The sequence below is a fragment of the Somniosus microcephalus genome, chromosome 5 (genome assembly GCF_052327205.1).
Source record: "Somniosus microcephalus isolate GS21.2 chromosome 5, FLI_Smic_1.0, whole genome shotgun sequence".
Taxonomy (NCBI): Eukaryota; Metazoa; Chordata; class Chondrichthyes; order Squaliformes; family Somniosidae; genus Somniosus; species Somniosus microcephalus.
The window spans coordinates 42,135,414-42,712,129 of NC_140991.1; the positions used below are offsets into that span (position 1 = coordinate 42,135,414).

Below are 576,716 nucleotides of genomic sequence, written 5' to 3' on the forward strand. Positions count from 1 at the left end.
TGTAGAGTTTGGGTTTCAATGGTGTAGAGTTTGAGTTTCAATGGTGTAGTATTTGGGTTCCAATGGTGTAGAGTTTGTGTTTCAATGGTGTAGAGTTTGGGTTTCAATGGTGTAGAGTTTGGGTTTCAATGGTGTAGAGTTTGGGTTTCAATGGTGTAGAGTTTGGGTTTCAATGGTGTAGAGTTTGGGTTTCAATGGTGTAGAGTTTGGGTTTCAATGGTGTAGAGTTTGGGTTTCAATGGTGTAGAGTTTGAGTTTCAATGGTGTAGTATTTGGGTTCCAATGGTGTAGAGTTTGTGTTTCAATGGTGTAGAGTTTGGGTTTCAATGGTGTAGAGTTTGGGATTCAATGGTGTAGAGTTTGGGTTTCAATGGTGTAGAGTTTGTGTTTCAATGGTGTAGAGTTTGGGATTCAATGGTGTAGAGTTTGAGTTTCAATGGTGTAGAGTTTGTGTTTCAATGGTGTAGAGTTTGGGTTTCAATGGTGTAGAGTTTGGGATTCAATGGTGTAGAGTTTGAGTTTCAATGGTGTAGAGTTTGGGTTTCAATGGTGTAGAGTTTGAGTTTCAATGGTGTAGAGTTTGGGTTTCAATGGTGTAGAGTTTGTGTTCAATGGCGTAGTATTTGGGTTTCAATGGTTTAGAGTTTGGGTTTGTGTGATGTAGGGTTTGGGTTTCAATGGTGTAGAATTTGGGTTTCAATGGTGTAGAGTTTGGGATCAATGGTGTAGAATTTGGGTTTCAGTGGTGTAGAGTTTGTGTTTCAAGGTGTAGAGTTTGTGTTTCAAGGTGTAGAGTTTGGGTTTCAATGGTGTAGAGTTTGGGATTCAATGGTGTAGAGTTTGAGTTTCAATGGTGTAGGGTTTGGGATTCAATGGTGTAGAGTTTGGGTTTCAATGGTGTAGAGTTTGTGTTTCAATGGTGTACAGTTTGGGATTCAATGGTGTAGAGTTTGGGTTTCAATGGTGTAGAGTTTGGGTTCAATGGTGTAGAGTTTGGGTTTCAATGGTGTAGAGTTTGGGATTCAATGGTGTACAGTTTGGGATTCAATGGTGTAGAGTTTGGGTTTCAATGGTGTAGAGTTTGGGTTTCAATGGTGTAGAGTTTGGGTTTCAATGGTGTACAGTTTGGGATTCAATGGTGTAGAGTTTGAGTTTCAATGGTGTAGAGTTTTGGTTCAATGGTGTAGAGTTTGGGATTCAATGGTGTAGAGTTTGGGTTTCAATGGTGTAGAGTTTTGGTTCAATGGTGTAGAATTTGGGTTTCAATGGTGTAAAGTTTGGGTTTCAATGGTGTAGAGTTTGGGTTTCAATGGTGTAGAGTTTGGGTTCAATGGTGTAGAGTTTGTGTTCCAATGGTGTAGAGTTTTGGTTCAATGGTGTAGAATTTGGGTTTCAATGGTGTAAAGTTTGGGTTTCAATGGTGTAGAGTTTGGGTTTCAATGGTGTAGAGTTTGGGTTTCAATGGTGTAGAGTTTGTGTTTCAATGGTGTAGAGTTTTGGTTCAATGGTGTAGAATTTGGGTTTCAATGGTGTAAAGTTTGGGTTTCAATGGTGTAGAGTTTGGGTTTCAATGGTGTAGAGTTTGGGTTCAATGGTGTAGAGTTTGGGTTTCAGTGGTGTAGAGTTTGGGTTTCAGTGGTGTAGAGGCTGGGTTTCAATGGTGTAGAGTTTGGGTTTCAATGGTGTAGAGATTGGGTTTCAATGGTGCAGAGTTTGGGTTTCAATGGTGTACAGTTTAGGCTCAATGGTGTAGAATTTGGGTTTCAATGGTGTAGAGTTTGGATTTCAATGGTGTAGAGTTTGGGTTTCAATGGTGTAGAGTTTGGGTTTCAATGGTGTAGAGTTTGGGTTTCAATGCTGTAGAGTTTGGGTTTCAATGGTGTAGAGTTTGGGTTTCAATGCTGTAGAGTTTGTGTTTCAATGGTGTAGAGTTTGGATTTCAATGGTGTAGAGTTTGGGTTTCAATGGTGTAGAGTTTGGGTTTCAATGCTGTAGAGTTTGGGTTTCAATGGTGTAGAGTTTGGGTTTCAATGCTGTAGAGTTTGTGTTTCAATGGTGTAGAGTTTGGGTTTCAATGGTGTAGAGTTTGGGTTCAATGGTGTAGAGTTTGGGTTTCAATGCTGTAGAGTTTGGATTTCAATGGTGTAGAGTTTGGGTTTCAATGGTGTAGAGTTTGAGTTTCAATGGTGTAGAGTTTGGAGTTCAATGCTGTAGACTTTGGGTTTCAATGGTGTAGAGTTTGGGTTTCAATGCTGTAGAGTTTGGGTTTCAATGGTGTAGAGTTTGGGTTTCAATGGTGTAGAGTTTGGGTTCAATGGTGTAGAGTTTGGGTTTCAATGATGTAGAGTTTGGGTTTCAATGGTGTAGAGTTTGGGTTCAATGGTGTAGAGTTTGGGTTTCAATGCTGTAGAGTTTGGGTTTCAATGGTGTAGAGTTTGTGTTCAATGGTGTAGAGTTTGGGTTTCAATGGTGTAGAATTTGGGTTTCAATGGTGTAGAGTTTGGGTTCAATGGTGTAGAGTTTGGGTTTCAATGGTGTAGAATTTGGGTTCAATGGTGTAGAGTTTGGGTTTCAATGGTGTAGAGTTTGGGTTTCAATGGTGTAGAATTTGGGTTTCAATGGTGTAGAGTTTGGATTTCAATGGTGTAGAGTTTGGGTTTCAATGGTGTAGAGTTTGGGTTCAATGGTGTAGAGTTTGGGTTTCAATGGTGTAGAGTTTGGGTTTCAATGCTGTAGAGTTTGGGTTTCAATGGTGTAGAGTTTGGGTTTCAATGGTGTAGAGTTTTGGTTCAATGGTGTAGAGTTTGGGTTTCAATGGTGTAGAGTTTGGGTTTCAATGGTGTAGAGTTTGGGTTCAATGGTGTAGAGTTTGGGTTTCAATGCTGTAGAGTTTGGGTTTCAATGGTGTAGAGTTTGTGTTCAATGGTGTAGAGTTTGGGTTTCAATGGTGTAGAATTTGGGTTTCAATGGTGTAGAATTTGGGTTTCAATGGTGTAGAGTTTGGGTTTCAATGCTGTAGAGTTTGGGTTTCAATGGTGTAGAGTTTGGGTTTCAATGGTGTAGAGTTTGGGTTCAATGGTGTAGAGTTTGGGTTTCAATGGTGTAGAGTTTGGGTTTCAATGGTGTAGAGTTTGGGTTCAATGGTGTAGAGTTTGGGTTTCAATGCTGTAGAGTTTGGGTTTCAATGGTGTAGAGTTTGTGTTCAATGGTGTAGAGTTTGGGTTTCAATGGTGTAGAATTTGGGTTTCAATGGTGTAGAATTTGGGTTTCAATGGTGTAGAGTTTGGGTTTCAATGGTGTAGAGTTTGGGTTTCAGTGGTGTAGAGTTTGTGTTTCAATGGTGTAGAGTTTGGGATTCAATGGTGTAGAGTTTGTGTTTCAATGGTGTAGAGTTTGGGATTCAATGGTGTAGAGTTTGGGATTCAATGGTGCAGAGTTTGGGTTTCAATGGTGCAGCGTTTGTGTTTCAATGGTATAGAGTTTGGATTTCAATGGTGTAGAGTTTGGGTTTCAATGGTGTAGAGTTTGGGTTTCAATGGTGTAGAGTTTGGGTTTCAATGGTGCAGAGTTTGGGTTTCAATGCTGTAGAGTTTGGGTTTCAATGGTGTAGAGTTTGTGTTCAATGGCGTAGTATTTGGGTTTCAATGGTTTAGAGTTTGGGTTTGTGTGATGTAGGGTTTGGGTTTCAATGGTGTAGAGTTTGGGTTTCAATGGTGTAGAATTTGGGTTTCAATGGTGTAGAGTTTGGGTTTCAATGGTGTAGAGTTTGTGTTCCAATGGTGTAGAGTTTGTGTTCCAATGGTGTAGAGTTTGTGTTTCAAGGTGTAGAGTTTGTGTTTCAATGGTGTAGAGTTTGGGATTCAATGGTGTAGAGTTTGAGTTTCAATGGTGTAGGGTTTGGGATTCAATGGTGTAGAGTTTGGGTTTCAATGGTGTACAGTTTGGGATTCAATTGTGTAGAGTTTGGGTTTCAATGGTGTAGAGTTTGGGTTCAATGGTGTAGAGTTTGGGATTCAATGGTGTCGAGTTTGGGTTTCAATGGTGTACAGTTTGGGATTCAATGGTGTAGAGTTTGGGTTTCAATGGTGTACAGTTTGGGATTCAATGGTGTAGAGTTTGGGTTTCAATGGTGTAGAGTTTGGGTTTCAATGGTGTACAGTTTGGGATTCAATGGTGTAGAGTTTGGGTTTCAATGGTGTAGAGTTTGGGTTTCAATGGTGTAGAGTTTGGGATTCAATGGTGTAGAGTTTGTGTTTCAATGGTGTAGAGTTTGGGATTCAATGGTGTAGAGTTTGGGTTCAATGGTGTAGAGTTTGGGATTCAATGGTGTAGAGTTTGAGTTTCAATGGTGTAGAGTTTTGGTTCAATGGTGTAGAATTTGGGTTTCAATGGTGTAAAGTTTGGGTTTCAATGGTGTAGAGTTTGGGTTTCAATGGTGTAGAGTTTGGGTTTCAGTGGTGTAGAGGCTGGGTTTCAATGGTGTAGAGTTTGTGTTCCAATGGTGTGGAGTTTGTGTTCCAATGGTGTGGAGTTAGGGTTTCAATCATGTAGAGTTTGCGTTTCAATGGTGTAGAGTTTGGGTTACAAAGGTGTATCACAAAAAGGAAATACTGCTCATGCTGGAAATCTGAAATAAATGCAGAAAATGCTGGAGATTCTCAGCAGGTCAGGCAGCATCTGTGAAGAGAGGAACAGAGTTAACGTTTCAGGTCAATGACCTTTCGTCGGAACTGGAAAAAAGCAGGAAATGGAACAGATTTTTAAGCAAGTGTAGAGGTGGGAAATGGGGGAGCGGATGAAAGAACAAAAGGGAAGGTCTGTGATAGGATAGAAGGCAGAAGAGGTTAAGAGACATTAGGAGATATTCAAGGCAAAAGGAGATGGTAATGGGACAGGTTAAGAAACAAAGGATGGCTCTAGATGAAGTGTAAATTGTGCTGGCAGAATGAAAGACAGCTGCCATGTGGGAGAGAAGAACAGAAGGCACAAACAAAAAGTGTGGATAAAATATATATATATATGATAGGGGCCAAGGTTATGATCTGAAATTGTTGAACTCTATGTTGAGTCCAGAAGGCTGTAAAGTGCCTAAACGAAAGATGAGGTGCTGTTCCTCGAGCTTATGCTGAGCTTCCATGGAACAATGCAAGAGGCCGAGGACAGTGAGGTCTGAGTGGGAGTGTTGCGGTGAATTAAAGTGACAGGCGACCGGAAGCTCGGGATCCCCCTTACGGACAGAATGGAGGTGTTCTGCAAAGCGGTCACCCAATCTGCGTTTGGTCTTCCCAATGTAGAGGAGACCACATCATGAGCAGCGAATACAGTATACTAAATTGCAAGAAGTACAAGTAAATCGCTGATTCACCTGGAAGGGGTGTTTGGGGCCCTGGACAGTGGAAAGGGGGGAGATATAAGGGCAGGTGATACATCTCCTGCGCTTGCATGGGAAGGTGCCGGGTGAAGGGGAAGGGGTGTTGGGGTGATAGAGGAGTGGACTAGGGTGTCGCGGAAGGAGCGGTCCCTACGGAATGCTGAAAGGGGAGGTGAGGGGAAGATGCGTTTGGTGGTGGGATCAGGCTGGAGGGGGCGGAAATGGCGGACGATGATCCGTTGAATGTGGAGGCTGCTGGGTGAAAGGTGAGGACAAGGGGAACACTGTCGTGGTTCTGGGAGGGAGGGGCAGGGGTGAGGGCAGAAGTGAGGGAGATAGAACAGACACGGTCAAGGGCTGTGTCAAGCACTGTAGAGGGGGTTCCTCAGTTGAGGAAAAAGGAAGACATGTCTGAAGCACTGGTATGGAAAGTGGCATCGTCAGAGCAGATGCGGCGGAGATGGAGAAACTGGGAGAATGGAATAGAATCCTTACAGGAGGTGGGGTGGGAGGAAGTGTAGTCCAGGTAGTTGTGGGAGTCAGTGGGCTTGTAGTGAATGTTTGTCAATAACCTATCCCCAGAAATGGAGACAGAGAAGTCGAGGTAGGGAAGGAAAGATTCGGAGATGGACCATGTGAAGGTGAGCGAAGGGTGGAAATTGGAAACAATGGTGTATTGTTTGGTTTCAATAGTGTAGAGGGTGGGTTTCAATGGTGTAGAGACTGGGTTTCAATGGTGTAGGGGTTGGGTTACAATGGTGTAGAGGTTGAGTTTAAGTGGTGTAGAGTTTGGGGTTCAATGGCATAGAGGCTGGGTTTCAATGGTGTAGAATTTCAGTTTCAATGGTGTAAAGGTTGGGTTTCAATGGTGGAGAGTTTGGGTTTCAATGGTGTAAAGGCTGAATTTCAATGGTATGGAGTTTGGGTTTCAATGGTGTAGAGTTTGTGTTTCAATGGTGCAGAGTTTGGGTTTCAATGCTGCAGAGTTTGGGTTTCAATGGTGCAGAGTTTGGGGTTCGATGGTGTAGGGGTTGGGTTTGAATAGTGTAGAGTTTGTGTTTCAATGGTGGAGAGTTTGGTTTTCAATGGTGCAGAGTTTGTGTTTCAATGGTGTAGAGTTTGTGTTTCAATGGTGCAGAGTCTGGGTTTCAATGGTGCAGAGTTTGGGGTTCGATGGTGTAGAGTTTGTGTTTCAATGGTGCAGAGTTTGGGTTTCAATGGTGTAGAGTTTGGGTTTCAATGGTGTAGAGTTTGGATTTCAATGGTGTAGAGTTTGGATTTCAATGGTATAGAATTGGTGTTCCAATGCTGTAGAGTTTGTGTTTCAATGGTGTAGAGTTTGTGTTTCAATGGTGCAGAGTTTGTGTTTCAATGGTGTAGAGGCTGGGTTTCAATGGTGTAGAGTTTGTGTTTCAATGGTGCAGAGTTTGGGTTTCATGGTGTAGAGTTTGGGTTTCAATGGTGTAGAGTTTGGATTTCAATGGTGTAGAGTTTGGGTTTCAATGGCATAGAATTTGTGTTCCAATGGTGTAGAGTTTGTGTTTCAATGGTGTAGAGTTTGGGGTTCAATGGTGTAGAGCTTGTGTTTCAATGGCGTAGAGTTTGGGTTTCAATGGTATAGAATTTGTGTTCCAATGGTGTAGAGTTTGTGTTTCAATGGTGTAGAGTTTGGGTTTCAATGGTGTAGAGTTTGGGTTTCAATGGTGTAGAGTTTGTGTTCCAATGGTGTAGAGTTTGTGTTTCAATGGTGTAGAGTTTGGGTTTCAATGTGGTAGAGTTTGTGTTCCAATGGTGTAGAGTTTGTGTTTCAATGGTGTAGAGTTTGGGGTTCAATGGTGTATAGTTTGTGTTTCAATGGTGTAGAGTTTGTGTTCCAATGGTGTAGAGTTTGTGTTCCAATGGTGTAGAGTTTGTGTTTCAATGGTGTAGAGTTTGGGTTTCAATGGTGTAGAGTTTGGGTTTCAATGGTGTAGAGTTTGTGTTCCAATGGTGTAGAGTTTGTGTTTCAATGGTGTAGAGTTTGGGTTTCAATGTGGTAGAGTTTGTGTTCCAATGGTGTAGAGTTTGTGTTTCAATGGTGTAGAGTTTGGGGTTCAATGGTGTATAGTTTGTGTTTCAATGGTGTAGAGTTTGTGTTCCAATGGTGTAGAGTTTGTGTTCCAATGGTGTAGAGTTTGTGTTTCAATGGTGTAGAGTTTGTGTTTCAATTGTGTAGAGTTTGGGTTTCAATGGTGTAGAGTTTGGGTTTCAATGGTGTAGAGTTTGTGTTTCAATGGTGTAGAGTTTGGGGTTCAATGGTGTAGAGTTTGTGTTTCAATGGTGTAGAGTTTGTGTTTCAATGGTGTGGAGTTTGTGTTTCAATGGTGTAGAGTTTGGGTTTCAATGTTGTAGAGTTTGTGTTCCAATGGTGTAGAGTTTGTGTTCCACTGTTGTAGAGTTTGTGTTTCAATGGTGTAGAGTTTGTGTTCCAATGTTGTAGAGTTTGTGTTTCAATGGTGTAGAGTTTGTGTTCCAATGGTGTAGTGTTTGTGTTTCAATGGTGTAGAGTTTGTGTTTCAATGGTGTAGAGTTTGTGTTCCAATGTTGCAGAGTTTGTGTTTCAATGGTGTAGAGTTTGGGTTTCAATGGTGTAGAGTTTGTGTTTCAATGGTGTAGAGTTTGTGTTTCAATGGTGTAGAGTTTGTATTCCATTGTTGTAGAGTTTGTGTTTCAATGGTGTAGAGTTTGTGTTTCAATGTTGTAGAGTTTGTGTTCCAATGGTGTAGAGTTTGTGTTTCAATGGTGTAGTGTTTGTGTTTCAATGGTGTAGAGTTTGTGTTTCAATGGTGTAGTGTTTGTGTTCCAATGTTGTAGTGTTTGTGTTTCAATGGTGTAGAGTTTGTGTTTCAATGGTGTAGAGTTTGTCTTCCAATGGTGAAGTGTTTGTGTTTCAATGGTGTAGAGTTTGTGTTTCAGTGGTGTAGAGTTTGTGTTCCAATAGTGTAGAGTTTGTGTTTCAATGGTGTAGAGTTTGGGGTTCAATGGTGTAGAGTTTGGGTTTCAATGGTGTAGAGTTTGTGTTTCAATGGTGTAGAGTTTGGGTTCCAATGGTGTAGAGTTTGGGTTTCAATGGTATAGAGTTTGGGTTTCAATGGTGGAGAGTTTGGGTTTCAATGGTGCAGAGTTTGGGTTTCAATGGTGTAGAGTTTGTGTTTCAATGGTGCAGAGTTTGGGTTTCAATGGTGCAGAGTTTGGGGTTCGATGGTGTAGAGTTTGTGTTTCAATGGTGCAGAGTTTGGGTTTCAATGGTGTAGAGTTTGGGTTTCAATGGTGTAGAGTTTGGATTTCAATGGTGTAGAGTTTGGATTTCAATGGTATAGAATTTGTGTTCCAATACTGTAGAGTTTGTGTTTCAATGGTGTAGAGTTTGTGTTTCAATGGTGCAGAGTTTGTGTTTCAATGGTGTAGAGGCTGGGTTTCAATGGTGTAGAGTTTGTGTTTCAATGGTGCAGAGTTTGGGTTTCATGGTGTAGAGTTTGGGTTTCAATGGTGTAGAGTTTGGATTTCAATGGTGTAGAGTTTGGGTTTCAATGGCATAGAATTTGTGTTCCAATGGTGTAGAGTTTGTGTTTCAATGGTGTAGAGTTTGGGGTTCAATGGTGTAGAGCTTGTGTTTCAATGGTGTAGAGTTTGGGTTTCAATGGTATAGAATTTGTGTTCAAATGGTGTAGAGTTTGTGTTTCAATGGTGTAGAGTTTGGGTTTCAATGGCATAGAATTTGTGTTCCAATGGTGTAGAGTTTGTGTTTCAATGGTGTAGAGTTTGGGCTTCAATGGTGTAGAGTTTGGGTTTCAATGGTGTAGAGTTTGTGTTCCAATGGTGTAGAGTTTGTGTTTCAATGGTGTAGAGTTTGGGTTTCAATGTTGTAGAGTTTGTGTTCCAATGGTGTAGAGTTTGTGTTTCAATGGTGTAGAGTTTGGGGTTCAATGGTGTAGAGTTTGTGTTTCAATGGTGTCGAGTTTGTGTTCCAATGGTGTAGAGTTTGTGTTCCAATGGTGTAGAGTTTGTGTTTCAATGGTGTAGAGTTTGTGTTTCAATGGTGTAGAGTTTGGGTTTCAATGGTGTAGAGTTTGTGTTTCAATGGTGTAGAGTTTGTGTTTCAATGGTGTAAAGTTTGGGTTCCAATGGTGTAGAGTTTGTGTTTCAATGGTGTAGAGTTTGTGTTTCAATGGTATAGAGTTTGGGGTTCAATGGTGTAGAGTTTGTGTTTCAATGGTGTAGAGTTTGTGTTTCAATGGTGTAGAGTTTGTGTTTCAATGGTGTAGAGTTTGGGTTTCAATGTTGTAGAGTTTGTGTTCCAATGGTATAGAGTTTGTGTTCCAATATTGTAGAGTTTGTGTTTCAATGGTGTAGAGTTTGTGTTCCAATGTTGTAGAGTTTGTGTTTCAATGGTGTAGAGTTTGTGTTCCAATGGTGTAGTGTTTGTGTTTCAATGGTGTCGAGTTTGTGTTTCAATGGTGTAGAGTTTGTGTTCCAATGTTGTAGAGTTTGTGTTTCAATGGTGTAGAGTTTGGGTTTCAATGGTGTAGAGTTTGTGTTTCAATGGTGTAGAGTTTGTGTTTCAATGGTGTAGAGTTTGTATTCCATTGTTGTAGAGTTTGTGTTTCAATGGTGTAGAGTTTGTGTTTCAATGTTGTAGAGTTTGTGTTCCAATGGTGTAGAGTTTGTGTTTCAATGGTGTAGTGTTTGTGTTTCAATGGTGTAGAGTTTGTGTTTCAATGGTTTAGTGTTTCTGTTCCAATGTTGTAGTGTTTGTGTTTCAATGGTGTAGAGTTTGTTCTTCAATGGTGTAGAGTTTGTGTTCCAATGGTGTAGTGTTTGTGTTTCAATGGTGTAGAGTTTGTGTTTCAGTGGTGTAGAGTTTGTGTTCCAATGGTGTAGAGTTTGTGTTTCAATGGTGTAGAGTTTGTGTTTCAATGGAGTAGAGTTTGGGGTTCAATAGTGTAGAGTTTGTGTTTCAATGGTGTAGAGTTTGTGTTTCAATGGTGTAGAGTTTGGGTTCCAATGGTGTAGAGTTTGTGTTTCAATGGTGTAGAGTTTGGGTTTCAATGGTGGAGAGTTTGGGTTTCAATGGTGCAGAGTTTGGGTTTCAATGGTGTAGAGTTTGTGTTTCAATGGTGCAGAGTTTGGGTTTCAATGGTGCAGAGTTTGGGGTTAGATGGTGTAGAGTTTGTGTTTCAATGGTGCAGAGTTTGGGTTTCAATGGTGTAGAGTTTGGGTTTCAATGGTGTAGAGTTTGGATTTCAATGGTGTAGAGTTTGGATTTCAATGGTATAGAATTGGTGTTCCAATGCTGTAGAGTTTGTGTTTCAATGGTGTAGAGTTTGTGTTTCAATGGTGCAGAGTTTGTGTTTCAATGGTGTAGAGGCTGGGTTTCAATGGTGTAGAGTTTGTATTTCAATGGTGCAGAGTTTGGGTTTCATGGTGTAGAGTTTGGGTTTCAATGGTGTAGAGTTTGGATTTCAATGGTGTTGAGTTTGGGTTTCAATGGCATTGAATTTGTGTTCCAATGGTGTAGAGTTTGTGTTTCAATGGTGTAGAGTTTGTGTTTCAATGGTGTAGAGTTTGTGGTTCAATGGTGTAGAGCTTGTGTTTCAATGGTGTAGAGTTTGGGTTTCAATGGTATAGAATTTGTGTTCCAATGGTGTAGAGTTTGTGTTTCAATGGTGTAGAGTTTGGGTTTCAATGGTGTAGAGTTTGGGTTTCAATGGTGTAGAGTTTGTGTTCCAATGGTGTAGAGTTTGTGTTTCAATGGTGTAGAGTTTGTGTTTCAATGGTGTAAAGTTTGGGTTCCAATGGTGTAGAGTTTGTGTTTCAATTGTGTAGAGTTTGTGTTTTAATGGTGTAGAGTTTGGGTTTCAATGGTGTAGAGTTTGGGTTTCAATGGTGTAGAGTTTGGGTTTCAATGGTGTAGAGTTTGGGTTTCAATGGTGTAGAGTTTGTGTTTCAATGGTGTAACGTTTGGGTTCCAATGGTGTAGAGTTTGTGTTTCAATTGTGTAGAGTTTGTGTTTCAATGGTATAGAGTTTGGGGTTCAATGGTGTAGAGTTTGTGTTTCAATGGAGTAGAGTTTGTGTTTCAATGGTGTAGAGTTTGTGTTTCAATGGTGTAGAGTTTGGGTTTCAATGTTGTAGAGTTTGTGTTCCAATGGTGTAGAGTTTGTGTTCCAATGTTGTAGAGTTTGTGTTTCAATGGTGTAGAGTTTGTGTTCCAATGTTGTAGAGTTTGTGTTTCAATGGTGTAGAGTTTGTGTTCCAATGGTGTAGTGTTTGTGTTTCAATGGTGTAGAATTTGTGTTTCAATGGTGTAGAGTTTGTGTTCCAATGTTGTAGAGTTTGTGTTTCAATGGTGTAGAGTTTGGGTTTCAATGGTGTAGAGTTTGTGTTTCAATGGTGTAGAGCTTGTGTTTCAATGGTGTAGAGTTTGCATTCCAATGTTGTAGAGTTTGTGTTTCAATGGTGTAGAGTTTGTGTTTGAATGTTGTAGAGTTTGTGTTCCAATGGTGTAGAGTTTGTGTTTCAATGGTGTAGTGTTTGTGTTTCAATGGTGTAGAGTTTGTTTCAATGGTGTAGTGTTTGTGTTCCAATGTTGTAGTGTTTGTGTTTCAATGGTGTAGAGTTTGTGTTTCAATGGTGTAGAGTTTGTGTTCCAATGGTGTAGTGTTTGTGTTTCAATGGTGTAGAGTTTGTGTTTCAGTGGTGTAGAGTTTGTGTTCCAATAGCGTAGAGTTTGTGTTTCAATGGTGTAGAGTTTGTGTTTCAATGGTGTAGAGTTTGGGGTTCAATGGTGTAGCGTTTGTGTTTCAATGGTGTAGAGTTTGTGTTTCAATGGTGTAGAGTTTGCGTTTCAATGTTGTAGAGTTTGTGTTCCAATGGTGTAGAGTTTGTGTTCCAATGTTGTAGAGTTTGTGTTTCAATGGTGTAGAGTTTGTGTTCCAATGTTGTAGAGTTTGTGTTTCAATGGTGTAGATTTTGTGTTCCAATGGTGTAGTGTTTGTGTTTCAATGGTGTAGAGTTTGTGTTTCAATGGTGTAGAGTTTGTGTTCCAATGTTGTAGAGTTTGTGTTTCAATGGTGTAGAGTTTGGGTTTCAATGGTGTAGAGTTTGTGTTTCAATGGTGTAGAGTTTGTGTTTCAATGGTGTAGAGTTTGTGTTCCAATGGTGTAGTGTTTGTGTTTCAATGGTGTAGAGTTTGTGTTTCAGTCGTGTAGAGTTTGTGTTCCAATAGTATAGTGTTTGTGTTCCAATGTTGTAGAGTTTGTGTTCCAATGGTGTAGAGTTTGGATTTCAATGGTGTAGAGTTTGTTTTCCAATGGTGTAGAGTTTGGGTTTCAATGGTGTAGAGTTTGAGTTTCAATGGTGTAGAGGTTGTGTTCCAATGGTGTAGAGTTTGGGTTCAATGGTGTAGAGTTTGAGTTTCAATGGTGTAGAGTTTGAGTTTCAATGGTGTAGAGTTTGTGTTCCAATGGTGTAGAGTTTGTGTTCCAATGGTGTAGAGTTTGTTTTCCAATGGTGTAGAGTTTGGGTTTCAATGGTGTAGAGTTTGGGTTTCAATGGTGTAGAGTTTGTGTTCCAATGGTGTAGAGTTTGGGTTCAATGGTGTAGAGTTTGTGTTCCAATGGTGTAGAGTTTGGGTTTCAATGGTGTATAGTTTGTGTTCCAATGGTGTAGAGTTTGGGTTTCAATGGTGTAGAGTTTGTGTTCCAATGGTGTAGAGTTTGGGTTTCAATGGTGTAGAGTTTGTGTTCCAATGGTGTAGAGTTTGGGTTTCAATGGTGTAGATTTTGTGTTCCAATGGTGTAGAGTTTGGGTTCAATGGTGTAGAGTTTGTGTTCCAATGGTGTAGAGTTTGGGTTTCAATGGTGTAGAGTTTGTGTTCTAATGGTGTAGAGTTTGGGTTTCAATGGTGTAGAGTTTGTGTTCCAATGGTGTAGAGTTTGGGTTCAATGGTGTAGAGTTTGTGTTCCAATGGTGTAGAGTTTGTGTTCCAATGGTGTAGAGTTTGGTTTTCATTGGTATAGAGGCTGGTGTAGGAACTAGGGTTCCTAGCTGAAGAATTGAGCTCGACTCAGAAAATCAAAAACAATAAAATTTAATGAACAAACGAAGCTGTACAGTAAACTATAGGATACAATGGAAAAAGGTCTGGTCTGCTTGAAAGCCTCTCTGGAAACTGCTAGAAGGTTCCGAGCTCAACTGCTAGAAGGTTCCGAGCTCTACTGCTAGAAGGTTCCGAGCTCTGACGTCATGATGTCATCACGTTTTTCCCGCCGTTGCGAGATCACGTGACGGACGGCATGACGTCATCACGCGGAGTACAGGAAAGAAGCCCTAGTACAGTTAACAGATACATTAAAGGTGCAGCCCCCAGCTGTACTACATTGCTGTAAAGGAATTATATACAATTGTCCGTAATCCTCTGGTGGTTCCGCCACATGCGCCCCCCCAGAATTGCTTTTAACAGAGAAGGTAAGGCGAGAAGGGGGTCTGACGAGTCTGTCCAACCGACTGCGATACCCCGGCAGCTGGAACGGAGCGCTAGAAGACAAACTGGCCGTTGGCTGTGGTTGGGATGATGCCGCAGGTGGAGGAGAAGAAGAGGCTGGCTGTAGTCGACCCGATGAGGCGGGCACTGACGACTCGGTGGATGACTGTGTCTGTACTGGACCGGCAGTCGATGGTGGACGACCACGACGAGGCAGCTGAGCGGTGACAACTGGTTCGCTCAGATCCAGATGCGCCGGTTTCAACCGATCGATGGAGATGTGGTCAGGCTTACCGCCGACGTCGACTGTGAAGGACTTGTCACCTGACGAGATGACGCGGAACGGACCTGTGTAAGGCGGTTTGAGCGGGTTTTTGCGAGCATCCTGCCGAATGAACACGTATTCTGTGCTCTTATGATCCACCGGGACATGGGAGCGCTGCAGGTCATGATGTGACGTAGGCACTGGGATGAAATTCCTAGCCGCTTCCTGGTGGCTGACAAGCTGCTGAGCTGGGGGCCAGGGTTCCATGTGAGGAGGAAGAAAATCGCCAGGCACTCTGAGTGGTTGACTGTAAACCAGCTCTGCTGAAGAAGAATGCAGGTCGTCCTTAGGCGCCGTGCGAAGACCTAGCAGCACCCAAGGGAGCATGTCCACCCAACTAGGCCCACGGAGACTAGCACGCAGTGTGGCTTTAAGGGACCTGTGGAATCTTTCACTCAGACCGTTCGCCTGTGGATGGTAGGCGGTGGTACGATGAAGCTTGGTGCCCAAACCTTGAGCTACGCCGTTCCAAAGCTCAGAGGTAAATTGAGGCCCCCGGTTGGAGGAGATGTCAGCTGGTACCCCGAACCGAGCTGCCCACGACGAGATGAAGGCTCTGGAGACGTCTGCCGCTGTGGTGGCAACCAAAGGAATTGCCTCTGGCCACCTGGTGGTGCGGTCTACCATGATGAGGGGGTGAGTGTACCCGCGAGAGGAAGGGAGAGGACCAACCAGGTCCACGTGCACATGGTCGAATCAACGCTCCGGAACCGGAAAAGTGGCGACTGGGGCCTTAACATGGCGTTGTATCTTGGACTTCTGGCAACTCACGCAGGTATTGGTCCAGTCATGGACGTCGAGATGCATGCCCTTCCAGACGAATTTCTTTGCCATGAGTCGTTGTGACGCTCTCATGCCAGGGTGTGACAACCCGTGGATAGTGTCGAAAATTCTCCTGCGCCATTCGACTGGAACGATTGGACGTGGGACGCCCATCGAGATGTCACACAGGAGTGTGGTCCCTGCGGCCTGGAAACTGACATCAGCCACTTGTAAGCTGGAAGGTGCGGCGTCCGGTATGCCTGCACTTCAGGGTCTGCCTTCTGTTCTTTTGCCAAACCAACATAGTCGACTCGCAGGTGTACTGCGTGGAGCTGGGCGTGGGAGAGACAATCCGCCACCAGGTTGTCTTTGCCCGAGACATGTTGTATGTCCGTTGTAAATTCAGATATGTACGTAAGATGACGTTGTTGCCGTGCCGACCATGGTTCCACTGTCTTGGCCATCGCAAAAGTAAGTGGCTTGTGGTCTACAAAAGCCGTGAATGGGCGTCCTTCCAGTAGGAAGTGAAAATGGCGGATGGCCAGAAACAATGCCAACAACTCCCTATCAAAAGTACTATACTTGCGTTCGTTCTTCCGCAATTGCCGGCTGAAGCAAGCCAGTGGTTGCCATGTGCCATTGACCCACTGCTCCTGTACTGCCCCGATGGCATAATCAGATGCGTCGGTGGTAAGGGCAATGGTTGCGCCCGGAAGGGGGTGTGCCAACATGGTCGCAGTAGCCAAAGCGTTCTTAGTGTCAAGGAAAGCCTGGTCCATCTGGGGTGTCCAATCGATTGGGTCTTTGCCCGATTTACCTCTGAGGGCCTCGTGCAAAGGTTGCATCCACAATGCCGCCTTGTGGATGAACCGATGATAAAAATTGACCATCCCCAGAAATTCCTGGAGGGCCCTGACGGTCTGAGGAAGAGGGAACGAGGTGACTGCTTCCACCTTCATGGCCAGTGGGACGGCGCCTTCGGAGGTGATTCTGTGTCCCAGGAAATCAATGCTGTGCAACCCAAACTGGCACTTGGCCGGGTTGATGATAAGGCCATGTTGGCTGAGACGAGAAAAAAGGGTACGCAAGTGCGGAATGTGTTCTTTCGTGCTGTTACTGGCAATAAGGATGTCGTCTAGGTAGACGAATATGAATGGCTGATCGCGCAACACGGAATCCATGAGATGTTGGAAGGCTTGTGCTGCATTCTTCAGCCCAAACAGCATACAAAGAGCCCGAAAGGTGTGATGATGGCAGTTTTGGGGACATCCTGAGGATGCACAGGCACTTGATGATAGCCTCGGATGAGGTCTACTTTAGAAAAGATGGAATTCCCTGCCAGATGGGCTGAAAAGTCCTGAATGTGAGGAATTGGGTACCGATCCGGTGTGGTAGCCTCATTCAGGCATCTGTAGTGGCCGCATGGTCGCCATCCGCCGCCCGGCTTAGGAACAATGTGTAATGGCGAGGACCAAGGACTATTCGAACGTCGAATAATACCAAGGCATTCCATTGTATGGAACTCCGCCTTGCCAGCCACAAGTTTACCGGGTTCCAGCCTTCGAGCTCTCGCATAAACGGGGGATCCTGTCATGGTAATGTGGTGCGCCACACCATGCCTCACGACTGAAGAAGAAAATGTGGGCCTGGTGAGCTCAGGGAACTCACTGAGAAGACGAGACAACTCATTTGGAGATGGGACTGCACAGGCAACTGATCAAGACATCGCAGTGCTTCGGTGGCAGGGGACCGAGTGAAAAGTGGAGGCACTGATTAGCCGGCAGTGTCGGACGTCGACGAGAAACCCGTTTGCGCAGAAGAAATCTGCCCCCAGGATGGCCTGTGAGACTTTCGCCGTGATGAACTCCCAAACAAAACGTTGGCCGCCAAAACTCAACTGGACCCTACGCTTTCTGAACGTGCGAATGGCCGCACCATTGGCTGCCTCGAGGGGGGGACCTTGACCGCCGGATTGAAGATCTAGCTTCGACGCTGGTAGGATACTGCACTGGGAGCCAGTATCACAGAGAAAACGTCGCCCTGACAGGGAGTTTGTAATGTATAGGAGTTTCCCTGCGGACCCGACGGCCATCGCAACTCTGGCGCGTCCCTTAGGCCTTATTGATCTTCTCAGAAACCGCTGATTTGAGGTAGGTTTTTTTTTTGGTGAGAAACTGCAGGGCGGGCGGCAATTTCTGGTCTTCGTGCCGAAACGAGCGTGGTATGCACACCAGCCTGCAGGAGGAGGAGTCGGATTCGCTCTTGTGGGGGATGGGCGCCTCGTGGCTGCACAAGATTGTTGTGAGACGGTGAATATTTTATCCACTTCCGCAGCGCATTCAGCACAATCCGTGATCGCGGAATTGGCCAAGGCCGTCTGTATTGGCTCTGGTAGTTCACAGAGAAACAGCTCGCGGAACAGAAAACATTGCGATTCCGAGCCCAAAAGCGTGAGCATTTGGCTCACGAGCGCTGAGGGTTTTGAGTCCCCGAGGCCGGGCATGGAGATAAGTCTGCGAGCACGCTCTGACTTGGACAGACCGAAAATCTGCAGTAAGCGTGCTTTTAAAGCTTCGTACTTGCCATCGTTCGGTGGACTCTCGAGGAGGCTGACGACCCGCGAGGCCGTGGCGCTGTCGAGGGCGGAGACCACGTAATAATAACGGGTCGAATCCGCTGCTACTCCCCGGATTGCAAATTGGGCTTCCGGCTGGAAAAACCACGCGGCCGGTTGTTGCTCCCAAAATTGCAGCAGTTTGAGGGTGACGGCGTTCGTGCCCATGATGTAACTTCAACGAAAATTGTTCGAAGAAATCGGGGTCACCAATGTAGGAACTAGGGTTCCTAGCCGAAGAATTGAGATCGACTCAGAAAATCAAAAACAATAAAATTTAATGAACAATCGAAGCTATACAGGAAACTGTAGGATACAATGCAAATAGGTCTGGTCTGCTTGAAAGCCTCTCTGGAAACTGCTAGAAGGTTCCAAGCTCAACTGCTAGCAGGTTCCGAGCTCAACTGCTAGAAGGTTCCGAGCTCTACTGCTAGAAGGTTCCGAGCTCTGATGTCATGACATCATCACGTTCTTCCCACCGTTGAGAGATCACGTGACGGATGGCATGACGTCATCACGCGGAGTACAGGAAAGAAGCCCTAGTACAGTTAACAGATACATTAAAGGTGCAGCCCCCAGCTGTACTACATTGCTGTAAAAGGAATTATATACAATTGTCCGTAATCCTCTGGTGGTTCCGCCACACTGGGTTTGAATGGTATAGAGTTTGGATTTCAATGGTGTAGAGTTTGACATCAATGGTGTAGAGGATGGGCTTCAATTATGTAGTTTGTGTTTCAATGGTGTAGAGTTTGGGGTTCGATGGTGTAGATGTTGGTTTTCAATGGTGCAGAGTTTGGGGTTCAATGCTGCAGAATTTGGGGTTCATTGGTGCAGAGGCTGGGTTTCAATGATGTAGAGGCTGGGATACAATCGTTTAGTGGTTGGGTTTAAATTGTGTAGAATTTGGGTTTCAATGGTGTAAAGGTCGGGTTTCAATGGTGTAGAGGCTGGGTTTCAATGGTGTAAGGTTTGGGTTTCAATGGTGCAGAGGTTTGGTTTGAATGGTGTTGAGGTTGGGTTTCAGTGGTGTAGAGGCTGGGTTTCAATGGTGTAGGGTTTGGTTTTCAATGGTGTAGAGGTTGGGTTTCGATTGTGTAGAGGTTTGGTTTGAATGGTGTTGAGGTTGGGTTTCAATGGTGCAGAGGTTTGGTTTGAATGGTGTTGAGGTTGGGTTTGAATGGTGCAGAGTTTGGGTTTCAATGGTGCAGAGGTTTGGTTTGAATGGTGTTGAAGTTGGGTTTCAGTGGTGTAGAGGCTGGGTTTCAATGGTGTAGGGTTTGGTTTTCAATGGTGTAGAGGCGGGGTTTTAATGGTGAGAGGTTGAGTTTAAATGTTGTAGAGGTTTGGGTTTCAATTGTGCAGAGGTGAAGGGATTATTACTAGTGCTAGCCCCTTTAGGCTGCTCCGGATCAAGCGTATTCCCCAGACATTCACTTTCAACTAAAGGTAGAGGCAGCCAAATCCTAAAGACGCTTAATTGGGTCTAAAGGTCCATACTATCTCTCCCTAAAGGAAAGGAACAACCTGAAATGTTACCATGCTCCAGAAAGCACTTTTAATAAGTTTAGCTAGACTGTAACGTTCCGGATATTATGAGGGTCCGGAAAACTCCCCCAGAATACTGCAACTCCTCACCAAAGAGTGTACAGAGATTGATTTCACGAGTTTGATACAGAAGTACTATGTGAGACAATTCTAAAAATATATAGATTTATTAAAGAACCAACATGTAATTACAGTAGGTGATTCAATCGCAACATTAACTGTTCCAAATACAAAAAGCTTACAATTCTATTATCAGAGATCCTTATTCTTAAATCTTAACTTCGCTAGTTTTACAGTACTTAGTTTATTCCAGGATATCCACCAAAATCAAATACAGTACCTTGATCCCCGAGATACAAAGAGTTGAAGGCTTACAGAGCTTGCCTCTGAAGCCGAGAATTGCTTTGCCCTTCAAGCGAACCTATCATCCCATTTGAAAGTTCAATTTTTATACCCTTTCTCAGTGGTATTTCCTTTGAAGTTTCCTGCTGGTGTAAGCTAATTATCTCTAGTCATTTTGACCCCTGCTATCTTTACAGTTAGATCAGCTTGTAGCATTAAGAATTATGTCTCTACCCTTAGGTGTTCGAAGCTTATCATAAAAACCGGTGTGGAGCAGGTGCATCTATTTGATATCATTTTTACCAAAGTCTTCTATTTGTGTCTTTTTACGACGTGTAAATTAAAAACACCTCAACCGGGTGCACCATTGTCTTCTTAGTTACCTCAATTGGTTGCAACACAGGCTTGTGTCTCCCGTGTTTCATTTGATGTTATTTTTACGAAGGCATATGTTTCTTTAATTTTCTGTTTCTTTCCGAAGTGTTCGTTTAAGACACCTTAACAGGGTATACTATTGTGATCTTTCCCAGGCTTCAGACTATCAGAAACCTCCAACTTCCTGTTTCAATAAGGTTATTGATTCAGTGTCAACAATTTATCTTATCTCAATAGTCTGTATGCTGTTTACAGCTTCTCCATTGTTAGGTTTTTAGGTTCTCAAGCCCAGTTTGTCATGTTTTAATAAAGTCAGAATTATTTTATAGAATGGTGTATTTTTCTGAATAGGTATATTGCTTATTCCTTCACAGAGGTTGGGTTTCAATGGTGTAGAGTGTGGGTTTCAATGGTGTAGAGGTTTGCTTTCAATGATGTAGAGATTGGGTTTCAGTGGTGTAGAGTTTGGATTTCAATGGTGTAGGGATTGGGTTTGAATGATGTAGAGGTTGGGTTTCAATGGTTTATAGTTTGGGTTTCAATGGTGTAGAGGCTGGGTTTCAATGGTGTAGAGGCTGGGTTTCAATGGTGTAGAGGCTGGGTTTCAATGGTTTAGAGTTTGGGGTTCGATGGTGTGCAGGTTGGATTTGAATGGTGTAGATTTGGGTTTTAATGGTGTAGACTTTGGGTTTGAATGCTGCAGAGGCTGGGTTTCAATATTGTAGAGTTGGGGTTTCAATAGTGTAGAGACTGGGTTTCAATGGTGTAGAGTTTGGGGTTTAATGGTGTAGAGGCTGGGTTTCAATGGTGTAGCGTTTGGTTTCAATAGTGTAGAGGAAGGGCTTCAATGCTGTAGATGGTGGGTTTCAATTGTGTAGGGGTTGGGTTTCAATGTTGTAGAGTTTGGGTTTGAATGGTGTAGAGGCTGGGTTTCAATATTGTAGAGTTTGGGTTTCAATGCTGTAGAGTTTGGGGTTCAGTGCTGTAGAGGCTGGGTTTCAATGGTGTAGCGTTTGGTTTCAATGGTGTAGAGGCTGGGCTTAAATGGTGTAGAGGCTGGGTTTCAATGGTGTAGAGGCTGGATTTCAGTGGTGTAGAGGCTGGGTTTTGGTGGTGTAGAGGCTGGGTTTCAGTGGTGTAGGGGCTGGGTTTCAATGGTGTAGAAATTGCCTTTCATCGGTTTAAAGGTCGGGTTGCAATCCCCCTTTGTTCGCAGTTGTCTTTGAAGACCTTGGAGACAAAGACTCCGCCTTTAACGGAGTGCAAGATTTTGGGTGCAACAGTTACAGTAATTATGTCAGTAATAGCATTGGCAAGTGCATTTTCTGAAACAGTTTTTGTGGGGACCAGCCAGCAGAAGGAAGTGCATCCATCTACACAAACAAGAACATGTCCGTATCCCAAAGGCTGGGGAAGTGGTCCAATGAAGTCAATAAAGAATTTTCCCATTGGTTCATCAGCTTTCACAGGAGCCAATGGTAGTGGCTTAATTAGTGAAGTCTTATTGGTTAAATTGCATGGCTCACAATTTGCCACGTATGTTTTACAGGTCTTAAGCATGCCTGGCCACCGACATAAGTGAGTCAATGTGCAGAATGTTGTTCTGGCACCGCAATATGGTTGATCTATGCCCTCGTGAGCTTCTTTTACAAGCTGTTCTTGTTTGTGTCTCAGGGGTACCTTTCGGTTTCCCTTGGGCAACTTAACTAGCACAATACCCGTAGGGGTTTCTGAGTAAAAGTACTTTGATGGATATCCTGGTGGATTCTCTATTGTTGGGTCTAATAGCTGAATCAGTTCCTCATCCTGATTAGCTTCCCGTTCTTCCCTAGTGATAACACTAATATTGGCAGGCCCCTCTCGAGGGGGTGTCATGCAGACCGAATATTTCGCTTGTTCGTCTGCAAGGCTGTTTCCTTTTGAGTGTACTGTCCCAGTGGTATGCCCATTTATATGAATCACCTGACAATTCTGTTTCTCCATTCTCGAATGGAGAATGTCTTCCCACAATGACTTATGTTGTATGGGTTTACCCTTATGATTGGAACAGTTTGTTTGTTCCCAGAAAACTAGATCTTGGTTATATCCTCTTTTACAATAGTCACTATCCGTACAGATTAATGTGGGTTTAATAGGGTCTGCCTTTTCTAAAGCATAACTTAGTGCTGCAGCTTCAGTATATTGCGCTGTCTTATGGCTAAGGGGTAGGGACAGTAATTCTTCTGGATAAAAAGAATAGGAATCTCAAAGTCCCTCCTACTATCCCCATCCCAGCTGAGGATTGTTGGGATGTCCCTTTTTTAATCGTCTTTGACGATCCATCAAAAATTATTACTTGGTCTTGTGGAGGTATAGGGATAAGGTTATTTCCCCTAATAAAGCAATCGTTTGAATTTCCTAATAAAAAGACTTGGCCAATTCCGACAGGGTTTGCCATTTCATCAGGACCTAACCTCGGTTAGGATTTAATATGAATTTATAAGAAATTTCTAGAGCTCAATGGTATATTGAGGGAGTTCTGATTTACGTTCTACAAGGCCTGATCAGTGACTTGTCATCTCTAGAGACTTAAACAGGGTCTTAGTACCACTGTCAGTAAAACACTCCTTCTGTATGTAACAATCTACAAGATGGATATAGATATAAGTATGGGGTTCTGTATCAACTCATTAACACATACGTTGGGGGCCAACTGGAGGGATAACTACTAGTCCTAGCCCCTTTAGGGCTACCCCGGATCAGGCGTAATTCTCAGACGTTCACTTTCAATTAAAATTTGAGGTAGCCGAATCCTAAAGATGTTTAATTGGGTCTAAAGGTCTGGGCTATCTCTCCCTAAAGGAAAGGAACAACCCGAGAATGTTACCATCCTCCAGATAGCACTTTTAATAAGTTTAGCTAGACTGTAACGTCCTGGATATTACGAGGGTCCGGAAAACTCCCTCAGAATTCTGCAACTCCTCACCAAAGAGTGTACAGAGATTGAGTTCATGAGTTTTTGATACAGAAGTCTTATGTGAGACAATTCTAAAAATATATAGATTTATTAAAGAACTGACATGCAATTTACAGTTGGTGAATCAGTCAATCGCAACATTAACAATTTTAAAAAGAGAAAAAATGCATCTTATTATTAACAGAGAATCTTACTTTTAAATCTTAACTTCACTACAGTATTACAGTTCTTAGAGTGTTCTACAGGATATCCACAAATATCAAATACCTTTGATCCCCGAGATACAAAGAGTTGGAGACTGCAGAGCTGCCTCTGAAGCCGAGAATCGCTTTGCCCGATTTAAAGCGAGACTGTTGTACCATTTGAGAGTTCAATATTTAAACCTTTTTCCAGTGGTATTTCCTTCAAGGTTTTCTGCTGATGCAAGCTAATTATCTCCATTCATTTTTCTGCCGACTTCTGCAACTCTTATCGCCACCTCAGCCAGACTCGTGTCTCATTTCTAGGGCCTAGAAATTCAGTGGGCTGCGCCACCTGTTAGCGCCCAAAGAGGCACTTAGTGGGTTTAACGCCACTGGCCACGCCTCCCGCTAAATTTAGCGGGACGCTAATGGCGGCGCTAGCCGTTAGCGCTGCGCCACTACCGATGATGTCATCGGTGTGCGCAGTGCCCCGCTTCCACCCCGATCATGAAATTTGGAAGCGCCCCCTGCTTTAACGCCGGTCGCAATTTGCGACCGGTTCAGGGGGGCCTACCTGCAGCGGTAGAGGCGCAGAGGTGCAGGGTGGCCATTTTTTTTGCTGGCCGCCTGCCAGCACCCCTTCGTGCCACTGTCCCCGGCCTCCTGAGCCCCGCCCCCACCGCATTTTGCCAGCTGTGTCCCAAGAGCCCGGCACTTCTCCTCGGTGCCGGGCTCTTTTGCTGGCACTCGCGATCGCCGATTGTGCTGCAGCAGGCCCCTTCCCTTTAAGAAGGGGAGGAAGGCCTGCAGTACTGCAGCACGTGGCGCTGCGGCACGTTGCGCTGCGATTTTCAGTTGCAGCGCCCCAAGAGGGATGCGGGGCGCCTCGAGTAGCGTTGCGCTTCCGTCTGGGGCGCTGAAACTGAATTTCCGGCAGGCGTTCGCGACTCCTTCTGGGGCGGTACTTCCAGCGCCCTGGCGAGACTGGCACCCCGTGAATTTCTAGACCTAGGTGTTTTAAGTTTACCATATAAAAATGGTGTGACGGCAGGTGTTCCTTACTTTGTCATCTTTACAAGGGCAGATGTTCCTTATCTTATGTGCTTCTTTACGAAGTGTAAATTAGAACACCTTATCCAGGATGAACCATTGTTTCGTTCCCAAAAGGTCAGCTTGTCGGAGCCCTCCACCTTCTGTTTCAATAAGGTTATTTATTCAGGGTCAACAACTGTCTTATCTCAATAGCCAGAATGCTTTCATAGCTATTTCATATTTAGGTTTCTAAATTTCCAAACCCAGTTTGTCATGTTTTAGTAAGGCCAGATTTCTTTCATAAGGTAGTGTATTTTTCTGAATAGGTTATATGGCTTATTCGTTCACATTCTGCAGTGACTATCTCACCTCCTGACTCCCCAAAGCCTTTCCACCATCGACAAGGCACAAGTAAGGAGTGTGATGGAATACTCTCCACTTGCCTGGATGAGTGCAGTTCCAACAACACTCAAGAAGCTTGACACCATCCAGGACAAAGCAGCCCATTTGATTGGCACACCATCCACCACCTTAAACATTCACTCCCTCCACCATCGGCAGCCCATGGCTGTAGTGTGTACCATCTACAAGATGCACTGCAGCAAATCACCAAGGCTTCTTCGGCAGCACCTCCCAAAAATGTGACCTCTTCCACCTAGAAGGGCAAGGGCATCAGGTGCATGGGAACACCACCACCTCCAAGTTCCCCTCCAAGTCACACACCATCCTGACTTAGAAGTATATTGCCGATCCTTCATCGTCGCTGGGTGAAAATCCTGGAACTCCCTACCTAACAGCATTGTGGGAGTATGTTCATCACACGGACTGCAGTGGTTCAAGAAAGCGGCTCACCACCATCTTCTCAAGAGCAACTAGGGAAGGGCAAAAAATGCTGGCCTTGCCAGCGACGCCCAGATCGCATAAGCGAATAAAAAAAAGGCTGGGTTTCAATGGTATAGAGGTTGGGTTTCAATGGTTCGGAGTTTGGGTTTCAATGGTTTGGAGTTTGGGTTTCAATGGTGTAGAGTTTGGGTTTCAATGGTGTAGAGGCAGGGTTTCAATTGTGTAGAGGTTGGGTTTCAATTGTGTAGAGGCTGGGTTTCAATGGTATAGAGTTTGGGTTTCAATGGTGTAGAGTTTGGGGTTCTATGTTGTAGAGTTTGGGGTTCTATGTTGTAGAGTTTGGGGTTCTATGTTGTAGAGTTCAGGTTTCAATGGTGTAGAGTTCGGGTTTCAATGGTGTAGAGTTCGGGTTTCAATGGTGTAGAGTTCGGGTTTCAATGGTGTAGAGTTCGGGTTTCAATGGTGTAGAGTTCGGGTTTCAATGGTGTAGAGTTCGGGTTTCAATGGTGTAGAGACTGGATTTCAATGGTGTAGAGCTTGGGTTTCAATGGTGTAGAGCTTGGGTTTCAATGGTGTAGAGTTCGGGTTTCAATGGTGTAGAGTTCGGGTTTCAATGGTGTAGAGTTCGGGTTTCAATGGTGTAGAGTTTGGGTTTCAATGGTGTAGAGCTTGGGTTTCAATGGTGTAGAGACTGGATTTCAATGGTATGGAGTTTGGGTTTGAATGGTGTAGGGTCCGGGTTTCAATGGTGTAGAGTTTGGGGTTTCAATGGTGTGGACTTTGGGGTTCTATGGTGTAGAGGCTGGGTTTCAATGGTGTAGAGTTTGGGTTTCAATGGTATAGAGTTTGGGTTTCAATGTTGTCGAGTTTGGGGTTCTATGGTATAGAGGCTGGGTTTTTATTTTGGAAAAATGAATGCGGTCTCTGAATTTTAAGTAATTTAAAACATTTGCTCTGCACCATTTACCGTGGTACCAAATTAACATGAAGCCTGTGTTCTGCAAGATTACATCTCATACAGAGTCTGGTTTTGCTTCAGTTATACAACATATTTTGCATTGCTGGGAGGCTTAAATCACTTCTTATTGATGCTGAATGAGTAGTTAGAACTGACCTGTTGGGTGTATGCTGAGAGTGTAAAAGCACATAAATTCTAGTGTTATTACTTGATATCCTGAGTGAAACATTTACCAGATGGTGAAGCTTTGAGCTATTATTTGTGATCAGATTTGGTTTTTCTCCATTTGTCTGTTAATGTGCAACATTCATTGCAGGATCCTCACCAGGACATTGGTAAAGTTCAATAGCCGACCCTGCTATCTGGGAGAGAGTGGGAAATTTTGCTTGATTATTCTTCATAATGCGACTATACTATAAAATGTAAACGTATTGCATTACCATTGAGTTAATTTGATACATTTTTGCTGTAAATGAAACATTCAACAATTTGATTAGATTTCTTTGTAATTACTAACTTTTAAGATAGTATGGCTATTGTAATATGAAAAGGGAGAATACATGGCACCTCTTTTGAAGAGTAATATAACTGCTCCTATTTTCTGAGTGGTATAGTGGAACCCAGAGCTCGAGGGAGTTCAGTTCTGCCAGCTAGCCAAGGATAATAGAACACAAATTAACTGCTTCCTTTTGACATATTATCATCAGAGGGCAGGATTTGCCCAGGAAATACCTACCAGTTTCCGACAGTCGTACCGAAGGCAGGATAGCCATTATGCCACTTTGTGCCAATTCTGGTCACTTCAGATATTCCGTCGGAAGTGATGTTAGACAACAGGTACACCCACCCAAATACAGATGGGCATATCCAAATATGGTGGCAATGATGGAGTGGCATCATATGTCACATTATCCATCATTCTGCCTTAGCAATTGCTGGACGCTAGTCATGGCAGCAATATAGTGGAAATCAGCATTGCTAGGACTGGAAGAAGGGGATACAAATTTCAGAAGGCCATGGTAAATTCATCAATGAAGCCTTCCACAGCAGCAGATTTGCCACATTCCTGGGAAGCCCCAATAGATCTATCTGCAGTTTGCCAGAATGCCCTCTTTAAGCTGCTGCAGCTGCCCAATGGGGGGTTGAGTTCTGGTGCAGCAAGAACACCAAAAAGGAACCAAAAAAACAATTCAAATTAGGCCGAGCCTATGAGATGTGCCGGGGTAAGCAGCGGGACAACTGGGCGGGCGCCAACTCAACATCCGCAATACCAGCACTGAGGAAAACCTTCAACAACAATTTCACTTTGCTGAAATGTTGCTGTGGTTTTTAAGATCGAAAGAATTGTTTATGCTTTTCTCTTTGTAACTTTTTACTTTGTTTGCACTAACTTGACTTTTGTGGGAAATATCTGTGTACTCTGCTTAATGTAAGTAGCGATTGGCATTTTATCGCAATGCTCTGCACAAAGGAACGTCCACCTGCATTGCCATGAAACATTTCTGCGACCAGGGTTTACAGTCTAGTACAAAAGCAAAATACTGCGGAGGCTGGAAATCTGAAACAAAAACAGAAAGGTTCTGATAAAAGGTCATTGACCTGACACGTAAGCTCTGTTTCCCACTCCACAGATGCTGCCACACCTGCTATGTACTCCAGGGATTGATTATATTCTCGCTCGATACTGTAATCGCCAGCATGATTTTGGACAGGGACACTGTCTAAGAAAAGGACTTGATCTGAAACAAGAGATGACTGTTTATGACGTTGGCTTAATGACATTTCCTTGTCTGTTATTTTAACACAGACGCATTAGCTTGTTTTGGGTTAGTGCGTTAGGCATCTTATGCTAATATTGCAAACAGTAACCTCTAGTCTTGAGTCTGTAAAACTGCTCTCTCATCCACAGATGAAATAAACATTGTTCCACAGTCTCGCTGGAGAATGAAATGTGCCTCCCGACTGCACTCCTCCAAACAGGGCATCAGACCAGTGTGGTTTGGAGAGTTTGCCGGAAAGTGTAACTCATGGCCTATAATATTCCTGGAAATGTTGGAAGACCGTTTTTAAAAATAAAAAAATTACATGCTGGGAAGATCAAGCCACAGTACAAGCAACTGGAGGCTTTCCAATATATACTCTGGAGCAGTTCCACTTCTAAATCTTGAGAGCTCAAATTCTAACCTGGAAGGTGAAAGCTGCACTTAAAGTGATAGGAAGTTCTTTTTCACCCAAAGAGAGATCTATGCATGGATGAGCTTCCAGGTATAGATGTGGAGGCAGTAATTGAAGCACCACATGTAAACAGGGGCACTGCGGGCTCTTCCTTGGTTCTTTCTGGGTGGATGAGCTACTAATCCCATAACCTCTCCCATCACCAAGACTGCCTACTTCCACCTCTTTAACATCGGCGGTCTCCACCCTGCCTCAGCTCATCTGCTGCTGAAACCCTCATTCATGCCTATGTTACCTCTAGACTCGACTATTCCAGGCCGGCCTCCCACCTTGCACCCTCCGTAAACTTGAGCTCATCCAAAACTCTGCTGCCCGTATCCTAACTTGCACCAAGTCCCGTTCACCCATCAGCCCTGTGCTCACTGACCTACATTAGCGCCTTGTCCAGCAACACCTCAATTTTAAAATTCCCATCTTGTCTTCAAATCCCTCCATGCTCCATGGTCTCGCCCCTCCCTATCTCTGTAATCGCCTCCAGCCCTGTGAGATCTCTGTGCACCTCTATTTCTGACCTCTTGCGCATCCCCGATTTTTTGCTCCACCATTGGAGGCTGTACCTTCAGCTGCCTAGGCGCTAAGCTCTGGAATTCCCTGCCTAAACCTCTCCACCTCTCTCATCATTTAAGACGCTCCTTAAAACCTCTTTGAACAAGCTCTTGGTCACCTGTCCTAAGTATGTGGTTTGGAGTCAAATTTTGTTTGAGTATGTGCCTGTGAAGCACCTTGGGACATTTTATTACATTAAAGGTGCTGTATAAATGCCAGTTCTTGGTCTTCTTTCTGGGTGGATGAGCTACAATGGGCTGAATGCTTTCTTCATCTATATCTATCTTCTAAACCATCGTGGGTCAGGTGGGGGCCTGGAGAGTTCAGTCGGGTGCGACATCGGGGGAGGGGGTGCCAGGAGACAAAAGAACATAAGAAATAGGAGCAGGGGTAGGCCATTTGGCCTTTCGAGCCTGCTCCGCCATTCAATAAGATCATGGCTGATCTCCTACCTTAACTCCACTTTCCTGCACTATCCCCATATCCCTTGATTCTCTTAATATCCAAAAATCTATTGATCTCTGTCTTGAATATACTCAACGACTGAGCCTCCACAGCCCTCTGTGGTAGAGAATTCCAAAGATCCACCACCCTCTGAGTGAAGAAATTTCTCCTCATCTCAGTCCTGAATGGCCGACCCCTTATTCCAAGACTGTGACCCCTGGTTCTAGACTCCCCAGCCAGGGGAAACATCCTCCCTGCATCTACCCTGTCAAGTCCTGTAAGAATTTTGTATGTTTTAATGAGATCACCTCTCGTTCTTCTAAACTCTGGAGAATATAAGCCTAGTCTACTCAATCTCTCCTCATAGGACAATCCCCCCATCCCAGGAACCTGTCTGGTCAACCTTTGTTGCACTCCTTCTATGGCAAGTATATCCTTCCTTATGTAAGGAGACCAAAACTGTACACAATACTCCAGCTGTTGGTTATTCTGCCATCGCCATTCACACATCATCTAGAGTCATCTTTTGTTTCTTAACTTGTCCCATTACCTCTCTTTATGCCTTGCACCATCATCCCTTTTGTCAGTCAATCTCTCCTGCCTTCCATCCTCTCACAGACCTTCCCTTTGTTCTTTCCTCCCCTCCTCCCTGCCCCTGCTTAAAAATCTCGCTTCTCTAACCTTTTCCAGTTCTGATGAAGAGTCGTCGACCCGAAATTTGACCCTGTTTCTCTCTCCTCGATGCTGCCTGACCTGCTGAGTGATTCCAGCATTTTCTGTTATTTCACAATACTCCAGGTGTGGTTTCACCAGGACGCTATATAATTGCAGTAAGACGTCTTTACTCTTATACTCAAATCCTCTGTCGGGTTGGGGGTGGGGGTGAGGCCGGGAGAGATCTGTCGGGGGCCAGAGAGGTGAATCGGGGCCCAGAGTTGGATTGTGGGTTGGAGAGATCGGTCGGGGGCTGGAAAGATGGATCAGGGGTAGGAGAGTTCAGTTGGGGGCCGGAGAGGTGGATCAGGGTTGGAGAGATTGCAGGGAGGTTAACAGGTTTGCTTAGGAAGCCGGTGGGAAGAACTCCTGCTCCTCCTGGCATTCAAGCAGTACTGGAAAAACACTTACCTATTGGATCCGGCCGTCCTTATAGAGTCATAGAATTATACAGCACAGAAAGAGGCCCTTCGGCCCATCATGTCCGTGCCGGCCATCAAGCCCTATCTATTCTAATCCCATTTTCCAGCACTTGGTCCGTAGCCTTGTATGCTATGGCATTTCAAGTGCTCATCTAAATGCTCCTTGAAGGTTGTGAGGGTTCCTGCCTCTATCACCCTTTCAGACAGTGAGTTCCAGATTCCAACCACCCTCTGGGTGAAAAAGTTTTTCCTCAAATCCCCTCTAAACCTCCTGCCCCTTACCCTGAAACTATGCCCCCTGGTTATTGACCCCTCTACTGAGGGGAAAAGTTCTTTTCTATCTACCCTATCTATGCCCCTCATAATATTGTACACCTCAATCAGGTCCCCCCCTCAGCCTTCTCTGCTCTAAGGAAAACAACCCCAGCCTGTCCAGTCTCTCCTCACAGCTGAAGCGCTCCAGCCCAGGTAACATCCTGGTGAATCTCCTCTGCACCCTCTCCAATGCAATCACATCCTTCCTATAGTGTGGCGACCAGAACTGCACACAGGATTGCAGCTGTGGCCTAACTAGCGTTTTGTACAGCTCCATCATAACTTCCCTGCTGTTATATTCTATGCCTTGCCTAATGAAGGCAAGTATCCCATATGCCTTTTTAACCACCTTATCTACCTGTCCTACTGCCTTCGGGGATCTATGTACATGCACACCAAGGTCCCTTCAGGTGTCGGGTTTTCCGAGCCCTGGGAAACTCGGCCTGCAGCCGTTAAATCTGAAACACAGCTAAAATTGGAGGTACGCAGCCCACATAACCTCCGGAGAGCAGGTTAGTCGCTCGCCCCACAACACGCCTCCGTTAGAGACGGGCTGGGGTCAGGCTTCCCATTTTGAAAATTTGAACCTCCTCCCCCGCCTCTCTCCCACCTGTCCTGGGGGTTTAAAATTACCCCATTTGGATCGACTTATGTGAAGCTGTACCTTTCGATAAATCTGCTCTTTTTGCACTTTAACATTTAAATTTAGAAAAGCGATAGCAGAATCTAAATTCTTAACTTTAAGTAACATAGCAGGAAAATTCGGCATCTGACTTGGTACAGAATTAGTCGACACAAAGATTCTGTTGCTGTTTGTACGTTACAGGTATTCATCGAAACGTCAGAGCCGATTCGAGGCTTCCAGATGCTCATATTCTCAGTGACTCTTTCACCGAAATAAGAATCATACTGACCATTTTACTGAAATACAGTCTACTCCTGGAATTTTGCAATAATTTTTTTTAACGAACCATTCAATTATTTGACATAAGCAATATAAATGAAAAAGCAAAGTGGGAGTTTAGCGCTAAACAAATGGAATTATCAGCTATTTTGAATTAAGTGACTTTACAGAAGGTGAGTAGATCAACGTCACTGTTAATTTTATACTTCACATATTGGCGGCTGAGAAATTTGTGTTATTAGGTGCCAACTCAAGAATAGTTGGCATTTGTCAACATATTTATTTTGTTAGAACAGTAGTTAATAATACATATAATGGGATGGAAATGCATAGATTATACTTTTACCAACTGGATCATTCTAAGTTGACCAAAAAAAAGTGCTTCATATTCTTCAGTAGAGGGACGGATTCTATATACAACTGTTATATCTTATACGACTTCTGTTGATATTATTTGAATGGAGCGGTACACCTAGAAATTACTGTTTGCTGTCTTAGTGGGGCTTCGACCCATTCAAAGTAACCGGGTTCATCCTTTGTCAAGGCCTTCGAGAGGGTGCAGAGGAGATTTACTAAAATGGTACCAGGGATGAGGGACTTTAGTTACGTGGAGAGACTAGAGAAGCTGGGGTTGTTGCCCTTAGAGCAGAAAAGGTTAAGGAGAGATTTAATAGAGACATTCAAAATAATGAAGGGCTTTGATAGAGTAAATAAGGAGAAACTGTTTCCCACAGCAGAAGGGTCGGTAACCAGAGGACACAGGTAATTTGGCAAAAGAACAGGAGATGAGATGAGGAGAATTTTTTTACGCAGTGAGTTGTTATGATCCGGACTGAAAGGGTGATGGAAACAGATTCAATAGTAACTTTCAAAAGGGAACTGGATAAATACTTGAAGTGGCAAAAATTGCAGGGCTGTGGGGGAAAGAGCAGGGGAGTGGGACTAATTGGAAAGCTCTTTCAAAGAGCCGGCACAGGCACGATGGATTAAATGGCCTCCTTCTGAGCTGCGCCATTCTATGATTCTATGAAAATAGCGGAGAGAGGAATGTCATCTGGACCTGTCAAACGTTTCAACATTGGTTACAGTAATTTCTAGGCTGTAATTTCTTGCCGAGCACTAAACGCCCACTGATCACCAGTACTAGTTTCTCACTACCACATATTTATTCACAACACAGCCCCATAATAATTCCTCCATATATACTTTGGGGATGAAATCGCCCTCAGAAACAACAAGTTACCAAACCATTAGAACACAACTTTATCTGATTTGAAATCCTGGAATGTTTGAAAAATAAAGCAGGACCTCACATATTTAAATCTTGCGACGAGACAGCCCAAGCTGTGACATGGCAGAATGCCAATGAATACTGTTGATGGAGTTCAATGAAAGTCATATTCAAACTTATGAGTGCCCATAAATCCTCTGGGATCTCAGTCATCAGGAACTCACAGCAGCCGAGGAACTGGTGATGTGCCTTGTTCATGTTGCAAAGGGTTAAGTATGAAATAGGGACCATTTTCGAAGTGAAAAATGTCCTTAAACGTCACAGGGCTCGATAAATGAACGTTCAAGCAGTCACTTATTATGTTCACAATACTGTATATATAATTGATTTTCAAAAAATTCTTAAAAAGGCATTCCAGCCAAAGATGTCTTGACTATCTGTCCATATTGTTGAAAATTTTTAAATGTACACATCTCAAAATGCAAGTTTTGAAAGTAGAGTTTGGAAAGAAAACACCTGTGCCAGATGTTCCCATCAGTTTCTCCTATGTCTTCATCACAGAACACAGGCGGGTGGCTTGATTCCCGCCCCACCCCTGAACACATGGTATGTACAAGGCTGCAGGATTCAGCGCAGCCCACGGAACCGCATTTATACCAGAGAGGTTTCCGTCTGCAGGAAGGACTGAGCTCGGGTATTTCTGCGAGCAGAACCGTTCCCTGAAATCGATGTTCTGTGCATATTGTAATCGGAGTTTAGGTGACAGCCTGAAACCAGGCTCCGCCATTTCTTTTTCAGTTCAGCTTGAACCTATATTTTAAGGATGAAGAATGTCAATGGATAGAAAATGTTCAACCTATTTTCGTGTATCTTAGTCCTAAAAATAAGCACAGCCTCACATATATATATATATTTTAATAAATTTGTATTCTATCACTCTTTAATCATCAGTCTCACTCCTAACCTTTCCCTGATGGTGTGCTGTTTAAACAATAATTATTCGCGCACCGACATTTAGCAATGCGTCATCAGTTCAGTGAATGCTAATCCCAGGATAAACTCAGCTGCCTGACTAGCAAGTTGCAGGACTTCGACCAAGTGACTCTGCCAAGAGCAGCTGCATTCACAAAGGTGTAGATTGGACCGATTGAATGTGTTAAAATGTCCTATTTATTAACTATTCCCAAAGCTGGAAAATTTCAATCTCACTGATGAGTCAACCTGTAGCTACAGGCAGTTCTGGGTCAGGAGCAGCATTCGTTCATTCATCTGCTTGAGTGATTGACGTCATCTCGTCATTCATGAGATGTTACGCTCTGAAAAAGCCTTTGGCTGGACAGGGATGAGTAAAATCTGTAAAATGATATTGCCACGGCCCCTTAATTGACATCTAGAAATATCAGATGATTTACATTCTTCAAAAACAGCCTTGCTCCAAAGTCTGCAGTGAGCTGACAGACTAGCGCCATGGCAGATACTATTGGGTAATTTAAAAAAATCAGCAATTGCAAATATAACAAGGGCCTGATTCAAATTGTCTATTTTGACTAAACTCAGGTTGCCAATTATAAAGGAGATACCAGGAAAAGGTGCAGAGGTTAGAAATCTGAAATACAAACAGAGAATGCAGATCAGGCAGCTTTTCCACCTCCACAATATTGTCTGCCTTCACCCCTACCTCATCCCGACCACTGCTGAAACCTCCATCCATCCTTCCTGATTCAACTTCTCTGACACTCTCCTTACCGGCCTCCCAAGCTCCATTTACAAAATTCCAACTCATCCAGAACTCCGCTGCCCTCACCTTATCCTGCCCGAATTCTAGATCACGCTATCACCCTTGACCTCACTGACCTCCAGTAGTTTCCCAGCCCCCCAGTGCAGTGATTTGAAAAACTTTGCCCTTTTCTATAAATTTCTTGCCACACCCAGTCTTTGCAATCTTCTCCTGCCCCATGTTCCAGCACACACCCTCTGTTCTTTTGTCCATTCCCTCCTCCCTGTGCTCCCACACTCTAAAACTCCCTTCCTAACATCCTCCGCCTTGCTATATCTAGCAGTTAGGCAGTGTAGTGGTTATGATACTGGGCTAGTAAAACAGAGGTTGTAATCTCCAACCCTGGTTGGGGGCGGGCAAGGGGTGGGGGGTGCGGATGGGGGGAGGGGGGTGATTATGAAAGCTACTAGAGTGTTGTAAAAGCCCAAGTGAGTTGTTAATGTCGTTCAGGGATGGGACCCTTCCATAAATATCTATACTTGAACAGGAAAAATTTGCAGGGCTGCAGGGAAGTGGTACTAATTGAATAGTTTTTTCAAAGAGCCGGCACGGGCATGATTCGCCGAATGGGCTCCTTGTGTGCTGTATGACTCTATGATATCTCTCGTCGCTACCAAAAGACTTCAAAACCTACCTCTTCAACTATTTCTTCAGTGTCCTCCGCAACTCCCTTCTCAAACTCCTGCTCATTGTCTGGCCATGTATTTACAAAGTGCCTTGGTGCGTTTTGCTATGATAAACCTATACTACATAAGTTGCAAGCTGTTGTTATTTTGGTGGGGCCTTGGCCGCTGCCTGCTCAGCCACTGATCTTCCTTGAGGTCAAGTGACTCACTCATTCTGTTGGGGTGCACCTTTGCAGGGGTACAGCCAGGTCTCAGATGCTGACATGACTGGCTGAGTATTTTCTAGTTTTTGTCATCCGTTGGAAAATTATACTTCTTTAAAGGTCAAGGCCTAGAAATTCAGTGCCCTTAGCACCGATTTTGCGGCGCTAGAGGGCCGAGCGCTGCAATTGGCGCCGGTTCCTAAATTGCCTGGCGCCCTTCCGCGGCGGTAGACCGGTAGCGCTGCGCCGGCACCGATGACGTCATCGGTGTGCGCAGCGTCCCGGTTGCCGTGGTAACCCGGCCCCAAGCCGAAATTCAGTTGCGGCCGCCTCGCCAGTGGCAGCCGCAACTAAGACTCCGGCAAACGAGTGTTGCCGGAGTCTGCGCCGGCGCTTTAAGGAGGCGCGGCGGCCGGCCGCTTTCCCGCCGGCTGCCTGCCCGCAGCTCCCTCCCCGGACTTCTCTCCCCCCCCCCCCCCCCGGAACAGATGCAAGCCCGGCACTTGTCCGAGGTGCCGGGCTCATTTTTGATGAGATTTGCGCGGGCCGCGGCCGGGTGCAGGCAGCTCCTCCTTAACGGAAGGAGGAGGCCTGCACTTCCCGAGCTTGCCGCACCGCAGCGGGCGCCGCAGCGCCGGAATAGCGCCGCAATGCGGCGCGTTGCGCCAGTTTTCAGGCGCTAAAACCCTTCAGTAGCGCTGGCAGCCGTTTGGGCGCGGCGCTACTGAATTTTTGGCGCGCGCAAAGGGCTTTAGCGCCGGCGCTAACTTCCGGCGCTAAAGCCCTGGCACGGCGCTAACTTCCGGCGCTAAAGCCCTGGCGCAGCGCAAACTCAATTTCTAGGCCCAAGACTTGTAATCAAGTCACCAGGGAAGGTCATTGAAGCGGAACAGATAAATCATAGAATCATAGAAAGTTACACCACGGAAGGAGGCCATTTCGACCCATAGTGTCCATGCCGGCCAACAAAGGGCTATCCAGCCTAATCCCACTTCCCAGCTCTTGGTCCGTAGCCCTGCAGGTTAGAGCATCCCAAGTGCACATCCAAGTACTTTTTAAATGTGGTTCGGGTTCCTGCCTCTACCAGCCTTTCAGGCAGTGAGTTCCAGACCCGCACAACCCTCTGGGTGAAGAAATTTCCCCTCAAATCCCCTCTAAACCTTCCACCAATTACTTTAAATCTGTGCTCCCTGGTTTTTGACCCCTCTGCTAAGGGAAATAGGTCCTTTCAATCCACTTTATCTAGGCCCTCATAATTTTATACACCTCAATAAGGTCTCCCCTCAGCCTCCTCTGTTCCAAGGAAAACAAACCCATCCAATAAATTCAAGAAACAATGGGATAGAGTTCTGGAGAGAGAAGAGACTGAGGGATATGATTGAGGTGGAATCGAGGCGCAGTTCACCTACAATAGAAGGAAGGACTTATTGCACCTAATGACCGGTTACTGTTCCGAACCACAAATGAGCAGCTTAACTTGACCGAGGAGCATAGGATAAATCCTAAGCAAATACTGTACTAGCTCGCATGGAGGTTAGACCTTATTAAAACAAAAAAAATTCAGTTGAAGTTAGGGCGTCGCCCAAAGCAAGCCATTTAAATTAATAACTTTTCTGAGGGGGTTGGTCAAGTTTGGGAAGTGTGCCTTATACGCTGGAGCAACGTACTACGGGGGTGATTCTGCGACCCAGCACGCCCAGCGCAGATTGGCGCTTGTGGGGAAATCACACAGCCCACGATTCCCAGCTATTGAAATCAATAGGCAGAGGATCACACACTGTGTGCCCAGGAGCTTCCAACGTGCGCTTCCCATGAGTGAGGATCCAAGCTGGGAGTGCTGGGTGGCAGAATCACCCAGTGTGCCAACATGAGTTACGGATTCGAAACTGGACTGAAATAATGACATTCGTGCTGCTGTACCTAGGTGTTCTTTGCACTTTTTAATTTGCACAATGGGTAGTTCTAACAGGACTAGACAGACTAGATGCAGGAAGGATGTTCCCGATGGCCGGGGAGTCCAGAACCAGGGGTCACAGTCTAAGGATAAGGGGTAAGCCATTTAGGACAGAAATGAGGAGGAATTTCTTCACCCAGAGAGTGGTGAACCTGTGGAATTCTCTACCACAGAGGGCGGTGGAGGCCAATTCATTAAATATATTCAAGAAGGAGTTGGATATATTTCTTAAGGCTAAAGGGATCAAGGGATATGGGGAGAAGGCAGGGACAGGGTAGTGAATTTGGATGATCAACCATGATCTCATTGAATGGCGGAGCAGGCTCGAGGGGCCGAATGGCCTACTCCTGCTCCTATCTTCTATGTTTCTAACTGATTTACTGAAAAGAGCAATACTTGATTAATACTTGTCATTTATAATATCACATGCACACCTCTAACGTACATATTAAAAAAAATTACGGCTTGAGATTGTTAGCTTTTCAATGTATATAACAGGCTCAAGCAGATGCCGCAGCTTCTTTAGTCCCACAAAATACGCTACTATTGATTTACTGTCCTAGGCTCTGCTGGGAACAGTTATCCCAAATTAATTACAAACAAAATCATGAATTAGCTTCGAAACTTCGAAAGTCAGCAAAGTAACTCACCTCACTATTTAAAAAGCAGTACAAAACTGCAACGATAAACCCCTGCAAGAGAAACAGTTCAGAGAAAGTTTAAAACATATATATAAATTCACCATAAATTCTGTTGACGTAAGAGGTGGGATAGCAAATGATTTTACCTGAAAAGATCCAAAACATAATTCAAACGAGATCTTATATTTTTCTGAAACGTTATCCGGGAAAAAGGCAAACACAATGTAATGTACCCCAAGCAACGGGATTAGGAGCAACGTGGATTTGGCAAGTCTCCTGGTTAATTGGGAAGAACAGAAACAATCACTGATGTGACCTATATAAAACCTGCTCAGTGGAGGAAATATCTCATTACAGAACAAACAGGAACAGCCAATTCACTGTGCAAACACTTTAGAACCATGGCCAACCAGCAGGTTTACGAACAAACATTACAGCAGGAATATTAACTCCTGGCCGGCAGAACGAGCGGCAGGTGCAGAGGGAGGGCCGGTCCATTTTAACTGCCGGGCCTCGTTTAAGTGGAGCAAACGAGCTGCCCGTCTCAAACAGGCATCCGGAGGCAGCTCTCTGGGTGCAAGCCAGCTCAATATCGGGCAGCCTGGTGGCCGCCCGGCCAGCCACAAGATAGTCCGTTGGGGGGTGTGGTAAACCACTGTATTGTATATTGCCACCTCTGGGTGGCGCTGTGTATGGAGGCATGCCTCAGCTGACTCCACCCACCACTGTGTGGGTTTCGTTCAGACTTGTTCAGTCACTCACGAAGAAGCATGGTCTCTTCTTAGCTAATAAAAGCCTTATTCATCTCTTCTTTCGACTCATCATCTCTTCTTCGACTCATCACCTTTTATGAAGTAATTGATAAGCGTATCAATTTTATTAGCTAAAAGTTAAATGGCGACACCTGAGGAGCAACAACAGCAACGGATACAGCAGACATTGCTGAGAGCCCTCAGACCACCACGCCTGGACCTCGACCCTCAAGATGTGGGTGCATCAGCCAAGTTTGAACACTGGCTGAGCTGCTTTGAATCCTTCCTCGCAATCTCACAGGTTACAGAGGAGGATCACAAACTGAAAATTTTGACCGCCCAGGTGAGCCATCAAGTATATATGCTAATCCGGGACTCTAATACGTACGTGGCGGCCCTCGAGCTACTAAAAGGGCAATATACGCGCCCAGTGAACACAATTTACGCCCGACACCTCTTGGGATCCCGCAGGCAGCAACCGGGAGAATCGGTAGGGGCATTTGCACGGGCGCTACTGGCACTCTGCAGAGACTGCGATTGTAAAGCGGTAACGGCTGTGGAGCACGCGCAGGGACTCGCCTGTGATGCCTTCGTCAGGGGCCTCCAGTCAGACCACACCCGGCAGAGACTGCTAGAAAGCAAGGAACCCGACCTGAAGACGGCCATTGCCCTTGCGCTCTCGTTAGAGGAGGCCCACCGAAACCTCGAGGCATACCCCCGTAACAGCGCCGAGACATGGCAATCGAAACCGTGGGACACGGGACCGCCGCCCCCGGCACCAACCGCTGCAGCGACCCAACCGAGACAGCAGCCTCCGGTAAGAACTGCTTCGATGCCCAGTAACCAGGCCCAAAAATGCTATTTCTGTGGCCAGTTAAAACATCCCAGAGCGCACTGCCCAGCTAAGACAGCTACCTGCTCGGGCTGCGGGAAGAAAGGCCATTACGCTAACGCCTGCAAGGGGAAGCCAGCCAGCAGCGCAGCGTGCGGGCCGTGGGAGCAGCCATCTTATCCACCATTTTGTGTACCCCCGGCCGCATGGCATCCGCCGCCATCGTATCCAACGCACTCAACCGCCATTTCGTCACCGGAACCGACCACCGTCTCGGCGGATGACTATAGTGACTCACTAAGCCACATACTGGCCTCCGTGACGCTGGATCAAGGCCACCCTCACCATCTATCCAGCTCCATGATGGATATCGCGGTAAACGGCCGCGCCACCAGTTGCCTGATCGACAGCGGGAGCACAGAGAGTTTCGTCCACCCCGACACGGTACGTAGCCACTCCCTCACGATTCTGCCAACGCACCATCGCATTTCTATGGCGTCCAAGTCCCAGTCAATGGACATCAGCGGCTACTGTGTGGTGACCCTGTCAGTAGGGGGCACTGAATATCAAAAATTTAAACTGCTAGTCCTGCCCCGTCTTTGCGCTGCCGTCCTGCTAGGGTTGGATTTTCAGTGCCACCTTAAGAGTGTCACACTAGCATACGGTGGACCCCTCCCCCCACTCACAGTCTGCAACCAACAACTTTTAAATCGCCCGCTGCAAACCACCTGCAGCCTTTCCACATTAAAAGTCCCCCCCCCTCCCCTGTTCGCTAACCTCACCCGCGACTGTAAACCCATCGCTACCAAAAGCAGGCGGTACAGTGCCGGGGACAGAGCTTTTATCAGCTCTGAGGTGGAGCGGCTCTTGAAGGAGGGCATTATCGAAGGTAGCACTAGCCCCTGGCGAGCCCAGGTTGTAGTCGTTAAAACCACTGCAAAACGCCGCATGGTAATCGACTACAGCCAAACCATAAACCGGTACACCCAGCTGGACGCGTACCCCCTCCCTCGCATATCTGATATGGTCAATCAGATTGCGCAATACAAAGTATTCTCCACCATCGACCTTAAGTCAGCGTACCACCAGCTGCCCATCCGCCATGAGGACCGCCAGTATACTGCCTTCGAGGCAAACGGCCGCCTCTACCACTTCCTTAGGGTCCCCTTCGGCGTCACCAACGGGGTTTCGGTCTTCCAAAGGGAGATGGACCGAATGGTTGACCAGAACGCGCTGCGGGCAACCTTCCCCTATTTGGATAACGTCACCATCTGCGGCCACGACCAGCAGGACCACGACGTTAATCTAGCAAATTTCCTCCGTACGGCTGAACCTAACGTACAATAAGGAAAAATGTATGTTTCACACCAAGCGCCTGGCCATCCTCGGCTGCGTGGTGGAGAACGGAGTCATCGGGCCCGACCCCGACAGAATGCGCCCCCTAATGGAGCTACCCCTTCCCCACTGCCAAAAAGCACTGAAGAGATGCCTGGGGTTTTTCTCCTACTACGCCCAGTGGGTGCCCCTCTATGCAGACAAAGCCAGGCCCCTCATCAAAGCCACCTCCTTCCCCCTGACACCAGAGGCGTGTGCAGCCTTCACTCTTATCAAGAACGATATCGCGAAGGCCGCAATGCACGCGGTGGATGAGTCCATCCCCTTCCAAGTGGAGAGCGATGCCTCCGACTTCGCCCTAGCCGCGACCCTTAACCAGGCGGGCAGACCCGTGGCCTTTTTCTCAAGGACCCTCCAGGGCCCCGAGACGAGACACTCCTCCGTCGAAAAGGAGGCCCAGGCTATTGTAGAAGCGGTGCGTCACTGGAGGCATTACCTGGCCGGGAAACGATTTACCCTGCTCACTGACCAGCGTTCAGTAGCTTTTATGTTTAATAATAAGCAGAGGGGTAAAATCAAGAACGACAAGATCTTGAGGTGGAGAATCGAACTCTCCACCTACAATTATGATATCTTGTATCGGCCAGGGAAACTCAATGAGCCCCCAGATGCCCTATCACGTGGTACATGCGCCAACGCGCAGAGTGATAGGCTGCAGTCCCTCCACAATGACCTCTGCCACCCGGGGGTCACTAGGTTTTTCCATTTTATCAAATCCCGTAACCTGCCCTACTCCATCGAGGAGGTCAGGACCATGACCAAGAGCTGCCAAATCTGCGCCGAGTGCAAACCGCACTTCTATAGGCCGGACAGAGCAAGCCTGATCAAGGCCACCCGCCCCTTCGAACGCCTGAGCGTCGATTTTAAAGGGCCCCTCCCCTCCGCTGACCGCAATGTGTACTTCCTCAACATAGTTGATGAGTACTCCCGTTTCCCCTTTGCCATCCCTTGCCCAGACATGACCAGTACCACGGTCATCAAGTGTCTGAATGACATCTTCGCTCTGTTCGGGTTCCCCAGCTATATACATAGCGACAGGGGCTCATCGTTCATGAGCGACAAACTTCGGCAGTACCTGCTAACAAGAGGTATCGCCACGAGCAGGACCACCAGTTACAACCCCCGGGGGAACGGCCAGGTGGAAAGGGAGAACGCGACGGTTTGGAAGGCAGTCCTCTTAGCACTAAAATCTAAGGGCCTTCCGACCTCCCGCTGGCAGGAGGTCCTCCCTGCAGCGCTTCACTCCATTCGGTCACTGCTTTGTACTGCCACTAATGCGACCCCTCATGAGAAAATGTTCGTTTTCCCCCGGAAGTCTACATCGGGAACCTCGCTACCGGCATGGTTGACTTCTCCTGGGCCCGTCCTACTGCGGAGGCACGTGAGGACGCATAAAACGGACCCCCTGGTCGAGCGGGTGCACCTCCTACACGCCAACCCCCAGTATGCCTGGGTGACATACCCAGACGGGCGGGAGGACACGGTCTCCATACGAGATCTCGCACCCTCGGGTACCCCTGAATTACCACCGTTATGCCCCTTACCACCGTTATCCCCCTTACCACTGTTATCCCCCACCACCCCTCCCAACCCAACCCCTGCAGACGGCATGCCAAAGCCCCAGGAATCTTCGCCAACCACCCAGACACCAGACCCGACGTCGGATGCTGCAACACCACCGCCGCCACCACGACGATCAGGACGTCAGACAAGGCCTCTTGATAGACTTAACTTGTAGTACCCTTCACCCCGCCGGACTTCACATTAAACAAGGGGTGAATGTGGTAAACCACTGTATTGTATATTGCCACCTCTGGGTGGCGCTGTGTATGGAGGCATGCCTCAGCTGACTCCACCCACCACTGTGTGGGTTTCGTTCAGACTTGTTCAGTCACTCACGAAGAAGCATGGTCTCTTCTTAGCTAATAAAAGCCTTATTCATCTCTTCTTTCGACTCATCATCTCTTCTTCGACTCATCACCTTTTATGAAGTAATTGATAAGCGTATCAGGGGGGTGGGGAGGGTTTCGGGAATGCAGAAGGGCGAGGACCGCATGTGGCAGTGGCCAAACTATTTTGTGGGGTCTGGAGGAGAACCCTTGCTTCTCACAATTATTTTTTTTTACTTAACCGCTCCTGGTCTGACAGCTTCTACGCTCCGCCCAATAGGCCATGATAATGGTATTAGCGTCCTATCTACGTAATATGAACCCGATTAATATAAATTCAGGAGTCAGGCAGGCGCCGGCTTTGAGATGGCCGTAGGACGGAAGAAAGCGTAAGTGGACTGCTTTGATTTTAACTCCCGTATCACCCAGTTTCTGCCGGATGAAGGGATTTGTAATCCCCCCCCTTTACGTGTTGGTCTTCTGTTGGCCAAGAACCCTGGGGGGGAAAATTCGGTTGTTTTGCACCTCCCGTTCGAGGGGGCGCTAACGGGGCGCAAAGTAACTAGCGCCCGAGCGTGACGCCACTGACATCTCTCGCGAAATTCAGCGGGAGGTTAGTGGTGGTGGTAGGTGGTAGAGCCCTGCGGTGCTGCACCTCCGGCGATGACATCATTGGCGTGCATGGCACCACGCTCACGCCCCAGCCACAACCCCCCCACCCCCCACCCGACCTATCACCAGACGCTATGTCCGACAGGGTCAGGGTGGCGTTTTTGCTGTCGGGGCGGCAATAATAAAAGGGCAGGTGCCAGGTGGCCATTTTTTTGGGTTGCCTGCCAGCACCTGCACCCTCCAGCCTCCTGCTGTGGGGTGCCAGTCGCGATCGGTCAGCCTGGCACTCCTCTTGAGTGCCGGGCTCTTTTGCTGGCACCCCGCTCCCTGGTGATCCAGCAGGGCCCTGGTGCGCGCTGCACTAGGCCCCTCCCCTTTAATCAGGGGAGCGAGGCCTGCAGCACCGCAGCGCTACGTGACGCACGTGGCGCTGCTGCATGTAGCGCCTTGATATTCAATGGGAGCGCCCCAAGAGGGAAGGGGACGCTTCCAATAGTGCCCCGCCTCTTGCTTGGGGTGCTACCATTGAATTTCAGGCATGGGTACACTGGGGGAGAAATTCAGTATAGTCCCACTTGGAGCGCTAACTTTGCCGGGGTGTTAAAGTAGCGTCCCAGAAAAATTAGCGCCCCCGCGCCGGAAATTGGTCGGTTGCGCCCCAAAAGGAAGCGCGACGCTACTGGAGGCGTCCCGCCTCCCTCTTGGGGCGCTGCGAGTGAATATCGTGGCGCCACATGCTTAAAGGGGAGGGGCCTTGTACAGCACAATCTGGGGCCCAGCTGGGCCCCCGGGGATCGGGAGTGCAGGCAAAAGAGCCCGGCACCCAAGATAAGTGGCGGGCTCTTGGAGCGCAGCTGGCACTCTGCGGTGGGGGGGGGGGGTTCCGGAGGCCGGGGACGGGAGCGCAGGCAGGTGCTGGCAGGCAGCCACCAACAAAAATGGCCGCCCCGCACCTCGCCTTTAATTTGCGCCTCCCCGGCCACAGGTACGCCACCCTGACCCTGTCGGACATAGCGTCCGGCGGTAAATCAGGGGGCGCTCCCGAAGATCGTGGCCGGGGCGTGCGCGGGGTGCTGCGCACACCGATAACGTCATCGTCAGCAGCGCAGCGCTAACGGTTAGCGCCACCACTAACTTCCCGCTGAATTTTGCGGGAGGTGTGGGCAGTGCCGTGCCCGGGCGCTAGTTGGTTTGCGCCCCACTTAGCGCCCTCCTAAGGCGCTAACGGGTGGCGCAACCAACTGAATTTTCCCCCACTAACTTTTTCGGTTGCTAAACCTGGCGAAATTATCGCCCCAAAGGCGGCGGGAGCCAATCCCCCCCAGATGTCTACAAGGTGTAGTAACAGGGAAAGAACATGCCTTCTGAACATTATGCCAACCGTTTAGTGCCCAGACCAGAAAGAAAGGAGAATGGTTTCCGATTCAACTGCAGCATTCCCGGGGAGAGAACACGGTGATTCAGGCATGACCATAGATCCTCCCAGCATTTGTTTCTGGGGTACCATCCTACACTTACAGTCAGGCCAGTTAATCCATGTGTGAGGATCGGGAATATTTTCATTGCGAACCTTTACCAATATATTTTTTTCACGGTTAATCCATATAAGTCCTGAATTGAATGAAGTGAGCCTACCATTGCTTCTTTAATGGTAAGCCAATTAAGACTTTTCACCTGCTGGTTTGATCAGGTTGGGCGCCATTACCATGATGAACGTGTTAACTGGCATCCTGTTAAACTGGTGGCTTTTTGTTTAAAAGTTAGTAACAAATCAACATTGTCTTTTCAGAGGTTAACTATCAGGTCTAAAGACTGCGCAGATGATTTGCACACCTGTAGCCCCACTGAAGTTCCAATTTTGTGCATTGCTCTTCTGTTTAAAGTCCCAATGCAACGCTCAGCTGTGTCAAGTTCCAGTGAGTGGAGCTCAGGCCGTGGAAAGCACAGCGAGCGGATGGTGTTACATTCCCGCACTCTGCCCTGAATCCCCAGGGAGCGGATGGTGTTACATTCCCGCACTCTGCCCTGAATCCCCAGTGAGCGGATGGTGTTACATTCCCGCCCTCTGCCCTGAATCCCCAGTGAGCGGATGGTGTTACATTCCCGCCCTCTGCCCTGAATCCCCAGGGTGCGGATGGTTGTTACATTCCCGCACTCTGCCCTGAATCCCCAGTGAGCGGATGGTGTTACATTCCCGCCCTCTGCCCTGAATCCCCAGGGTGCGGATGGTGTTACATTCCCGCACTCTGCCCTGAATCCCCAGCGAGCGGATGGTGTTACATTCCCGCACTCTGCCCTGAATCCCCAGCGAGCGGATGGTGTTACATTCCCGCACTCTGCCCTGAATCCCCAGCGAGCGGATGGTGTTACATTCCCGCACTCTGCCCTGAATCCCCAGTGAGCGGATGGTGTTACATTCCCGCACTCTGCTCTGAATCTCCAGCAAGTGGATGGTGTTACATTCCCGCACTCTGCCCTGAATCCCCACGGAGCGGATGGTGTTACATTCCCGCACTCTGCCCTGAATCCCCAGCGAGCGGATGGTGTTACATTCCCGCACTCTGCCTGAATCCCCAGCGAGCGGATGGTGTTACATTCCCGCACTCTGCCCTGAATCCCCAGCGAGCGGCTGGTGTTACATTCCCGCCCTCTGCCCTGATTCTCCAGGGAGCGGATGGTGTTACATTCCCGCACTCTGCCCTGAATCCCCAGCGAGCGGCTGGTGTTACATTCCCGCACTCTGCCCTGAATCTCCAGCGAGTGGATGGTGTTACATTCCCGCACTCTGCCCTGAATCCCCAGGGCGCGGATGGTGTTACATTCCCGCACTCTGCCCTGAATCCCCAGCACGCTGCTCAGCGGCACCCGATTGTCACTGAGTGGCAAGGGCAGGTCTCCCTGCATTCCAGAAAGAAAACCCAACACTCAACCTGTTACAGATTCAGATAAGGAAATGTGTCTCAGTAAAACAAAACGGGGAGGGCAATGGGGCGGCGGGGTTGCTGGCGATGAAAAGGAGAAAGCTGCTACCGTGAAAGTGAGGAACAGGCTCAAAATCAACAGTGTAGATAAAAGCATGAAGTTACTTCAACAATAATAACAACAGAAAGTGCTGGAAACACTCAGCAGGTCAGGCAGCATCGAGGAGAGAGAAACAGAGTCAATGGGCTGGATTTTCATTCAGAAGTCGGGAAGGAGGCAGGACTACAACTTTCGGGTTGTAGTCCCGCCTCCATCGAGATGCAGCCAATCCACGCGATTTTCACTTGATTGACCTTGTTGAGCCCGCCTAGCAGGCTCAGCAGGCCAATTAAGGGCCACCCGGCAACAGGTGACGTCACAGACTGAAATTTCATCTGTCAAGACGTGTTGTCAGATGAAATATCAGTGCTTCACAGCTGTTTGAAGCTGTCAAACACTGAGGCCTAGAAATTTGCTATCGCCGCGCCAGGTCTTTAGCGCCCGAAATTTAGCGCCCGCCCGGATTCCCGTAGCGCCCGCCTGAAATTCAGTTGCGGCGCCCCAAGACGGAGGCGGGCGCTATTGCAGGGTTTGGCCGCCTCGCTTGGGGCGATGAAAGTCAATTTCAGGCGTCCAGCTGCCGCTGCGGCACCCGATGCGGTGCGGCAGGCTGGGGTACTGCAGGCCTCCTCCTTCTCTTAAGGAGGAGCTGCCTGCAGCCGTGAGATCGCCGCTGGATTCCCCCGGCAAATGAGCCCGGCACCACGGAGAAGTGCCGGGCTCGCGGGAGTCAGACACCAATGCCGCGGGGGGGTGGTGCAGGAGTCCGGGGAGGGAGGTGCGGCCAGGCGGCCGCCGGGAAAGCGGCCAGCCGCCCCTCCACCTTTATGCGCCGGCCTCTCGGAGCTGCAAGGCCCCGTTTTTCAAACGCTGTTTGCGGCCGCTACGGGCGAGGCGGCCGCAACTGAATTTGGCCGTCGGCACGGAATCGCGTTGGAACCGGGGCGCTGCGCACACCGATGACGTCATCGGTGCCGGCGCAGCGCTACCGGCTAACGCCGATTTTAAGGACCAACTGAATTTCGGGCACTAAAAAACTTCCGGCGCAAACCACTCTTTAGCCAATAAGTGGGCGCAAACGCGACTGAATTTCTAGGCCTGACAGTCTTACTTCTAACCTGAGTCCTTCTACGCAAACTCAGTTTGAAATCTCGCCGGCACTGAAAGCTGAAGGCTGTCACTTTTGACAGCTCGCGGCCACTCTGCTTTCTGTGCCGGCTGAGTGATGGACTCCCGAAACCCAGAGGAAGGAAGGCTGTAAAGGTAAGTACAGGTAATTTTAACTTCTTTACACACTTTAGACACACCAAACACACTTACTTTTGCACGCATGCACCCATCACTCACCTGAACACCGACATCTCGACCCCTCCAAGTCCTTCAACCCGATGGCCCGACTCCTCCTACTTGGTGTGGTTTGGAGCCGTCGGGAATCCCACATGACAACCTTCAAAATAGGGATTAGGCTAAAAACTGCCTGTTAACTACCTGTTAACAGGCAGTTAATTGGCACTAATCCCTTTCCGCCTCGGGTCAGCGGGTCCCAGTGCGGGGCGGGTACCCGCCTCCTTTGAAACTTACATGGAGGCGGGTTTTGGGCGAGATGGTGTCGGGACCCCCGAATTCAGGATTTTAGCCCCCCGCATGCCTAAAAGCCCGCCTCATGGCACACTGAAAATTGACCCCAACGTTTCAGGTCGACGACCGTTCGTCAGAACTGGAAAAGGTTAGGGAGGAGAGATTTTTAAGCAAGTGTAGGGGCAGGGAATAGGCAGGAAATAACAAAAGGGAAGGTCTGTGATAGGCTGGAAGGCAGGAGAGATTGAATGACAAAAGGGATGATAGTGTAAGGCAAAAGGAGAGGTAATGGGACAAGTTAAGAAACAAAAGATGACTCTAGATGATGTGTGAATGATGATGGCAGCAACATTAACAGCTACCATGTGAGGAAACAAGAGGGGAAAAAAGCCCGAGGAACTGCACCTCATCTTTCTTATTAGGCACTTTACAGCCTCTGGACTTAATCACAGAATCACAGAAACCCCACAGTGCAGATAGAGGCCATTTCGGCCCATCGAGCCTGCACTGACACATATCCCACCCAATCCCCGTAACCCCTACACCAACACATATCCCAGTAACCCCACGTATTTAATCCCCCTAACACTAAGGGTCAATTTATCATAGCCAATCATCCTAACCCGCACATCTTTGGACTGTGGGAGGAAACCGGAGCACCCGGAGGAAACCCACGCAAACACGGGGAGAATGTGCAAACTCCACACAGACAGTCACCCGAGGCCGGATTTGAACCCGGGCCCCTGGCGCTGTGAGGCAACAGTGCTAACCACTATGCCACATCGAGTTCAACAATTTCAGACTATAAATTGACCCCTGTAGTTCTTTCTTTTTGTCTCATTTCCTCACATGGTAGCTGTTAATATTGCTGCCATCATCATCCACACATCATCTAGAGCCATCTTTTGTTTCTTAACTTGTCCCATTACCTCTCCTTTTGCCTTGCACCATCATCCCTTTTGTCAGTCAATCTCTCCTGCCTTCCAGCCTATCACAGACCCTCCCTTTTGTTCTTTCCTCCCCTATTCCCTGCCCCTGCTTAAAAATCTCTCCTCTCTAACTTTTTCCAGTTCTGACGAAGGGTCATCGACCCAAAACGTTGACTCTGTTTCTCTCTCCTCGATGCTGCCTGACCTGCTGAGTTTTTCCAGCGTTTTCTGTTGTTATTTCAGATTTCCAGCATCTGCAGTATTTTGCTACTGTGTAAGTTGCTTCAACGATCCTGTTGAGCTCTAGTCAGACAAATGAGGCACCTCAAGATATAACGGCTTTATTGCCAAAATGTGACAACACTTTCACATATTTTGTGCAATATTATGACATTAACAGCTGATATTGATTAAAAAAGGTTGATACAATGAATCGATGCCCCTTCCGTCTGTGGATTTTTAATATTTAAGATTATTGAGTTTTCTCAAAGTTAGTGGATTAATCACGCCCGATTGTACAAATCTAGTGTGTGTGGCCCAATATTTTCTACTGTGCACATAGTATGAGATAACAAATAAATTGCTTACTTGTATTGTGAGTGATCGTTGCCTCCAATGTCTGGTGACCTGAGCTTCTGTATCAGTATTCGTACAATACTAATAAACAGGAGAAAGTTTAGCTGTAAATTAAATGAAAACGTGCGCATGAGCTGCATTCACTCATGAGAATACAAAGATGCCGTATCTGTTATTCCTGAAAGTACAATTAAAGCATGTCATTTAATAGTTTACTAATATTCCAACTGCACAACAAGCACCTCTGGTACTTTGATGCTTTTAGGCACGGCACATGCTGAGCCCGTGTGTACTTCAAAATTGTAAGTGGGGCCCTACAATGACATAAGACCCCGATTTGCATATCTAAAGAGCCTCCTGCCCGAAGTGAACAGAAGTATAGTCCGCCCGGTTACAGGTCCGCCGGAAATTGCATCAGGCGGGCCTCGAGTGGCCAAGGGGTGACTGATGTTCCTTCCTCACCATCCCCTGATTTTCTTCTACTGGTTGCCATGCTTTTCCATTGCGAAACGGGTGGGCGGCAGTTGAAAATCACCGCCTTCTTCTTCTTAGGCAGTCCCTCGGAACCGAGCGTGACTTGCTTCCACATTAAAAATGAGTTCTCAGGTGACTGATGAGTCCAACACCTCCAGTGTTACAATGTTATAGTGAGATTAATTTATATGGACTCTGTTCATGAAAGAGCCATTAAATAATGATGGTTACATCAGATGTTGTTTGTATGTCACAAAGTGTTTTACTACAACACGGCTGAGTTAGCAGATCGTCAGGTCCGTATGCGCACACTCCTGGTACAGCTGATCAACATTTCTGTAATTCAACATCAACAACTTGCATTTGTATAGCACCTTTAACATAGTCAAAGTATCAACGCACTTCACAGGAACGATCATCAAACAAAATTTGACACTGAGCCACATAAGGAGATATTAGGACAGGCGACCAAAAGTTTGGTCAAAGAGGTCGGCTTTACGGAGCGTATTAAAGGAGGAGAGAGAACTAGCGAGGAAGAGAGGTTTAGGGAGAGAATTCCTGAGCTTAGGGCCTAGGCAGCTGAAGGCGCGGCCGCCAACAGTGGAGCGAAGAAAATCGGGAATGTGCAGGAGGCCAGAATTGGAGGAGCACAAAGATCTCGGAGGGTCGTAGGGCTGGAGGAGAATACAGAGATAGGGAGGGGCGAGGCCATGGAGGGATTTGAACACATGGATGAGAATTTTAAAGTTGAGGCGTTGCTTAACCGGGAGCCAATGTAGGTCAGCGAGCACAGGGGTGATGGGTGAACGGGACTTGGTGCGAGTTAGGACACGGGCAGCCGAGTTTTGGATGAGCTCAAGTTTATGAAGGGTGCAAGGTAGGATGGTGGCGAGGAGAGCATTGGAATAGTCTTCCCAGTTCCTGAAACCACTCTGTTTATAGTCGGGCTGTAGCCTCTCAACACATTGCACACATAAATAGAAAGGAAGAGAGAGAGAGGCCATATTTTAATGGAATAACGAATACTCCTTTTCTAATAGGAACAGGAATAGACCATTCAGCCCCTCGAACCTCTTGTGCCATTCAATTTGATTAAGACTGATCCGTACATTAACTCCATTTACCCGTCTTTGCTCCATATCCCTCGATACCGTTACCCAACATAAATATATCTATCTCAGTCTTGAACATTTCAATTGTCCCAACATCCACAGCCTTTTGGGAAAGTGAGTTCCAGATTTCCACTACAACTTACGTGAAAAAGAGCTTCCTGATTTCACTCCTAAATGGCCTCGCTCTAATTTTAAGATTATGCCCTCTTGTTCTGCATTCCCCTACCAGAGGAGATAGTTTCTCTCTATCTACCCTATCGTATCGCTTTTTCATTTTAAAGACCTCGATTAGATCATCGCTCAATTTTCTCAAGGGAATACAAACCAAGTTTAAGCAACCTGTCCTCATAATTTAACCCTTTAAGCCCTTTATCATCCTGGTAAATCTGCGTGCTACCGCCTCCAAGGCCAATATATCTTTCCTGATAGATCGCATATGCAAATTAGATATAATTATCACAATTAAAGGAAAAATTGTTTTGAATTGCTGCATAACCCTTAATGTAAAAAGGAACCCCTCAAGAAGCTTCAACTCATTGACAATTCTGCCCTGAGGCCCACACTCTTAATACCCCCAACAGCTCCCTTTACCCTGCGTCAAACTCTTGTCCTTGTTTTAAGATCCCTCCACGGCTTTGCCACCCTACCTTAGTGATCTCCTCCTCCCTTACATCCCTGTACTTAGCCTTCACTCCTCTAATACTGGACTTCTCCTTCCTCGCTCTCACCATTCTACCATCGGCAGCTGCTTGTTCAGTCACAAAAACTCTTGCCCTCTGAAACTGTCTAGCTAGTTCCCTCCCCTTGGCCACCACCGCCCCCTGCTTTCAAAAGTTGTTTCAACACCATCGTCTCCAGTCGTGTCTTTAGCTCCCATTATAGCCTCTCTGTTCCTCTCCCCTCTCCTCTCGTGCGGTGTCCACCGTATCAGTTTCCTCCATATGGTGCTTTGAGGCATCTTCCGGCACATAAGGGCAGATTTATAAAGGCAAATGTGTTGAGACTGATGCCATTTCCTTTTGTTGTTGCATTAAGGAAGGTCGGTAACCAGAGGACACAGATTGGAGAGAATTGGCAAAAAGAACCAGAGGAGAGATGGGAAACTTTTTAACGCTGTGAGTTATTATGATCTGGAATGCAGTGCCTGATGGAAGCAGATTCAACAGTAACTTTGAAAAGGGAATTCGATATATGTTTGAAAAGGAAAAAAAATTACAGAGCTATGGGGAAAGAGCGGGACTAATTGGATAGCTCTACCGAAGAGCCGGCACAGGCACGGTGGGCCGAATGGCCTCTTTCTGTGTTGCAAGATTCCATGATTCTAAGACTGCTGGTAAGTCAGAAAGAGAAATACATGACTTGGAGAATTGCTCTCTTGAATGGCATCATTTAGATCCAAATCAGCGACATGTGTGGGATGTGTGTGAATAGCATTCTGTATTTATATAATCATTTCAGGAGAACTTCATGTCACTGAAACAAGAAATTGTAAGCTAAATGGCCATTCCCAAGCTTCTTCAAAGCAAATAAACAACCCACTGGAACTAGGTCAAAAGAGGCATTCACGCGAGCGTGGAAAAAATGTGCAAAAATATAAATCCCACTTCATGCATTGCTTGTAATCTAAGAAAAATGTCACCCTATAGAGGCGTTGAACAGTGTCCAAGGATTGTAATTATGGGTTAGCTGTCATGCCTTATCTGGGGTGGGAGAGGCGGGAATTAACACTTCTGTGAAGCACTGTGAAGAATTGACAGTAAGAATTACACTGAGGCACGCTGTACTGGTGATCTTTGTTTAATTCAAATAACAAAATCTTAATTCTCTCAGGTGACCCAGTAACAAGCTAGATATGTGTCGGCTGTGGCTCAGTGGTAGCACCACTCCAAACAGAGACTTGAGCACATAATCTAGGCTGATACTCCAGTGCACTATTGAGGGAGTGCTGCACTGTCGGAGGTCCCGTGGCACTATTTGAGAAAGATCCTGTGGCACTACTTGAAGAGGAGCTGGGGAGTTCTCCTGGTGTCCTGGTCAATATTTGTCCCTCAACCAACATCACTAAAACAGATGAACTGATCATCGATTTCATTGCTGTTTGTGGGACCTTGCTGCGCGCAAATTGTCTGCTGCGTTTCCTACATTACAATAACGACTACACTTCGAAAAAGTACTTCATTGGCTGCAAAGTGCTTTGGGATGCCCTGAGCTTGCGAAAGGTGCTATATAAATGCAAGTTCTTTCTTTCTAAACTGAGGCCCTGTCTCTGTTTTGGTGGCTCAGGTAGACATTAAAGAACGCATGGCTCTATTTGAAGAAGAGCAGGGAGTTCTCAAAGTGTCGGGGCCGACATTCCTCCTTCAGCCAGCACGGCCCAAAAAAACTGTCCAATTGGGATAAATTGAAACTTGCTCTTCGTTTGCCTACGCAACAACAGTTACTTCACTTCAAAGTAATTCGTGGGATGTGAAGCATTTTTGGGATGCTTTTTAAGAGACATCATAAGGCACTACATAAACGGAAGCCTTTCTTTCTTCCTCTACAAAGTAGCTCAAGCACTTTGACTGCATGATGCACAAATCCATACTACTCTGCGGTGGGAATTCTTTCCGAAGGAAAGAGGAGCTCAATCGAGGATGCTTCTGGCATCTCTGCTCACAGCCAACATGAACCTACAGCTGGTGGAACAAGCTTTGGCTCATTCACTGTGTTTGCAGCTAAAACAAAAAAAATTGGAAATAGAGACCATAACAAATTGGCTAAATTACCCAGGAATAAAAATAAGAGGAAAAGAAAATCGTCTGCGTATGCAAACACAATCCGTGTGTATTTGTACGCGTGTGTCTGTGCACACTTTGATCCTCTTCGAAATACACAGTTTCGTTTTCATCTCTGATTTTGCAATTTCTTTTGTTCATTAAGATCAGAAAACCACTGTGTGGGAGGGCGAGCCCGTGACCAGAAAGTGTCCAGGTTTTTAGGCACACAGATTCTGAGCCCAGGCAGCTATTCTCTCCTCAGGGCTCCCAATTTCCTGGGTGGGTCTGGGCTAACCCACGGTTTGGGAGTTCACAAGATGACCCTTTCATTCTTCCAGTTTAATTACAAAAAGCAACATTTTTATTAAATTAGATATAATCCGAACGAAAACCATCGTGTATAAGTCTGCGTTTAATAAAACATTCTTTCAGGTTATTTCTGCTATGGGTAATAAATTTATTTTGCAGGCGCACTGCTCGATACCTCTGAACTCACTGGCTGGAATGGTGTAGAAGCCCCTAATGTGATTATTGTTTCATTGCTTTTGATTAATTTTCTTGATTTCCCCAATGTTTTTTCCACCAGTCTCATCCTGTCCTCTCTTACTCTCCTGAATTCATTGTTGAAGTAACATTTCACTGTACCTCTGGTTTAAATGTAAAAAGACTAATTTCAAAAAATGTTTCAGGAGCTATCGCAGACAAATGGGAAGGTTCCTTTTTCGAGCACCTGCACCTCTCAGAATCATAAAATCATACAGCACACAGGAGGCCATTCGCCCCACCTTGTCTGTGCCTGCTCTCCAAAACAGCTATCTAATTACATTGGCCTGAATTTTGCGGTCAGCGGCGAAGTGACGGCGCTTGAATCTGACCTCGAAGAAAGCTGCCCGCAAAGATCTAGCAAACTCTGTGGCGTGGATTTCTCCTTTCCCGACGTTAATTTCATTCTGGCGTCACCTATAGGGGATCGCCATTGTCCAGCAACAGTAATGTTATCAAGCAGGCTAGGCAGCCAATCACATTGAAGAATTTTCACAGACAGCAAACCGGGAAGTAAAAAGCATTGATTATCATTCACTTTTTAATCATTTTACAGAGAGTGAAACAAAGATTGGAACATGCACATGGGATTAAGGTAGAAGCTGAAATATCATAAACAAACTTTAAAACATGTATTATTTAAAAACTCCAGGAATTTTTATCATAATAGAGAAATTTGATATTCCACATATATAAAATTAGGTTTTGGGGGCCAGAGAGGTTGTTCAGCAGTAATTATGACTTAGTATGCCATTAAAAACCCAGTTATACCTCATTAAACTAGGCTTAACTTTTTCAGGAGTTTTCACAATAAGATTACATTGTAAAAAGTGGAAGTTCACGTCAATTCAAGAGATTTGTAAGATTTATATCTGCGAAGACTTCAACAGTGCACCCTGTGGAGGAGCGGGAGATCACTGAGAGCAACTTTTGGATTTCTGAGTTTAACTGCGCATGTGCGAATGCCAGAAGTTGCTGTCAGTTTCACAGAGTACTGATTGCGAACGCTGACAGTTTCGCTGTCATTACAACCATAAATTCCAGGCCATTACATTCTACTCCCTTGCTCTTTCCCCATAGCCCTGCAAATATTTCCATTTTTAGTAGAGATCCAATTCCTTTTTGAAAATTACTATCGAATCTGCTTCCACCACCCTTTCAGGAGTGCATTCCGGATCATAACAACTCGCCACGTAAAACAATTTCTCTTCATCTCCCCCTTGGCTTTTTTGCCAATTCATTTAAGTCTGTGTCCTCTGGTTACTGACCCTCCTGCCAGTGGAAACAGTTTCTCCCTATCTACTCTGTCAAAACCCCTCTTGTCCTGAATGAACCTCAAAATCCACCAAAAGAAAGTTAAAGGAAAAAACCCGTCACCCAGCCAGAGTTTCACCATTGTCATAGACTGTATCTCAGCAGCTATACTGGTTGGGAACCTTGGGTCGAGGTTGATGAGCTGGAGACAGCTCAGATCAAACTAAGCCAGAAATTTAAACTTAGATTAGTTTACTCATCGCTCCTCCTATAAAGAAACAATTATTGGGTAAATGAAATAAAGTTAATATGAGAAGTCAAAAAAATTATCATTTACATAATGCTTGAAAAATAAGCATTATCTAATTTAACTTCTATGATTTTAATCTTTCTACGTGCAAGGTTAGAGCAGGGAAAACATACCAGTTACCTCCATCTATTTCTCTTAATTTAACAGCTCCAGTGCAGGCTGAGTTAGTTCCACAGTCTATTCTTGTTGCTGAGTAAGTACCTGGTGTAATACTGGTAAGAAAGGAACTTTTATAAGGCGCATGCACACATACTTTAAGAGCCAATTATTGGCCTGGAATTTGTGGTCCTGACCAACTTCAAGATTTAGCATGTGCACAGCCTAATGTGGAAATCCTGAAGTTGCAGTCTGTTATTCACTGCTCTTCCACAGGCTGCACTGTGGACCCCGCTCCCCGCCACCGCCCCCCCCCGCCCCCGGCCCCCCGCCCACAGAGCCGGCAATCAGTGATATCTCTCAAATCAGGGAAACTGACAAAAACTATGGCCTTCTGCAGTAATTACGCTGTTAAATACCCCATTAAAAGTTAGGCCCGAAGGAATTAGGTGTAACTGGGGTTTTAACAACGTATTGACTGCTCAAGGTTATGGCCCTGAAAAATTAATTATAATTTTGCACAGTGTCAAATTTATCCATTTTAATAACGTAGAAACATAGAAGATAGGAGCAGGAGTAGGCCATTCAGCTCCTCAAGCTTGCTCCGCCATTCAATGAGATCATGGCTGATCATCCAAATTCAGTCCCCTGTCCCTGCCTTCTCCCCATATCCCTTGATCCCTTTAGCCTTAAGAAATATATCCAACTCCTTCTTGAATATATTTAATGAATTGGCCTCCACTGCCTTCTGTGGTAGAGAATTTCACAGGTTCACCACTCTCTGGGTGAAGAAATCCCTCCTCATCTCTGTCCTAAATGGCCTACCCCTTATCCTTAGACTGTGACCCCTGGTTCTGGACTCCCCCGCCATCGGGAACATCCTTCCTGCATCCAGTCTGTCCAGTCCTGTTAGAATTTTATAAGTTTCAATGAGATCCCCTCTCATTCTTCTAAACTCGAGCGAGTATAAGCCCAATCGACCCAATCTCTCCTCATACGTCATTCCTGCCATCCCAGGTATCAGCCTGGTGAATCTTCGCTGCACTCCCTCCATGGCAAGAACATCCTTCCTCAGATAAGGCGACCAAAACTGCACACAATACTCAAGGTGTGATCTCACCAAGGCCCTGTACAACTGCAGCAAGACATCCTTGTTCTTGTACTCGAACCCTCTCGTACGAAGGCCAACATACCATTTGCCTTCTTAACCGCCTGCTGCACCTGCATGCTTACCTTCAGCGACTGGTGCACAAGGACGCCCAGGTCTTGCTGCACTTACCCTTCTCCCAATCTATTGCCATTCAGATAATAATCTGCCTTTCTGTTTTTGCCACCAAAGTGGATAACCTCGCATTTATCCACATTATACTGCATCTGCCATGCTTCTGCCCAATCACCCAACCTGTCCAAATCATACTGGAGTTTCTCGGCATGCTCCTCACAGCACACACGCCCACCCAGCTTTGAGTCATCTGCAAACTTGGAGATATTACATCCAATTCCCTTGTCTAGATCATTAATATATATTGTGAATAGCTGGGGTCCTAGGACCGATCCCTGCGGTACCCCACTAGTCACTGCCTGCCACTCGGAAAAACAGCCGCTTATTCCAACTCTTTGCTTCCTGTCTGCCATCCAGTTCTCTATCCAAGTCAGTACCTTGCCCCCAATCCCATGTGCCTTAACTTTACACGCTAATCTCTTATGCGGGACCTTATCGAAAGCCTTCTGAAAGTCCAAATACACCACATCCACTGGTTCTCCCTTATCTATTCTACCAGTTACATCCTCAAAAAATTCCAGTAGATTAGTCAAGCACGATTTACCTTTTGTGAATCCATGTTGACTTTGTCCGATCCTGTCACTGTTTTCCAAGTGCTCTGCTATTACATCTTTTATAATGGACTCTAGCATTTTCCCCACTACCGATATCAGGCTTACCGGTCTATAATTCCCCATTTTCTCTCTACCACCTTTTTTGAATAGTGGGGTAACATTAGCTACCCTCCAATCCATGGGAACTGTTCCAGAGTCTATAGAATTTTGGAAGATGACCAGCAATGCATCTACTATTTCTAGGGCCACTTCCTTAAGTACCCTAGGATGTAGATTATCAGGCCCTGGGGATTTATCGGCCTTCAATCCCATCAATTTCCCTAATACCATTTCCCTACAAATACTGATTTCATTCAGTTCCTCCCTCTTATTAGACCCTAAGTTCCCCGACATCTCTGGGAGGTTATTTGTGTCCTCCTTTGTGAAGACAGAACCAAAGTATGTATTTAATTGGTCTGCCATTTCTTTGTTCCCCATTATAAATTCCTCTGATTCTGACTGCAAGGGACCTACGCTTGACTTCACCAATCTTTTTCTCTTCACATATGTATAAAAGATTTTACAGTCAGTTTTTATGTTCCCTGGAAGCTTACTCTCATACTCTATTTTCCCCCCTCTTAATTAATCCCTTTGTCCTCCTTTGCTGAATCCTAAACTGCTCCCAATCCTCAGGTTTACTGCTTTTTCTGGCCAATTTATATGTCTTCTCCTTGGATCTTATGCTATCCCTAAATTCCCTTGTTAGCCACGGTTGAGTCACCTTTTTTGTTTTATTTTTATGCCATAAAGTGATGAACAAATTCTGTAGTTCATCCATGCGATCTTTGAATGTTTGCCATTGCCTATCCAACGTCAACCCTTTGAGTAACATTCCCCAATCAATCCTACCCAACTCGTGCCTCATACCATCGTAGTTTCCTTTATTTAAACTCAGGACCCTGGTCTCTGAGTCAACTACTTCACTCTCCATCTTAATGAAGAATTCTATCATATTATGATCGCTCTGACCCAAGGGGCCTCGCACAACAAGATTACTAATTAATTCTTTCTCATTACATAATACCCAGTCTAAGATAGCCTGATCTCTAATTGGTTCCTCGACATATTGGTCCAGGAAAACATCCCGTATACACTCCAGGAATTCCTCCTCCTCAGTATTGTTACTAATTTGGTTAGCCCAATCTACATGTAGATTAAAGTCACCCATGATAACTGCTGTGCCCTTATTGCACGCGTCTCTAATTTCCCGTTTAATGCCATCCCCAACCTCCGCATTACTGTTTGGAGGTCTGTATACCACGCCCACTAACGTTTTCTTCCCCTTGGTATTTCTCAGTTCTACCCATACAGATTCCACATCATCAGAGCTAATATCCTTCCTTTCAATTGTTTAACCAGCAATGCTACCCCACCTCCTTTTCCTTTTTGCCTACCTTTCCTGAATATTGAATACCCCTGGATGTTGAGTTCCCAGCCTTGGTCACCCTGGAGCCATGTTTCCGTAATCCCAATGATATCATATCCGTTTCCCTCTATTTGCGCAGCTAATTCATCCACCTTATTACGAATGCTCCTCGCATTAAGGCACAAGGCCTTCAGGCTTGTTTTTTTAACACTCTTACACCTTTTAGAATTATTATTTACTGTGGCCATGTTTGATTTAAACCCTTGGGCCTAGAAATTCCAGGGCACCGGAGGTACCGCCCCGGAAAGAGTCGCAACTGCCCGTTGGAAATTCAGTTTCAACGCCCCAAACGGAAGCACGGTGCTACTCGAGGCGCCCCGCATCCCTCTTGGGGCGCTGCAACTGAAAATCGCAGCGCAACGTGCTGCAGCACCACACGCTGTGGCACGGCGCGCTGTGGTACTGCAGGCCTTCCTGCCCTTCTTAAAGGGGAGGGGCCTGCTGCAGCGCGATCGGCGATCACGAGTGCCGGCAAAAGAGCCCGGCACCGAGGAGAAGTGCCGGGCTCTTGGGACACAGCTGGCACAACGCGGGGGGGGGGCTCAGGAGGCTGGGGACGGCAGCGCGAAGAGGTGCTGGCAGGCGGCCAGCAAAAAAAATGGCTGCCCCGCACCTCAGTGCTTCTACCGCCGCAGGTAGGCCCCCCTGACCCGGTCGCAAATTGCGACCGGCATTAAAGCAGGGGGCGCTACCAAATTTGGCGATCGGGGCGGTAGCGGGGCACTGCGCACAACGATGACATAATCAGTGGCGGCGCAGCGCTAATGGCTAGTGCCGCCATTAGCGCCCCGCTAAATTTAGCGGGAGGCGTGGCCAGTGGCGCAAAACCCACTAAGTGCAAAAAGAAAAAGGGTGGCTAAAGTGAATGTTGGTCCCTTAGAGGACGAGACCGGGAAATTAGTGGTGGGGAACATGGAGATGGCAAAAACGCTGAACAAATATTTTGTATCAGTCTTTACAGTAGAGGACACTAAAAATATCCCAACACTGGACAAACATGGGGTTTTGGGGGGGAGGAGCTAAACACGATTAAAATCACTAAGGAGGTGGTACTCGGTAAGATAATGGGACTAAAGGCGGATAAATCCCCTGGACCTGATGGCTTACATCCTAGGGTCTTGAGAGAAGTAGCGGTAGGGATTGTGGATGCATTGGTTGTAATTTTCCAAAACTCCCTGGATTCAGGAAAGGTCCCAGCAGATTGGAAAACTGCTAATGTAACGCCCTTATTTAAAAAGGGAGGCAGACAAAAGGCTGGAAACTATAGACCAGTTAGCCTAACATCTGTGGTTGGTAAAATGTTGGAGTCCATTATTAAGGAAGCAGTAACAGGACATTTGGATAAGCATAATTTAATCGGACAGAGTCAGTATGGTTTTACGAAGGGGAAATCATGTTTGACAAATTTGCTCGAATTCTTTGAGGACGTAACAAACAGGGTGGATAAAGGGGAACCAGTGGATGTGGTGTATTTGGAATTCCAAAAGGCATTTGACAAGGTGCCACACAAAAGATTACTGATCAAGATAAAAAATCACGGGATTGGGGGCAATATACTGGCATGGATGGAAGATTGGCTATCTAACAGAAAACAGAGAGTTGGGATAAATGGTTCATTCTCGGGTTGGCAATCAGTGACTAGTAGTGTTCCGCAGAGGTCAGTGCTGGGACCCCAACTCTTTACAATCTATATTAACATTTTGGAGGAAGGGACCGAGTGCAACATCTCCAAGTTTGCCGACGATACAAAGATGGGAGGGAAAGCAGTGAGTGAGGAGGACATAAAAAACCTGCAAAAGGACATAGACAGGCTAAGTGAGTGGGCAGAGATTTGGCAGATGGAATATAATGTTGGAAAGTGTGAGGTTATGCACTTTGACAGAAAAAATCAAAGAGCAAGTTATTATCTAAATGGAGAGAAACTGCAAAGTGCTACAGTACAAAGGGATCTGGGGGTCCTGGTGCATGAAACACAGAAGGTTAGTATGCAGGTACAGCAGGTGATCAGGAAGGCCAATGGAATCTTGGCTTTTATTGCAAGGGGGATGGAGTATAAAAGCAGGGAAGTCTTGCTTCAGTTATACAGGGTACTGGTGAGGCCACACCTTGTAGTGTCCGTGTGTAGATAAAGACACTGAAGACAGGAGTTGGTTCATAGGTATTTACTAAGCAAGTCTTGGGGGGGGGGTTTCTAAAGGATATACACAATACACAGGCTTATATAGCCCAAGTGGCAATTACCGGCATTACGCACACCTGGGGCTCTTAAAGGCACATACACCATAATTGCTCTTAAAGGCACATACACCACAATTCCTCCCCTTCTAGCCAACTAGTACATCATATTTTAAGTAATTATTAATTACATGTTATATGCAAAATAATATACATTGCTGTATTAAGTTAGTCTCTCAGGAGGCTTCCTGACTCGGTCCGGATAACGCCTCGGGGGTGTAGTAGTTTCTGGTGGTGTAGTAGGTTCTTCTGGCAAGGCTGATTCGGCTTGAAGGCCAGTGTCGGGTTCATCGGGCTCCAGTATCACCGGATCGGAGGTAGATATGGGTATCTCTACTTCATCGTTAGATGTATAGAGTGGTGGTGTAGGTTGTCCCTTTTCGGATGACTTGATGATTTGGTCAGCATGGCGCCTTATTATGCTGTCTCCGATGTCCACGGTATACATCAGTGGTCCTAATCGTGTGCAGATAGTTCCAGGCTGCCATTTCTCGGTACGGTAGTCCCGGGCCAAAACCGGTTGGCCTATCTGGAAGGCCCTAGTTGGCCTTTCATTCATGCCCTGAAACTGCCGGTTCTCCACGTCCCTTCGGATGTTGGGCTTGACCAAATCCAGCCGGCATCTTAGGTTTCTATTGTAGAACATCATGGCGGGAGTTTGGTTAGTAACCATATGCGTTGCATTCCTATATGCAAATAAGAAGTTATCCACCTTGTGCTGAAGTTTTATGTCTTCATTACCCATGGCCTTGATGGCCTTCTTGAAGGTCTGGACAAACCTTTCAGCCAATCCATTGGTGGCGGGATGGTATGGGGCGGACGTGTAGTGCTTTACCCCATTGTTCTTTAAGAACTTTCTGAATTCTTCGGACACAAATTGCGGTCCATTATCAGAACATATCTGCTCCGGCAGCCCATTCCTGGCAAATATGGTCCTTAATACTGTGATGCTTTTTTCCGTGGTGGTGGAGGACATCTTTATTACCTCCGGCCACTTGGAGTGTGCATCAACTGCGATTAAGAACATTGAGTCCATAAATGGACCAGCAAAGTCGATGTGCACCCTTTGCCAGGGAGATGAGGGCCACTCCCATGGATGTAGAGGGGCCTGTGGCGGAGCATTTTGGACCTTCTGGCATCCTAGGCAGCTCTTGGTCATGTCTTCGATGTCTCCATCGATACCTGGCCACCATACAAACGCCCTAGCTAGGTTCTTCATTTTCACTCCACCCAGATGCCCCTCGTGAAGCTCCTTTAGCACTTTATCCTGGAGTTTGGGTGGAATCACCACTCTGGATCCACACATCAAGGTTCCTCGGCACACTGACAGCTGTTCTCTTCTTTGCGAGAATGCTGGCAACAGTGGTTCGCCATGTGCTGGCCATCCCTTCACTGTTAAATCGTAGACCCGTGAGAGAGTAGGGTCATTTCTTGTCTCCCTTTCAATGGCAGAATTTGTCACCGGTAGACATTCCACTATGGTAGAGTGGAATATCTCTACTGGGTCTACTGTAGGTGCCTCTTCTATCGTTGGCAACGGTAGGTGTGATAAACCGTCAGCATTCCCATGCTGTTTTGACCCTTTGTATTCAATGTTGTATTGGTGTGCCCCTAGAAAAAGGGACCACCTCTGTAGTCTTTGTGCCGTCATAATGGGGACACCTTTTTTAGGGTTGAATATGGAGATGAGGGGTTGATGGTCAGTCAGCAAGGTAAATTTTTGTCCGTGTAGGTAATGGTTGAATTTCTTCACTCCCCATACCAGGCTGAGTGCTTCCCTGTCTATCTGGGCATAGTTACGCTCAGCTGAGTTCAATGAGCGTGACGCAAAAGCTATCGGCCGTTCCGAGCCATCAGGGAATCTATGGGACAATACCGCTCCTATGCCGTAAGGGGATGCATCGCATGCCAGTCTGATTGGTAGTGATGGGTTGTAATGAGCCAAAATTTTCTCGGATGTGATTAAGTCTTTACATTTATGGAAGGCACGTTTACAGTCTTCGTTCCATTTCCAAATCACTCCTGTCTGTAGAAGATCATTAAGAGGGTGTAGAATAGTTGATAAGTTCGGTAAAAATTTATGATAGTAATTTATTAATCCCAGGAATGACCTTAATTGTGAAACATTTTCAGGTGCTGGGGCTTTTATAACTGCTTCAATTTTTTCAGGTGACTTATGCAACCCTTCCTTATTAATTATGTGGCCACAATATGATATCTGATTTTGGAAAAATTCGCACTTGGGGCGATTTGCTCGTAGGCCCCGTTCTTTCAGCCTAGTGAGCACCTGCTCCAAATTGGCAAGGTGCTCGTTGTCGTTTTCTCCTGTTATAAGGATGTCGTCTAGGTAGCATTGAGTCCCCGGAATCCCTTGCAGGACTTGCTCCATAGCTCTTTGCCAGATAGCTGGAGCTGATGCTATTCCAAAAACCAGTCGATTGTACTGGTACAGGCCTTTGTGTGTGTTTATTGTGAGATACTTTTTAGAGGTCTCCTCAACCTCCATCTGTAGATATGCCTGTGCCAAGTCAATTTTTGTGAAACGTTTCCCTCCGGATAGTGAGGCGAAAATATCTTCTATCCTCGGAAGAGGATACTGTACCGTGTGAAGGACCGGGTTTACAGTCACCTTAAAGTCCCCACAGATGCGAATTTTTTTCTGTTCCTCAGAGTTATTTTTCAATGTTTTTTTCATGACTGGAACGATGGGTGTTGCCCATTCGCTCCAATCTATTTTGGATAATACGCCTGCCTTTTCCAAATTCTTCAGCTCTGCCTCGACTGCCGGACGTATTGCGTATGGCACCGGTCTTGCCTTAAAAAATTTTGGAATTGCTGTATCTTCCACTTTTATTGAGGCGGTGATGCCTTTCAAGGTTCCTAGCTTCTCTTGAAACACTTCTTTGGCGTTGGCCAAGATGTCTTTTAATCGTTCAGGTATGATGTCATCATTGTTTTTTTCCTTACTGGTCACCGTCAATGCCTGAATGGAGTGCCAGTCTAAACATATCTTCCTTATCCATTCACGTCCCAACAACGGTGGACCACCATCTTGTAGAATGTATAAATACAACTTTTGTATTTCTTTGCCGTTGTATACCAGAGGCACCCTTATTTTTCCTTTGGGGTAGACTTTCTGCCCCGTATATGTTTTTAAGATAATGGATGTGTCTTTTAGAGGTATATGCGAAAATAGCCTCTCGTAATCTCGTCGATTTATTACGGTTAGAGCTGATCCTGTATCTAGCTCCATTTTAACTGGGGACCCTGCTATCGTGAGGGTAACCCAAATGGTTTGGTAATCCTCTTTGGCAAGTACATTATGTAATTTGAGACAGCTTAGTCTCTTGTTTCCGGAGTCGCTATCGCTATTCTGGTCTTCGGAGCTATTGTCCGTCATCATTTGTACCTTCCTGTACTTTTCTTTATTGATTTTTTGTTTTCTGTCAGTGGATTTATTTTGTCCAGATTGGCATACCCGTGCAATGTGTCCAATCTTACCACATTGCCTGCATGCTTTGCCCTTGAACCAGCAGTCCCTCTGGTTATGGGTGGATCTGCCGCAGCGATAACATCTTCCGAACTCCTGTGTCATTTTATGGGTGCCGAAGTCCTGGGTCTCTTGTTGTATCTCTGCAGCTCCTTTTGCTGCTGCTTCGTATGATACAGCCATACTGAAAGCTTTGTCCAATGTTAAATCTTTTTCAGAAAGCAGTCTTTTTTGTGTTCCTTCACTTAAGAGACCGCAAACAAATTTGTCTCGAAGATAATCCGATAGTCCTGCTCCGAATTGGCAGTACTTTGATAGCTTTCTTAATTCGTTTAGGTAATCAGCGTTACTTTCATTCTTGTGTTGATTTCTCTTGAAGAACTTGAATCGTTCCGCTATCAGCAGCGGTGTTGGGTTTAAATGCTCCTGCAGGGTATCAACAATTTCTTTAAAAGTCTTGTCCTTTGGTTTGGCTGGAGTGATTAAATTTCGTAACAGCCCGTATGTCTTCGCGCCCATTAAGTTCAGAAGTACTGAAGCTTTTTTTTCATCTGTTATTCCATTTGCAGTGCAATAAACCTCTACTCTTTCCACGTATGTGGTCCAATTTTCTATTTCGCCATCAAAAGCCTCAATATTACCAGATTTAGGCATTTCAGAAAAGATATGGTGCTTCCTGCGCTTTTTTTTTTCTCTCTGTAGCAACGATATGGCGCTTCCCGCGCTTTCCCGCCGCTGCTACCGATAACAACGCTGTTTTACTGTGGTTTCCGTTTATTCACTGTTGGAGACTCGTTCCCGACGGAGGTCTAAACGCTGACCTGCTTGCCGCGCCGGCCGTCTCTCGAGTGCACCCTCCCAGTCCGTTATTGCTTGCCTCCGATTTCGCTGCCTGTCTCAGCTGTAGAGCCCGCCGCTGGAGCTCCAGCCTGACACCCAGGAAGGATTAGCGCAGTACCTGTCACCAGCTTGGCCAGCTGGTGAAACCACAGTTTCTCTTACTTCCTTGAGTGTTCTGGACGCTGGAGGAATCGATGTCCTTGAGGTGCTGCCGAATTGCAGGTAAGTCCGTTTCCACTTCGTCGCCACTGTAGTGTCCGTGTGTAGATAAAGACACTGAAGACAGGAGTTGGTTCATAGGTATTTACTAAGCAAGTCTGGGGGGGGGTTTCTAAAGGATATACACAATACACAGGCTTATATAGCCCAAGTGGCAATTACCGGCATTACGCACACCTGGGGCTCTTAAAGGCACATACACCATAATTGCTCTTAAAGGCACATACACCACACGCCTGGAATACTGCGTACAGTTTTGGTTTCCATATTTAAGAAAATATATACTTGCTCTCGAGGCAGTTCAGAGAAGGTTCACTCGGTTGATTCTGGAGATGAGGGGATTGACTTATGAGGAAAGATTGAGTAGGTTGGGCCTCTACTCATTGGAATTCAGAAGAATGAGAGGCGATCTTATCAAAACATATAAGATTGTGAGGGGGCTTGATCGGGTGGATGCGGCGAGGATGATTCCACTGATGGGTGAGACTAGAACTAGGGGGCATAATCTTAGAATAAGGGGCTGCCCTTTCAAAACTGAGATCAGGAGAAAATTCTTCACTCAGAGGGTAGTAAATCTATGGAATTTGCTACCTCAGAGAGCTGTGGAAGCTGCGACATTAAATAAATTTAAAACGGAGATAGACAGTTTCCTAGCTGATAAGGGAATTAGGGGTTAGGGGAGTGGGCAGGGAAGTGGACGTGAGTCTAAGTTCGGATCAGCCATGATCCTATTGAATGGCGGAGCAGGCCCGAGGGGCCGTATGGCCTACTCCTGCTCCTACTTCTTATGTTATGTTTTAAACACAGAAGGTTAGTATGCAGGCACAGCAGGTGATCAGGAAGGCCAATGGAATCTTGGCTTTTATTGCGAGGGAGATGGAGTATAAAAGCAGGGAAGTCTTGCTGCAGTTATACAGGGTATTGGTGAGGCCACGCCTGGAATACTGCGTACAGTTTTGGTTTCCATATTTAAGAAAAGATATACTTGCTCTCGAGGCAGTTCAGAGAAGGTTCACTCGGTTGATTCCGGAGCTGAGGGGGTTGACTTATGAGGAAAGGTTGAGTAGGTTGGGCCTCCACTCATTGGAATTCAGAAGAATGAGAGGCGATCTTATCGAAACATAAGATTGTGAGGGGGCTTGATCGGGTGGATGCGGTGAGGATGTTTCCACTGATGGGTGAGACTAGAACTAGGGGGCATAATCTTAAAATAAGGGGCTGCCCTTTCAAAACTGAGATGAGGAGAAACTTCTTCACTCAGAGGGTAGTAAATCTATGGAATTTGCTACCCCAGAGAGCTGTGGAAGCTGCGACATTAAATAAATTTAAAACGGAGATAGACAGTTTCCTTGCTGATAAGGGAATAAGGGGTTACGGGGAGAGGGCAGGGAAGTGGACGTGAGTCTAAGTTCGGATCAGCCATGATCCTATTGAATGGCGGAGCAGGCCCGAGGGGCCGTATGGCCTACTCTTGCTCCTACTTCTTATGTTCTTATGTTATTATGTGCCCTCTTTGGGTGTCAACAGGTGGCGCAGCCCACTGAATTTCTAGGCCTTGATTTCTCTGACTGCCACCTTTGTTTTTCTCCTTCCTGTCTTTTGCTTCTATCCTTGTTTCCCTTTCCACTGTCTCCCTGCTCAGGTCCCCAACCCCCTGCCATTTAAGTTTAAACCCTCCCCCAGAGCACGAGCAAACACTCCCCCTAGGACATCGGCCCCGGTCCTGCCCAGGTGCAAACCGTATAAAGTAAAATTTTTAAGAAACTTTAACAAATATATAAACTTTTTTTAAAAGTTTATTCATCTTTATTTCAGGTTTGCCATTTCCCCATGTGAGAGTCCCAATCTTTGTTTTGCTCTCTCTAACATTTTTTAAAAGTTAGAATATTTAGAGCTTACCCACTTCCTGGTTCGCTGTGTGTGAGATTTCTGCGTTTTGATTGGCTGCTTAAGAAAGCTTGTTGATGTCACAATTACGCGTCGGAAAACCCGAAATTCTCGACACAGAGATTGCGGGATCTTTGTGCGAAGCTTACTTCAGGGCCAGCAGCGAGCGCCTTTGCTTCGCCGCTGACAGCAAATTCCAGCCCATCATTTCTGGGGCGTGCGCTGCTTGTCAAAGTAAAAAGACTTTTAAAACTCCCCTGTATTTCACCAACATCAGCACGCCCTCAGCCCCCCTCCCTCCTCCGGCCTGTACGGTCCTGATATTTACTGGGGCAGTTTCTGTGAGTGGGGTAGGGGCGGCGGGGGGGATGAATTGTTCAGGACCCTGCACGCTGTGAAGTTTTAAGTCTTTTTTTTCGAGCAGGTTCTCTGCCCGGGAGCCAGCCTGGTTGACTGGCTCGGCTCCCGGTTGGGTAAGGAACGCTCCGGAGGAGGTCACAGCCGCAGGAGCAGGTAGGGAGCCTGCAGCAGCATTAGTGTTAGCGTGCTGGATGGGGGGTCACTGAACGGCTGCAGGGCATTCTGAAGGGGGAGGGTGAACAGGCAGAGGCCGTGGTTCACATTGGGACCAATGACATAGGTAGGAAGAGGGATGAGGTCCTGCAGCAAGAATTTAGGGAGCTAGGTAGCAGATTAAAGAGTAGGACCTCAAAGGTTGTAATCTCTGGATTACTCCAGGTGCCACGTGCTAGTGAGTATAGGAATAGGAGGATAGAGCAGATGAATGCGTGGCAAATGAGTTGGTGCAGGAGGGAGGGCTTTAGTTTCCTGGATCACTGGGCCTGCTTCTGGGGAAGGTGGGACTTGTACAAGTCGGACGGGTTGCACCTGAACCAGAGCGGGACAAATATCCTTGCGGGGAGGTTTGCTAGCACTGTTCGGGGGGGTTTAAACTAAAATGGCAGGGGGTTGGGAACCTGAGCAGGGAGACAGAGGAAAGGAAAACAGGGATAAAAGCAAAAGATAGGAAGGAGAAAAACAAAAGTGGCAGTCAGAGAAATCAACGGTTTAAATCAAACGTGGCCACAGTAAATAATAATTCTAATAGGTCTAAGAGCGTTAAAAAAACAAGCCTGAAGTGTCTTAATGCGAGGAGTATTTGTAATAAGGTGGATGAATTGGCTGCGCAAATAGAGGTAAACAAATATGATTTGGTTGGGATTACGGAAACATGGCTCAAGGATGGCCAAGACTGGGAACTCAACATCCAGGGGTATTCGATATTCAGGAAAGATAGGCAAAAAGGAAAGGGAGGTGGGGTAGCATTACTGGTTAAAGAAGGGATTAATACAATTGTAATGAAGGATATTAGCTCTGATGATGTGGAATCTGTATGGGTAGAATTGAGAAATATTAAGGGGAAAAAAACATTAGTGGGAGTGGTATATAGACCTCTAAACAGTAAGGCGGAGGTTGGGGATGGCATTAAAAGGGAAATTAAAGAAGCGTGCAATAAGGGCACAGCAGTCATCATGGGTGACTTTAATCTACATATAGATTGGGCCAACCAAATTAGTAACAATACTGTGGAGGAGGAATTCCTGGAGTGTTTACGGGATGGTTTCCTGGACCAATATGTCGAGGAACCAACCAGAGATCAGGCCATCTTAGACTGGGTATTATGTAACGAGAAAGGATTAATTAGCAATCTTGTTGTACTAGGCCCCTTGGGTGTAAGCGATCATAATATGATCGAATTCTTCATTAAGATGGAGAATGAAGTAGTTGACTCAGAGACAAGGGTCCTCAATTTAAATAAAGGAAACTACGATGGTCTGAGGAGCGAGTTGGGTAGGATTGATTGGGGAATGGCACTCAAAGGGTTGACGGTGGATAGGCAATGGCAAACATTCAAAGACCGAATGGATGAGCTGCAGAATTTGTTCATCCCAGTTTGGCATAAAAATAAAACAAAAAAGGTGACTCAACCGTGGCTAACAAGGGAAATTAGGGATAGCATAAAGATCTAAGGAGAGGACATATAAATTGGCTAGAAAAAGCAATAATCCTGAGGATTGGGAGCAGTTTAGGAGTCAACAAAGGAGGACAACGGAATTAATTAAGAAAGGGAAAATAGAATATGAGAGTAAGCTTTCAGAGAACATAAAAACTGACTGTAAAAGCTTTTATAGATATGTGAAGAGAAAAAGATTGGTGAAGTCAAGCGTAAGTCCCTTACAGTCAAAATCAGGGGAATTTATAATGGGAAACAAGGAAATGGCAGACCAACTAAATACATACTTTGGTTCTGTCTTCACAAAGGAGGACACAAATAACCTCCCAGAGATGTCGGGGAACATAGTGAGAGGGAGGAACTGAAAGAAATCAGTATTTCACAGAATCACAGAAACCCCACAGTGCAGATAGAGGCCATTTTGGCCCATCGAGCCTGCACCGACACATATCCCACCCGATCCCCGTAACCCCTACACCAACACGTAACCCCACGTATTTAATCCCCCTAACACTAAGGGTCAATTTATCATAGCCAATCAACCTAACCCGCACATCTTTGGACTGTGGGAGGAAACCGGAGCACCCGGAGGTAACCCACGCAAACACGGGGAGAATGTGCAAACTCCACACAGACAGTTTGTAGGGAAATGGTGTTAGGAAAATTGATGGGACTGAAGGCCGATAAATCCCCAGGGCCTGATGGTCTACATCCCAGGGTACTTAAGGAAGTGGCCCCAGAGATAGTAGATGCATTGCTGGTCATCTTCCAGAACTCGATAGACTCTGGAACAGTTCCCATGGATTGGAGGGTAGCTAATGTTACCCCACTATTCAAAAAAGGTGGTAGAGAAAAAGTGGGGAATTATAGACTGGTAAGCCTGACATCGGTAGTGGGGAAAATGCTAGAGTCTATTATAAAAGGTGTAATAGCAGAGCACTTGGAAAGCAGTGACAGGATCGGACAAAGTCAACATGGATTTACAAAAGGTAAATCATGCTTGACTAATCTACTGGAATTTTTTGAGGATGTAACTGGTAAAATAGATATGGGAGAACCAGTGGATGTGGTGTATTTGGACTTTCAGAAGGCTTTTGATAAGGTCCCACATAAGAGATTAGCGTGCAAAATTAAGGCACATGGGATTGGGGGCAAGGTATTGACTTGGATAGAGAACTGGTTGGCAGACAGAAAGCAAAGAGTTGGAATAAACGGGTCGTTTTCCGAGTGGCAGGCAGTGACTAGTGGGGTACCGCAAGGATCGGTCCTAGGACCCCAGCTGTTCACAATATATATTAATGATCTGGGCGAGGGAATTGGATGTAATATCTCCAAATTTGCAGACAACACAAAGCTGCGTGGGAGGGTAAGCTGTGAGGAGGATGTCGTGAAACTCTAGTACGATTTGGACAGGTTGGGTGATTGGGCAGAAACATGGCAAATGCACTATAATGTGGATAAATGTGTGGTTATCCACTTTGGTGGCAAAAACAGGAAGGCAGATTATTATTTGAATGGCAATAGATTGGGAGAAGGGGAAGTGCAAAGAGACCTGGGTGTTATTGTGCACAAGTCGCTGAAGGTAAGCATGCAGGTGCAGCAGGCGGTTAAAAAGGCAAATGGTATGTTGGCCTTCGTAGCAAGAGGGTTCGAGTACAAGAACAAGGATGTCTTGCTGCAGTTGTACAGGGCCTTGGTGAGACCGCACCTTGAGTATTGTGTGCAGTTTTGGTCACCTTACCTGAGGAAGGACGTTCTTGCCATGGAGGGAGTGCAGCGAAGATTCACCAGGCTGATACCTTGGATGGCAGGAATGACGTACGAGGAGAGATTGTGTCGATTGGGCTTATACTCACTGGAGTTTAGAAGATTGAGAGGGGATCTCATCGAAACCTATAAAATGCTGTCAGGTCTGGACAGACTAGATGCAGAGTGGTGAACCTGTGGAATTCTCTGCCACAGAGGGCGGTGGAGGCCAGTTCATTAAATATATTCAAGAAAGAGTTGGATATATTTCTTGAGGCTAAAGGGATCAAGGGATATGGGGAGAAGGTAGGGACAGGGTACTGAATTTGGATGATCAGCCATGATCTCATTGAATGGTGGAGTAGGCTCGAAGGGCCGAATGGCCTACTGCTGCTCCTATCTTCTATGTTTCTATATTGAGGGGGGCGGTCCACTATCCCTGGGGTCTGATCCTGGTGGGGTGGGGTAGTAGGATCCTGGGGGTGGGGTTCTTTGGACGGGTTCTGATAGCGGGAGGGGTGGTCTAATGGCAGGTAAGAAAGTAAGCTTGATCTGCTGGGAGGAAGCAGTCCTACTCCTCCTGGCCAACAAGCAGTTCTGGAAAGGCACTTAACCTTTTCCATAAAGCTGTCCTCGCCTCCCTTCAGCTGCTAGGTGAAACGTGGAAGACAGGATAAATCTGAGGCACGCAGCCTTATTATAATATTTAAATGGCCAATCCGCCTCCTGGGAGTGGGTTGGTTGCCCGCTCCCCGTCCTATTTCCATTAAAATGGGAAGTGGGTGGTTTGGAGGTGGCTTGGGGTTGGCTTTGAGATTTTTTAAGATTTTAACATTCCACCCGACCCCAACCCACCTGTTTTTTTTGTGGTTAAAATTACCCCCCTATGTCTGACTGTCTCTTTCTGTTATCACTGAGCCTGCTTTGAAGATAAAGGGGCACTAAAGCAGTGCAGGTGCGAGGTCCTTTCTTGGCCACTGTCCCTCCCTTTGGTGCCATACTTAGCCTCCACTGGGTGCTGCAGGGCACAGCATGGCCACCAGGGATAAAGGCGCAGCAGATTCTATCAGTAAAACTAAGCTGCCCAGACCAATCGCAGCCTTGCTTTGATTTGGCAAAGCGCTCAGGGAAAGCAAGCTGTTTCCCTTCTTTGGAGGTTTCTTCTACCAGTAACCATTTGGCTGTCAATCTATCCGATAACCATTTCTTTGCAGCTTCATAACGATTTGTTTTGGCAATAGTAACGTAAACCATTCCACTTAACACAGTAATGAATAGAGTTAGAATGCAAATGAACAACCTTGTGCAACGTAAGCAGGTTGTGGGCTTGGAAGTTACTCGAAAGAAGCCTAGAAGCTACACGGCTACAGCCTGGTAAGTGCATCACTTTCTATGAACGTTCTCACTTTACTGATGTTCAAGTTTATTCCAGGGCCTGCTGAAGAGAAACTCTGGGAGCCTCAGACCTCGGTCCCAGTTTAGAAACACGAAGAACGAGTGTGGCGTCACAATCAGTGTATCACTGGATTTATTTCACAATTGTGAAAAATTTCATTGCAAGTGAATTGGCGACGGTCTTCTCACAAGAAAAATGAACGTATTACTGCACCTAAGCTGCTGAAGTGGGCTCCTGTCTGTAAATAATTCATCAGTCTTGAGCTCCCAGCAGGGAAGCAGAACTTGATGGGAGGAAGAGTCAGAGATAGGGCTACAACACTATGGGGGTGATTTTCTGGCATCGGAGGAGGCGGGTTTGGAGGCAGGAAAGGCGGGAAAATCAGAATCGAACAGGTCGGGTTCGGAACCCGCCTCCAACCCGCCTCCACGGGATTTTTCCGGTGCCGGTTTTGTAGGTCGGGAAACACTCCCGCCTCCAGCTGGCCATTGCACTATTAAAGATCCTTAAATGCTTGTTAAGGGCCTCTCTGAGCCTATTTTGAGAGGCCCTCGTGATTTTTCCTGCTTTTCAGCGTGCTCCACGCACCTCCTAAACCACGTCAGGTTAACCTGGCGGGTTGATTCGTGGGTGACCTCCTCACTGCTGCAGGTCCATCAAGACATCGGTTACTGCAGCAAGAATTACTTGCAGGTGCCAGACCTTGGCTTTAAACGGTCTCTGAGCAATTTTAGAAGGTCTTCCGAAGTCGGAGGTGCTGCAGCTTGACTCCATCAACTGTGGGACCTCCTTGGAAGACCCTTTCCCCGCTTGCAGTGAGAGCTTCCCCAAAGGAGGCATCTACAAGCAGCATGGGAACCATTCGTTTTCTTTCTGCATGGACCTCAGATGAGGAGGAGGAGGATCTGGAGGAGGAGGAGCAGGAGCAGGTCAGGGCACCGGTGTATTGACCAGCGGCAGTGGCAGCACACGAGTACATGGCTGCCCGGGATGCAAGGGATGAACTTATCATGGCCAGATTTGCATTGGTTGCCCAAGTTGGCACATGTCCTTGGCTCCATCCTAGGACATCATTGACAATGGACTTGAGTCTCTGGCCTCCTTTCACTCAGGCCACCAACCTGACAACGCAAGTGTGGCGGTGCCCGCAATGTGGAGCTGCCTAAGGCGAAAGAACAGATGGCATAACGCCAACATTTTGGCTTCAAATCATTTTAATGCTTTCCAACAGGGATGGCATTTCATCAATACACAGAAACAGTCTCCCAATCTGCACACAGATCTGGAGGTTATATCCTTTGCCAGCTGTACCCACACAGCCTTGGTTTCTTTGGCAGGCCTCTTCCTCCGAGATGAGTGGAACAGCACCTCCCTGCTAGCTGTCACCCCCTCAAACAACATTTGCAGCGCCTCATCTGAGAGCCTCGGGTAGGCCCTTGCCTTGGAATTGGACATAGTGGTTTCTCAAAAGATGTTGGAGGTGGTGCAGGAGACACAGAAATGCTGTGGAGTGAGCCAAGGGAGCAAGAAGCCATAAAATCAGACTGGAAAAGTGCTGTCAACAGAGGCGAGTTTCAGTCCCAAAACACTAATTGAGCAAGGGCATCCCACACCTCTGAAATCAAGTGGCCAATCATGGGAAAATCGCAAATTTTTGAAACCCACCCAAACTGAAACCCGCCTCCATCTCGCCTCCAGTGGGAAAATCGCCCCCTATGGCTCCAATTTTGCAACCATGCTCCCTCTAAGCAGAACATCAATAACCAGGGGGCATAGATTTAAAATAATTGGTAGAAGGATTGGAGGGGAGTTGAGGGCGGTGGGGGTCTGGAACTCATTGCCTGAAAGGGTGGTAGAGGCAGAAACCCTCATCACATTTAAAATATGCACTTGAAGTGCCGTAACCTACAAGGTTACGAACCAAGAGCTGGAATGTGGGATTAGGCTGGATAGCTCTTTTTTGGCTGGCACAGACACGATGGGCCGAATGGCCTCCTTCTGTGCCGTAAATCTCTATGATTCTATGATCAGTAAACTGAGGATGTTCATAGACAGTGATACACTTCCTTCTAAGCAGTACTGCCTGCTGGGAGTACAGGATCAGTGATCCTACCTGAACAAGTGACTTGTTTACATATATATGAATTTTTTACAAAGTTTTCTCTGATGTTGAACATTAATGTGAAAATCACGTGAATCTGGATAGGCCAACTATTACTACACATTACTGACATACAAAGAAGCTGCCCGCATTGTGGTTACTCTGGTGTAAAACCCCACAGCTTTCCACAACTACACCAATTTACAATCAGGCATTCCATTTAGCATTCATCAGAGTGGAGAGGTGTTGTCCTTTGCGTTCATTTATAAAGACTAAGGGGCGATTTTCCCCGGATACTTTAGCGCTAAAGAGCCTCCGAGGTGGTCAAGGAGGGTTCTTGAGCTGAAACGCCGGTTCAGCCTGCGTTTAGCACACGCCAACATCTTGGTAAAGGAGTTTGAAGTGTGCGCTAGGAATGGCCGTCCGGAGGATCGTTAAAGGTCTGATTGACAAGTAAATTGCCAGCTAGAGCTCATTAAAGAGGCGGATTCCTTCCACCCCTGCGGTTACAGAACATTCCTCTGGAGCTCCTCCACCAGGACCTCCAGTGCCGCGCCCTCTCCCTCAGTCCCTGAGCCATCCTGAAACTTTCCGTTGTGCGTCAGCCAGAGCACTCCACACCTTCAATGGAAGTGGGTGCCTGGAGGCTCCATATACCGCTCCATGAAAATTGCTTCTAAACAGTGCTTGAGCGCTAAACCTGCAGGTGTCTGTTTTAGCGCCTCCAGGCACGTTTAAATCATGGTATTCAATTAGCCTCATAATTATGGGCTAAAACCTAACTCTTAAACAGGCATGTCTTATTTGCACAGCACCCATTTAGTGCCTGTTTTCACCCTTACACCAAAATAATCCCCAATGTTGGCCAGGACATCAGGTGATTTTCCCTGCTCTTCAAATAGTGCCATGAGATCTTTTACGTCCACCTGAGAGGGCAGAAGGGGCCTCGGTTTAACGTCTCATCCGAAAGTCACTACCTCTGACAGTGCAGCACTCCCTCAGCACTGTACTGGGAGTGTCAGGCTGCCTTTTGTGCTCCAATCTCATGGGATTGGATTTGAACCCATAACTTTCCTGACTCGGGCAGCACGGTGGCATAGTGGTTAGCACTGTTGCCTCACAGCGCCAGGGACCCGGGTTCGAATCCGGCCTCGGGCGACTGTCTGTGTGGAGTTTGCACATTCTCCCCGTGTTTGCGTGGGTTTCCTCCGGGTGCTCCGATTTCCTCCCACAGTCCAAAGATGTGCGGGTTAGGTTGATTGGCTATGATAAATTGACCCTTAGTGTTAAGGGGATTAAATACGTGGGGTTACGGGGATAGGGTGGGATATGTGTTGGTGTAGGGGTTACGGGGATCAGGTGGGATATGTGTCGGTGCAGGCTCGATGGGCCGAAATGGCCTCTATCTGCACTGTGGGGTTTCTGGGATTTCTGTGATTTCCGAGGTGAGAGTGATACCCGCTGAGCCACGGCTGATTTCAATCCTCTTGCTTTCTAAATTGAATACATGATTTTCACTTTTCCTATCCAGAAATACTCACAGAAGGACCTCAGAAAGAAAAAAAAGAGGCACAGATCATTGTCTTAAAGTCATATTTCATGCATTCTCATCTGTTCTATAAATCAGCAAGTTATTTAATTTTTGTGAATTAGACCAATATAAGAAACAAGCCTTAAGCGAGAATAGCAAGATTTGTTAGCCCATGCAGTTTTGGATATGTGGAACAGATTGTCTGCAAAAAACAATTAATGTTATGGTTAATCCCTTTCAAAACAAACTGGAGGAGTGCCATAGTAGATTATAAGGGTTAGCATAAACATTCTTCATCAAGTAACCTATGGAACCGGATGGCTCTTGTTCTGTCATAACCAATGTTCCCGTTAAGATGTGTGGCCATGTGGCTGCGCAAAATTTTGAATGGGCCGTACAATCCCTTAAAGGGACCGCGCACTCAAAAATAAATTTGGGGGGAACATGGGTTGTGACGATGGCATTGCCATCTGTGGAAAGCAGTCCAACAGAGCTGAATAATTCAGGGTGTCAGGTTAGACCGTTGAGTCTCACTGGGTCACCTTTGGAAGTGAGGAAGACATTTTGCAGAACATTCTCTCAGGAGATGATATAAATTGATAAATTCGAACCGCACAAGGAACGGGGTTGAGCGTTCAATTCCTCAGTGCGTGCCTTCTGATCTGGTGTACCTTATCAGCAATGCATGCCCAACACCAGCATGTTCCTGACCCGCTGTGTTGTGAATCCCAGGCGGTGGAAGCATGGTGCTAACAATTTTTGAGTAATTCTTATTTCATTACACATAATGCCACTATACTTTAGATAGTTGGAGACTGTATCACAGTAATATAAAGATTAGTAATCATATTGATTTGCAAGCCCATAGAACCATCAGAAGCACACACTTTGAGGTCGGAATCTGATAAAGATATTCCTGTTTGAAGAGGTGCAGACTTTTATTCATCACTTACTATGATAGATGCTAAGATTGGTCCTCTGATTGTCCACCATGGAATGTTGTGGTCATTAGTATCCCAGCAGCTAAATTCAAAGAAGGACATGTATTTTATACAGTGCTGAACTATTGTAAAACTCAAAACAGTTGGAATTTACAAGATAAGCATTTATGTTGTAACATTTAGGGGGGAAAATTCGGTTGATTTGCGCCTCCCGTTAGTGCCCTAAGAGGGCACTAACGGGGCGCAAAGCAACTAGCGCCTGGGCGCGGCACCGCTAACGCCTCCGCCAGGGTACAGCCCAGGGGGTGAAGCAGAACATTCACCTTACTAACCGTCGCTAACTTCCTGAGCATTTCCCAAAGTCTACGCTGGCATGCTGTTCCAAGCCACCAGAATATTTATATCAATTATCAGTATCTGAAGAGGGTATTTCAGATTTTTATTACATATTTATTTTGTTAAAATAGCAGAAAGATCATCACATCAATAGGGTAGAGAACATGGCACGGTCGATAGATGAGAAGGGAAGGGGCAGGGGAGCAAGTTGGCCTTATGTGGGATAAATATCCATACTCACAGTTCATTCCAATATAGGGACTAGCTGTAAAGGGAACTATGTTGTGTGCATCAGAAAATGCTGGAAAAACTCAGCAGGCCAGGCAACATCCGTGGAGAGAAATTAGAGTCGACGTTTCGGGTCAAACCCTTTTTCAAAACTGGAAAGGAAATGAAATAGATCGAAAGGCAGGGCTGGGAGAGAACAAAAGAAGTAAAGAGACATTAAGAGGTATTCAAAACGAGACAGGTGGTGATAGGACTAGTGGAGACAAAAGACGGCTCTAGATTTGGTGTGAAATGTTCTGGCAGAATGAGAGACAGCTGCCATGTGGGAGAGAGAAAAAAAAGGAAAGGGGGGGGGGGGGAAGGGAAAATCCAAAACAAAGGGGTGGATAAAAAATATAAGTAAAAATGTAATAGAGGCCGAGGTTATGATCTGAAATTGTTGGACTCGATATTGAGTCCGGAAGGCTGTAAAGTGCCTAATCAGAAGATGAGGCATTTCACACCTAATCTGAGCCGTCTTTTGTCTCCACTAGTCCTATCACCATCTCGTCTCGTTTTGAATACCTCTTAATGTCTCTTCACTTCTTTTGTTCTCTCCCAGCCCTGCCTTCGATCTATTTCATTTCCTTTCCAGTTTTGAAAAAGGGTTAGACCCGAAACGTCGACTCTAATTTCTCTCCATGGATGTTGCCTGGCCTGCTGAGTTTTTCCAGCATTTTCTGTTGTTATTTCGGATTTCCAGCATCTACAGTATTTTGCTATTGTATGTTGTGTGCATGTAGGATACAACTCTTGAATAAGTAGCAAACACCTCTGCTCCTAATGGACCATAAGGAAACAATGTAAAAATTAAATATACTTACCTTTCTGGGCCCCTTTTGGCTCTGTTTGCTTTTCCCGACCGACTTGGCCTGGCAGGGAAGCCACGAAGGCCTCCCTGCCTAGGCCAGGGCTTCAGATTGCAGTCGGGTGTCGCCGACGTTATCAGAACCCGATCTACGTATTTAAACAAAGACCCGACTGGCTTAGGCGGGTGCCCTTGCCGCCTGCAACTTAAAATTGCAGTCAGCTGGATCGAGGCGAAAGTCTCTTGCTCCATTTTAACTGCCAACACTACCTGCCCCCCCCCCCCCCCGCCACCTCCCATGCCCAGATTATGCCAGGAAACATTACAGATGAACAGCATTTAAATAGGAACAGAAGAAGGTAAAGGGGAAGGAAAAAAACTCCACAAACACAAACAAATACTGGAAAAGAAATAGAATGACCTGGAAAACACCTTCTACACTGTTCTAATGAAGCTCAGCACAAGCTTAAGGAATTGCACCTTATCTTCCTTCCAGACACTTTGCAGCCCTTGATCTTAATATGGGCTTTAACAACGTCCGGCTGTAACTATATCTCCCATTCTCTCCCTGGAAAGAGACGCTGGCAACGTGGGATGAGTGTGCCAGCATCTCTGGGAAAAGGGGAAAGGTGCGAGTTGGTGCATGGGGACATGCTCACCCCCCCATCAGAACAGTGTGCTGGCAGGCTGGTCTACACCTTCTTCGAGTAGGCACCTGGATCACTGGCGTCTGCTTCACTATGCCAGTTTTTCATGCTTCCCTTTCTACTTGCCTATTGGGGCCTCAGCTTTTCCTCATATACATTAATGACTAAGTTGAAGGAATTAAGAGTGGTACAGTATATCCAAGCCTGCAGATGACACTAAGTTAGAAGGCACAGTAAGGTTTGTGGATGGGAGCAGGAAGTTGCAAAGGGACATGGACAGACTAAGTAAGTGGGCAAAACTATGGCAGATGGAGTTCATCGTGGGGAAGTGTGAGGTCACCCACTTTGGATCTGAGAAAGACAAATCGGAATATCTTCTTGGTGGTGAGACACTAGGAGCTGCGGAGGAGCAGAAGATTTGGATGCCCATGTACACATATCACTAAAAGCTAGTGCATGAATGTAAAAAGGCTAATGGAAAGTTAGTCTTCATCTCAAGGGGGCTGGAATACAAACGTGAGGAAATGATGCTTCAGTTGTACAGAGACTTGGTCAGAACTCATCTGGAGTATTGTGTTCAGTTATGGGCACCGAACCTTAGGAAAGTTATATTGGTCTTGGAGGGAGTACAGCACAGATTCACCAGAATGATACCAGGGCTTAAAGGGTTACAAAATAATATAAGAACATAAGAAATAGGAGCAGGAGTAGGCCGTACGGCCTCCCTGGCCTGCTCCGCCATTCAATAAGATCATAGCTGATCTTCGACCTCAACTCCAATTTACCGCCCGATCCCCATAGCCCTTGATTCCCCTAGAGTCTAAAAATCTATCTATCTTAGCCTTGAATATACTCAATGACTCAGCATCCACAGCCCTTTGGGGTAGAGAATTACAAAGATTCACAACCCTCTGAGTGAAAAAAATCCTCCTCATCTCAGTCTTAAATGGCCGATTCCTTATCCTGAGACTATGCCTCCTAGTTCTAGACACTCCAGCCAGGGGAAACATCCTCTCTGCATCTACCCTGTCAATCCCCCTCAGAATCTTATATGATTCAATGAGATCACCTCTCATTCTTCTAAACTCCAGAGAGTATAGGCCCAACCTACTCAATATCTCCTCATAGGACAGCCCTCTCATCCCAGGGATCAATCTAGTGAACCTTCATTGCACCGCCTCTAAGACATGTATGTTCTTTCTCAGATAAGGAGACCAAAACTGTGCACAGTACTCCAAGTGTGGTCTCACCAAGGCCCTGTACAATTATAGTAAGACTTCCTTACGCTTGTACTCCAACCCCCTTGCAATAAAGGCCAACATGCCATTCGCCTTTCTAATTGCTTGCTGTAGTTGAATTCTAACTTTCTGTGTTTCCTGTTCGAGGACACCTAAATCTCTCTGAACACTAACATTTAAAAGTTTCTCACCATTTAAAAAATATTCTGTTTTTCTATTCTTCCTACCAAAGTGAATAACCTCACATTTCCTCACATTATACTCCATCTGCCACCTTATTGCCCACTCACTTAACCTGTCTATATCCCTTTGCAGGCTCTTTGTGTTCTCCTCACAGCTTACTCCCCACCATCTTTGTACCATCAGATAACTTGGATACATTGCACTCGGTTCCTTCATCTAAGTCATTAAATATAGATTGTAAATAGCTGAGGCCCAAGCACTGATCGTTGCAGCACCCCACTAGTTACAGCCTGCCAACCGGAAAATGATCTATTTATCCCTACTCTCTGTTTTCTGTCCGTTAACCAATCCTCTATCCATGCTAATATATTACCCCAACCCCATGAGCCTTTATCTTGCATAGCAACCTTTTATGTGGCACCTTATCGAATGCCTTCTGGAAATCCAAATATACTACATCTACTGCTTCCCCTTTATCTACCCTGCTAGTTACATTATGAGGAGACGTGGAGGGTGGTCCAACTGAGATATTTAAAATGATAAAGGGATTTGATAGGCTAGATACAGAGAAACTATTTCCTTCTGAAGGGGATTGACAGGGTAGATGCTGAGAGGTTGTTTCACCTGGCTGGAGTGTCTAGAACTAGGGGGCATAGTCTCAGGATAAAGGGTAGGCCATTTAAGACTGAGATGAGGAGGAATTTCTTCACTCAGAGGGTTGTGAGTCTTTGAGTATATTCAAGGTTGAGATAAATAGATTTTTGGACTCTAGAGGAATCGTCTGGGAAAGTGGAGTTGAGGTCGATGATCAGCCATGATCTTATTGAATGGCAGAGCATTCTCGAGGGGCCGTATGGCCTACTCCTGCTCCTAATTCTTATGTTCTTATGGTAGGGGAATCCAGAAGCAGAAATCAGGAAGCACTTTTTCACACAAAGTGTAGTGGAAATCTGGAATCTGCTTCTCCAAAAGGGTTGGATCCTGGATCAATTTTCAAGACTGAGATCAATAGATATTTGTTGGGTAAGAGTATGAAGCAAAGGCAGGTAAATGGAATTGAGGTACAGATCAGCCAAGGTCTCTCTGAATGGTGGAACAGGCTCAAGGGGCTGAATGGCCTACTAAAGATAAGGGGTAAGCCATTTAGGACAGAGATGAGGAGGAATTTCTTCACTCAGAGAGTGGTGAACCTGTGGAATTCTCTACCACAGAAGGCAATTGAGGCCAATTCATTAAATATATTCAAGAAGGAGTTAGATATATTTCTTAAGGCTAAAGGGATCAAGGGATATGGGGAGAAGGCAGGGACAGGGTACTGAGTTTGGATGATCAGCCATGATCTCATTGAATGGTGGAGCAGGCTCGAGGGGCCGAATGGCCTACTCCTGCTCCTATCTTCTATGTTTACTTCTGTTCCTGTATTGCTGCCCCCCACACCTTTAGCTATGTGCACACTTTAACTCTACTCACTCAGCAGAAACCTGGCGGATGGGCAGTTAAAATTGCCCTGGCTCTTACCTGTCCGAATGCTGCAGCAAGGACCCGTGCCCAAAGCCAACTGGGTCCTTCTTTACATATGCACGTTGCAGCCCAATGACATAATTGAGACACAACTGTAATTTTAACTCAGGCCTGAGCGGGGAGTCCACCTGGAGTTCAGATCGGGGCCTATATATGTGTGTATCATATACGTCTTTCATTTCTATAATTTCTCTCATTATGCCTCCTATGGTCTTATGCTAATCATTCCTGCTATTTAACCATTTGCTGTCTTCCACTTAAGTATTTTACAGGGCATTCTATTTCTTTTCCTGTATTTGATGTTTATGGGGTTTCTTCCCCTCCGCCTTGATCTGTTCCCTTTTTTACATACTGCTCGTCGGTAATATCTTCAGATTCCCACACCCGAAATGTTAACTTGTCTGCTGTCTCCACAGATGCTGCCCCACCTGAATGTTTCCAGCATTTTCTGTTTTGTTTTTTAAGCTAAAAGGAAAGTTGTTCTTCTGAGTTAATCAAAATGGGGCTGCTTTGAATGACTTCCTGCAGTGATAAAGTCAAAAGGAATGCACAAGTGTAAACAGCTTTAACCCATCCTGAGCCTTGCCAGTGCAGATTTGACCTCATTAGCTACTGGCCCCAACAACAACTTGTATTTATAGAGCACTTTTAACGTAGTAAAAAATCCCAAGGTGCTTCACAGGAGCGCAAGCAAATGAAATTTGACACCGGGCCACAAAAGAAGATAATGGGCCAGTAATTCCTGTCCCAACGCGTGAGTACGGACGGGGTACTCACGCGTGGGCCCGGAGGAATTGCCGGTTTTCAGCATGCACAGCGCATGCGGGGAAAACCAGCATTTCCTCTCCTCTGACCCAAGGGGTTAAGAGGTGGAACACGTATGACGTATCAGGCAGCGCGTGCGCGCTGAACTTCCCTTTTTTTATTAGAGTTGTCCGTGGGGAAAAGACTCCGGTTTTTACGCGTGGAAAAAGCAGCCGTAAGTACTTACTTTTAACAGGTAAGTGGTCTATTAAGTAAAATTAGAATTTTTTTTCCACAGGTTCATTTTTTTTGAAGACTTTACAGTAGGGTGAGTGTATTTTTAGCCCTGATTTTTTATATAATAATTTTTTTCAAAATTTAAAATTATTGTTTAAAATAGTTTTTTTTACAGTTATTTATAGTTTATTTAAGTAGTGCGATGTTTTTTAAAATTTTCTTTCAAGTTTAAGTAGTGTTTTGGGGCCAGGAGTTTTCATGAGTTTGACAGTTCTTACTATCAAACTCATGAATGAACTTTTGCAACCTCCCATTGGTTGCCCAGTGCTCACGTGATCCCAGCCGGCTCATCGCACTAAGTACGCCGCTGGGTCACGCACGCACAGCGCGGCAGGACCTGAAGCGGGCCAGTGACAGGAAATGCAATGCGGGCCAGGACTGAAATGTCAGCGCACCGGGTAAGTGCACATCGGGGGCTTGCATGCGCGGCAAGCCCCCGAACCTAATTTCTGGCCCATTAGGGCAGAAGAGGTAGGTTTTAAGGAGCGTCTTAAAGGAGGAAAGAGAGGTAGAGGGCCGGAGAGGTTTAGGCAGGGAATTCCAGAGCTTAGGACCTCGGCAGCTGAAGGCACGGCCGGCAACGGTGGAGTGATTAAAATCAGGGCTGCTCAAGTGGCCAGAATTGGAGGAGCGCAAGTATTTCGGAGTGTCGTAGGGCTGGAGGAGATTACAGAGATAGGGAAGGGCAAGGCCACGGAGGGATTTGAAAACAAGGATGAGAATTTCAAAATTGCGGCTGGTCAGTAGAGCATCGGAATAGTCAAGTTTAGAGGTAACAAAGGCATGGATGAGGGTTTCAGCAGTAGATGAGCTGAGGCAGAGGTGGAGACGAGTGATGTTACGGAGTTGGAAGTAGGCGGTCTTGGTGATGGAGGGAATATGTGGTTGAAGCTCATTGCAGGGTCAACTAGGACACCAAGGTTGAGAACGGTTTGGTTCAGCCTCAGACAGTGGTCAGGGAGAGTGATGGAGTCAGCGGCTAGGGAACGAAGTTTGTTGGGGGAACGGAAGTCAATGGGGTCGATTTTAACTCGGGTGCGGGCAATTGTCGGGTTCCCCGAATTTCGTGATTCCCACACGAATCTAAATGGATGTGTGAGATTGATGCAATTTTAACTCAATTGGCCAATTGATTTCCAACGTGTGGGAAGCCTTTGCAAATGGGTTTTTCATGACTGCAAGTCCCCTCCGATGACGTCATCATTGCTGCTGCATTTAAGGTCCACAGCAAGCCTTGCTTCCTCTGCAGACTTCCAAGCTTTCCCCTTATGATGGCACAGGAGCCTGCAGGAACAATGGCCAGCGGGAGGGCAAGAGCTGCACCTGAATTTGATGAGGCATCACTGCAGGCATTGTTGGATGGGGCTAGGGCCCACAGGAAGGTCCTGTTCCCTTCTTCAGGGAGGAAGAGGCCTCCCAGTCAGACCAAGGCTGTGTGGCTACAGGTGGCTGGGGAAGTCAACTCCTTGGGGCTCACCTGGATGCAGTGCAGGAAAAGATTCCATGACCTTCATCGCACTGGAAAAGTAAGTATGAAGTTTCCATCACCCTCAATCTGATCCCCATTGCCTTTCCTCACCAGCACTCAGCTTTAGCAATCTCTTCCTCCACATCCCACTTGACACTCACATCCATGCACCCTTAGCCATTCCCTCTCTCTCTATGCTCACATTCACCTAACTATTCGACCATGCAGCCCTCACACTCCCTCTCACTCTGATGCTTTGAACACAACTGGCAACACACAGGGAGGGCCCTTGGTCTTGCAACCTCACTCCATCTTTGTCTCCTTCTAAGTATCTATGCTATGCAATCTCTACACTCACTCCTTCATTCTCACTCAACCACCACTTGTCTCCGTCATTGCAGGAGAAGAGAGCTCACAACAGGAGAGAGCGAGCCAGGACAGGAGGAGGGCCACCCTCATTAGCCCAGCTCACCCCCTGGGAGGAAGCCGTCCTGGAGATTGTCGGGGCTGATACAGATGTGGAAGTTGGGGAAGGACAGACAAGTGCATCCCCGCCATCTGGTGACAGAATAGTTTTCCATCTCTCTCATTGACATTGCATGAGTCGCTGAGAATGATTCTGAAGCTACATCATATGGACTTATGATCATCTGCAAAATGCAATGTGCATGTAACCTTGGCATCACATCTCTAACTTTTTCCTTGACTCCCCCACAGGACCATCGAGAGCCCCTGTCCCCGCTGTGCAGGAGGAAGAGCCTGAGATTCCAGACTCCTCAGAGGAATCTGCAACCTCTGAGGGCGCAGCATCAGCAGAAATAAGCGCACCCAGCACCAGCGCAGACACTCGCACATCGGAGGGACCTTCGGGACATAGAGTAGTGTTGTCACCTGGTGTATCACAGCTCACAAGTGAGCATCAGCAGATTGTGGAGACAGGGACAGCAGTGGAGAGTCCTCGTCGGAGGGCGCAGGACTCTGCCAGCTCGGCTCAGCTGCATGTCGACCCTCTGCCTTTGGGTCCATCCATAAGAACAGAGGTGATGGAACTCCATGCACAGATGCAGGGGTCTCTGACAGGTTTTGTCTCCAGGGTCGCTGCGAATGTGGAGCAAATAGAGGAGTCCATAGCGAACATGAGCAGAGCCTTTGTGGAGTCAGTGGCGCATGAACGCATCAACACGGAAAGGATGGCTACCTACGCGGAAATGATTGCTGCCTCCATGGTAAGGCTGGCTATGGTAGAGGAGAGGAGGGCTACGGCCATGGAGGAGGTTAGTCACCAGGGTATGGAAAACCTGGTGAGTGTTCAGAATAGAATGACATTTCTTGAGGAGCGATGGGCATCTATTGAACAGAGAAACCAGACCTTCATGAAAGTCCTTCTGAGTAGGACTGCCAGTACAGATACAGGTCCCCATGGCCCCCCTGATGTGCAGCAAGGTGCTCTCAAGCCACTTGCAGGCACAGAGGAGGCAGTGACCCATGAGAGGGAGGTTGGTGGCAGGCCTCAAGGAAGCGGGGGTTCCTCTCCAAGCGCTCACACTTCCATGCCACTGCAGAGCCCTTGGTCAGAGCCCCGCCGGAGTCCACACCCAAGTGAGATAGACGTCTCAACCCCTGCACAGCCGCAGGAGCAGCAGACTGCTGACGAGCCCTCACAGGCTCGCCACCCCAGAGGACGCCTGTCAAAGGTGTCGAGACAGGAGCAGCAGGAAAGTGAGCAAGGAGCCTCCACATCTGCTGAAGCCACAGGGGAACCACTACGTTAGAAGACGCGTAAGAGGAAAATAAAGCACAAGTAGTCACTTGGGTGAAATGTTGTGTATATTGTAAAAATGCCATCAGTTGGTTCTTGTGCGTAAAAATTCTGATGGCAACTGTTGCAGTTCTGGCGTGTGTCATTTCGCGAATGGGGCTTTCACATTGAGGGCTTAGGATTACTTGCAATTGTCAGGATGCTGGTCAAATAGCTAGGAATCCGCAGGGTTTGGCCATTGTCGATTCTCAGGTAAGAAGCTGCGAGGCAAAAGAGTTTGATTTACAGTAGTAGGCTAAGCAAATCTGGCCAGGATGAGTGCGTTCCTTGCATCCCGGGCAGCAATGTTCTCGGGTAATGCTGCTGCTGGTTGATGGCCCTCTGCAGGGTGCTCGTTTTCGCCCTCCTCCTCCTCCTCATCATCATCATCATCTGAGGAGGATATGTGAGGAGCCACTTGGTCCTCAGGAATCTGCAAGCCACGACGCTGTGCCATGGAGTGCACAGCAAACCACGACGATTCTGGAGACCCTGGCTGCTGAGTACTGCAGGGCTCCACCTGATCTATCCAGGCATCTGAAGCGCATCTTCAGCAAGCCGATGGGTTGCTCGATTATGGATCTGGTGGAAATATGGCTGGAGTTGTAGCGCTCCTCAGCTTCGTTGGCTGGCCTCCTCAACGGCGTCATTAGCCAAGTCCTCAGGGGATAGCCCTTGTCTCCAAGTAGCCATCGGTGAAGTTGGTCTGGCGGCCTGAATAGTGGAGGCACACTAGACTGGTGCAGTATGAAGGAGTCATGGCAACTGCCAGGGTACTTGCCACAAACATGCAAAATCTCCTTCTTGTGGTCACACACCAGCTGAACGTTAAGGGAGTGGAAGCCCCTGCGGTTGACAAAAATACCTGGATTGCGATGGGGTGCCCTAAGGGCCACATGTCTGCCGTCAAAGATGCCCTGCACCCTTGGAAAGTCTGCCAGATGAGCTAATCCAAACGCTCGCGCCGTCACATTCGCGCGATCCCTGGTGAAATGGATGAGATTGTGCGCGAGGGCAAAGAGGGCATCGGTTACCTGCGTGATGCAAGTGTGTGCGGCCGCCTGGGAGATGCCGCTGATGTCTGCTGATGATCCCTGGAATGAGCCTGAGGCAAAAAAGTTGAGTGCGGTGGTCACTGGTAAGGAGTGTCCACCTGGTCCTCTGGGCAGCAGGTCTTGCTGTAGCATTGTGCAGATGTCAGTCACTACCTCTCGCGAAAGTCAGAGCCGCCTTTGGCACTGCTGCTCAGTCATGTTGAGGTAGCTGACCCTGTGCTTGTAGACCCTGTTTTGGGGGTATCTCCTGCGCTGACGGGCTTCCATGCTCTGGCCCCTTCTGGCCTGTGCTGTCTCAGATGGGTGAGCAGCAGCCTGTCGCTCCTGCTGCTGCTGCTGTTGCTGCTGTTGTTCCTGGTTCTGCTGCTGCCGCGCCTGGTGCTCAAGCTCCTCTAATGCCAAGAAGGGAAGGAGAAAAATGGCTCCCATGCTTCTGGCATATGCCTCCGCTGAGGAAGCGCTGAGTGAGGGTGGTGAGAGGGGTTTCCCAGGAGTTCACACTGGAGATGTGTGTGAGGCTCCAACCTTCCACAGGTGTGGTTAAGCCTGGTAAAAGTTGCCCCAGGCCTGAAACAACAAAGTCCTGCCACCTGCAAATGATGATTGATCAAGTCTCCTCTTTAATGGTTGACCTGCAGCTGATAGTCAGCAAGCCAATAGTGCTCACGCCAGGTTTCACAGGCGTGATCCCCACCAGGCGTGTTTTATGTGGGAAAAGGGTTAAAAATGCAAGGGCCTGTTAAAATGGCATTATAAAGGCCAATTATTGCTGATTAAGGGCCTTAAAGACCAGTCCAGGCTGCTGGAGGTGGGACTGATTTGGGACCTGGGTTAAAATGGCTCGGGGTTGGGAACCAGGTGGGGGGGGTCCCGCCTGCCAGTTTTAGCGATTTTAACCCCCCCCTGCACGCCTCAAAGCCCACCTCACGGCTCAGTTAAAATCGACCCCAATGGCTTCGGTCTTCCCAATATTTAGTCAGAGGAAATTTCTGTTCATCCAGGACTGGATGTCAGACAAGCAGCGTTACAAATCAGCGACAGTGGGGGTGCGGTTGAGAGAGGTGGTGGCGAGGTAGAGCTGGGAGTTCTCAGCATACATGTTGTAATGTATATACCTTTAAGTGGGGAACTATCTTTTACAGCTCATGTATACTGTAGTACCGGCAGTGACCACACCTGTATATAGCCCTGAGTAGTAATCTGTACAGATCAGTTGCAGTCTGAGCCACGTCGAGTAAACACCTATTGTACCATTCTCCGCAGTCCATTTCTTATTATACACGGACGTAACATTGGCGACAAGGCAGGTTCGAACCTACCTGCAACTCTGCATCACCTCCGGGGCTTCGTTCCTGGAGATCAGTGGATTGGAGGTCAAGGCCAGAGACTCGGGCGTCGACCACGGGCAACCGCCCAGTCATCCAGCAGAGACTCGAGAATTGCGGGGGAGGCTGTCGAGAGCCAGGCTTGGCTTTCCAGTCGAGGTGGTCCAGTGAAACGGGGTGGCAACAGGTAGTGCGCAGACCCTTCCCGGACAGCGGCGGGCTAGAGCCGACCGAGCGGCACAGCAAAGGGCCGAGCAGCGTCGATGGGAGAGAGAGAGAGGCAGAGCGCACAGGGCGCAGCCAGTGTTCAGGGGCCGAGCAGCGTCGGAGAGAGGGAGAGAGAGAAGGGCGCGAAACCTACAGGGCGCTGCCATTGCCACGAGAATCGCCGGGAGCGGCGTCGGCAGCAGCGGGGGAGGAAGGAAAGCGCGGGAGACGCCATTTTAAGCCATTGGGAGACGCCATTTTAAACCACACCCAAAATGCCGAAGAGTGGCAGTATCACCGCATTTGACAATGAAGTCGAAGATTGGACTACATATGTCGAACGAATAGAGGTGTACTGCGAGGCAAATGAGGTGTCAGATGACAAGAAAGCGTCGGTATTGTTAAATTTAATGGGTGCAAAGACGTATGGTTTATTACGAAATCTAGTGTCCCCAACGAAGCCAATGGAAAAGAGTTTTGAAGACATAGTAACGATACTAAAGGAACATTTAAACCCCACACCGCTGCTGATAGCAGAAAGATTCAAGTTTCACAAACGGAACCAGCATAAGGATGAAAGCAATGCTGATTATTTAACAGAACTGCGCAAACTATCGAAACACTGCCAGCTTGGAGCGGGACTGGCAGATACCTTAAGGGACAAGTTTGTGTGTGGGCTTCAAAGTGAAGGAACCCAGAAACGGCTTTTATCTGAAAAGGACCTTGCGTTGGAAAAGGCTTTCAGCATTGCGGTATCATATGAAGCAGCAGCACGGGGCGCTGCAGAGATACAACAGAGACTGCAAGAATATGGCACAAACGAAATGTCATATGGAACAGAGAAGTGCTATCGCTGCGGCAGAACAACACACGACCAGAATGATTGCTGGTTCAAAGACAAAGTGTGCAGACAGTGTGGAAAAGTAGGACACATAGCACGAGTCTGCAGGTCGGGAAAGAAAACCTGCAATAAGAAACCTACCAAAGAAAAGTACAAGAAGGTACATAAGATAACGGAGAATAGTTCAGACGAACAAAAGAGTGATAATGACTCCGAAAGCAGGGAACTGAGTTGTCTGAAACTACATAATGTGATCACAATGGAGGATCACCGAACCATTTGGGTCACTCTCAAGATAGCAGGAGTCCAGGTAAAGATGGAATTGGACACAGGATCAGCCCTAACAGTCATAAACCAACGGGACTACGAGCGGCTATTCTCACACATACCCTTGAGAGACACAAAAATTATTTTGAAGACGTACACGGGGCAAAAAGTCTACCCCAAAGGAAAAATAAGGGTGACCATTATATATAACGGTAAGGAAACACCAAAACTAGACCTGTATGTATTGCAAGATGGAGGACCACCATTACTGGGACGTGAATGGATCCGGAAAATACAACTGGACTGGCATTCCATACAGGCACTGACTGTGGCTGACAAAAAGGATGACGACGTCACACCTGGGCGACTGTCAAAGATCCTAACTGACGCGAAAGAAGCGTTCCAGCAAGGACTCGGAACACTAAAAGGCATGACAGCGACGATTAAAATTGAAGAAAACGCAAGCCCAAAATTTTTTAAGGCCAGACCCGTACATTATGCGATCCGCCCAGCCGTCGAAGCAGAGCTGGAGAGTCTGGAACGTTCAGGTGTACCGTCCAAGGTAGACTGGAGTGAGTGGGCTACACCCATCATCCCTGTGATGAAAAAGTCGTTGAGCAGCACGCCTGGGGAACCAAGGAAGGTTCGCATCTGTGGGGACTTTAAGGTAACAGAGAACCCGGTCCTTCACACCGTACAATATCCACTTCCGCGGATTGAAGATATTTTCGCCTCACTATCTGGAGGGAAACGCTTCACTAAGATTGATCTGGCCCAAGCGTATCTGCAAATGGAGGTAGAAGAAGCATCAAAAAAATACCTCACAATCAACACCCATAAAGGTCTCTACCAATACAACAGGCTGGTATTCGGGGTAGCATCAGCTCCGGCTATTTGGCAGAGGGCAATGGAACAGGTCCTGCAAGGGATCCCAGGGACCCAGTGTTATTTGGATGACATCCTGGTCACGGGCGAAAATGACAGTGATCACCTTGCCAACCTGGAGCAGGTGCTCACTAGATTGCAGGAATATGGGCTCCGAGCTAACCGCCCCAAATCCGAGTTTTTTAGAAAACAGATCTCGTACTGTGGTCACGTTATCGATAAAGAGGGGTTACATAAGTCCCCAGAGAAGATTGAGGCAGTAGTCAAGGCTCCAGCACCGGAAAATGTGTCACAACTGAGGTCGTTCCTCGGGCTGGTAAACTACTACCATAAGTTCTTGCCAAATTTGTCGACAATACTACACCCACTGAACACCTTACTGCAAACTGGGGTGCCATGGAAGTGGAGTGATGAATGTAGACGAGCTTTCCAGAAGAGCAAAACACTAATCACATCGAAAGAGGTATTGGCCCATTACAACCCAGCATTACCAATTCGGTTGGCATGTGATGCGTCACCCTACGGCATTGGAGCGGTGCTGTCGCACAAATTCTCGGACGGCTCAGAGAGGCCAATAGCCTTCGCATCACGATCACTAACCTCAGCCGAGCGTAACTACGCCCAGATTGACAGGGAGGCCCTCAGCCTAGTGTGGGGAGTGAAAAGGTTCAATCACTATCTGCACGGGCAGAAATTCACCTTGCTGACTAATCACCAGCCTCTTGTCTCCATTTTTAATCCGAAGAAGGGCGTTCCGGTGATGACTGCGCAACGACTACAAAGATGGTCACTTTGTCTAGGGGCGCACCACTATGAGATTGAATATAAGGGCACGAAACAGCATGGAAATGCTGATGGGCTATCACGCCTGCCACTGCCTACTGCGGAGGAAGCACCAGCAGTGGATCCTGTCGAAATATGGCAGCACGGTGGCATAGTGGTTAGCACTGTTGCCTCACAGCACCAGGGACCCGGGTTCAAATCCGGCCTCGGGTGACTGTCTGTGTGGAGTTTGCACATTCTCCCCGTGTTTGCGTGGGTTTCCTCCGGGTGCTCTGGTTTCCTCCCACAGTCCAAAGATGTGCGGGTTAGGTTGATTGGCCATGATAAAAATTGGCCCTTAGTGTTAGGGGGGATTAAATACGTGGGGTTACGGGGATAGGGCTTGGGTGGGATGGCTGTCGGTGTAGGGACCGGGTGCTAGGGTTTGGATGATCAGCCATGATCTTGTTGAATGGCGGAGCAGGCTCGAAGGGCCGAATGGCCTACTCCTGCTCCTATCTTCTATGTTTCTATGTTTCTATTCCATTCGACTATAGTTGAATACCTACCGGTAACTAACGCTTGTATCGAAAAGGAAACCCGAAATGACCCGACACTGTCTCGGGTATATGATTTGACGGTGAAGGGATTGCCAGCACATGGCGACTCACTGTTGCCAGCATTCTCGGCAAGGAGAGAACAGCTGTCAGTGTGCCGGGGGACCTTGATGTGTGGATCCAGAGTGGTAATTCCACCCAAGCTAAGGGATAGAGTGCTCAATGAGCTTCATGAGGGTCATCTGGGAGGGGTAAAAATGAAAAGCCTAGCCAGGGCTTATGTGTGGTGGCCGGGAATCGATAAACAAATCGAGGACCTGACCAAGAGCTGCTCAGGATGCCAGAGAGTCCAAAATGCACCACCACAGGCCCCTCTACACCCATGGGAGTGGCCCTCATCTCCATGGCAACGGGTGCATATTGATTTTGCTGGTCCATTCATGGACTCAATGTTTTTAATAGCTGTGGATGCGCACTCGAAATGGCCTGAGGTCATCAAAATGTCCTCCACCACCACGGAGAAAACTATTGCAGTCCTACGGACCATTTTTGCCAGGAATGGCTTGCCAGAACAGATTTGCTCCGACAACGGACCACAGTTTGTGTCCGAAGAGTTCCGGAGGTTCTTGAAAAAGAATGGGGTAAGGCATTACACATCCGCCCCGTATCATCCAGCCACAAATGGATTGGCTGAGAGGTTCGTACAAACCTTTAAGAAGGCAATAAAGGCTATGTACAATGACAACATTCCGCTGCAGCACAAGGTGGACAATTTCCTGTTCGCCTACCGGAATGCGACACATGCAGTCACCAACCAGGCCCCAGCCATGATGTTCTTTAACCGAAGGTTAAGATCTCGCCTGGATTTGCTCAGACCAAACGTACGAAGAGATGTTGCAAGTAAGCAATTCCAGCACATCCATGAGAAGCCAACAAGGAGCTTCAATGTAGGGCAACCAGTCTTGGCCCGCGACTACCGAACAGAAAAATGGCAGCCAGGAACGATATGCACACAGCAGGGCCCACTAATGTACACAGTGGACATTGGGGAGAGCATCGTGAGACGCCATGCTGACCAGATCCTAGAGTCACAGGAACAAGTCAACCCCATGCCTCGCCTATACGTACCTGGCGATGAACCCGATGTACAGGTCGCATCTACCCCAGAAACAGTAGCATCGGAAGCTGATGAACCAACCGACGACAGGGGGCCAGAATCGCCTCCGCACCAAGAGCAAGACACTCGGGAAAGGCGCTATCCAGAAAGGATCAGGAAGCCTCCCCAAAGACTGAATATATAAATAGACTATTTTCAGCTAATGTTGCATGTTAAAAGTGTTAATTGTAATTAGTTTGATATTTAATTGTTAAATGAGTGTTATGGTACTGTTAATCTAAAAGGGGAGGAATTGTAATGTATATACCTTTAAGTGGGGAACTATCTTTTACAGCTCATGTATACTGTAGTACCGGCAGTGACCACACCTAATAATTATTAATAATAATAATTCAACTTTATTGTCATTGCACAAGTACATGAACAATGAAATGTGATCTTGCAAGCTCCCATAACTGGGAGAAGCAAAGCCGCTGCGTCGGTGCGCGCCGCCATTCCATTTCCACCATTCCTCCTGTCCGACAATCTTCAGCCCAACGCCCGGGCTTGCTCACCAGCCGCTCCTCTTTCCGTGACCTTCTCACCCGCCGCCCCTCCTCCTTGTGGCTCCTTCCATGACCTTCTGCACCTGGTCTTCCCTGACAGTCACCCCTCCAGGTACTAACCAGGCCTGGTTCTAGCTTAGCTTCACAAGCCTTGCCAGTGACCCTGTCCCTAGTCCCAGGAACAGCCCAGAGTAGTAAGCTGTACAGATCAGTTGCTGTCTGAGCCACGTCGAGTAAACACCTATTGTACCATTCTCCGCAGTTCGTTTCTTATTATACACGGACGTAACACATGTGGAATTGTGAGGGGCAGTATGTAGATGAGAAATAGGAGGGGGTCAAGGATCGATCCTTGGGGGACTCTAGAGGTAATGGTGCGGGAGCAGGAAGAGAAGCCATTGCAAGTGATTCCTGGCTACAACTTGATAGATAAAAATGGAACCAGGCGAGCTCAGTCCCACCCAGCTGGACAATGGTAGAAAGGCATTGGAGGAGGATGGAGTGGTCAACCACGTCAAAGGCTGCAGGCAGGTCAAGAAGGACAAGGAGGGACAGTTTACCATTGTCACAGTCACATAGGATATCATTTTAGTATCTGCCTCATTTGCTTTAGGAATCAAATAACTTCTTTTCAGCAATGCAGCTAACAGAGCTACTGTACGTTTGTCATTAATATGTGCCATGCTCAGACAGATACCAAGGGCCATTTTCAACTGCTAGCTGCCTGTTTCTTGCCTGGAAAATGGGCAGCCATCAGTTGACAATTGTAGGTTGAGGGGGGGGGGTGGGGGGACACCTCGGCTGCCCCATGGACGCCCAAGGCCCACCTGATTTTCAAGCAGGCCTGTAAATGAGCAAACAGAAGGACCACTTGTACCAGATGGGAGGCTGGTTAAATATGCAAGTTGGGATCCTATGCCATTGTAGGACACCAAAATGTCCTCCACCACCACGGAGAAGTACAAATGGACAGAGAGAGCACCGTTCACGCTCTGCCCATTTATACCAAGTGGTGAGCAGCCTAACCAAAGGTCCTTAAAAGGGCCCCCAAACTCTCTTTTTTGTTCTGTGGGTCCAGTTGCTCCATAAAATGGCTGGGGCCCGCACTCGCTCCTCTCCGTGACTCCCCTACTCCTCTTCCTCCCGAGGCCGGAGCTGCTGGTCGGCTCAACTGGCGAGCTGCGGTGAAGCATGTGGTGCCTGCAGCTTGCCACCTACGTTCAAACGAGGCCCATACCTGGTTCGGGCCTCCTGACACTGGCTTCAGGCGGGCACCATGGTTGCTCGGCCGACTTCACTTCTGATTCTGGCAGAAGTCAACCCTGACCCTCTCTCTCTCTCCCCCCTCCCCATTATGATTTGCTGATGGCTCTCAAGCTAAGAGGAAAACCGCTAAACATTCTAGTGCCTGAGCCAAGCTATAAATTTATATTAAAAGATAAACTATAGCATTTCTTATGAATCAAAACTGTACAGATTCTTGGACCTGCTGCATTACCCAACTGAAAAGCCAACCTAATACTTTGTTTAACCCTTTTATCAGTCCAGAAACACCCTGGGGGTAATTTGCACTTTCAACGCATGGGCGATCCCCTCTGTCGGATCACGGCTCAGGCAGTGAATGTGAAAATTACCCCCACCCCGTCCCTAAAAGCATCAAGCTGAGGTTTCACCTCTGGGACCTCGGGTCGAATCAAGCTAAGAGAGAAGATGAAGGAATCCACTGTCCCAGATAGATGTTGGGTTGAAAAGCCCAGCTTGACATCCTCCAACTATTGCTCCTTGATTTATCCCCTCTTGTGCCAAATACCTTTAAGAGTGTTGCCTTTGGCCCTTTGTCTAGGTGTTGCTGATATAAAAGTTACTGCAAAGTTTTTATGGTGGCATTTAATTACAGTTTCTGTGAAACTGTCTATTCTTAGTGAAGCCTGAAAATGATCACTATTATTGTCCACCTGTCCACTTTCATATTTCCGTGCAATTGCTGCAATTGGAAATGATGCCAGCTGCCACCTACATGAATGACATTTGGCCAATTAATGGAAGCAGAAATGAATCCAGCTGCCAGAGAGTTTTCTAGCTAAGGTAACAGTCAGAATAGAAACGTCTTTAGATTGGCTCCCTACACCATGACTGTAACAGCTAATAAAATTTTAAAAAGGGAGCATTCCTAACTTAGCAGACAGGGATGGCCTATTATGGTACCAACTTAGCAGCAGGCCTCACCCGACTTTGCGTTTGACCAGCTTGAGTGAGATTGCCGGCTGATTTTTTTTATACATTTTTATTCTGACTAACGGTTGTGTCACTCGCAGTCAGTTGGATCTTACGCTGTTTTATAATGGCAGGAGCCATGACACCGTGTAACACACACAATGTATTATTCCACTGCCGAGGCACAGCTGTAAATAAGCACAAGCACAAGGCCTACGCAGAGTTCAATTACTGCGGTGAGAGCAGCTTGCAGATTGCCAAGTGCCTGTCAACTTCTGGCCTCAGGGCAACCTGCACGTTTCTCCCATCAAGTTCCAGGTTCCTGCCATTGACCTTTCTCTTTCGTAATTTTGGACAATTTGAAGTGTTGAGCCTAAAGTTTGATGGATAGTCTAAAAACTTTTATATACAATAGATAGACCGCATTAGTATAACTTAATTCACTTCATCATTCATTGGCTGGGTCATAGGGAATTTCATCATTTGACAAACAGAAAAAGGTTCGAGCTCAACGGAAGCTCGAGGAACAGCACCTTATCTTTCGATTAGGCACTTTACAGCCTTCCGGACTCAAAATAGAGTTCAATAATTTCAGATCATAACCACTACTCTCGTTTATCGGACAGCAGTTACTGGTAACGATTCTGCTTTTGTCATTTTCAGCTCCTCTAGACCCATCTTTTGTTTCTTTTATTGTTGCATTACTACCCCCTTTTGCCTCGCACCATCATCCCTTTTGTCATTTCATCTCTCCTGCCTTCCACCCTATTACAGACCTTCCCTTTTGTTCTTACCTCCCCTCCCTCCCCCCTTTCCCCACCTCTGTACTTCCTTAGAACCTGTTACGTCTCTAACTTTTTCCAGTTCTGACGAAGGGTCACAGACCTGAAACGATAACTCTGTTTCTCTCGCCACAGATGCTGCCTGAGTATTTCCAGCATTTTCTGTTTTTATTTCAAGTCTCCTTCTGTTCAGTTCCCAACATGGGCACATTGAGTGAGGGCCGAGCAGAGGCTTCGGTTTCACCCCCCTCCCCCCAGCCCCCACCCCCCAGAGGAATCCCTAGTGCCTCTAGGGACTAGAGGGTCATGATGAAGAACTGGAAGAATACCAAGCTAGTTTTACAGCCAACCTAGAACAAAACAAAGAGAGGAATGGAGCTCAGCTGTGCCTCACTGGTGGAACACTCGCCTCTGAGTCAGAAGGTTGTGGGCTCAAGCCTCACGCCAGAAAGGCCCCGATTTTAACTCCAGGTGGATTCCCCGCTCAGGCCTGAGTTAAAATTACAGTCGGGTCGCAATGATGTCGTTGGGCCGCAACATGCATATGTAAAGAAGGACCCTGCTGGTTCTGAGCGCTTGTCCTTGCTGCCTGCTCAGGAGAGCAGGTTAAAATTGCAGATGTTGCGATCATGGCGGCTTTCAGACAGGTAAGAGCCAGGGTGATTTTAACTGCTCACCCGCCAGGTCTCTGCTGAGCGAGTAGGGTTAGAATTGCCAAATCTAGGCTGACACTCCAGTGCAGTATGGGGGAGGTGCTGCACTTTCAGAGGTGTTGGCTTTCGGATGAGACGTTAAATCGAGGCCCCGTCCGCCCTCTGAGGTGGACATAAAAGATCCCATGGCACTATTTCGAAGAAGAGCAGTGGAGTTCTCCCCGCTGACCTGGCCAATATTTATCCCTCAACCAACATCACTAAAACAGATTATCTGGTCATTATCTCATTGCTGTTTGTAAATTGGCTGCCGCGTTTTCCACATTACGACAGTGACCACACTTTAAAAAGTACTTCATTGGTGATAAAACGCTTTGGGATGTCCTGTGGCTGTGAAAGGCACTATATAAATGCAACTCTTTCTTTCTCTAGAAGGCCAGCTACAAGGGGCAGTGACATTTGTCTGGGAGAGGTAGTGCACCAACACCCCTTCCTCTCTGCCCCCTCTCCCCCACCCCCCAGGTGTCAGGCCTAGAGGATGAAGAAATTACGATAAAAAAGACCCAAAAAATGGAGAAATAAACCAGATAATATCCCCAGAAGATAGAAAATCAAAAAAAGAGAGAGAAGCATTTTTGTCTATCCATGCAACATTTTGCTCAGACCAAATGAAGGTTTTATGTTAGTGAAATGCCTCAACTAGAAAACCGTCATTAATCAAAGATTTATTCCTCTAATACTGTTCATACTCACTCAATGTCTTCTAAATAGATTCTCGTAATAGTCCAGATAATTGTGAAGAGCGTTGGGATACCTGCGGAAAACATCCTGTCCATTAAAGCCAAAATAAGTTCAGTTGGATTTTATCTGAAATCTGTTAATAACGTTTTCTGATCATCAAAAAAAAGGCTTACCCCAGCCAATCAGCATGTAGAGAACAAAGTACTTATTTTCAGAGAAAAAAACCATGAGGAGCGTGTGCAGGTACAAACCTTCCACTAGCAGCCAGTAGAAGTTGGCAACGATGAAGTACTGGAAGAATACCAAGATAGCTTTGCAGCCAACCTGGAACGAAACAAAGAGAGGAATGGAGCTCAGCTGTGATCAAAAGAAGAGGCCGTGTAAACATGTTAGTTAAAAATAGCATGGAAAATGCAGGACAGTGCATACTTTCCAATGTTACTAAGGATCATGAACCTTGCCAACAGAGTGACTGCTGTCTGCAAAGAGGCTTTATAGCCAGAGGCAGTCCCAAAGGGAGAATTCCTACATGCACATCTCAACTCCTCTACATGAAGTTGTAAATTCTAACTATTGACTTGTTGACTAGCCAGTCTAGTTCCACCGTTCATCAACTGAACAATGTTGGCAGGAATGAAGAAGTTAAATCATCAGCCTTTTTATGACCAACAAGTCCATCATATTTAACACATCTCAACCCAACTTTTAACATGGGTCCTTGATATTTACACACTTCACCACAATAAACAATTTATCTGGATAGTAAATGGTTTGTCAATTTTCTTTATAATCTTGAACTCTTCAATTCATGTCACTTTGAAGTCTCTTTTTCAAAGAACATAAGATCAATCACTTTAAACTGTTCTCGTAACTTTAATTCCCGATATTTGGAATCAGTTTTGTCTCTTATATCTGTACCACAACAAAGACAATAATATCTTTGAATTGAACCACTACAGACTACCAGCACCAACAATAACTTTCATTTATTTGATGCTTTAACGTAGTAAAACATCACAAGGCACTTCACAGGAGTGTTATAGAATCATAGAATCAAATAAATTTATGACACAGAAGGAGGCCCTTCGGCCCATCGTGTCTGTGCCATCCAAAAAAGAGCTATCTACCCTAATCCCAGCCTAATCCCACTTTCCAGTTCATAGTCCGTAGCCCTGTAGGTTATGGCATTTCAAGTGCATATCCAAGTACTTTTTAAATGTGATGAGGGTCTCTGCCTCTACCACCCTTTCAGGCAGTGAGTTCCAGACCCTCACCACCCTCTGGGTGACAAAAGTTCTCCTCAACTCCCCTGTAATCCTTCTACCAATTACTTTAAATCTATACCCTCTGGTTATTGACCTCTCTGCTAAGGGAAATAGGTCCTTCCTATCCACTCTATATAGGTCCCTCATAATTTTATACACCTCAATCGAGTCTCCCCTCTACCTCCTCTGTTCCACAGAAAACAACCACAGCCTATCCAATCTTTGCTCATAGCTAAAATTCTCCTATCCTGACAACATCCTGGTAAATCTCCTCTATACCCTCTCTAGTGCAATCACATCTTTCCTGTAATGTGGTGACCAGAACTGTATGCTGTGGCCGAACTATATGTAATATATACTCTTATATTATCATTCAAGATTTGACACTGTGCCACATAAGGAAATATTAGGACAGTTGGCCAAAAGCTTGGTCTAAGAGGTAGGTTTTAAGGAGTGTCTTAAAGGAAGAGAGAGAGAGAGAGAGAGAGGTAGAGAGGTGGAGAGGCTTAGGGAAGGAATTCCAGAGCTTAGGGCCCAGGCAGTTGAAGGCACATAGGATATTAAAATTGGGGATGTGCAAGAAGTCAGAATTGGAGGAGCGCAGAGATCCCAGAGGGTTGTAGGGCTGGAGGAGGTTACAGAGATAAGGAGGGCCAAGCTCACGGAGGGATTTGAAAACAAGGATGAGAATTTTAAAATCATGGCATTGCCGGACCGGGAACCATTGTAAGTCAGTGAGCACAGGGGTGATGGGTGAACGGGACTGAGTGCGAGTTAGGACACGGACAGCCGAGTTTTGGATAAGTTCAATTTTATGGAGGGTAGAAGATGGGAGGCCAGCCAGGACAGCATTGGAATAGTCACCATTGACCAGAAACTTAACTGGACCAGCCACATAAATACTGTGGCAACAAGAGCAGGTCAGAGGCTCTGTATTCTGTGGTGAGTGTCTCACCTCCTGACTCCCCAAAGCCTTTCCACCATCTACAAGGCACAAGCAAGGAGTGTGATGGAATACTCTCCACTTGCCTGGATGAGTGCAGCTCCAACAACACTCAAGAAGCTCGACACCATCCAGACAAAGCAGCCCGTTTGATTGGCACCCCATTCACCACCTTAAACATTCACTCCCTCCACCACCGGCGTACCGTGGCTGCATTGTGTACCATCTACAAGATGCACTGCAGCAACTCGCCAAGGCTTCTTCGGCAGCACCTCCCAAACCCGTGACCTCTTCCACCTAGAAGGACAAAGGCAGCAGGCGCATGGCAACACCACCACCTCCAACTTCCCCTCCAAGTCACACACCATCTTGACTTAGAAGTATATTGCCGATCCTTCATCGTCACTGGGTCAAAATCCTGGAACTCCCTACCTAACAGCACTGTGGGAGTACCTTCACCACACGGACTGCAGCGGTTCAAGAAGGCAGCTCACCACCACCTTGTTTTATAAATATATTAAGAGTAAGAGGATAACTAAAGAAACGGTAGGGCCTATTAGAGATAATTAGGGTAATCTGTGTGCGGAGGCGGGAGACGTTGGTAGGTGTAGTGTATGTACTTTGAAGAAGGAACTATATTCTGCAGTCCCTGTATACTGCAGTGCCAGGAGTGACCACCCCAGTATATAAGCCTGTGTAGTAACTTTGTATAGTAGTTCCAGTTTTGTCTCCATTCAGTAAACACCTGTTATAACCAACTCCTGCAGTCCGTGTCTCAATTACACACGGACGTTACACTGGCGACGAACAGATCCGAAAAGAAAAACAAACAGAAGAAACGGGCGTCGACCGTGGGCAACCGCCCTCTGATTCATCGAATTCGAAGATTTGCAGGAGAGGCTGTCGAGAGCTGGGCTTGGTTATCCAGTCTATGGTGTTCCAGCTAATCGGGCTGGTGGCAGGTAGTACACTGATCCTTCCTGGGCTGTGGCGGGCTAGAGCTCGATCGGGTGGCTTTTCAACGGGGCCGAGCAGCGTTGTCAGGAAGAGGAGAGAGAGAGAGAGGGTGGAGCACACAGGGCGCGGCCGGTGCTACGAAGCCGGGCAGCGTACAGACCCGAGAAGAGGGAGGAAAGTGTCCCATAGGGTCTGCTCTGACGACGGGAACAGTAATTAAAATAAAAGAAATTAGAAGCGCAGAAAGCTGCGAGGAGCTGCAGTTTGCCACGGGGACCGCAGAGAGCGGCGTTGGCAGCAGCGCGGGGGGGAAATGCGCGAAGACCATAGGGCGTCGCCATCAAGGCATAAAAACGCCAGCAACAGCGCTAGCAGCAGCGGAAAAGACAGAAAGCGCGGGAGGCATCATCTTAATCCAGCAGGGAAGAAGGCAAAGCGTGGGAGGCACCATTTTGTTCAATCGGGGAAGAAGGCAAAGCGCGGGAGGCGCCATCTTAGATCTCCAAGATGCCGAAGACTGGCAATATCACTGCCTTCGATAATGTAATAGAAGACTGGACCACGTATGTGGAAAGAGTCGAAGTATATTGCAAGGCAAATGAAGTAGCCGATGAGAAAAAGGCATCGGTACTACTAAACTTAATGGGCGCAAGAACGTACGGCCTATTGCGGAACCTGATCACTCCAGTCAAACCGATGGCGAAGAGTTTTAACGAAATTGTTGATATCCTACAGGAACACCTAAATCCTACACCGCTGCCGATAGCAGAAAGATTTAAATTCCACAAGAGAAATCAGCATAAAGATGAGAGCAATGCTGATTACCTTACGGAACTATGCAAGCTATCAAAGCACTGCCAGTTCGGAGCAGGACTGGCAGATACCCTACGGGACAAATTTGTCTGTGGACTCCTGAGTGAAGGAACCCAGGAGAGGTTACTCTCAGAGAAAGAGCTGACGCTAGATAAGGCTTTCAGCGTGGCAGTATCGTACGAAGCAGCAGCAAGGGGAGCTGCGGAAATACAGCAAAAGCCACAGGAATACGGCACCCATGAAATGACACGGGGATTTGAAAAATTTTATCGCTGCGGCAGAACAACCCATGACCAGAAGTACTGCTGGTCCAAGGACAAAACATGCAGGCAATGCGGAAAGATAGGTCAACCAGTTTTGGCCCGGGACTACCGCACAGAGAAATGGCAGCCAGGAACGATTTGCACATGGCAAGGACCTCTAATGTATACCGTGGACGTTGGAGAGAGCCTTGTAAGACACCATGCTGACCAGATTCTAGAGTCACTGGAAAATGTCAAATCCACACCACGATCCGATACACCTGGTGATGAAACCGAAGTACCAATTGCATCTACCTCAGAATCGGTGATATTGGAAGCAGACGAACCAAACAACGACGTTGATCCCGAATCAACTTTGCCAGAAGAACCTGATACCCCAAAGAGGCGTTATCTGGACAGAATCAGGAAGCCTCCTCAAAGACTGAATTTATAATTGCTTAACTTCAGCTAATGTATATAGCAACCGTAATTGTAAATATGTTATTTAATTATTAATCGAATGTTATGTACTGTTTAGCTAAAAGGGGAGGAATTGTAGTGTATGTACTTTGAAGAAGGAACTATATTCTGCAGCCCCTGCATACTGCAGTACCAGTAGTGACTGTTGTGTATGTACCTTTAAGGGAATAACTGGTCTCAGGCTGCAGTACCGGCAGTGACCACCCCTGTATAAAAGGCCCTAGCAGGCTTCTGTAGTTTCAGTTTCCAGGTTGTCTCCATTCAGTAAAGCCTTGTTATAATCAACTCCTGCAGTCCGTGTCTCAACTATACACGGACATAATACTGGCGACGAGTAAGAAACAAACTTACCTGCAACTCGGCAGCACCTCAGACGACGTTATTGAAGGTCGAAGCCAGAAGAAAGAAAAAAAAATAATCCTAAGAAACTCGAGAAACGGGAGTCGACCGTGGGCAACCGCCCTCCAAATAACCGAATTGAAAAGTTGCAGGAGAGACTGTCAAGAGCCAGGCTTGGTTCTCCAGTCTGTGGTCTCCCAGCTAATCGGGCTGGTGGCAGGTAGTGCACTGATCCTTCCTGGGCTGCGGCGGGCTAGAGCTCGATCGGGTGGCTCTGCAAGGGGGCCGGGCAGCGAGTCGAGAAGCAAAGAGAGAGAGAGAGGGTGGAGCACACAGGGCGCGGCCGGTGCTTCGAAGCCGGGCAGCATTCGGACCTAAGAAGAGGGAGGGATGTGTCCCAGAGGGTCCGCTCCACGACGGGAACGGTTCTTCAATTAACGGAGCAAATATTGAAGCGCGATAGAAAAATAAAAATACCGCGGAGAGCGGCGTTTGCAGCAGCGATCGGGGAGGCGCGAAGACCATAGGGCGTCGCCATTACAGGATAGTAAAATAAATATAATCGCCAGCAACAGCGTTGGCAGCAGCGGCAGCGGCGGGAAAGCGCGGGAGGCGCCATCTTAACTCAGCGGGGAAGAAGGAAAAGCGCGGGAGGCGCCATTTTGATCCATCGGGGACGAAGGAAAAGCACGGGAGGCGCCATCTTAGATTTTCAAGATGCCAAAGACTGGCTATATCACTGCCTTCGATAATGCAATAGAAGACTGGACCACGTATGTGGAAAGAGTCGAGGTATATTGCGAGGCAAACGAAATAGCCGATGAGAAAAAGGCATCGGTATTGCTAAATTTAATGGGCGCAAGAACGTACGGCCTATTGCGGGACCTGATTACTCCAGCCAAACCGAAGGCGAAGGCCTAGAAATTCACTAGCCTTAGCGCCGCTTTTGAGGCGCTAGAGGGACTAGCGGCAGAGTTATGGCCAGTTGTAAAATTCCCTGGGGCCCTAAAGCGGCGTTGCACCGGTAGCGCTGCGCCGGCACCGATGACGTCATCGGTGTGCGCAGCATCCCGGTTGCCATGCCGACGGGCCCCAGCGCCGAAATTCAGTTGCGGCCGCCTCGCCCGTGGCAGCCGCAACTAAGACTCTGGCAACAGAGTCCAACATGTGTTTGCGCCGGCGCATTAAAGGCCCCGCGGCGGCCGGCCGCTTTCCCGCCGGCCGCCTGCCCGCAGCTCCCTCCCCGGACTTCTCCCCCCCCCCCCCCGGAACAGATGCAAGCCCGGCACTTGTCCGAGGTGCCGGGCTCATTATTAAACAGATTTGCGCGGGCCGCGGCCGGGTGCAGGCAGCTCCTCCTTAACGGAAGGAGGAGGCCTGCACTTCCCCAGCCTGCCGCACCGCATCGGGTGCCGCAGCGCCGGAATTGCGGCGCTAAACGGCAGTTAGCGCCCTTTTCCAGGCGCTAAGACCCTTCAGTAGCGCCGGCAGCCGTTTGGGCGCGGCGCTACTGAATTTTTGGCGCGCGCAGGGGGACTTAGCGCCGGCACTAACTTCCGGCGCTAAAGCCCTGGCTAAGCCAAAACCCAATTTCTAGGCCGAAGAGTTTTAACGAAATTGTTGCTATCCTACAGGAACACCTAAATCCTACACCGCTGCTGATAGCAGAAAGATTTAAATTCCACAGGAGAAATCAGCATAAAAATGAGAGCAATGCTGATTACCTTACGGAACTACGCAAGCTATCAAAGCACTGCCAGTTCGGAGCAGGACTGGCAGATACCTTACGGGACAAATTTGTCTGTGGACTCCTGAGTGAAGGAACCCAGAAGAGGTTACTCTCAGAGAAAGAGCTGACGCTAGATAAGGCTTTCAACGTGGCAGTATCGTACGAAGCAGCAGCAAGGGGAGCTGCGGAAATACAACAAAAGCCACAGGAATACGGCACCCACGAAATGACATGGGGATTTGCAAAATGTTATTGCTGCGGCAGAACAAACCATGACCAGAAGGACTGCTGGTCCAAGGACAAAATATGCAGGCAATGCGGAAAGATGGGACACATTGCACGAGTTTGCAGGTCTGGGAAGAAGACCAACGACAACAAAAAGGCTACTAAGGAACCGTACAGGAAAGTATAAAAGATGACGGACAGTAGTTCTGAAGACCAGATGAGCGATAGTGAATCCGGGAACAAGAGACTAAGCTGTCTCAAACTTCACAACGTAATCGCAAAAGAGGATCACCGAACCATTTGGGTCACCCTCACGATAGCAGGGTCCCAAGTCAAAATGGAATTGGATACAGGATCAGCGCTAACCGTCATGAATCGACGAGACTACGAGCGGCTATTCTCACACATACCCTTGAGAGAGACATCCATTGTCTTGAGGATGTATACGGGGCGAAAAGTATACCCCAGAGGAAAAATAAGGGTGCCTGTCGAATACAACAGCAAGAAAATACGGAAATTGTATCTCTACATTCTGCAAGATGGAGGACCACCGTTATTGGGACGTGAATGGATCAGAAAGATAAGTTTAGACTGGCACTCCATTCAGGCACTGACGGTGGCTGGTAAAAAGGATGACAACGTCACTCCTGGACGATTGTCAACAATCTTAGCTGACGCCAAAGAGGTATTTCAACAAGAACTAGGCACTCTTAAAGGCGTAACCGCCTCGATAAAAATAGAGGAGAATGCAATTCCCAAGTTTTTCAAAGCAAGACCGGTACCATATGCAATTCTCCCAGCCGTCGAGGCAGAGCTGGAGAATCTGGAGAATGCAGGTGTGTTATCTAAGGTAGACTGGAGCGAGTGGGCGACACCCATCGTTCCTGTCATGAAGAAAACGTTAAACAATAAGTCTGAGGAGCCAAGGAAGGTTCGCATCTGTGGGGATTTCAAGGTGACGGTGAACCCAGTCCTTCACACAGTACAATATCCTCTTCCAAGGATAGAAGATATCTTCGCCTCACTATCTGGAGGGAAGCGTTTTCCAAAAATTGACCTAGCACAAGCATATTTGCAGATGGAGGTTGAAGAATCCTCTAGGAAGTATCTCACGATAAACACTCACAAAGGTCTTTACCAGTATAATCGACTGGTATTCGGAGTAGCATCAGCTCCGGCGATATGGCAAAGAGCGATGGAACAAGTCCTGCAAGGGATTCCGGGGACTCAGTGTTACTTGGACGACATCCTAGTGACAGGTGAAGATGACAGTGAACACCTTGCCAACCTAGAGCAGGTGCTCACTAGACTATGTGAACATGGGCTACGAGCCAATCGCCCCAAGTGCAAGTTTTTTAAGAAACAGATATCGTATTGTGGCCACGTGATTGATGAAGAGGGGTTGCATAAGTCCCCTGACAAAATTGAAGTGGTAGTTAAGGCTCCAGCGCCTGAAAATGTGTCGCAACTGAGGTCATTCCTCGGATTGGTGAATTACTACCATAAGTTTTTGCCGAATTTGTCCACAATTCTGCATCCACTGAACGCCCTACTATGAACGGGAGTAGCATGGAAATGGAGCGATGAATGTAAGCGGGCCTTTCAGAAGAGTAAGGATCTAATCACTTCAAGAGAAGTATTGGCTCACTACAACCCATCACGACCGATAAGACTGGCGTGTGATGCGTCTCCCTACGGCATTGGGGCGGTACTGTCATATAAATTCCTTGATGGTTCAGAGAGGCCGATAGCTTTTGCGTCACGCTCGTTAACTTCAGCCGAGCGTAACTACGCCCAGATTGACAGAGAGGCCCTCAGCCTGGTGTGGGGGGTGAAGAAGTTCAATCACTACCTGCACGGTCAGAAATTTACTCTACTAACTGATCATCAACCTCTCGTCTCCATTTTCAACCCTCAGAAGGGCGTACCGATAATGACGGCACAACGGCTACAGAGGTGGTCCCTTTTCCTAGGGGCACACCAATATGACATCGAGTACAAAGGAACTAAACAGCATGGGAATGCTGATGGATTGTCGCGCCTACCGTTGCCGACGGTGGAAGAAGAACTGGCAGTGGATCCAGTGGAGTTATTCCAGTCGACTATAGTCGAATGTCTCCCTGTGACGAATGCAAACATAGAAAAGGAAACACGAAATGACCCGACACTCTCCTGGGTCTATGATTTAACGCTGAAGGGATGGCCAGCACATGGCGAACCACTGTTGCCAGCATTCTCGCCGAGAAGAGAACAGCTGTCAGTGTGCAGAGGAACTTTGATGTGTGGATCCAGAGTAGTAATTCCACCCAAATTGAAGGATAGAGTGCTCAATGAGCTTCATGAGGGTCATCTGGGAGGGGAGAAATGAAGAACTTAGCCAGAGCGTTTGTGTGGTGGCCGGGAATCGATAGAGAAATCGAAGAGATGACCAAGAGCTGTGCAGGATGCCAGAAGGTCCAAAACGCCCCACCACAAGCCCCTCTACATCCATGGGAGTGGCCCTCATCTCCATGGCAAAGGGTGCACATTGATTTTGCTGGTCCCTTTATGGACTCGATGTTTTTAATTGCGGTGGATGCACATTCAAAGTGGCCAGAGGTAATAAAAATGTCCTCAACCACCACAGAAAAAACTATCACCGTCTTACGAACCATATTCGCCAGGAATGGGCTGCCTGAACAGATTTGCTCTGACAATGGACCACAGTTTGTGTCTGAAGAATTCCGGAGTTTCTTAAAGAACAATGGTGTTAAGCATTACACATCCGCCCCATATCATCCAGCCACTAATGGATTGGCCGAGAGGTTTGTTCAAACATTCAAGAAGGTTATCAAGGCAATGTGTAATGAAGATATACCCCTACAACACAAGGTGGATAACTTCTTGTTTGCCTACCGGAATGCGACACATGCGGTTACCAACCAAACTCCAGTCTTGATGTTCTTCAATCGAAGACTACGATGCCGCTTGGATTTGGTTAAGCCAAACGTCAGAGGAGATGTGGAGAACAGGCAGTTTCAGAATATGAATGAAAGGCCGACCAGGAGTTTTAAGATAGGTCAACCAGTTTTGGCCCGGGACTACCGCACAGAGAAATGGCAGCCAGGAACGATCTGTGCACGGCAAGGACCTCTAATGTATACCGTGGACGTTGGAGAGAGCATTGTAAGACGCCATGCTGACCAGATTCTAGAGTCACTGGAAAACGTCAACTCCACACCACGATCTGATACACCTGGCGATGAAACCGAAGTACCAATTGCATCTACCGCAGAATCGGTGATATTGGAAGCAGACGAACCAAACAACGACATTGATCCCGACTCAACCTTGCCAGAAGAACCTGATATCCCAAAGAGGCGTTATCCAGACAGAATCAGGAAGCCTCCTCAAAGACTGAACTTATAATTGCTTAACTTCAACCAATGTATCTAGCAACCGTAATTGTAATTGTAATTAGTTATTATTTAGTTGTTAAATGAATGTTATGTACTGTTTATCTAAAAGGGGAGGAATTGTTGTGTATGTACCTTTAAGGGAATAACTGGTCTCAGACTGCTGTACTGGCAGTGACCACCCCTGTATAAAAGGCCCTAGCAGGCTTCTGTAGTTTCAGTTTCCAGGTTGTCTCCATTCAGTAAAGACTTGTTATAATCAACTCCTGCAGTCCGTGTCTCAATTATACACGGACATAATAGTGACCACCCCGGTATATAAGCCTGTGTAGTAACTTTGTATAGTAGTTCCAGTTTTGTCTCCATTCAGTAAACACCTGTTATAACCAACTCCTGCAGTCCGTGTCTCAATTACACACGGACGTTACAGTAGGGTTCTTAATGAATACTTTGCATCTGTTTTCACAAAGGAGAGGGGTGAAGCAGACATTGCTATCGGGTGGAGGAGTGTGAAATATTAGATGAAAAAACATAGTGAGAGGAAGTATTAAGAGGTTTAGCAGCTTTAAAAGTGGATAAATCCCCAAGCCCAGATGAAATGTATCCCAGGATGTTAAGCGAAGCAAAAGAGGCCCTGACCATTATTTTTCAATCCTCTCTGGCTTCAGGTGTGGTGCCGGAGGACTGGAGGGCTGCTAATGTGGTACCCTTGTTTAAAAAGGGAGAAAAGGATAGACCGAGTATTTACAGGCCAGTCAGCCTAACCTCGGTGGTGGGAAAATTATTGGAAAGAATTCTGAAGGACAGGATAAATCTTCATTTAGAAAGACAAAAACAAAAGTGGCAGTCAGAGAAATCAACGGTTTAAATCAAACATGGCCACAGTAAATAATAATTCTAATAGGTCTAAGAGCGTTAAAAAAACAAGCCTGAAGGCTTTGTGTCTTAATGCGAGGAGCATTCGTAATAAGGTGGATGAATTAGCTGCGCAAATAGAGGTAAACGAATATGATTTGATTGGGATTACTGAAATATGGCTCCAGGGTGGCGAAGGCTGGGAACTCAACATCCAGGGGTATTCAATATTCAGGAAAGATAGGCAAAAAGGAAAGGGAGGTGGGGTAGCATTACTGGTTAAAGAAGGGATTAACACAATTGTAAGGAAGGATGTTACCTCTGATGATGTGGAATCTGTATGGGTAGAACTGAGAAATACCAAGGGGCAGAAAACGTTAGTGGGAGTGGTATATAGACCTCCAAACAGTAATGCGGAGGTTGGGGATGGCATTAAAAGGGAAATTAGAGAAGCGTGCAAAAAGGGCACAGCAGTCATCATGGGTGACTTTAATCTACATATAGATTGGGCTAACCAAATTAGTAACAATACTGTGGAGGAGGAATTCCTGGAGTGTTTACAGGATGGTTTCCTGGACCAATATGTCGAGGAACCAGCCAGAGATCAAGCCATCTTAGATTGGTATTATGTAATGAGAAAGGATTAATTAGCAATCTTGTTGTGCGAGGCCCCTTGGGTCAGAGCGATCATAATATGATCAAATTCTTCATTAAGATGGAGAGTGAAGTAGTTGACTCAGAGACTAGGGTCCTGAATTTAAATAAAGGAAACTACGATGATATGAGGTGCGAGTTGGGTAGGATTGATTGGGGAATGTCACTCAAAGGGTTAACAGTGGATAGGCAATGGCAAACATTCAAAGACCGCATGGATGAACTACAGAATTTGTTCATCCCAGTTTGGCATAAAAATAAAACAAAAAAGGTGACTCAACCGTGGCTAACGAGGGAAATTAGGGATAGCATAAGATCCAAGGAGAGGACATATAAATTGGCCAGAAAAAGCAGTAATCCAGAGGATTGGGAGCAGTTTAGGATTCAACAAAGGAGGACGAAGGGATTAATTAAGAAAGGGAAAATAGAATGAGAGTAAGCTTTCAGGGAACATAAAAACTGACTGTAAAAGCTTTTATAGATATGTGAAGAGAAAAAGATTGGTGAAGTCAAGCATAAGTCCCTTGCAGTCAGAATCAGGGGAATTTATAATGAGGAACAAAGAAATGGCAGGCCAATTAAATACATATTTTGGTTCTGTCTTCACAAAGGAGGACACAAATAACCTCCCAGAAATGTCGGGGAACATAGGGTCTGATGAAAGGGAGGAACTGAAAGAAATCAGTATTTGAAGGGAAATGGTGTTAGGGAAATTGATGGGATTGAAGGCCGATAAATCCCCAGGACCTGATAATCTACATCCTAGGGTACTTAAGGAAGTGGCCCTAGAAATAGTAGATGCATTGCTGATCATCTTCCAACATTCGATGGAATCTGGAACAGTACCCATGGATTGGAGGGTAGCTAATGTTACCCCACTATTCAAAAAAGGTGGTAGAGAGAAAACGGGGAATTACAGACCGGTAAGCCTGACATCGGTAGTGGGGAAAATGCTAGAGTCCATTATAAATGATGTAATAGCAGATCACTTGGAAAACAGTGACAGGATCGGACAAAGTCAACATGGATTTACAAAAGGTAAATCGTGCTTGACTAATCTACTGGAAATTTTTTAGGATGTAACTAGTAAAATAGATAAGGGAGAACCAGTGGATGTGGTGTATTTGGACTTTCAGAAGGCTTTCGATAAGGTCCCACATAAGAGATTAGCGTGTAAAGTTAAGGCACATGGGATCGGGGGCAAGGTATTGACTTGGATAGAGACCTAGTTGGCAGATAGAAAGCAAAGAGTTGGAATAAACTGGTCTTTTTCCGAGTGGCAGGCAGTGACTAGTGGGGTACCGCAGGGATCGGTCCTTGGACCCCAGCTATTCACAATATATATTAATGATCTAGACAAGGGAACTAGATGTAATATCTTCAAATTTGCAGATGACACAAAGCTGGGTGGACGTGTGTGCTGTGAGGAGGATGCCAAGAAACTACAGGATGATTTGGACAAGTTGGGTGATTGGGCAGAAGCATGGCAGATGCAATATAACATGGATAAATGTGAGGTTATCCACTTTGGTGTCAAAAACAGGAAGGCAGATTATTATCTGAATGGCAATAGATTGGGAGAAGGGGAAGTGCAATGAGACCTGGGTGTCCTTGTGCACCAGTCGCTGAAGGTAAGCATGCAGGTGCAGCAGGCGGTTAAGAAGGCAAATGGTATGTTGGCCTTCATAGCGAGAGGGTTTGAGTACAGGAACAAGGATGTCTTGCTACAGTTGTAGAGGGCCTTGGTGAGACCACATCTTGAGTATTGTGTGCAGTTTTGGTCGCCTTATCTGAGGAAGGATATTCTTGCCATGGAAGGAGTTCAGCGAAGATTCACCAGGCTGATACCTGGAATGGCAGGAATGACGTATGAGGAGAGATTGGGTCGATTGGGCTTGTACTCGCTGGAGTTTAGAAGAATGAGAGGGGATCTCATTGAAACTTATAAAATTCTGGCAAGACTGGACAGGCTAGATGCAGGGAGGATGTTTGCGATGGACGGGGAATCCAGAACCAGGGGTCACAGTCTAAGGATAAGGGGTAGGTCTTTTAGGACAGAAATGAGGAGGAATTTCTTCACCGAGAGAGTGGTGAACCTGTGGAATTCTCTACCAGAGAAGGCAGTAGAGGCCAATTCATTAAATATATTCAAGAAGGAGTTAGATATATTTCTTAAGGCTAAATGGATCAAGGGGTATGGGGAGAAAGCAGGTACCGGGTACTGAACTTGGATGATCAGCCATGATCGCATTGAATGGCGGAGCAGGCTCGAGGGGCCGAATGGCCTACTCCTGCTCCTATCTTCTATGTTTCTATGTTTCTATGACATGGATTCATCAAGGATAGTCAGCACGGATTTGTTAAGGGAAGGTCGTGTCTGACACACTTGATTGAATTTTTTGAGGAGGTAACAAGGAGGGTAGATGAGGATAGTACGTTTGATGTAGTATATATGGACTTTAGCAAGGCTTTTGATAAGTTTCCACATGGCAGACTGGTCACAAAGTTAAAAGCCCATGGGATCCAGGGCAAAGTGTCAAGTTGGATTCAAAACTGGCTCAGAGACAGGAAGCAGAGGGTAATGGTTGATGGGTGTTTTTGTGACTGGAAGGCTGTTTCCTGTGGGGTTCCGCAGGGCTCAGTACTAGGTCCCTTGTTTTTTGTGGTATATATCAATGATCTAGACTTGAATATAGGGGGTATGATTAAGAAGTTTGCAGATGATACTAAAATCGGCTGTGTGGTTGATACTGAAGAAGGAAATTGTAGACTGCAGGAAGATATCAATAAATTGGTCAGGTGGGCAGAACAGTGGCAAATGGAATTCAATCTGGAGAAGTGTGAGGTAATGCATTTGGGGAGGGCTAACAAGGAAACAGAAACATAGAAGATAGGAGCAGGAGTAGGCCATTCGGCCCCTCGAGCCTGCTCCGCCATTCAATGCGATCATGGCTGATCATCCAAGTTCAGTACCCGGTACCTGCTTTCTCCCCATATCCCTTGATCCCTTTAGCGTTAAGAAATATATCCAACTCCTTCTTGAATATATTTAATGTATTGGCCTCTACTGCCTTCTGTGGTAGAGAATTCCACAGGTTCACCACTCTCTGGGTGAAGAAATTCCTCCTCATTTCTGTCCTAAATGGCTTACCCCTTATCCTTAGACTGTGACCCCTGGTTCTGGACTCCCCGACCATCGGGAACATCCTTCCTGCATTTAGTCTGTCCAGTCCTGTCAGAATTTTATAAGTTTCAATGAGATCCCCTCTCATTCTTCTAAACTCCAGGAAAGGGAATATACATTAAATGGTAGGACACTGAGTAGTGTAGAGGAACAAAAGGACCTTGGATTGCATGTCCACAGATCCCTGAAGGTAGCAGGCCAGGTAGATAAGGTGGTTAATAAGACATACGGAATGCTTGCCTTTATTAGTCGTGGAACAGAATACAAGCGCAGGGGGGTTATGCTTCAACTGTATAAAACACTAATTAGGCCTCAGCTAGAGTACTGCGTGCAGTTCTGATCACCACATTACAGGGAAGATGTGATTGCACTAGAGAGGGTACAGAGGAGATTTACAAGGATGTTGCCGGGAGTAGAGAATCTTAGCTATGAGGAAAGACTGGATAGGCTGGGTCTGTTTTCCTTGGAACAGAGGAGGCTGAGGGGAGACCTATTGAGGTGTATAAAATTATGAGGGTCATAGATAAAGTGGATAGAAAGGACCTATTTCTTTAGCAGAGGGGTCAAAAACCAGGGGGCACAGATTTAAAGTAATTGGTGGAAGGTTCAGAGGGGATTTATGGGGAATTTCTTCACCCAGTGGGTTGTGGGGGGTCTGGAACTCACTGCCTGAAAGGGTGGTAGAGGCAGGAACCCTAACCACATTTAAAAAGTACTTGGATGTGCACTTGGGATGCTCTAACCTGCAGGGCTACGGACCAAGAGCTGGGAAGGGGGGTTAGGCTGGACAGCTCTTTGTTGGCCGGCGCGGACATTATGGGCCGAAATGGCCTCCTTCCGTGCTGTAACTTTCTATGATTCTATGATTCTATAATTCTCAAGGGCAATTAGGAATGGGCAATAAATGCTGGCCTTGCCAGCAATGCCTACATCCCATAAACAAATTTTTTTAAATGTCATGTCTAAAGGTAACAAAGGCATGGATGAGGGTTTCAGCAGCAGATGCACTGAGGCAGGGGCAGAGATGGGTGATGTTACGGAGGTGGAAGTAGGTGGTCTTGGTGAAGGAGTGAATATGGGGACAGAAGCTCATCTCAGGTTCAAATAGGACACCAAGGTAGAGAACGGGCTGGTCCAGCCTCAGACAGTGACCAGGGAGAGGGATGGAGTCAGTGGCTACGGAACAGAGTTTGTGATGGGGACCGAAGACAATAGTTTAGGTCTTCCCAATATTTAGTCGGAGGAAATTTCTGCTCATCTAGGACTGTATGTCAGGCAAGCAGTGTAACAAATCAGCGACAGTGAAAGGGTTGAGAGAGGTGGTAGTGAAGTACAGCTGGGAGTTGTCAGCATTCATGTGGAAGTGTGAGGGGCAGTAAGTAGGTGCGAAATAGGAGGGGGTCAAAGATAGATCCTTGAGGGACACCAGAGGTAGCGGTGCAGGGAAGCCATTGCAGGTGATTCTCTGGCTACGACTGAATAGATAAGAATGAAACCAGGCGAGTGCAGTCCCACCCAGCTGGACGACGGTGGCGAGGTGTTGGACGGTGATGGAGTGGTCAACTGTGTCAAAGGATGCAGACAGGTCGAGAAGGAGAAGGCGGGATAGTTTACCATGATCACAGTCACAGGATGTCATTTGTAACTCTGATAAGAGCTGCTTCAGTGCTTTGGCAGGGGCGGAAACCTGATTGTAGGGGTTCAAACATGGAGTTGGCGGTAAGATGGGGTCGTAGTTTGCACGGAGAGAAGGGACAAGGCTGGATTTTTTGAGGAGGGGGTGCTGACAGCAGATTTCAAGGGGAGGGGGACAGTACCCGAGGAGAGAGAACCATTAATAATATCGGCTGACATGGGGACAGGAAGTGAAGTTGGGTGGTTAGCAGTTTGGTGGGAATAGGGTCGAGGGAGCAGGAGGTGGGTCTTATGGACAAGATGAGTTTGGAGCAGGAATGAGGGGAGATACTAGGGAACGATGTGAGTTCAGGGCTAGGGTGGGTGAGGTAGGGGGGGTACCTTGGGGGAAGTTTGGCTTGGTGGGCTAGGGGAAGTGGGGGGGGAAGCGGCAGAGGCAGCTGAACGGATGGTCTCAATCTTAGTGATTAAGAAGTCCATGAAGTCCTCGCACTTGCTGATGGAGGTGAAGGTGGATGGCCCCCTCGTCGTTGACTCTCCAGCCAGAGGAATAGACTTGCCCTTTTCATCCATCAAAGCCTTCATCATTTGAAAAACCTCTGTTAAATTTCCTCAGCCTTCTCTGCTTCACTGGAAAAGTCTCAGTATTTCGAGTCTCTCCTCATAGCTCTAATTTCTTATTGTCACCATCATCCCACGAATAGGCAGCTGATGGGCAGAAATGTCTGCTCAGCCCAGCCACATGTAAAGCTACTTTTTTAATGAAATATCTCTAATCATAAACCTTAATTTGGAATCATCAACCATAGAAGTAAAATATTCTTGATTTAATGGCAACAATGCAATTAAGGCACGTTATTTGACTCTTATCTGGATGCCGCTCCCTTGCTGCCCAATGATTCTTGCTTTGCTGCTTTTCGCTTGTTTCCCACGGCTGCTGACTCCACTCATCCTTCAGAACTCCTCCTTCTTCCCTCATTGGGCTGGTTTGCACCGTTTCCTCAAACTCCTGCTGCTGCTTCTGATCTTGGGTGCCTCCAACCAGCGCCCTCACCTGCACAGATTCTGTGGATTTATCTTTCATTGTCCGCTGACTCCCTGAGCTTCACTGCTCTAGGTCCTTGGGTTTCACTCCTTGCTGCTCTGCTGGTCCACTGGATCCACTGGTGTGCCCCTCTAACACCGAGGCCACCATGCACCTCTGCTGAACCCCTGGAGCAACCTCTTCTGGCTCATGGTCAACTCTCCACTCCTCCTCAGTGCCCAATTTCACACTGGACAACCTCCAACAATGCACCCACTGATAATCTGCCCCTCAAACAGGTTCCTGGATTCACTCCCTCTCCACAACTAGCTCCACTGATTCACCCAAGTTGACTCTACCCTGACTACAAGTCAATTTCATCCCATCACAGAAGCTTAGACTTTGGACTCTCTCAAATCATCTCCTCTGTTTATGATTGAAACATGTCTCTCCTAATTTCTGCCATGCCTATGCAACGCAAATTCCCTCTGTGTCCATTCATGTGCGCATTTTGGCTGCCATTCCAGACATAAGAACATAAGAACATAAGAAATAGGAGCAGGAGTAGGCCATTCGGCCCCTCAAACCTGCTCTGCCATTCAATGAGATCATGGCTGATCTTCTGCCTCAACTCCATTCACCGGCCCTATCGCCATATCCCTTGATGCCCTTACTAGTCAGAAATCTATCGACTTCTGTTTTGAATATACCCAATGACTGAGCCTCCACAGCCCTCTGGGGTAGAGAATTCCAAAGATTCACCACCCTCTGTGTGAAGAAATTTCTTCTCATCTCAGTCCTGAATGGCCTACCCTTTATCCTGAGGCCGTGCCCCTGATTCTAGACTCCCCAGCAAAGGGAAACATTCTCCCAGCATCCATCCTATCAAGCCCTGTAATAATTTTGTATGCTTCAATGAGATCCCCTCTCATTCTTCTGAATTCAAGAGAATACAGGCCTAGTTTACTCAATCTCTTCTCATACGACAGTCCCGCCATCCCAGGAATCAATCTCGTGAACCTTCGTTGCACTCCCTCTATGGCAAGTATATCCAAAATTGTACACAGTTGTACACAGTACTCCAGGTGTGGCCTCACCAAGGCCCTATATAATTGACCAAAATTGTACACAGTACTCCAGGTGTGGTCTCACCAAGGCCCTATATAATTGGAGTAAGACTTCTTTACTCCTGTACTCAAATCCTCTTGTAATGAAGGTCAGCATACCATTTGCCTTCCTAATGGCTTGCTGCACCTGCACATTCACTTTCAGTGACTCATGTACAAGGACACCCAGGTCCCTTTGAGCATCTGTATTCCCCAATCTTTCACCATTTAGGAAATACTCTGCCTTTCTGTTTTTTCTACCAAAGAGGATAACTTCACATTTATCCACGTTATATTTCATCTGCCATGTTCTCGCCCACTCACTGAGCCTGTCGAGATCCCCTTGAAGCCTCTTCACATCCTCTTCACAACTGACACTGCCACCAACTTTGTATCATCGGCAAATTTGGAAATATTACATTTAGCCCCCTCATCCAAATCATTGATATAGATTGTGAATAGCTGGGGCCCAAGCACCGATCCTTGCGGTACCCCACTAGTCACAGCCTGCCATCCTGAAAAAGACCCGTTTTTCCCAACTCTTTGTTTTCTGTCTGTTAACCAATTCTCAATCCATGCTAGTATATTACCCCCAATTCCATGTGCCCTAATTTTGTTCACCAACCTCTTGTGTGGGACCTTATCGAAGGCCTTCTGAAAATCCAGATACACCACATCTACCGGTTCCCCTTTGTCTACTCCATTAGTTACACCCTCAAAGAACTCCAATAGATTTGTCAAACAGGATTTCCCTTTCATAAATCCATGTTGACTCTGCCTAATCTTACTATTAGTTTCTAATTGCCCAGTTATTGCATCCTTTATAATAGATTCTAGCATTTTCCCAGCTACTGATGTGAGGCAAACAGGTCTGTAGTTCCCCGTTTTCTCTCTCCCTCTGACTGTAAAGGACCTACATTTACCTTCACCAGTCTTTTCCTTTTCACATACCTATAGAAGCTTTCACAATCCGTTTTTATATTTTTCGCTAGTTTGTGCTCATTCCATTTTCCCTTTCTTTATCAATTTTGTGGTCCCCCTTTGCTGATTTCTAAAAAGATTCCAATCCTCAGGCTGACTGCTTTTTCTGGTAACTTTATAAGCTTCCTCCTTTGACTTAATACTAGCTTTAATTTCTTTTGTTAGCCATGATTGGATCACTTTTCCTTTTGGGTTTTTATGCCCTAGAGGAATATATGTTTGTTGCAAATTATGCATTATTTCCTTGAATCTTAGCCTGAGCCCATTACTCATATCTTCCTATTTTTTCTTCTCTTGGTCCCTCTTTGGTCCTTCTCTCCAGTCTTCTCCCCTTTCTGTCACCCTGTCACGTCACCTCTTATTTCTCCCCTTTCAGGCATTTTGGTCTAGACATTCATTTGTCCTCGAAAACAGGCACAAGGACCGTGATTTTTAAATTTTGGAATGGCCCACCAGATTCTCACCAACTTCTACCGGTGCACCATCGAGAGTATCCTGTCCGGCTGCATCACTACCTGGTATGGCAACTGCACCGCCACAGACCAAAAGGCTCTACAGATGGTGGTGAAAGCTGCACAACATACTATAGGAATTAAACTACCTGCTGTCCAGGATATCTACCCCGAGAGGTGCCGGGGGAAGGCCCTGAGAATCATTAAAGACACAAGCCACCCCAGCCACAACCTCTTCGCCCTGCTCCCGTCCAGTAAGAGATACCGAAGCATACGGTCTCGTACCAGCAGGTTTCGAAACAGCTTCTACCCCCAGGCCATAAGACTCATGAATGTATAATTTATTATTATTTATTATTGTTGTTTTATTTATTATTACTGTATTTCTATTAGTATTTTTATCATTGTTATGCCATATTTATTCCAATGTTGGGAGGACTCGTAAAAATCAACATTTCATTGTGCAGTACACACGTCTGCTGCATATATGACAAATAAAATTGAATTGAATTGAATTGATGCGCTAGCAACCCGTGCTTGTTCAGAGGACTGCAGGCAGCATGCAAACTTTGCATGATTATGGCGTTCAGCCCAGTGCTGAACGAGCTGCTGAGTGGCTGAACGCCCAGCAGGGGGCCCAAGCTCATGCGAGGCTAGCACCAATTAAAACTAGACTGCACTGCTTAAAGGCAGTCTGCACCTCTTAAAGGGGAGGTACATTCTGCCTGCAGCAGATCATTGGACTGGCTGAGGAAGACCGTGGAAAAAATATATGAACGATGGCACAACAGGGGAGAGAGCGAGCACCAAGATTCCTCGATGCAGCACTGGAGGCCTTGTTGCAGGCGGTCAATTTGAGGAGAGAGTTGCTGTTTCCACAGGGGGCCAGGGGGCCCTCCAGGCAACAGACAAAAGTGCAATGGGAGCAGATAGCCACTGTGATGAATGCCAGTAATGCTGCTCCAAGGACCTGGCTGCAGTGCAGGAAGAAGTTTAGTGAACTCATACAAGCGGTCAAAGTCAGTGAATTCATCTTCAAATGCCATATCTCACCAACTGCATCATTAGCCTCACACACTGCGCAATGCACCACACTCCCGTCACTCACTTACCAACAATCTCTACCAATCACGACTCATACCTCACATTTATAGCTTCACCACACTCTCACACACTTACCTCTGCTGCAAGCCTCACACCCATATCTCACAGCTTGCACACACTGCCAACTATTCAACCATGAGAGGCACATCACCCAAACACATTGCACCACACTCACTGACACACTTCCTTTTCTCTTGCAGGGAAAGGTGGTGCATAACTGGAGCCAGCAGAACCTAACCGGTGGGGAACAGACTTGCCTGTATCACCTCACCCCCTTGGAGGACACGGTGCTGGAAATTCTTGGGTGGGGAATGGCTGAGCCCGTGGCCAGCGGCGGGGCTGAAAGAGTACAAGATGCCGGTATCCACATATGTTATCCTCCTTCTCACATCCCACTTCCCCCTCATCCCACAATCTCTCCTGATTTACAATCTGCACATGGTGTAAGCAAGAACCTCTTGCTTTCCCCCCACCCCTCATCACAACCCTACCCTTGGGCCTTTTTCATTTCAGAGACCCAAGAAGTCCAACCTGCCCAGCCAGTGTTTGAAGAAGAAGAGGGAGTGGAGCATGATGACGAAGAAGAAACACCCTCACTCGATCTGACACTTGCAGCCACCAGCTCAGATACTGGCACGGCGAGGAGTTTTGAGGGTAGCTTAGAGGTGGGATCTGCATGTGGTGATCCCACAATTGGGCTACAGCCAGGGCAGGGGGAAAGGGTAGCTCAGGTGCCAGCTCCCCAGAAGGCGAGGTCGCACACGAGTTCTGCTGCAGAGAGGACTCAGATGAGGACTTCAGTGGGGCGGCCTACAGAAGAACGCTGATGGGTATGCACAACAAAATGCTGTTGCGGTACATCTCAGCATTTAGATGCAGTGTCCGGAAAGCCTCGTGCATGCAGTCGATGGTGCCCTGCACCATGGGGAAAACTCCTATCCTGGCAATGCCACGTGCACGCTCCGCCTGCTTCTCTCTGGTCAGACAGAAGACAATGAAGTCTCCTCTCCTGGCATAAAGAGCATCTGTCACCTCTCTCATGCAGCAGTGGATGGCGAACTGAGAGATGTTACAGATGTTGCCTGCTCCAGCCTGGAAGGATCCCGACGTGAGCAAATTCAGGGCCACGGTCACCTTCACAGCCATTGGCAGTGCTGTCCTTGCCCTGGAGAGAGGCTGCAGGTCTGGTTGCAAGAGGTGGCAGAGTTCTGTGAGCACCTCCTTTGTAAAGCGCAGACGCCTCACACACTGCTCCCGGCTCAGGCTGAGGTAAGAGAATTGTTCTCGGAAGACCCTAGGTGGGTCAGGCCTTGTGCTGAGCGCGCTTCTCCCCCTCCTCTCTCCCTCTGCGAGCAGCTTGTCCTCTTCTTCGCGGCCTCTGCTCCATCTCCCTGTCATGCTGCAGGCCAAGGGAGATGACAACTAGAGCACCCATGACTGAGAGCAAGTGGTCTGACCAGAACCCCTGAATTCAGAACCAAGGCCTTCTCCACTTACAGCACCACTCCCTGTCACCTCACCAACTTTAAACAACTCTAGAAAGCTCCGAACACTTCCACAAACTTACATATAACCAGTAGAAATTAATCAGCAACTAACTTGAGAGCAGTTGATGATTCCTTTAAATAACACTGGTGGGGTCCTTGCTGCCGGTGAACACATGTTCAGCTGTGCGAGGTTAAGACAGGGCGTTCGCTCCAGTGTGGAGGATGAAAATGGCAGCACTGGCATCAAATCAGCATTTCCTGCTGACTGATGTCACGATCTGCGCGCTCAACATACTTCCGGCGCACACTTCTAACACCCGCCCTACTGCCTTCACCATGATGGCGTCCGCCGCGGCACGCACCAGAAGTGTACGTGCGTGGCGTGGACACCATTTTTGTCACAAAATGGCACCCGTAGCGCCGGAAAATCACCACGATTTCTTACACAGAGATTAGTTGAATCATGACATGCTTTGCCACAGGCAGTGATTGAGGCAGGAACCAGTGCATCTCCTAAGGGAACTGTGAATAACTGTCTGAAGGAGAGGGGCATACAGGGCTATGGAGAGAGAGTGGGGCAGCGGGATTTGGTTTGGATTACTCTAGCAAAGAGTCAGCACAGTCACAATTGGCCAAATGGCCTGCTTCCGAACGGTAAACGTCTTTGGTTTTAATCCCATTGCACTGCTAAAGTGCAGTTCAGTGACAGACATGTCAGGCTCACTGCTGCAGCTAACACTCCAGCTGATCGACAGAGAGATATGACTGACTCGGTTCGGAGTGCACTAGACAACTATTCACCTTGTTAAATTATTTATCGAAGAAGCAGTAACCTCTGGGATGATCAGGATCCTTTTTGTGGGAGGTTTACTGTTACTTTAAAACAATATTAATTAATCACAAAGACATTACACTAAAACTGTGTATACATTTCTTTATGACCTTTGCCTGTGAGTGGAGTGACTTGTCATTTTTCAGTTATCACTCTCTAAAGGTTACTGCTCATTTTGGTTTTGAATTGAACATTGCATAAACCCCACTGGCTGATCTCAAACACTTGGTGCATATTTAAATGCCCATGTAGTTTGTGACCATTAAAGGACAGGGGACCAGAAAGTAAGAACTCAACTTGGAATTCCAAGCCCAGCGTAATCAAATGACATTAACTTAGGCTGTGACTCTATAAAAGCAAATAAGAAGTAAGATAAGAAGATTTTGCGTAATGGGAAAGTGGGAACGCAGTAAAGCCAGCTTCCATGCGACATCAGCTTGCCAGATAAAACAAACCAAAAGAATCTTGTAAAAAAGTAAACTTACCTCTGCAAATTTATAAAAACACAGCCGATGCTTAGATATGTTAGTCAGTGTAGATGCACCACCTGTGTAACACAGAACGGTTTCAGCTATGCTAAGCAGCATGTGTCGCTTTTATGGAGCTCAGATTTCTGGCTCCTCTTGGTCACCAGCTTTGCTCACTGGGCTTGCTTTCCAACCTCGTTTACCTTTGACTCTCCCAGATTCTGTCTTGCTGCCACTCTCAATCCATTGTGGTCAGAATGGTAGTGGTATTGGAGGAGGGTCCCCTCGGACCTTCTGCCGCTCCGCCACTGTAACCTTGGCGGATGTGTGGCGGAAAACCCCATTTCTGCGCTGCGGTTACGGAGGTGCAGCGGGAGAATGTGGAAATTCACCCTCCACGCTCTTAGTGTCTGTACAATGACCCTTTAACGCTGTATACCATCTATAGGATGCACTGCAGCAACTCGCCAAGGCTTCTTCAGCAACACCTCCTAGACCTGTGACCTCCACCACCTAGAAGCATAAGGGCAGCAGGTGCATGGGAACACCATCATCTCCATGTTCCCCTCCAGGTCACACACCATCCTGACTTGGACATGTATCAGCGTTCCTTCATCGTCGCTGGGTCAAAATCCTTGAACTCCCTCCCTAACAGCACTGTGGGAGTACCTTCACCACACGGACTGCAGCGGTTCAAGAAGGCAGCCCACCACCACCTTCTTAATGCTAACTAGGGATGGTCAATAAATGCCGGCCTTGCTAGTGATGCCCATATCCTAAGAATGAATATTCAAAAGAATGACTTTGCCTACACAGTGGAACCAATATCAAGTGGAACTAAAGGCCAGACAATAAACTGAAGCTTGGAGATTGTGAGAGACACCAGGGCTTGAAAACTGAATCCAGAGGAAGAAGGCTGGCAGACAAAAGGACCAGGCAATAAGAATCTACAAAGCCAAGTTACACCTGTCAAACTAAGAAGGTTTTACTTACATTAAATAATCTGGATTAGCCCTATTCCCATTTTGACAAGTTTAATATATGGGTTTGAAGCTGGGGCAGTGAGGTTTAATCTGATACATGAAGACAGGAGCCAACTGGGATGCAAGCTTGAGAAGAAATTATCTGTAGGTAACTTGGATGTATTCAAACCTCGACACCATACGATTATTTATTATTTAAATAAATCATGAGATAGGATTTTTTTTAGTAAAACTAAAATTTGCATACATCCGAGTTGCCAACAAGTGATATTGTTCATACTTATATGGTTAGATGGTTTTATATAATGCTGTGTGACAGTCTTTAGTGAGTTATATAGATCATCCTCTCCACTGAATTGTAATTACATAGCTCATACTAATCATTTATAGGAACAGGAGTAGGCCATTCAGCCCCTCGAGCCTGTTCCACCATTCAATGAGATCATGGCTGATCTCTATCTTAACTCCATCCACCCGCCTTGGCTCCATGTCCCTTGGCTAGCAAAAATCCAGATGCCTCTAGATACAAAATCAACAATTCTGTTTGCCTTTGTTCTGGCCTTATCTTTCCGTCTTTCAGCTGAGTTGTTAAATCATATCTGTTCAGTTGATCTCATGGCATGATTTGAAGAAGAGCCAGCAGGTCCCCAACATTTCTCCTTCAACCTACACCAGCAAAAAAAACAGATGAACCATTCAGCCATCTCGTTGCTGTTCGTGGGACCTTGCTGCGTGTATGTTTGGTGGCTGCGTTTGCCTACACCAGGTGTTCCCAAACTGGGGGGGTTGGGGGACGTGCCTGGGTTATTGGGGGTTGCGTGGAGAATGGGCTAGCCAAGAACTAACATCACTGATGCAGCCTCACATAGCCAGAGGGGTGCATTATGGTTTATCTCAGCACAGCATGGATATCTGAGCCCCCACTGGTTCCTAGAAGCGCTTTTTGTTCAAGCTGATTTAAAAAAGTTAAATATCCACCTGGAAAGACTCAGAACAAAATTTTATGGTTATTAACTTACTAAACCATTCCAATATAGTGCTATAGGTTCACTATATGGTATAGACCATGTTTACACAAGTCATTGCATTTCAAAGTAATCCATTGTACCTGAAGTTCTTGGATGCATTTTGATGTGATTAGGTGCCATATCAATACAAGTTTTATTAAGAGGAACAGTCCTCTGATCATTCTTTTTGTTAGTAATCTGTGGGCATATTACTTGATGAGATACATTGTGCTTAAATGAATCTAACAATGAATTCTTGCAACTTACCAGTGCTGCTTCATTGCACTGACCAGAACTATGTTCTGAATACAGTGCATCATCCTTTAGTAAAACAGATATTGCCCGCAAGATGAAAGAGAAAAACAGATTCAGGTGGATGTAGTTCCGAGTACAATGAAGTTTTCTGTATTCAGGGGAAAAAAGAGCAGAAAGAAATTAGTTTGTCTGAATAATATCCCTTTCATCTAGGTTTTCCAATCAGTGTTAATTTTAAATTGGTTACCGCTCGTGTTAAAGTAATATCCATTAAAAAAATCAGCGAGGCTCGTGTCCCTTAAAGGACTATATAAAATCTGAACTGCAATATTTTGCATCATTGGATGAACAGCTCTTGCCCTTAATATGAATCGTCTTCATTTTGTGTCATTTTTAACCTAGACATTAAGCACCAAAATTGCTTTAGTAGCTTTTCAACCCTACTCAGTAATACAGAGTGTCAACTGTCATACATACTCATGAATCATCTTTAGTTGGGCGAGTGATGTGGCAGAAGATATGAACCAAAAATATTGATGGCCACCATAATAAACAAGCACTTAATGCATTCACATGATATTCCTCTGCATATTGTTTTAATAGAAGTCTTAGCCCGTTTATGTTAAATGGGTTAAAATAGGAACATTGGAAAGTACAGGACTGGAAAAGACTCTGCAGCCCACATCTGGTCGGTCCCAAAAACGAACACCACTTAATCAAGAAAGAAAGACCTTGCATTTATATAGCACCTTTCACGACCTCAGGATATCCCAGAGCAGCCTACAGCCAGTTAAGCACTTTTTATGTGTAGTCGTTCTTGCAATATAGGAAACGTGGCAGCCAATATGTGCACGCCAGGCTCCCACAAACAGCAATGTGATAATGATCAGGTGATTTTTTTTTAGTGATGTTTGGTTGATGGATAAATATTGGCTAGGACACCATGGAGATCTCCCCTGCTCTTCTTCGAAATAGTGCTATGGGATTTTTTTACGTCCATCTGAGAAGGCAGACAGGGCCTCGGTTTAAGATGTCTTTCGGATGAGACGTTAAACTGAGGCCCCGTCTGTCCTCTCAGGTGGACAGAAGAGCAGGGAGTTCTCCCGGGTGTCCTGGCTAACATTTATCCTGCAACTAACATCACTAAAACAGATTATCTGGTCATTACCTCACTGCTGTTTGAGGGACCTTCAAGCCTTCTCCGCCATTCAATAAGATCATGGCTGATCTTCGACCTCAACTCCACTTTCCCGCCTGATCCCCATATCCCTTGATTCCCCTAGAGTCCAAAAGTCTATCTAGCTCAGCCTTGAATATACTCAAAGACTCAGCATTCACAGCCCTTTGGGGTAAAGCAATGAACCAAGCAATAGAATCAATAGAGTATGGACTGGATTTTCCTCCTCCTGCCAAAGAAGTGGAGGGGTAGGACATCTACTCATCACCCTGATCCCTTTCTGGCCCCAATTCAATTCCCTGGGTTGAGGTTCATTACCTATGTAGGGCAAGCACCCAGTATATCTCCGCCAACAAGAGGGAGGAGGAGGAAGAAGCGGCAGTGACAACCGCTACAGCAGGAGAAGTTTACAGGGGGACAGAAGAGTCCCGATGAGGTAAAGATGGAATTTGTTGTAGGCCTCTGACGGAGCCAAAGCATTAAAAAGGTCGGGGTTAGGAGGTCTGAGGAGAGGGTACTGGACGGGAGCAGTGCATCCGAAGTTTGGTTGCCCCTGCAATGGCCCGAGAGCATTGGTGTTTCTCGTCCCAGGACATTAACTTGGCCAAGAGGCACCTCCGATGCAGTCCCATCCCTGGGTAGGCTGTATGCTTAAGGAAGGGGTGTAAATGTGTTCACATCAGGCCTGCAACTGCACTTCAGGCCTCAGAGAAAGGGGCCTTCTGGCTGCTGATTGAAACCAGGATTCATAAGTCCATGATTGGCTCAATCCTTCTGGCAGGATTGGCAAATAATAAAAAAGCATATCTGTCCGCCCAACATGTCCAAACTCGCAGTGCATCGCCTTCCCACACCAACCGGAAAGCAATAGACTCTTCACCACCCCATTGGATGATTCTTGACTGTCAAACAGGTCTTTTTCTATTGTCTGATATTTTTATAACTAATAGACAAAAGTGCTCAAAGAAAATTTTGAAAAAAAGTTTTTTTATTGCCCATATGATTTTTCTCCTGGGTTCCAGTGTCCTGGAGATTAGTCTATAATTTCGGAGGATGCCAGGATCAACCCTAGCTATGCCACACATCCATCCTGAGGCTCCAACACTCCAACTATGGCCTAAGGTCTTGTGCAGGTTTACCATGACCTCCTTTAGTATTCTGTGCCTCGAGATATAAAACCAAGGATCCCCGTCTGCCTTTTGTTACGGCCTTTTACTACTTGCACTGCCACTTTTAATGAACTGTGTATCTGCACAACAAGGTCCCTCTGTTCACTTTCCCGATCCTTACTTACAAAATCTATTAATTCACACTTTCTACATTGAACTACATGTGACACTTACTTATCTGTCAATCCATCTACGCCCTACTGCAGTCTTTCACAATCTTCATCACAATTCACTGTACTCCCCCAACTTGGCGTCATCAGCAAATTTTGAAATTGTTCCTTCAATTTCTTAATCCAGATTATTTATGGACAAAGTCTGTGGGAGCAGCCCCAACACAGATCCTTGTGTTACACCACTTACTATATCTTTCCAGTCTGACAAACTTCCTTTTGCCCTGTACCCTTTGCTTTTCACTCTCCAACCATCTCTTTATCCATGTGCCTTGATTAATCGTGCCATTATCTTTGCCATAAGTCTCTTACGTGCTACCTCAAACATCTGAGGTGTGGGGAAACGCTGGATAAGATAATAAATTGTATGGAAAAGACAGATCTGGAAAATTAATTGTGTATAATGATAAACAGTATGGAACATTACTGTGAGAGTGTTGCAAGAGAACACAGACTCAAAGGCAAATTTAGGACTGATATCAAGAAGTTATTTTTCACACAGAGTGATCAATATATGGAAGGGACATCTGGGTGCAGCATTGGAGGTGAACACATGGAATTATTTAAGAAACAATTGGATGTTGCAGTGGGGAGATTTTAGACTCTTTCTAGGAGAGACTGAATGGCCTTTCTCCTCCATATTTACCATACGATCTGTAAGGTCAATTCCACAATCTCTTACGAGGGAGCCACACCCACAGGTAGTGTTGGTCAAAGACTCGGGACCACAGTGGGGTAGCCCTATCTTTGAGCCACATTCTGTTTGAGCCCCGGTACCTCACTGGGATCACAGAATCACAGAGAGTCCCTTACATGTCAGTAATTCATTACTGCCTATCGCTGCTGCTTCTACACAATCTTTCTAACTCTTGCTGCTTCTCCAGAATCAACCACTCGACTGACATACTGTGCATTTTTTTAAATTTCGACCCATCAATAGCCAGTTGGGCTACTTAATAATGAACATTTTAAGGAAAGTATAGTGCAAGTCCCGCGGACAGTTAATAGTAGTTGTTTGTCTCCCGCAGTGCCTGACTTCATTTCCACCACAGTCAGCTCATAGTGGGGCACGCTCACCTGGAAATTCCCTTGTTAGGGAATGTTTGCTCTAATCTTCACATTAATTATTTTGTTAATTTTTCCCTACAAAGCGCAGCAGATGTTCACTCTCACAGCAACACATTCCACATGGCAAAAATACATCTGGCAGCAACTTTAATGTTCACCTTTTGAAATATGGGACACAGGAACCTTGGCTCTTGCTAATCAAAATCCAATAACAGCTGCTAATGCGTTACAGCATATTGGTTTCTAATGAAGTGAACAAACAAGACCTTTCTCTGAACTCAGGACATTGAAGTATTTGGCATGGACCGGAGAGATCAGAGTGGTTATACGGGCTAAATCTCCTACCCACTCACAATGAATGGGCGATCAATATGACCCGTATGTACACTGTTCTATACGTGCTCTCGGAATTGTCAATAAAGGGGTTTAGCTAAATTATTAGAAGTATGTGTGAGTCTTTTCACAAGTTATACCTGAAAACTTCTGTGACATAATGGGGGATTTTCAATAAAACAAAATGGCTTGGGGTGAACATAAGAAAGCAGATAAGGCCATTTGACTCATCAAGCTCATGCAAGACTACCTCAATCATAGACCACCCCCCCGCCCGCCCCGCACCAACGTCACCCACTGACCATGAAAGGGAATTACTGTGACTATAAATGATACAAAAAAAAGTTTCTCACCTGAAGAAACAAAGAATCGCTGATCCAGTCGTGAGGGCAACCAAGGAGGCACCGTGTCCCAGCGTATAAATAGCCTTCACTAGCACGAAAAAGGCAGCCTTGGTGAGATAAAAGATAGCAGTAGGTCAACCAAACCATCGTCAATTATACGGGACAGTCAGTAACAGTATTTGAACAAAATCCAACACCACAGGCTCTAGCCTTACCCTGAGATTATGCGGGGAATGACCAGCTCCAGTTGGTGCATCATCCATTGGGTCCAATAGCAATGTTATTACAAGGTTTATTTCATGTGTTAGTACTAATGCACTACTGGAACAACTTAAACCAATATACTTCCCATGCGCTACTCTTAATTCATCACCTCACATTGTCTCCACCACTACCCCTTCCAGTGACAGACTTGTAATTCTGCTACTTCACTCTTGTATTACTTAGCTGAAAAAAACAACTTTTATTGTGTTGTGTTCATTAATCTGAGCCAGTGCTAGGCAGGGTGGAACTATTTCCCAGTGTTAGCATCAAGTAATCCCTACTCAGGTATAGCACTGACCAGATCAAGAATAAGCCTCGTACGATAGCAAAATACTGCAGATGTTGGAAATCCGAAATAACAACAGAAAATGCTGGAAAAACTCAGCAGGTCAGGCAACATCCGTGGAGAATAAGCCTCTCTCTGTAAAAACTCTTGACTCACAATCTTCACTGGGTTCCACAATAGAAACTGTGGTTGCACCAGAATAGTTTGAAAAGGCTGCTATAATTCTGACACAAACATAAACAAATAATCTTTAGTATTAACAAAGCCTCTTATCATAGACAATCATCCCTTATGTCATTTAATCACACCTGCCTTCAACCCTATCACAGACCTTCCCTTTTGTTCTTTCCTCCCCTCCCCCCTCTCCCTGCCCCTGCACTTGCTTAAAAACCTGTTACATCTCTAACTTTTACCAGTTCTGACAAAAGGTCATCAACCTGAAACATTAACTCTGTTTCTCTCTCCACAGATGCTGCCTGACCTGCTGAGTACTCCCAGCATTTTCTGTTTTTATTTCAGATTTCCAGCATTGCAGTATTTTGCTTTTGTAAAATTTAATACATACTGGTAAAAGAATATATAGATATATAAAGTAAAGGCTGTTAGATCCGTGTATCTTAATGTTGTGTCCTTCAATAATCAGACAACAGACCGCAGGGAACGATTTAACAGGTGTTTACTGAATGAGGGTTACTCTAGAACCAGCTGTACAGGTCACTACTCAGGGTTTATATACAGGTGTGGTCACTGCCGGTACTACAGTATACAGGAGCTGTAGTTCTCCCCTTAAAGGTACATACATTACAATTCCTCCCCTTTTAGATTAACAGTACCATAACACTCATTTAACAATTAAATATCAAACTAATTACAATTAACACTTTTAACATGCAACATTAGCTGAAAATAGTCTATTTATAAATTCAGTCTTTGGGGAGGCTTCCTGATCCTTTCTGGATAGCGCCTTTCCCGAGTGTCTTGCACTTGGTGCGGAGGCGATTCTGGCCCCCTGTCATCGGTTGGTTCATCAGCTTCCGATGCTACTGTTTCTGGGGTAGATGCTACCTGTACGTCGGGTTCATCACCAGGTACGTATGGGCGAGGCATGGGGTTGACTTGTTCCTGTGACTCTAGGATCTGGTCAGCATGGCGTCTCACGATGCTCTCCCCAACGTCCACTGTGTACATTAGTGGGCCCTGCCGTGTGCATATCGTTCCTGGCTGCCATTTTTCTGTTCGGTAGTCGCGGGCCAAGACTGGTTGCCCTACATTGAAGCTCCTTGGTGGCTTCTCATGGATGTGCTGGAATTGCTTACTCTCAACATCTCTTCGTACGTTTAGTCTGAGCAAATCCAGGCGAGATCTTAACCTTCGGTTAAAGAACATCATGGCTGGGGCCTGGTTGGTGACTGCATGTGTCGCATTCCGGTAGGCGAACAGGAAATTGTCCACCTTGTGCTGTAGCGGAATGTTGTCATTGTACATGGCCTTTATTGCCTTCTTAAAGGTTTGTACGAACCTCTCAGCCAATCCATTTGTGGCTGGATGATACGGGGTGGATGTGTAATGCCTTACCCCATTCCTTTTCATAAATCTTCGAAACTCTTCGGACACAAATCTGCTCTGGCAAGCCGTTCCTGGCAAAAATGGTCCGTAGGACTGCAATAGTTTTCTCCGTGGTGGTGAAGGACATTTTGATCACCTCAGGCCATTTCGAGTGTGCATCCACGGCTATTAAAAACATTGAGTCCATGAATGGACCAGCAAAATCAATATGCACCCGTTGCCATGGAGATGAGGGTCACTCCCATGGGTGTAGAGGGGCATGTGGTGGTGCATTTTGGACCTTCTGGCATCCTGAGCAGCTCTTTGTCAGGTCCTTGATTTGCTGATCAATCCCCGGCCACCACACATAAGCCCTAGCAAGGCTTTTCATTTTCACTCCTCCCAGATGACCTTCATGAAGCTCATTGAGCACTCTCTCCCTTAACTTGGGTGGAATTTGTTAGATCCGTGTATCTTGATGTTGTGTCCTTCAATAATTAGACAACAAGACTGCAGGGAACGATTCAACAGGTGTTTACTGAATGAGGGTTACTCTAGAACTAACTGTATAGATCTCTACTCAGGGTTTATATACAGGTGTGGTCACTGCCGGTACTACAGTATACAGGAGCTGTAAAAAGTAGTTCTCTCCTTAAAGGTACATACATTACAGAATTACCACTCGGGATGCACACATCAAGGTCCCCTGGCATACTGACAGCTGTTCTCTTCTGGATGAGAATGCTGGCAACAGTGAGTTGCCATGTGCTGGCCATCCCTTCACCATCAAATCATATACCCGAGACAGTGTCGGGTCATTTCGGGTCTCCTTCTCTATACCAGCGTTAGTTCCTGGCAAGCATTCAATTGTAGTCGAATGAAATATTTCGACAGGATCCACTGCTGGTGCTTCCTCCGCAGTAGGCAGTGGCAGGCGTGATAGCCCATCAGCGTTTCCATGCTGTTTCGTGCCCTTATACTCGATTTCATATTGGTGCGCCCCTAGAAAAAGGGACCATCTTTGTAGCCGTTGCGCAGTCATCACCGGAACGCCCTTCTTTGGATTAAAGATGGAGACAAGTGGTTGGTGGTCAGTCAGCAAGGTGAACTTCTGCCCGTGCAGATAGTGATTGAACTTTTTCACTCCCCACACTAGGCTGAGGGCCTCCCTGTCAATCTGGGCGTAGTTACGCTTGGCTGAGGTTAGTGATTGTGACGCAAAGGCTATTGGCCTCTCTGAGCCGTCTGAGAATTTGTGCGACAGCACCGCTCCAATACCGTAGGGTGACGCATCACATGCCAACCGAATTGGTAATGCCGGGTTGTAATGGGCCAATACCTCTTTCGATGTGATTAGTGTTTTGCTCTTCTGGAAAGCTCGTCTACATTCGTCACTCCACTTCCATGGCACCCCAGTTTGCAGTAGGGTGTTCAGTGGGTGTAGTATTGTAGACAAATTTGGCAAGAACTTATGGTAGTAGTTTACCAGCCCGAGGAACGACCTCAGTTGTTACACATTTTCCGGTGCTGGAGCCTTGACTACTGCCTCAATCTTCTCTGGGGACTTATGTAACCCCTCTTTATTGATAACGTGGCCACAATACGAGATGTGTTTTCTAAAAAACTCGCATTTGGGGCGGTTAGCTCGGAGCCCATATTCCTGCAATCTAGGTTGGCAAGGTGATCACTGTCATTTTCGCCCGTGACCAGGATGTCATCCAAATAACACTGGGTCCCTGGGATCCCTTGCAGGACTTGTTCTATTGCCCTCTGCCAAATAGCCGGAGCTGATGCTACCCCGAATACCAGCCGGTTGTATTGGTAGAGGCCTTTATGGGTGTTGATTGTGAGGTATTTTTTTAATGCTTCTTCTACCTCCATTTGCAGATACGCCTGGGCCAGATCAATCTTAGTGAAGCATTTCCCTCCAGATAGCGAGGTGAAAATATCTTCAATCCGCGGAAGTGGATATTGTACGGTGTGAAGGACCGGGTTCACTGTTACCTGAAAGTCCCCACAGATGCGAACCTTCCTTGGTTCCCCAGGCATGCTGCTCAACGACTTTTTCATCACAGGGACGATGGGTGTAGCCCACTCGCTCCAGTCTACCTTGGACAGTACACCTGAACGTTCCAGACTCTCCAGCTCTGCTTCGACGGCTGGGCGGATCGCATAAGGTCTGGCCTTAAAAAATTTTGGGCTTGCGTTTTCTTCAATTTTAATCATCGCTGTGATGCCTTTTAGTGTTCCGAGTCCTTGCTGGAACACTTCTTTCGCGTCAGTTAGGATCTTTGACAGTCGCCCAGATGTGATGTCGTCATCCTTTTTGTCAGCCACAGTCAGTGCCTGTATGGAATGCCAATCTAGCTGTATCTTCCGGATCCATTCACGTCCTAGTAGTGGTGGTCCTCCATCTGGCAGTACATATAGGTCCATTTTTGGTGTTTCCTTGCCGTTATATATAATGTTCACCCTTATTTTTCCTTTGGGGTAGACTTTTTGCCCCGTGTACGTCTTCAAGACAATCTTTGTATCTCTCAAGGGTATATGTGAGAATAGCCGCTTGTAGTCCCTTCGGTTTATGACTGTTAGGGCTGATCCTGTGTCCAATTCCATTTTCACTTGGACTCCTGCTATCTTGAGCGTGACCCAGATAGTTTGGTGATCCTCCGTTTTGATCACATTATGTAGTTTCAGACAGCTCAGCTCCTTGCTTCCGGAGTCTGTATCACTCTTCTGTTCGTCTGAACTACTCTCCGTCACCTTATGTACCTTCTTGTACTTCTCCTGTGGAGATTTCTTGCTGCTGGTTTTCTTTCCCGACCTGCAGACTCATGGTATGTGTCCTACTTTTCCACACTGTCTGCACACTTTGTCCTTGAACCAGCAATCATTATGGTCATGTGTTGTTCTGCTGCAGCGATAGCACTTCACTGTTCCGCATGACATTTCATTTGTGCCATATTCTTGCGGTCTCCGTTGTATCTCTGCAGCGCCCCGTGCTGCTGCTTCGTGTGATACTGCAATGCTGAAAGCCTTGTCCAGCGTAAGATCCTTTTCTGATAGAAGCCGTTTCTGGGTTCCTTCACTTTGAAGCCCACACACAAACTTGTCCCTTAAAGTATCTGCTAGTCCCGTTCCAAACTGGCAGTGTTTTGATAGCTTGCGCTGTTCCGTTAAATACTCAGCATTACTTTAATCATTATGCTGGTTCCTTTTGTGAAACTTAAATCTTTCTGCTATCAGCAGCGGTGTGGGGTTTAAGTGGTCCTGTAGGATTGACACTATGTTTTCAAAATCCTTTTCTACTGGCTTCTCTGGGGTTACTAGGTTTCGTAGTAAGCCATACGTTTTGGCACCCATTGAATTCAACAATACCAGCGCTTTCTTGTCATCTGGCACTTCAGTCGCCTTGCAGTATACTTCTATGCGTTCGACATATGTCGTCCGATCTTCGACGTCATTGTCGAACGCTGTGATACAGGTAGACTACCCTTTATCCGAACTTCCGAAAACCGAAACCCTCTAAAAACCGAAGGTTTTTTCGTTCAGCGTAAGTCGTGCACACGACATGACCAGAGTGGCGCACGACTTACGCTGAGCAGAGGGTCAGCGTAAGTCGTGCGCACGACCCCCCGCGGACCCCCCCGCCGACCCCGACCCCCGCTGACACCCCTGCGGACCGCCCCGCGGACCCCCGCCGACCCCGACCCCCGCGGACCCCCGCCGACCCCGACCCCTGCCGACTTACGCTGATCAGAGGGTCAGCGTAAGTCGTGCGCACGACCCCCCCGTGGAACCACCTGACTCTCTTCCAAAGGCTCGAAAGCAACGAGAGCTCTGAGCCCGCGGCGGTGCCGGCCCCTGTTCCGACCGAGCACGACGACCTGTTGGTGGAAATGCGGAACTTCATTGCATTCCAGGCTAGCAGCGACGGACAAGCCACGATTGCGGACCCCCCCGCGGACCCCCGCGGACACCCGCCGACCCCGACCCCCGCCGACCCCCCCGCGGACCCCCGCCGACCCCGACCCCTGCCGACCCCCTTCGCGGACCCCCCGCGGACCCCCGCCGATGCCGACCCCCCCCGCGGACCCCCCCGTGGACCCCCGCCGACCCCGACCCCCGCCGACCCCCCCGCTGACCCCCCCGCGGACCCCCGCCGACCCACCTACCGAAATCCGAAATTTTCCGAAAACCGATACACGGCTGGTCCCGAGGTTTTCGGATAAAGGATAGTCTACCTGTACTGCCACTCTTCGGCATTTTTGGGTGTGGTTAGACTGGCTTAAAATGGCGCCTCCCGCGCTTTCCTTTCTTCCCCGCTGCGGCTTAAAATTGCGTCTCCCGCACTTTCCTTTCTTTCCCACTGCAGCTTAAAATGGCGTCTCCCGCGCTGCTGCCAATGCCGCTCGGCGGTCCTCGTGGCAAATGGCGACGCCCTGTAGGTTTCGTGCGCTGCTCCTGCGCTGCTGCCAACGCCGCTCTCTGCGGTCCTCGTGGCAATGGCAGTGCCTCGCGTTTTCCTGCACGCCTCTCTCCCCCGTTGACGCTGCTCGGCACTTGAACACCGGCTGCGCTCTGCGCGTTTTCCTGCGCGCCTCTCTCCCCCGTTGACGCTGCTCGGCGCTTGAACACCGGCTGCGCTCTGCTCTCTCTCGCCTCTCTCCCCCATTGACGCCGCTCGGTCCTGAACACCGGCTGCGCCCTGTGCGCTCTGCCCTCTCTCTCTCCCCCGTCGACGCTGCTCGGCCTTTTTCTGTGCCGCTCGGTCGGGCTCTAGCCCGTCACTGTCCGGGAAGGGTCTGCGCAGTACCTGTTGCCAGCCCGTTTCACTGGACCACCGTGACTGGAAAGCCAAGCCTGGCTCTCGACAGCCTCTCCTGCGATGCTCAAATCTCCGCTGGATGACTGGGCGGTTGCCCGTGGTCGACGCCCGTGCTTCTGGACTCAACCTTCTTCCACTGTTCTCCAGGAGCGAATCCCTGGGAGGTGATGCAGAGTTGCAGGTAGGTTTGAATCTGCTCGTCGCCAATGTTAGATCCGTGTATCTTAATGTTGTGTCCTTCAATAATCAGACAACAGACTGCAGGGAACGATTTAACAGGTGTTTACTGAATGAGGGTTGCTCTAGAACCAGCTGTACAGATCACTACTCAGGGTTTATATACAGGTGTGGTCACTGTCGGTACTACAGTATACAGGAGCTGGAAAAAGTAGTTCTCCCCTTAAAGGTACATACATTACAAAGGCCACTGATTTACAGTTTTCACAGAATAATGGTCAGAGCTGTGGAACTCAATCCCCAAAGAACTAGTAAAATCCAGAACACCATTTAATAAAAATGGAATTAGATTTATTAAGTCATTGTAAATCATTGGCCCTGGCGTTATGCCCTATATATAATAAACAGCCCTATTGTTGTATAGCGACGCGAGTATTGTGCCATGTAAGGTGCAATGTATTATTCTACAAGATGCGCTGCAGCAACTCGCCAAAGCTTCTTTGGCAGCACCTCTCAAACCAGTAACCTCTTCCACCTAGAAGGACAAGGGCAGCAGGCGCATGGGAACACCACCACCTCCAAGTTCCCTTCCAAGTCACACACCATCCTGACTTGGAAGTATATCGCCGGTCCTTCATCGTTGCTGGGTCAAAATCCTGGAAATTCCTCCCTAACCGCACTGTGGGAGTACCTTCACCACACGGACTGCAGCGGCTCACCAGCACCTTCTCGAGGGCAATTAGGGATGGGCAATAAATGCTGACCTTGCCAGCGACGCCCAGATCCCATAAATTAATTTTAAAAAAACACTCAGTGATTCAGATATGGTGTGTTCAACTTGGGGTTGGCTGCTACTATAATCCCCCTTCCTGGCTTTTAATAGTCGTACAGTGCGGAAGACCTAAGCTGAAGTTTGCCACAAACCTACAACACATCGAGGGTTCCAATGAGGTCAGAAATCACTGCGAGCCCTCAAGACGTGTCACACCTGCTGAACAGGCTCTAAACAATAACCCCGTGTTATTTTACTTAATGCAACAGCTGGATCTTTACAGAGGACCATTTAATTGTTGTTGGCCAAGTTTTTGTTTTGTTGCTCAGGGGATGTCCTTGTGGACTGCATGCTTCAACAACTTGATCAAGTGGTTCAAACTGAAGTGTTTGGGCATGTTGGTTGTATTCCATAGCATACTAATATGGTATTGCTTCCCCTTTCTTTCATAACTCTGCAAGTTACTTGTTACATATAGACTTATATAGTGTAGTGGGATTCCCAATCTGTAAAAACACTCATTCATTAAATCACACACCACTTTTACGTTTATGGGCAATTTCTAACCTTCGCACCCTAGATTATTTTGGCTCTTGTATCTTAGATCACTCTCATGGGTGCATTCCCCTTACCTTTGAGATGTCTACCCTTGCCTTGAATCTAGGTAGGCTTTTGATTACGTGTCTGGTAGAAAGACAAACAAATGCTGCGATCCTACATCATTTGATAAATTATTGTTCTTGAGAGATTTTACCAAATGTTATGTATTAATTGGCAGTTTCCTGTTGCAGGGCTTAAGTCCAGCAATTCACAAAGTTTCCATCCAACATCTAAGCCAGCGGATTATTTAAATGTTGTTTTTGTCTATCGCTGATGGCATTTTTAAAGGTTGTGGGGCTGATATCATATTGTGCAATATTAGTAATTAATAGATAAACACATGCGAGTGACATTCCTTTCTTCATTATTTAATGAAGGTGTTTAATCTTTAATTTTGAACTGGTTAATTTCTTTGATAAAGTAGTGGACAGAGAAATTGCATAGGAATGCATTAATGCCTTTATCGCTAACACTGCCCAATGCTATTTCAGCCCTTCTCATTCCCTCTCCTCTTTGCTGCATTAACATAATACAAATATTTACTGTACATTATGGGATATAGCTTAAAAGTTGATTGAACGGGGGTTTAATAAACTACAACAAGACTGATCATAGCAAAACAGTACACTCGTTAGACATAACAGCAGCTATCATTGGAGAAGCAGACGGCTACATTCCACGTGATATCAAGAAACGGCTGAGCGCACTGGATACAGCAAAGACTGTGGGCCCTGACAACATCCCAGCTGTCATGCTGAAGACTTGTGCTCCAGAACTAGCTGCGCTTCTAGCCAAGCTGTTCCAGTTTGGCTACAACACTAGCATCTATCTGACAATGTGGAAAGCTGCCCAGGTATGTCCTGTCCACAAAAAGCAGGACAAATCCAACCCGGTCAATTACCGCCCCATCAGTCTACACTCAATCATCAGCAAAGTGATGGAAGGTGTCATCGACAATGCTATCAAGTGGCACTTACTCACCAAAAACCTGCTCACTGATGCCCAGTTTGGGTTCCGCCAAGACCATTCGGCTCCCGACCTCATTACAGCCTTGGTCCAAATATGGAGTAGAATAAATGGGTCATTTTCGGGTTGGCACGTTGTAACTAGTGGGGTACCGCAAGGATCAGTGCTTGGGCCTCAGCTATTCACAATCTATATGAATGATTTGGATGAGGGGACCAAATGTAATATATCCAAGTTTGCTGATGATACAAAGCTAGGTGGGAATGTAAGTTGTGAGGAGGATGCAAAGAGGCTTCAAGGGGATAAAGACAGGCTAAGTGAATGGGCAAGAACATGGCAAATGGAATATAATGTGGAGAAATGTGAAGTTATCCACTTTGGTGGAAAAATAGAAAAGCAGAGTATTTTTTAAATGGTGAGAGATTGGAAAATGTTGGTGGTCAGAGGTGACCTGGGTGTCCTTGTACACGAACCACTGAAAGTTAATATGCAGGTACAGCAAGCAATTAGGAAAGCAAGTGGTATGTGGGCCTTTATTACAAGAGGATTTGAGTATAAGAGTAAAGACATTTTACTGCAATTATATAGGGCCCTGGTGAGACCACACCTGGAGTATTAGTGTACAGTTTAGGTTTCCTTACCTAAGGAAGGATATACTTGCCATAGAGGCAGTGCAACAAAGGTTCACCAGACTGATTCCTGGGATGGGGGGATTGTCCTATGAGGAGAGATTGAGTAGACTAGGCTTATATTCTTTAGAGTTTAGAAGAATGAGAGGCGATCTCATTGAAACATACAAAATTCTTGCACAGGTTAGATGCAGGGAGGATGTTTCCCATGGCTGGAGAGTCCAGAACCAGGGGTCACAGTCTCAGAATAAGGGGTCGGCCACTTAGGACTGAGATGAGAAGAAATTTATTCACTCAGAGGGTGGTGAATCTTTGGAATTCTCTACCCCAAAGGGCTGTGGAGGCTCAGTCATTGAGTATATTCAAGACAAAGATTGATAGATTTTTGGATATTAAGGGAATCAAGGGATATGGGGATAGTGCAGGAAAGTGGAGTTGAGGTAAAAGATCAGCCATGAACATATTGAATGGCGGGGCAGGCTCGAGGGGCCAAATGGCCTACCGCTGCTCCTATTGCTTATGTTCTTTTGTTCTTAACACTCCAGTGCAGAACTGAGGGAGTGCTGTCTTTCAGATGAGATGTAAAATGAGGCCCTCTCAGGTGGATGTAAAAGATCCCATGGCACTATTTTGAAGATCTTCCTGCAGTCCTGGCCAATATTTATCCCTCAACCAACAGATTATCTGGTCATTATTATGTTGCTGTTTGTGGGAGCTTGCTGTGCGCAAATTGGCTGCGGTGATTCTTACATTACAACAGCGACTACACTTCAAAAAATAAGCACTTCATTATCTGTAAAGCACTTTGGAATGTCCTAAGATCATGAAAGGTGCTATATAAATGGAAGACTTTATTTTCTTTTATCTACATCAGATGTGTAGATCAGATATTTTCATTTATCCTCAGTCAGACATTTTTTTGAAAAAAGATTTTTTATCAGTTCTGCAACTAAAATAGCATAATTGGTGGAAGAATTGGGACTTGTTCCTTCTCAGTTATATGCCTCACAATCTGTATTCTTGTTTATACATTTAGACAGCCATCTGAAGGCTACAAATGAGTTTGGATTGATTCTAAATGTTTTTAGCAGCCTGTACGCCCTCACCTCCCTTGTGCAGCTATCTTGTAATAAATCTACTGATGCCTTACAGCCTAAGAGATTTTTTTCATAGAATATTTTTCAGTGGAAAACCATTTTCATGTATGTTTTCAAATAATCAGGGTGATGGATGGCAGACTCCCAGATACAACAACAACTTGCATTTATAGAGCGCCTTTAACGCCCCAAGACGCGTAAGGAGTGTAAATTAGACAAAAATTGTCACTGAGCCAAGGAAGGAGATATTAGGAGAGTTGACTAGAAGCTTGGTCAGCTATGTTTTAAGGAGGATCTTAAAGGAGGAGGGAGAGGTTGAGAGACGGAAAGACTTAGGGAGGGAATTCCAGAGCTTAGCGCCAAGGCAGCTGGCAGCACAACGGTGGGGCGAAGGGAGTGGGGATGTACAAGATTCCATGGTTAGAAGAACGCAGAGTTCTTGGAGGGCTTTAAAGCTGGAGGAGGTTACAGAGATAGGGAGGGGCATGGCCATGGAGGAATTTGAACAACAAGATGAGAATTTTAAAATTGAAGCTTTGGTGGACTGGGAGCCAGCGAGCACAGTTTGAAATTGTATAGTGATTGCCATTACCTGGAGCCCTGTGTAACCTGCAGGTACACTGCAGGTACAGTGGTTCTGTAATGGTGCAGCCACTCCTGTCGCTACAGGCAGTGCCTTAGCTGGCTGACACAGTGTGGTACATTCAGCTATTTTATAGCTGCAGTACTTGCTCCCAGACTGAAAGAAAGAAAGTGCTGTAAGGGTTTGTAGAAAAATATCTCCCCAAACAAGGTCCAATGAGAAAGTAGAAAGCGAGAAATAACACAACTGACAAACAACAAATGACTGATTGACACCGGAACTACTTGTGTCATGAACCTGTCAGATAGCAGCCTGAAAGACAAATTGATGGGGCAAATGTGTTTCTAGACCTAGCCATGAGTTGAACAAAAGGGGTTTTAAAGAGACTTCAAAGGTAGGATGATGGCCCTTGAGAGGTAGCTGATTGATAAGAAACCCTAAGAACATAAGAACATAAGAAACAGGAGCAGGAGTAGGCCAATTGGCCCCTCGAGCCTGCTCCGCCATCCAATAAGATCAAGGCTGATCTGATCTTGGCCTCAACTCCACTTTCCCGCTCTCTCCCCATGACCCTTGTAGCTCAAATGTCTGTCAATCTCCGCCTTGAATATATTCACTGACTCCGCCTCCACAGCTCTCTGGGGTAGAGAATTCCAAAGATTCACGACCCTCTGAGAGAAGAAATTCCTCCTCATCTCCGTCTTAAATGGGCGATCCCTTATTCTGAAACTATGCCCCCTCATTCTAGATACCCCCACGAGGTGAAACATCCTCTCAGCATCCACCCTGTCAATCCCCCTCAGAATCTTATATGTTTCAATAAGATCACCTCTCATTCTTCTAAACTCCAATGAGTATAGGCCCAACCTGTTCAACCTTTCCTCATACGTCAACCCTTTCATCCCAGGAATCAACCTAGTAGTGAACCTTCTCTGAACTGCCTCCAATGCAAGTATATCCTTCCTTAAAATGGAGACCAAAACTGTATGTAGTGCTCCAGGTGTGGTCTCACCAGCACCCTGTACAGTTGTAGCAAGACTTCCATACTTTTATACTCCGTACCCCTTGCAATAAAGGCCAACATTCCATTAACCTTCCTAATTACTTGCTGTACCTGCATGCTAACTTTTTGTGTTTCATGTACTCGGACCCCCAGATCCCTTTGTACCGCAACATTTTGTAGTCTCACTCCATTTAAATAATAATTTGCTTTTTCATTCTTCCTTCCAAAGTGGATAAGAGGCATTAACTAGTTACGATGCTCTGGCTCCTATCAAAATGTTGAAATTTTCATCATCGTAATTCCTGGCAAATGCCTATCTAATTGATTAACAGCTTGGAAGGGACATTTTTATTGATTGGACATTGGGATTTAATCCTGGGATGGAGATTGTCTCAGCATTATTTAAGATATAAAAGCCATGCCTTTCCCTGCACCAAGTCAGTTGAGTCTGTTAGTGAAGTCAATCAGTACAAAAGACAGAAGGGCCAAAGGAATCAGATTAGGAGAGGGAAAGAAAGGAAAGATTATAATAAAAAGGTTCTGAAAGTTGTAAAGAGCCCTCAGAACATCTCAGGACAAGCTAAAAGAAGGTTAAAAGTTAAACTATAAGCTTGAGAGGTTTAGCCTGAGAGAAGTAACTTGCAAAGCATGCTGTAATTGCATTTTATAGCTCATTTGTCTCAGTTAAGGTGGAAGTATATTAACAGTATTGCAATTTAAGAAATGCGTATGTGCATTATTAGCTAAGCCAGGATGAGACAACCAAAGAAAGAAGATGGTGGCTACAGACAGTAACTCACCACACACATTCCTGCAGAGTATCCCAGAAGAAATCATTGTCACAAAGCTGATTGAGCTGAAGGACCAGGTATTTCTTTGTTTTTATTCATTCACGGGATGTGGGTGTCGCTGGTAAGGCCAGCATTTATTGCCCATCCCTAACTGGCCTTGAGAAGGTGGTGGTGAGCAGCCTTCTTGAAACGCTGCAGTCCGTGTGGTGAAGGTACTCCCACAGTGCTGTTAGGGAGGGAGTTCCAGGATTTTGACCCAGCAACGATGAAGGATCGATGATATACTTCCAAGTCAGGAGGTTTTGTGACTTGGAGTGGAACTGCACCCACACCACATGTATAGCCTGTGTATTTGATGCTACTATTTTATCAATGACATCGAATTCAAACAGGAAGCCTAAGCTTGATAAAGCAATACGGTAACTTTGGACATTAAACGTAACTGTCCAAAGAGAATCCAGCTACATCTGTTCAGTAGAGCAGAGACTGGGAACAGAGAAGAAGCCAGGCTTGCCCTCGGGGTATGGAGCGCAGGCCCGGCCCAGGTTTGCTCAGGAGAGCAACGGGCAGACTGACTCCCTGGAAAATTAACTCAAGAGGCAGGGATTTGGAAATGTTCAACATTTTGCTTTAAGATCCATAAGCTGGTCATAAGAAGAACATCCATGTCAGGAGGAAAGCAAACTGAGTGAAAAACATTGAGCTCGAGCAAGCGGGGGAACCACCTGTTCGGTGGCGAGAGAAATATCTACCAATTTGTTACAGGAACATTTCTGCTAAAGCAAGCAGGAGATTCTCGAACTTAACAATGCACGGTTGACTGCGACCTGGATGAAAAAATCTGAACAATGTCGAATTTGAACATCACCAGAAACAGCACAACAGGAGTTATGCTGGTCAGGATAACATACAAAAGATGCCTTGAAACTTCTCAATTTGTGTAACCAAAATTCAAGTTAGCATACAAGTGTTTCATTAGTGAAGCTGGTATACGAGTGCTATCTCTTTAAATAAAGGTAACATAAATTGCTTCAGATACATACAACCATGCACGATAATATATAGCACAACAGTAAAAACGATCACTTCGCAGACTTATATGTCTGACAAGCCCCAAATCCTGTGTTTAGTATGGTTTTGTGTGTATATGCTCAGTTGCTTGTTGCTGTAGTGCTACTAGAAGGAGCAAGCACACTCAGTTCCAGATTGAAAGAATGTGAGCCAGACTGCTCGATGAGATCATGCAGCTACCTTAACACATTAAGGCCTCAAGTCAACTCACTAGAGGCCTCACCAGGGTTGCAACCCTCCAGGCTTGTCCTGGAGTCTTCAGGAATTAAAGGACACTGCTGCGAACAACCCAAGAGAAAAATCAAAGGGGGCATTCAAAAAATGTTTTTATTTTCATTTTCTTCAAACACTTTTATTTATAGTTGGTTGTTAGGTATAAGAATATTGGAGTTGGGGGAAAAAGAGGCTGTTTGGCAAGTTGGTGTGGTTGGGGGCAGGAGGTCACATGATGAAACGGCCAGGAATACACCCAACCCATGTTGGTAACCCGAGGCCGCACTGTCATACAGTGTTACTGTGTAGCTTGCAATTGGCATCAGCAGAGATATGATGACTAAGGGATGCCAATCAAATGGACTTTTCAAAGCCGCCAGTTGGCTGAGCTCACTGTAGATGTACATTCCAAATGTCTGCTAATCTTTTTGTACTGAAGATGGCAAACCGTCCCTAAAATGTCAGCCAAACCCACAGTAAAGAGCTGGATGTGTTCCAGCCAATATATTAACGAAATCAAGATGCAAGGTGGATTGTATCTCAGCACCTGAGGCAGGGAAACTAATGGAGAGAACAGACTGTAAAGCAGGCAGTTCAATAAACCTGCAGTCAATGGAATCCCTGCTAAATCCAGCCCCACACCAACATGAACCCTCCAGGAGTACACCCAACCCAAGTTGGTAACCCGAGGCCACTCTGTCACACAGTGTACTGCCTGGCTCTATGAATATCCCCATCCTCAATGATGGAGGAGCCAAGCACGTGAGTGCAAAAGACAAGGCTGAAGCACTTGCAACCATCTTCAGCCAGAAGTGCCAAGTGGATGATCCATATCGGCCTCCTCCTGCGGTCCCCACCACCATAGAAGCCAGTCTTCAGCCAATTCGATTGATTCCACGTGATATCAAGAAACGGCTGAGCGTACTGGATACAACAAAGGCTGTGGGCCCTGAGAACATCCCGGCTATTGTGCTGAAGACTTGTGCTCCAGAACGAGACGCGCCTCTAGCCAAGCTGTTCCAGTACAGCTACAACACTGGCATCTATCCGACAATGTGGAAAACTGCCCAGGTATGTCCAGTCCACAAAAAGCAGGACAAATCCAACCCGGCCAATTACCGCCCCATCAGTCTACTCTCAATCATCAGCAAAGTGTTGGAAGGTGTCATCGACAGTGCTATCAAGCGGCACTTACTCACCAAAAACCTGCTCACTTATGCCTGGTTTGGTGTCCGCCAAGACCATTCGGCTCCCGACCTCATTACAGCCTTGGTCCAAACATGGACAAAGGAGCTGAATTCCAGAGGTGAGGTGAGAGTGACTGCCCTTGACATCAAGGCAGCATTTGACCGAGTGTGGCATCAAGGAGCCCTAGCAAAACTGAAGTCAATGGGAATCGGGGGAAAAAAGCTGCAATGGCTGGAGGCATACCTAGCACAAAGGAAGATGTTTGTGGTGATTGAAGGTCAATCATCACAGCCCCAGGACATCGATGTAGGAGTTCCTCAGGGCAGTGTCCTAGGCCCAACCATCTTCAGCTGCTTCATCAATGACCTTCCTGCAACATAAGGTCAGAAATGGGAATGTTCGGTGATAACTGCACAGTCTTCAGCGCCATTCACAACTCCTCAGATAATGAAGCAGTCCATGCAAGCATGCAACAAGATCTGGACGACGTTCAGGCTTGGGCTGATAAGTGGCAGGTAACATTCGCGCCAAAGAAGTGCCAGGCAATGACTATCTCCAACAAGCGAGAGTCTAACCACCTCCCCTTGACATTCAACGGCATTACCATCACCGAATCCCCCACCATCAACATTCTGGGGGGGCACCATTGACTAGAAACTTAACTGGACCAGCCACATAAAAACTGTGGCAACAAGAGCAGGTCAGAGGCTAGGTATTCTGTGGCGAGTGTCTCACCTCCTGACTCCCCAAAGACTTTCCACCATCTACAAGGCACAAGTAAGGAGTGTGATGGAATGCTCTCCACTTGCCTGGATGAGTGCAGCTCCAACAACACTCAAGAAGCTCGACACCATCCAGGACAAAGCAGCCCGCTTGATTGGCACCCCATCCACCACCTTAAACATTCTGCCCCTCCACCACCGACGTACCGTAGCTGCAGTATGTACCATCTAAAGGATGCACTGCAGAAACTCGCCAAGGCTTCTTCGGCAGCACCTCCCAAACCCGCGACCTCTTCCACCTAGAAAGACAAGGGCAGCAGGCGCATGGGAACACCACCACCTGAAAGTTCCCCTCCAAGTCACACACCATCCTGACTTAGAAGTATATTGCCGATCCTTCATCGTTGCTGGGTGAAAATCCTGGAACTCCCTCCCTAACAGCACTGTGAGAGGACCTTCGCCACACGGACTGCAGTGGTTCAAGAAGGCAGCTCACCACCACCTTCTCAAGGGCAATTAGTGATGGGCAATAAATGCTGGCCTTGCCAGCGACGCCCACTTCTCATAAATGAATAAAAAAAACATGGTTGGCCATGTGGTTGATAGTGAAGAAGAAAGCTGTAGACTGCAGGAAGATATCACCGGACTGGTCAGGTGAGCAGAAAAGTGGCAAATGGAATTCAATCCGGAGAAGTGTGAGGTTGTGGCGGAGCCACTAAGAGACTCAGGGCAATTAGTAATCATCCCTTTAACTACCGTGTAGTGCAGCTGTGGACTGCACCTTTAAACTGTATGTACTTTCTTGCATTTTCGCGTGATGACGTCATGACGCCGATCACGTGACCACCAGTTGGCGCGGAGAACGTCATGATGTCAGCTTCCAGTACTTTGCAGCAGTCTTTAAGGTGCTGGGAGGCTGCACAGACCAGTGTACATCTTCTCCTGTAGCGTTACCAGTTAAGTTGTTTGTTTAATAAACTTTGTTATTTTGTTTCACTGCGTCGAACTTCATTATTCGGATAGGAACCTCCGTTCCTATATTGGTGACCCCGAGCTCGTCGGACAACTTTCGTCGAGATATTTATAATGAATGCGAACGCTGTCGCCCTTAAATTGCCGCAGTTCTGGGAACAGCAACCAGCAGCATGGTTTTTCCAGGCAGAAGCCCAGTTCGCACTCCGGGAGATTACAGTGGATTCGACTCGTTATTATTACGTGGTCTCCGCTCTCGACAGCGCCACGGCCTTGCGGGTCGTTAGCCTCCTTGGCAATCCACCGGCAGAGGGCAAGTATGAAGCTCTAAAAACTCGTTTGCTACAGGTGTTTGGTTTAAATAAGTCGGAGCGTGCACACAGGCTTATTGCTATGCCCGGCCTTGGGGACTCAAAACCATCGGAATTGATGAGCCAGATACTCACGCTTTTGGGTTCGGAGCCTCAATGTTTTTTGTTTCGAGAACTCTTCCTCTGCCAGCTACCTGAACCAGGTCAGGCAGCCTTGGCCAGTTCTGCGATTACGGACTGTGCCGAGCTCGCTGCAGAGGCAGACAAGATTTTTACGGTCACACAGCAGAGTTGTGCAGCCACGAGGCGCCTTTCTCCTATGCGAGCGAAGTCCAGCCCTCCTTCAGCAGGCTGGTGTATGTACCACGCCCGTTTTGGCGCCAAGGCTCGACGCTGCCATCCTCCCTGCAGTTTCGCTGAAAAAAAAATCTCCAGCCGGCCCGCGAACTGCGATGAGTATGACAGGGTCTAAAAAACACACCCAGTTCACCATGGCAGTCGGTTCAGCGGGAAAACTCCTCTACATTACGGATTCCATGACAGGGCGACGATTCCTGTGTGACACTGGTTCTCAGTGCAGTGTTTTGCCAGTTTCAAGCTGGATCTGCAATCCGGCGGTCACGGTCCTTCCCTCGAGGCAGCCAATGGTGCGGCCATTCGCACGTTCGGTAAACGGACAGTTAATTTAACTCTCGGAGGTCAGCATTTTGTGTGGGAGTTTATAACGGCTAAAGTATCACAGGCCATCCTGGGGGCTGATTTTTTCTGTGCCAATGGCTTTCTGGTTGATGTTCGACATTGTCGACTCATTAATGCATCCACTTTCCACACGGTGCCTTGACACCGCAGCACCGCTGTCTCCTGGTCGGTCGCCTGTGCGGTTCCATTGCAGGAAGGGTTTATGCGCCTACTCGGCGAGTTCCCGGAGCTCACCAGGCCTACATTTTCGGCAGCAGTCGCGAGGCACGGTGTGGCGCATCACATCACCACTACGGGATCGCCTGTTTACGCTCGGGCACGAAGATTGGAACCCGGAAAGCTTGCAGCTGCAAAGGCGGAGTTTCAGACCATGGCGCGCCTTGGGATTGTCCGACGCTCCGATAGTCCTTGGTCCTCTCCACTACACATTGTACCTAAACCAGGTGGTGGATGGAGGCCTTGCGGGGATTACAGACGCCTTAACGAAGCCACTATGCCGGATAGGTATCCAATACTGCATATACAAGATTTTTGGGCCCATCTGGCTGGCAACTCAGTATTTTCCAAAGTAGATCTCGTCCGTGGATATCACCAAGTTCCTGTGCACCCTCAAGACGTCCCCAAAACGGCGTTCATCACACCGTTTGGCCTTTATGAGTTCCTCCGAATGCCGTTCGGATTGAAAAATGCGGCTCAGGCCTTTCAGCGACTCATGGACTCTGTGTTACGGGACCTTCCCTTCATTTTCATTTACTTGGATGACATTCTCATCGCTAGTAAGGATACGAAGGAGCATATGGCCCATTTGCGTACACTCTTTGCCCGTCTTAGCCAACATGGCCTCATCATAAACCTAGCCAAATGCCAGTTTGGGTTAACCAGCATTGACTTTCTGGGGCATAGGATTACCTCAGAAGGCGCCGTCCCACTGGCCACCAAGGTAGAGGCAGTTAAGACATTCCTGCGGCCTCACACACTCAAATCTCTTCAGGAGTTCCTGGGGATGGTAAATTTTTATCATCGTTTTGTCCCCGAGGCAGCCCAGTTGATGCAGCCGCTGTACGAAGCACTCAAAGGGAAGTCGGGCAAAGATAAGAACATAAGAAATAGGAGCAGGAGTAGGCCAATCGGCCCCTCGAGCCTGCTCCACCATTCAATAAGATCATGGCTGATCTGATCCTAACCTCAAATCTTCTATCACTCTGCATCCACCCGAACCCATGTGATCTCCCGGGAGAGGCGAAAAACCAGATAAAGACCCAATGGCCAATTTGGGAGAAAAAAATCTGGGAAATTCCTCTCCGACCCATCTAGGCGATCGAAATTCTTCCAGGAGATCACTCTGTCCCTATATTTTCTACAGTACTTACCTTCTGTAAAGGCGATCTCCACCCCAGCCAGGAACAGGAATAAAACCATCTCCTGAAATCTAACAGAATTAGATGGACACCGCAGATGGACCAGGCGTTCCTTGACACCAAGGCGGCGTTGGCAGACGCAACTATGCTTGCACACCCACTCCCGGGCACGACCATCGCCCTTACTACCGATGCCTCTGATTACGCCATTGGGGCGGTTCAAGAACAATGGGTCAACAGGACTTGGCAGCCGTTGGCTTTTTTTAGCCGCCAACTGCGCAAGAACGAGCGAAAATATAGCACTTTTGACAGGGAGTTGCTGGCCCTGTTTTTGGCCATCCGGCATTTCTGTTTTCTCCTAGAAGGGCGCCCGTTCACTGCATTCGTGGACCATAAGCCGCTCACTTTCGCAATGGCCAAAACGGCGGAGCCCTGGTCAGCTTGGCAACAGCGCCACCTTACATGTATATCCGAATTTACGACAGATTTACGACATGTGTCCGGCAAAGATAATCTCGTGGCTGATTGCCTTTCACGTGCCCCAGTCCAGGCAGTTCACCTGGGAATTGATTTCGTCGGGTTGGCGGAAGAACAACTGGCAGATCCCGAAGTTCAGGCGTATCGGACTACGCCTTCTAGTTTGCAGGTAGCCGATGTTATGTTCCAATCAGCAGGAACCACGCTCTTGTGTGACACATCCATGGGAGTGCTCCGGCCCATTGTGCCAGTCGAATGGCGTAAGAAGATTTTTCAGGCTATACACGGCTTATCACACCCGGGGATGCGAGCTTCACAACGGCTCATGTCCCGCAAATTTGTTTGGAAGGGAATGCATTTGGACGTTCGGGACTGGACAAACAATTGCGTGGACTGTCAAAAATCAAAGGTCCATCGTCATGTTAAGGCTCCAGTGGCCATCTTCCCAGTGCCAGAACGCCGTTTCGATCACGTACATGTGGACTTAGTGGGTCCCCTCCCCGCTTTGCGGGGTTTCATGCATCTCCTGACAATAGTGGACCACACTACCAGGTGGCCAGAGGCGATTCCCTTGGTTGCTACCACTGCAGCGGACGTATCCAGGGTGTTTATTTCGTCGTGGGTGGCCCGGTTTGGGGTGCCATCAGACATCTCCTCTGACCAAGGTCCACAATTCACGTCAGAGTTGTGGAATGCAGTTGCACAGGGCTTGGGTACCAAGCTGCACCGTACCACCGCTTACCATCCGCAAGCGAACGGTCTATGCGAGAGGTTTCATCGGTCTCTCAAGGCGTCCCTCCGTGCCAGCTTGCGTGGTCCCAACTGGGTGGACAGACTCCCCTGGGTGATGCTAGACCTCCGCACAGCCCCCAAGGATGACCTCCAGGCTTCATCGGCTGAGTTAGTCTACGGTCAAGCACTTCGAGTACCAGGGGACTTCCTCCCTCCACATACAGAACCGTGGTCGCCTGCTCAGCAGCTCCTTCAGCATCACGAGATGGCAAAGAATTTCCTGCCTATTCCAACCTCGCATCACAGCCTACAGAGGCCTCATGTTCCGGCAGAACTTATGAGTTCCGATTACGTTTTTATTCGGCAGGACGCTCATAGAGATACACTCAGACCACCTTATGCTGGACTGTTTCGTGTCATCTCATCGGGAGAAAAAATTTTCACGGTCGAAGTGGGAGGCAAGTCCGATACCATCTCTATCGACCGACTTAAACCAGCCCATCTAGATCGGAGTGAACCAGTTGTTGCCGCCCAGCCACCTCGCCGTGGACGACCACCGTTGACTGCCAGACCAGTTATGCAACAGCCCACCATTGAACTACCTGCTTCTGCCTCATCCTGGCCCACATCTTCTGCTACTGTTTCCTCCATCCCAGATGCGCTGCTTCAGACACAGCCAAGCACCGGCTCGTCTCCCAACGTTCCACTGCCTGAAGTTCGTAGTCGTTCGGGCAGGATCATCAAACCTCCTGTTCGTTTGACACTGTCTGTTAAAGAGAATTCTGGGGGGGCGCCTGTGGCGGAGCCACTAAGAGACTCAGGGCAATTAGTAATCATCCCTTTAACTACTGTGTAGTGCAGCTGTGGACTGCACCTTTAAACTGTATGTCCTTTCTTGCATTTTTGCGTGATGACGTCATGACGCCGATCACGTGACCACCAGTTGGCGCGGAGAACGTCATGACGTCATGACGTCAGCTTCCAGTACTTTGCAGCAGTCTTTGAGGTGCTGGGAGGCTGCACAGACCAGTGTACATCTTCTCCTGTAGTGTTACCAGTTAAGTCGTTTGTTTAATAAACTTTGTTATTTTGTTTCACTGCGTCGAACTTCATTATTCAGATAGGAACCTCCGTTCCTATAAGGTAATGCATTTGGGGAGGGCTAATAAGGCAAGGGAGTATATAATAAATGGTAGGATACTGGGAAGAGTAGAGGAACAGAGGGACCTTGGAGTGCATGTCCACAGGTCCCTGAAGGTAGCAGGACAGGTAGCTAGGTGGTTAAGATGGTATACGGGGTACTTGCCTTTATTAGCTGAGGCATAGAATATAAGAACAGAGAGGTTATGCTTGAACTGTATAAAATACTAGTTAGGCTACAGCTAGAGCACTGTGTACAGTTTTGGTCACCTCATTACAGGAAAGATGTGCTTGCACTGAGACGGTATAGAAGAGATTTACGAGGATGTTGCCAGGACTGGAGAATCTTAGCTATGAGGAAAGATTGGATAGGCTAGGGTTGTTTTCTTTGGAACAGAGGAGGCTAAGGGGAGACTTGATTGAGGTGTATAAAATTATGAGGGGCCTAGATAGAGTAGATAGGAAGGACCTATTTCCCTCAGCAGAGGGGTGGACAACCAGGGGGTATAGATTTAAAATAATTGGTAGGAGGTTTAGAGGGGAGTTGAGGGGAAATCTCTTCACCCAGAGGGTGGTGGGGTCTGAAACCCACTGCCTGAAAGGGTGGTAGAGGCAAAGACCCTCATCACATTTAAAAAGTACTTGGAAATACAGTTGAAGTGCCGTAACCCACAAGTCTATGGGCCAAGAGCTGGAAAGTGGGATTAGGCTGGATAGCTCTTTCTCGACCGGCACAGACATGATGGGCTGAATGGCCTCCTTCTGTGCCATAAACTTCTATGATTCTATGGTTGACTCTTAACTGCCCTCTGATTTGGCCTGGCTAACCACTCAGTTGTATCAAACTGCTGCAAGCAGTTCAAGAAGAAGACGACCCACCACCACCTTCTCAGGGCAACTAGGGATGGGCATTAAATGCCAGCTTTGCCAGTGAAACTCACATTCTGAGAATGAATTAAAAATGAATACATTGGAATCCAGGCAGGCCACTAATAAAGCTTTTCCACATCTTGCATGAATATCTGGATAATTGCTGTACACACTAATACTGTGCACTGAGGATTGTATGTTTCTTGGTTCTGCATCGTGTTGATGCAGCAGAGCTTTTGGGGGCAATTTTAGCCTATCCCTCTCGTGGGAAAATTGATGGGATGGGGTGCAACGCTGGTCTTAAAACCCGCCTGATTTTACTCTCCATTGAAATCAGTGGAGAGTAATCTTGGGCGGAGTGTAAGAACTTAAGAACATAAGAATTAGGAGCAGGAGTAGGCCATACGGCCCCTCGAGCCTGCTCCGCTGTTCAATAAGATCATGGCTGATCTTCGACCTCAATTCCACTTTCCTGCCTGATCCCCATAGCCCTTAATTCCCCTAGAGTCCAAAAACCTATCTACCTCGGCCTTGATTATACTCACCGACTCAGCATCCACAGCCCTTTGTGGTAGAGAATTCCAAAGATTCACAACCCTCTGATGTTTCACCTGATCCCTTTGGCTTCCTGCCCGGTGAGTTAAGTTAAAATTACCCCCTTTATTCTTGAACATGTGGGAGAAAGCGTTTGCCTGTCTTTTTCATCCTGTTGCCAGAACTGTCAACACTGGACAAATCCTAAGCATGAGATTTTCAGACCGGGGCTGTATATCCGAAATATTATCTTGCAACAAAAACACTAAACATAGATCTTGAATTTCCTCAAGCTTTCTACTGCTGCACCGATGTAACTTCGCAGCAGCAGGAAGATGCACAGAACAATGCATCAGCACATGGGCTGCAGAGGACAGGCAACTGGCATTAATATAATCTTTTTCTGTATTTTTTTTTGTATTTTTCTTCATCCTTTCATAACCAGCCAAGCCGTGGGGTGGGTGGGTGGTTCACAGCGCAGCCAGTTTTGGAGCTGTCATTGACGGATTGTCAGCAAATCCCGAAGTTGCGGTCAGTTTCAAAGACGGAATACCAGTTCGCAGTCATCCCGACTGCAAATTCCGGGCCATAAAGTATACGAAAGGCTAAAGGGACATGCAAATGTTGAAGGAACAAGCGTTCTTTTCTAGAGAGTCTGTGGACATCTCCCCAAGAAAAAAAATGAATTTTGACATTTTATTGATGCATTTTGGATTCAGAATGGGTCAGCTGATCCACCCCCCCCTCTCATGCAAACCCCCCAACCCTTCCACTCTCATCTCGGGTAGGAATCTAATTATGACATTTCAGCAAAAATAAACATTTAAAAATATTAAAGCAATGATAACAATTGAATTAAGCCATTAAATTTTGGTGCTTTCTAAAACAAAACAAACCTCAAAGTGAAAGAAAATCATTTATATTAAGTATCAGCAGTCCTAAATGTGGGGGTTGAATTTCCGTGGGGGTTTCCCCGATCGTCCACCATAACTTTGGCAGAAGATCCGCAGAAACCCAGTTTCTCTGGGAAATTACTCCCCTATATATCTGGCCTACTGCTTACCGTCAAATATTCCTGTAACAAATTGATGATCGTGAGTGTTTCATAGAATCATAGAATCTTACAGCACAGAAAGTGCCAGTGTCGGCTCTTTGAAAGAGCTATCCAATTAGTCTCACCCCCTGCTCTTTCCCCATAGCCCTGCAATTTTTTTTCTTTTCATCCAATTCCCTTTTGAAGATTAGTATTGAATTTGATTCCACCACCCTTTCAGGCAGTACATTCCAGATCACAACAACTTGATATGTTATAAAATTTCTCCTCATCGCCCCTCTCGTTCTTTTGCCAATTATCTTAAATCTGTGCCCTCTGGTTACCGGCCCAGTGGAAACAATTTCTCCTTATTTACTCTATCAAAGCCCCTCAAAATTTTGAACACCTCTATTAAATCTCCCCTTAAGAAAGTGCCTTTTCCTTATTCACCAGTTCCAGAGTGGCTCCCAGGTTGGCTTCAAGTCCCAGACCTTCCCTTCCGTCATCCTCTTAACCCAATTCAATTCAAATCGCTTTATTGGCATGATAAGGTACATCTTATGTTGCCAAAGCATCAAAATACATTTATGGTTGAACACATAAACGCGGTTCTATTCATACAGTTTATAAATATACATTCGCCTTGTTTGTATATATTCTTGTCTTAGTTTACTGGTTGTCCCTCTGTTCATGGCAAACTGTAACATAGTGTGCCGCCAGTGTTACACAGCTTCTCTCCTCCCCCAGTAGGAAAGGGAGTTTTTGGTTGTCATTCAGATTTCTGAATTCAGGGCATATTTGGGAGAACTTTTGGTAGAAATTCTCCCTGATGTCCTGATATTTTCCACAGGCTGCTCTGTTTGCAGTGGAGCCCGGCAGCACTGTTTCTGCCAGAGTTTGTGAGTTCACTGGAAGAGCACCTCATTAACATGGGGGCTGGTGGCTGTAGGCATCACTTCAGGTATTCACCTACCTTATGTGCCTGGAAACCCTCCCAACATTAGAGGGGAATTCTCCAGTTCCCTCCCCCCACCCCCACTCCTTCCACTGACCCTGATCACACTTCCCTCAACTCCCTTGGTAATGGAGCAGATCTGTCCCTAGATTTAATTTTTTTTCTCTCTTCAGGGGTCAAAGCCACCCCATTGGTGGGGCCCACAGTTGCCCTTCTGCCTCCAATGATACACTGGGTCCAAGTCCAGCCTACAGGGCAGGATCGCCCAGCTTAGGGAGTCCCCACACCTGGCTCCTGTCATTTGCTTTGATGGACGCGGGTTTCGCACTTAGCGAGGCCACCAAGTGGCACCCAGAAAAGTCAGAGACCGGGTATTCTGTACATATACGTGTCAGCCATGGCTCAGTGGGTAGCACTCTCATCTCTGAGCCAGAAGGTTGTGGGTTCAAGTCCCACAACAGTGACTTGAGCACAGAAATCTAGGCTGTACTCCAGTGGAGTGCTGCACTGTCGGAGGTGCCGTCTTTCGGATGAGACGTTAAACCGAGGCCCCATCTGCTCTCTCGGGTGGACGTAAAAGATCCCATGGCACTTTATCGAAGAAGAGCAGTGGAGTTCTCCCCGGTGTCCTGGCCAATATTTATCCCTCAATCAACATCACTGAAATAGACTATCTGGTCATTATCACATCGCTATTTGTGGGAGCTGGCTGTGCACAAATTGGCTGCCACGATTTCTACATTGCAACAGTGGCTACGCTTCAAAATGTACTTCATTGGCTGTAAAGCACTTTTGGACATCCTGAGGTCGTAAACAGCGCTATATAAATGCAAGTCTTTCTTTGTTTTCTTTTATAAAAATTGTTATCATTCTACAAAGATGGTGCAGCGGTTATTTAATATACAAATAATTATTTTTATAGTTGCATTATGGATGAATGTAACGGTTAAATAGGGGCACTTGTTAAACCACCAGGGATCATTTTCTGAGTATGCGCTGGTGGCATTTATAGCACACGAGCCTCCTCACACCCCTCTTCATCTCACCCTATCAGCGTATCCTTCCATTCCTTTTTCCCTCACGTACTTATCTAGCTCCCCCTTAAATACATTTATGCTATTTGCCTCAACAACTCCACGTGGTGGCAAGTTCCACATTCTAAGCATATTCTTTTCATTTACTGTTGCTTTCAGAAAGAATTTTGCTGGCTCCCAATTTAAACCAACAAATCTATCTTGCTGAATAATGAAATAATTTTTTGAAAAATGTATTCTCGGGACCTGGGTGTCGCGGGCAAGGCCGGTGTTTGTTACCCGTCCCCTGTCTTGAGAAGGTGGTGGTGGGCCGCGTCCTTCAAAGCAGATTGATGCAACTGAGTTGCTTGTTAGACCACTTCAGAGGACAGTTTAGAGTCAACCACGTTGGTGTGGGACTGGAGTCACAAATAGGCCAGAAAGAGTAAGGACGGCTGCTTAAAGGACATTAGTGACCCAGTTTTCATCTTTATGACAATCCAAGAGCTTCATTGTCACTTTTACTGATACCAGCATTTTTTTCCAGTTGAATTGAATTCAAATTCTCAAACTGCCATGGTGGTATTATTAGTCCAGGCCTCAACAATTGATAGATTTTTGATAAGCAAGATTATTAAAGGTTACGGAACCAAGGCAGGTAGATGGAGTTAAGATACAGATCAGCCATGATCTAATTGAATGGTGGAACAGGTTTGAGGGGCTGAGTAACCTACCCCTGTTCCTCTGGATTAGCAGTCCAGTAACATAACCACTGACATGAATCTTGTCATTCATGTGGAAATGACTTGTGAAATAATACTGGGCGGCCTTCTGGTGGCGCTGTCCAGGGAGAGTATAAATACACGGGCATGGGCCCAGCTTGCTCAGGACACTCTTTTACTGGAGCTAGTGAAGGACACAACTAGATCTCCATGTTGTAAAACAGTTGATTAAAGCTTTGTTTAACGCTTAGACCAAGTGCCTAGTGGTTTTCTTACTTCAACCACTACACCACCGTACTCCATAGTGCAACAACTTAGGCACTGGCCGCGATTTCGCCGACCAAGGTGGGTCCGGGGCGGCCGGGGTCGGTAGCGCGGTCCCAGCCTGCTGCCTGCTCCAGCCCATTCTCTCCAAGTGATTTTACTTTGATTGGGCTTGTTAAGCCCGCCCTGCGAGGTTCTCGGCCAATTAAAAGGAAGCAGGTCTGATGACGTCATTTGATAACACATCATTAGCCGGTTTCCTTAAAGGGGCCATGTCCAAATTCATTTTGACAGTTGTGCTGTCAGTGTTCTGCAGCATTGAGTTGCTGCACTGACAAGCACTCCACAAAGGTGCACGGCTGCACCCAGGCACTCCCATGACTCCCTCCATATGCTTTTGGAGGGAGTCACAGCACACAGGGAGGTCCTCTTCCCTTCCAATAGGTGGAAGACACTGCCCCATGGGTGGAAGAGACCTCCCCAGGAGACCAACGCAGCCTGGTTGCACATTGCACAGGAGGACACAAGCAGGGATGTCATCAGGAGGACCAGGCTGCAGTGGCGCAAACCTTTCAATGATCTCAGTAAATCACAAAACGTTACTGCAAAAGCCACACTCAACCTCATCCTACTATGCCTCTCATCACATCCCCATCACTCTGCCTTCCCTACCCTACTCCTGCACATCTTTACTCACACCAACTTACCTTGCACCTCCACCCATCCCTCTCTCTCTATCTACATTATCACTTCCCAATTTCACCAGCCATCCCTCACACTCACCCTCATCCTAGTCCAATCATACCAACTAACAACACACAAGTGTAGGCACTTGGGTGGTTTAGCCAATGTTCATTTGATGTTTCTGGTAATGTGTTGTCAAACATTGAATTCTTTACTTTCAACACTTTGCGTTCTTGAACAGATTTGTGTGCACCTTTGGAAGTGGCTTAGTGAGTTACAGTGAATGGTGAGACATAAGGGTACCCTCCCACAATGATGGTGAGTGTGAAAGGAATGGCTTGGACATTGTAGGGATGCTTTATGGCGCTGGTGTGGGGTGGTGCCAACCTGGCGCATCATGTGCCAGCCAAGGTATACAGCGTCAAGTGAAATAAAAGTGGCCATTGTGAGGGCATCCCTGGCAGCAATGTGGTTGGGTGCTGATGCCCTGTGTCCTGTGCAGCATCAGGTGATTGCGGAGAAGGCTGGTGTTGTTGGTGCTGCTAGTGTGCCTGGTGATATCGGTGTTAAGGCTGATTGTGGTGGGATTCGGAGGACTAAGGTGACATTTTTTTCAAGGGCACCGATGTTGCTGGAATAGATGGCAGCTGAAGTTGAGATGACAGAAGCGATCTGTCAATGGTGAGAGAGGTTTCTCCAAGGAAGCGACAGTGGATAGAGAGTTTACTCCAAACACTTTCAAACTGCATACAGCTCAAAAATGTCTTCCAAATCCTGAAGGCTCCAGCTTCTGACATTGGAAAGTGAACAGCTGTGAAGTGGTAGCTTTTATATTTGTCACCTATTCACAGCAATGGAGAATGATAGAGAACCTAACACACTTACCTGACGTGAACCTCGAGCAATGGGAACCTCATGGAAAAGTTGGGAAAATAGCTAGAAGGTGGTAAAATGCTGTTCAACTACCTTTAAAGACCCTCTTAACTATCTCAATTGGCTGACCCGCTGCTTAGTGCCGGGTATGCAAAGCGCAGGCAGACCCCACTCTTGGGAGACTGACACGGAGGCAAGGGTTGACCAAAAAATTGATAAAAAGTGAAAAAATTGAATGAGAGAAAACAAGCAAGAAATATAGAAGCAGATTATAAGAGCTTCTACAAGTATGTAAAAAAGAAGAGAGTAGCAAAGGTAAATGTTGGTCATTTAGAGGCTGAGACAGGAGAAATTATTATGGGGAATAAGGAAATGGGAGAAAAGTTAAACAAATATTTTGTATCTGTCTTCACAGTAGAAGACACAAAAAGCATACCAAAAATGGTGGGGAACCAAGGGTCTAATGAGGGTGAGGAACTTAATGTAATGAATATAAGTAGAGAAAAAGTACTAGAGAAACTAATGGGACTAAAAGCTCACAAATCTCCTGGACCTGACGGCCTACATCCTAGGGTTCTAAAAGAGGTGGCTGAAGAGATAGTGGATGTCTTGGTTTTGATCTTCCAAAATTCCCTAGATTCTAGAATGGTCCCAGTGGATTGGAAGGTCGCAAATGTAACACCGCTATTCAAGAAAGGAGGGAGAGAAAAAACAGGGACCTACAGGCCAGTTAGCCTGACATCAGTCGTCGGGAAAATGCTGGAATCCATTGTTAAGGAAGTGATATCAGGGCACTTAGAAAATCATAATATGATCCGGCAGAGTCAACATGGTTTTATGAAAGGGAAATCGTGTTTGACAAATTTATTACAGTTTTTTGAGGATGTAACTAGCAGGGTAGATAAAGGGGAATCAGTGGATGTAATATATTTGGATTTCCAAAAGGCATTCGATAAGGTACCACATAAAAGGTTATTACATAAGATTAGGGCTCATGGGGTTGGGGGTAATATGAGGATTGAGGATTGGTTAACAGACAGAAAACAGAGAGTAGGGATAAACTGATCTTTTTCAGGTTGGCAGGTTGTAACTAGTGGGGTGCCGCAAGGGTCAGTATTGGGGCCTTAGCTATTTACAATCTATATTAATGATCTAGATGAAGGGACTGAGTGTAATGTATCCAAGTTTGCTGATGATACAAAGCTGGGTGGGACAGTAAGCTGTGAGAACACAAACTGCAAAGGAATATAGATATACTAAGTGAGTGGGCAGTAAGGTGGCAGATGGAGTATAATGTATGGAAATGTGAGGTTATTCACTTTGGTAGGAAGAATAGAAAAACAGAATCTTTTTTAAATGGTGAGAAACTTTCAAAATAACAACAGAAAATGCTGGAAAAACTCAGCAGGCCAGGCAACATCCGTGGAAGGAAAATAGAGTCAACGTTTCGGGGCAAACCCTTTATCAAGACTGGAAAAGCACAGGAAATAAAATAGATTAAGAGGCCAGGCTGGGAGAGAACAAAAGAGAGGTGAAGAGGCATTAAGAGGTATTCAAAACAAGACGAGATGGTGATAGGACTAGTGGAGACAAAAGACGGCTCTAGATTAGGTGTGAAATGCACTGGCAGAATGGGAGACAGCTGCCATGTGGGAAAGAAAAAAAAAGGGGTAAAAAAAGGGGGGGAAGGGCCAAAACAAAGGTGTGGATAAAAAATAAGTGAAAATGTAATGGGGGCCGACGTTATCATCTGAAATTGTTGAACTCGATATTGCGTCCGGAAGGATGTAAAGTGCCTAATCGGAAGATGAGGTGCTGTTCCTCGAGCTTACGCTGAGCTTCCGTGGAACAATGCAAGAGCCTGAGTACAATGAGGTCTGAGTGGGAATGGGGCGGTGAATTAAAATGACAGGCGACCAGAAGCTCGGGGTCATCCTTACGGACTGAATGGAGGTGTTCCGCAAAGCGGTCACCCAATCTGCATTTGGTCTCTCCGATGTAGAGGAGACCACATCGTGAGCAGCGAATACAGTATACTAGATTACAAGAAGTACAAGTAAATCGCTGTTTCACCTGAGAGGGGTGTTTGGGGCCCTGGACAGTGGGAAGGGGGGAGGTATAAGGGCAGGTGTTGCATCTCCTGCGCTTGCACGGGAAGGTGCCGGGCGAAGGGGAAGTGGTGCTGGGGGTGATAGAGGAGTGGACTAGGGTGTCTCGAAGGGAGCGGTCCCTACGGAATGCTGAAAGGGGAGGGGAGGGGAAGATGTGTTTGGTGGTGGGATCACTATGGAGGTGGTGGAAATGGCGAAGGATGATCCGTTGAATGTGGAGGCTGGTGGGGTGAAAGGTGAGGACAAGGGGAACCCTATCGTGGTTCCGGGAGGGAGGGGCAGGGGTGAGGGCAGAAGTGCTAGAGATAGAACGGACACGGTCGAGGGCTGTGTCAACCACGGTAGAGGGGAATCCTCGGTTGAGGAAAAAGGAAGACATGTCGGAAGCACTGGTGTGGAAGCTAGCATCGTCGGAGCAGATGCGGCGGAGACGGAGAAACTGGAAGAATGGAATTGAGTCCTTACAGGAGGCGGGGTGGGAGGAAGTGTAGTCCAGGTAGCTGTGGGAGTCAGTGGGCTTGTAGTGAATGTTGGTCAATAACCTATCCCCAGAGATGGAGACGGAGAAGTCGAGGAAGGGAAGGGAAGAGTCGGAGATGGACCATGTGAAGGTGAGGGAAGGGTGGAAATTGGAGGCAAAGTGAATGAAATTGTCTAGTTCAGGGTGAGAGCAGGAAACGGCACCGATACAGTCATCAATGTACCAGAAAAAGAGGTGAGGGAGGGGACCCGAGTAGGACTGGAACAAAGAGTGTTCCACATATCCCACGAAAAGGCAGGCATAGCTAGGACCCATGCGGGTACCCATAGCAACACCTTTGATTTGGAGGAAATGAGTGGAGTCAAAGGAGAAGTTGTTCAATGTGAGAACAAGTTCAGCCAGGTGGAGGAGGGTAGTGGTGGATGGGGACTGGTCGGGCCTCTGTTCAAGGAAGAAGCGGAGCGCCCTCAGGCCATCCTGGTGGGGGATGGACGTGTAGAGGGATTGTACGTCCATGGTGAAAAGGAGGCGGTTGAGGCCAGGAAACTGGAAACTGTTAAAGTGGCAGAGGGCGTCTGAAGAGTCGCGGATGTAGGTGGGAAGAGACTGGACAAGGGGAGAAAAGATAGAGTCGAGATAGGAAGAGATAAGTTCCGTGGGGCAAGAACAGGCTGAAACGATGGACCAGGGCAGTCCTGTTTGTGGATCTTGGGAAGGAGATAGAAGCGGGCTGTGCGGGGTTGGGGAACTATGAGGTTGGTGGCCGCAGGGGGAAGATCTCCAGAGGAGATGAGGTCAGTGACAGTCTAGGAAACGGTGGTTTGATGTTCGGTAGTGGGGTCATGGTCCAGGTGGAGCTAGGAGGAGGTGTCGGAGAGTTGGCGTTCAGCTTCCGCTAGGTAGAGGTCGGTGCGCCAAACAACAACAGCACCACCCTTCTCAGCAGGTTTAATGACAATGTCAGGATTGGATCTAAGAGAATGGAGTGCTGCAAGTTCAGAGGGAGGTAGGTTGGAGCGAGTGAGGGGAGCAGAGAAATTGAGACGGCCGATGTTACAGCGGCAGTTAGCGATGAAAAGATCTAGAGAGGGTAAGAGGCCAGGGGAAGGGGTCCAGGTAGAACGGGAATTCTGAAAGCGGGAGAAAGGGTCAGCCATGCGGGGGGAAGACTCCTGGCCAGAGAAGTGGGCACGGAGACGAAGGTGGCGGAAAACTTTCAAATGTTGGTGTTCAGAGAAATTTGGGTGTCCTCGTGCAAGAAATGCAGAAGGCTAGCATACAGCAAGCAATAAGGAAGGCAAATGGCATGTTGGCCTTTATGCAAAGGGGTTGGAGTATAAGAGTAAGGAAGTTGTAATGTATGTACCTTTAAGGGGGGAACTACTTTCTACAGCTCATGTATACTGTAGTACTGGCAGTGACCACACCTGTATATAACACTGAGTAGTAATCTGTTGTTTCAGTTGCAGTTTGAACCATGTTGAGTAAACACCTGTTGTACCGTTCTCTGCAGTCCTTTTCTTATTATTACATGGACGTAACAGTGGCGACGAGCAATTTCGAACCTACCTGCAACTCTGCATCACCTCCCAGGGATTCGCTCCTGGAGAACAGTGGAAGAAGGTCGAGTCCAGAAGCACGGGCGTCGACCACGGGCAACCGCCCAGTCATCCAGCGGAGATTTGAGCATCGCAGGGGAGGCTGTCGAGAGCCAGGCTTGGCTTTCCAGTCACGGTGGTCCAACGAAACGGGCTGGCAACAGGTACTGCGCAGACCCTTCCCGGACAGCGACGGGCTAGAGCCCGACCGAGCGGCACAGAAAAAGGCCGAGCAGCGTCGACGGGGGAGAGAGAGAGGGCAGAGCGCACAGGGTGCAGCCGGTGTTCAGGGCCGAGCGGCGTCAACGGGGGAGAGAGGCGAGAGAGAGCAGAGCGCAGCCGGTATTCAAGGGCCGAGCAGCGTCAACGGGGGAGAGAGATGAGAGAGAGCAGAGCGCAGCCGGTGTTCAAGGGCCGAGCAGAGTCAACGGGGGAGAGAGGCAAGAGAGAGCAGAGCGCAGCCGGTGTTCAAGGGCTGAGCAGCGTCAACGGGGGAGAGAGGCGCGCAGGAAAATGCGAGGCGCTGCCATTGCCATGAGGACCGCAGAGAGCGGCGCTGGCAGCAGCGCAGGAGCAGTGCGCAAAACCCACAGGGCGTCACCATTTACCACGAGGACCGCCGAGAGCGGCGTTGGCAGCAGCGTGGGTGACGCCATTTTAAGCCGCAGCGGGGAAGAAAGGAAAGCGCGGGAGACGCCATTTTAAGCCAGTCTAACCACACCCAAAAATGCCGAAGAGTGGCAGTATCACAGCGTTCGACAATGAAGTCGAAGATTGGACGACATATGTCGAGCGCATAGAAGTATACTGCAAGGCGAATGAAGTGCCAGATGACAAGAAAGCGCTGGTATTGTTGAATTCAATGGGTGCAAAAATGTATGGCTTACTACGAAACCTAGTAACCCCAGAAAAGCCAGTAGAAAAGGATTTTGAAAACATAGTGTCAATCCTACAGGACCAGTTAAACCCCACACTGCTGCTGATAGCAGAAAGATTTAAGTTTCACAAAAGGAACCAGCATAAAGATGAAAGTAACGCTGAGTATTTAACGGAACTGCGCAAGCTATCGAAACACTGCCAGTTTGGAACGGGACTAGCAGATACTTTAAGGGACAAGTTTGTGTGTGGGCGTCAAAGTGAAGGGACCCAGAAACGGCTTCTATCAGAAAAGGATCTTACGCTGGACAAGGCTTTCAGCATTGCAGTATCACACGAAGCAGCAGCACGGGGCGCTGCAGAGATACAACGGAGACCGCATGAATATGGCACAAATGAAATGTCATACGGAACAGTGAAGTACTATCGCTGCGGCAGAACAACACACGACCAGAATGATTGCTGGTTCAAGGACAAAGTGTGCAGACAGTGTGGAAAAGTAGGACACATAGCACGAGTCTGCAGGTCGGGAAAGCAAACCAGCAATAAGAAACCGACCAAAGGGAAGTACAAGAAGGTACATAAGATAACGGAGAATAGTTCAGACGAACAAAAGAGTGATAACGACTCCGAAAGCAGGGAACTGAGTTGTCTGAAACTACATAATGTGATCACAACGGAGGATCACCGAACCATTTGGGTCACTCTCAAGACAGCAGGAGTCCAGGTAAAGATGGAATTGGACACAGGACCAGCTCTAACAGTCATAAACCGACGGGACTACGAGCGGCTATTCTCACACATACCCTTGAGAGACACAAAAATTATTTTGAAGACGTACACGGGGCAAAAAGTCTACCCCAAAGGAAAAATAAGGGTGACCGTTATATATAACGGTAAGGAAACACCAAAACTAGACTTGCATGTATTGCAAGATGGAGGACCACCATTACTGGGACGTGAATGGATCCGGAAAATACAACTGGATTGGCATTCTATACAGGCACTGACTGTGGCTGACAAAAAGGATGACGACGTCACACCTGGGCGACTGTCAAAGATACTAACTGACGCGAAAGAAGTGTTCCAGCAAGGACTCGGAACACTAAAAGGCATGACAGCGATGATTAAAATTGAAGAAAACGCAAGCCCAAAATTTTTTAAGGTCAGACCGGTACCTTATGCGATCCGCCCAGCGGTCGAAGCAGAGCTGGAGAGTCTGGAATGTTCAGGTGTACTGTTCAAGGTAGACTGGAGCGAGTGGGCTACACCCATCGTCCCTGTGATGAAAAAGTCGTTGAGCAGCACGCCTGGGGAACCAAGGAAGGTTCGCATCTGTGGGGACTTTAAGGTAACAGTGAACCCGGTCCTTCACACCGTACAATATCCACTTCCGCGGATTGAAGATATTTTCGCCTCGCAATCTGGAGGGAAACGCTTCACTAAGATTGATCTGGCCCAGGCGTATCTGCAAATGGAGGTAGAAGAAGCATCAAAAAAATACCTCACAATCAACACCCATAAAGGTCTCTACCAATACAACCGGCTGGTATTCGGGGTAGCATCAGCTCCGGCTATTTGGCAGAGGGCAATGGAACAAGTCCTGCAAGGGATCCCAGGGACCCAGTGTTATTTGGATGACATCCTGGTCATGGGCGAAAATGACAGTGATCACCTTGCCAACCTGGAGCAGGTGCTCACTAGATTGCAGGAATATGGGCTCCGAGCTAACCGCCCCAAATGCAAGTTTTTTAGAAAACAGATCTCGTATTGTGGCCACGTTATCGATAAAGAGGGGTTACATAAGTCCCCAGAGAAGATTGAGGCAGTAGTCAAGGCTCCAGCACCGGAAAATGTGTAACAACTGAGGTCGATCCTCGGGTTGGTAAACTACTACCATAAGTTCTTGCCAAATTTGTCGACAATGCTACACCCAGTGAACACCCTACTGCAAACTGGGGTGCCATGGAAGTGGAATGACGAATGTAGCCGAGCTTTCCAGAAGAGCAAAACACTAATCACATCGAAAGAGGTATTGGCCCATTACAACCCAGCGTTACCAATTCGGTTGGCTTGTGATGTGTCACCCTACGGCATTGGAGCGGTGCTGTCGCACAAATTCTCGGATGGCTCAGAGAGGCCAATAGCCTTTGCGTCACGATCACTAACCTCAGCCGAGCGTAACTACGCCCAGATTGACAGGGAGGCACTCAGCCTAGTGTGGGGAGTGAAAAAGTTCAATCACTATCTGCACGGGCAGAAATTCACCTTGCTGACTGATCACCAGCCTCTTGTCTCCATTCTTAATCCGGAGAAGGGCGTTCCGGTGATGACTGCGCAACGACTACAAAGATGGTCACTTTTTCTAGGGGCGCACCACCATGAGATTGAATATAAGGGCACGAAACAGCATGGAAATGCTGATGGCCTATCACGCCTGCCACTGCCTACTGCGGAGGAAGCACCAGCAGTGGATCCTGTCGAAATATTCCATTCAATTATAGTTGAATACCTACCGGTAACTAACGCTTGTATCGAAAAGGAAACCCGAAATGACCCGACACTGTCTCGGGTATATGATTTGACGGTGAAGGGATGGCCAGCATATGGCGACTCACTGTTGCCAGCATTCTCGACAAGGAGAGAACAGCTGTCAATGTGCCGGGGGACCTTGATGTGTGGATCCCGAGTGGTAATTCCACCCAAGTTAAGGGAGAGAGTGCTCAATGAGCTTCATGAGGTTCATCTGGGAGGGGTAAAAATGAAAAGCCTAGCCAGGGCTTATGTGTGGTGGCCGGGAATCGATAAACAAATCGAGGACCTGACCAAGAGCTGCTCAGGATGCCAGAAAGTCCAAAATGCACCACCACAGGCCCCTCTACACTCATGGGAGTGGCCCTCATCTCCATGGCAACGGGTGCATATTGATTTTGCTGGTCCATTCATGGACTCAATGTTTTTAATAGCCGTGGATGCGCACTCAAAATGGCCTGAGTTCATCAAAATGTCCTCCACCACCACGGAGAAAACTATTGCAGTCCTACAGACCATTTTTGCCAGTACTGGCTTGCCAGAACAGATTTGCTCCGACAACGGACCACAGTTTGTGTCCGAAGAGTTCCGGAGGTTCTTGAAAAAGAATGGGGTAAGGCATTACACATCCGCCCCGTATCATCCAGCCACAAATGGATTGGCTGAGAGGTTCGTACAAACCTTTAAGAAGGCAATAAAGGCTATGTACAATGACAACATTCCGCTGCAGCACAAGGTGGACAATTTCCTGTTCGCCTACCGGAAGGCGACACATGCAGTCACCAACCAGGCCCCAGCCATGGTGTTCTTTAACCGAAGGTTAAGATCTCGCCTGGATTTGCTCAGACCAAACGTACGAAGAGATGTTGAGAGTAAGCAATTCCAGCACATCCATGAGAAGCCAACAAGGAGCTTCAATGTAGGGCAACCAGTCTTGGCCCGCGACTACCGAACAGAAAAATGGCAGCCAGGAACGATATGCACACGGCAGGGCCCAATAATGTACACAGTGGACGTTGGGGAGAGCATTGTGATACGCCATGCTGACCAGATCCTAGAGTCACAGGAACAAGTCAACCCCATGCCTCGCCCATACGTACCTGGTGATGAACCTGATGTACAGGTCGCATCTACCCCAGAAACAGTAGCATCGGAAGCTGATGAACCAACCGACGACAGGGGGCCAGAATCGCCTCCACACCAAGAGCAAGACACTCGGGAAAGGCGCTATCCAGAAAGGATCAGGAAGCCTCCCCAAAGACTGAATATATAAATAGACTATTTTCAGCTAATGTTGCATGTTAAAAGTGTTAATTGTAATTAGTTTGATATTTAATTGTTAAATGAGTGTTATAGTACTGTTAATCCAAAAGGGGAGGAATTGTAATGTATGTACCTTTAAGGGGGGAACTACTTTCTACAGCTCATGTATACTTTAGTACCGGCAGTGACCACACCTGTATATAACGCTGAGTAGTAATCTGTTGTTTCAGTTGCAGTTTGAACCATGTTGAGTAAACACCTGTTGTACCGTTCTCTGCAGTCCTTTTCTTATTATTACACAGACGTAACAGAAGTCTTGCTACATTGTACAGGGCCTTGGTGAGACCATACCTGGACTATTGTGTACAGTTGTGGTCTCCTTATCTAAGGAAGGATATACTTGTCTTGGACGCGGTGCAACAAAGGTTCACTAGATTGATTCCCGGGATGAGAGGGCTGTCCTATGATGAGAGATTGTGTAGAATGGGCCTATACTCTCTGGAGTTTAGAAGAATGAGAGGTGATCACATTGAAACATACAAGATTCTGAAGGGGATTGACAGGGTAGATGCTGAGAGGTTGTTTCCCCTGGCTGGAGTGTCTAGAACTAGGGGGCATAGTCTCAGGATAAGGGGTAGGCCATTTAAGACTGAGATGAGGAGGAATTTCTTCACTCAGAGGGTTGTGAATCTTTGGAATTCTCTGCCCCAGAGTGCTGTGAATGCTGAGTCTTTGAGTATATTCAAGGATGAGATCGATAGATTTTTGGACTCTAGGGGAATCAAGGGATATGGAGATCAGGCGGGAAAGTGGAGTTGAGGTCGATGATCAGCCATGATCTTATTGAATGCCGGGGCAGGCCCGAGGGGCCATATGGCCTACTCCTGCTCTTATTCCTTTTGTTCAGAGCGGGATCCCGACTCACTGTCAATCTTTTAGATTTTGACAGCGGTCCTGCCTCCGAACCCACCCTCTGAGCGCTGGCAAAATTGCGGCCGTTGTGTTTGTTGCCTTTAATATCTCAGTTATACTGCACATTTGGCATCAAGGTTGTGTGGTATTTTACATGGCACCAAATATGCACTGTAATGTTGCTCATTTCATAGAAAGCAGCAGTTTAGTGCAGCGACGCAACTGGAAGGAATACCTCACGCTGTCAGTGCTGTTTTACTGAACCAACTGTCGTGAAGTTGAATAGAACGCAGGCATTACAGTGAATCTTGCACGCTTCCAGTGGTAGAAAAGAACTGACTCTTCCGTCGACATCTTTTCCCCAACGTTAGAAATTCCAGTGGCAGCCTGAGGCCAGTCAGGACAGGCCTGAGTTCATGATTAAATATGTTGATGCAGCGAATGGTGCAAGCAAGCAGCGTATTCCAAGCTACCCAACTGAGTGAGTCTCAGAGACAGTCCAGATACTGCTCCACTTAGTCCAGCACTAACCTTGAAGAGCAGAGATCATAAGGGCAGCACCTGTTCAAACCAACTAAAATTAGGGCCGGGTTTATACTGCAACGTTAATGCTACTGCCGAGTGCTCTCCTCTTCACAGTAACATGATGGCTGCAGTGCCAATCCAGAGCCTAGGCTTGACTTGACTCCAGAGAGAAGCGGTGTGAGGCTCCCTTGAGCAGACAGCCTCTCCCCGCTCCTGCCACTGCCTGGAATGTAAACCAGGTTTCAGAGGCCCCTTTAGACCACTGGGCACTTTTGTTAACCTACCTGGAATTCACTTAAATATTTGGAGAGTACGAGTGCTCCCGTCTGCACTTTCTAAACATTTAGGGGGAAAAATTCGGTATCGCCCATTTTGGGGCGTTAATATCGGCCGGGCACAAAGTTTAATGCCCGGCGCTAATTATCGCCTCCGACTGCAAAATTCGCCTCTATCGCTCCTGGAAGTGATTTGAGTGCTAAATCAGGTGCTACACACCTCTCTTAAGGCGCAAACGTCAGGGAGCGAGGCGCTACCTCAGAACGCTACCGAAACTCAGGCGATGCCAATTGCCATGGAAGCCAGACAGACTGGCGCCGCCCAGTTCTTAAAGGGGAGGGGCCATATTGCTGACCAGCCACTCCCTGCTCATTGCAGCCTTGAATCTCGGCCTGGAGAGACCTCAAAAGCAATTGTGTTGGAAGCACTAATGGATAGGCCCAGGAAAAGAGCTCGGCATTTAGGAACCAGAAAAGTGGTGCTGAGGGCCAAAACACCTTAGGGCAGCGTTAAAACCAAAAATTTTGATGACAAGAAAAGGCAGGAAGCGCCCGCCTTTAAATAGCACTCCCCCAGCCCCTTCTTGATTTGAAAACGTCCCCATTACTTGTAGTTGCTAGCGGCAGGCGCTAAGGCAGGGGGTGCGACTCAATATCTGGTCCAGGGCACGCTTGACTGACGTCACGATCTGCAGGCGCAGGCGATCATGGCGGTAATGTTTAGTGCCGCCGCAAAACAACTGGTCAATTTTGCGAGCGGCGCTAAGTACCTAGCGCCCCGTTAGCGCCCCCTGGAGGCGCTAACCAACCAGATTTTTCCCCCTTAAGCTTTAATCGCTGTGAAAGGGTCTGAGTCCAGTATAAATACTGTAGTGTATGTAACCTGTACCACCTTAAGAGGATACGTTAAGGTGATGGACTACTTTTTGATGGCTCCTGTACATTGTAGTACCGGTGGTGACCACACCGGTATATAAACCCTGTGGAGCAAAGTGTATTCCAGTTCAGCCCTGACCCTCAGTTACTAAAGACCTGTTTAAGTATTTCTGTAGTCTGTGTCCAGTTATTCAGCATAACTACATTTGAAAGCACAGACTCAACAGTGGCGACGAGTCTGATGTTACCTAGCGGCAGTTGCATCAAAGGAAGCTTCGCCTCTGAAACGGGCGTCGAACAAGGACATCCACCCTCAACATCCTGCTGGGCACTGCATAGCACGGGAGGCAATCGGGAACCCGGGTTGGGTTCTGGCCATGAAGTCTTACATCAGTGAACATCCCTTCGACGACAGCGGCGGGTAAGCCCGATCGAGCGGCACGGGGGGGAAGTCGGCCGAGTTGTCAGTAAGAGAAGGGGAGGGAAACGACGAAAAGGGCGGAGAACACGACCGCAGCCGGTGTCAGGGGCCGGACTGCAATCGGGGCAGAGACGCGCAGCAGCCAGAAAAGCGTTTATGTCCACAAGGACTGCGGGAGCGGCGGGGAACAAGAGCAGCAGCGTCGGGGAAAATAAAGGACCGCTGGGAGGCGAGAACGGCAACAGCGCAGTAATCGCCATTTTTAGTTGGCGGGGGAAGAAGACAAGCGCGGGAAAAGCCGCCAAGCGCGGGAAGCCGCCATTTTGAAAAATAAAATAAAATAATAATTATAATCCGAAGGAAAGGAAACTCAACAAGGATGCCAAAAACGGGTAACATCACTGCTTTTGATAGCGATGTGGAAGATTGGGCCACTTATGTGGAACGCGTTGAAGTTTACTGTACAGCGAATGAGGTACCGGTGGATAAGAAAGCACTAACCCTATTAAACTCGATGGGTGCGAAGACGTACGGGTTATTAAGGAACCTTGTAACACCAGATAAACCGGTAGGAAAGAGTTTCGCGGATATTGTTACTATCCTGCAAGAGCATTTAAACCCCACGCCGCTGCTGATAGCGGAACGATTTAAATTCTACAAAAGAATTCAACTTAAAGGGGAAAGCAACGCTGAATTCTTAATCGAACTGCGCAAGTTATCAAAGTACTGTCAGTTCGGTACAGGACTAGCAGACGCACTGAGAGATAAGTTTGTGTGTGGTCTCCTAAGGGAAGGAACCCAGAAGCGACTGCTAGAGGAAAAGGATCTTACGCTGGACAAAAATTGACCCTTAGTGTTAGGGGGGATTAAATACGTGGGGTTACGGGGTTACGGGGTTAGGGCTTGGGTGGGATGGCTGTCGGTGTAGGGATCGGGTGCTAGGGTTTGGATGATCAGCCATGATCTCGTTGAATGGGGGAGCAGGCTCGAAGGGCCGAATGGCCTACTCCTGCTCCTATCTTCTATGTTTCTATGTTTCTATGCAGCATCGCACGAGGCAACAGCACGAGGCACTGCAGAAATGCAGCAAAGGCCATTGGAATTCAGCACCAATGAAATGGCATTGGGCGCAGTAAAGTGCTATCGTTGCGGAAGGACAACGCATGACCAGAACCAGTGCTGGTTCAAAGATAAAGAATGCAGGCAATGTGGCAAACTTGGTTACATAGCGAGAGTATGCCGGTCAGGAAAGAAGACCAGCAGCAAAAAGTCGCCGCAGGAGAAGTACAAAAAATACACAAGGTGACAGAGAACAGTTCGGATGAACAGAAGACGGATTCAGACTCCAGCAGTAAGGAACTGGGTTGTCTAAAAATACATAATGTGGGTAACACAGCAGACCACCAAACTATCTGGGTCATGCTTCGTGTTGTGTATGTAATATGTGTGCTACTTTGAACCTATGGACAGGACTGCACTACTTGTTGGGCGTAGTGATACGCAGTACCACTCCTGGCCATAGGGGTATAAATAGTACTGTGGGTACTGATCTCCCCTCAGTTCCCGCCTGTGGGCATGAAGTAAAGACCTACGTGTAGTCCCTACCTCCAACCAGTAAAGACCTGTTTTATTGTTACTGATTAAGTCTGAGTATTAATTACTTGAACAACTCACAGATTTAACACTGGCGACGAGTCTGATTCGGACCCTGCGGCAGTCACTCCACGGCAGCTTCGTCCACAGCCAGGACGTTGCAGAGAGGTTTCCACCCTCTCCACCCCACTGGAAGACATCCTGACCTCGGAGCCTCCATCGGCGACCGTCAGCTTCTTCTCCAGCTTGGTGGTGGGTAAGCCGTTGTCTGAGCCGGGCAGCGACGCGACAGGCAGTCGACCGCGTTGGCCGCACGAACGGGGCTGGGGGAGCTGGAGGAATAGGGCGCGAGAGCCGCTTCGAGCGGGAGGCGTTTCAACAGAGCGATCGCATCTCCTGATAAGAGCCGAGAGCCGCTTCGCGATCCAGCGATCGCATCCGCTGATAAGGGCCGCACTCGGGCGATCGCGGCGAAGATAAGGGCCGCACTCGGGGGCTGAAGGGAGACGGCGTCGGGGGATGGGTGAAGACCGCCAAGCGCGGGAAAACCGCCATTTTGTGGGCGGAGGACGACGGCAAGAGCGGGAAGCCGCCATCTTTGATAACAAGTAAAGAAAATAAAATCTGAGAAATTGCAAATCTACAATGCCTAAACACGGGAATATTAGCACCTTTGATAGTGACCTCGAAGATTGGGCCATATATGTTGAAAGAGTAAAAAATTATTGTAAGGCCAATAAAATTCGTGACCAAGATAAAGCTCTAACATTATTAAATTTAATGGGTGCGAAGACATACGGGCAATTGAAACACCTGTTATCACCAGATGAACCGGCGGATAAGACGTTCGATGAGATTGTTACTGTCCTGAAAGATCATCTAAACCCCACGCCGCTGATGCTAGCGGAACGATTTAAATTTTACGACAGAAGGCAGCTACAGCATGAAAGCAATGCTGAATATTTGCTGGAATTGCGTAAATTAGCGAAATATTGCCAGTTTCGAACGGGACTGACAGATGCACTACGAGACAAATTTGTGTGTGGTTTATTTAAACAGGATACACAAAAGCGACTGCTCGAGGAGAATGAGCTGACGCTTGAGAAGGCGGTCACTATGGCAGCAGCACACGAAGCCGCAGCGAGAGGCACGGCAGTAATGCAGCTACGGTCACCGGAGCTCAGTGCACACAAATTGGGTGTGAGTTCTGGCAAATGTTATCGTTGTGGAAAGACAACGCATGATCAGAACCAGTGTTGGTTTAAAAACCAAGAATGTAGAACTTGTGGTAGGCTTGGACATATAGCTAGAGTATGCAGGTCAGGGAAGAAGACCAGCAACAAGAAGTCACCGCAAGGGAAATACGCAAAGGTACACAAGGTGGCCGAACAGGAGTCCGATTCAGACGCAAGCAGTATTGAACTGGCTAGCTTAAGCTGTAATGAACTGGCTAGCTTAAGAGTACTCAACGCTGGTAAGGGTGCAGACCTCCAGACAATTTGGGTCACTCTTCAGATAGAAGGAGTCCAAGTAAAACTGGAATTGGACACTGGATCGGCATTGACGGTCATAAATAAGAAAGATTACGGAAAGTTATTCCAACATATTCCCCTACAGGATACGGGGATTATATTGAAAACATACACGGGGCAAAGAGTGTACCCCATCGGGAAAATAGAGGTTGTAGTGGTCCACAAGGGCGAAGACAGTCAAATAATGGACTTATATGTGATATCTGAAGGAGGTTCTCCACTACTAGGACAGGAGTGGATTAGGAAAATGAATATGGACTGGCATTTCCTACAAACAATAACGAGTGAGAACTCGGTGAAGATAGTCGGCCCAGACTCTGGAACGGATGATGGTAAGCCCAACTCAGGTGCAAAAGACAAAGTTTCAGCACAGAATTCCACTGAGCAACAACAACATAGTTTAACTGTGGATTCTGAGTCTGGCAAGTCTACTGATGTGCCCATTTCTGAGGGACACCGGGCTCGAACTCAACTCCATTTCAAACTACAACAGCAATTAGAACAAATGCTTCGCCGTTTTGAGCAAGAGTTGAATGCAACGAAAGAGTTCTTTGATATAGAGTTGGAGAATCTGGAAAGACAACAGAAGCAGCTGATGGAGAAAATGGAGCAGGAGCACACAAAACGTCTGATGTCAGAGGAGTTAACGGTCAGCCAACTCCTGCATATGCTGAAGGACAGGACTCTGAAATGGGAAAAACTTGAACACGAACTTCAATATTCAAACGAAAGGGGTTCGGAGCTCTCAAAGGTTATTGGAAGAGCTGAGGTGGCAACACAGACTGAGATGACTGCAACAGAGCAGCCCTTGGATGCCAAAAGTACGCTGACTCACGTCAACGTAGAACAACAGACCGCTGAAACAGCTGCTCCGGTAGAGGGATTGAATAGTCCGATCAATCAATCTCCAAAAGAAGTTGAAGTAGTAAAATCTCAAATGAGGTCATTAGTAAACGACTTGCTGAAAGCCCAGAAAAAGCTGGATGAAGAGGTACGCATGAAGAAGTCTCTTCAGGAAAGATGTCTGGACTTGGAACAAAAGCTGGCTAACGCCCAGCTGGGTATGGAGGAAATAGAAGACCCTCTCGCTGGCCTAGATCAGGACGACACCGAATATTACTATGTCCTGTCCTGCCCAACTTGTAACTTCGACTCCCACCATACAGAAATCATGGAGGAGCACCGAAAGTCTACGGAACATCGGGAGAAGGTGGCTCTACTACGGAAAAAGGAGGAAGAGAAGGAGGAACTGCGCATGCAGCTGGCAGCTGACAGTGGAGCCCAGAGAGTCTCCAAGAAGCAGAAAAGGAAAAGTCGAAACAGAAGATGACCCATCTGAACCATTATTACCTCTACCAGATCACACACGTGGTCCCTCCGAACGGAGCCAATTCAGTTCGGAAGTTCAAACTGTTAAATCCATGGAAGGACTATTGAATGAGTCACTCCAGCAACGTGAACCGACTACACCACAGAGATTGAATCTGTGAACTGTTTTCCGCAGAGACTGAATCTGTGATCTGTTTTGACATGAAGTTATCTATGTATCTATGTTATTCTGTTATGTAAACCTGAAGTTATATATGTATATATGTTATTACGTTATGTTAAATGGGGAGATGACTGTAAAGCTAGGAAGGGAGGAATGTTGTGTATGTAATATGTGTGCTACTTTGAACCTATGGACAGGACTGCACTACTTGTTGGGCGTAGTGATACGCAGTACCACTCCTGGCCATAGGGGTATAAATAGTACTGTGGGTACTGATCTCCCCTCAGTTCCCGCCTGTGGGCATGAAGTAAAGACCTACGTGTAGTCCCTACCTCCAACCAGTAAAGACCTGTTTTATTGTTACTGATTAAGTCTGAGTATTAATTACTTGAACAACTCACAGATTTAACACTTCGGATAGCAGGAGTCCAAGTGAAGATGGAATTGGACACTGGATCGGCATTGACGGTCATGAATAAGCAAGATTACAAAAGGTTATTCTCACACATTCCCCTGAGGGATACGGAGATTGTATTGAAAACATACACGGGGCAAAGAGTATACCCCATCGGAAAGATAAAGGTAAATGTGGTCTACAATGGTAAAGAAAGTCAGGAAATGGATTTGTATGTGTTACCTGAGGGAGGCCGGCCACTACTGGGACGGGAATGGATCCGGAGAATAAATGTGGACTGGCATTCCATACAAGCACTAACTGTAGATTCCTGTAAAGAGGACGACGTCAAACCTAAACAACTGTCCAAAATATTGGACGATGCTAAGGAGGTGTTCCAACAGGGACTGGGAACACTGAAAGGAATTACGGCAAACATCAAGGTTGAAGAAGATGCAAACCCAAAATTTTTCAAAGCCAGACCGGTACCTTATGCGATACGACCTGCTGTGGAAGCAGAGCTGGAAGGGCTAGAACATTCAAGAGGACTGTCAAAGGTGGACTGGAGCGAATGGGCCACACCCATTGTTCCCGTCATGAAGCGTTCGTTGAGCAACAAGCCGGGGGAACCTGGGAAGGTTCGCATCTGTGGCGATTTCAAGATCACTGTTAATCCGGTTCTTCACACGGTGCAATATTCGCTTCCGCGGATTGAAGATATCTTCGCTTCGCTGTCTGGCGGGAAACACTTCACCAAGATAGACCTGGTGCAGGCGTACCTACAGATGGAAGTTGATGAAGCGTCACGCCAGTATCTCACAATCAACACACATAAGGACTTATATCGGTATAATAGACTGGTTTTTGGAGTGGCATCGGCTCCAGCGATTTGGCAAAGGGCCATGGAGCAGGTATTGCAGGGAATTCCAGGCACACAATGCTACCTGGACGACATTCTGATTACTGGAGATAATGATAAGGAGCACCTCGCGAATTTGGAGCAGGTGCTCACCAGATTGAAAGAATATGGGCTCAGAGTTAATCGCCAGAAATGTGAGTTCTTTCAAAAGCGAATCTCGTACTGCGGCCACGTCATTGACCAGGAGGGGCTCCATAAGTCACCTGACAAGATCGAAGCTGTTGTGAAAGCTCCCGCTCCGGAAAATGTATCCCAGTTGAGGTCGTTCCTTGGGTTGGTTAACTATTACCACAAGTTTCTTCCAAATTTATCCACGGTGTTACACCCGCTGAACACTCTTTTGCAAATGGGAGTACCATGGAAGTGGAGCGAGGATTGTAAGCGGGCTTTTCAAAAAAGCAAGGCACTGATCACCTCTAAGGAAGTGTTGGCTCACTTTAACCCAACGCTGCCTATTCGCTTAGCTTGTGATGCTTCTCCATATGGTATCGGGGCAGTGCTCTCACATAAGTTGCCAAATGGCTTGGAAAGGCCAGTCGCGTTCGCATCCAGATCATTGACCTCCGCAGAGCGCAACTATGCTCAGATAGATAGGGAGGCTCTCAGCCTCGTGTGGGGAGTTAAGAAATTTAACCATTACCTGCAAGGCCAAAAGTTTATGCTGCTGACAGATCACCAGCCGTTGGTTTCCATTTTTAACCCTAAGAAGGGTGTTCCGGTTATGACGGCGCAGAGGCTTCAGAGATGGTCCCTTTTCCTAGGGGCACATCAATATGATATCGAATTCAAAGGTACAAAGCAACATGGTAATGCTGATGGGCTGTCGCGCCTGCCACTACCTACAGCGGAAGAGGCACCGGCAGTTGACCCTGTCGAGATATTTCACTCGACCATCATCGAATGCTTACCAGTCACCAATGCGAGTATTGAGAGAGAGACCCGAAACGACCCGACACTGTCTCGGGTCTATGATTTGACAGTGAAGGGTTGGCCAGCACATGGCGACCCACTGTTACCAGCATTCTCAGCCAGACGAGAACAGCTGTCCGTCTGTCAAGGAACATTGATGTATGGAACAAGGGTGATTATTCCTCCTAAATTAAGGGAGAGAGTTCTGAAGGAACTGCATGAAGGTCATCTGGGGGGAGTCAAGATGAAAAGCCTTGCTAGGGCTTATGTGTGGTGGCCAGGTATCGACAAACAAATAGAGGATCTGACTAAAAGCTGCTCAGGGTGCCAAAAAGTTCAAAACGCACCTCCAATTGCACCGCTGCATCCGTGGGAATGGCCTTCAACCCCATGGCAACGTGTGCATATCGACTTTGCAGGTCCATTCATGGATTCCATGTTTTTGATAGCGGTAGACGCACATTCTAAATGGCCAGAAGTGATTAAGATGTCGACCACTACCTCTGAAAAGACGATCGCAGTTCTAAGAACCATATTTGCAAGGAATGGGTTGCCGGAACAAATATGTTCAGACAACGGACCACAGTTCGTGTCAGAAGAATTCCAGAAATTCATGAAAAAGAATGGGGTGAAACACTATACATCTGCCCCATATCATCCGGCTACCAATGGGTTGGCCGAGAGATTTGTACAAACGTTCAAAAAGGTGATAAAGGCCATGAGCAAAGACCATATTCCACTACAACACAAGGTGGACAATTTCCTGATGGCATATCGAAACGCCACGCATGCAGTGACAAGTCAAAGCCCTGCCATAATGTTCTATAACAGGAGGTTGCGGTCCCGGTTGGATTTGTTAAAACCCAATGTGCGTAGGGAAGTCGAAAACAAGCAATTCCAGCACGTAAATAACAAGGCCACTCGGAGTTTCGAGATAGGACAACCAGTGTTGGCCAGGGACTATAGGAATGATAAATGGCAATCCGGAACAATTCGTGCCCGACAAGGACCCTTGATGTACATGGTAGACGTTGGAGAGAACGTAATACGACGTCATGCTGACCAACTTGTGGAATCGAGAACAAGGGTCGACCCCATGTCTATGGCAGAGACACCAGTTGAAGAAGTTATTGAGCCTGTAGCATCTACCTCAGACTCGAACGTACATGATGATGTTCAATCCATAGGAGATCAAATGGATGAGTCACCCCAGCAACGAGAATCAGAGACCCCTGAAAGGCGTTATCCGGCCCGGATCAGGAGGCCTCCTCAGAGACTGAATCTTTGAACAGTTTTGTGTGAAAGTTGTATATATGTTATCCATGTAATGTTTAAATTGGGGTGTACACTGTTAAGCTAAAAGGGGAGGAATTGTAGTGTATGTAACCTGTACCACCTTAAGAGGATACCTTAAGGTGATGGACTACTTTTTGATGGCTCCTGTACATTGTAGTACCGGTGGTGACCACACCGGTATATAAACCCTGTGGAGCAAAGTGTATTCCAGTTCAGCCCTGACCCTCAGTTACTAAAGACCTGTTTAAGTATTCTGTAGTCTGTGTCCAGTTATTCAGCATAACTACATTTGAAAGCACAGACTCAACAAATACAATGTAAGAAAGCTGGTTCTTAGTATGCATCAGAACTAAGATCAGTCTCAGCCTTTACAGGGATATCATTTCCTTTGTGCGCATATTAAACATTCTTTTATTAAACTATCTGTATAAGCTAATGACGGGTCAGTAAGATAACTTTTCTTTAACTTTACACATAGAGCAAAATATACCCCATAGTTGGCACATGGTTTGCCCAACCTCATTTTAAAAAGTGGTACACCTACCCCTTGCTTAGATAGCTTGTAGTTCAGAACTATTTAAAAAAAGTCACATCTATATATGGTTTGATCAAATACTCTGGCTGTACAAAAGCATTCATGTTGTTTATGCTAGAGCTCAGTTTTAAATGAAGTGATCGCTGACATCTGTGTAAATAGTAACTTAAGAAAAGGGCAGGTTTCTGCAGTTAATCTTTCAATTTAGATGACCTACCTGCAGCTTGATGGAAAGGCAGATTGTTATCTATGATAAGGAAATTTTGGCAAATAATGGCCCGGAGTTTTTAAAGGGAACAACAGATAGATGAATGTTCCTGTCCTGCGAAGCTTAGTTGATCACTGTGGTACAGAGACTCCGATGAGCAGCCTCGTTGGGAGCACCCTGCTGGGGAATCAGCCCTTTACTTCCTGTCAGCTGCTGGGACTCACTAAATAATGTTGGCTGAGATTACTCAACACAGCATTGAATAAACTCAATGTCAAATCCGGGCAGCAAGCCTTTGGCTTAGTCGTAGTATTCCCGCCTCTGAGTCAGGCGGTACAGGGTTCAAACCCTCGTTTGCAAACACCTGGAGCTAGAAGAAAGACCTGCATTTATATAACGCCTTTCACAACCTCAGGATGTCCCAAAGTGCTTTACAGCCACTGAAGTACTTTTGAAGTGTAGTCGCTGTTGTAATGTAGGAAACACGACAACCAAATTGTGCACAGCAAGCTCCCACAAACAGCAATGAGGTAATCTGTTTCTTTAGTCATGTTGGTTGAGGGATAAATATTGGAGGGAAAACCGGGACACACACCTGCACTTCTTCAAAATAGTGCCAAGGGATCTTTAACGCTCCCCTGAGAGAGCAGACGAGCCTTGGTTTACCGCCTCATCCGAAAGACGGCTCCTCCGACAGTGCAGCACTCGCCTCAGTACTGCACTGGAGTGTCAGCCTGGATTATGAGCTCAAGTCTCTGTAGTGGGACTTGAACCCACAACCTTCCAACTCAGAGATGAGAAAGTTACCAACTGAGCCGAGGCTGACATTCATCTAAAGCTATGGATGTTATTGGGTCTAGGTGTCCTGATTTAGGAATTATCTATAAATGAAGCAACAGCACTAAGAATAAGGGCAGGATTTTCATTGGGCCGTGGAGGCGGGATTGGAGGCGTGTGGGGGATTAAAATCCCGAAATCAGGGGTCCCAAACCCATCCCGCACCCAACCCGCCTCCATGCCAGTTTCAAAGGAGATGGATACCTGACCCGCACTGGGACCCGCCTCCCCAAGGCGGGAAGGGGATTAGTGCCAATTAACTGCCTGTTAACAGGCAGTTTTTAGCCTAATCCCTATTTTTAATGTTGAAGTGTGGGATTCCCGACGGCTCCAAACCACGCCAACTAAGAGGAGGCGGACTGTCGGGATGAAGGGCTTGGAGGGGTCGAGATGTCCGGTGTTCAGGTGAGTGATGGGTGCATGAGTGCAAAGGTAAGTGTGTTTGGTGTGTGTAAAGTGTTTAAAGGAGTTCTACTAACCTTTACTTACCTTTACAGCCTTCCTTCCTTCAGGTCTCGGGAGTCCCTCATCTCACCGGCACAGAAAGCAGAATGACTGCGAGCTGTCAAAAATTGCAGCATTCAGCTTTCTGTTCCGGGGAGATCTCTAAATCAGCCTGAGAGGAAGGAATTAACTTAGTGTACAGATTGTCAGTGTTTGACAGCTTCAAAGAGCTGTCAAAAGCTGATATTTCATCTGTCAAAAGCTCTTGACAGATGAAATTTCAATCTGTGACGTCACCTGTTGCCGGGTGGCCCTTAATTGGCCTGCTGAGCCTGCTGGGCGGGCTCAACAAGGTCAATCAAGTCAAAATCGCATGGGTTGGCCACAACTCGATGGAGGCGGGACTACAACCCCAAAAGTTGTAGTCCCGCCTCCTATCCGACTCCTCAATGAAAATCCAGCCCTAACTCTTCAGGCGCACAAAATTCAAACATGGCAAAGCAGTGAGTAAGAAATATAAGCCCAAATTGAACTGGTATTTGTTGCCTGGGCTTCATAGGCCAGATTGCCAGAACTTAAAGTGACCAGATTTTTGGACTCTAGGAGAATCAAGGGATATGGGGATCGGACGGGAAAGTGGAGTTGAGGTTGAAGATCAGCCAAGATCTTATTGATCTTGCCGAATGGCCTACTCCTTCTCCTAATTCTTATGTTCTTATGACTACACTGTGTAACTTTGACAGTCTCAGAAGAATGATATGTTTCTTTTCTCTTTTTTTGATGAATTTCGCTGCTCATGAAGGTAAGTGTTTCCTGGGGGTGACAACACTTGCAGCAGTGTATGCCTGTTTGGTGATCTAAGGAGACTGGGAGAGCAAAAGGACTTGGCGTGAGCCTTTGCAGTACGTGTTCTCTGGCATTCTTGGTAACTGGGATGTATTGTTATGTATCTGATCTGCTGGGTGAGGGGGAAAATTGTGTTCCAAGTGCTCCATTGCCTTGCACACCAGTTGGGTAATTAGGATTAGTATTCAACTTTGTGAATTCTAGGGGCAGGATTTTCATTGGGCCGTGGAGACGGGATTGGAGGTGTGGGGGGGGTTAAAACCCCGAAATCAGGGGTCCCGACCCCATCCCGCACCCAACCCACCTCCATGCCAGTTTCAAAGGAGGCGGGTACCCGCCCCGCACTGGGACCCGCCTACCTGAGGCGGGAAGGGATAAGTACCAATTAACCGCCTGTTAACAGGTAGTTAACAGGCAGTTTTTAGCCTAATCCCTATTTTTAATGCTGAAGTGTGGGATTCCTGTTGAGTCTGAGTGTCCCAGATATGCTTATTCTAAATCACTGGACACAGACAACAAGAATAACTTAAACAGGTCTTTACTAATCGAAGGTCAGGGCTGAACTGCTTAGCAAATTACTACACAGAGTTTATATACCGGTGTGGTCACCACCGGTACTACAATATACAGTAGCCAAGAGAAAGTAGTCCATCTCTCAAGGTAGTCTCTTAAGGTGGTACAGGTTACATACACCACAATTCCTCCCTTTTTAGCTTAACAGTGTACATCCCAATTTAAACATAACATGGATAACATATATACAACTTCATGCAAAGCTGTTCAAAGATTCAGTCTCTGAGGAGGCCTCCTGATCCGAGTTGGATAACGCCTTTCAGGGGTCTCTGATTCTCGTTGCTGGGGTGACTCATCTAGTTGATCTCTTATGGATTGGACATCATCAGGTACATTGGCGTCTGAGGTAGATGCTTCAGGTTCACTAACTTCTTCCACTGGTGTCTCTGTCGTAGTCATGGGTTCGACCCTTGTTCTCGATTCTACAAGTTGGTCAGCATGACGTCGTATTACGTTTTCACCAATATCCACCGTGTACATCAGGGGTCCTTGTCTGGCACGAATTGTTCCAGATTGCCATTTCTCATTCTTATAGTCCCGGGCTAACACTGGTTGTCCTATTTCGAAACTCCGAGTGGTCTTGTTATTTATATGCTGGAACTGTTTGTTTTTGACTTCCCTCCGCACATTTGGTTTTAACAAGTCCAACCTGGACCGCAACCTCCTGTTATAGAACATCATGGCAGGGCTTTGATTTGTCACTGCATGAGTGGCGTTTCGATATGCCATTAGGAAATTGTCCACCTTGTGTTGTAGTGGAATCTGGTCTTCGCTCATGGCCTTTATCGCCTTTTTGAACGTTTGTACAAATCTCTCGGCCAACCCATTTGTAGCCGGATGATATGGGGCAGAGGTATAATGTTTCACCCCATTCTTCTTCATGAATTTCTGGAATTCTTCTGACACGAACTGCGGTCCGTTGTCTGAACATATTTGTTCTGGCAATCCATTTCTTGCGAATATCGTTCTTAGAACTGCGATCGTCTTTTCCGAGGTAGTGGTCGCCATCTTAATGACTTCTGGCCATTTAGAATGTGCGTCTACCGCAATTAAAAACATGGAGTCCATGAATGGACCTGTGAAGTCAATATGTACACGTTGCCATGGGGTTGAAGGCCATTCCCATGGATGCAGCGGTGCAATTGGAGGTGCATTTTGAACTTTTTGGCACCCTGAGCAGCTTTTAGTCAGATCCTCTATTTGTTGGTCGATACCTGGCCACCACACATAAGCCCTAGCAAGGCTTTTCATCTTGACTCCCCCCAGATGACTTTCATGCAGTTCCTTTAGAACTCTCTCCCTTAATTTAGGAGGAATAATCACCCTTGTTCCATACATCAATGTTCCTTGACAGACGGACAGCTGTTCTCGTCTGGCTGAGAATGCCGGTAACAGTAGTTCACCATGAGCTGGCCATCCCTTCACTGTCAATTCGTAGACCCGAGACAGTGTCGGGTCGTTCCTGGTTTCTCTCTCAATGCTTGCATTGGTGACTGGTAAACATTCGATGATGGTCGAGTGAAATAACTCAACAGGGTCCACTGTTGGCGCCTCTTCCGCTGTAGGTAGTGGCAGGCGCGACAGCCCATCAGCATTACCATGTTGCTTTGTACCTTTGAATTCGATCTGATATTGATGTGCCCCTAGGAAAAGGGACCATCTCTGGAGCCTCTGCGCTGTCATCACCGAAACACCCTTCTTAGGGTTAAAAATGGAAACCAACGGCTGGTGGTCTGTCAGCAGCGTAAACCTTTGGCCTTGCAGGTAATGATTAAATTTTTTTACTCCCCACACAAGGCTGAGAGCCTCCCTATCTATCTGAGCATAGTTGCGCTCAGCGGAGGTCAATGATCTGGATGCGAACGCGACTGGTCTTTCCAAGCCATTTGGCAACTTATGTGAGAGCACTGCCCCAATACCATATGGAGAAGCATCACAAGCTAAACGAATAGGCAGCGTTGGGTTAAAGTGAGCCAACACTTCCTTAGACGTGATCAATGCCTTGCTTTTGTGAAAGGCCCGCTTACAGTCCTCGCTCCACTTCCATGGCACTCCCTTCTGCAAAAGAGCGTTCAGCGGGTGTAGCACCGTGGATAAATTTGGCAGAAACTTATGGTAATAGTTAATCAACCCTAGGAACGACCTCAACTGGGATACATTCTCCGGAGCGGGAGCCTTCACAGCAGCTTCGATCTTGTCAGGTGACTTGTGAAGCCCCTCCTGGTCAATGACGTGACCACAGTACGAGATTTGCTTCTGAAAGAACTCACATTTCTGGCGATTAACTCGAAGTCCATATTCTTTCAATCTGGTGAGCACCTGTTCCAAATTTGTAAGGTGTTCCTCATCATCATCTCCTGTAATCAGAATGTCGTCCAGGTAGCATTGTGTGCCTGGAATTCCCTGTAATACCTGCTCCATGGCCCTTTGCCAAATCGCTGGAGCCGATGCCACTCCAAAAACCAGTCTATTATACCGATGTAAGCCCTTATGCGTGTTGATCGTGAGATACTGGCGTGACGCTTCATCAACTTCCATCTGTAAGTACGCCTGCGCCAGGTCTATCTTGGTGAAGTGTTTCCCACCAGACAACGAAGCGAAGATATCCTCAATCCGTGGAAGCGAATATTGCACCGTGTGAAGCACCGGATTAACAGTGACCTTGAAATCGCCACAGATGCGAACCTTCCCCGGTTCCCCCGGCTTGTTACTCGATGAACGCTTCATGACGGGAACAATGGGCGTAGCCCATTCACTCCAGTCCACCTTTGACAGTACTCCGGAACGTTCTAGTCCCTCCAGCTCAGCTTCCACAGCAGGTCGTATCGCATAAGGTACCGGTCTAGCTTTGAAAAATTTCGGGTTTGCATGTTCTTCAACCTTGATGTTTGCCGTAATTCCTTTCAGTGTTCCCAGTCCCTGCTGGAACACCTCTTTAGCATCGTCCAATATTCTGGACAGTCGTTTAGGTTTGACATCGTCCTTTTTACCGGAATCTACAGTTAGTGCTTTTAAGGAATGCCAGTCCATATTTATTCTCCTGATCCATTCCCGTCCCAGTAGTGGTGGACCTCCCTCAGGTAACACATATAAGTCCATTCCTCGGCTTTCTTTACCCTTGTGGACCACCTTTACCTTTATCTTTCCGATGGGGTATACTCTTTGCCCCGTGTATGTTTTCAATACAATCTCCGTATCCCTTAGGGGAATGTGTGGAAATAACCTTTTGTAATCTTGCTTATTCATGACCGTCAATGCCGATCCAGTGTCCAATTCCATCTTCACTTGGACTCCTGCTATCTGAAGTGTGACCCAGATAGTTTGGTGGACTGCTGTGTTACCCACATTATGTATTCTTAGACAACCCAGTTCCTTACTGCTGGAGTCTGAATCCGTCTTCTGTTCATCCGAACTGTTCTCTGTCACCTTGTGTACCTTTTTGCACTTTTCCTGCGGTGACTTTTTGTTGCTGGTCTTCTTTCCTGACCGGCATACTTTAGCTATGTGACCTAGCCTGCCACATTTTCTGCATTCCTGATTTTTGAACCAGCACTGGTTCTGATTGTGCGTTGTCCTTCCGCAACGATAACACTTTACTGCACCCAATGCCATTCGATTGGTGCTGAGTTCCGATGACCTTAGCTGCATTTCCGCGGTGCCTCTTGCTGCGGCCTCGTGCGATGCTGCAATGGTGACAGCTTTATCAAGCGTAAGGTCCTTTTCCTCTAGGAGTCGCTTTTGAGTTCCTTCTTTTAGTAATCCACACACGAATTTATCTCTCAGAGCGTCTGCTAGTCCTGTACCAAACTGAAAGTACTTTGATAGCTTGCGCAGTTCAATTAAGAATTCAGCATTGCTTTCCTCTTTCAGCTGCGTTCTTCTGTAAAATTTAAATCGTTCCGCTATCAGCAGCGGCGTGGGGTTTAAATGTTCTTGCAGGATAGTAACAATATTCGCGAAAGTCTGATCCGCCGGTTTATCTGGTGTTACAAGGTGCCTCAATAACCCGTACGTCTTCGCACCCATTGAGTTTAATAAGGTTATTGCTTTCTTATCATCTGGTACCTCATTTGCTGTACAATAAACTCCAATGCGTTCTACATACGTGGCCCAATCTTCAACATCGCTATCAAAAGCAGTGATGTTACCGTGTTTAGGCATCCTTGAGAGTTTCTTTAAATATTTTATTTTCCCAAAATGGCGGCTTCCCGCGCTTGTCTTCTTCCCTCGCCTACTAAAATGGCGGCTTCCCGCGCTTGGCGGCTTTTCCCGCGCTTGTCTTCTTCCCCCGCCGACTACAATGGCGGCTTCCCGCGCTGGTCTTCTTCCCCCGCTGGCTACAATGGCGATTACCGCGCTGTTGCCGTTCTCGCCTCCCAGCGGTTCTTAATTTCCCCGACGCTGCTTTTGTTCCCCCGCGGTTCTCGTGGGCATTAACGCTTCCCTTGTTGCTGCGCCTCTCAGCCCCGATTGCAGCCCGGCCCTTTACACCGGCTGCGGTCGAGTTCTCCGCGGTTCTCGTGGCATTAACGCTGCCCTTGTCGCTGCGCCTCTCGGCCCCGATTGCAGCCCGGCCCTTTACACCGGCTGCGGTCGAGTTCTCCACCCTTTTTCCTCCGGTTTCCCTCCCCTTCTCCACTGACAACGCGGCCGACTTTCTGCCCGTGTCGCTAGATCGGCTTACCCACCACCGTGGTAGAAGGATGATCACTGCCTGTCGCTGATGGAGGACTTCGTGGTCAGTAATTTCAACCCGGGTTCTCGATGCCTCCCATGCGATGCGGTGCTCAGCAGGCTGATGAGGGCGGATGCCTCTTCTCGACACCCGTTCTGAGGACGAAGCTGCCTTGGACGCAAAACTGCCGCAGGGTAAGATCGGACTCGTCGCCACTGTTGAGTCTGAGTGTCCCAGATATGCTTATTCTAAATCACTGGGCACAGACAACAAGAATAACTTAAACAGGTCTTTACTAATCGAAGGTCAGGGCTGAACTGCTTAGCAAATTACTACACAGAGTTTATATACCGGTGTGGTCACCACCGGTACTACAATATACAGTAGCCAAGAGAAAGTAGTCCATGTCTTAAGGTAGTCTCTTAAGGTGGTACAGGTTACATACACCACAATTCCCAACGGCTCCATAGAAACATAGAAGCATAGAAACATAGAAGATAGGAGCAGGAGTAGGCCATTCGGCCCTTCGAGCCTGCTCCACCATTCAATGAGATCATGGCTGATCATCCAAATTCAGTACCCTGTCCCGGCCTTCTCCAAACCACGCCAAGTTAGAGGAGGCGGGCCGTCGGGTTGAAGGACTTGGAGAGGGCGAGATGTTGGTGTTCAGGTGAGTGATGTGTGCATGAGTGCAAAGGTATGTGTGTTTGGTGTGTCTAAAGTGATTAAAGAAGTTTAAATGACCTTTTCTTACCTTTTCAGCCTTCCTTCCTTTAGGTCCCGGGAGTCCCTCATCTCACCGGCACAGAAAGCAGAATGGCTGCGAACTGTCAAAAGTGACAGCCTTCAGCTTACTGTGCAGGAGAGATTTCTAACTGAGTCTGTGGAGAAGGACTCAGGTTAGAAGTAAGACTGTCAGTGTTTGACAGCTTCAAACAGCTGTGAAACACTGATATTTCATCTGTCAAAACCTCATGACAGATGAAATTTCAGTCTGTGATGTCACCTGTTGCCGGGTGGCCCTTAATTGGCCTGCTGAGCCCGCTGGGTGGGCTCAACAAGGTCAAATTAAACTCGCGTGGGTTGGCTAGAACTCGATGTAGGCGGGACTACAACCCCGAAAGTTATAGTCCCGCCTCCAACCCGACTCCTGAATGAAAATCCTGCCCCAGGTTTCTGAATCTGAAACGACGCAAAAGCTCACCACTGATCACTACTAATGCAACAGAGAATGTAAAATTAATAGATATTTTTAAATTGTTTAAGGAGACAACATTATGAGGTGGCAGGGAGACTGGGCATCTAGCCATATGTATTATAGCTTCAGCCAAAACGTGGTGTGGCAAAGTGTATATACATTCACTGCATCTCTCCTCTTTCTGGCTCAGCACATTGCCTCCAGCCATGTTGTGATCAGTGGATTCCTATCTGAGGAAATCCTGGGTGCAAATCCCAACAAAGGCTAAGGTTTGGACTCACAGCTCGCAGTCAGCGGTATAGCTCGTGCATTAGAGGGAACAATCACTGGGCTGCTGATAAAAATGCAGAGTTTAATCGCAACGGCCTACTCTGTGACCGAATACAATCTTGAGTCTCTCATTCTGTCTGATGACGGTTCACCTGCAATGTGACCTCTCATTGCAAACCTTAATCAGCTTACAATGCTGAGCTGGCTTGGCATTGCCAAATTTGGTTTTGTTCTGTAGTTCGTTGGGTAACAGTGACAAGCAGCTGAAGTTAGTCACATAACATTGAGATGAATAGAATTACCACCTTACTCATCAAAAAAAACTAACCTAAAGCTTGCAGAATAGATTCAATATCGACATTCTATAGTTTAATATTTTAAAGTGAAGTGAGAGAAATATACAAATAACAGACTTGGAGCTGGGGTTTTCTCCCTCTGTGCTAACTGGCCTGCGATAGTGAATGGGACAAAAATCACCAGCTGTTGAGCACAGAGGTGGAAAACTCCAGCCTTTATTTCTTGGCAATATTCATCGAATGAGTAAACTGATAACAATGCCGCTGGACTCGCCAGCAACTCCAGTACTTTACTGTTGGCCACCCAAAGAAAATAATGAGCTCAAACATCCTGCAGTTGACAGACTCAAAAGCAAAAAGATTATTGTGCTTAGAGTTCAAACATACAGCAAAGGATAATGACAAAATGGAATGCTGGAAAACTCCTGTAAGCGGTCTGGGTGCCTTAGGTTCAGAAGCATGCCCATACTGCCCAATATCTAATTATATGATAGTATGTAATAGTGTGTAATAATCATAGCTCCTTGTGATCTGAACTGGATATTGGACCTGAATTTCCCATCGGAGACTCCCTGCGGGCGGATGCCTCCGATCAGAAAAGATTCTACGAACCTACCTGTTGGTTCCGTAGATACCGGGGCTTCTGATCCTGGGTCTCTCCTCTTGGAAATGCGCAGAGGCCCAGGTATCCCAGGGGCACATGCGGTTTGCAAACGGCCCTGGGATCACGTGGGCCAGCTCAACCAATGGAAGAAGGGAATCCCCCTTCATACTCCTGACAGTTCTGTATGCACGGAACTGTCAAAAGTATGAATGGGGATGACGGCAAAAATGCACCAACACACTGAAATAAATAAATAAAAATCTTTACATACATAAAATTCATTAAAATGGCATTTAATTAAATATGTTCAACAAAATTTGTTTTAATATGTTTTAACGGGGCTTAATATAACCTTACCTTATTGGACAGGGTTTTTAATTTATAAGTGAGTGATAAAATCTTTTACCAGGCGAAGGAATTCTGTGGCCTTTCAGCGGGCGGAAGTTGAGCAAATAGCGCAACTCTCCACCCGCAGAGGCACTTTTCTTGGGCATCTGGATGATCTGTCAAGTTCCGGGTTTCAGCGCATGGCTAAACCCGGAACTTGCGCGGCCCCTACGGGCACGTACACACCTTGTACGCACCCGTGGGGGTCAGAAATTCAGGGCCATTGTGCTTTTCACACATGCCATCACACACAACTCCTGACCTTTTCAAAGGTGAGCCGGGTAACACAAGGCCAAATATGAATTATCAAGCTATTTTATTTCACAGCGCATGACATATGGAGCAGCAGTTGTGATTGGGCTCACTTATTCCAATCAGTACAACTTGTCTTTGCCTAATAATACAAAATTACTGCACATGCGATGCTTCCCTACCAAGTGCCTCATGAGTGCTTAACTTAATCAAAATAATTTCTAACTATTACCTTAAACATTCACTCCCTCCACCACCGGCGCACCGTGGCTGCAGCGTGTACCATCTACAAGATGCACTGCAGCAACTCACCAAAGCTTCTTCGGCAGCACCTCCCAAACCCGCAACCTCTTCCACCTAGAAGGACAAGGGCAGCAGACGCATGGGAACACCACCACCTGCAACTTCCCCTCCAAGCCACGCACCATCCCGACTTGGAAGTATATCGCTGATCCTTCATCGTCGCTGGGTCAAAATCCTGGAACTCCTTCCCTAACAGCACTGTGGGTGTTATTTCACCACACAGACTGCAGCGGTTCAAGAAGGTGGTTCACCACCACCTTCTCAAGGGCAACTAGGGATGGGCAATAAATGCTAGCCTTGCCAGCGATGCCCACATCCCATGAATAAATAAAAAGAACAATTGCCCTGCATTCTAACCTTTGCTCGGTCTGATTGCTTTTGTAGCTTTCCTTTTTACAGAACCTGACTGATCTTGCCACCTCACTCCATTTTTTTGTAATCTGCTTGCAATCACAATAGAAAGAAAGGCATATGCCTGACCACCCATGAGAAGTGCCCAGGACCAGAGGCATCTCAACAGAATGAGCGCGAGGTGTTTATTGACTGCTTCGACGGGCTAATGAATTGTTTATCATTTGCGGTCTGTGGGAAACAACAACAAAGTCTAGCTCATTAATATTTTAAACCACCTTAACTACAAATTCGTTATGTGGAAAAATGGTCAAAAAAATACCAGGTGCACCCAAGGAAGCATTCAACGTTAGGGCTACTCAGGCATTTACGTCTCTTAGTGATGCCATTGGGTCTGCTGCCCGAACTTACCTTGGGACTAGGAGCCTCTACATTATCTGCCAAAGTGAGCTCTATCTGCAGTTGTGGATGTCAGCGGGTGGGCGCATAGCACTTCTTATGCAGCCTAACCTGCCTGATATGTTGGGCCTGTGCTTCTTCTTCCAACCAGCTCAGGTAGGGGGATTCCTATTGGAAAACCCATTGGGACCAGAAATTAAGCTGGTAGCATTTCATCAACAACAACAACAACAACTTGTATTTATATAGCGCCTTTAACGTAGTAAAACATCCCAAGGCGCTGCACAGGAGTATTTTAAGACAAAAAATTTGACACCGATCCACATAAGGATAAATTAGGGCAGATGACCAAAAGCTTGGTCAAAGAGGTAGGTTTTAAGGAGCGTCTTAAAGGAGGAAAGAGAGGTAGCGAGGCGGAGAGGTTTAGGCAGGGAATTCCAGAGCTTAGGGCCTAGGCAACAGAAGGCACGGCCACCAAAGGTTGAGCGATTATAATCAGGGATCCTCAAGAGGGCAGAATTAGAGGAGCGCAGATATCTCGGGGGGGGCGGGGTGGTTGTGGGGCTGAAGGAGATTACAGAGATAGGGAGGGGCGAGGCCGTGGAGGGATTTGAAAACAAGGATGAGAATTTTGAAATCGAGGCGCTGCTTAACCGGGAGCCAATGTAGGTCAGCGAGCACAGGGGAGATGGGCGAATGGGACTTGGTGTGAGTTAGCACACGGGCAGCCGAGTTTTGGATGACCTCAAGTTTCCGTAGGGTGGAATGTGGGAGGCCATTCTATTTCTCATTAGAACTGGGACAATGACTTATGAGAACCTAAGTGACAGCAGAAAGGAGGCCTTCTAAGTCCCTACCAGTGCCTAGCAGTCAGACTGTTCATTTCACATTGGTGGAAGTAAGATACCAGCCTCTGCGTGCCTGAACATGGGGAAATGACCTGCGGGATGTTCCCACTCCAAATTAATGGCCCAGAAATTAGTGTCCCAACGCGCGAGTAAGCACCGTGTACTCACGCGTGGGACCGATGGAATTGCCGGTTTTCAGCATGCACAGCGCATGCGTGGGAAACCGACATTTCCGATCCTCTGAACCAAGGGGTTCAGAGGTCGAACGCGTGCGCGCAGGAGTCTGCGCGTGCACGTTGAACTTCCTTTTTTTTCCAGGTTTGCCCGTGCGTGAAGGCCTCCACTTTTTACACTTTAAAAAAGCAGACGTAAGGACTTAATTTTAAAAGGTAAGTGGCCTATTAATTAAAATTAGAATTTTTTTTCCACAGGTTTATTATTTTTAAAGACTTTACAGTAAGGTAAGTGTATTTTTAGCCCCGATTTTTTATAAAATTATTTTTTTCAAAAATTTAAATTATTGTTTAAAATAGTTATTTAAAGTTATTTATAGTTCATTTAAATAGTGTGATTTTTAAAATATTTTATTTCAAGTTTAAGTACTGTTTTGGGCGCCCGGAGTTTTCATGAGTTTGACAGTTCTTACTGTCAAACTCATGAATGAACTTTTGCATCCTCCGATTGGTTGCCCAGTGCTCACGTGATCCCAGCCGACGCATCGCACTAAGTACGCCGCTGGGTCACGCAAGCACAGCGCGCCAGGAGCTGAACCGGGCCACAGACAGGAAATCCATGCAAACCCAAGCTTCAACTGCCGGCGCGTTAGATAAGTGTAGGTCGGGGGCTTGCACCCGCGGGAAGCCACCGACACGAATTTCTGGGCCAATATTTGAATAAAGCTTCTGGCTGTTTGAGGCAAGCACCTTCAATATCAATGTTTCAGCTGACCGGAAATTACGTGTAACATAACGTTGGATCGCCACCCCCTTAGGATTGGCAAATCTAGGCCTATGGGTTTCCAATAGGCTGCGCGGCAGATGAAACATTTTTACAGCGAAAGTATCTGCCATGTCATTACTTCACATTGTTTTCAGTTGGGTGGTTTCTGTTCTCTCTTATATTTACTTGTAGATGTTGTTTATAATAAGATCCCATTAACACACTTTATTATATCAAGCATGCTTTAATGTCCTTTTTAGCTACTTTGACTTCATGTCCATACTTAGTAGCTGCTAATTTTAACTGGAATGACATGGATTGCCTGCAGGTATTTTCCGTGTATTTATCAAGCCCTTGGAGTAACTGAAAGAGACAGGCTCCCATTTGTCGGCCTATTAGAATGATCAGGAATCACATCTGTTTACCTCATCTCTTTAAAATAAAAGCCTTTTCAAAAACCCGTCTTGGTTCATGGCTTTTTGACTCCGAATGGACTTTTCAATCCATGCAGTAAAAGTAAAAACCAGCGGGTTAATTTGCTCCGTGCGTTATTGTTAGTGCTAATCGCGTGTTAAAGCCGTTCATTAGTGTTGATGCAGTGGTCCCTAACTTTTGCCTATGCTCATAAAGTCGCAGTGGCTTTACCTCAGAAAATAATAAAATGTTTTCCTCGCGTTGAATGCAAGCTTACAATGACATTATTGCAACTTTTATTTATGTGACTACAGACCATTAAACCTGGCAACTTTGCAAGCGCCCCTGCTGGTTTTGTGGGTAACTACACCAAGTGGGCACTGAATTAGATGACCTCCCACCAAGATAGCAACTGGACTCAGTGTCAGGCCGGGAAAATTCAGCCGCGGTTCCCACTCCTGACAACTAACCACTGATCCCTGCTACAACGTGCGGTAGCGAGTCAACAGCCCGTTCTACATCTCGAGTGATTCTTATTTCCGTTGCGTTGAATGGAAATAAGGATTGGGGGGAGTTGTGTGTCTGTGGCTGTTGGGTGAGAACGGGATCAGGCTCATCTGTGACTACCCTCCGCGATCAAATAGAAACATAGAAAAATAGGAGCAGGAGTAGGCTTTTTGGCCCTTCGAGCCTGCTGCGCCATTCAATATGATCATGCCTGATTCTCTATCTCAATACCATATTCCCACTCTCTCCCCATATCTGTGGTGTATGTAACCTGTTCCACCTTAAGAGAACTACCTTAAGAGATGTACTACTTTCTCTTGGCTGCTGTATACTGTAATACCGGTGGTGACCACACCGGTATATAAGTGTCGTGTAGGGATTTGCTGGGCAGTTCAGCCCTGACCTCCGAATAGTAAAGACCTGTTAAAAGTTATTCTTGTTGTCTGTGTACAGTGATTGATCCTAAACATAACTGGGACACACAGACTCAACAGTGGCGACGAGTCCGATCTTACCCTGCGGCAGTTTTACATCCAAGGCAGCTTCGTCCTCAGAACGGGCGTCGAGAAGAGGCATCCGCCCTCATCATCCTGCTGAGCACCATCGCACGGGAGGCATCGAGAACCCGGGTTAAAAAAAAAAAATTCTGACCACGAAGCCCTCCATCAGCGACAGGCAGTGATCATCCCTTCTACCACGGTGGTGGGTAAGCCGATCAGCGACACGAGCAGAAAGTCGGCCGCGTTGGCTGTGGAGTAGGGGAGGGAAAACGGAGGAATAAGGGCGGAGAACTCGACCACGGCCGGTAAAAAGGGCCGCGCTGCAATCGAGGCCGAGAGGCGCAGCGACTGGGGCAGCTTAAGGCACGAGAGCCGCGGAGAAATCAAACGCAGCCGGTGTGAAGGACCGGGCTGCAAGCGGGGCTGCGAGGCAAAGCAGCGTCAGGGAATTGAGAACCGCTGGGGAGGCGAGAACGGCAGCAGCACGGCAATCGCCATTGCAGCCAGCGGGGGAATAAGGCAAACGCGGGAATCCGCCATTGTAGTCGGCGGGGGAAGAAGACGAGCGCGGGAAAGACCGCCAAGCACGGGAAGCCGCCATTTTAGTAGGCGGGGGAAGAAGACAAGCGCGGGAAGCCGCCATTTTGAAAAAAAACAAATTTAAAAACTTGCAAGGATGCCTAAACATGGGAGCATTAATACCTTTGATAGTGACATCGAAGATTGGACCACGTATGTAGAACGCATGGAAGTTTATTGTAAAGCAAATAAGGTACCAGATGATGAGAAAGCATTAACCTTATTAAGCTCAATGGGTGCAAAGACATACGGGCTATTGAAGCACCTTCTATCACCAAATAAACCGGCGGATCAGACTTTCGCGAATATTGTTACTGTCCTGAAAAATCATTTAAACCCCACGCCGCTGATGATAGCGGAACGATTTAAATTTTACAGAAGAACGCAGCTGAAAGACGAAAGCAACGCTGAATTTTTAATTGAACTGCGTAAGCTATCGAAGTACTGTCAGTTTGGAACAGGACTAGCAGATGCGCTGAGAGATAAATTTGTGTGTGGATTGTTAAAAGAAGGAACACAAAAGCGACTGCTTGAGGAGAATGATCTTATGCTTGATAAAGCTGTCACTATTGCAGCATCGCAAGAAGCCGCAGCGAGAGGTACGGTGGAAATGCAGCTACGGTCACCGGAACTCAGCACCAATCAAATGGTCTTGGGTACAGTAAAATGTTATCGTTGTGGAAAGACAACGCACGATCAGAACCAGTGCTGGTTCAAAAATCAGGAATGCAGAAAATGTGGCAGGCTTGGTCACATAGCTAAAGTATGCCGGTCAGGAAAGAAGACCAGCAACAAAAAGTCACCGCAGGAAAAGTACAGAAAGGTACACAAGGTGACAGAGAACAGTTTGAACGAACAGAAGTCAGATTCAGACTCCAGCAGTAATGAACTGGGTAGTCTAAGAGTACACAATGTTGGTAAGGAAGCAGACCTCCAAACAATTTGGGTCACACTTCAGATAGCAGGAGTCCAAGTGAAGATGGAATTGGACACTGGATCGGCATTGACGGTCATGAATAAGAAAGATTACAAAAGGTTATTCCCACATATTCCCCTACGGGATACGGAGATTGTATTGAAAACATACACGGGGCAAAGAGTATACCCCATCGGGAAGATAGAGGTAAAGGTGGTCCACAAGGGCAAAGAAAGCCGAGGAATGGACTTATATGTGCTACCTGAGGGAGGTCCACCACTACTGGGACGGGAGTGGATTAGGAAAATGAATATGGACTGGCATTCCTTAAAAGCACTAACGGTAGATTCCGGTACAAAAGATGTCAAACCTAAAGGATTGTCCAGAATATTGGGCGATGCTAAAGAGGTGTTCCAACAGGGACTGGGAACACTGAGAGGAATTACGGCAAACATCAAGGTTGAAGAACATGCAAACCCGAAATTTTTCAAAGCCAGACCGGTACCTTATGCAATACGACCTGCTGTGGGAGCTGAGCTGGAAGGGCTAGAATGTTCAGGAGTACTGTCTAAGGTAGACTGGAGTGAGTGGGCCACACCCATTGTCCCCGTCATGAAGCATTCATCGAGCAACAAGCTGGGGGAACCGGGGAAGGTTCGCATCTGTGGAGATTTCAAGATCACTGTTAATCCGGTGCTTCACACGGTGCAGTATCCGCTTCCGCGGATTGAGGATATCTTCGCTTCGTTGTCTGGCGGGAAACACTTCACCAAGATAGACCTGGCGCAGGCGTACTTACAGATGGAAGCTGAGGAAGAGTCACGCCAGTATCTCACGATCAACACGCATAGAGGCTTGTACCGGTATAATAGACTGGTTTTTGGAGTGGCATCGGCTCCGGCAATTTGGCAGAGGGCCATGGAGCAGGTATTACAGGGAATTCCAGGTACAAAATGTTACCTGGACGATATTCTGATTACAGGAGATGATGACGAGGAACACCTTGGAAACCCGAAATTTTTCAAAGCCAGACCGGTACCTTATGCAATACGACCTGCTGTGGGAGCTGAGCTGGAAGGGCTAGAACGTTCAGGAGTACTGTCTAAGGTAGACTGGAGTGAGTGGGCCACACCCATTGTCCCCGTCATGAAGCGTTCATCGAGCAACAAGCTGGGGGAACCGGGGAAGGTTCGCATCTGTGGAGATTTCAAGATCACTGTTAATCCGGTGCTTCACACGGTGCAGTATCCGCTTCCGCGGATTGAGGATATCTTCGCTTCGTTGTCTGGCGGGAAACACTTCACCAAGATAGACCTGGCGCAGGTGTACTTACAGATGGAAGCTGAGGAAGAGTCACGCCAGTATCTCACGATCAACACGCATAGAGGCTTGTACCAGTATAATAGACTGGTTTTTGGAGTGGCATCGGCTCCGGCAATTTGGCAGAGGGCCATGGAGCAGGTATTACAGGGAATTCCAGGTACAAAATGTTACCTGGACGATATTCTGATTACAGGAGATGATGACGAGGAACACCTTGCAAACTTGGAACTGGTGCTCACCAGATTGAAAGAATATGGTCTTCGAGTTAATCGCCAGAAATGTGAATTCTTTCAGAAGCGGATCTCGTACTGTGGTCATGTCATTGACCAGGAGGGGCTTCATAAGTCTCCTGACAAGATCGAAGCTGTTGTGAAGGCTCCCGCTCCGGATAATGTATCCCAATTGAGGTCGTTTCTAGGGTTGATTAACTATTACCATAATTTTCTGCCAAATTTATCCACGGTGCTGCACCCGCTGAACGCTCTTTTGCAGAAGGGAGTACCATGGAAGTGGAGCGAGGACTGTAAGAGGGCCTTTCGCGAAAACAAGGCATTGATCACCTCAGAGGAAGTGTTGGCTCACTTCAACCCAACGCTGTCTATTCGTTTGGCTTGTGATGCTTCTCCATATGGTATTGGGGCAGTACTCTCACACAAGTTGCCAAATGGCCAGGAGAGGCCAGTTGCGTTCGCATCCAGATCATTGACCTCCGCTGAGCGCAACTATGCTCAGATAGATAGGGAGGCTCTCAGCCTTGTGTGGGGAGTAAAGAAGTTTAATCATTACCTGCAGGGCCAAAAGTTTACGCTTCTGACAGACCACCAGCCGTTGGTATCCATTTTTAACCCTAAGAAGGGTGTTTCGGTGATGACAGCACAGAGACTCCAGAGATGGTCCCTTTTCCTAGGGGCACATCAATATCAGATAGAATTCAAAGGTACAAAGCAGCATGGTAATGCTGATGGGCTGTCGCGCCTGCCACTACCTACAGAGGAGGAGGCACCGACGGTTGACCCTGTTGAGTTGTTTCACTCGACCATCATCGAATGTTTACCAGTCACCAATGCAAGTATTGAAAGAGAAACCAGGAACGACCCGACACTGTCCAGGGTCTACGAAGTGACAGTGAAGGGATGGCCAGCACATGGTGATCCACTGTTACCGGCATTCTCAGCAAGACGGGAACAGCTGTCCGTCTGTCAAGGAACATTGATGTATGGAACAAGGGTGATTATTCCTCCTAAGTTAAGAGAGAGAGTTCTAAAGGAACTGCATGAAGGTCATCTGGGGGGAGTCAAGATGAAAAGCCTTGCTAGAGCTTATGTGTGGTGGCCGGGTATCGACCAACAGATAGAGGATCTGACGAAAAGCTGCTCAGGGTGCCAAAAAGTGCAAAATGCACCTCCAATTGCACCGCTGCATCCATGGGAATGGCCTTCAACCCCATGGCAACGTGTACATATTGACTTTGCTGGTCCTTTCATGGACTCCATGTTTTTAATTGCGGTGGATGCGCATTCTAAATGGCCAGAAGTGATTAAGATGACTACCACTACCTCGGAAAAGACGATCGCGGTGTTAAGAACGATATTTGCAAGAAATGGATTGCCAGAACAAATATGTTCAGACAACGGACCGCAGTTCGTGTCAGAAGAATTCCAGAGATTCATGAAGAAGAATGGGGTGAAACATTATACCTCTGCCCCATATCATCCGGCTACAAACGGGTTGGCCGAGAGATTTGTACAAACGTTCAAAAAAGCGATAAAGGCCATGAGCGAAGATCAGATTCCACTACAACACAAGGTGGACAAATTCCTACTGGCATATCGAAACGCCACCCATGCAGTGACAAACCAAAGTCCTGCCATGATGTTCTATAACAGGAGGTTGCGGTCCAGGTTGGACTTGTTAAAACCAAATGTGCGGAGGGAAGTTGAAAACAAACAGTTCCAGCATATAAATAACAAGACCACTCGGAGTTTCGAAATAGGACAACCAGTGTTAGCCCGGGATTATAAAAACGAGAAATGGCAATCTGGAACAATTCGGGCCAGACAAGAACCCCTGATGTACACGGTAGATGTTGGTGAAAATGTAATACGGCGTCATGCTGACCAACTGGTAGAATCGAGAACAAGGGTCGAACCCATGGTTACGGCAGAGACAACCGTGGAAGAAGTTAGTGAACCTGAAGCATCTACCTCAGAAGTGAATGTACCTGATGATGATGTCCAATCCATAAGAGACCAACTAGATGAGTCACCCCAGCAACGAGAATCAGAGACCCCTGAAAGGCGTTATCCAACTCGAATCAGGAGGCCTCCTCAGAGACTGAATCTTTGAACTGTTTTGCATGAAGTTGTATATATATATATGTTATTATGTTATGTTAAATGGGGATATAACTGTTAAGCTAAAAAGGGAGGATTGTGGTGTATGTAACCTGTTCCACCTTAAGAGAACTACCTTAAGAGATGTACTACTTTCTCTTGGCTGCTGTATACTGTAATACCGGTGGTGACCACACCGGTATATAAGTGTCGTGTAGGGATTTGCTGGGCAGTTCAGCCTGACCTCCGAATAGTAAAGACCTGTTAAAAGTTATTCTTGTTGTCTGTGTACAGTGATTGATCCTAAACATAACTGGGACACACAGACTCAACAATACCCATTGATGCCCTTTGTGTCTAGAAATCTATCTATCTCCTTCTTAAATATATTCAGTGACTTGGCCTCCACAGCCTTCTGTGGTAGAGAATTCCACAGGTTCGCCACACTCTGAGTGAAGAAATTTCTCCACATCTCAGTCGTAAATGTCCTACCCCGTATCCTGAGACTGTGACCCCTCGTTCTAGAGCTCCCAGCCAGGGGGAACATCCTCCCTGCATCCAGTCTGTCTAGCCCTGACAGAATTTTATACGTTTCAATGAGATCCCCTCTCATTCTTCTAAACTCTACTGAATACAGGCCTAGTCGACCCAATCTCTCCTCATACGACAGTCCTGCCATCCCTGGAATCAGTCTGGTGAACCTTCGCTGCACTCCCACTATGGCAAGTATATCCTTTCTTAGGTAAGGAGGCCAAAACTGCACCCAGTATTCCAGGTCGACGTGGGTCACTCGTGAAGAATGGCCACTTGAGCGAGCTTACCGAACACGGGCATGCCCTGTGGAGCAGTGTTCCAGCTCTAGTCAGTACCCATGGGAGAGAGGGAACAGAGAATTGGAACAACGCTAACCACCTTGGTTTCACTTATATCTCTATATAAGTTATCTAAACAGCAATATAGAATATTCAGGCATGTGCTTAAACAAACATGGAGCAAGGTAACTGGTAAGAAAAAAAACACAGGAAAGTCATGTTGAAGATACATAAATAATTAAAATGCAGATTGCACCATAAAAGAGCATTAGATTTAAAATTCAATATATTCATGACTGCAATGACATTTTTAAACCGCAGATTTGGAGATAATGTTATGTTAACTGGAACAAAACTTCATAATTGAACTGATTTGCTGAAATAAATTTTAACTGCAGGAAGCCTGAGATTTCCATTGGTAAAGGGCAATGGGGTAATGTTAACTCCCTGGTGGAATCCGGGCAGGGGGCACGTTTAAAAAGAAGCGGGGGACTTACCCGCTGGCCTCCCGCTCAGATCCCACCACCGTAATTTTAAATTGTAGGCACCAAGGACACCCGTCCGAAGCTGCCTTCATTAAATAAGCCGACCAGGCCCCGGCGACATTATTGAGACCCGGCTGTCATTTTAGCCTGAGCAAGGAACATAAGAATATAAGAAATAGGATTAGGATCAGACCATACCGCCCCTCGAGCCTGCTCCGCCAATCAATAAGCTCATGGCTGATCTTCTACCTCAACTCCATTTTCCCACCCTATTTCCATATCCCTTGATTCCCTTAGTGTTCATAAATCTATCGATCTCAGCCTTGAATATATTCAACGACTGAGCATCCACAGCCCTCTGGGATAGAGAATTCCAAATATTCACAACTGAGTGAAGAAATTTCTTCTCATCTCAGTCTTAAATGGCTGCCCCTTATCCTGAGACTATGCCTCCTAGTTCTAGGAAGCGGGTGATCCTTTCCCACCAGACTCAAGCGGACCAGAGGCTAATCACTGGGCGAAGGGGCCCCTCAAAGTAAGTATGTACTTCAGCCAACTGCAGTTGTACAGGGCCTTGGTGAGACCACATCTTGAGTATTGTGTGCAGTTTTGGTCGGATGTTCTTGCCATGGAGGGAGTGCAGCGAAGATTCACCAGGCTGATACCTGGGATGGCAGGAATGACGTATGAGGAGAGATTGGGTCGATTGGGCTTATACTCGCTGGAGTTTAGAAGAATGAGAGGGGATCTCATCGAAACTTAGAAAATTCTAACAGGACTAGACAGACTAGATGCAGGAAGGATGTTCCCGATGGTCGAGGAGTCCAGAACCAGGGGTCACAGTCCAAGGATAAGGGGTAAGCCATTTAGGACAGAGATGAGGAAGAATTTCTTCACCCAGAGAGTGGTGAACCTGTGGAATTCTCTACCAAAGAAGACAGTTGAAGCCAATTCATTAAATATATTCAAGAAGGAGTTGGGTATGTTTCTTAAGGCTAAAGGGATCAAGGGATATGGCGAGAAGGCAGGAACAGGGTACTGAATTTGGATGATCAGCCATGATCTCATTGAATGGTGGAGCAGGCTCAAGGGACCGAATGGCCTACTCCTGCTCCTATCTTCTATGTTTCTATGTTTCTATATTTCTTCACTTTGTAGGGTCTGGAGGAACAGGAATGCTACTCTGGGCCCCACAAGGAAGGTCCGGGCCTTCTATGCCTGGAAACCCACCCCCTCCTTCACGAAGCACTGACTGTCCGGGAACCCCAACCCACCATCCCCACACTTAACCTTGGGCCTGGCGGGAGGCCGCTGAGCCACCCAACTTTCCGCTGCTTTCTGCCGACATCCCGGAGTTTTGGTCGGGAAGTCTGCCAGCATGTTAATGAAGCCCTGCCGTTAAAATCCAGAGGGGTTCACTAGGCCGCCTTCCTGCCTCGGAGTTGAAATTCTCCTCACAGTATTTAAAACAAAGTGCACAGACAGTTTGAAATGCAAATCTCTGTTTTAACTGCAATCAGTTCTCTTAAATTCCGAAAGTGCATCATAAATCTAAAGGTCCACTCCCTCCACCACCAGCGTACCGTGGCTGCAGTGTGCACTAACTACAAGATGCACTGCAGCAACTCGCCAAGACATCTTCCGCAGCACCTCCCAAACCCCGCGACCTCTTCCACCTAGAAGGACACGGGCACCCGGTGCATGGGAACACCATCACTTCCAAGTACCCCTCCATATCACACACCAGCCTGACTTGGACATATATCACTGTTCCTTCATCGTCGCTGTTGAGTCTGTGTGTCCCAGTTATCCTTATTATAAATCACTGGACACAGACAACAAGAATAACTTTAACAGGTCTTCACTATTCGGAGGTCAGGGCTGAACTGCCCAGCAAATCACTACACAACGTTTATATACCGGTGTGGTCACCACCGGTATTACAGTATACAGCAGCCAAGAGAAAGTAGTACATCTCTTAAGGTAGTTCTCTTAAGGTGGAACAGGTTACATACACCACAATCCTCCCTTTTTAGCTTAACAGTGTATATCCCCATTTAACATAACATAATAACATATATATATATATATACAACTTCATGCAAAACAGTTCAAAGATTCAGTCTCTGAGGAGGCCTCCTGATCCGAGTTGGATAACGCCTTTCAGGGGTCTCTGATTCTCGTTGCTGGGGTGACTCATCTAGTTGATCTCTTATGGATTGGACATCATCATCAGGTACATTCACTCCTGAGGTAGATGCTTCAGGTTCACTAACTTCTTCCACGGTTGTCTCTGTCGTAACCATGGGTTCGACCCTTGTTCTCGATTCTACCAGTTGGTCAGCATGACGTCGTATTACATTTTCACCAATATCTACCGTGTACATCAGGGGTCCTTGTCTGGCCCGAATTGTTCCAGATTGCCATTTCTCATTTTTATAGTCCCGGGCTAACACTGGTTGTCCTATTTCGAAACTCCGAGTGGGCTTGTTATTTATATGCTGGAACTGTTTGTTTTCGACTTCCCTCCGCACATTTGGTTTTAACAAGTCCAACCTGGACCGCAACCTCCTGTTATAGAACATCATGGCAGGACTTTGGTTTGTCACTGCATGAGTGACGTTTCGATATGCCAGTAGGAAATTGTCCACCTTGTGTTGTACTGGAATCTGATCTTCGCTCATGGCCTTTATTGCTTTTTTGAACGTTTGTACAAATCTCTCGGCCAACCCGTTTGTAGCCGGATGATATGGGGCAGAGGTATAATGTTTCACCCCATTCTTCTTCATGAATTTCTGGAATTCTTCTGACACGAACTGCGGTCCGTTGTCTGAACATATTTGTTCTGGCAATCCATTTCTTGCAAATATCGTTCTTAGCACCGCGATCGTCTTTTCCGAGGTAGTGGTAGTCATCTTAATCACTTCTGGCCATTTAGAATGTGCGTCCACCGCAAATAAAAACATGGAGTCCATGAATGGACCAGCAAAGTCAATATGTACACGTTGCCATGGGGTTGAAGGCCATTCCCATGGATGCAGCGGTGCAATCGGAGGTGCATTTTGAACTTTTTGGCACCCTGAGCAGCTTTTCGTCAGATCCTCTATCTGTTGGTCGATACCCGGCCACCACACATAAGCCCTAGCAAGGCTTTTCATCTTGACTCCCCCCAGATGATCTTCATGCAGTTCCTTTAGAACTCTCTCTCTTAACTTAGGAGGAATAATCACCCTTGTTCCATACGTCAATGTTCCTTGACAGACGGACAGCTGTTCTCGGCTTGCTGAGAATGCCGGTAACAGTGGATCACCATGTGCTGGCCATCCCTTCACTGTCAATTCGTAGACCCGGGACAGTGTCGGGTCGTTCCTGGTTTCTCTTTCAATACTTGCATTGGTGACTGGTAAACATTCGATGATGGTCAACCGTCGGTGCCTCCTCCGCTGTAGGTAGTGGCAGGCGCGACAGCCCATCAGCATTACCATGCTGCTTTGTACCTTTGAATTCAATCTGATATTGATGTGCCCCTAGGAAAAGGGACCATCTCTGGAGCCTCTGTGCTGTCATCACCGAAACACCCTTCTTAGGGTTAGAAATGGATACGAACGGCTGGTGGTCTGTCAGTAGCGTAAACTTTTGGCCCTGCAGGTAATGATTAAACTTCTTTACTCCCCACACAAGGCTGAGAGCCTCCCTATCTATCTGAGCATAGTTGCGCTCAGCGGCGGTCAATGATCTGGATGCGAACGTGACTGGCCTTTCCAAGCCATTTGGCAACTTGTGTGAGAGTACTGCCCCAATACCATATGGAGAAGCATCACAAGCCAAACGAATAGGCAGCGTTGGGTTGAAGTGAGCCAACACTTCCTCTGAGGTGATCAATGCCTTGCTTTTGCGAAAGGCCCTCTTACAGTCCTCGCTCCACTTCCATGGTATTCCCTTCTGCAAAAGAGCATTCAGCGGGTGCAGCACCGTGGATAAATTTGGCAGAAACTTATGGTAATAGTTAATCAACCCTAGGAACGACCTCAACTGGGATACATTATCCGGAGCGGGAGCCTTCACAACAGCTTCGGTCTTGTCAGGAGACTTATGAAGCCCCTCCTGGTCAATGACATGACCACAGTACGAGATCCGCTTCTGAAAGAACTCACATTTCTGGCGATTAACTCGAAGTCCATATTCTTTCAATCTGGTGAGCACCAGTTCCAAATTTGCAAGATGTTCCTCATCATCATCTCCTGTAATCAGAATATCGTCCAGGTAACATTGTGTGCCTGGAATTCCCTGTAATACCTGCTCCATGGCCCTCTGCCAAATTGCTGGAGCCGATGCCACTCCAAAAACCAGTCTATTATACCGATACAAGCCTCTATGCGTGTTGATCGTGAGATACTGGAGTGACTCTTCCTCAACTTCCATCTGTAAGTACGCCTGTGCCAGGTCTATCTTGGTGAAGTGTTTCCCGCCAGACAACGAAGCGAAGATATCCTCAATCCGCGGAAGCGGATACTGCACCGTGTGAAGCACCGGATTAACAGTGATCTTGAAATCTCCACAGATGCGAACCTTCCCCGGTTCCCCCGGCTTGTTGCTCGATGAACGCTTCATGACGGGAACAATGGGCGTGGCCCACTCACTCCAGTCCACCTTAGACAGTACTCCTGAACGTTCTAGCCCTTCCAGCTCAGCTTCCACAGCAGGTCGTATCGCATAAGGTACCGGTCTGGCTTTGAAAAATTTCGGGTTTGCATGTTCTTCAACCTTGATGGTTGCCGTAATTCCTCTCAGTGTTCCCAGTCCCTGTTGGAACACCTCTTTAACATCGTCCAATATTCTGGACAATCGTTTAGGTTTGACATCTTTTTTACCGGAATCTACCGTTAGTGCTTTTAAGGAATGCCAGTCCATATTTATTCTCCTGATCCACTCCCGTCCCAGTAGTGGTGGACCTCCCTCAGGTAGCACATATAAGTCCATTCCTCGGCTTTCTTTGCCCTTGTGGACCACCTTTACCTTTATCTTTCCGATGGGGTATACTCTTTGCCCCGTGTATGTTTTCAATACAATCTCCGTATCCCGTAGGGGAATATGTGGGAATAACCTTTTGTAATCTTGCTTATTCATGACCGTCAATGCCGATCCAGTGTCCAATTCCATCTTCACTTGGACTCCTGCTATCTGAAGTGTGACCCAGATAGTTTGGAGGTCTGCTTCATTACCCACTTTGTGTACTCTTAGACAACCCAGTTCCTTACTGCTGGAGTCTGAATCTGACTTCTGTTCATCCGAACTGTTCTCTGTCACCTTGTGTACCTTTCTGCACTTTTCCTGCGGTGACTTTTTGTTGCTGGTCTTCTTTCCTGACCGGCATACTTTAGCTATGTGACCAAGCCTGCCACATTTTCTGCATTCCTGATTTTTGAACCAGCACTGGTTCTGATCGTGCGTTGTTTTTCCACAACGATAACACTTTACTGCACCCAAGGCCATTTGATTGGTGCTGAGTTCCGATGACCTTAGCTGCATTTCCGCAGTGCCTCTCGCTGCGGCTTCGTGCGATGCTGCAATAGTGACAGCTTTATCAAGCGTAAGATCATTCTCTTCTAGCAGTCGCTTTTGTGTTCCTTCTTTTAACAAACCACACACAAATTTATCGCTCAGCGCATCTGCTAGTCCTGTTCTAAACTGACAGTACTTTGATAGTTTACGTAGTTCAATTAAGAATTCAGCGTTGCTTTCTTCTTTCAGCTGCGTTCTGCTGTAAAATTTAAATCATTCCGCTATCAGCAGCGGCGTGGGGTTTAAATGATTTTTCAGGACAGTAACAATATTCGCGAAAGTCTGATCCGCCGGTTTATCTGGTGATACAAGGTGCTTCAATAGCCCGTACGTCTTTGCACCCATTGAGTTTAATAAGGTTAGTGCTTTCTTATCATCTGGTACCTCATTTGCTTTACAATAAACTTCCATGCGTTCTACATACGTGGCCCAATCTTCGACATCGCTATCAAAAGCATTGATGTTACCATGTTTAGGCATCCTTGCAAGTTTCTTTAAATTTTCTTTTTCCCAAAATGGCTGCTTCCCGCGCTTGTCTTCTTCCCCCGCCTACTAAAATGGCGGCTTCCCGCGCTTGGCGGTTTTTCCCGCGCTCGTCTTCTTCCCCCGCCGACTACAATGGCGGCTTCCCGCGTTTGCCTTCTTCCCCCGCTGGCTGCAATGGCGATTGCCGTGCTGCTGCCGTTCTCGCCTCCCCCAGCGGTTCTCAATTCCCCGATGCTGCTTTTTGCTCCCCCGCGGTTCCCGTGGGCATTCACGCTTCCCCTGCTGTTGCGTCTCTCAGCCCCGCTTGCAGGCCGGTCCTTTACACCGGCTGCGGTTGAATTCTCCGCGGTTCTCGTGGCCTTAACGCTGCCCCAGTCGCTGCGCCTCTCGGCCCCGATTGCAGCCCGGCCCTTTTCACCGGCCGCAGTCGAGTTCTCCGCCCTTTTTCCTCCGTTTTCCCTCCCCTACTCCACAGCCAACGCGGCCGACTTTCTGCTCGTGTCGCTGATCGGCTTACCCACCACCGTGGTAGAAGGGATGATCACTGCCTGACGCTGATGGAGGGCTTCGTGGTCAGAATTTTTCTTTTTAACCCGGGTTCTCGATGCCTCCCGTGCAATGTGGTGCTCAGCAGGATGATGAGGGCGGATGCCTCTTCTCGACGCCCGTTCTGAGGACGAAGCTGCCTTGGATGTAAAACTGCCGCAGGGTAAGATCGGACTCGTCGCCACTGTTGAGTCTGTGTGTCCCAGTTATGCTTATTATAAATCACTGGACACAGACAACAAGAATAACTTTAACAGGTCTTTACTACTCGGAGGTCAGGGCTGAACTGCCCAGCAAATCACTACACAACGTTTATATACCGGTGTGGTCACCACCGGTATTACAGTATACAGCAGCCAAGAGAAAGTAGTACATCTCTTAAGGTAGTTCTCTTAAGGTGGAACAGGTTACATACACCACAGTCGCTGGGTCAAAATCCTGGAACTCCCTCCCTAACAGCACTGTGGGACTACCTTCACCACATGGACTGCAGCGATTCAAGAAGGCAGCAACTCACCACCACCTTCTGCAGGGCAATTAGGGATGGACAATAAATGCCGGCATTGCCAGCAACGCCCGCATGCAAACATACAAAATTGATGGGCAGGAAAAGACCATCAAGTCTGCCCCCCAAAAATTATTTTAATAAGTACTGGTGCGTATGCATTAAAACTGCCTTATTTTTTATTTATCACTTTCAAATTTTTACTTTTTGGTTTGTGTGTGTTATGTAGTTACGTCTTAACTGGGATATCATTTTGGTTGATCCTTTATAAATATAAGAAAAGGTTGCAAATGAAATAATTAACTGCAGTGACATCATCAATAATAATTGAAAAGCTTTACAATCTGTGTTGCCTATTTTGATTTTGTACAACTAACTGCTACCCTTCAGAGACATTTAATTAATACAACACATATAAATCAGTGGAGAGACTACTTCCTCTTCTCTCTGCTCTCAGGAGTAGATTGAGCATTTGAAGACTAGCAGATCTATTTGTAAACTGAGGAGCCCTAGTGCCCAAGCACGTTCTTTTTTAGCTACTGTTTCAACAGTAAATGAATGCCCCCTTTACACGGTGGAACTGCTTACACTGGAAGCTATTCCGCAACAGGTTCTGATTCCATGGATGCCACATTTATTCAGAATATACCGCAGGGCAGATTCTGCAACAATGGAACAACTAAAGGAAGAAAGAACTTGCATTTATATAGCACCTTTCACGACCTCAGGTGCTTTGCAGCCAATGAGGTACTTTTGGCGTGTCATCACCATTGTAATGTAGGAAACGCAGCAGCCAATTTGCGCACAGCAAGGTCCCACAAATTTTAGTTGAGGGATAATAATTGGGCAGGGCACCGGGGATAAGTCTTCGAAATAGTGCCATAGGGTTATTTACATTTGCCTGAGAGAGCAGACAGGGCCTGGGTTTAATCTCTCATCTGAAAGACGGCACCTCCGACAGTGTCAGCCAAGATTTTGTGCTCAAGGATCTGGAGTGGGACTTGAACCCACAACTTTCTGACTCAGAGGTGGGAGTGCTACCATTGAGTGGCAACACCAGGCTGCCAATGCATAAGCTCCAGAGATACAGCCAGCAGCAGCTCCCTTTATCGTCCATCCTTAGTTGCCTTGAGAAGGATATGGTGGACCTTTTCCTGAAACCACTACAGTCCTGGTAGTGATGGTGCTTCCCACAATGATGGTAGGTAGGGAATTCTAAGATATTGACCCAGTGATAATGAAAGAACAGTGGTAGATGTCTACATGGCTGATTCTTAACGCCCTTAAGCGACGCAACATTCGCTACGACAAAAATAAATCACGTTACAACTAACGGTGCAGTCCTACTGAAATACCTAAACCATACTGTGAAATAAATAGACTGGAAGCAGAATTTCTGCTTAACTTTCCTTAAAAACAAGCTGCACGTCCTTCACACAATACAAAAAGAAAATACTGCAGATGCTGGAAATCTGAAATAAAAACAGAAAATGCTGGAGATACTCAGCAGGTCAGGCAGCACCTGTGAAGAGGGAAACAGTTAACGTTTCAGGTCGATGACCTTTCGTCAGAACTGGAAAAGAGCAGGAAATGGAACAGATTTTTAAGCAAGTGTGGGAGTTGGGAAAGAGGGGAGGGGATAAAAGAACAAAAGGGAAGGTCTGTGATAGGATAGAAGGCAGGAGAGATTAAGAGACATTAGGAGATATTCAAGGCAAAAGGAGATGGTAATGGGACAGGTTAAGAAACAAAAGATGGCTCTAGATGAAGTGTAAATTGCGCTGGCAGAATGAAAGACAGCTGCCAGGTGGGAGAGAAGAAAAAAAAGTGTGGAAAAAACATATATCCGGTCGCCTGTCACTTTAATTCTCCGCTCCTCTCCCACTCAGACCTCACCATCCCCGGCCTCTTGCATTGTTCCACTGAAGCTCAGCGTAAGCTCGAGGAACAGCACCTCATCTTTCGATTAGGCTCTTTACAGCCTTCTGGACTCAACATAGAGTTCAACAATTTCAGATCATAACCTCGGCCCCTATCATATATATATATATTTTTCCACACTTTTTTTTCTTCTCTCCCACATGGCAGCTGGCTTTCATTCTGCCAGCGCAATTTACACTTCATCCAGAGCCATCTTTTGTTGCTTAACCTGTCCCATTACCATCTCCTTTTGCCTTGAATATCTCCTAATGGCCTAGAAATTGGGTTGGGGCGCCAAAGTGGCGCAAAAGTCGCCTGAGCGCAGGATTTAGCGCAGCGATCGGAGTGATACCGATCGCCAGAAATTCAGTTTCAGTGCCCCTTGAGGGAGACGGGGCGAGGCTCGAGGCGCTCCGCGTCCCTCTTAGGGCGCTGAAACTGATTATCGCAGCGCAACGTGCCGCAGCGCCACATGCTGCGGCACGGCACGCTGCAGTACTGCAGGCCTTCCTCCCACTGTTAAGGGGGAGGTGCCTGCAACAGCGCGATCCCCGCTCGCGAGTGCCGGCAAATGAGCCCGGCACCAAGGAGAAGTGCCGGGCTCTCGGGAAACAGCCGGCAATGCCGCGGGGGGGTGGTTTAGGAGGCCGGGGACGGAGGTGCTGGCAGGCGGCCGCCAAAAAAGCGGCCGCCCCGCACCTCCACCTTAACTTGCGCCACTGCCGGCACAGTAAGGCCCCGTGAACCGGGCACGGGTAGCGAGCGGCGCAACTGCGGCGTTCGCTACCAAATATCACGAACGGGGCACGAATGGGGCGCTGCGCACACCGATGACGCCATCGGTGGCGGCGCAGCGCAAATGCCTAACACCACCATTAGCGCCCCTACTGAATATCGCCAGAGACGCAGCCAGTGGCGCTACAGCCACTGACTGCCTCTTTAGGCGCTAACAGGTGGCGCTACTCACCCAATTTCTCCCCCAATGTCTCTTCACTTCTCCTGCCTTCTATCCTATCACAGACCTTCCCTTTTGTTCTTTCATCCCCTCCCGCCTTTCCCAGCTCCCACACTTGCTTAAAAATCTGTTCCATTTCCTGCTTTTTTCCAGTTCTGACGAAAGGTCATCGACCTGAAACGTTAACTCTGTTTCTCTCTTCACAGATGCTGCCTGACCTGCTGAGTATCTCCAGCATTTTCTGTTTTTATGTCCTTCACACAACCTGCATGACGCAAATTATTTCTATTAATGCAGTTAGTAAGTCGTAATCTATTAAAGATCTTTCCAATCAGCTTAATTCAGTACAACTCCAGAACAACATGCAATTGTAGATATGGCTTCTACACAGCAACTTATTAACATATTGTAGGAATGTCTAGTTCCTATCCAAAAGACTGAGGTCCACTCAGGCGATCAAATCAACGAGGTTTAATGATAAGTAACAGAGTTTAACAGATAACTACAGGAGAACATCGATAATAGGTCTAGTCAGTTCGGAGGCTCTACGAGGACTGCTCGGGCGGTCCCGTGGTTGACGTCATGACATCATCACGTTCTTCCCGCCAGTGGGGGATCACGTGATGAACGGCGTGACGTCATCGTGTTTACCCGCGCTGTTAAAGCAATCACGCTCTGTACAAGTAAACAGTATAAATAAAGATACAGACTCAGGCTGTAGCTAACATGTTGTTAAAGGGAATTATATACAAACGATCTGAGTCCTTTAGTGGCTCCGCCACATGCGCCCCCCCAGAATTGTCTTTAACAGCAAAAGTGCGACGGCGAGGAGCCCTGACAAGCCTGTCCGAGCGACTTCTGTAACCCTGAAGTGGAAGCTGATGGACGGTGGTCGAGCTGGCGGGCAGGTGTGGTGGATCTGGCACGGCGACTGTGGGCGGTCGGCCACGTTTTGGCAGTTGAGCGATCTCGACTGGGCGGTCCATGTCTAAGTGTGCCGGCTTCAACCGGTCAACCGAAATGTGGTCCGGTTTACCTCCGATATCGACCGAAAAGGTTTTGTCTCCCGACTATATGACGCGGAAGGGACCAGTGTAAGGAGGCTTGAGCGGATCCCGGTGAGCGTTGTGGCGGATAAACACGTACTCAGTGCTCTTCAGCTCAGCTGTGACATGGGAGCTCTGTAAACTGTGATGCGACGTAGGCCCTGGAGCGAAACATCTGGCTACCTCCTGGTGGCTGACGAGTTGCTGGGATGCGGACCATGGCTCTGTTGGAGACGGGAAGAAATCCCCTGGTACTCGTAGTGGCTGGCCATATACGAGTTCCGCTGAGGACGATTGCAAATCTTCTTTGGGTGCCGTACGAAGACCCAAAAGGACCCATGGAAGTCTGTCCACCCATCCCGCGCCTTGAAGACTGGCCCGCAGAGCGGCTTTGAGCGACCTGTGGAATCGCTCGCACAGGCCGTTTGCCTGTGGATGATAGGCGGTGGTGCGATGTAGTTTGGTGCTGAGCCCCTGAGCCACAGCGTTCCAGAGCTCAGAGGAAAACTGCGGTCCATGATCGGAAGAGATGTCCGCCGGTACCCCGAAACGAGCAACCTAAGAGGAGATGAAAGCTCTGGCTATGTCTGCCGAAGTGGTGGAAACCAAACGAACAGCCTCTGGCCATCTAGTGGTGCGGTCTATCATTGTGAGGATGTGTGTAAAACCTTGAGAAGGTGGAAGCGGCCCCACGAGGTCCACATTCACGTGGTCGAACCGACGCTCCGGAACAGCGAAAGTGGCCAATGGAGCTTTTACATGGCGCTGTACCTTGGCCTTTTGGCAGACCACGCAGGTGTTGGCCCAGTCGCGGACATCCATGTGCATACCCCTCCAGACGAATTTTGCCGACATCAGCCTTTGCGAGGCCTTCATGCCAGGGTGTGACAACCCGTGTATGGCATCGAACACTTTTCGGCACCAGGCGACTAGTACGATAGGGCGGGGAGCTCCCATGGAGACGTCGCAAAGTAGCGTGGTGCCTGCGGCATGGAATTTGACGTCGGCCGCTTGGAAGCTAGAGGGGCTGGGCCTGTATGATTGGACCTCTGGGTCCGAGGCTTGATCCGCAGCCATGAGGGCATAGTCGATTCCGAGTTGGACTGCGTGAACAGTCGCGCGGGAGAGGCAATCCGCCACCAGGTTGTCTTTACCGGACAAATGCTGAATGTCCGTGGTGAATTCTGAAATGAACGTCAGGTGACGTTGTTGCCGAGCTGACCACGGTTCGGCGGTCTTGGCCATAGCGAATGTTAGTGGCTTGGGGTCTACAAAAGCCGTGAACGGACGTCCCTCTAGTAAGAACCGGAAATGGCGGATGGCTAGAAAAAGGGCCAGCAACTCCCGGTCGAAAGTGCTGTACTTTCTTTCGTTTTGCCGTAGATGACGGCTGAAAAACGCCAGCAGTTGCCACGTCCCATTCACCCACTGTTCCTGCACTATGCCAATTGCGTAGTCCGACGCATCAGTGGTAAGGGCGATGGTGGCACCTGGAAGCGGGTGCGCCAGCATGGTTGCGTTGGCCAAGGCGCCTTTGGTGTCGACGAACGCCCGGTCCATCTCGGCCGTCCAGCTGATCGGATCCTTACCGGACTTGGCCTTGAGGGCCTCGTACAAGGACTGCATAAGCAGAGCCGCCTTAGGGACGAACCGGTGATAAAAATTGACCATCCCGAGGAACTCTTGTAGGGCCTTGACGGTCTGCGGGCACGGGAAAGATGTAACCGCCTCGACCTTCGTCTGTAATGGAATTGCGCCGTCTGATGTGATGCGGTGGCCCAAGAAATCAATCCGCTGCAGGCCGAACTGGCACTTGGCCGGGTTGATAATCAAACCGTGTTGACTGAGGCGTGTAAAGAGGATGCGCAAATGGCAGAAGTGCTCCTCTTTGCTGGGGCTGGCGATGAGGATGTCGTCGAGGTAGACGAAGAGGAATTTTAGGTCCCGAAACACGGAGTCCATCAAGCGCTGGAAAGCCTGTGCAGCGTTCTTCAAGCCAAACGGCATCTGCAGAAATTCAAACAGGCCGAATGGGGTGATGACTGCGGTCTTTGGGACATCTTACGGGTGCACGGGGACCTGGTGGTAACCACGGACGAGGTCGACTTTTGAAAAAAAGGTATTTCCCGCCAAATGGGCCGAGAAATCTTGAATATGCGGGATCGGGTACTGATCAGGAGTAGTGGCGTCGTTCAGGCGTCAGTAGTCGCCGCATGGCTGCCATCCACCGCCGGGTTTCGGAACAATGTGGAGAGGCGAAGACCAGGGACTATTCGACCGACGAATAATCCCCAGCCGCTCCATCGTGTCGAACTCCGCTTTCGCAGCCGCGAGCTTGCCGGGTTCGAGTCATCGGGCCCTTGCGTAAACCGCGGGGCCAGTAGTGGTGATGTGGTGTTCTACACCATGTTTCGTGGCCAAGGAGGAGAAAGTGGGCCTGGTCAGATCTGGGAACTCTCCGAGGAGGCGAGTGAAGTCATCCGGAGGTGGGGGCGCGCAGGAGACAGTGCGCGCCACGGTGTTACCGCGGTAGCACAGAATGGAGTGAAAAGTGGCCGCATTGATCAACCGGCGGTGCTGTACATCCACTAGGAGGCCGTTGGCGCACAAAAAATCCGCCCCGAGGGTGGCTTGAGAGACTTTGGCCGTGATGAAATCCCAGTAAAACCGCTGGCCGCCGAAGCACACCTGGACCCACCGGCTTCCGAAGGTCCGAATGGCCCCGCCATTAGCCGCCTGGAGGGGGGGGCCGTGCCCCCCAACTTGTAGATCAAGATTGGACGCGGATAGGATGCTACACTGCGCCCCGGTGTCACAAAGGAAACGTCGACCAGATAGGGAATCTTTGATGAAGAGGAGTTTTCCCGAATTACCGATTGCCATCGCAGCCGCGGGGCGCTCATTATAACCGGTCCTCCTTCGACAGGGTGGCTGCTGGGTTTTTTTGAGCGAAAAGCTGCAGGGAGGGCGGCAGCATCTTGCTTTCACGCCAAAACGGGCATGGTAGAAGCACAACCCCGCAGGTTATGGGGCTGGAGCGACGTCCGTGGGGGATGGGCGCCTCGTGGCAGCGCAGCACTGCTGTGTCACCGCGAAGATCTTGTCTGCATTGGCAGCCAGCTCTGCGCAGTCGGTGACTTCCGACCTGGCTGGGGCAGCTTGAACTTGCTCCGGTAGCTGGCTGAGGAATAGCTCCCTGAAGAGGAAGCATTCCGGTTCGGAGCCCAGGAACGTGAGCATTTGGCTCATGAGCTCGGACGGCTTGGCGTCCCCGAGGCCGGGCAGATTGAGCAGCTGGCGGGCGCGCTCCGAATTCGTGAGCCCGAAGACCTGTAACAACCGCGCCTTGATCGTATCATACTTGCGGTCTTCTGGTGGATTACCAAGCAGGCTGATGATCCGCGAGGCTGTGGCGCTGTCGAGGGCAGAGACCACGTGATAGTAACGGGTCTGATCCGCAACGATGTTCCTGATGGCGAACTGGGCTTCACCCTGGATGAACCACGCGGCTGGCTGTTGCTCCCAGAACTGTGGTAGCTTTAAAGCAACGGCGTTCGAGTCCATGTTCGGTAACTTCTGCGAAAACCGTTCGCAAAAGTCGGGGTCACCAATGTAGGAATGTCTAGTTCCTATCCAAAAGGCTGAGGTCCACTCAGGCGATCAAATCAACGAGGTTTAATGATAAGTAACAGAGTTTAACAGATAACTACAGGAGAACATTGAATATAGGTCTAGTCAGTTCGGAGGCTCCACGAGGACTGCTCGGGCGGTCCTGTGGTTGACGTCATGACGTCATCGCGTTCTTCCCGCCAGTGGTGGATCACGTGATGAACGGCGTGACGTCATCGCGTTTACCCGCGTTGTTAAAGTAATCACGCTCTGTACAAGTAAACAGTATAAATAAAGATACAGACTCAGGCTGTAGCTAACATGTTGTTAAAGGGAATTATATACAAACGATCTAAGTCCTTTAGTGGCTCCGCCACAATATTTTCTTTCCAAACTTAATTAACAGACTGACCTTTCGAACACTGCCAAGGTAATAATAGGCTTTGGGACTGTATGTCCACAATTTTAATTTAAAAAAAATTATATTCAGTACTAGGTCGTCACTTGGAGTCTAACAAGACTGTAACATATGAGTGGTTTGTCACTGTTCTTTATGACTGAACAATTATCTATGGGGCTAAATTTCCGTTTGGCTCACTTGGTCATTAGAAGTGCAATGGAACACCAGTAAGAACAGCCAAGTGAGGAGACCCAGACCCTGACTGGTCCATGCTGCTCAGACGGAGGATAGGAGGCCTGGTGAAGTCTTCAGCTACTCACGGAGTTATGGGGACATTGTCTAAAGGTAGTCACTCTCCTCTGGGATCAGTCAACTTAAGCCGGAAGAGCTTTGGGACACTTCCTGAGGCTTCAGTAGACCTCACATCAGCTCTCAGCTGGCATCTGTTCAGCTGATGCCTGCTGAGGGGGTATTGGGCGGAATTTGCGGGTTAGCCCAGGAACTCCCCCAAACAGGCCCCTTGATGTAGGGGGCACGTTTGTCTTGGAGGCCAGAGGCAGAGGACCAGATGGTGCAGGTAGGGTGGGTAGAGACGAGGCTGCAGAAGGGTTTGTAAATGAGGACAAGGTCCTTAAATTCGATCCATTGAGGGTCGCAGCACAATGTTGTTCAGTGAGGATGTGAAGTGATGGCTAAGCAGGGTTTGGGTGCCCAACCATAGGGGCGAAAGACATATGTTTCTTGTGTGCTTACCTTTTCAGCAACTTCACTGGTGTGATAGCCACAGGCAATACCATATGCTGGAAAGGTGTCTGTCCAGCCTTTGGCCGTGCAATTCTTGCTGACGTTCCCTTTAAGAAAAAGATTAATGGATTTACCCCTGATCATGTTAGCTGCCTACTTCAACTTCAACAAAACACCACTTGAAACATTGTAAATACATCTAAAATTATTTATTCTCTTCAGATTTTCTTTTAGATTGTTTAAACATTTTCAAAATCATGAGGGGTCTAGACAGAGTAGACAGAGAGAAACTGTTCCCATTGGCGGAAGGGTCAAGAACCAGAGGACACAGATTTAAGGTGATTGGCAGAAGAACCAAAGGCGACATGAGGAAAAACTTTTTTACACACTGAGTGGTTATGCTCTGGAATGCACTGCCTGAAAGGGTGCTAGAGGCAGATTCAATCGTGGCTTTCAAAAGAGAATTGGATAAGTCGTGAAGGAAAAAAATTGCAGGGCTACGTGGAAAGGGCTGGGGGAGTGGGACATGCTGAAGTGCTCTTGCAGAGAGCTGGCATGGGTTTGACAGGCTGAATGGCCTCCTTCTGTGCTGTAACCATTCTATGATTCTACATATATTCGTGGTTGGGCAAGGTCTTCATGAAAAAAAGATTTGTGAACTCTCAGCGAAGGGACATACTAACTCCTAAATCCGATTCTGTAATGTGTGCTTCCATCGAATGAGGATTTACTCTGGGAGCCACACCCCACAATGTTTACCCTTTGGCGTCAGCAACAAATATTCTCAATTTTAGACGACTTAGATACAGGAGTCAAATCCCTTCCAGTCTGTCCTAACGTTTGCTGTATGTAAACTGTATTGAATCACAGTAAACTATTTATATGGGACCGCATTACAACTAAATCATGCACAGCTTCTCCTCCCTCTCCAATTAGGAAGAGAACTCGCAAGTACTTTTTCACGAAGGCCTTGCCCAACTATAGAGGTAAACACCCCGACTAAATAAATGTGACATTTCTATTCCCACTCCCGAATCAGATTGCCAATTATTGCTGAACCATGAGCATCTCTGTGTTATGGGATTTGGTTTGATATGGCCCAACCTCATTTCAGATAGGAACATTGCAAGAAGAGACTTTCATCCAGTTAGTTTTATATCTTTGCCCCACACAATTCCAGTGACAGTGGGCTGGATTTTGTGGGGGATGCGGGGGGGGGGGGGCAGTCAACGGGCGCGATCGGTGGCGGTGTGAAGGAATTCTACCTTATAACCTTTTTAGAAAAATACACTACCTTATAAGGAATTCTACCTTCTTTAAAAACATGACAAGTTGGATTTGGAAATCCGAGCTATGAAAGAATTTTGGCCTTGTTGGGATAGGACAGTTGTTGACCCTGAATAAGTAACCTTATTAAAACAGGACAATGGTCAACCCTGGATAAATGATCTTGATTAAACTTCTTAAGAATGACACATGATGTAATGGATAATGCACAAACAAAGGACATCTGTCCTTTGAACATAAATGGTAAACTCCCAATAACTATTGATGATGCAGCAGTAAGAAGTGCAAGGGTCAGCTAAAAGATGATCAGTGATAATTAACTTGGATCAACAAAAAACCTTATGAAATACAACTGAAAAAGGGTATAAATATTGAAGTCTCGAATGAAATATCAGACTTGCTTTAATTGGGCAAGGCGATTCTCGACTACAGAGGCGGCTCTATAGTCCTTCACTCTTTTGTACCTCGGGGATTGAAGGTAACTGCTACCTTGATAATTGATGGATATCCTGTATAGAAAATTTTAAGAACTTGTATACTGTAGCGAAGTTAAGATTTAAAAGTAAGATTCTCTGTTAAAAATAAGATTGTATTTTTTCTCTTTTTAGAACTGTTAACATTGCGATTGACTGATTCGCCAACTGTAAATTGCATGTCGGTTCATTTTAATAAATCTCTATACATTTTAGAATTGTCTCACATAAGTCTTCTGTATCAATAACTCGCAAACCAAATCTCTGTACACTCTTCGGTGAAGAGGTACATTTCTGAGGGGAGATCTCCAGACCCTTATAATATCCGGGACGTTACAATCTGGCTAAACTTAATAAAAGTGCTATCTGGAGGATGGTAACGTTCTTGGGTTGCTCCTTTCCTTTAGGGAGAGATAGACCAGACCTTTAGACCCAATTAAGCATCTTTAGGATTCGGTTATCTCAACCTTTAGTTGAAAGTGAACATCTGAGCAATGCACCTGATCCGGGATAGTCCCAAAGGGGCAAGGGCATGTAAATATCCTTTCAGTTGGCACCCAATGTGTGTGTTAACGAGTTGATACGGAACCCTATACTTATATTTTTATCTATACCCATCTCATAGATTGTTAAGTATAGAAGGAGTGTTTTACTGTCAGTGGTACTAAGACCCAGATTTAAGTCTCTAGAGATGACAAGTCCCTGATTAGGCCTTATAGAACTTAAATCAGAACTCCCTCAAAATATCATTGAGGTTTAGAAATTTCTTATAAAGTTCATATTAAATCCTAACCGAGGTTAGGTCCTGACGAAATGGCAAACCCTGTCGGAATTGGCCATGTCTTTTTATCAGGAAATTCAAACGATTGCTTTATTAGGGGAAATAATCCTATCCCTGTACCTCCACAAGACCAAGTAATAATTTTTTTAATAGAAGGCTTTGATGCCGATGGAGCCATTAGAACCCATGGCATGATTGATGTTGATCCACAGAACCAGGGGATACAGAATATCCAGTGGGATAATCAAAAAAAACTTCAAACCCACTAAATTCCTTAATGATAAGGAGCACACCCGCATAATTGGGAGGCCTAATGAACGGTGCCCAACAAGGCAGAGGCAACCATGGCCGAATAGCAGTATACGGAGCAGCCTATGTTCCTGGGGGCCATGGATTCCGGTTAAGGTGGCAAGCTCATGACGAATTAAATGAACAGAATCTTCGAGAAGACTATAGACAGCTTAGAATCCATTATAATCAATGCACACGGGCACTAGCTCAATCTTATCTCAATGCTGGAGGCGCAGGAATTGCTGGTCCAGTAAGCCAACCCCAGCAACCACACATTGCACCCCTAGTTCAAGTAAACCTAAGCTCTAGCTACACAATGTGTGGTAGACTGGGAAACACCAGCCAGGAAAAAACCTGCTGGGTTCTAACTAACCTTGATAAATTGGAAACCTGTTGCCAAGGTTGGAATGCCCAACACCTGAGGCAACGACAACAAATGATACTAAATTCAGACTTAATTCCCCCATTAAACCAGTGTAACAACTGGGTTCAAATATACGCCTATGTTTTCACGGCATCTCAGGGAGGGCATGTAATGGGTACCATCAGGAAATACTCACCAATACAGCCAAAACTAAAGGGTTGGTAGCTGCCTACAGATTAGGCAAAGTACTCACACAGGATAACTGGGACATTGTCCACGGTTGCCTGGCCAATCAATACCAAAATACCGCCCTCAAACTTGCCTGTGAGGGTGCACTAAATAATTATCGAGGTAACCAACAAAAATGGGATAATGTCAAACGTATTATCCAATTAAATCACAACCTATTAGGTCTACCCCAAACTAAACCTATAACGAGGCCAGAAACTAGAGATAGAAATACTGGAGAAGGTACCTTTAGTACTCAGAAACAAGGACTGTGTAGACCCAAGTCACAAGCCCACCCCGCCCAGACACAAACTCGTGGCTCAGGACCCCCAGGAGGGGATTCCAGAAGGTTTATACCCCCAACTCGCCCACAGCAGGAGATCTCTCCGCAGAAAGATGGGATAGACAAGGGGCTAGACCTCGAAAGGAAAGCAAAGGACAGTGGAATCCCTATGGGGACAGCTTTTACACTGGCCAAAACTATCAGAGAGCCATGGGAGGATACCAGGATGGCTGAAATAGGGATCAAAAAGATTCCCGGCAGAACCAATGTCCACCCCAACGGGAGGATCGTCGAGATATTAAACAGTCCGACTGGCCCCCTACGGGAACTGGAAAGAATGATACCCCCAAGAGGGAGAAACAGAATTGTCAGGTGATTCATGTAAATGGACATACCACTGGAACAGTATACTCCAAAGGCAACAGTCTTGCAGACGAACAAGCGAAACGTTCGGTCTGCAAGACACCCCCTCGAGAGGGGCCTGCCAAAATTAGTGTTATCACTAGGGCAGAACGGGCAGCTAATCAGGATGAGGAACTGATTCAGCTATTAGACCCAACAAAAGAGAATCCACAAGGATATCAAAGTACTTTTACTCGGAAACCCCTACTGTTACTGTGCTAGTTAAGTTGCCCAAAGGAAACCGAGAAGTACCCCCGAGGCACAAACGAGAACAGCTTGTAAAAGCAGCTCACGAGGGCATAGGTCAAGCACATTGCGGTGCCAGAACAACATTCTGCAAATTGACTCCCTTATATTGGTGGCCAGACATGCTTAAGGCCTGTAAAACATACGTGGCAAATTGTGAGCCATGAAATTTAACCAATAAGACTTCACTAATTAAGCCACCGCCATTGGCTCCTGTGAAAGCTGATGAACCAATGGGAAAATTCTTTATTGATTTCATTGGACCACTTCCCCCGTCTTTGGGTTACAGACATGTTCTCGTTTGTGTTGATGGATGCACTTCCGTCTGCTGGTTGATTCTCACAAAAACTGTTTCAGAAAACGCACTCGCCAGTGCTATTACTGACATAATTAATGTAGCTGGTGCACCCAAAATCTTACACTCCGATCAAGGCGGAGCCTTTGTCTCCAAGGCCTTCAAAGACTACTGCAAACAAAGGGGGATTGGGTTAGAGCACAGCACACCACGTCATCTGCAGTCAGCGGGGCTGGTGGAACGTAAAAACCAGGAAGTAAAAAAGCTATTGGTCAAACTGTTGAGAATCAGGGGAAATAAGTGGACCGCCATCATACCAGAAGTGCAGCTATCACTTAATAATGTGCCCACATCTGCATCAGGGACAGTGCCCCTAAACCTCCATATAATGTATGGAGTTGAGATGCATACGCCGCTTACCCCTGGTTCTTTTATTGCTTCTACACACTCTGATACCTTGACCCGACAGCAACAGTTAGATTTAAAAAAAGAAATAACAGATGAGATACATCAAATTGATCAGAGGATGAGGGAGACAAACAGGCAAAAACAATTGACAAACAAAGCATGGCAACCCCTAGCAGCAGAATGGATACAGGAAAAGAAGTTCGAGCAAAGACCTGGTTTAAGACCTAAGTGGAAAAAACCTGTTCAAATATGTGCCATTATTAATGAAAGAACTGTGGAAATACATACTAATCAGCCGAATGGCAAGCAAACTCTTAAAACTGTCTCCATAGACAATCTGAAAAGGTATCCTGCGGGATACCAGAAAGGAGGAACAATACAAGGTGCAGCCGTACACAATCTTCCAAGACCCAGCTTGGAGCACAAAACTGAAAACGGATGGGATCGAACTACTGACGACGGTCAGCCAGACAGTGTCACCGACTCCTCCACACGATGCTCAGAATCTTACCTCTATAATGGTTCATCATCGTTTGAGGAATAGTTTGATAATACTTCTCTCCCGATATACCAATCATAGAAACATAGAAGATAGGAGATAGGAGCAGGAGTAGGCCATTCGGCCCCTCGAGCCTGCTCCAACATTTAATGAGATCAGGGCTGATCATCCAAATTCAGTACCCTGTCCCTGCTTTCTCCCCATATCCCTTGATCCCTTTAGCCTTAAGAAATATATCCAACTCCTTCTTGAATATATTTAATGAATTGACCTCAACTGCCTTCTGTGGTAGAGAATTCCACAGGTTCACCACTCTCTGGGTGAAGAAATTCCTCCTCATCTCAGTCCTAAATGGCTTACCCCTTATCCTTAGACTGTGACCCCTGGTTCTGGACTCCCCCACCATCGGGAACATCCTTCCTGCATCTAGTCTGTCTAGTCCTGGTAGAATTTTATAAGTATCAATGAGATCCCCTCTCATTCTTCTAAACTCCAGCGAGTATAAGCCCAATCGACCCAATCTCTCCTCATACGTCATTCCTGCCATCCCACGTATCAGTCTGGTGAATCTTCACTGCACTCCCTCCATGGCAAGAACATCCTTCCTCAGATAAGGCGACCAAAACTGCACACAATGCTCAAGGTGTGGTCTCACCAAGGCCCTGTACAACTGCAGCAAGACATCCTTGCTCCTGTACTCGAATCCTCTCACTACGAAGGCCAACATACCGTTTGCCTTCTTAACCGTCTGCTGCACCTGCATGCTTACCTTCAGCGACAGGTGCACAGGACACCCAGGTCTCGGTGCACTTCCCCTTCTCCCAATCTATTGCCGTTCAGATAATAATCTGCCTTCCTGTTTTTGCCACCAAAGTGGATAATCTCGCATTTATCCACATTATACTGCATCTGCCATGCATCTGCCCAATCACCCAACCTGTCCAAATCATACTGGAGTTTCTCGGCATCCTCCTCACAGCACACACACTCACCCAGCTTTGTGTCATCTGCAAACTTGGAGATATTACATCTAGTTCCCTCATATAGATCATTAATATATATTATGAATAGCTGGGGTCCTAGCACCGATCGCTGCGGTACCCCACTAGTCACTGCCTACCACTCGGAAAAAGACCCGTTTATTCCAATTCTTTGCTTCCTATCTGCCAACCAGTTCTCTATCCAAGTCAGTACTTTGCCCCCAATCCCATGTGCTTTAACTTTACACGCTAATCTCTTATGCGGGACCTTATCGAAAGCCTTCTGAAAGTCCAAATACACCACATCCGCTGGTTCTCCCTTATTTATTCTACCAGTTACATCCTCAAAAAATTCCAGTAGATTAGTCAGGCACGATTTACCTTTTGTAAATCCATGTTGACTTTATCCGATCCTGTCACTGTTTTCCAAGTGCTCTGCTATTACATCTTTTATATTGGACTCTAGCATTTTCCCCACTATCGATGTCAGGCTTACCGGTCTATAATTCCCCGTTTTCTCTCTACGGCCTTTTTTGAATAGTGGGGTAACATTAGCTACCCTCCAATCCATGGGAACTGTTCCAGAGTCTATAGAATTTTGGAAGATGATCAGCAATGCATCTACTATTTCTAGGGCCACTTCCTTAAGTACCGTAGGATGTAGATTATCAGGCCCTGGGGATTTATTGGCCTTCAATCCCATCAATTTCCCTAACACCATTTCCCTACAAATACTGATTTCATTCAGTTCCTCCCTCTCATTAGACCCTATGTTCCCCGACATTCCTGGGAGGTTATTTGTGTCCTCCTTTGTGAAGACAGAACCAAAGTATGCATTTAATTGGTTTGCCATTTCTTTGTTCCGCATTATAAATTCCCCTGATTCTGACTGCAAGGGACCTATGCTTGACTTCACCAATCTTTTTCTCTTCACATATCTATAGAAGCTTTTACAGTCAGTTTTTATGTTCCCTGAAAGCTTACTCTCATACTCTATTTTCCCCCTCTTAATTAATACCTTTGTCCTCCTTTGCTGAATCCTAAACTGCTCCCAATCCTCAGGTTTACTGCTTTTTCTGGCCAATTTATATGTCCTCTCCTTGCATCTTATGCTATCCCTAATTTCCCTTGTTAGCCACGGTTGACTCACCTTTTTTGTTGTATTTTTACCTGGGATGGCAGGAATGACGTATGAGGAGAGATTGTGTCGATTGGGATTATACTCACTGGAGTTTAGAAGATTGAGAGGGGATCTCATCGAAACCTATAAAATTCTGTCAGGCCTGGACAGACTAGATGCAGGAAGGATGTTTATGATGGCCGGGGAGTCCAGAACCAGGGGTCATAGTCTAAGGATAAGGGGTAAGCCATTTAGGACTGAAATGAGGAGGAATTTCTTCACCCAGAGAGTGGTGAACCTGTGGAATTCTCTGCCACAGAGGGCGGTGGAGGCCAGTTCATGAAATATATTCAAAAAAGAGTTGGATATATTTCTTAAGGCTAAAGGGATCAAGGGATATGGGGAGAAGGCAGGGACAGGGTACTGAATTTGGATGATCAGCCATGATCTCATTGAATGGCGGAGCAGGCTCGAAGGGCCGAATGGCCTACTCCTGCTCCTATCTTCTATGTTTCTATGCCAAACGGGGATGAACAAATTTTGTAGTTCATCCATGCGATCTTTAAATGTTTGCCATTGCCTATCCACTGTCAACCCTTTAAGTAACGTTCCCCAATCCATCCTACCCAACTCGCGCCTCATACCATCGTAGTTTCCTTTATTTAAATTCAGGACCCTAGTCTCTGAATCAAATACTTCACTCTCCATCTTAATGAAGAATTCTATCATATTATGATCGATTCGCCCCAAGGGCCTCGTACAACAAGAATTCTAATTAATCCTTTATCATTACATAATACCCTGTCTAAAATGGCCTGGTCTCTAGTTGGTTCCTCGACATATTGGTCCAGGAAAGCATTCCATATACACTCCAGGAATTCCTCCTCCGCAGCATTGTTACTAATTTGGTTAGCCCAATCTATATGTAGATTAAAGTCACCCATGATAACTGCTGTGCCCTTATTGCACGCGTCTCTAATTTCCCATTTAATGCCATCCCCAACCCCAGCATTACTGTTTGGGGGTCTGTATACAACTTCCACGAACGTTTTCTGCCCCTTGGTATTTCGCAACTCTACCCATACAGATTCCACCTCATCAGAGCTAATATCCTTCCTTACTATTGTGTTAATCTCCTCTTTAACCAGCAATGCTACCCCCCCCCCCCAATCAGATGTATATAGAGCGGTTGTACCTTTAAATCAATCTTTTATGGACTTTATATAATCTAGTGACTCTTCCTGACGTCACAAGAAACGTCCTACATCAATGAACACCCGCTAGCTCCAACGGTCTTCTCTGCTACTAGCAGAATCTGTCCTCACGCTGGATCGATGGAACAGTGATCAAGATCACAGCCTTCAGAAAATTGTGGATTTCATTAAGCTCCAGAAATCGCTCATAGTCACAGGTCTTCGAACTATCCACCAAGGACTCCTCTCTACAGATGAGGGCATTACATTCAATAGCCTTATGACAGCTATTCACATGTCACTTTTAAAACTTCAGTCCAATAAAGTTCCTTGGTCATGGTATGGAACTCCTATCCTCAGTGACCTCGTACTCAACACCATAAGAGAGAAAACCCTTGCTAGACTCACATGTCATGCCATGCTTCACAATATTAGCTCCCGTCCCAATGAGAGAACCATACTCGGAGACACTGTCTGGCTCGCTGATTCTATCAAATGGAGACTGGATATCCTCCTTACAATCCCATTGATAAAACAGACAGAGATTTATTACAAACAGTGGAAAATTCTTAATTTAGGTCTTATTAAGACTTCAGGATCATTCAGGACCTTGGTAACGGTTTAGCACCTGTATGGCCGGATGGCCCGTCCATACTTGAAGCCTAATTCCACTTTCAATTCTATCTCCATATTATATGATTTCCTTCAAGCGGAGGAATACACAAATCAGGGGTTCCTTATCTATATATATAAATCGGTACATCTGTCTGTCTGTCTGCCTGTCTGTCTGTCTGTCATTCTGTCATTCTGTCTGTCATCGCCTGTGCGTCTGTCGGGCTATGCGCTCGAAAGTTACAGGGCGTACCTACGCGCGCGTTACCTCCAAAGAAAGCTTACGCTTCCGAGACGGTTTTAAGCGTATTTACGTTTCGGCCGGGCTAAAATCGCGCCTGCGGTATCTGAAAAACCTTCAACGTTCCGCTCATTAGCATCTCATTATCCGCTCATTAGCGACAGAGTGACCTCGAGGTCAACCAATCGTACGGCGGCTTGCTGCCGCGTGCGGCCGGGCCCTCCTACGGTCGAGTGACGGGACGATTGACCAATCCTACGCTTTGGTGACCTGACGGTCGACCAATCGGTGCGTGTGTGGGCGGACCTTATCGTTCTGAACCGAGGTGAGTAGCCGCCATCTTGCTTCCATTCTTTTTCCTGCTTTCTGCGTCTTTCTTTTCAAATATACATTTCCAGCAAAATAAAATTCAATTTATTAAATTCTTTTAAAATAAATCACTCATTTGTAAATATTTTATCTCACCTGAACATTCTTTTTCCTACCTTTGCCCGTTTTTTTCTTAGGCCTGAAAGCCTGGGCCTTTCTTGCCCAGCCAGGCCCGAGCTAGGTAACTGGGCTGCTGCTAAGCTCCTCACCACCCCCTCCCCCCGTGTCACGTTACCCGGGGCAACGGCGTCAGCCACGAGGGTCAGGGTGCGCGTGCAGCAGGAGCAGGTGAGACTCTGTTCCGCGCTCGGCTCGGGCGGGGGGGGGGCGGGGCTCTCGAGAGTGCGGATCAGGTTACCCCGGCAACGGGAGTGCGGGCCGGCTGGGGCTTGGAGAGCGCAGCTCTCGGCCGGGGGGGGCGGGGCTTGGGGAGCGCGGCTCTCGGCCGGGGGGGGCGGGGCTTGGAGAGCGCGGCTGTCGGCCGGGGGGGGCGGGGCTTGGAGAGCGCGGCTCTCGGCCGGGGGGGCGGGGCTTGGAGAGCGCGGCTCTCGGCCGGGGGGGCGGGGCTTGGAGAGCGCGGCTCTCGGCCGGGGGGGGCGGGGCTCGGAGAGCGCGGCTCTCGGCCGGGGGGGAAGGGGCTTGGAGAGCGCGGCTCTCGGCCGGGGGGGGGCGGGGCTCGGAGAGCGCGGCTCTCGGCCGGGGGGGGGCGGGGTTCGGAGAGCGCGGCTCTCGGCCGGGGGTGGGGGCGGGGCTCGGAGAGCTGGGCTCTCGGCAGTGCAGGGCGGCGCGGCAGGGTTACGCCGGCAACCGGGCGTGGCCGTGCCTGTCTCTCAGCCTCAAGCCCTCCCTTCCTCCCTCCCCCCCCCGCCCTCCCTCCCCCCCCTTCCTTCCCCCCCTCCCTTCCTCCCGCCACCCTTCCGCCCGCCCCCCTTCCCCTTCCCTTCCCTTCCCCCCCGCCCCCCCTCCCTCCCTTCCCCCCTTCCCCCCTCCCTTCCCCCCCGCCCCCCCTTCCCCCCCGCCCTCCCTTCCCCCCCTCCCTCCCCCCCCACGCCCTCCCTTCCCCCACCCTTCCCCCCACCCGCGCTCTCTCTCTACCCCCCAGTCGCTCTCTCTCTACCCCCCAGTCGCTCTCTCTCTTCCCCCCCAGTCGCGCTCTCTCTCTCTCTCTCTCTCTCTCTCCCCCCCCAGTCGCTCTCTCTCTTCCCCCCCCAGTCGCGCTCTCTCTCTCTCTCTCTCTCTCCCCCCCCCCGCCCCAGTCGCTCTCTCTCTCTCTTTTCCAACAACAACATGCCCTCGAAAAAGCCTCGGCACCACCGGGCACTTCAGCTAGTCTGTAATAAATGGGAGAAATTTAAGCAATGTGGAAATGGTTCCAACAGAGCAAACTGCCCTATCACTCCACACCCGTTAAACCAGATTACTGGAGACATTTCTCTTGGGATGGATCCCATGTGGTCATTACAGCTTCCAAGTGTTCCGACTGTGGACTGGACACAGGCACTTGAATGATAACACCCTCTAAGATGTTGCCTGTTGTGGATACACTCGCCAATACATTAAATCTACTAGATCTAGGAATTCCTATGCCCCTAGTATTGTTTATGAACCTATCAAACTTAGCAAACTTCGTATATTTCTTAGTCAATTGCAGGGCATAGAACTGATTCTTACTTTACCAATTACTCAGTCGAGGATACGATTAAAAGACACAACACTTGCTGTTGCAAATTGAATTAGATAATATTTGGCAAGCCCCAGATTGGCTCAATGCTATAGGTCAAGTATTATAGAGGCAATGCCAGGTTGGTTTTGGTTACTAAATCTACTGTTGATTGGATCACTGATGCTGTCTCAGGAGTATTGGAAGTATTTTTGATGTATTCTCATACATTATTCATTGTGATTGGGATCGTGGTGCTCATCTTGGTTCTAAAATAATAATCTCTCTACACAGATGCTGCCTAACCTGACAGGCAAAATGGAAAAGGAGGTGGGGTGGCGTTGTTAGTAAAGGATGAAATCAGAGCAATAGTGAGAAAGGATATTGGCTCAGAAAATCAAGATGTAGAATCAGTCTGGATGGAGCTCAGAAACACCAATGGGCAGAAAACATTGGTGGGAGTTGTCTATCGGCCTCCAAACAGTAGTGGTAATGTAGGGGACGGCATCAAACAGGAAATTAGAGATGCATGTAACAAGTGTACTACAGTAATCATGGGTGACTTTAATCTACATATAGACTGGCCAAACCAAATCAGCAATAATACTGTGGAGGATGAATTCCTGGAGTATGTACGAGATGGTTTTTTAGACCAGTATGTTGAGGAGCCACGAGGGAACAGGCTATCCTAGACTGGGTATTGTGCAATGAGAAGGGGTTAATTAATAATCTTGTTGTGCGGGGTCCTTTAGGGAAGAGTGACCATAACGTGATGGAATTCTTCATTAAGATGGAAAGTGAAGTAGTCCGAAACTAGAGTCCTAAATCTAAACAAAGGAAACTATGAAGGTATGAGGAGGGAGTTAGCTATGATAGATTGGCGAGCTTCATTAAAAGGCATGATGGTGCATAGGCAATGGCTATCATTTAAGGAACGAATGCATGAATTGCAAAAATTATACATTCCTTTCTGGTGTAAAAACACAAAAGGAAAAGTGGCCCAATCATGGCTGACAAAAGAAATTAAGGATAGTATTAGATCCAAAGAGGAGTCATATAAAGTTGCCAGGAAAAGTAGCAAGCCTGAGGATTGGGAGCAGTTTAGAGTTCAGCAAAAAAGGACCAAGAGCTTGATTAACAGGGGAAAAATAGAGTATGAGAGTAAACTTGCAAGGAACATAAAAGCAGATTGTAAAAGCTTCTACAAGTATGTAAAAAGAAAAAGATTAGTGAAGACAAATGTAGGTCCCTTACAGTCAGAAACGGGAGAATTTATAATGGGGAACAAGGAAATGGCTGAGCAATTAAACTAATACTTTGGTTCTGTCTTCACAGAAGAGGACACAAATAACTTCCCAGAAATGGTATTAAGATAGAGGATCAGCCATGATCATATTGAATGGCAGAGCAGACTCGAAGGGCCAAATGGCCTATTCCCACTCCTATTTTTCTATGTTAGGCTAACCGGTCTATAGTTCCCTGTTTTCTCTCTCCCTCCTTTTTTAAATAGAGGGGTTACATTTGCCACCCTCCAATCTGCAGGAACTGTTCCATAATCTATAGAATTTTGGAAGATGACAACCAATGCATCCACTATTTCCATGACTGCCTCTTTTAGTACTCTGGGATGCAGATTATCAGGCTCTGGGGATTTATCGGCTTTCAGTCCCATTAATTTCTCCAGCACTATTTTTTTACTAAAACTAATTTCCTTTAATTCCTCCTTCTCACTAGACCCTTGGTTCCCTAGCATTTCTGGGAAGTTATTTGTGTAGTAGAAAAAATGCACAAGTCTATTATAAAGAATGTGATAACAGGACACTTCGAAAATATCAACGGGATTAGACAAAGTCAAAATAACAACAGAAAATGCTGGTGTGGTGATTATTCTTTATGTTTAGTAAGAAGTATTGTGATTGGTTGTTTGTTTCCTGCCTTGGGATATATGCTGTAATCTCATTGGTAGTTGATGTCATGTGATTTGTGGTGGCCATCTTAAATTCAGTTCTTTCCAGCCTTTAGGGGGACTGGGTGTTGAAAGATGTGCTACAGGATTTTTAAGTTAATAAAGCCTAGATTAGAAAGGCAAATCTATTCTTTATTTCAATTTATTAACTTTATGTCAGAATGGAGCGATATCTTCAACCAGAACGATTCAATGCTGACCCTAATTCTGCAGGAGTGGATGATAAATGGAAACACTGGTATTGTACATTTAAAAACTTTTTGGGCGTGTTGGATCAAGAGTCTCTAAATAAGCTGAATATGCTGATCAACTACATTGCTCCGGATGTGTATATTTTGGACTGTAAAACTTACGAAGTGGCTATTTCTATATTGGAAAAGATTTTTGTTAAACCAAAGAATGAGGTATTTGCACATCACCTTCTATCTGCCCGTAGGCAGCAGGTGGGAGAATCTTTGGATACTTATTTACAAGCACTTCGGTGCCTTAGTGTTAACTGTAATTATAAGGCTGTGACGGCTGAAGAATATAAGGAAGAATCGGTACGGGATGCTTTTATTAATGGATTACTGTCTAGATCAATTCGTCAGCGGTTGTTAGAAAATAAGACTTTGGATCTTAAGAGTGCTTTTGAGCAAGCATCTACATTGGATGTGGCTCAGAGAAGTTCGGATTCTTATGCTCTTTTTAATCGGCCTGTGACTGTGGTTTCGGCAGTTCCGGATGAAAAGGAATTATGTGGACTTAATAGGAGTGGTTTACTAGATTCTGAAACAGTTTCTACTTCAGCGGCTGTTGCCTCTAGGATTCAGAAGTGTTATTTTTGTGGGAACGTCCGGCACCCTCGTCTGAAGTGTCCTGCTCGGGAGGCTGTGTGTAGTAAATGCGGCAAGAGAGGTCATTACGCACGTGTGTGTAAATCATCAGGTTCAATTACCTCCTCTGTGACTATTCAGCCTTTAGATAGGGCGTTTATTGCATCAATTTCTGCTGCATTTGCTCATGGCCTAAACAAAGCTATAGTTACGGCCCAAGTTAATGGGTTGGAAGTGAAGGCCCTTATAGATACGGGCAGTACCGAGAGTTTTATAAGTCTTCAGTTTGCGAAGGAGAAGCATTTGAAAATTTCGCCTGTTTCCTATCAGGTGTGTATGGCTCAGACGACTCTCACTTCACAAGTAGCTGGTTGTTGCCTTGTGAAATTGATTCTGCTAGGTAATACGTATACTGATATACACCTATCTGTTTTGCCTAATCTCTGTGCGGATATTTTGATTGGTCATGATGTGCTTCAGTTACACGAGTCTCTCAGTCTTTCATTTGGAGGGACTAAGCCACCTTTATCTATTTGTGGATTAACCTCTTTATCCATTTCTCCATTATCACTTTTTTCCAATTTGATGCCGGATTGTAAGCCAATTGCTACCAAGTCAAGAAGGTATAGCAGTCAGGATAGAGAATTTATTAATTCTGAAGTTCAACGTCTCTTATTGGAAGGAATCATTGAACCTAGTTGTTCGCCTTGGCGGGCACAGATAGTTGTCACGACTAACGAGAGACATAAGAAACGAATGGTGATAGACTATTCCCAAACTATTAATAGGTATACTCAATTAGATGCGTACCCTTTGCCTAAGATTGATGAGCTTATCAATAAAGTATCTCAGTATAAGGTTTTTAGCACTATTGACCTAAAGAGTGCTTATCATCAGATTCCTATTGTTAAGAAGGATCAACCATATACGGCCTTTGAGGCTGGTGGAAAGCTGTATCAGTTTTGCCGAATACCATTTGGTGTTACTAATGGTGTTGCTTGTTTTCAACGGGCAATGGATGCTTTTATAAGTGATAACCCTCTCTCTGACACCTTTTCATACTTAGATGACATCACGGTGTGTGGCAAATCAAGGGTGGAGCATGATTCTAATTTAGAAAGATTCCTTCAAGCTGCGGAAAAAGTTGGTTTAACTTTCAATAAAGAGAAGTGTACCTTTTCGACCACTGAGGTAAATCTACTGGGGTACATTATCTCGGGAAACAAGATTAAACCAGACCCAGAACATCTGCGACCATTGATTGATTTACCTTGTCCTACTAATTCTAAGGCTTTGCAACGAGTTGTGGGACTGTTTTCTTACTATTCTAATTGGATTGCAAATTTTTCACAGAAGATCCGGCCTCTTATTCGGGTTACGACATATCCTCTATCATGGGAGGCCAGGACGTGTTTTGATAATTTTAAAAAGGATATCCTTGGAGCAGTTGTGCATTCTATTGATGAGCAGGTTCCTTTTGTGATTGAGACGGACGCTTCTGATTTTGCAATTGGGGCTACTCTGAACCAAAATGGAAAACCTGTGGCCTTTTTCTCACGTACCTTGAACAATAGTGAAAAAAGGCATTCTTCAGTAGAGAAAGAGGCGTATGCAATAGTAGAAGCACTGCGTAAATGGAGACATTATTTATCGGGGCGACATTTTACATTGGTAACTGATCAAAAGTCTGTGTCCTTTATGTTTGATGTCAAACATTTTGGAAGGATTAAGAATGATAAAATAATGAGATGGAGGATTGAGTTGGCATGTTACCATTTTGATATAGTTTATCGTCCAGGGAAGGATAATGTTGCTGCTGATGCGCTGTCGAGGGCTTATTGTTCTGTGATTCACGGAGATACGCTTATTAATCTTCACAATGCCTTATGCCATCCTGGGGTTACGAGGATGATACACTTCGTACGCAGTAAGAATTTGCCCTTTTCAGTTGAAGACGTCAAGCGGATGACTTCATCATGTTCTATCTGTGCTCGGTGTAAACCGAATTTCTTTAAGCCTCAACGAGCTCATCTTATAAAGGCTACTTCTCCTTTTGAACGTTTGAGCGTCGATTTTAAGGGGCCTCTTCCTTCAACTACTCAAAACCGATATATATTTACTGTTGTGGATGAGTTTTCAAGGTTCCCTTTTGCTTTTCCTTGTGCAGATGTATCAGCTGCTACAGTTATCAAATGTCTGACTCAACTTTTTGTCATCTTTGGGATGCCTGCGTATATCCATTCGGATCAGGGAAGTTCTTTTATGTCTTCCCAGTTGAAGGAATACCTTCAGAGTCGGGGAATTTCTACTAGCAGAACTACCCCGTATAATCCCCAGGGTAATGGACAGTGCAAACGATACAATGGGGTGATCTGGAAGGCAGTTATGTTGGCTTTGACATCCCGGAACCTTAAGAATACACAGTGGGAAATGGTACTGCCTGATGCCCTGCATTCCATTAGATCATTGCTTTCAACGGCTACTAATGTGACCCCCCATGAAAGGCTCTTTAACTATCCGCGGAGATCTACTACGGGATATTCGGTACCTTCATGGCTTACTATGCAGGGACCTGTGCTGCTTCAACGCCATGTTAGATTGTCAAAATATGATCCTTTAGTGGAGGAGGTGGAGCTGTTGGAGGCAAATTCCCAATATGCTCATATTCGATTCCAAGATGGGAAAGAAAGTACCGTTTCAATTAAAGACTTGGCTCCTTGTGGTGGCCAGCCCTCTTCTGAGGATATTAACAATAGTCATGATTCAGATAATGTGGATGCTGTTACAGATACTACGAATATTTCCAATCCGACTGCAGATAATTATACTTCTATTAGTCAGCCCTCGATGGATGTTCATGACCGTCCCAGTTTACCTCCTGATGGGATTTCTAATCTGGAAACAGTTAAAAATCAGGATATGGATAGCCTTCCTGCAGAAGATACTTCTGTGGCTCCTGGTGTGGGAGGGCAAGGAATTTCACCAAGGTTAAGAAGGTCGACATGAACAAGATATCCGGTCGACCGATTGAAAATGGACTTTTAAATTGATAGTAATGTTTTAAAATTGTTGAAATATTATATTATATTGTTTTAGTTGAGAGATACTTAATACTTATGTGCAATGTTACTATTTGTTGTTGCTCACTTAGTATTGTGTCATGTTGAATAGTTTTATTTTGTCTGTGCATAGTTTTAGTTGTAAATAATTAATTATAAATTGTAAAGGTTATTTAGGTTGGAGTATATTTTAAAAGGAGGGGTGAATGTGGTGATTATTCTTTATGTTTAGTAAGAAGTATTGTGATTGGTTGTTTGTTTCCTGCCTTGGGATATATGCTGTAATCTCATTGGTAGTTGATGTCATGTGATTTGTGGTGGCCATCTTAAATTCAGTTCTTTCCAGCCTTTAGGGGGACTGGGTGTTGAAAGATGTGCTACAGGATTTTTAAGTTAATAAAGCCTAGATTAGAAAGGCAAATCTATTCTTTATTTCAGCTGGAAAAACTCAGCAGGCCAGGCAACATCCGTGGAGAGAAATTAGAGTCGACGTTTCGGGTGAACCCTTTTTCAAAACTGGAAAGGAAATGAAATAGATCGAAGGCAGGGCTGCGATAGAACAAAAGAAGACATTAAGAGGTATTCAAAACCAAACGAGATGGTAATAGGACTAGTGGAGACAAAAGACGGCTCAGATTAGGTGTGAAGTGTACTGGCAGGATGAGAGACAGCTGCCATGTGGGAGAGAGAAAAAAAAGGAAAGGGGAGGAGGGAAAACCCAAAACAAAGGGGTGGAAAAAAAATATAAGTAAAAATGTACTGGGGGCCGAGGTTATGATCTGAAATTGTTGAACTCGATATTGAGTCCGGAAGGCTGCAAAGTGCCTAATCGAAAGATGAGGTGCTGTTCCTCGAGTTTACGTTGAGCTTCCGTGGAACAATGCAAGAGGCCAAGGACAGTGATGTCCGAGCGGGAATGGAGCGGTGAATTAAAATGACAGGCGACCGGAAGCTCGGGGTCACCCTTACAGACTGAACGGAGGTGTTCCGTAAAGCGGTCACCCAATCTGCGTTTGTTCTCCCCAATGTAGAGGAGACCACATCGTGAGCAGCGAATACGGTGTACTAGATTGCAAGAAGTACAAGTAAATCGCTGTTTCACCTGGAAGGGGTGTTTGGGGCCCTGGACAGTGGGAAGGGGGGAGGTATAGGGGCAGGTGTTACATCTCCTGCGCTTGCACGGGAAGGTGCCAGGCGAAGGGGAAGGGCTGTTGCGGGTGATAGAGGAGTGGACTAGGGTGTCTCGGAGGGAGCGGTCCTTACGGAATGCTGAAAGGGGAGGAGAGGGGAAGATGCGTTTGGTGGTGGGATCACTTTGGAGGTAGTGGAAATGCCGGAGGATGATCCATTGAATGTGGAGGCTGGTGGGGTGAAAGGTGAGGACAAGGGGAACCCTATCGTGGTTCCGGGAGGGACGGGCAGGGGTGAGGGCAGAAGTGCGGGAGATAGAACGGACACGGTCGAGGGCCGTGTCAACCACGGTAGAGGGGAATCCTAGGTTGCGGAAAAAGGAAGACATGTCGGAAGCACTGGTGTGGAAGGTGGCATCGTCGGAGCAGATACGGCGGAGACGGAGAAACTGGGAGAATGGAATAGAGTCCTTTCAGGAGGCGGGGTGGGAGGAAGTGTAGTCCAGGTAGCTGTGGGAGTCAGTGGGCTTGTAGTGAATATTGGTCGATAACCTATCCCCAGAGATGGAGGTGGAGAAGTCGAGGAAGGGAAGGGAAGAGTCAGAGATGGCCCATGTGAAGGTGAGGGAAGGGTGGAAATTGGAGGCAAAGTGAATGAAATTGTCTAGTTCGGGGCGAGAGCAGGAAACGGCACCGATACAGTCATCAATGTATCGGGAAAAGAGGTGAGGGAGGGGACCCGAGTAGGACTGGAACAAAGAGTGTTCCACATATCCCATGAAAAGGCAGGCATAGCTAGGACCCATGCGGGTACCCATAGCAACACCTTTGATTTGGGGGAAATGAGTGGAGTTAAAGGAGAAGTTGTTCAATGTGAGAACATGTTCAGCCAGGCAGAGGAGGGCGGTGGTGGATGGGGACTGGTCGGGCCTCTGTTCAAGGAAGAAGCGGAGTGCCCTCAGGCCATCCTGGTGGGGGATGGAGGTGTAGAGGGATTGTATGTCCATGGTGAAAAGGAAGCAGTTGGGGCCAGGAAACTGGAAACTGTTAAAGTGGCGGAGGGTGTCCGAAGAGTCGCGGATGTAGGTGGGAAGAGACTGGACAAGGGGAGAAAAGATAGAGTCGAGATAGGAAGAGATAAGTTCCGTGGGGCAAGAACAGGCTGAAACGATGGGTCTACCAGGGCAGTCCTGTTTGTGGATTTGGGAAGGAGATAGAAGCGGGCTGTGCATGGTTGGGGAACTATGAGGTTGGTGGCCGCGGGGGGAAGATCTCCAGAGGAGATGAGGTCAGTGACAGTCTTGGAAACGGTGGTTTGATGTTCGGTAGTGGGGTCATGGTCCAGGTGGAGGTAGGAGGAGGTGTCGGAGAGTTGGCATTCAGCTTCCGCTAGGTAGAGGTCAGTTCGCCAAACAACAACAGCACCACCCTTGTCAGCAGGTTTAATAACAATGTCAGGGTTAGATCTAAGAGAATGGAGTGCTGCAAGTTCAGAGGGAGGTAGGTTGGAGTGAGTGAGGGGAGCAGAGAAATGGAGACGGCCGATGTCACGGCGGCAGTTAGCGATGAAAAGATCTAGAGAGGGTAAGACGCCTTAGACAAAGTCAACATGGATTTATGAAAGGGAAATCATGTTTGACAAACCTACTGGAGTTTTTTGAGGATGTAACTGGTAGAATAGATAAGGGAGAACTAGTGGATGTGGTGTATTTGGATTTTCAGACGGCCTTTGATAAAGTCCCATATAAGAGGTTAGTGTGCAAAATTAAAGCACATGGAATTGGGGGTAATATACTGGCATGGATTGAAAATTGGTTAACAGACAGGAAACAGAGAGTAGGAATAAATGGGTCTTTTTCGGGGTGGCAGGCGGTGACTAGTGGGGTACCGCAAGGATCAGTCCTTGGGCCCCAGCTATTCACAATATATATCAATGATTTGAATGAGGGAACCAAATGTAATATTTCCAAGATTGCTGATGACACGAAACTAGGTGGGATTGTGAGCTGTGAGGAGGATGCAAAGGGGCTTCAAGGTGATTTAGACAAGTTGAATGAGTGGTCAAATACATGGCAGATGCAGTATAACGTGGATAAATGTGAAGTTATCCACTTCGGTAGGAAAAACAGAAAGGTAGAGTATTATTTAAATGGTGATAGATTGGGGAATGTTGATGTACAAAGGGACCTGGGCGTCCTTGTACACCAGTCACTGAAAGCAAACATGCAGGTACAGCAAGCAGTTAGGAAGGCAAATGGTATGTTGGCCTTTATTTTAAGAGAATTTGAGTACAGGAGCAAGGATGTCTTACTACAGTTATACAGGGCCTTGGTGAGACCACACCTGGAGTACTGTGTGCAGTTTTGGTCTCCTTACCTAAGAAAGGATATACTTGCCATAGAGGGAGTGCAGCGAAGGTTCACCAGACTGACTCCAGGGATGGCATGACTGTCATATGAGGAGAGATTGGGTCGACTAGGCCTGTATTCAGTAGAGTTTAGAAGAATGAGAGGGGATCTCATTGGAACGTATAAAATTCTGTCAGGGCTAGACAGACTGGATGCAGGGAGGATGTTTCCCCTGGCTGGGAGCTCTAGAACGAAGGGTCACAGTCTCAGGATACGGGGTAGGACATTTACGACTGAGATGAGGAGAAATTTGTTCACTCAGAGGGTGGTGAACCTGTGGAATTCTCTACCACAGAAGGCTGTGGAGGCCAAGTCACTGAATATATTTAAGAAGGAGATAGATAGATTTCTAGACACAAAAGGCATCAAGGGGTATGGGGAGAGAGCGGGAATATGGTATTGAGATAGAGGATCAACCATGATCAGATTGAATGGCCTACTCCTGCTCCTATTTTTCTGTTTCTATGTTTCTATTTCCAGCATTTTATGTATCTGTTCTGTAATGTCCGTGTGTAATTGAGACACGGACTGCAGGAGTTGGTTATAACAGGTGTTTACTGAATGGAGACAAAATTGGAACTACTATACAAAGTTACTTCACAGCCTTATATACCGGGGTGGTCACCACTGGTACTGCAGTATACAGGGGCTGCAGAATATAGTTCCTTCTTCAAAGTACATACACTACAATTCCTCCCTTTTTAGCTAAACAGTACATAACATTAGATTAATAATTAAATAACATATTTACAATTACAGTTGCTATATACATTAGCTGAAGTTAAGCAATTATAAATTCAGTCTTTGAGGAGGCTTCCTGATTCTGTCCGGATAACGCCTCTTTGGGGTATCAGGTTCTTCTGGCAAAGTTGATTCGGGATCAACATCGTTGTTTGGTTCGTCTGCTTCCAATATCACCGATTCTGAGGTAGATGCAATTGGTACTTCGGTTTCATCACCAGGTGTATCGGATCGTGGTGTGGATTTGACGTTTTCCAGTGACTCTAGAATCTGGTCAGCATGGCGTCTTACAATGCTCTCTCCAACGTCCACGGTATACATTAGAGGTCCTTACCATGTGCAGATCGTTCCTGGCTGCCATTTCTCTGTGCGGTAGTCCCGGGCCAAAACTGGTTGACCTATCTTAAAACTCCTGGTTGGCCTTTCATTCATATTCTGAAACTGCCTGTTCTCCACATCTCTTCTGATGTTTGGCTTAACCAAATCCAAGCGGCATCTTAGTCTTCGATTGAAGAACATCATGGCTGGAGTTTGGTCGGTAACCGCATGTGTCGCATTCCGGTAGGCAAACAAGAAGTTATCCACCTTGTGTTGTAGGGGTATGTCTTCATTACACATTGCCTTGATAGCCTTCTTGAATGTTTGAACGAACCTCTCAGCCAATCCATTGGTGGCTGGATGATATGGGGCGGATGTGTAATGCTTAACACCATTGTTCTTTAAGGAGCTCCGGAACTCTTCAGACACAAACTGTGGTCCATTGTCGGAGCAAATCTGTTCAGGCAGCCCATTTCTGGCGAATGTGGTTCGTAAGACTGTGATGGTTTTTTCTGTGGTGGTTGAGGACATTTTTATTACCTCTGGCCACTTTGAATGTGCATCCACCGCAATTAAAAACGTCGAGTCCATAAATGGACCAGCAAAATCAACGTGTACCCTTTGCCATGGAGATGAGGGCCACTCCCATGGATGTAGAGGGGCTTGTGGTGGGGCGTTTTGGACCTTCTGGCATCCTGTACAGCTCTTGGTCATCTCTTCGATTTCTCTATCGATTCCTGGCCACCACACAAACGCTCTGGCTACGTTCTTCATTTTTACCCCTCCCAGATGACCCTCATGAAGCTCATTGAGCACTCTATCCTTCAATTTGGGTGGAATTACTACTCTGGATCCACACATCAAGGTTCCTCGGCACACTGACAGCTGTTCTCTTCTCGGCGAGAATGCTGGCAACAGTGGTTCGCCATGTGCTGGCCATCCCTTCACCGTTAAATCATAGACCCTGGAGAGTGTCGGGTCATTTCGTGTTTCCTTTTCTATGTTTGCATTCGTCACAGGTAGACATTCGACTATGGTCGAGTGGAATATCTCCACAGGATCCACTGCAGGTGCTTCTTCCACTGTCGGCAACGGTAGGCGCGACAATCCATCAGCATTCCCATGCTGTTTAGTTCCTTTGTACTCGATGTCATATTGGTGTGCCCCTAGGAAAAGGGACCACCTCTGTAGCCGTTGTGCTGTCATTATCGGGATGCCCTTCTTAGGGTTGAAAATGGAGACAAGAGGTTGATGATCAGTTAGTAGAGTAAATTTCTGTCCGTGCAGGTAGTGATTGAACTTCTTCACCCCCCACACCAGGCTGAGGGCCTCTCTGTCAATCTGGGCGTAGTTACGCTCGGCTGCAGTTAACGAGCGTGACGCAAAAGCTATCGGCCTCTCTGAACCATCAAGAGATTTATGCGACAGTACCGCTCCAACGCCGTAGGGAGACGCATCACACGCCAGTCTTATCGGTAGTGATGGGTTGTAGTGAGCCAATACTTCTCTTGAAGTGATCAGGCCTTTACACTTCTGAAAGGCCCGCTTACATTCATCGCTCTATTTCCATGCTACTCCAGTTTGTAGCAGGGCATTCAGTGGGTGCAGAATTGTGGACAAATTCGGCAAAAACTTATGGTAGTAATTCACCAATCCGAGGAATGACCTCAGTTGCGACACATTTTCAGGTGCTGGAGCCTTAACTACCACTTCAATTTTGTCAGGGGACTTATGTAACCCCTCTTCATCAATCACGTGGCCACAGTACGATATTTGCTTCTTTAAAAACTCGCACTTGGAGCAATTGGCTCGTAGCCCATGTTCTCTTAGTCTAGTGAGCACCTGCTCTAGGTTGGCAAGGTGTTCACTGTCATTTTCACCTGTCACTAGGATGTCGTCCAAGTAACACTGAGTCCCCGGAATCCCTTGCAGGACTTGTTCCATCGCTCTTTGCCATATAGCCGGAGCTGATGCAACTCCGAATACCAGTCGATTATACTGGTAAAGACCTTTGTGATTGTTTATTGTGAGATATTTCCTAGAGGATTCTTCAACCTCCATCTGCAAGTATGCTTGCGCTAGGTCAATTTTTGTAAAACGTTTCCCTCCAGATAGTGAGGCGAAAATATCTTCTATCCTCGGAAGAGGATACTGTACTGTGTGAAGGACTGGGTTCACAGTCACCTTGAAGTCCCCACAGATGCGAACCTTCCTTGGCTCCTCAGACTTATTGTTTAACGTTTTCTTCATGACAGGAACGATGGGTGTCGCCCACTCGCTCCAGTCTAATTTAGTTAGCACGCCTGCATTCTCCAGATTCTCCAGCTCTGCCTCGACGGCTGGGCGAATTGCATATGGTACCGGTCTTGCTTTGAAAAACTTGGGAATTGCATTCTCTTCTATTTTTATCGAGGCAGTTACGCCTTTAAGAGTTCCCAGTTCTTGTTGAAATACCTCTTTAGCGTTAGCCAAGATTTTTGACAATCGTCCAGGTGTGACATCGTCATCCTTTTTACCAGCCACCGTCAGTGCCTGAATGGAGTGCCAGTCTAAACTTATCTTTCTGATCCATTCATGTCCCAATAACGGTGGTCCACCATCTTGCAGTATGTACAGATACAATTTCTGTATTTCCTTGCCGTTGTATTCGACAGGCACCCTTATTTTCCCTCTGGGGTATACTTTCTGCCCCGTATATGTCTTCAAGACAATGGATGTGTCTTTCAAGGGTATGTGTGAGAATAGCCGCTCGTAGTCTCGTCGATTCATGACGGTCAGGGCTGATCCTGTATCCAATTCCATTTTGACTTGGGACCCTGCTATCGTGAGGGTGACCCAAATGGTTCGGTGATCCTCTTTTGTGATTACGTTGTGTAGTTTGAGACAGCTTAGTCTCTTGTTCCCGGATTCACTATCGCTCTTCTGGTCTTCGGAACTACTGTCCGTCATCTTTTGTACTTTCCTGTACTTTTCCTTAGTAGTCTTTTTGTTGTCGTTAGTCTTCTTCCCGGACCTGCAAACTCGTGCAATGTGTCCCATCTTTCCGCATTGCCTGCATGTTTTGTCCTTGGACCAGCAGTCCTTCTGGTCATGGGTTGTTCTGTCGCAGCGATAACATTTTTCAAATCCCCGTGTCATTTCATGGGTGCCGTATTCCTGTGGCTTTTGCTGTATTTCCGCAGCTCCCCTTGCTGCTGCTTCGTACGATACTGCCACGCTGAAAGCCTTATCTAGCGTCAGCTCTTTCTCTGAGAGTAACCTCTTCTGGGTTCCTTCACTCAGGAGTCCACAGACAAATTTGTCCCGTAGGGTATCTGCCAGTCCTGCTCCGAACTGGCAGTACTTTGATAGCTTGCGTAGTTCCGTAAGGTAATCAGCATTGCTCTCATCTTTATGCTGATTTCTCTTGTGGAATTTGAATCTTTCTGCTATCAGCAGCGGTGTAGGATTTAGGTGTTCCTGTAGGATATCAACAATTTCGTTAAAACTCTTCACCATCAGTTTGACTGGAGTGATCAGGTTCCGCAATAGGCCGTACGTTCTTGCGCCCATTAAGTTTAGTAGTACCGATGCCTTTTTCTCATCGGCTACTTCATTTGCCTTGCAATATACTTCGACTCTTTCCACATACGTGGTCCAGTCTTCTATTGCATTATCGAAAGCAGTGATATTGCCAGTCTTCGGCACCTTGGAGATCTAAGATGGCGCCTCCCGCGCTTTGCCTTCTTCCCCGATTGAACAAAATGGCGCCTCCCGCGCTTTGCCTTCTTCCCCGCTGGATTAAGATGGCGCCTCCCGCGCTTTCTGTCTTTTTCGCTGCTGCTAGCGCTGTTGCTGGCGTTTTTATGCATTGATGGCGACGCCCTATGGTCTTCGCGCACTTCCCCCCTGCGCTGCTGCCAACGCCGCTCTCCGTGGTCCCCGTGGCAAACTGCAGCTCCTCGTGGCTTTCTGCGCTTCTAATTTCTTTTATTTTAGTTACTGTTCCCGTCATCAGAGCAGACCCTATGGGACACTTTCCTCCCTCTTCTCGGGTCTGTACACTGCCCGGCTTCGTAGCACCGGCCGCGCCCTGTGTGCTCCACCCTCTCTCTCTCTCTCCTCTTCCCGACAACGCTGCTCGGCCCCGTTGAAAAGCCACCCGATCGAGCTCTAGCCCGCTGCAGCCCAGGAAGGATCAGTGTACTACCTGCCACCAGCCCGATTAGCTGGAACACCATAGACTGGATAACCAAGCCCAGCTCTCGACAGCCTCTCCTGCAAATCTTCGAATTCGATGAATCAGAGGGCGGTTGCCCACGGTCGACGCTCGTTTCTTCTGTTTGTTTTTCTTTTCTTTTTGGATTTCTTCCTTCTGGCCTCGACCCCTAACAACTTCGCTTCAGGGATGGATCCCCGTGAGGTGGTGCAGAACTGTAGGTAAGTTCGGATCTGTTCGTCGCCAGTGTAACGCCCGTGTGTAATTGAGACACGGACTGCAGGAGTTGGTTATAACAGGTGTTTACTGAATGGAGACAAAACTGGAACTACTATACAAAGTTACTGCACAGGCTTATATACCGGGTTGGTCACTACTGGTACTGCAGTATACAGGGGCTGCAGAATATAGTTCCTTCTTCAAAGTACATACACTACATGTTCCAGGTTCCGGCATCCGCAGTATTTTTTTTTCTTTTGCATTATAACCTTCATGTTGCCTCCAAAGATTGGACTACTTTGGCATCCACTCCAAAGGGTACAAAGGCTTTGATTAAGGAATCACAGCTTGCAAAAACTGCCGCTGCACTCCTTTAATCATATATAAGGGTCCTCGGAAGGGATGGTTGACACATTTGAATATGCACACGGCCTTGTGCTATGCGTCGCGATTTACCCTTTCTGACGAGAATTGATTTTGTAACCCTACACATGGACATTCGAAACTCATCTTCCACCACCTCGATTGAATCCGCCACCTGATCAACTGGATTCAACTATCAATTGCTGATGTTAAGCGTGTCAAGCTTCAGCCAGCTCGAACAACACTGCAACGTCTCCTTGACTCGTATGAATAACTCACCTCTACGGAACATACATCTGCCAACTGGACATTCTAATTACATGTTGTTTCGCGAATTGCATCACAATGTACCTATCATGCTTTCAATTACTGTCCAATTTGAAATAAGGTGAAATATTGTCCTGGGAATGACTTAGAGGAATTTTAATGTAGCACGTGGTTAGGCTATTGTAAATCTAGTGAAATTAATGTTGCTTGATGTACTATTGAAACCTTAATTGGAAAATATTGACCAAATCCTGCCCTTGATGCTTGAGCTCATTTTTTAGTCAAGAGTAGTGTGTGAAGGAATTCTACCTTATAACCTTTTTAGAAAAATACACTACCTTATAAGGGATTCTACCTTATAACTTCTTTAAAAACTTGACAAGCTGGATTTGGAAATCCTAGCTATGAAAGAATTCTGGCCTTGTTGGGACAGGACAGTTGTTGACCCTGAATAAGTAACCTTATTAAAACAGGACAATGGTCAACCCTGAATAAATGATCTTGATTAAACTTCTTAAGAATGACACATGATGTAACGGATAACGCACAAACAAAGGACATCTGCCCTTTGAACATAAATGGTAAGCTCCCAATAACTATTGATGATGCAGCAGTAAGAAGTGCAAGGGTCAGCTAAAAGATGATCAGTGATAATTAACTTGGATCAACAAAAAACCTTATGAAATACAACTGAAAAAGGGTATAAATATTGAAGTCTCGAATGAGATATTAGATTCGCTTTAATCGGGCAAGGCGATTCTCGACTACAGAGGCAGCTCTATAGTCCTTCACTCTTTTGTACCTCGGGGATTGAAGGTAACTGCTACCTTGATAATTGATGGATATCCTGCATAGAAAATTTTAAGAACTGTAATACTGTAGCGAAGTTAAGATTTAAAAGTAAGATTCTCTGTTAAAAATAAGGTTGTATTTTTTCTCTTTTTAGAACCGTTAATGTTGCGATTGACTGATTCACCAACTGTAAATTGCATGTCGGTTCTTTTAATAAATCTCTATACATTTTAGAATTGTCTCACATAAGTCTTCTGTATCAATAACTCGCGAGCCCAATCTCTGTACACTCTTTGGTGAAGAGGTACATTTCTGAGGGGAGATCTCCGGACCCTTATAATATCTGGGACATTACAATCTGGCTAAACATAATAAAAGAGCTATTTGGAGGATGGTAACATTCACGGGTTGCTCCTTTCCTTTAGGGAGAGACCTTTAGACCTAGTTAAGCCTCTTTAGGATTCAGCTACCTCAACCTTTAGTTGAAAGTGAACATCTGAGAAATACACCTGATCTGCGATAGTCCTAAAGGGACTAGGACTTGTAAATATCCTTTCAGCGGGTCGGGTGGGAAAGTATTTTTTTTCCCCCAGCGGGTCGGGACCTCGCTGTGAATCCGCCACCTCACGCCTTTACCAAATGTTGGGTCTGTCAGTGCTGAGCAGACCTGACATGCAATGGCGGGGAAGCAATTAAAATCATTAGTGGCTTGTTTATGGCCACTTATTAATTTTTTCCCTAGCTTTTTGGATTGGACAGGTCACCCACTGGTTTCCCATTGTGCTTGGTCCTCGTCTGTGAAGCTGAGGCGGGAGGTCAGTGGCCATTGAATCAGCTGATGAGTTGACAGCTTCATATGTCAAGTCAAAGCACCCAGCTGATTGAGAAATGTTCCCTTAACTACTAGCTTCTCTAAACTGCATTTCCACTACAGATTCAGGATGCTGCAAGTCTTTACACAAGTCTCCATCCAGTCTGACCTCATTACCTCTCCCACCTTTGACAGATCGCTTCTGTCATCGCTACTTCACCTGCCATCTATTCCATCAGCATGGGTGCCCTTGAAACTCTCTCACCTTGGTCCTCAGAATCCCACCATGATCAGCCCAACACCAGCATCACCAAGCACAACAGCAGCACCAACAACCACACCAACCTTCTCCGCAATCAACTGATGCTGCACAGGACACAGGGCATCAACACCCGACCACATTGCTGCCCTGGATGCCAGGGATGGCCTCACCATGGCCACATTTAGTTCACTTTACGCTGTACACCCTGGCTGCCACATGATGCGGCAGGTTGGCACCACCCCACACCAACACCATAAAGCATCCCTACAATGCCCAAGCCATTCTTTTCACACTCATCATCATTGTGGCGGGTACCGTTATGTCTCACCATTCACTGCAACTCACTAAGCCACTTCCAAAGGTGCACAGAAATCTGTGCAAGAATGCAAAGTGTTGAAAATAAAGATTTCAATGTTTAACAGCACATTAACAGAAACTTTACATGAACATTGGATAAAACACCCAAGTGCCTACCCTTGTGTGTTGTTAGTTTGTATGATTGCACTAGGACGGGGATGAGTGTGAGGGGTGACTAGTGAGATGGGGATGTATTAATGTAGGTAGAGAGATTGGGTGGAGGTCCAAGGTAAGTTGGTGTGAGTAAGGATGTGCAGGAGTAGGGTAGGGAAGGCAGAGTGATGGGGATGTGATGAGAGGCACAGCAGGATGAGGTTGAGTGTGGCTTTGTACTAACGTTTTGTGTTCTACTGAGATCATTGAAACGTTTGCGGCACTGCAGCCTGGTCCTCCTGACCACATCCCTGCTTGTGTCCTCCTGCAATGTGCAACCAGGTTGTGTTGATCTCCTGGGGAGGTCTCTTCCGCCCATGGGAAGGGAAGGGAACCTCCCTGCATGCTCTGAATGCTTCCATAAGTATATGGAGGGAGTGTTGAGAGAGCCTCGGTGCAGTCCAACACCTCTGTGCAGCGATTGTCAGTGTTTGCAGCACCTCAATGCTGTAGAACACTGACACCACAAATGTCAAAAGAAAGTTGTCCATGGTCCCTTTAAGGAAACCGACTGATGACGTCATCAAATTCCTCTAATTGGCCAGGAAACACGCTGAGCGGGCTTAACAAGCCAAATCAGGGGAAATTTATTTCGGAGGCTGGGATGGAGAGAGCAGCGGGGTCGGGATCCGCCACCGACATCGCCCGCCACGGACCCACCGAGGTTCGTAATCTAAAACTAAACATATTTTAACAGTAAAATTTTGAGTTTGCAAACAGACTGGTGTGAAATGATCCCAGTATATACACACAACCCCAACTGTAAACATACATTCACATTGAAGCATTGCACATGATATTACATTAAACGCTTGAGTTGGAAACAGTCTGAAGTGCCCCACCTCTTCCAATAGTGATGAATTTGCCTCAAGTAGCAAACAGGCAGGGATCAAAATTATTCTTGAAGGACCTAAAGTCCAAATTCTATTCACACAACATAGAACCTGCATGATTGCTCTGACAGGTGCAGCTCAATAGAAAATTGAGTGTTTTCTATTGTATCATAGAATAGGAACTTTACACAGAATAAGAGATATCACTGAATAAAATGGATGGTACATTCAAAGTGACGGCTGTGCAGTGCCTCACAATATATGATTTCATCACTAGAACTTCTGAGCTAGGAGCAACCGTTTGGTGCAGGAACCCTAGTACTGTAGGAAATTTAGGGGGCTAAATTTGATAGACCTCGAAAACGCGATTAACCCGTGCCTGCTGAGTCTGATGCAGGCAGCATGTAAACCTCCTGCTGTCTGGTAATTTACATGATAGTAGCATACAGCCCAGGGCTGAACACGCTGTTGAGTGGCTGCATGCTTCAGCATGCCCTAGTTCGTGCGAGGCTTGCACCACTTAAAGCTAGCCTGCACTACTTAAAGCCAGCCTGCACCTCTTAAAGGGGAGGCGCATTCTGACTGGAGCAGGTGCTGTAAGTGGCTGGGGAAGACTTTCTGAGCGGGAAAAAGACGCACTAATGACACAACAGGGGAGAGCGCGGGTTCAAAGGTTTTCCGATGCAGCACTGGAGGCCTTGGTGCAGGAGATGGACAGAAGGAGAGAGGTCCTTTATCCACAGAGTGACAGAAAGCCCTCCAGACAAACTCTGAGAAGGCAGTGGGAGCAGACAGCCGTCACGGTCAATGCCAGCAGTGTAACCCCGAAGATCTGGATGCAGTGCTGCAGGGAACACGAGTGACATCACGATCTGCCTATGCTGCATACTTCCGGTTCATGCTCCCAGTACCCGAGTTAACGACCTCACCAAAATGCCATCCGGCGCGGCCCGCACCAGAAGTGTGTGGAGGCGGACGCCATTTTGGACACAAAACGGCACCTGGAGCGCTGAAAAACAGGGCGTTACTGAGCCAAATTTCGAGGCCATGCTGTTTAGATGAATGAATGGCCAAAGTGATCGCATAGATAGTTCTGAATGACTAAGACTTCAGTTGTTCTAACAATCGTAATCACACCTCTGTTCATCTGCAGGTTTGAACCTGGACGACCCCATGAGACAACTGCACGTGTGATAATCTTATTAGTTGCCAAAGTGCTCAGGGGGTCCTATTTTCCCTCTGCTGCATGGTGTCCTTAGCGGTTAAGCAGATCCCCATTAATAGAAAGCGATAGTATTTTAAGTTAGCCTCCTGCAGTCTGTTATTCCAATGTGTATTTTTTTTTGAATTGTTTATAGACTATAAAAAAAAGGTTGGCAAAAGTTTTGAAGTCCAGCGTTGAAGTGCTGAGAACATCCTGATATGTTGTTCTGTATCTGATGACTTGTGCATGTAAAATTTCCAATTATATTCTAATAAAGTATATACTCATCTTATAGCAATGTTCGGAAGTGATCCATAAACCCTGTGAGAATGAACCCCATGTTTTATTGTGAAAGCAATAAATTCCCCAGCATTTAAAGGGTAGTTTCTAACAACAACAACAACTTGTATTTATATAGCACCTTTAACATAGTAAAACGTCCCAAGGCACTTCACAGGAGTATTATAAGACAAAAAAATTTGACACCGAGCCATATAAGGAGAAATTAGGGCAGATGACTAAAAGCTTAGTCAAAGAGGTAGGATTTAAGGAGTGTCTTAAAGGAGGAAAGAGAGGTAGCGAGGTGGAGAGCTTTAGGCAGGGAATTCCAGAGCTTAGGGCCTAGGCAACAGAAGGCACGGCCACCAATGGTTGAACAATTATAATCAGGGATGCTCAAGAGGGCAGAATTAGAGGAGCACAGATATCTCGGGGGATTGTGGGGCTGGAGGAGATTACAGAGATAGGGAGATTACAGAGCTATGTAACGGCACAAGGGAGTAGGGCAAGGCTGGATGGCATTTATTTTAATGCAAGGAGTCTTGCGAATAAGGTGGATGAACTGAAGGTGTTGATGAACACATGGGAGTATGATATTGTTGCTATCACGGAGACATGGTTGAGGGAGGGGCAAGACTGGCAGCTCAATATTCCGGGGTATAGAATCTTCAGGTGAGACAGAGGGGAGGGGTAAAAGAGGAGGGGGTGTTGCAATATTAATTAAGGAGTCAATTACTGCTGTAAGGAGGGATGATATATTAACAGGTTCCTCTAATGAGGCCATATGGGTAGAACTTAAAAACAAAAAGGGGGCAAGCACTTTGCTGGGAGTGTACTATAGGCCCCCAAACAGTCAGGGGGAGATAGAGGAACAGATATGTAGGCAAATCTCAGAGAAATGTGCAAATAATAGGGTAATAATAGTGAGAGATTTCAACTTCCCCAATATTAACTGGGATAGTCAGAGTGTGAAAGGCTTAGAGGGTGTAGAATTCTTAAAGTGCATCCAGGAGAGCTTTTTGAGCCAGCATGTAGAAAGTCCTACAAGAGAGGGGGCGGTACTGGACCTAATTCTGGGGAATGTGGCCGGGCAAGTGGTAGAAGTGTTAGTAGGTGAGCACTTTGGTGACAGTGACCATAATTCGGTGAGATTTAAGGTAGTCATTGTAATGTATATACCTGTAAGTGGGGAACTATCTTTTACAGCTCATGTATACTGCAGTACTGGCAGTGACCACACCTGTATATAACCCTGAGTAGTAATCTGTACAGATCAGTTCCACTGTGAGCCACGTTGAGTAAACACCTGTTGTACCATTCTCCGCAGTCTGTGTCTTATTATACACGGACACAACATTGACGACGAGGCAAGTTCGAACCAACCTGCAACTCTGCATCACCTCCCGGGGATTCGTTCCTGGAGATCAGTGGATTGGAGGTCAAGACCAGAGACTCGGGCGTCGACCATGGGCAACCGCCCAGTCATCCAGCAGAGACTCGAAAATTGCGGGGGAGGCTGTCGAGAGCCAGGCTTGGCTTTCCAGTCGAGGTGATCCAGCGAAGCGGGCTGGCAACAGGTAGTGCGCAGACCCTTCCCGGACAGCGGCGGGCTAGAGCCCGACCGAGCGGCACAGCAAAGGGCCGAGCAGCGTCGATGGGGGAGAGAGAGAGACGGCAGAGCGCACAGGGCGCAGCCGGTGTTCAGGGGCCGAGCAGCATCGGAGAGAGGGAGAGAGAGACGCGCAGAAACCCGCGAGACACCGTCATTGCCACGAGGACCGCCGAGAGCGGCGTTGGCAGCAGCGCAGGAGAAGCGGGCGAAACCTACAGGGCGCCGCCATTGCCACGAGAACCGCCGGGAGCGGCGTTGGCAGCAGCGGGGGAGGAAGGAAAGCGCGGGAGACGCCATTTTAAGCCATTGGGAGACGCCATTTTAAACCACACCCAAAATGCCGAAGAGTGGCAGTATCACCGCATTTGACAATGAAGTCGAAGATTGGACTACATATGTCGAACAAATAGAGGTGTACTGCAAGGCAAATGAGGTGTCAGATGACAAGAAAGCGTCGGTATTGTTAAATTTAATGGGTGCAAAGACGTATGGTTTATTACGAAATCTAGTAACCCCAACAAAGCCAATGGAGAAGAGTTTTGAAGACATAGTAACAATACTAAAGGAACATTTAAACCCCACACCGCTGCTGATAGCAGAAAGATTCAAGTTTCACAAGCGGAACCAGCATAAGGATGAAAGCAATGCTGATTATTTAACAGAACTGCGCAAACTATCGAAACACTGCCAGTTTGGAGCGGGACTGGCCAATACCTTAAGGGACAAGTTTGTGTGTGGGCTTCAAAGTGAAGGAACCCAGAAACGGCTTTTATCTGAAAAGCACCTTACGCTGGAAAAGGCTTTCAGCATTGCGGTATCATATGAAGCAGCAGCACGGGGCGCTGCAGAGATACAACAGAGACCGCAAGAATATGGCACAAACGAAATGTCATATGGAACAGAGAAGTGCTATCGCTGCGGCAGAACAACACATGACCAGAATGATTGCTGGTTCAAAGACAAAGTGTGCAGACAGTGTGGAAAAGTAGGACACATAGCACGAGTCTGCAGGTCGGGAAAGAAAACCAGCAATAAGAAACCTACCAAAGAAAAGTACAAGAAGGTACATAAGATGACGGAGAATAGTTCAGACGAACAAAAGAGTGATAACGACTCCGAAAGCAGGGAGCTGAGTTGTCTGAAACTGCATAATGTGATCACAATGGAGGATCACCGAACCATTTGGGTCACTCTCAAGATAGCAGGAGTCCAGGTAAAGATGGAATTGGACACAGGGTCAGCCCTAACAGTCATAAACCGATGGGACTACGAGCGGCTATTCTCACACATACCCTTGAGAGACACAAAAATTATTTTGAAGACGTACACGGGGCAAAAAGTCTACCCCAAAGGAAAAATAAGGGTGACCGTTATATATAACGGTAAGGAAACATCAAAACTAGACCTGTATGTATTACAAGATGGAGGACCACCATTACTGGGACGTGAATGGATCCGGAAAATACAACTGGATTGGCATTCCATACAGGCACTGACTGTGGCTGACAAAAAGGATGACGACGTCACACCTGGGCGACTGTCAAAGATCCTAACTGACGCGAAAGAAGTGTTCCAGCAAGGACTCGGAACACTAAAAGGCATGACAGCGACGATTAAAATTGAAGAAAACGCAAGCCCAAAATTTTTTAAGGCCAGACCGGTACCTTATGCGATCCGCCCAGCCGTCGAAGCAGAGCTGGAGTGTCTGGAACGTTCAGGTGTACTGTCCAAGGTAGACTGGAGCGAGTGGGCTACACCCATCATCCCTGTGATGAAAAAGTCGTTGAGCAGCACGCCTGGGGAACCAAGGAAGGTTCGCATCTGTGGGGACTTTAAGGTAACAGTGAACCCGGTCCTTCACACCGTACAATATCCACTTCCGCGGATTGAAGATATTTTCGCCTCGCTATCTGGAGGGAAATGCTTCACTAAGATTGATCTGGCCCAGGCGTATCTGCAAATGGAGGTAGAAGAAGCATCAAAGAAATACCTCACAATCAACACCCATAAAGGTCTCTACCAATACAACCGGCTGGTATTCGGGGTAGCATCAGCTCCGGCTATTTGGCAGAGGGCAATGGAACAAGTCCTGCAAGGGATCCCAGGGACCCAGTGTTATTTGGACGACATCCTGGTCACGGGCGAAAATGACAGTGATCACCTTGCCAACCTGGAGCAGGTGCTCACTAGATTGCAGGAATATGGGCTCCGAGCTAACCGCCCCAAATGCGAGTTTTTTAGAAAACAGATCTCGTATTGTGGCCACGTTATCGATAAAGAGGGGTTACATAAGTCCCCAGAGAAGATTGAGGCAGTAGTCAAGGCTCCAGCACTGGAAAATGTGTCACAACTGAGGTCGTTCCTCGGGCTGGTAAACTACTACCATAAGTTCTTGCCAAATTTGTCTACAATACTACACCCACTGAACACCCTACTGCAAACTGGGGTGCCATGGAAGTGGAGTGACGAATGTAGACGAGCTTTCCAGAAGAGCAAAACACTAATCACATCGAAAGATGTATTGGCCCATTACAACCCAGCATTACCAATTCGGTTGGCATGTGATGCGTCACCCTACGGCATTGGAGCGGTGCTGTTGCACAAATTCTCGGACGGCTCAGAGAGGCCAATAGCCTTTGCGTCACGATCACTAACCTCAGCCGAGTGTAACTACGCCCAGATTGACAGGGAGGCCCTCAGCCTAGTGTGGGGAGTGAAAAAGTTCAATCACTATCTGCACGGGCAGAAATTCACCTTGCTGACGGATCACCAGCCTCTTGTCTCCATTTTTAATCCGAAGAAGGGCGTTCCGGTGATGACTGCGCAATGACTACAAAGATGGTCACTTTTTCTAGGGGCGCACCACTATGAGATTGAATATAAGGGCACGAAACAGCATGGAAATGCTGATTGGCTATCACGCCTGCCACTGCCTACTGCGGAGGAAGCACCAGCAGTGGATCCTGTCGAAATATTCCATTCGACTATAGTTGAATACCTACCGGTAACTAACGCTTGTATCGAAAAGGAAACCCGAAATGACCCGACACTGTCTCGGGTATATGATTTGACGGTGAAGGGGTGGCCAGTACATGGCGACTCACTGTTGCCAGCATTCTCGACAAGGAGAGAACAGCTGTCAGTGTGCCGGGGGACCTTGATGTGTGGGTCCCGAGTGGTAATTCCACCCAAGTTAAGGGATAGAGTGCTCAATGAGCTTCACGAGGGTCATCTGGGAGGGGTAAAAATGAAAAGCCTAGCCAGGGCTTATGTGTGGTGGCCGGGAATCGATAAACAAATCGAGGACCTGACCAAGAGTTGCTCAGGATGCCAGAAAGTCCAAAATGCACCACCACAGGCCCCTCTACACCCATGGGAGTGGCCTTCATCTCCATGGCAACGGGTGCATATTGATTTTGCTGGTCCATTCATGGACTCAATGTTTTTAATAGCCGTGGATGCGCACTCGAAATGGCCTGAGGTCATCAAAATGTCCTCCACCACCACGGAGAAAACTATTGCAGTCCTACGGACCATTTTTGCCAGGAATGGCTTGCCAGAACAGATTTGCTCCGACAACGGACCACAGTTTCTGTCCGAAGAGTTCCGGAGGTTCTTGAAAAAGAATGGGCTAAGGCATTACACATCCGCCCCGTATCATCCAGCCACAAATGGATTGGCTGAGAGGTTCGTACAAACCTTTAAGAAGGCAATAAAGGCTATGTACAATGACAACATTCCGCTGCAGCACAAGGTGGACAATTTCCTGTTCGCCTACCGGAATGCGACACATGCAGTCACCAACCAGGCCCCAGCCATGATGTTCTTTAACCGAAGGTTAAGATCTCGCCTGGATTTGCTCAGACCAAACGTACGAAGAGGTGTTGAGAGTAAGCAATTCCAGCACATCCATGAGAAGCCAACAAGGAGCTTCAATGTAGGGCAACCGAACAGAAAAATGGCAGCCAGGAACGATATGCACACGGCAGGGCCCAATAATGTACACAGTGGACGTTGGGGAGAGCATTGTGATACGCCATGCTGACCAGATCCTAGAGTCACAGGAACAAGTCAACCCCATGCCTCGCCCATACGTACCTGGTGATGAACCTGATGTACAGGTCGCATCTACCCCAGAAACAGTAGCATCGGAAGCTGATGAACCAACCGACGACAGGGGGCCAGAATCGCCTCCACACCAAGAGCAAGACACTCGGGAAAGGCGCTACCCAGAAAGGATCAGGAAGCCTCCCCAAAGACTGAATATATAAATAGACTATTTTCAGCTAATGTTGCATGTTAAAAGTGTTAATTGTAATTAGTTTGATATTTAATTGTTAAATGAGTGTTATGGTACTGTTAATCTAAAAGGGGAGGAATTGTAATGTATATACCTTTAAGTGGGGAGCTATCTTTTACAGCTCATGTATACTGCAGTACCGGCAGTGACCACACCTGTATATAACCCTGAGTAGTAATCTGTACAGATCAGTTCCACTGTGAGCCACGTTGAGTAAATACCTGCTGTACCGTTCTCCGCAGTCTGTGTCTTATTATACACGGACACAACAGTCATGTAAAAGGACAGAGGTGGACCAGAAATAAAGGTTCTAAATTGGGGGAAGGCCGATTTTAATATGATGAGGCAGGATCTGGCCAAAGTGGACTGGGATCAGCTACTTGTAGGAAAATCCACATCGGAGCAATAGGAGTCTTTCAGAAAGGAAACTGAGAGAGTACAATGGCAACATGTTCCCGTAAAGGTCAAGGGTGGGACCAACAAGCCCAGGGAACCTTGGATGTCAAGGGATATACGAGAATGGATTAGGAAAAAAAGGGGGGCTTTTGGCAGATACAAAGGACTAAAGACAGAGGAAGCCCTAGAGGAGTATAAAAAGTGCAGGGGGACACTTAAAAAAAAAATTAGGAGAGCGAGGAGGGGCCATGAAATAAAGGAAAATCCTAAGATGTTTTATAAGTATATTAAGGGCAAGAGGATAACTAGGGAAAGAGTAGGGCCCATTAGGGACCAAAGTGGCAATCTGTGTGTGGAGCCAGAAGATGTAGGTGGGGTTTTAAATGAATTTTTGCATCTATGTTCACTATGGAGAAGGACGATGTGGACATAGAAATCGGGCAGGGGGACTGCGATATACTTGAACATATTAGCATCGAGAGGGAGGAGGTACTAGCGGCTTTAGCAGGCTTAAAAGTGGATAAATCCCCAGGCCCGGACGAGATGTATCCCTGGCTGCTGTGTGAGGCAAAGGAGGAGATTGCAGGGACTCTGACACAAATTTTCAGAACCTCTCTGGCCACAGGGGAGGTGCCAGAGGACTGGAGAACAGCTAACGTAGTACCATTATTCAAGAAGGGTAGTAGGGATAAACCAGGGAATTACAGGCCAGTGAGCCTAACATCAGTGGTAGGGAAATTATTGGAAAAAATTCTGAGGGACAGAATTAGTCTCCACTTGGAGAGACAAGGATTAATCAGGGATAGTCAGCATGGCTTTGTCAAGGGAAGATCATGTCTGACCAATTTGATTGAATTTTTCGAGGGGGTGACTAGGTGTGTGGATGAGGGTAGTCAGTGGATGTGGTATACATGGATTTCAGTAAGGCTTTCGATAAAGTCCCGCATAGGAGACTGGTCAAGAAGGTAAGAGCCCATGGGATCCAGGGTGCCTTGGCACATTGGATCCAAAACTGGCTTAGTGGCAGAAGGCAGAGGGTGATGGTTGAAGGTTGTTTTTGTGACTGGAAACCTGTGTCCAGTGGGGTACCGCAGGGATCGGTGCTGGGTCCCTTGCTGTTTGTGGTCTACATTAATGATTTGGATGTGAATGTAAAAGGTATGATCAGTAAGTTCGCAGATGACATGAAAATTGGTGGGGTGGTAAATAGCGAGGAGGGTAGCCTCAGTCTGCAGGACGATATAGATGGGTTGGTCAGATGGGCGGAACAGTGGCAAATGGAATTTAACCCTGAAAAGTGTGAGGTGATGCATTTTGGAGGGACTAACAAGGCAAGGGAATACACAATGAATGGTAAGACCCTAGGAAAGACAGAGGATCAAAGGGACCTTGGTGTGCATGTACATAGATCCATGAAGGCAGCAGAACAGGTGGATAAGGTGGTTAAAAAGGCATATGGGATACTTGCCTTCATTAACCGAGGCATAGAATATAAGAGCAGGGAGGTTATGATGGAGCTGTACAAAATGCTGGTTAGGCCACAGCTGGAATACTGTGTGCAGTTCTGGTCGCCACACTATAGGAAGGATGTGATTGCTTTGGAGAGGGTGCAGAGGAGATTCACCAGGATGTTACCTGGGCTGGAGCGCTTCAGCTATGAAGAAAGACTGGACAGGCTGGGGTTGTTTTCCTTGGAGCAGAGAAGGCTGAGGGGGGACATGATTGAGGTGTACAAAATTATGAGGGGCATAGATAGGGTAGATAGAAAGGAACTTTTTCCCTTAGTAGAGGGGTCAATAACAAGGGGGCATAGATTCAAGGTAAGGGGCAGGAGGTTTAGAGGGGATTTGAGGAAGAACTTTTTCACCCAGAGGGTGGTTGGAATCTGGAACTCACTGCCTGAAAGGGTGGTAGAGGCAGGAACCCTCACAACATTCAAGAAGCATTTGGATGAGCACTTGAAATACCATAGCATACAAGGCTACGGACCAAATGCTGGAAAATGGGATTAGATTAGACAGGGCTTGATGGCCGGCGTGGACGCGATGGGCCTCTTTCTGTGCTGTATAACTCTATGACTCTATGATTCTATGACTAGGGAGGGGGTGAGGCCATGGAGAGATTTGAAAACAAGGATGAGAATTTTGAAATTGAGGAGTTGCTTAACCGGGAGCCAATATAGGTCAGCGAGCACAGGAGTGATGGACTTGGTATGAGTTAGGACACGGGCAGCCGAGTTTTGGATGACCTCAAATTTACGTAGGGTGGAATGTGGGAGGCCAGCCAGGGTACGTTGGAATAGTCAAGTCTAGAGATAACAAAGGCATGGATGAGGGTTTCCTTACCCAAGCACTCCAGCATATGTGAAACAACTCTCACTCTGCAGAATGGCTTTACATACACTTCTGTTTAGGGTGTTGAAAAGAAGGTAAATCCTGAATTGGTTAAAAGTGAGATGAGCAATATAATAATAAATAAAAGTGAAATATTAGAGGAGTTAATTAAGCTAAAGGAGGACAAGATGCTGGGACCTCATGGGATATTTCCAAGGATCCTGAGGGATATGGGGGAAGATTTTTGACTTGCGCTTGAAACGGGCGTGAAGTCGGTGGAGAGGCCTCGCTGCCTGTCCAATGCCGGTATTAGGAGACCCGAACCATTTTCAGGTTCTGGCCTCCTTTGAATGCCGTGGGGCACAAAGAGGCTGCAGCTGACTGGTTATAGGAGAGTAGTGAATGGCCAACTCCCAGGAGAGAATCGTCCTGGAGTGCGGAGGGTGGGGGGCAGTGTCGAGCACAGGCCGGCAATGGGCCGCAGTATTTTTGTGGAGCCGTGAGGAGCATTCCTGCTCCTCTTTTTTTTAATTCATTTATGGGATGTGGGCGTTGCTGGCGAGGCCAGCATTTATTGCCCATCCCTAATTGCTCTTGAGAAGGTGGTGGTGACCCCATAAATATTCTCCTCCAAAAATTTCTGTGCCTTTACTTGAGCTTCCTTCACGTAAGGACCACTGGTTAGGCTGCTCACCAGCTGGTGCAAACGGACAGTGTGTGCACAGTGCAGGCTAGGCCAATTTCTACCTGAACGTTGCAAACAGGGTCCTACAACATGTGTGTAGGACCCCAATTTGCATATTAAAGCATCTTGCTTCACACACTTGTGTGGAATTGTCGTGTGCGTTATTGTAATGAAGTCGTTAACATGTTTAAGATGTAGACATTTTACGCAAGTCTGTTAACCACGATGCTAACAACAACAATAAGATCAGGAAAAAAAACTGCCAATGTCGGACATCTTAAATAAAAATACAAAATGGTAGCAATAGACAGCAGGTCATTCGGCATCAGGAAAGAGAAAGACAGGTTCATGTTGCAAGTGCAGATCCTTCACCAGAGAGCTTCCATTCTGGTCAAGTGTGTACACTTGAAACATTAACCTGCTTTTTCTTCAAACAGATGCTGACAGACTTGGTGTGACTTTCCAGCACTTCCTGTTTTGGTTAAAAATACCACTCAGAGTCATTTCTACCTCTCCCCTTTGTGACGGTGCTTTGATGGTTTAACGTATGTGTCTTACTAAATCTATTGGTCATCTCAATCCAGTCAATCCGCGGCACTCAAAAGGGTTGGGTCAGAAATTTGCCCGGCCAGCTTCCCTAACCTTCCTATCTCACCAAAAGCAATATCTTACACACCAGGAGATAGGATGATAATGAGGGTCAAAGCTCAAGAATCAAGCTGTGCCCTTCTGTGCCATGTTACTGTTTTCATTTTAAGTACCTTTAACATCCCTTTTTTTCTCTTGCTCGCTTTACAGTTTTCGTCTTTCAATGTCTTTGTTACATTTGATTTATTTGCTTGTTAGTCGTTTATTCCCTTCACTTGCTCTTTGCCTTTCCCTTCTCTCTGTGTTTAGTGTGTATTCACATTATTATTCACTTGTTTAGTTTTAATTGTCAAATTCTTCTTCACTACTGTCTTCGTTTCAATTTATAATTTCTGTATCTTTCTTTGCTCTTCTGTCATATTCTGACTGCTCCAGTGTTATTTTTGCATTTCATTTCCTCGGGTATGGTCCTAAATCCCACTGCCACTCTCTTCTACTTCCCCTATAGGATGAGGCAAAATTGGCTCCATGCTATCGGAGAAGAAGTCTTAGCCATACTCCTCTGCAACAGTGACACTGCCATAGGAAAGTATGGCAAGACTACGGCTTTATTACACAAACATGGACCAATGTGTGCACACTATGGCTAAGCAATCCAGTATTGCAAATTCATTTCTCTAATCAGGGCTACTGGGCCAGTTATTATTATTATAACACAATGATCATATTTGCAGATTAACTCTGGCTAAGTGGAAGGGGTCTATTTGCAACATCTGTATTTGCAGGCTTGCTTGTCACGTGTTGAACAGAACTGCTACTGTTATGGAAGGCCTAAAGAGGGCTTGTTCCAAACAACTCACTCGAGAGAGAGAGTTTTTGTGATCGTGGGGAGGGGTGGGAGAGGGATAGTTTTAGTTGCTGTGTTGCGACATCTTAAACGTCTTCATGAAGATTTCCTTGGGTTATTATTTTTAATGAATCTTCATGAACACATTTACAAAGACATGCCATGTAGCGCCCAGAGTGAGCCTACCCGCCAAAGGGCTTCTTAAGGACCTGAGCCCTTGCAACATTACTTCTTTCATCAAACAATCCAAAAATAATAAAGACCTGGTTTATCGGTGAAGTGCCTGAATACTCTTGGACAGGGCACGTTGACTGTTTCTCCAACCTTGGCCGACATCCAGCAGGTAAGATTATCCCAAATCCCAACACATCCTGGAACCAAGAAGAAAAACAAACACACCTTTAGTTTCATATTTTTACTTTAAGTGATTCAGTCCTTTGTGTAATCATTTCTCGTCATTCACAAAGATGGAAAAAGACTGAGAAAACAAGCAAGAGACTTGATCTGAAGTTTCTTTTTTCTAATGGACTCAGCTCGTTCTTTTTCATATTCCAAGTTTTCCCCCACCCTAGGGTTACCTCAAGCTGGGACACGGTTCCACGGGTGCTGGTTTCCCTGTTATTTCTCGCACAAGCAGCCATTCTTCATATGTGACCCTAGGCGCAGACAAAGAATGGCTACTTGTGAGTAAGGAGACCATTTGGCTACGAGAAGCCTCGCTACCAAGTCCAATCCTGTCTTGTCCCCGGCTGATCTTTGCAGCGATCAGGAGTGGGAGCTATGGTTGTTTTTTCTTCCTATCCCTAGGTCAGCGGTGCTGAGGCCAATTATATCATCCCTATCACAACCCCAACTGAAGTCAGCTAACTCAACAGAAATTGGGCCTGGATCTGGGGCCCTTTTAGTCTGGATGGTACAATTCCACACTGGATATTCATTTGCAAACTGAACCATCATAAGTGCATTCACATTCCTTCCAACAAGGATTACTCAGCAAACTTCACCTCAAACAATCTATATAATTCCCTTCTGACTTACTATTGGGAATCTGCGTTTCACTTGTTTCAGCTCATCTTATATTTTCTAATCAATTTATTTATATTGCAGTTTTGCAAAGTATGATAACTCTTCAGTTATGTAACTGTCTTCTTGTGACCTTTAAATTTGTGCTGCAGGAACTATGGGCCATGCCAATTATGTTTGCAAATTTTAAGACATTGTCATCTAATGCTGTTGGGGAAAAGTTACACTTAAAGCAGAGTACGATGAAGAGGGGTGGAAGGAGACTCATGTGGAGCATAAACGCCTGAATGGACCAGTTGGGCTGAATGGCCTGTTTCTGTGCTGTACATTCGATGTAATTCTATGTAATCAATAGGATGTATGCACGGGGCAGCAAGAGCGCATCAGAGGACACACTGAGGGCTTAATTAGCTCCACAAGGCTTAGCATTCATGGCTCGGTGGCATAATATGCATTGGATGACTGACCAGCTTGAGGAGATTGCAAGATGGTGGCTTCAAGCACATTTCTAATGTAATTATTACAAATCAGAAATAGGGAAACTTAAACCACAGTGACAGTTCCAAATTCAAAGAACTTGTAAATCTTTCCGTCAATTTATTTTAGTCAAGCAGTTTCCTGCAACCTTCTACTAGTTTATATTTCACCTATAATTTTCTAATTTGCTGAGTTTGATAAAGTTTACAGTCTACTTTAGTAAGTTAAACGTCAGAGGAATTTCTGCACCAAATGTGAAGAGAAAGTTGATCTTTCTTTATAACATAAAACATTTCAGTAAATACTATACAGGTGTTGGAAGTTTAGACTCAAACACTGCCGCTACTGGGAAAGGACACATGCCCCCACCCTTGCCACACATTGCCTCACCTTATTTATCTTTGCCATAACACTCCGAACGTCACTAATAAAAGAATCAGTCAGCCGTGCGTTTCAGCCACAGTACAAGCAACAACTGAGAGAAAGATGAAACGCGTGACTGTTGAAGTAAAAAGAGAAAATGCTGGAAATGCACAGCCGCTGAGACGACCCATGACGTTCTGGGGGACACCTTCACCAGAAACAAAATGGCCAGGCGGCAGAGACCCCTCATATAGCACACGATCAAGAATATAAAGAGCAGAGGAAAGGGAGCTCAACACTTCAAATATTCAAACTACTTCGACAAAGACATGGGGGGAGAAATTGGGTATAGCCCCGCTTGGGGCGCTAGAATTGGCACAGCGCAAATTGTATCGCCAGGCGCAACTTATCACCACCTCCAGCGATATTGGGTTTCATCACCCCTGAAGGAGATTGCGGTGTAAAATCAGGCGCTGCACGGGACTCCTAAGGCGCTAACCTGGCGGCGCTACTCAATATCTGGGCGGACGGGTGCAGCGCAAGTGCTGTCAATAATCGATGACCACGAGACATGCTGGCGCCGGCCAGCTCTTAAAGGGGCGGGTCATTTAGGTTCAGCAGCCACACTCATCGCCCTGTAGGCCTCAAAATCGGCGCTGTGCAATCTGAGGCATTACAAACTTTGACCAGATGGAGAGGGTGAGGCAGAGGGCGGAGCGCTTTACCGAAAGGGCATTGGATGCTTTGGTTGGCGCAGTGGAGCGCCGGCGAGCAGTGCTGTACCCTGACAATGGCAGGAGGCCTCATCAGAACGAGTACCGCAGAGCTTGGAGGGAAGTTTGTCAAAGAGTCAACTCCAGCAGCGTGGCACCCAGGACTCCTGTGCAATGCAGGAAGAAGTTCAATGATCTCACTCGGGTCGTTAGGGTGAGTGGCTTGTTGGCAATCTTCTTCATCCCTCCATCTGCACCTGACTTTATGGCCAGAGGGTGCGCGATGCCCCAATGGCCATCTGTCAGCCAGCACCCATGGCCCTTTCTGGGAACGCACATGCACATTCAACTCAGGGCATAATGTAAGGGCTGATCCCCCATGGGGAGGCATGAGATGACAACTCAGGGCATAATGTAAGGGCTGATCCACCATGGGGGGGCATGAGATGACAACTCAGGGCAGCATGTTTCATAACTTCCCGTCCTTTCTCCTGCAGGGCAAGCTGGCCAGGAACCGGAGGGAACAAATTCGTACTGGAGGGGGCCCTCCTCAGCTGCAGGAACTCACGGACCTGGAGGAAAGTGTAGTGTCCGTGTGTTGATAAAGACACTGAAGACAGGAGTTGGTTCATAGGTATTTACTAAGCAAAGTCTGGGGGGGGGGGGTTCTAACGGATATACACAATATACAGGCTTATATAGCCCGAGTGGCAATTACCGGCATTACAGCACACCTGGGGCTCTTAAAGGCACATACACTACAATTCCTCCCCTTTTAGCTAACCAGTACATCATATTTTAAGTAATTATTAATTACATGTTATAAGAAAAATAATATACACATTGCTGTAGTTAATTAATTATAAGTCAGTCTCTCAGGAGGCTTCCTGACTCGGTCCGAATAACGCCTCGGTGGTGTAGTAGTTTTCGGTGGTGTAGCAGGTTCTTTTGGCAAGGCTGATTCGGCTTGAATGCCAGTGTCAGGTTCATCGGGTTCCAGTATCACCGGATCGGAGGTAGATATGGGTATCTCTACTTCATCGTTAGACGTAGAGAGTTGTGGTGTAGGTTGTCCCTTTTTGGATGACTTTATGATTTGGTCAGCATGGCGCCTTATTATGCTTTCTCCGATGTCCATGGTATACATCAGTGGTCCTAGTCGTGTGCAGATAGTTCCAGGCTGCCATTTCTCAGTACGGTAGTCCCGGGCCAAAACTTGTTGACCTATCTGGAAGGTTCTAGTTGGCCTTTCATTCATGCCTTGAAACTGCCGGTTCTCCACGTCCCTTCTGATGTTGGGCTTGACCAAATCCAGCCGGCATCTTAGGTTTCTATTGAAGAACATCATGGCGGGAGTTTGGTTGGTAACCATATGTGTTGCATTCCTGTATGCGAATAAGAAGTTATCCACCTTGTGCTGAAGTTTTATGTCTTCATTACCCATGGCCTTTATGGCCTTCTTGAAGGTCTGGACAAACCTTTCAGCCAATCCATTGGTGGCGGGATGGTATGGGGCGGACGTGTACTGCTTAACCCCATTGTTTTTTAAGAACTTTCTGAATTCTTCGGACACAAATTGCAGTCCATTATCAGAACATACCTGTTCCGGCAGCCCATTCCTGGCAAATATGGTCCTTAATACTGTAATGGTTTTTTCCGTGGTGGTGGAGGACATCTTTATTACCTCCGGCCACTTGGAGTGTGCATCAACCGCGATTAAGAACATTGGGGCAGAAATTCGGGTCGGGGGCTTGCCGCGCGTGCAAGCCCCCGATCTGCACTTACCCGACGCGCCTGCCGTTCACCTCCAGGGACGCCTGGAATTCCTTTTTGAAACAGAAGAATCCCGGGCGGCGTCTGACGTCACGCCGTCCAGGAGTGCAGCCAGCGCGAAGCCTGGAGCACGCAGTGCAACTGAGACACGCCCCTTGAGGTCTCAGTTTAATAGGACACGCCCCCAATGTTTCTCACAAGCTGAAAAGCATTTTTACCTGCAGAGCAGCATTTCAAATAGGTTTTTGGTATTTTTATGAAGCTTTTGGTAACTTTTATAAACTTTTAAAAACGTTTACATTATTTTGAAGAATCTGAAGTAGTTTTAAACAGGATTAAAGCAATTTAAAGACTTTTAAAAGCCCTGAAAGAATTTTTTTCATTCCATTTATTTATTTAGCAACGTCGTCGTCATACGTGCCTTCACACTGTTCCCTTTGGGGAACTGTATGAAGTGGTGGAAGGATTTATGGCCGTGATTAACGCTCATTCCGTGACCGTAACCATCTTTGAACCAGCCATTAGGGTGGTTAGTCCTATGGCGGGAGGGTTTTACGGGCTCCCACAAGCTATACAAGGAGGGGGGGGCCACCCACACCCACGGACGCAAATATCCCACTGGATGTCAACCCAGAATTTAGAGCCGGAGCTCCGACTCCACTTGCCGGGACTGTCTGGAGCGGGGTTCGAAACCCTACCCCGTCTGGCCCAGCGGCGGGGATCCTACCGCTACGCCAAAGGCCCACTCCGATTAGCAACGTGAAATGGCTGGAATGAGCACAATTCACGGCATTAAAAGAACTCACAATTGAACTGATGATGACCTCAGCAATCTCCTCAATGAGGTGGAGGCGCAGCGCCTGCTCATCATTGGTAATGAGAAGTCAAAGGCGCAGCAAAAAGGACAGATGATAGCTTGGTCTTTCAAGTGGCAGCATAGGGCTCCAGTCACGGGGAGGGAAAAGGCGCAGGAAACGTATGGGTGTCACCTTTTGCGCGGAGTGGGCTTTTTGCGTAGCAGTAAGCATCCCCGCCGCTGGGCAGAAGGAGTAGGGTTTTGAACCCCGCTCCAGACAGCCCCGGCAAGTGGAGTCGGAGCTCCAACTATAAATTCTGGGTGGACATCCAGCGGGATACTTGCGTCCGCGGGTGTGGGTGGCACCCCCCCCTCAGATGGGTTGTGGGAGCCCGTAAAACCCTCACGCCATAGGACTAACCACCCTAATGGCTGGTATGAAGATGGTTATGGTCACGGAAGGAGCGTTAACGTGGCCAGAAATCCTTCCACCACTTCATACAGTTCCCGAAAGGAAACAGTGTGAGGATACGTACGACGATGACCTCTTGCACAATGCACCTCCTTGGACCCTCAGTCACAGATGCGAGGGGGCAAATCGTGCAATTGTTAAATTTTTCATTTTATTGACATGTAAAATGTTGGCCCAGTAATTCCGTTCCAAACGCGTGAGTACGGTCGGGGTACTCACGCGTCTGGCCAGAGGAAATGCCGGTTTTCAGCATGCACAGCGCATGCGGGGAAAACCGGCATTTCCTGTCCTCTGAACGAAGGGGTTCAGAGGCAGAATGCGTGCGACTGCACAGGCAGCGTGTGCGCAGTAAAATTCGCCGGTTTCATTAATGCTTTCAGTGAGGTTAAGTCCTTACAACTTACACATGAAAAAAGCATGAGTACAGTTGCTCCAGAGGCTGCGGAGGAAGATATATTTTATCGTGGAGCTTCTGAAAGGCAATATTTTTGTTTGGGAAAGGGAGGAAAGTTATTTTAAGAAATGCTGAGGTAAGTTTTAAAGTTTATTTTTGTTTTTTAAAATGGGTTTTCAGTACTGTAGGTAGAAGGAGCAATTGTGGCTGTGAATTGAATTTGCTGTGTTTATTAAATGTGAAAATGACTCCAACATTTTTAAGAAAGAAACTTTTCATCAATAATATATTCTTTTAAGTAATTATGTATGTATGTCTGTATATATTCCTTTGCGTATATGTATGTATATATTCCTTTACTTATGTGTATGAATGTATGTATTTAATTATGACTTTCAGAGAAAGTAACTTATTGGAAAATCATAATTAAATACATACATTCATACACATAAGTAAAGGAATATATACATATACGTAAAGGAATATATACGGACATACATACATAATTACTGAAAAGAATATATTACTGATGAAAAGTTTCTTTCTTAAAAATGTTGGAAATGTTACATTACTCATTTTAGAACAGTCATTTTCACATTTAATAAACACAGCAAATTCAATTCACACAGCCACAATTGCTCCTTCTACCTACAGTACTGAAAACCCGTTTAAAAAAAAAAAATTTAACTTTAAAACTTACCTCATCATTTCTTAAAATAACTTTCCTCCCTTTCCCAAACAAAAATATTGCCTTTCAGAAGCTCCACGATAAAATATATCTTCCTCCGCAGCCTCTGGAGCAACTTTACACATGCTTCTTTCATGTGTAAGTTGTAAGGACTTAACCTCACTGAATCCATCAATGAAATCGACGAAGTTCACTGCGCACGCACTGCCTGTGCAGTCGCACGTGCTGTGCCTCTGAACCCCTTCGTTCAGAGGACAGGAAATGCCGGTTTTCTCCGCATGCGCTGTGCATGCTGAAAACCGGCATTTCCTCCGGCCAGACGCGTGAGTACCCCGACCGTACTCACGCGTTTGGAACGGAATTACTGGGCCATTGAGTCCATAAATGGACCAGCAAAGTCGATGTGTACCCTTTGCCAGGGAGATGAGGGCCACTCCCATGGATGTAGAGGGGCTTGTGGTGGAGCGTTTTGGACCTTCTGACATCCTAGGCAGCTCTTGGTCATTTCTTCGATGTCTCCATCGATACCTGGCCACCATACAAACGCCCTAGCTAGGTTCTTCATTTTCACTCCACCCAGATGCCCCTCGTGAAGCTCCTTTAGCAATTTATCCTGGAGTTTGGGTGGAATCACCACTCTGGGTCCACACATCAAGGTTCCTCGGCACACCGACAGCTGTTCTCTTCTTTGCGAGAATGCTGGCAACAGTGGTTCGCCATGTGCTGGCCATCCCTTCACTGTTAAATCGTAGACCCGTGAGAGAGTTGGGTCATTTCTCGTCTCCCTTTCAATGGCAGAATTTGTTACTGGTAGACATTCCACTATGGTAGAGTGGAACATCTCTACTGGGTCTACTGTAGGTGCCTCTTCTACCGTTGGCAACGGTAGGCACGATAACCCGTCAGCATTCCCATGCTGTTTTGATCCTTTGTATTCTATGTTGTATTGGTGTGCCCCTAGAAAAAGGGACCACCTCTGTAGCCTTTGCGCTGTCATAATGGGAACACCCTTTTTAGGGTTGAATATGGAGATGAGGGGTTGATGGTCAGTCAACAAGGTAAATTTTTGTCCGTGTAGGTAATGGTTGAATTTCTTCACTCCCCATACCAAGCTGAGTGCTTCCCTGTCGATTTGGGCATAGTTACGCTCAGCTGAGTTTAATGAGCATGACGCAAAAGCTATCGGCCGTTCTGAGCCATCAGGGAATTTATGGGATAATACTGCTCCTATGCCGTAAGGGGATGCATCGCACGCCAGTCTGCTTGGCAGTGATGGGTTGTAATGAGCCAAAACTTCTTCGGATGTGATTAAGTCTTTGCATTTATGGAAGGCACGTTTACAGTCTTTGTTCCATTTCCAAATCACTCCTGTTTGTAGAAGTTCATTAAGAGGGTGTAGAAGAGTTGATAAGTTCGGTAAAAATTTATGATAGTAATTTATTAATCCCAGGAACGACCTTAATTGTGAAACATTTTCAGGTGCTGGGGCTTTTATGATCGCTTCAATTTTTTCAGGTGACTTATGCAACCCTTCATTATTAATTATGTGGCCACAATATGATATCTGATTTTGGAAAAATTCACACTTGGGGCGATTTGCTCGTAGGCCCCGTTCTTTCAGCCTAGTGAGCACCTGCTCCAAATTGGCAAGGTGCTCGTTGTCGTTTTCTCCTGTTACAAGGATGTCGTCTAGGTAGCATTGAGTCCCCGGAATCCCTTGCAGGACTTGCTCCACAGCTCTTTGCCAGATAGCTGGAGCTGATGCTACTCCAAAAACCAGTCGATTGTACTGGTACAGGCCTTTGTGTGTGTTTATCGTGAGATACTTTTTAGAGGCCTCCTCAACCTCCATCTGTAGATATGCCTGTGCCAAGTCAATTTTGGTGAAACGTTTCCCTCCGGATAGTGAGGCGAAAATATCTTCTATCCTCGGAAGAGGACACTGTACTGTGTGAAGGACCGGGTTTACAGTCACCTTGAAGTCTCCACAGATGCGAATTTTCCTCTGTTCTTCAGATTTATCATTGTTCAATGCTTTTTTCATGACTGGAACGATGGGTGTTGCCCACTCACTCCAATCTATTTTGGATAATACGCCTGCCTTTTCCAAATTCTCCAGCTCTGCCTCGACTGCTGGACGAATTGCGTATGGCACCGGTCTTGCCTTAAAAAATTTGGGAATTGCTGCATCTTCCACTTTTATTGAGGCGGTGATGCCTTTCAAGGTTCCTAGTTTCTCTTGAAACACTTCTTTGGCGTTGGCCAAGATGTCTTTTAATCGTTCAGGTATGATGTCATCATTGGTTTTTTTCTTACTGGTCACTGTCAGTGCCTGAATGGAGTGCCAGTCTAAATTTATCTTTCTGATCCATTCACGTCCCAACAACGGTGGACCACCATCTTGTAGAATGTATAAATACAACTTTTGTATTTCTTTGCCATTGTATACAACAGGCACCCTTATTTTTCCTTTGGGGTATACTTTCTGCCCCGTATATGTTTTTAAGATAATGGATGTGTCTTTTAGAGGTATATGCGAAAATAGCCTCTCGTAATCCCGTCGATTTATTACGGTTAGAGCTGATCCTGTATCTAGCTCCATTTTAACTGGGGACCCTGCTATCGTGAGGGTAACCCAAATGGTTTGGTAATCATCTTTGGCAAGTACATTATGTAATTTGAGACAGCTTAGTCTCTTGTTTTCGGAGTCGCTATCGCTCTTCTGGTCTTCGGAGCTACTGTCCGTCATCATTTGTACCTTCCTGTACTTTCCTTTATTGATATTTTTTTTTCTGTCTGTGGATTTATTTTGTCCAGATCGGCATACCCGTGCAATGTGTCCAATCTTTCCGCATTGCCTGCATGCTTTGTCCTTGAACCAGCAGTCCCTCTGGTTATGGGTGGATCTGCCGCAGCGATAACATCTTTCGAAACCCTGTGTCATTTCATGGGTGCCGAAGTCCTGTGTTTTTTGTTGTATCTCTGCAGCTCCTCTTGCTGCTGCTTCGTATGATACAGCCATACTGAAAGCTTTGTCCAATGTTAAATCTTTTTCAGAAAGCAGCCTTTTTTGTGTTCCTTCACTTAAGAGACCGCAAACGAATTTGTCTCGAAGATAATCTGATAGTCCTGCCCCGAATTGGCAGTACTTTGATAGCTTTCTTAAATCGGTTAGTTAATCAGCGTTACTTTCATTCTTGTGTTGATTTCTCTTGAAGAATTTGAATTGTTCCGCTTTCAGCAGCGGTGTTGGGTTTAAGTGCTCCTGCAGGGTATCAACAATTTCTTTAAAATCCTTGTCCTTTGGTTTGGCTGGAGTGATTAAATTTCATAACAGCCCGTATGCCTTTGCGCCCATTAGGTTCAGCAGTACTGAAGCTTTTTTTTCATCTTCGATTCCATTTGCAGTGCAATATACCTCTACTCTTTCCACGTATGTGGTCCAATCCTCTATTTCACTATCAAAAACATCAATATTGCCAGACTTAGGCATTTCAGAAAAGATATGGCGCTTCCCGCGCTTTTCTTTCTTTTCTGCAGCAAAGATATGGTGCTTCCCGCGCTTTCCCGCCGCTGCTGCCGATGACAACGCTGTTTCCCGCAGTTTCCGTTCTTTTTTTATTTATTTTTTTATTTTTTATTTATTTACAGTTGGAGACTCGTTCCCGCCGGACTTTCTCTGCAGGTCTGAACGCTGACCTGCTTGCCGCGCCGGCCATCTCCCGAGTGCTCCCTCCCAGTCCGTTATTGCTTGCCTCCGATTTCGCTGCCTGTCTCAGCTGTAGAGCCAGCCGCTGGAGCCCCAGCCTGACGCCCAGGAAGGATTAGCGCAGTACCTGCCACCAGCTTGGCCAGCTGGTGAAACCATAACTTCTCTCACTTTCTTGAGTCTTCTGGACGCCCGAGGAATCGATGTCCTTGAGGTGCTGCCGAATTGCAGGTAAGTCCGTTTCCACTTCGTCGCCACTGTAGTGTCCGTGTGTTGATAAAGACACTGAAGACAGGAGTTGGTTCATAGGTGTTTACAAAGCAAAGTCTGGGGGGGGGTTCTAACAGATATACACAATATACAGGCTTATATAGCCCGAGTGGCAATTACCGGCATTACAGCATTACAGCACACCTGGGGCTCTTAAAGGCACATACACTACAGAAAGAGTCCACCAGATTGTTGGAGGCCGGATGAGTGGTCCTGTCACCACTGGAGCTGCCGACCCCATTGTGCACAGCGATGGTAAGGTCATCACCTTTTTGAACTCTCTCCTTCCACTTGTTCCCCCCACCAGCATGCTTTTTCAGTCTGGACCCATGTCAGAGCATTGCAGCACTCTTGCATCGCTTGCTGCCACCCTGTCCTTTCACTAAAGCCACTCTTCAACCTCCCTGCTTTCAGATGCTGCATCACCAGCTCGGGAGCCGGGCCATCAAGCTGCCAGGGACACTGACTCCAGAGGCGACGAGCAGGAGGAAGCCGGACCATCCGTCCCACCCTCAGGCGAGCCAGCCCATCTGCAGACTGAGGATAGTGCTTCCCTGGAAGGGAGCGGGGGGGATGGCTCTGAGGAGGAACCAGTTGCAGGAACCAGCGGCCTCCAGCAGCGTAAGGGGAGTAGGGAAGTTCGGGAGCCGTCTCCCCGGAGGGCGCGTCAGGCCACGATGACTGCTGCACAGAGCGCAGAAGAGGTGCATTCTATTATGTCCATGTATAATTGAGACATGGACTGCAGGAGTTGATTATAACAAGTCTTTACTGAATGGAGACAACCTGGAAACTACAGAAGCCTGCTAGGGCCTTTTATACAGGGGTGGTCACTGCCGGTACTGCAGTCTGAGACCAGTTATTCCCTTAAAGGTACATACACAACACGTTCCCTCGCAGAAATGAGTGCCCAGGCTCGACTCAGGCACACTGAGCTGATGGCTGCAGTTGCAAGGATGCCTGAATCCATCGAGACACTGGCAAGGAGTGTGCAAGACTTCGGGGCAGCACAGGAAAGGATTGTGCAAGACTTCGGGGCAGCACAGGAAAGGAGTGCCCAGGGCTTCGGGGCAGCACAGGAAAGGAGTGTCCAGGGCTTCAGGGCAGCCCTGGAAAGGACTGCCCAGGGCGTCGGTACATCACTGGAAAGGACTGTTCAGGGCGTCGGTACATCACTGGAAAGGACTGTCCAGGGCATCGGTACATAACTGGAAAGGACTGTCCAGGGCTTCGCTACATCACTGGAAAGGACTGTCCAGGGCTTCACCGAAGCACTGGCACCTGCCACACAAGTGCTGAGTGCTGCCACGCAGTCCCTCGCTGGCCTCATGCAGAGGCAGATTGAGGCCACACAAGCACTGACTGCTGCCACCCTCGATGGATCAGGCAGGATTACCCGGGGCCCTTGCAGCACCACAGCAGGCCAGCAATCTGTGGACCAGCCGATTGGTCCGCATGCTGCGGTGCTGCTCCGTCAGTGTGCCAGTGTGTCGGCCGACCACGGAGCAGGTGTCCGCTCTCAGGATGTCAGCATTCTTGGTGCCAACGCTGGCACGTCTCCACTGCAGCTGCCATCACCTGCAGGACAGACTGCTTCTACCCATGCCCATCTAGAGCAGTCAGCATCTGGCCCCTCCAAACCCAGAGTCCGTCCAGGCCATCCCTCAGGGGCATCTGCGCTTTCGGACAGCCAGCAGGCATCCCCCAGCCTTCATGCAGCCACTGGGGTCCCATTACGGAGGAGCTGCAGGGAGGGAAGGGGCCGTTCTCGCAAGAGAAGTAGATCACCATCAAAGGGGAAAGAGTAGAAGATGCAGCTGAGACGTCCTATTTCTAGAAATCAAGGCCGTGGATGCTGGTCTGAATGTTAGTCATGTTTTGGATAGTCTCCCGGGTGTGCGAGCCACTTGGTCTGAGTGTTAGTCATGTTTTGGATAGTCTCCCGGGTGTCCGAGGCACTTATGTGTTAGTTTGTTAGTTAAGCTTTCTGTTGCCATTGCTTTGTCATGTTGGAAGGAAGCACAGTTTTCAAAATAAACAAAAAATTTATTGTCATTGGCCATGTCTGCTATTTACAATCATTGTGGGCTTCATAGGCTTTGGGTTATCCGAATGGTTCCATTCCTGGTCTTCGAATGGCACCAAACAGTCCGTGAGAGGGGCCTAGAACTGACTCCTTATCAGCCTCAGATGGACGGCCCTTCCAGTTTCTCGGACCCTCCCGTCTTGGTCCTCCTCCTCCTCCTCCTCCTCCTGCTCCTGCTGCTGCTCCTCCTCCTCCTCTGCTGGTCCTTCAATGTCTGCTGGCATTGGCTGGGTGCGCAGGGTGGCGAGGTTATGGAGCATGCAGCAGACAACGATGAAGTGGGAGACTCTCTCTAGTGAGTACAGCAAGGCTCCTCCCGAATGGTCCAAACAGCAGAACCGCTGCTTCAGCACGCCGATTGTGTGCTCCACAATGTTCCTCGTCGCCTGATGGCTGACGTTGTAGTGCTCTTCTGCAGGTGTGCTGGGCATACGGCGCGGGGTCTTCAGCCATGGGCACAGTGGATAGCCCTTGTCGCCGAGAAGCCAGCCTTCTGGGTGAGCCGGGGCCTTGAAAAGGTTAGCGACTGAAGTCTGGCGCAGGATGAATGCGTCGTGGCTGCTGCCTGGGAACTGTGCATTGACCGCGAGGATCGGCTGCCGGTGGTCACAGACCAGCTGCACATTCAAGGAGTGGAACCCCTTGCGGTTGCGGAACTCCTCAGGATTCTGTACAGGCGCCCGCAAAGCCACGTGCGTGCAGTCAATGGTGCCCTGCACCATGGGGAAGTCCGCTATTGCCGCGAAGCCCTCTGCGCGCTCCCGCTGCTTCTCCGGTGTCACATTGAAGGATATGTACTGACGCTGCCTTTTAAACAGGGCATCTGTAACCTGCTGGATGCAGCTATGCACCACAAACTGGGATATGTTGGCAATGTCCCCAGTTGCTGACTGGAAGGAGCCTGTCGCATAGAAATTCAATGCCACTGTTATCTTCATAGCCACCGACAGAGAGGTCCTGCACTTTATCTGCGGCTGCAGATCTTCCTGAAGCAGGTGGCACAGCTCAGTCACCACCTCCTTTTGGAATCGCAGTCTCCTAACACACTGCTCCTCTGACATGTTGAGGTAAGAGAACTGCTGCCTGAATACCCTGGCAGCGTAAGGTCTGGTGTGGCGACGTCTGTTGGCCCTCCTCCGTCTGGCCATTCCTGGCCCTCTCTCCCTCCGTCCCTGTGCCCTTTCCAGATGGTCGAGCAGCAGGACGTTCCCCTCCAAAGCAGCCCCCATAATAATAGGTCAGCAGAAATTAAATAGGGTGTAAACGCTCACCAGCAGCAGGGTGAAGGTCCTCTGGCAGCGCTGGGTCACTAGTGAAATGGCTCAGAGTTCAACTTTGCAACTCTGTGTAAATCTCAAATAAGTTGTGCTCCCAAAATGGCTGCCGCTTTTATACCAGTGCAGTCCCCTTTAAAGAGCGCCCCCCTAAGCCCGAGAGCGACTGGGGAACGTTCCAGGAAGCTGTCCTTATTAGCGCCAGTCGGAACAGAGGGGGGCGCCACTGAATTTCCGGTCCGGGGTGCCAAAAAGGCGTTGCACACTGAAATGACGTCATGATCTGCCTGCGCCCGCAAGCGGGCGCTAAAATTTAGCACTGGCACTAAAAGCCCACTCAATATGGCAAGAGGCGCTGGGTTCACTGCGCCCGCCCGAAAATTGGGTAACGCCCCAATTCTCGGCCTCTTTAGGCGCTAATCGCTGGCGCTAACAACCGAATTTCTCCCCCATGTTCTCAGTAGATTTTGAACTCTGATCTCCATGGGCCACACTCCCTTCCCTTCCCCTGTTTGTTTCATTGGGCAGGTCTGCACTTGTCTTTGTCACTCGTGTAAAGGTGCTTCCCCATCATTTTTTTTTCTTCGTTCATGGGATCTGGGCATCACTGGCAAGGCCAGCATTTATTGCCCATCCCTAATTGCCCTTGAGAAGGTGGTGGTGAGCTGCCTTCTTGAACCGTTGCAGTCCGTTTCTACTCACAAAGGGTGGTAGAAGTTTGGAACTCTCTTCCGCAAATGGCAATTGATGCTAAATCAATTGTTAACTTTAAATCGGAGATTGATAGCTTTTTGTTAAGGGATATGGGCCAAAGGTGCGTATATGGAGTTAGGTTGCAGATCAGCCATGATCTCATTGAATGGCGGAACAGGCTCGAGGGGCTGAATGGCCTACTCCTGCTCCTATGTTGAAGGTACTTCCACAGTGCTGTTAGGTAGGGAGATCCAGGATTTTGACCCAGCAACAATAAAGGAACGGTGATATATTTCCAAGTCAGGATGGTGAGGATTGGGTGCAGTTTAGGATTCAGCAAAGGAGGCAAAGGGATTAATTAAGAGGGGGAAAATAGAGTATGAGAGTAAGCTTGCAGGGAACATAGAAACTGACTGTAAAAGCTTTTATAGATATGTGAAGAGAAAAAGATTGGTGAAGTCAAGTGTAGGTCCCTTGCAGTCAGGATCAGGGGAATTTATAATGGGGAATAAAAAAATGGCAGACCTGTAGTGTCCGTGTGTAGATAAAGACACTGAAGACAGGAGTTGGTTCATAGGTATTTACTAAGCAAGTCTTGGGGGGGGTTTCTAAAGGATATACACAATACACAGGCTTATATAGCCCAAGTGGCAATTACCGGCATTACGCACACCTGGGGCTCTTAAAGGCACATACACCATAATTGCTCTTAAAGGCACATACACCACAATTCCTCCCCTTCTAGCTAACTAGTGCATCATATTTTAAGTAATTATTAATTACATGTTATATGCAAAATAATATACATTGCTGTATTAATTAATTATAAGTTCGTCTCTCAGGAGGCTTCCTGACTCGGTCCGGATAACGCCTCGGGGGTGTAGTAGTTTCTGGTGGTGTAGTAGGTTCTTCTGGCAAGGCTGATTCAGCTTGAAGGCCAGTGTCGGGTTCATCGGGCTCCAGTATCACCGGATCAGAGGTAGATATGGGTATCTCTACTTCATCGTTAGATGTATAGAGTGGTGGTGTAGGTTGTCCCTTTTCGGATGACTTGATGATTTGGTCAGCATGGCGCCTTATTATGCTGTCTCCGATGTCCACGGTATACATCAGTGGTCCTAATCATGTGCAGATAGTTCCAGGCTGCCATTTCTCGGTACGGTAGTCCCGGGCCAAAACCGGTTGGCCTATCTGGAAGGTCCTAGTCGGCCTTTCATTCATGCCCTGAAACTGCCGGTTCTCCACGTCCCTTCGGATGTTGGGCTTGACCAAATCCAGCCGGCATCTTAGGTTTCTATTGTAGAACATCATAGCGGGAGTTTGGTTGGTAACCATATGCGTTGCATTCCTATATGCAAATAAGAAGTTATCCACCTTGTGCTGAAGTTTTATGTCTTCATTACCCATGGCCTTGATGGCCTTCTTGAAGGTCTGGACAAACCTTTCAGCCAATCCATTGGTGGCGGGATGGTATGGGGCGGACGTGTAGTGCTTTACCCCATTGTTCTTTAAGAACTTTCTGAATTCTTCGGACACAAATTGCGGTCCATTATCAGAACATATCTGCTCCGGCAGCCCATTCCTGGCAAATATGGTCCTTAATACTGTGATGGTTTTTTCCGTGGTGGTGGAGGACATCTTTATTACCTCCGGCCACTTGGAGTGTGCATCAACTGCGATTAAGAACATTGAGTCCATAAATGGACCAGCAAAGTCGATGTGAACCCTTTGCCAGGGAGATGAGGGCCACTCCCATGGATGTAGAGGGGCCTGTGGCGGAGCATTTTGGACCTTCTGGCATCCTAGGCAGCTCTTGGTCATGTCTTCGATGTCTCCATCGATACCTGGCCACCATACAAACGCCCTAGCTAGGTTCTTCATTTTCACTCCACCCAGATGCCCCTCGTGAAGCTCCTTTAGCACTTTATCCTGGAGTTTGGGTGGAATCACCACTCTGGATCCACACATCAAGGTTCCTCGGCACACTGACAGCTGTTCTCTTCTTTGCGAGAATGCTGGCAACAGTGGTTCGCCATGTGCTGGCCATCCCTTCACTGTTAAATCGTAGACCCGTGAGAGAGTAGGGTCATTTCTTGTCTCCCTTTCAATGGCAGAATTTGTCACCGGTAGACATTCCACTATGGTAGAGTGGAATATCTCTACTGGGTCTACTGTAGGTGCCTCTTCTATCGTTGGCAACGGTAGGCGTGATAAACCGTCAGCATTCCCATGCTGTTTTGACCCTTTGTATTCAATGTTGTATTGGTGTGCCCCTAGAAAAAGGGACCACCTCTGTAGTCTTTGTGCCGTCATAATGGGGACACCTTTTTTAGGGTTGAATATGGAGATGAGGGGTTGATGGTCAGTCAGCAAGGTAAATTTTTGTCCGTGTAGGTAATGGTTGAATTTCTTCACTCCCCATACCAGGCTGAGTGCTTCCCTGTCTATCTGGGCATAGTTACGCTCAGCTGAGTTCAATGAGCGTGACGCAAAAGCTATCGGCCGTTCCGAGCCATCAGGGAATCTATGGGGCAATACTGCTCCTATGCCGTAAGGGGATGCATCGCACGCCAGTCTGATTGGTAGTGATGGGTTGTAATGAGCCAAAATTTTCTCGGATCTGATTAAGTCTTTACATTTATGGAAGGCACGTTTACAGTCTTCGTTCCATTTCCAAATCACTCCTGTCTGTAGAAGATCATTAAGAGGGTGTAGAATAGTTGATAAGTTCGGTAAAAATTTATGATAGTAATTTATTAATCCCAGGAATGACCTTAATTGTGAAACATTTTCAGGTGCTGGGGCTTTTATAACTGCTTCAATTTTTTCAGGTGACTTATGCAACCCTTCCTTATTAATTATGTGGCCACAATATGATACCTGATTTTGGAAAAATTCGCACTTGGGGCGATTTGCTCGTAGGCCCCGTTCTTTCAGCCTAGTGAGCACCTGCTCCAAATTGGCAAGGTGCTCGTTGTCGTTTTCTCCTGTTATAAGGATGTCGTCTAGGTAGCATTGAGTCCCCGGAATCCCTTGCAGGACTTGCTCCATAGCTCTTTGCCAGATAGCTGGAGCTGATGCTATTCGAAAAACCAGTCGATTGTACTGGTACAGGCCTTTGTGTGTGTTTATTGTGAGATACTTTTTAGAGGTCTCCTCAACCTCCATCTGTAGATATGCCTGTGCCAAGTCAATTTTTGTGAAACGTTTCCCTCCGGATAGTGAGGCAAAAATATCTTCTATCCTCGGAAGAGGATACTGTACCGTGTGAAGGACCGGGTTTACAGTCACCTTAAAGTCCCCACAGATGCGAATTTTTTTCTGTTCCTCAGAGTTATTTTTCAATGTTTTTTTCATGACTGGAACGATGGGTGTTGCCCATTCGCTCCAATCTGTTTTGGTTAATACGCCTGCCTTTTCCAAATTCTTCAGCTCTGCCTCGACTGCCGGACGTATTGCGTATGGCACCGGTCTTGCCTTAAAAAATTTTGGAATTGCTGTATCTTCCACTTTTATTCCGTCATCATTTGTACCTTCCTGTACTTTTCTTTATTGATTTTTTGTTTTCTGTCAGTGGATTTATTTTGTCCAGATTGGCATACCCGTGCAATGTGTCCAATCTTACCACATTGCCTGCATGCTTTGCCCTTGAACCAGCAGTCCCTCTGGTTATGGGTGGATCTGCCGCAGCGATAACATCTTCCGAACTCCTGTGTCATTTTATGGGTGCCGAAGTCCTGTGTCTCTTGTTGTATCTCTGCAGCTCCTTTTGCTGCTGCTTCGTATGATACAGCCATACTGAAAGCTTTGTCCAATGTTAAATCTTTTTCAGAAAGCAGTCTTTTTTGTGTTCCTTCACTTAAGAGACCGCAAACAAATTTGTCTCGAAGATAATCCGATAGTCCTGCTCCGAATTGGCAGTACTTTGATAGCTTTCTTAATTCGTTTAGGTAATCAGCGTTACTTTCATTCTTGTGTTGATTTCTCTTGAAGAACTTGAATCGTTCCGCTATCAGCAGCGGTGTTGGGTTTAAATGCTCCTGCAGGGTATCAACAATTTCTTTAAAAGTCTTGTCCTTTGGTTTGGCTGGAGTGATTAAATTTCGTAACAGCCCGTATGTCTTCGCGCCCATTAAGTTCAGAAGTACTGAAGCTTTTTTTTCATCTGTTATTCCATTTGCAGTGCAATAAACCTCTACTCTTTCCACGTATGTGGTCCAATCTTCTATTTCGCCATCAAAAGCCTCAATATTACCAGATTTAGGCATTTCAGAAAAGATATGGCGCTTCCCGCGCTTTTTTTTCTCTCTGTAGCAACGATATGGCGCTTCCCGCGCTTTCCCGCCGCTGCTACCGATAACAACGCTGTTTTACTGTGGTTTCCGTTTATTCACTGTTGGAGACTCGTTTCCGACGGAGGTCTAAACGCTGACCTGCTTGCCGCGCCGGCCGTCTCTCGAGTGCACCCTCCCAGTCCGTTATTGCTTGCCTCCGATTTCGCTGCCTGTCTCAGCTGTAGAGCCCGCCGCTGGAGCTCCAGCCTGACGCCCAGGAAGGATTAGCGCAGTACCTGTCACCAGCTTGGCCAGCTGGTGAAACCACAGTTTCTCTTACTTCCTTGAGTCTTCTGGACGGTGGAGGAATCGATGTCCTTGAGGTGCTGCCGAATTGCAGGTAAGTCTGTTTCCACTTCGTCGCCACTGTTGTGTCCGTGTGTAGATAAAGACACTGAAGACAGGAGTTGGTTCATAGGTATTTACTAAGCAAGTCTGGGGGGGGGGGTTTCTAAAGGATATACACAATACACAGGCTTATATAGCCCAAGTGGCAATTACCGGCATTACGCACACCTGGGGCTCTTAAAGGCACATACATCATAATTGCTCTTAAAGGCACATACACCACAGCAGCGATAACATTTTTCAAATCCCTGTGTCATTTCGTGTGTGCCGTATTCCTGTGGCTTTTGCTGTATTTCCGCAGCTCCCCTTGCTGCTGCTTCGTACGATACTGCCACGCTGAAAGCCTTATCTAGCGTCAGCTCTTTCTCTGAGAGTAACCTCTTCTGGATTCCTTCACTCAGGAGTCCACAGACAAATTTGTCCCGTAGAGTATCTGTCAGTCCTGCTCCGAACTGGCAGTGTTTTGATAGCTTGCGTAGTTCCGTAAGATAATCAGCATTGCTCTCATCTTTATGCTGATTTCTCCTGTGGAATTTAAATTTTTCTGCTATCAGCAGCAGTGTAGGATTTAGGTGTTCCTGTAGGATATCAACAATTTCGTTAAAACCCTTCGCCATCGGTTTGGCTGGAGTAATCAGGTTCCGCAATAGGCCGTACGTTCTTGCGCCCATTAAGTTTAGTAGTACCGATGCCTTTTTCTCATCGGCTACTTCGTTTGCCTCGCAATATACTTCGACTCTTTCCACATACATGGTCCAGTCTTCTATTGCATTATCGAAGGCAGTGATATTGCCAGTCTTCGGCATCTTGGAAATCTAAGATGGCGCCTCCCGCGCTTTGCCTTCTTCCCCGATTTAACAAAATGGCGCCTCCCGCGCTTTCCGTCTTCTCCGCTGCTGCTAGCGCTGTTGCTGGCATTTTATGCATTGATGGCGACGCCCTATGGTCTTCACGCACTTCCCCCCCGCGCTGCTGCTAATGCCGCTCTCCGCGGTTCCCGTGGCAAACTGCAGCTCCTCGCGGCTTTCTGCGCTTCTAATTTCTTTTATTTCCCCGTCGTCGGAGCAACCCTACGGGACACTTTCCTCCCTCTTCTCGGGTCTGTACGCTGCCCGGCTTCGTAGCACTGGCCGCGCCCTGTGTGCTCCACCCTCTCTCTCTCTCTCCTCTTCCCGACAACGCTGCTCGGCCCCGTTGAAAAGCCACCCGATCGAGCTCTAACCCACCGCAGCCCAGGAAGGATCAGTGTACTACCTGCCACCAGCCCGATTAGCTGGAACACCATCAACAGGATAACCAAGCCCTGCTCTTGACAGCCTCTCCTGCAAATCTTCAACTCCGATGAATCAGAGGCGGTTGCCCACGGTCGACGCCCGTTTCTTCTGTTTGTTTTTTTTTCTTTCTTCCTTCTGGCCTCGACCTCTGACAACTTTGCATCAGGGATGGATCCCCATGAGGTGGTGCAGACTGTAGGTAAGTTCGGATCTGCTCGTCACCAGTATTATATCCGTGTGTAATTGAGACACGGACTGCAGGAGTTGGTTATAACAGGTCTTTACTGAGTGGAGACAAACTGGAACTAATTATGCAAAGTTACTACACAGGCTTATATACAGGGGTGGTCACTACTGGTACTGCAGTATACAGGGGCTGCAGAATATAGTTCCTTCTGCAAAGTACATACACTACACATCCTATCAAGCCCTGTAATAATTTTGTATGCTTCAATGAGATCCGCTGTCATTCTTCTGAATTCAAGAGAATACAGGCCTAGTTTACTAGTTTAAGACTGTGGAACTCAAGGTGCAACAGGGTTTAAAAGCTCTATTACTGTAATAGCACCCTTTGGAATTGAAAATAAAACACACTTACACCAGAACTTCAACCATAAATACAAAAAGCTAAAGGCTGTAATTCTGCCTGCTCTGATGTCATCAATTCCCCAATTTTTTTCTGCTCATTTTTCCACTATTTTTCATTGTAACTTTAATTTTACTGACCTGGCCCTTGCACAGAATTCCAATCAACAGGCAGAGAAGTAGCAGAGCAACGTTCAAACCTCTTCCAACACTAAAAATATATTGAAGACTACACATCTGTAAAATTCCCAGGAGATCGCAGGACTGCTGGAGCACTTTTAAAATGTGGCGTTGCAACCAGCTGGAATTACACTGTGTTGTATCCGTGTGTTAATAAAGACACTGAAGGCAGGAGTTAGTTTCACAGGTGTTTACTGAACAAAGTCTGGAGGTGAACTAACTGATACAACACAATATACAGGCTTATATAGCCCGAGTGGCCATTACCGGCATTACAGTACACAGGGGGCTCTTAAAAGCACATACACTACAATTCCTCCCCTTTTAGCCAAACAGTACATAATATTTTAAGTAATCATTAATTACATGTTACAAGAACAATAATCTACACATTGCTGCAGTTAATCAATTATAAGTCAGTCTCTCTGGAGGCTTCCTGACTCGGTCCGGATAACGCCTCGGTGGTGTAGTAGTTTCTGGTGGTGTAGTAGGTTCTTTTGGCAAGGCTGATTCGGCTTGAATGCCAGTGTCGGGTTCATCTGGTTCCAGTATCACCGGATCGGAGGTAGATACTATGGGTATCTCTACTTCATCATTAGGCGTATAGAGTTGTGGTGTAGGTTGTCCCTTTTCGGATGACTCTATGATCTGGTCAGCATGGCGCCTTATTATGCTTTCTCCAATGTCCACGGTATACATCAGCGGTCCTAGTCGTGTGCAAATAGTTCCAGGCTGCCATTTCTCAGTACGGTAGTCCCGGACCAAAACTTGTTGACCTATCTGGAAGGTTCTAGTTGGCCTCTCATTCATGCCTTGAAATTGCCGGTTCGCCACGTCCCTTCTGATGTTTGGCTTGATCAAATCCAGCCGGCATCTTAGGCTTCTATTGAAGAACATCATGGCGGGAGTTTGGTTTGTAACCATATGTGTTGCATTCCTGTATGCAAACAAGAAGTTATCTACCTTATGCTGAAGTTTTATGTCTTCATTACCCATGGCCTTTATGGCCTTCTTGAAGGTCTGGACAAACCTTTCAGCCAATCCATTGGTGGCGGGATGGTATGGGGCGGACGTGTAGTGCTTAACCCCATTGTTTTTTAAGAACTTCCTGAATTCTTCGGACACAAATTGCGGTCCATTATCAGAACAGATCTGTTCAGGCAGCCCATTCCTGGCAAATATGGTCCTTAATACTGTGATGGTTTTTTCCGTGGTGGTGGAGGACATCTTTATTACCTCCGGCCACTTGGAGTGTGCATCAATCGCGATTAAGAACATTGAGTCCATAAATGGACCAGCAAAGTCGATGTGTACCCTTTGCCATGGAGATGAGGGCCACTCCCATGGGTGTACAGGGGCTTGTGGTGGAGCGTTTTGGACCTTCTGGCATCCTAGGCAGCTCTTGGTCATTTCTTCGATGTCTCCATCGATACCTGGCCACCATACAAACGCCCTGGCTAGGTTCTTCATTTTCACTCCACCCAGATGCCCCTCGTGAAGCTCCTTTAGCACTTTATCCTGGAGTTTGGGTGGAATCACCACACTGGATCCACACATCAAGGTTCCTCAGCACACTGACAGCTGTTCTCTTCTTTGCGAGAATGCTGGCAACAGTGGTTCGCCATGTGCTGGCCATCCCTTCACTGTTAAATCGTAGACCCGTGAGAGAGTCGGGTCATTTCTCGTTTCCCTTTCAATGGCAGAATTTGTTACTGGTAGACATTCCACTATGGTAGAGTGGAATATCTCCACTGGGTCTACTGTAGGTGCCTCTTCTACCGTTGGCAACGGTAGGCGCGATAAACCGTCAGCATTCCCATGCTGTTTTGATCCTTTGTATTCTATGTCATATTGGTGTGCCCCTAGAAAAAGGGACCACCTCTGTAGCCTTTGCGCTGTCATAATGGGAACACCCTTTTTAGGGTTGAATATGGAGATGAGGGGTTGATGGTCAGTCAACAAGGTAAATTTTTGTCCGTGTAGGTAATGGTTGAATTTCTTCACTCCCCATACCAGGCTGAGTGCTTCCCTGTCGATTTGGGCATAGTTACGCTTAGCTGAGTTCAATGAGCGTGACGCAAAAGCTATCAGCCGTTCTGAGCCATCAGGGAATCTATGCGATAATACCGCTCCTACGCCGTAAGGGGATGCATCGCACGCCAGTCTGATTGGCAGTGATGGGTTGTAATGAGCCAAAACTTCCTTGGACGTGATTAAGTCTTTGCCTTTATGGAAGGTACATTTACAGTCTTCGCTCCATTTCCAAATTACTCCTGTTTGTAGCAGTTCATTAAGAGGCTGCAGAAGAGTTGATAAGTTCGGTAAAAATTTATGATAGTAATTTATCAATCCCAGGAACGACCGTAATTGTGAAACATTTTCAGGTGCTGGGGCTTTTATGACCGCTTCAATTTTTTTCAGGTGACTTATGCAACCCTTCCTTATTAATTATGTGGCCACAATATGATATTTGTTTCTGGAAAAATTCGCACTTGGGGCGATTTGCTCGTAGGCCCCGTTCTCTCAGCCTAGTGAGCACCTGCTCCAAATTGGCAACGTGCTCGTTGTCGTTTTCTCCTGTTACAAGGATGTCGTCTAGGTAGCATTGAGTCCCCGGAATCCCTTGGAGGACTTGCTCCATAGCTCTTTGCCAGATAGCTGGAGCTGATGCTACTCCGAAAACCAGTCGATTGTACTGGTATAGGCCTTTGTGTGTATTTATCGTGAGATACTTTTTAGAGGCCTCTTCAACCTCCATCTGTAGATATGCCTGTGCCAAGTCAATTTTGGTGAAACGTTTCCCTCCGGATAGTGAGGCGAAAATATCTTCTATCCTCGGAAGAGGATACTGTACCGTGTGAAGGACCGGGTTTACAGTCACCTTGAAGTCTCCACAGATGCGAATTTTTCTCTGTTCTTCAGATTTATCATTATTCAACGTTTTCTTCATGACCGGGATGATGGGTGTTGCCCACTCGCTCCAGTCTATCTTGGATAATACGCCTGCCTTTTCCAAATTTTCCAGCTCTGCCTCGACTGCTGGACGAATTGCGTATGGCACCGGCCTTGCCTTAAAAAACTTGGGAATTGCCGCATCTTCCACTTTTATTGAGGCGGTGATGCCTTTCAAGGTTCCTAGTTTCTCTTGAAACACTTCCTTGGCGTTGGCCAAGATGTCTTTTAATCGTTCAGGTATGACGTCATCATCATTTTTTTCCTTACTGGCCACCGTCAGTGCCTGAATAGAGTGCCAGTCTAAACGTATCTTCCTGATCCATTCACGTCCCAACAGCGGTGGACCACCATCTTGTAGAACGTATAAATACAACTTCTGTATTTCCTTGCCGTTGTATACAACAGGCACCCTTATTTTTCCTTTGGGGTATACTTTCTGCCCCGTATATGTTTTCAAGATAATGGATGTGTCTTTTAAAGGTATATGCGGAAATAGCCGCTCGTAATCCCGTCGAGTTATGACGGTCAGAGCTGATCCTGTATCTAGCTCCATTTTAACTGGGTACCCTGCTATCGTGAGGGTAACCCAAATGGTCTGGTAATCTTCTTTGGCAATTACATTATGTAATTTGAGACAGCTTAGTCTCTTGTTTCCGGAGTCGCTATCGCTCTTCTGGTCTTCGGAGCTACTGTCCGTCATCATTTGTACCTTTCTGTACTTTTCTTTATTGATTTTTTTTTTCCTGTCCGTGGATTTTTTTTGTGCAGATCGGCATACCCGTGCAATGTGTCCAATCTTTCCGCATTGCCTGCATGCTTTGTCCTTGAACCAGCAGTCCCTCTGGTCATGGGTGGATCTGCCGCAGCGATAGCATCTCTCGAAACCCTGTGTCATTTCATGGGTGCCGAAGTCCTGTGTCTTTTGCTGTATCTCTGCAGCTCCTCTTGCAGCTGCTTCGTATGATACAGCCATACTGAAAGCCTTGTCCAGTGTCAAATCTTTCTCAGAAAGCAGCCTTTTCTGTGTTCCTTCACTTAGGAGACCGCAGACAAATTTGTCTCGAAGAGAATCTGCCAGTCCTGCCCCGAATTGGCAGTGCTTTGATAGCTTTCTTAATTCGGTGAGGTAATCAGCGTTACTTTTATTCTTGTGCTGATTCCTCTTGAAGAATTTGAATCGTTCCGCTGGGTTTAAGTGCTCCTGTAGGGTATCAGCAATTTCCTTAAAATTCTTGTCCTTTGGTTTGGCTGGAGTGATTAAGTTTCGTAACAGCCCGTATGTCTTTGCGCCCATTAGATTTAGAAGTACTGATGCCTTTTTATCATTTTCTATTCCATTTGCTGTGCAATATACCTCCACTCTTTCCACATATGTGGTCCAATCCTCTATATCGTTATCAAAAACATCAATATTGCCAGCCTTAGGCATCCTGGAAAAAAAATGGCACTTCCCGCGCTTTCCTTTCTTTCCTGCAGAAAAAATATGGCGCTCCCCGCGCTTTCCCGCCGCTGCTGCTGCTGACAACGCTGTTTTCCGCGGTTTGTTTTTTTAAATTTTTTATTTACAGGTGGAGACTCATTCCCGCCGGACTCTCTGGGACTTTTCCCCCCCTCTGCTAGGTCCGAACGCCGACCTGCTTTGCAGCGCCGGCCGTCTCCCGAGTGCTCCCCCCGTCTGTTTCTGCTTGCCTCCGCCTTCGCTGCTTGGCCTCGCTGCAGAGCCAGCCGATGGAGCCCCAGCCCGCCGCCCAGGAAGGATTATTGCAGTACCTGCCACCAGCTCGGCTAGCTGGTGAAACCACAGTTTTTTTTTCTTGCATTTCTTCGACTTTGGACGTCTGAGGAATCGATGTCCTTGAGGTGCTGCCGAATTGCAGGTAAGTCCGTTTCCAATTCGTCGCCACTGTTGTATCCGTGTGTTAATAGAGACACTGAAGGCAGGAGTTAGTTTCACAGGTGTTTACTGAACAAAGTCTGGAGGTGAACTAACTGATACAACACAATATACAGGCTTATATAGCCCGAGTGGCCATTACTGGCATTACAGTACACAGGGGGCTCTTAAAGGCACATACACTACACACTGCACCCAGTCCGAGTGCAGTCAAGCTGTGTGAGACCAGCTACAGCTCTTACTTTAGCGTCGCACTGACTCCCAGGTTATGCTGCCATGTCAATGAGTACCTGTAACTACTTCACACTGATATGAAAATCAGAGTATAATGGCGGCCATAAATAAATAAAGCTCAGACCTTCCTATTCAGGAGATGTATCTTCTTGGTCACTCAGAATACCAGCTAACCAGTGTGGAGGGTCAAATCTGACTGCAAACAAGGTACATGCATTACCATCACCTTTCTGCTTTGTAGGAATACAAAATGGTAGACGCATTCTCCTAAATCGCACAGAAAAAACGAATTGTGATAGAGTAACATTTTCATTTCGCTATTGACATTTAAAAACAAAATGAATAATCACATTAACTGCACAACACATTAAGCAAGGTCTAATGAGGAAAATCTGTGTCTCTATGCACAGAAAAATGGACAAACCCACAGAGGGTCTGATTGTCAGTTGACTGACCTTTTTCTCAAACATAGCTCTGTTACTAATGGATAGCAAATGGCAAAACCTGCCTCGAGCATTACTGGTTTTACAGCAGCATCTGTTTCAACAAAAATAAAGAGTAAGTAGATTTCAGTTTTACTTATTCGGGGCTGTATTTGTATGGTTCCACCCTTTGACTCCACTAATTTCTATAATTCAATAATGTAATGCTTAGATTTATAGATTCATGAATGTAGCGTATGTACCTTTAAGGGGAGAACTACTTTTTACAGCTCCTGTATACTGTAGTACCGGCAGTGACCACACCTGTATATAAACCCTGAGTAGGGATCTGTACTTTAGTTTTCGAGAAACCCTCATCCAGTAAACACCTGTTAATTCTTCCTCTGCAGTCTCTGTCTATTTACTAACGGACACCATACCTCAAGATTCACAGATTTAACAGTGGCGACGACTGTAGTGTCTGAGTATAAATAATACACGGACTGCAGGAGAACAATAATAACAGGTATTTACTGAACAGAGGGTAACTTAAGACTGAAATACTGCTATGGCTTTATATACAGGGGTGGTCACTGCCGGTACTGCAGTATAGAATCAGTTCTTCTCTTAAAGGTACATACACAACAATTCCTCCCCTTTTAGATAAACAGTACATAACATTCATTTAACAATTAATAATAACTAATTACAATTACAATTTTCCCTGTACTATATACATCAACTGAAATAATGGTTTGAGCAAATCCAGGCGACATCTTAGCCTTCGGTTGAAGAACATTATGGCTGGAGCTTGGTTGGTGACTGCATGTGTCGCATTCCGGTAAGCAAACAAGAAATTATCCACCTTGTGTTGTAGTGGTATGTCGTCATTATGCATTGCCTTTATTGCCTTTTTAAAGGTCTGAACAAACCTCTCAGCCAATCCATTTGTGGCTGGATGTTATGGGGCAGATGTGTAATGCTTCGTCCCATTATTCCTCAGAAACCTCCAGAAATCCTCTGACACAAACTGTGGCCCATTGTCGGAGCAAATCTGTTCTGGCAAGCCATTCCTGGCGAAGATGGTCCGTAGGACTGCAATAGTTTTCTCCGTGGTGGTAGAGGACATTTTGATGACCTCTAGCCATTTCGAATGGGCGTCCACAGTGATTAGGAACATTGAGTCCATAAATGGACCAGCAAAATCAATGTGTACCCGTTGCCATGGAGATGAGGGCCACGCCCAAGGATGTAGCGGGGCCTGTGGTGGAGCGTTTTGGACCTTCTGGCATCCTGTGCATCTCTTGGTCATATCCTCGATTTCTTTATCGATTCCTGGCCACCACACAAACGCCCTGGCTAGGCTGTTCATTTTTACCCCTCCCAGATGACCCTCATGAAGCTCATTGAGCACTCTATCTCTCAACTTGGGTGGAATTACCACTCGGGATCCACACATCAAGGTCCCCCGGCACACTGACAGCTGTTCTCTCCTTGCCGAGAATGCTGGCAACAGTGAGTCGCCATGTGCTGGCCAACCCTTCACCGTCAAATCATAGACCCAAGAGCGTGTCGGGTCATTTCAGGTTTCCTTCTCTACACTTGAGTTTGTAACAGGTAGACATTCGACTATGGTTGCATGGAATATCTCAACAGGGTCCACTGCAGGTGCTTCCTCTACCGTAGGCAACGGTAGGCGCGACAGCCCATCAGCGTTTCCATGCTGCTTCGTACCCTTGTACTCTATGACGTACTGATGTGCCCCTAGAAAAAGTGACCATCTTGGCATCCGTTGCGCCGTCATCACCGGAACGCCCTTCTTTGGGTTAAAAATGGAGACCAGGGGCTGATGATCAGTCAGTAGGGTGAACTTCTGCCCGTGCAGATAGTGAGTGAACTTCTTCACCCCCCACACCAGGCTGAGGGCCTCCCTGTCAATCTGGGCGTAGTTACGCTCGGCTGAGGTTAACGAGCGCGACGCAAAGGCTATTGGCCTCTCTAAACCATCAAGGAATTTGTATGACAGCACCGCTCCGATGCCGTAGGGAGACGCAGCACATGCTAACCGAATCGGTAGTGTTGGATTGTAGTGGGCCAATACTTCTTTTGAAGTGATTAGGCATTTACATTTCTGAAAGGCACGCTTACACTCATCACTCCATTTCCATGTTACTCCAGTTTGCAGTAGGGCGTTCAGTGGGTGCAGAATTGTAGATAAATTCGGCAAGAACTTATGGTAGTAGTTCACCAACCCGAGGAACGACCTCAGTTGCGACACATTTTCCGGTGCTGGAGCCTTGACTACAGCCTCAATCTTGTCCGGCAACTTATGCAACCCTTCCTCACCAATCATGTGGCCACAATACGAGATTTGTCTCCTGAAGAACTCGCATTTGGGGCAGTTGGCTCGTAGCCCATATTCCTGTAATCTCATGAGCACCTGCTCCAGGTTGGCAAGGTGTTCACTGTCATTTTCGCCCGTAACCAGGATGTCGTCCAAATAACACTGGGTCCCCGGGATCCCTTGCAGGACTTGTTCCATCGCCCTCTGCCAAATAGCCGGGGCTGATGCTACCCCAAATACCAGTCGATTGTACTGGTAAAGGCCTTTGTGAGTGTTTATCGTGAGGTATTTCCTAGACGCTTCTTCCACCTCCATTTGAAGATACGCTTGGGCCAGATCAATCTTTGTAAAGCGTTTCCCTCCAGATAGTGAGACGAAAATATCTTCTATCCGTGGAAGTGGATATTGTACTGTGTGCAGGACTGGGTTCACAGTCACCTTGAAGTCCCCACAGATGCGGACCTTCTTCGGTTCCCCAGGCGTGCTGCTCAATGATTTCTTCATTACAGGAACGATGGGTGTGGCCCACTCGCTCCAGTCCACCTTGGACAGCACACCCGAACGCTCCAGACTCTCCAGCTCTGCTTCAACGGCTGGGCGGATCGCGTAAGGTACCGGTCTGGCCTTAAAAAATTTTGGGTTTGCGTTATCTTCAATTTTTATCGTTGCCGTTACTCCTTTTAGAGTCCCAAGTCCTTGTTGGAACACCTCTTTCGCGTCAGTTAGAATTTTTGACAGTCGTCCAGGTGTGACGTCATCATCCTTTTTATCAGTCACAGTTAGCGCCTGAATGGAATGCCAATCCAATTGTATTTTTCGGATCCATTCACGTCCCAATAATGGTGGTCCTCCATCTGGTAGTATATATAGATACAGTTTCTGTGTTTCCTTGCCGTTGTATTCAACTGGCACCCTTATTTTTCCTCTGGGGTAGACTTTTTGCCCCGTGTATGTCTTCAATACAATGGACGTGTCCTTCAAGGGTATGTGTGAGAATAGCCGCTCATAGTCTCGTCGATTCATGACAGTTAGGGCTGATCCTGTGTCCAATTCCATCTTTACTGGGGACCCTGCTATCATGAGGGTGACCCAAATGGTTCGGTGATCCTCCTTTGCGATCATGTTGTGTAACTTTAGACAACTTAGTCTCCTGCTCCCGGAGTCCTTATCACTCTCCTGATCTTCCGAACTACTGTCTGTCAATTTCTTTACTTTCTTGTACTTTTCCTTAGTAGTTCTTGTAGTGTTGGTTTACTTTCCCGACCTGCAGACTCTTGCTATGTGTCCCATTTTCCCACATTGCTTGCATACTTTGTCCTTAAACCAGCAGTCCTTCTGATCATGGGTTGTTCTGCCGCAGCGATAGCACTTTTCTGCTCCATACGCCATTTCATTAGCGCTGTATTCTTGTGGTTTCTGTTGTATTTCCGCAGCTCCCCGTGCTGCTGCTTCGTAGGATACTGCCACGCTGAAAGCCTGTTCTAGCGTCAGGTCCTTTTCCGAAAGTAGTTGTTTCTGGGTTCCTTCACTCTGGAGCCCACAGACAAACTTATCCCGTAAGGTGTCTGCCAGTCCTGCTCCGAACTGGCAGTGCTTTGATAACTTGCATAGTTCCGTAAGATAGTCAGCATTGCTCTCATCTTTGTGCTGGTTTCTTTTATGGAACTTGAATCTTTCTGCTATCAGCAGCAGTGTAGGGTTTAGGTGTTCCTGTAAGATATTAACAATCTGTTCAAAACATTTCTCCATTGGTTTAGCTGGGGTAATTAAATTCCGCAATAGGCCGTACGTTCTCGCGCCCATCAAATTTAATAATACCGACACCTTCTTTCCATCGGCCACCTCATTTGCCTTGCAGTACACTTCAATTCTTTCCACATACGTGGTCCAGTCTTCTACCTCGTCGTTGAAAGCAGTGATACTGCCACTTTTCGGCATCTTGGGTGATTTAAAATGGCGCCTCCCGCGCTTTTTCTTCTTCACCAATGGATTAAAATGGCGCCTCCCGCGCTTTTCCTTCTTCCTCAATGGAATAAAATGGCGCCTCCCGCTTTTTCCTTCTTCCCCTTGCTGCCATGCTGCTCCTAGCGTTCTGCAGGGTAATGGCGGCTACCCGCGGCTTCGACGCGTCTCACTTTTCCTTCCCCTTTTTTTATTTTCGCTACGCTGCCCGGTTCTTGAGCACCGACCGCGCCCTGTGCGCTCCACCCTCTCTCTCTCTCTTTTCCTCCCGACGACGCTGCACGGCCCCTTTGCAGAGCCGTTCGATCGAGCTCGAGCCCGCCGCAGTCCGGAAGGATCAGCGCACTACCTGCTACCAGCACGATTTGCTGGAAAACCTTGACTGGGGAGCCAAGCCCAGCTCTCCACAGCCTCTCCTGCAACTCTCCGAACTCCGATGAATCCTTGGGTGGTTGCCCGCGGTCGACGCCCGTTGTTCTGACTTCGACCTCCAAGAAGCTTCTTCTCAGGGAAAGATCCCCGTGAGGTGATGCAGTACTGCAGGTGAGTTCGAACCTGTTCGTCGCCAATGTAGTGTCCGAGTATAAATAATACACGGACTGCAGGAGAACAATAACAGGTATTTACTGAACAGAGGGTAACTTAAGACTGAAATACAGAAGCCTGCTATGGCTTTATATACAGGGGTGGTCACTGCCGGTACTGCAGTATAGAATCAGTTCTTCTCTTAAAGGTACATACACAACAACGACGAGTGGATTCAAACCTACCTGCAACTCTGTAGAAGAAGGCCGATTCCAGGAATACGGGCGTCGGCCATCCGGAGAAGACTTCAACATCGCAGAGGAGGCTGTGGAGAGCTGGGCTTGGGAAAAAGGCCGAACAGCGTCAACGGGGTTAGAAAGAGGGTGAAGCGCACAGCGCGCGGCCGGGGTTGAGGACGGAGCGGCCGGAAAAAAAAAAAAGAAGAAAAAGGGAGAAAAGAAGAGAGAGAGAGGGTGGAATGCACAGCGCGCAGCCGGTGTTCAGGCCTGAACGGCATCGGAGAGAGAGGCACACGGGAGGGGTGAGCAGAGCGCGCAGCCGGTGTTCAGAGGCTGAGCCCCAGCAGAGAAGACCGGTGTTCAGGCTCGAACAGCGTCGGAGAGAGGTGCACGGGAGGGGCGAGCAGAGCGCGCAGCCGGTGTTCAGAGGCTGAGCCCCAGCGGAGAAGAAGTGCGCAGAGCGCACAGCCGCTGTTCAGAGGCTGAGCCACAGCGGAGAGGAAGGGAGAGCACGGGAGACGCCATTTTTCTTTTGGAGCCGCAGCGGAGAAGAAGTGGAAGCGCGGGAGATGCCATTTTGAGCTGGCGGAGAAGAAGGGGAAGCGCGGGAGACGCCATTTTGAGCTGGCGGAGAAGAAGGGAGAGCGTGGGAGACGCCAATTTTCTTTGCCAGTCTAACCACACCCAGGGATGCAGAAGAGTAGCAGTGTCACAGCGTTCGACAATGAAGTCGAAGATTGGGCAACATATGTAGAACGCATAGAAGTGCACTGCATGGCGAAGGAAGTGCCTGATGCCAGGAAAGCACTGGTATTGTTGAATTCCATGGGTGGCATAGTGGTAAGCACTGTTGCCTCACAGCGCCAGGGACCCGGGTTCGAATCCGGCCTCGGGTGACTGTCTGTGTGGAGTTTGCACATTCTCCCCGTGTTTGCGTGGGTTTTCTCCGGGTGCTCTGGTTTCCTCCCACAGTCCAAAGATGTGCGGGTTAGGTTGATTGGCTATGATAAAAATTGACCCTTAGTGTTAGGGGGATTAAATACGTGTGGTTACGGAGATAGGGTGGGATATGTGTTGGTGTAGGGGTTACGGGGATCGGGTGGGATATGTGTTGGTGCAGGCTCGATGGGCCGAAATGGCCTCTATCTGTACTGTAAGGTTTCTGTGATTCTGTGATTCTGTGAAAAACGTATGGGTTACTGCAAAACCTAGTAACCCCAGAGAAGCCAGTAGAAAAGGATTTTGAAAGCATAGTGGCAATCCTACAGGACCACTTAAACCCCACACCGCTGCTGATAGCAGAAAGGTTTAAGTTTCACAAAAGGAACCAGCATAAGGACGAAAGTAATGCTGAGTATCTAACGGAAGTGCGCAAGCTATCAAAACACTGCCAGTTTGGAACAGAACTAGCAGATAAGTTAAGGGACCAGTTTGTGTGTGGGCTTCAAAGTGAAGGAACCCAGAAACGGCTTCTATCAGAAAAGGATCTTACGTTGGACAAGGCATTCAGCATGGCAGTATCACACGAAGCAGCCGCACGGGGCGCTGCAGAGATACAACGGAGACCGCAAGAATATGGCACAAATGAAATGTCATACGGAACAGTAAAGTGCTATCGCCGCGGCAGAACAACACATGACCATAAGGATTGTTGGGTCAAGGACCAAGTGTGCAGACAGTGTGGAAAAGTAGGACATAGAGCAGGAGTCTGCAGGTCGGAAAAGAAAACCAGCAGCAAGAAATCTCCACAGGAGAAGTACAAAAAGGTACATAAGGTGACGAAGAGTAGTTCAGACGAACAGGAAAGTGATACAGACTCCGGAAGCAAGGAGCTGGGTTCTCTGGAACTACATAATGTAACCAAAATGGAGGATCACCAAACTATCTGGGTCGCGCTCAAGATAGACGGAGTCCAAGTGAAAATGGAATTGGACACAGGATCAGCCCTAACAGTCATAAACCAAAGGGACTACAAGCAGCTATTCTCACATATACCCTTGAGAGATACAGAGATTGTCTTGAAGACGTACACGGGGAAAAAAGTCTACCCCAAAGGAAAAATAAGGGTGAACGTGATATACAACGGCAAGGAAACACCAAAAATGGACATATATGTATTGCCAGATGGAGGACCACCACTACTAGGACGTGAATGGGTCCAGAAGATACCATTAGATTGGCATTCCATACAAGCACTGACGGTAGATGCCAAAAAGGATGACGATGTCACGCCTGGACGACTGTCAAAAATGCTAACTGACGCACAAGAAGTGTGCCAGGAGGGACTCAGAACACAAAAAGGCATAACAGCGACAATCAAAATAGAGGAAAATGCGAGCCCAAAGTTTTTGAAGGCCAGATCGGTGCCTTATGCGATCCGCCCAGCCGTCGAAGCAGAGCTGGAAGGTTTGGAACATTCTGGAGTACTGTCCAAAGTGGACTGGAGCGAGTGGGCTACACCCGTCGTTCCTGTAATGAAGAGGTCGTTCCTTGGGCTGGTGAACTACTACCATAAGTTCTTGCCGAATTTGTCTACAGTACTACGCCCACTGAACACCCTACTGCAAACAGGGGTACCATGGAAGTGGAATGACGAAGGTAAACGAGCTTTCCAGAAGTGCAAAAAATTGATCACATCAAAAGAGGTGTTGGCTCATTTCAATCCAGCACTACCAATTCGGTTGGTGTGTGATGCATCACCCTATGGTATTGGAGCGGTGCTGTCGCACAAATTCCCGGACGGCTCAGAGAGGCCAGTAGCTTTTGCGTCTCGGTCACTAACCTCAGCCGAGCGTAGCTACACCCAGATTGACAAGGAGGCCCTCAGCCTAGTGTGGGGAGTGAAAAAGTTCAACCACTATCTACAGGGGCAGAAGTTCACCTTGCTGACTGACCACCAACCACTTGTCTCCATCTTTAATCCAAAGAAGGGCGTTCCGGTGATGACTGCGCAATGGCTACAAAGGGAGGAAGCACCAGCAGTGGACCCTGTCAAAATATTTTATTCGACTATAATTGAATGCTTGCCAGTAACTAACGCGGATATAGAGAAGGAGCCCCGAAATGACCCGACACTGTCTCGGGTATATGATTTGACGGTGAAGAGATGGCCAACACATGGCGACTCACTGTTGCCAGCATTCTCATCCAGAAGAGAACAGCTGTCAGTATGCCAGGGGACCTTGATGTGTGGATCCCGAGTGGTAATTCTACCCAAGTTAAGGGAGAGAGTGCTCAATGAGCTTCACGAAGGCCATCTGGGAGGGGTGAAAATGAAAAGCCTTGCTAGGGCTTACGTGTGGTGGCCGGGGATCGATCAGCAAATCGAGGACCTGACAAAGAGCTGCTCAGGATGCCAGAAGGTCCAAAATGCACCACCACATGCCCCTCTACACCCATGGGAGTGGCCCTCCTCTCCATGGCAACCAGGAACGATATGCACACGGCAGGGGCCACTAATGTACACAGTGGATGTTTGGGGAGAACATTGTGAGGCGCCATGTCAACCAGATCCTAGAGTCACAGGAACGAGTCAACCCCATGTCTCGCGTACCTGGTGATGAACCAACCGACGACAGAGGGCCAGAATCGCCTCCGCACCAAGAGCAAGACACTCAGGAAATGCGCTATCCAGAAAGGATCTGGAAGCCGCCCCAAGACTGAATTTATAAATGGACTATTTGCCATTAATGTTGCATGTTAAAAGTGTTAATTGTTAAATGAATGTTATGGTACTGTTAATCTAAAAGGGGAGGAATTGTAGTGTATGTACCTTTAAGGGGAGAACTACTTTTTACAGCTCCTGTATACTGTAGTACCGGCAGTGACCACACCTGTATATAAACCCTGAGTAGGGATCTGTACTTTAGTTTGAGCAACCCTCATCCAGTAAACACCTGTTAATTGTTCCTCTGCAGTCAATACAATACAATACAATACAAATCGCTTTATTGGCATGATAAGGTACATCTTATGTTGCCAAAGCATCAAAATACATTTATGGTTGAACACATAAACGCGGTTACATTCATACAGTGTATAAACAGGTATATCCCTGAGTCTATAAATATACATTCGCCTTGTTTATATATACTCTTGTCTTAGTTTACTGGTTGTCCCTCTGTTCATGGCAAGCTGTAACATAGTGTGCCGCCAGTGTTACACAGCTTCTCTCCTCCCCCAGTAGGAATGGGAGTTTTTGGTTGTCAGTCAGATTTCTGAATTCAGGGCATATTTGTGAGAATTTTTGATAGAAATTCTCTCTGATGCCCTGATATTTTCCACAGGCTGTGAGGAAGTGCATCTCTGTCTCCACTACTCCCTGACTGCAGTGAGAGCATATCCTGTCTTCTCTTGGCAGCCTGGTCTGCCTGTGTCTGCCTTTTTCGATCGCTAGGCTATGTTCGCTAAGTCTGTACCTTGTCAAGGTTCTTCTCAGTTTGTTATCCTTTACCATGGTCAGGTAATCAGCTATGTTGTATTGTCTGTTTAGGGCCAAGTAGCAATTGAGTTTGCTTTGGGTTTTTGTTGTTTCTGCCCAATATGACAGATATTTTTCCTTTTGCTTAGCGACGATTGTGTTGGGTCGAATTCTTTGTGTTACCCTGTCACTGTCCTGGGACTGGTTATTGTTAGTATTGTTATTAGTTACTTTATTGAGTCCCAGGACTAGTTGACTGAGGGTATTCTTCTTTATGGTCAGCTCTTGGCATTTCAGGGCGTCGTAGTGATAGCATTGGGGGTTGCTCATTTGTAGGTGATTCCAAAATAGACAGTCTCTGTCTATTTACTAACGGACACCATACCTCAAGATTCACAGATTTAACAATGAGTAGTGTCATTTGTATTCATGTTTGTAGATGGAGGAGATATGTGGGCGTGTGTTTGTGGGGTGTATGTTTAGATGTGTTTGTGGTGTGTGTGTTTGTGTGGATGTGTGTTGGTGTGTTTATTGTGTGTGTTGGTGTGTGTGTGGGGGAGGCATGTGTTTGGATGTTTTTGTGTTGTGTGTGTTGGTGTGTGTTTGTGTTTATTGTGTGTGTTGGTGTGTGTATAGAATGTTTGTGGAGCGTGGTGTGTGTCGGTGTATTTGTGGTGTGTGGATGTTTCTGGTGTGTGTGTGTTTGTGTGTGTGTAGAATGTTTGTTTGTGGCGTGTGTCGGTGTATTCGTGGTGTGTGTCGGTGTATTCGTGGTGTGTGGGTATTTCTGGTGTTTGTGGTGTATTCGTAGTGTGTGGGTGTTTGTGGTATTTGTGGTGTGTGGGTGCAGTCAGGGAGTGGTGGAGACAGAGATGCACTTCCTCACAGCTTGTAGAAAATATCAGGGCATAAGGGAGAATTTCTACCCAAAATTCACAAAAATATGCCCGGAATTCAGAAATTTGAATGACGACCAAAGACTCCCATACCTACTAGGGGAAGAGAGAAATTGTGTAACCTTAGCGGCACACTATGTTACAGCTTGCCATAAACAGAGGGACAACCACTAAATATAAGAAAAGAGTATATACAAATGATATGAATGTATATTTATACACTCAGGGATATATCTGTTTATACACTGTATGGATAGATCTGTATTTATGTGTTCAACCATGAATGTTTTTCGATGCTTTGGCAACATAAGATGTACCTTGTCATGCCAATAAAGCGATTTGAATTGAATTGAATTGAATTGAATTGAATTGTGTGTGTGTAGAATGTTTGTTTGTGGTGAGTGTGGTGTATTTGTGGCATGTGTCGGTGTATTCATGGTGTGTGGGTATTTCTGGTGTTTGTGGTGTGTGTCGGTGTATTCGTGGTGTGTGGGTGTTTGTGGTGTGTGTGGTGTGTGGGTGTTTGTGTTGTGTGTCGGTGTATTCGTGGTGTGTAGGCGTTTGTGGTGTGTGTGGTGTATTTGTGGTGTGTGGGTGTTTGTGGTGTGTGTCAGTGTATTCGTGGTGTGTGGGTATTTCTGGTGTTCGTGGTGTGTGTCGGTGTATTCGTGGTGTGTGGGTATTTCTGGTGTTTGTGGTGTATTCGTAGTGTGTGGGTGTTTGTGGTATTTGTGGTGTGTGGGTGCAGTCAGGGAGTGGTGGAGACAGAGATGCACTTCCTCACAGCTTGTAGAAAATATCAGGGCATAAGGGAGAATTTCTACCCAAAATTCACAAAAATATGCCCGGAATTCAGAAATTTGAATGACGACCAAAGACTCCCATACCTACTAGGGGAAGAGAGAAATTGTGTAACCTTAGCGGCACACTATGTTACAGCTTGCCATAAACAGAGGGACAACCACTAAATATAAGAAAAGAGTATATACAAATGATATGAATGTATATTTATACACTCAGGGATATATCTGTTTATACACTGTATGGATAGATCTGTATTTATGTGTTCAACCATGAATGTTTTTCGATGCTTTGGCAACATAAGATGTACCTTGTCATGCCAATAAAGCGATTTGAATTGAATTGAATTGAATTGAATTGAATTGTGTGTGTGTAGAATGTTTGTTTGTGGTGAGTGTGGTGTATTTGTGGCATGTGTCGGTGTATTCATGGTGTGTGGGTATTTCTGGTGTTTGTGGTGTGTGTCGGTGTATTCGTGGTGTGTGGGTGTTTGTGGTGTGTGTGGTGTGTGGGTGTTTGTGTTGTGTGTCGGTGTATTCGTGGTGTGTAGGCGTTTGTGGTGTGTGTGGTGTATTTGTGGTGTGTGGGTGTTTGTGGTGTGTGTCAGTGTATTCGTGGTGTGTGGGTATTTCTGGTGTTCGTGGTGTGTGTCGGTGTATTCGTGGTATGTGGGTGTTTGTGGTGTGTGGGTGTTTGTGGTGTGTGGGTGTTTGTGGTGTGTGTGGTGTGTGGGTATTTGTGGTGTGTGTCGGTGTATTTGTGGTGTGTGGGTGTTTGTGGTGTGTGGGTGTTTGTGGTGTTTGTGGTGTGTGTGGTGTGTGGGTGTTTGTGGCGTGTGGATGTTTGTGGTGTGTGTTAGTGTATTCGTGGTGTGTGGGTGTTTGTGGTGTGTGGGTGTTTGTGGTGTTTGTGGTGTGTGTAGTGTGTGGGTGTTTGTGGTGTGTGGGTGTTTGTGGTGTTTGTGGTGTTTGTGGTGTGTGTGGTGTGTGGGTGTTTGTGGCGTGTGGATGTTTGTGGTGTGTGTTAGTGTATTCGTGGTGTGTGGGTGTTTGTGGTGTGTGGGTGTTTGTGGTGTTTGTGGTGTGTGTAGTGTGTGGGTGTTTGTGGTGTGTGGGTGTTTGTGGTGTGTGTCAGTGTATTCGTGGTGTGTGTGTGTTTGTGGTGTTTGTGGTGTGTGTGGTGCATTCGTGGTGTGTGGGTGTTTGTGGTGTGTGGGTGTTTGTGGTGTTTGTGGTGTGTGTGGTGTGTTTGTGGTGTGTGGGTGTTTGTGGTGTGTGTCGGTGTATTCGTGGTGTGTGTCAGTGTATTCGTGGTGTGTGGGTGTTTCTGGTGTGTGCGGTGTGTGTCGGTATATTCGTGGTGTGTGGGTGTTTCTGGTGTGTGGGGTGTGTGTCGGTGTATTCATGGTGTGTGGGTGTTTGTGGTGTTTGTGGTGTGTGTCGGTGTATTCATGGTGTGTGGGTGTTTGTGGTGTGTGTGGTGTGTGGGTGTTTGTGTTGTGTGTCGGTGTATTCGTGGTGTGTAGGCGTTTGTGGTGTGTGTGGTGTATTTGTGGTGTGTGGGTGTTTGTGGTGTGTGTCGGTGTATTCGTGGTGTGTGGGTATTTCTGGTGTTCGTGGTGTGTGTCGGTGTATTCGTGGTATGTGGGTGTTTGTGGTGTGTGGGTGTTTGTGGTGTGTGGGTGTTTGTGGTGTGTGTGGTGTGTGGGTGTTTGTGGTGTGTGGGTGTTTGTGGTGTGTGTGGTGTGTGGGTATTTGTGGTGTGTGTCGGTGTATTTGTGGTGTGTGGGTGTTTGTGGTGTGTGGGTGTTTGTGGTGTTTGTGGTGTGTGTGGTGTGTGGGTGTTTGTGGCGTGTGGATGTTTGTGGTGTGTGTTAGTGTATTCGTGGTGTGTGGGTGTTTGTGGTGTGTGGGTGTTTGTGGTGTTTGTGGTGTGTGTAGTGTGTGGGTGTTTGTGGTGTGTGGGTGTTTGTGGTGTGTGTCAGTGTATTCGTGGTGTGTGGGTGTTTGTGGTGTTTGTGGTGTGTGTGGTGCATTCGTGGTGTGTGGGTGTTTGTGGTGTGTGGGTGTTTGTGGTGTTTGTGGTGTGTGTGGTGTGTTTGTGGTGTGTGGGTGTTTGTGGTGTGTGTCGGTGTATTCGTGGTGTGTGTCAGTGTATTCGTGGTGTGTGGGTGTTTCTGGTGTGTGCGGTGTGTGTCGGTATATTCGTGGTGTGTGGGTGTTTCTGGTGTGTGGGGTGTGTGTCGGTGTATTCATGGTGTGTGTGGGTGTTTGTGGTGTGTGTCGGTGTATTCGTGGTGTGTGGATGTTTGTGGTGTGTGTGAGTGTTTGTGGCATTAGTGTGTGCTGAAAGCTGAAAAGAATATTCAGCACTCAGGCAGTTACTGTGATTTAATGCTGCCAGATGATAAAAGCTCTGTATATCTGCCTACAGCTCAAAGCATAATCTGCAGGGACAGTTTTCAGTGGAACACTGGGTACACCAGTTCAACAGGACAAGCAGCGATACATTCAAGGTCATGAATGGCAGGTTTAAGAGAGACATCAAGAAGTATTTCTTTACACAGGAGTTGGCAACTAGAAAACTCACAAAAGCAGACAGCTTTGAAAGACCTGACAACTCAAAGAAAACAACGTTGACCTCAAATACCATCCTGAACTTAGGCCTATAACCAAGACCACTGCTTTAGGGTAACTGAAATTTTGTTTTTTATTACAAGGGATTTCAGAATTTTGGGGCTCATATTCTGCAAGTCGGTTTTTCTGTGGGAACGGTCTGTCCAATAAAATGTGAAAGCAAACAGTTATAGTGATGCGACATAAGCTTGTAACTTAAGTTGCAGGTGTACCTAGTGCCGCATCATTGTACTACAGGGAAAGCCAAATTGTTCAAAAGTGCGTTTTTGCAGTGGCACATTTAGCAACGTCTGAGGAGGGAACCGAGCACTAAAAGATACAACAATTATTTCTTGCGGGGTGGGAGGGGGTAGGCAGTTCAGTGTCACATCCGCAGGAAATTTGGAAAACATTTTGACGTGTATTCCAGTATTTTGGAATCTACCGACATTTTTTTTAAACCGAAAGTGATGATGAGGAGCGAGCACTAGATTTCCAGGCAAGTGCATTAAGAACACGATGGCCTTGGAATTCCATGGGGACACTACCGGTCTCCCACTGTAACTCCTATGGGAGGCCGGCACAACCCTAGGTAAATGGCACAAATGGCCATTTTTAGCCGGTTATGCCATTTCCAAGAGGTTTCTGCCGCCCTCCTGCTGGTGTTACGGCAGGAGACTGGGAGGGTCCCACAGATTTTCAGGACCAACATCCTCTGCGAAAGTCACTGTATTCAGAAATGCCCACACTCCAAGGTGGCCTCTAACAATGCCATTCAACACATCGTTGAGGAAGGCATCGAGCAGGATGGGTGGCGGTTGGCAATCTTCCCTGAATCCTCCTTCGAGAGAGAAAGCTTCAGTGAATATGCAGTCTGACGTAAGAAAACTACTAGGCACTTGGTCAGAGTATTAAACAAGGCTTTAGTCAACTGTTTCACAACATGGAGATCTAGTTATCCTTCACTAGTTCCTGTTTACAAAATGTCCCTGAGCAAGCTGGGCCCCTGCCCGAGTATTTATACTCTCCCTGGACAGCGCCACCAGCAGGCCACCCAGTATATTTCATAAGTCATTTCTACATGAATGGCATGATTTATGACACAGTCTATAATAACATGGATTCTGGAGCACACGTCCCAAACAGATCAGAGATTTGGCCATGTACTCCCACGGCTTCCAACTTCAATTGGGAGGAAAATTGGGCAGGGTGTATAACGGGCGGCTGTTCAGACACCGCCTGTTTTCAGCCACCTGTTTTTCTTCCATTTCCTGCCCGGCTGCCGGCCAGATTGACAGGCAGGATTGGGGGGGGCGGGGTTTGTTGAAAGTTACCGCCCTTGAGTGCAAACAGTGGAAAAAGCTCAACACTGACATCTCTCATGTCGATGAATATAAAACTTCGCCCCCCGCCCCCACCTCCACCGCCGCCAAAAGACTATTAAAATGGAATTTTCCAACAGCTAAAAAGAGATTTGAATTCAAAATTTGTGTCATATCTGCTGCCTGGTTCCAAGTCACCACACCCACATCATTGATTGAGAAGCCTGAGTGTAAACAACAGTGAGTGCTTTGTGCTTATTGGAACTGGGTCAACTTAGCTTATTAGAGTATTTAGTCAGGGCTACATTACTCGCACACACACAATGGTTCGAGAAATCCGGCTTAGCCAGTTATGGCTAATTCACAGTGGGATCCTGCTCTGCAGGAAAGTAAATCCTGATACAGCAGACATTTCACAGTGGGAAAAAAATCTATGAAAAATGCAACAAACCACATGCCAATTGTTAATATGAACCTTATATTTGTTTCGGAAAACTGAACAACATAGGGGAGAATTTCCGCTGGGTTCTCCGGATCCACTGCCATGGCATTGGCAGAAGCCCTAGAGAAACGGGCCCTAACATTTCCGGGGAGGTGCGGGGGAGCACGGTAGTGCCGGAGGAGGGAGGGGGTGGAGGGGAGGCAACCTGGAAAACCCAGGGGCGTGGAGATCCTGCTGAATTTAACTTCTTTGAATTTAATTGCTTTCATTTCCCGCCCGGCCAAATCGACAGCCTGGCCAATTTCCAGTGACAGGAGGCTGCATCGGGAGAGATTGGGACTTGGTGGGGTGGGAAGGTCAGAGCCCAGCAGAAGTGAGGAGGGAGGGAAAATCGGGGCTTGGGACCGAGGCTTGGAGTTGGGGTTCAGAGCCTGGCAATAAAGAGGTGGGGGCGGGGGAGGGGCGGTGGAAGAGAAAGTTCGGAGTTGGGGGGTGGTAGTTGCCGGTCGCAGCAGCAAGGAGAGGCCGCGATCGAAAAAAGGGAGGCCGAAGGGTTCTTTGAGGGGCCGGGGGTGGGGCAGGGGAGGGGGGAGCACTGCTGCTCCTCCTGGCCCACAAGCAGTGCTCTGAAAAGTATCAATCTACTGGAGCCGGCTGCTCCAGTCTCCGAGCCCTGGGAAACCCGCGCAGCAGCAGTTAAATTTAAATTTAAATCAGGCCCCCAATCGCACTGCGGGAGCCTGATTTAAATATTATAATGAGGTGCCCCGCCTCTCCAAGAGCAGGACACACGCACGCAACGCAACCCAGCGCTGTAAGAATGGCAGCAGGCCAAGGGGTTGGAGACGCGTTCCTTGATTTTTAATTTTTAACCCACCCCACCCCCATGATCATCTCCCAACCATCGCAGGGGAGGGGGGGGGGGGTGTTTAATAGCAAGCCCACGGTGTCAGTGGCTATTTTTAACAGTTCACACCATTTCTCCAAGGGGTTCTGCCACACTTACGCTGAAGTTGGCCAATGGAAATCTGGAACTCTCTCCCCCCAAAAAGCTGTTGAGGCTGGGGGTCAATTGAAAATTTCAAAACATAGATTGATATATTTTTGTTAGGCAAGGGTATTAAGGGTTACAGAACCAAGGTGGAGTTAAGATAGAGATCAGCCATGATCTCATTGAATGGTGGAACAGGTTCGAGGGGCTGAATGGCTTCCTCCCACTCCCATGTTCCTTTGTTACAGCAGTAAATTGGGAGAACAGTCCCCCTCTCACAGAAATTCCAGGCACCTTTTTCTAATAGAATAGTTAAACACTTTTATGTGCAAGTATTCATTTAAGAAATATATTCTCATAAGTCTAGTCAAATTTTAAACTGATCTTTAAATGCGATCATTGCAGCATATCGGACACCTATTGGGGAAATACAGATTTAATTTGCAACACGTCATATTTGCATTAAATTAGGTTGGCATAAAACACCAGGGTCAATCTTAATGGAAATAGGAACTTATCAGGGCAGCTACACCGGCAGAAAAATATTAGCTTCGGAGCCCCTCTCAGTACCTGGCATTGGTCCCTAATGTCATCCACAACCCCAGCCTCTCAGCAAAAAGCTCACTCACAGGCATCAAAGAGATGGGCAGAATTAAAGACAGAATGAAAGAACTTCTAGACAACCTTATCATGTCCTCAGCAACATCTCAAAGCGCTTTACGGCCAGTAAGTTACTTTTGAAGTGTAGTCACAGTTGTTATACAGGAAACTCTTTGGTATCCGGCACCGACGGGACCGGGATGGTGCCGGTTGATTAAAAATTCTGGATGACGGAGAGGGTTATCTACCGAGGCTATTTTTAACAAACCAAAATTTAAAAAATCAAGAAATGTGCAGTATACAGTAATTGGGTACTCATCTACAGAATGTTGTGTTAAATGGATAGACACACAGAAAAATGGCGGATCGGAAGAGACTATCGGCAGTGCGGGAGAGTCAGACTCCTGTTATTGAGCTGTTCGGACTTCCGTCAGTGCCAAGAAGCCGAGTAGTGGCAGTTTGGAAAACTATCCCTACTGACTAACTCGGCCACCGCGGGGGACTCGGACTCGGAGTCATAGAGTCATAGAGTAATACAGCACGGATAGAGGCCCTTCGGCCCATCGTGTCTGCGCCGGCCATCAAGCCCTGTCTAATCTAATCCCATATTCCAGCATTTGGCCCGTAGCCTTGTATGCTATGGCATTTCAAGTGCTCATCCAAATGCTTCTTAAATGTTGTGAGGGTTTCTGCCTCCACAACCCTTTCAGGCAGTGAGTTCCAGACTCCAACCACCCTCTGGGTGAAAAAGTTCTTTCTCAAATCCCCTCTAAACCTCCCGCCCTTTACCTTGAATCTATGCCCCCTAGTTATTGACCCCTCTACTAAGGGAAAAAGCGCCTCAGCATCCATCCTATCTATGCCCCTCATAATTTTGTACACCTCAATCATGTCCCCCCTCAGCCTCCTCTGCTCCAAGGAAAACAAACCCAATCTGCCCAGTCTCTCTTCATAGCTGAAGCGCTCCAGCCCTGGTAACATCCTGGTGAACCTCCTCTGCACCCTCTCTAACGCGATCACATCCTTCCTGTAGTGTGGCGACCAGAACTGCACACAGTATTCCAGCTGTGGCCTAACCAATGTTTTATACAGCTCCATCATAACCTCCTTGCTCTGATATTCAATGCCTCGGCTAATGAAGGCAAGTATCCCATATGCCTTTTTTACCACCTTATCCACCTGTTCCGCCGCCTTCAGGGATCTGTGTACTTGCACACCCAGATCCCTCTGACCCTCCGTCTTGCCTAGGGTCTTTCCATTCATTGTGTATTCCCTTGCCTTGTTAGTCCCCCCAAAGTGCATCACCTCGCACTTTTACGGGTTAAATTCCATTTGCCACTGTTCTGCCCATCTGACCAACCCATCTATATCGTCCTGCAGACTGAGGCTACCCTCCTCGCTATTTACCACCCTACCAATTTTTGTATCATCCGCGAACTTACTGATCATACCCTTTACATTCATATCCAAGTCATTAATGTAGAACACAAACAGCAAGGGACCCAGCACCGATCCCTGTGGTACCCCACTGGCCACAGGCTTCCAGTCACAAAAACAACCTTCGACCAACACCCTCTGCCTTCTGCCACTAAGCCAGTTTTGTATCCAATGTGCCAAGGCACCCTGGATTCCACGGGCTCTTACCTTCTTGACCAGTCTCCTGTGCGGGACTTTATCGAAGGCCTTACTGAAATCCATGTATACCACATCCACTGCGTTACCCTCATCCACACACCTAGTCACCCCCTCAAAAAATTCAATCAAATTAGTCAGACATGATCTTCCCTTGACAAAGCCATGTTGACTATCCCTGATTAATCCTTGCCTCTCCAAGTGGAGACAAATTTTGTCCCTCAGGATTTTTTCCAATAATTTTCCTACCACTGATGTTAGGCTCACTGGCCTGTAGTTCCCCGGTTTTTCCCTACTACCCTTCTTGAATAATGGTACTACATTAGCGGTTCTCCAGTCCTCTGGCACATCCCCTGTGGCCAGAGAGGTCCTGAATATATGTGTTAGAGCCCCCGCAATCTCCTCCTTTGCCTCACACAGCAGCCTGGGATACATTTCATCCAGGCCTGGGGATTTATCCATTTTTAGGCCAGCTAAAACCGCCAATACCTCCTCCCTCTCGATGTTAATATGTTCGAGCATATCACAGTCCCCCCGCCCTATTTCTATGTCTACATCGTCCTTCTCCATAGTGAAAACAGATGCAAAAAATTCATTTAGAACCCCTCCTACATCTTCCGGCTCCACACACAGATTGCCACTTTTGTCCCTAATGGGCCCTATTTTTTCCCTAGTTATCCTCTTACCCTTAATATACTTATAAAACATCTTCGGATTTTCCTTTATTTTGCTCGCCAGTGTTATTTCATGGCCCCTCCTTGATCTCCTAATTTCTTTTATAAGTATCCCCCTGCACTTTTTGTACTCCTCTTGGGCTTCCTCCGTCTTTAGCCTTTTGTATCTACCAAAAGCCCTCCTTTTTTTCCTAATCCATTCTCGTATATCCCCTGACATCCATGGTTCCCTGTGGTTTTTGGAACCACTCTTGACCTTTACGGGAACATGTTGCCATTGTATGATCTCAATCTCCCTTCTGAAAGCCTCCCATTGCTCCGATGCGGATTTTCCTACAAGTAGCTGATCCCAGTCCATTTTGGCCAGATCCTGCCTTATCCTATTAAAATCGGCCTTCCCCCAATTTAGAACCTTTATTTCCGGCCCATCCCTGTCCTTTTCCATGACCACCTTAAATCTTACCATATTATGGTCACTATCACCAAAGTGCTCACCTACTAGCACTTTTTCCACTTGGCCGGCCACATTCCCTAGAATTAGGTCCAGTACTGCCCCCTCTCTTGTAGGACTTTCTACATGCTGGCTCAAAAAGCTCTCCTGGATGCACTTTAAGAATTCTACACCCTCTGAGCCTTTCACACTCTGACTATCCCAGTTAATATTGGGGAAGTTGCAATCCCCCATTATTATTACCCTATTATTTGCACATTTCTCTGAGATTTGCCTACATATCTGTTCCTCTATCTCCCCCTGACTGTTTGGAGGCCTATAGTACACTCCCAGCAAAGTGCTTGCCCCCTTTTTGTTTTTAAGCTCCACCCATATGGCCTCATTAGAGGACCCTGCTAATATATCATCCCTCCTTACTGCAGTAATTGACTCCTTAATTAATATTGCGACACCCCCTCCTCTTATACCTCCCCCTCTGTCTCGCCTGAAGATTCTGTACCCCGGAATATTGAGCTGCCAGTCTTGCCCCTCCCTCAACCATGTCTCCGTGATAGCAACAATATCATACTCCCATGTGTTTATCAACACCTTCAGTTCATCCACCTTATTTGCAAGACTCCTTGCATTAAAATAGATGCCATCCAGCCTTGCCCTTATATATTTGCCCTGTCTACCAAGCTGACTTGTTTTTTCTCTATAATTGGCAGCACATCCCCCCCTATTTCAGCTCCCCTCTGTATCCCATCCCCCTGCCAAGTTAGTTTAAACCCCCCCCAACAGTGCTAGCAAACCTCCCCGCAAGGATATTTGTCCCGCTCTGGTTCAGGTGCAACCCGTCCGACTTGTACAAGTCCCACCTTTCCCAGAAGCAGGCCCAGTGATCCAGGAAAGTGAAACCCTCCCCCCTACACCAACTCTTTAGCCACGCATTCATCTGCTCTATCCTCCCATTCCTATACTTACTAGCACGTGGCACTGGGAGTAATCCAGAGATTACAACCTTTGAGGTCCTGCTCTTTAATCTGTTACCTAGCTCCCTAAATTCTTGATGCAGGACCTCATCCCTCTTTTTACCTATGTCGTTGGTACCAATGTGGACCACGACCACTGGCTGTTCACCCTCCCCCTCCAGAATGCCCTGCAGCCGTTCAGTGACATCCTTGACCCTGGCACCAGGGAGGCAACAAACCATCCTGGATTCACGTCTACGGCCACAGAAACGCCTATCTGTTCCCCTTACTATAGAATCCCCTACCACTATTGCTCTCCCACTCTTTTTCCCCCCTTCCTGGGCAGCAGGAGCACCCCCAGTGCCAGGAAGTTGGCTGCTGCTGCCTTCCCCTGGTGAGTCATCCCCCTCAACAGTATCCAAAGCGGTATACTTGTTTGAAAGGGGGATGTCCGCAGGGGTTCCCTGCACTACCTGCCTGCCTTTGTTGCTCCACCTGATGGTCACCCCCTGTGCTGCCCTACCCTGAGGCGTGAACAACTCGCTAAACGTGCTATCCACGAGCCTCTCAGCATCGCGCATGCTCCAAAATTCATCCACCCGCAGCTCGAGCGCCGCAATGCGGTCTACAAGTAGCTGCAGCTGGATGCATTTCCCGCACACATGGTCGTCAGGGACACTGGCAGCGTCCCTGATTTCCCACATGGAGCAAGAGGAGCAGAACACGGGTCTGAGCTCTCCTGCCATGACTTACTCCTTTAATTAATTAAAAAATTTATTCAATACCCCAGTTACAGGTATACTCTAGGGCGCTTTATTTACCAACTGTCCCCGCTACACCAGAGACCCTAGAAATTTAACACCACAGAAGTCAAGCTTGTATTGAAAAGAGAGAAATACTCACCAACCAATCACTTACCTGCTCCCTGGTGACGTCACACTCTGATTACTTTTTACCTCACTCCTCTGCTGTTGATTTGGTGTGCCTCGCAACTGCCGCCGGTTTTTAAGCCGGGCTCCTCCTCGCTGCTCCCTGCTGCTCCGAGTGGTCGGGCCTCGCAACTGCCGCCGGTTTTTAAGCCGGGCTCCTCCTCGCTGCTCCCCGCTGCTCCGAGTGGTCGGGCCTCACAACTGCCGCCGGTTTTTAAGCCGGGCTCCTCCTCGCTGCTCCCCGCTGCTCCGAGTGGTCGGGCCTCGCAACTGCCGCCGGTTTTTAAGCCGGGCTCCTCCTCGCTGCTCCCCGCTGCTCCGAGTGGTCGGGCCTCGCAACTGCCGCCGGTTTTTAAGCCGGGCTCCTCCTCGCTGCTCCCCGCTGCTCCGAGTGGTCGGGCCTCGCAACTGCCGCCGGTTTTTAAGCCGGGCTCCTCCTCGCTGCTCCCTGCTGCTCCGAGTGGTCGGGCCTCGCAACTGCCGCCGGTTTTTAAGCCGGGCTCCTCCTCGCTGCTCCCCGCTGCTCCGATTGGTCGGGCCTCGCAACTGCCGCCGGTTTTTAAGCCGGGCTCCTCCTCGCTGCTCCCCGCTGCTCCGAGTGGTCGGGCCTCGCAACTGCCGCCGGTTTTTAAGCCGGGCTCCTCCTCGCTGCTCCCCGCTGCTCCGAGTGGTCGGGCCTCGCAACTGCCGCCGGTTTTTAAGCCGGGCTCCTCCTCGCTGCTCCCTGCTGCTCCGAGTGGTCGGGCCTCGCAACTGCCGCCGGTTTTTAAGCCGGGCTCCACCTCGCTGCTCCCTGCTGCTCCGAGTGGTCGGGCCTCGCAACTGCCGCCGGTTTTTAAGCCGGGCTCCTCCTCGCTGCTCCCTGCTGCTCCGAGTGATGGTGTGGTGGAGGTGGAAGTAAGTGGTCTTTGTGGTCACCTCCTGGTGTATATACACGAGAGAGAGAGAGAGAGAGAGAGAGAGAGGAGAAAGGGACAGAAACCGCTTCAGTACAGGCTGATAAATACTGCTTACGTGACTCGGACTCGGCAACATTTCCGGTTACTGAGGTGTTGTTTTCGGAGTATTAATTTTGCCAGTTAATAGAGAATTCCTGATATTTAAATGAGAGTTTCCTGTACTGGCAAACATAATATGGTAGATTTTAGGAGTGCTACATAAGAACATAAGATGTAGGAGCAGGAGTAGGTCATTTGGCCCCTCGAGCCTGCTCCGCCATTCAATAAGATCATGGCTGATCTGATCTTGGCCTCAACTCCACTTCCCTGCCCTCTCCCCATAACCCTTCACTCCCTTACCTTTACAAATATACTGTTGTTGTGCAGGCCTGCGAGAATCCAGCATATTTTATAACTATTAAAATGCATGCTACGTAATATATATACCAATGTGTTGTAAGCAAAAAACATTGTAACAAAAATTGAAAAATAAATGTTCATGTAACTGTGCAGCATAACTTTATTTTGGCTGCTGAAATCTCACAGCTCTGCAATTCAGCTGAGGGAATGATTCTATCATAATACTATCCAGTATGTTCTCAGTTACTCTTATACCCCACCTCCAGCATCTCGGGATCAGAGACACAGCTATAATTGCTTTTACACCAGGAGACTACAGCTAATGGTAAACGCAATGCCCTCCCACTGCTTGGCATCAATGGTACCCTTAACAATGCCACTGTGCTGAGTGCATGCACGGAAAATGGGCTTCCATACTTCCGATTGGTATCCTGTGGATTTACAGGGAGCGGCGCTGTGAAGTTAGTCTAACTCCTAACTCCCTAAACCAGTGAAGCAAAAGTATATTCATGATCGTGTAGGGGGTGGTGTGGTTGGCGCGTGCGCCCAGTCAGTTATGCCCCTGACTGTTTGTGAGCGGTTCAAATCACTCCCACGCCCCTGGGTTCTAGACACTGGACTTAGGTACAGGCGGTGATACAGAAAAGACTCGAGTAGACAGGTGGTTTGGATGTGAGAAAACCAAGATTTTATTGAAATAGAAATTACCACAAACTTATGAGAAGTTACTAGTATAAAATTACAGGCAAATACAAAATAGCTATACTTATACAGGGAATGGGGAACACACGGCACATCGAGGGAAAACAAACTATCTTAACAATCCCCTTATCCTTATCCCATCCCTTATACCTAACTAGAGTAAGCAATGAGGGGCCAGAATTCATGCTCACCAATCCAAAGATAAAAGCCAACTGTTAACGAGTGCGAGTTTTGAAGTCTGGTTTCTGGTCCTTCTAGGTACCCGTCGCCATGTGGTCTTCAGGGGCGCGGTGCTGGATCTGCTACTGCGACACACCTTCTCCCCTCTGCTGCCGTCGTCGTCTCGTCGCGATGGGTTCTCCTCTTCTTCTCCCTCGGGCGGTCGTTGGCGGCACTGTCGTGCCTGCAGGGCAGTTGGCAGTTTTAACTGCCTAGATTTTCCTACCCAAGCTTAAGAACACCAGTCTATTCGTCATGGCGTGGCCACCTGCGTTTTCGCAGTGTTCAACGAGATACTTGTCTTCCCAAGCGCCAGCTTCTAACTAGGCGCTTGGTTTACTTATCGATGCGTTTTTTGCTGCCCTACTCTGCCCTTATCGAGTTATTATCGTCTTCTTCGTCTCCACTCATCTCGTCTCGCCGGACTACTATACAAGTCCTGGGCTACCTGCTCGACTTCGTCTCGCCCCTTTCTGCGGCCTGGGCGTCCTGGATGGCTATGGACTGGGGTCTCGTTCCCCTTCCTTACAGTTGGTATGGTGTAACTGGCTACTGAAAATCTGCTCCGGGAAGAGAACCCGCCACGAGGCCAGCGCACGAGTATGAGCGGCAGCCCACGAGGCCGGAGCCACGAGAGCAGAGAGCAGAGTCAAGAGCAAGAGCAAGAGAGAGAGATTGCTACCCGGAGCCTTCAGTTATACTCCTTACGAAAACCCTTATCTGCGCGCCAAATCAGGTTAGTTCATTGTCCCAATCTTGGCAGGCTAGTTTAAATAATTGTAGTAATCTAAACTAACTGTTTTTAGATGGCCGTTGATCGCACCTAATGGCCTGATGTCTGAGCTGTATTGTTATTAATGCATCTTAATTGGCCTGCCCAGCCTCGATGGCTTCCTTAAGCTGTTTCCGATTATTTATGCAAACAACTTGATGGCCTCAAGTATAGGCCTAACTGGTTTTGGTCTGTCTGCAATTTGGCTTAATGCATAATTCAGAGTCCTGCTGTCTGCTTTTCAAAAATACAAAAGTCTTTCTTCACAGAAATTGCAGCTTTGGTTTCGAATTCCCCAAAAGCTGCTTGTGCCACAGAGTCCAAGCTTTTAAAATCTTGCAGGCTTTTGGCCACGAGGTGCGGACGCCATCTTTGGGTACCCTTTCTAAAAATGTCCATGCAGGGCCCCTTTTATCAATAATAACCTTTGGGGAAATGTGGAAATTATGCGAATCTTACAATCGTCACAATTTTAGATATCAGCTGTTAAAAACATTCAATATTTTGTCATTAACTTCTCTCCAATTGTTTCCACCGATAACCAATGGATAACATCTTTAAAAGGTTTGTGCCTTGTTAATGTTTGGTAACAGGAGTAAGGATGTCTTACTACAGTTGTACAGGGCCTTGGTGAGACCACACCTGGAGTAGTGTGTGCAGTTTTGGTCTCCTTACCTAATAAAGGATATACTTGCCATAGAGGGAGTGCAGCGAAGGTTCACCAGACTGATTCCTGGGATGGCAGGACTGTCGTATGAGGAGAGATTGGGTCGACTAGGCCTGTATTCACTAGAGTTTAGAAGTATGAGAGGGGACCTCATTGAAACGTATAAAATTCTGACAGGGCTAGACAGACTGGATGCAGGAAGGATGTTTCCCCTGGCTGGGGTTTCTAGAATGAGGGGTCACAGTCTCAGGGTAAGGGGTAGGAGATTTAAGACTGAGATGAGGAGAAATTTCTTCACTCAGAGGGTGGTGAACCTGTGGAATTCTCTACCACAGAAGGCTGTGGTGGCCAAGTCACTGAATATATTTAAGAAGGAGATAGATAGATTTCTAGACACAAAAGGCATCAACGGGTATGGAGAGAGAGCGGGAATATGGTATTGAGATAGAGGATCAGCCATGATCATATTGAATGGTGGAGCAGGCTCGAAGGGCCGAATGGCCCACTCCTGCTCCTATTTTTCTATGTTTCTATTAAAGAAAGGCTTCACTGCCTCACAGCTACTATAGCTATCAAGGAGCTCAGTGTTAACTTTGGCTCATATTAATGGCAATTAAAGTAAAAGGTTAGCATGCCTCAGCATAGTGTTGCAGACACTTAACGTTAAATAAATGTAATATTTTTACACAACGATTCCCATGATCACTGTGCTGTCTCATGCTATGACATTAGGTATTGAGTTAGCTACATTCACATCATCGCTGTCATCATTTGTGGATATTGAACAGGCTAATGTCAAAGCAGCACGGGCCTGGAGCTAGTTTAGTTGCTTCAGTTGCTTGGTTGCTGGGAGTCAGATTTAGTATCAGGCAAGGACTTGGTGTACTGAGGAGTACAATGTGTTGTGCTGGGAATTATGGGCTGTGAATTGGAATGCTTTTTCAGGGAAACATACAATGAAATAAAGGGGGAAAAAATGAGAACAGCAACTTTTACATTAATTTACATATTAGGTTGAGTCGCTGCATGTTGCATCCACACAGTATTATTTTCTGGATGATATATTGATACGAGCAGTTTATTAGCAAAGATATGCACCTGCTCACAGACCTTCAAACCTGAGGGAGATTTTATGAGGGGTGAAACTCAGCCAAGTGTCAAAGGTGTGAGGTGTTGCCACATTTAGTATCAAAAGCTGCTTTTAGCCCCCAAAAGTATTTGATTGGCACTTGTCCATCATTTATTCCCACATTACAACAATGACGCCACTTCAAAAGTACTTCATTGGCTGTAAAGCGCTTTGAGACATCCGGTGGCTGTGAAAGGTGCTATAGAAATGCAAGTTTTGCTTTCTTATTCCATTTGATGGAAGATATGCAGCAAACTCAATGTTATATATGTGTGTGCCAGTTTCAACATGCATAGAAGAAGCACGTATTGGAGTAGAGGGTTGGAAAATCCTTCAACTAGCGGAAGCTCACTGAGGTGGAGGAATTGATGGGAGTCAGAGCAAGAAAATCTCACTGTACCAACGGCACTTTCTTACTTGCTCAGGTAAGTTGTACCTCCTCAGAGGGTATAGGAATTGAACGTGGGCTGATGGGGTCAGGTTTGGAGGGATGTTTATGAAGCATTTTCAAGTGTTAGCTTGTAGTTCATTCAGGCTAAGAGCGTATCTGACACACAGCTCTGATGAGGTGGAATCTGTATGGGTAGAATTGAGAAATACTAAGGGGAAAAAAACATTAGTGGGAGTGGTATATAGACCTCCAAACAGTAAGGCGGAGGTTGGGGATGGCATCAAAAGGGAAATTAAAGAAGCGTGCAATAAGGGCACGGCAGTCATCATGGGTGACTTTAATCTACATATAGATTGGGCTAACCAAATTAGTAACAATACTGTGGAGGAGGAATTCCTGGAGTGTTTACGGGATGGTTTCCTGGACCAATATGTCGAGGAACCAACCAGAGATCAGGCCATCTTAGACTGGGTATTATGTAATGAGAAAGGATTAATTAGCAATCTTGTTGTACGAGGCCCCTTGGGTCGGAGTGATCATAATATGATCGAATTCTTCATTAAGATGGAGAATGAAGTAGTTGACTCAGAAACTAGGGTCCTCAATTTAAATAAAGGAAACTACGATGGTCTGAGGAGCGAGTTGGGTAGGATTGATTGGGGAATGGCACTCAAAGGGTTGACGGTGGATAGGCAATGGCAAACATTCAAAGACCGAATGGATGAACTACAGAAGTTGTTCATCCCAGTTTGGCATAAAAATAAAACAAAAAAGGTGACTCAACCATGGCTAACAAGGGAAATTAGGGATAGCATAAGATCCAAGGAGAGGACATACAAATTGGCCAGAAAAAGCAATAATCCTGAGGATTGGGAGCAGTTTAGGATTCAACAAAGGAGGACAAAGGGATTAATTAAGAAAGGGAAAATAGAATATGAGAGTAAGCTTTCACGGAACATAAAAACTGACTGTAAAAGCTTTTATAGATATGTAAAGAGAAAAAGATTGGTGAAGTCAAGCGTAGGTCCCTTGCAGTCAGAATCGGGGGAATTTATAATGGGGAGCAAAGGAATGGTGACCAACTAAATACATATTTTGGTTCTGTCTTCACAAAGGAGGACACAAATAACCTCCCAGAAATACCACGGAACATAGGGTCTGAAGAAAGAGTGGAACTGAAAGAAATCAGTATTTGTAGGGAAATGATGTTAGGAAAATTGATGGGACTGAAGGCCGATAAATCCCCAGGGCCTGATAATCTACATCCCAGGGTACTTAAGGAAGTGGCCCTAGAAATAGTAGATGCATTGCTGGTCATCTTCCAGAACTCGATAGACTCTGGAACAGTACCCATGGATTGGAGGGTAGCTAATGTTACCCCACTATTCAAAAAAGGTGGCAGAGAAAAAGCGGGGAAGTATAGACCGGTAAGCCTGACATCGGTAGTGGGGAAAATGCTAGAGTCCATTATAGAAGATGTAATAGCAGAGCACTTGGAAAGCAGTGACAGGATCGGACAAAGTCAACATGGATTTACAAAAGGTAAATTATGCTTGACTAATCTACTGGAATTTTTTGAGGATGTAACTGGGAAAATAGATAAGGAAGAACCAGTGTATGTGGTGTATTTGGACTTTCAGAAGGCTTTCGATAAGGTCCCGCATAAGAGGTTAGCGTGCAAAATTAAGGCACATGAGATTGGGGGCAAGGTATTGACTTGGATAGAGAACTGGTTGGCGGACAGAAAGCAAAGAGTTGGAATAAACGGGTCATTTTCCGAGTGGCAGGCAGTGACTAGTGGGGTACTGCAAGGATCGGTCCTAGGACCCCAGCTGTTCACAATATATACTAATGATCTGGACGAGGGAATTGGATGTAATATCTCCAAATTTGCAGACGACACAAAGCTGGGTGGGAGGGTATGCTGTGAGGAGGATGTCATGAAACTCCCGTACGATTTGGACAGGTTGGGTGATTGGGCAGAAACATGGCAAATGCACTATAATGTGGATAAATGTGAGGTTATCCACTTTGGTGGCAAAAACAGGAAGGCAGATTATTATTTGAATGGCAATAGATTAGGAGAAGGGGAAGTGCAAAGGGACCTGTGTGTTCTTGTGCACCAGTCGCTGAAGGTAAGCATGCAGGTGCAGCAGGCGGTTAAGAAGGCAAATGGTATGTTGGCCTTCGTAGCAAGAGGGTTTGAGTACAAGAACAAGGATGTCTTGCTGCAGTTGTACAGGGCCTTGGTGAGACCGCACCTTGAGTATTGTGTGCAGTTTTGGTCACCTTACCTGAGGAAGGACGTTCTTGCCATGGAGGGAGTGCAGCGAAGATTCACCAGGCTGATACCTGGGATGGCAGGAATGACGTACGAGGAGAGATTGTGTCAATTGGGCTTATACTCACTGGAGTTTAGAAGATTGAGAGGGGATCTCATCGAAACCTATAAAATTCTGTCAGGTCTGGACAGACTAGATGCAGAAAGGATATTTCTGATGGCCGGGGAGTCCAGAACCAGGGGTCATAGTCTAAGGATAAGGGGTAAGCCATTTAGGATTGAAATGAGGAGGAATTTCTTCACCCAGAGAGTGGTGAACCTGTGAAATTCTCTGCCACAGAGGGCGGTGGAGGCCAGTTCATTAAATATATTCAAGAAAGATTTGGATATATTTCTTGAGGCTAAAGGGATCAAGGGATATGGGAGTAGGCAGGGACAGGGTACTGAATTTGGATGATCAGCCATGATCTCATTGAATGGCGGAGCAGGCTTGAAGGGCCGAATGGCCTGCTCCTGCTCCTATCTTCTATGTTTCTATGTTTCTACAGCGGGCTACTGAAAATTGAACCTTTCCAAAAGCTGACCTGCTGGAGAGGGTGGTAAGTGTCACTGAATGCTTAGGGGTAAAGGAGGAGAGAACATGAGGCAGGAGAATTGATTAGAATACAGACTTTCTGAGACTGTGGATGTAATGGGTGAACCCAAGCAGTTAATAACTTCAAATAATTTAAGGGCTGGTCATTGGGGGTTTATTTTGTGGAAAGGAGGGATGTTCAACTTCATTTTGTTAGGGTGAAAATTATATAGCTTAAAGCAGCAACATAAAGAGTTAAAGAATGAACTTGTAAATAAGAAACAATGGCACAAGACAAAACAAACTCAGCTTAAGACGGGGCAGGAATTAACTGTTTGTGTCTGCTCCCATTAAAACCATTCTGCTTGACATTATTGTTGAACAGTTATTGAATGTGGGAAACACTAAATATTTCACAATTATTCAGTGGTGCAGCCTTCTGCAAACTATTTGCTGGAAGCCCTTTGGATGTATTGATGAGTTACAGTAATTGGTAACTGCAAAACTGCCCATTTTGTAATTAACCGCCCAAAGTTCTAGAAGGTTCCATATCATTCCTGTGAGGACAGGGGAGTTGTTGCTGAGGGAGCGTGATTGGTTGAAGACACCTGTGTGTAATATTTTGCTATAATGTATAAAAGAAGTTTTAATACCTTGTTGCTGGGGGAACGTGATTGGATGAGGACAAGAGAATTGTTGCTGGGGGAACATAATTGGATGAACACATTTGTGTGAAGTTTCAATATCTTGTTGCTGGGGGAATGTGATTGGATGAGGACAAGAGAATTGTTGCCGGGGGAACATAATTGGGTGAACACATTTGTGTGTAGTGTTTTGCCTGTATAAAAGAAGTTTGATATCACTGTAACGGTGAGAAGGTGACCACTAGACCGCGGGGTCTAAGGCTCTTCTCCCAGAACGTTCTGTTAATAAACTGTGTACTTTTACTTTAAGACAGACTCGAGTGAATCTATTTTTCACCAACAATTGGCGTAGTCAGCAGGATGCTCTGGAACTGAAAGACCGCCCGCACCAGTGAACCCGGACGAGAAGTCAAATTTTGACCGTCCAGAAGTTGAGTCATCTTGGGAGGCGGAGGAACAGTGCCGTAGCATCACGAATCAAGTAAAAGTCTGCAAGAGGTAGGAGAACACAGTTGTATGGTGTGAATTATATGAAATAGGGAACACTGTGTTGCGATAAAAGTCATGAAGGAATGAATGGTACTTGACTGATCGACACAGACAAGGAGGATACCTGTCTCATCAATCCTAGCCTGAGCCGGAATTAAGACAGCAATTGGGCCCCACGTGATGGCCAGGATTAAGTAGGCTGAGAGACTCAAAAGTATCCTAGGATCGTGAGGTCGAGGACTATATATGTGTCTGACTGTGTAAGAAGGAAGTGAACATAGGAGAAAGGGTAAGAGTAGGTCCAAATTGAGATGCAAACGCCAAAATTGTCTAACCAGAAATTATTTCAGGAGTCGCAGACCAGCCCGAATAGAGGAACTCAGCCGAAGGTAAGTCTGAAGTTGGACTAGTTATGGCATCGGGGAAAGAAATAGAGGGGGAACCCCCTGGGTCTCTCGCGAGGTTCGATGCAGATGACCGGAAGGGTATGGTAGACAAGATGTGGAAGGACGAGTGGGACCCATTTCAGACGCCAGACGCTCAGAGGGAGTGGTGGGATAAACAGAAACAAAAAAGAGGCAAAAAGGCGGGAGTCATTTTGGTAAATCAATTAGTATCAATGATACAAAAGAATAGCGAATTGCGCTGTAGATTGATGAGGCATTGAGAAAGGATAGAAGTATTGGAACAGGAAAATGAGTTCCTGGAAAAATGGAACACAATGGAAAGATGGATATAGGATGGACAGGTCAGAACTTTGGATTGAAATAAATGTGGGACAATGCGCCGCAGGAAGGGGGGTTGAGGAAAGGCCCCCACCTTACAACAAGGCGGAAGCCACTGCACCACTAGAGGAACTTGTTTACTTAAGTGTATAAATATGCTGCAATTGCTGATGATTTTCGGAGTTGCTAGCCTAGCCCTTGACTAGGCACGCTCCCCTTGTGCACAAGTAAAATAAACTAACAATCTGACGGTACTGCTTGTGTGATAGAGTCTTACTCGGAGTCGAGATTTCGACAGTATTACTTGGAGGGTCCACTGAGATCGCTTACTACTTGCCGGTGAGTAAACGGACAAAAACACGGTGACTCTCTAAGGAAGGACCCTAACTGGCCAGTTATCGGGGATATTTTAGTCACTAAAGGGGCCCTTCCTTGGACGGCGTGCGAGTGTAGTCTGTTTGTCTCGGCAGGAGTACTGCGATCTATAAGACTCATTTCAGGGTTGAGTTGAAATTTTCGTAATCACTTCCTCTTTCAGCTTGACGGTAAGAGACAGATTCCGAAAACTCGAACCCTGGAACAGGCCGGGCAGATTGTATAAGGGGAAGGTAAGAAAGACGTCGTCAGGTTAAGAAGGTCCCTGTTTCTTGTGTAATGGAAACAATCACCCTTGTGTGATAGGGAAAAATAAGAAGGGACGTGATCCTTGTTTGATAGGATCGATCCTTGTGTGATAGGATCTTAAAGTTGTTCAGTTGCTGTGTTATGGACTCAGTCTGTAGGGGCGTACAACGCAGACTGAGAATTGACTATATGTTTAGTTAGAGCATAAGGATTATGATCTGTATACCCCTTTGGGTTTTCCCAGTTTTTATTATCTTCGTAATATTATTATGTGCGTATTTTTGTGCGTCAATTGTCTGTGAGCTCGTAGGAAGACATTACAGGGAACTCAATAAGGGAGGTTGTGTCTCAGAAACACTTAAATTGGTGGAGAGTAAACAGTGATCGGTTGATCGACACACCCATGGTCCGTGTCCAACAGTATCTCACACACCCAGACTGAGCCCGAATTAAGAGCCCAAATGGGTCACGTGACGGCCAGGTGAAGTGGGCGTAGAGAACTCGGTTGGAACGGAAGGATTGTGATACCGAATACCTGTGATAACCTCAACCATTAAGAATGGGTGCTGGAGCAAGCAAAATACCAGAAAAAGGCACACCAGCCTGTTATATGCTCCAGAATTGTGGTCAGACATCAATAAATGACTTACCAAAATGGGTAAAATGGACCAAAAAGGGAAATAGGCCATTTCCACCAGATGGTACATTTAACCTCGACAGGATAACGTGTCTCGAGGAGTGCCTCTTAAATAGAGACCCAGGGAGGAGTGGTAAGAAGAAGGTGAATTGGTCAGCATTTGGGGACTGGAAACGAGAAGCTGAGAAAAGACGTGAGCGAAGTATCGAGGCTAGTAATGCAGGCCGTAGTAAGAAAAAAAAAGCAAGTCAGGAAGGTCTTGGGGTTGTTTAATTACAGCAGGAATTTCAACCCAAACTTTGCAGCAATAGCAGAGCCAATTCAGAGACTGGTAAAAGGAGGGAACCCCGGTAATGCCGGGATTGACTGGGGACCTGAGCAGGAGAGCGCATATGGGGATTTGAAACAAGCCTTAATGGCGGCCCCCGGGCTGGGATTACCCGATATGGAGAAACCCTTCCATCTCCACTGTGAGAATGAGGGAGGATTCTACGCAGCAGTGGTGACGCAGCAACATGGGGACAGAAGACGCCCAGTAGCGTATTATTCTACGCAACAGTCACCAGTTGTGGCAGGACTATCACGGTGTGTGGCGGCACTGGATTGTGCGGCTATGGTCAGTGTCCAACATGCGCAGAGCGCATTGGGAGGTGGTCCTGATTCCCCAAGACAAGTCAGTTTTGATTGTCCGTGATACAGGGGAAAACCCGGCGGAAGGTATGTCGGGGGCAGGCGACCCCCATAGATGTGCTGACGTAGACGATGAAGTAGGGGAAGGAAAAATACGAGATGAACCGTTGGAAGGAGCACAAGTCACCTTGTACATTGATGGGTCTAGAAAGTACATTGAGGGGGCCCCACATACAGGATGGGCGGTGGTCAATGGGCAGTTGAAAACCGAGGCGTCAGGACGACTCGATGGTGGGTTATCGGCGCAGGTAGTGGAGATAGTAGCTTTAACAAAGGCGTTGGAATTGGCAAAGGGGAAAACAGCCAATATATATACAGATAGTAGATATGCCTTCGGAGTAGTACACGATTATATGACCGCTTGGGGGAGAAGGGGGTTTCTGACAGCTGGGGGGGGATTCCGTCAAACATGAGGAATGGATAAAGGCTCTCTTGGAAGCCGCAGAGGCTCCCTTACAAGCAGCCGTGGTAAAAATAAAGGCACACCAGAAGGTGGAAAGCCCAGAGCAAAAAGGGAATCAGGCTGCAGATTTAGCAGCAAGACAAGCCCTTGAACAAGAACTAGTTGAGGAGAGAGTGTCAAGCGTCCAGGTAGAACACATAGACATCAGTGAGTTGCACAAAGATGTCTCTGAAGGAGAAAGACAAGAGTGGCATCACGCAGGGGGCAGGCCAGATTCCGGGGGAATCTGGCGAAAGGATGGAAAGGTGGTGGCTCCAACATGTATCTGACAGATACTCCTGGAATTGCACCACAGGGATACCCACACAGGAAGGGGAGCAATGATTGAGTTATTAAGTAAAGAATGGTGGTGGCCGGGTTTGGGAAAGGACGCAGCAAAGTACTGTCAACGGTGCCTGAGGTGTGCACAGTATAACCCAGGGCGACTGATAAAGATACGATTAGCCCACCAACCCCGACCACGGGGGCCATGGGAAAATATACAGATAGACTTCACAGGTCCACTTCCCACATCCAGGGGACGAAAATATTGTTTGGTAATCATAGATCAATTCACCAGATGGGTTGAGGCGTTTGCGACTCGGGATTGTACAGCCACCACTGTAACTAAAACCATGGCAGAAGAAGTAATTCCCAGATGGGGAGTGCCAGTACAGATCGATTCCGACCAAGGGACACATTTTACAGGAGCTGTAGTGAAAAAGATATGTGAATGGATAGGAATAAAACAAAAATTCCACATCCCCTATCATCCCCAAAGTTCCGGGATGGTGGAACGAATGAATCGAACGACGGGCTTATCCCCATACGAATTAATGACGGGAAGGGCAATGCGGCTTTCCCATGGAATAATAACTGGTGGGGAAGAGGTAGGCCCCCTCAAGGACAAAATCCGTAGATGCGTATTGGAATTAAGTGACCAGTTGAAAGAAATGAGGCAACAAACTCGGCATCGGCAGGAGGAAAAGGACAAAGATTTGGAGTTAACTGCGCTCCCGTACATTCCTCCGGCGGGGACTAAGGTAATGGTTAAAAATCTACCTGAGAAACCCGGATTTGCACCAAAGTGGTCAGGGCCATACCAAATTCTAATTAGTGGGGATACGTGTGCTTGCATTGATATGAAGGGCATGGGATGATGGAAGCACTGGACGCAGTTGAAAGTCTATGACCCTTCATCAGCTTAGCAATGGCTACACCAGAACAGATACCCTTTACAGATAGCGAAGAATATATCAGGCAATACAAAGAATGGGAATGGATGATAGTACAAACATTGGTATGGATAATATGTATTATCCTAATGGGATACACCTTGGGGCGCATCCTGAAGTACGTATGGGAACAATCCTGCTGACCCCAACTAGCCCCAAGGCGGGAGGAAGTCCAAATGGTTATGTTCAAGGACTTAAGCTAATGATGATATTTTATTCATCCCCACAGGAGAATAGAATCTACAAGCAACAAGCAGTTAGGGTTGGCGATATAGCCTTTGGGAAGTTGTTAACATAAAGTGATAAGAATTGTTCGATGTTAATGCAAGCGTAATGCGTGCGTGATTTCCAGTTCTTGTTAAAAAAAAAGGGGACAACTGTTGTAATAATGGAAAAAGGGATACTGCTGTTATGTGCGTGTGTAGTGGGTGCCTGCCTAATTGTTATGATGAGACAGGTCCCTGGACCAGAGAATGATAACAAGCGACGTAGAGAACTGAAGGTGAATAAATTTTTGTATATGTCCCACAAATATGCTACGGAAAACAATAAGGAAGGAGGTTGTTGGGTATGTACCCAAATCCCTATCCACTCTAAAGGAGTGATTCCTCTTAGACCTGTCCCACTTAATCTGTCAGAAGTAGTAGAGTGGTATATATACCAGAATGGCACACGCCAATCCCCCAGGATGATAAGAGTTGCGTCTGTGGTAAAAGACGGAAAGAGAGAGGCATCCTCTACTTTGTCATTTTACCCCATATCTGCAGAGCCCTGGGAAGCGGGGGGATATTATATGAATACCTTCGAAGGGTGGTACCAACCAGGGTACGACCGCTCCCAACAGCCTCCTTTCCTCACCCTCACCAAGGCCACAGGTATGGGAAGGCTACCGGGGACAATATGTTTAGTAAGGAATTTGACTGGGGGAATATTAGTAGGCACTAGTCAGTGCGCGTATAATTTTGCAGTAACTGGTACTGCTGATGGGTTTCCCCTTTATACGTTCTCTCAGTATTATGGTTGTACACTGGAAGTCCCATACGCCAACCAGACAGGTACTTTCAACTACTCCCTGGTATCTGCAGGGTTTGATATTGATAAAACCACCTCGTACAATGGGACATGCTTTGTGGCCACAATGCATACCCCTGGTTGCCACGGGGCTGGACAGGATCATGTTACCTGGCATATGTGGTGCCATACATTTATCACTTGCCCTCTCTAGCAAATCATTATCATTATCGATCCAAAAGAGCTATTACTGAAACAGAATGATTCTTTGCTATCCTATTCCCCGGGTATGGAACAGCCAGGGCAATAAAAGAAATTCGGCCTGTAGCCTCGATTCTTGAGGAAGTAGCCAATGATATGGCTGAGTCACTGAGTAAAATTAACACCGAGATGGTGGCAATACGCACAGTTGCCTTACAGAATAGAATGGCTCTAGATTATCTGCTAGCGGAGAAGGGTGAAACATGTGCCCTGATAGGATCTGAGTGTTGCACATACATTCCTGACAGTTCAGAAAATATAACTAATTTGGTCGAACATATTCGGAAGGAGGTGGGAAAACTTAAGACAACCACCTGAATCGACTCTGTGGAATTGGACAACCGGGTGGTTGCGATCAATCGGACCCTCATTGTTACATGGATTGATGTTGGTCTTTGTTATAATAATCCTAATGTACTGTGAATTCTTAGCGATAAAATGTTGTTGTGCCCAATTGGCAAAAGATGCTGTACCTGCCGCACCAGTCGGACAGGAGTATTGTAACGTTCGAGAGAGAGCTTTGTTTATTTAGGAGTACAAACAGTTAGATGGAAAATGCTTATGCGCAGGTAACGTTTGTATGAATATTTGTATAAGAAATGTCTTAGAGATAGAGTAGGGTTCAACCAGTGGTTATGGCATAAGGCACAAGAAGAAACAGATAAACAGATGAAGGAGGAAACACGGACAAAAGAAAAGGAGAAAATGGATATCAAAGAGAAGGACGTGTTTTTGACACATCAGATAAGAATGAAGGATCAAAATGGACAATAGCCAATAATGGCATAAAGGAATCATCAAGAGTGTCATAAACAATTGCGATCGTTGTTGGATTTCGTAAACGGATAACAAGGAGCTGCATGCCGCCATTTTTACCCTGGTACATTGGTTCCCAGGACAAATCAAGTTTTGATCAGGGACCAACAGGAGGGACTGTTAGGGTGAAAATTATATAGCTTAAAGCAGCAACATAAAGAGTTAAAGAATGTATTGTAAGAAGTGAACTTGTAAATAAGAAACAATGGCACAAGACAAAACAAACTCAGCTTAAGACAGGGCAGGAAATAACTGTTTGTTTCTGCTCCCATTAAAACCATTCTGCTTGACATTATTCACAGAATCACAGAATCACAGAAACCCCACAGTGCAGATAGAGGCCATTTCGGCCCATCGAGCCTGCACCGACACATACCCCACCCTATCCCCGTAACCCCACATATTGTAATCCCCCTAACACTAATGGTCAATTGTTGAACAGTTATTGAATGTGGGAAACACTAAATATTTCACAATTATTCAGTGGTGCAGCCTTCTGCAAACTATTTGCTGGAAGCCCTTTGGATGTATTGATGAGTTACAGTACTATAATTGGTAGCTGCAAAACTGCCCGTTTTGTAATTAACTGCCCAAAGTTCTAGAAGGTTCCATATCATTCCTGTGAGGACAGGGGAGTTGTTGCTGAGGGAGCGTGATTGGTTGAAGACACCTGTGTGTAATATTTTGCTATAATGTATAAAAGAAGTTTTAATACCTTGTTGCTGGGGGAACGTGATTGGATGAGGACAAGAGAATTGTTGCTGGGGGAACATAATTGGATGAACACATTTGTGTGAAGTTTCAATATCTTGTTGCTGGGGGAACATGATTGGATGAGGACAAGAGAATTGTTGCTGGGGGAACATAATTGGGTGAACACATTTGTGTGTAGTGTTTTGCCTGTATAAAAGAAGTTTGATATCACTGTAACGGTGAGAAGGTGACCACTAGACCGCGGGGTCTAAGGCTCTTCTCCCTGAATGTTCTGTTAATAAACTGTGTACTTTTACTTTAAGACAGACTCGAGTGAATCTATTTTTCACCAACAATTTAGTAATGAAATAACCTATTAATGTTTTAAAAGGTGGGTTTCGCTCCTGCTTAAGGAATAGAACACACATTTGTCTTTTTTAAATTAACAGAGAATAGCAATATTAACTTTGGACTTGAAATGGTCTTATTTAATGACAATGAATTTGTTAAAAAAATTTCCGTAAAGATTTACAGAACTCAGGAACAGAAGAGTCACAGTACATCCTTGCAGTTGGATTGGCTTTAAAGGCCTTGCATTATCCATCACACTCTGTAGGGTTGTGGCTGTACCAGAGGAGATGGCATTCAAATGACATCACTGCATCAAGAACATAGTGGAAGTCAATGAGATGACATCAATTCTATTTACTATTTCCTTATTTGCACATCAGAAAATAAAACATGTGGATCAAAACAAAAACTGTAGCAACATTCTTGGGACGTAATGGGGTAGTTTTAACCTAACCCACGGGATCGGGTGGAACCTCGTCCAATATTACACTCAATTGACTTTAATGGACAATAAAATTGAACGGGGTGCAAAACTAGTGCTGCACCCGAGTCCATCAGTTTCCCGACGAGCGGGTTAGGTTAAAATTGCCCTCAATTGCTCTGTGACTCTTGGGTTTTCCAAATCTTCATGGAAACAAAAACCTTTAAATTAATCAGTTGTTAAATAATTTGCAAAGCATCTTTAGCTTGACTGAGGTCACCTTCGCATTTTCCACCTCTTTCCAGTTGTTGTTTTTAGAAAATTCATTCTCACTATTAAACCCGCTGACTCCCGTTTGTGCTGTCTTTAGGTTACCTTGACCTATTGTTCCCCTCCCCACTCCCTCTCCACCCCACTTTGTTTCAGTCAGTCCTATATGGAAGCTCCCCCACCTTCCCTCTCTAGTTGTGATCAGGATCTCTACCCAAAACATTAATCTAATCTTTTTCTCTCTTCCTCGAAGGGCTTTTGTTTTTATTTGATTTTAATTTCACTGATTTATTTTCTTGACTTGAGACCCAGCTCCCACCTCTACTGGGTCAAACATTGTAATCTCCTGGTGTCATCGCTGTTTCCCCGATACCTACTCTCATTTGGGCCTGTCTGGACAAGACTGCCAATTGTCACCAAAATAGTTGCTAAATTATGGATTGATTTGGGTTGTGAACTCGTGCTTACTAGCAAATGGATTGCAACAGCATGAAACAGCTTTACTGATGGCTGTCAGAAAGCGACGACTTATCACACCAGCCTAGACACTGCTGCTAAAAATGTAATCTCTACCCCCCTGTATAAAGCAGTACCTTCTGACTGGGGGTTTGAGGTGTATTAAAACACACTCTGTGATTAAAATCCAATACTACTGCTATGTGCTTTATTCAAGGCTGTCTGTTGTAGAATGTTCAGACAGTAATCAGGTAATAATATCACCCCTCCCCCATTCAGTAGGTATAGACATTCTGGGGGGAATTTTAACCCGCCCACGATGAGCGCGAGAGGTTCGGGTGGGGGGTAAATCGTCAAATAAGTGAAACCTGACCTCAACCTGCTGAGAACGTGCCTACTTCTGGTTTAACGGCAGGTTTCGGGTAATCTTGGCAGTCATTTGAATTTAACACTGTCCAGCCAGGTTTCCCAGGACTCGGGAAACGTGGCAGCTAAAGGGAGGTGGGAGCAGCTGGATCCAGCTGGTAAGTACTTTCAGGTAAATACTTTTTAGAGCACTGCTTATGGGCCAGGAGGAGCAGGAGTGCTCCCCACACCCCCACCCCTGCCCCCGGCCCTGCTCCCCCAAGCAAATCTTTAGCCGCAATCGGCCAACCATCCTCCCCTTGAAACTCCCTCCCCATGATCTCCCCCTCCCTCCCAATTGCTGGTTCAACCCCCGCCTTCTGCCTCCCTCTCCGATCTTTCCCTCCCTCACTCCCTCCTCGCTGCTGCACTCCGAGCCCCCTCCCCACGATGTCCTGATCTTTTCCGCTCGCCGGGGACCATCCCCGAAGGTCTCGGCTACCAACTTCTACCGCTGGCTTTCTCGCCCAGCAACAGGCCAGCCTCTAAATCTGGAAACGCAAGTAAAAAAAAAATTATAATGAGGTCCTCCCGTTAAATTCCGTGGGACCTCCTCGTTCCCGGCATTTCTGGGTTTGCCCCCCACCGCCCCCAGAAACATGCGCCCCGCTCCTATGATTCTATAATGTAACTACAGCACTCGAGGAATTCTTAGTCCTGGTGAGGTGGAAACCTTCAAAAAAAATTAAAGCTTCATCACCTTGCGTTTCTTACAGGTTAAAACGGGCCATCTAGTTACCCACCGAATGCCCAGAGTGCACCTCCCCTCACCCGTATATCAGTTCAAGGCACGTGTAGTCTTCAGAGAAAACGCCACTCAAACAAACACCATTTTCAATCCAGTAGGTAACAGTGCAAAATATAGTGAAGGGGAAAGTGTGAGCTGTTTCCCAAACCCTCACCAGGAGCCTGCGGACTGCAGCTATCACAGATTGTGTTTGGTGTTTGACTGTAAACCGAGCATTGTCATAAACATGGTAACATTTTTTTAAATACACAAGTCTATCAACTGGACTTTTTATTCAGCGGCAGGACTCAGTTGCTCACCTACTTTGTTTGTTTTAATTAAAATTGTCAACTCAACCAAAAAAAAAGCAAAGCATATCACAACAGTGACTACACTTCAACAGTACTTCATTGGCTGTAAAACACTTTGACACGTCCTGAGGTTGTCAAAGGCACTATATAAATGCAAGTTCTTTCTTATATTGGCAAATGCTTTTAATTTTTGTTGAAGCTTACACTCTCTGTCATTCATTGAACTTTAGTTCCCTCTCTCTCTATATTTTTTAATGATCATTATTACAGTTTTGGGACAGAGTGTTGAGTTTGAGATGTGCTCTTGTGCAACACTGAAGGGGTTTGGTTTCACTGAACGCTCCTGTGAAGCACCTTGGGATGTTTTACCACGTTGAAAGAAAGACTTGCATTTATATAGTGCCTTTCACGACCACCGTACATCCCAAAGCACTTTACAGCCAATGAAGTGGAGCCACTGTTGTAATGTAAGAAATGCGGCAGCCAATTTGCACACAGCAAACTCCCACAAACAGTAATGTGATAATGACCAGATAAACTGTTTTCGTTGTGTTGTGTTGATTGAGGGATAAACATTGGCCAGGACACCAGGGATAACTCCCCTGCTCTTCTTCGAAATAGCACCATGAGATCTATTACGTCCACTTGAGAGAGCAGACGGGGCCTCGGTTTAACATCTCATTCGAAAGACGGCCCCTCTGACAGTGCAGCACTCCCTCAGCACTGCACTGGAGTGTCAGCCTAGATTTTTGTGCTTACATCTCTGGAGCAGGACTTGAACCCGCAACCTTCTGACTCAGAGGCGAGAGTGCTACCCACTGAGCCATGGCTAACACTGAAGGCACTATGTTGCCGACCGCCCTGGGGTTGATTCAATGGATGCATTGACTGACTCAGTTGCCTCCCCTCCAGTGCCACACGGGCAGTAAAAGTTACACCGGCCCCACTGTCCTCACCTTTCGAGAGATCCGTGCTGTTGGGTTTGTTCAGTCGAGTCAAACAGCGAAACTCCTCCCGCTGCATCTCCAGGTACAGTCGGCATTCGGGGTGGATCCCGCTCACCTGCGGACAGTCACAGGCTTTAATACTTCAACCAGTGGGAGGATAGGCTTCACCTCGCACTCACAACACACGCTGTTTACTGGACACACAATGCCAGGTGCCACCGGCTCACACATCCACTGTTAAACTACTAGGAACAGCGCAGATAGCTTGTTGTGAATGAAAAAAGAAAGGCTTGCATTCATATAGCGCCTTTCATGACCACCGGACATCTCAAAGCACTTTACAGCCAATGAAGCACTTTTGGAGTGTAGTCACTGTTGTAATGTGGGAAACGCGGCAGCCAATTTGTGCACAGCAAGCTCCCACAAACAACAATGTGAAAATGACCAGATAATTTTTTTTTAATGTGGATTGAAGGATAAATATTGGCCAGGGCACCACGGATAACTCCCCTGCTCTTCTTCGGAATAGTGCCACGGGATCTTTTACGTCCACCCGAGAGAGCAGACGGAGCCTCGGCTTATCATCTCATCTGAAAGACGGCACCTCCGACAGTGCAGCATTCCCTCAGCACTGCACTGGAGTGTCAGCCTAGATTTATGTGATAATGGATGGGATCAGCTTCACGTGTCGAAAACGTCAAGTTATAAATATTACTATGTAAGTGGTTGAGTTTGAGATGTGCTATTGTGCAACACTGAAGGGGTCTGGTTTTGACTGTACGCTCCTGTGAAGCACCTTGGGATGTTTTAGCACGTTGCAGGCGCTATATAAATGCAGGTTACCGACCGCCCTGGGTTTGATTCGATAGATGCATTGACTGACTCGACTGACTTGCAGCTCAGCGCCTCCCTGCCCACCCAATAACTTTATACCCGGGGTCGAATATTCACACACACCTGGCGGACAGTATTTTAACCAGACAAAAAAGGCGCTAATGTACAACTTCCCTCGGTTACATCCTATTTCTGCATGTCCTCCAAAATATAGAACCAGCGATCGATTGCACCCAGAGAGATGGTAAGATCGGTTTCGTCCGATGAAAGTCCTGACATTGCGATGCTGTTGCTCCCCTCGCCCCGACAGGATCGCACTCGCTCATATTTTTGAACAGTCTCCTTGCTGGCAAAGTCTGAGAAAAATCTCTTTCTTTTCGGCGGCGTGACCAGGCGCTACATAAATGCAAGTTTTCCCCTTTCTTAGAATCTAATAGCAACGCCCGGTGTTGTCAGATTATGAAGGGGCCCAGAACGGAACAGTTCGCAACAGCAGGTGAAAAGGTGACGGGCTCAAGACTTGAATCCGCATCAATAACAATCTGTGTATCGGCCCCCCCGCCTTCAAAGGCAGCCTGGAAACTCAGCCAGTGACCCCCGTCATATTTGCAGCCGGTTTCGACACAGGGCTATCGAATATATATTATGTTCTTTATTAATTGCAACAATGGCATCGAAACTGCAATTAAATTTAATCTGAAATCAGGCAAAATCCGACAAATTTGTAACACTATAAAAGGCAACAGGGATAAAAACCATTTTAAATTGTTAGATGGGAATGTAAGCTAACAGTTACTGTTTGTAATTTCCCCAAACAAGCCCCGTCCCCAAGATTATCCGCAACAGAATTGACAAGATTTAGGCTAAATACAAGAATAAATTGATTAGAGGGGGAGGGGGGAGAGATCGAAAGATTATTTCTTTTTACCAAAGTTGGCTGTGAAATTGACTGCATCGCATTCCAGGTGAAACTTCGCTCACTTTTGAAAGTCAGTATCCAATCTGTCGAAACATCACACATCACACACACACCCCGCGATTTGTGAACAGTACAAGGTACAGAAGATCCTGTCCTGATACTTACAGAAACCAAGGACCAGAAGGTTAAGGAGATTTTAAACAGAATGTCCCTCATGACGACGGCTCGGACAGGTTTCTATAAAGTGTGTACTTTTTCCTGCCGGGAGCACAGTCCGATCACACGGCGCAGACAGATCTCAACATGGAAAGGGGGCAGTTTGTCGACAGCAGTGTCAGTTTCACCTCCCGCCAGCCAGCCGCACGATTGTAAATTTCACTGAAGGCAAATTCAATTCCAAGTGATTCATTCAGGAAAGGTCGCCTGCTCTCTCCCTCTCACTTTCTCTCTCACTTTCTCTGTCTCCCACTCTTTCCCTCCCTCGCTCTCTCTCTCTCCCTTCTTCCCTACTTCTCCATCATTCTCTCTCTCCCCCTCACTCTCTCTTTCCCTCTCCTTCTCCCACTCTCCCTCTTTTTTCCTCCTCTCCCTCACTCCCTCTCTCTCTCTTTCTCTCCCTCCCCTCCCTCCCCCCCTCCCACTCTTTTCCTCCCCTCCCTCCCCCTCCCCTCTCTCACCCCTCTCCCACTCTTTTCCTCCCCTCTCTCTCCCTCACTTTCTCTCCTTCCCTCTCCCACTCTTTTCCTCCCCTCTCTCCCTCCCTCCCTCTTCCACTCTTTTCCTCCCCTCCCTCCCTCTCTCTTCCACTCTCTCCCACTCTCTCCCCCCTCTCCCACTCTCTCCCCCCTCTCCCACTCTCTCCCTCCCTCTCTCCCTCCCCTCTCCCACTCTTTTCTTCCCACTCTCTCCCTTTTTTCCTACCTCTCCCTCACTCCCTCTCCCTTTCTTTCTCTCCCTCCCTCTCCCGCCCCCTCCTCCTTCCTCTCCCTCTCTCACTTTTTAAACATTTGGCTTGTTTCGTCCTCTTTCGCCCGACCCAGGTCAGACTGAGTCCCGCGCTGTGCTAAACAGCCAGGATGAGTTGCCCTCAGTCAGCAGAAGCCCCTTCCCCCGCGGCCTGTATGGATTTGGGGGGTGTTCAGACTCTGGGACCAAAGCTGCCTTTTTTGCACAGCACTCGCAGCCTCTGGCGCTGTCAGGGTCTGTGGTGGAAAGGGGACGGTTAGGTTTAGGGTGCATGACAGCATCAAATCCAGGACAAGCACAGCCCCAGGCGGAGCCGGGCGGCGAGCCATGACCGCCAGATACTTCCTCCGTGTCTTCAGTAAAGGTCTTTCAAATGAACCCTCTCAGTAGATCATCAGTAATTTACTATTAGCGCTCTTCCAGCAAAAATAACACCAGCCTCCACGTAATATGGATATTAAAGTAGATTTTACGCATGTGCACACCATTTCCACAGAACGGCAGAGTTACTAAAACAATCGGGGCATCTGAAATAAGAAGCAGCAAATGCATGCAGTTTACGTGTGGAGGAGAAGGGGCAGGTGAACAATCCTTCATCAGAAGCGTTCACCAATCTTTTCGCTTTCGTGGACTAACTTGTGCACCTCCAGCATTTCCTGGTTTTATTACTGTCGCTTCTGACAGAGGCTGGACTCCCTATGAGGAATTGGAAGGGGTAAGAAAAGCAATTCCAGGATTTCAAGTCGGGGAAGGGAAAGGGGTACATAATCTGAGGCAACATTCACACCACACAAGTGCCAGGCAATGACTATCTCCAACAAGCGAGAATCTAACCACCGCCCCTTGACATTCAATGGCATAACCATCGCCGAATCCCCCACCATCAACATCCTGGGGGTCACCATTGACCAGAAACTTAACTGGACCAGCCACATAAATACTGTGACTACAAGAGCAGGTCAGAGGTTGGGTATTCTGTGGCGAGTGTCTCACCTCCTGACTCCCCAAAGCCTTTCCACCATCTACAAGGCACAAGTCAGGAGTGTGATGGAATACTCTCCACTTGCCTGGATGAGTGCAGCTCCAACAACACTGAAGAAGCTCGACACCATCCAGGACAAAGCAGCTCACTTGATTGGCACCCCATCTACCACCTTAAACATTCACTCCCTCCACCACCGGCGTACCGTGGCTGCAGTGTGTACCACCTCCAAGTTCTCCTCCAAGTCACACACCATCCTGACTTGGAAGTATATCGCTGTGCCTTCATCGTCGCTGGGTCAAAATCCTGGAACTCCCTCCCTAACAGCACTGTGGGAGTACCTTCACCACATGGACTGCAGCGGTTCAAGAAGGCGGCTCACCACCACCTTCTCAAGGGCAACTAAGGATGGGTAATAAATACTGGCCTTGCCAGGGACACCCACATCCATGAACAAATAAAAAAACCAATATATTTGGGTGGGGGATGACAAGTACCGATCTTCCTTACAAGGAACAGGGAGCGATTATAGTAAAACGAATTGAAGTTCCAACTTTACTACATTACAACAAAAGCAGCATATTGCGGATGCTGGAAATCTGAAATAGAAACAGAAAATGCTGGAAATACTCAGCGTATCGGGCAGCATCTGTAGCGACAGACAGAGTAAACGTTTTAGGTCGATGACCCAGTTCTAATGAAAGGTCCGTCGACCTGAAACGTTAACTCTGTTTCTCTCTCCACAGATGCTGCCTGGCCTGCTGAGTATCTCCAGCATTTTCTGTTTTTATTTACTACACTTCATGTCTGAGACCAGTAGCTGCAAAGTGAAAAGCCAACAAGCTTGGAGGAGGAGAGGGTATGGTGGGAACACAGAGGGTATAGGAGGCTCCAGACTCACAGCAGGTAATAACTCTGTGCAATGGGCTGAGCACAATAGGGTCGACTGCCTGGGCATGATAGAGGAGCAATAACAACAACTTGCATTTATATAGCGCCTTCAACGTAGTAAAATGTCCCAAGGCGCTTCACAGGAGTGTTAACTGACAAAATTTGACACCGAGCCACATTCGGACAGGTGACCAAAAGCTTGGTTTTAAGAAGTAGCTTAAAGGAGGAAAGAGTGGTAGAGAGGAGGAGAGGTTTAGGGAGGGAATTCCAGAGCTTAGGGCCTCGGCATCTGAAGGCACGATGCATGAGGAGGCTGTGAGTGATGTATGTATCTGATCCAAGGAAATCTGAAGGGCTTTGGAGCAACTAGAGGAGACAGATCAGGAGGCAGCCACTTTGCTGTGTACCGCTCCATTGAGGAAATAACTGAAGCACTGTATAACTACGCATCATGTTTCATATACTTTAGGAGTGAGCAGCAGCAAAGGCAACAATACCTTTTCCACATTGCTGGCTTCACCAGTGCAAAGGGCATTGTTGACTGTATGGATGTTGTAGTGTATGTACCTTTAAGAGGAACTATGTTTTTGAAGCCCCTGTATACTGTAGTACCAGTAATGACCACTCGGGTATATAAGCCTGTGTAACGTCTTGTGTAGTTAGTTCACCTCCAGACCTTGTTCAGTAAACACTTGTTAAATCAACTCCTGCATTCCGTGTCTCCATTAACACACGGATCTAACAGTGGCGATGAGTTAGAAATGAACTTACCTGCAATTCGGCAGCACCTCAAGGGGATTGATTCCTCAGATGAAGGTCGAAGCCAGAAGCAAGAAGAAAAAAATTAAAATTAAAAAAATAACTTGAAGAAACTCGAAAATGAGGGCCAGGCTTGGTCTCCAGTCTGTGGTTTCCCCAGCTAAACGGGCTGGTGGCAGGTAGTGCACTGATCCTTCCTGGGCTGCGGCGGGCTAGAGCTCGATCGGGTGGCTCTGCAACGGGGCCGGGCAGCGAGTCGGGAAGCAGAAGCAAAGAGAGAGAGAGGGTGAAGCACTCAGGGCGCGGCTGGTGCTGCAAAGCAGGTCGGCGTTCGGACCGGGCAGAGGGAGGGGAAAGTCCCAGAGGGTCCGCTCCACGACGGGAACGGTTCTCCAAGTAACGGAGAAACTATTGAAGCGATATATAAAAAAAAATAGAAATACCGCGAAAAGCTGCAGGTCACAACGGGAACCGCGTAGAACAGCGTTGGCAGCAGCGGCAGCGGCGGGAAAGCGCGGGAGGCGCCATCTTAATTCGGCGGGGAAGAAAGAAAAGCGCGGGAGGCGCCATTTTGATCCATCGGGGAAGGAGGAAAAGCGCGGGAAGCGCCAGTTTAGATTTTCAAGATGCCGAAGACTGGCAATATTACTGCTTTCGATAGTGATATAGAAGATTGGACCACATATGTGGAAAGAGTGGAGGTATATTGCAAGGTGAATGAAGTAGCGGATGATAAAAAGGCATCGGTACTTCTAAATCTGATGGGTGCAAGGGCATACGGGCTGTTACGAAACTTGATCACTCCAGCCAAACCGATGGACAAGAATTTTAATGAGATTGTTGATACCTTACAGGAGCACTTAAACCCAACACCACTGCTGATAGCAGAACGATTCAAATTCTTCAGGAGGAATCAGCACAAGAATGAAAGTAACGCTGATTACCTCACCGAATTATGAAAGCTGTCAAAGCACTGCCAATTCGGGGCAGGACTGGCAGATTCTCTACGAGACAAATTCGTCTGCGGTCTCCTAAGCGAAGGAACACAGAAAAGACTACTTTCTGAGAAAGATTTAACACTGGACAAGGCTTTCAGTGTGGCTGTATCATACGAAGCAGCAGCAAGAGGAGCTGCAGAGATACAGCAAAAGCCACAGGACTTTGGCACCCATGAAATGACACGGGGTTTCGAGAGATGTTATCGCTGCGGCAGATCCACACATGACCAGAAGGACTGCTGGTTCAAGGACAAAGCATGCATGCAATGCGGAAAGATGGGACACATTGCATGTGTATGCAGATCTGGAAAGAAATCCGCTGACAGTAAAAAGGTCAATAAGGAAAAGTACAGAAAGGTACAAATGATGACGGACAGTAGCTCCGAAGACCAGAAGAGCGATAGCGACTCCGGAAACAAGAGACTAAGCTGTCTCAAATTACATAATGTAATTGCCAAAGAAGATTACCAGACCATTTGGGTTACCCTCACGATAGCGGGGTCCCCAGTCAAAATGGAGCTAGATACAGGATCAGCTCTAACCGTCATGAGTCGACGGGATTACGAGCGGCTATTTCCGCATATACCTTTGAAAGACACATCCATTGTCTTGAAGACATATACGGGGCAGAAAGTATACCCCAGAGGGAAAATAAGGGTGCCTGTTGTATACAACGGCAAGGAAATACAGAAGTTGAATTTATACGTTCTGCAAGATGGTGGTCCACCGTTGTTGGGACGTGAATGGATCAGAAAGATACGTTTAGACTGGCACTCCATTCAGGCACTGACGGTGACCAGTAAGAAAAAAAACGATGATGACGTCATACCTGGACGATTAAAAGAAATCTTGGCTAACGCCAAAGAAGTGTTTCAACAGGAACTAGGAACCCTGAAAGGCGCCACCGCCTCAATAAAAGTGGAAGATGCGGCAATTCCCAAGTTTTTTAAGGCAAGGCCGGTGCCATACGCAATTCGTCCAGCCGTCGAGGCAGAGCTGGAAAATTTGGAAAAAGAAGGCGTGTTATCCAAGGTAGATTGGAGCGAGTGGGCAACACCCATCATCCCGGTCATGAAGAAAACGTTGAACAATGATAAATCTGAAGAACAGAGAAAAATTCGCATCTGTGGGGACTTCAAGGTGACTGTAAACCCGGTTCTTCACACGGTACAGTATCCTCTTCCGAGGATAGAAGATATTTTCGCCTCACTATCCGGAGGGAAACGTTTCACCAAAATTGACTTAGCACAGGCATATCTACAGATGGAGGTTGAGGAGGCCTCTAAAAAGTATCTCACGATAAACACACACAAAGGCCTGTACCAGTACAAGCGACTGGTTTTCGGAGTGGCATCAGCTCCGGCTATCTGGCAAAGAGCTATGGAGCAAGTCCTGCAAGGGATTCCGGGGACTCAATGCTACCTAGACGACATCCTTGTAACAGGAGAAAACGACAACGAGCACCTTGCCAACTTGGAGCAGGTGCTCACCAGGTGGAGAGAATGGGGCCTACGAGCAAATCGCCCCAAGTGCTAATTTTTCCAGAAACAAATATCATATTGTGGCCATGTCATTAACGAAGAAGGGTTGCATAAGTCACCTGAAAAAATTGAATCGGTCGTAAAGGCCCCAGCGCCTGAAAATGTCTCACAATTAAGGTCGTTCCTGGGATTAGTAAATTACTATCATAAATTTTTACCAAACTTGTCGACGGTTCTGCACCCGCTTAACGCACTGCTACAAACGGGAGTAGTTTGGAAATGGAGCGAAAACTGTAAACGTGCCTTCCATAAATGCAAAGGCTTGATCACGTCCAGGGAAGTGTTGGCTCATTATAACCCATCACTGCCAATCAGACTGGCGGCGATGCATCCCCTTACGGCGTGGGAGCGGTATTATCGCATAGATTCCCTGATGGCTCGGAGCGGCCGATAGCTTTTGCGTCACGCTCATTGAACTCAGCTGAGCGTAACTATGCCCAGATCGACAGGGAGGCACTCAGCCTGGTGTGGGGGGTGAAGAAATTCAACCATTACCTACACGGACAAAAATTTACCTTGTTGACTGACCACCAACCCCTCGTCTCCATATTCAACCCTAAAAAGGGTGTTCCCATTATGACAGCGCAAAGGCTACAGAGGTGGTCCCTTTTCCTAGGGGCACACCAATATGACATAGAATACAAAGGAACAAAACAGCATGGGAATGCTGACGGGTTATTGCGCCTACCGTTACCAATGGTGGAAGAGGCGCCTACAGTGGACCCAGTGGAAATGTTCCACTCGACCATAGTGGAATGTCTACCGGTGACAAATTCTACCATTGAAAAGGAAACGCGAAATGACCCGACTCTCTCACGAGTCTACGATTTAACAGTGAAGGGATGGCCAGCACATGGCGAACCACTGTTGCCAGCATTCTCGCAAAGAAGAGAACAGCTGTCAGTGTGCCGAGGAACCTTGATGTGTGGATCCAGAGTGGTGATTCTACCCAAACTCAAGGATAGAGTGCTAAAGGAGCTTCACGAGGGGCATCTGGGTGGAGTGAAAATGAAGAACTTAGCCAGAGCGTTTGTGTGGTGGCCAGGTATCAATGGAGGCATCGAAGAAATGACCAAGAGCTGTCTAGGATGCCAGAAGGTCCAAAACGCCCCACCACAAGCCCCTCTACATCCATGGGAGTGGCCCTCATCTCCATGGCAAAGGGTACATATCGACTTTGCTGGTCCATTTATGGACTCAATGTTCTTAATCGCGGTTGATGCACACTCCAAGTGGCCGGAGGTAATAAAGATGTCCTCCACCACCACGGAAAAAATCATCACAGCATTAAGGACCATATTCGCCAGGAATGGGCTGCCTGAACAGATCTGTTCTGATAATGGACCGCAATTTGTATCCGAAGAATTCAGGAAGTTCTTAAAAAACAATGGGGTTAAGCACTACACGTCTGCCCCATACCATCCCGCCACCAATGGATTGGCTGAAAGGTTTGTCCAGACCTTCAAGAAGGCCATAAAGGCCATGGGTAATGAAGACATAAATCTACAACATAAGGTAGATAACTTCTTGTTTGCGTACAGGAATGCAACACATGTGGTTACAAACCAAACCCCCGCCATGATGTTTTTCAATAGAAGACTAAGATGCCGGCTGGATTTGGTCAAGCCAAACGTCAGAAGGGACGTAGAGAACCGGCAATTTCAAAGCATGAATGAAAGGCCAACTAGAACCTTCCAGATAGGCCAACCAGTTTTGGCCCGGGACTACCATACCGAGAAATGGCAGCCTGGAACTATTTGCACACGACTAGGACCGCTGATGTATACCGTGGACATTGGAGAAAGCATAATAAGGCGCCATGCTGACCAGATCATAGAGTCATCCGAAAAAGGACAACCTACACCACAACTCTATACGCCTAGTGATGAAGCAGAGATACCCATAGTATCTACCTCCGATCCAGTGATACTGGAACCAGATGAACCCGACACTGGCATTGAAGCCGAATCGACCTTGCCAAAAGAACCTACTACACCACCGAGGCGTTATCCAGACCGAGTCAGGAAGCCTCCAGAGAGACTGAATTTGTAATTGATTAACTTCAGCAAATGTGCATATTATTGTTCTTGTAAAAATGTTATTTAATGATTACTTAAAATGTTATGTACTATTTATCAACAGGGGAGGAATTGTAGTGTATGTACCTTTAAGAGGAACTATGGCCTAGAAATTCAGTATAGCCACGTTTGGGGCGCTACAGCCGGGCGGCCGCTAAAGTTTGCGCCCGGCGCAACTTAGCGCCACCTTCGTCGATATTCAGTTGCATCGCCCCAAGAGGTTGCTGCTGCGCTAAAACAGGCGATGCACGACTATCATTAGGCGCTAAGCCGGCGGTCCGGGGCGATACCCCCGAGGGCGGGCGCAGCGCAGGTGCGGCGAGTTGCTGATTGAAGGCAGACACTCTGGCGCCGGTCAGCTCTTAAAGGGGGAGGGTGGATTTGTTTGGCTGCCACGCCCTGCACACTGCAGCCCTGAAGCAAGGCCTGACCACTCTTGCTTGATCTGTTCAACGCCCAGGACAATGGAGAAGGCCAGGGAGAGAGCGCAGCACTTCAGCGAGGGTGACCTGAGGGTGCTGGTTGGCGCAGTGGAGCGCAGGCGCCATGTTCTGTTCCCTGAAGGTGGCAGGAGGCCGCTGCCCAGCGCCTATCGGAAAGCCTGGAGGGAGGTGTCAAACAGGGTGACCTCCAACAGCGTGGTTGCCAGGACTCCTGTACAATGCCGAAAAAAGTTCAACGACCTCACTCGGGTTGTCAGGGTGAGTACTCTTTCCAGTGTCCTCCTCATCCCTGCATGTGCACCTCAGTTTATGGGCAAAGGGACCTGAAAGCCCTAATGCCCAGTCCTCATCCAGCAGCTATGGGACTGTCATGAAAATCACTTGTACATTCAGGACTTTACACACTGTCAGGGCTATTCCACCATGGGAGGCAGTGCAGACAAGATCAGGGCTTCACACTGTCAGGGCTATTCCACCATGGGAGGCAGTGCAGACAAGATCAGGGCTTCACACTGTCAGGGCTAGTCCACCATGGGAAGCAGTGCAGACAAGATCAGGGCTTCACACTGTACTTAGAGGCCGTCCTTTCTCTTGCAGGGCAAGCTGGTGCACAACCGAAGGCAGCAGCGTCAGACCGGGGGAGGCCATCCTGACCTCAAACAGCTCTGCGACCTGGAGCAGCGTGTGGAGCGCATTATGTCAGGCCGGCTGATTGGCCCCGTCGCCAGTGGAGATGCTGACCCTGTTGTGGGCCCCAATGGTAAGGGCATCACCTTTTTGACCTCTCTCTTTCCACTTGCGCCTCAGAACAGCATCCTTTGCCACTGTCGGACCAATGCAGTGCATAGCAGCACTCATGCCTCCCTCGCTGCCGCCCTGTCCTCACTCTAAAGCAACTCTTGTGCCTCCCTGCTTTCAGATGGTGACTCGCCAGGTGAGGAGGCGGGCCCTCAAGCTGCCACTGTGTCCGAGTCAGACATAGAGGAGGAGGAAGAGGAAGCCAGACCATCAGGGACACCCTCAGCCGAGGCAGCCCATGGCCATGATGGTGACACGTCTTCCCTGGAGGGGAGCAGGGGGGAAGGTTCGGAGGATAGTGAAGCTCCGGGGACCAGCGGGCTGCAGCAACGTGGGAGGGGTGGGGAAGCTCGGTGGCCTTCTCCCCGGAGGGTGAGTGCGGCCTCCAGTCCTGCTACGGTGAGCGCAGAGGAGGTGCGGATCCTAGCGGAAATGGGCGCCCAGGCTGAGCGCAGGCACACTGAGCTCATGGCTGCAGTGGCAAGGATGCCTGACTCCATAGAGTCACTGTCAAGGAGTGTGCAGGAATTCGGGGCAGCACAGGCCAGGAGTCTGCAACAATTCAGTGCAGCACAGGCCAGGAGTCTGCAGGACTTCGCGGCAGCACAGGCTAGGAGTCAGCAGGACTTCGCTGCATCACAGGCGGCTTCTAGCCAAGTGCTCAGTCGTGCCGTGCATTCACTGGCTGGTGTCATGCAGACACAGACCAGGGCCACACGGGCACTAACTGCTGCCACCCTCGCTGGATCGGCCAGGCATCGCCAGGGCACTCGCCGCGCCACAGCAGCCCAGCAGTCTGTGCTTCAGCAGATTGCTGCGCATGCTGCAGTGCTGGCCCGTGCGAGTCCCAATGTATCAGCCGACCAGGGAGTACCTGTGATCTGTCAGGTTGGCAGCATTCCTGCAGCCAAAACTGTCACTCCTCCATTGCAGCTGCCACCAGCCGCTGGACAGACTGCTGCCGCCCAAGCAGAGTTGGAGCAGTCAGCAGCCGGCCCCTCCAGGCCCAGAGCTGGTCCAGGCCGACCCCCAAGGGCATCTGCCATCTCACCATCTGACCCTCAGCAGCCTTCCCCCAGCCTTGCTGCAGCCACTGGGGTCCCATTGAGGAGGAGCTGCAGGGCGGGTAGGGGCCAGTCACGGATGCGAAACGCATCACCCTCGCAGGGGAAAAAGTAGAAGGTGTGGCCAAATGTTTTGTTTTACTTGTAAAGGCCGATACTGGTGTATTTGTTTTACTTGTAAAGGCCGAGACTGGTCTATTTGTGTTTTTGGAACGGCCGAGACTGGTCTATTTGTGTTTTTGGAAAGGCCGAGACTGGTCTATTTGTTTTACTTGTAAAGGCCGAGACTGGTCTATTTGTGTTTTTGGGGGGGGGTTTCTCTCCATTAGTTTGTTATGTGGGAAGGGCACAGAGGTATCATAGTAATAAATTTTCTTAAATCGCACTGTCCATGCTTTCTTTTGGAAGTCCTGGTTGCCCTGCTCGGCTGAGGGCTTGTGGAGCGGCTACATTCATCTTCTGCCATTGGCACAAGCCATTCCCTGAGAGGGGGCCTAGGACTGACGTGCAATAAGCCGCCGACGGGCGGCCTTTGCACTTTCTGCCTCCCTCCTGTGCTGGTCCTCCTCCTCCTCCTCCTCCTCCTCTGGTGGTCCTCCAATGTCTGGTGGCAGTGGCTGAGTCCTGCGGATAGCCAGGTTGTGCAGCATGCAGCACACGACAACGAAATGGGAGACTCGCTCAGGCGAGTACTGTAGGGCTCCTCCAGAATGATCCAGACAGCGGAACCGTTGCTTCAGGACGCCGATTGTTTGCTCAATGATGTTCCTGGTTGCTTGATGGCTGTCATTGTATCCCTCTTCAGCACGGGTGCTGGGCGCACGGAGCGGGGTCATCAGCTAGGTGCACAAAGGATAGCCTTTGTCCCCGAGAGGCCATCCTCGTGGGTGAGGCTGGGCCTCGAACATGTCTGCCACAGAAGTCTGGCGCAGGATGAAGGCATCGTGGCTGCTGCCTGGAAAGCAGGCATTGACAGCTAGGATGAGCTGCCTGTGGTCACACACCAACTGCACGTTGAGCGAATGGTAGCCCTTCCGGTTGCGGTAATCCTCGGCATTCTCTAGAGGTGCCCGCAAAGCCACATGCGTGCAGTCAATGGCGCCCTGCACCATGGGGAAGCCCACTAATGCTGCAAAGCCCATTGCACGCTGTTGCTGCTTGTCAACGGTCATGGAGAAGGAGATGAACTGACGTCTCCTTCTGAAAAGGGCATTGGTCACCTGGCGGATGCAGCAATGTACTGCAAACTGGGAGATGTTGGAAATGTCCCCAGTAGCGGATTGGAAGGAGCCGGTGGCATAGAAGTTGAGAGACACCGTCACCTTCACTGCCACCGACAGAGACGTCCTGCTCCTCAGCTGTGGCTGCAGATCTCCGCAAAGCAGGTGGCAGATCTCAGTGACCACCGCCCTTCTGAATCGCAGCCTCCAAACACACTGCTCCTCAGACATGTTCAGATATGAGAACTGCTGGCGGTATACCCTGGGTGGGTAAGGCCTCCTTTGCCGACGCCTGTTGCCCCTTCTCCATCTGGCCATGACTGGCACCCTCTCACGGCGTCTCTGAGCCCTTTGAATGCAATGGAACGTTTCCACCCATTGCAGCCCCCATTATATGTTTCCAATCAATGCTATGGCTCTGAAGTTAAAGACAAGTGCAAAGCTGTGGCCTGAAGCCACAAGTACCTGTGCGAGTGTTGAGCCAAACCAGAAACCTCTCTACCTTTGTCTCTCTCCAAAGATCCGTCTCTCACAAAGAAGGAGTGGTGCAAAATGGCTGCCATTTATACTGCAGGAGGAGTGCCCTTTAATTAGCGCCCCCCGCGCCCCGCAGCGACTGGGAACCGTTCCCCTCTACCAGTCGCTAGGGGCGCCAGGCGCACAATAGGCCGGCGCCACTGAATTTCCGGTTTGGGACGCACAAAGGGCGTTGCACCATGAAATGACGTCAGGATATGCGCGCGCAGCTGAGCGCGCGCAAAGGCTTTGCGCCGCCGCTAAATCTTAACTGAAGTTCGCGAGAGGCGCAGATCGCGCTGCGCCCTGGCGCTAGCCGCTTAGCACCCCACATCTCCTCCTCCTAAGGCGCTAGCGGCTGGCGCAAACCACTGAATTTCTAGGCCTATGTTTTTGAAGCCCCTGTATACTGTAGTACCAGTAGTGACCACTCGGGTATATAAGCCTGTGTAACGTCTTGTGTAGTTCGTTCACCTCCAGACCTTGTTCAGTAAACACTTGTTAAATCAACTCCTGCATTCCGTGTCTCCATTAACACACGGATCTAACAGATGTGGTCATTCTGTGCCCACTATCAACCCTGTTCTATATCTAAATAGGAGGGGCTATTAATTCCATCATGGTATATGGCCACCACCAGGCAAACTTGCAAAGTCAGAGTAGAGGTAGCTATGGCCAAAATTTTTCAATCCTCCTTAGATATGCAAATTGGGCAAGGGACTGGAGAATAATCAACTTAACACTTTTATTCAAGAAGGGAGAGAATGATACACACCACTTAGTCTTAGACCACTTAGTCTATTGTCAGCTTTAAACACTTAGGGCTCGATTTTCCAAGCCCCGAGGAGGCGGGCATGGAGGTGGGACAACACGTAAAATCAGAGAAATTCCACCCTTTTGCCAGGAGGCGGGAAGATGTGCAGCTTCGGGTCCCGTCTCCTGGAGGTGGAAAAGGCTTTTAATCTTTTTAACTGCCTGTAAACAGGTAGTTAACAGGCAGAAAAAGGGATTAGTGCCATTTTGCCTTCACAGGTGAAGGCTTCCCGACCTCGGAGAACCCCGCCGAGTTGGAGGAGACGTGGAGGAGGTCTGCGGCGGTCGGAGGCACCTGGAAGTAAGTTGTAGAGGTGAGTGATGGGTGCAAGCGTGGAGTGGTAAGTATGCAAGGTGAGTGATAAGTTTAAAAAAGGGTTCACTTACCTTTTTTTATTTTAGCCATGCTGGATCGGGAGAGCGGACATCCACCTTGTTAATTTCAGGTAATGGCTGATGGACCCTCCAGTCCATCAGACATCTGAAATTTACTTTTTTACAATGTTTTTTCGGTTCTCACCACAAAAACGAATCAAACTCAAGAGAATGTCAGTGTTTGACAGCTTCACAGAGCTGTCAAACGTTGTCATTTCTTCTTTCAAGAAGTCTTGACAGATAGCACGTCTGACGTTGACGTGATCTGTCAGTGACTTCTTCCCTAATTGGCTTGCTGAGCCCGCCGGGTGGGCTTAACAAGCTCAATCAGGGGGAAATCCCTCTGAATGGTCAGGTGAAGATGGAGGCGGGACATTGACACGACAAGCAGCAGTCCCGCCTCCAAGTCGCCTCCATTGGCAAATTCCAGCCCTTAGGCTCCGATTTTAAGTTTGTGATGCGCTGGGAGCAAGGTGGCAGGGGTGGGGATCTGATTGCGAGCGGTAACCCGGAAGTAAGTGCAGTGTGTCTGTCGGTGGCTTTTGAACTCAGCCAGCTTGTTATCATTTTACTTCCGGGCTTCCCGTCCAATCAGCAGCTGCGGGCGTGATGTGGATTCGCATGATGCGATCTCAACTCCAGTATTTAAAGGGACAATCCAAACATGCAAGTTGAAGGAATTGGAGTTGGCTGCCAGAGAACAAGAAGTGTCAGAATGGAGCCCAGACATTGCAAAGGCTGTGTCCCTGCTTCACTGGTGCCTCCTTGGATGTGTTGCTGGGGGCTGTGAGAAGTAGGAGAGAAATACTCTTCCCTAGAACAGGAGGAAGAAGCTTGCAGCTGAGACAAAGAAGGCATGGTTGGACGTTGTGGAGGAGGTCAGCAGCAGGAGCGTGGTGCCAGGCTCCTAGATTCAGTGCAGAAAGCGGTTTAATGACCTAAGCAGGTCAGGAAAAGTGAGCAGAGTGGCACATTCACCTACATCCTGCTGTGCGTATCACCCACCCTTTCACTCTGCCTTCTCAAGCCTACTCCAGCACATCACTCCTCATACCCACTTACCTTGCAGTTGCACCAATCCTTCACTTTCCTCACATCCGCATCGATCCATCCCCCACTCCCACCCACCCTTATCTTTATGCAATGCCATGCATTTCCCTCACAGTCACCCTCACCAAATGCACTCCATCCATCGGATGAACACATGCCATTACACTCACTCATAGGTCTGTTCTTTCCCTCCTTGCAGGAGAACAGAGCAAAAAACACCAGGGAGAGGGAGAGAACCGGAGGGGGCCCTCCACAGATCACGCAGTTGACAACTGCAGGAGGAGGAGGCACTGGAGATCAGTGGAGTTTTGGAGTCCCTGGCTGTCAGAGATGGGGAGACGGGGGGCCCCCAGCTACCTGGTGACACAATTAAATAAAAACTACCCACAGGCCATAGGCCACTTAGTTATGTTGACTTGGTTTCAACAGCGAGTGAAATATGGTCATCTTTATAATGATAACTTGCAATATTCTTACCTTGCCAGGACTAATTCATGTCTTTTATCTACCACAGGGCCTTCACGCATGCAGCATGAGTCAGTGGACGTGGCGGGCGACGAGTCTTCAGAGGAGCTGAGTCCTTCTGAGGGTGCACCATCACAGGACTCATTCAGCACTTCGGTGGGACCAGTAAGACAGATAGTTGGGTTTTCACCTGGTGACTCACAATCCACAATCCACAAGAGTAGATGGTGGAGTCAGGGACAGCTGTGGAGAGTCCGAGTCGGAGGGCACAGCCTTCTCCAAGCTCTGCTCAGCTGGACACAGATGCTCTACTTCGGGGGCCGTTGATGAAGAGGAGAATCATTGAGCAGCAGCGGACAATGTGCGATGAACTGAAAGTCCTTCAAAGTAGACTCACCATGATTGCAGAGAGATTGGAGAGGGGGGGTGATTTTAACTCAGGTGCGGGATGGTGTCGTGTTATCCGAATTTCACGTTTCCCACAAAAATCTAAATGGATGTGGGAGATTGATGCAATTTTCACTTAAGTGGCCAATTGATTTCCAACGTGTGGGAAGCCTTTGCAAATGGGTTTTTCATGACTGAAAGTCCCCTCCGATGACGTCATCATTGCTGCTGCATTTAAGGTCCACAGCAAGCCTCGCTTCTTCTGCAGACTGCCAAGCTTCTTGACTGTGCAGTATGAGGGAGCTGCAGCAAAAATGACAAGTGGGAGGACAAGATCAGCTCCTCGCTTTGACGAGGTGGCACTGCAGGCATTAGTCGATGGGGCTAGGGCCAACAGGGAGGTGCTCTTCCATTCATCAGGGAGGAAGAGGCCTCCCACTCAGACCAAGGCAGTGTGGATGCAGGTGGCTGAGGAGGTCAACTCCTTGGGAGTCACCCGCAGAACCTGGATACAGTGCAGGAAAAGATTTCATGACCTTCAGCGCACTGGAAAAGTGAGTATGAATTTCCCATCACCCTCAATCTGATCCCCATTGCCTTTCCTCACCAGCACTCAGCTTTAGCAATCTCTTCCTCCACATCCCGCTTGACACTGACATCTATGCACCCTTACCCATTCCCTCTCTCTCTATGCTCACATTCACATAACTATTCGACCATGCAGCCCTCACACTCCAAATCACTCTGATGCTTTGAACACAACTGACAACACACAGGGAGGGCCCTTGGTCTTGCAACCTCACTCCATCTTTGTCTCCTTCTAAGTATCTATGCTATGGAATCTCTACACTCACTCCTTCATTCTCACTCAACCTCCACTTGTCTCCCTCACTGCAGGAAAAGAGAGCTCACAACAAAAGGGAGCGAGCCAGGACAGGAGGAGGGACAGCCTCAATAGCCCACCTGACCCCCTGGGAGGAGACCGTCCTGGAAATTATGGGAATAGAGGATGATTCACGCGTGGGGGACAGACAGACAGGTGTAACACAGCAAGCTGGTGACAGAAACGTTTCCCAACTCTCTCTTTGACATTGCATGAGTCGCTGATAATGATTGTGAAGCTGTAATAGATGCACTTATGAGCATCTGCAAAAAGCTATATGCATGTAGCCTTTGCATCACATCTCTGACTCTTTCCTTTGCTCCCCCACAGGACCATCACTAGCCAGGAAGAGGCTGAGCAGCCAGACTCCTCAGAGGAAGCTGCAACCTCTGAGGGCGCAGCGTCACCAGAAATCTGCGCACCCAGCACCAGCGCAGACACTCACACCTCGGTGGGACCTTCGGGACATAGAGTAGTGTTGTCACCTGGTGTATCACAGCATACAAGTGAGCATCAGCAGATTGTGGAGACAGGGACAGCAGTGGAGAGTCCTAGTTGGAGGGTGCAGGACTCTGCCAGCTCGGCTCAGCAGCATGTCGACCCTCTGCCTCTGGGTCCATCCGTGAGATCAGCGGTGATGGAACTCCAGGAACAGATGCAGGAGTCTCTGGCAGGTTTTGTCTCTAGGGTCGCTGCGAGTGTGGAGCGAATGGAGGAGTCCATCGCGACCATGACCAGAGCCTTTGTGGAGTCATTGGCGCATGAACGCATCACCACGGAAAGGATGGCAACCTCCGTGGAAAGGATGGCTACCGTAGAGGAGAGGATGGCTATGGTAGAGGAGAGGAGGGCTACGGCCATGGAGGAGCTTAGTCGCCAGGGTATGGCAAACATGGTCATTGTTCAGAATAGAATGACATTGTAGGAATTGACGAATTCCTACGAATAACTGAGATCGACACAGGAGAACAATCAAACAGGTCTTTACTCAACGGAGATGCCACGAGGACTGCCTGGGCAGTCCCGTGGTTTGCGACGTGACGTCATCGTGTTTGCCCGCGTTTTCCCGTGCTCTTAATGGGGCCACGCCCCGTACATGCAAACTCTATATACAAAACACAGTAATGCCTAACACAATGGTACAGGTTTAGGCTGGTGTTAGAACATCGTTAAAGAGAATTATATACAGTTAGCCAGAGTCATTCAGTGGTTCTGCCACATGCGCCCCCCCAGAATTCGCTTTAACGGACAAAGTCAAACGGTGAGGGGGTCTGACAAGCCTGTCAGAATGACTCCTGTACTCTCGAGGTGGAGGCTGCTGGGCGGCTGGCGGTCTGGCGGGCGGTCGCACTTGGTCTGCCGTAACGATGACGGGTGGCCGATCCCGTCTCGGCGGTTGTGCTGTTTCGATGGGGCGGTCGAGGTCCAAATGTGCTGGTTTTAAGCGGTCGACCGAAATGTGGTCCGCTTTACCACCGACATCTACCATGAAAGTTTTGTCCCCTGCTTCCAACACGCAGAAGGGGCCGGTATATGGGGCCTTGAGCGGATCCCTATGTGCGTCATGGCGAATAAAAACGTATTCGGCCTTGTGAAGCTCCGTGGGAACGTGTGACCTCTGCGGCCCGTGGTGCGAAGTGGGCACCGGTGCGAAACATCTGGCCACCTCTTGGTGACTAGCAAGCTGGGCAGACGCGGACCATGGCTCCGTCGATGTTGGTAGGAAGTCCCCTGGGACTCGCAGTGGCTGACCATACACCAGCTCCACTGATGAAGAGTGAAGGTCTTCTTTGGGGGCCGTGCGAAGGCCCAAAAGGATTCACGGTAGCTTGTCTGCCCATCCAGCGTCCTGGAGGCTGGCTCTCAGGGAGGCTTTCATTGACCGGTGGAAGCGTTCGCAGAGGCCATTCGCCTGTGGGTGGTAGGCTGTGGTGCGGTGTAAATTGACACCGAGTCCTTGGGCCACTGTATTCCAGAGTTCGGAGGAAAACTGCGGTCCCCTGTCTGACGAAATATCGGCGGGTACTCCGAAACGGGCGATCCAGGAGGAAATGAACGCCCTGGCCACGTCCGCCGAAGTAGTGGATGACAGGGGGACCGCCGCTGGCCATCTGGTGGTGCGGTCAACCATGGTCAGGATGTGTGAAAAACCATGGCAGGGTGGAAGTGGTCCTACCAGGTCCATGTTGACGTGGTCAAAACGTCGCTCCGGAACTGTGAAGGGGGCCAACGGAACTTTGATGTGGCGCTGTACCTTGACCTTTTGGCAGACCACGCAGGTGTTGGCCCAGTCGCGGACATCCTTATGCATGCCATGCCATACAAATTTCGCTGACATCAGTTTCTGAGATGCCTTCATTCCAGGGTGTGACAACCCATGTATGGCGTCGAACACTTTGCGGCGCCAGACGACTGGCACGACAGGGCAAGGATCCTGTACGGAGACGTCACACAACAGCGTGGTACCTGCCGAATGGAACTGGACATCGGCCAACTGGAGGCCAGTGATGGCCGTTCGGTAAGCTTGGACTTCCGGGTCTGAGGCTTGGTCCGCTGCCATGAGGGCATAGTCGATGCCCAAATGAACCGTATTGACGATCGCGTGGGAGAGGCAGTCTGCCACCAGGTTGTCCTTACCGGCCATGTGCCGTATATCCATGGTGAATTCGGATATGTAGGTCAGTTGACGCTGCTGTCGGGCTGACCACGGTTCGGCGGTCTTGGACATTGCAAAGGTCAGCGGCTTATGGTCCACAAAAGCGGTGAAAGGACGTCCTTCTAGTAGGAACCGAAAATGGCGGATGGCCAGAAAAAGGGCGAGCAACTCCCGGTCGAACGTGCTGCATGCTCTCTCGTTCTGCCATAGTTGGCGGCTGAAGAATGCCAATGGCTGCCACGTCCCATTCACCCACTGCTGTTGCACGGCACCGACTGCGTAGTCCGACGCGTCGGTGGTGAGGGCGATGGTGGCTCCTGGCAGCGGGTGCGCCAGCATCGTCACGTTGGCTAAGGCGCTTTTGGTGTCGGCGAATGCTCGGGCCATGTCATCCATCCAGTCTACCGGGTTCTTGCCAGTCTTGCCCTTGAGGGCCTCGTACAGGGGTTGCATGAGTAGTGCCGCCTTCGGCATGAAACGGTGGTAAAAGTTTACCATGCCTAGGAATTCCTGCAGGGCCTTTATGTTCTACGGGCGGGGAAAGGATGTCTCCGCCTCTACCTTTGAAGGTAAAGGAACTGCTCCCTCTGAGGTGATGCGATGCCCCAGGAAGTCAATTTGGTGCAGGCCAAACTGACACTTGGCCGGGTTGATAATCAGGCCGTGTTGGCTGAGGCGTCGAAAAAGGGTGCGTAGGTGACAGGTATGTTCTTCCGTAGTAGGACTGGCAATTAGAATATCGTCCAGGTAGACGAAGAGGAACTTGAGGTCCCTCAGCACGGAGTCCATCAGGCATTGGAAAGCCTGGGCGGCGTTCTTTAACCCAAACGGCATCCGTAAAAACTCAAAGAGGCCGAATGGGATGATGACTGCGGTCTTCTGGACGTCTTGTGGATGAACTGGGACCTGGTGGTAGCCCCGGACGAGGTCGACTTTTGAAAACACGGTGTTCCCTGCCAAATGGGCAGAGAAATCCTGGATATGGGGGATCGGGTACCGATCAGGAGTGGGGGCGTCGTTTAGTCATCGATAGTCGCCGCATGGCCGCCATCCGCCGCCAGGCTTCGGGACGATATGGAGGGGTGAAGACCAGGGACTATTCGACCGGCGAATAATCTCTAACCGTTCCATAGTTGCGAACTCCGCCTTTGCGACCGCCAGCTTGCCAGGTTCCAGGCGCCGGGCCCGCGCGTAGACCGGGGGGCCTTTGGTGGTGATGTGGTGTTCCACACCATGTTTCATGGCTGTGGAGGAGAACGTGGGTCTTGTCAGGTCGGGGAATTCGCCGAGCAAGCGGGCGAACTCATCAGGAGTCGGGAACGCACAGGAGACGGTGCGTGACGTAGTGTTACTGCAGTAACACGGAAGAGAATTAAAAGTTGCTGCGTTGATCAGCCGCCGGTTCCGGACGTCGACCAGGAGGCTGTTGGCGCACAGGAAATCCGCGCTGAGGAGGGGCTGGGAACCTTTGGCCGTAACAAAATCCCAGTGAAAACGTTGCCCCCCGAGGCACACCTCCATTCACCGTCTGCCGAAGGTCCGAATTGCTCCGCCATTGGCCGCTTCAAGGGTGGGGCCGTGATTCCCCGTCTGCACATTGAGGGCGGACGCGGGTAAAACGCTGCACTGCGCTCCGGTGTCGCCCAGAAAGCGACGACTGGAGAGAGTATCAGTGATGAACAGCAATTTTCCCGCGTTGCCGATCGCCATCGCGGCCGCGGGGTGCCCGTTAGAGCCGTTCCTCGGTGGTCGCAGTGTCAGTTGATGTTTTTGGGGGGGAAAACTGCAGGGAGGGCGGCAATGCTTCGCCTTTGCGCCGAACTGCGCGTGGTAGAAACACAGCCCAGCAAGCTGACGAGCTGGGGCGGCGTCTGCGGGGGATGGGTGCCTCGTGGCGGCGCAGTACTGCCGAGTAACAGCAAAATTTTTGTCAGCCTCCGCAGCGAGTGTTGCGCAGTCCTCAACTTCAGATCTGGCCAGGGCAGCTTGTACTTGTTCAGGCAGTTGGCTGAGGAAAATCTCGCGGGATAGGAAACATTCCCATTCTGAGCCCAGGAGTGTGAGCATTTGGCTCATCAACTCTGAAGGCTTGGAGTCCCCGAGCCCGGGCATAGCGAGTAATCGATGGGCGCGCTCCGAGTTCGTGAGCCCGAAAACCTGCAGTAACCGCGCTTTGAGGGTTTCATACTTGCGCTCCGTTGGGGGGTTTTCGAGGAGGCTGACGATCCGAGAGGCGGTAGAGATGTCGAGTGCGGAGACCACCTAAAGATACTTGGTCTGATCCGCATCGATGTTCCACAGGGCGAACGGCCTCGACCTGAATAAACCACGAGGGCGCTTGCTGCTCCCAGAACTGCGGTAGCTTCAGCGAAACGGCATTTGCTTCCATGCTGTGCTCTTCTTTTGTGAAAATGTTCACAAAAACGGGGTCACCAATGTAGGAATTGACAAATTCCTATGAATAGCTGAGATCGACACAGGAGAACAATCAAACAGGTCTTTACTCAACGGAGATGCCACGAGGACTGCCTGGGCAGTCCCGTTGTTTGCGACGTGACGTCATCGCGTTTGCCCGCGTTTTCCCGCGCTCTTAAAGGGGCCACGCCCCGTACATGCAAACTCTATATACAAAACACTGTAATGCCTAACACAATGGTACAGGTTTAGGCTGGTGTTAGAACATCGTTAAAGAGAATTATATACAGTTAGCCAGAGTCATTCAGTGGTTCTGCCACAACATCTCTTGAGGAGCGATGGGCATCTATTGAACAGAGAAACCAGGCCTTCATGGAAGTCCTTCTGAGCAGGACTGCCATTGCAGATACGGGTCCCCATGGCCCCCCTGATGTGCAGCAAGGTGCTCTCCAGCCACTTGCAGGCACTGAGTGGGACCTGACCCATGAGGGGGAGTTTGGTGGCAGACATCAAGGAAGTGGGGGCTCCTCTCCAAGCGCTCACACTTCCATGCCACTGCAGAGCCCTCGGTCAGAGCCGCACCGGAGTCCACACCCAAGTGAGATAGGCGTCTGAACCCCTGCACAGCCGCAGGATCAGCAGACTGTTGACGAGCCCTCACAGGCTCGCCACCCCAGAGGACGCCCGCCTAAGGTGTCGAGACAGGAGCAGCAGCAAAGTGAGCAAGGGGCCTCCACATCTGCTGAAGCCACAGGGGAGGCACCACGTAGGAGCACTCGTAAGAGGAAAATTCTGCACAAATAGTCACAAGGGTAATCACTTGGGTGCAATTTTGTATTTACTGCAAAAGTGCCATCACTTCGTTAATGTACATAAAATTTCTGACGGCAAATGTTGCAGTTGTATCGTCTGTCATTTTGCGAATGGGACTTCCACATTGAGGGCTTAGGCATACTTGCAACTGTCAGTATGGTGGTCAGAGTGCTAGGAATCCTCTGGTTCTTGGCCATTGTCAATGCTCTGGTAAGAAGCTGCGAGGCAAAAGTGTTTGTTTGACTAGGCTAAGCAAATCTGGCCAGGATGAGTGCGTCTCTTGCATCCCGGGCAGCAATGTTGTCGCGCACTGGCGCCTTCTGACCTGTGCATCTTCAGGTGAGTGACTAGCAGCTTGCCGCTCCTGTTGATGCTCCTGCTGTTGCTCATGGTTCTGCTGCTGCTGCGGCTGGTGCTCGAGCTCCTCTAATGCCCAGATGGGAAGTAAATAAATGGCTCCTATGCTTCTGGTATATGCCTCCATTGAGGAAGCGCTGAGTGAAGGTGGCGAGAGGGGTTTCCCAGAAGGTCACACTGGAGATGGGTGTGAGGCTCCAACCTTCCACAGGTGTGGTTAAGCCTTCTAAAAGTTGCCCCAGACCTGAGACCACTAAGTCCTGCCACCTGCAAATGATGGCTGATCAAATCTCCTCTTTAATGGTTGACCTGCAGTTGATAGACAGCAATCCAATAGTGCTCCCGCCAGGTTTCACATTCGTGTTTCCCACCAGGCGTGTTTCATGTGGGAAAAGGGTTAAATTTGCAAGGGCCTTTCAAAATAGGATTATAGAGGCCATTTAGTGGTTGTTAAGGGCCTTAAAGACCAGTCCCGCCTGTTGGATGCGGGACGGAGTCGGGTCCATCAGACACGCCTGAGTTAAAATTGCTCGGAGTCGGGAACCAGGCGGGGCGGGGGGGTTCCGTCTGCCAGTTTTTGTGATTTTAACCCCCCGCACGCCTCCAAGCCCGACTCCTCGGCTCAATGAAAATCGAGCCCAAGGAGTCCACCTCAAGCATGAGGGGCATGATGTCGCAGGCCACTGAGATGATGTCTTCTTCCATGAATAGAATGGCCAGGCCATGGACTGTCATAGGCTCCAATCAAATGAGTCCATGCACACCTTCAACACCACAATGCAGTCTCTGAATGCCAACATGTCTGACTCCTTAAATAGGTTGGCAGATACCTTTGCCTTGGCTTTACAGGGCTGTACTGCACCAAAGTGTTCTCCAGCACAGTAGTAGCAATGAAGTGCAGCTGGACCATGGGAGGGATGATGGCAAAAGTGGGGACAGGTAAGTTCAGCCCATAAAAAGCAGGACAAATCCAATCCGGCCAATTACCGCCCCATCAGTCTACTTTCAATCATCAGCAAAGTGATGGAAGGTGTCGTCGACCGTGCTATCAAGCAGCACTTACTCGCCAATAACCTGCTCACTGATGCCCAGTTTGGGTTCTGCCAGGACCGCTTGGCTCCAGACCTCATTACAGCCTTGGTCCAACATGGACAAGAGAGCTGATTTCCAGAGGTGAGGTGAGAGTGACTGCCCTTGACACCAAGGCAACATTTGACCGAGTGTGGCATCAAGGAGCCCTAGAAAAACTGAAGTCAATGGGAATCAAGGGGAAAACTCTCCACTGGCTGGAGGCATACCTAACACAAAGAAAGATGATTGTGGTGGTTGGAGGTCAATCATCATAGCCCCAGGACATTGCTGCAGGAGTTCCTCAGGGCAGTGTCCTAGGCCCAACCATCTTCAGCTGCTTTAGCAATGACCTCCCCTCCATCATAAGGTCAGAACTGGGGATGTTCGCTGATGACTGCATAGTGTTCAGTGCCATTCGCAACTCCTCAGATAATGAAGCAGTCCATGCCCACATGCAGCAGCACCTGGACGACATTGAGACTTGGGCTGATAAGTGGCAGGTAACATTCGCGCCATACAAGTGCCACGCAATGAATATCTCCAACAAGTGAGCATCTAATCACCGCCCCTTGACATTCAACGGCATTACCATCGCCGAATCCCCCACCATCAATATCCTGGGGGGTCACTGTTGACCAGAAACTTAACTGGACCAGCCACATAAATACTGTGGCAACAAGAGTAGGTCAGAGGCTGGGTATTCTGTGGCGAGTGTCTCACCTCCTGACTCCCCAAAGCCTTTCCACCATCTACAAGGTACAAGTCAGGAGTGTGATGAAACACTCTCCACTTGCCCGGCGTACCGTGGCTGCAGTGTGTACCATCTACAAGATACACTGCAGCAACTTGCCAAGGCTTCTTCGGCAGCACCTCCCAAACCTGTGACCTCTACCACCTAGAAGGACAAGGACAGCAGGCGCATGGGAACACCACCACCTCCAAGCTCCCCTCCAAATTACACACCATCCTGACTTGGAAGTATATCGCTGTTCCTTCATCATCGCTGGGTCAAAATCCTGGAACTCCCTACCTAACAGCACTGTAGGAGTACCTTCACCACACGGACTGCAGCGGTTCAAGAAGGCGGCTCACCACCACCTTCTCAAGGGCAATTAGGGATGGGCAATAAATGCTGGCCTTGCCAGCGACGCCCACATCCCATAAACAAATTTTTTAAAACTCAAATCGCTTCCACTTCTCGCCTGTTGCCACACCACCTCTACCCGCACCCCCCCCCAGCCCCAGTCAGTACCCAACATGCTGCCTCATCTCCCGATGGCCGAGTCTGCCATTTATTGCACAGGCTCAGGTGGAACAGTCTTTGGCAGGGCCCTCACGAGCTCCAACGCCCAGAGGACGTTGGCCAAGAGCATTTAGGCAATCAGAGCAGGGATGTGAGCAGCCTGCCTCTACCTCTGCTAAAGCCACACAGATTGCATCACATAGGAGCAGCAGAAGAAGGAAGAGTAAGGCTTTGTAGTTGCACAGGGGTAGGCACATGGGTGTATGAGAAAATGATGTTTTGATAAGTTTTGTTCTTTGCTTTGCTCACATAAATGTTATTCTTTATCATGACTTTCCCATCTTGTCTATTCTTGAGTGTTGGGTGGTAAGTGGCCTTCTAATTTGTTTGATGATGAATGTGAAGACATGAATTGATGGGAACCAATGGGGGATGTTCACGGGGTGGTTGGTTGGTTGCAGGACTGCTTTGTGTCAGTAGCATTGCGGGGTGGGGGGTGGGGAAGAGTGCGAAGAGTGGCTGTTGCATTTTTTGGTGACATGGGTCTACTGGTGCAACCTAAGTGAACCTTGCATTAATAAGGGCATCCCGGGTGCATTGCCCTCATCACCCTCCTGTTCCTCCTGTTCTTCTCTTCTTGTGCAGAGCACAGCAAACCACGGCCATTCTGGAGACCCTGGCTTGTAAAGGAATAGCCATATTTCAGAAAAATAGACCATCCTAGGAACAGAATTCTGACTTTATTAAAACATGATAAACTGGGTTTAAAAATCTAAAAAGCCTCAATGACACAAGCTGTGAATACAGGCTTCTGAGATAAGATGAAATGTTAACACAAAAGTTGTAAACACCACACAAGCTTTTGAAATGGGAATTGATTGTTAATACTGAGACAATGGCCCTATTGAAGCAAAGGGTTGCAGCTTCCAAGAAGTCTGCAGTTTGGAGAAACACAATAGCAATGCCCAAGTTAAGTGTTATAAACTAACACTTTGGACAGAAACACAGAACATTAAAAAACCATGTGCCTTTATAAAAGTAACATCAAATGAAAGAAGGAGTCCCGAAGTCTGTAATACTACCAATTGAAGTAGCTAAGAAACATAGAAACATAGAAACATAGAAGATAGGAGCAGGAGTAGGCCATTCGGCCCCTCGAACCTGCTCCGCCATTCAATGCGATCATGGCTGATCAAATGCATAGAACACCCTAGTTGAAGTGTTTTTGATTTACATGTTGTAAAAAGATACAAACAGGAGACTTTGATAAAAATGGCATCAAATAGATACAGCTGTCATATTGTTTTTATGATAAGCTTCAAGCGCCTAAAGGAGGAGACACAAATCTGCAAGTTAACAGCTGTATTGACAGTAAGAGTAGAAAACAAGTCAACAGAAATATGACTAGAGATAATTAGCTTACATCAGCAGAAAACTTCAAAGGATATACCACTGCAAAAAGGGTATAAAATATGGAACTTTCAGATAGAAAGTCAGAAGTCGCTGGAAGGGGCAAGCAATTCTCAACTTCAGAGGCAGGCTCTGTAAGTTTTTAACTCTTTCAGTCTCGGAGATCAAAAGGTACTTTTATTTGATTTTGGTGGATACTCTGGATTAGAAATAAGACTTAGAAATGTAAAAATGGAACAAAGTTAAGATTTGAGAATAAGGATCTCTGAGAAGAATTGTAAGCTATTTGTATTTTGAACCGTTAAAGTTGCGATTGAATCACCAGCTATTAACTACATGTCAGTTCTTTAATAAATCTATATATTTTTAGAATTGTCTCACAGAATATTTCTGTATCAAACTCACGAACTTAATCGCTGTACACTCTTTGGTGAGGAGTTACAGAATTTTGGGGGAGTATTCCGGACCCTCATAATATCCAGAAGGTTACAGTCTAGTTAAACTTATTAAAAGTGCTATCTGGAAGATGGTAACATCTTCAAGTCATTCCTTTCCTTTAGAGAGAGATAGCCTGGACCTTTAGACCCAATTAAGCGTTGTATAGAATTCGGCTATCTCTAACTTTAATTGAAGGTGAACGTCTGGGGAATATGCCTGATCTGGGGTAGCCCAAAAAGGGCTAGGACTAGTAATTGTCCCTTCAGGCTGGTGCGTAGTGAAGGGCGCCTCAAGATCTGTTGAGGCACCTGAAGCGCATCTTCAGCATGCCGATGGCCTGTTCAATCACACATCTGGTTGCGTTATGGCATTCACTGTAGCGCTGTTGGGCTTCAGTGTTGGAGTTTTCTGATGGCTGTCATGAACCAAGTTGGAGTGGGTATTCCTTGTCTCCTAGCAGCCACCCCTTAAGTTTGCTTCCAGGTCCAAAACCATCAGGGACTTTGGGCTGCCGCAGGACGAAAGCATCATGTCAGCTGCCTGGGAATCTTGCGCACACCTGCATAAAGATTTTTATGTGGTTGCACACCAGCTGTACATTGATTAAGTGGAAGCCTTTGTGGTTGACGAATGCTCCTGGTTGTTCTGGTGGTGCCCGGATTTCCACATGTGTGCAGTCGATGATGCCCTGCACCTGTGGGAAGCCAACCAGAGCTGAAAAGCCAAGCACCCGCTCATCCTGACCGGCAACATTGCAGGCAAAGTTGACATAATTGCCGGACATGGCAAACAAGCCATCAGTGACCTGTCCAATGCATATGTGGGCAGCTGACTGGGAGATCGTGGATATGTCTGTGGCAGAGCCCTGGAAGGATCCGGAGACAAAAAGTTGAGGGCGGTGGGGACTTTGACAGACACTGGTAATGCGTGGTCACCAGGTCCGACAGGCAGCGGGTCTTTTAAGAGGCTGCAGATGTCTGCCACCACCTGACGTGACATCCTGAGCCTCCTGAGACACTGGTGTTCAGACATGTCAAGGAAATGGAGCCTATGCCTGTAGACCCTGTTTCGTGGGTCTCCTGCGAGCTGTGCCTCTCTGCTGGTCGCCTTTCTGCTGGTCGCCTCTCTGCTGCTCGCCTCTCGGTTGGTCACCTCTCTGCTGGTCGCCTCCCTGCTGGTCGCCTCTCTGCTGGTCGCCTCTCTGCTGGTCACCTCTCTGGCACGCAGCTACAGGTCTGTAACCAGCAGGCTGCGGGTGCAATTGCTGGTGCTGGTCATCTTGGTCCTCATCTGAGGTCCAATCTAAGGCAGCATAAGCGGCACCCATTCTGATGTGATAGATCAAACCTTCAAAGTGTAGAAAGTAACCTTCAAATGTAAGAAGTAACCTTCAAAGTATAGGAAGTAACCTCTCAGCAAAAGTACTGTGAACAAACCCTTTCCCACTAGCAGGTAAGAAAGCAGCTTGTGAGTACTGAGCACTTATTGGCATATTTCCCTGAGATTGATTCAGCCCCCTCAATTGCCGCTGTGTTCTCGCCTTGCTTTCACTAGCGAGTTTCAGGAAGCCCGGGAATCCTGTGAACCCGACGTTAAACTCAAAGGTGTGTTGAAATATTGCTCAGAGTGACAGCCAGCGGCTCAGTTGGTAGCACCCTCGCCTCTGAATCAGAAGATTGTGGGTTCAAGTTCCCACTCCAGAGGCTTCAACACAAAAATCTAGGCTGACACTCCAGTGCAGTACTGAGGGAGTGCTGCGCTCGGAGGTGCTGTCTTTTGGATGAGATGTTAAACTGAGGCCCCGTCTGCTCTCTCAATTGGACGTAAAAAATCCCAACGCACTATTTCGAAGACGAGTAGGGAAGTTATCGCTGGTGTCCTGGCCAATATTTATCCCTTAACCAACATCACTAAAACAGATTATCTGGTCATTATCACATTGCTGTTTGTGGGACCTTGCTGTGCGCAAATTGGCTGCTGTGTTTCCCATATTACAACAGTGACTACACTTCAAAAGTACTTCATTGGCTGTAAAGTGCTTTGGGAGGTCCGGTGTTTGTGAAAGGCGCTATAGAAATGCAAGTCTTTCTTTCTTTCTCTAATTGAGCGATTATGGTAATTGACAACCCAGCTCTGCCAAAGGGGTTGTGCGTACACGGCCTAACGCGATTGAGTGAAATGTGGAAGTCAGCGGGTTTGAGCCGGCTTCCCACATGTTCCTGCAAATTAAAATTCAGCCCTTAGAACCCAAATTCAGGATCAAATTAGTGAGAATTTAGAAATGTATGGGATAATCAAGGACAGCCAGTACAGAAGTGTTTGACAAAATTAATAGTTTTTTTTGAAGAAGTGACCAATTGGATTAGATAAAGGAACTACAGTAGATGTCGTGTATATGGATTTTCAGAAGGCATTCAGTAAGTTGCCTCATAGAAGATCTGTTACAAATATTAGGGCATCTGGTGTAAGAGGGAATGTAATAGTATGGACAGAATATTGGTTGACAGACAGGCGAAAAGCCAGACTGAAGTCTGCAAGTTCATGACAGAGCTCAAGTTAGGTACACTCTCAGAATTATCATCAGGGAGCAGTCGTTTGTTGGCTCTCTATAAATTGGAGCTTACAACAACATCTTGCATATATATAGCTCCTTCAACATAGTAAAGCGTCCCAAGGCGCTTCACAGGAGCGTTAACAAACAACATTCGATACTGAGCCACATAAAGAGCTATTAGGACAGATGACCAAAAGCTTGGTCAAAGAGGTAGGTTTTAAGGAGCAACTTAAAGCAGGAGAGAGAGGTAGAGAGGCGGAGAGATTTAGGGAAGGAATTCTGAGATTAGGGCCTAGGCAGCTGAAGGCACGGCCGCCAATGGTAGAGTGAAGGAAATCGTTTTTTGACAGCGGTGTGTGTAAATTGGCTGCTGGGTTTCCTACATTACAAAAGTGACTACTCTTCAAAAGTACTTCATTGGCTGTAAAGCATTTGGGACGTCCTGAGGTCATGAAAGGCGCTATATGAATGCAAGTCTTTCTTTCTTTCTTTGACCTGTGCACTTTCAAAGAATGGGAGCTTCAAACATGATAACAAGAGTCGTGTCGCAGCACCTTTTTGGGAATGTTACCTACTACCATGGCCTTTTAAAAACTCACAATAGCATTTGATTAAAAGCAACATTCTTTCAGCTTGGCCTTGAAGGTGAAATCAAGGTGTTATTCTTCTTCCTGAATTTGCAGGAAAAAAGTAAAAGTAAACATCGGGAACACCACTGACAAATGTGCCTTTGATGCTAATGATTCTCTTTAACTGCACAATGACAACGTGAAAAGCTAATAAAAGTTCTTGATACACAATTATCAGTAAGAAATCTGGTGGTGAGAATAAAGTCAAAATCAATCTTCAATAAATTAACCCAACGCCCAAGCATGCAATCCTTTGAGAATGGCAAAAGAATTTCAGGAAAAAAAACCTGCAGCCAATTTAAGGAAAATTCTGTGAAATTCCTCTCCGACTCCCTAAAGCCATCAAGTAACTCCTGGGAGACTATGGTGCCCCATAACTCTTCATAATCCAAGCTAACTATGAAGTTACACCAAAACTGGAATAGTCCCACTCACTTAGGAACTTGCCCAGTTCCTGCTTTGGAGACTATAGCAACTCCTTGTCCGTCACATGTCTTGGTAGGCTGTGATGACTCTCTAAAAAGAAATGCTTCTTGGCATCTGACCTAACTCGTTGCCTACATATTTTGTATGCATCCTTTCTAGTTCCCACATTCCTATCCATCCTCAATAACCAATCCAACTGGACTGAGTCCACCCCTTCATTTTAAAAGCCTCACTTGTATCCCTTCTGTATCAATTTCTCCAAATTAAATAACCCTTACTCTTGCAGTCTAATCTCAGTAATGTCACATTTCTTACATTGCCTTATTTTATTCTTTTCAACTTGTAGTCTCACATCTCTAAAAATGTCACAGCCTAAAAATGACTATTGCCGATATCAGCGTACAAGTGCTAAACATGTTTGTTTAACATGCCATTTTTCACTATTTTGATGCAGCCTATTTATTTTAAATGAATGAATGCCTCCGCTTAAATTGCAGACAGAGGAATGTCAAACAAATGGTTCCAAACATTTGTCCGATTATATCACCGGCAGTAATTTCTAAGCTAATAATATTTGAATAATATGTTGTTGACCTAGTTTAAATTCCCAGCTTTGCAACTCTGCTGTCATGAGTGGTTGAGGGAGAGACCATTATATTTTTTAAAGAACAAAGTGGATAAACATTTGAATCGGAGGAAGATACAGGGCTAAGGGGAAGCAACACCCTCCTTCTGTGCTGTTAATGTATGTGGACTTACTGGGAGTGCAAATATGGAGAAAACAAAAACAATTGCTTATGTTTGCCATTAACAGGTTAAGTACAGAACTGAAGTGGAAACCATATCGTTAGTGGAAATGGAACAATTTTTATGTTTTTGCTTTTTATAATTTCGGTGAGCTAGGGAACAAGAAATGTAAGAAGAACAAACTTGTGTTTATATGGCATCTTTCATATCCTCAGGACATCTCCATGCGTTTCATGGCCAATGAATGATTTTTGAAGTGTCGTCAGTATTGTAATGTAGAGAAACATGGCAGCCAATTTACACGCAGCAATGCTCTACAAACAGCCAAAAGATAAATGACCAGATTTTGGAGGTGTTACTCATACAATCATACGAATTAGGAGCAGGAGTAGGCCACCTGGCCCTTCGAGCCTGCTCCGCCATTCAATAAGATCATGGCTGATCCGATTACTCCACATTCCCACCTACCCCCGATAACTTTTCACCCCCTTGCTTACCAAGAACCTATCTGCCTTAAAAATATTCAAAGACTCTGCTTCCACCGCCTTCTAAGGAAGAGAGTTCCAAAGACTCACGACCTTCTGTGAGAAAAAAATTCTCCTCATCTCTGTCTTAAATGGGCAACTCCTTATTTTTAAACAGTGGCCCCTAGTTCTAGATTCTCCCACAAGAGGAAACATCCTCTCCACATCCACCCTGTCCAGACCCCTCAGGATCTTATATGTTTCAATCAAGTCACCTCTTATTCTTCTAAACTCCAGTGGATACAAGCCTAGCCTGTCCAACCTTTCCTCATAAGACAACCCGCCCATTCCAGGTATTAGTCTAGTAAACCTTCTCTGAACTGCTTCCAACGCATTTACATCCTTCCTTAAATAAGGAGACCAATACTGTACACAATACTCCAGATGTGGTCTCACTAATGCCCTGTATAACTGAAGCATAACCTCCCTACTTTTGTATTCAATTCCCCTCGCAATAAACAATAACATTCTATTAGCTTTCCTAATTACTTGCTGTGCCTGCATAGTAACCTTTTGCGATTCATGCACTAGGACACCCAGATCCCTCTGCATCTCAGAGCTCTGCAATTTCTCACCATTTAGATAATATGCTTCTTTTTTATTCTTCCTGCCAAAATGGACAATTTCACATTTTCCCACATTATACTCCATTTGCCAGATCTTTGCCCACTCACTTAACCTATTTATAATCCCTTTGTAGCTTCCTTATGTCCTCTTTGCAATTTACTTTCCTACCTATCTTTGTGTCATCAGCAAATTTAGCAACCATACCTTCGGTCCCTTCATCCAAGTCATTTATATAAATTGTAAAAAGTTGAGGCCCCAGCACTGATCCTTGTGGCACACCACTCGTTACATCTTGCCAATCAGAAAATGACCCATTTATGCCTACTCTCTGTTTCCTGTTAGCTAGCCAATCTTCTATCCATGCCAATATGTTACCGCCTACACCATGAGCTTTTATTTTCCATAATAACCTTTGATGTGGCATCTTATCAAATGCCTTATGGAAATCTAAATACAGTACATCCACCGGTTCTCCTTTATCCACAGCACATGTTACTTCCTCAAAAAACTCCAATAAATTGGTTAAACATGATTTCCCTTGCACAAAACCATGTTGACTTACGGGGTAAATGTTGCCAAGAACTAGGAAAACCTCCCTGCTCTTCTTCAAGTAGTGCCATGGGGTCTTTAACATCTGTCTGAGCAGGGAAAACAGGGCCTGGGTTTAACATCTCATTCAAAAGGCAGCATCTCCGACAGTGCTGCGCATCCTCCATACTGCACTGAATTAACAGCCTAGATTATGTCCTCAAATCTAGGGAGTGGGGCTTGAACCCACAACCTTCAAACTCAGAGGCAAGAGTGCTACCACTGAGCTAAGGCTGACACCTTATTCCGCGCGTTTAACTTGAATTCCTTCTTTAATTAATTTGGTGGTCAAACTCCTTCAAAGAGGAGAAAGCCAGAGCACACACAGTGGTGTGGAATATTAAAGTGCTCACCCCATTTACAATTGTGTTATTAAAATGACACAAAACAAGTGATGGGATCAGTTGGAAAGTGCATAACCTATTGTGTAACAGAGTCATATAGACCAGGATGGTCCCATGTCTGACCTCCAGTCTGTGTTAGCTGATTACAGCCGAGGCTGCATTAGATGTGCTGTACTCGCCCTCAGTGGCCATTGCTTGGGGACGGAGTATGTAGAAGTGGGCAGGATTCCAACTCTTGACTGCTATCCAGTAACATCTGCTGAAAAAATGCACGTGATGTACCATCAAGTGAGGACAGAACTGTAATGTCCCCAAAATGGCCAGAAGCCAGCGGGAAATAGGCTGCCCGACCATTCAATTTGGGTGGCAGGAGGTCGCCACCTGCTAAGGAGGGGGATCCCGGTCAGGGGAGGGGCCTTCTGACACACGAGGTACTGTAACTACATTGAAAAAAAACCTTACCTTGCTGGTTCCCATCTGAGCCTGGCACCTGGTTCCCGGCATGTTTTGCCTGTTGGAGAAGCCACCACTGCTCCCACGCTCAGACCTAAAATAGAAGATCAGGCTACGGTGAGCTAATTCGGAGCCCAGTCTGCATATTTAAAGAGGGCCCCGCCGGCTTGGTGTGGGTGTCCTTTCTGTCAGATTGGGGCGGTAAATCTCCCGCTTCATTTTAACTGCACAACCCCCGCCCCAACCGGGTAGAATTAATATCGACCCCTCAATGTCCGGACTCACTATAAGAATGGTTAGCTGGGCTTATATAGTATACTGTAATAAACGGATACTCCGTGTTTCTGTACGAAATGAATACTCTATCCTGTACACATGTAGGGAGTCTACAAATTATATATTCAACAATTAAATAGCAGTATATTTTCTATAACTTCTATATTATCAATAGAAGTAAATAAGTGTGCACATTTTAAAATTTGCTTCAAATCTAATTACGATGGTCCCGTTTTGTACTTCTCTTCATTTGTTATATATTAGGTTTGTCCTATAGATGATCTGGACAAGAAAATCCTCACATTATTATCAGCTCTACAAGCGTATACCTTAACCCCACACTGAACCTGATAGGGTAAATATTCCTCCAAAGTTACCTTGGTACATATCTCCCAATTGTAATTTCTCCAGGCTGTGGATGTTGTGACATAAAAGAAAAAAAGGAAAGAAAGGACGTCCCAAAAGCGCGTTACTACAGCCAATGAAGTCCTTTTGAAGTGTAGTCGCTGTCATAATTTAGGAAAGTGCAGTGTGTCATAATATATAACTGAAGTTATGGACAAAATTCCAACATTAAGTGTAAAATCTCAATTTGGTGTTATGCTTAAATTGTCCCAGTTAATGAAGGGACCGACACATGTGTTTGTGTAGAATCCTGACGATCAGTGTTTGTATAATTCAGGGTTTACTCCGAATGTAACACAGACCAGGGTCGATTTTGCCTTTTGGCCGGTCGGCCACCCGTACGTGCGATTCTGAGGCTCCGGCCTCATTAACATTGGACCGGAGAGCTGTGCGGCGCCAAACGGGGCACCGCTGGAGTGAGACCTCCGAATACTGGGCCAGCAGCAATGCAATTGCGGGTGGGGAGGGGGCGGGGTGCTGTGATCACGGAGGGTGCGGGTCCCGGTGCGGGAGCACCCGCAGATTATTTTAGAATTGACAGAACCGAAGCTGTATAATGCACTCACCTCAGCATTTGCCACTGTGATCTAGCCAACTCAAGCAGTGTTGAAAGAAAGCCCATTCTTAAATGCATTGAGAGCAGTAAACATTGGTGTGAGGTTTTCAGTCACAGGCTACACACGTGAGGTATTATTGACCTGTGTCAAAAACACACACGTGGCTGAAAAGCAGCACTCGGCTCTTAACACATATGAGCTGAACAGGATGGCCAAGTCGCATTAATGTATTGGTCCCTCTTTTTATCTTCCTCTTCATAATTCGCTCGAGTGTAGGATTTGCAAGTGATTTTTCTCTTGAATGCCAGTGACGGCTATGGAAGCGTTTGTAGCACTTGTGGGGAAAAAAACTATCCAAACTATAGGCCCTATAGTTGGGAAATGAAGGAGTTACCAGCACTGTCCATGTGCAGGTTGACTGTGCTACTAGGAGGGAGATTGTTATACCATGTTGAATGTAAATGATTTGACAGGCCCATCTCTTGCCTGTAAACCCTTCACTAAACCTTCACGAAAGGAAGGAATGAAGAAAGAAAGAATGCAAGAAAGATTGTATTTAGCTGATGTCTTTCAGGAGCTCAGGATGTCCTGAAGCGCTGAGCAGTGAGGACACTTGCTTAAAGAGGATTCTTTACAGCAGCAAAGATTTTACCAAGGGAGAGGCGATTGTTGCAGCAGCCTCCAGGAGTCAGGAGAACTGATCATTTGAATCACATAGCTGCAGCTCAATTACTCACAACAGCAGATTCCCCACATCATGATGCATTGCTTAAATACCTCGTTGAAAACTGCTGTAACTGTCAGTGTACTTAGCTTGTCCAAACCATTCTAGTAAATTCTTCAGCCTTTAAAGCAGAATCAACCCACTCACTGAAAATTAGTTTGTGAGCTTCAATTGCTGCCTACTTGCGTTGAGCTCAGTCCGAGGCTGTCATCCTAGGATTTTCCAAGATTCCCGTCTGTTTTATAAAACACACCAATGCTGAGGTTCTTCAGCAACAAAGCTCTCATTCAATTTCACTTCGGGCAGATTCTGGACTAAGTTTTAGTTGTTGGTTAAGTTAAATTGGTTGCTTTTCATCTGTGTGTAGTAAGCATACATTCATCGTGTTAATAAAAAACATTTTTTGAAAAGTTGCAGTAATTTTGCGAATGCAGCATTGTAACTAATTTCATCAGTCTAGCCACAGGCACATTTGAAAGCGGCATTGAAATTGGCCAATAATCCCAGTGGGTTAGATTTAACTTTCACTTGTCATTGTTCAGATAAAGTAGTCAAAATCGGATTTGAAAAGACAATGTTGATGGCAAGAAAGTAGATGAAATGGAAGGAAGGAAGGAAGACAAAGGAAGGAAGACAGACTGACAGACAGGAAGGAAGAAAGGAAAAGAAGAAAAAGAAAAAAGAAAGACTTGCATTTCTATAGCGCCTCTCACGACTACCAGACATCCCAAAGCGTTTTACAGCCAATGAAGTACTTTTGGAAATAACAACAGAAAATGCTGGAAAAACTCAGCAGGCCAGGCAACATCCGTGGAGAGAGAAATAGAGTCAACGTTTCAGGTTGAAACCCTTCGTCTTGACAAAGGGTTTCGACCTGAAACGTTGATTCTATTTCTCTCTCCACGGATGTTGCCTGGCCTGCTGAGTTTTTCCAGCATTTTCTGTTGTTATTTCGGATTTCCAGCATCCGCAGTATTTTGCTAAAGTACTTTTGGAGTGTAGTCACTGTTGTGAGGAGGAATGAAGGAAGGAAATGAAAAGAAGAAAGGAAGGAATGAAGAAAGAAAGAATGAAAGATTGTATTTAGATGATGTCTTTCAGGAGCTCAGGATGTCCCGAAGCGCTGAGCAGTGAGAACACTTGCTTAAAGACGATTCTTTACAGCAGCAAAGATTTTACCAAGGGAGAGGCGATTGTTGCAGCAGCCTCCAGCAGTCATCAATAACACTTTAGATAAACCTAACAGGAAAGATTAAAGCACACCTTTCCACCCACCTTACTGAGCTTGATGTTGTGGATTCTACTAATCGGAGCCAGACATGCGAGGATTCATTTTACGAGGCTCCACCAGCTGCACAGTGTGTCACACTGAAGTCAATGAAAAGGAAAATCAGGCGGAGTGTGTAACAGACGCTCGGGCCTGTTTTCCGCCACTGCAGTAAATTCAAACCAGCTCTTCTACGTGGTTGCAGATTATACAATTTTGAGATAATAATTGGCGCCTCATGCATAGCTGCTGTTACAATTTTGGCTTTTCAAGGATCTTATTGAAATGTGTAAGATTCTGAGGGGGATTGACAGGGTGGATGCTGAGAGGATGTTTCCCCTAGTGGGAGTATCTAGAACTAGGGGGCATAGTTTCAGAATAAGGGGTCGCCCATTTAAGACAGAGATGAGGAGGAATTTCTTCTCTCAGAGGGTCGTGAATCTTTGGAATTCTCTACCCCAGAGAGCTGTGGAGGCGGAGTCACTGAATATATTCAAGGCGGAGATTGACAGACATTTGAACTACAAGGGAGTCGGGTACGGGGAGAGAGCGGGAAAGTGGAGCTGAGGCCAAGATTGGATCAGCCATGATCTCATTGAATGGCGGAGCAGGCTCGAGGGGCCGATTGGCCGACTCCTGATCCTATTTCTTATGTTCTTATGTTCTCAGCAGCTTAATGGCAATTTCTGCAAATGGACCTTGTCTCCTATGATCTGAAAATGGTATTCTTTTTCTGTTGCTAATCTGGCCTTTACGTACTTGAGTGACTCCGGACTAACAATCACCGTATTTACAGCAATCTGCCCGCTGACATAAGCAGAACATCATACTGTGCCAATTATATACTCGAAACACAGGTCAGGCTCTACAGACTACAACTAGTATATCACTTGCAATTAAATAGAAATGTGAAACGCAAGAGTTCAGCAGGTATTAAACAGTACAGAAGAAAACATACCAAAAGAAAATATAGTTTGTAGCAGGTCATTTGCCGGTTGAAAAAAAGCTTTCAGATATAAAAAGAAAGTAACACATATTTGTTGGAGAGAGTTCTGCCTTTTGTCTAATCAGCCTATTTTGGTCTGCTTGCACCACTTTTACATTCTCGGTATTGTTTCGAATTGCCTGTGAAGCGGGGCAGTGAACTGGGCCTCCTGTCTAAATCAATCACCAGAATTGCGCAAGCACTCCCGAACTGCAGCAATTGCCTGCTTTTTGCCTCCTAATTCCTTTGAAGTCAAGCCTTTTTAGACAGACTTAGCAATATTTACAAATATACAATGGAAGATGTCCTATACAAATTTGTACATTAGGCAAGAGTGGGGCTGGGCGGTATGTGATTCAATCAGAAGGAAATTAATATTTGTGTCTGCAAAACTTAATTTCCCATCAATTACTCAGATAACTATCGAAGTGAACCTTGTATCAAAAAACCCCATCTGCTTTGATTAAAAAGGAGGCAAATCAATTCAAAATTGATGACAGCCCTGCATTAAAGAATCATTATAATATTTTCAGCAGTAATATTTATACATTGTATTAACTGCTTAAAATTTGTTCGTGGACTGACGATACATTATAGTTTTACAGTAATGTTTCAGACAGATCCACACTGAATACCAACAGTATCTCTGCAAAATTACTTACATAATACTGGATGATCTCACAGGATTCTGCGCTTCAGATTTAATCTATTCTTGATGCAGAACCTAAGGACTGTAGTTTAAATAGCGAAAACCACTATTTTTATGTTTGCTGTTGTGAAATGATACTGTGGCGGGTTCAAAGGTATAACTTTCTTTACTCTCACATAACCTGAAGAGGCCTGCCTGATTTCAATCTATGGGAGAACATCCTTCAGTTAACTGTTACCTACAAAAAAAGAAGTTTTTATAAAGTCCTGCTTTAAACTCCCTGGCAGGAGGGCCCAGGGAACGGTCCCCAGCACTCAAGTAAGTGGTTGGGGGGTGGGCGGGGTGGGGGGTGGTTGGGAGGTCATCATGCTCAGAGGATGGGGAAGGAAGCCCAGGGAAAGCCCAAGGTTGCCAACAACAACCAAAAAAACCTTACCTTTTCTGGGCCTATTCTGACCCCGGCTCCTCTTCCCCATGGAGGCCTCAGGTTAAAATTGCACTTAGACCCTGATGACATCATAGGAGCCCCACCTGCATATTTAGTTAAGGCCCTGCTGCCTTCAGGCAGGTGTTCCCTTTTGCCTGCTCAAAAGAGCAGGTTAAACTTACAACCCATGGGATCGGAGGGGACGAATCGCTGTGGCCATTTTAACTGTCCACCAGCCTGGTTTGTGCCGGGCAGGCAGAGTTAAAATCGGCCTGTATTTCTTCCTCCCTCTTGCAAAGTAATAAAAGCCAATGGATGTTTATTTAGAGAGCTGAACCACCTAAGTTTGTAGTGCAGTGTGCATTGTACATTGTGCAGAGGTGTCAGCTTTGGCTCAGTGGGTAGCACGCCCGCCTCTGAGTTCAGAAGGTTCAAGGTTCAAGACCCACTCCAGACTTGGGCAGGTTCAAGGTTCAAGGCCCACTCCAGACTGGAGCAGGTTAAAGGTTCAAGGCCCACTCCAGACCAGAGCAGGTTAAAGTTTCAAGGCCCACTCCAGACTGGAGCAGGTTAAAGGTTCAAGGCCCACTCCAGACTGGAGCAGGTTAAAGGTTCAAGGCCCACTCCAGACTTGGGCAGGTTCAAGGTTCAAGACCCACTCCAGACTGGAGCAGGTTAAAGGTTCAAGGCCCACTCCAGACTTGAGCAGATAATCCAGGCAGATGCTGGAGTGCTGCATTGTCGGAGGGTCAGTATTGAGGGAGTGCTGCACTGTCGGAGGTGCAGTACTGAGGGAGTGCTGCACTGTCGGAGGGGCGGTAGTGAGGGAGTGCTGCACTGTCGGAGGGGCAGTACTGAGGGAGTGCTGCACTGTCTGGGGAGGGGAGGGGGGGCAGGTGCCACCTTTCGGATGAGACAATAAACCAAGGCCCTGTCTACCCTCTCAGGTAGATGTAAAAGATCCCATGGCATTATTTTAATCAAGAGCAGGGGAGTTCCTCCATTACAACAGTGACTACATTTCAAAAGTACTTCATTGGTTGTAAAGCACTTTGAGATGTCATGAAAGGCACCATAGAAAGTTCTTGTAAAAAAAATAGTAATTGACCTGGTGGCTTTGTTTGAATATTTTATTAGCCTACATGTTATATTTGAATTCAAAAGAAACTTCTTCACCCAAAGAGTGGTGAGAATGTGGAACTCGCTACCACAGGGAGTGGTTGAAGCAAATAGTATAGAGGCATTTAAGGGGAGGCTAGATAAGTATATGAGGGAGAAGGGAACAGAGGGTTATGCTGATAGAGTTAGATGAGGAAAGACGGGAGGAGGCTCGAGTGGAGCATAAACGCCGGCATGGACTGGTTGGGCCGAATGGCCTGTTTCTGTGCCATATATCCTATGTAATTCTATGTAATACAGATTATTGTCATTTTGTTTGGCAGACTAAAGTACGGTCAATCCCTTGTGGCTGTGCTGTCAGTCTCCTACGATCAGAGCAGCACCAAGTTTTAAAGCAGATCTCCATGTTTACGGCAACAACTGTTGTCACAATGGAATCTCGTCATTCTGAAATGATTCCAAATGCCCACAGCAGGCCATGGATTTATGCTCCCTGCTGGCACAGCATCATTTCTCCAGAAAATTTGTGCTCTCAGCAACAGTAAAGTGAGTTTTTGGAGAGAGTTCCACTTGTGTGTTCCTTCAGACTGCATGCTGTTGTTATGAATAATTATACATAGGATTTTAATTTTTGGGTTACTGCTCGTGGGAAAAATGCTGAAATTTATATATTTTTTGTTAACACCGAGAAAAGCTACAATCTTTTCTTACAGTGTTTTATTGGACCTCACTGATTCTGCTTTGCAACCTGTGTTAGCAGGCAGTCAAATAACAAAATTCCCAGCACGCTGCGCCACGACCCTCATCACTTTAATGCTTGTGTCAGGCCGATACTTGAGTTCCAGATTTCATCTGATTTTGTTCCCATTTTGATTGTTTAACCAAAGAAAAATAGAAGCAGTGATCCCAAACCCGCGACCTCTACCACCTAGAAGGACAAGGGCAGCAGGCGCATGGGAACACCACCACCTCCAGGTTCCCCTCCAAGTCACACACCATCCTGACTTGGAAGTATATCGTCGATCCTTCATCGTCGCTGGGTCAAAATCCTGGAACTCCCTCCCTAACAGCACTGTGGGAGTACCTTCACCTCACGGACTGCAGCGTTCCAAGAAGGTGGCTCACCACCACCTCCTCAAGGGCAATTAGGGATGGGCAATAAATGCTGGCCTTGCCAGCGACGCCCACATTCCGTGAATGAATACATTTTTAAAAACATAGAATTACATCGAGTTAACAGCCCAGAAACAGGCCAGTCGGCCCAACTGGCCTATGCCAGTGTTTATGTGCCACATGAGCTCCTTTCCATCATTCTTCAACTAACCCTATCAGCATACCTTCTGTTCCTTTCTCCCTCATGTGATAAGCTAAGCAATTTAGTTCAAAAGGAAAATTACCACAAAAAAATACAAAAATCTAAAAAAAACTGAATATATATATGTATTAAACCATGTATATATATTTTTATTATATATATAAAACATTAGTTATATATGTGTATTATAGATATTTATTAAACCTCAATTATATGAATGTTAAATCCTAATTATATACATATTAAATTCTAAATCTATATTTATTAAACCTTAATTGTATATATGTATTTTAGACCCTAATTATGCAAAAGTACTTGCATTTATATATGTCTTAAACACTAAATATATATGTATTAAATCATAATTCTATGCGTATTAACCATCATTGTACTAAACGCTAGCTATTTTTACGTATTAAACCCTAATTTTACATATACAAATTACTTTGTAACCTTCAGTATAGCAGACGAATGACTGTAACCAGTTAAATGCTGAAAAATCAACACCAACCCTTTATTTAGCAGTTGATATACAGGGAGAAGTCTATTTTTGGCAGTTAATGTTATAAATTATACTTCATCACAGAGTAGACTGTTCATGGCAATACATTTTTCAGATAATGTATCACAGTTCAAGCATGTTCAACAATTCCCAGACTAGGTCATGCAAACCCTGGTTAATCTCCATCCAGTTTTCAAACTTTAAACACAAATATTGTCCTGTACATATCCAAGTCATTTCATCACACCAGAAACGCCTTACAATTTACCCAATATCAAACATTGTGGCCCTGAAATTCCTGGGGCCGGAGAGGGCGTAAGTTGCAGATACGTCCAGAGGGCTTGGGAAAATGGGCTGGATCCCAACTTTGAAGGAATTCTGTCGCATTTTGACTGACCTGACCGCCCCCCCCCCCCACCAACCTCAAACAACAAGGGTGTCTGTCAGGAGAAGTTCCAAGGCTACTATAGTAATCTGGGATGTTATGATTAACGTTATCCACCAATGCTGCTGCTAAGGTCAGAGGTTTGCTTCCTGTTAAGGTCAGAGGTTTGCTTCCTGTCAAGGTCAGCAAAGGTGAAATGCCAGGATGCAGGCATGATGTTTGTTACTCTGTTTGTTAATAAAGCACTCGTGCTAATTCTACGATATCGCCTCTTCGAGTCCTTGTCTCACTACATGGATTTATCACATTTGGCGACGAGGTAAAATAGGACCCTAGATAAAGAAGAGAAGTCTGCCAGGACGTTTAAACGACAAAACCATGAGCTGCAGTTAGCTACCAGTTGGAAGAGGGCATGGCTGCCACGGTAGGAACGGTTTCCGCTTTTGATAGTCAAGCACAAACCTGGGAGGAATACTGTGAAGTGTTGGGTTATTTTTTTGAAGCAAATGAAATAAATGATGCCGGAAAAAGGAAAGCCATTCTGCTTAGTTCAGTGGGAAGCCAAACCTACAGTTTGATGAAGAATCTGCTCAGTCCTGAAAAGCCTGGAGACAAATCATTTGTTGAATTAGTGGCTTTGCTAAAAGAACATTTCAACCCTAAGCCTAGTGAGATTGTACAGCAGTTCAAGTTTAATTCAAGGAACAGGAAAGTGGAAGAGAGCGTAATGGACTATGTAGCGGTGTTGCGTAAATTAGCACAAGATTGCAATTATGGGAACAACCTGAGGGAAATGCTGCGAGATAGGCTAGTTTGCGGAATTATGGACGACCGAATGCAGCGTAGATTATTATCCGAGACTGGGCTTACTTATGAAAAAGCATTGGAACTTGCTCAAGCCATAGAGACAGCGAACCGAGATGTAAAAGAAATACAGAGTTCAGACAGGGCTAATGCTACGCAAGTTGCAGGTCAGGTTGTTTTGCACAAGTTGAACATGCGTCAGAAACCACAACGTGAGCATGTGAAGGCATGTTATAGATGCAAGGGCGATCACCTGGTGAGTGAATGCCGGTTTCTGGAGGAAAAGTGCTACAAGTGTGGGAAACAAGGACACATAAAACGAGCTTGCAGGGCAAAATCACCTGTGGAGGAATCCAAACCAAAAGGGGGAGGACAGCAAAACCAAGGGAGAGAAGTGAAAAAACATGGAGCACACCACATCAGCGGGGAAGCTGAGGAAGAAGAGGACATGTTCATAATGTATAGCATGTTAGAGAACATTCCAAAAGTGGCTCCTATCATATTGCAACTGACAGTAAATGACTCTAAGGTGAACTTTGAAGTGGACACAGGGTGCGGCGTGACCATAATGAACAAGGCAGAGTACTCAAAATTGTGGAACCATGCAAAAGTTCCAGAGTTAAAGCCTTGCTCCCTGCATCTTAAAACATATACAGGTGAACGAGTAGCAACATTAGGTACAGCTAAGGTAACTGTGCAACACAGGGACACAGTGGACCAGCTACCTGTAGTTATAGTATCGGGTACCGGACCAAACCTGTTAGGTCGGGGCTGGATAAAATAACTTAAATTAGACTGGGGAGTAGTACATCAAATAGATGCGGGCAACCAGTTGACTTTGCAAGAAGTGTTGAGTGAACATGAGAATGTGTTCAAGGAGGAACTTGGCACATTTAATGGCCCCCCAGCTAAGATTTATGTCGACAAGGAGGCACCGCCAAGGTTTTTTAAACAATGACCTGTGCCTTATGCCATGAAGCCAAAGGTAGAGGCTGAGCTTGACCGTCTATTGAGAGAAAACATACTGGAGCCAGTGAAATGTTCGGAATGGGCAGCTCCCATAGTACCTGCTTTAAAACCGGACAATTCGGTAAGTCTCTGTGGAAACTATAAATTGACTGTCAATCGGGTGTCCAAACTAGAGCAGTATCCGATTCCCAAAACAAAGGATCTCTTTGCAAACCTGGCTGGAGGAAAGAAATTCACAAAGTTGGATATGAGTCATGCCTATTTGCAGGTTACACTGGATGATGAATCAAAGAAGTATGTCACCATAAATACACACAAGGGCTTGTTTACATATAACCGCTTACCGTTTGGTGTCTCATCTAGTCCAGCTATCTTCCAGAGGACAATCGAAGGTGCACTGCAAGGGATTCCACATGTTTCCATCTATCCGGATGACATTCTGGTGATGGGAAGAACCAACCAGGAGCATCTGAGCACTCTGAGAGAGGTACTACAGAGATTGGAGAGGGCAGGGTTCCGGCTCAAGAGGAGTAAGTGCACTTTCCTGGGGAATGAGGCAGTGTTCCTAGATTCCACCAGGCTCCATCCACTCAAGGAGAAGGTACAAGCACTGCAGGGCACCCCTGCTCCTACAAATGTGGCTGAGTTAAAAGCTTACCTGGGACTGCTGAACTATTATAACAGGTTTTTACCAAACTTGTCAACTGTGCTAGCACCTCTTCACAAACTACTGTGCAAGGAGACACAGTGGCAGTGGGGAGAGGAGCAGGGGGTTTCATTTGAACAGTCCAAGAAACTGATGCTGTCGTCGGATGTGCAGAGAAAAACATCATTCTCTCTTGTGACGCTTCACCTTACGGGGTGGGGGAAGTTCTTTCACACTGCATGGAAGATGGAACTGAAAGACCAATAGGGTTTATGTCCCGAACTCTAACACCAGCGGATAAAAACTATTCCCAGTTAGACAAAGAGGGGTTAGCAGTAATGTTTGGGTTACAGAGGTTCCACAAGTACAAATATGGCAGGAAGTTCACCATATGCACCGATCATAAACCTCTTCTCTCTCTTTTCAATGAAATGAAAGCAGTTCCACAGAGGGTGTCACCCCGGATCCAGAGGTGGGCAGTGACGTTGAGGGCATATGAGTATGTCATCGTCTACAAGGCGGGCAAGTACCATGGGAACGCAGATGCCTTGAGCCGTCTTCCACTGCCAGGCACACCTATCCGTGCAGCTCCAGAGGACAGAGTTTTGATGTTGGAGGACACTGACATGGCACTTTTGACTGCAGAGCAAGTAAGAACATGGACAGGTAAAGATCCAGTACTGTCTAGAGTTTGAGAATATGTGGTGAGGGGATGGCCACAGCATCCGGAAGGGGCTGACTTCACACCCTACAGGGTCAGGAAAACAGAGCTGAGTGTGCAGGATGGTTGCGTATTGTGGGGAGCACGAGTGATTATTCCACAGCCAGCACGACAGTCTATCCTAGAGCAACTACATCAGTGTCATCCTGGGGTCTCGCGTATGAAAGCCTTGGCTAGGAGTTACTTGTGGTGGCCAAAGCTAGATGAAGAGATAGAAAATCTAGTCAAGACATGTAGCACTTGTCAGGAACACCGGAAGGCACCAGCAGCGGCTCCTCTCCACCCCTGGGAGTGGCCGGATAAACCATGGAGAAGATTGCACTTAGATTATGCGGGTCCATTCATGGGGAAGATGTTCCTCATAATCATTGATGCACATTCCAAATGGATGGATGTTTATCCTGTAAATTCTGCTTCCGCCACTACTACTATAGACTGCCTACGTCGGAGCTTCAGTAATCAAGGGCTACCGGAGGTCGTGGTGAGTGACAATGCCACTTGTTTTGTGAGTACAGAGACAAAAGTGTTCTTGAGAAAAAATGGCATAGTGCAGGTGACCTCGGCTCCATATCATCCGTCCTCGAATGGACTTGCGGAGAGCCGTACAAACATTTTAGGAGATGATGAAAAAAAGTGCAGAAGGGAGTTTAGCAGCCAAAGTGTCATGGGTTCTGTTCAGCTACAGAATAACACCTCAATCCACCACAGGACGCTCTCCTGCTGAGATGTTATTAGGTCGTAGACTACGCTCCACTCTTGACCTTGTCCACCCAGACCTAAAAAGGAAAATGGAAAACAGACAAAACAAACAAAAAGAGAACCATGACATAAGAACAAAGAGCCGAAGTTTTGGAGAAAGAGATGCGGTCCTTACCAGGAATTTCAGTTATGGACCAAAGTGAATTCCTGGCTTCATAGACTCAATGACAGGTCCAGTATCATACAAGGTCATGTTGGGAGATAGTAGGGTATGTAGTGTCCGAGTATCAATAATACATGGACTGCAGGAGAACAATAAAACAGGTATTTACTGAACAGAGGGTAAACGTCAGACTGAAGCACAGAAGCCTGCTATGGCTTTTTATACAGGTGTGGTCACTACCGGTACTGCAGTATAAAATCAGTTCTTCTCTTAAAGGTACATACACAACAATTCCTCCCCTTTTAGATAAACAGTACATAACATTCATTTAACAACTAAATAATAACTAATTACAATTACACTTTTCTCTGTACTATATATATCAACTGAAATAATTATTTATAAGTTCAGTCTTTGAGGAGGCTTCCTGATCCTGACTGGATAGCGCCTTTCTCGAGTAACCTGTTCTTGCGGCGGAGTCGATTCTGGCTCATTGTCATTGGTTGGTTCGTCAGCTTCCAATACCACTGCTCCTGAGGTAGACGCAATCTGTACTTCGGTTTCATTACCAGGTGCACATGCTCGTGGTATAGGTTTGGCTTGTTCCTGTGACTCTAGAATCTGGTCAGCATGGCGTCTCACGATGCTCTCTCCAACGTCCACTGTGTACATTAGTGGTCCCTGCTGTGTGCATATTGTTCCTGGCTGCCATTTTTCTGTTCGGTAGTCGCGGGCCAAGACTGGTTGCCCTATCTTGAAGCTTCGGGTTGGCTTCCCATTGATGTGCTGGAATTGCTTATCCTCAACATCTCGTCTTATGTTTGGTTTGAGCAAATCCAGGCGACATCTTAGCCTTCGGTTGAAGAACATTATGGCTGGAGCTTGGTTGGTGACTGCATGTGTCGCATTCCGGTAAGCAAACAAGAAATTATCTACCTTGTGTTGTAGTGGTATGTCATCATTATACATCGCCTTTATTGCCTTTTTAAAGGTCTGAACAAACCTCTCAGCCAATCCATTTGTGGCTGGATGATATGGGGCAGGTGTGTAATGTTTCACCCCATTATTCCTCAGAAACCTCCGGAAATCCTTGGACACAAATTGTGGCCCATTGTCGGAGCAAATCTGTTCTGGCAAGCCATTCCTGGTGAAGATGGTCCGTAGGACTGCAATAGTTTTCTCCGTGGTGGTGGAGGACATTTTGATGACCTCTGGCCATTTCGAATGGGCATCCACGGCGATTAGAAACATTGAGTCCATAAATGGACCAGCAAAATCAATGTGTACCCATTGCCATGGAGATGAGGGCCACTCCCATGGGTGTAGAGGGGCCTGTGGTGGTGCATTTTGGACTTTCTGGCATCCTGAGCAGCTCTTGGTCAGGTCCTCGATTTGTTTATCGATTCCTGGCCACCACACATAAGCCCTGGCTAGGCTTTTCATTTTTACCCCTCCCAGATGACCCTCATGAAGCTCATTGAGCACTCTGTCTCTCAACTTGGGTGGAATTACCACTCGGGATCCACACATCAAGGTCCCCCGGCACACTGACAGCTGTTCTCTCCTTGGCGAGAATGCTGGCAACAGTGAGTCGCCATGTGCTGGCCATCCCTTCACCGTCAAATCATAGACCCGAGAGAGTGTCGGGTCATTTCTGGTTTCCTTCTCTATACTTGAGTTTGTAACAGGCAGACATTCGACTATGGTCGCATGGAATATCTCAACAGGGTCCACTGCAGGTGCTTCCTCTACCATAGGCAAAGGTAGGCGTGACAGCCCATCAGCATTTCCATGCTGTTTCGTACCCTTGTACTCTATGTCGTACTGATGTGCCCCTAGAAAAAGTGACCATCTTTGCAGCCGTTGCGCCGTCATCACCGGAACGCCCTTCTTTGGGTTAAAAATGGAGACCAGGGGCTGATGATCAGTCAGTAGGGTGAATTTCTGCCCATGCAGATAGTGATTGAACTTCTTCACCCCCCACACCAGGCTGAGGGCCTCCCTGTCAATCTGGGCGTAGTTACACTCGGCTGAGGTTAACGAGCGCAACGCAAAGGCTATTGGCCTCTCTGAACCGTCAAGGAATTTGTGTGACAGCACCGCTCCAATGCCGTAGGGAGACGCATCACATGCCAACCGAATCGGTAGTGTTGGGTTGTAGTGGGCCAATACTTCTTTTGAAGTGATTAGGCATTTACATTTCTGAAAGGCACGCTTACACTCATCACTCCATTTCCATGTTACTCCAGTTTGCAGCAGGGCGTTCAGTGGGTGCAGAATTGTAGATAAATTCAGCAAGAACTTATGGTAGTAGTTCACCAACCCGAGAAACGACCTCAGTTGCGACACATTTTCCGGTGCTGGAGCCTTGACTGCAGCCTCAATCTTGTCTGGCGACTTATGCAACCCTTCCTCATCAATCATGTGGCCACAATACGAGATTTGTCTCCTGAAGAACTCACATTTGGGGCGGTTGGCTCGTAGCCCATATTCCTGCAATCTAGTGAGCACCTGCTCCAGGTTGGCAAGGTGTTCACTGTCATTTTCGCCCGTAACCAGGATGTCGTCCAAATAACACTGGGTCCCCGGGATCCCTTGCAGGACTTGTTCCATCGCCCTCTGCCAAATAGCCGGGGCTGATGCTACCCCGAATACCAGTCGATTGTACTGGTAAAGGCCTTTGTGAGTGTTTATCGTGAGGTATTTCCTAGATGCTTCTTCCACCTCCATTTGTAGATACGCTTGGGCCAGATCAATCTTCGTAAAGCGTTTCCCTCCAGATAGTGAGGCGTAAATATCTTCTATCCGTGGAAGTGGATATTGTACCGTGTGCAGGACTGGGTTCACAGTTACCTTGAAGTCCCCACAGATGCGAACCTTCTTCGGCTCCCCAGGCGTGCTGCTCAATGATTTCTTCATTACAGGAATGATGGGTGTGGCCCACTCGCTCCAGTCCACCTTGGACAGCACACCCGAACGCTCCAGACTCTCCAGTTCTGCTTCAACGGCTGGGCGGATCGCGTAAGGTACCGGTCTGGCCTTAAAAAAATTTGGGTTTGCGTTATCTTCGATTTTTATCGTTGCCTTTACTCCTTTTAGAGTCCCAAGTCCTTGTTGGAACACCTCTTTCGCGTCAGTTAGAATTTTTGACAGTCGTCCAGGTATGACGTCATCATCCTTTTTGTCAGTCACAGTTAGCACCTGAATGGAATGCCAATCCAATTGTATTTTTCAGATCCATTCACATCCCAATAATGGTGGTCCTCCATCTTGTAGTATATATAGATACAGTTTCTGTGTTTCCTTGCCGTTGTATTTAACTGGCACCCTTATTTTTCCTCTGGGGTAGACTTTTTGCCCCGTGTACGTCTTCAATACAATGGACGTGTCCTTTAAGGGTATGTGTGAGAATAGCCGCTCATAGTCTCGTCGATTCATGACAGTTAGGGCTGATCCTGTATCCAATTCCATCTTTACTTGGGACCCTGCTATCCTGAGGGTGAGCCAAATGGTTCGGTGATCCTCCTTTGCAATCACGTTGTGTAACTTTAGACAACTTAGTCTCCTGCTCCCGGAGTCATTATCACTCTCCTGATCTTCCGAACTACTGTCTGTCATTTTTTTTACTTTCTTGTACTTTTCCTTAGTAGTTCTTGTAGTGTTGGTTTTCTTTCCCGACCTGCAGACTCTTGCTATATGTCCCATTTTCCCGCATTGCCTGCATACTTTGTCCTTAAACCAGCAGTCCTTCTGATCATGGGTTGTTCTGCCGCAGCGATAGCACTTTTCTGCTCCATACGCCATTTCGTTAGCGCTGTATTCTTGTGGTTTCTGTTGTATTTCCGCAGCTACCCGTGCTGCTGCTTCGTAGGATACTGCCACGCTGAAAGCCTGTTCTAGCGTCAGGTCCTTTTCCGAAAGTAGTCGTTTCTGGGTTCCTTCACTCTGGAGCCCACAGACAAACTTATCCCGTAAGGTTTCTGCCAGTCCTGCCCCAAACTGGCAGTGCTTCGATAACTTGCGTAGTTCCGTAAGATAGTCAGCATTGTTCTCATCTTTGTGCTGATTTCTTTTATGGAACTTGAATCTTTCTGCTATCAGCAGCAGTGTAGGGTTTAGGTGTTCCTGTAAGATATTAACAATCTCTTCAAAACTTTTCTCCATTGGTTTAGCTGGGGTAGTTAAATTCCGCAATAGGCCGTACGTTCTCGCGCCCTTCAAATTTAATAATACCGACGCCTTCTTTCCATTGGCCACCTCATTCGCATTGCAGTACACTTCAATTCTTTCCACATACGTGGTCCAGTCTTCTACCTCATTGTCGAAAGCAGTGATACTGCCACTCTTCGGCATCTTGGGTGATTTAAAATGGCACCTCCCGCGCTTTTCCTTCTTCCCCAATGGAATAAAATGGCGCCTCCCGCGCTTTTCCTTCTTCCCCTTGCTGCCACGCTGCTCCTAGCATTCTACAGGGTAATGGCGGCGACCCGTGGCTTCGGCGCATCTCACTTTTCCTTCCCCTTGTTTTATTTTCTCTACGCTGCCCGGTTCTTGAGCACCGACCGCGCCCTGTGCGCTCCACCCTCTCTCTCTCTCTTTCCTACCGACTACGCTGCGTGGCCCCTTTGCAGAGCCGCTCGATCGAGCTCGAGCCCACCGCAGTCCGGAAGGGTCAGCGCACTACCTGCTACCAGCACAATTTGCTGGAACACCTTGACTGGGGAGCCAAGCCCAGCTCTCTACATCCTCTCCCGCAATTCTCCGGGCACCGATGGATCCTTGGGCGGCTGCCCGCGGTCGACGCCCGTTGTTCTGACTTCGACCTCCAAGAGGCTTCTTCTCAGGGAAAGATCCCCGTGAGGTGATGCAGTACTGCAGGTGAGTTCGAACCTGCCCGTTGCCAGTGTAGTGTCCGAGTATCAATAATACACGGACTGCAGGAGAACAATAAAACAGGTATTTACTGAACAGAGGGTAAACGTCAGACTGAAGTACAGAAGCCTGCTAGGGCTTTTTATACAGGTGTGGTCACTGCCGGTACTGCAGTATAAAATCAGTTCTTCTCTTAAAGGTACATACACAACAGGGTAGTACGCAAACATGTAGATCAGATACTTCCCAGACAAGGGGAAATTGAGATGAAGGTTCCAGATGCAATGACTGAAGACAGGGTTGCCCCCAGTTATCCAAGTGCATCTGTGGTGCCACCAGCAGGGACAGAGACAATTCCACAGGAACCTATTCATCAAGAGGAAACCATCATTGCAGAGTCAGATACTCTAAGCACTGCTCAGGAGCAGCTCGTGGCTTCACCACAAACAAGCAGGGACTTTACTGTTAGACGTTCACAAAGGCCTCGCAAGCCACCAGAGAGATTGATACTGAACTGTTAGATTTGTCAAGTATGGAACATGATGAATGGAGACTCCTTATGTGACCCTCAGGAATGGTTGTTTGTCAAGAAATTCATACTGAAATCTTAAGGGGGGAGGGATATAATAATCTGGGGTGTTATGATTAACGTTATCCACCAGGTGGTACTGTAGCCAATGCTTCTGCTAAGGTCAGAGGTTTGCTTCCTGTTAAGGTCAGAGGTTTGCTTCCTGTCAAGGTCAGCAAAGGTGAAATGCCAGGATGCAGGCATGATGTTTGTTACTCTGTTTGTTAATAAAGTACTCGTGCTAATTCTACGATATCACCTCTTCGAGTCCTTGTCTCACTACATGGATTTATCACAGCTACATTGGTATATTCCTTTGTTTCTGCCTTTGAAAGCCATCAGTGAAACTCGCACCAGTGGAGACCTGGTCTAAATCGGAAGGGGGGTAAGGTGAGGGTGTTGTGGTGTGGGGGGGGTGGCGGTGGGGGTGGTTGGGGTGGAGCGCGATCCTAGGCTACCTACGGGTGTGTATGGGCTGTGTATACACCCGTAGTGACATCGGAAATGCCGGTTTCAGGCATGCAAAGCGCATGTGCTGAAAACCGGTATTTCCGATCTGTCAAGAATCCTGCCCTGGAGAAGGGCCTCTGCGGGTGGAGAGTTTCGCTTTCTGCAGAACCTCTGCCTGCTGAAAACCCTTAGAAATCTTACGCCTGGTAAAAGCATGCATAAGGCCTGCTTTTACCAGCATAAGAGATGAAAAAAGTTTTTAAAACATTTTTTTTCACTCATTTATAATTTTAATACTTAAAAAAAAAAGGTAAGTTTATTTTTAGCCCCGCATGCGCCCCTGGGCTACGTGGGCCCTGTGTATTTCGACTGTGGAGAAGCCCAGGAGCAGACGTGTCCGGACCTCGGGAGCCCTCAGATAAGTTCGTAGATTTTTTTCTGATAGTAGGCCTCCGCACGCAGGAAGCCTCCTATCGGAAATTATGGGCCATAATCAATGTATCTATCTCTATCGTTTGCCAAATAAACATTGTTTTTTCCAAATCCTTTCCCCTTGAATTTCTTTCAGATCATCTGGTCATTATCACATTGCTGTTTGTGGGAGCTTGCTGTGTGCAAATTGCCTGACGCGTTTCCTACATTACAGCAGTCACCTCAAAATTACTTAATTGGCTGTAAAACGCTTTGGGACGTTCCGAGGTCGTGAAAGGCGCTATAGAAATGCAAGTTTGTTCTTTATTAGAATTGAATGTACACTGCTGAATTAATGTGATTGCAATTGTCCATCAGGATGGCAGGCTCTTAGGTGTCTCAAGGTGCACTGCACACGCATGTTCATTTAATAGGAGAACCCTTGCGGAAATTCAATCCCAGTCATGTCATGTGTGGCAAGTAAAAAAAAAAATTGCATTTGAAATTTGAATAACTTTGTGTTTTATTTTGTAATATTTTCAGAATGGATGAGGTGATTGAATCTCTTTTATTTATGAGTAGCTCAGAGAGAGAACACAAAAACAGACGCGTCGGAGATATAAACGTACAACATCCAAACAGTGACAGACAGGAAAAGACCCACTGGCCCATCCATAACTGCGATGCCTCGTGCATCACAATATATACACTTCCCACCAATGTTCCCGTTAAGATGCACAGCCACGCGGTCAGCTGCACTGTCCCGCGCAGGCCGCTCACCGGCTTAAACCGACGTTAGACTGAGATCACGTCTGCTCTCCCTCATGTTGACGTAAAAGAACCCATAGCAGTTGCCGCGCATGCGCAAAAATTTGAATGGGCCACACAGTGGGGAAGGCAGGCCGCACAGGAGGCAGCGCAGCGTACTTCCCATCCCACCCGGAAGCCACGTAATCTCCTGGAAGAGCACAAAATCCAGGTTAAAAACCCAGGGCAATTAGAGGGGGTAAAAATCTGGAAAATTCCTTTCCGACCCTTTCAGAAAGAAGAAAGAAAGAAAGACTTGCATTTATATAGCGCCTTTCACGACCGGACGTCTCAAAGTGCTTTACAGCCAATGAAGTACTTTTTGAAGTGTAGTCACTGTTGTAAAGTGGGAAACACAGCAACCAATTTGCGCACAGCAAGCTCCCGCAAACAGCAACGTGATAATGACCAGATAATCTGTTTTTTGTTATGTTGGTTGAGGGATACATATTGGCCAGGACACCGGTGATAACTCCCCTGCTCTTCTTCGAAATAGTGCCATGGGATCTTTTACATCCACATGAGAGACACTTAGGTGATTAAAACTAGTCCAGGAGATCACACTGGCCCTGATTTAATGTTGTGCAGTAGGGTCAGCTCTGGCTCAGTTGGTAGCACACTCACTTTTGAGTCAGGTGGTTGTGGGTTCAAGTCCCACTCCAGGGATTTGAGCACGTAATCTAGGCTGACACTCCAGTGCAGTGCTGAGGGAGTGCTGCACTGTCAGAGGTGCTGTCTTTCGGATGAGACGTTAAACCAAGATCCCGTCTGCTCTCCCTCATGTGGACGTAAAAGAATCCATGGCATTATTTCTGAAGGCCTGAGGTGGAAGAGTATCTTTAGGACTGGTCCGATTCACAGTGGAAGGTCAAAGGATCTAATTACCCGGTGATGAATAGAGAGAAAACCCCACTGAGCACACAGCACCTGGAGCCAACAATATAACCATAGACACAAGAAAATATTTAGATTTTACCAAAGGCCACAATAAAATATGTTTCTGTTTGTTCCACTAAAAAGATTTCTGATAAATATTAAGTGTACCAGCTGAACAAATTAGATTTATCTGTTGTTATTTTACCCCTTTGCGAGTAATATATCTTTTTGCTAACAACATAACTCTTGAAAGCAAAAATAACAGCAATAGTGTGTAGGAATTAGAAATGAGCTAGCTTGGCATAGTAATTGTAACATGTGAAGATATAAAACAGACCAGGGAAAAATGAATCTGATCATTGCCTAAATAGCTGCTTTAAAAGTCGCAATACCCTAAACAAAAATAAATTTTACTGCGTAAATTTAAACTGAGATGTCAAAAAGTCATTGCAGACGTTAGCTTTTAAAACCATTAGTGAGAAATGGAAGTTCATCACCTGTCCCTGTGGTAGATCTAAAAACATCTCCTCAAGCACTGCATAATTTTTAATGTTAGAAGCCAAGGGGGAATGAGATCATGCATTGAGCTTAGCGATTTGCAATGTAGACAAGGGTAAGCAGCCTTTTTTTCAATTCATTCTTGGGATGTAGGCATCACTGGCAAGGCCAGCATTTATTGCCCATCCCTACTGTGGTGTATGTAACCTGTTCCACCTTAAGAGAACTTAAGCCTGTTCCACCTTAAGAGATGTACTACTTTCTCTGGCTGCTGTATACGTAATACCGGTGGTGACCACCGGTATATAAGTACTGTGTAGTGATATTGTATTTAGTATAGTCCTGACCTCCAACTAGTAAAGACCTGTTGAAACTTTATTCTTGTAGTCTGTGTCAGTAATTAATCTTAATACAACTGGAACACACAGACTTAACAGTGGCGACGAGTCCGATTCTTACCCTGCGGCAGTTTATATCCACGGCGGCTTCGTCCACAGAACGGGTGTCGAAGAGAGGCATCCACCCTCATCACCCTGCTGGAAGACACGTCGCGCGGCAGGCATCGAGAACCCAGAGTGCAGAAGACATCCTGAACTCGAAGCCTCCATCAGCGGCAGTCAGCTATCTTCTTTCTACCTCGGTGGTGGGTAAGCCGGTCAGCGACGCGAGCAGAAAGTCGGCCGCGTTGGCTGTACAGACGGGGGGAGGAAGACGGAGGAATAAGGGCGGTGAGATCGATCGCGACCGGAGATAAGGGCCGGGCCACATTCGGGCCGAAAGGCACAGCGCGGGGACATCGATCGCGGCTGGTGATAAGGGCCGGGCCGCTTTCGGGCCAAAAAGGCGCAGCGTCTGGGGCGACTGAAGGCGCGAGAGCCACGGTGAAGGCGAACGCAGCCGGTGCTAATAACCGGGCTGCAAGAAGGGCTGCGAGGCGCGACATCGGGGAAGCGCGAATGCCCGAGGGAGCCGCGGTGAAGCGGAGACAGCGTCGGGGGAGTTACTAACCGCTGGGAAAGGGGAACAGCAGCGGCACGCCAAACGCCATTGCAGCCAGTGGGTGAAGACCGCCAAGCGCGGGAAAACCGCCATTTTGTAGGCGGAGGACGAAGACAAGAGCGGAAAGCCGCCATCTTGGGATAAAATTAAAAATTAAAAAATAAATAAATAAAATAAATTGCAACGATGCCTAAACATGGGAACATTAATACCTTTGATAGCGACATCGAAGATTGGGCCATGTATGTAGAACGCATACAAAATTATTGTAAAGCAAATAAAATCCCAGATGCAGAGAAAGCACTAACTTTATTGAACTTAATGGGTGCGAAGACATACGGGCAATTGAAACACCTTTTATCACCAGATAAGACGTTCGAGGAGATTGTTACTGTCCTGAAAAATCATCTAAACCCCACGCCGCTGATGCTAGCGGAACGATTTAAATTTTACAGCAGAAGGCAGCTGAAGGATGAAAGCAATGCTGAATATTTAATGGAATTGCGTAAGCTAGCAAAGTACTGTCAGTTTGGAACGGGACTAAAAGACGCGCTAAGAGATAAATTTGTGTGTGGATTATTAAAAGAAGATACACAAAAGTGACTGCTCGAGGAGAATGAGCTGACGCTTGAGAAAGCGGTCACTATGGCAGCAGCACACAAAGCCGCAGCGAGAGGCACGGCAGTAATGCAGCTACGGTCACCGGAACTCAGTACAAATAAATTGGGTTTGAGTACTGTAAAATGTTATCATTGTGGAAAGACAACACACGATCAGAACCAGTGTTGGTTTAAAAACCAAGAATGCCGAACGTGTGGCAGGCTTGGCCACATAGCTAAAGTATGCCGGTCAGGAAAGAAGACCAGCAACAAAAAGTCACCACAAGGAAAATATATAAAGGTGCACAAGGTGACAAAGACCAGTTCGAACGAACAGAAGTCAGATTCAGACGCTAGCAGTAATGAACTGGGTAGCTTAAGAGTACACAACATTGGTAGGGATGCAGATCTCCAGACAATTTGGGTCACTCTTCAGATAGCAGGAGTCCAAGTAAAGATGGAATTGGACACTGGATCGGCATTGACGGTCATGAATAAGAAAGATTACAAAAGGTTATTCCAACATATTCCCCTACGGGATACGGAGATTATATTGAAAACATACACGGGGCAAAGAGTGTACCCCATCGGAAAGATAGAGGTAAAAGTGGTCCACAAGGGCGAAGAAAGCCAAGTAATGGACTTATATGTGCTACCTGAAGGAGGTCCACCACTACTGGGACGGGAGTGGATGAGGAAAATGAATATGGACTGGCACTCCTTAAAAGCACTAACGGTAGATTCCGGGGAAACAGATGTCAAACCTAAACGATTGTCCAAAATATTGGATGATGCTAAAGAGGTGTTCCAGCAAGGACTGGGAACACTGAAAGGAATTACGGCAAACATCAAGATTGATGAAGATGCACAACCAAAATTTTTCAAAGCCAGACCGGTACCCTATGCAATACGACCTACTGTAGAAGCGGAACTGGAAGCGCTAGAACGTTCAGGTGCACTGTCTAAGGTAGATTGGAGTGAGTGGGCTACGCCCATTGTTCCCGTTATGAAACGTCTTTCCAGCAACAAGCCAGGAGAACCAGGGAAGGTTCGCATCTGTGGAGATTTCAAGATCACCGTTAATCCGGTGCTTCACACGGTGCAGTATCCGCTTCCGCGGATTGAGGATATTTTTGCTTCGTTGTCTGGCGGGAAACACTTCACCAAGATAGACCTGGCACAGGCGTACTTGCAGATGGAGGTTGAAGAAGAGTCACGCCAGTACCTCACGATCAACACGCATAGAGGTTTGTACCGGTATAATAGGCTGGTTTTTGGAGTGGCATCGGCTCCGGCAATTTGGCAGAGGGCCATGGAGCAGGTATTACAGGGAATTCCAGGCACACAATGTTACCTGGACGATATTCTGATTACAGGTGATGGTGATGAAGAACACCTCGCAAACTTGGAACTGGTGCTCAACAGACTGAAAGAGTATGGACTTAGAGTTAATCGGCAGAAATGTGAGTTCTTTCAGAAGCGGATCTCGTACTGTGGTCATGTCATTGACCGGGAGGGGCTTCATAAGTCTCCTGACAAGATAGAGGCAGTTGTAAAGGCTCCCGCTCCGGATAATGTCTCTCAGTTGAGGTCGTTTCTGGGATTGATTAACTATTACCATAAGTTTCTACCGAATCTATCCACGGTACTGTTCCCGCTGAACGCTCTTTTACAGAAGGGGGTACCATGGGAATGGAGCGAAAACTGTAAGAAGGCATTTCGCAAAAGCAAAGAATTGATCACCTCAGAGGAAGTGTTGGCTCACTTCAACCCGACACTGCCTATTCGGTTGGCTTGTGATGCTTCTCCATATGGTATTGGGGCAGTACTCTCACACAAGTTGCCAAATGGCACGGAAAGGCCAGTCGCGTTTGCATCCAGATCATTGACCTCCGCTGAGCGCAACTATGCGCAGATCGATAGGGAGGCTCTCAGCCTTGTATGGGGAGTGAAGAAGTTTAATCATTACCTGCAGGGCCAAAAATTCACACTTCTGACAGACCATCAGCCGTTGGTATCCATTTTTAACCCTAAGAAGGGTGTTTCGGTGATGACAGCACAGCGACTCCAGAGATGGTCCCTTTTCCTAGGGGCACATCAATATCAAATAGAATTCAAAGGTACAAAGCAGCATGGCAATGCTGATGGGCTGTCGTGCCTGCCACTACCTGAAGCGGAAGAGACGACGAAAGTTGACCCTGTTGAGTTATTTCATTCGACCATCATCGAGTGTTTACCAGTCACCAATGCAAGTATTGAAAGAGAAACCAGGAATGACCCGACACTGTCCCGAGTTTACGAGGTGACAGTGAAGGGATGGCCAACACATGGTGATCCTCTGTTACCAGCATTCTCGGCAAGGCGAGACCAGCTGTCCGTCTGCCATGGTACTTTGATGTACGGGACAAGAGTGATTATTCCTCCCAAGTTACGGGAAAGAGTTCTAAAGGAACTGCATGAAGGTCATCTGGGGGGAGTTAAGATGAAAAGTCTTGCTAGGGCTTATGTATGGTGGCCGGGCATTGACCAACAGATAGAGGAGTTGACAAAAAGCTGCGCTGGGTGCCAAAAAGTGCAAAATGCACCTCCGATCGCACCGCTACACCCATGGGAATGGCCTTCAGCCCCATGGCAACGCGTACATATTGACTTTGCTGGTCCATTCATGGACTCCATGTTCCTAATTGCGGTGGACGCACATTCCAAATGGCCAGAAGTGATCAAGATGAATACCACTACTTCAGAAAAGACAATTGCGGTGTTAAGAACAATATTCACAAGGAACGGATTGCCAGAACAGATATGTTCGGACAACGGACCACAGTTCGTATCGGAAGAATTCCAAAAATTCTTAAAGAAGAATGGGGTGAAACATTATACCTCTGCCCCATATCATCCGGCGACAAACGGGTTGGCTGAGAGATTTGTCCAAACATTCAAAAAGGCAATAAAGGCCATGAACGATGATCAGATTCCGTTACAACACAAGGTGGACAATTTCCTAATGGCATATCGAAACGCCGCACATGCAGTGACTAACCAAAGTCCTGCCATGATGTTTTATAACAGGAGGTTGCGGTCCAGGTTGGACTTGTTAAAACCAAATGTGCAGAGGGAAGTGGAAAACAAACAGTTCCGGCAAATTAATAACAAGTCCACTCGAAGTTTCGACGTAGGACAACCAGTGTTGGCAAGGGGCTATGGAAACGAAAAATGGCAGTCCGGAACAATTCGGGCCAGACAAGGACCTCTGATGTACACAGTAGATATTGGTAACAATGTGATAAGGTGTCATGCGGATCAACTGGTAGAATCAAGAGCAAGGGTCGAACCCATGGTTGCGACAGAGACAACTGTGGAAGACGTTAATGAACCTGAAGCATCTACCTCGGCAGGGACTGTACCTGATGATGACGTCCAATACATAGGAAACCAACAAGAAGAGTCACCTCAGCAACAAGAATCAGAGACCACTGAAAGGCGTTATCCAAACCGAATCAGAAGGCCTCCTGAGAGACTGAACCTTTGAACTGTTTATACCTGAAGTTATATATGTATATATGTTATTATGTTATGTTAAATGGGGATATGACTGTTAAGCTAAAAAGGGAGGATTGTGGTGTATGTAACCTGTTCCACCTTAAGAGAACTTAAGCCTGTTCCACCTTAAGAGATGTACTACTTTCTCTGGCTGCTGTATACGTAATACCGGTGGTGACCACCGGTATATAAGTACTGTGTAGTGATATTGTATTTAGTATAGTCCTGACCTCCAACTAGTAAAGACCTGTTGAAACTTTATTCTTGTAGTCTGTGTCAGTAATTAATCTTAATACAACTGGAACACACAGACTTAACACCTACTTGCCCCTGAGAAGGTGGTGGTCAGCCGCCTTCTTAAACCGCTGCAGTCCTTGTAGTGAAGGTACTCCTACAGTGCTGTTAGGGAGGGAGTTCCAGGATTTTTCATGGTTTCTTAATTACTTCTCGGGACGTGGGCATTGCTGGCAAGGCCGGCATTTGCTGCCCATCCCGAGTTGCCCTGAGAAAGAGCTGGGGGGTCATCTTCTTAAACCGTTGGTAGTGGTTTGATACAACTAGGCGGCTTGCAAGGTGACTTCAGGCGGCAGTTTAGAGTCAATCACGTTGGTGTGGGACTGGAGTCACATATAGGCCAGATCAGGTAAGGACGGCAGGTTTCCTTCCCTAAAGGACATTAGTGAACCAATTGGGTTTTTACGACAATCCGATAGCTCCATACTTTTACTGATAACAGCATATGTGAGCTCATACAATAAGGGTCAACAGGCTGGTTGATCATAGGAGGCATTATAGCTGTGCCTAGATAGGAAGAAGTACAGCGATGATCCTGGCTTCACTAGACCATTCACCATGGAAGAGCTGGAAACTGGTATATCTAGTCTAAAACACGGGAAAGCAATTGGTCTTGACAACTTAGCAACGGAGCAGATAAAGCATTTTGGACAGCAAGCAAAGAAATGGCTCCTACAATTGTTCAACCACTGTCTGGCAACACACAAGCCACCTAATATCTGGCAGGAGGCACATGTAATAGCACTATTAAAGCCTGGAAAAGATCCCTCAGATCCTAAGAGTTTTCGGCTAATTTCACTATTTTGCCACACCTATAAGCTGTTTGAACGCCTGATACTCAATAGGATAGCACCAACTGTAGATGAGAAGATCATTCCAGAGCAAGCAGGTTTCCGCCCCGGCAAATCAACAACAAGCCAACTGCTCAACCTCACACAACACATCGAAGATGGTTTTGAGCAAGGGATGGTAACAGGTGCTGTTTTTGTAGACCTGTCAGCAGCATACGATACAGTGAACCATAGACGTCTCCTCTGCAAGATTCTAGAGATGACAAAAGATATTCACTTAACAGAGCTGTTAGAAAGCATGCTTCAGAATCGCCGGTTCTATGTTGAACTAGGTGGGAAGCGCAGCAGGTGGCGTATTCAGAAGAATGGTCTTCCTCAGGGAAGCGTGCTTGCACCGCTGCTGTACAACATCTACACGAATGACCAACCTATAGACGGTGTCACACGCCGTTTTACATATGCTGATGACTTATGTGTCACTGCCCAAAGCACTGATTTTAACACCGTGGAGAAAACGCTTTCTGAGGCCTTGGAGAGACTAAAATCCTACTATGAAGAAAACCACCTTCGCGCAAACCCATCAAAGACGCAAGTTTGTGCATTCCACCTCAGAAACCGTGAAGCCAAACGCCAGCTGAAAGTAACCTGGCGTGGAGCAACACTGACACATTGCGAGCACCCTATCTACTTAGGAGTCACCCTTGACCGATGCCTCACCTTCAAGAACCACATCGAGAAGACAAAGGCAAAAGTGAGCGCATGAAACAACATCCTGAATAAGCTCACTAACACAAGATGGGGAGTGTGATAAAAATGATAACATCCGGGAAGTTATGTCATCACTTCCTGTGAACTATGAACTATGAACTATGAACTGTGTACATACCTCACTTCCTGTCATATGTCACTTCCTGTTGGACTAGTATAAATACTGGTCTGTTCAGTATTGTAAGAGGCTTCTACCAGAGGCATGGTAAAGACCTCTCTTGTATATAGTGTGTTTATAAGTTACTTAAAGCTTACTTTAAAGTTACTTGATGGTAAGTCTCCTTTTTCTTACATCAGGGAGCAAGCCCGAAAACATTGCGAACCAGTGCACTTGCTCTTTGCTATTCCACTGCCGAATACGCCTGCCCTGCATGGGAAAGGTCTACTCATGCCAAGAAGATGGATACCGTTCTGAATGCACGCTGCCGATTTATCACAGGTTGCTTAAAACCAACAAGCACCAACAGCCTATATATCCTGGCGGGTATCGCTCCCCCCGATATAAGAAGAACAGTAGCCAGCAAGAAAGAGCGACTCCGTCAAACATCAGATGAGAGGCACCCTCTGCATTGTCACACACCTACACCCAGCCGCCTAAAGTCAAGGAAGAGCTTCATGAACAGTGTTGTTCCATTACAATCAACCTCATCTGAAGCCCGCATCGCCTTGTGGAAAGACCGGCTCACCAGTCTTGAACAACCCCCAGCGATGGAAATTTTACCTGATGAAAGCCTTCCCCCAGGAGCTAATTGCAACTGGGCAACCTGGAAGTGCCTTAACAGACGTGGGACCGGTGTAGGTTGCTCAAAGGTGTCACTAAGCAAATGGGGATAGTCAACCAGCCCGACAACTTGTGAATGTGGAACTGAGGCACAGACTATGCAACATCTCCTGCAATGCCCATCATTAGAGGAACCCTGCACTGTTGCAGATCTTGCCGAATTCAACAACAAGGTGCAAAAATGTGTCCAGTTCTGGTTGGGCTATGTATAGACTGTCTGTGGACACGATAAGAAGAAGAAGCTGTGCCTGAACCTGTCTTCACCCAATTCCCACACACATGGATTTACAACAGGGATCACTCACTAAACTAAACAAAGTGAGAGTACTGGCCAATTATCCCTTCCTAACCAAAGCTGACAGAGGCCATCATAACACCCCTACTATCACCCCAACTGAGATTAGCAAACTCAGCCACAGACTGGGGCTCAATCCTCATCTGCTGCTCAATTATTCACTGCCATAGCGAGTGAGCTGAGCAACCAGAGGGGGCCATTCTCCAATTCATAATGGAGACCCACACTTTGCTAACATGAATTGAAGGAATAACAGAACAGGTTTGTACAGAGGCCAAGAGGCTTATTTCCTACTTGTTATGGTACTAAACTTTGATATTGTGCCTCAGTTCTAGTTGGCTTGCTAACTGCAAGAACAACAGGTGGCACCCAGCTGCTCCAAGGGAGCTGTAGTGTGGCCAGGTGTTGGCTAATGCTTGGCATTGCATGAACAGCCCCTCCTTTGAGGGTTTTTATGGCTGACTCCCAGAAATTTGAACCAAATGTGACTTAACCTCCTTCATAAAAGATCACCCTTAATTGCACTTGTGTGACATTCCATTTTCCACATCGGCCATGTAATTATTCTGATGACCTGTCTGCATAAGACTGCCAATTGCTGCTACATTATGGGCAGTCTCAGAATGCAGACTTACACCCAAAAAAGACTTAGTTGGGACTGAGGAGATTTATTTCATATAGGACCCTTAGAGTTGGCGGAAACAGGAGGTTTTAATCCCATGAGTTTGGGTTGGAATGAAGTGCGGGGTCTATGAAGTGAACCAACAGTATTTTAACCCACTGCCTGAGCCAGTTCTCAATGAGGCATGTTTTTATTACCAGGATATTTTGGATGTGAATTACATGATTACAAAAATTATAACACAATGTTCAACCCTTATTACCTGCCTGCAACATTGTCATCTTTCAGGAATCTAAAACTGTTTTTATTTGTGATTTAATGATTCGAGGCAGTAAGGGACAATGGAAGTGTTGTGTATTTTGAATGTGTATTAGAATTGTCCCACATGGGATACCGTAATGGTGATTTGCAATGCACTATGGGAAATGTAGTGCATTGAGTGAAGAAGCACATTGTAAATAAAATGGCCGTTAACTAAACTCTCCACCCCGGAGTCCTTCTTAATTGTTATATAGGTAAGGGTATAAAACCCCTTGAGACACAACAAAACTGGCGACGAGGACGACGGACTTGCGTATCACTTTGCACTGGAATCGGCGATGTTTAAAGTAAGAAGTTCCTGTCTTTTCTTAATGGCGCGCCCGCAGTTTAGTGCTGATGCAACCGCCTCATAAAGGTGGTGGTTCATGTGTTACACAAATAAGAAGGGGGAGAGTAACAATACAGTGAAACGAAGTGGAGGAAAAGGACTGTAAAAAAAAAAGTGGAGGAAAAGGACTGTAACGAGAAAAAAAAATAACAAAATGGCTATGCTAACCAGAGCGGCGGGAGGCGGAGCAGCGCGGCAGAGCGACTACAAGAGGCCCCAGAGGCTCAGGTAGGCCTCAGTGCGGCATCGGCAGCGGCGGGAGGCGGAGCAGCACGGCAGAGCGACGGCAAGAGGCCCCAGAGGCTCAGGTAGGCCTCAGTGCAGCATCGGCAGCGGCGGGAGGCGGAGCAGCATGGCAGAGCGACTACAAGAGGCCCCAGAGGCTCAGGTAGGCCTCAGTGTGGCATCGGCAGCGGCGGGAGGCGGCGCAGCACGGCAGAGCGACTACAAGAGGCCCCAGAGGCTCAGGTAGGCATACCAATCTCAGGCAAGGAGAGAGGTCAAAAGTATTCAAGGTGTGACGTCACCACAAAACAGGTAGGTGATTGGTTGGAGTATTTCTCTCGTTTTAAAACTTTAAGTCTGTGGTTTATAGTTTTTAAGGTTGCTGTGGTGTACCAGGGACAGTTTGTAAACCAGGGCCCTTAAATATATCATTTAACTGTAGTGAAATTGGTGGGATTCATTTAATTTTAATTAATTAGTTAAAGTGCAAGTCATCAAAGAGTGCTGTGAGTTTGGGTAAGAGGGAGAGTTCTTTAATTGTTATTTCTCTTTAAATCATTCTTGATAAGATTACTTTAAGCAGTTTAAGTAAAGGGGAAAAGTTAAATATTTGGGATTCTGTTGGTTTAAGAAGAGTAAAACAAGGTTACACTGCAGTAGGAGTAAATTGGCACAGCAGGCAGTGGAAACCAGTTTTCTAACCAATCAGCAGGGGTGACTCATTTGGCTGTAAACAAACAAACAGTATAAAAAGACCAATCCTAGTGCGAACAAGCACTGAGTGCGAGTCATCAAAGAGTGCTGTGCGTTAGGGTAAGTGTGGTGTTAGGTGCTCTTTTCAAACTTTAACTCTGTGGGTTGCAGTTAATAAGGCCTTTCTGGAGCAGAGTGACTGTTGGTAAACCATTTAACTGGTGTAACTAGAGGGATTGATTTAATTTAAATCCAATTAATTAAAGGGGATGCTACCATCCAAAATCGGGCAGAGGGTGTCCATAACTAACAATAAAAAATTTAATTAATTACATAGAATGGAGCAGGTGATGTGTTACTGTTGTGAGATGTGGGAGCCGGTGAACCCCATTGAGGCTCACGGTGATTACGTCTGTGACAAGTGTCTGCTGCTACAGGAACTCCAGCTCCGTGTTGATGAGCTGGAGTCTGAGCTTCAGACACTGCGACACACCAGGGAGGGGGAGAAGTACCTGGACTCTGTGTATCAGGAGGTGGTCACACCTATGAAGTTAAGTAATTCAGATGTAGCCCATGGTCAGGGACAGGACGGTGTGACTACGAGTGAGGCAGGTACGGGGATCCAGGAGGTAGGGCTGGAGGAGCCGCAGCCCTTGCTCTTGACCAACAGGTTCGAGGTTCTTACTCCCTGTGGGAACAGGAGCAGGGACTGCAGGGAGGATGAGCAACCTGGCCACAGCACTGTGGAACGGGGGGCCATTCAAGAGGGGGGAGTAAATAGAAATGTTGTAGTGGTAGGGGATAGTAATATTAGGGGGATAGATAGAGTTCTCTGCAGCAGAGAGCGAGAGTCCCGAAGGCTGTGTTGCCTACCCGGTGCCAGGGTTAAGGACATCTCCTCTGGGCTGGAAAGAAACTTGCAGTCGGAGGGGGTGGATCCAGTTGTCGTGGTCCATGTTGGTACAAACGACGTAGATAGGACTAGGAAGCCGGTTCTGTTAAAGGAGTATGAGCAGCTAGGGGTCAAATTAAAAAACAGAACCTCAAGGGTAATAATCTTTGGATTATTACCTGAGCCACAAGCGAATTTGGCTAGGACAAATAAAATTAGAGAGTTAAATGCTTGGCTCAAAGACTGGTGTGGGAGAAATGGGTTTTGCTTCCTGGGACACTGGCACCAGTACTGGGGCAGGAGGGAGCTGTTCCGTTGGGACGGGCTTCACTTGGCCAGTGCTGGGACTAGAGTCCTGGCGGATCATATAACTAGGGCTGTAGAGAGGGCTTTAAACTAACTAGTGGGGGGGAGGTTCCTAGGGAGCAAATAATAAAAATGACAACAGAGAAGGTCATAGACTTAGGTAGCAGTGGGGAAATTAAAAACCAGAGCGTGTCAGGAAGGGGCAGAAGGTATGGAGTAAAAGGTAAAGTAATAAAAAGGCCAAAAGCAGGAACTAAGTGTCACAAAACATATTTGAAAGTTCTCTATCTGAATGCGCGTAGCATTCGTAACAAAATAGACGAGTTAATGGCACAAATAACTACATATGGGTATGATCTTGTGGCCATTACAGAAACATGGCTGCAGGGTGACAATGCCTGGGAATTAAACATACCAGGTTATTTAACGATCAGGAAGGACAGGCAGGAAGGAAGGGGAGGTGGGGTGGCTATGTTAATAAAGGAAGGAATCACTGTAATACAGAGAAATGATATTGGGTCAAAAGATCAGGATAATGAAACAATTTGGGTGGAGGTAAGGAATAATAAGGGGGAAAAAACACTAGTGGGCGTAGTTTATAGGCCTCCGAACAGTTGCAATTCTGTTGGATGGAGTATCAATCAGGAAATAGTTGAGGCTTGTAATAAGGGAGCATCTATAATTATGGGGGATTTTAACTATCATATTAATTGGACAAATCAAATTGGGCAATGCTGCCTTGAGGATGAGTTCATTGAGTGTATTAGGGATGGGTTTCTTGAGCAGTATGTAACTGAACCGACCAGGGGGCAAGCAACCTTAGATCTGGTCCTGTGTAACGAGACAGGATTAATTAAAAATGTCCTAGTAAAGGATCCCCTTGGAATGAGTGACCATAACAAGGTTGAATTCCATATTCAATTAGAGGGTGAGAAGGTTGGATCTCAAACAAGTGTGCTAAGCTTGAATAAAGGAGACTATGAAGGTATGAGAGCGGAATTGGGCAGAGTGGATTGGGAAAATAGCTTAAAGGGTAAGACGATACATGATCAGTGGTGTACATTTAAGGAGTTATTTTACAACTTCCAAAAAATATATATTCCACTGAGAAGAAAAGGGTGTAAAAGAAAAGACAGCCATCTGTGGCTAAGTAAAGAAATTAAGGATAGTATTCGACTAAAAACAAGGGCATATAAGGTAGCCAAATCTAGTGGGAGGATAGAGGATTGGGAAAACTTTAAAAGACAGCAAAAAATAACAAAAAGATTGATTAAGAAAGGGAAGATAGATTATGAAAGTAAATTAGCAAAAAATATAAAAACAGATAGTAAGAGTTTTTATAGTTATATAAAAAGAAAAAGGGTGGCTAAAGTAAATGTTGGTCCCTTAGAGGATGAGACCAGGAAATTAATGGTGGGAAATATGGAGATGGCAAAAACACTGAATGAATATTTTGTATCAGTCTTTACAGTAGAAGACACTAAGAATATCCCAACACTGGACAAACAGGGGGCTGTAGCGGGGGAGGAGCTAAACACGATCAAAATCACTAAGGAAGTGGTACTCGGTAAAATAATGGGACTCAAGGCGGATAAATCACCTGGACCTGATGGCTTACATCCTAGGGTCTTGAGGGAAGTGGCGGTAGGGATTGTGGATGCATTGGTAATAATTTTCCAAAACTCCCTGGACTCAGCAAAGGTCCCGACAGACTGGAAAACTGCTAATGTAACGCCCTTATTTAAAAATGGCAGTAGACAGAAGGCTGGAAACTATAGACCAGTTAGCCTAACATCTGTGGTAGGTAAAATATTGGAGTCCATTATTAAGGAGACAGTAACAGGACATTTGGATAATCATAATTTAATAGGACAAAGTCAGCATGGTTTTATGAAGGGGAAGTCATGTTTGACAAATTTGCTGGAGTTCTTTGAGGAAGTAACATATAGGGTGGATAAAGGGGAACCAGTGGACGTAGTGCATTTAGACTTCCAAAAGGCATTTGACAAGGTGCCACACAAAAGATTATTGCTTAAGATAAAAAATCACGGGATTGGGGGTAATATTCTGGCATGGATAGAGGATTGGCTATCTAACAGAAGGCAGAGAGTTGGGATAAATGGTTCATTCTCAGAATGGCAATCAGTAACTAGTGGTGTTCCGCAGGGGTCAGTGCTGGGTCCCCAACTCTTTACAATCTATATTAATGATTTGGAGGAGGGGACCGAGTGTAACATATCAAAGTTTGCAGATGATACTAAGATGGGAGGGAAAGTAGTGAGTGAGGAGGACATAAAAAACCTGCAAGGGGACATAGACAGGCTAAGTAAGTGGGCAGAGATTTGGCAGATGGAATACAATACTGGAAAGTGTGAGGTTATGCACTTTGGCAGGAAAAATCGTAGAACAAGTTATTATCTTAATGGCAAGAAACTGGAAAGTACTGAAGTACAAAGGGATCTGGGGGTCCTGGTGCACGAAACTCAAAAGGTTAGTATGCAGGTGCAGCAAGTGATTAAGAAGGCCAATGGAATGTTGGCTTTCATTGCTAGGGGGATAGAATATAAAAATAGGGAGGTATTGCTTCAGTTGTACAAGGTATTGGTGAGACCGCACCTGGAATACTGCATACAGTTTTGGTGTCCATACTTAAGAAAAGCCATACTTGCTCTCGAGTCAGTACAAAGAAGGTTCACTCGGTTAATCCCGGGGATGAGGGGATGGACATATGAGGAGAGGTTGAGTAGATTGGGACTCTACTCATTGGAGTTCAGAAGAATGAGAGGCGATCTTATTGAAACATATAAGATTGTGAAGGGGTTGGATCGGGTGGATGCGGGGAGGATGTTCCCGATGATGGGTGAAACTAGAACTAGGGTCTTAGAATAAGGGGCTGCTCTTTCAAAACTGAGATGAGGAGGAACTACTTCACTCAGAGGGTGGTAGGTCCATGGAATATGCTGCCCCAAAAAGCTGTAGAAGCTACATCATTACATAAATTTAAAACAGAAATAGACAGTTTCCTAGAAGTAAAGGGAATTAAGGGTTACGGGGAGCGGGCAGGAATTTGGACATGAGTCTAGGTTTGGATCGGTCATGGCCCTGTGGGTAGCGGAGCGGGCCCAGGGGCCGTGTAGCCTGATCCTGCTCCTATTTCATGTGCCTAATTCTGTTAGATTCAGGAGATGGTTCTGTGATAGTAGATTGGCGGTTAGGATCAGATCAGCCATGATCTTATTGAATGGCGGAGCAGACTCGAGGGGCCGATTGGCCTACTCCTGCTCCTATTTCTTATGTTCTTATGTTCTTATGTTTAGACCATTTGATGAAATGGCAGAGCAATGGAGTGCTTATACAGAGCGTTTCGGATTTTTCGTGACTGCAAATGGCATTAAAGATGACGTGAAAGTGGCGGCGTTCCTCAGTATGATCGGAGCAAAAACATTTGGCTTGTTACGGAGTTTGATGCACCCGGATAAGCCCGGCACTAAGACATATGATCAGATTGTGGAAGTTTTGGAAACACATTTCGCACCTAAGCCGCTGCTGATTGCCGAGAGGTTCAGGTTTCACAAACGAAACCAAGGGGAGGGTGAGTCCATAGCCGAATATGTTGCAGTGCTAAAGAAGCTAACTGAGCATTGTGAGTTTGGTGAAACTCTAAATGACACTGTCCGTGATAGGTTTGTGTGTGGATTAAGATGTGAAGCAACACAGAAGCGCTTGCTCACAACTGACAAACTGATGCTTAAATCAGCAGTGGAGCTCACTGTGTCTATGGAGTTAGCAGCTAAAGATGCACAGCTGTTGGGGGCTGCAACAAGAGTGCACAGGGTAGCAGCTACACCGGATAAGCATGCAAGGGGCGCCAGAGAGTATTACAGATGTGGAAGGTCAGGTCATCAGCCATCTGACTGCTGGTGTAAAGACCTGACCTGTCGGAAATGTGAAAAGAAAGGACACATTGAACGTGTGTGTAAAGGGCAAAGCAAACAATCCTACACAGAGACACACAAAAACAAACAAGGAAACACACCCAACTGGCGTTCTAAAAAGAAAAACCTACACATGGTGAAACAAGAACAGGAAGACGGTGACACAGACTCTGATGGGGAGCGGAATCTCCATGTGTTAACGGTGAATGGAGGCTCATCAGGCTATGGAGTCACTCCACTACTAGAGGGAATACCGGTCAAAATGGAGCTGGATACGGGGGCCGCTGTCTCCTTGATTTCAGAGAAGCTATTCAAAGAAAAACTAAACCACCTATCACTGACGCTGGCCAAGCTCATCTTAAAGACCTACACTGGGGAAACAGTCCCAATGCTGGGTAAGACGGAGGTCAAGGTGGAGCTTAATGGATAAACCGTGATGCTGCCAGTTTACGTGGTCAAGGGTGATTATCCATCCCTGATGGGCAGGCCATGGTTGGAGAAAATTCATCTGGATTGGAAAAAAGTGAATGCGGTGTCAGTCGAAGAGGCGGGGCTAGCGGCAGTGTTGACAAACCATGCGGCTGTCTTTGACGGAGAATTGGGGAGTATGAAGGGGATTACGGTCAAATTCAAGGTGAAGCCTGACAGCCAGCCACGATTCCTGAAGGCCAGAAACGTTCCCTACGCCCTCAGACCAAAGGTGGAGGCTGACCTGGAGCGTTTGGTCAAGATAGGGGTCCTGGTGCCAGTTTCGCACAGTGAGTGGGCCACGCCCGTGGTACCAGTGATGAAGAGTGATGGTGCGGTTCACTTATGTGGAGATTTCAAAGTAACAGTGAATCCTGTGCTCTCAGCTGAACAGTACCCCCTCCCCATCATTGAAGATCTTTTCGCGGGTCTAGCAGGTGGTCAGAAGTTTAGCAAGATTGATCTATGCCAAGCCTACTTGCAGATGCATGTAGAAGAGGACTCACAGAAGTACCTCACCATCACCACCCACAAGGGCCTCTACAGGTACTGCCGCCTACCCTTTGGTATAACGTCAGCACCAGCATTGTTTCAGCGGGCTATGGACCAGATCTTAAGCGGCATTCCAGGGGTACAATGTTATCTCGACGATATCCTTGTCACAGGAAAGGACGACAACGAGCATCTGCAGAACCTGACGAAGACACTGGGAAGACTTGGAGAATATGGCTTACGCGATCGCAAGGACAAATGCGAATTTTTCAAGCCATCAGTGGAGTACCTAGGCCATGTCATCGACGCGGACGGCCTACACACAGCACCGTCGAAAGTGAAAGCCATTGCCGACGCTCCTGCACCTACAAATGTCGGCCAGCTGCGGTCATTCTTAAGTCTCCTGAACTATTACGGAAAGTTTATTCCACAGCTGGCATCACTGTTGAAGCCATTACATGAGTTGCTGTGTCAGGGCAAGGCCTGGGCGTGGACGAAGGAGTGCGAAGCTGCATTCAAGAAAGCCAAAGCAGCTTTGACTGACCCCAGAGTGTTGACGCACTTTGACCCGTCGTTGCAGATTCAGCTGGCCTGTGATGCGTCGCCTTATGACGTCGGCGCAGTCATGTCCCACATCTTTGCCTCAGGCGAAGAGAAGCCAATTGCATTTGCGTCAAGGTCCCTGAGCAAGGCGGAGGTGAAATACCCGCAGATCAAAAAAGAGGCTTTGGGCATCATCTTTGGAATCAAAAAGTTCCATCACTACTTGTTCGGAAGGAAATTCACCCTGCTGACAGATCATCATCCTCTGACATCGATCTTTGGTCCACATACAGGAATACCCTCCCTGGCAGCGTGCAGGATGCAGCGCTGGGCGCTGACGTTAAGCGCTCACAATTACAACATCAAATACCGGAGGTCAGCAGCACATGGCAATGCGGACGGATTGTCAAGACTTCCGCTGCCTGTGCCCTCTGAAGGCTGTGAGCAGAAGATTTTCTACTTTGACATGGTGAGCAATGCCCCTGTCACGGCCGGGCAGGTCAAGAAAGAGACCAGAGTGGACCCTACGCTATCCAAGGTGCTGGATCGGGTGATGCGAGGAGACGGATCACTGGTGTCAGACGCACCACCTGAGCTCCTACCTTACCTGTCAAGAAGGAAGGAGTTGTCTGTCACATCAGGATGCCTCCTTTGGGGCATGCGAGTGATCATACCACCAAAGCTGCGGAAACATGTCCTCAACAAGCTGCACTCAGGACATTGTGGTATTGTCCGGATGAAGGAGCTGGCATGAAGCTACTTCTGGTGGCCCGGTCTGGATCATGAAATTGAAGTTGAAGCAAAATCATGCCCATCATGCGAGACAACCAGGGATACGCCAAGAGCAGCGCCACTGCATCCATGGGAATGGCCGGCGACACCGTGGCAACGGATCGATCTGGACTTCGCGGGACCAGTGGAAGGAGCGATGTTCCTGGTCGCGGTGGACTCCCATTCCAAATGGCCGGAGGTTGCAGTAATGTCCACTACCACTACGGAGAAAACCATCGAGACTCTGAGAGAGATGTTCGGGTAATTTGGTCTGCCGGAGCAGATCGTAACCGACAATGGAACACAGTTCACATCCCAGGAGATGGAGGAGTTCCTCAAGAGCAATGGAATCCAGCACACGTTCTCCGCGCCTTATCATCCATCCACGAATGGATTGGCAGAGAGATTTGTCAACACTGAAACGCGCGTTGAAAGCGGCAAGAAGTGATGCTCCTCTAAAGCAGCGCCTGAATGCTTTCTTGCTGAAATACCGAAACACGCCTCATGCCACAACTGGAGCATCTTCTGCTTACCTACTCATGGGAAGGCAGCTACTGTTAGATCCGTGGTTCAGTGGATAAATAATTACACGGATGCTGTACATAAACAAATAACAGGTCTTTACTGGAGGAGGGTAATCTCTAGACTGGGGTACAGAGGCATGCGCACAGCTTATATACCGGTGTGGTCACTGCCGGTACTACAGTATACAGGAGCTGTAAAAAGTAGTTCTGACTTAAAGCACATACACTACAATTCCTCCCTTTTTAGATTAATAATACCCCCTTAATATTCAAATAACAATTACATTTTTACATGTACATTCAATAACAAAAGTCCATTTATAGATTCAGTCTTTGGGGTGGCTTCCTGACCCTTTCGGGATAGCGCCTTTCCGGAGGTTCTTGTTCTTGGTGCAGAGGCGGTTCTGACCCCCTTTCATCGGGTAGTTCATCGGGTTCCACTGCTACTGGGTCTGAAGTAGATGCTACCGGTATGTCGGGTTCATCCCCAGGTACTCGAGACATGGGGTTGACGCATTCCTGTGATGCTAAGATCTGATCGACGTGGCGTCTCACAATGTTCTCCCCGACATCCACTGTGTACATTAATGGCCCCTGCCTTGTACATATCATTCCGGGTTGCCACTTCTCTGTTCGATAGTCCCGGGCCAAGACTGGTTGCCTTACATTGAAGCTCCTTGTCGGCTTCTCGTTGATGTGCTGGAATTGTTTGTCCTCAACATTTCTTCACACATTTGGTCTGAGCAAGTCCAGACAAGATCTCAACCTTCGGTTAAAGAACATCATGGCCGGGGTCTGGTTGGTAACTGCATGTGTCGCGTTTCGGTAGGCTAATAAGAAATTGTCCATCTTATGCTGTAGTGGAATTTCCTCGTCGCACATGGCCTTTATCGCCTTCTTAAAGGTTTGTACGAACCTCTCAGCCAATCCATTGGTGGCTGGATGATACGGGGCGGATGTGTAATGCCTTACCCCATTCCTTTTCATGAATTTTTGGAACTCGGCGGACACAAACTGTGGTCCATTATCAGAGCAGATCTGCTCTGGCAAACCGTTTCTGGCAAATATGGTCCGTAGGACTGCAATTGTTTTCTCTGTAGTGGTTGAAGACATCTTTATCACCTCAGGCCACTTTGAATGAGCATCCACTGCTATTAAGAACGTTGAGTCCATGAATGGACCAGCGAAATCAATGTGCACCCGTTGCCATGGAGAGGAGGGCCACTCCCATGGGTGTAGAGGGTCATGTGGTGGTGCATTTTGGACCTTCTGGCATCCTAAGCAGCTCTTAGTTAGGTCTTCAATTTGTTGATCGATTCCCGGCCACCACACATAAGCCCTAGCTAGGCTTTTCATTTTCACTCCCACAGATGACCTTCATGTAGCTCATTTAGCACTCTCTCCCTTAACTTGGGTGGAATCACCACTCTGGATCCACACATCACTGTCCCCTGGCATACTGACAGCTTTTCTCTTCTGGATGAGAATGCTGGCAACAGTGAGTTGCCATGTGTTGGCCATCCCCTCACCGTCAATTCATATACCCGTGACAGCGTAGGATCATTGCGGGTCTCCTTCTCTATATCTGCGTTTGTTACTGGCAATCGTTCAATTATCGACGAATAAAATATCTCGATAGGGTCCACTGCTGGTGCTTCCTCCACAGTAGGCAGTGGCAGGCGCGATAGCCCATCAGCGTTCCCATGCTGTCTCGTGCCTTTATATTCTATTTCATATTGATTCGCCCCTAGAAACAGGGACCATCTTTGTAACCGCTGTGCAGTCATTACTGGCACGCCCTTCTTAGGATTAAAGATGGAGACAAGTGGTTGGTGGTCAGTCAGCAAGGTGAACTTCTGTCCATGCAGATAGTGGTTGAATTTTTTTACTCCCCATACTAGGCTGAGGGCCTCCCTGTCAATCTGGGCATAGTTGCGCTCGGCTGAGGTTAGTGACCGAGACGCAAAGGCTACTGGCCTCTCCAACCCGTCTGGGAATTTGTGCGACAGCACCGCTCCAATGCCGTAGGGTGATGCATCACATGCCAAACGAATTGGTAGTGCTGGGTTGAAATGGGCCAACACCTCTTTTGATGTGATCAATTCTTTACACTTCTGGAAAGCTCGTCTACGTTCATCATCCCACTTCCATGGTACCCCTGTTTGCAGTAGGGTGTTCAGCGGGTGTAATACCGTAGACAAATTTGGTAAGAACTTGTGGTAATAGTTTACCAGCCCGAGGAATGACCTCAGTTGTGACACATTTTCCGGTGCTGGAGCCTTGACTACTGCCTCTATCTTGTCAGGGGACTTATATAACCCCTCTTCATCGATGACGTGGCCGCAATACGAGATCTGTTTCTGGAAAAACTCGCACTTGTGGCAATTAGCTCGTAGCCCATATTCCTTTAATCTGGCAAGCACCTTCTCCAAGTTAGCGAGGTGATACTGTCATTTTTGCCCGTGATCAAGATGTCGTCCAAATAATACTGGGTCCCTAGAATCCCTTGCAGGACCTGATCCATCGCCCTTTGCCAGATAGCCGGAGCCGAGGCTACTCCAAACACCAGCCGGTTGTATTGATAGAGACCTTTATGGGTGTTGATCGTAAGGTAATGTTTCGAAGCTTCTTCTACCTCCATTTGCAAGTACGCCTGGGCTAGATCAATTTTGGTGAAGCGTTTACCACCAGATAGTGAGGCGAAAATATCCTCAATTCGTGGAAGCGGATATTGCACCGTGTGAAGGACTGGGTTCACTGTCACCTTAAAATCCCCACAGATGCGGACCTTCTTTGGTTCCCCAGGCGTATTACTCAACGACCTCTTCATTACAGGAACGATGGGTGTAGCCCACTCGCTCCAGTCCACTTTGGACAGTACTCCTGAATGTTCCAACCCTTCCAGCTCTGCTTCAACCGCTGGTCTGATCGCATAAGGCACTGGTCTGGCCTTCAGAAACTTTGGGCTTGCATTATCCTCTATTTTAATTGTTGCTGTTATTCCTTTTAGTGTTCCTAGTCCCTCCTGGAACACTTCTTTTGCGCCAGTTAGCATTTTTGACAGTCGTCCAGGTGTGACGTCATCATCCTTTTTGGCCTCCACCTTCAGTGCCTGTATGGAATGCCAATCTAAATGTATCTTCCAGATCCATTCACGTCCTAGCAGTGGTGGTCCTCCATTTGGCAATACATATATATCCATTTTAGGTATTTCCTGACCTTTATATGTCACTTTCACCCTTATTTTTCCTTTGGGGTAGACTTTTTGCCCCGTATACGTCTTCAAGACAATCTCTGTAGCTTTCAAGGGTATGTGTGAAAATAGCCGCTTGTAGTCTCTTTAATTTATGACTGTTAGAGCTGACTCTGTGTCCAATTCCATTTCCACTTGGACTCCGTCTATCTTGAGTGTAACCCAGATAGTCTGGTGATCCTCCATTTTGGTTACATTATGTAGTTTCAGACAACCCAGCTCCTTGCTTCCAGAGTCTGTGTCACTTTACTGTTCGTCTGAACCACTGTCCATCACCTGGTGTACCTTTTTGTACTTCTCCTGTGGAGATTTCTTACTGTTGGTTTTCTTCCTAGACCTGCAGACTCTTGCTATGTGTCCTGCTTTCCCACACTGTCTGCACACTTGGTCCTTGAACCAACAATCTTTCTGGTCATGTGTTGTTCTGCCGCAGCGATAGCACTTCCCTGTTCCATAGGTCATTTCATTGGTGCCATATTCTTGCGGTCTCCGTTGTATCTCTGCAGCGCCCCTTGCGGCTGCTTCGTGTGATACTGCCATACTGAAAGCTTTGTCCAGCGTAAGGTCCTTTTCTGATAGAAGCCGTTTCTGGGTTCCTTCACTTTGTAGCCCACACACAAACTTGTCCCTTAACGTGTCTGCTAGTCCCGCTCCAAACTGGCAGTATTTCGATAGCTTGCACAGTTCCGTTAGGTACTCAGCATTGCTTTCGTCTTTGTGTTGGTTCCTTTTATGGAACTTAAATCGTTCTGCTATCAGCAGCGGTGTGGGGTTTGTGGTCCTGTAGGATTTCTACTATGCTTTCAAAATTCTTGTTTACCGGCTTCTCTGGGGTGATTAGATTTCGCAGTAACCCATAAGTTTTTACACCCATGGAATTTAACAGAACCAGTGCTTTATTAGCATAGAGTCATAGAGTCATAGAGTTTTACAGCACAGAAAGAGGCCCTTCGGCCCATCGTGTCTGCGCCTCCCATCCCTGTCCAGTCTAATCCCATTTTCCAGCATTTGGTCCATAGCCTTGTATGCAATGGCATTTCAAGTGCTCATCCAAATGCTTCTTGAATGTTGTGAGGGTTCCTGCCTCCACCACCCTTTCAGGCATTGAGTTCCACATTCCAACCACCCTCTGGGTGAAAAAGTTCCTCCTCAAATCCCCTCTAAATCTCCTGCCCCTTACCCTGAATCTATGCCCCCTTGTTATTGACCCCCCCACTAAGGGGAAAAGTTCCTCTTTATCTACCCTATCTATGCCCCTCATTATTTTGTACACCTCAATCAGGTCCCCCCTCAGCCTTCTCTGCTCCAAGGAAAACAACTCCAGCCTGTCCAGCCTCTCTTCATAGCTGAGGCGCTCCATCCCAGGTAACATCCTGGTGAATCTTCTCTGCACCCTCTCCAAAGCAATCACATCCTTCCTATAGTGAGGCGACCAGAACTGCACACAGTACTCCAGCTGTGGCCTCACCAGCGTTTTGTACAGCTCCATCATAACCTCCCTGCTCTTATATTCTATGCCTCGGCTAATGAAGGCAAGTATCCCATATGCCTTTTTAACCACCTTATCTACCTGCTCCGCTGCCTTCAGGGATCTATGTACATGTACACCAAGGTCCCTCTGACCCTCTGTACTTCCTAGGGTCCTACCACTCATTGTGTATTCCCTTGCCTTATTTGTCCGTCCAAAATGCATCACCTCGCACTTTTCAGGGTTAAATTCCATTTGCCACTTTTCCGCCCATCTGACCAACCCGTTTATATCGTCCTGTAGCCGGAGGCTTTCCTCCTCGCAATTTACCACCCCACCAATTTTCGTGTCATCTGCGAACTTACTGATCATACCTTTTACATTCTCATCCAAATCATTTATGTAGATCACAAACAATAAGGGACCCAGCACCGATCCCTGAGGTACCCCACTGGACACAGGCTTCCAGTCACAAAAGCAACCTTCGACCATCACCCTCTGCCTCCTGCCACTCAGCCAGTTTAGGATCCAACGCGCCAAGGCACCCTGGATCCCATGGGCTCTTACCTTCTTGACCAGTCTCCTATGCGGGACTTTGTCAAAAGCTTTACTGAAGTCCATGTAAACCACATCCACAGCATTTCCCTCATCCACCCCACTAGTCACCCCCTCGAAAAATTCGATCAGATTTGTTAGACATGATTTACCCTTGACAAAGCCATGCTGACTATCCCCGATTAATCCTTGCCTCTCCAAGTGGAGATTAATTTTGTCCCTCAGAATTTTTTCCAATAATTTCCCCACCACAGATGTTAGACTCACTGGCCTGTAATTCCCTGGTTTATCCCTGCTACCCTTCTTGAATAATGGTACTACGTTAGCTGTTCTCCAGTCCTCTGGTACATCCCCTGTGGCCAGAGAGGTTCTGAAAATTAGTGTCAGAGCCCCTGCAATCTCCTCCCTTGCCTCCCACAGCAGCCTGGGATACATCTCGTCCGGGCCTGGGGATTTATCCACTTTTTGGCCCGCTAAAACCGCTAGCACCTCCTCCCTCTCGATGCTAATATGTTCAAGTATGTCACAGTCCCCTTGCCCGATTTCTATGTCTGCATCGTCTTTCTCCATAGTGAACACAGATGCAAAAAATTCATTTAAAACCCCGCCTACATCCTCTGGCTCTACACACAGATTGCCACTTCATTCGCCCTGCAGTACACCTCAATCCGTTCCACATATGTCGCCCAATCTTCGACTTCATTGTCGAACGTAGAGATACTGCCACTCTTCGGCATCCTTGGTTGTGCGTTAACTATCACCAATGGCGCCTCCCGCGCTTCCCCTTCTTCTCCGCTGGCACAAAATGGCGTCTCCCACGCTTTCCTTCCTTCCCGTGCTCGCCTGTCTTCTCCGCTGCGGCTTCGCAAAATGGCGTCTCCCGCGCTCTTCCTTCTTCTCCGTGGCTCAATGGCGCCTCCCGCGCTCTCCCTGCTTCTCCGCGGCTCAATGGCGTCTCCCGTGCTCTCCCTGCTTCTCCGCGGCTCAATGGCATCTCCCCTTGCTTCGCCCCGCGGACCCTGATCAGCCCGTGATCCCTGGCTGTGCTCTGCGCGTTCTTCTCTTGATATTTGTCGACGCCGCTCAGTCTAGAACCCGGCTGATTCTTACCCTCTCTCTCTCCAGTTTGCAGTATTTTTCCTCGACGCCGCTCAGTGATCAACCCCCGGCTGCGCCCTGCTCTCTTCACCCTCTTTCTTACCCCGTCGACGCTGCCCGGCTCTCTCTCTCTGCCGTCGGTCGGCTCCAGCCGCCGCTGCTTGGGAAGGGTCTGCTCTGGACCTGTCGTCGGTCTCTTACTGCTCGTTGTGGCTAGGGAAGCAAGCCCGGCTCTCCACAGCCTCCCCAGCAAAGTTGGTTGCTCGCGGTCGACGCCCGTGTTCCTGGACTCGACTATTTAAAAAAAAAATGTTTATGTTGCAGGTAGATTCGCATCAACACTCGTCGCCACTGTTAGATCCGTGGTTCAGTGGATAAATAATGACACGGATGCTGTACATAAACAAATAACAGGTCTTTACTGGAGGAGGGTAATCTCTAGACTGGGGTACAGAGGCATGTGCACAGCTTATATACCGGTGTGGTCACTGCCGGTACTGCAGTATACAGGAGCTGTAAAAAGTAGTCCTGACTTAAAGCACATACACTACAGCTACGGACACGCCTTGACCTGCTGAGGCCAACGTCCACAGAAGCAGTGGTGCACGCCAATCAGCAGGATCAAGTCAGCAGATGAGCTCAGAGGTCCAAAGAACGACACTTTGTGGTGGGGGGCAAAGTTCTCGCGCGTAACTACACCACCCCGGAGCGGTGGGTCCCGGCTACGGTCATTCAAAAGACGGGCCCCGTTTCATACCGAGTCCGCACCGGAGACGACCGAACATGGAGACGGCATGTAGACCAGTTACTGCCAAGACAGTCGCCACAGGTAACCCAAGAAACAAAGGATCAAGGACCTGCTGGGGGCTCCAGCAGGGGCTGGTCGTCCGACCCTGAGACTGTGGCACCATCCACTCTTGTGCCATCGAGGGAGGAAGCCATGCCTGCAGGGTCACGGGAGAGCCAGCCAGAGCCTGCTCCTGAGACTAGGTTTTACCCCCAAAGAGAAAGGCAGCCTCCAGAGCGCCTTAGTTACAGTTAGTGCTAACCTGTGTGCATGGGGCAGAATAATCCCCAGGGTTAGTGGAATGTAGAGGCAGTCTACCCTCTCTTCCAAAGTTATAGTCATTTTCAATTATTCTGTTTTGTGGACATTCTATTTTAAGGGGGAGGATATATGTTGTGTATTTTGAATGTGTATTAGAATTGTCCCACATGGGATACCGTAATGGTGATTTGCAATGCACTATGGGAAATGTAGTGCATTGAGTGAAGAAGCACATTGTAAATAAAATGGCCGTTAACTAAACTCTCCACCCCGGAGTCCTTCTTAATTGTTATATAGGTAAGGGTATAAAACCCCTTGAGACACAACAGGAAGGTTAGTGCTTCATTCCTACTGTACATATCAGAAGGTGATAGGAAATCAAAGCCATCCTCCATAATTGATGGATCATGTTCTTATAGAATCTACGAGGAGATGAGGTGAAGGGTCAAGGGCTCACTTTGCTCCAGTGATACCGAATACAATTCCCAAACCTACCAAGATCTCCATGTATTCCACTTTCTTTGGATGGGCTTGATGGGGTTAGAATATAAAACAATATAGGGAAATGGGCTTGGAGTAGATAACTCCAGTTGTAGAGGTAGCATTGGCATGATCAGAATGGGCCAAATGGGCATCTTATGTGCTGGAACTTCAGTGATTCTATGATGTTCTAATTCTTTTCTGGGACATCTTTTACTATATCACTCATAAACACTTCAGAGGATGTGTGTGTATGTGTGTGTGTGTGTGTGTGTGTGTGTTTGTGTGTGTGTCAGACAAATAAGAAGCCTGCTGGGAGATAAGGTGGTATAAAAAAATGATACATTTGTGCATTGAATTTCTCTTTCTCTCTCTCTACAAAATGATTCAAATGCTTGAAACCCAAAGTATTCATGGGTTTGACAATTGGCCTGGCCAGAGAATGTGTAAAAAATTCCTTTTAAGTCTTACATGGCATTGTATAAATAAGGATACATTGCCATGTAGATATATGTCATGTATCATAAGAAAAATGCCTTACCTACAAGATTGTCAAAATAAATTTATGTAGTGTAAAATATGTAGTGTAGCCCAGCAGGCTCTCAATAAATTTGGACTGATATTTCAGATAAAGTTCTTACTATTCAAAATGTCATTTGATTACCTCCACGACATCCTTGTCCACTCCTCTATCACCCCCAACACTCACTCCCCTTCCCGTGGCCCCTTCCCATGCAAGCGCAGGAGATGCAACACCTGCCCTTTTACTTCCTCCCTCTCCACCGCCCAGGGCCCCAAACACTCCTTCCAGGTGAAATAGTGATTTAATTGTACTTCTTTCAATTTAGTGTACTGTATTCGCTGCTAACAGTGTGGCCTCCTCTACATTGTGGAGACCAAACGCAGATCGGGTGACCGCTTTGCGGAACACCTCCGTTCAGTCTGCAAGTGTGACCCCGAGCTTCCGGTCGCCTGTCATTTTAATTTTCCGTCCTACTCCCACTCTGACCTTTCCGTCCTCGGCCTCCTACACTGTTCCAACGTAAGCTCGAGGAAGCACACCTCACCTTTCTATTAGGCACTTTACAACCTTCTGGACTCAACATCGAGTTCAACAATTTCAGATCATAACCTTTGCCCCCATTTGTTCGGACGGTAGCTGTTGATGATGATTCTGCTATTCCCATTTAAACCTCCTCTAGACCCACCCTATCACAGACCTTCCCTTTTGTTCTTTCCTCCCCTCCCCCCTTTCCCTGCCCCTTCGCTTGCTTAAAATCTGTTACATCTCTAACCTTTTCCAGTTCTGATGAAAGGTCATCGACCTGAAACATTAACTCTGTTTCTCTCTCCACAGATGCTGCCTGACCGGCTGAGTATTTCCAGCATTTTCTGTTTTTATTTCAGATTTCCAGCATCTGCAGTATTTCGCTTTTGTCATTTGATTCCCAACAGTTTGTCATACTCAATATTTAATTGCAGCTACTTATCACTGCTGATTGTCTTATCAAATATCTCTACTATTTGTTCTTGGAGCAGGCATGATACAACACCGGAGTCGTAACTTAAATATAAATCTAATAAAAGGCTATAAGGTATTTAATATGGGGTAAGGACAAAATTTATGAGAATTTATTTTTTTTAAAAGACAGAAGTTACCTCTTGAAATTACATAGTACTTCCTTTAATTATTTATTTTCTTCTTTGATTATGTATTTATATTGTTATTACTATTATGCTTGTTTCCCCAAATGCACCCTTTTAATTTCTCACCTCCAGCTTGGCATCCTCCTCCCCTCCCTCCTTGTAAAGGGCTGCAAGATGCTCGTCCACATGAAGGGGTATTACGTAAATGAAAGCCCCAATATATCTCAATTAATATAACACACTTAGTTGGAGACTGTATTTGGCTATATTGTGAACATTGTGGATGTTCCGCGCATGTCAAATACCATCTCTGAGTTACTAAAATGCCATAGCCTGATTCTCCCACGTCAGACGCTCACCCCTTTTTCATTACCAAGTTTGGATGCAACAAAAGCAGTGTGTTGAGACACAGGAAGCATGTTATCAATTAGTGTAGCCAGGTGCACCAGATATTGGAATCAAACTTGGCAACACATTTGTTTCAGAAGGTCACACTCTGCAAAACTTCGGCAAAGCAATAAATACATCCGTTTCTGGCACAGTAATATCTTAAGTTACTGACCAGCAAACTTCTTGTTTCGGAAGATATATACCAATGATCTGCTAACGCCACCATACCTGCCAGCATTGAAAACTAGCAGAAGATGACCAACAGCATCAAAAATATAGGCACAGCCCCAAAAAGAATAAAAGAAAGACTTGCATTTATATAGTGCCTTTCACAACCACTGGACGTCCCAAAGTGCTTTGCAGCCAATTAAGTACATTTGAAGTGTAGTCACTGTTGTAATGTAGGAAATGCGACAGCCAATTTGCACACAGCAAGCTCCCACAAACAGATAATGACCAAATAAACTGTTTTGTTATGTTGATTGAGGGATAAATATTGGCTAGAACACCGGGGATAACTCCCCTGCTCTTCTTCGAAATAGTGCCATGGGATCTGAAAGAGCAGACGGGGCCTCGGTTTAATGTCTCATCCGAAAGACAGCACCTCCGACAGTGCAGCCCTCCCTCAGCACTGCACTGGAGCGTCAGCCTAGATTTATGTGCTCAAGTCCCTGGAGTGGGACTATGATCCCACAACCTTCTGACTCAGAGGCAAGTGTGCCACTCACTGAGCCACAGCTGACACTTAACATTGATAAAACAGTGATAATTTAACAGTTATATAGTGCCTATCACCGTCGGTAACACCCTCCTCATCACATAATCCACTCTCGACCTCTTTGTCCTAGCAAACTACCGCCCCCCATCTCCAACCTTTCTTTCCTCCCCAAAGTCCTTGAATATGTTAATCTTTCCTGCCACTCCCTTTTTGACTCTCCAATTAGGTTTCACTATGGGGCCAAGGCAGGTGGCTGGAGTTAGGATACAGATCAGCCATGATCTCACTGAATGGCAGAACAGGCTCGAGCAGCTGAATGACCTACTCCTGATCCTATGTTCCTAATCCCTGCCACATCACTGAAATGGCCCTAATCAAAGTCCCAAATGACATCTTCTGTGACTGTGACAGTGGTGCATCATTCCTCCTCATCTTTCTCCACTTCTGTAATGATCAGTAACATGTCATTCTAGAATGGTACACTAGGTGGAGCTGTATGTTTGTTAGTGGGCTACCCACAAGGCAGTAGTCAAGATGGATGCCTGTACACTAGTCCACATGGCATGAATAAATGTCTAGCACAAGCTAGCTGTTCATAATGAAAACGTCTATTTATTTATGAACGTAACATGGTACCAGGATTGGTAATATCTGCTGAATATTGTGAAACGCGACATGGAGAATTTGAAGTCACCGGAGGGTTTGAAACTCACGGGGAATGTCGACTGCAATTGGCGGACTTTCAAACAACAATTCGAACTCTATATTGCTGCCACGTTCATGACAAAAAGATCAGGGAACGTTTGTTGAGAGAAACCGAACCAACATTGGAGGATGCTGTGAAAATATGCCATGCCAGTGAGCTAGCTCAGCAGCACACAAAGACTTTCAGTGAAATTAATAATGATGCGACTGTAATGAGTGACTGTGCTGCTGTCGGTGCTGTGTCCTACGAGGGGAAGAAACATGGGCAGAACAGAAATGCAAAGCAATTGGAGGATGGAACTTTCAATTGTAAACGCTGTGGTTACCAGCACCAGTCAAGACAATGCCCAGCGTTTGGGAAAATGTGCACAAAATGTAATGGAAAGAATCACTTTGCCAAACAATGCTTTTCAAAAGTAAAAACAAAGAAAGGGCAACAAGTCAATGTGATTGAGGACACTGATTTAAGTGAGACATTTTTTGTAGGAATGGTGTCATGTGACAATATCGAAAAGGATACAAAAAATGTGCAGCCCTCAGGAATGGACAATGCTGAACATAAAGTTAATGCAGTAAAAGAGGACAAATGGATGATGCCACTGCAGGTAAATGGAGCATTAGTTATATTGAAACTAGACACAGGGGCAAAAGCAAACTTAATCAGTATGAGTGACATTAAAAATATGAAAGAAAAGCCCAAAATACAGAAAAAGTCAGTACTACTGAAGAACTATAATGGACAGAAAATAGATAGCTTAGGTGTATGCAGACTTAAAGTGACAGTCAAAGACAAAGTGCATCATCTCATGTTTTCTGTTGTGGCTGAAGGACTTGATTCACTACTAGGTGACAAAGCTTGTGAGGACTTAGAACTGGTCAAGAGAGTCTACCGTATAAACTGTGCCATAAGCAGACCAGATGACTCAGTGGATTCTGTAGTGAGTAATTTCCAGGATGTGTTCAAAGGATTTGGAGTTCTACCATTCACTTACAAGATCCAGCTAAAGGAGGATGCTCAGCCAGTGGTATATGCTCCACAGAGAGTTCCAGCACTCCTGCATGACCGGCTCAAGAAAGAACTGGACAGAATGACCACACTAGGTGTCATCAGGAAAGTCGAAGAGCCAACAGACTGGGTTAACTCCATGGTATGTGTAAAGAAAAAGAACAATGATCTAAGAGTATGCATGGATCCAAAGGACTTAAATGCAAACATAAAACATGAACACTACCAGATTCCCAAGCGAGAAGAAATCACCAGTGAAATGTCAGGTGCCAGATACTTCACAAAGCTCGATGCCTCACAAGGATTTTGGCAACTAAAACTGGATGAAGAGAGCACCAAATACTGTACCTTCAACACACCATTTGTCAGGTATTGTTTCCTCAGAATGCCTTTCGGGATAATATCTGCATCTGAAATCTTTCATAGAGCGATGGAACACATAATTGAAGGTCTGGAAGGAGTTCGGGTCTATGTTGATGACATCATCATCTGGGGCTCCACACTGAAAGAACACAATGAGAGACTGACTAAAGTGCTACAGAGCATACGCCGGAATGGACTGAAGCTCAACAAAGCCAAGTGTCAGTTTGGCATCCAGGAAGTCACTTTCCTAGGAGATAATCTATCTGGTAAAGGAATAGAGCCAGATATGGAAAAAGTAAACACCATACTCAAAATGCCCCGACCCACTGACAAAAAAGGAGTGCTACGCATCATGGGGATGATAAACTTCATTGGAAAGTTCATTCCTAACTTGTCAGCCAAGACAGCCTGTCTGCGAGACCTACTACATAAAACAAATGAGTTCGCATGGACAGAAAGACATGAAGAAGAGTGGATGAACCTCAAAACAGTGCTGACAACCACACCTGTACTCACCTTCTTTGACCCAACAAAGAGAATCAAAGTGTCAACGGATGCATCAAAAGATGGCCTAGGTGCGGTCTTGCTACAAGCAGAGGGTGAAGATTGGAAGCCTGTTGCCTATGCCTCCAGGTCTATGACTGACTCTGAGTGTCGATACGCCCAGATTGAAAAGGAATGTCTAGGCTTGGTAGTTGGACTGGAAAAGTTCCATGGTTACATATATGGACTTCCCACCTTCACAGTTGAGACAGACCACTGCCCACTGGTTGCCATCATAAAAAAAACCTGAATGAGATGTCTCCAAGGATTCAACGACTCATGATGAAGCTGCAAAGATATGACTTTGAACTGATCTACACACCAGGCAAACACATAGGCCTAGAAATTGGGTTTTGGCGCAGCGACGGCTTTAGCGCCGGAAGTTAGTGCCGGAGCTAAGTCGCGCTGGGCGGGCCAAAAATTCAATAGTTCTGCGCCCAAACGGCTGCCGGCGCTGCTGAGAGCTGTTTGCGCCTGAAAACTGGCGCTACGCGCTGAATATCGACGCTATTCCGGCGCTGCGGCGCCCGCTGCGGTGCGGCAGGTTCGGGAAGTGCAGGCCTCCTCCTCCTTCCCTTAAGGAGGAGCTGCCTGCACCCGGCCGCGGCCCGCAAAAATCATTGTAAAAATGAGCCCGGCACCTCGGACAAGTGCCGGGCTTGCTTCTGTTCCGGGGGGGGGGGGGGGAAGTCCGGGGAGGGAGCTGCGGCCAGGCGGCTGGCGGGAAAGCGGCCGGCCGCCGCGGGGCCTTTAATGCGCCGGCGCAAAGTCATGTAAGACTCTGTTGCCAGAGTCTTAGTTGCGGCTGCCACGGGCGAGGCGGCCGCAACTGAATTTCGGCGCTGGGGCCCGTCGGCATGGCAACCGGGACGCTGCGCACACCGATGACGTCATCGGTGCCGGCGCAGCGCTACCAGTCTACCGCGGCGGAAGGGCCCCAGGCAATTTCGGCGCCGGCACCAATTGCAGCGCTAGGCCCTCTAGCGCCGCAAAATCGGCGCTAAGGGCAGTGAATTTCTAGGCCATAGTGTTAGCAGATGCACTATCCCGAGCACCCACAATGAGTCATGTGAGCTCTACTGAGGAAGACGTGGATGTTCATGTGAGTATGGTCACTGCTGCGCTGCCCGTGTCAGACACAAAATCAAAGCAAATAGCAGAAGAAACAGTAAAAGATATAGTATTACAAACAGTAATAGAGAACATTCATCATGGTTGGCCAAAAGGTTCCTGTCCAAAGTACTTTCACATCAGGTCAGAGTTAAGTGTCGCAAGTGGACTATTACTAAAACAGAACAGAATAGTCATTCCACAGGCTCTACGTCAAGACATGCTCAAAAGGATTCATGAGGGACACCTCGGAATTGAAAAATGCAAAAGGAGAGCAAGAGACACTGTTTATTGGCCTGGCATAAGTAAGGACATTGAGAACATGATAGGCAAATGTGAGACACGTCAGAAACACCAAAACAAACAAGCAAAGGAACCAATGATAGTAGCTGACTTACCAACAGCACCATGGCAAAAGGTTGGTATGGACCTCTTTCATTTGAATGGTAAAGACTATCTAATAGTGATTGACTACTATTCTAACTATCCGGAGATGGCGCTGCTCTCAAGCACATCAGCTAGCATTGTCATAATGCATGTTAAATCCATCTTCGCCAGACATGGAATTCCCAGGATTGCCGTTAGCGACAATGGTCCGTGCTTCAACTGTAAGGAGTGGCAACAGTTTGCAGCACATTATGACTTTCAGCACATCACATCCAGTCCTCTGTATGCTCAGTCGAATGGTAAGGCAGAGAAAGGCGTTCAAGTTCTCAAGCAGCTACTGAAGAAAGCAACAGAAAGCAAGTCTGATCCTTATCTCACCCTGCTGAGCTACCTAGCCTCCCCTTTAGACTTTGGTTCTTCACCTGCTGAACTCCTAATGGGTCGCAAGTTGCGTACCACGCTACCCTGCTGTGCAAAAGAAAAGCAGAGTAAGGAACTGAGACAGAGACTTCAACTGTTAAAGCTGAAACAGAAATCACACTATGACAAGTCATCCAAAACTCTGAAACCATTGACAAGGGATGATGTTGTCAGGATTGAGGATCCAGATGCATGGAACAGGAAAGCTACAGTTCCTGAGGAAGTAAGACCAAGGTCATACACTGTTAGAACTGAGGAAGGACAGATTCTCAGGAGGAACCGCCGTTCCCTCCTGAAAACACAAGAAACTATCCAAGAGCAAATCGATGACAATGCCGCAACTGAATCTTGTCACTCACCACCAGAACAATCCAACACAAACACACATACAGGCTCTCATGAAAACACATCAGACTTACCTGTGCTGAGAAGATCCACACGTGAAGTAAAAAAGCCTGATAGACTTAATCTTTGATTACAAAGAACACTACAATAAAAGAATGAAAAGCTTAGCGTTCATAAAGTAAAGCTTTAAAAATGTGTTGACTGTTGTGAAGATGTTTATGTCATTATGATTGATTGATATTGATTTTGTTTAACCTCTAAGGAAGGGAGATGTAATGATCAGAAACATGTCATTCTAGAATGGTACACTAGGTGGAGCTGTATGTTTAATAGTGGGCTACCCACAAGGCAGTAGTCAAGATGGATGCCTGTACACTAGTCCACATGGCTGAATAAATGCCTAGCACAAGCTAGATGTTCATAATGAAAACGTCTATTTATTTATGAACATAACAACTTCGATGCAGCCTTTGATGGTTGACCACACCATCCTTCTCCAACGCATCTCCTCTGTTGCCCAGCTTGGTGGAACAGCCCTTGTTTGGTTCAATTCTTTCCTTTCAGAGCATCTCTAAAAATGGTTTCTGTTGTGTATGTACCTTTAAGAGAAGAACTGATTCTATACTGCAGTACCGGCAGTGACCACCCCTGTATATAAAGCCATAGCAGGCTTCTGTATTTCAGTCTTGAATTACTCTCTGTTCAGTAAATACCTGTTTTATTGTTCTCCTGCAGTCTGAGTATTATTGATCCTCGGACACTACACTGGCGACGGGCAGGTTTGAACTTACCTGCAGTACTGCATCACCTCACGGGGATCTTTTCGCTGAAGAGAAGCTTCTTGGAGGTCGAAGTCAGAACGGCGGGCGTCGACCGCGGGCAACTGCCCAGGGATCCATCGGAGAGTTGCAGGGGAGGCTGTGGAGAGCTGGGCCTGGCTCCCCAGTCGAGGTGTTCCAGCAAGTCGTGCTGGTAGCAGGTAGTGCGCTGACCCTTCCGGACTGCGGCGCCCTCGGGCTCGATCGAGCGGCTCTGCAAAGGGGCCGTGCAGCATCGTCGGGAGGAAGAGAGAGAGAGGGTGGAGCGCACAGGGCGTGGTCGGTGCTCAAGAACAGGGCAGCGTGGAGAGGATAGAACACGGGGAAGGAAAAGTGAGGCGCACCGAAGCCGCGGGTCGCCACCATTACCCTGTAGAACGCTAGGAGCAGCGTGGCAGCAAGGGGAAGAAGGAAAAGCGCGGGAGGCGCCATTTTATTCCATTGGGGAAGAAGGAAAAGCGCGGGAGGCACCATTTTATTACATTGGGGAAGAAGAAAAAGCGCGGGAGGCGCCATTTTAATTCACCCAAGATGCCCAAGAGTGGCAGTATCACTGCTTTCGACAACGAGGTAGAAGACTGGACCACGTATGTGGAAAGAATTGAAGTGTACTGCAATGCCAATGAGGTGGCCAATGGAAAGAAGGCACGGTATTATTAAATTTGATGGGCGCGAGAACGTATGGCCTATTGCGGAATTTAATTACCCCAGCTAAACCAATGGAGAAAAGTTTTGAAGAGATTGTTAATACCTTACAGGAACACCTAAACCCTACACCGCTGCTGATAGCAGAAAGATTCAAGTTCCATAAAAGAAACCAGCACAAAGATGAGAACAATGCTGACTATCTTGCGGAACTACGCAAGTTATCGAATCACTGCCAGTTCGGAGCAGGGCTGGCAGACACCTTATGGGATAAGTTTGTATGCGGGCTCCAGAGTGAAGGAACCCAGAAACGACTACTTTCGGAAAAGGACCTGACGCTAGAACAGGCTTTCAGCGTGGCAGTGTCCTACGAAGCAGCAGCACGGGGAGCTGCGGAAATACAACAGAAACCACAAGAATACAGCGCTAATGAAATGGCATATGGAGCAGAAAAGTGCTATCGCTGCGGCAGAACAACCCATGATCAGAAGGACTGCTGGTTTAAGGACAAAGTTTGCAGGCAATGTGGGAAAATGGGACATATAGCAAGAGTCTGCAGGTCTGGAAAGAAAACCAACACTACAAGAACTACTAAGGAAAAGTACAAGAAAGTAAAAAAAATGACAGACAGTAGTTCGGAAGATCAGGAGAGTGAAAATGACTCCGGGAGCAGGAGAGTAAGTTGTCTAAAGTTACACAACATGATCGCAAAGGAGGATCACCGAACCATTTGGGTCACCCTCAGGATAGCAGGGTCCCAAGTAAAGATGGAATTGGATACAGGATCAGCCCTAGCTGTCATGAATCGACGAGACTATCAGTGGCTATTCTCACACATACCCTTGAAGGACACGTCCATTGTATTGAAGACATACACGGGGCAAAAAGTCTACCCCAGACGAAAAATAAGGGTGCCAGTTGAATACAACGGCAAGTAAACACAGAAACTGTATCTATATATACTACCGGATGGAGGACCACCACTATTGGGACGTGAATGGATCCGAAAAATACAATTGGATTGGCATTCCATTCAGGCGCTAACTGTGACTGATAAAAAGGATGATGACATCGCACCTGGACGACTGTCAAAAATTCTAACTGACGCGAAAGAGGTGTTCCAACAAAGACTTGGGACTCTAAAAGGAGTAACGGGAACGATAAAAATCGAAGATAATGCAAACCCAAAATTTTTTAAGGCCAGACTGGTACCTTACACGATCCGCCCAGCCATTGAAGCAGAGCTGGAGAGTCTGGAGCGTTCGGGTGTGCTGTCCAAGGTGGACTGGAGCGATTGGGCCACACCCATCGTTCCTGTAATGAAGAAATCATTGAGCAGCACGCTTGGGGAACCGAAGAAGGTTCGCATCTGTGGGGACTTCAAGGTAACTGTGAACCCAGTCCTGCACACAGTACAATATCCACTTCCACGGATAGAAGATATTTTCGCCTCACTATCTGGAGGGAAATGCTTTACAAAGATTGATCTGGCCCAAGCGTATCTACAAATGGAGGTGGAAGAAGCATCTAGGAAATACCTCTCGATAAACACTCACAAAGGCCTTTACCAGTACAATTGACTGGTATTCGGGGTAGCATCAGCCCCAGCTATTTGGCAGAGGGCGATGGAACAAGTCCTGCAAGGGATCCCGGGGACCCAGTGTTATTTGGACGACATCCTGGTTACGGGCGAAAATGACAGTGAACACCTTGCCAACCTGGAGCAGGTGCTCACGAGATTACAGGAATATGGGCTACGAGCCAACCGCCCCAAATGCGAGTTCTTCAGGAGACAAATCTCGTATTGTGGCCACATGATTGATGAGGAAGGGTTGCATAAGTTGCCGGACAAGATTGAGGTTGTAGTCAAGGCTCCAGCACCGGAAAATGTGTCGCAACTCAGGTCGTTCCTCGGGTTGGTGAACTACCACCATAAGTTCTTGCCGAATTTATCTACAATTCTGCACCCACTGAACGCCCTACTGCAAACTGGAGTAACATGGAAATGGAGTGATGAGTGTAAGCGTGACTTTCAGAAATGTAAATGCCTAATTACTTCAAAAGAAGTATTGGCCCACTACAATCCAACATTACCGATTCGGTTAGCATGTGATGCGTCTCCCTACGGCATCAGAGCGGTGCTGTCACACAAATTCCCTGACGGTTCAGAGAGGCCAATAGCCTTTGCATCGCGCTCGTTAACCTCAGCCGAGCGTAACTACGCCCAGATTGACAGGGAGGCCCTCAGCCTGGTGTGGGGGATGAAGAAGTTCAATCACTATCTGCACGGGCAGAAATTCACCCTACTGACTGATCATCAGCCCCTGGTCTCCATTTTTAACCCAAAGAAGGGCGTTCCGGTGATGACGGCGCAGCGGCTGCAAAGATGGTCACTTTTTCTAGGGGCACATCAGTACGACATAGAGTACAAGGGTACAAAACAGCATGGAAACGCTGATGGGCTGTCGCGCCTACCGTTGCCTACGGTAGAGGAAGCACCTGCAGTGGACCCTGTTGAGATATTCCATGCGACCATAGTCGAATGTCTACCTGTTACAAACTCAAGTATAGAGAAGGAAACGCGAAATGACCCGACACTCTCTCGGGTCTATGATTTGACGGTGAAGGGATGGCCAGCACATGGCGACTCACTGTTGCCAGCATTCTCGCCAAGGAGAGAACAGCTGTCAGTGTGCCGGGGGACCTTGATGTGTGGATCCCGAGTGGTAATTCCACCCAAGTTGAGAGATAGAGTGCTCAATGAGCTTCATGAGGGTCATCTGGGAGGGGTAAAAATGAAGAGCCTAGCCAGGGCATTTGTGTGGTGGCCGGGAATCAATAACAAAATCGAGGCTATGACCAAGAGATGCACAGGATGCCAGAAGCTCCAAAATGTTCCACCACAGGCCCCGCTACATCCATGGGAGTGGCCCTCATCTCCATGTCAACGGGTACACATTGATTTTGCTGGTCCATTTATGGACTCAATGTTCCTAATCGCTGTGGACGCCCATTCAAAATGGCCAGAGGTCATCAAAATGTCCTCCACCACCACGGAGAAAACTATTGCAGTCCTACGGACCATCTTCACCAGGAATGGCTTGCCAGAACAGATTTGCTCCGACAATGGGCCACAGTTTGTGTCCGAGGATTTCCTTAGGTTTCTGAGGAATAATGGGGTGAAACATTACACATCTGCCCCATATCATCCAGCCACAAATGGATTGGCTGAGAGGTTTGTTCAGACCTTTAAAAAGGCAATAAAGGCAATGCATAATGATGACATACCACTACAACACAAGGTGGATAATTTCTTGTTTGCTTACCGGAATGCGACACATGCAGTCACCAACCAAACTCCAGCCATAATGTTCTTCAACCGAAGGCTAAGATGTCGCTTGGATTTGCTCAAACCAAACATAAGAGATGTTGAGGATAAGCAATTCCAGCACATAAATGAGAAGCCAACCAGGAGCTTCAAGATAGGGCAACCAGTCTTGGCCCGCGACTACCGAACAGAAAAATGGCAGCCAGGAACGATATGCACACAGCAGGGACCACTAATGTACACAGTGGACGTTGGAGAGAGCATCGTGAGACGCCATGCTGACCAGATTCTAGAGTCACAGGAACAAGCCAAACCCATACCACGAGCAGGTGCACCTGGTAATCAACCCGAAGTACAGATTGCGTCTACCTCAGAAGCAGTGGTATTGGAAGCTGACGAACCAACCAATGAGAATGAGCCAGAATCAACTCCGCCGCAAGAACAGGATACTCGAGAAAGGCGCTATCCAGTCAGGATCAGGAAGCCTCCTCAAAGACTGAACTTATAAATGATTATTTCAGTTGATGTATATAGTGCAGAGAAAATTGTAATTGTAATTAGTTATTATTTAGTTGTTAAATGAATGTTATGTACTGTTTATCTAAAAGGGGAGGAATTGTTGTGTATGTACCTTTAAGAGAAGAACTGATTCTATACTGCAGTACCGGCAGTGACCACCCCTGTATATAAAGCCATAGCAGGCTTCTGTATTTCAGTTTTGAATTACTCTCTGTTCAGTAAATACCTGTTTTATTGTTCTCCTGCAGTCTGAGTATTATTGATCCTCGGACACTACAGTTTCTCTTCCTTCCCAGTGTCATTACATTCGGAGGTTGTGGGAAGGGGTAAATCGGAAGAGGTGACCAGGAAGGGGGGCAATCAGGAGAGAGGGTAGCAGTGATCAGAAGGGAGGGTGGTGGTGTCAATCGGAGGGGTGGGTGTGTTAAGATTGCAATTAGAAGGTGGGGGCAAGCGGTGGCCAGCAGCGCACCGCAGTTTTAAAGTGCTCCACATTCAGGTAAGTATTTTTAATTAAATTACCTTTTTGATGGCGACCTGCAATGGTCCCTTTAAGGACTGCCTGTTAGGCTGCTTGGAGCCGTGGTTTTTCTGAATATCTGAGCAAACTGATATTGCAGAGGGGGCCTCAAACAAGGTCTTTTAGTTGCATATGCAAAAGGTTTAATGCCTATTTCAAGCGTGGGTCATGGACACCTATTTTGTGCCTACACTAAAATGGTGGGCAGTGCACCTCCGGCTCATAATGAGCTTGCGCTTCCTGCCCGCTATATTGGAGGCTTGGATGCTCGTTTAGCGCCCCAAAAACGGGGGCAGAACCATTGAATTTCTAGATCACCACCTGTTAAACTGGTGTCCTTCACCAAACATGAACTAGACCAGACAGACAAACGAAACTGTTATCCATCAGAGAAAAGTATGCTTTGATAGTTGTTGTTGTCGATACTTCAGGTGGTGAACTGTGACATTGAGGTGAGAAAAAGGAATATGGATTGCATTATAATATAAACGTATTAGAACATAGCTCGCAAGTTAACAAGGTCTCTATGTCGAGCACTTTCAGATGCAGGTCTTATGGTGTAGGACGACCCATCAGACCATTCAGTGAGAGCCAATGCTGCTAAATCATTTGAAAGGGCTAGTGGCTAAAAGGTTTGTTCAGCCATAAAGTAGGGAGGATTGTTCCGGTGCAGTGCGGCTGTAAATTTGTGGCACACTCCTGTTGTACCTTCGGCAGAAGTTAGCCAGAAAGACTGGAAATGCGGTCAGGACTCAGATATGATGGGCCCTGGCCTCACATTAGGCCGCTGAAGGGGTGGAGATTCTACCAGCCCCTTACAAGGCCAGCAGTGTAAGTGGGGTCGGGCCGTGACGGGGGGATCTTCCAATGTTGGGAACTGCCATGTCCCCAATGCTTAGGACCTGGCATAGGTCCAGCGTGAAACGCTTGTGAGGGCAAACAGACCATGCGGCCAAATGGTGGAAATGTATCCCAGCAGGGGTTCCAGGCAGGATTGCGACAAAGGCAAATGACTAGCTCTAAAGCAGCCCCCAACCTTTGGGGATTGACGTAAGAAAACTACTAGGCACTTGGTCTGAGCGTTAAACAAAGCTTTAATCAACTGTTTTACAACATGGAGGTCTAGTTGCGTCCTTCACTAGTTCCTGTTAAGAATGTCCTGCGCAAGCTGGGCCCTTGCCCGAGTATTTATACTCTCCCTGGACAGTGCCACCCGCAGGCCGCTCAGTATTATTTCATAAGCCTTTCTTTCATGAATGACTGATTCATGTCAGGGATGACACGTGGGTTCTCTTACAGGGATACCTGGCACCCGCCCCCAGAATCTGCAAGTTGTGCCAGACCTTCGGCATGCCTGCTGGGACAAGCGGGTGCCCTGGAAACACCGCTAGTGCTCCTGCCATTCACATGTAAAATATGCTAGTAATCCAGAGGCCTGGACTAATGATCCGGAGACGTGAGTTCAAATCCTACCACGGCAGCTGGGGAATTTAAATTCAGTGAATTAAATAAATCTGGAATAAAAAGCTAGTATCAGTAACAGTGACCATGAAACTATCGGATTGTCGTAAAAACCCATCTGGTTCACTAATGTCCTTTAGGGAAGGAAATCTGCCATCCTTACCCGGTCTGGCCTATATGTGACTCCAGACCCACAGCAATGTGGTTGACTCTTAACTGCTCTCTGATATGGCCTAGCAAGCCACTCAGTTGTAAGAAACCGCTACGAAACACAATGAGAATGAAACCGGACGGACCACCTGGCATCGACTCCGGCACCGGCTACGGACACGGCCACAGCACACCCCAGCCCAGTCGAAATCCTGGAACTCCATGACCCTAACAGCACTGTGGGAGCATCTTTACCCCACGGACTGCAGCGGTTCAAGAAGACGGCTCACCACCACCTCCTCAAAGGCAACTAGGGATGGGTGCCAGTGACGCCCACATCCCATAAACGAATAAAAATACCACAAACCTTAGATGGGGGGAATCAATGATAGAAGACCCGGCCAGGCTTGTCCGGACCCACGGATTTCTGACCCCAGAGCCTCACACGGCTACAGGGCACTGAAGGATTGTTGCTTCTTTGAGGCAGGAAGTGAGGGGTGATTGTGAATTAACAAACCTGTGTATAAGATTGTCGTTGAATCATTCATTCAGCTCCTGTTGCTTTTCTAATGCGGTATTCAGAATAAGCTCTATCCAGAATTCCCTAACTATTACAGCTAGGCCTCCAAGAGGGCTCCTGCGACTCCGATTCAAATATGTCTACTTTATTTCGTAGAAGAAATTCTTGGGGGTGGGGCAACAATTAGCCTCATTGCAGAGGGTTGTTTATGCCTGAAGAGGTCCCTTTCCAAATCTACAGGAGCCGCTGGGAAAGGAGAAGGTAACAGCTGCAGAAGCGGGGCGATGTTCCTCAATGCTTAAAGCTGACAGGGAAAAAAACCGTCAGTCAGTACGCAGATGTTTACACATATTGCTGCGTTCTTTCACCTCAATCGATTAGTTTTGCAATGAGCTGCTTCTCTGTTTCAACTGTGCAGAGGTGTCCGAAAGTTGCCCTTAGCAAAATAGAAACTATTTCATTGGCTGAAAATGTAAACAACTTGCGTGCCAATTTCAGCAGCACTTTGTTTCATCGAATTAATCTTTTGTCTAAGATATTTCATGAATTATTACACATTACAATTACACATTACATGTGTTTTTGCATGTTTATGAATTCTATTGTTCCAAGACAAACACATGCCGAGTTGTTTTCCTTCAAAGGTTGTTTTATTATTTATTTATGCTCACTTCTCCTCCACTGGCTTGTGCTAGGTTATGGTTCAGTACCAGTAGTCCTCCAGTAGCTCACCTCAAGTGGCTATTTTCCATGTGTGGGACTAAAAATATACAACGGCAGGCTGTTCGACGGCAGTGGTAATCACATCAGAGTTTGTAGCTAACCTTACCCAAAATCTACTCCTGCATTTTCTAGAACACAGGAACAGAAATATGCCATTCAGCCCCTCAGACCTGTTGTACCATTCAATTCGATCGTGGCTGATTTGTATCTTAACTCCATCTACTGGCCTTGGTTCTGTTTCCCTTAATACCCATGCCTAACAAAAATCTATCACTCTCAGTTCTGAAATTTTCAATGGACCCAGCCTCAGCGGAGTTTTGGGGATAGAGTTCCAGATTTCCACTACCCTATGAGTGAAGAAGTGATTCCTGACATCACCCCTGAATGGTCTAGCTCTAATTTAAATATTATGGGCTAGAAATTCAGTAGGCTTTGCGCCCAGTTTTCGCCCAAAGAGGGCTTTTGCGCCACTTGCTGAGATTGCGCCGATATTCAGCGCTGCGGTAATGGCGGCGTTAGCCAGTAGCGCTGCGCCGCCACCGATGACGTCATCGGTGTGCGCAGTGCCCCGCTACCGCCCCGCTACCGGCCCGACCGCCATATTTAGCTGCGGCCGCCTCTTCCGCAGCGGCCGCAAACAGCGTTCTGAAAACGGGGCCGTCCTGCAGCCTTAGTGGGGTGAGTTAAGGCGGAGGTGCGGCCGGCCGCTTTTTCAGCGGCCGCCTGCCCACACCTCCTTCCCCGGCCTCCTCCACCCCCCCCCCCCGCGGCATTGCCGGCTGTTTTCCGGGAGCCCGGCACTTCTCCGTGGTGCCGGGCTCATTTGCCGGCACTAGCGAGCGGCGATCTCGCTGTTGCAGGCACCTCCCCCTTAAGAGAGGGAGGAAGGCCTGCAGTACTGCAGCCTGCCGCTCCGCAGCGGGTGGCGCTGCAGCACCTAGCGCGCCGAAATTCAGTTTCAGCGCCCCAAGCGGGGGCGGCCACACCCTTGAATAGCGGCCGGCTTCGACTTGGGGCGCTGAAACTGAATTTCCGGCGGGCGCAAGTGGCTCCGCGCGCAGCGGTAACTTCTGGGCGCAAGCGAGCTGGCGGGCCCAAACTGAATTTCTAGGCCTATGCCCCTTGTTCTGGATTCCCCCCCATCCGAGGAAAAATCTTCTCTCTATCTACCCTATCAACTCTTTTAATCATCTTAGACACCTCAATTAGAAAGATTCAGGCTACATAACAATCAGGAGCAGAAATGCTGATTAAAAAATGCCCCCTTCCTTGACTGGAGACCGTGGTTCTCCATCTCCTCCCTGATTGAGATTAGCTAACTCATCACAGAACAGGGATCAAACCTGCCACCTTCCAGATAGGCCTGGCTCGGCTCCACAATGGGCAGGGCACTTACCAACTGGGGGAGCCAACATGTTCGACCTGCAAAGCAAATCTCGTGCCTTCCATGTTTAGGAAATTTGTGCCTTGGCAGTCATACTCAATACTTAATATAACCCTTTGAACATGAATAAACCTCTCTCCAGACAGAGAGTTTACATTGTAAATAATTAGTGAAGATTTCATCTGCCCTTCCAGCAGACAGTTCCTATAAATTCATGTGAAGAAATACAGCATACCATTGTATACACAAAGCAAAGCAAGTAGACTCTTCACTAGGATTGATGAAGACACCCAATTGAGCATTCAGTGGGACTTCTTGTACCGTTTATAAAATGGTCCTAAATTCAACTCAGCATAGTCTTAGTCCTTTCATTCTCAGCATCAAATATTTTTAAACTGGGTGATTATAAATTGCAGGGATGGTAAAATATTAGGAAACAAAGGATGATGTGTAATATGTTGTGCGTTAATGCACAGGGTTACGAAATCCTGGAATGATTAAACTGTCAAACATTTGGAAGTACTCTGCAACTTAATTAATGACAAGTCATTTATTAGTTTCAAAAGGATCAAGAGAAATGCAGACAAATGGGAAAAAATAATCTTTTTCTAATGTGGAAGCACGCAGTAAATTCCCAGAATTTAGAGGAAGGGTTTTGCTGCGTGGATTCCAGTTTATCTTTGGTAAGCCATCAAAATGCAGTATTTAAAATCATTATGCCGTTCACTGCTGGCAAAGAAGGATGGGAGCGGCCGTGGACCAGAATTTAAGAACAATTAAAGCATAAATAATTCAAGCGCAATGGAAGGAAATTCAGGATTTGGAAATTTTATCTCAGGACAAATAGTGCACACCAGGGAGATATTGGAACATAAGAACATAAGAAATAGGAGCAGGAATAGGCCACTTGGCCCCTTGAGCTTGCTCCACCATTCAATAAGATCATGGCTGATCTTGTGCTCAAAGCCACTTCCCCACCCGCTCCCCATAACCCTTCACTCCCTTATCTTGCAAAAATCTGTCTATCTCCACCTTAAATGTATTTAATGATCCAGCCTCCACAATTCTCTGGGGCAGAGAATTCCATAGATTTACGACCCTCTGAGAGAAGAAATTCCTCCTCATCTCAGTTCTAAAAGGGCGACCCTTTATTCTGAAACTGTGCCCCCGAGTTCTAGATTTCCCCACGAGGGGAAACATCCTCTCTGCATCTACCCTGTCGAGCCCCCTCAGTATCTTATATGTTTCAATAAGATCACCTCTCATTCTTCTAAATTCCAATGAGTATAGGCCCAGCCTGCTCAACCTTTCTTCATAAGTCAACCCCCTCATCTCAGGAATCAACCGAGTGAATCGTTGCCCATGCGCTTCCTGTATTAAATGCACAGTTCCATCATTTGTTGAATTTTGCCCTAATATCGGCATTCCATTTAAACCAAACATCAACCTGTCTTTCTAACAAAACCAGAAATCTAGTGATGGCCGAAGTTAACACTACCAAGGTTGAAAAGAGTAAAGAACAAAAGATTGATAGAGTGCATTAATGGCCCCAAAATTCCTGTAACCTGTCAAGAGGAATGGAAGATTGAGGAACATAAAGAGTTCTAAGAAAAGAGTGAGAGTAAGAGACAGTGCAACCGTGTCTTGATTTCAACATAGTGAGAATGCAGAATGGCATATTTGGAGCTTAGGAGGGATGAGAGAAAAGTTATGGGGAACGCTAACCATAATAGTATGGAGGGGGAAAAATGGGAATTATTAAAATGATTCATAGGACTATAAGGAATCAGTAGCAAAATATTTTTTACCATGACATTGATGTGAGGTCAAGAAAGAACTTACACATCTATAGCACCTTTCATGACCTCAGGATGTCCTAAAGCACTTCACAGCCAATGAAGTACCCTTGAACTATAATTACTGTTGTAATATAGGGAAACGCAGCAGCCAATTTGCACACAGCACGGTCCCACAAACAGCAATGAGGTAAATAACCAGATAATCTCTTTTAGTGATGTTGGTTGAGGGATAAATGCTAGCCAGGATACAGGGAGAACTCTCTTGCAGGGAAAAATCCAAGTGTCAGAGTTTAATTGCTGTTTGGTCAGGGAACTTCACAATGGGAATGTGTTGCAACCAAAAGCACCAAGGATTTTAAGATTATTTTGCATCTGTAACAAAGTGTGACATTTGGAATGTGACATCTGCGTAAGATGGTCATGCTGTTAACATTTTACTAGATAGATAGATAGATAGATAATCTGATAGATAGATAGATAGATAGATAATCTGATAGATAGATAGATAATCTGATAGATAGATAATCTGAGAGCTAGCTAGGTAGATAATCTGAGAGATAGATAGATAATCTGATAGATAGATAGATAATCTGATTGATAGATAGATTATCTGATAGATAGATAGATAGATAATCTGATAGATAGATAGATTATCTGATATATAGATAGATAGATAATCTGATAGATAGATAGATAATCAGATAGATAGATAATCTGGTAGATAGATAGATAATCAGATAGATAGATAATCTGATAGATAGATAGATTGATAATCTAATAGATAGATAGATTGATAGATTATCTGATAGATAGATAGATTACCTGATAGATAGATAGATAGATAATCTGATAGATAGATAAATAATCAGATAGATAGATAAATAATCTGATAGATAGATAGATAGATTGATTGATAATCTAATAGATAGATAGATTGATAGATTATCTGATAGATAGATTACCTGATAGATAGATAGATTGATAATCTGATAGATAGATATAAATAGATAATCTGATAGATAGATAGATAGATAATCTGATAGATAGATAGATAGATAATCTGATAGATAGATAATCTGATAGATATATAGATAATCTGATAGATAGATAATCTGATTGATAGATAAATAGATAGATAGATTATCTGATAGATAGATGGATAGATAGATAGATAGATAGATAGATAGATAATCTGATAGATAGATAGATAGATAATCTGATAGCTAGCCAGATAGATAGATAGATAGATAGATAGATAGATAGATAGATAGATAGATAGATAGATAGATAGATAGATAGATAGATAGATAGATAGATAGATAAATAGATAGATAGATAGATAGATAATCTGATAGAGAGAAAGGTAGACAATAAATTGTATTCATTGTTGCCACTAGAAGGAAGAATATTTTCATTATAATTCTCATCCACTTGTAATCTATTTTCTCTCTCACTCTTTTGAACTACACCTCTATTTCCCAACTGAAAGGACAGGTGGCCTACAGTAGCTACTGCCCGGCATCTTCCACTGACTGCTCTGTAATCATCTGTCACAAGAAAGGACTGGTGAGTCTCCCTGCCACACAATGCCTGGCATCTGCTCAGCATTTTCTCCTTGATTGCACAGCCAAGGTGAAAAACCTCAACCAGACAGAACATCTCGGGTCCCATTAACTGTTGGAACGACATACTGCACTACAGCACTACCTAGCAACATTAATGATATCAGCACCTGACAGGTTTAAACCTATACAGTTCCCTGTTTGTTCAGGTTATTATTTTTTTTACAAAGTCCTAATTAAAGAAGATTTAGACGAATAAAGTTTCAAAATAATCCATTTATTTTCTTTGTAGCTGGAATAGAGATCAGGACCTACCTGACTTGTTGTCAGAACTGGGAAGAACAGCAAAAATAAATTTGCTCCAAAATGGCAATGTGAGCAAGATTAGATCTGTGCCCACATGTGGCATGAGCGCACCTGTGCCAGCAGTGTGGAGAGCTGCCCATGTCGAATAGCCCACTTCCTAATTATAAAGTGCTCTCAGTGCATGGAAAACTAATGCGTATAACATTTACCTGAATCAATTTAAATAACAGCGTTTCTATAAGTGTTCACCCTCTCAGAACTACAGTTGTAGCTCTGGTCTTTTTAGATGTATAGCTATTCTCGTGACTCCTGCCCAAGTAACTCTGTCTTCCTGTTCTTCAAAATTATGAAATAATTATTGATCCAGTTCCGTTGCACTTTCGTCTTCTTTGCTTTAATTATCCATCCCCTCTGGAGTGTTATTTTGAGGGTGTGCCTTTTTCTGTTTCATTGGGAATATGAACAGAAGGTGCCATCTGTTTCCGATTACAGAACCACTTGGTCTTTGTGTAACATACAATTGAGATATTGAAGTTTTGCGAGGCACTATTCTCCTAATCTTTTAAGCTTTCTCAAGCTTGCTCACCTTCACTGCAGTAGCACTCTGTCTGAAATTATAGTTTTCCACTTGTTGGAACTGATATTTCCCTTGGCCCCACAAGCTGCCTAAATACAGCCATTGAGGAGCATGATTGGCTGCCAATACTGGTATCACTGTTCTAAGGTGCCTACCCAGCATTACTGGCATGTAGCCAGTTGTCAGTTGTGCAGCATGGTAGAATCATGGAATCTTATAGCACAGAAGGAGGCCATTCGGCCCATCATGCCTGTGTCGGCTCTCTGAAAGAGCTATCCAATTAGTCCCACTCTCCCGCTCTTTCCCCATAGCCCTGGAATTTTTTCCTTTTCAAGTACATATCCAATTCCCTTTTGAAAGTTACTATCAAATCTGCTTCAACAACCTTGTAAGGCAGTGCATTCCAGATCATAACAAAGTGCTGCATAAAAATGTGCCTCATCATCTCCACTCTGGTTCTTTTGCCAATTATCTTAAATCTGTGTCCTCTGGTTATCGACCCTCCTGCCAGTGGAAACAGTTTCTCCTTATTTCCTCTATCAAAAACCATCATAATTTTGAACACCTCTATTAAATCTCCCCTTAACCTTCTCTGCTCTAAGGAGAACAATCCCAGCTTCTCTAGTCTCTCCACATAACTGAAGTCCCTCATCCCTGGTACCATTCTGGTAAATCTCCTCTACACCCTCTCCAAGGCCTTTGACTCTTCCTTAAGTGTGGTTCCCAGAATTGGACACAATACTCCAGCTGAGGCCTAACCAGTGACAAAGGTTTAGTGTAACTTACTTTCTTTTGTACTCTATTTGCCTCTCTTTATAAAGCCAGTGGTCTGCTAACAATGCCAAGGATGGGCCTGTTGGTTTCTTCAGCAGATTTTCTATGGTTATCATTCTCCTCTTTGCTTCTCCATTAGTATTTAAGGCTACTGGTAAGGTGGGTAAACCTATATTCTTTGTGGAACTTCAAAAATTCTTCCTCCAAGAGTTGTGATGTGCTCGCTACCATTACCTTTTTCAATAATGAGCAAATTTGAATTTTATATGCATCACCTGTGCTACAGGTTTTAGTTAATAGAATGAGATGACAACTAATCTTCAATCAGTAAACATGTAAATCCTTTCAATTCATAAAAGTCACTTCTGACTTTCTGGTTTGGATGGTCTGGCAGAACAGAAGGAAACATAGGGTCAGTGAATAGGGACTAGCTCTTGGCAATTTAAGCTGTTTGCTCATGCCTGGCCAACATATACCGAGTGCTCTGATGTATGAATCACCAACCCAATGGCTTTTGAAAGGAGTCTATGTTCAACCTGCTATTTCTTCTACCATGGCCTGGTATGGTGTCAGTCTGCTATCCAGCTTTGATTTTTTTTGGCCCAATCCATGTATATTGTTTCAGGATCAACTTGGGCCCTGAACTTTCTCAGGACTTGAGCCCGGCATTTATACTGGGATAGCGCCTGCCAGTGCTCACCCTGTGGGAGTTTGGAGAAGATGGGGAGGGCCTCCCAGTTATACAGGGCAGGCAGGCACAAGTGGCACCTCCCGAACACCCACCTTGTCCCAATGCAGCCAGAAACTCCGGCGCCTGGTCACAATAAGAAGGCAGTTGGCCAGGAACCCCCACAACGCAGGGTACGGTGGTGGGGTGGTTTTGTGACTGGACTAATAATCCAGAGACTGTGAATTCAAATCCTGGCATGGCAGTTTGAGAATTTGAATTCAATTCAGAAAATCTAGAATTAAAAAGCTGGCTCATTAAGCTGTTGGATTGTTGTAAAAACCAAACTGGTTCAGTAATATCCTTTAGGGAAGGAAATCTGCCATATTTACCCAGTCTGGCCTATATGTGACTCTAGTCCCACACCAACGTGATTGACTCTTAATTGCCCTCTGAAGTAGTCCAGCAAGCCACTCAGTTGTATCAAACCGCAGCAAATAATCTATAGGGATTACAACGGTTCAAGAAGAAGGCCCACCACCACCTCTTCAGGGCAGCTAGGGGTGTGCAGTAAATGCCAGCCTTCCAACGACGTTCATATGCTGAGAATGAATATTTTAAAAAAGCCTTATGCTTCTTCAGGGGGAGCGGACTGCTTCCCTAGCCTGGATCTCATCAATGGGGTGCACAGATCCATTTATGGGGAGACTCACTATACAGGGTCATGAACAAGGCCAGTGGCGCAGGAAACGTTGACATGGGGGGTCCCTGCCACCAGCTCCACGCTCCCCACAACATTTATCTTGTAAGGGGGAAGGTGGAGTACCATATTTTTTTAATTTATTCATTTATGGGATGTGGGCGTCACTGGCAAGGCCAGCATTTATTGCCCATCCCTAATTGCCCTTGAGAAAGTGGTGGTGAGCCGCCTTCTTGAACCGCTGCAGTCGGTGTGGTGAAGGTACTCCCACAGTGCTGTTAGGGAGGGAGTTCCAGGATTTTGACCCAGTGACGATGAAGGATCAGCGATATACTTCCAAATCATGATGATGTGTGACTTGGAGGGGAACTTGGAGGTGGTGGTGTTCCCATGCACCTGCTGCCCTTGTCCTTCTAGGTGGAAGAGGTCGCGGGTTTGGGAGGTGCTGCCGAAGAAGCCTTGGCGAGTTGCTGCAGTGCATCTTGTAGATGGTACACACTGCAGCCACGGTACGCCGGTGGTGGAGGGAGTGAATGTTTAAGGTGGTGGATGGGGTGCCAATCAAGCGGACTTCTTTGTCCTGGATGGTGTCGAGCTTCTTGAGTGTTGTTGGAGCTGCACTCATCCAGAAAAGTGGAGAGTGACGTAAGAAAACTACTAGGCACTTGGTCTGAGTATTAAACAAGGCTTTAATCAACTGGTTTTCAACATGGAGATCTAGTTGTGTCCTTCACTAGTTCCTGTTAAAGAATGTCCTCAGCAAGCTGGGCCCATGCCCGAGTATTTATACTCTCCCTGGACAGCGCCACCAGCAGGCCGCCCAGTATTATTTCATAAGTCATTTCCACATGAATGACAAGATTCATGTCAGAGAGTATTCCATCACAATCCTGACTTGTGCCTTGTAGATGGTGGAAAGGCTTTGGGGAGTCAGGAGGTGAGACACTCGCCGCAGAATACCTAGCCTCTGACCTGCTCTTGTTGCCACAGTATTTATGTGGCTGGTCCAGTTAAGTTTCTGGTAAACGGTGACCCCCAGGATGTTGATGGTGGGGAATTCGGTGATGGTAATACCATTGAATGTCAAGGGGCGGTGGTTAGACTCTCGCTTGTTAGAGATAGCCATTGGCTGCCACTTATCAGCCCAAGCCTGAATGTCTTCCAGGTCTTGTTGCATGCAGACATGGACTGCTTCATTATCTGAGGAGTTGTGAATGGCACTGAACACTGTGCAGTCATCAGCGAACATCCCCATTTCTGACCTTATGTTGGCGGGAAGGTCATTGATGAAGCAGCTGAAGATGGTTGGGCCTAGGACACTGCCCTGAGGAACTCCTGCAGCAATGTCCTGGGGCTGTGATGATTGACCTTCAACCACCACAACCATCTTCATTTGTGCTAGGTATGACTCCAGCCAGTGGAGAGTTTTCCCCTCAATTCCCTTGATGCCACACTTGGTCAAATGCTGCCTTGATGTCAAGGGCAGTCACTCTCACTTCACCTCTGAAATTCAGCTCTTTTATTCATGTTTGGACCAAGGCTGTAATGAGTCAGGAGCCGAGTGGTCTTGGCGGAATCCAAACTGAGATTCAGTGAGCAGGTTATTGGTGAGTAAGTGCCGTTTGATAGCTCTGTCAATGACACCTTCCATCACTTTGCTGATGATTGAGAGTAGACTGATGGGGCCGTAATTGGCCAGATTGGATTTGTCCTGCTTTTTGTGGACAGGACATACCTGGGCAGTTTTCCACATTGTCGGATAGATGCCAGCATTGTAGCTGTACTGGAACAGCTTGGCTAGAGGCGCGGCTAGATCTGGAGCACAAATCTTCAGCACGACAGCCGGGATGTTGTCGGGGCCCATAGTCTTTGCATTATCCAGTGCGCTCAGCTGTTTCTTGATATCATGGGGAGTGAATCAAATTGGCTGAAGACTGGCTTCTGTGATGATGGGGACCTCAGGAGGAGGCCGATATGAATCCTCCACTCGGCACTTCTGGCTGAAGATGGTTGCAAACGCTTCAGCCTTGTCTTTTGCACTCACGTGCTGGGCTCCACCATCATTGAGGATGGGAATATTCATGTGAAGGGATTATTACTAGTCCTAGCCCCTTTAGGGCTACCCTGGATCAGGCGTATTCCCCAGACATTCACTTTCAACGAAAGTTTGAGGTAGCCGAATTCTAAAGATGCTTAATTGGGTCTAAAGGTCCACACTATCTCTCCCTAAAGGAAAGGAACAACCTCAAGATGTTACCATCCTCCAGATAACACTTTTAATAAGTTTAGCTAGACTGTAACGTTCTGGATATTATGAGGGTCTGGAAAACTCCCTCAGAATTCTGCAACTCCTCACCAAAGAGTGTACAGCGATTGAGTTCGCGAGTTTGATACAAAAGTATTATGTGAGACAATTCTAAAAATATATAGATTTATTAAAGAACCAACATGTAATTACAGTAGGTGTTTCAATCGCAACATTAACAGTTCCAAAAAGAATAAGCTTTACAATTCTTAATAGAGATCTTACAGTTTTACAGTTCATAGTCTTATTCCAGGATATCCACCAAAATCAAATACCTTTGATACCCGAGGTACAAAGAGATTTAGACTTACGGAGCCTGCCTCTGAAGCCGAGAATCGCTTTGCCCCTTTACAGCGAATCTATCATCCCATTTGAAAGTTCAATATTTATATTCTTTCTCAGTGGTATTTCCTTTGAAGTTTTCTGCTGATGTAAGCTAATTACCTCTAGTCATTTTTCTGCTGACCCCTGCTATTCTTACAGTTAGTTCAGCTGGTAGCATTAAGAATATCTCTACCCTAGGTGTTTGAAGCTTATCATAAAAAATGGTTGTAACAGCAGGTGCATCTATTTGATGTCATTCTTACCAGGGTCTTCTGTTTGTATCTTTTTATGATGTATAAATTAAAACAACTCAACCAGGGTGATCTAAGCAATTCTTATTTACCTCAGCTGGTTGCAACATAGAATCGTGTCTCCTGTGTTTCATTTGATGTCATTTTTACGAAGGCATATGTTTCTTAATGTTCTGTGTTTCTTTCTGAAGTGTAATTTAGGACACCTTAACAGGGTGTACTATTGTGTTCTTTACAAAGCTGCAGACTTCAGGAGCCTCCAACCTCCTGTTTCAATAAGGTTATTGATTCAGTGTCAACAACCTATCTTATCTCAATAGCCTGTATGCTGTTAACAATACAGCTTTTCTTAGCCAGGTTTCTAGATTTCCAGACCTAGTTTGTCATGTTTTAATAAGGCCAGAAGTTTTTCATAGAATGGTGTATTTTTCTGAATATGGATTATTCCTTCACACATGGAGCCTCCTCCTCCCATTAGTTGTTTAATGGTCGACCACCATTCACGACTGGATGTGGCAGGACTTCAGAGCTTTGATCTGATCCATTGAATGTGGGATCACCTAGCCCTGTCTATAGCATGCTGCTTCTGCTTTTTAGCATGCATGTAGTCCTGTATTGTAGCTTCACCAGGTTGGCACCTCATTTTTAGGTATGCCTGGTGCTGCTCCTGGTATAATCTTCTAGCATGCACAGTTAAAGCACATGGGATTGGGGGCAAGGTATTGACTTGGATAGAGAACTGGTTGGCGGATAGAAAGCAAAGAGTTGGAATAAATGGGTCATTTTCCGAGTGGCAGGCAGTGACTAATGGGGTACCGCAAGGATCGGTCCTAGGACCCCAGCTGTTCACAATATATATTAATGATCTGGATGAGGGAATTGGATTTAATATCTCCAAATTTGCAGATGACACAAAGCTGGGTGGTAGGGTGTGCTGTGAGGAGGATGTCGTGAAACTCCAGTACGATTTGGACAGGTTGGGTGATTGGGCAGAAACATGGCAAATGCACTATAATGTGGATAAATGTGAGGTTATCCACTTTGGTGGCAAAGCAGGAAGGCAGATTATTATTTGAATGGCAATAGATTGGGAGAAGGGGAAGTGCAAAGAGACTTGGGTGTTCTTGTGCACCAGTCGCTGAAGGTAAGCATGCAGGTGCAGCAGGCGGTTGTGGTAAACCACTGTTATTGTTACACTGTTGTTATCACCTACACAAGGTTACCTCTTGCCTCGCACGCTGTTATACCTAGGCATACCTCAGCTGACTCCGCCCATGGCTCCGCCTGCTTGCCCAGGTATAAAGGTGATTGCTTGGCTAGTATTCTTCCTTGCTGGAACCGATCACCCACGAGGGTGGGCTCTGTTATTTAGCCAATAAAAACCTATAGTTACTATCTTAACTCGTCGCTTTTCATGGAATGAATTGATAGGTATATCAATTTTATTGGCTAAATTTTGAAATGACTGACCAGCCCCAGCAGCCGACTTGGCTGCGAGCCCTCCGACCGCCGTACCTGGATCTAAATCCACAGGCAGCGAATTCAGCCCTCGACTTCGATCACTGGCTGAGCTGCTTTGAATCCCACCTGGTAGCCTCCGGCGTGCCATCGGAAGCCGACAAACTAAGAGTTCTGACCGCCCAGGTGAGCCCTAAAGTATTTGCACTCATCCGGGACCTTACTACATATGAGGAGGCCCTCGACCTGCGAAAAGAGCAGTACCGGAGCCCAGTAAATTCAATGTATGCCAGACATCTCCTAAGATCCCGCTCGCAACAGCCAGGAGAGTCTGTAGATGAATTTTTACGGGCGCTACAAACACTCGGCAGGGACTGTGACTTTAAAGCTGTATCGGCTGCACAACATGCTGAAGGAAATATCCGTGATGCCTTCGTGAAAGGCCTTCGGTCCGACTACTCACGGCAAAGACTGCTTGAATCAAAGGACCTCGACTTGAAAGCAGCTACAGCCCTCGCTCGCTCCCTGGAAGTGGCCCATCGGGACCTCGAGGCGTACTCCGGGTACAGTGCTGCGCGACCGTGGGACTCGGGCCCGACTCCGGCCGCAATACCCCTCGCACCGCCGCCCCTGGGACCTACTACGGTGTCGGTGTCCCGGAATCGATCGGGACCGCCACCCCCGGGACCTGCTGCGGCAGCGGAGCCCCGCGATCGGGCCGCCAGCTGCTATTTCTGTGGCCAGGCGAGACATCAAAGGGCGCGCTGCCCTGCAAGGAACGCGACCTGCTCCGGCTGCAGAAAAAAAGGCCACTTCGCGAACGCCTGCAGAGGGAAAGCCACAGACGCCAGCAGTGCCTCATGTGAGTTGTGGGGGCGGCCATCTTTGATCAAGGCCACAGACGCCAGCAGTGCCTCATGTGAGTTGTGGGGGCAGCCATCTTTGATCAAGGCCACAGACGCCAGCAGTGCCTCATGTGAGTCGTGGGGGCGGCCATCTTTGATCAAGGCCACAGACGCCAGCAGTGCCTCATGTGAGTCGTGGGGGCGGCCATCTTCTCCGCCATTTTGTTCGCCGCACTCGGCCGCCATGTTGTCTCCAGACCCGACCAACGCCTCACCTGCCGACGACAGCAGCACACTCAGCCATACACTGGCCTCCGTCACGCTTGACCAAGCTCTCCCGCATCATCTGTCCAGGTCCATGATGGACATCGAGGTAAACGGCCATGCCACGACCTGCCTGTTCGACAGCGGGAGCACGGAGAGTTTTATTCACCCAGACACGGTGCGCTGCTACTCCCTCACTGTCCGGCCAACGCGCCATCGGATCGCGATGGCGTCGAAGTCCCATTCAACAGACGTCAGCGGATACTGTGTGGTGACCCTGTCGGTTAGGGGCACGGAATATAAAAACTTTAAACTTCTCGTCCTGCCCCAGCTCTGCGCTGCCGTCCTACTAGGGCTGGATTTCCAATGCCACCTCCAAAGTGTCACTTTGGCATACGGTGGACCCCTCCCCCCACTCACAGTCTACAACCAGCAGTTTTTAAACCGCCCGCCGCATACCACCTGTGGCCTCTCCACTCTCAAAGTCCCGCCCCCCTCCTTGTTCGCTAACCTCACCCGCGACTGTAAACCCGTCGCTACCAAGAGCAGGCGGTACAGCGCCGGGGACAGAGCTTTTATTAGCTCTGAGGTGCAGCGTCTCCTGAAGGAGGGCATCATCGAGGGGAGCACCAGCCCCTGGCGTGCCCAGGTCGTAGTCATTAAGACCGGCAATAAAAACCGCCTGGTCATCGACTACAGCCAAACCATAAACCGGTACACCCAGCTGGACGCATACCCCCTTCCCCGCATATCTGACATGGTCAACCAGATTGCACAGTACCGGGTATTCTCCACCATCGACCTTAAGTCGGCCTATCACCAACTCCCTATCCGCCCTGAGGACCACCAGTATACCGCCTTCGAGGCGAATGGCCGCCTCTACCACTTCCTTAGGGTTCCCTTCGGCGTCAGCAACGGGGTTTCGGTCTTCCAAAGGGAGATGGACCGGATGGTTGACCAGAACGCGCTGCAGGCCACGTTTCCTTATCTAGATAACGTCACCATCTGCGGCCACGACCAGCAGGACCACGATGTTAATCTGGAGAAATTCCTCCGTACGGACCAACGGCTGAATCTCACTTACAATAAGGAGAAATGTATATTTAACACCTCGCGCCTTGCCATCCTCGGCTGTGTAGTAGAGAACGGAGTCATCGGCCCCGACCCCGAAAGAATGCGCCCCCTCATGGAGCTTCCCCTTCCCCACTGTCAAAAGGCACTGAAGAGAACCCTGGGGCTCTTCGCTTACTATGCCCAATGGGTGCCCAATTATGCGGACAAAGCCAGACCCCTCATGAAGTTCACCTCCTTCCCCCTGACAGCAGAAGCATGCGCAGCCTTCTCCCTCATAAAAGGAGACATTGCGAAGGCCACAATGCACGCAGTGGATGAGTCCATCCTTTTCCAAGTGGAGAGCGATGCATCCAACTTTGCCCTAGCTGCAACCCTTAACCAGGCGGGGAGACCTGTGGCCTTCTTCTCAAGGACCCTCCAGGGCCCTGAGATCCGACACTCTTCTGTCGAGAAGGAGGCCCAGGCGATTGTGGAAGCGGTACGACGCTGGAGGCATTACCTGGCAGGCAAACGATTTACCCTCCTCACCGACCAGCGTTCGGTTGCTTTTATGTTTAATAACAAGCTGAGGGGCAAAATCAAGAACGACAAGATCTTGAGGTGGAGAATTGAGCTCTCCACCTACGAGTACGATATCTTGTACCGGCCTGGTAAACTCAACGAGCCCCCAGATGCTCTATCACGAGGTACATGCGCCAATGCGCAAGTTGATAGACTGCGGACCCTCCACAACGACCTCTGCCACCCCGGGGTCACTAGACTTTACCACTTCATTAAGGCCTGCAACCTGCCCTACTCCATCGAGGAGGTCAGGACCATGACCAGGAACTGCCAAGTCTGTGCCGAATGCAAACCGCATTTCTATAGGCCGGACAGAGCAAGCCTGATCAAGGCCACCCGCCCCTTCGAGTGCTTGAGCATCGATTTTAAGGGACCCCTCCCGTCCTCTGACCGTAATGTGTACTTCCTCAACATTATTGACGAGTACTCCCGTTTCCTCTTTGCCATCCCCTGCCCAGACATGACCAGTACCACGGTCATCAAATGCCTGAACGACCTCTTCGCCTTGTTCGGGTTCCCGAACTACATACATAGCGACCGGGGCTCATCCTTCATGAGCGAGGAACTTCGCCAGTTCCTGCTCGCGAGAGGTATTGCTGCGAGCAGGACCACCAGCTACAACCCCCGGGGGAACGGCCAGGTGGAAAGAGAGTACGCGACAGTTTGGAAGGCCGTCCTCTTAGCCCTAAAGTCTAAGGGCCTCCCAACCTCTCGCTGGCAGGAAGTCCTCCCGGCAGCGTTCCATTCCATCCGGTCACTGCTTTGTACTGCCATTAACGCCACCCCTCATGAGCAAATGTTTGTTTTCCCCAGGAAGTCGACTACGGGAACCTCGCTACCAACATGGCTGACTTCTCCGGGGCCCGTCCTGCTGCGGAAGCACGTGAGGACCCATAAAATGGACCCCCTGGTCGAGAGGGTGAACCTCCTGCACGCCAACCCCCAGTATGCCTGTGTGGAATACCCAGACGGGCGGGAGGACACAGTCTCCTTGCGAGACCTCGCACCCCTGAGATACCACCATTATCCCCCACCACTCCCCCAAATCCAGCTCCTGTAGGCGGCATGCCGGAACCCCAGGGGCCTTCGTCGACCACACAGACACCAGCATTAACATCGGATACTGCACCACCGCCGCCGCTGCTGCGCCGGTCAGAAAGGCTTACGAGGCCTCCTGATAGACTGACATACACGAACTAGTAGTACACTTCACCCCGTCGGACTCAATTTTAAACAAGGGGTGAATGTGGTAAACCACTGTTATTGTTACACTGTTGTTATCACCTACACAAGGTTACCTCTTGCCTCGCACGCTGTTATACCTAGGCATACCTCAGCTGACTCCGCCCATGGCTCCGCCTGCTTGCCCAGGTATAAAGGTGATTGCTTGGCTAGTATTCTTCCTTGCTGGAACCGATCACCCACGAGGGTGGGCTCTGTTATTTAGCCAATAAAAACCTATAGTTACTATCTTAACTCGTCGCTTTTCATGGAATGAATTGATAGGTGTATCAGCGGTTAAGAAGGCAAATGGTATGTTGGCCTTCGTAGCAAGAGGGTTCGAGTACAGGAACAAGGATGTCTTGCTGCAGTTGTACAGGGCCTTGGTGAGACCACACCTTGAGTATTGCGTGCAGTTTTGGTCACCTTATCTGAGGAAGGACGTTCTTGCCATGGAAGGAGTGCAGCGAAGATTCACCAGGCTGATACCTGGGATGGCAGGAATGACGTATGAGGAGAGATTGTGTCGATTGGGTTTATACTCACTGGAGTTTAGAAGATTGAGAGGGGATCTCATCGAAACCTATAAAATTCTGTCAGGCCTGGACAGACTAGATGCAGGAACGATGTTTCCGATGGCCGGGGAGTCCAGAACCAGGGGTCATAGTCTAAGGAAAAGGGGTAAGCCATTTAGGACTGAGATGAGGAGGAATTTCTTCACCCAGTGAGTGGTGAACCTGTGGAATTCTCTGCCACAGAGGGCGGTGGAGGCCAGTTCATTAAATGTATTCAAGAAGGAGTTGGATATATTTCTTAAGGCTAAAGGGATCAAGGGATATGGGGAGAAGGCAGGGACAGGGTACTGAATTTGGATGATCAGCCATGATCTCATTGAATGGCGGAGCAGGCTCGAGGGGCTGAATGGCCTACTCCTGCTCCAATCTTCTATGTTTCTATGATTTGGACAGGTTGGGTGATTGGGCAGATGCATGGCAGATGCAATATAATGTGGATAAATGAGAGGTTATCCACTTTGGTGACAAAAACATGAAGGCAGATTATTATCTGAACGGCAATGGATTGGGAAAAGCGGAAATGCAACGAGACCTGGGTGTCCTTGTGTACTAGTCGCTGAAGGTAAGCATGTAGGTGCAGCAGGCGGTCAAGAAGGCAAATGGTATTTTGGGCCTTCATAGTGAGAGGATTCGAGTACAGGAGCAAGGATGTCTTGCTGCAGTTGTACAGGGCCTTGGTGAGACCACACCTTGAGTATTGTGTGCAGTTTTGGCCGCCTTATCTGAGGAAGGATGTTCTTGCCATGGAGGGAGTGCAGAGAAGATTCACCAGACTGATACCTGGGATGGCAGGAATGACTTATGAAGAGAGATTGGGTCGATTAGGCTTATATTTGCTAGAATTTAGAAGAATGAGAGGGGATCTCATTGAAACTTATAAAATTCTAACAGGACTAGACAGACTAGATGCAAGAAGGATATTCCCGATGGCGGGAGATTCCAAAACCAGGGGTCACAGTCTAAGGATAAGGGGTAAGCCATTTAGGACTGAGATGAGGAGGAATTTCTTCACCCAGAGAGTGGTGAACCTGTGGAATTATCTGCCAAAGAAGGCAGTAGAGGCCAATTCATTAAATATATTCAAGAAGGATTTGGATATATTTCTTAAGGTTAAAGGGATCAAGGGATATGGGGAGAAAGCAGGTAGAGGGTACTGAATTTGGATGATCAGCCATGATCTCATTAAATGGCGGAGCAGGCTCAAGGGGCCAAATGGCCTACTCCTGCTCCTATCTTCTATGTTTCTATGTGTGCTCTAACCTCTTGTGCAGCATTGTATATTTTGCTGCACCTCTTTTCCATCAGAGGATAGGAACTCCTGTACAACTGGACCATTATGCCCTGAGAAATATTGAAAATTTTTGACGTCTGTAAACATCCCATTACCTTTTTTTAAATACTGGGAATCAGCTATTAATGAGACATATGCCTTGTGTCAATTTTAACCTCGATTGGGACTTTTACAAGGAACAATTTTACTACCCATGTTTTTCCTCCCTTTCTTTTTATCAACTGGCTGAGATGTGCTGGCGACTCTCACATCAATCATCAGAGAAATGAACAGAGAGCACATTGGAGGTCCTGATGCAGGAGATCCAGCAAGGAAGGATGGCCTGCTTTGGACCATCCTGTCAAACGAGAGGTGAAAACTACTTTAGCGGAGGTCACAGGGATAGTTAATGACCTGGCTACAAATTACTTTTCTGAAATCTGGAGGACTACCACGCTTTGGATGCATTGTAATTATGGAGACGAAAGCCCTGATTTTCTGAGGCTCCCTTCATAGTGCAGAACTTTGCTGCTGGCAGTCGTGGCTCAGAAAATCAGGCCTCTGACCTTTGCATATCAATGTTCTGATGGGCGATTTGGGACCAATGAGGCTGCTGTACCAACATGAACAAGTCCCACTTAAATACAAAATTATTGAAACAGATCCCCATACCGAGTCTTCTGACTGTAGATGAGGCTCCTCTCACAGTATGCGTATCATCCATACAAACTGTGCATTTGGGATGCCTAGGGCTTAGCTTGTTCAAGTAGGCTTCTTAAAGGAGATGACAGTTTTATCTGCGAGTAAAGTTTTTGTAACGTAAGTGGTAAATACGTTGTTGGGCTAGAAATTCATTATAGCCAAGAAATGGGCAGTGTTTAGACTAAAAATGATTAAGTAGCAAAATTTGTCCTCCTCATTAAAATGATTGCAGTCATGGTTCTAGTTTAAAAGCTCAAACTCATTGGCATTACACCAAAAAGATGGACCAATATCGGGGGCAGTCTAAACGCAAGTAATCATTGCCACAGGCCTTTTTCACTACTTAAAGGGGAGGTTCATTGATGCTGCAGCACCTCATTCTTAGCATTGTTGGGTGTGCAGCTACCTCAACAACCATAAGAAGAAGGACAAGGAGAAGGAGCATTTATTTAAAAATCCTGATAGCAGATCTCTGCCCCAGGGAGACAGCCCAGAGGTTTTCGTGAAAGTTTTGGAGGCATTAGATTTAGAAGTGGAGAGAAGGCGGGTGGTCCTGTACACCCCAACTGGCAGGAGGCCCTACAAGGCTGCCAGATTATGTGGGGGGAGGTGTCAAACCATAACAGGGGCAGCACTGTGTTCCCAGGACCCACACACAGTGCAGGAGGAAGTTTAACAAACTCACACGGGTGGTCAGGGTGAGTGAAGGCTTCAACAAATGCTACATACCACCATCTATACCACAAGCTTCACACACTGCTCAGTGTGCCAGTCCCCCAGCACTCAACCACCAACAATCTCTACCTAGCAACACTCACACCCATATCTCACACCTTGCACAAAATGACAGCTATTCAACTATGGCAGGCACAAGGGTCATTAGTTATTAGAATTCATGTGATATGTGTGATATATTTATAGATAAATTTATTAAATGTGTTTGGAATATTTTGTGGTCTCTCTCATTTCACCTTTGTGCCCAGGAGGACGCTGTGATATGGCGTGAGATTGGGATTGTATGATGGGGTTGTGATGAGCTACGGGGATCTGGGGTCTCATTCATGCAAATTGGAGTCTGATGAGCTGGTCATGGACAGCCCGTCTTGAAGGCCAATTGTCCTGCTGCCTCCGCCCTCCATCCTGTTCCTCTTCCTCCTCGAACTCTTCCTCATCAGCCTCATTCTCCGCCTCTTCATCTTCCTCTTCCTCCCATCTTCCTCTGCCTCATCCTCTTCCTCCCCATCCTCCTCTGCCTCGTTGTCCTCCTGGGGTAATCCTGCAGCCCCCATGACTGTGGGGAAGTGTTGCGAGCAGAATCCTTTAACAAATAATGAATGAATTCTGCACTTGAATCAACACTCCCTGTCACCAAAAAACTTGAAATAACTAAAGAAAGCTTTTTCAGCTGCAGGAAGTAGCAAACTGGCACTGAAACTGCAGAACCATATCAGTTGGAGCTGATTGGGGATGTTGCCTTTAAATATCGCTACTGCAGCCTGCTTCCTGCAGGTAGATGCCAGCTCTCCCAGTCATCATTCTACATAGAAACATAGAAGATAGGAGCAGGAGTAGGCCATTCGGCCCCTCGAGCCTGCTCCACCATTCAATGTGATCATGGCTGATCATCCAAATTCAGTACCCTGTCCCTGCTTTCTCCCCATATCCCTTGATCCCTTTAGCCTTAAGAAATATATCCAACTCCTTCTTGAATATATTTAATGAATTGGCCTCTACTGCCTTCTGTGGTAGAGAATTCCACAGGTTCACCACTCTCTGGGTGAAGAAATTCCTCCTAATTTCTGTCCTAAATGGCTTACCCCTTATCCTTAGACTGTGACCCCTGGTCCTGGACTCCCCGACCATCGGGAACATCCTTCCTGCATCTAGTCTGTCCAGTCCTGTCAGAATTTTACTAGTTTCAATGAGATCCCCTCTCATTCTTCTAAACTCCAGCGAGTACAAGCCCAATCGACCCAATCTCTCCTCATACGTCATTCCTGCCATCCCAGGTATCAGCCTGGTGAATCTTTGCTGAACTCCTTCCATGGCAAGAACATCCGTCCTCAGATAAGGTGACCAAAACTGCACACAATACTCAAGATGTGGTCTCACCGAGGCCCTGTACAACTGCAGCAAGACATCCTTGTTCCTGTACTGAAACCCTCTCACTACGAAGGCCAACATACCATTTGCCTTCTTAACCGTCTGCTGCACCTGCATACTTACCTTCAGCGACTGGTGCACAAGGACACCCAGGTCTCGTTGCACTTCCCCTTCTCCCAATCTATTGCCATTCAGACAATAATCTGCCTTCCTGTTTTTGACACCAAAGTGGATAACCTCGCATTTATCCACGTTATATTGCATCTGCCATGCTTCTGCCCAATCACCCAACCTGTCCAAATCATCCTGGAGTTTCTCGGCATCCTCCTCACAGCACACATGCCCACCCAGCTTTGTGTCGTCTGCAAACTTGAAGATATTACATCTAGTTCCCTTGTCTAGATCATTAATATATATTGTGAATAGCTGGGGTCCAAGGACTGATCCCTGCGGTACCCCACTAGTCACTGCCTGCCACTCGGAAAAAGACCCATTTATTCCAACTCTTTGCTTTCTGTCTGCCAACCAGTTCTCTATCCAAGTCAATACCTTGCCCCCAATCCCAGGTGCCTTAATTTTACACGCTAATCTCTTATGCGGGACCTTATCGAAAGCCTTTTGAAAGTCCAAATACACCACATCAACTGGTTCTCCCTTATCTATTTTACCAGTTACATCCTCAAAAAATTCCAGTAGATTAGTCAAGCATAATTTACCTTTTGTAAATCCATGTTGACTTTGTCCGATCCTGTCACTGTTTTCCAAGTGCTCTGCTATTACATCTTTTATAATGGACTCTAGCATTTTCCCCACTACCAACGTCAGGCTTACTGGTCTATAATTCCCCATTTTCTCTCTACCACCTTTTTTGAGTAGTGGGGTAACATTAGCTACCCTCCAATCCATGGGTACTGTTCCAGATTCCATTGAATGTTGGAAGATGATCAGCAATGCATCTACTATTTCTAGGGCCACTTCCTTAAGTACCCTAGGATGTAGATTATCAGGCTGCCATTAAGGTAAGTGGCTATAACGGAGTTGGGCAATCGAACGTCCAGTGAGCGTTGCACCCTCACTGACGTCACAATCTCCATGGCGAGGTCCCTGGCAATCGTGTTCAGCGGCAGTGCTACTGGCAAAACTGATATGGTGGGTGTTGCTGGAACCCACGTCAGCTGTTGTTACAGCTGTCAACGGCGTTTTAGCCTCATCTTGTGGTGCTAACAAGTGGCGCAAACCACACAAATTTCTCCCCCGTTGGGTCTTATCCTATTTAGCCCCCAAAATCGAAATCCAATGAGGAACTCAGGAGAAAATTCTTTACTCAGAGAGTGGAACATGGAGTGGTTGAGGTGAATAGCAGAGACACCTTTAAGGGGTGCTAGATAAGTACATGAGGGAGAAAGGTATAGAAGCATATGGTGCTAGGGTGAGATGAAGTAAGTTTGGGAGGAAGCTCGTGTAGAGCATAAACACCGGCATAGACCTGTTGGACCGAATGGTCTGTTTCTGTGCTATCATTTCTATCTAATCTGTGTAACCAGTCCACACCTATATCAAGCAACTAACAAACAGTATTTTTGAAAGGGCAAACATCTTCATCACTTTCCCTGTGGTAAGGAGGCATAGCTTTCCCTAGACACCATAGTTCCTTCGAGTGCAAGGCACTATGGATGCACCCATGTGGGAATCAGAACTCTTCACATCAACTCCATGGCCTATATGAACAGAAAATGTTAGCACTCAATTACTGTTCAGGTGGTATCGGACCACAGAAGCATCAATATGCAAGTCAGTGATGGTTATCCAAGAAGCAATCTGGTGCATTCATTGTGCAAAAATCCATGGTGCCCACATTATTTCAAACAACACTGGATGGACATTTCTTAGGAAAACAAGCCTCTCTGTCCATTTAAAATGTCATGAACAGGTACAGAAAATAATCAAAAAGGCTAATGGAATTTTTTTTTTTTATTCGTTGATGGGATGTGGGCGTCGCTGGCTGGCTAGGCCTGCATTTAGTGCCCATCCCTAATTGCCCTTGAGAAGGTGGTGGTGAGCCGCCTTCTTGAACCGCTGCAGTCCATATGGTGTAGGTACACCCACAATGCTGTTAGGAAGGGAGTTCCAGGATTTTGGCCCAGCGACAGTGAAGGAACGGCGATACAGGTCCAAGTCAGGATGCTGTGTGGCTTGGAGGGGAACTTGTAGGTGGTGATGTTCCCATGCGTCTGCTGCCCTTGTCCTTCTAAGTGGTAGAGGTCGCGGGTTTGAAAGGTGCTGTTGAAGGAGCTTTGGCGAGTTGCTGCAGTGCATCTTGTAGATGGTACACACTGCAGCCACAGTGCGCCGGTGGTGGAGGGAGTGAATGTTAAAGGTGGTGGATGGAGTGCCAATCAAGCGGGCTACTTTATCCTGAATGGTGTTGAGCTTCTTGAGTGTTGTTGGAGTTGCACTCATCCAGGCAAGTGGAGAGTATTCCATCACACTCCTGACTTGTGCCTTGTAGATGGTGGAAAGGCTTTGGGGAGTCAGGAGGTGAGACACTCGCCGCAGAATTCCCAGCCTCTGGCCTGCTCTTGTAGCCACAGTATTTATATGGCTGGTCCAGTTCAGTTTCTGATCAATGGTAACCCCCAGGATGTTGATAGTGGGGGATTCAGCAATGGTAATGCCATTGAATGTCAAGGGCAGATGGTTAGAGTCTCGCTTGTTGGAGATGGTCATTGCCTGGCACTTGTGTGGTGCGAATGTTACTTGCCACTTGTCAGCCCAAGTCTGAATGTTGTCCAGGTCTTGCTGCATATGAACACGGACTGCGTCAGTATCTGATGAATCTCGAATGGTGCTGAACAGTGTGCAATCATCAGCGAACATCCCCACTTCTAACCTTATGATGGAGGGAAGGTCATTGATGAAACAGCTGAAGATGGTTGGGCCTAGGACACTGCCCTGAGGAACTCCTGCAGTGATGTCATGTGATTGAGATGAATGACCTCCAACAACCACAGCCAACTTCCTTTGTGCTAGGTATGATTCCAACCAATGGAGAGTTTTCCCCTTGATTCCCATTGACTTCAGTTTTACTAGGGCTCCTTGATGCCACACTCGATCAAATGCTGCCTTGATGTCAAGGGCAGTCACTCTCACCTCACCTCTTGAGTTCAGCTCTTTTGTCCATGTTTGGACCAAGGCTGTAATGAGATCAGGAGCTGAGTGGCCCTGGCGGAACCCAAACTGGGCGTCAGTTAGCAGCTTATTGCTGAGTAAGTGCCGCTTGATCGCACTGTCGACGACACCTTCCATCACTTTGCTGATGATTGAGAGTAGACTGATGGGACGGTAATTGGTCGGGTTGGATTTGTCCTGCTTTTTGTAGACAGGACATACTTGGGCAATTTTCCACATTGCCGGGTAGATGCCAGTGTTGTAGCTGTACTGGAACAGCTTGGCTAGGGGCGCAGCTAGTTCTGGAGCACACGTCTTCAGTACTATTGCCGGAATGTTGTCAGGGCCCATAGCCTTTGCAGTATCCAGTGTCTTCAGCCGTTTCTTGACATCACGTGGAGTGAATTGAATGGGCTGAAGACTGGCATCTGTGATGCTGGGGACCTCAGGAGGAGGCCGAGATGGATCATCCACTCGGCACTTCTGGCTGAAGATAGTTGCAAATGCTTCAGCCTTGTCTTTTGCACTCACGTGCTGGGCTCCACCATCATTGAGGATGGGGATATTTTTGGAGCCTCCTCCTCCTGTTAACTGTTTAATTGTCCACCACCACTCACGACTGGATGTGGCAGGACTGCAGAGTTTTGATTTGATCCGATGGTTGTGAGATCGCTTAGCTCTGTCTATCGCATGTTGCTTCCGTTGTTTGGCATGCAAGTAGTCCTGTGTTGTAGCCTCACCAAGTTGACACCTCATTTTTCTGTATGCCTGGTGCTGTTCCCGCATGCTCTCCTGCACTCTTCGTTAAACCAGGGTTGATCTCCCGGCTTGATGTTAATGGTAGAGTGAGGGAAATGCCGGGCCATGAGGTTACAGATTGTGGTTGAATCCAATTCTGCTGCTGCTGATGGCCCACAGCGCCTCATGGATGCCCAGTTTTGAGTTGCCAGATCTGTTCGAAATCTGTCCCATTTAGCACGGTGGTAGTTGTAACGTCCGTGTGTAATTGAGACACGGACTGCAGGAGTTGGTTATAACAGGTGTTTACTGAATGGAGACAAAACTGGAATTACTATACAAAGTTACTACACAGGTTATATACCGGGGTGGTCACTACTGGTACTGCAGTATACAGGGGCTGCAGAATATAGTTCCTTCTTCAAAGTACATACACTACAATTCCTCCCCTTTTAGCTAAACAGTACATAACATTTGATTAATAATTAAATAATATATTGACAATTACAGTTTTGCTATATACATTAGCTGAAGTTAAGCAATTATAAATTCAGTCTTTGAGGAGGCTTCCTGATTCTGTCCGGATAACGCCTCTTTGGGGTATCAGGTTCTTCTGGCAAAGTTGATTCGGGATCAACGTCGTTGTTTGGTTCGTCTGCTTCCAATATCACCGATTCTGAGGTAGATGCAATTGGTACTTCGGTTTCATCACCAGGTGTATAGGATCGTGGTGTGGATTTGACGTTTTCCAGTGACTCTAGAATCTGGTCAGCATGGCGTCTTACAATGCTCTCTCCAATGTCCACGGTATACTTTAGAGGTCCTTGCCGTGTGCAGATCGTTCCTGGCTGCCATTTCTCTGTGTGGTAGTCCCGGGCCAAAACTGGTTGACCTATCTTAAAACTCCTGGTTGGCCTTTCATTCACATTCTGAAACTGCCTGTTCTCCACATCTCTTCTGATGTTTGGCTTAACCAAATCCAAGCGGCATCTTAGTCTTCGATTGAAGAACATCATGGCTGGAGTTTGGTTGGTAGCCGCATGTGTCGCATTCCGGTAGGCAAACAAGAAGTTATCCACCTTGTGTTGTAGGGGTATGTCTTCATTACACATTGCCTTGATAGCCTTCTTGAATGTTTGAACGAACCTCTCAGCCAATCCATTGGTGGCTGGATGATATGGGGCGGATGTGTAATGCTTAACACCATTGTTCTTTAAGAACCTCCGGAACTCTTCAGACACAAACTGTGGTCCATTGTCGGAGCAAATCTGTTCAGGCAGCCCATTTCTGGCGAATATGGTTTGTAAGACTGTGATGGTTTTTTCTGTGGTGGTTGACGACATTTTTATTACCACTGGCCACTTTGAATGTGCATCCACCGCAATTAAAAACATCAAGTCCATAAATGGACCAGCAAAATCAATGTGTACCCTTAGCAATGGAGATGAGGGCCACTCCCATGGATGTAGAGGGGCTTGTGGTGGGGCGTTTGGGACCTTCTGGCATCCTGTACAGCTCTTGGTCATCTCTTCGATTTCTCTATCGATTCCCGGCCACCACACAAACGCTCTGGCTAAGTTCTTCATTTTTACCCCTCCCAGATGACCCTCATGAAGCTCATTGAGCACTCTATCCTTCAATTTGGGTGGAATTACTACTCTGGATCCACACATCAAGGTTCCTCGGCACACTGACAGCTGTTCTCTTCTCGGCGAGAATGCTGGCAACAGTGGTTTGCCATGTGCTAGCCATCCCTTCACCATTAAATCATAGACCCTGGAGAGTGTCGGGTCATTTCGTGTTTCCTTTTCTATGTTTGCATTCGTCACAGGTAGACATTCGACTATGGTCGAGTGGAATATCTCCACAGGATCCACTGCAAGTGCTTCTTCCACCGTCGGCAACGGTAGGCGTGACAATCCATCAGCATTCCCATGCTGTTTAGTTCCTTTGTACTCGATGTCATATTGGTGTGCCCCTAGGAAAAGGGACCACCTCTGTAGCCGTTGTGCTGTCATTATCGGGACGCCCTTCTTAGGGTTGAAAATGGAGACAAGAGTTTGATGATCAGTTAGTAGAGTAAATTTCTGTCTGTGCAGGTAGTGATTGAACTTCTTCACCCCCCACACCAGGCTGAGCGCCTCTCTGTCAATCTGGGCGGAGTTACGCTCGGCTGCTGTTAATGAGCGTGACGCAAAAGCTATTGGCCTCTCTGAACCATCAAGGGATTTATGTGACAGTACCACTCCAACGCCGTAGGGAGACGCATCACACGCCAGCCTTATCGGCAGTGATGGGTTGTAGTGAGCCAATACTTCTCTTGAAGTGATCAGGCCTTTACACTTCTGAAAGGCCCGCTTACATTCATCGCTCCATTTCCATGCTACTCCAGTTTGTAGCAGGGCGTTCAGTGGGTGCAGAATTGTGGACAAATTCGGCAAAAACTTATGGTAGTAATTCACCAATCCGAGGAATGACCTCAGTTGCGACACATTTTCAGGCACTGGAGCCTTAACTGCCGCTTCAATTTTGTCAGGGGACTTATGTAACCCCTCTTCATCAATCACGTGGCCACAATACGATATTTGTTTCTTAAAAAACTCGCACTTGGGGCGATTGGCTCGTAGCCCATGTTCTCTTAGTCTAGCGAGCACCTGCTCTAGGTTGGCAAGGTGTTCACTGTCATTTTCACCTGTCACTAGGATGTCGTCCAAGTAACACTGAGTCCCCGGAATCCCTTGCAGGACCTGTTCCATCGCTCTTTGCCATATAGCCGGAGCTGATGCAACTCCGAATACCAGTCGATTATACTGGTAAAGACCTTTGTGAGTGTTTATCGTGAGATATTTCCTAGAGGATTCTTCAACCTCCATCTGCAAATATGCTTGCGCTAGGTCAATTTTTGTAAAACGTTTCCCTCCAGATAGTGAGGCAAAAATATCTTCTATCCTCGGAAGAGGATACTGTACTGTGTGAAGGACTGGGTTCACAGTCATCTTGAAGTCCCCACAGATGCGAACCTTCCTTGGCTCCTCAGACTTATTGTTTAACATTTTCTTCATGACAGGAACAATGGGTGTCGCCCACTCGCTCCAGTCGACCTTAGTTAGCACGCCTGCATTCTCCAGATTCTCCAGCTCTGCCTCGACGGCTGGGCGAATTGCATACGGTACCGGTCTTGCTTTGAAAAACTTGGGAATTGCATTCTCTTCTATTTTTATCGAGGCGGTTACGCCTTTAAGAGTTCCCAGTTCTTGTTGAAATACCTCTTTAGCGTTAGCCAAGATTTTTTGACAATCGTCCAGGTGTGACGTCGTCATCCTTTTTACCAGCCACCGTCAGTGCCTGAATGGAGTGCCAATCTAAACTTATCTTTCTGACCACCGCCACCATCTTGCAGTATATACAGATACAATTTCTGTATTTCCTTGCCGTTGTATTCGACAGGCACCCTCATTTTCCCTCTGGGATATACTTTCCGCCCCGTATATGTCTTCAAGACAATGGATGTGTCTTTCAAGGGTATGTGTGAGAATAGCCGTTCGTAGTCTCGTCGATTCATGACGGTCAGGGCTGATCCTGTATCCAATTCCATTTTGACTTGGGACCCTGCTATCGTGAGGGTGACCCAAATGGTCCGGTGATCCTCTTTTGTGATTACGTTGTGTAGTTTGAGACAGCTTAGTCTCTTGTTCCCGGATTCACTATCGCTCTTCTGGTCTTCAGAACTACTGTCCGTCATCTTTTGTACTTTCCTGTACTTTTCCTTAGTAGTCTTTTTGTTGTCGTTAGTCTTCTTCCCGGACCTGCAAACTCGTGCAATGTGTCCCATCTTTCCGCATTGCCTGCATGTTTTGTCCTTGGACCAGCAGTCCTTCTGGTCATGGGTTGTTCTGCTGCAGCGATAACATTTTTCAAATCCCCGTGTCATTTCATGGGTACCGTATTCCTGTGGCTTTTGCTGTATTTCCGCAGCTCCCCTTGCTGCTGCTTCGTACGATACTGCCACGCTGAAAGCCTTATCTAGCGTCAGCTCTTTCTCTGAGAGTAACCTCTTCTGGGTTCCTTCACTCAGGAGTCCACAGAGAAATTTGTCCCGTAGGGTATCTGCCAGTCCTGCTCCGAACTGGCAGTGATTTGATAGCTTGCATAGTTCTGTAAGGTAATCAGCATTGCTCTCATCTTTATGCTGATTTCTCTTGTGGAATTTAAATCTTTCTGCTATCAGCAGCGGTGTAGGATTTAGGTGTTTCTGTAGGATATCAACAATTTTGTTAAAACTCTTCGCCATCGGTTTGACTGGAGTGATCAGGTTCCGCAATAGGCCATACGTTCTTGCGCCCATTAAGTTTAGTAGTACCGATGCCTTTTTCTCATCGGCTACTTCATTTGCCTTGCAATATACTTCGACTCTTTCCACATTCGTGGTCCAGTCTTCTATTGCATTATCGAAGGCAGTGATATTGCCAGTCTTCGGCATCTTGGAGATCTAAGATGGCGCCTCCCGCGCTTTGCCTTCTTCCCCGATTGAACAAAATGGCGCCTCCCTCGCTTTGCCTTCTTCCCCGCTGGATTAAGATGGCGCCTCCCATGCTTTCTGTCTTTTCCGCTGCTGCTAGCACTGTTGCTGGTGTTTTTATGCCTTGATGGCGATGCCCTATGGTCTTCGCGCACTTCCCCCCCCCGCGCTGCTGCCAACGCTGCTCTCCGCGGTCCCCGTGGCAAACTGCAGCTCCTCGCGGCTTTCTGCGCTTCTAATTTCTTTTATTTTAATTACTGTTCCCGTCGTCAGAGCAGACCCTATGGGACACTTTCCTCCCTCTTCTCGGGTCTGTACGCTGCCCGGCTTCGTATCACCGGCCGCGCCCTGTGTGCTCCACCCTCTCTCTCTCTCTCTCCTCTTCCCGACAACGCTGCTCGGCCCCGTTGAAAAGCCACCCGATCGAGCTCTAGCCCGCCGCAGCCCAGGAAGGATCAGTGTACTACCTGCCACCAGCCCGATTAGCTGGAACACCATAGACTGGATAACCAAGCCCAGCTCTCGACAGCCTCTCCTGCAAATCTTCGAATTCGATGAATCAGAGGGCGGTTGCCCACGGTCGACGCCCGTTTCTTCTGTTTGTTTTTTTTTTTTGGATTTCTTCCTTCTGGCCTCGACCTCTAACAACTTCGCTTCAGGGATGGATCCCCGTGAGGTGGTGCAGAACTATAGGTAAGTTTGGATCTGTTCGTCGCCAGTGTAACGTCCGTGTGTAATTGAGACACGGACTGCAGGAGTTGGTTATAACAGGTGTTTACTGAATGGAGACAAAACTGGAATTACTATACAAAGTTACTACACAGGCTTATATACCGGGGTGGTCACTACTGGTACTGCAGTATACAGGGGCTGCAGAATATAGTTCCTTCTTCAAAGTACATACGCTACAGTAGTGCCACAGAACACGGTGGAGGGTATCCTCAACATGAAGACGGGACTTCGTCTCCCCAAGGACTGTGCGGTGGTCACTTCCACCAATGCTGTCATGGACAGATGCATCTGCAACAGGTAGATTGGTGAGGACAAGATCAAGTAGGTTTATCCCTCTTGTTGGTTCCCTCACCACCTGTCGCAGACCCAGTCTGGCAGCTATGTCCTTTAGGACTCGGCCAGCTCGGTCAGTTGTGGTGCTACCGAGCCACTCTTGGTGATGGACATTGAAGTCCCCCACCCAGAGGACATTTTGTGCCCTTGCTACTCTCAGTGCTTCTTCCAATTGGTGTTCAACATGAAGGAGTACTGATTCATAGATACATAGAGATAGGAACAGGAGTAGGCCATTCGGCCCTTCGAGCCTGCTCTGCCATTCAATGAGATCATGGCTGATCTTCGTCTGAGATCATAGCTGATCTTACCAGTTCAGTACCCCGTCCCCGCCTTTTCTCCGTAACCCTTAATCCCCTTAGCCTTCAGGAATATATCCAATTCTCTCTTGAAAATATTTATTGAATTAGCCTTCACAGCCCTCTGTGGCAGGGAATTCCACAGGCTCACCACTCTTTGAGTGAAGAAATTCTTCCTCATCTCTGTTTTAAATGATTTGCCCGCTATTTTTAGACTGTGGCCCCTGGTTCTGTGCTCCCCGGCCATTGGAAACATTCTCTCTGAATTCAGCCTGTCCAGGCCTGCCATAATTTTATATGTTTCGATGAGATCCCCTCTCAATCTTCTAAACTCCAGTGAGTACAAGCCCAAACTATTTAATCTCTCTTCGTAGGTCATTCCCGCCATTCCAGGTATCAGCCTGGTGAATCGCCGTTGCACTCTTTCCATGGCAAGAACATCCTTCCGCAGATGGGGCGACCAAAACTGTACACAATACTCCAGATGCGGTCTCACCAGCACCTTGTACAGCTGTAGTAAGGTATCCCTATTCCTATACTCGAACCCCCTTGATATGAAGGCCAACATACCATTTGCCTTCTTAATCGCCTGTTGCACCTGCATGCTCTCCTTCAGTGACTGGTGCACAAGAACACCCAGGTCCCTCTGCACTTCCCCATCTCCCAATCTATTGCCATTTAGATAATAATCTACCCTCCTGTTTTTACCCCCAAAGTGGATAACCTCGCATTTATCCACATTATAGTGCATCTGCCACGTATCCGCCCATTCCCCCAACCTGTCCAAATCACACTGTAGCCTCCTGACATCCTCATCAGAGCCCACCCCTCCTCCTAGTTTAGTGTCGTCAGCGAATTTGGAAATATTGCATCCAATTCCCTGATCCAGATCATTTATATATATTGTGAACAGCTGGGGTCCCAGGACAGATCCTTGCGGCACCCCGCTGGTCACTGCCTGCCACTCCGAAAACGAGCCGTTTATTCCAACTCTCTGTTTTCTATCCGCCAGCCAGTTCTCTATCCACGTTAATACTTTGCCCCCAATCCCATGAGCCTTAATTTTGCATGATAATCTTTTGTGTGGAACCTTATCGAAGGCTTTCTGGAAGTCAAGGTACACCACATCCACTGGCTCTCCCCCATCTATTCTACCAGTTACCTCCTCAAAAAATTCCAGCAGATTAGTCAAACACGATTTACCCTTTGTAAATCCATGTTGACTCTGTCCGATCCTTTCCCCATTTGTCAAGTGCTCCGCTATTTTATCCTTAATAATGGACTCTAGCATTTTGCCCACAACCGATGTAAGGCTTACTGGTCTATAATTCCCTGCTTTCTCTCTACCCCCCTTTTTAAATATTGGGGTAACATTAGCTACCCTCCAATCCACGGGTACTGTTCCCGAGTCAATGGAGTTCCGGAAGATGATCCTTAGAGCATCTGCTATCTCCAGGGCAACCTCCTTAAGTACCCTAGGATGTAGTTTATCAGGCCCTGGGGATTTGTCGGCCTTCAGTCCCCTCAACTTACCCAACAACATATCCCTAGAGATACTAATTTCTGTCAGCTCCTCCCTCTCATTAGTCCCTATGTTTGCCGATATTCCTGGGAGGTTATTTGTGTCCTCCTTTGTGAATACAGAACCAAAGTATGAGTTTAATTGGTCTGCCATTTCCTTATTCTCCATTATATATTCTCCCGAATCAGACTGCAAGGGACCGACTTGGGATTTTACCAGTCTTTTCCTCCTGATATACCGATAAAAGCTTTTGCAGTCTGTCTTTATGTTTGCTGCAAGTTTACTTTCGTATTCTATTTTCCCCTTCCTGATTAATCCCTTTGTCCTCTTTTGCTGTATCCTGTACTGCCCCCAATCTTCCGGTCTGGTGCTTTTTTTTGCCAGTTGATATGCCCTTTTTTTTGATTTTATGCTGTCCCTAATTTCCCTCGTTATCCACGGTTGAGTCACCTTTTTAGGTTTATTTTTATGCCAAACCGGTATAAACATGTTCTGGAATTCTTCCATTCTATCTTTGAATGCTTGCCATTGTCTATCCACTGTCAATCCCCCCAGAAACACCACCCAATCAATCTTACCCAATTCCCGTCTCATACCCTCGTAATTCCCTTTATTTAAGTTCTGGACCTTAGTCTCTGATTCAATTTCCTCACTCTCCATCTCGACTGAGAGCTCGATCATATTATGATCGCTCTGACCCAAGGGGCCTCGTACAAGAAGATTGTTGATAAGTCCCTTCTCATTGCACAATACCCAGTCTAAAATGGCCTGATCTCGAGTCGGCTCCTCGACATATTGGTCCAGATAACCGTCCCGAAAACATTCCAGGAATTCCTCCTCCTCAGAATTTTTACTAATTTGGGTAGTCCAATCAATATGTAAATTAAAGTCACCCATGATGACAGCTGTGCTCTTATCGCACGCTTCTCTAATTTCCCTTTTTATGCCTTCCCTCACCTCCATATTACTATTTGGAGGCCTATATATCACACCCACTAACGTTTTCCTCCCCTTGCTATTTCTCATTTCTACCCATACAGATTCCGTTTCATCCGAGTTAATATCCTTCCTTTCCATTGCATTAATCCCCTCCTTTACCAGCAATGCTACCCCACCTCCCCTACCTTTTTGCCGATCCTTCCTAAATATTGTATATCCCTGGATGTTAAGTTCCCAGCCTTGCCCACCCTGCAGCCACGTTTCTGTAATCCCAATCAAATCATACTTGTTTACCTCTATTTCCACAACTAATTCATCCACCTTGTTCCTAATGCTTCTAGCATTAAGATACAAAGCCTTCAGGCTTGCTTTTTTCACACTCTCATTATGAATTAGTTTGGCCCTTTGTGTTTCTCTCCTTTGCTTATTGCTTCTCACCTTTCTACCATCTATTTCTGACTTCATATGACTTCCCTCTTTTCCACTACCTAGGTTCCCATCCCCCTGCCAAATTAGTTTAAATCCTCCCGAACCGCCCTAGAAAATATTACCCCGAGGACATCGGCTCCCTCACAGTTCAGGTGTAGACTGTCCCCTTGGTACAGGTCACTCCTCCCCAAGAACTGGTTCCAATGCCTCAGGAATTTAAATCCCTCTCCCTTGCACCACTGCTCAAGCCACGTATTTAGCTTATCTATCTTACTCTCTCTAAACTTATTAGCTCGTGGCACTGGTAGCAATCCAGAGATTACTACCTTTGAGGTCCTACTTTTCAATTTAGCTCCTAACTCCCTAAATTCAGCTTGTAGGACCTCCTCCCTCTTTTTATCAGCTGAGAGAGGGCGGTAGGTGGTAATTAGCAGGAGGTTTCCTTGTCCATGTTTGACTTGATGCCATGAGAGCTCATGGGGTCCTGAGTCAATGTTGAGGACTCCCAGGGCTACTCCCTCCCGACTGTATACCATGGTGCCACCACCTCTGGTGGGTCTGTCCTGCCGGTGGGACAGGACATACCCAGGGATGATGATGGTGGTGTCTGAGACATTGGTTGTAAGGTATGATTTGGTAATTATGGCTATGTCAGGCTGTTGCTTGACTAGTCTGTGGGACAGCTCTCCCAATTTTGGCACAAGCCCCCAGATGTTGGTAAGGAGGACTTTGCAGGGTCGGCAGGGCTGGGTTTGCCATTGTCGTTTCCGGTGCCGAGGTCGATGCCGGGTGGTCCGTCCGGTTTTATTATTATTGTTTTTCGTAGCGGTTGTTTACAACTGAGTGGCTTGCTAGGCCATTTCAGAGGGCATTAAGAGTCAACCACATTGCTGTGGGTCTGGAGTCACATGTAGGCCAAACCAGGTAAGGACGGCAGATTTCCTTCCCTAAAGGACATTAGTGAAGCAGATGGGTTTTTGCAACAATCGACAATGGTATCATGGCCGCCATTACTAAGACTAACATTTAATTCCAGAATTAAATTGAATTGAATTTAAATTCCACCAGCTGCCGTGGTGGGATTTGAACCCATATCCTCAGAGCATTTGACTGAGCCTCTGGCTTACTAGTCTAGTGACATAACCATTACGCCACCGCCTGCCCTGGCCTTTATATTGAGAGCACTTTTTTTTTCATTTGTTTATGGGATGTGGGCATCGCTGGCAAGGCCAGCATTTATTGCCCATCCCCAATTGCCCTCGAGAAGGTGGTGGTGAGCCGCCTTCTTGAACCGCTACGAAAAACAATACTACATGGACTATTGTTTTTCGTAGCGATGTGGTACAACTGAGAGGCTTGCTGGGCCATTTCAGAGCACAGTTAAGAGTCAACCACATTGCTGTGGGTCTGGAGTCACATATAGCCCAGACTGAGTAAGGACAGCACAGTAGAAGACACTGACAACATCCCAATAATGGATAATCAAGGGGCCACAGGGAGGGGGAACTAAAGACAATCACTATCACTAAGGAAATAGTACTTGGTAAAATAATGGGACTAAAAGATGACAAGTCCCCTGGACCAGATGGCCTGCATCCCAGGGTCTTAAAAGAAGTGGCTGCAGTGATAGTGGATGCATTGGTTGCAATATACCAAAATTCCCTGGACTCTGGAGAGGTCCCAGCGAACTGGAAAACTGGAAATGTAACATCGTTATTTCAGAAAGGAGGAAGACAGAAAGCAGGAAACTATAGACCAGTTAGCCTAACATCTGTCATTGAGAAAATGCTGGAGTCCTTCATTAAGGAAGAAGTAGCAGGGCTTTTGGAAAATCATAATGCAGTCAAGTAGAGTCAGCAGGGTTTTATGAAAGGGAAATCATGTTTAACAAATTTGCTGGAGTTCTTTGAGGCGATAACGAGCAGGGTGGACAAAGGTGAACCAGTGGATATGGTGTATTTGGATTTCCAGAAGGTATTCGATAAGGTGCCACATAAAAGGTTACTGCATAAGATAAGAGCTCATGGAATTGGGAGTAATATATTAGCATGGATAGAGGATTGGCTAACTAACAGAAAGCAGAGAGTCGGGATAAATGGGTCATTTTCCAGTTGGCAAACAGTAACTAGTGGGGTGCCACAGGGATCAGTACTGGGGCCTCAACTATTTACAATCTACATTAATGACTTGGATGAAGAGACCGAGTGTAATGTAGCCAAGTTTGCAGATGATACAAAGATGGTTGGGAAAGCAAGATGTGCAGAGGACTCAAAGAACCTGCAAAGGGATATAGACAGGCTGAGTGAGTGGGCAAACATTTGGCAGATGGAGTATAATGTGGGAAAGTGCGAGGTTATCCACTTTGGCAGGAAAAATAAAAAAGCAAATTATTATTTAAATGGAGAGAGATTACAAAATGTTACAGTTCAGAGGGACCTGGGGGTCCTTGTGCATGAAACACAAAAGGTTAGCATGCAAAAATGGAATGTTGGCCTTTATTTCAAAGGGGTTGGAGTATAAAAGCAGGGAAGTCCTGCTACAACTGTACAGGGTATTGGTGAGACCACAGCTTGAGTACTGCATACAGTTTTGGTCTCCTTATTTAAGGAAGGATATACTTGCATTGGAGGCAGTTCAGAGACGATTCACTAGTTTAATTCCAGAGATGAGGGGGTTGACTTATGAGGAAAGGTTGAGCAGGCTGGGCCTATACTCATTGGAATTTAGAAGAATGAGAGGTGATCTTATTAAAACATAGATACTGAGGGGGCACAACAAGGTAGATGCAGAGAGGACGTGTCCCCTCATGGGGAAATCTAGAACATGGGGGCACAGTTTTAGAATAAAGGGTCGCCATTTTAGAACTGAGATGTGGAGGAATTTCTTCTCTCAGGGGGTCGTAAATCTGTGGAATTATCTGCCCCAGAGAGCTGTGGAGGCTGGGTCATTAAATACATTTAAGGTGGAGATAGACAAATTTTTGCAAGATAAGGGAGTGAAGGGTTATGGGGAGTAGGCGGGGAAGTGGATTTGAGCCCAAGATCAGCCATGATCTTATTGAATGGCGGAGCTGGCTCGAGGGGCCAAGTGGCCTATTCCTGCTCCTATTTCTTATGTTCTTATGAGTTCTTGTACCCAAGGCTCACCAAACCTATTTCCTGAGCCGAAAGTAGATGGCTGTTGCATCAGAGAATGCAGCAGCCATTCGGTCATCTCTGCCATGGAGTTGCCGGAGCCTCCGGATCCCCAACATAAGAACATAAGACCCTTTATCCTGAGGCTGTGGCCCCTGGTTCTAGACTCCCCAGCCAAGGGAAACATTCTTCCAGCATCCACCCTATCAAGCCCTGTAATAATTTTGCATGCTTCAATGAGATCCCCTCTCATTCTTCTGAATTCAAGAGAACACAGGCCTAGTTTACTCAATCTCTTCTTATACGACAGTCCCGCCATCCCAGGAATCAATCTCGTGAACCTTTGTTGCACTCCCTCTATGGCAAGTATATCCTTCCTTAGGTAAGGAGACCAAAATTGTGCACAGTACTTCAGGTGTGGTCTCACCAAGGTCCTATATAATTGGAGTAAGACTTCTTTACTCCTGTACTCAAATCCTCTTGTAATGAAGGCCAGCATACCAATTGCCTTCCTAATGGCTTGCTGCACCTGCACATTCACTTTCAGTGACTCATGTACAAGGACACCCAGGTCCCTTTGAGCATCTGCATTCCCCAATCTTTCACCATTTAGGAAATACTCTGCCTTTCTGTTTTTTCTACCAAAGTGGATAACTTCACATTTATCCACATTATATTCCATCTGCCATGTTCTCGCCCACTCACTGAGCCTGTCGAGATCCCCTTGAAGCCTCTTCACATCCTCTTCGCAACTGACACTGCCACCTAGCTTTGTGTCATCAACAAATTTGGAAATATTACATTTAGTCCCCTCATCCAAATCATTGATATAGATTGTGAATAGCTGGGGCCCAAGCACCGATCCTTGCGGTACCCCACTAGTCACAGCCTGCCATCCTGAAAAAGACCCGTTTATCCCTACTCTTTGTTTTCTGTCTGTTAACCAATTCTCAATCCATGCTAGTATATTACCCCCAATTCCATGTGCCCTAATTTTGTTCACCAACCTCTTGTGTGAGACCTTATCAAAAGCCTTCTGAAAATCCAGATACACCACATCTACCGGTTCTCCTTTGTCTACTCCGCTAGTTACATCCTCAAAGAACTCCAATAGGTTTGTCAAACAGGATTTCCCTTTCATAAATCCATGTTGACTCTGCCCAATCTTGCTGTTAGTTTCTAAGTGCCCAGTTATTGCATCCTTTATTATAGATTCCAGCATTTTCCCAACTACTGATGTGAGGCTAACAGGTCTGTAGTTCCCCGTTTTCTCTCTCCCTCCTTTCTTAAAGAGCGGGGTTACATTTGCTATCCTCCAATCTGCAGGAACCATTCCAGAATCTATAGAATTTTGGAAGATGACAACCAATGCGTCCACTGTCCCAATGGCCACCTCTTTCAAAACCCTAGGATGTTAGTCATCCGGTCCTTGGGATTTATCGACTTTTATTCCCATTAATTTTGCTAGTACTGTTTATTTACTAATAATAATTTCTTTAAGTTCCTCATTCTTGCCACATCCTTGGTTTTCTCGTATTTCTGGGAGGTTTTTTATGTCTTCCTCCGTGAAGACAGAAACAAAGTATTTATTTAATTTCTCTGCCATTTCCTCATTCCCCATTATAAATTCTCCCGTCTCTGACTGTAAAGGACCTACATTTACCATCAGCAGTCTTTTCCTTTTCACATACCAATAGAAGCTTTTACAATCCGTTTTTATATTTTTCACTAGTTTATGCTCATATTCCATTTTCCCTTTCTTTATCAATTTCTTGGTACCCCCTTGCTGATTTCTAAAAAGATCCCAATCCTCAGGCTGACCGCTTTTTCTGGCAACTTTATAAGCTTCCTCCTTTGACTCGATTGAAGCCTGCAGGAAGAAACAAAGGTAATTAAACTTTTTCTAACACATTTCACTCACCTCACATACTTACCTCTCCACACTTGCACCCATCGCTCACCTCCACAGCGCACTTTTGGACCCCTCTCACTGTTCGCCTCGCTGGCCCTGGCGGGGTTTCCCGACATCGGGGAAGCCCGCACCTCTGTTGGAAAAATGGGGATAATCCTCTTAACTGCCTGTTAACTACTTGTTAACAGGCAGTTAAGTGGCTGTAATCCCTTTCCCGCCTCCAGGAGACGGGACCCGGCGCGGGTCGGCTGCCCGCCTCCTGGGAAGATGGCACGGAGGCAAGTTGGGGGCGGGATGGGTACCCGCTCCCAGATTCTGCCATTTTCTCGACAGTCCCGTCTCCAAACCCACCTCCCCAGGGCTGGCAAAAACGCCCCCTAGGTCTACGGGGCATAGCCTAAAAATTAGAGCCAGACCTTTCAGGAGTGAAATTAGGAAACACTTCTACACAGAAAGGGTGGTAGAAGTTTGGAACTCTCTTCCACAAACGTCAATTGATGCTAGATCAATCGTTAATCTTAAATCTGAGATTGATAGATTTTTGTTAACCATAGGTATTAAGGGAGATGGGGCAAAGGCGGGTATATGGAGTTAGGTCGCAATTCAGCCATGATCTCATTGAATGGTGGAACAGGCTCGAGCAGCTAAATGGCCTCCTCCTGTTCCTATGTTACTATGTTCCTATGTTTCTGGCTGCTGGCCGCAATAATAAACTCCCTAATTACAGAGAAGCACCTCAACGTGGGTTCTCACCATCAGTTTGTTGTTCTTCGCTGCCACCTCCACCTTCAGGCGTGTCATGCAGCTTAGGCACCATGAAACCGTGTGTGCAAAAGGGTAATGGGTGTGCACAATGCTTGAAATGGTACCTTCAAGAGAGTGTCGCAGTTCCCAAGTTTGGTTTTTGCCATGCTTGATGGACTCATAGGAAATGTGAGCAAAATTGAATAGTACAGTCATCTCTCTTGTGAAGAGGAGGTGGCAGAGTTAGGTTTCATATATATATAAACAGAAAATGCTGGAAATACTCAGCAGGTCAGACAGCATCTGTGGAGAGAGAAACAGAGTTAATGTTTCAGGTCGGTGACCTTTTGTCAGAGCTGGAAAAGGTTAGAGATGTAACAGGCTTTAAGCAAGCATAGAGGCAGGGGAAGGATGAGGGGAGGAAAGAATGAAGGGGAAGGTCTGTAGGCCTAATTGAAAGATGAGGTGTTGTTGTTCGAGCTTCCATTGAGCTTCATTGGAACAGTGTAAGAGGAACAGCACCTCATCTTTAGTTTAGGCACTTTACAACCTTTCGGACTTAAAATCGAGTTCAACAATTTCAGATCATAACCGCCGCTCCCTTTTCCCCCCCAGACAGCAGGTGCTGGTAATGATTCCGCTGTCGCCATTTACAGCTCCTCTAGACCCATCTTTTGTATCTTTACTTGTCCCATTACCACTCCCTTTCACCTTGCACTAGCGTCATTTTTGTCATTTAATCACTTCCACTCTATCACAGACCTTCCCTTTTGAGGGAGCCACAGAGTCCGTCAAAACTTTGTGGACAGCTTTTTTTCTTGTTGTTGAGGTCAGCGGCGAGCGCCATCACTTCGCTGCTGACTGCAAAATCTGGGCAATGTTGACTGCACAATGAGACAAGCGTCCTAATCTTTCCACACTGCAATTCCTACATAAATATGCTGGAATTCCCGCCATGTGTTCGCGTGCAGCAAGGTCTGTTCCACCAGTGGAGCGTCGTGATTTTTTGGGGGGTTATCACGACCAATATTTTGAAACTTACGCGGTGACAATTTGATCATGGAGTACAATAGCTTTAAATAATGTTTCACTTTTTTCAATAGCTACGCGAGGACTATAATACTTTGCAATAGTCATACATTACACCAGTGGAAAGGAATTTCAATGGACTAACAAAGATTCCACAGCGCAGAGCCGAGGCAGCTCTGAATGCCATGAAATCACTGGGAAGTTTCAGCTCCCACAAATAAAAATGGTAACTGTATTATAATCGGAGAGCTCAGATAAACTGGTACTTCAGTTCATTTATATTGGGATTATCACAAGGTAAGTGAGCTTTGAATAAGGGTAATGTGAGCCCCATCCCCTAACATCAAGGGAACCTTTCAATACCCAGAGAAAACTAGGAATAATGATTAAAGTTGAACTAACGGTAGTAACTGATGATATTTATTTAATACGAATTATAGGACTGGAGCTCCCTATAGACAGAAGAATGGGTTTACAATCCTGGAGGAGTCAGACAGGAGTGCCAGACAATAAATAGTGGCGCAATATTAGTGAGCATTCATCTTAAACATCTGGCATACAGATTAAAAATACGGACAAGTATAATCTCTGTATTTTGGCATTCTTTTATCAACTGCGTGACTTTTTCTGGGTTCCTGATCGCGTACCGAGTTAGATTAGGTAGAGTTGTAATCCATTAGTAGTTTTTGATTGACTCTAACTACAGTGCTTTTTTTTAATCATTTAACTATCTTATTGCTCCTTTTCTGAATTCATGAACCTTAGAAAACATATTTTTAAGAAGTGGCCAAGCATGTCGCTATGTTGTAAAACAACCACTACAAAACAGAACAATAAAATAAACATCAAATGGATCAGGACAATACTTCAGCAATGCCAGCATAGTCAGCCTTGCAAAGTCCTCATCACCAACATCTGGGGACTGATGCCCAAGCTCGGGGAGCAGCCCCACAGACTACATATAGAAAGATAGAAACATAGAAGATAGGAGCAGGAATAGGCCATTCGGCCCCTCGAGCTTGCTCCGCCATTCAATGCGATCATGGCTGATCATCCAAATTCAGTACCCGGTCCCTGCTTTCTCCCCATACCCCTTGATCCCTTTAGCCTTGAGAAATATATCCAACTCCTTCTTGTTGGCCTCTACTGCCTTCTGTGGAAGAGAATTCCACAGGTTCACCACTCTCTGGGTGAAGAAATTCCTCCTAATTTCTGTCCTAAATGGCCTACCCCTTATCCTTAGACTGTGACCCCTGGTTCTGGACTCCCCGACCATCGGGAACATCCTTCCAGCATCTAGTCTGTCTAGTCCTGTTAGAGTTTTATAAGTTTCGATGAGATCCCCTCTCATTCTTCTAAACTCCAGTGAGTACAAGCCCAATCGATCCAATATCTCCTCATACGTCATTCCTGCCATCCCAGGTATCAGCCTGGTGAATCTTCGCTGAACTCCTTCCATGGCCAGAACATCCTTCCTCAGATAAGGTGACCGAAACTGCACACAATACTCAAGATGTGGTCTCACCAAGGCCCTGTACAACTGCAGCAAGACATCCTTGTTCCTGTACTCAAACCCTCTCGCTACGAAGGCCAACATACTATTTGCCTTCTTAACCGCCTGCTGCACCTGCATGCTTACCTTCAGCGACTGGTGCACAAGGACACCCAGGTCTCGTTGCACTTCCCCTTCTCCCAATCTATTGCCATTCAGATAATAATCTGCCTTCCTGTTTTTGCTACCAAAGTGGATAACCTTACATTTATCCATGTTATATTGCATCTGCCATGCTTCTGCCCAATCACCCAACCTGTCCAAATCATCCTGGAGTTTCTCGGCATCCTCCTCACAGCACACATGCCCGCCCAGCTTTGTGTCGTCTGCAAATTTGCAGATATTACATCTAGTTCCCTTGTCTAGATCATTAATATATATTGTGAATAGCTGGGGTCCAAGGACCGATCCCTGTGGTACCCCACTAGTCACTGCCTGCCACTCGGAAAAAGACCCGTTTATTCCAACTCTTTGCTTTCTGTCTGCCAACCAGTTCTCTATCCAAGTCAGTACCTTGCCCCCAATCCCATGTGCCTTAACTTTACACGCTAATCTCTTATGCGGGACCTTATCGAAAGCCTTCTGAAAGTCCAAATACACCACATCCACTGGTTCTCCCTTATCTATTTTACCAGTTACATCCTCAAAAAATTCCAGTAGATTAGTCAAGCATAATTTACCCTTTGTAAATCCATGTTGACTTTGTCCGGTCCTGTCACTGTTTTCCAAGTGCTCTGCTATTACAGCTTTTATAATGGACACTAGCATTTTCCCCACTACCGATGTCAGGCTTACCGGTCTGTAATTCCCCGTTTTCTCTCTACCACCTTTTTTGAATAGTGGGGTAACATTAGCTACCCTCCAATCCATGGGTACTGTTCCAGATTCCATCGAATGTTGGAAGATGATCAGCAATGCATCTACTATTTCTAGGGCCATATCCTTAAGTACCCTAGGATGTAGATTATCAGGCCCTGGGGATTTATCGGCCTGCAATCCCATCAATTTCCTTAACACCATTTCCCTACAAATACTGATTTCCTTCAGTTCCTCCCTCTCATTAGTCCCTATGTTCCCCGACATCTCTGGGAGGTTATTTGTGTCCTCCTTTGTGAAGACAGAACCAAAATGTATATTTAATTGGTCTGCCATTTCTTTGTTCCCCATTATAAATTCCCCTGATTCTGACTGCAAGGGACCTACGCTTGACTTCACCAATCTTTTTCTCTTCACATATCTATAAAAGCTTTTACAGTCAGTTTTTATGTTCCCTGCAAGCTTACTCTCATATTCTATTTTCCCCTTCTTAATTAATCCCTTTGTCCTCCTTTGTTGAGGGTACCAACTTGACCTCATCCTCACCAACCCACCTGTGGCAGACATGTCTGTACATGTTAGCAATGATAGGAGAGACCACCATACAGTTTTTGTGAAGACAAAGGGCAGGATTTTCATTGGGCCATGGAGGCGGGACTAGTCAAGCAACAGCTTGATATAGTCGTACCCTTTCAGTCAACATCTCAGACTCCTTTGTCAACATGCCAGGGTATGTCCTATCCGACCAGCAAGATAAACCTATCAGAGGTGGGTATATAGTGGTATACAGTCAGATGGGTGTAGCCTTGGGAGTTCTCAACACTGCCTTTGGACCTCAAAGTCTCATGACTTCGAGTCAAACAAGGCCAAGGAAACTTCCTGCTGATTGCCACCTACCACCCTGCCAGCTACCACCCTTCCCCTCGGCCGATGAATCATTAATGTTCCATTGAACACCACTTGGTGGAAGCATTGAAGGAAGCAAGGTCACAGATATACTTTGGATGGGGATCTTCATTGTCCGCCCCAAAAGAGGCTTGGTAGTACCAGCACTGATTGAGCAGGCTGAAGAACATAGCTGCCAGATTGGGCCTGCATCAGGTGGTGAGGGTACCAACTTGACCTCATCCTCACCAACCCACCTGTGGCAGACATGTCTGTACATGTTAGCAATGATAGGAGAGACCACCATACAGTTTTTGTGAAGACAAAGGGCAGGATTTTCATTGGGCCGTGGAGGCGGGATTGGAGGCATGTGGGGGGTTAAAATTGCAAAAACTGGCGGGCGGGCCCAACCCCGCCTCCATGCAATTTTCGTTAATTCGTGTCTAATGGACCCGTCTCCGTCCCGCCTCCAAGAGGCGGGATAGCCATTTAAGGCCCTTAACAAGCACTTAATTGCCTCTATAATGCCATTTGAAAGGCCTTTGCAATTTTAACCCTTTTCCCACGTGAAACACGCCTGTTCTGAAACACGACGGTGGAACCTGACGGGATCACTATTGGATTGCTAACTATCAGCTGCAGCTCAACCATTAAAGAGGAGATTTGATCAGCCATCATTTGCAGGTGGCAGGACTTTGTAGTCTCAGGTCTGGGGGAACTTTTAGAAGGCTTAACCACAGCTGTGGAAGTTTGGAGCCTGACACCCATCTCCAGTGTGACCTCCTGGGAAACCCCTCTCGCCACCTTCACTAAGCGCTTCCTCAACTGAGGCATATACCAGAAACATGGGAGCCATTTATTTCCTTCCCTTCTGGACATTAGATGAGGATGAAGACCAGCCGCAGCACCAGCAGAACCAGGAACAACAGCAGCACCAACAGCAGCAGCAACAACCGGAGCGCCAAGCTGCTGCTCACCCACCTGAAGCTGCACAGGCAGAAGGGGCCAGCGCATGGAAGCCCATCGGCGCAGGAGATACATCCCAAACAGGGTCTACAGACACAGGGTCAGCTATCTCAACATGTCTCAGCAGCAGTGCCAAAGGCGGCTCCGACTTTCGCGAGAGATAGTGGGTGACATCTGCGCAATGCTGCAACAACACCTGCAGGCCAGGGGACCAGGTGGACAACCCTTACCAATGGCCGGTAAAGTCACCACCGCACTCAACTTTTTTGCCTCAGGCTCATTCCAGGGATCAGCAGCAGACATCACTGCAGGAGTTCCTCAGGGCAGTGTCCTAGGTCCAACCATCTTCAGCTGTTTCATCAATGACCTTCCCTCCATCATAAGGTCAGAAGTGGGGGTGCTCGCTGATGATTGCACACTGTTCAGCACCATTCAAGACTCGTCAGATACTGACGCAGTCCGTGTCCATATGCAGCAAGACCTGGACAACATTCAGACTTGGGCTGACAAGTGGCAAGTAACATTCGCACCACACAAGTGCCAGGCAATTACCATCTCCAACAAGCGAGACTCTAACCATCTCCCCTTGACATTTAATGGCATTACCATCGCTGAATCCCCCACTATCAACATCCTGGGGGTTACCATTGATCAGAAACTGAACTGGACCAGCCATATAAATACTGTGGCTACAAGAGCAGGCCAGAGTCTGGGAATTCTGCGGCGAGTGTCTCACCTCCTGACTCCCCAAAGCCTTTCCACCATCTACAAGGCACAAGTCAGGAGTGTGATGGAATACTCTCCACTTGCCTGGATGAGTGCAGCTCCAACAACACTCAAGAAGCTCGACACCATTCAGGATAAAGCAGCCCGCTTGATTGGCACTCCATCCACCACCTTCAACATTCCCTCCCTCCACCACCGGCGCACTGTGGCTGCAGTGTGTACCATCTACAAGATGCACTGCAGCAACTCGCCAAAGCTCCTTCAGCAACACCTTCCAAACCCGCGACCTCTACCACTTAGAAGGACAAGGGCAGCAGACGCACGGGAACATCACCACCTACAAGTTCCCCTCCAAGCCACACACCATCCTGACTTGGACCTGTATCGCCGTTCCTTCACTGTCGCTGGGCCAAAATCCTGGAACTCCCTTCCTAACAACATTGTGGGCGTACCTACACCATATGGACTGCAGCGGTTCAAGAAGGCGGCTCACCACCATCTTCTCAAAGGGCAATTAGGGATGGGCACTAAATGCAGGCCTAGCCAGTGACGCCCACATCCCAGCAATGAATTTTAAAAAAAAATTTTAAACATTAGCGGCAGCTCCCAGGCGGCCGCACACACTTGCATCACGCACGTAACCGATCCCCTCTTTGCCATTGCGCACAATCACATCCAATTCACCAAGGATCAAGCAAGTGTCATGGCGCGTGCGGTTGGATTAGCTAATCTGGCAGGCTTTCCAAGGGAGCAGGGCATCGTTGACTGCACAAATGTGGCCCTTAAGGCACCCCATTGCAATCCAGGTATTTTTGTCAACCGCAAGGGCTTCCACTCCCTTAACGTTCAGCTGGTGTGTGACCACAAGAAGGAAAATTTGCATGTTTGTGCCAAGTACCCTGGCAGTTGCCATGACTCCTTCATACTGCGCCAGTTTGGTGTGCCTCCGCTATTCAGTCCGCCAGGCCAACTTAACGGATGGAGACAAGGGCTATCCCCTGAAGACGTGGCTAATGACGCCGTTGAGGAGCCCATCCAACGAAGCTGAGGAGAGCGACAACTCCAGCCACATGTCCACCAGAGCCATAATCGAGCAAACCATCGGTTTGCTGAAGATGCGATTCAGATGCCTGGATAGATCAGGTGGAGCCCTGCAGTACTCAGCAGCCAGGGTCTCCAGAATCGTCGTGGTTTGCTGTGCACTTCACAACATGGCACAGCGTCGTGACTTGCAGATTCCTGAGGACCAAGTGGCTCATCACATATCCTCCTCAGATGAGGAGGAGGAGGAGGAGGAGGAAAGCGAAAACAAACATCTTGTAGAGGCCCATCAACCAGCGGCAGCAGTACGCGAGAACATTGCTGCCCAGGATGCAGGGAATGCACTCATCTTGCCCAGATCTGCTTAGCCTAGCCAATCAAGCACTTTTGCCTCACAGCTTCTTACCTGAGCATCGACAATGGCCAAGGACCAGCGGATTCCTAGCAATTTGACCACCATACTGACAATTGCAAGTAGTCCTAAGCCCTCAATGTGAAATTCCCATTCGCGAAATGACACATGCCACAACTACAGCAGTAGGCATCAGATTATTTATTTACATTATTCATCTGATGGATTTTCACAGAAAACATCAAATTTCACCCAAGTGACTACCCTTGTGACTAGTTGTGCAGTATCTTTCTCTTACGTGTGCTCCTACATGGTGCTTCCCCTGTGGCTTCAGCAGATGTGGAGGCCCATTGCTCATTTTCCTGCTGCTCCTGTCTCGACACCTTTGGCGGGCATCCTCTGGGGTTGCGAACCTGTGAGCGCTCGGCAACAGTCTGCTGCTCCTGCGGCTGTGCAGGGGTTGAGACACCAATCTCAGTTGGGTGTGGACTCTGACCAAGGGCTCTGCAGTAGCATGGAAGTGTGAGCGCTTGGAGAGGAACCCCCACTTCCTTGATGTCTGCCACCAACTTCCCTCTCATGGGTCAGGTACCCCTCAGCGCGTGCAAGTGGGTTGAGAGCACCTTGCTGCACATCAGGGGGGCCATGGGGACCTGTATCTGCACTGGCAGTCCTACTCAGAAGGATTTCCATGAAGGTCTTGTTAAGTCCGTGAATGATTGAGACACGGACCAGCAGGAGTGAAAACAAACAAGTCTTTACTGGTGGAAGTCAATAGCAAAACTAACAAACAGAGGCTCTCTAGCGCCTTTTATGCAGGGGTGGTCACTGCCGGTACTGCAGTCTGAGACCAGTTATTCTCTTAAAGGTACATACACAACAATTCCTCCCCTTTTAGATAAACAGTACATAACATTCATTTAACAACTAAATGATAACGAATTACAATCACAATTACTGTTGCTAGATACATTGGTTAAGTTTAAGCAATTATAAGTTCAGTCTTTGAGGAGGCTTCCTGATTCTGTCTGGATAATGCCTCTTTGGGGTATCAGATTCTTCTGGCAATGTTGCGTCGGGATCAATGTCTTTGTTTGGTTCATCTGCTTCCAATATTACCGGTTCTGCGGTAGCTGCAATTGGAACGTCAATTTCATTACCAGGTGTATCAGATCGTGGTGTGGAGTTGACGTTTTCCAGTGACTCTAGAATCTGGTCAGCATGGTGTCTTACAATGCTCTCTCCCCAACGTCCACGGTATACATGAGAGGTCCTTGTCGTGTACAAATCGTTCCTGGCTCCCATTTCTCAGTGCGGTAGTCCCGGGCCAAAACTGGTTGACCTATCTTAAAACTCCTGGTCGGCCTTCCATTCATATTCTGAAACTGCCTGTTCTCCACATCTCTTCGGACGTTTGGCTTAACCAAATCCAAGCGGCATCGTAGTCTTCGATTGAAGAACATCATGGCTGGAGTTTGGTTGGTAACCGCATGTGTCGCATTCCGGTAGGCAAACAAGAAGTTGTCCACCTTGTGTTGTAGGGGTATATCTTCATTACACATTGCCTTGATAGCCTTCTTGAATGTTTGGACAAACCTCTCGGCCAATCCATTAGTGGCTGGATGATATAGGGCAGATGTGTAATGCTTAACGCCATTGTTCTTTAAGAACCTCCGGAACTCTTCAGACACAAACTGTGGTCCATTGTCAGAGCAAATCTGTTCAGGCAGCCCATTCCTGGCGAATATGGTTCGCAAAACTGTGATAGTTTTTCCGTGGTGGTTGAGGACATTTTTATTACCTCTGGCCACTTTGAATGTGCATCCACCGCAATTAAAAACATCGAGTCCATGAAGGGACCAGCAAAATCAATGTGCACCCGTTGCCATGGAGATGAGGGCCACTCCCATGGATGCAGAGGAGCTTGTGGTGGGGCGTTTTGGACCTTCTGGCATCCTGCACAGCTCTTGGTCATCTCTTCGATTTCTCTATCGATTCCCGGCCACCACACAAACGCTCTGGCTAAGTTCTTCATTTTTACCCCACCCAGATGACCCTCATGAAGCTCATTGAGTACTCTATCTGTCAACTTAGGTGGAATTACTACTCTGGATCCACACATCAAAGTCCCTCTGCACACTGACAGCTGTTCTCTTCTCAGCGAGAATGCTGGCAGCAGTGGTTCGCCATGTGCTGGCCATCCCTTCACCGTTAAATCATAGACCCGTAATAGTGTCGGGTCATTCCATGTTTCCTTTTCTATGTTTGCATTCGTCACAGGGAGACATTCGACTATGGTCGAGTGGAATAACTCCATTGGATCCACTGCAAGGTCTTCTTCTTCCACCGTCGGCAACGGTAGGCGTGACAATCCATCAGCATTTCCATGCTGTTTAGTTCCTTTGTACTCGATGTCATATTGGTGTGCCCCTAGGAAAAGGGACCATCTCTGCAGCCGTTGTGCCGTCATTATCGGTACGCCCTTCTGAGGGTTGAAAATGGAGACAAGAGGTTGATGATCGGTTAGTAGAGTAAATTTTTGACGGTGCAGGTAGTGATTGAACTTCTTCACCCCCCACACTAGGCTGAGGGCCTCTCTGTCAATCTGAGCGTAGTTACACTCGGCAGAAGTTAACGAGCGTGACGCAAAAGCTATCGGCCTCTCTAACCCATCAAGGAACTTATGTGACAGTACCGCCCCAATGCCGTAGGGAGACACATCACACGCCAGTCTGATCGGCAGTGCTGGGTTGTAGTGAGCCAATACTTCCCTTGAAGTGATTAAGTCCTTACTCTTCTGAAAAGCACGCTTACAATCATCGCTCCATTTCCATGCTACCCCCGTTCGTAGCAGGGCGTTCAGTGGGTGCAAAATTGTCGACAAATTCGGCAAAAACTTATGATAGTAATTCACCAATCCGAGGAATGACCTCAGTTGCAACACATTTTCAGGCGCTGGGGCCTTAACAACCGCTTCAATTTTGTCAGGGGACTTATGTAACCCCTCTTCATCAATCACGTGGCCACAATACGATATATGTTTCTTAAAAAATTCGCACTTGGGGCGGTTGGCTCGCAGCCTATTTTCCCGTAGTCTAGTGAGCACCTGTTCTAGGTTGTTAAGGTGTTCACTATCATCTTCACCTGTTACAAGGATGTCGTCCAAGTAACACTGAGTCCCCGGAATCCCTTGCAGGACTTGTTCCATCGCTCTTTGCCATATTGCCGGAGCCGATGCTACTCCGAATACCAATCGATGATACTGGTAAAGACCTTTGTGAGTGTTTATCGTGAGATACTTCCAAGAGGACTCTTCAACCTCCATCTGCAAATATGCTTGTGCTAGGTCAATTTTTGTAAAACGCTTCCCTCCAGACAGTGAGGCGAAGATGCCTTCTATCCTCGGAAGAGGATATTGTACTGTGTGAAGGATAGGGTTCTCCGTCACCTTGAAATCCCCACAGATGCGAATCTTCCTTGGCTCTCCGGACTTATTGCTTAACGTTTTCTTCATGACAGGAACGATGGGTGTCGCCCACTCGCTCCAGTCGACCTTAGACAACACGCCCGCCTTCTCCAGATTCTCCAGCTCTGCCTCGACGGCTGGGCGAATTGCATATGGTACCGGTCTTGCTTTGAAAAACTTGGGAACTGCATTCTCTTCTATTTTTATCGAGGCGGTTACGCCTTTAAGCGTGCCCAGTTCTTGTTGAAATATCTCTTTGGCGTTAGCTAAGATTGTTGACAATTGTCCAGGAGTGACGTCTTTATCTTTTTTACCATCCACCGTCATTGCATGAATGGAATGCCAATCTAAGTTTATCTTCCTGATCCATTCCCGTCCCAATAACGGCGGTCCACCATTTGGCAGTATGTAGAGATACAATTTCCGTATTTTCTTGCCATTGTATTCGACAGGCACCCTTATTTTTCCTCTGGGGTATACTTTTTGCCCCGTATACGTCATCAAGACGATGGATGTCTCTCTCAAGGGTATGTGTGAAAATAGCCGCTCGTAGTCTCGTCGATTCATGACGGTTAGCGCTGATCCTGTATCCAATTCCATTTTAACTTGGGACCCTGCTATCATGAGGGTGACCCAAATGGTTCGGTGATCCTCTTTTGCGATTACATTGTGAAGTTTGAGACAGCTTAGTCTCCTGTTCTCGGATTCACTGTCGCTCATCTGGTCTTCGGAACTACTGTCCGTCATCTTTTGTACTTTCTTGTACGGTTCCTTAGTAACCTTTTTGTTGTCGCTGGTCTTCTTCCCAGACCTGCAAACTCGTGCAATGTGTCCAATCTTCCCGCATTGTCTGCATATTTTGTCTTTGGACCAGCAGTCCTTCTGGTCATGGTTAGTTCTGCCGCAGCGATAACATTTTGCAAATCCCCGTGTCATTTCGTGGGTGCCGTGTTCCTGTGGTTTTTGTTGAATTTCTGCAGCTCCCCTGGCTGCTGCTTCATACGATACTGCCACGCTGAAAGCCTTATCTAGCGTCAGCTCTTTTTCTGAGAGTAACTTCTTCTGTGTTCCTTCACTCAGGAGTCCACAGACAAATTTGTCCCGTAGGGTATCTGCCAGTCCTGCTCCGAACTGGCAGTGCTTTGATAGCTTGCGTAGTTCCGTAAGATACTCAGCATTGCTCTCATCTTTGTGCTGAGTTCTCCTGTGGAATTTAAATCTTTCTGCTATCAACAGCGGTGCAAGGTTTAAGTGTTCCTGTAGGACAGCAACAATTTCGTTAAAACTCTTCGCCTTCAGTTTGGCTGGAGTAATCAGGTCTCGCAATAGGCCGTACGTTCTAGCGCCCATTAAGTTTAGCAATATCGATGCCTTTTTCTCCTCCGCTATTTCGTTTGCCTCGAAATATACCCGACTCTTTCCACATACGTGGTCCAGTCCTCTAATGTATTATCAAAAGCAGTGATACAGCCAGTCTTCGGCATCTTGCAAATCTAAAATGGCACCTCCCGCGCTTTGCCTTCTTCCCCAATTTAACATAATGGCGCCTCCCGCACTTTGCCTTCTTCCCCGCTGTTGTTAGCGCTGCTTTCCACGGTTTCTTGCGCGTTAAATATTGATTCTTTTTCTTTTATTATTTTCCCGTCGTGGAGCAGACCCTCTGGGACACTTCCCTCCCTCTTCTTAGGTCCGAACGCTGCCCGGCTTTGAAGCACCGGCCGCGCCCTGTGTGCTCCACCCTCTCTCTCTCTCTTTGCTTCCCGACTCGCTGCCCGGCCCCGTTGAAAAGCCACCCGATCGAGCTTCAGCCCGCCGCAGCCCAGGAAGGATCAGAGCACTACCTGCCACCAGCCCGATTAGCTGGGAAACCACAGACTGAGGAACCCAGCCTGGCTCTGGACAGTCTCTCCTGCAAGTTTTCAAACCAATGATTGACGGTCGACGCCCGTTTCCCGAGTTTCTTTGGACTCTTTTTTTTTTTTCCTTCTGGCTCCGACCTTCAACAACGTCGTCTGAGGTGCTGCCGAGTTGCAGGTAAGTTCGTTTCTTACTCGTCGCCAGTGTTAAGTCCGTGAATGATTGAGACGCGGACCAGCAGGAGTGAAAACAAACAAGTCTTTACTGGTGGAAGTCAATAGCGAAACTAACAAACAGAGGCTCTCTAGCGCCTTTTATACAGGGGTGGTCACTGCTGGTACTGCAATCTGAGACCAGTTATTCTCTTAAAGGTACATACACAACAGGTCTGGTTTCTCTGTTCAATAGATGACCATCGCTCCTCCAGAGATGTCATTTTATTCTGAACACTCACCATGTTTTCTGCACTCTGGTGACTTATCACCTCCATGGAGGTTGCCATCCTTTCCATGGTGATGCGTTCATGCACCAATGACTCCACAAAGGCTCTGCTCATGTTCGCTATGGACTCCTCCATTCGCTCCACACTCGCAGTGACCCTGGAGACAAAACCTGCCAGAGACTCCTGCATCTGTTCCTGGAGTTCCAGCACCGCTGATCTTATGGATGGACCCAGAGGTAGAGGGTCGACATGCAGCTGAGCCGAGCTGGCAGAGTCCTGCGTCCTCCAACTAGTACTCTCCACTGCTGTCTCTGTCTCCACAATGTGCTGATGCTCACTTGTGAGCTGTGATACACCAGGTGACAACATTACTCTATGTCCCAAAGGTCCCACCGAGGTGTGAGTGTCTGCGCTGGTGCTGGGTGCGCTGAATTCTGCTGACGTTACATCCTCAGATGTTGCAGCTTCCTCAGAGGAGTCTTGAGGCTCATGCTCTTCCTCCTGGCTAGTGGGGACGAGTGCTTGCGATGGTCCTGTGGGGGAGTAATGGAAAGAGTCAGAGATGTGATGCCAAGGTTACATGCACATTGCATATTGCAGATGGTCATACGTGCATCTGTTAGAGCTTCAGAATCATTATCAGCGACTCATGCAATGTCAATGAGAGAGATGGAAAACTATTCTGTCACCAGCTTGTTGTGATGCACCCTTCTGCCCGTCCCCCACTTGCGCATCTTCCTCCACTCCTACGATCTCCAGGACTGCCTCCTCCCAGGGGGTGAGGTGGGCTACTGAGGGTGGCCCTCCTCCTGTCCTCGCTCTTTCTCGCTTATTGTGAGCTCTCTTTTCCTGCAATGAGGGAGACAAGTGGATGTTGAGTGAGAATGAAGGAGTGAGTGTAGAGATTCCATAACATAGATACTTAGAAGGAGACAAAGATGGAGTGAGGTGGCAAGACTAAGGGCCCTCCCTGTGTGTTGTCAGTTGTTTTCATAGCGTCACAGTGATAGGGAGTGTGAGGACTGCATAGTCGAATAGTTAGGTGAGAGAGAGAGAATGGGTAAGGGTACATGGATGTCAGTGTCAAGTGGGATGTGGAGGAAGAGATTGCTAAAGCTGAGTGCTGGTGAGGAGAGGCAATGGGGATCAGATTGAGGGTGATGGGAAATTCATACTCACTTTTCCAGTGCGCAGAAGGTCATGAAATCTCTTCCTGCACTGAATCCAGGTTCTGTGGGTTACTGATAATTGTTGTGTATGTAATATGTGTGCTACTTTAAACCTATGGACAGGACTGCACTACTTGTAGGGCGTAGTGATACGCAGTACCACTCCTGGCCATAGGGGTATAAATAGTACTGTGGGTACTGATCTCCCCTCAGTTCCCGCCTGTGGGCATGAAGTAAAGACCTACGTGTAGTCCCTACCTCCAACCAGTAAAGACCTGTTTGAGTTATACGTTTAAGTCTTTGTGTTAATTGTTCAATACAATACACATACTTAACACTGGCGACGAGTCAGATTCTTACCCTGCGGCAGTTATTCCACGGCGGCTTCGTCCACAGACAGGACGTTGAAGAGAGGTTTCAAACCGCACCACGTGGGGTTACGGGGATAGGGTGGGATATGTGTTGGTGTAGGGGTTACAGGGATCGGGTGGTATATGTGTCGGTGCAGGCTCGATGGGCTGAAATGGCCTCTATCTGCACTGTGGGGTTTCTGTGTGATTCTGTGTGTGAAAACTGGAGGACAGAAGACATCCTGCAGCTTCTTCTTCAACCTCGGTGGTGGGTAAGCCGAGCAGCGTTGGCTGCAAAGACAGGGCTGGGGGAAGTCGGAGGTACAAGGGCGATCGCGATCGGGAGATAAGGGCCATCGATCGCAATCCCTGATAAGGGCCGCACTCGGGCTGAAAGGCGCAGTGTCGGCAGACACTGAAGGCGCGAGAGCTGCGGTGAAAAGCGCGGGCTATCGATCGCGGCGGAGATAAGGGCCGCACTCGGGGCTGAAGGGAGACGGCGTCGGGGGACGGGTGAAGACCGCCAAGCGCGGGAAAACCGCCATTTTGTGGGCGGAGGACGACGGCAAGAGCGGGAAGCCGCCATCTTTGATAACAAGTAAAGAAAATAAAATCTGAGAAATTGCAAATCTACAATGCCTAAACACGGGAATATTAGTACCTTTGATAGTGACCTCGAAGATTGGGCCATATATGTTGAAAGAGTAAAAAATTATTGTAAGGCCAATAAAATTCGTGACCAAGATAAAGCTCTAACATTATTAAATTTAATGGGTGCGAAGACATACGGGCAATTGAAACACCTGTTATCACCAGATGAACCGGCGGATAAGACGTTCGATGAGATTGTTACTGTCCTGAAAGATCATCTAAACCCCACGCCGCTGATGCTAGCGGAACGATTTAAATTTTACGACAGAAGGCAGCTACAGCATGAAAGCAATGCTGAATATTTGCTGGAATTGCGTAAATTAGCGAAATATTGCCAGTTTGGAATGGGACTGACAGATGCACTACGAGACAAATTTGTGTGTGGTTTATTTAAACAGGATACACAAAAGCGACTGCTCGAGGAGAATGAGCTGACGCTTGAGAAGACGGTCACTATGGCAGCAGCACACGAAGCCGCAGCGAGAGGCACGGCAGTAATGCAGCTACGGTCACCGGAGCTCAGTGCACACAAATTGGGTGTGAGTTCTGGTAAATGTTATCGTTGTGGAAAGACAACGCATGATCAGAACCAGTGTTGGTTTAAAAACCAAGAATGTAGAACTTGTGGTAGGCTTGGACACATAGCCAGAGTATGCAGGTCAGGGAAGAAGACCAGCAACAAGAAGTCACTGCAAGGAAAATACGCAAAAGTACACAAGGTGGCCGAACAGGAGTCCGATTCAGACGCTAGCAGTAATGAACTGGCTGGCTTAAGCAGTATTGAACTGGCTAGCTTAAGGGTACTCAACGTGGGTAAGGGTGCAGACCTCCAGACAATTTGGGTCACTCTTCAGATAGAAGGAGTCCAAGTAAAACTGGAATTGGACACTGGATCAGCATTGACGGTCATAAATAAGAAAGATTATGGAGGGTTATTCCAACATATTCCCCTACAGGATATGGAGCTCATATTGAAAACATACACGGGGCAAAGAGTGTACCCCATCGGGAAAATTGAGGTCACAGTGGTCCACAAGGGCGAAGAAAGTCAAATAATGGACTTATATGTGCTATCTGAAGGAGGTCCTCCACTACTAGGACGGGAGTGGATTAGGAAAATGAATATCGACTGGCATTTCCTACAAACAATAACGAGTGAGAACTCGGTGAACATAATCAACCCAGACTCTGGAACTGATGATGGTAAGACCAACCCGTGTGCAAAAGACAAAGTTTCAGCACAGAATTCCACTGAGATAGAGAATTCTGAGTCTGTCCAGTCTACTGACATGCACATTTCTGAGGGACACCGGGCTCGAACTCAACTCCATTTCAAACTGCAACAGCAATTAAAACAAATGATTCGCCGTTTTGAGCAAGAGATGAATGCGACGAAAGAGTTCTTTGATATAGAGTGGGAACATCTGGAAAGACAACAGAAGCAGCTGCTGGAGCAAATGGAGCAGGAGCACACAAAACGTCTGATGTCAGAGGAGTTAACGGTCAGCCAACTCCTGCATATGCTGAAGGACAGGACTCTGAAATGGGAAAAACTTGAACACGAACTTCAATATTCAAACGAAAGGGGTTCGGAGCTCTCAAAGGTTATTGGAAGAGCTGAGATGGCAACACAGACTGAGATGACTGCAACAGAGCAGCCCTTGGATGCCAAAAGTACGCTGACTCACGTCAACGTAGAACAACAGACCGCTGAAACAGCTGCTACGGTAGAGGGATTGAATAGTCCGATCAATCAATCTCCAAAAGAAGTTGAAGTAGTAAAATCTCAAATGAGGTCATTAGTAAACGACTTGCTGAAAGCCCAGAAAAAGCTGGATGAAGAGGTACGCATGAAGAAGTCTCTTCAGGAAAGATGTCTGGACTTGGAACAAAAGCTGGCTAACGCCCAGCTGGGTATGGAGGAAATAGAAGACCCTCTCACTGGCCTAGATCAGGATGACACCGAATATTACCATGACCTATTGAGTGACACTGAATATTATAGTGACCTGGTCTGCCCAGCTTGTGATGAAAACTCCCAAAGTGCAGAAATCAGGATGAATCACTTAAAGTCTAAGGAACATAGGGAGATGGTGGCGCTACAGCTGGCAGCTGACAGGGGAGCCCAGAGAGTCTCTAAGAAGCAGAAAAGGAAAAGACGAAGCAGAAGATGATAACCATCTGAACCATTATCACCCCTACCAGATCACACACATGGTCCCTCCGAACGGAGCCAAATCAGTTCGGAAGTTCAAGCTGTTAAATCCATGGAAGGACTATTGAATGAGTCACTCCAGCAACGTGAACCGACTACACCACAGAGACTGAATCTGTGAACTATTTTCCGCAGAGATTGAATCTGTGAACTGTTTTCCGCAGAGGCTGAATCTGTGATCTGTTTTGACATGAAGTTATCTATGTATCTATGTTATTCTGTTATGTAAACCTGAAGTTATATATGTATATATGTTATTACGTTATGTTAAATGGGGAGATGACTGTAAAGCTAAGAAGGGAGGAATGTTGTGTATGTAATATGTGTGCTACTTTAAACCTATGGACAGGACTGCACTACTTGTAGGGTGTAGTGATACGCAGTACCACTCCTGGCCATAGGGGTATAAATAGTACTGTGGGTACTGATCTCCCCTCAGTTCCCGCCTGTGGGCATGAAGTAAAGACCTACATGTAGTCCCTACCTCCAACCAGTAAAGACCTGTTTGAGTTATACGTTTAAGTCTTTGTGTTAATTGTTCAATACAATACACATACTTAACAATAATGAGTTGACCTCCTCTGCCACCTGGATCCACACAGCCTTGGTCTACTGGGGAGGCTTCTTCCCCCCTGAAGGGAAGAGCACCTCTTTATGAGCTCTTCCTCCCTCAACTAAAGCCTGCAAGGCAACATCATCAAACCTGGGAGCAGACCTAGGTCTCTCGCTGGTCATTCTGCCTCCAGGTCCCTGTAGCATGAAAGGCCAAAAGGTTGACAGTCTGCAGAAGAAGCAGGGCTTGTTGCAGACCTTAAATGCAGCAGCAATGATGACGTCATCGGAGGTGACTTTCAGACTGAAAAAACTCATTTGCCATGGGTTCCCACACGTTGGAACTCAATTGGCCAATTAAGTTAAAATCGCATCAATCTCCCACATCGGTTTAGATTCGGGTGGATAACACGAAATGCGGATTACACGACCCCAGCCCGCCCCTGAATTAAAATCCAGCCCAAAGTCTCACCTTCACAGTGAGAACACCCTGCATTGTGCACTACCACTGTGGTAAGTGGGACATACTAAGGACAAATCTAGCAGCCCCAAATTGGGCATCCATCAACAGCAGAATTACATATTATCAAGCTGAGAGATCTACCTTGGTTCAACAGGAAGTACGCCAAGAGCACAAGGAATGAAGCACAAATTCAGTAAAACTACAACACAGGGTTACCTCTATGTTAGACAGCAAAAGCAGCAAGTTATAGACAGAACTAAATAAGCCCAAAACCAATATATCAAAACAAAGCACTGTAGCCCTATCACCTTCATTTGAGAATGATGGTGGGAAATCAGGCAATTAATGGGAAAATGTATCTCTTTGAGTGTAAGAGACAAGGTTAAAGAGTTGAATCTTCAGCCAAAACTGTCAAGTGGCAATCCTACTCAAAGTCCCCATCATTACACATGCCAGTGTTTAACCAATTTGATTCATTCTACATATTAAGAAGTGGCTGAGTACATTGAATGCAGCACAGGCTATGGAGCCTGTAGTCCTGAAGACCTGCCGACAAGAGTTAACTGGCCCCTTAGCCAAGCTATTCCAGTACAATTTGATACTGAATTGACCTGATAATGTGGAAAATTGTCCAGGTATGTCCGATCCACAAAAAGCAAAACAAATCTAACCCAGGCAAATATTACCCTATCAGCAAAGTGATGGAGGCATTGATTAATGTGACACCAATATCCTGCTTCTCAGTGCTCAGCTCAGGTTCTGTCAGGACCAATCAGCTCCTGACCTCAGCACAGCCTTGATCCAGAGATAGATGCAAGAGCTGATTGCCGGAAGAGACACGAGAGTAGCTGTCCTCAACATCAGGCAGTATTTGACCGAATATGACACCAAGGAACCCTGAAGCAAAACTGAAATCATTTGGATCAAAGGAAAAGCCCTGAAATGGCTGAAGTCATGCCTGGCATAGAGAAAGACAGTTATGTTTGTGGAGGGCCAATGATTGAAGCCCTAGGACGTTGCTACTGGAGGTCCTCAGGGAAGTGTCTTCGACCCAACTATTTTCATCTGTTCCATTAATGAATGAACATTGCTATAAGGTCAGGAGTGAGTCTAATCACTGATGATTCATCAGTGTTCAACTCCATTCACACTCGTCCAATAATGCAGCAGCCTACAGCTTGATTTAGACAACATCCAGCCTTGGGATGACAAGAGGTAGGTATCATTGGTACTACATAAGTGCCAGGTAATGACCACATCTAATAAGAAACAATTCAACCATCTCCCCTTAAACAGTGAGTCACTGAGTCCCCCGTCAACATCCTAGGATCACCACTGACGAGAAACCTAACTGGGCCAACCTTATCAACAGGGCAGGGCAGCGGCTGAGTACTCGGTGAGGACTAATTTACCTTCTGGCTCCTCAAAGACACTTTGTGATGTCATGCTCACCACTTGCCTGGATAAGTGAAGCTGCGACAACACTCAAGAAGCTCGACACCATCCACTACAAAGCAGTCCACTTAATTGGCACCCCTGTCACTAGACTCAATATTCCCCCCTTCACCTATAGGATACACTGCAACAATTCACTAAGCTAACTTTAACAGCAGTACTCAAACCTGTAACCTCTATCAGCAAGAAGGACAGAAGCAGCAATATCATGGGAACGCCATCACCTGGAAGTTCCCTTCCAAGTCACTCGTCATCCTGACTTGGACATACTGTAGCATAGTGGTTATGTTACTGAACGAGTGATCCAGAGGCCTGGATTAATGATCAGTGAGTTCAAATCCCACCACATTAAATAAATCTGGAATAAAAAACTAGTATCAGTAATCATGACCATAAAACTACCGGATTGACGTAAAAACCCATCTGGTTCACTAACGTCCTTTAGAGAAAGAAATCTGCTGTCTTACCCGGTCTAGCCTGTATGTGACTCCAGGTCACACAGCAATGTGGTTGACTCTTAACTGCCCTCTGTGGTTCAAGGGCAATTAGGGATGGGCAATAAATACCAGCCTTGCCAGCGACGCCCACATCCCATGAACGAATAAAAAGAAACCCTAGCAGGCAGTGCATTCCAAATCCTAACCACTCGTTGCGTAAAAAAGTTTTTCCTCATGTCGCCTCTGGTTCTTTTGCCAATCACTTTAAATCTGTGCCCTCTGGTTATCGACCCTTCAGCCATCGGAAACAGTTTCTCTTTATTTACTCTATCTAAACCCTTCATGATTTTAAACACCTCCATCAAATCGCCTCTTAATCATCTCTGCTCAAAAGAGAACAACCCCAGCTTCTCCAGTCTAACCACGTAACTGTAATCCTGGAACAATTCTAGTAAATCTCTTCTGTACCCTCTCCAAAGCCTTCACATCCTTCCTAAAGTGTGGTACCCAGATTTGGACACAATGCTCTAGCTGGGGCTGAACTAGTGTTTTATATAGCTTTAACATAACTGTCATGTGTCCACCCATTCCACCAGCCTGTCTATGTCTTCTTGAAGTCTATTACTATCTTCCTCACTGTTTACTACACTGCCAAGTTTCGTGTCATCTTCAAATTTTGAAATTGTGCCCTGTACACCCAAGTCCAAGTCAATAATGTAGTTCAAAAACAGCAGTGGTCCTAGTTCTGAAAATACCATTCAAATGGTTGATTATTGCCTTGTGTCTCTCAGAAGAGTTGGTGCATAATGCAAAATCGCAATGTGTGGTCAACTATTACTAAAGTGCATAGGCAGGCATATTGTGTGAATTAGTGAAAAAGATTTTTGAATCTTCAGCAATTTACAGAAAATCCAATTTCTGTATGTAAATTGATTATTTTCATAACCGTCTTTGCTGGTGCACCCTTATTTGACAACTTTCCATGTAGCCACTTGCTGCTTTCTCTCCTCTTCTACTTCCATCATATACATTCGGAATAATGGGATCCCCATTGGGAACCTCATTTTGCTGCCTTCACAGATTATATGCCAAATTATCCAGGCTGACAATCCTCTCCAGGGGGGACCCTGATTTGAAGTGGAAGGCTTTTGATGAAAAGGACAAAAAGAATTTTCCAGAAAGATGCAGGTAAAACAGCGAAACAGGCAATAGTGGCAGATTTCAGTGACGACCTCCTTAGTGAAGTGTAGAAGTTCAGGTAAGAGAATTGCTCCCTAAACACCCTCTGTGGATATGCCCTCCTGTTGAGAGCCCCTCTCACCCTCCTCCTCCTCCCTCTTCTAGCAGCTTGTCCTGCTCTGCATGATCTCTCTTCATTCTCCCAGTCCTGCTCAATTTCAAGAGGAATGCCTATGAGACCACCCATGTCTGCAAGCAACTTGTTTCAGCACAAGCCTTTAAGTCACCAAAAAAGTACTTCAACACCAGCCGGACCATTCTCTGTAGACTACTGAAACTTTAGACAAGTATGGGAAAGCTCCCAAAATGCATAAAGTTGCACCAACCGCCAGAAGAAATAATCCAGCAACTAACATGTAAGGAGCTAATGATCCCTTTAAATAGCACTGGTGGGGGGGGTCCTTATGTCGTGTTCAGCTGTGCGAGGTTAAGAGAGGGCATAGGCTGCAGCGTGGAGCTTGATTGGCACCATGATCTGCCTGCTCTGCATACTGCCGGTGGTCATTAGGTGTGCACGCGCAAACCCCTTTACAAATATGGCGTCCAGCGCACTTCCCGTCGGAAGTGTTCATGTGCATCACGGATGCCATTTTTTACCTTTTAGGAGGCCTCATGGCACCCAAAAAACGGGCACTGCAGAGCCCAATTTAGCCCCCAATAACTCTCTTCTACCACTAAGCTGCTGCAGTGCCCTTTTAAGACTCCATTAACTCCTCTATTTCCCCGGGGATTCCGTCGAACTTCTGCCATGAGAGATCGGGAGAACCCCTAACAAATTTCTACCCCAAAATTGTACATCTCCAAAGAGATACCACAGTGGAGCATAATATAAACAAGATACACAACTTGGCGGCAATTATTCACTGTAAAATAAAGATTGGAGTTTGACATCAATAGGGTTACATTGTGAAAATCAGCAGGAGGGATCGAAAGAACTTTACACAAAGCAGGTTGAGTGCTAAAGACAAAATAGAATCATAGAATCATAGAAAGTTACAGTACGGAAGGAGGCCATTTCAGCCCATCGTGTCCGTGCTGGCCAACAAAGAGCTATCCAGCCTAATCCCACTTCCCAGCACTTGGTCCGTAGTCCTGCAGGTTAGAGCATCCCAAGTGCACAGCCAAGTACTTTTTAAATGTGGTTAGGGTTACTGCCTCTACCACCCTTTCAGGCAGTGAGTTCCAGACCCCCACAACCCTCTGGGTGAAGAAATTTCCCCTCAAATCCCCTCTAAACCTTCCACTTTAAATCTGTGCCCCCTGGCTTTTGACCCCTCTGCTAAGGGAAATCGGTCCTTTCTATCCACTTTATCGATGCCCCTCATAATTTTATACACCTCAATAAGGTCTCCCCTCAGCCTCCTCTGTTCCAAGGAAAACAGATCCAGCCTATCCAGTCTTTCCTCATAGCTAAGATTCTCTACTCCTGGCAACATCCTTGTAAATCTCCTCTGTACCCTCTCTAGTGCAATCACATCTTTCTTGTAATGTGGTGACCAGAACTGCACGCAGTACTCTAGCTGAGGCCTAACCAGTGTTTTATACAGTTGAAGCATAACCCCCCTGCTCTTGTATTCTGTGCCACGGCTAATAAAGGCAAGCATTCCGTATGCCTCCTGAACCACCTTATCTACTTGGCCTGCTACCTTCAGGGATCTGTGGAGATGCACTCCAAGGTCCCTTTGTTCCTCTACACTACTCAGTGTCCTACCATTTAATGTGTATTCCCTTTCCTTGTTAGCCCTCCTCAAATGCATTACCTCACACTTCTGCGGATTGAATTCCATTTGCCACTGTTCTGCCCACCTGACCAATTTATTGATACCTTCCTGCAATCTACAGCTTCCTTCTTCAGTATCAACCACACAGCCGATTTTAGGTCTGTTAAGCAATGAGTTGGGTAGCAATACTACGCAGGTTCAGGAAATTACAAACGCATTAAATAAATTCTTCACATCAGTCTTTATAAATGAAGAATATGACTTTATACATTGTGTAATGAGTAATGCAACAATTATTTTCACTGTTGCAATCAATCATTTAGAAAAAAAATACAAGTACATTGGAAGTACTGTATAACTGGTCAATTAAGAAATAGCTAATGAATACGGGGAGTACACTGTACAGCAGACATTGCAGAGAATTAGAGGGTGAGATTGCAAGTCAAGTCCTTCAGTTAACCAGCTATCCTCAAATATCAGCTGAATATATTACTTGATTGTAGCCTTTTCCCTTTAAAAAGAAAGTAGCACCAGATTCAGTAAAGTGAGAACATAAAATGGATTCCTTTTCTAGAGCTGGGAAGGCACCGAGAGTTGTGGCGCACCTTTCTGCAGACTCACTCCCCACCCTCATTCTCCTCGCAGGCCCCAAGCAAAAAGACCCCAGGGCCATGAGAGGGCCAGGAAGACCCCAGCTCCCGACTGGCTTCGTCCATATTCCCAGAGATTATATACTGGCCAAACCTTACTGCTTAGCCAGCATCCAGCAAACATCCTAACCACACTCTCTCCGCCCAACCTGGGCCCATACTACCCAACATTTCTACCCAGCAAAAGATGGATTCATGAAATTAGCAAAACCTTTAAAAAGGATAATAGCTGCACTCACATTTGCTCTCACTTGTGACGGTGCTAGGATCTGGAAGTAGAACCTGTCCTGGGACTCAAACCATCCTGGGTAGTACCGTGAATTTCGTGTATGTGGTACTTGGCAGACAGGGCCAGGAATTCACAGAAGTATCACCGCAACAGGGAAAGAAGTGAATACTGCAGAACAGTTCTCTGCCTGAGAGCATGGGTGTAGTGCCCATTGATATGTGCGTCCCTGCGAAAATAAGAACAGAAAGTGCTGGAAATACTCAGCAGATCAGGCAGCATCAGTGGAGAGAGAAACAAGAGTTAATGTTTCAGGTCATAGAATCATAGAATGGTTACAGCATGGAAGAAGGCCATTTGGCCCGTCGAGCCCGTGCTGGCTCTCTGCAAGAGCACTTCAGCTAGTTGCACTCCCCTCCCTTTCCCCGTAGTCCTGCAAATTTCTTTCCTTCAGATACTTATCCAACTCCCAATTGAAAGCCATGATTAAATCTGCCTCCACCACCCTTTCAGGAAGTGCATTCCAGATCTTAACCACTCGCTGCATAAAAAAGTTTTTTCTTACGTCGCCTTTGGTTCTTTTGCCAATCACCTTAAATCTGTGTCCTCTGGTTCTCCAACCTTCTGCCAATGGGAATAGTTCCTCTCTATCTACTCTGTCCAGACCCCTCATGATTTTGAACACCTCTATCAAATCTCCTCTCAATCTTCTCTGCTCCAAGGAGAACAACCCCAGCTTCTCCAGTCTATCAACATAACTGAAGTCTCTCATCCCTGGAATCATTCTCAAATCTTTGCTGTACCCTCTCTAAGGCCTTCACATCCTTCCTAAAGTGTGGTGCCCAGAATTGGACACAGTACTCCAGTTGGGGCTGAACCAGTGTTTTATACAGGCTCATCATAATTTCCACACTTTTGTATTCTAAGGGCTGGATTTTCTCAGCCCCGAGGAGGCGGGCATGGAGGCGGGACTGCCAGTAAAGTTGCAGAAAGTGGGGGCGGATGGCAAACCTGCCCCCATCCCGCCTCCGTGCCCTTTTGCCAGGAGGTGGGAAGATGTGCTGCTTCAGGCCTCCTTTCCTGGAGGCGGGAAAGGGATTAAATCCTTTTAACTGCCTGTTAACAGGTAGTTAACAGGCAGAAAAAAGGATTAGTCCCATTTTACCTTTTCAGGTGAAGGCTTCCCGACCTCGGAGAACCCCGCCAGGTTGGAGGAGTTGAGTAGGAGGTCTGCGGGGGTCAGAGGGACCTGAAAGTAAGATGTAGAGGTGAGTGATGGGTGCAAGTGTGGAGTGCTAAGTATGGAAGGTGAGTGTTAAGTATTAAAAAATGTTCACTTACCTTGATTTCTGCCTACAGCCTTCATCCACCCTGGATCGGGAGTCCCGGCATCTTCCTTGTAGATTTCACAGACTGGATGTTGGATCCTCCAAACCAACAGTCATCTGAAATCTACAAAGTTGAAAGGTTTGATGAGTCCTGAACACAAGGCCTCATCAAACTACACAGAATGTCAGTGTTTGACAGCTTCACAGCTACTCTCTGTTTCCTGTCACTTAGCCAATTCCGTATCCATGCTGCCACCATCCCTTATATTCCATGGGCTTCAACTTTTCTGGCAAGCCTATTATGTGGCGCTTTGTCGAACGCCTTTCGGAAATCCAATACACCATGTCAACTGCATTGCCCTTATCAACCCTCTCTGTTACCTCATCAAAGAACTCAATCAATCGATAACCTTTGGTCAGAACTGGAAAAGTTAGAGATATAACAATGTTTTAAGCAAGTCCAGAGGCAGGGGAAGGGGGGACGTTGGTATGTCCCTGCGAAACAGGAGAAGAGGCCAATCCAGAACACAGAGGACATAAAACTGCAAGACTTACAGAAAGCACTACTCCAGGCAACAGGTCCACTGCAGCAGAATTCAGCCTACATTACAACAGGGACTACACTTTATTTTTTAAAGAAGTACTTAATTGGCTGTAAAGTGCTTTTGGACGTCGTGAGGTTGTGAAAGGTGCTATATAAATGCAAGTTGTTCACTTGAACAGCAGCAGCACATGAGGTGAGTGGCAGGTAAAGTCACCCATCTGTGATGCACTACCAGCGAGGTAGACTACCCTGTCCACAATCTGTACGTTACCGTGACCTTTCAGGTAGGCATGTGGGACATCCCAAGAGACAGCTTTGGACAACTGACATCCCAAGAGACAGCCGTGGACAACTGACATCCCAAGAGACAGCCTTGGACAACTGACATCCCAAGAGACAGCCGTGGACAACTGACATCCCAAGAGACAGCCTTAGACAACTGACATCCCAAGAGACAGCCTTGGAGAACTGACATCCCAAGAGACAGCCTTGGAGAACTGACATCCCAAGAGACAGCCTTGGACAACTGACATCCCAAGAGACAGCCTTGGACAACTGACATCCCAAGAGACAGCCTTGGACAACTGACATCCCAAGAGACAGCCTTGGACAACTGACATCCCAAGAGACAGCCTTGGACAACTGACATCCCAAGAGACGGCCTTGGACAACTGACATCCCAAGAGACGGCCTTGGACAACTGACATCCCAAGAGACGGCCTTGGACAACTGACATCCCAAGAGACGGCCTTGGACAACTGACATCCCAAGAGACGGCCTTGGACAACTGACATCCCAAGAGACGGCCTTGGACAACTGACATCCCAAGAGACGGCCTTGGACAACTGACATCCCAAGAGACAGCCTTGGACAATTGACATCCCAAGAGACAGCCTTGGACAACTGACATCCCAAGAGACAGCCTTGGACAACTGACATCCCAAGAGACGGCCTTGGACAACTGACATCCCAAGAGACGGCCTTGGACAACTGACATCCCAAGAGACGGCCTTGGACAACTGACATCCCAAGAGACGGCCTTGGACAACTGACATCCCAAGAGACAGCCTTGGACAACTGACATCCCAAGAGACGGCCTTGGACAACTGACATCCCAAGAGACAGCCTTGGACAACTGACATCCCAAGAGACAGCCTTGGACAACTGACATCCCAAGAGACGGCCTTGGACAACGCCCTTTTAGAACTGAGATGAGGAGAAATTTCTTCTCTCAGAGGGTCGTAAATCTGTGGCATTCTCTGCCCCAGAGAGCCGTGGAGGCTGGGTCATTAAGTACATTTAAGGTGGAGATAGACAGGTTTTTACAAGGTAATGGAGTGAAGGGTTATGGGGAGAGGGCAGGGAAGTGGCTTTGAGCCCAAGATCAGCCATGAACTTATTGAATGGCGGAGTAGACTCGAGGGGCCAAATGGCCTATTTCTGCTCCTATTTCTTATGTTCTTATTTTCTTTTTAGGCCAATGAAAATGTCAGGCTGCAAGATGTATGAAAAATGAATGAACTGGGTTATGTTTTGCTGTGCTTGTGAAATGTGTTTTGCCTCTGTGATTGCCTCTTATTTTGCCCCTTGTGTGACCCCTTTTGTGTGTCGTGAACTTCTCTAATGCTGCTTGTCCATGTGACCTGCTACTAAATGCTCCCAAACTTGAGGAAGTAGCACTGGCGGATGGCTGTGCAGTCAGCTGTCAAGCAACAAGGGAGACAAAAAGCCCACTATCTGTATCTTCAAATAAGCCTAATTACCAGCTACCTCTAGTGTTCAATTAACAATATGCAAGTGCCATACATAGCATACACCTCGCCCGATTTCCTCCTTCATTGACCGGGCTGCCGATCCACTATCACCTGTTTTTTTCTCTCCCTGCAACAAAGATTAAAAATACCCCACTAAGTGTTTATATACTAATATCGTACACCATAATTTCTAGAGTCATGTGACTAATATGGAACGCAGCAGTAGTTCAGGTGCCACTCCAACCTTTACAGCCCCAGTGTTTTCCAGATTCTCCTCCCTGAATAAATCAACCACCTTTTCCTTATGCGGAGCGAGTTGTTTCCGGTCATACCCTCTGTTCCTTGCTGTGCCTTCCTGTTATGTATCAGTTTTGCCTTTCAACATAAAAACAGTGGGGGATCAAGACAGGGTGATTTGTCCCATGGAAATGTCATCCTGCTGTCGATTCTTTCTCCCATTGTGGAATGCATAATGTAAAGTGAAAAACCCTGCTATTTTCATTTCTGCCACCTTCCTTGCTACACTCTTGTTAGCAGTTCTCTGTCCGTACAGTATTGTTTGCAAACATCTTGTCCATATATGTCCTGTCCTGCTAGTTTGGTGACTGTGATTACTATGTCCTGTCTTATCTCATTGCTTTATTCTTAATGTTGGTGGCATCCTGCATTATTTTTTCTTTGTCTTAAAATATTCCTGTGCAGCGCCTTAGGACGTTTTACTACGTTAAAGGCGCTATATAAATACAAGTTGTTGTTGTTATAGACATTGACCCTCCATACTGGTCCCTCCATTCAAAAAAAATTCATGCCATACCTTCGTGCTCTTTTTTACGCTGTACAACTTCTTCCAGGCCACCAGCCAGACCTCAACCGAAGTACTCAACCTGGCAATCACTTCCTCATTGTGGCCGAGTCAAAATCCTGGAACTCCCTACCTAACAGCACTGTGGGAGTACCTTCACCACACGGACCAGTGTTTAAAGCAGAAGGCCCACCTCCACCTTCTCAAGGGCAACTAGGGATGGGTAATGAATGCCGGCCTTGCCAGCGATGGCCATATCCCTGGAATGAATATATATAAAGAAATGGCATACTGCCACTTGGAGTTCCTTTCACATGTTTGGAGGTCGTTCCATACCGCCAAACCTTTGCTCATGCTTCTTCTGTGTTACCAGCACCTGCTGGGCCTAGTTGCTAAAATTTGGCTTTTCTCAAAGGCCACTTTCGCCATTTTCCAGCAAAACTGCAGACTCCACACAGCTGGCTGAACCAACTTTGACACTCATGCTGCGTAAGTGATTCGTTAGCTGCTGTTGAATTATCATCATCGTGAGTGAGTGCTGATGGGGTGCTAGTTTATCGTTGCCACTCTGGAATCACGTCCTTGTTAAGTTCACGTTTGAAAATCAGCTGTTGCTGTGATAGTGTTAGGTGGGCCATAAATTATAATGCAAAACCGACATTTCTTGTCTTTCGCTTTCAAAACGGGCAATCGACCCCCGGGATTCTTTTATCTACATTTCTGAATGGCCTGTCTCTGAGCCAATAGCAACTTTTAGTCAATGCAAAGTTGTTCTGTTTTTGAATAGTTTACATTTGTAGCTCGTGTTTAAAATCAGGGTAATGTTTCAAACTTCCACCAGAGGGTGAGACAAGCCAAATTGCATTTCCAAAGATTGCTCATTACATTTTGGAAAATTTTTAGTTTTACAAACACTATAAATATTTGGGTGAATTTTCATTACTGGATTAAATGCTTTAAAGCTTTACTACATTTTAACATTGGCAAAAAAAAAAATTCTGATGCTTTTATGTCTGAAGTATTTATTTATCCGCATGCAGTGCTGTTCCCGTCCTTGCTCTATTTTGTCTATTAGTAATGTCAGACAGGAAACTGAGCATATCGTCAGTCAGCCCTAATGCCTTTCTAAAGCCTTTGTAAACAGTAGGGTCTGGAAATTGGAACTGGTTGTGCCTGTCTTACGGGCTCAAAACGGGCACAACGAGGACCAATTTTGGGGAACAAAGTCCTGCGCCCCAGTGGTGCCTGAAAGATGTCCGACCAGATATTGGACCGGGCTGTTTTTCAGGTGTCTGGATTGGCCGCCTAAAACAAGCACTAGGCCCCTTGTATCTGCCAACGAGGGGGCCGAACGCCTGTTTTAGGAGCCCTCGGAGAAATTGCAGTGCCCTGAGCAAAGCAGGCCCGCCATGGATGTGGCCAAAATTAACTTTGAAGTGAAGAAGAAGAAGGCGGCTTGCATTTATATAGCGCCTTTCATGACCACCAGACGTCTCAAAGCGCTTTACAGCCAATGAAGTACTTTTGGAGTGTAGTCACTGTTGTAATGTAAGAAACGTGGCAGCCAATTCACACACAGCAAGCTCCCACAAACAGCAATGTGATAATGACCAAATAATCTGTTTTTGTTATGCTGGTTGAGGGTGAAATATTGGCCAGGAGGAGTAGGAGTGCTCTTCCCAGCTCCACAGCTCTCTTGTGGGCTGCTGCCGGCTGCGATCGTCCCTCCTCCCGCTATCCTCTCCTCCCTGACACTTACCTGAGGCCACTGTCGGCGAGGCTGGTGGCCTGAAATTCGATCCTGCAATAGGGGGAGCTGCCTGTGGCGATGTGACAGGCGCTGGCAGCTCATCCAGATTTTTAGGTGAAGCCCGAGGCTCAATTTAAGGCCGGCCTCGGGTTCTCCCAGTTTGGGCCGACACCGGGTGCCAACAAATTTCAACCCCTTGCTATCTACTCAACCCTTCCAGCATTGAGCTACTAATTGTAATGCACGTCAGGCAAAGTTTTCCCCTCTACTTTTTAAAATGATTTCTCTGCAAGGGATATGGTTCCACAGATGCTAGCTGCCCATAGATCACCTCAGCAGCCATTCTCCATTTACAAACTGTTGTGTTTGTACCGCTATACACAACTACATAAAATAATAAAGCAGCAGAGACTGAGAGTAACTTCAAGTGATCTTTACTGGGTAACTGGAACTTCGGCACTGACTATACAAATCGATACGCGTCTGTTATATACGCTCGCAACTAAGGATGTACATCCGCAAAACAAAGTAGTCCCTTCAATGTTGTATACATTACACTTCCTCCCTCTTTAGTTTAATAGTATATTAACGCAAAATTTCTATAATTAACATACAGATCCTGTCTTTACAGTAACCTTTTTGTTTTCTTAAAAGTAACAAAATTCAAATTCCAACATAACATTTTATTTTGTCAACAGCCCTTTTACAAGTCAAGTCTCTGGGGAGGCCTCCTCTGCCTCTCTGGGTAACGTCTCTCCAGACTCTTTTGCTTTGGGGAATGAGACTACAGGTACAGGTGCATCAGGTGAGCTATCAGCACAGGTAGAGCTCTCAGCTGTGGATGAGGCTGGTGCTGATGCTGATGAATCAGGAGTGTCTGTTTCCATGTCAGGTGAGTCTGGGCGAGGTATAGGGGTGTTTTCCACCTGAACATCCAGAATTTGGTCCACATGACATCTCAAAACGTTCTCTCCCACATCCACTGTATACATCAGTGGTCCCTCTCTTGTGGATATTGTCCCTGGTTGCCACTTTTCTGTTCGGAAATCATGAGCAAGAACTGACTGTCCCACACTGAAGCTTCTTGTTGGCTTAGCATTCAAATGTTTGAACTGTTTGTTCTCTACATCACGACGTACATTCGGTTTAAGAAGGTCCATGCAAGATCTCAGGTTCCTGTTCAGAAACATCATCGCTGGAGTCTGATTAGTGGCTGCGTGTACTGCGTTCCGATAAGCAAAGAGGAAATTGTCTATCTTGTGTTGCAGTGGTAGATTCTCGCTGTACATTGCTTTGATGGCCTTCTTGAAAGTCTGTATGAATCTTTCTGCCAAGCCATTTGTAGCTGGATGGTACGGGGCAGATGTGTAGTGCTTGATTCCATTTTTCCTCATGAAACCTTGGAATTCGTCAGAGACAAATTGTCGTCCAGTTTCTGTGCAGATTTGTTCTGGTAGGCCATTTCTAGCGAACATGGTCCTCAGAACTGAAATGGTCTTTTCAGATGTGGTTAATTTCATTTTAATGACCTCGGGCCATTTGGAATGTGCATCGACTGCAATCAAGAACATGGAGTCCATGAACGGTCCAGCAAAGTCGATGTGCACACGTTGCCATGGTGATGAGGGCCATTCCCATGGATGGAGAGGGGCTTGTGGTGGTGCGTTCTGGACCTTTTGACATCCTGAGCAGCTCTTTGTCAGGTCCTCGATCTGTTTGTCAATTCCCGGCCACCACACGTATCCACGGGCAAGGCTTTTCATCTTTACCGTACCTAAGTGGCCTTCATGCAGTTCATCTAGCACTCGGTTACGAAGCTTGGGAGGAATCACAACTCGTGAACCGCACATCAGTGTTCCCCGACACATTGATAACTGCTCCCTCCTAGCTGAGAATGCTGGAAACAATAAGTCACCAAGCGCTGGCCATCCCTTCACAGTGATGTCATAAACTTTTGACAATGTAGGGTCATTGCGTGTTTCTCTTTCAATGAGGGAGTTTGTCACTGGTAGCTGCTCAACTATTGTTGTGTGAAATACCTCTGCTGAGTCAACTGTTGTAGTTCTCTCTGAGGTCGGCAGTGGTAAACGTGACAAACCATCGGCGTTGCCATGTTGCTTGGTCCCCTTGTATTCAATGTCATACAGGTGAGCCCCTAGGAAGAGTGACCATCGCTGCAGCCGTTGTGCCGTCATCACTGGAACACCCTTCCTTGGGTTGAAGATTGAAACGAGAGGCTGGTGGTCAGTTAACAGTGTAAACTGTTGACCATACAAGTAGTGGTTGAATTTCTTGACTCCCCACACAAGGCTGAGGGCCTCTCGGTCAATCTGTGCATAATTGTGTTCAGCTGTAGTCAATAATCTTGAGGCAAAGGCTATTGGTCTTTCTGAGCTGTCTGGGAACTTATGTGACAACACGGCACCAATGCCATGGGGTGAAGCATCACATGCCAGTCGAATAGGTAAGGATGGGTCAAAGTGAGCTAGCACCTCTTCTGAAGTAATGAGTCTTTTACTCTCTTGAAAAGCTTGTTCACAGCTGTCACTCCACCTCCATTGTGACCCTGTCTGTAGCAGTGCATTTAGTGGATGTAACACTGTGGATAGGTTGGGCAAGAACTTGTGATAGTAGTTCACCAGTCCAAGATATGATCTCAACTGAGACACATTTTCAGGTGTTGGTGCATTAATCACAGCTTCAATCTTGTCTGGAGACTTGTGTAAACCGTCCTTGTCAATCACATGTCCACAGTATGAGATTTCCTTTTTGAAAAACTCACACTTGTCTCGGTTCGCTCGGAGCCCATATTCCCGTAACCTGATGAGCACCTGTTCGAGGTTGGAAAGTTGATCGTTGTCATTCTTGCCAGTAATGATGATGTCATCAAGATAACACTGAGTACCTGGGATCCCCTGCAGGACTTGGTCCATTGCCCATTGCCAGATTGCAGGAGCTGATGCTATTCCGAATACCAGCGGATTGTACTGGTAAAGGCCTTTGTGCGTATTTATTGTCAGGTACTTCTTTGATGCATCATCAATTTCCATTTGGAGATAGGCCTGGGCCAAGTCAATCTTTGTGAAGCGTTCCCCTCTTGACAGGGAAGCAAAGATGTCCTCAATGCGAGGCAATGGGTACTGTACTGTGTGGAGGACTGGGTTAACAGTCACTTTAAAGTCTCCGCAGATGCGCACTTTTCTTGGCTTTCCTGGTTTTGTGCTGGAGGTTTTCTTCATTACTGGAACTATAGGTGTGGCCCATTCACTCCAATCCACCTTGGACAGGACCCCTAACTGCTCCAAGTTCTCCAGCTCTGCTTCTACTGAAGGACGAATTGCATAAGGCACTGGTCTGGCCTTGTGGAACTTTGGATTTGCGTTCTCCTCAATCTTAATTTTTGCTTTCATGCCCTTAAGTGTTCCTATTCCCTTCTTGAACACTCCCTGAGAGTCAGAGAGTATTTGTGACAGTCTCTCAGGAGTGGCGTTGCTGTCCTCCTTTGCTGACACAAACAGTGCTTGGATGGTGTGCCAATCCAACTGTATTTTCCTGAGCCATTCACGTCCCAGCAATGGTGGTCCTCCATTTTTCAGTACATAGAGGTTCAATTGCGGTATTTATTTTTTCTTTGTATGTCACTGTCACTTTTATTTTACCTTTGGGGCACACTCTTTGTCCTGTGTATGTCTTTAACAGTACTTTAGTTGGCCTTAGCAGTATGTATGAAAACAGTTGTTTGTAGTCATGTACAGAGATCACTGTTAAAGCTGAGCCTGTGTCCAACTCCATTTTCAGCCTAACTCCTGCCACTTCTGGAGTAATCCATATTACTCTGTGATCCTCTGTCTCTTTCACACTGTGTAGTTTCAGACAAGCCAAATCCTCTTCCTCTGAGTCTGTGTCACTTTTTTTTTATCTGAACTGTTTCCAGTCACGTGGTGTACCTTCTTGTATCTTTCTTTGAAAGGTTTCTTGTTTTCAGTCACTTGATGTACCTTCTTGTTACTCTGTATTGTATCAGTTTTCTGCTTCTTATTTGCTTTGCAGACTCTTTCAATGTGCCCTTGTCTGCCACATTGTCTGCAGTCTTTGGCCTAGAAATTCAGTTGGTAATGCCAGTGATTAGCGCGTAAAGAGACCAAGAATTGGGGCGTTACCCAATTTTCGGGCGGGCGCAGTGAATATAGCGCCACCTCCCATATTGAGTATCCTTTTAGTGCTGGCGCTAACACTTTGCGCGCGCCCGTGGGCGCAGGCAGTTCATGACGTCATTTCAGTGTGCAATGCCTTTTTGGCGCCCCTGACCGGATAGTCGGTGGTGCCCGGAACCTTTCCGCCTGGCGCTATTAGTGACAGTGGATGGAACGTTCCCAGGCCCTTCTCGGAGTCGGGGGGTGCTATTTAAAGGGGACAGCTCTAGTATAAAAGCTGCAGCCACTTGGCCTGTTCATTCTGATCATTGTTGGAGAGAGTTGGTGAACTACTGTTGCACACTATTTTTCGGATTTAGCCTTCGAAGACTTGAGACTTGCATCACTGTCCGGAGCAGTTGGAGCACTAGACATTACTGCGTGTGGCCCGTCTGGCATAGCAATGGGAGCTGCTTTAGAGGGGAACGTCCTCATGGCCGGACACTTGGAAGGGGCACAGAGACGGCGGGAGAGAGGGCCGGGATTGGCCAGAAGGAGGAGGGGCAATGGAGGTCGCCCAATCCGACGATACGCTGCGAGGGTTTTCAGGCAGCAGGTGTCATACCTTACCATGCCGGAGGAGCAGTGTCTGTGAAGGCTCAGATTCGGTAAGGAGGTTGTGACTGAGCTGTGCCACCTGCTTGCTGAGGATCTGCAGCCGCGTCTATGGTGCAGGACCTCTCTGTCGGTTGCCGTCAAAGTGACTGTTGCCCTGAACTTTTACGCAAGTGGATCCTTTCAGTCAGCCACTGGGGACATCGCGAATATAACACAATTTGCAGTGCATTGTTGCATCCAGCAAGTGACAGCTGCCCTCTACAGAAGGAGGCGTCACTTAATCACCTTCCCTGTGACCCTGGAGAAGCAGGCGGAGCGCGCGCAGGGCTTCGCTGCTATTGCGGACTTCCCCATGGTGCAGGGGGCCATTGATTGCACACACGTGGCTTTGCGGGTGCCATTGCAGAATCCGGAGGAGTTTCACAACCGCAAGGGGTTCCACTCCCTCAATGTCCAGCTGGTCTGTGACCACCGCCAGATGATTATGGCAGTCAACGCACAATTCCCTGGGAGCAGCCACGATGCGTTCATCCTGCGGCAGACCTCAGTTTCTGACCTTTTTGAGGGCTCGGCTCACCCACGAGGCTGGCTTCTGGGCGACAAGGGCTATCCTCTCTGCCCATGGCTCATGCCCCCACTCCGTTTGCCCACCACCCCGGCAGAAGAGCTTTACAACAGCAGCCATCAGGCGACCAGGAACATTGTGGAGCACACTATTGGTGTGCTCAAACAGCGTTTCCGCTGTCTAGACCATTCGGGGGGAGCCCTGCAGTACTTGCCGGAGCAAGTGGGTCGCATCGTCGTCGTCTGCTGCATGCTCCACAACTTGGCCATTCGACGAACCCAGCCAATGCCAGCCGACCCTCAAGGTCCAGCAGAGCAGGCGGACGAGGAGGAGGAGGAGGAGGAGGAGGAAGAGCAGGCGGATGAGGAGGAGGAGGAGGAGCATGCGGACGAGGAGGAGGAGGAGGAGGAGGAAGATGGGAGGGCTCCTGAAACTGGAAGGGCTGTCCGTCAGAGGCTCATAAGGACTCGGTTCTAGGCCCCTCTGACGGAATGATGGGTGTCATTCATCCTGCGCACTTCGGATCGTACAAAGCCTATGAAGGCCACCATGAGTGTAAATAGTTACGAGTACCATTGTAAATAAAAATGTTTCTTTATTGTCAAAAAACTGCTTCCTTCCAGCATAACAACGTCATGTCAACAGAAACCATAACTAACAAAATAACAGTTAACTCTCTGGCAAAGCCGCAAAACTAAACAAACCATCACAACCAATCACAACAGGTTGAGGGCGTCCTTGAATTTGGAGAAAGAAACGTCTCAGCAACTCCCTCTACTGCTGGCCCCTTGATGTAGACTGATTTCTCTTTCGCGGTCGGCCCCTTCCCTCCCTGCTGCTCCGACATAAATGAACCACAATGGCGGCGTCAAGGCTGGGGGACGCCTGCTGACTGTCTGGAAGCGCAGAAGCCCCTGAGGGATGGCCTGGACGACCTCTGGGCTTGGAGGGTGCAGAAGCTGGCTGCTTAATCTGGGCATGGCTGGAAGCAGTGTGCACTGCAGGTGGTGGCAGCTGCACTGCAGACGTTCCAGCGGTGGCATGAGCAATGGTCAGCTGCCGAGAGAGGACACCTGCACCATGGTCGGACGACACACTGGCTCTCTGAGGGGATCGGTTCGGCTCATCCACCACAATCGACTGCTCCCCTGCTTCCTGGCCTCGTGTGGTACTGGAAGGGCCCGGGGTGATCCTAACTGATGCAGATAGGGTGGCAGCAGTGAGAGTTCACGTTGCCTCAATCTGGGTGTGGACGAGGCCAGCAAGTGACTGCATGGCAGCAGTGAGGACCTGTGTGGCAGGTGCCAGTGCTTCGGAGAAGCCCTGGACAGTTCTTTCCATTGCTTCGGACAAGGCCGGAGCAGTCCATTCCACTGCCTCGGACAAGCCCTGGACAGACCTTTCCAGGGATTGTCCGAAGCTCTGAACAGTCCTTTCCATAGTGGCCTCGAAGCCCTGGACAGTCCTCTCCATTGCTGCCCCAAAGTCCAGCACACTCTTTGCCAGTGTTTCTATCGACTGAGGCATCCTCCCCACTGCAGCCATAAGCTCAGTGTGCCTGAGCCGGGCCTGGGTGCTCATTTCAGCCAGGCTTCCTCCTCTGCACTCTGTGCAGCAGTCATCGTTCCCTGCCTTGCCTTCCGGGGAGCCAGTGGCCGAACTTGCCTACCCCCCTCATGTTGCTGCAGGCCGCTTGTTCCGGCAACTGGCTCCTCATCAGAGCCCCCACCTTCTCCTCCAGGGAACTACTATCCCCAGTCTGCAGATGTGAAGGCTCCCCTGAGGATGGAACGGATGGTCCGGCTTCCTCCTGATCTTCGCCTCTGGAGGCACTGGCACTGGCAGCTTCAGGGCGTTGAGCCCGAGTTGGTGATGCTTCATCTGAAAGCAGGGAGGTGGAAGAGTGGCTTTAGCAAAAGGACAGGTTGGCAGCAAGGCATGCCAGATTGCGGCAAGGCTCTGACATGGCTGCACACTGAGGAAGCATGCTGGCGGGGGGACCAAGTGGAAGGAAACAGCTGAAAAAGGTGAGATCCTTACCATCGCTGTCGACAATGGGGTCAGCAGCTGCAGTGGTAACAGGACCACTCAGACGTCCTCCAAGAATCTGGTGCACTCTCTCCTCGAGATCCGTGAGAGTGACCACTTGTGGAGGTCCTCCACCGGTTCGAAGCTGATCTTTGCGAATCTTTGCCAGCTTGGACTGCAGGGGAAAGAAGGGAAAGTTATGTTACATGATGCCCTGAGTGATCATCTCATTCCCCCCATGGTGGAAGAGCCCTTACATGATGCCCTGAGTGATCATCTCATGCCCCCCATGGTGGAAGAGCCCTTACATGATGCCCTGAGTGATCATCTCATGCCCCCCATGGTGGAAGAGCCCTTACATGATGCCCTGAGTGATCATCCCATGCCCCCCATGGTGGAAGAGCCCTTACATGATGCCCTGAGTCAAATGTGCATGTGTGTGCCCAGAAAGGGCCATGGGTGCTTGCTGACACATGGCCATTGGGGCATCACGCACCCTGTAGCCATAAAGTCAGGTGCAGATGGAGGGATTCAGAAGTTTGAATAAACACCACTCACCCTCACGACCCGAGTGAGGTCGTTGAATTTCTTCCTGCACTGTACAGGGCTCCTGGTCACCATGCTGCTGGAGTTGACCCTCTGAGAAACATCCCTCCAAGCTCGGCGGTATTCCTTTTGATTCGGCCTCCTGCCATTGTCTGGGTACAGAACATCTCGACGGCGCTCCACTGCGGCCACCAATTGCTCCAGAGCCTCATTGCTGAAGCGCTCTGCCCTCTGTCTCACCTTCTCCATCTGGTCCCAGTTTTTAGCGCCAGAGAAGGGCCTGCGCCGATTCTGAGGCCTACAAGGCGCTGAGTGTGGAAGCTGAGGCTGACTGACCCACCCCTTTAAGAGCCGGCCGGCGCCTGGAAGTCTTGTGGTCATCGGTAATTGAGAGCACCTGCGCTGCGCCTGTCCGCTCCGATATTGGGTTGCGCCGGAAGTTTAGCGCCTTAGGAGTCCCGTGTAATGCCTGAATTCGCGCCTCAATCACCTTTAGGGGCGATGCAACCCAATATCGCGCCAGGTGGCGATAAGTTGCGTCTGGCTATAAACTTTGTGCTGCGCCAATTCTAACGCCCCAAGCGGGGCTATACCCAATTTCTAGGCCTTTGTCTTTAAACCAACAGTCATTGTGGTCATGTGACATTTTGCCACAGCGATAACACTTCTTTTCTTGTTTCAGTGACATTTTATTAGTTGAATATTCCAGGGATTTTTGTTGAATTTCTAAAGCGCCACGTGTTGCTTCTTCCATTGATACTGTGCTACTCAGAGCCTTCTCCAATGTGAGGTCTTTTTCAGACAGGAGCTTCTTTTGTGTGCTTTCATTTTGCATGCCACACACAAATCTGTCCCTCAATGCGTCTGATAAGCCCACTCCAAATTGGCAATGTTCTGATAATTTGCGCAACTTTGCCAAATATTCAGAAATGCTTTCATTTTTGCTCTGGTTCCGTTTATGGAATTTAAATCTTTCGGCTATGAGCAGTGGTTTGGGGCTTAAATGGTCTTGGAGTGTGTCCACTATTTGTTTGAATGTTTTGTTTGCTGGCTTTTCAGAGGTTAATAAACTACATAGCAGCCCGTATGTCTTTGCACCCATAACACTCAGCAAAACAGTGGCTTTCTTTTCTACCTCCACTCCGTTAGCCTCACAGTACAACTCCACTCTTTCAATGTAAGTTGCCCAGTCTTCAATGCTGCTATCAAATGCTGCAATCATGCCAATCAACACCATTTTTTTTTTCCAAACCCGTTTTTCTTTCTTTACTAGTTAGCTAGCGTCATGCAAGTCCTGTGCACTTTTCACTTGACTTACGTATCCCCTGCCTAGCTTAGTAAGCGTGCTCCGTTTTCTCCACCTTCTCGCTCCTTTCTTCCAAATTTCGGTGTCCTCTGGATGCGATGCCAGAATAGGAAGACGTAGGTTCATAATTCTCGTCGCCAATTTGTTGTGTTTGTACCGCTATACACAACTACATAAAATAATAAAGCAGCAGAGACTGAGAGTAACTTCAAGTGATCTTTACTGGGTAACTGGAACTTCGGCACTGACTATACAAATCGATACGCATCTGTTATATACGCTCGCAACTAAGGATGTACATCCGCAAAACAAAGTAGTCCCTTCAATGTTGTATACATTACACTTACGTTAGTAGACTCCAGAATATCTGCAATATCGTAACCAAGTCCTCATCCAGTGTTACCTATACACACTTTCCAGCATAGGTGATTGGACAGTAATTAAGAATGGGAATGGACGTTAAGTTTTCACCTTCCCTAAGCTAGGAGCATTGTGGCGGGTGGCAGCACCTCTACTGCTGTCAGCTCAGATAGCACAGACTGAGGATTGAACCCTCCTGGTCGCTATGGGTCTGTACTATACGCAGTGTATTTTCCCACTGAGCTACCGGGGTTGCTTTACTGTCTGTTTTTTTTCCTCCAAGGGAATAGGAAGAAAAAGATTTTGACCTCAGGGCCAGCATCCAAGCCCAACCGACAGTTATGCTTACGGAAGGATCCTTTTCTGCGTGAGATTTTATCCAGCTGCTGGTATCGTGTTTAGCGAGGATTTAGAACTATCTATAGAGCTTATCCCTAATGTGTTCGGTGCTGTGCGGATGAAAATGCTGTAGCACGCTCACTGCTACTGTGAATTATCTTAGGTCTGGTCCCAAGAACCTGTCCGTAGGGGTGAGCAATTCTCCTTCCTGCTACTGATATTTAACAGAAATTATTTCATAATCAGGTAATAAAATTTCCCATATGATAAATAGATGGTCCATATCTACTTTTTGTGTTATGAAAATGGGCTTAGCCTTTTGACTTGAATAAAAATAATTAATTCTGTACTGTTGCTTTTAATTACCGACTCTATACCTTGTTGATAAACTTTGACATTCTTTTCAGTGAGGACACTTGCATTGTGTCCTTCACTGTCACTCGAGCAGTGGTTTTAATTCTGGACCCCACTTTGCTATTTTACATTGCCCTTTAAGCACCAGCGGTCGGATTGTTTTTATGTCTGCGATGACATGAGAAATACTTTCCGGAAAGTGTAGCCTCAATATTGCTTTAAGTTGTAATCAAGGGTATCTCGCCAGCGACATGAGTTAGAGCAGTAATTTCAGCAGCGTGAAAGACCCATAACTCACAAGCTGCTCCATGTATAACTGAACCATGACAGTGCGCTCATAAAAGAATGTCCAGGGCTCATCATCAGTAGCGAGGTTTCCTCGATTCATTAGGAACTGCAGTTGAAATGACCTTTCACAGGAGACTCGCCAGCGACACCTTCTGTTTATCCGTCAGCTCGTCTTTTCCAGGAAGCCACAAATGACGTCTTTCAATTAATTCTCAACCGCAACGTGCTTTACAAATCCAGAAAATAGCGTAAACAAGCTTATAAACTAAAGAATAACATCAGTGCATGTTGTGTAAAAAGAAAATATCATCAGAGACACAGCATCCAGATTTCCTGCTGAACTTCCAAAATGTGGAATGTGCCAGGTGTCAGGAAACACAGCCAGAATTTAAAAGAAGCAATCGTTTAAAGTGATCTCATCCCAATATACAATAATTTCCTGAGAGTCAGCCACATTTGAATAATATGAGTGGGCTGGAAATGCCTCTCATTGGGAGCTTGCCCTATGAGAGGCAGGAAATAGCGTGCAGCTGGAGGTATTAAATGCCTACAGCAGCTTAAAGGGCTAGCCATCCTCACAATGTATTCGGCTGAGCACAAGAAATATCTGCCTGTCAAAGTCTCTGAATGGCCTGCTGTAGAGCATGGAGCCCCTCGCTTTGCAGATTCAGCTGTGGAAGCGCTCCTGTAGGATGTTAGGGGGATGATAGTTTGAGACGGACAGACAGAGGGCCCAAAGAGAGAAGTTCAAGGCCAGTGGAGGGTTGTGACCAAGCCATTCAGCACCAACTTAACCACACCACGCAGTGCCACTTTGCAGTAAGAAATTTAATGACTTTACCAGATCAGACAAGGTACAAAGGAGTCAGCCACACCTTCTGAGAATCCACTGTGCTAATGACCTCTCCCTCGAATGAGGTAGCACTGTACCCTTTATACCTTCAGCCTTCATCTGGATGTGTTCCTTCACTCAAATCTTTATATGCATTCACCCCACAAAAAATCTCGCATGGAATGTAGTTGCTTGGTGCATTCAGCTGCCGTTGAACCCATTATATCAGGTGTCAGCCTTGGCTCAGTGGGTAGCACTCTCACCTCTCAGTCAGAAGGTTGTGTGTTCAAGACCCACTCCAGAGACTTGAGCACATAATCTAGGCTGGCACTCCAGTGCAGTACTGAGGGAATGCTGCACTGCCGGATGAGATGTCTGCCTTCTCAGGTGGACATAAAAGATCCCATAATACTATTGGAAGATGCGCAGCAGAGTTCTTCTGGTGACCTGGCCAATATTTATCGCTCAACCAACACCTAAAACAGATACCTGGTCATTTATCTTATTGCTGTTTGTGGGACCTTGCAGTGCGCAAATTGGCTGCCAACAGTGACTGCACTTCACAAGTACTTCATCGGCTCTGAGGCGCTTTGTGACATCCTGAGGTTGTGAAAAGCACTGTATAAATGCAAGTTATATAATTTTTTTCTATTATGGGCTGTATATTGACAGTTGGGTTTTACTGCATGTCATGCTTACTGAATCTAAATTGGTTCTTTTGTCTTCTTTTCCCCTAGATCAAGGCAGCCTATAACCAAATCACACACTTATTCAGAATATGTGACATGACTTAAGTTAACTGGACCTGCTCTTCAATTATTGCCTCAATTGGTATTTTTAGCTCGCCATTGTAAAAAATTGACTGATGTGTTAAAGCTACATCAGAATTTACAAACTGGCATTATGCATGAACTGCTATTTTTTGCAAGGCAGCAATTTGACAGGAAAATTACCAACAGTCTGCCTATCTCCCAGTTTAATATCTAAAGGCCAGAATTCACAGACACAGTAAGTGGCTACTAATTATTAAAACTATTTTGATGAATCTAACCATGCCAAATTATTCATCTGATGGATTTAATTTTCATATGTTTAATAGTAACGTTTAATTTAATTTTGTGCTGCAGTTCAGGTGCGCAGACAACTTTTAAGAATGGAGCCGTCAACTCTGAGTATAAAAACAGTACTTGAAGCTTAAAAGCTGTCTGGTTCATATTGGTTCATGAATTTAAACTATCAAAAATTATCTGTAGCCCTAACTACAATTAAATCCAAATGAAAATATAAACAATTCTTGTCCGCAGCATAAACCTGCTTCAATTTAACTCTTGTTCCTGAAGAGAGTTGAAGAGGGGAAGGAAATTTTAAATCTTGATTTTTATTAAATTCTTATGCGGATGCCACAAAATACACATAGGATGCTCACACACCTCTTCTTCATTGATAGATGTTTACTGAAATATCAGGATGGAATTGATTGAATGTCTGTAGGTTGGTAATCCTTTCACACTATCAGTTGACATAATGAAGTTACCTTTGGCCATTTGATCTCCTTCCAGTATATTAACCCCGCTATTTTTAACAGTGACACCTTTTAACAGTCTTTGATGAAGTAACGGAGGGATAGTGCGGTTGATATTGTGTATGTGAACTTTCAAAAGGCACTTGATAAAGTACCACATAATAGACTTGTTAGCAAAAATGAAGACTATGGGATTAAAGGATCAGTGGCAGCGTGGATACAAAATTGGCTAAGGGACTGCAAGCAGGGAGTAGTGCGGAACAATTGTTTTTCCGACTGGATGGAGTTATACAGTGATATCCCCCAAGGTTCAGTATTAGGACCACTGCTCTTTAAATGACCTGGACTTGGGTATACAGGACATAATTTCAAAGTTTGCAGATGATACGAAACTCAGAGATGTAGTAAACAGTGAGGAAGATAGTGACATTTCCAGAAGGATGGTATGTTGCCTCCCTGGTGCCAGGGTCAAGGATGTCACTGAGTGGCTGCAGGACATTCTGAGGGGGGAGGGTGAACAGCCAGAGGCCTTGGTCCATATCGGCACCAATGACATAGGTAGAAAGAGGGATGAGGTCCTGCAGGCAGATTTTAGGGAGCTAGGAAAGAGATTAATAAGCAGGACTGCAAAGGTAGTAATCTCCGGATTACTCCCGGTGCCACGCGCTAGTGAGTATAGAAATAGGAGGATAGCACAGATGCATGCGTGGCTGGAGAGATGGTGCAGGAGGCAGGGCTTTAGATTCTTGAGGCATTGGGACCAGTTCTGAGGGAGGTGGGACCTGTACGAGCAGGACGAGTTGCACCTCAACAGGGCTGGGACCAATATCCTTGCGGGAAGGTTTGCTAGTGCTGTTGGGGAGGGTTTAAACTAGCTTGCCAGGGGGATGGGAACCTGAGCATATATTCAGAAGGGAGCGAAGCAAAGCTGGAAATGGAAGGCAGTAAATTAATAAGTGAGTTTGGAAGGCTGGAAAATAGACAACAAAGGGGTTTGGCAGTGCTTAATGGTATATACTTCAATGCAAGGAGTCTAGTGAATAAGGCAGATGAGCTGAGGGCACAGATAGACATGTGGAAGTATCATATCATAGCTATTACTGAAACATGACTGAAAGTAGGGCAGAAATGCCAGCTCAACATACCTGGTTACAGGGTTTTCAGACGAGCTGGTGGGGGGGGATAAAAAAGGAGGAGGGAATCACAATATTGGTTAAGGAAACAATCACAACTGTGAGGAGGGATGATATGTTAGAAGGATCATCAAAAGGGTTGAACAAAGAACAAAAAAGTGGCAATTACACTGCTGGGAGTGTACTATAGACCCCCAAATAGTCAGAGGGAGATAGAAGAGCAAATATGTAGGTAAATTTCTGAGAAGTGCAAAAACAATAGGGCAGTAATAGTAGGGGATTTCAACTACCCTAATATTAATTGGGATAGAATTAGTGTAAAAGGTATAGAGGGCGGAGAATTCTTAAAATGCATTCAGGAGAACATTTTTAGCCAGTATGTAGCAAGCCCAACAAGAGAGGGGGTCGGTTCTGGACTAAGTTTTAGGGAATGAAGCTGGGCAGGTGGAAGGGGTATCAGTGGGAGAGCACCTTGGTGGTGGTGATCATAATTCAGTTAGATTTAGCGCAGTTATGGAAAAGGACAAAGATAGATCAGGAGTAAAAGTTCTCGATTGGGGAAAGGCCAATTTCACTAAGCTGAGATGTGATTTTTTTAATTCATTCACAGCAAGGCCAGCATTTATTGCCCATGAGAAGGTGGTAGTGGTGAGCCACCTTCTTGAATGCAACTGAGTGGCTTGCTAGGCCATTTCAGAGGGCAGTCAACCATATTGCTGTGAGTCTGATGTCACATATAGACCAGACCAGATAAGGAAGGCAGATTTCCTTCCCTAAAGAACATTAGTGAACCAGATGGGTTTTTATGACAATCCAGTAGTTTCATGGTCACCATTACTGATACTAGCTTTTTATTCCAGATTTATTTTTAATTGAATTTAAATTCCACAGTTGCTGTGGTGGGATTTGAACTCATGTCTCATGGATCATTAGTTCAGGCCTTTGGATTACTAGTCCAGTAACATAACCATTATGTTACCACTTAGCAAAAGTGGACTGGAAACAGCTACTTGAAGGTAAATTAGTGCCAGAGCAGTGGGAGACATTCAAGGAGGAGATAGTGAGGGTTCAGAGTAAATATGTTCCCACAAATAAAAAGGATGCGACTCCCAAATCTAGAGCCCCCTGGATGTCAAGGGGCATACAGGGTAGGATAAGGCAAAAAAGGGAAGCTTATGTCAGATACCAACAGCTAAATACTGCAGAAAGCCCAGAGGAGTATAGAAAGTGCAGGGGTGAAATTAAAAAGGAAATTAGGAAAGCAAAGAGAGCGCATGAAAAAATACTGGCAAGTAAAATCAAGGAAAACCCAAAGATGTTTTATAAATACATAAAGAGCAAGAGCAAGATAACTAAGGTAAGAGTAGGGCCTAATAAAGACCAAAAAGGAAGCTTGTATGTGGAGGCGGAAGACGTGGGTATGGTTCTTAATGAATACTTTGAGTCTGTCTTCACAAAAAAGAGGGACATGCAGACATTGTAGTTAAGGAGGAGGAGTGTGAAATATTAGATGAGTTAAACATAGTGAGAGAGGAAGTATTAAGGGGTTTAGCATCTTTGAAAGTAGTTAAATCACCAGGCCCGGATGAAATGTATCCCAGGCTGTTAAGAGAAGTAAGAGAGGAAATAGTCGAGGCCCTGACCATCATTTTTTAATCCTCTCTGGTTACTGGTTGCTGGAGGATTGCTAATGTACTGCTGTTCAAAAAGGGAGAAAGGGATAGATCGAGTAATCACAGGCCAGTCAACCTAACCGCAGTGATAGAATTTTTTCCAACAATTTGCCTGAGGTCAGCGAGCACAGGGGTGATGGGTGAAGGGGACTTTGTTGAGTCTGTGTGTCCCAGTTATGTTTAGGATCAATCACTGGACACAGACAACAAGAATAACTTTTAACAGGTCTTTACTATTCAGAGGTCAGGGCTGAACTACCCAGCAAATCCTTACACAACACTTATATACCGGTGTGGTCACCACCGGTATTACAGTATACAGCAGCCAAGAGAAAGTAGTACATCTCTTAAAGTAGTTCTCTTAAGGTGGAACAGGTTACATACACCACAATCCTCCCTTTTTAGCTTAACAGTTATATCCCCATTTAACATAACATAATAACATATATACAACTTCATGCAAAACAGTTCAAAGATTCAGTCTCTGAGGAGGCCTCCTGATTCGAGTTGGATAACGCCTTTCAGGGGTCTCTGATTCTCGTTGTTGGGGTGACTCATCTAGTTGGTCTCTTATGGATTGGACATCATCATCAGGTACATTCACTTCTGAGGTAGATGCTTCAGGTTCACTAACTTCTTCCACGGTTGTCTCTGCCGTAACCATGGGTTCGACCCTTGTTCTCGATTCTACCAGTTGGTCAGCATGACGCCGTATTACATTTTCACCAACATCTACCGTGTACATCAGGGGTCCTTGTCTGGCCCGAATTGTTCCAGATTGCCATTTCTCATTTTTATAATCCCGGGCTAACACTGGTTGTCCTATTTCGAAACTCCGAGTGGTCTTGTTATTTATATGCTGGAACTGTTTGTTTTCAACTTCCCTCCGCACATTTGGTTTTAACAAGTCCAACCTGGACCGCAACCTCCTGTTATAGAACATCATGGCAGGACTTTGGTTTCGTTTGGTGGCGTTTCGATATGCCAGTAGGAATTTGTCCACCTTGTGTTGTAGTGGAGTCTGATCTTCGCTCATGGCCTTTATCGCTTTTTTGAACGTTTGTACAAATCTCTTGGCCAACCTGTTTGTAGCCGGATGATATGGGGCAGAGGTATAATGTTTCACCCCATTCTTCTTCATGAATCTCTGGAATTCTTCTGACACGAACTGCGGTCCGTTGTCTGAACATATTTGTTCTGGCAATCCATTTCTTGCAAATATCGTTCTTAACACCGCGATCGTCTTTTCCGAGGTAGTGGTAGTCATCTTAATCACTTCTGGCCATTTAGAATGCGCATCCACCGCAATTAAAAACATGGAGTCCATGAAAGGACCAGCAAAGTCAATATGTACACGTTGCCATGGGGTTGAAGGCCATTCCCATGGATGCAGCGGTGCAATTGGAGGTGCATTTTGCACTTTTTGGCACCCTGAGCAGCTTTTCGTCAGATCCTCTATCTGTTGGTCGATACCCGGCCACCACACATAAGCCCTAGCAAGGCTTTTCATCTTGACTCACCCCAGATGACCTTCATGCAGTTCCTTTAGAACTCTCTCTCTTAACTTAGGAGGAATAATCACCCTTGTTCCATACATCAATGTTCCTTGACAGACGGACAGCTGTTCCCGTCTTGCTGAGAATGCCGGTAACAGTGGATCACCATGTGCTGGCCATCCCTTCACTGTCACTTCGTAGACCCTGGACAGTGTCGGGTCGTTCCTGGTTTCTCTTTCAATACTTGCATTGGTGACTGGTAAACATTCGATGATGGTCGAGTGAAACAACTCAACAGGGTCAACCGTCGGTGCCTCCTCCTCTGTAGGTAGTGGCAGGCGCGACAGCCCATCAGCATTACCATGCTGCTTTGTACCTTTGAATTCTATCTGATATTGATGTGCCCCTAGGAAAAGGGACCATCTCTGGAGTCTCTGTGCTGTCATCACCGAAACACCCTTCTTAGGGTTAAAAATGGATACCAACGGCTGGTAGTCTGTCAGAAGCGTAAACTTTTGGCCCTGCAGGTAATGATTAAACTTCTTTACTCCCCACACAAGGCTGAGAGCCTCCCTATCTATCTGAGCATAGTTGCGCTCAGCGGAGGTCAATGATCTGGATGCGAACGCAACTGGCCTCTCCTGGCCATTTGGCAACTTGTGTGAGAGTACTGCCCCAATACCATATGGAGAAGCATCACAAGCCAAACGAATACGCAGCGTTGGGTTGAAGTGAGCCAACACTTCCTCTGAGGTGATCAATGCCTTGTTTTCGCGAAAGGCCCTCTTACAGTCCTCGCTCCACTTCCATGGTACTCCCTTCTGCAAAAGAGCGTTCAGCGGGTGCAGCACCGTGGATAAATTTGGCAGAAACTTATGGTAATAGTTAATCAACCCTAGAAACGACCTCAATTGGGATACATTATCCGGAACGGGAGCCTTCACAACGGCTTCAATCTTGTCAGGAGACTTATGAAGCCCCTCCTGGTCAATGACATGACCACAGTACGAGATCCGCTTCTGAAAGAATTCACATTTCTGGCGATTAACTCGAAGACCATATTCTTTCAATCTGGTGAGCACCAGTTCCAAGTTTGCAAGGTGTTCCTCGTCATCATCTCCTGTAATCAGAATATCGTCCAGGTAACATTGTGTACCTGGAATTCCCTGTAATACCTGCTCCATGGCCCTCTGCCAAATTGCCGGAGCCGATGCCACTCCAAAAACCAGTCTATTATACCGGTACAAGCCTCTATGCGTGTTGATCGTGAGATACTGGCGTGACTCTTCCTCAACTTCCATCTGTAAGTACGCCTGCGCCAGGTCTATCTTGGTGAAGTGTTTCCCGCCAGACAACGAAGCGAAGATATCCTCAATCCGCGGAAGCGGATACTGCACCGTGTGAAGCACCGGATTAACAGTGATCTTGAAATCTCCACAGATGCGAACCTTCCCCGGTTCCCCCAGCTTGTTGCTCGATGAACGCTTCATGACGGGGACAATGGGCGTGGCCCACTCACTCCAGTCTACCTTAGACAGTACTCCTGAACGTTCTAGCCCTTCCAGCTCAGCTTCCACAGCAGGTCGTATTGCATAAGGTAGCGGTCTGGCTTTGAAAAATTTCGGGTTTGCATGTTCTTCAACCTTGATGTTTGCCGTAATTCCTCTCAGTGTTCCCAGTCCCTGTTGGAACACCTCTTTAGCATCGTCCAATATTCTGGACAATCGTTTAGGTTTGACATCTTTTGTACCGGAATCTACCGTTAGTGCTTTTAAGGAATGCCAGTCCATATTCATTTTCCTAATCCACTCCCGTCCCAGTAGTGGTGGACCACCCTCAGGTAGCACATATAAGTCCATTCCTCGGCTTTCTTTGCCCTTGTGGACCACCTTTACCTCTATCTTCCCAATGGGGTATACTCTTTGCCCCGTGTATGTTTTCAATACAATCTCCGTATCCCGTAGGGGAATATGTGGGAATAACCTTTTGTAATCTTTCTTATTCATGACCGTCAATGCCGATCCAATGTCCAATTCCATCTTCACTTGGACTCCTGCTATCTGAAGTGTGACCCAAATTGTCTGGAGGTCTGCTTCCTTACCAACATTGTGTACTCTTAGACTACCCAGTTCATTACTGCTGGAGTCTGAATCTGACTTCTGTTCGTTCGAACTGTTCTCTGTCACCTTGTGTACCTTTCTGTACTTTTCCTGCGGTGACTTTTTGTTGCTGGTCTTCTTTCCTGACCGGCATACTTTAGCTATGTGACCAAGCCTGCCACATTTTCTGCATTCCTGATTTTTGAACCAGCACTGGTTCTGATCATGCGTTGTCTTTCCACAGCGATAACATTTTACTGTACTCAAGACCATTTGATTGGTGCTGAGTTCCGGTGACCGTAGCTGCATTTCCGCAGTGCCTCTCGCTGCGGCTTCGTGCGATGCTGCAATAGTGACAGCTTTATCAAGCGTAAGCTCATTCTCCTCAAGCAGTCGCTTTTGTGTTCCTTCTTTTAACAATCCACACACAAATTTATCTCTCAGCGCATCTGCTAGTCCTGTTCCAAACTGACAGTACTTTGCTAGCTTACGCAGTTCAATTAAAAATTCAGCGTTGCTTTCATCTTTCAGCTGCGTTCTTCTGTAAAATTTAAATCGTTCCGCTATCATCAGCGGCGTGGGGTTTAAATGATCTTTCAGGACAGTAACAATATTCGTGAAAGTCTGATCCGCCGGTTTATTTGGTGATAGAAGGTGCTTCAATAGCCCGTATGTTTTCGCACCCATTGAGCTTAATAAGGTTAGTGCTTTCTCATCATTTGGTACCTTATTTGCTTTACAATACACTTCCATGCGTTCTACATACGTGGTCCAATCTTCGATATCGCTATCAAAGGTATTAATGCTCCCATGTTTAGGCATCCTTGCAATTTGTTTTTTAAATTTTTCTTTTTCTCAAAATGGCGGCTTCCTGCGCTTCTTCCCCCGCCTACTAAAATGGCGGCTTCCCACGCTTGGCGGTCTTTCCCGCGCTCGTCTTCTTCCCCCGCCGACTACAATGGCGGATTCCCGCGTTTGCCTTCTTCCCCCGCTGGCTGCAATGGCGATTGCCTTGCTGCTGCCGTTCTTGCCTCCCCAGCGGTTCTCACTCCCCGACGCTGCTTTGCCTCGCAGCCCCGCTTGCAGCCCGGTCCTGTACATCGGCTGCGTTTGAGTTCTCCGCGGCTCTCGAGCCTTAAGCTGCCCCAGTCGCTGCGCCTCTCGGCCTCAATTGCAGCCCGGCCCTTTCTACCGGCCGTGGCCGAGCTCTCCGCCCTTATTCCTCCGTTTTCCCTCCCCTACTCCACAGCCAACGCGGCCGACTTTCTGCTCGTGTCGCTGATCGGCTTACCCACCACCATGGTAGAAGGGATGATCATTGCCTGTCGCTGATGGAGGGCTTCGTGGTCAGAATTCTTTTTCTTTTTAACCCGGGTTCTCGATGCCTCCCGTGCGATGGTGCTCAGCAGGATGATGAGGGCGGATGCCTCTTCTCGACGCCCGTTCTGAGGACGAAGCTGCCTTGGATGTAAAATTGCCGCAGGGTAAGATCGGACTCGTCGCCACTGTTGAGTCTGTGTGTCCCAGTTATGTTTAGGATCAATCACTGGACACAGACAACAAGAATAACTTTTAACAGGTCTTTACTATTCGGAGGTCAGGGCTGAGCTACCCAGCAAATCCTTACACAACACTTATATACCGGTGTGGTCACCACCGGTATTACAGTATACAGCAGCCAAGAGAAAGTAGTACATCTCTTAAAGTAGTTTTCTTAAGGTGGAACAGGTTACATACACCACAGACGTGGTGCGAGTTAGGACACGGGCAGCAGAGTCTTGGATGACCTCAAGTTTACGGAGGGTAGAATGTGGGAGGCCGGTCAGGAGTGTGTTGGAATAGTCAGGTCTAGAGGTAACAAAGGCATGGATGAGGGTTTCAACAGCGGAAGTACTGAGGCAGGGACGGAGACAGGCAATGTTACGGAGGTGGAAATAGGCACTCTTTGTTATGCTGCATAATGTGTGATGTTTCACACCCAGTATTTGGAAAGCCATCAATGACATAAGATTAGTGTTTAATTAGACCTATGTAGAAGTATATTAACTTACAAGGACTCTGGAACAGTGCATCAGTCACCCCTTGATTGCAGGTGAACACAAAGGCTTATCCTGCGGCAAAACATAGTCCCCTGGTGTCTGGAAAGACCGAGCAGCCAAGAAATGAATGACCACCATTACTTTCACAGCCACTGTAAAGGCAATTAACATCACTGCTGATTGCAGTTAATCACCTTCCAGTATTTACCACAGACAATAGTTCATTAGAAAGTCTGAATGTCCATGAGATGGCTCCTATAATGTGCCCAGATAGAACCGGCAAGGCCGACACAGCTTCTCCCTTTGGCAAGAACTTTTCATTCTTTTCTGCCAACACCTCCCTTTCTTTCTATTCCTCCTCTTACAGAATTATTGCTGAAGCAAGCGATGATGATTTTGTTTCTGTTCTGTTTGCAGGAGCCTGACCCAAGTGTAACTTAAAGCACTGGTGCTGTATGTCATTCCAAACTTTAGAATGGTTTCTGTTAGCTGGATTCAGCTGTCGATAATGGTCTTTACTAATGTCTTCAGTTCATCAGTGGCAAACATGCCCTACTTTCTGATCCTGCATTGGGATACGTGAATTATCATTAATATTATCCGCAGTATCCTGAGAGCCTGGGCTGTTATTTGCTGGTTCACTGGTAATCTGTGTAAAAATTACAAACATTCTGATTGTCGGCCTTCTGCTGTCTAACTGTCAGTTACATAACATTTGATTTTTCATCACCATCACCGGAACTGACACAAGGTGAAAGTGATGTGAATTATGGCTTATTATCGGCAACGTTTGGCTTGCATCATGAATTTCATCTTTTTTTTATGCTGTTCATTGTCTGCGAGCTTGTAACTTGTCCTCCCACCACTCGATAGTGCCAATTTCCTGCCTCTTTAAAAAGGAATACGGACGAGGCTGTTTTGGCTGATAATCCATTTTGACAAAAGAAAAAGGTGCAACACAGAGGAGGAAACACTGGAAGTAAGAAAAATCCACCCAAAGGAAAAACTGTCGGGAAAGTGCGGAGAGTCTGCCAATAACGCTCGATGACAAGGCCAAATTAAGAAATGTTTTAAATGGTCGTGAGGCACAGCCTTCCCTGAATCCAGAGAGGCCAGAGCTTAGCATAAATAAAAGCTTCCTATGTAAACAGAACTTTTCTTGGGACATGGTATGTTAGCAAAAAAAAAAATCGGAAAGTCATAAAGATCATTTCAGTTCTGAGGAAATTTTTATTACAAATTGCTGTTAATAAGAATCATCTGCCTTGGAGCTAGCTGAGTATTGGTTAGCACATGACACAAGCTACATTGGATCCTTTTCAGCCTGTAGGAACTGCCAGAAAAAAAACTACTTATTGTTTATTAAGGGTAGCTGTCAGCCTTCCTATCTAGAAAACATCCATATTTAAAGCACTGACATTGAAAAACAAATCTCAGTCAGCTGCATGACTTCACGAACATACAAAAAATGACAGATGGGAAAAGACCCACTGGTTCACCCAGCCTGTCCCACACAGTTGTGATGCTTCGCTTGAAGTAATTTAGCGAATCAGCATTCGCCACATGAACCGGCAGCCTGATCCACAGATCCATTATCCTTCCGTGAAAAGAACCACCTCCTGACATCTAACCTAGTTCTGCTTTTACATAACGTGAGATTGTGACTCCGAGTCCTCCCTGAACTATTTAGTTGGAGCAAACTGTCTACACAAACGCATTCTATTCCTTTCATCGCCTTTATAAACCTTGATCAAATCACCCCTAAGTCTACGCTTCTCCAAAGTGTAGAGTCCCAGTTCTTTGAGCCATTTTGGTAACTAAGATGCTTTTAAACGGGGAATTAATCTTGTGTCCCTCCTCTGCGCCCTTTCCAAAGCCTCAATATCACCCACCATGTAAGGAGACCAAAACTGAACACAGTATTTAAACTGAGACCTGACCAAGGTCCTGTACTAGGGTGAAATGTTATCAGTTGTGATGAATGGTCATCGACCGGAAACGTTGGGCTGGATTTTAATTCAGGGGCGGGCTGGGGTCGTGTAATCCGCATTTCGTGTCATCCACCCGAATCTAAATCGATGTGGGAGATTGATGCGATTTTAACTTAATTGGCCAATTGAGTTCCAACGTGTGGGGACCCATGGCAAATTAGTTTTTCCAGTCTGAAAGTCGCCTCCGATGACGTCATCATTGCTGCTGCATTTAAGGTCTGCAACAAGCCCTGCTTCTTCTGCAGACTGCCAACCTTTTGGCCTTTCATGCTACAGGGATCTGGAGGAAGAATGGCCAGCCGGAGAGCTAGGGCTGCTCCCAGGTTTCATGACGTTGCCCTGCAGGCTTTAGTTGAGGGAGCAAGAGCTCATAAAGAGGTGCTCTTCCCTTCTTCAGGGAGGAAGAAGCCTCCCCAGCAGACCAAGGCTCTGTGGGTCCAGGTGGCAGAGGAGGTCAACTCATTATCAGTAACCCGCAGAACCTGGATTCAGTGCAGGAAGAGATTTCATGACCTTCTGCGCGCTGGAAAAGTGAGTATGACTTTCCCATCACCCTCAATCTGATCCCCATTGCCTCTCCTCACCAGCACTCAGCTTTAGCAATCTCTTCCTCCACATCCCACTTGACACTGACATCCATACACCCTTACCCATTCCCTCTCTCTCTATGGTCACATTCACCTAACTATTCGACTATGCAGCCCTCACACTCCCTATCACTGTGATGCTATGAAAACAACTGACAACACACAGGGAGGGCCCTTGGTCTTGCCACCTCACTCCATCTTTGTCTCCTTCTAAGTATCTATGCTATGGAATCTCTACACTCACTCCTTCATTCTCACTCAACCTCGACTTGTCTCCCTCATTGCAGGAAAAGAGAGCTCACAATAAATGAGAAAGAGCGAGGAAAGGAGGAGGGCCACCCTCAGTAGCCCACCTCACCCCCTGGGAGGAGGTGGTCCTGGAGATCGTAGGAGTGGAGGAAGATGCGCAAGTGGGGGACGGACAGAGCGGTGCATCACAGCAAGCTGGTGAGAGAATAGTTTTCCATCTCTCTCATTGACATTGCATGAGTCGCTGATAATGATTCTGAAGCTCTAACAGATGGACTAATGATCATCTGCAATATGCAATGTGCATGTAACCCTGCCATCACATCTCTGACTCTTTCCTTTACTCCCCCACAGGACCATCACAATCACCCGTCCCCACTAGCCAGGAGGAACAGCATGATCCTCAAGACTCCTCAGAGGAAGCTGCAACCTCTGAGGGTGCAGCATCAGCAGAATTCAGCGCACCCAGCACCAGCACAGACACTCACACCTCGGTGGGACCTTTGGGACATAGAGTAGTGTTGTCACCTGGTGTATAACAGCTCACAAGTGAGCATCAGCAGATTGTGGAGACAGGGACAGCAGTGGAGAGTCCTAGTTGGAGGGTGCCAGCTCGGCTCAGCTGCCTGTCGACCCTCTGCCTCTGGGTCCATCCATAAGATCAGCGGTGCTGGAACTCCAGGAACAGATGCAGGAGTCTCTGGCATGTTTTATCTCCAGGGTCGCTGCGAGTGTGGAGCGAATGGAGGAGTCCATCGTGGACATGAGCAGAGCCTTTGTGGAGCCATTGGTGCATGAACGCATCACCATGGAAAGGATGGCAACCTCCATGGAGGTGATAAGTCGCCAGAGTGCAGAAAACATGGTGACTGTTCAGAATAGAATGACATCTCTGGAGGAGCGATGGTCATCTATTGAACAGAGAAACCAGACCTTCATGGAAGTCCTTCTGAGTAGGACTGCCAGTGCAGATACGTGTCCCCATGGTCCCCCTGATGTGCAGCAAGGTGCTCTCAAGCCACTTGCAAGTGCTGAGGGGGACCTGACCCATAAAAGGGAAGTTGGTGGCAGACATCAAGGAAGTGGGGGCTCCTCTCCAAGCGCTCACACTTCCATGCCACTGCAGAGCCCTCGGTCAGAGCCCCAACAGAGTCCACACCCAACTGAGATCGGCGTCTCAACCCCTGCACAGCCGCAGGAGCAGCAGACTGTTGACGAGCCCTCACAGGTTCGCAACCCCAGAGGACACCCGCCAAAGGTGTCGAGACAGGAGCAGCAGGAAAGTGAGCAAGGGGCCTCCACGTCTGTTGAAGCCACAGGGGAAGCACCACGTAGGAGCACGTGTAAGAGAAAGATCACAGAAATCACAGAAACCCCACAGTGCAGATAGAGGCCATTTCGGCCCATCGAGCCTGCACCGACACATATCCCACCCGATCCCCGTAACCCCTACACCAACACATATCCCACCCTATCCCCATAACCCCACGTATTTAATCCCCCTAACACTAAGGGTCAATTTATCATAGCCAATCAACCTAACCCGCACATCTTTGGACTGTGGAAGGAAACCGGAGCACCCGGAGGAAACCCACGCAAACACAGGGAGAATGTGCAAACTCCACACAGACAGTCGCCCAAGGCCGGATTCGAGCCCGGGTACCTGGCGCTGTGAGGCAACAGTGCTAACCACTATGCCACCATGCTAAGTAAATCTGGCCAAGATGAGTGCGTTCCTTGCATCCTGGGCAGCAATGTTCTCGCGTACTGCTGCCGCTGGTTGATGGGCCTCTGCAAGATGTGCGTTTTTGCTCTCCTCCTCCTCATCTGTGGAGGATATGTGAGGAGCCACTTGGTCCTCAGGAATCTGCAAGCCACGACGCTGTGCCATGTTGTGAAGTGCACAGCAAACCACGACGATTCTGGCGACGTTGGCTGCTGAGTACTGCAGGGCTCCACCTGACCTATCCAGGCATCTGAAGCGCATCTTCAGCAAACCAATGGTTTGCTTGATTATGGCTCTGGTGGACATGTGGCTGGAGTTGTAGCTCTCCTCAGCTTCGTTGGATGGCCTCCTCAACGGCGTCATTAGCCACATCTTCAGGGGATAGCCCTTGTCTCCAAGAAGCAAATGTTAAGTTGGTCTGGCAGACTGAATAGCGGAGGCACACCAGACTGGCGCAGTATGAAGGAGTCATGGCAACTGCCAGGGTACTTGGCACAAACATGCAAAATTTCCTTCTTGTGGTCACACACCAGCTGAACATTAAGGGAGTGGAAGCCCTTGCGGTTGACAAAAATACCTGGATTGTGATGGGGTGTTTTAAGGGCCACATGTGTGCAGTCAACGACGCCCTGCACCCTTGGAACCCTGCCAGATTAACTAATCCAACCGCACGCGCCATGACACTTGCTTGATCCTTGGTGAAATGGATGTGATTGTGCGCGATGGCAAAGAGGGCATCGGTTACCTGCATGATACAAGTGTGTGCGGCCGCCTGGGAGATGCCGCTGATGTCTGCTGCTGATCCCTGGAATGAGTCTGATGCAAAAAAGTTGAGTGCGGTGGTGACTTTGACAGCCACTGGTAAGGGTTGTCCACCTGGTCCTCTGGCCTTCAGGTCTCGTTGCAGCATTGTGCAGATGTCACCCACTACCTCTCGCGAAAGTCGGAGCCGCCTTTGGCATTGCTGCTCAGACATGTTGAGGTAGCTGACCCTGTGTCTGTAGACCCTGTTTGGGGGGTATCTCCTGCGCCGACGGGCTTCCATGCGCTGGCCCCTTCTGGCCTGTGCAGCTTCAGGTGGGTGAGCAGCAGCTTGGCGCTCCTGTTGTTGCTGCTGCTGTTGGTGCTGCTGCTGTTGGTGCTGCTGTTGTTCCTGGTTCTGCTGGTGCCACAGCTGGTGTTCATCCTCATCTAATGTCCAGAAGGGAAGGAAATAAATGGCTCCCATGCTTCTGGTATATGCCTCAGTTGAGGAAGCGCTCAGTGAGGGTGGCGAGAGGGGTTTCCCAGGAGGTCACACTGGAGATGGTTGTCAGGCTCCAAACTTCCACAGCTGTGGTTATGCCTTCTAAAAGTTCCCCAGACCTGAGACTACAAAGTCCTGCCACCTGCAAATGATGGCTGATCAAATCTCCTTTTTAATGGTTGAGCTGCAGCTGATAGTCAGCAATCCAATAGTGATCCCGTCAGGTTTCATCGTCGTGTTTCAGAACAGGCGTGTTTCATGTGGGAAAAGGGTTAAAATCACAAAGGCCTTTCAAAATGGCATTATAAAAGCAATTTAGTGCTTGTTAAGGGCCTTAATGGCCTATCCCGCCTCTTGGAGGTGGGACGGAGACGTGACCATTAGACACGAATTAATGAAACTTGCTTGGAGGCAGGATGGAGGTGGGGTTGGGCCCGCCCGCCAGTTTTTGCAATTTTAACCACCCACACGCTTCCAATCCCGCCTCCACGGCCCAATGAAAATCCTGCCCGTTGACTCTGTTTCTCTCTCCACAGATGCTGCCTGACCTGCTGAGTGCTTCTAGCATTTTCTGTTTTTATTTCAGATTTCCAGCATCCACAGTATTTCGCTTTTGACAAAGCAGTATGCTTTGTTTTCTAGGCCATAGTTATTTGTAAGCTATTCCTGGTGCTTATCTTTATTTTACTGCGCCTTTAATTTATAAAAGCATTTTTGTTTACGTCTTATTTGTCCTTGTACGTGACCAGTCCGCCATCTTGGCTTTTTCTTACCACAGTCCCTTCTTTTGTCTTTGGGCATATATTTGTCTTCCGCATGTTTTATTTTGTTCTTAAAAAGCTTTCCCTTTATATTCTGCACCAGTTTCACCACCACCTTGTAGGATTAACCATTTTACCTGCTCCAAAGCTTCTACCATTTTAGTAAAGTTTGTCTTTCTGTAATCAGGTGGCATAGTGGTTAGCACTGTTGCCTCACAGCGCCAGGGACCCGGGTTCGAATCCGGCCTCGGGTGACTGTCTGTGTGGAGTTTGCACATTCTCCCCGTGTTTGCGTGGGTTTCCTCCGGGTGCTCCGGTTTCCTCCCACAGTCCAAAGATGTGCGGGTTAGGTTGATTGGCTATGATAAATTGACCCTTAGTGTTAGGGGGATTAAATACGTGGGGTTACGGGGATAGGGTGGGATATGTGTTGATGTAGGGGTTACGGGGATCGGGTGGGATATGTGTCGGTGCAGGCTCGATGGGCCGAAATGGCCTCTATCTGCACTGTGGGGTTTCTGTGATTCTGTGAATTGTAGATTTTCAGCACCTTTGGTTCTGCCAGCCTATTGAGACCTTATAATATTGTGGACACTGCTGCCCAGGTGTTTTCCCACATGGAGACCTGAGACCAGGCTAGGCTCACTATAAAGACTACAAATTGTATATGATTACCTCTGCTTTCCTCTTTGAGATGCTGAGTCAGAAAGCAGTCTTACATAGAGTTTTACAGCACAGAAATTGGCCATTTGGCCAAACAGGTCTTTGCCAGTGTAATTTGTATAATTCCCACAAATTAACTTAATTTTGAACTGCAGTAATTTTTCCAACAGCTTATTAATTTTCAGCAACAGCCATAATATCTGTTAGAAGCATAGGGTAATAATCCACATAAATACTTCATTGTCTGGTCCTGTGACCTTTATAGACAGAGCCTCTACTTGAAATATACTACAGGTCATTTGTGTACAATTGTGAAACTTCACTGGTTTTATTTTCCTATATTAGAGCATTTTGATAGTTTACTCGCAAGGGTTAAGGGACTAGTTAATGAGATCCATCCCTTGCTATCATCTCTTCTGCTGTATAGCACAGATAGTGACAGACTTGACAACTTGCTGCAGGTAGAATTTTGAACTGACTACCTTCTTGGATGGAAGCACATCATTAGGAGAGGAAGCTCATTACAGGAAAGGCTTACTGCACACCATCGACCAAACATTCCATTTTATCCCATACTATTCGACAGAACCCAATCCTACATGTATCCAGACTGGTCTTATTTTTGAAAATTAGTGAGCCCAGTTCTGGGTATTTGCCTCCATAGACCTGAACATACCCTCTCTCTTGCCAATAACCTTTTGTTTAGGGTTTGCTGCATCCCTTCAGCACCACACTAAAAGTATTTGCTTCCCTCTTCCATATGACCCAGATGAAGTTCAGTCAATACTATGAGAGGTGACCTTTCTCAGGATTCCCACATCTATATATCTATTCTGTGTTATATAGAATTTATTGAGTAATGATACACATTTTGTAAAAGTTATTGAAGTTCAAAGTGAAGTGAGTAGAGAGGATTTCCCCCCCTAATTAGCCATGGGTTTTTATCTGGCTTTCTGCCTCAAACAGGAGGTCAATGGTTGCTGGTGAGTAAGGAGTGTCTCATGATGATACGCCAGGCATCACAACCATATGATGGCTTTTTCCTGTCCTTCATTTTCGTATGTTCGTATCTCAGGGACTTGGCAATCACATCCTGACTACACGAAAGCAAGAGGCGAAGAAATTAAGAAAACATGAAAAGGCTATTCATCTTCATCAAGGCTGCGCAATATACCCAGTCATGGGCGTTTAATCTCCTAAGAGAAAGTTTACATAAGTACTTGCAAAGGTTACTGTGCAAAAACCATAATATTTAACCAGCCGCACGTCAACACCATTTAACCCTGGCCTATGTCACGAATAGAGAAAGATCCCCCTCCCATGCCCGTGGGTACATGCACACTTCATCGTTTCCTTGTCACACCATCAGGTTGCAGGCATTCTTGGCTCCCGCAACACATTTACGGAAATCAAAATCTCCACAGGACGACAGCCTCGGGAATGGCAAAAAGGAACTGATGCATTTCACAGTGATTTACATAAGGACACAAGAAACCATGAATGAGAAAAGATCATTTGATCCATCAAGCTCACTGCTACCACAGGCCACATACAAACTACCCATCCTGGGCTCAACCCCATCCTGGGCTCAACTCCATCCTGGGCACACCTCCATCCTGGGCTCAACTCCATCCTGGGCACAACTCCATCCTGGGCTCAACTCCACCCTGGGCTCAACTCCACCCTGGGCCCAACTCTATCCTGGGCACAACTCCATCCTGGGCTCAACTTCATCCTGAGCTCAACTCCATCCTGGGCACAACTCCATCCTGGGCACAACTCCATCCTGAGCTCAACTCCATCCTGGGCACAACTCCATCCTGGGCTCAACTCCACCCTGGGCTCAACTCCACCCTGGGCTCAACTCCATCCTGGGCACAACTCCATCCTGGGCTCAACTTCATCCTGAGCTCAACTCCATCCTGGGCACAACTCCATCCTGGGCACAACTCCATCCTGAGCTCAACTCCATCCTGGGCACAACTCCATCCTGAGCTCAACTCCATCCTGGGCACAACTCCATCCTGGGCTCAACTCCATCCTGGGCTCAACCCCATCCTGGGCTCAACTCCACCCTGGGCTCAACTCCATCCTGGGCTCAACTCCACCCTGGGCTCAACTCCACCCTGGGCTCAACGCCACCCTGGGCACAACTCCACCCTGGGCTCAACTCCATCCTGGGCTCAACTCCATCCTGGGCTCAACTCCACCCTGGGCTCAACTCCACCCTGGGCACAACTCCACCCTGGGCTCAACTCCACCCTGGCCTCAACTCCACCCTGGGCACAACTCCACCCTGGGCTCAACTCCACCCTGTGCTCAACTCCACCCTGGGCTCAACTCCACCCTGGGCTCAACTCCATCCTGGGCTCAACTCCATCCTGGGCTCAACTCCACCCTGGGCACAACTCCATCCTGGACACAACTCCATCCATTTAAATCTCCTGAAGAAAACTTGTATTCCGTGGAATATCTGACATCAGTTGATACCAGCCCTCTAACCTCCAGCCCACCTCCCAACTTGGTCTGTTGAAAGGTCATCGACCCGAAACATTAACTCTGTTTCTCTCTCCACAGATGCTGCCTGGCCTGCTGAGTATTTCCAGCATTCTCTGTTTATATTTCAGATTTCCAACATCCACAGTATTTTGCTTTTGTATTGGTATGCATCCAGCTCCCTGTGGAAGGAGGTAATCAGCTCAGCGTGAGCTGCATTCATTGTAATTTATTGGAAAAATAGTTCCTGTCAAATTCTCTGTCTGGAAATAATGGCGGTTCTCATAATTGCTACTCCGGGTTTATCACTTTTTGAATTTGCAAACTGAACATGACAAAAACATGGAGATCTGGTAGATCTTAAAATGCCAGGGCAGCATTAGCTCACTATGGAAAATATAACGGATTAAAGTTCAGATCTATTTTTACAATCTCAGTAATTTATCCTTTCCCCTTGGTTAAATACAATGGAAAAGTTTGGTTGTCTTTGCTTAATTACAGTTCACGCATTGGTTATCTTTTTCAGCGTTGCTGATTACCTCTATGTTTTCATGAAATAAAAGCTTAACAAATATTTGCAAACCAAATATTTCACTTCTGTTGCTACTTTCATTACTGTTTGAAGGAAGACCTGTGAATGCACCATAGATGTGGTTTCCTCTTCAACATTAACAACAGGTCTGTGTGCTCTGCTTTATAACCATCCATTAAGAATATATACTCCACCAGTCGCAAGCACACATTCGCGATAAGGGTTTGACTGATTTATGCACCAGCCATTAAACCCTCGAATTATTTTAAGAAACACATGGATAGCTGAGGGGGAATCTGTATATTTTTTTCTGGATGGCTGAGCTAAGATGAAACAAATGACCTTTCTTAACTGTATCTATCTTGTGATTAAAGCGCACCCTATTAAACATGAGCCCACACTCATGATAAGGGTTTCATCATGAGGCTTTTAAGACAAGCAACATAACATAAGTAAACACCAACTGCTCATGTCTAGTCAAACTAAACAATTTAAGTAGGTGGCACTATTTTAAACCAGCCTGTACAATGCTTTCTGGCAGACTCCTTTTTGAAATAATTATCTCAGGGGCATATATTTTAAATACAAATAAAATGTTTATTAAAAATGAAGGCACTGTGCTGTGACCATTGCTGTTAATCATCTTCATAAATAAATTGGATGAGAGCTTTAAGGAAACCATTCACAAGTTTGCAGAAATATGCATTTATAGGCTACGGGCTGAGTTGGATAAATTCAATATAGGTATGTGATGTGTTATGAATTTGGGTCTGGGAAACTCCAGGTATGTGTATACAATGCAAGGGCACCCATGAAAGGTTATTGAGCAGGAAAGGAACCTAGAGATCATAGTGGATAAAGCACTGAGGGCCCATGAGTAGTGTGAAGAGGCAGGTGGGAAGACAGATAATAGGGGTCTAGGTTGCATTGCTAGGACGCTACAATATAAATCTAAGAACACTATGGGCTAGAAATTCATTATAGCCAAGGAATGCGTGGTGTTTAGACTAAAAATGATTAAGTAGCGCCAGTTGAAAATTGCCTAGACTGCATGCAAAATTCGTCCTCACTCCTCATTAAATGATTGCAGTCATGATTCTTGTCTAAAAACCCAAGCTCATTGGCATTACACTGAAAAGATGGACCAATATTGGGTGTAGTCTAAACTCAAGCAATGATTGCCACAGGCTTTTTCACTACTTAAAGGGGAGGTTCATTGATGCTGCAGCACCTCATTCTCAGCATTGTTGATTATACAGCTGCCTCAACAACCATAAGAAGAAGGACAAGGAGAAGAGCACTTACTTATAAATCCTGATGGCAGATTGCTGCCCCAGGGAGTGAGCCCGGAGGTTTTCAGATGAAGCTTTGGAGATGTTGGTTTTAGCAGTGGAGGGAAGGCGGGTGGTTCTGTATCACAGAATCACAGAATCACAGAAACCCCACAGTGCAGATAGAGGCCATTTCGGCCCATCGAGCCTGCACCGACACATATCCCACCCGATCCCCGTAACCCCTACACCAACACATATCCCACCCTATACCCGGCAACTGACAGGAGGCCCTTGCCACAAGTCTGCTGGATTATGTGGAGGGAGGTGGCACACTACATCACGGGCAGGACTGTGGTCCCCAGGACCCACACCCCATGCAGGTAGAAGTTTAGCGAGCTCACACAGGTGGTCAGGGTGATTGAATGCTTCAACAAATGCTACATACCAACATCTGTACCACAAGCTTCACACACTGCTCAATGCACCACACCCCCAGCACCCACCCACCAACAATCTCTACCTAGCAACACTAACACCCACAGCTCACACCTTGCACACAATGACAGCTATTCAACTATGGCAGGCACAAGAGTCATTACATATTAGAATTCATGTCATATGTGTGATATGTTTATAGGTACATTTATTAAGTGTATTTGGAATATTTTGTGGGCTCTCTCATTTCACCTTTTTACCTGGAGGATGCTGTGATATGCCATGAGACAGGGACTGTATGATGAGGATGCGGTGAGCTACAGGGATCTGGGGTTTCATTCATGTGAATCAGAGTCTGAAGAGCCAGTCATGGACAGCCCGGCTAGAAGGCCAATTGTCTTGCTGCCACCGCCGTCCCTCCTGTTCCTCCTCTTCCTCGTCCTCATCCTCCTCGTCCTCATCCTCCTCCTCTTCCTCTTCATCCTCCTCTGCCTCGTCGTCCTCCTGAGGTAATCCTGCAATCCCACAGCCTCATGACTGTGAGGACATGTTGTGAGCAGGAGCCTTTAACAAATAATGAGTGACTTCTGCACTTGAATCAACACTCCCTGTCACCAAAAAACTTGAAATAACTAAAGAAAGCTGTAGCAGTTGCAGGAAGTAGCAAACAGGCACTGAAACTGCAAAACCCTGCCAGGTACAGCTGATTGGGGATGATGCCTTTATATATCACTGCTGCAGCCTGCTTCCTGCTGGTAGATGCCAGCTCTCTCTAACGTTGTTCTGCACTGCCGTTAAGGTAAGTGGCTATAACGAATTTGGGAGATCAGACATCCAGTGATGTCACAGTCTCCATGATATTGAGGTCCCTGGCGATCGAGTTTACCGGCAGCGCCACTGGCAACACTGATATGGCATGCGGTGCTGGAACCAGCATCAGCTGTCGTTACAACTGTCAATGGCGTTTTAGCGCCATCTTGTAGCGCTAACGTGTGCCACTAACCACTTGGATTTCCAGCCCTATATGTAGACTGTACAAGGGCTTGGTACAGTCACAATTAGAGTATTATGTCCAATTTTACCCCCTGCATATGGCTAAGGATATTTGAGGCCTAAGAGAAAATACAGAGGGGAGGCAACCAAAATGTTACTCAATTTTAGGCCTCTTAATTACCATGATAGGCTCGATGTGTTAGGGCTATTTTCATGGCAAGAACACAGGCTTAGAGGAGACATGATTGATGTTTTTAAAATGGTGAAATTAGATTCTGGATAGTTTGAGATTGATAGGGACGGGAGAACTATGGAACATGTGTACAAATACATAACCAAAGAGCTAATGTAGATGTTCAGAAGTATGGGGTAGATTGTCCTCTGCCCCGTGTCTGGGGAATTGGTGTTCCAGTCTCATTAAGATACCCCAGTACATGATTAGGCCCCTTCCTCCCAACCTCATTCCATATTCAAAACCTATCACTTACGTACATGCCTTCTAACTTTGAGCTTACAAGATGAGGAAGGCCATTTGGCCTATTTTAATTCATGTATCCAGAACAACCCTACATGTCCCCATTACAATATCTAATTGTTTCTTAAATGCAGCCAGGGTTTTCACTCCATCATTCTGCCCCACAGTCCATTCCAGGTGACTACTATCTACGTGAAGATAAATCTCCTGATATCAGTCCTAAATTTAAGTTTTACTAATTTGAACCCATGTCCCCTTGTCCTAGTCCCACTGTTTATTTTAAAATAATATTCTGGATTAACCTTTTCCATACGATTTATTATCTTATGTATCTCTATAAGATCACCTCTCATACATCTCCTATCTAGGCTGAGAACTCCAAGGGGGAAAAATTCAGTATCGCCCCGTTTGGGGTGTGATTATCGGCCGTGCGCAAAGTTTAGCGCCTGGCACTAATTATGGCCTCCAACTGCAAACTTGGCTTTTATCGCCCCTGGAGTTGATTGGAGTGTTAAATCAAGCGCTACACACCTGTCTTAAGGCGCAAAGGTCGAGGAGCGAGGCACTAACTCAGAGCGCGGGTGCAGCGCAGGTGATGTCAGTTAACGATGGAACACAGACACACTGGCGCTGGACAGTTCTTAAAGGGGAGGGTCGATCTTGCTCTCCTGCCACACCCTGCTCATTGCAGCCTTGAATCTCGGCCTGGAGAGACCTGTGCCTAAATCTTCCAGCCAGGGACTATGGAGAGGGTGAGAGAACAAGCTCAGCGCTTCAGCGAGCGGGCCTTGGAGGCTCTGGTTGGTGCGGTGGAGCGCAGAAGATCTACACTCTTCCCTGAGAGTGGCAGGAGGCCTTTGCCATGTGAGTACAAGAGAGTGTGGAGGGAGGTGGCTCAGAACGTCTCCTCCAGGAGCATGGTGCCCAGGACCCATACTCAATGTCGAAAAAAGTTCAACGACCTCACTTGGGTCATCAGGGTGAGTGGCTTTTTTTCAATACCTCTCCATCCCTCCATCACAACCTCACTCTATGGCCAGAGGGTCTTAAACCCCCAATGCCCAACACTCTTCCAACACCTATGGCCCTCTCATGAAACACACACGCACATTCCACACTTTGCATACAGTAAGGGCTATTCAATTATGGGAGGCACATCAGGCAAGACCATGGCTGCATACAGTAAGGGCTATTCAATTATGGGAGGCACATCAGGCAAGACCATGGCTGCATACAGTAAGGGCTATTCAATTATGGGAGGCACAGCAGGCAAGACCATGGCTGCATACAGTAAGGGCTATTCAATTATGGGAGGCACATCAGCCAAGACCATGGCTGTATATTTACTCAGACGCCGTCCTTTTTCTTGCGGGCCAAACTATCTCATAATAGGAGACAGCAGCAATGGATGGGTGGAGGGCGGCCTCAGCTGCAACCCCTCAGCGAGCTTGAGACACACGTCCACAGAATTGTGGCAAGCCAGGTGATCAGTCCCATCGCCCCTGGAGAGGCCGACCCCATTCTGGACAGCAATGGTAAGGTCATCACCTTTTTGTCCTCTCTCCTTCCACTTGTCCCTCACAACACCAACCTTTGACACTTTCTGTCCAACTTACTAAATCACTGCACTCATTCCTCCCTTACTGCCCCCCTGTCCTCACGCTAAAGCCATTCTTGTACCTCCCTGCTTTCAGATGGTGATTCACCAGCTGAGGAGATGGGCCCTCAAGCTGCCAATGGGAGTGAAGCTGCAGGCGAGGAGGAAAATGAAGCCGGAGCATCAGCGCCACCCTCTCCCGAGGGAGCCCATGCCCATACTGGGAACACGCCTTCCCTGGAGGGGAGCAGGGGGGAAGGGTCTGATGAGGGTGAAGCTCCAGGACCCAGCGGGCTGCAGCAACGCGATGGGGGTAGGGAAGCTCAGGGGCCTTCTCCCCAGAGGGAGAGTAGGCCAGTGAGTCCTGCTGCACTGGACGCAGAGGAGGAGCGGCTCATCGCTGAAATGAACACCCAGGTGGTGGACATGCACACTGAGCTCATGGGTGCAGTGGGAAGGGTGCCCGAAAGCATTGAATCACTGGCAAGGAGTGTGGAGCACTTCGCTGTAGCACAGGCGGATGCCATGCTAAACATTAGTGCTGCAATTCAGTCACTGGCTGCCATGACCCCATCTCAGACTGCTCTCATGCAGACTCAGATTGAGGCCACGCGAGCATTGACTGCTGCTATCATCGCTGGTTCGGACACATTTCCTTGGGGCTCTCACCACGCCACAGAAGGCCAGCAATCTGTGCTCCAGCAGATTGCTCCGGATGCTGAAGTGCTGCCCCGTGGGAGTGCCAGTGTGTCGGTTGAGCAGGGAGTTGCTGTCCTCTCTCAAGATGACAGCATTCCTGCTGCCACCACTGTCACTTCCCCATTGCACTTGCCTTCGCCTGTAGACCAGACTGCTGTCGCCCTTGCAAAGTTGGTGCAGTCTGTAGCCGAGCCCTCCAGGCCCAGAGCTGGTCGAGGCCTTCCTTCAAGGGCATCTGCAGTCTCAGGTTCTGACAATCAGCTGCCTTCCACCAGCCTTGCTACAGCCACTGGGGTCCCATTACGAAAGAGCAGTAGGGTGGGAAGGCGGGAAGTATGCAAGGGAACAAGATCACCCTCGAAGGGCAAAAAGTAGGAGGTGTGACAAAATGTTGGCCAATTTTTTATTAAAGGCCGAGGTTTGTGTTCAAACTTTTGTTTAGTGTTTTGGACATTATCTCCAGGTTGTGAGAACCAGTTATGTTAATGACTGTTTTTTTGTGTTTCTTTCTATTAGTTTGTATGAAGAAATGACACACACAGAGTTTGTAAAATAAATAAGTTTTTGTATTCAAAATTTACATGTTTGGTCTTTGGAATCATTGCTGCCTTGGCTGGCTTAGGGGTTGCGGGTTGGTTTCATTCATGTTGTTCTCAATGGCAGAAGCCATTTCCTCAGCAGGGGCCTAGAAGCGGCTTGCTATCAGCCGTTGACGAACGGCCCTTCCAGTTTCAACATTGTGGGCCTCCCTCCTGCTTTGGTGCTGCTGATGATCATCCTCCTCCTCTTCCTCCTCCTCCTCTGGTGGTGCTCCAAGGCCTGGTGGCATTGGCTGGGTCCTGAGGATTGCCAGGTTATGCAGCATGCAGCACACAACTATGAAGAGGGAGACTCGCTCAGGCGAGTACTGAAGGGCTCCTCCTGAGTGGGCCAGACAGCGGAACCGTTGCTTGAGCATGCCGATTGTGTGCTCAACGATGTTCCTGGTGGCGAGATGGCTCTCGTTGTACCGCAGCTCAGCAGGGGTGTTGGGGGTACTGTCATCAGCCAGGTGCACTGTGGATAACCCTTGTCCCCGAGGAGCCAACCACTTGGGTGATGCGATGCCTGGAAAAGTTCTGCCACAGCAGTCTGGTGCAGGATGAATGCAGCATGGCTGCTGCCAGGATAGCAGGCATTGACAGCAAGTATCAGCTGTCTGTGGTCACTGACCAACTGGACGTTTAAGGAGTGGAATCCCTTTCGGTTGCGGAAATCCTCTGCATTCTCATGTGGTGCACGCAATGCCACATGCGTGCAGTCAATGGCACCCTGCACCATGGGGAAGCCCGCTATTCTCACAAAGCCCAATGCGCGTTCATGCTGTTTGGCCCAGGTCATCGGGAAAGAGATGTACTGTCGTCTCCTTTTATAGAGGGCATTTGTGACCTGATGGATGCAGCAATGGACCGCAAACTGGGAGATATTTACGATGTCCCCAGTAGCTGCTTGAAAGGAGCCGGTGGCATAAAAGTTCAGAGCCACTGTGATCTTCACTGCCACCGACAGAGACATCCTGGTCCTCAGTAGAGGCTGCAGATCTGGCTGCAGCAGGTGGCAGAGCTCAGTGACCACCTCCTTGCTGAAGCGCAGCCTTCGCAAACACTGCTCCTCAGACATATTAATGTAGGAGAATTGTTGGTGAAATACCCTGGGAGGGTAAGGTCTCCTGTACAGAGGCCTGTTGGCCCTCCTCCGTCTGGCCACGATTGTCATTCTCTCTCTGCGTCTCTGTGGCCTCCGAATCTGCAGGCGCAGGACGATGCCCTGAATCAGTGCAGCCCCCATAGCCTCTTGGCAATCAAAGTAATGAAGGTCAAAAACAAAAGTACCTGCAAAGTGATGCTCAGTAGCCAAAACTACTTCACACAGCGTTGACTCCATGCAGAAGTCTCTCCTTCTCTCTCTCAGAATCTCTCTCTCTGTCTACCACAGAAAAAGCCAGGAAGAGGCCGCCTTTAAATAGCACCCCCCCCCAGCCCCACAGCGACTGGGAAACATTCCAGTCTACCTGTTGTTGCTTGCACCAGGTGGAAAGGAGGGGGCGCCACTCAATATCCGGTCCAGGGCGCCACAAGGGCGTTGCACGCTCGAATTATGTCACGATCTGCAGGCGCAGGAGATTGGGGCGGTATTGTTTAGCGCCACTGCAAAATGCCTGGTCAATTTCGCGAGCGGCGCAGACATCACCGCACCCAGGCGCTAGTTGCTTTGCATCCCATTAGCACCCTCTTATGGCACTAAAGGGAGGCACAAACCAACTGAATTTTTCCCCCAAGTTTTTCCAGTATTTCCTGTTGTCTCAAACCTATGACACCAGGGAGGAGAAATTCAGTATAGCCCCATTTGGGGCGCTAAAACTTTAAAAGTTGAAAAATTAGTGCCAGGCATTAACCATTTTCGCCTCCAACGAAATTCACTTTTAGCACTCCAAGAGGGAAGTGGAGCGTTAAGTCAAGCACTGAACACTTCTCTTAGGGCGCTAAAGTCTGAGGGCAGGATTTTCATTGAGCCATAGAGGTGGGATTGGAGGCATGCAGGGGGTTAAAATCCTGAAATCGGGGGTCCCGACCCCATCCCGCACCCAACCCGCCTCCATGCCAGTTTCAAAGGAGGCGGGTGCCCGCCCCGCACTGGGACCCGCCTCCCTGAGGCGGGAAGGGGATTAGTGCCAATTAACTGCCTGTTAACAAGTAGTTAACAGGCAGGTTTTAGCCTAATCCCTATTTTTAATGTTGAAGTGTGGGATTCCCGACGGCTCCAAACCACGCCAACTTAGAGGAGGCGGACCGTCGGGATGAAGGGCTTGGAGGGGTCGAGATGTCCGGTGTTCAGGTGAGTGATGGGTGCATGAGTGCAAAGGTAAGTGTGTTTGGTGTGTGTAAAGTGTTTAAATAGGTTTTACTTACATGTACTTACGATTACAGCCTTCCTTCCTTCAGGTCTCGCAAGTCCCTCAACTCACCGGCACAGAAAGCAGAATGGCTGTGAGCTGTCAAAAATTGCAGCATTCAGCATTCTGTTCCGGGGAAATCTCTAATTCATCCTGAGAGGGAGGAATTAACTTGTAGTACTGATTATCAGTGTTTGACAGCTTCAAACATCTGTGAAACGCTGATATTTCATCTGTCGAAGGTCTTGACAGATGAAATTTCAATCTGTGACGTCACCCGTTGCTGGGTGGCCCTTAATTGGCCTGCTGAGCCCGCTGGGCGGGCTCAACAAGGTCAATCAAGACTAAATTGCGTGGGTTGGCTAGAACTCGATGGAGGTGGGACTACAACCCCGAAAGTTGTAGTCCCGCCTCCTACCCGACTTCTCATGAAAATCCAGCCCTGAGAGTGGGGTGGTAGTGACAGAGCACTAAACAATTTCGAGCGCATTGTCATCACAGAGGCTGCTTCCCTCACTTAAAAGAAAGGGCCAATCAGAATCAGGGGAATTTATAATGGGAAACAAGGAAATGGCAGACCAACTAAATACATACTTTGGTTCTGTCTTCACAAAGGAGGTCACAAATAACCTCCCAGAGATGCCGGGGAACATAGGGTCTGATGAAAGGGAGGAACTGAAAGAAATCAGTATTTGTAGGGAAATGGTGTTAGGAAAATTGATGGGACTGAAGGCCGATAAATCCCCAGGGCCTGATGGTCTACATCCCAGGGTACTTAAGGAAGTGGCCCGAGAGATAGTAGATGCATTGCTGGTCATCTTCCAGAACTCGATAGACTCTGGAACAGTACCCATGGATTGGAGGGTAGCTAATGTTACCCCACTATTCAAAAAAGGTGGTAGCGAAAAAGCGGGGAATTATAGACCGGTAGGCCTGACATCGGTAGTGGGGAAAATGCTAGAGTCTATTATAAAAGGTGTAATAGCAGAGCACTTGGAAAGCAGTGACAGGATCGGACAAAGTCAACATGGATTTACAAAAGGTAAATCATGCTTGACTAATCTACTGGAATTTTTTGAGGATGTAACTGGTAAAATAGATAAGGGAGAACCAGTGGACGTGGTGTATTTGGACTTTCAGAAGGCTTTTGATAAGGTCTCACATAAGAGATTAGCGTGCAAAATTAAGGCACATGGGATTGGAGGCAAAGAGTGGTGAACCTGTGGAATTCTCTGCCACAGAGGGCGGTGGAGGCCAGTTCATTAAATATATTCAAGAAAGAGTTGGATATATTTCTTAAGGCTAAAGGGATCAAGGGATATGGGGAGAAGGCAGGGACAGGGTACTGAATTTGGATGATCAGCCATGATCTCATTGAATGGCGGAGCAGGCTTGAAGGGCCGAATGGCCTACTCCTGCTCCTATCTTCTATGTTTCTATGTTTCTATGCTGCACAAGCTAGTTGTCATCAGTTCTATTTTGCAAGGCGACCTGGGCGACTGCCATTACAGCCCCAAACACTCTCACAAAGTGGAGGGCTTGGACATCTTGCACCAATTAAATAGTAAAAATTTTGCACAGGCACCAGACTGGTGCAAATAATAAAGGTTGCGCGAGCTGAAAAGCATTCCCTTTAATTAGCACTCCCGAAGCGGCCAGCCGAGTTCACAACGCCTCCCCTTGCTGGCATTGTCGGCGCGCGGTGATAAAGCAGGGGGCGCGAGTGAATTTTCCATCCGGGGTGATAACGGGGCGCTGCGCATTTTATGATGTCACGATTTGGGAGGCGCTAAAGGCCCAGGCATTAAGAGTTAGCGCCAGCACTAAACCGGCATTGATGTTCGCGGGCATCGCTGCATTCGCCGCGTCTGGGTGATAACCCCTTAGCGCCCTGTTAGTGCCACCGCCAGGCACTAACGGGAGGCGCTAACATACCGGCCTAGAAATTGAGTTTTGGCTTAGCCAGGGCTTTAGCGCCGGAGGTTAGTGCCGGCGCTAAGTCCCCCTGCGCGCGCCAAAAATTCAGCAGGGCCGCGCCCAAACGGCTGCCGGCGCTACTGAAGGGTCTTTGCGGCGGTAAATCGGCGCTAACTGCCGTTTCGCGCCGCAATTCCGGCGCTGCGGCACCCGATGCGGTGCGGCAGGCTCGGGAAGTGCAGGCCTCCTCCTTCCCTTAAGGAGGAGCTGCCTGCACCCGGCCGCGGCCCGCGAAAATCTTTTTAAAAATGAGCCCGGCACCTCGGACAAGTGCCGGCCTTGCTTCTGTTCCGGGGGGGGGGGGGGGAAGTCCGGGGAGGGAGCTGCGGCCAGGCGGCCGGCGGGAAAGCGGCCGGCCGCCGCGGGGCCTTTAATGCGCCGGCGCAAAGACTTGTAAGACTCTGTTGCCAGAGTCTTAGTTGCGGCTGCCACGGGCGAGGCGGCCGCAACTGAATTTCGGCGCTGGGGCCCGTCGGCATGGCAACCGGGACGCTGCGCACACCGATGACGTCATCGGTGCTGGCGCAGCGCTACCGGTCTACCGCGGCGGAAGGGCCCCAGGCAATTTCGGCACCGGCGCCAATTGCAGCGCTAGGCCCTCTAGCGCCGCAAAATCGGCGCTAAGGGCACTCAATTTCTAGGCCACCGAATTTCAGTCTACCTCGTGGCTCTTCTCTGCACTGCACCCAGTAGTTGAATGTCTCCCTGTATCCCAGCGACCAGAACAGGACACAATACTCAAGGTTTATACTATGTAACTGTTCCCTGTGTTTTTTTTTGCAGTGGCCGCACTATCTTGCATTAGGGTGAGGGGTGGAGTGGGGGATTGTGTTGCTATGTGGGAAGGCTGCTGGAGGGTAAGATCAGGCTGTGAGAGCAGTTGGAATCACTATCACCAGGCTCTGGCAATCTGACCTGGAGTTATAGGCATAAATAGATCTATTTTAACATGTTGTGCTGATCTTCATGTCATGTCAGTTATGGCTCAGTGGGCGTAGCACCCTTGCCTCTGAGCCAGAAGGTTGTGGGTTCATAGTCCCACTCCAGAGACTTGAGCACAAAAATCTAGGCTGACACTCCAGTGCAGTACTGAGGAAGTGCTGCACTGTTGGAGGTGCTGTCTTTCGGATGAGACAGTAAACCCAGTCTGCTCTCTCAAGTGGACCTAAAAGATCCCTTGGCACCATTTCGAAGAAGAGCAGGGATGTCAACCTTGGTGTCCAGACCAATATTTATCCCTCAATCAACATCACTAAAACAGGTGATCTGGTCATTATCACATTGCTGTTTGTGGGAGCTTGCTGTGTGCAAATTGTCTGCTGTGTTTACTAAATTACAACAGTGACTATACTTCTAAAGTCTTTCTTTCTTTCCTCAGGGGACCTGGACCAGTGTGACAGTAGAGGTTGCAGTGGGAGCATTGGTAGTAAGCTGTGCTAATAGATGCATCTATCTGTTTGGTGACTATGTTTACCTTTTCTGTTCTTGTAAGGACAGCGTTTGTTATGAGGCCCATTCTCTGGACTGTTGAGTTAATGTAAGTTAGCTGTAAAGCCAAGAGGGACAGTCATGGAGGAAGTTGCCTTTTAATTGAGGATAAAAAGCGAGACAATTGTAAGGAGGTTAGGGGAGACCCAGCGGCTAAATCACCCTGCAACTGAACTTAGATCAGACTTGATTTTAGAAACTGAAATCGCAAGACTATTGTATGATGAAAACATACGTGGGTAAGCTGGATGTAAACAGGGAATTTTAATATTTTACATATATTATATATATATTTCCACATGAGAGAAATATATTGCCTGTTTACCTTTAGAAAAGAAATTCCTTATAGCCAGGGAATGGGCAGTGTTTAGACTAAAAATGGTTAAGTAGCGCCAGTTAAAAATCATCTAGACTGCACGCAAAATTCGTCCTCACTCCTCATTAAAATGATTGCAGTCAAGATTCTAGTCTAAAAACCCAAGTTCATTGGCATTACACTGAAAAGATGGACCAATATCGGGTGTAGTCTAAACACAAGTAATGATTGCCACAGGTTTTTTTTGCTACTTAAAGGAGGGGTCCATTGATGCTGCTGCACCTCATTCTCAGCATTGTTGGGTGTGCAGCTGCCTCAACAACAATAAGAAGGACAAAGAGAAGGAGCACTTATTTACAAATGCTGATGGCAGATCGCCGCCCCAGGGAGAGAGCCCGAAGGTTGTCCGAGGAAGTTTTGGAGACATTGGTTTTAGCGGTGGAGAGAAGGCGGGGGGTGCTGTATCAGCTTGCAGGAGGCCCTCACCACAAGTCTGCCGGACTATGTGGAGGGAGGTGGCACACCACGTCACAGGCAGCACTGTGCTCCCCAGGTCCCAGACACATTGCAGGAGAAAGTTTAACGAGCTCACACGGGTGGTCAGGGTGAGTGAAGGCTTCAACAAATGCTATATACCACCATCTATACCACAAGCTTCACACACTGCTCAATGTACCACACCCCCCAGCACTCACCCACCAACAATCTCTACCTAGCAACACTCACACCCACATCTCACACCTTGCACACAATGACAGCTATTTAACTATTGCAGTCACAAGGGTCATTGGTTATTAGAATTCATGTGATATGTTTATAGATACATTTATTAATGGTGTTTGGAATATTTTGTGGTCTCTCTCATTTCACCTTTGCGCCCAGGAGGACGCTGTGATACATCATGAAACAGGGATTGTATGATGGGGATGTGGTGAGCAACGGGGATCTGGGGTTTTATTCATTCGAATCATAGGCTAATGAGCCAGTCACGGACAGCCCATCCAGAAGGCCGATTGTCTCGCTGCCCCCTCCCTCCCTCTTGTTCCTCCTCCTCATCCTCATCCTCCTCTGCCTTGTCCTCCTCCTGAAGTGGTCCCACAATCCCTGCTGGCAAGGCTGGGCCCTCATGATGGCCAAGTTTTGGAGCATGCAGCAGACCATCAGGAAATAGGGCACCCACCAAGGCGAGTACTGGAGGGCTCCTCCCGAGCGGTCAAGGCTGTGGAACCGTTGCTTCAATAAGCCAATGGTCTGCTCGATGATGTTCCTGGTGGCAGCATGGCTCGCATTATATGAGTGCTGGGCATGAGTGTTGGGGTTGCGGAGGGGAGTCATGAGCCAGGTGGAGAGCAGATAGCCCTTGTCTCCGAGCAGCCACCCTCGAGCTTGATGTGGTGGCTGGAAGAGTGCTGGCACGCCGGTCTGGTGCAGGATGAAGGCATCGTGACTGCTGCCAGGATAGTGGGCATTGACATTGAGGATTCGCTCTCTGTGGTCGCACACCAACTGCACATTAAGTGAGTGAGTGCTTTTTTAGCAAGTGTTGCACTTTGAAGCCTTTCAAAAATAATGAGGAAGTTTTGTACTTGCCACAGCATTCCCTGATACCAAAGAACCTTGAAATGACTAAGGAAAACTCTGCCAGTAGCAGGGAGTAGCACACAGCCATTCAAACTGTAAAACCCTGACAGGTGCGAGTGATTGGTGATGATCCCTTTAAATATCGTCACTGGAGCCAGCTTCCTGTTGCTGCACACCACCTGAATCTTTCTCCAGCCGGAAAGTGTGCATTGGTTAAAATGAAGTTGGGAGATCAGGCGTCCAGTGAGCTTTGCACACTCACTGACGTCACGACATCCATCGTGGCGAGCTCCCTGGCGATGGAGGTTACCGGCAGTGCTACCGGCAACACCGATATGGCGTGCGGTGCGATATGGCGTGCGGTGCTGGAACCAGCATCAGCTGTCATTACAGCTGTCAACGGCACTTCCTGGCGCACCACATGCATTCCTCCCCCTACGTTCCTTCCATTATGAAGCAAGTAGTTAAAAACATTTGCCTGTGACAGATTGTGCAGTGTTGTACCAGCAAGCGGCGATGATGCGTGGTAAAGCACTGTGGGAACTCTGCTTTGCTATTGAGTTTTCTCTATTGTGTAAATTGTTTATAATATTTTACTTCATCTTCAGCAGCAGTGCCTCAAAAGATATAAACTGCTTATTCCGTAGCAGGCAGGTTTCATTTATCACTTTAGTTATAAATATGATGGAAGAAGCTCTATAAAGGGAATGTTACTGGGAGGGATTTGGACTTGGAAGGCAAATGTTTCAATTGTTTTTAATTACTTGCCACAAAATGGTCTATTAAATTCATACTTGGTGTTCAAACATAAGGAAGCAGGAAGCAGAACAGGACGTACAGCTCATCAAACCCACTCCTTCTAACAGACCACATACCATCTGCACTGTTGAGCAGGAGAGCTTGCTTGATCTCCTGAGTGATGTGATTTTTGGCAGGTGAATCTCACAGGAAAAGAACATTATGCAAAGCGTTTTCCTGACCCCTGTGGTAACTGAAAAACAAGAAAAGTATAGACAGGGTCTCAAAGCTGACGTCTGCTGCAAGAGGATCGAAATTCAGTGGCAAGGGAATGTAGATTGCGAAGCACATTATCATGTGGTCTAGGCATAATTATGTCTTCAGGAAGGTGGAACAGTGGCAATTATTTATGTTAAGTATGTGTATTGTATTGAACAATTAACACAAAGGCTTAAACGTATAACTCAAACAGGTCTTTACTGGTTGGAGGTAGGGACTGCACGTAGGTCTTTACTTCAGGCCCACAGGTGGGAACTGAGGGGAGATCAGTACCCACAGTACTATTTATACCCCTATGGCCAGGAGTGGTACTGCGTATCACTACGCCCTACAAGTAGTGCAGTCCTGTCCATAGGTTCAAAGTAGCACACATATTACATACACAACATTCCTCCCTTCCTAGCTTTACAGTCATCTCCCCATTTAACATAACGTAATAACATATATACATATATAACTTCAGGTTTACATAACAGAATAACATAGATACATAGATAACTTCATGGCAAAACAGATCACAGATTCAGTCTCTGCGGAAAACAGTTCACAGATTCAATCTCTGTGGTGTAGTCGGTTCACGTTGCTGGAGTGACTCATTCAATAGTCCTTCCATGGATTTAACAGTTTGAACTTCCGAACTGAATTGGCTCCGTTCGGAGGGACCACGTGTGTGATCTGGTAGAGGTAATAATGGTTCAGATGGGTCATCTTCTGTTTCGACTTTTCCTTTTCTGCTTCTTGGAGACTCTCTGGGCTCCACTGTCAGCTGCCAGCTGCATGCGCAGTTCCTCCTTCTCTTCCTCCTTTTTCCGTAGTAGAGCCACCTTCTCCCGATGTTCCGTAGACTTTCGGTGCTCCTCCATGATTTCTGTATGGTGGGAGTCGAAGTTACAAGTTGGGCAGGACAGGACATAGTAATATTCGGTGTCACAGAATCACAGAATCACAGAATCCCCACAGTGCAGATAGAGGCCATTTCGGCCCATCGAGCCTGCACCGACACATATCCCACCCTATCCCCGTAACCCCACGTATTTAATCCCCTAACACTAAGGGTCAATTTATCATAGCCAAATCACCTAACCCGCACATCTTTGGACAGAAAAGATTCTTGTAAATCTTTTCTGCAACCTAAGGCCGTCACATTCTTCCTAAAGTGCGGTACCCAGAATTGGACACAATATTCCAGTTGAGGCTGAACCAGTGTTTTATAAACGTTCATCATAACTTCCTTGCTTTTGTACTCTATGCCTCTATTTATGAAGCCCAGGATCCCGTATGCTTTTTTAACCGCTTTCTCAACCTGACCTGTCACCTTCAACGATTTGTGCACATGCACCCCCAGGTCTCTCTGTTTAAGCACCCCCTTTAGGATTGTACCCTTTAATTTATATTGCCTCTCCTCGTTCTTCCTACTAAAATATATCACTTTGCACTTTTTTACGTTAAAATTTAATCTGCCACATGCCCACCCATTCCACCAACCTGTCTATGTCTCCTTGAAGTCTATCACTAGCCTCCCAATGTTCACTATACTTACAAGTTTTGTGTCATCTGCAAATTTTGAAATTGTGCCCTGTACACCCAAGTCTAAGTCATTAGTATATGTGTCAGCTGTGGCTCAGTTGGTAGCACACTCGCCTCCGAGTCAGAAGGCCGTGGGTTCAAGTCCCACCCCAGGGGCCCGAGCACACAAAGCCAGGCTGACAGTGCAGTGCTGAGGGAGTGCTGCACTGTCGGAGGTGCCGTCTTTCGAATGAGGCGTTAAACCTCATGAGCACGGTGGCATAGTGGTTAGCACTGTTGCCTCACAGCACCAGAGACCCGGGTTCGAATCCGGCCTCGGGCGACTGTCTGTTTGGAGTTTGCACATTCTCCCCGTGTTTGCGTGGGTTTTCTCCGGGTGCTCCGGTTTCCTCCCACAGTCCAAAGATGTGCGGGTTAGGTTGATTGGCTATGATAAATTGACCCTTAGTGTTAGGGGGATTAAATACGTGGGGTTACAAGGATCGGGTGGGATATGTGTCGGTGCAGGCTCGATGGGCCGAAATGGCCTCTATCTGCACTGTTGTGATTCTGTGAAACCGTCCTGATCTAGGCCAGCGAGAGGGTCTTCTATTTCCTCCATACCCAGCTGGGCGTTAGCCAGCTTTTGTTCCAAGTCCAGACATCTTTCCTGAAGAGACTTCTTCATGCATACCTCTTCATCCAGCTTTTTCTGGGCTTTCAGCAAGTCGTTTACTAATGACCTCATTTGAGATTTTACTACTTCAACTTCTTTTGGAGATTGATTGATCGGACTATTCAATCCCTCTACCGGAGCAGCTGTTTCAGCGGTCTGTTGTTCTACGTTGACGTGAGTCAGCGTACTTTTGGCATCCAAGGGCTGCTCTGTTGCAGTCATCTCAGTCTGTGTTGCCACCTCAGCTCTTCCAATAACCTTTGAGAGCTCCGAACCCCTTTCGTTTGAATATTGAAGTTCGTGTTCAAGTTTTTCCCATTTCAGAGTCCTGTCCTTCAGCATATGCAGGAGTTGGCTGACCGTTAACTCCTCTGACATCAGACGTTTTGTGTGCTCCTGCTCCATTTTCTCCATCAGCTGCTTCTGTTGTCTTTCCAGATTCTCCAACTCTATATCAAAGAACTCTTTCGTTGCATTCAACTCTTGCTCAAAACGGCGAAGCATTTGTTCTAATTGCTGTTGTAGTTTGAAATGGAGTTGAGTTCGAGCCCGTTGTCCCTCAGAAATGGGCACATCAGTAGACTTGCCAGACTCAGAATCCACAGTTAAACTATGTTGTTGTTGCTCAGTGGAATTCTGTGCTGAAACTTTGTCTTTTGCACCTGAGTTGGGCTTACCATCATCCGTTCCAGAGTCTGGGCCGACTATCTTCACCGAGTTCTCACTCGTTATTGTTTGTAGGAAATGCCAGTCCATATTCATTTTCCTAATCCACTCCCGTCCTAGTAGTGGAGAACCTCCTTCAGATATCATATATAAGTCCATTATTTGACTGTCTTCGCCCTTGTGGACCACTGCAACCTTTATTGTCCCGATGGGGTACACTCTCTGCCCCGTGTAGGTTGTCAATATAATCTCCGTATCCTGTAGGGGAATATGTTGGAATAACCTTCTGTAATCTTTCTTATTCATGACCGACAATGCCGATCCAGTGTCCAATTCCATTTTTACTTGGACTCCTTCTATCTGAAGAGTGACCCAAATTGTCTGGAGGTCTGCACCCTTACCAGCGTTGAGTACTCCTAAGCTAGCCAGTTAATTACAGCTTAAGCTAGCCAGTTCATTACTGCTAGCGTCTGAATCGGACTCCTGTTCGGTCACCTTGTGTACCTTTGCATATTTTCCTTGCGGTGACTTCTTGTTGCTGGTCTTCTTCCCTGACCTGCATACTCTAGCTATATGTCCAAGCCTACCACAAGTTCTACATTCTTGGTTTTTAAACCAACACTGGTTCTGATCATGCGTTGTCTTTCCACAACGATAACATTTGCCAGAACTCACACCCAATTTGTGTGCACTGAGCTCCGGTGACCGTAGCTGCATTACTGCCGTGCCTCTCGCTGCGGCTTCGTGTGCTGCTGCCATAGTGACCGCCTTCTCAAGCGTCAGCTCATTCTCCTCGAGCAGTCGCTTTTGTGTATCCTGTTTAAATAAACCACACACAAATTTGTCTCGTAGTGCATCTGTCAGTCCCGTTCCAAACTGGCAATATTTCGCTAATTTACGCAATTCCAGCAAATATTCAGCATTGCTTTCATGCTGTAGCTGCCTTCTGTCGTAAAATTTAAATCGTTCCGCTAGCGTCAGCGGCGTGGGGTTTAGATGATCTTTCAGGACAGTAACAATCTCATCGAACGTCTTATCCGCCGGTTCATCTGGTGATAACAGGTGTTTCAGTTGCCCGTATGTCTTCGCACCCATTAAATTTAATAATGTTAGAGCTTTATCTTGGTCACGAATTTTATTGGCCTTACAATAATTTTTTACTCTTTCAACATATATGGCCCAATCTTCGAGGTCACTATCAAAGGTGCTAATATTCCCGTGTTTAGGCATTGTAGATTTGCAATTTCTCAGATTTTATTTTGTTTACTTGTTATCAAAGATGGCGGCTTCCCGCTCTTGCCGTCGTCCTCCGCCCACAAAATGGCGGTTTTCCCGCGCTTGGCGGTCTTCACCCGTCCCCCGACGCCGTCTCCCTTCAGCCCCCGAGTGCGGCCCTTATCTTCACCGCGATCGATAGCCCGCGCTGTGCACCGCGGCTCTCGCACCTTGAGCTTCTGCAGCCGCCGCGCCTTTCAGTCCGAGTGCGGCCCTTATCTTTGGTCCCGATCGCCGGCCCGCGCTGCGCCTCGCACTTGAAGCGGCTCCCGGCCTCTGGCTCACCCGCTCGCGTGGCTCTTGCTCGCTCCCTCCCGGGCTCTGGCTTACCCGCTCGCGCGTTTCGGCTCTTATCAGGGATTGCGATCGCCCTTATCTTCTCCAACTTCCCCAGCCCTGTCTTTGCAGCCCACGCTGCACGGCTTACCCCACCACCTAGGTTGAACAAGGAAACTGCAGAAAGACTTCTGTCAGTCGCTGGAAGCTGTCAGGATGGCTGCTGCACTCCAGTGCTCAGTCGCTGATGGAGGCTTCAGAGTCCTAAAGCCTGTCGCTTCTAGTGGGGTGGTGATGTTTGAAACCTCTCTTCAACTGCCGCAGGGTAAGAACCTGACTCGTCACCAGTGTTAAGTATGTGTATTGTATTGAACAATTAACACAAAGACTTAAACGTATAACTCAAACAGGTCTTTACTGGTTGGAGGTAGGGACTGCATGTAGGTCTTTACTTCAGGCCCACAGGTGGGAACTGAGGGGAGATCAGTACCCACAGTACTATTTATACCCCTATGGCCAGGAGTGGTACTGCGTATCACTACGCCCTACAAGTAGTGCAGTCCTGTCCGTAGGTTCAAAGTAGCACACATATTACATACACAACAATTTAGATAAAAAATATGGAGCACAAGCTTAGGGAGGGATCTCGAACTGTAAACTTACAGGCCTAGAAATTCAGTTGGCTGCGCCAGCCGTTAGCGCCTTAGGAGGAGTAGATCTCGAGCACTAGGCACTTAGCGCCCGGGCGCAGCGCGATCTGCGCCTTGCCCCAACTTCAGTAGACATTTAGCGCCGGTGCAAAGTCATTTGCGCGCGCTCATCTGCGTGCGCAGATCATGACGTCATTTCGTCGTGCAACGCCCTTTGTGCGCCCGGAACCGGAACTTCACTCGCGCCGCCCCATTGTGCGCCTGGCAGCCCTAGCGACTGTTGAGTTGAACGGTGCTCAGCCGATACGGGTCGCGGGGAGCGCAAATTAAAGGGCACTCCTGCAGTAGAAAAGGCAGCCGCTTTGCAACACTCCTTCTTGAGGAGGAGGAGGAGGAGGAGGAGGAGGAGGTGGAGGAGGAGGAGGACCACATGGAGAGAAGCCCTCCCCAAAAACACAAATACACTAGTCTCGGCCTTTCAAAAAAACAAATCCACCCTCCCCCTTTAAGAGCTCACCGGAGCCAGAGTGTCTGCCGGCAATCAGCAGCTCCCCACACCTGCCCTGCGCCCAACTTCCGGTGTTAGCGCCCCGGGCTGCCGGCTTAGCGCCTAATGATAGTCGTGCATCGCCTGTTTTAGCGCAGCAGCAACCTTTTAGGGCGATGCAACTGAATATCGGCGAAGGGGGCTCGACTTTGCGCCGGGCACAAACTTTAGCGGGCCGCCCGACTTTACCGCCCCAAAAGTGGCTATACTGAATTTCTAGGCCACAGTCCCTAATAAGAAGGGGAGGGGACAGTGTGGGAACAGCAGACAAGAACAGAACAGGAAACAGACACCTGGAGAAACAGGGCAGCCAGCCCGTACTCACCACAGAGGGGGGATAGGGGGAGGGCAGGGAGGAGGGATAGGAGGGGGAGGAAGGGAGGGGGAGGAGTAGGGGGAGGGCAGGGAGGAGGGATAGGAGGGGGGCAGGAAGGGAGGGGGAGGAGTAGGGGGAGGGCAGGGAGGAGGGATAGGAGGGGGGGAGGAAGGGAGGGGGAGGAGTAGGGGGAGGGCAGGGAGGAGGGATAGGAGGGGGGGGAGGAAGGGAGGGGGAGGAGTAGGGGGAGGGGCAGGGAGGAGGGATAGGAGGGGAGGAGGAAGGGAGGGGGAGGAGTAGGGGGAGGGCAGGGAGGAGGGATAGGAGGGGGGCAGGAAGGGAGGGGGAGGAGTAGGGGGAGGGCAGGGAGGAGGGATAGGAGGGGGGGAGGAAGGGAGGGGGAGGAGTAGGGGGAGGGCAGGGAGGAGGGATAGGAGGGGGGAGGAAGGGAGGGGGAGGAGTAGGGGGGGAGGGCAGGGAGGAGGGGGAATGAGACTTCAGGAGGAGAGGGAGGAGAGGAGTTAAAAAGCTGCACGAGAGTGGACAGAGAACCAACGAAAGTTCGGCTCTGTGACACCCCCCAACTGCATTCGGAGAAAAATAAAAGGTGACATCACAGGGAAAAGGGTAAGTGATTGGTTGGTGAGTATTTTGCTCACTTATATTATCTTTTAAAGCCCAGGAAATTTATTAGTAATTGTAAGGTTTCATTAGTATTAGTAAAGTTTACTAGCAGTAATAAATCTTATTGGGTGTAATAGGGTTTATTAATTATTAATTAATAAAAATAAATTAATTAAGACACAATAAAGATGGCAGGGCAGATGATGTGTTGCGACTGCAGGATGTGGGAGCTCCTGGACACCAGTGTGATCCAGGATGAACATGTCTGTGGTAAGTGTCTGCGGCTCGAGGAGCTTCGGCTCAGAGTTGATGAGCTGGAGGCCGAGCTGCGGACACTGCAATGCATCAGGGAGGGGAAAAGTTATCTGGACACTTTATTCCAGGAGGCAGTCACACCCCTTAGGATAGGGTCTTCTGATTTGGTCAGTGGTCAGGGACAGGAGGATGTGACTGTGAGTGAGGTAGGTATGGGGACCCAGGAGGTTGAGGAGCCTCAGCCTTTGCAATTGTCCAACAGGTTTGAGGTTCTTGCGGCCTGTATGGATGAAAGCGTTGGCTGCAGGGTGGATGAACAAACTAGCCATGGCACCGTGGTACAGGAAGCCATTCAAGCGGGGGGGGGAGTTATTAGGGATGTAGTGGTAATAGGGGACAGCATAGTCAGGGGGATAGATACAGTTCTCTGTGGCCAAGAGCGAGAGTCCAGGCGGCTGTGTTGCCGGGACATCTGCTCTGGGCTGGAGAGGAACTTGCAGTAGGAGGGGGAGGAGCCAGTGGTCGTGGTCCATGTAGGTACCAATGACATAGGTAGAACTAGGAAAGAGTTCTGCTGAGAGAGTATGAGCAGCTAGGGGCTAAATTAAAAAGCAGAACCTCAAGGGTAATAATGTCTGCATTATTACCTGAGCCACGAGCAAATTGGCATAGGGTAAATCAAATTAGAGAGATGAATGCGAGGCTCAAAGACTGGTGTGGGAGAAATGGGTTTCGATTCCTGGGGCACTGGCACCAGTACTGGGGAAAGTGGGATCTGTATTGTTGGGACGGTATTCACCTGAACCATGCTGGGACCAGTGTTCTGGTGAGTCATATAACTAGGGCGGTAGAGAGGGCTTTAAACTAAATAGTGGGGGCATGGGATCAAATTTGGGAAGATGTGGTAACTCAAAGAGTAGAGACAAGGCAAGAGAGAAAGGTATTAATATGTGAAATGATAAACAGACCGTGCCAGGAAGGGATAGAGAGTACAAATCTAAGAGTAAATCAACAGATAAGGCTAGAGGTTACAAAAATAATAAAAGGACAAAACTAAAGGCTCTGCATTTGAATGTACATAGCATTCAAAACAAAACAGATGAACTGATAACGCAAATAGAAATAAATAAGTACGATCTGATAGCCATTACACAAACATGGCTGGAGGATGACATAGATTGAGACCTGATTATTGAAGGGTACGTGACATTTAGGAAGGGCAGGAAGCTAAGAAAAGATGGAGGGGTGGCTCTGTTAATTAATGATGGTATTAGCACAATAGAGAGGGATGACCTAAGTTCAGGAAACCAGGATGTAGAAGCGGTTTGTGTAGAGATGAGAAATGATAAAGGCAAGAAGTCACTTCTGGGAGTGGTGTACAGGCCCCCTAACAGTAACCACACAGTAGGATGGAGTATAAAGGAAGAAATAACAGGAGCTGATCAGAAAGGTACGGCAATAATCATGGGGAATTTTAATCTACATGTAGACTGGAAAAATCAGATGGGCAAAGGTAGCCTAGATGAGAAGTTCATGGAATGTTGTCAGGATAGTTTCTTACAACAGCACACTCTGGAGCCAACAAGAGAGCAGGCTATACTAGACCTGGTATTGTGCAACGAGATAGGATTAATTAATGACCTCATAGTGAAGGCGCCCCTAGTTAGTAGCAGTCATAATACGATTGAATTTTACATTCAGTTTGAGGGAGAGAAGAGTGGGTCCAAGACTCACTTTATGCTAATCAGGACTGAGATGAGAAGAAATAGCTTCACACAGAGTGTACATGGAATTGGGGGTAATACACTAGCATGGATTGAGAATTGGTTAACAGACAGAAAACAAAGAATAGGGATAAATGGGTCTTTTTAAGGATGGCAGGCTATGACTAGTGAGGTACTGCAAGGATTGGTGCTTGGGCCCCAGCTATTCACAATCTATATCAATGATTTGGATGAGGGGACTAAATGTAACATTTCCAAATTTGCTGATGATACAAAGCTAGGTGGCAGTGTCAGTTGCAAAGAGGATGTGAAGAGGCTTCAAGGGGATCTCGACAGTCTCAGTGAGTGGGCGAGACCATGGCAGATGGAATATAATGTGGATAAATGTGAAGTTATCCACTTTGGTAGAAAAAACAGAAAGGCAGAGTATTTCCTAAATGGTGAAAGACTGGGGAATGCAGCTGCTCAAAGGGACCTGGGTGTCCTTGTACATGAGTCACTGAAAGTGAATGTGCAGGTGCAGCAAGCCATTAAGAAGGCAAATGGTATGCTGGCCTTCATTACAAGAGGATTTGAGTACAGGAGTAAAGAAGTCTTACTCCAATTATATAGGGCCTTGGTGAGACCACACCTGGAGTACTGTGTACAATTTTGTTCTCTTTACCGAAGGAAGGATATACTTGCCATAGAGGGAGTGCAACGAACGTTCACGAGATTGATTCCTGGGATGGCGGGACTGTCATATGAGAAGAGATTGAGTAAACTAGGCCTGTATTCTCTTGAGTTCAGAAGAATGAGAGGGGATCTCATTGAAGCATACAAAATTATTACAGGGCTTCATAGGATGGATGCTGGGAGAATGTTTCCCTTAGCTGGGGAGTCTAGAACCAGGGGCCACAGCCTCAGGATAAAGGGTAGGCCATTCAGGACTGAGACGAGAAGACATTTCTTCACACAGAGGGTGGTGAATCTTTGGAATTCTCTACCCCAGAGGACTGTGGAGGCTCAGTCATTGGGTATATTCAAAACAGAAGTTGATAGATTTCTGACTAATAAGGGCATCAAGGGATATGGCGATAGGGCTGGTGAATGGAGTTGAGGCAGAAGATCAGCCATGATCTCATTGAATGGCGGAGCAGGCTCAAAGGGCCCAACGGCCTACTCCTGCTCCTATTTCTTACGTTCTTATGATCTTCTGGTACTGAGCAAATTGTTGGAGCTGCGGGCTGACAAATCCCCGGGTCCTGATGGACTTCATCCTAGGATCTTAAAAGAAGTGGCTGGTGAGATAGTTGATGCGCTGGTTTTAATTTTCCAAAATTCCCTAGATTCAGGGAAGGTTCCATTAGATTGGAAAATAGCGAATGTAACTCCTTTATTCAAAAAGGGAAGGAGAGAGAAAGCAGGAAACTGCAGGCCAGTTAGCTTAACATCTGTCATAGGGAAGATGTTAGAAGCTATTATTAAAGATGTAATAGCAGGGCACTTAGAAAAGCTGAAGGTAATCAGGCAGAGTCAACATGGTTTTGTGAAAGGGAAATCATGTTTAACCAATTTATTGGAGTTCTTTGAGGAAGTAACATGTGCTGTGGATAAAGGGGAACCGGTGGATGTACTGTACTTAGATTTCCAGAAGGTATTTGATAAGGTGCCGCATCAAAGGTTATTGCAGAAAATAAAAGCCAATAGTGTAGGGGATAATATATTGGCATGGATAGAAGATTGGCTAGCTAACAGGAAACAGAGAGTAGGCATAAATGGGTCATTTTCTGGTTTGCAAGATGTAATGAGTGGTGTGCCAGAGGGATCAGTGCTGGGGCCTCAACTTTTTACAATTTATATAAATGACTTGGATGATGGGACCGAAGGTATGGTTGCTAAATTTGCTGATGACACAAAGATAGGTAGGAAAGTAAATTGTGAAGAGGACATAAGGAGGCTACAAAGGGCAATAGATAGGTTAAGTGAGTGGCAAATGGAGTATAATGTGGGAAAATAGGCAGGAAGAATAAAAAAGAAGCATATTATCTAAATTGTGAGAGATTGCAGAGCTCTGAGATGTAGAGGGATCTGGGTGTCCTAGTGCATGAATCGTAAACGGTTAGTACGCAGGTCCAGCAAGCAATTAGGAAAGCAAATAGAATGTTATCATTTAAAACTTTGAATACTGTTGAGGGGGATGGCTTATTAGAGGAAGGCAGCAGCAGTCGACTTCCTGGCACCAGGGGTGGCTCTGCTGTACAGGACGGGAGGAAAAAGAGGGGTAGAGCTATAGTAATAGGGGATTCTATTGTAAGGGGAATAGATAAGCGTTTCTGTGGCCGCAAACGAGACTCCAGGATGGTATGTTGCCTCCCTGGTGCAAGGGTCAAGGATGTCTCAGAGCGGCTGCAGAACATTTTGGAAGGGGAGGGTGAACAGCCAGTTGTCGTGGTGCATATAGATACCAACGATATAGGTGAAAAATGGGATGAGGTCCTAAAAGCTGAATATAGGGAGTTAGGAGGTAAATTAAAAAATAGGACCTCAAAGGTAGTAATCTCAGGATTGCTACCAGTGCCACGTGCTTGTCAGAGTAGAAATAGAAGGATATTTCAGGTGAATACGTGGCTAGAGGAATGGTGCAAGGGGGAGGGATTTAAATTCCTGAGATATTGGAACCGGTTCTGGGGGAGGTGGGACCAGTACAAACCAGACGGTTTGCACCTGGGCAGGGTCAGGACCGATGTCCTAGGGGGAATGTTTGGTAGTGCTCTGGGGGAGGGTTTAAACTAAAATGGCAGGGGGTTGGGAACCGGAGCAGGGAGACAGAAGAAAGGGAAACAAGGATAAAAGTAAAAGATAGGAAGGAGAAAAACAAAAGTGGCAGTCAGAGAAATCAACGGTTTAAATCAAACATGGCCACAGTAAATAATAATTCTAATAGGTCTAAGAGCGTTAAAAAAACAAGCCTGAAGGCTTTGTGTCTTAATGCGAGGAGCATTCGTAATAAGGTGGATGAATTAGCTGCGCAAATAGAGGTAAATGAATATGATTTGATTGGGATTACGGAAACATGGCTCCAGGGTGGCCAAGGCTGGGAACTCAATATCCAGGGATAATCAATATTCAGGAAAGATAGGCAAAAAGGAAAGGGAGGTGGGGTAGCATTGTTGGTTAAAGAAGGGATTAACACAATTGTAAGGAAGGATATTAGCTCTGATGATGTGGAATCTGTATGGGTAGAACTGAAAAATACCAAGGGGCAGAAAACATTAGTGGGAGTGGTATATAGACCTCCAAACAGTAATGCGGAGGTTGGGGATGGCATTAAAAAGGAAATTAGAGAAGCGTGCAATAAGGGCACAGCAGTTATCATGGGTGACTTTAATCTACATATAGATTGGGCTAACCAAATTAGTAACAATACTGTGAAGGAGGAATTCCTGGAGTGTTTACGGGATGGTTTCCTGGACCAATATGTCGAGGAACCAACCAGAGATCAGGCCATCTCAGACTGGGTATTATGTAATGAGAAAGGATTAATTAGCAATCTTGTTGTACGAGGCCCCTTGGGTCGGAAGGATCATAATGTGATAGAATTCTTCATTAAGATGGAGAATGAAGTAATTGACTCAGAGACTAGGGTCCTCAATTTAAATAAAGGAAACTACGATGGTCTGAGGCGCGAGTTGGATAGGATTGACTGGGGAATGTCACTCAAAGGGTTGACGGTGGATAGGCAATCGCAAACATTCAAAGACCGCATGGATGAACTACAGAATTTGTTCATCCCAGTTTGGCATAAAAATAAAACAAAAAAGGTGACTCAACCGTGGCTAACAAGGGAAATTAGGGATAGCATAAGATCCAAGGAGAGGACATATAATTTGACCAGAAAAAGCAGTAAACCTGAGGATTGGGAGCAGTCTAGGATTCAACAAAGGAGGACAAAGGGATTAATTAAGAAGGGGAAAATAGAATATGAGAGTAAGCTTGCAGGGAACATAAAAACTGACTGTAAAAGCTTTTGTAGATATGTGAAGAGAAAAAGATTGGTGAAGTCAAGCGTAGGTCCCTTGCAGTCAGAATCAGGGGAATTTATAATGGGGAACAAAGAAATGGCAGGCCAATTAAATACATATTTTGGTTCTGTCTTCACAAAGGAGGGCACAAATAATCTCCCGGGGAACATAGGGTCTGATGAAAGGGAGGAACTGAAAGAAATCAGTATTTGTAGGAAAATGGTGTTAGGGAAATTGACGGGATTGAAGGCCGATAAATCCCCAGGGCATGATAATCTACATCCTAGGGTACTTAAGGAAGTGGCCCTAGAAATAGTAGATGCATTGCTGATCATCTTCCAACATTCGATGGAAACTGGAACAGTACCCATGGATTGGAGGGTAGCTAATGTTACCCCACTATTCAAAAAAGGTGGTAGAGAGAAAATGGGGAATTACAGACCAGTAAGCCTGTCATCGGTGGTGGGGAAAATGCTAGAGTCCATTATCTATATATATAAATGTAAGAAGTCACACAACACCAGGTTATAGTCCAACAGCTTTATTTGAAATCACAAGCTTTCGGAGCGCTGCTCCTTCGTCAGGTGAAGTGGAGAAATGCATAAAGACACAGCTTATATAGTCAGAGAATCATGTCAGATGTTTACAGGTAATGTTTCCAACTGCCATTTATCACACCTCGGCAGAGAGATAATCACAGCAATCAAAGGTGTGAATGGTGTCCAAACAGGTCAGTCCAAACAGCCAAGTTCCGCACCCATGAGGACGGCCTCAACCGAGATCTTGGGTTCATGTCACGCTACATGTAACCCCACCTGATGCAGGGTCATCCAGACTCGAGTCGACATTGGCTTGCTCTCTCTGCACAGATGCGGCCGGACCTGCTGTGCTTTTTGTCTGTTTTTTTGTTTTTCATACAGACCCCAGCATCTGCAATATTTGACCCCTTGTGACCCCACCTCATTGTTCTTTGATGTAATGTTTTCCTCGGGCGGGGGGCCGGTGCTCGGGAGGGCGGGGCTCGGGAGGCCGGTGCTCGGGAGAGCGGGAAGGGGGGGAAGGGTTACCCCGGCAACCGGGCCCGGCCCTCTCTCACAGCCTCAAGCCGGCTTACGCCCGTTCCCGGGGCTTGGCTCCAGCGCAGGTCCAGCCGCAATCGGCGGTCTTGAAGCCGGGGCTCGGGCGGGCGGCGGGCGGGGGGCGGGGCTCGGGGCTCGGGCTGACCGGGGTGCTGCGCTCGGTTGAGCCATGTCAGTGCGTGGGGCGGCACGGAGCTCCGCGGAGCCATCGCCGGCAGAGGGGAGAAGGTCTGCTGGCTCCCCCCTCCCTTTCTCCCCCCTCCCTTTCTCCCATCCCCCCTCCCTTTCTCCCTTCCCCCCTCCCCCCTCCTTCCCCCACCCTTCCCCCCAACACCCTTCCCACCCACCCTTTCCCCCCCACACACCCCCTCCCCCCACCCCCCTCCCCCACACCCCCTTCCCCCCAGTCGCTCTCTCTCTTCCCCCCAGTCGCTCTCTCTCTTCCCCCCAGTCGCTCTCTCTTCCCCCCAGTCGCTCTCTCTCTTCCCCCCAGTTGCTCTCTCTCTTCCCCCCAGTCGCTCTCTCTCTTCCCCCCCAGTCGCTCTCTCTCTTCCCCCCAGTCGCTCTCTCTCTTCCCCCCAGTCGCTCTCTCTCTTCCCCCCAGTCGCACTCTCTCTTCCCCCCAGTCGCTCTCTCTCTTCGGCCTCATGCCCTCAAAAAAGCCTCAGCACCGCCGGGCAATCCAGCTAGTAAAAGATGTAATAGCAGTGACAGGACCAGACAAAGTCAACATGGATGTACAAAAGGTAAATCATGCTTGACTAATCTACTGGAATTTTTTGAGGATGTAACTGGTAAAATAGATAAGGGAGAACCAGTGGATGTTGTGTATTTAGACTTTCAGAAGGCTTTCGATGAGGTCCCGCATAAGAGATTAGCGTGTAAAGTTAAGGCACATGGGATTGGGGGCAAGGTATTGACTTGGATAGAGAACTGGGTGGCAGACAGAAAGCAAAGAGTTGGAATAAACGGGTCTTTTTCCGAATGGCAGGCAGTGACTAGTGGGGTACCGCAGGGATCGGTCCTTGGACCCCAGCTATTCACAATATATATTAATGATCTAGACAAGGGAACGCGATGTAATATCTCCAAATTTGCAGACGACACAAAGCTGGGTGGGCGTGTGTGCTGTGAGGAGGATGCCGAGAAACTCCAGTATGATTTGGACAGGTTGGGTGATTGGGCAGAAGCATGGCAGATACAATATAACGTGGATAAATGCGAGGTTATCCACTTTGGTGGCAAAAACAGGAAGGCAGATTATTATCTGAATGGCAATAGATTGGGAGAAGGGGAAGTGCAATGAGACCTGGGTGTCCTTGTGCACCAGTCGCTGAAGGTAAGCATGCAATTGCGGCAGGTGGTTAAGAAGGCAAATGGTATGTTGGCCTTCGCAGTGAGAGGGTTTGAGTACAGGAACAAGGATGACTCGCTGCAGTTGTACAGGGCCTTGGTGAGACCACATCTTGAGTATTGTGTGAAATTTTGGTCGCCTTATCTGAGGAAGGATGTTCTTGCCATGGAAGGAGTTCAGCGAAGATTCACCAGGCTGATACCTGGGATGGCAGGAATGACGTATGAGGAGATATTGGGTCGATTGGGCTTATACTCGCTGGAGTTTAGAAGAATGAGAGGGGATCTCATTGAAACTTATAAAATTCTGACAGGACTGGACAGACTAGATGCAGGAAGGATGTTCCCGATGGTCGGGGAGTCCAGAACCAGGGGTCACAGACTAAGGATAAGGGGTAAGCCATTTAGGACAGAAATGAGGAGGAATTTCTTCACCCAAAGAGTGGTGAACCTGTGGAATTCTCTACCACAGAAGGCAATAGAGGCCAATTCATTAAATATATTCAAGAAGGTGTTGGATATATTTCTTAAGGCTAAAGGGATCAAGGGGTATGGGGAGAAAGCAGGGACAGGGTACTGAATTTGGATGATCAGCCATGATCGCATTGAATGGTGGAGCAGGCTCGAGGGGCTGAATGGCCTACTCCTGCTCCTATCTTCTATGTTTCTATGTAATGCGAGGGGAATTGAATACAAAAGTAGGGAGGTTGTGCTTCAGTTATACAGGGGATTGGTGAGACCACATCTAGAGTTCTGTGCACAGTATTGGTCTCCTTATTTAAGGAAGGATGTAAATGCGTTGGAAGCAGTTCAGAGAAGCTTTACTAGACTAATACCTGGAATGGGCGGGTTGTCTTATGAGGAAAGGTTGGACAGGCTGGGCTTGTATCCGCTGGAGTTTAGAAGAGTAAGAGTTGACTTGATTGAAACATATAAGATCCTGAGGGTTCGTGACAGGGTGGATATGTAGAGGATGTTTCCTCTTGTGGGAAAATCTAGAACTAGAGGTCACTGTTAAAAATAAGGGGTTGCCCATTTAAGACAGAGATGAGGAGAAATTTTTTCTCACACAGGGTCGTGAGTCTTTGGAACTCTCTTCCTCAGAGGGCGATGGAAGCAGAGTCTTTGAATATTTTTAAGGCAGATGCAGATAGATTCTTGATAAGCAAGGGGTGAAAGGTTATCGGGGGAAGGCGGGAATGTGGAATAGACAGATTTTATTGAATGGCGGAGCAGGCTCAAGGGGCCAAGTGGCCTACTCCTGCTCCTAATTCATATAGTCTTATGCACCCTCTCAAGGGCCTTCACATCATTCCTGAAGGATAGTGACCAGCACTGGATGCAACACTCCAGTTGTGGCCTAACCAGCACTTTATAAAGGTTGAGCATAGCTTCTCTACTTTTGTACTCAATACCTCTATTTATGAAGCCCAAGATCCCATATGCTTTGTTAACCACTCTCTCATTATGTCCTGCCACCTTCAGGGACCTATGCACAGTAACTCCCAGGTCCCTCTGTCCCTGTACACTCTTTAAAACTGTATCATTAAGTGTATATTGCCTCTCCTGTTCCTTCTGCCAAAATGCATCACCTCACACTTCTCTGCATTAAATTCCATCTGCCACTTGTCTGCCCATTCTACAAGCCTTTGGCATAATCATCAGTCATTGTATATGTGACTACTAATTCCTTGCATTATAATGGTACTTTTTTTTGTACAGCAAGGTGAATTTCTTTTGAAGTGTTTGCAGACACCAGTTAATCACCAGTACATCATATTTCCGATTAAGCAAAATTGATTCATAGGTTGTGCAGACTACCACTTTACACTTTCAACAGTCAAATAACAAATATTCTATGATAATTAAAAAAGCAATTTGTTCAACAGCATAATGAAGTTTAAATGGAAGAAAAGTTTCGTTCAGAACGTCCATGCATTCATAATGATAAATTCCATTCTGAAATAAATCACCCATGCCCATTCACCAAGTAGAATTTTTGGGACTTACTTTACTTTAAATTTCTTATTGAGATTGTAGAATGTTTAAAAATCTCATCTCAGGTTTTGAAGGTGGAGCAGGTGGGGTTCACACATTAAATGATCTCCTGCTGTGACTCTCCCTCATCTCCTGCTCACACTCTCCCTCATCTCCTGCTCACACACTCCCTCATCTCCTGCTCACACATTCCCTGATCTCCCGCTCACACTCTCCCTCATCTCCTGCTCACACTCTCCCTCATCTCCTGCTCACACTCTCCCTGATCTCCCGCTCACACTCTCCCTGATCTCCCGCTCACACGCTCCCTGATCTCCCGCTCACACTCTCCCTGATCGCCTGCTCACACTCTCCCTGATCTCCTGCTCACACTCTCCCTGATCTCCCGCTCACACTCTCACTGATCTCCCACTCACACTCTCCCTGATCTCCTGCTCACACTCTCCCTGATCTCCCGCTCACACTCTCCCTGATCTCCCGCTCACACTCTCCCTGATCTCCCGCTCACACTCTCCCTCATCTCCTGCTCACACTCTCCCTGATCTCCTGCTCACACTCTCCCTGATCTCCAGCTCACACTCTCCCTCATCTCCTGCTCACACTCTCCCTCATCTCCTGCTCACACTCTCCCTCATCTCCTGCTCACACTCTCCCTGATCTCCTGCTCACACTCTCCCTGATCTCCTGCTCACACTCTCCCTCATCTCCAGCTCACACTCTCCCTCATCTCCTGCTCATACACTCCCTCATCTCCTGCTCACAATCTCCCTCATCTCCTGCTCACACTCTCCCTGATCTCCTGCTCACACTCTCCCTGATCTCCCGCTCACACTCTCCCTCATCTCCCGCTCACACTCTCCCTCATCTCCCGCTCACATTCTCCCTCATCTCCTGCTCACACTCTCCCTGATCTCCCGCTCACACTCTCCCTGATCTCCCGCTCACACTCTCCCTGATCTCCTGCTCACACTCTCCCTGATCTCCTGCTCACACTCTCCCTGATCTCCCGCTCACACTCTCCCTGATCTCCCGCTCACACTCTCCCTGATCTCCCGCTCACACTCTCCCTGATCTCCTGCTCACACTCTCCCTGATCTCCTGCTCACACTCTCCCTGATCTCCTGCTCACACTCTCCCTGATCTCCTGCTCACACTCTCCCTCATCTCCTGCTCACAATCTCCCTGATCTCCAGCTCACACTCTCCCTGATCTCATGCTCACACTCTCCCTGATCTCCCGCTCACACTCTCACTGATCTCCTGCTCACACTCTCCCTGCTCTCCCGCTCACACTCTCCCTGATCTCCTACTCACACTCTCCCTGATCTCCCACTCACACTCTCCCTGATCTCCCGCTCACACTCTCCCTGATCTCCTGCTCACACTCTCCCTGATCTCCTGCTCACACTCTCCCTGATGTCCTGCTCACACCCTCCCTGATCTCCCGCTCACACTCTCCCTCATCTCCTGCCCACACTCTCCCTCATCTCCCGCTCACACTCTCCCTCATCTCCTGCTCACACTCTCCCTCATCTCCCGCTCACACTCTCCCTGATCTCCTGCTCACACTCTCCCTGATCTCCTGCTCACAATCTCCCTGATCTCCTGCTCACACTCTCCCTGATCTCCCGCTCACAATCTCCCTGATCTCCCGCTCACACTCTCCCTGATCTCCTGCTCACACTCTCCCTGATCTCCCGCTCACACTCTCCCTGATCTCCCACTCACACTCTCCCTGATCTCCCGCTCACACTCTCCCTCATCTCCTGCTCACATTCTCCCTGATCTCCCGCTCACACTCTCCCACATCTCCTGCTCACACTCTCCCTGATCTCCCGCTCACAATCTCCCTGATCCCCTGCTCACACTCTCCCTGATCTCCCGCTCACACTCTCCCTGATCGCCTGCTCACACTCTCCCTGATCTCCTGCTCACACTCTCCCTGATCTCCCGCTCACACTCTCCCTGATCTCCTGCTCACACTCTCCCTGATCTCCCGCTCACACTCTCCCTGATCTCCCGCTCACACTCTCCCTGATCTCCCGCTCACACTCTCCTTGAACTCCAGCTCACACTCTCCCTGATCTCCTGCTCACACTCTCCCTGATCTCCAGCTCACACTCTCCCTGATCTCCTGCTCACACTCTCCCTGATCTCCCGCTCACACTCTCCCTGATCTCCTGCTCACACTCTCCCTCATCTCCCGCTCACACTCTCCCTGATCTCCCGCTCACACTCTCCCTGATCTCCTGCTCACACTCTCCCTGATCTCCCGCTCACACTCTCCCTGATCTCCCGCTCACACTCTCCCTGATCTCCCGCTCACACTCCCACTGATCTCCTGCTCACACTCTCCCTGATCTCCCGCTCACACTCTACCTCATCTCCTGCTCACACTCTCCCTGATCTCTCGCTCACACTCTCCCTGATCTCCCGCTCACACTTTCCCTCATCTCCCACTCACACTCTCCCTGATCTCCTGCTCACACTCTCCCTGATCTCCTGCTCACACTCTCCCTGATCTCCAGCTAACACTCTCCCTGATCTCCCGCTTACAATCTCCCTGATCTCCTGCTCACACTCTCCCTGATCTCCTGCTCACACTCTCCCTGATCCCCTGCTCACACTCTCCCTGATCGCCTGCTCACACTCTCCCTGACCTCCTGCTCACACTCTCCCTGATCTCCTGCTCACACTCTCCCTGATCTCCTGCTCACAAACTCCCTCATCTCCTGCTCACACTCTCCCTGATCTCCTGCTCACACTCTCCCTGACCTCCTGCTCACACTCTCCCTGATCTCCTGCTCAAACTCTCACTGATCTCCTGCTCACACACTCCCTCATCTCCTGCTCACACTCTCCCTGATCTCCTGCTCACACTCTCCCTGATCTACTGCTCACACTCTCCCTGATCTCCTGCTCACACTCTCCCTCATCTCCTGCTTACACTCACCCTGATCTCCCGCTCAGACTCTCCCTGATATCCCGCTCACACTCTCCCTGATCTCCTGCTCACAATCTCCCTGATCTCCTGCTCACACTCTCCCTGATCTCCCGCTCACAATCTCCCTGATCTCCCGCTCACACTCTCCCTGATCTCCTGCTCACACTCTCCCTGATCTCCCGCTCACACTCTCCCTGATCTCCCACTCACACTCTCCCTGATCTCCCGCTCACACTCTCCCTCATCTCCTGCTCACACTCTCCCTGATCTCCCGCTCACACTCTCCCGCATCTCCTGCTCACACTCTCCCTGATCTCCCGCTCACAATCTCCCTGATCCCCTGCTCACACTCTCCATGATCTCCCGCTCACACTCTCCCTGATCGCCTGCTCACACTCTCCCTGATCTCCAGCTCACACTCTCCCTCATCTCCTGCTCACACTCTCCCTCATCTCCTGCTCACACTCTCCCTCATCTCCTGCTCACACTCTCCCTGATCTCCTGCTCACACTCTCCCTGATCTCCTGCTCACACTCTCCCTCATCTCCAGCTCACACTCTCCCTCATCTCCTGCTCATACACTCCCTCATCTCCTGCTCACAATCTCCCTCATCTCCTGCTCACACTCTCCCTGATCTCCTGCTCACACTCTCCCTGATCTCCCGCTCACACTCTCCCTCATCTCCCGCTCACACTCTCCCTCATCTCCCGCTCACATTCTCCCTCATCTCCTGCTCACACTCTCCCTGATCTCCCGCTCACACTCTCCCTGATCTCCCGCTCACACTCTCCCTGATCTCCTGCTCACACTCTCCCTGATCTCCTGCTCACACTCTCCCTGATCTCCCGCTCACACTCTCCCTGATCTCCCGCTCACACTCTCCCTGATCTCCCGCTCACACTCTCCCTGATCTCCTGCTCACACTCTCCCTGATCTCCTGCTCACACTCTCCCTGATCTCCTGCTCACACTCTCCCTGATCTCCTGCTCACACTCTCCCTCATCTCCTGCTCACAATCTCCCTGATCTCCAGCTCACATTCTCCCTGATCTCATGCTCACACTCTCCCTGATCTCCCGCTCACACTCTCACTGATCTCCTGCTCACACTCTCCCTGCTCTCCCGCTCACACTCTCCCTGATCTCCTACTCACACTCTCCCTGATCTCCCACTCACACTCTCCCTGATCTCCCGCTCACACTCTCCCTGATCTCCTGCTCACACTCTCCCTGATCTCCTGCTCACACTCTCCCTGATGTCCTGCTCACACCCTCCCTGATCTCCCGCTCACACTCTCCCTCATCTCCTGCCCACACTCTCCCTCATCTCCCGCTCACACTCTCCCTCATCTCCTGCTCACACTCTCCCTCATCTCCCGCTCACACTCTCCCTGATCTCCTGCTCACACTCTCCCTGATCTCCTGCTCACAATCTCCCTGATCTCCTGCTCACACTCTCCCTGATCTCCCGCTCACAATCTCCCTGATCTCCCGCTCACACTCTCCCTGATCTCCTGCTCACACTCTCCCTGATCTCCCGCTCACACTCTCCCTGATCTCCCACTCACACTCTCCCTGATCTCCCGCTCACACTCTCCCTCATCTCCTGCTCACATTCTCCCTGATCTCCCGCTCACACTCTCCCACATCTCCTGCTCACACTCTCCCTGATCTCCCGCTCACAATCTCCCTGATCCCCTGCTCACACTCTCCCTGATCTCCCGCTCACACTCTCCCTGATCGCCTGCTCACACTCTCCCTGATCTCCTGCTCACACTCTCCCTGATCTCCCGCTCACACTCTCCCTGATCTCCTGCTCACACTCTCCCTGATCTCCCGCTCACACTCTCCCTGATCTCCCGCTCACACTCTCCCTGATCTCCCGCTCACACTCTCCTTGAACTCCAGCTCACACTCTCCCTGATCTCCTGCTCACACTCTCCCTGATCTCCAGCTCACACTCTCCCTGATCTCCTGCTCACACTCTCCCTGATCTCCCGCTCACACTCTCCCTGATCTCCTGCTCACACTCTCCCTCATCTCCCGCTCACACTCTCCCTGATCTCCCGCTCACACTCTCCCTGATCTCCTGCTCACACTCTCCCTGATCTCCCGCTCACACTCTCCCTGATCTCCCGCTCACACTCTCCCTGATCTCCCGCTCACACTCCCACTGATCTCCTGCTCACACTCTCCCTGATCTCCCGCTCACACTCTACCTCATCTCCTGCTCACACTCTCCCTGATCTCTCGCTCACACTCTCCCTGATCTCCCGCTCACACTTTCCCTCATCTCCCACTCACACTCTCCCTGATCTCCTGCTCACACTCTCCCTGATCTCCTGCTCACACTCTCCCTGATCTCCAGCTAACACTCTCCCTGATCTCCCGCTTACAATCTCCCTGATCTCCTGCTCACACTCTCCCTGATCTCCTGCTCACACTCTCCCTGATCCCCTGCTCACACTCTCCCTGATCGCCTGCTCACACTCTCCCTGACCTCCTGCTCACACTCTCCCTGATCTCCTGCTCACACTCTCCCTGATCTCCTGCTCACAAACTCCCTCATCTCCTGCTCACACTCTCCCTGATCTCCTGCTCACACTCTCCCTGACCTCCTGCTCACACTCTCCCTGATCTCCTGCTCAAACTCTCACTGATCTCCTGCTCACACACTCCCTCATCTCCTGCTCACACTCTCCCTGATCTCCTGCTCACACTCTCCCTGATCTACTGCTCACACTCTCCCTGATCTCCTGCTCACACTCTCCCTCATCTCCTGCTTACACTCACCCTGATCTCCCGCTCAGACTCTCCCTGATATCCCGCTCACACTCTCCCTGATCTCCTGCTCACAATCTCCCTGATCTCCTGCTCACACTCTCCCTGATCTCCCGCTCACAATCTCCCTGATCTCCCGCTCACACTCTCCCTGATCTCCTGCTCACACTCTCCCTGATCTCCCGCTCACACTCTCCCTGATCTCCCACTCACACTCTCCCTGATCTCCCGCTCACACTCTCCCTCATCTCCTGCTCACACTCTCCCTGATCTCCCGCTCACACTCTCCCGCATCTCCTGCTCACACTCTCCCTGATCTCCCGCTCACAATCTCCCTGATCCCCTGCTCACACTCTCCATGATCTCCCGCTCACACTCTCCCTGATCGCCTGCTCACACTCTCCCTGATCTCCTGCTCACACTCTCCCTGATCTCCCGCTCACACTCTCCCTGATCTCCTGCTCACACTCTCCCTGATCTCCCGCTCACACTCTCCCTGATCTCCCGCTCACACTCTCCCTGATCTCCCGCTCACACTCTCCTTGAACTCCAGCTCACACTCTCCCTGATCTCCTGCTCACACTCTCCCTGATCTCCAGCTCACACTCTCCCTGATCTCCTGCTCACACTCTCCCTAATCTCCCGTTCACACTCTCCCTGATCTCCTGCTCACACTCTCCCTCATCTCCCGCTCACACTCTCCCTGATCTCCTGCTCACACTCTCCCTGATCTCCTGCTCACACTCTCCCTGATCTCCCGCTCACACTCTCCCTGATCTCCCGCTCACACTCTCCCTGATCTCCCGCTCACACTCCCACTGATCTCCTGCTCACACTCTCCCTGAACTCCCTCTCACACTCTAACTCATCTCCTGCTCACACTCTCCCTGATCTCCCGCTCACACTCTCCCTGATCTCCTGCTCACAATCTCCCTGATCTCCTGCTCACACTCTCCCTGATCTCCTGCTCACAATCTCCCTGATCTCCTGCTCACACTCTCCCTGATCTCCCGCTCACAATCTCCCTGATCTCCCGCTCACACTCTCCCTGATCTCCTGCTCACACTCTCCCTGATCTCCCGCTCACACTCTCCCTGATCTCCCACTCACACTCTCCCTGATCTCCCGCTCACACTCTCCCTCATCTCCTGCTCACATTCTCCCTGATCTCCCGCTCACACTCTCCCACATCTCCTAGTCACACTCTCCCTGATCTCCCGCTCACAATCTCCCTGATCCCCTGCTCACACTCTCCCTGATCTCCCGCTCACACTCTCCCTGATCGCCTGCTCACACTCTCCCTGATCTCCTGCTCACACTCTCCCTGATCTCCCGCTCACACTCTCCCTGATCTCCTGCTCACACTCTCCCTGATCTCCCGCTCACACTCTCCCTGATCTCCCGCTCACACTCTCCCTGATCTCCCGCTCACACTCTCCTTGAACTCCAGCTCACACTCTCCCTGATCTCCTGCTCACACTCTCCCTGATCTCCAGCTCACACTCTCCCTGATCTCCTGCTCACACTCTCCCTGATCTCCCGCTCACACTCTCTCTGATCTCCTGCTCACACTCTCCCTCATCTCCCGCTCACACTCTCCCTGATCTCCCGCTCACACTCTCCCTGATCTCCTGCTCACACTCTCCCTGATCTCCCGCTCACACTCTCCCTGATCTCCCGCTCACACTCTCCCTGATCTCCCGCTCCCACTCCCACTGATCTCCTGCTCACACTCTCCCTGATCTCCCGCTCACACTCTACCTCATCTCCTGCTCACACTCTCCCTGATCTCTCGCTCACACTCTCCCTGATCTCCCGCTCACACTTTCCCTCATCTCCCACTCACACTCTCCCTGATCTCCTGCTCACACTCTCCCTGATCTCCTGCTCACACTCTCCCTGATCTCCAGCTAACACTCTCCCTGATCTCCCGCTCACACTCTCCCTGATCCCCTGCTCACACTCTCCCTGATCTCCTGCTCACACTCTCCCTCATCTCCTGCTCACACTCTCCCTCATCTCCTGCTCACACTCTCCCTCATCTCCTGCTCACACTCTCCCTCATCTCCTGCTCACACTCTCCCTGATCTCCCGCTCACACTCTCCCTGATCTCCTGCTCACACTCTCCCTCATCTCCTGCTCACACTCTCCCTCATCTCCCGCTCACACTCTCCCTGATCTACCGCTCACACTCACCATGATCTCCCGCTCACACTCTCCCTGATCTCCCGCTCACACTCTCCCTGATCTCCCGCTCACACTCTCCCTGATCTCCCGCTCACACTCTCCCTGATCTCCCGCTCACACTCTCACTGATCTCCTGCTCACACTCTCCCTGATTTCCTGCTCACACTCTCCCTGATCTCCTGCTCACACTCTCCCTGATCTCCCGCTCACACTCTCACTGATCTCCTGCTCACACTCTCCCTCATCTCCTGCTCACACTCTCCCTGATCTCCTGATCACACTCTCCCTGATCTCCCGCTCACACTCTCCCTGATCTCCCGCTCACACTCTCCCTCATCCACTCTCCCAGATCTCCTGCTCACAGTCTCCGTCATCTCCTGCTCACACTCTCCCTCATCTCCTGCTCACACTCTCCCTGATCTCCCGCTCACACTCTCCCTCATCTCCCGCTCACACTCACCCTCATCTCCCGCTCACACTCTCCCTGATCTCCCGCTCACACGCTCCCTGATCTCTCGCTCACACTCTCCCTGATCTCCCGCTCACACTCTCCCTCATCTCCCGCTCACACTCTCCCTCATCTCCCGCTCACACTCTCCCTGAACTCCCGCTCACACTCTCCCTGATCTCCTGCTCACACTCTCCCTGATCTCCCGCTCACACTCTCCCTGATATCCCGCTCACAATCTCCCTGATCTCCCACTCACACTCTCCCTCATCTCCTGCTCACACTCTCCCTGATCTCCAGCTCACACTCTCCCTGATCTCCTGCTCACACTCTCCCTGATCTCCCGCTTACAATCTCCCTGACCTCCTGCTCACACTCTCCCTGATCTCCTGCTCACACTCTCCCTGATCCCCTGCTCACACTCTCCCTGATCGCCTGCTCACACTCTCCCTGACCTCCTGCTCACACTCTCCCTGATCGCCTGCTCACACTCTCCCTGACCTCCTGCTCACACTCTCCCTGATCTCCTGCTCACACTCTCCCTGATCTCCTGCTCACAAACTCCCTCATCTCCTGCTCACACTCTCCCTGATCTCCTGCTCACACTCTCCCTGATCTCCTGCTCACACTCTCCCTGATCTCCTGCTCACACTCTCCCTGATCTCCTGCTCACACTCTCCCTCATCTCCTGCTTACACTCACCCTGATCTCCCGCTCAGACTCTCCCTGATATCCCGCTCACACTCTCCCTGATCTCCTGCTCACAATCTCCCTGATCTCCTGCTCACACTCTCCCTGATCTCCCGCTCACAATCTCCCTGATCTCCCGCTCACACTCTCCCTGATCTCCTGCTCACACTCTCCCTGATCTCCCGCTCACACTCTCCCTGATCTCCCACTCACACTCTCCCTGATCTCCCGCTCACACTCTCCCTCATCTCCTGCTCACACTCTCCCTGATCTCCCGCTCACACTCTCCCGCATCTCCTGCTCACACTCTCCCTGATCTCCCACTCACAATCTCCCTGATCCCCTGCTCACACTCTCCATGATCTCCCGCTCACACTCTCCCTGATCGCCTGCTCACACTCTCCCTGATCTCCTGCTCACACTCTCCCTGATCTCCCGCTCACACTCTCCCTGATCTCCTGCTCACACTCTCCCTGATCTCCCGCTCACACTCTCCCTGATCTCCCGCTCACACTCTCCCTGATCTCCCGCTCACACTCTCCTTGAACTCCAGCTCACACTCTCCCTGATCTCCTGCTCACACTCTCCCTGATCTCCAGCTCACACTCTCCCTGATCTCCTGCTCACACTCTCCCTGATCTCCCGCTCACACTCTCCCTGATCTCCTGCTCACACTCTCCCTCATCTCCCGCTCACACTCTCCCTGATCTCCCGCTCACACTCTCCCTGATCTCCTGCTCACACTCTCCCTGATCTCCCGCTCACACTCTCCCTGATCTCCCGCTCACACTCTCCCTGATCTCCCGCTCACACTCCCACTGATCTCCTGCTCACACTCTCCCTGATCTCCCTCTCACACTCTAACTCATCTCCTGCTCACACTCTCCCTGATCTCCCGCTCACACTCTCCCTGATCTCCTGCTCACAATCTCCCTGATCTCCTGCTCACACTCTCCCTGATCTCCTGCTCACAATCTCCCTGATCTCCTGCTCACACTCTCCCTGATCTCCCGCTCACAATCTCCCTGATCTCCCGCTCACACTCTCCCTGATCTCCTGCTCACACTCTCCCTGATCTCCCGCTCACACTCTCCCTGATCTCCCACACACACTCTCCCTGATCTCCCGATCACACTCTCCCTCATCTCCTGCTCACATTCTCGCTGATCTCCCGCTCACACTCTCCCACTTCTCCTAGTCACACTCTCCCTGATCTCCCGCTCACAATCTCCCTGATCCCCTGCTCACACTCTCCCTGATCTCCCGCTCACACTCTCCCTGATCGCCTGCTGACACTCTCCCTGATCTCCTGCTCACACTCTCCCTGATCTCCCGCTCACACTCTCCCTGATCTCCTGCTCACACTCTCCCTGATCTCCCGCTCACACTCTCCCTGATCTCCCGCTCACACTCTCCCTGATCTCCCGCTCACACTCTCCTTGAACTCCAGCTCACACTCTCCCTGATCTCCTGCTCACACTCTCCCTGATCTCCTGCTCACACTCTCCCTGATCTCCCGCTCACACTCTCCCTGATCTCCTGCTCACACTCTCCCTCATCTCCCGCTCACACTCTCCCTGATCTCCCGCTCACACTCTCCCTGATCTCCTGCTCACACTCTCCCTGATCTCCCGCTCACACTCTCCCTGATCTCCCGCTCACACTCTCCCTGATCTCCCGCTCACACTCCCACTGATCTCCTGCTCACACTCTGCCTGATCTCCCGCTCACACTCTACCTCATCTCCTGCTCACACTCTCCCTGATCTCTCGCTCACACTCTTCCTGATCTCCCGCTCACACTTTCCCTCATCTCCCACTCACACTCTCCCTGATCTCCTGCTCACACTCTCCCTGATCTCCTGCTCACAATCTCCCTGATCTCCAGCTAACACTCTCCCTGATCTCCCGCTCACACTCTCCCTGATCCCCTGCTCACACTCTCCCTGATCTCCTGCTCACACTCTCCCTCATCTCCTGCTCACACTCTCCCTCATCTCCTGCTCACACTCTCCCTCATCTCCTGCTCACACTCTCCCTCATCTCCTGCTCACACTCTCCCTGATCTCCCGCTCACACTCTCCCTGATCTCCTGCTCACACTCTCCCTCATCTCCTGCTCACACTCTCCCTCATCTCCCGCTCACACTCTCCCTGATCTACCGCTCACACTCACCATGATCTCCCGCTCACACTCTCCCTGATCTCCCGCTCACACTCTCCCTGATCTCCCGCTCACACTCTCCCTGATCTCCCGCTCAGACTCTCCCTGATCTCCCGCTCACACTCTCCCTGATCTCCCGCTCACACTCTCCCTCATCTCCTGCTCACACTCTCCCTGATCTCCTGCTCATACTCTCCCTGATGTCCCGCTCACACTATCCCTGATCTCCTGCTCACACTCTCCCTGATCTCCCGCTCACACTCTCCCTGATCTCCTGCTCACACACTCCCTGATCTCCCGCTCACACTCTCACTGATCTCCTGCTCACACTCTCCCTGATTTCCTGCTCACACTCTCCCTGATCTCCTGCTCACACTCTCCCTGATCTCCCGCTCACACTCTCACTGATCTCCTGCTCACACTCTCCCTCATCTCCTGCTCACACTCTCCCTCATCTCCTGATCGCACTCTCCCTGATCTCCCGCTCACACTCTCCCTGATCCCCTGCTCACACTCTCCCTCATCTCCTGCTCACACTCTCCCTCATCTCCTGCTCACACTCTCCCTCATCTCCTGCTCACACTCTCCCTCATCTCCTGCTCACACTCTCCCTGATCTCCCGCTCACACTCTCCCTGATCTCCTGCTCACACTCTCCCTCATCTCCTGCTCACACTCTCCCTCATCTCCCGCTCACACTCTCCCTGATCTACCGCTCACACTCTCCCTGATCTCCCGCTCACACTCTCCCTGATCTCCCGCTCACACTCTCCCTGATCTCCCGCTCACACTCTCCCTGATCTCCCGCTCAGACTCTCCATGATCTCCCGCTCACACTCTCCCTGATCTCCCGCTCACACTCTCCCTCGTCTCCTGCTCACACTCTCCCTGATCTCCTGCTCATACTCTCCCTGATGTCCCGCTCACACTCTCCCTGATCTCCTGCTCACACTCTCCCTGATCTCCCGCTCACACTCTCCCTGATCTCCTGCTCACACACTCCCTGATCTCCCGCTCACACTCTCACTGATCTCCTGCTCACACTCTCCCTGATTTCCTGCTCACACTCTCCCTGATCTCCTGCTCACACTCTCCCTGATCTCCCGCTCACACTCTCACTGATCTCCTGCTCACACTCTCCCTCATCTCCTGCTCACACTCTCCCTGATCTCCTGATCACACTCTCCCTGATCTCCCGCTCACACTCTCCCTGATCTCCCGCTCACACTCTCCCTCATCCACTCTCCCAGATCTCCTGCTCACAGTCTCCGTCATCTCCTGCTCACACTCTCCCTCATCTCCTGCTCACACTCTCCCTGATCTCCCGCTCACACTCTCCCTCATCTCCCGCTCACACTCTCCCTCATCTCCCGCTCACACTCTCCCTGATCTCCCGCTCACACGCTCCCTGATCTCTCGCTCACACTCTCCCTGATCTCCCGCTCACACTCTCCCTCATCTCCCGCTCACACTCTCCCTCATCTCCCGCTCACACTCTCCCTGAACTCCCGCTCACACTCTCCCTGATCTCCTGCTCAAACTCTCCCTGATCTCCCGCTCACACTCTCCCTGATATCCCGCTCACAATCTCCCTGATCTCCCACTCACACTCTCCCTCATCTCCTGCTCACACTCTCCCTGATCTCCAGCTCACACTCTCCCTGATCTCCTGCTCACACTCTTCCTGATCTCCCGCTTACAATCTCACTGATCTCCTGCTCACACTCTCCCTGATCTCCTGCTCACACTCTCCCTGATCCCCTGCTCACACTCTCCCTGATCGCCTGCTCACACTCTCCCTGACCTCCTGCTCACACTCTCCCTGATCTCCTGCTCACACTCTCCCTGATCTCCTGCTCACAAACTCCCTCATCTCCTGCTCACACTCTCCCTGATCTCCTGCTCACACTCTCCCTGAGCTCCTGCTCACACTCTCCCTGATCTCCTGCTCAAACTCTCACTGATCTCCTGCTCACACACTCCCTCATCTCCTGCTCACACTCTCCCTGATCTCCTGCTCACACTCTCCCTGATCTCCTGCTCACACTCTCCCTGATCTCCTGCTCACACTCTCCCTCATCTCCTGCTTACACTCACCCTGATCTCCCGCTCAGACTCTCCCTGATATCCCGCTCACACTCTCCCTGATCTCCTGCTCACAATCTCCCTGATCTCCTGCTCACACTCTCCCTGATCTCCCGCTCACAATCTCCCTGATCTCCCGCTCATACTCTCCCTGATCTCCTGCTCACACTCTCCCTGATCTCCCGCTCACACTCTCCCTGATCTCCCACTCACACTCTCCCTGATCTCCCGCTCACACTCTCCCTCATCTCCTGCTCACACTCTCCCTGATCTCCCGCTCACACTCTCCCGCATCTCCTGCTCACACTCTCCCTGATCTCCCGCTCACAATCTCCCTGATCCCCTGCTCACACTCTCCATGATCTCCCGCTCACACTCTCCCTGATCGCCTGCTCACACTCTCCCTGATCTCCTGCTCACACTCTCCCTGATCTCCCGCTCACACTCTCCCTGATCTCCTGCTCACACTCTCCCTGATCTCCCGCTCACACTCTCCCTGATCTCCCGCTCACACTCTCCCTGATCTCCCGCTCACACTCTCCTTGAACTCCAGCTCACACTCTCCCTGATCTCCTGCTCACACTCTCCCTGATCTCCAGCTCACACTCTCCCTGATCTCCTGCTCACACTCTCTCTGATCTCCCGCTCACACTCTCCCTGATCTCCTGCTCACACTCTCCCTCATCTCCCGCTCACACTCTCCCTGATCTCCCGCTCACACTCTCCCTGATCTCCTGCTCACACTCTCCCTGATCTCCCGCTCACACTCTCCCTGATCTCCCGCTCACACTCTCCCTGATCTCCCGCTCACACTCCCACTGATCTCCTGCTCACACTCTCCCTGATCTCCCTCTCACACTCTAACTCATCTCCTGCTCACACTCTCCCTGATCTCCCGCTCACACTCTCCCTGATCTCCCGCTCACACTTTCCCTCATCTCCCACTCACACTCTCCCTGATCTCCTGCTCACACTCTCCCTGATCTCCTGCTCACACTCTCCCTGATCTCCAGCTAACACTCTCCCTGATCTCCCGCTCACACTCTCCCTGATCCCCTGCTCACACTCTCCCTGATCTCCTGCTCACACTCTCCCTCATCTCCTGCTCACACTCTCCATCATCTCCTGCTCACACTCTCCCTCATCTCCTGCTCACACTCTCCCTGATCTCCCGCTCACACTCTCCCTCATCTCCTGCTCACACTCTCCCTCATCTCCTGCTCACACTCTCCCTCATCTCCCGCTCACACTCTCCCTGATCTACCGCTCACACTCTCCATGATCTCCCGCTCACACTCTCCCTGATCTCCCGCTCACACACTCCCTGATCTCCCGCTCACACTCTCCCTGATCTCCCGCTCAGACTCTCCCTGATCTCCCGCTAACACTCTCCCTGATCTCCCGCTCACACTCTCCCTCATCTCCTGCTCACACTCTCCCTGATCTCCTGCTCATACTCTCCCTGATGTCCCGCTCACACTCTCCCTGATCTCCTGCTCACACTCTCCCTGATCTCCCGCTCACACTCTCCCTGATCTCCTGCTCACACACTCCCTGATCTCCCGCTCACACTCTCACTGATCTCCTGCTCACACTCTCCCTGATTTCCTGCTCAAACTCTCCCTGATCTCCTGCTCACACTCTCCCTCATCTCCCGCTCACACTCTCACTGATCTCCTGCTCACACTCTCCCTCATCTCCTGCTCACACACTCCCTCATCTCCTGATCACACTCTCCCTGATCTCCCGCTCACACTCTCCCTGATCCCCTGCTCACACTCTCCCTGATCTCCTGCTCACACTCTCCCTCATCTCCTGCTCACACTCTCCCTCATCTCCTGCTCACACTCTCCCTCATCTCCTGCTCACACTCTCCCTGATCTCCCGCTCACAGACTCCCTCATCTCCTGCTCACACTCTCCCTCATCTCCTGCTCACACTCTCCCTCATCTCCCGCTCACACTCTCCCTGATCTACCGCTCACACTCTCCCTGATCTCCCGCTCACACTCTCCCTGATCTCCCGCTCACACTCTCCCTGATCTCCCGCTCACACTCTCCCTGATCTCCCGCTCAGACTCTCCCTGATCTCCCGCTCACACTCTCCCTCATCTCCCGCTCACACTCTCCCTCATCTCCTGCTCACACTCTCCCTGATCTCCTGCTCATACTCTCCCTGATGTCCCGCTCACACTCTCCCTGATCTCCTGCTCACACTCTCCCTGATCTCCCGCTCACACTCTCCCTGATCTCCTGCTCACACACTCCCTGATCTCCCGCTCACACTCTCACTGATCTCCTGCTCACACTCTCCCTGATTTCCTGCTCACACTCTCCCTGATCTCCTGCTCACACTCTCCCTGATCTCCCGCTCACACTCTCCCTGATTTCCCGCTCACACTCTCCCTCATCCACTCTCCCTGATCTCCTGCTCACAGTCTCCGTCATCTCCTGCTCACACTCTCCCTCATCTCCTGCTCACACTCTCCCTGATCTCCCGCTCACACTCTCCCTCATCTCCTGCTCACACTCTCCCTCATCTCCCGCTCACACTCTCCCTGATCTCCCGCTCACACGCTCCCTGGTCTCCCGCTCACACTCTCCCTGATCTCCCGCTCACACTCTCCCTCATCTCCCGCTCACACGCTCCCTCATCTCCCGCTCACACTCTCCCTGAACTCCCGTTCACACTCTCCCTGATCTCCTGCTCACACTCTCCCTGATCTCCCGCTCACACTCTCCCTGATCTCCCGCTCACAATCTCCCTGATCTCCCGCTCACACTCTCCCTCATCTCCTGCTCACAGTCTCCCTGATCTCCAGCTCACACTCTCCCAGATCTCCTGCTCACACTCTCGCTGATCTCCCGCTCACAATCTCCCTGATCTCCTGCTCACACTCTCCCTGATCTCCTGCTCACACTCTCCCTGATCCCCTGCTCACACTCTCCCTGATCGCCTGCTCACACTCTCCCTGACCTCCTGCTCACACTCTCCCTGATCTCCTGCTCACACTCTCCCTGATCTCCTGCTCACACTCTCCCTGACCTCCTGCTCACACTCTCCCTGATCTCCTGCTCAAACTCTCCCTGATCTCCTGCTCACACACTCCCTCATCTCCTGCTCACACTCTCCCTGATCTCCTGCTCACACTCTCCCTGATCTCCTGCTCACACTCTCCCTGATCTCCTGCTCACACTCTCCCTCATCTCCTGCTTACACTCTCTCTCATCTCCCGCTCACACACTCCCTGATCTCCTGCTCACACTCTCCCTCATCTCATGCTCACACAGTCCCTGATCTCCCGCTCACACTCTCCCTGATCTCCTGCTCACACTCTCCCTGATCTCCTGCTCACACTCTCCCTGATCTCCTGCTCACACTCTCCCTGATCTCCTGCTCACACTCTCCCTGATCTCCCGCTCACACTCTCCCTGATTTCCGCTCACACTCTCCCTGATCTCCTGCTCACACTCTCCCTGATCTCCCGCTCACACTCTCCCTCATCTCCTGCTCACACTCTCCCTGATCTCCCGCTCACACTCTCTCTGATCTCCAGCTC

At 47.3% G+C, this 576,716-nt stretch overlaps 1 protein-coding gene across 1 annotated transcript; it reads right to left on the minus strand.

Moving 5' to 3' along the window:
* Positions 1-31,640: 31,640 nt before the first annotated feature.
* On the minus strand, positions 31,641-330,549 carry vipr2 (vasoactive intestinal peptide receptor 2). Its single transcript, XM_085987570.1, has 13 exons — positions 330,118-330,549; positions 328,209-328,314; positions 259,525-259,632; positions 216,603-216,700; positions 129,619-129,716; positions 125,361-125,496; positions 99,108-99,258; positions 98,947-99,007; positions 77,689-77,758; positions 49,440-49,531; positions 37,990-38,119; positions 37,853-37,894; positions 31,641-33,452 (listed from the first exon to the last, which is right to left on the minus strand). The coding sequence occupies exons 1-13, from the start codon at positions 330,166-330,168 to the stop codon at positions 33,294-33,296; spliced, it is 1,302 nt and encodes a 433-aa protein (XP_085843696.1). The 5' UTR covers positions 330,169-330,549; the 3' UTR covers positions 31,641-33,293.
* Between the last annotated feature and the right edge of the window lie 246,167 nt (positions 330,550-576,716).

Excerpts from the sequence above, each read along its gene's own strand:
- vipr2 (XM_085987570.1), bottom strand. The coding sequence starts at position 330,168 with ATGAGGGACATTCTGTTTAAAATCTCCTTAACCTTCTGGTCCTTGGTT. Across the intron at positions 216,701-259,524 it reads GCACTTCACCGATAAACCAG|GGAACGTCAGCAAGAATTGC; the intron begins GTCTTTATTATT and ends TTTTTCTTAAAG. Across the intron at positions 125,497-129,618 it reads GCGATTCTTTGTTTCTTCAG|AAAACTTCATTGTACTCGGA; the intron begins GTGAGAAACTTT and ends CCCTGAATACAG.